At 41.0% G+C, this 418407-nt stretch overlaps 17 protein-coding genes and 2 long non-coding RNA genes across 26 annotated transcripts; 12 read left to right on the top strand and 7 right to left on the bottom strand.

Moving 5' to 3' along the window:
* Positions 1 to 3881: 3881 nt before the first annotated feature.
* Positions 3882 to 12374, top strand: LOC123865037. 3 transcript variants are annotated; one of them, XM_045905855.1, is made up of 8 exons: positions 3882 to 4052; positions 5632 to 6003; positions 8173 to 8241; positions 8567 to 8719; positions 9094 to 9165; positions 9445 to 9579; positions 9683 to 12073; positions 12193 to 12374. In XM_045905855.1, exons 1-8 carry the CDS (start codon positions 3986 to 3988, stop codon positions 12330 to 12332), a joined length of 3399 nt encoding a protein of 1132 aa, XP_045761811.1. In that variant the 5' UTR covers positions 3882 to 3985; the 3' UTR covers positions 12333 to 12374. The 3 variants fall into 3 exon arrangements, with proteins under 3 accessions (XP_045761811.1, XP_045761813.1, XP_045761812.1); XM_045905856.1 differs by lacking the exon at positions 5632 to 6003 and adding an exon at positions 4570 to 4902 and having other exon boundaries at positions 3883 to 4052; XM_045905857.1 differs by lacking the exon at positions 5632 to 6003.
* A 1759-nt stretch (positions 12375 to 14133) lies between these two features.
* Positions 14134 to 18543, top strand: LOC123865356. Of its 2 annotated transcripts, XM_045906346.1 has the most exons (6): positions 14134 to 14209; positions 15209 to 15413; positions 15883 to 15950; positions 16048 to 16399; positions 16430 to 17391; positions 17491 to 18543. In XM_045906346.1, exons 1-6 carry the CDS (start codon positions 14167 to 14169, stop codon positions 18465 to 18467), a joined length of 2607 nt encoding a protein of 868 aa, XP_045762302.1. In that variant the 5' UTR covers positions 14134 to 14166; the 3' UTR covers positions 18468 to 18543. The 2 variants fall into 2 exon arrangements, with proteins under 2 accessions (XP_045762302.1, XP_045762301.1); XM_045906345.1 differs by having other exon boundaries at positions 16048 to 17391.
* Positions 18544 to 21013: 2470 nt separating this feature from the next.
* Positions 21014 to 45109, top strand: LOC123865129. 2 transcript variants are annotated; one of them, XM_045905976.1, is made up of 6 exons: positions 21014 to 21236; positions 33557 to 34801; positions 35184 to 35390; positions 36631 to 36793; positions 39307 to 39459; positions 43194 to 45109. In XM_045905976.1, the coding sequence occupies exons 2-6, from the start codon at positions 33571 to 33573 to the stop codon at positions 43276 to 43278; spliced, it is 1839 nt and encodes a 612-aa protein (XP_045761932.1). In that variant the 5' UTR covers positions 21014 to 21236; positions 33557 to 33570; the 3' UTR covers positions 43279 to 45109. The 2 variants fall into 2 exon arrangements, with proteins under 2 accessions (XP_045761932.1, XP_045761933.1); XM_045905977.1 differs by lacking the exon at positions 21014 to 21236 and adding an exon at positions 30581 to 30655 and having other exon boundaries at positions 33777 to 34801.
* Positions 45110 to 48272: 3163 nt separating this feature from the next.
* On the bottom strand, positions 48273 to 239299 carry LOC123865020. Its single transcript, XM_045905836.1, has 14 exons — positions 239173 to 239299; positions 153032 to 153135; positions 128903 to 128966; positions 125140 to 126500; positions 68240 to 68933; positions 67463 to 67703; positions 59611 to 59777; positions 57901 to 58033; positions 57172 to 57296; positions 55230 to 55321; positions 54596 to 54773; positions 50322 to 50457; positions 49527 to 49659; positions 48273 to 48948 (listed from the first exon to the last, which is right to left on the bottom strand). Exons 4-14 carry the CDS (start codon positions 126484 to 126486, stop codon positions 48874 to 48876), a joined length of 3321 nt encoding a protein of 1106 aa, XP_045761792.1. The 5' UTR covers positions 126487 to 126500; positions 128903 to 128966; positions 153032 to 153135; positions 239173 to 239299; the 3' UTR covers positions 48273 to 48873.
* LOC123865131 lies at positions 75724 to 93937 on the top strand. Its single transcript, XR_006795914.1, has 4 exons — positions 75724 to 75734; positions 83135 to 83139; positions 83468 to 83726; positions 93928 to 93937. It is a non-coding gene; the product is annotated as an uncharacterized LOC123865131 (long non-coding RNA).
* Positions 96587 to 98522, top strand: LOC123865130 (lipase 1-like). Its single transcript, XM_045905978.1, has one exon. The coding sequence runs from the start codon at positions 96815 to 96817 to the stop codon at positions 98060 to 98062; it is 1248 nt and encodes a 415-aa protein (XP_045761934.1). The 5' UTR covers positions 96587 to 96814; the 3' UTR covers positions 98063 to 98522.
* On the bottom strand, positions 163703 to 165309 carry LOC123865435. Of its 2 annotated transcripts, none has more exons than XM_045906455.1 (2): positions 164106 to 165309; positions 163703 to 163965 (listed from the first exon to the last, which is right to left on the bottom strand). In XM_045906455.1, exon 1 carries the CDS (start codon positions 165072 to 165074, stop codon positions 164109 to 164111), a length of 966 nt encoding a protein of 321 aa, XP_045762411.1. In that variant the 5' UTR covers positions 165075 to 165309; the 3' UTR covers positions 163703 to 163965; positions 164106 to 164108. The 2 variants fall into 2 exon arrangements, with proteins under 2 accessions (XP_045762411.1, XP_045762410.1); XM_045906454.1 differs by having other exon boundaries at positions 163703 to 163959; positions 164100 to 165309.
* On the top strand, positions 202012 to 211749 carry LOC123865027. Its single transcript, XM_045905844.1, has 5 exons — positions 202012 to 202133; positions 206154 to 206337; positions 206527 to 206745; positions 207130 to 207297; positions 210211 to 211749. Exons 1-5 carry the CDS (start codon positions 202012 to 202014, stop codon positions 211747 to 211749), a joined length of 2232 nt encoding a protein of 743 aa, XP_045761800.1.
* Positions 239300 to 240811: 1512 nt separating the features above from the next.
* On the bottom strand, positions 240812 to 273156 carry LOC123865433 (non-canonical poly(A) RNA polymerase protein Trf4-1-like). The gene is made up of 10 exons (XM_045906450.1): positions 272472 to 273156; positions 262224 to 262417; positions 253440 to 253579; positions 252348 to 252410; positions 249682 to 249969; positions 249058 to 249162; positions 248450 to 248671; positions 247841 to 247855; positions 247660 to 247789; positions 240812 to 247325 (listed from the first exon to the last, which is right to left on the bottom strand). The coding sequence occupies exons 1-10, from the start codon at positions 272807 to 272809 to the stop codon at positions 247111 to 247113; spliced, it is 1710 nt and encodes a 569-aa protein (XP_045762406.1). The 5' UTR covers positions 272810 to 273156; the 3' UTR covers positions 240812 to 247110.
* A 316-nt stretch (positions 273157 to 273472) lies between these two features.
* LOC123865432 (DNA ligase 1) lies at positions 273473 to 282773 on the top strand. Of its 2 annotated transcripts, XM_045906449.1 has the most exons (17): positions 273473 to 273734; positions 273870 to 273976; positions 274306 to 274368; positions 274452 to 274532; positions 274776 to 275142; positions 275261 to 275515; positions 276164 to 276367; positions 277270 to 277354; positions 277797 to 277941; positions 278198 to 278388; positions 278737 to 278868; positions 278967 to 279087; positions 280600 to 280762; positions 281133 to 281296; positions 281539 to 281780; positions 281990 to 282136; positions 282290 to 282773. In XM_045906449.1, the coding sequence occupies exons 2-17, from the start codon at positions 273902 to 273904 to the stop codon at positions 282426 to 282428; spliced, it is 2574 nt and encodes an 857-aa protein (XP_045762405.1). In that variant the 5' UTR covers positions 273473 to 273734; positions 273870 to 273901; the 3' UTR covers positions 282429 to 282773. The 2 variants fall into 2 exon arrangements, with proteins under 2 accessions (XP_045762405.1, XP_045762404.1); XM_045906448.1 differs by having other exon boundaries at positions 273473 to 273976.
* LOC123865436 (histone-lysine N-methyltransferase SETMAR-like) lies at positions 279377 to 280353 on the top strand. Its single transcript, XM_045906456.1, has one exon. The coding sequence runs from the start codon at positions 279491 to 279493 to the stop codon at positions 280115 to 280117; it is 627 nt and encodes a 208-aa protein (XP_045762412.1). The 5' UTR covers positions 279377 to 279490; the 3' UTR covers positions 280118 to 280353.
* A 726-nt stretch (positions 282774 to 283499) lies between the features above and the next one.
* Positions 283500 to 315174, bottom strand: LOC123865028 (platelet endothelial aggregation receptor 1-like). Its single transcript, XM_045905845.1, has 14 exons — positions 315129 to 315174; positions 314640 to 314757; positions 313638 to 313994; positions 313300 to 313565; positions 313022 to 313222; positions 312416 to 312522; positions 310658 to 310957; positions 309512 to 309671; positions 307943 to 308028; positions 307526 to 307646; positions 287876 to 288233; positions 287412 to 287529; positions 286782 to 286844; positions 283500 to 285948 (listed from the first exon to the last, which is right to left on the bottom strand). Exons 1-14 carry the CDS (start codon positions 315172 to 315174, stop codon positions 285916 to 285918), a joined length of 2334 nt encoding a protein of 777 aa, XP_045761801.1. The 3' UTR covers positions 283500 to 285915.
* On the bottom strand, positions 314640 to 354345 carry LOC123865431 (prolow-density lipoprotein receptor-related protein 1-like). The gene is made up of 51 exons (XM_045906447.1): positions 352484 to 354345; positions 352260 to 352370; positions 352064 to 352192; positions 351740 to 352000; positions 350975 to 351670; positions 350729 to 350900; positions 350559 to 350656; positions 350293 to 350422; positions 348448 to 348746; positions 348031 to 348162; positions 347465 to 347642; positions 347102 to 347190; positions 346416 to 346502; positions 346172 to 346343; positions 345947 to 346102; positions 345781 to 345862; positions 345365 to 345620; positions 344131 to 344306; positions 343558 to 344047; positions 342828 to 343373; positions 337182 to 337336; positions 336766 to 337108; positions 335300 to 335397; positions 333970 to 334111; positions 333458 to 333625; positions 333096 to 333230; positions 332424 to 332681; positions 331761 to 331897; positions 330486 to 330655; positions 329999 to 330098; positions 329526 to 329679; positions 329289 to 329391; positions 329086 to 329216; positions 328158 to 329018; positions 327945 to 328086; positions 326159 to 326379; positions 325900 to 326088; positions 325643 to 325824; positions 325308 to 325569; positions 325092 to 325238; positions 324854 to 325016; positions 323069 to 323151; positions 322261 to 322950; positions 322063 to 322190; positions 317622 to 317742; positions 316516 to 317554; positions 316011 to 316325; positions 315851 to 315937; positions 315562 to 315631; positions 315380 to 315445; positions 314640 to 314757 (listed from the first exon to the last, which is right to left on the bottom strand). The coding sequence occupies exons 1-50, from the start codon at positions 352632 to 352634 to the stop codon at positions 315380 to 315382; spliced, it is 11271 nt and encodes a 3756-aa protein (XP_045762403.1). The 5' UTR covers positions 352635 to 354345; the 3' UTR covers positions 314640 to 314757.
* Positions 351850 to 373179, top strand: LOC123865437 (SOSS complex subunit B homolog). The gene is made up of 2 exons (XM_045906457.1): positions 351850 to 351888; positions 371948 to 373179. The coding sequence occupies exon 2, from the start codon at positions 371948 to 371950 to the stop codon at positions 372386 to 372388; it is 441 nt and encodes a 146-aa protein (XP_045762413.1). The 5' UTR covers positions 351850 to 351888; the 3' UTR covers positions 372389 to 373179.
* Positions 359490 to 362240, bottom strand: LOC123865439. The gene is made up of 2 exons (XR_006795971.1): positions 361718 to 362240; positions 359490 to 360641 (listed from the first exon to the last, which is right to left on the bottom strand). It is a non-coding gene; the product is annotated as an uncharacterized LOC123865439 (long non-coding RNA).
* Positions 363253 to 364235, top strand: LOC123865438 (NADH dehydrogenase [ubiquinone] 1 beta subcomplex subunit 3). The gene is made up of 3 exons (XM_045906458.1): positions 363253 to 363429; positions 363572 to 363704; positions 363974 to 364235. Exons 2-3 carry the CDS (start codon positions 363574 to 363576, stop codon positions 364128 to 364130), a joined length of 288 nt encoding a protein of 95 aa, XP_045762414.1. The 5' UTR covers positions 363253 to 363429; positions 363572 to 363573; the 3' UTR covers positions 364131 to 364235.
* Positions 366950 to 384773, bottom strand: LOC123865434 (protein Rae1). 2 transcript variants are annotated; one of them, XM_045906452.1, is made up of 7 exons: positions 384762 to 384773; positions 383098 to 383103; positions 369712 to 369874; positions 369453 to 369545; positions 368684 to 368857; positions 368050 to 368604; positions 366950 to 367273 (listed from the first exon to the last, which is right to left on the bottom strand). In XM_045906452.1, the coding sequence occupies exons 3-7, from the start codon at positions 369856 to 369858 to the stop codon at positions 367190 to 367192; spliced, it is 1053 nt and encodes a 350-aa protein (XP_045762408.1). In that variant the 5' UTR covers positions 369859 to 369874; positions 383098 to 383103; positions 384762 to 384773; the 3' UTR covers positions 366950 to 367189. The 2 variants fall into 2 exon arrangements, with proteins under 2 accessions (XP_045762408.1, XP_045762407.1); XM_045906451.1 differs by lacking the exons at positions 383098 to 383103; positions 384762 to 384773 and having other exon boundaries at positions 369712 to 370115.
* Positions 377903 to 393225, top strand: LOC123865029. Its single transcript, XM_045905846.1, has 16 exons — positions 377903 to 378283; positions 382030 to 382143; positions 382752 to 382838; positions 383444 to 383536; positions 386030 to 386227; positions 386348 to 386684; positions 386993 to 387092; positions 388263 to 388386; positions 388503 to 388656; positions 389041 to 389156; positions 390322 to 390445; positions 390589 to 390896; positions 390969 to 391092; positions 391164 to 391359; positions 392145 to 392242; positions 392397 to 393225. The coding sequence occupies exons 1-16, from the start codon at positions 377971 to 377973 to the stop codon at positions 392638 to 392640; spliced, it is 2730 nt and encodes a 909-aa protein (XP_045761802.1). The 5' UTR covers positions 377903 to 377970; the 3' UTR covers positions 392641 to 393225.
* Positions 393226 to 396096: 2871 nt separating this feature from the next.
* LOC123865030 lies at positions 396097 to 409066 on the top strand. The gene is made up of 17 exons (XM_045905847.1): positions 396097 to 396138; positions 400036 to 400243; positions 400337 to 400396; positions 400482 to 400559; positions 400644 to 400862; positions 402274 to 402553; positions 404326 to 404422; positions 404620 to 404740; positions 405026 to 405158; positions 405231 to 405346; positions 405428 to 405551; positions 406635 to 406942; positions 407013 to 407139; positions 408008 to 408113; positions 408256 to 408345; positions 408421 to 408518; positions 408790 to 409066. Exons 1-17 carry the CDS (start codon positions 396097 to 396099, stop codon positions 408989 to 408991), a joined length of 2409 nt encoding a protein of 802 aa, XP_045761803.1. The 3' UTR covers positions 408992 to 409066.
* Positions 409067 to 418407: the final 9341 nt, after the last annotated feature.

Here is a 418407-nt window from a genome sequence, read left to right on the forward strand (position 1 = left end):
CCGTTTTCGCAGCACCGTCAGCGAACGGATGGGGAACCTGGATGTGAGTAAGCCGGCGTCTGTGCTCGCTAGGGATTTCACTGATGCAATCGTGCGCTCTGCGTACGATTGCCTGGGAACTGCCCGAAGGCGCAAGGACGTCGGCTATGAATGGTGGAATGATAAGCTGGACGCCATGCGCAAGAAGGTTGCACGCCTTCGCCGCGCGTGGCAGAGTAAAAGGAGCGAAGGAGGCGAGCGAGAGGAGAGTGCGAGGGCCGAGTTCCATGCGGAGCGTCGGATATACCGGAAGCTGATGGAGGAGACGCAGAACGAGTACAACGTCCGTGAGGCGGAGACCGGTAATACTGACCCATGGGGCCAGGCTTACCGGATCGCCAATGGCAGATTCCGCCCACCTGCTAACGTTCTTAGTGGCGTGAAGTATCTCGAGGGTTATGCGGAGAGTGTCGACCAGGCTGCGGACAGCCTGTTGGGAGCGCTCTGTCCCGATGACGATTTGTCGAAGGACACGGCCTACCACCGGCAAGTCCGGGTCGCGGCGACTCTCATCCCGTCGACCTGTTCTGCGCCTCCTCCCGGCCCGGAGGACTTGCTAGGGATAGTCAGGCGACTGCCGAACACCGCGCCGGGTCTCGACGGGATTACTGCGCGGATGGTGAAGCAAGTGTGGTCGGCGGCATCGGTAGAGTTCCACTCGGTGTTCGCTAAGTGTGTGGAAGAGGGTGTGTTTCCAGACGTATGGAAAGAGGGCCGACTCGTTGTCATGCCCAAGTCCAACGGCAAACCACTCACGGATCCGAAGGCCTACCGACCGATTACGCTCCTTCCGATCCTTGGTAAAATATTAGAACGCGTCTTATTGAAATGCGCCCCCCAGATCTCGGGAGAGATCTCTGACTGCCAGCATGGATTCACCCCGGGGAGGTCGACCGTCACGGCGCTGCAAACTATGCTCAAAACTGCTACTGAATCTGATTTTAAGTATGTACTGGCACTATTCTTGGACATCTCCGGAGCCTTCGATAACGCTTGGTGGCCCATGATTTTGCTCAAGGTTAAGCAGCGTGGATGCCCGCAGAACATTTTCCGCCTGCTGTCGAGCTACTTCGTCAACAGGCGAGTCGGGTTATTCGTGGGTAGCCGGGTGCGATGGAAGACTTCGACCATGGGGTGTCCGCAGGGGTCGGTGCTGGGCCCCGCGCTATGGAACGTCCTTCTCGATGACTTACTTCGATTGCCGCTACCGGGTGGGGTTAAAGTTATTGCGTACGCGGACGACGTCACGGTTTTGATCGAAGCCAACAGCCGCCGGGCGATCGAGGTCGCCGCTGCCAACACCATCAGGCAGCTTGAGGACTGGGGCTGTCGGAATCGGCTGGCGTTTGCCCCCGCTAAGTCGCAAATGGTTGCGCTCAGGGGCAAGCTTGGGCTGCGGCCCCCAGTGATCAAGCTAGGTGGCTGCTCGGTCAAATTCGGGGCGGAGGCCGTCGTACTTGGCGTCACGATCGATGGAAGTCGCTCCTTCGCGCCGCATGCGAGGTCGATCGGTGAGCGGGCGGCTAAATGCTTCGGGAAGATGTCGCGCGTGTCGACCGCTTCCTGGGGCATTCGATATAAGGCTCTCCGCATCTTATACCAGGGCACCTTTGTTGCGACGATCACGTATGCGGCGGCGTGCTGGGCCGAGAGGGCGACGTTGCACGTCGTGCGGTCGCAGCTTCTCAAGGCGCAGAGGGGGCCACTCATCCTCCTCACTAAGGCATACCGTACCACCAGTACCTCTGCGCTGGCGGTCTTAGCGGGCGTCCTGCCTGCGGACCTGGAGGTCATCCGTGCTGGCAAGATAGATCTGGAGCGCCAGTCCGCGACCAGGCTGGAGTTGAGCAGTCGGAAGCGCGAGATAGGGTCCGCTGTGGTTGACTTGTGGCAGCAACGCTGGGCGAGCGATGAGAGAGGCAGTCATCTTCGACGATTTTTCCCAACGGTGACGGGGAGGCTCGAGGCGACTTGGGTTTCCCCGGACTATGAAACCTCGCAGATTCTCACGGGCCACGGATGCTTCCGGTGGCGCCTGCATGGGTTTCGGCTGTGTGCGAGTAGCCTGTGTGAATGTGGCGAGAGTGACGAGGACGCGCACCACGTTCTGTGGGAGTGCCGTTTGTATGAGGATCTCCGGAGCAAGATGCTGGATGGGATGGTGCATGCGGAGGCGGGTCCGGTGTACTACCGGGACCTTGTCTCTTCGGAGGTAAACTTCCGAGGACTGCGGGAGTTCGCGCACGCGTGGCACAGGCGACGGAGCTGCTCAGAAGTCCGGCGAGGTCAGACCGGGAGACGCGGAGGGGAGGAAGTCCAAGGGGAGCGTGCCGATGAGGAGGACTCGAGGAGCAGCATCGAGGAGGGGAGCGACAGCACGGAGGATGAACGCGCGAGTACACTAGCGGAAGTGGGAAACAGGAGACACCACGATCGGCGACGGGAATCCGCTGTGCTGTGCCGTCTGCCCCAGAAAGGGGAGAGTGACCGCGATAGGGACAAGGAGATGACAGAGAAATAATTTGTAGGGAGTCAAGAAGGCGCCCCGGGAAAGAAGTACCGAACGGGCGCCCTCCCGCGTTTCGGCCCATATAACCGCGAGGTTGGTGGGGCCATGGGTGGTTGGAGGGTTGATCCGGCTGCCGACGAATCGGAAAGCCCCTGCTCCTTCCTGAATTGAGAGACGACAGAGGCTCTCAACAGTTCCTCCTCTGCCTTCTCAGAGACATCTTGGCGCCTCTTCCTGGCCAGCTCCGCCTTGGCTTTGGCCGACCCCATAGATTTGCCAGCAGCAGGAGGCCGTCCCCTTCTTCTCGGCTTCCTTGCCTCCGACATCTCATCATCGGTTTCTGTTGACACCGAAGCATCCTCCCCAAGACGTGGCCTTTTAACGCCTTGTAATTGCCACAGGCGGCCCGGACCCGACACGATTATAGAGGCATCCGAATCTGACCTGGGTCCGCACTCCACGATCATGTCGGATCCCGGCAACGAAAGCGCCACCTCACTCAGTCCCACGGACTCCGTCAGCCCTGCCTCCCTCGGTCCCACGGACTCTATTTCTCCTATCTCCATTACTACCTCCTCCTTCTTTTCTTCTTCTCTCCTCTTCTCCTCCTTCTCTGTTTCCCCCAGCACATTTCCTTCTTCCTTATCCCCCATTCGTGCACCTACCCCCATTAAACGTCGGTTGGCCCCCCCGTATACGATGGGGCCGATGCTCCGGCTTTCCGAAGCACCAAGGGATTCCCCGCTAGCGGGACCCTCCCGGGTAGAATTTTTATACGACGCTTTATTCATGATTTTTTTTTTTTTTTTTAAACCCCAGTTCCCCCCCAATGTGACGCCCTAACGACTGATCCCCCATCAGCCACTCATCCCATCGGCAGGCGTCAAACCTTGAGATTAGGTGGGCGTTCCCGCCCGCTTCGGTTATTTTTAAAGAGGTTTTCTTCCTCTCAATAGGCTTCACAGCTCTCCACCCCTTGGGGTGTTTACCCCTGGTTTCTTCCACTGTGCCCTCTGCTAATCAGAGGGGCACGCGGAGAAACCTCCCCCCCCCCCACCAGGTTATTAGCCATGGCTAACAATATCCCTTGTAAGAAATTGTTACCATGTTACCGGGGTGCACCGACCCAAGCGCAGCTCTTCCCCCCGGACGTATCCGAAAGGGACCCGCAGCACTCGGGCACGCGTGGAGGTTACCTGGCTGGCACCCCAACTTGTTTGGCCTGACCTAAGATTTGAACCTGGGACTTTATGATCCATAGCCCAACGAGGCAGTCAAGAGTAGGCAGGTATTAGCAGAGATCTGTTTCATGAATCATAATATGTATTTAGCAATTCAAATCCGCCCCTGCACTATCGCCAATCAAAGTTAAGCTAAGTTAAAGCTAGCGGAAAGTAATATAAGTGTGTGATCAGAAACCATTCAGTACGAGTCGCCATGGATGTCAAACTAGCGCTTCTCATCCTTGGCCTGCTGGCACTCCTGGACACAACCGTCAAAGCTGGTGAGAATTCAATTTTAATCATTAACCAAAAATCAAATAAAAATATATCAACGAAGGACCCTAGTTCTCTGGCTATCGTGGATGTCTCAAATATTTCTTACATTATATAAGGCTTGTGCTTGACTACAATCACACCAAATAGCAGGTGATGATGCAGTCTAAGGTGCAGCATGCTGCCTAGAAGGTGCCTATTCACACTTCTTTTGAAAGTACGAATAATTTAGCTAGCGGAGAAAACGGAAGCATATCTAACATATTAGAAACGAGGAAGCGAATCGCTTCGTACAAGTGCATGGAATTTCGACTATGTAACGGTGCAGACTTTTAAGGAGGGAAGGGGTCGTAAATTTATTAGCACACTATCCGAAATATTTCTTTGCGCCGATAATAAGTTTAGATTATATTGATATCTAAAGTTAGCAGGAAAAATAAATTAAATTATTTTTAATTCTTATACAAATTCATAATATAATAAGTAGGTAATGAGAAGGGCAAAAATATACCAATAAGATTTTAGATTTCCTTTATAACCCTCGAACGCCAAACGCTGAGGAAATGAAAGCGCGTGGTCTCAAATGCCTACCTGGACGCACTGTCATTAAGATCGGGCAAACCAAAGACCAAGAACTGGATGAATCTGAAGAATCAAGACGTACACATATGAACACACAAACTGACGACGAGACCTGCAAGATTTGTGTGTGTTCTATTGAAGGAAAAGACGAATACTGCTCCAAAAGACCAGCGAGGAATGTTAACGAGTGTATCCGTATGAGTCTTTTGAAGAAGAGGATGGAGAAGAATATGCCCTTTGAGCATGAAAGGTCGTTGTCGTTTAGGATTAGGAGAGGTTAGTCTGTAGGTAAGATGCATGAACAATCAGTGCAGTAGAAATAAGGTGACTCAATTCAATCTAATGACTTATTAGATTGAACCTCATGTCGTCAAGGTGCTTTTAGGTTCAATTAACTATTCGAATTCGAAAGTAGGAAGGTACTTATTAAAAGTTATTTGAATAAAAAACCTTTTTAATCTATTTTGAGATAAATACTCACGTTTATAAGTTAATTAAAAGACACATTTAATATCTATTTTTATTGTGCAGTGGTAGAGTTAGAGTAGAGACATGGACAGGCCGTGAACCATAAAAAAATTTATTTGGGAACTTAGTGTATTTTGGATGATATTAATTATTCTTCTCTGTTACCGGCAAAATACAAAGGTCATAATGAAAAGAAACAGTGTCACTCGAAAGCCAGATAGATTGACCAGGTAACGAATGGTATCTGCTCTCTGCCCACGAGGGCGGAAAAATGAATTAATGATGACAATTTGAAAAGATCTAGTTCTCCATAAAAAACCGATATTTAACGCCAACGGGTAGAGATGTTTTATAATAGAGTAAGGAGGAAGGAGTATTTTCGAATACCGAAAACGCTTAGTAATTAGTTTTAGGATATTTCCAGATAATTTGGCCCATTTTAGTGAGGCATCTCTTCAATTTTGTGGCGTATCAGTATTCGGCCGTTAGCTGCTATGTGGTATCCTTATTTCCTTTATTGATTCCTCCAACAATTAGATTATATCTGGCACTACGATGAGATACCATACCAATCGACGGCGACGTGCAAACGGGGTGCTTCATACTACAGCAACAGCATCACCGCTAACGATACTGACATCAACGTAGCTAGCGACATCGACTCCCTTCTGGACTATTCCAACAAGGACATCTGCTTCTTCTGCGTTTGTTCCACCGACGGCAGGCGCACGGGCTGCATCAGCAGAAACCCGTGGTTCTGCGAGTACTACAGAATCATTCGTGATCCCCGCGCAATCAAAGATCGGTACCACAAGCTGTTTCAACAGGACCGACCGGATTACTTTAGACAGATATCGTACAGGTTGAGAAGGACTTTGGATGATGGACTTTTTACATTTTATGATGCTGGTACGATGCTCTATCTGAAGGACTTGATTCTGTTTTTTCTATTCTATCACTTTGCACTTAGTATAATTGCTATTAATTTTTTGAAGGCGTATTTTACCTAATACTCAATGTAGAATTTTGCGTCCAGTCCGTACGGATCATTCGATTTCTATTATTTTGTGCGTTTGATGAAATCAATTCAATTGTTCTCTTGTCAGGTGGCATTTTTTGAATTTTGGCTAAAATACCTGTGCAATGTGCATACTTTAAAAAAGAATAATAACATACCAAAATCGAGTTGATAGGAATGTGAAAATCATAAAGACAATATAGAGCCTTTGAGAATGATGTACCTAGGTAATTATAAAACCGGAATAGTTTTTGTTTTTGAGGAATTATACCATACAGGCAGACAAACTAAATATTGTTTTAGGTTCTATATCGATAATAGTGCTTTCTCCGACGAAATTTTCAAATGTGCCTACCGATTTGATGTACAAAAATCACCCAGTTTACATTCAATATAGAAACAAACCGTGACATAAAATTGCTGTTCAAAAACTTTAAGAAGAAATTAAGTATCACCGTGATCGCGAACCTGCAACCAATCATCCAAAAATACTAAATGAAAAAGAAATTCTCCTTTCTAAAATTAAGTTGTGTTTTGTGTGTTCATGATTTTAAAAGAGTGATTGGTTGCAGGTGGCGACGCGTTGTGCTGTAGTCATCCCAACGGGCACCGGAGGACGCTGCACGACCAGGTCAGGGCCAAGATAAGGCTGTTGAGGAGAAGGATACCCAAGGAGAACATACTGTCGAAAAGCCCGACGGGGGATTACGTCGATTTTATTGTCAACAATGATTAAAGATATGAAGATAATAATATTATTGGTTAGAGAGATGGAACATAGATGAAAAAAGAAGCTAAATGTTCGTTCACAGAACTCTTATATGAAAACCCCACGAAAAACCTTGCTCACTATCATGTAGAATCACGGATTCAGCACACAACCGTCGTAACTTCACTATATCTTCTTAACAGTAGGGTTGATTTTAGTAACTTCATCAATTTAGAGGTGGCGCTTCCAAAATCAATTTGTTCATTAATCAAACTGTGGAACCAACTCCCTTCGACGATGTTCCCACTGGATTTCAATATGGGGTTATTTAAAAGCCAGCAATCTATTGGCGGTTCCTATAGTGCTGCAAATATTCCTGGGCGGCGGTTATTACTGACTCGCCTGTTTCTGCATCGTTTAATCGCTATTTATATAAAATTGGAACATTAATAAAAAATAAAAAATAATGAAATCCACAAAATTGTCACAAAAGTGGTATAAAACGTATGTTTATGTTTTTAAATTGAGGAATGATTTTAGTGAAGTGATATTTTCTATTTTTGTATTGTATTGCTTAATAATTAAGATAATAAATGAACTTAATGCAAAAGCTTTTATTATTATTTCGTTTCCATTTATGTTTTCTCTACTTTGATATGAATAATAAGATAAAAAGGCATAAATTATTATTATTATTTGCACTGTAACACTTTTATTGCCTCCAGTGTTTTGTATGGCCACCAATTTCAGCTGCACTGATTCTAGCACCCATCTTGCTTTTCTATACTTTGATTTTTTTATTATTGCTTTTAGTATGTAGTATATATTTGTTAATACATAGTTAGTTTTATGATTTTAATGGCTCATTTTCATGCTCAATAATTAATTGTCTAAGAAATTCAACGATTTTCAATTAATCAAGTGTACCGTATACCCAATGGTCAAATACTTTGACTTTGGTCGATTACTCGATCATAGGTATACTTTTTAGGCCAAGTAATTCTTTTACTATGGCGAGCATTGTAAAAGCCAAAAATTAAATGGTGCGAGCGACAACTCACCTCGTCGAGTTTGAGCAATTAGGCTAATTTTATCACTGAATTTAGTTTTTTTTTTTTTTTGAAAAATTTAAGATTTAAATGCCGCCTTGTATTTTGGGCGGACTGTAAATGTTTTCTTTATTGAGTAATGAAAACGAATTACCTAGTAAAATAGTCCACGAAATAAAAAAAAGGCGTTAGACCTAAGTTTAAATCAACAATGGCATTTTTCACAACATTTTGTGAATGAAGTTAGCATTTGAATATAGATTATTATTACTTAGTTAGTATTAATAAATGAATGTTTTCAGTGGGTGAGGATGTTTTAAACAACAGTGAATGTGTTCCGTTTGTCTCTGAGTATTCTGATTGCACTGAAGGTGAGCTTATTTTCAAAGTAATTAACGAGAGTATTTACTTTAAGTATTTTTTGAAACATAATATGCGCTTGACTGCAATCATATTATGAACTAGTAGAATAGAATAGAATAAGTTTTATTTGCTGATTCAACACTAATAAACATTTACAAATCTAACTTAACTTAAACAATAGGGTATGCATACTAAGTATGTGTCATGCCAACGAAAAGACCCGAAACTCAGCTAAATGTAGATTTTGAGAAATTGTAACAGTCTTGATATCCTAAATAAACATGAATGAATTCACTGGTCGTCTGATATTTAGATTTGATTTGACGTTTGCAGCGAACTACTGCTCAGGCTGCAACAGATGCACTTGCACAGCTGAGGGTCAGTGGTCATGCCGGGAAGTGTTCATGTGCCCCGTTGACGAAGAAGAGGTGCCTTCCGACCAGGACACCGTCGTCACTGCCCTGGGCAACGTGCAGTCGTTTCTTGGTAAGTTAACCATCAACTGCTAAGGCTGCAAGCAGTGATAAGCAGTTATGAAGTCGGCCTCGTATTCGGAGGATCGGTTCCGGGCACTAACTCTAACTTTTCGAAGTTAATGTGCGTTTTATGTAATTGCATGTCTGAGAATTCTCCATAATGTTCTCAAAGGTGTGTGAATTCTATCAATTCGCACTTGGTCAGTGTAGTGGACTGTGGTCAAAACTCTTGGTACGACCTGAGAAACTCAATGAAATTTTAAAAAACTCAATTGAGAGCCTAACTACATTTGCTTGGCAAATACTACTATGAAGCCTCTAAATAAGTCTTTTTTCATGCAATTTTTATGATCCCTTGTTAATTACGATTATGTTTTCGTCCACAAATGAAGAAGAAGCAGAAAAAGTCTCGTGCGATTATTGCACCGCCGCCAAATGCAAACGATGAACTGATAGGTATTCAACACAACCGCATAACTTGTTCATTTTCTATAATGTCTTCCTCTATCTAAACTATTGTAATATTATTTTCAGGTTTCTTAATAGCTATGCCTTGAAGAACTTTTTAAACACAAGTTTTGTTATTAAATATTACACTAAAGCACATTCTTTAATTTTCGAGCACAAACTTCTAGAGTATCAATATTTTTCATTCTATTACTCCGACAAGGTAAGAATGATTTGGATATGGTAAAGCAGTTTACAAGCATAATAATTAGTCAAATATAATTCCAGAACAAAATTCTCATGAGAAAAATTTTGAAACTTGGTTTTCGAGGCAGAAAAGATCAATAAAAGAAGATTCTGGGGCGAAAAGTAAGGAGGACACCACAGTAAAATTCTTTCATACCGTCGATGAAATGAACGAAGGTAAATTTTCAGTCTGTACAATAATAATATATTTATTAGTTAAATACTAAAATATGTAGAGTGGTTTTATACAGTAACTATATAAATATTTCACTTGTTGCAGATACTCTAAAAACTTCTAATAATTCAGGAACTATCACGGCTCAAAAGATACAAACGAATCAAATACCAAAAATGTCTCGAAGGACTATTTTATCAGACAATTTTAATAAATCTGCATCAAGTTCTCTGCATATTGAATATAATCAACCACAGGATTATGACCCTCACATCGCAGCAAATAAAATAGATGCAGCTTCTCACGTTATCAACAAGATAGATGAAAAAGAACTTCAGAAACTTATCGGTAATTATTCACAGAGTACAAAAGACAAAAATTTGTCTAAGCTTGTAGTAAATGAACTAAAAGTGGGGGATGAAGTGATTGGTGATAAAAATGTTTCACCAACGTCAAACATAACTTTTACGCCTGAAAATGACACCTTAACAGCGATGGCATTTATTGCTGGTAATCTTTTGAGTAAACTGTGGGATATGGAGAAAGATGCCGGTGAAGGTTCTGTTGAAACTGAAGTACTCAAACATGAAAAAATAAACGATTTGATAGAATTATTTAAGGAACCGCTTAGTATAAGGCAAGAAACTTTCCTCAAGAATGCCTTAGAAAAATTATCTGAATCTCTTAACAAAAAGCAGAGTGTGAAAAATGTTACAATTTGCGAAACAATCACAAATTCCGATACATTTCACGATAATGACGAAAAGGGTGATATAAATAACATGGGAAGAGTTAAATATAATAAAATAAAATGCCCACAAACAGAGCAAATAAAACAAATAAATGAAAAAGAAAACCAATATAATATAACAGTAGGCGTAATATCGAAATTAAATAATGTGTTAGCTTTGGTTAAAAAATTTGAAAGTGTTCAGAAAAACTTAGACGATAGTAAACATCAAACATCCACCGAGCAAAATGTCAAACGTGTTATTGATGTGGATAAAAATCCTTCATTTGAATTATTTGGAACCTTATTAGATAAAATCACAAAATTGCTAATTCCAAATAGAAGCAGAAGTAAAAAAGTGACACACAAATTGAAAAATTCTTATCAATTCACAAACAAAAGCAGTGTTCGTAATATTTTCGAAAATAAATTTAATATAAATTTAGGTAAAATAAACTTGACGACTATAGACAAGTTAGTTTTAGATTATCTTAATCACATTGAAAGTAATCCAAGTTGTTTATTTAGAACTAATATACAAAAAAACACTGATAGTGTTATGGATACTGAGGGAAATATACTATATAATTTATCAGAGTTTTTTAAAATAAAATCATTCGTTGATTTGATGAAGTTAGCAAACCCGGAGACTACAACCAAACGGGAAATTAAGGCAAAAACTGAAATCCCTGACGAAACAACAACTTTAAGCAGCTTGACTGATGGTGTGACGCAAACAAGACGTACTAAAGAAAAACTTAAAGCACATTTAAAAGCATTTATTGATGATTTACAAGAACTTCAAAAGGAGCATGGTATAAATAATGTTAAAAATGTTAATATTATGGATGTTCTGCCATGTATTTACAAAATTCTAAATAGTAGTAAAGTTTTAAATGATCAAGGTTCACAGAAACTGAATGTAACTCAAGTTACACACTTAGACAGACTGAAAAATCTGATAGATACGTTAAAAATTGAATTTATGTCTAACTTATCTACACGAAGAAGTAATAGGTTTGTGCCTCAGGAAATGACAAAATCAGCAAAAATATGGCAGAGAATGATAAAGAATATTAACAGTGTTCAGAAAGATACACGCAGAAATTTTAATACAGAAAAACCTAAGACCTATGAAGAATTAAAAGACATTATGGAAAAAGTTGAACTTATGGGTAATACTTATAAAAATTTTGCAATTTTTTCTCAAATACCACCCCACAAACGGTTAATGTTATTGAAAACCTTAGAAGCAGATACAAAACAACAGTCATTTGCTTTAGCAAATATTAAAAAATCAATGGAAGTGCTTGATAGTGTACCTCTGGAAAAAAGTAATGAAATCAAAGAATTTATTGAAAATGTAAGAAATAATCTGAAACTAAGCACTAAAGTATTGAAAAGTGTTGAAGATGGAAAACAAAATAAAAATGAAAAGTCTGCAAGACAAGTATTATTTACTAAAGCAAATAATCAGGCATTAAAGTTACCAAAACCTTTAAATCTACATAAGGATGGCGTTGAGTATAAAAATAACAATATAAAGCTAAGTAGAGGTCAAATTTTGAATCAACTAATGATTAATCGTGTACTTTTTTATTTGAAGTCAAAAGAGGCCTCTGGTACAGATCTCAGCGACGATATAAATTATAATATTGGAAAAAGGATTTTATTCTATATTCAAAGCGGAAATTTGAATATTGCAAAAGAGCTATTTAGAATTTTTATAGCTAATAAACAACGAGAAGAAAAGCAAAGAATAAAAGGTAATTAATCTACCCTAGATTGCAAATGTTTTGAATTTGATTGGTCTCTGTCGCTTTTGTCTGAGTAAGTACTAAGTATTGTAGATTGTAGTAATAAATGGAAAAAATTATGTTTTTAGACTCACCAGCGACTGGTAATCATTCCAGAAAAATAGCACCTTTAATAGCAGCCCTAAATGGACCAATAACAAATTTTAATGGATCAGGAAAAGAAATGGATGTGCAGATCAGGGAAGATTCGTTCAAACCGTTATTTTAAAACAGTTAACTTTATATTTTAAAATTTATTGTTTGTCTATGTCGAGATTGCAAATAGTGCAAAATGTTTTTTTATTTTTATAAATGGTTTTTTCTATTAAATATTAGCAGTTTTATTTTAATTACTACATTCGTGATAAAATAGTTTCGAATAGCATACAATAATCCAAAAGCTATTAAAATCATTGAAAAAGTTCTACTTATGTTAGGAAGGAATAAATAAAATGTAAGCAATTTTATTATATCTATATTATAAGTTTTGAACTTTAACTTTAATAATATATTATCACTATTTTAGTATCCTACCTACCTTGGTCCTATATACTATACTCGGTAGTTCTACTTTACTTATCTTCTTAGGCACTACTTTAGTTCCATTTTAGCGATGCATAAATATTTTGGATCTAGTTGATTTTTTTGTTTTTCTTCTCTTATTTGTTTTGTGCCCTGAAAAACATTTTAAATTTATCGTTGCTCATTAATATAATATAATACCTAATATTATATTATATATTTATCAAGCAAGAAAAACAGTTTTTAACAATAAATGAACTCCTTAAAATAGAAGACCGTAAAGGTAAACGCAATAAATATGATACCCGATGGAGAGCTTTTACACCCGTGCTAGGGAAATCTGTGTTATGGGCACCGCATAATTGTGATTTCATTTTCCAAACATCTTGGTTATTTAAACCTTAATCATCACAGTACTTATTTTATTTTCACTCCTTTGATCAGGTAGCGTCTGCAGTTAAAACGTAAAACAATGTTGCATTTAAAAAAAATCGATAAATGCTGAATCCGTGCTGGATATAGCTGGATTTGCTTCAATCCAGCAAAAATCCAGCTGGATTGAAAACGCCGCTGGATCGCAATCCCTAATCTCAACCCATGAACTGAATGATTTCCTCTCAAAATGTGTAGGGTATTATAGGCCACAGTCCTGTTGCAGCATTATAGTGAAACAAGAAAACAAATAAACTTAGGTACCGGAGATGCTGAGAATGCTATCGAACAGTTACAGTGTATCGTAACAATGCATGTGATTTGGTCACACGAGATGTTTGCTCCGTTATGGTGACGGTGGACGGATTCAAGATGTCAATCATTTTTTAAATAGTGTACATACTTTTTAGTAAGTACTCTAAATATATAAAAGGAAAAGCTGACTAACTGATCTCTCAACGCATAGCTCAAACTACTGGACGGATCAGGCTGAAATTTGGCATGCAAGTAACTGTTTTGACGTAGAGATCCGCTAAGAAACGATTTTTGAAAATTCAACCCTTTAAATCCGAACTATTCCACCTAAAGAACTATTCCACCCCTAAGGGGGTGAAATATTCAAAAATGTTCCCTGCCCATTGCCACTTCGACTTCACAACCTGTTGATGTATGTTGATTACTCTGTTTCTCCCACGGATTTCCACATTCCTGATTTGGTCACGTAGAAAACCTCCAAGTATAGCTCGTTCCAAGCATAGTGACTCTGAGCTTTCTTATATGAGGCCCATTAGTTAGAGACCAACATTTTTTTTTCAACTGTATTTTTAACAAACCTTTGAACATTTCGGCAATGAAAGTAATATGAATTTGTTAGTGATATTTTATCAAATTGTTGTGGTTTTAGGTTTAACTAGTTTAATTTTAATTTGGATTGTACCGATGGGATTGGCATATGGGTCACTTATAAAAACCCCTTAAAATATTAGAATAAAAAAAAATTACGTAACATACCTACTCAAATCCCTCCCTGGGACGATATCGCGCTAGTTTTCAGGATGTTTACAAACAGCAAGCGCGGCGCGGCGGTCGGCTCGGCTCAGTCGGCGAGCATGTTTGCGTTGCTCCTGCTGCTTCACCATGCCAGCGCGAGTGGTAAGACCAGTGCCACTTTGGTTCCTTTCTTTTTAGTGAGCACAATCTACCATGGATACCAGCAGCCACGGGGGAGCACAGTGGTTATGTCGGACACCTACTATAAACGTCACGAAGTTCCATCCCACCGCTGATGACGGAGCGCAAGGAACCGACAACACCTCGTTACTCCGCCAGCGGATGTCCGCCTCAGGAGATCCACCATAGGGACACTACGTGCCCCCTAAACACCGTTAGAGGCATGCTGGAGCCTGGAACCTCAGCACACCAACCAACTCAATGATCATACTGTGAGTGACGGATCGCCCCGTGTCCATCAGCCACCGGTTCTCTTAGTCTCTTAGAGGCCAGGGTTTGTGGGGAAGGCAAGGTGATTCCCTCTCCACGTTCATGTTACACAGCCAACCAGTTCTTAACACTAAGTGGAGAAAAAGCCTGACTAGGTATGTTTTGAGCGAATTATTATTTTTGACTTTGACTTTGACTATAAACTTTGACCTAATGACGCGGTGTTTATAGAAAGTATCATAACACTGGATTGTATGATTACTGCTGGTCGCGGGAACTGCGTGTATGATTGCAATTGTTTGTCAGTTTATGTCGGTTTTTCACATTTTCCTTTTTATCAATAGTAAACAGGAAAGCTATTGACTTGCTTTAGTTATTTTTCTTAGCTTGTTTCCGGTGTTTACATATTTGCAGTCTGCTCCATCATCATCATTATCAACCGAAAGACGCCCACTGCTGTACATAAGTCTCTTGTAGGGTCTTGCGCCGCCTAAATCCAGCGGCTCCCTACGACTCGTTTGATGTCGTCTATCCATTTAGTTGGGGTCTTTCAACGCTGCGCTTTCCGGTACATGGTCACCATTTTAGCACCTTAAGACTTAATATCGGTTTCTTGAAATATATGCCTTGCCCATTGCCACTTCAGTTTCATATAAATCCGTATTGTAAATACGAATTTTGATAAAAAGCAAAGAGATTATGTGATTTCAGACACCCCACAAGAAGCCCCCATCATCAAAAAGATAGCCTCGTGCCCCGACGTCGGCTACTACTTCACGCAGGAGTCGAACCTGAACGCGATCGAGCCTATCTGCTATCTGTGCTTCTGCCAGGACGATAACACGGCGGTGTGCTGGCTGAGAGAGCCTAGAAGGTGTGATGTCAAGCATTACCAACATTACGGGAGGAAAAAGAGGTGAGGTGCAGGCTTTTCAGGGGTCCATAGTCCATACCTGAAGGGTGGCAACGGGACTATTACTAAGCCTTAGCTGTCCGCCCATCTGCCCGTCCATCCGTCTGTCTGTCAGCGGGCTGTAATCCATCTTGGGGAACCATATTATTAGGTAGAGTTGAAACACAGAGTGTGTATAAATTTATATTGCCGCTATAACAACAAATAGTAAATATGGCCACCTTACGAAAAAAAAAATGTAAAAAGTACTTAAGTTATAGCTTACGTTTACGATTATTTTCAGATGTTAGCGATAATTACTTGTGTGTATTCGCTGAGGCACAGAGGTAACAATAAGGTCAAATTCAGACTCCAAAGTCCCATCTAATTACCAGCTTTGGTCAACGTTGCTTACCCAGCGCAATTTACCGTACTAGGATACATAATAACTAAGGATACATAATAACTATTATAAGTGCAAAATGGTTTTCAGATTGAGCAGAGTACGCAGGAGTCCTGGATTCAATAATAATATATTGTTCACATATTTTTCACAAGGAGGTAGTTATCTATTGAATTAAAGATTTCTGCTTGATTTCTGTACTTACTTTATTTTGTTAAATTATTATTTAGTTGCATTTAAATTTTCATTTTTCAGGTAACGTTAGTTTCGCGCCAGATACAAATGTGACTGAAAAAATATTCGTATACAACACTTCGGATAGTGATGATAAAATATTAAATAAAACTAATTATTTTAAACATACTGTTTTCGAAGTGGCTAACTTAAATGGTAATAAAAATTCAAATGAAACCCATGTAGAACAGTATTTGACTCCTAATACAGCAAAGAATACATCAAGCAAAGCTACTTCAAATGCCGTAGATTTAAAAATAAACGCGTCAAACGAAAATATTCATGGTATTGATAAAGATAAAGCAAAAGTCCAAGACTGTTACCATAATTTTACTTTAAAAAATAATGTTGGATGTGAGAAAATATGCAAGTTCAAAAAATTATTTAAAAAGTTAGTCGGATTTGGTAATACCAATACAACAACGCCAGTGAAGAACAAAATTAAAAATAATAACATTTTAAAATATTTGAAAAGGAAGTTCAGAAAAGTTTTTATAAAGAAAAAAGTCAAAAATAATAATACAATACAGCAATCAAACCGAAAACACCATTTGATCAGAACTATTTGTCAAAATTTTGGATCTTGTACAATAGACTTTAAAAACAAAAAAATATTATATAATATTGAACAGCTAAGAGCTGAAAGTACTAAAATAATGCAATCCGTAAATAGTATCAAAGGGCTTTTAAAACTACTTGATATAAATCGTAAAACAATGAAAAAGAACTTTATAGGTATCAATGAACAGATTTGTAATGACAACATTGACGAACTAAATGCAATAATTAAAGATAATTATGACGAATATAACTTGGATAATTTAACAGAAACACAGAGTGTCCAAATTTCTTATATCAAGCAAAATATAGAAATATTCATGCAATCAATGGAAAAATTTGCTCAAATTCTAAATGATATTGTACAAGTATTAACAAATAATAAAACTCATTACCTGAAAGTTTCAAATTATTATTTTCACAGAAATCCCAAAAAACAAGTAATAACGAAGGTCATTAAAAATGATACAATTGGGGAAAAGTTAGATAAAATTAAGGAACTTCTAACCAATTATAATTTAGTTCAAAACAAATTTGTGAAACGAATGTATGACATTATGAAACCATTAGGACCTAAGACAAATCAGACAAAAAATAACAATGTGAAAAATAATAAGGACACTTCTGCAATAGAAATTTACACGCAAAACATAATTGAGAATCTCAGCAAGTTAAAGAATCTAGCACAAAAATTGAGTTGTAAGAACCGAAAAAAAAGAGAGGCTATTGATGATGATGTTGTAGAATACCTTTTAATATTAATGGAATATTTGCTAAAGCAACAAAAGCAACTGAAAATATCTCCAGGTATACATCACATTCAATTTTGGTAGAAATAGTTTCTAGCCTTTATTTGATAGCCCTTTATTTGGGTTTATTAATATGTAATTCACAACTTTATTTCAGAATACGATGGCATCGACTTATTGATAGAAGCGATTAAAAGTGCACCTGATATAAAAGCTACTCGGAAAAAAGTTCTTGATCCATTGAATATGGAAATGGAGACTACAAAAGCTGCTTCGTCATTTCTAAATGCTAATAAAATTATAGATGAAACAGTTGACACATCAAATGCGATTATTCCTAAATTCAAAACATTTGAATCAATCGATGAAGACGAAGAAAGTAGTGATTTGTATCAGTATAATAAAAAGTTTCACAAAAAAAATAATTTTAAGCAAGGAAAGTTTGAAGCTAAAGATGTAACTCCAAGTTATGATATTGATTTATCAGATGATGGAAAAACTAGCGCTGTTTTGGATAAAACGGACACAAAGAAAAAAGATGATAGTAAAGAAATTGAAGTATTTATTGATGATGCAGATGACGATGCTGGGATTATTATGACTACGACCGAATCACCAGATAAGAGTATAGTAGAAGTAGAAGAATCTGAAACAGTCAGATATAATACACCAATGAGAACATATTATCCTCACAACAAACTAAGAGACGAACAGTCAGTTCACAAAGATACTAATGACACTTACATACGCCAATACAATAGAATAAAGTTAGATTGGGTAGAAGACAGTTACACTCAAGATGAAGAACGTAAAGAATTGCCCAGATTCATAGAAACTACTACACAAAAGCTAACACCAACTCACACAATTCTCGCTGCAGAAGTTATTTTAAGAACCACAAGAAAACAAGAAAAGAAAGCAGATAAATATGACAATCCTTTAAGTAGTATCTCTAGAGAAACCGAAGATGAAAACAGAAAAATGACTAAAAAATTAAATCCCGAAAATGTTATGTACAAGAAACAAATGAATTTACTAAATTCATTGGACTACGGTACGGAAAAAATTGAAATCGAAGAGGACTCAACGGAAGAAAAATCTAATGTGGAACAGTTTCCTCCGTATTTTGTATGAAGTGTTTATAGGTAAGACAGACGGACAAAAATATCGTTTGCTGTATAGGTAGAGTCAGCGACAAAACGGGGTTTATACCCGTCCATAGTTGCTTGCACTGGAGGGCAAGCCTAGCTTTGTCACTGTTTGTACAATAATCACTAAGAAATAAATATATGGATAAAACAAAGTTATTAACCGTTTTACCTTGCTAAGTCGAGTGTAGGTATTATGCTGTACAATAGGATATACTTGCACATGAAACACATATTTGTGAGAAGTACGCGTATAAGTTTCTAATGACTGAAATTAAAATATAAGCAATCTGTAATCTATCAATAAATTAATTAACAAGTTATATTATTTTGTTGAAAAAGCATAATTCGCTTAAATAAACAAATCTGTATGGTGCAACATGCAGCATGCGATATGCATCTTACAATGCACAATAGTTGCAATTGAAAGAAAGAGAGGAACATTTTGTTTTTTAAAGTGCCACTCTTCACTAGTTATTCCTACCTAAGGGTTAGCTCATCTCGGCGCCTCTAATACTTGCATTAAAGCCAACAGACTTCAAGCAGAAGAATTGCCGGAATAAACTGTGTCATGAGTGGCACAACCCAAAAAAAGATCCCAACTCAGCATAATGTAATTTAAACATAATTCAATTCTGCATTGTAAAATCTGTTTCCTAAGGATGAACTGGTTTCGGAGTGAAACATACGTCGAGTGTTGTGCGTACGCGTGGTGGTGGTGCGTATTGCTTGCTTGGTGGCTGGCTTTTCTTGCATGTTTAGCAGTGGAAGGGCAGGTGGTGTATATGCACGCTGCATGTTGCACCAGACAGGTCAATCTGTTTTAGCAGATTATACCAAATTAAGCCTTTAGTTCCTTTTATATGATAGATTTCCACAAAGCAACGCCTGCGTCTATACAACAGAATAAAAGACAATTAATGATCGTGTTGGACATCCGCGCAACATCGGAAGCGGCGATAGCATCTGAATGGTCGTTCAACAATTAAAAACGTTTCGCAATGCGCTGGCGGGAATTGTCGATAGTTGAGTGGAGGACATGCCTGCAGTAATTAGAATTTTTAAACTTAGTGTTTAAATATTTAATTTTTGATGTCAAGGTTCTAGGCACTATAGATTCTGGGTAACTTAGATAGTAAAGATATGATATTACTTACATACAGAGGTTTGACGAAGCCGTCTAGACATAGCAATCGTGTGGTAAGTGTGGTACGAAGGAGTGACCCGAACTAGCCTACGTAGTTAGGGCTCTATATTGAAGGGTCGTCGTGGTCGGCATTTACCACAAAATCAAAGGCGTCGGACTACTGTGTGTCCCTTTATACCACCTTACCAGATTCATCCAAAATTACCCTTGTGGGGCGGGTCATTTAAATATTCATTATAGGTCATTATTATAGGTGTAGGCAAATATGAAGATCCTACGAATAGAAGCCGCGCAATTGACATTAATCAATCTATCTGTAATCTAACGATAAGTAACTTAGCGACTATATTTTGCCCGTATTTGTGAAATATAACAACGTTGCCGAGTGACTTATCAATATATTACAGATAAGATTAATTTTGGTCATCAGTGATTCAACCGATCATAAGGGCTGTCGCCGGCCGCCCGCGAACATCATAAAAGTCGTTGAACCCTGCGTTCATAGACAAAGTAGGTATGAACGCTTACGAAATGTTCCGCGCCGACACGCTTCAGCTTCCGCTAACTGTTGCACCATACAATTAACACGTACCTACACTTCCAATACATAGAACCAATCATTTGCATTTATAGATGCCTTCCTATGTTGTGAAAATCCATTGGAAAGGTTATAATTATTCATTGTAATGAAGGACTATTAGACCTAACAACAGAATTAGCCGCAGTTTCTACGCTTTTAAATTTTATGCTATGCAATTTATGCATTTTCAGTGGAACCCTAAATCGCTTAGAGGTACGGCTTTGCCAGTAATTGTTTAGCTGAACCACCCTACCAGAGTCCAGACCAGACTAAACATAATGTAGAAATTGTAGATTGAAATTGGCCTCAAAAAGCGGTGATAGCCTAGTCTAGCGGTGGTAGATAGGTTAACTTTAACTTGTGACTTTTCAGGGTTATGTGCTTCGTTTTAAGGAATTAAATATCACATGCTTTGGCGGTGAAGGAAAAAATCGCGAGGAAATCTGCTTGTATAAGTGTCCTTCATAATGTTCCCGAAGGTATGAAGTCTGTCAAATCTGCACTTGGCCAGCTTGGAGGATTATGGCCTAAACCCTTCTCACTCTGAGAGGAGACCCATGCTTAGTAGTAGAAACCGCAATGGGTTGATCATATTGATGATCCGGCCGGGAGTCAAATGCGACACCCTCAACCGCTACACTAGCAAGCACACACTACGCCAGAGAGGTCGCATACCTATCTTGTTTTGCATTGATCCGGTTTCAGACCCTTCACCATAACCCTACCCATTAAAAATGCAAGCCATCTTAATAGTGGTACTCCGTGCCTGCATCCCCGCCAGGCGCCAAGCTCGACCTTCCACGAGCCAAGTTTACACAATTCACTTCACTTGGCGCCAACACCCCAGAAGCTGTGTGCGGCTGTACAAGTTTTTTTTTAATTAAAAACGCGCGAAGGTATTTTAAAGGTTTCACATGTTACTAAAAAGGTTTATGTTAAATAACTTACGTAACTTTTAAATCCAAAGTGGTTTAAGTGATTTATTGGTGTGAAAGTGCAGTGATAAGAGTGGAGGGTTTTTGTTTTAGGTATGTTAACATGTTTTTTTTAAATTTTATGTAAATCAATTCCATTGTACTTAATCTCTAAACTGAACTAAATTGATGGGTCTAAATCTAGTGCTATCTTTTTCTGTAGGGAGAATTGTGAAAGGGATGGCATTACATTAACAAAAGAATTAGTCAAAAAAAATCTCTAATGCTCCTTGTGGAAAAAGATAGCACTATAGAGTAAGTATATAGACTGGTGGAAGTCCACTGCTGGACATAGAGGGCCTCTTCAAGGGGTTTTCACAGTCCAGCATGTTAAACCGCTTATATCTAGCGGCTGCGGCTCTTTGCGGCACGTTTTACAACCCTTGACCTTGACGACGGCTCAGCGGTGAGAGCTGCGGTCTTATAAGTGGGAAATCCCATGTTCGATTCCTAGCAGCGATATTTGGGAATTTATAACTTGTCTGGTCTGGTCTGGCTTGGGGCTACGGCTGAGGCTTGTTACCACTCTACCCACAAAGGCTGCCAAGCGACTTAACGTTCCGGTACGATACCCTATAGAAACTGATAAGGGATACGGGTTTAGTAAAATTACCATAGCTTTTCCGAGTTAGCGCGTTTCCATCTTAGACTTCATCTTCACTTACCACGAGGTGAGATTGCAGTCGAGGGCTAACTTCTAAGAGAATGAAATAAAATAAAACTTTTTCTATAGAATTTACATTAGAGATTCGTGATCGTTGATGTCTTTTATATGATACACGAGATTTTTTAAAATTAATTTTGATCAATTTCGACATTTAAATCGATCCAGCTTGTATTGAGGAAATTCTGACTGGATCCACACCTGTTCAGTAGAGTTTTAGTTTAGGTAAATATTTTTGGTGAAGTTTGTTCTAGACCCCTAACACGAAATATTCGAAAATATGGGAACGGGAGACGTTAAAGTATGTACCTTGGAATTTTAGTCCTCATAAATATACAATGTAAAATGTAGATTAAAATACGAATAGCTTAATTTTATCGAATTAGACTGCCTTTTCCCAATCTATACTAATAAATAAAATTGGAGTGTCTGTCTGTAATTTCGAAATAACTACCTCATATTAAGCTCATATGGTTATTTGAACGATACCATAACTGAATCACACGTTTTTAAAATTTTTGTCTGTCTGTCTGTCTGTCTGTCTGTCTGTCTGTCTGTCTGTCTGTCTGTTTGAAAAGGCTAATCTTTGGAACGGCTGAACCGATTTTGACGGGACTTTCACAGGCAAGTAGAGGATTGACCAGGGCGTAAAATAGGCTACTTTTTTAACCGACTTTCAAAAAGGGAGTTGTGTTTTTCTACCTATGTACACCGAAATCTCCGAGATTTCTGAACCGATTTGCGTCATTTCTTTTTTAATCGATAGAGGAACTTTGCGACATTGTTTCATAAAAAATTTGGAGCCCAACTCCTCAATCCTGATGCTGCAGGGGATCTGACCAATCCACGCGGGCGAAGCTGCGAGCATCAGCTAGTATTATTATATATTTGTCCCGTTTTAACTGTTTAAGCCAAAGTGCGTTCTATTGATCTCAACCTTAATCTAAGAATAGCATAGTATGATAGAGTCAACTGCAGGAATTTCAAAGATTTCCATTTCTAACCCCCAACCCAAAAAGAGGGGTGTTTTAAGTTTGACGTTTGTATCTGTGTATCTGTTTGTGGCATCGTAGCTCCTAAACTAATGAACCGATTTTAATTTAGTTTTTTTTTTTGTTTAAAAGGTGGCTTGATCGAGAGTGTTCTTAGCTATAATCCAAGAAAATCGTTTTTCGTTTGAAAGTTATCAGCTCTTTTCTAGTTATTGTTGTAACCTTCACTTACAACCCCTGTTGTGGGGGGTGTTATAAATTTTTAATTTACACTTTTGAAATACAAATGGCGTAATCTTGCATCACTTTACAGCCAGCATTTTGCAATATCTAGATAAACTTAGAACAAATTTGACTACGATAAGCATCGGTCATTATATTTAATAGCTACGATTTGTTTACTTGTAACAGAAAAAACTTATTACAATAAAGATGAAGCTCTTTTTTCGTAGTTATTCAAGGTTCCAAGATATCTATACTTAATTTGTAAAGGCGAATGACTTGTTAATTATTTAATTAACCTTGATTTTATATCGATGGCTTGTGGTACTGTAAAAAATCGAATCGGTCTAAGGAAAGAATTCATGAAAACGTCGAGAGTATCAAGTTCAAGATGCAAGCTGTCTTTTTGTATTGAGAGCTAGCCCTTGACTGCAATCTCTCCTGGTGGTAAGTGATGATGCAGTCTATGATGAAAGCGGGCTAACCTAGAAGGGGTATGGTAGCTTTCATTAAACCCATACTCCTTTGGTTTCCACACGGCATCGTACCGGAACGCTAAATCGCTTGGCGGCATGGCTTTGCCAGCAGGGTGGTAACTAGCCACGGAAGAAGCCTCCCACCAGACCAGTAGAAATTATAAAATTCTTAACCCCTACCGGGAATTGAATCCAAGACCTCCTACTTACAAGACCACAGCTTACCACTGTGCCAGGCGGTCGTCGAGGAAGTTATCGCTGTACCCAATTTCGCCAAAATCGGTTTCACGGATGGACCGTAAAAAGAGACATTCAGACAGACATTTAGTTATCTCTCATTTATTTATTTTTCCCATTTTATCCTATTTTTAAACAACAAATAATAAAATAACAAAAACAACAGAAAAAATAACAGAAACACAGAAAAATAACAGAAACAACAGAAAAAATAACAGAAACACAGAAAAAATAACAGAAACAACAGAAAAAATAACAGAAACACAGAAAAAATAACAGAAACAACAAAAAATAAAATAACATCAACAACAAAATCAATAAATAACAGAAACAAAAGAGAAATAAAATAACATAAACAATAAAAAACTAAAGTAACGGAAAAAAAACATTGATTAAAAATATGATAAAATGGATCCCACTGGCAACAGGGTGGGTTGGACCCAAGCCACCAGTGGTCAGGGCTCCAGAGTTAGGAACCTCCTCACAATGCGTGCCGTCTCAAGAACCACTGCCTTCTGTATCTTACCCTTGATCCAACAGTTAAGCGACAGTTTCTTAAGATGTTGGTCGAAACTGTTCGCAATAAGACCGTGGACTGATACAACTATAGTTATATTATTAGTATGGATAATAATGCTTAGTTACTATCTCTCGCGGTAAACAAGCGATGATAGTATAGAAAATGCTCTTTCACGATCGCGGTTTACATCTTCTCGAGATCACTTCTTGTTCATTGTTTCAGAGTTTTCTAACCGTGAGACGATTAACTTTAACGGATAAAAAGTAAAAGTGTATCAAGCGGAAGGTCGCTTGTTGCACCAGCGTTGGCGTTACATACGGGATGATGTTGCGGACGTAACCGCAGCGTTAAATACTAGCGTTGAAGTGCTTCAAATTATAATAATTTGTGATCAGATCATGTCTCGAATTAAACTTATTACTAACTAGCAAGCCTCCCCGGCTTCGCACGGGTAGCTTATAACAATTTTCGTACGGATCTCTAATTTTTTTTGAAAATAAAATATAGCCTATATCACTCAGGAGTAATGTAGCTTTATGACAGAATTTTAAAATCGGTTCGGTAGTTCCAGAGATTAATTCCTACAAACAAAGTTACATTTATAGTCATTTGTATTCAATCAGCCTGTTTGGTCCATTGCTGGGCATTCACCCATTCCATTACAAGTTAGCACTTAACTACAATCTCACCTGGTGATAAGTGTTGATTCAGTCTAAGATGGAAGCAGGCTAACTTGGAAAGGTTTGGACCCGATCAGAAATAATTTAGATACTTATTATAAATTCCCAAATTTTCCATGCCGGGAATCGAATCTGGGACCTCCCACAAGATCATATTTCATATTAAGATTAATTTTCTGATATTATTTTCTGATATAAAAGATGGCTGTATGTTTTGGAGACGTAAAGTGTGCCGTGAGATGTCGTAACAACTATAATATTGTAATTGATTGTTATTTCTCGCTCCTATTGAGAGATTTGACTGTTTGGTTCAAATTACGAAATAAACTAAACAGTTCTAATAGAAATCACGTTTTATTGTAAAACATTGTAAGAATTCTATTCGAATGGGAGTGTAATTTTTCACTGTGTAAACAAGGCGTATTACAAACTAAAAAGTTAAAAAAATCGAAATGAAAATGGTATAGTAATAATATCAATCGTATAGTAGGTAATTGTATTTTTATCAATTCACTTAGTAGCACAAAACCATGCGGGAAGCCCTGAATTTGATTCCAGACTCATAAAACATAAGTTGTATTACTTACCACAAAAAATAAAACAAGATTAACTGATGCTTAATTTGATAGTTTTTGTATAGAAAATCTGTCAAGTTGGAAATTTATATGCATCCAACACGTCCTGTTCAAATTTTTTGTGGCTAGGCCATTGACTTGTATTAATTCCTGCGAACAATTTTTAAGTGATAGCCTAGTGGCTAAGGCTTCGATCCCTGGCAAGTAACTCTAACTTTTTAGCAATTATGTGCGTCTTAAGCAAATAATTGCTTAAGATGCACATAACGCAGAGAGCCTCGATAGCTCAACGGTTGAGGAGCGGACTGAATTCCGAAAGGTTACATCTTGTTGCACTATTGTGGAACCCACTCCTGGCACAAGCTTTACGCTTAGTTGGAGGAGAAAGGAGAGTATTGGTCATGATTAGCATGGCTAATATTCTTTTTTTTTTTAAATAGCAATCGCTTGCTTTAGCTGTGAAGGAAAACACGTGAGGACACCTGCATGTCTGAGAGTTTCCATAATGTTCTCAATACCTTTGTGAAGTCGGCCGTCTCATTTAACTCGAAGCAACGAAGTCATGGTTAAAGATCGGACTCTGGTCATTTCATGACAAAAAACCCATCGCCGGCTCACTACTGAGCACACTCCTCTCAGTCAAAGTCCTAGCCTATCACGAAGTACCTATTATTTTAGTGCATACAACTAAAAACATTTTCAACTCTACCTCAGTTATCTCGAAGTCATGATAAAAGTTCGGACTCAAATAATTTCATAACACAATAATGAGTAGCGATAAAATGTCAAGGCAACGTTACCTATGAACGAGCCTTTATTTTACGAACAGTTATGAAATCTCTCGAGCTTATGCATTGAGCTCAATGCCCATCGGTGGGTCAATATGTCCAAACTTGACCTTAGTCATTAGTGGGCTTATGTCAATATTTGTAATTTTAATGTAAAAAAAGTTTATGGTTCCGTAGAGCAGTTACGTACTCATCCGATCCGAATTCGTGAAAATAAGGATATTTAAAAATCCTGACTGAATTCGAATATTGCTTACGTACTAATCCTATCTCTGATCCAAATGCAAACTATTCAGTGCAAATCTTTTACATATCTACCACATATCTATAAATGAAATAAAATATCACAGGGCTGTCTCACATTTTCTACGTCCTCGTTATGTCAGATTTTCTAATATTTTTTGTTAGTAAACAACAAAACCTGTCGATCGACCTTCGGTGGCGGTCACTGAATGGTTTCTATGCTGACATTAATCTATTTTTGGAATTATTTAAATTAGGCAGGTAATTACCAGAAAAAGTATGACAGAATATATAAAATCGCTGTACTGTGTACTTACCAGAAGTAGGTAACAACTTGGTTTGTTATTACATTACAATAAGAACTTTTTGTTTTTTGAATAGTAATAATAATTATTCAAATTAATTAGTAAAAATAAATACCGACTTATTAATAAATGCGAAAGTGTGTCTGTCTGTCGGTCTGCTAGCTTTTCACAGGATATCAGTTTAACCGACTTTGTAAAGAGTTCCATCCCGGGGAAAGACATGGGCTACTTTTTATCCCGGAAAATCAAAGAGTTGCCACGAAATTCTTAAAGGCCCATCAGTTTAACCGATTTATAACAAAGGCTGCTTGCATACTGAAAAACATAGGCAACATTTCATCCCGGAAAATCAAAGGGTTCCCACGGGATTTTAAAAAAACCTAAATCGACGCGGATGAAGTCGCGGGCATCATCTAGTAATTAATAAAAAGCAAAGCTTAGTAAAAGTACACATTATTTCTGTCTGTTAAACTTCTAGCCATCAGCGTCGCCTCGTTCGCGTCATAATGGTGATAGGTGATAAACAGACAAACTAAGTTATTTGTTCATCATTTTCGTACTCTGGTGTGAAGGACCTTTGAAGCAATATTTGTTTGTTCAATTTCAAACAGTCTTCGTCTATATTGATTCTACATTAGGTACTTATTATTATTTGACAGACTAGCTTTGAGGCTGTATTATTTTATAGATTTTTTTAACTGCATGTAGACTTATGCTTGGCTGCAATCACATCCAAATAGGAGATGATGCAGCCTAAGGTAGAGCGCACCTGCCTTGAAGTTCCTTTGAAGTTGCCTTGAAGTTGCCTATTCACTCTTCTTTTGATTTTTGTGTAAGCGCGGCCTTAAAGCTAGGAAGCTGGAATGACATTCCATATTCTAGTAGTGCATTTTAGAAACAAGGAAGCAAAACGAAGCAGAAGAAAGAACGTTTGTCTATGGTGGTATTTTGAAGATTGGAAGTATTTGTACTGTAGACTCGGGCATAACACTTTTTAACCATTATTTATTCATTTATTTTTAAATTCTACTTTAATGCTATTTTAATAATCAAAATCAAACTAAAATTTAAATTTAATATACATAATTATTACTGTCTGAAATATTTTTATTTTTGTTTTTGAACTTTATCATGTTATTTCATCACAGAAAATTATGCGTAGTAGATATATCTTCTAAGACAGAACCTTAGCGTTAGCCAATCGTAGTTATAAAAGCCCTAGGTTATAGTATTCATGCAAGCCTGCAAGACGCGGAGCGTGATGTAACCGGTAACCGGTAACCGTCATGTCAACGTTACGTAACCGGAACGTTTAAATGGTTATGCTATGGTTAATTTCGATTTGTGACACCTGTTTAGTGATTATTGTAGCAATATATAAAATCAAGAGTTCACTTTTTTTTAAGAATATTAGCCATGTTTACCTACCTTTCGCCTCCAACTAAGCGTAAAGCTTGTGCCAGGAGTATGTACGACAATAGTGCAATGGATGGGGTTTGAACTTTGAATCATGACCATCCCATTGCCTCCCGGCCCACTATTGAGCACGTATCCTCCTCAAGTCAAGGGTGCAACTTTGGCCATAGTTCACGTCACGCCTGGCCAAGTGCGGATTCGCAGAGTTCACACATCTTTGAGAACATTGTGGCGAACTCTCCAGCATGCAAGTTTCCTCACAATGTTTTCCTTCACGGTTAATATTTGCTTATACTTAACTCAAATCTTAAAAATCCCCGACACAAAAACCTCTATAAGAAAACTAGAAAAGAGCTTTCAAACGGCTGAACCGATTTTCTTCGATTATAACTAAGAACACTCTCGACCGAGCCACCTTTCAAACAAAAAACAAACTAAATTAAAATCGGTTCATTCGTTTAGGAGCTACGATGCCACAGACAGATACACAGATACACACGTCAAACTTATAACACCCCTCTTTTTTGGTCGGGGGTTAAAAATAGAATAGATTTTTATTCAAATAAGCTTTTTACAAGTGCTTTTGAATCGTCAAAATAATCTACCACTGGTTCAGAATGCCGTAACAACTCATACGTCTACTTAACTCCGAAAAGCGAGAGGTGTGTGCACGATATTGAACCCGCAACCTCCCGAACAGGAGGACAACGTTTTAACCACAAAGCCACCACTACAATTTGTTTGTTGAATAAAATTACATTTAAAACAATATTATTTTATGACTCGTTTAATGTTGTTTGCCCACCTAGTAAGGGGTCTTCCGATACATGGGTATGTATGTTTGTTACTCCTTCACGCAAAAACTACTGGGCGGATTGGGCTGAAATTTAGAATGGAGATAGATTATACCCTGGATTAGCACATAGGCTAATTTTTATCCCGGAAAATCAAAGAGTTCCCACGGGAATTTTAAAAAACCTACATCCACGCGAACGAAGTCGCGGGCATCAGCTAGTTCAAAATATTTTTATTCAATTAGACTTTTACAAGTTCTTTTGAATCGTCAAAAGCATCTACCACTGGTTCGGAATGCTTTTCCTACCGACAAGAACCAGCAAGAAACTCAGCAATGATAATGATGGTGATGAATTTTATGACGAGACGGAAAATTAAACAAGGTTTCTGGGCAAAATGATAATTTACATCCGAAAATGCAGCAAAACAATGTAAATATAATTCAATTGTTAGAACGCGTTCCTTGAATACTTGGTGAAGCATTCTTGCGTAAGATCTAGTAAACTGGAGCGTGGGAAATCACTTTATTATACGAATAATTTACGGTAGGTATATGAAAATCAAACGTGATAGAAGATGTGTGTTCTATGGAGAATTTTAATTGTGAGGATGAGGTTATGTTCAGGTTTTTTTAAGAATATTATTAGCCATGCTAATTATGACTAATGTTCCCCTTTCCCCTCCAATAAAGCGTAAAGCTTGTGCCAGCAGTGGGTATGACAATAGTGCAACGGGTGGTGTTTGAACCGCCGCGCCGACCGCCGCTCCTCAACCGTTGATAGCTTTTAACAGAAGTTTGCCTAGCACGCTCGCTAGTGCCTCCATACAAACGTAACTTGGTTCTCACTTCATATTTTAATATTCACCCCGGTAGGGAAAGACAATTCAAGCGTATAAAGTTGAGAGGAACAGTAACTGATATGGTTTACGAAATGTTGTGGTTCTTAGGATCCGGAAAATGGATACTTATTGAAACCGAATACATAGAATATCGATGTATCATGTAGGTAACATAATATTATCGCTATAATATTATTATGCCGATAAATATATCTATTAGTTGCGAAATTTTTATTCAATACTTTATTCACGCCGTTTTTCTATATCTCATGCTTCGAGCAGTTCAAAAGAATTTAAAGTATGAATATAGCAAAACGGTTGTATGTAGTTGGTTTCTCGGAAACGGCTGTAACAATTTTGATGAAATTTTGTATTAAGATAATGCTATACGTTCCAAGTTAGTATAGAGATAGTATAACTCTGAGTTCCCACAGGAACATCTCGAAAGTAGCCGCGCGAAGTTCAGTCGTTCCCAGTTGGTACTAATACAGTATTGGACTGTAATAATAAAATGATGTGATGTTTTGCATAGCGTAAGCTTTAGGTAGCATATAGGTAGTTTAGCATATAGGTAGGGTCTAGAATTCATTGTTAAATAGAATAGTTTTTATAAATTTCTTTATTTTTAACATAATTAACTCCGTGTTCTGAGGTCGTGCTGTACGGAAGGCGATCAATGACGTTACAAGGCGATAAACGACAAATCATTTTTCAATTTTTAATTTTTTAACCTAAAAACCGGCTAAGTGCGAGTCAGACTCGCGCACCAAGGGTTCCGTACTCAGGTATTTTTCCGCCATTTTGCACGATAAATCAAAAACTATTAGGCATTAAAAAAATATATAGAAATCTGTTTTAGAATGTACAAGTAAAGCCCTTTCATACGACCCCACTTGGTATAGTTATCTTACTTTGAATTTTAAGACACATTTTTTTTTTTTAAATGATGTGGTAACCACAAATCCGAGGTTTTCGGATTTTTCCTTTACTTGTGCTATAAGGCCTACCTACCTACCAAATTTCATGATTTATACTTTTTCTTGACTGACACGACAGATGGACAGATGGACAGAAAGACAACAAAGTGATCCTATAGGGGTTCCGTTTTCCCTTTTGAGGTAAAAACTCTAAAAAAAGAGAAATTTCGGCGGGAAAATATTTTTAGCATCATTTTAGTTATGTAAACGATAGGCTGAGATAGTTTTCACAAAATGGTCCAATACTATAACTATGAGAAGTAAGTTGGAAGTACTTGTACTCAAGTAACTTTGTGCAACAAAACAACATTAGATGACTGTAATTAATGTGCTAGGCTGCAAAGGCGGCCTTATCGCTAAAGCTTATTAAACTAAGGGCATATTTTCATTTCATTCCTGGTAGCATTCTCCAAAATCATTAATTCTCAAAATAACTCATTTATTTCTCTTTATTTGGCACATGAATGCCCAGATACGACCTTAATTCAGTTTTATTAGCTGGTTATAATATGTACCTATAGACGATGGCTGAGTGGTCTAACTAATGGCTGCAGTGCTCCGTTCACTTCGCATTCCATTATTTCGTGGCCAACTAGTTTTTACACAAATGATTAGGTTTACTTTTAACTGTAGGTACAAACATTTATCGGTATTTACCTAACCTATTGTAGGCTGGGTGCACATTAGCATTCTTAGTTTCTAACATCTTTCGTTACCTGTTAGAAACGAAAATGTTCAACGCATTTCCAGTTTTATCCTGTGATTAGCATTTCAACAAGGCCTGGAATTATTGTAAGACTAGCCGAAGCCCGCGACTTCGCCCGCGTGGATTTAGGTTTTTAGAAATCCCGTGGGCACTCTTTGATTTTCTGGGATAAAAGAAGCATCTAAGTGCTAATCAGCATTCCAAATTTCAGCCAAATCCGTCTATTAGTTTTTGCGTGAAGGAGTAATAAACATACACACACACATACACATAAACTTTCGACTTTATAATATTAGTGTGTAGTGTGATGTAGCTTTGGATTTGCCTAGAGAGAATTCTAATGTGATTTCGATGTATTCGCGCAAGTAACTCGATAGGTATAATAAGTAGCGTCTCAGAATTAATTATAACAACAGTGTAATCAATACCAAATGTAGTATTGTACAAATTGCAAAAACGCTGAAGTCAACTACAATTATATTTGTGGCGACCCTCCTGTTGCATTTTGTCATTTAATACTTATCGTAGATGTAAAGCTTTTTGAACCTGCTCAAACCGAGTCCTTTATGCGTGAAGTGCCAGCCAATGCAGGTCGCGAAAGCGTTTCTCCGATGCTTCAGCTTTTAGTATACTCAAAATATGCTTTCGGATGTATGAGCCTTCCCTGAGCGAAAAATAGCGGGCAAACGAGCAGGCGGGTCACCTGATGGCAAGTGATTACCGCCACCTATGAAAATTTGCTGCACCAGAGGTACCGCCGATGCGTTGCCAGCCTTTCAGGAATTTGTTGGTCCGCCCCTTGAATAACCCCATGTTGTAATCTACTGGTACCTACATGGTAGTGTAACCTATATGCACCTAGCCTTAAATAATCGCCTAGTTACGACAGAATATGTTTTACCATATTGATCTATGCGACCACCTGCTCTTTTAAGTTAGACTAGTATTTAAAAGTAAACACTTACGTAAATAAAATAATCTTGTTGGAGAAACTGAAGTTTTGAGAACTTGCAACTGTTTATAAAAGCTAATTATAAAAAAGCTGTTTATAAAAGTTAATTATACAAAAACGCTAAATTAAACTAGGGTCAACATTAAAAACGCGATGTTTATTAACTGGCAATATTTCGAAATATGCCCTGCGAAGTAATAAGAAAATAATAATTAATCTAAACAAGTCAACACAAACTTAGTGGGTTTTGCCAAAACGGCTTTTTTTTTAAATTTTATTTAGGTTGTTATTGTAATTTAAGGAAATAACTAATAATGGTTAAAATACTTAAAACTTTTTATTAATAAATATCATTACATCAGAAGCCTTATTCCAGCAATACTTTGAAATCAATTAATGTTTCTTTGACTGTCTTTAATTTTGTCACTTTTTGTTATTTCGTATCGAATTATTGTGATAGACTTGCAAATTGCAATCAAATACGTACAATCATTATGAAACCTACTAAAGCACTGATAAACTCTGACAGGCTTGCTTAGAAGAATTTATTTCATTACGAAATAAATTATGATACCTATTTTTGGGAAATCAAAGAAAAACCCGACTTGACCGATTTCTTTTATGTTTGTAATTGTCAGGACAAGGTTTGTGTGAAAGTTTTTTTTTGGAAAATCAATATAATGAAAAAACACCCGTGCGAAGCTGACGTGGTTCACTAGTATTTCGATAAATAAATGATTTGGTCAGATGTCTATTTGTTCGTGCTTGGAAGTAGGTAATTAAAATGATTGCAGTCAAAGGTCGCAAGAAATAACGAAGCCAAATAGGACTCCAAAAACGCATTACCATTGATAATTACACGTTTGCAGATGTAATCGACGGAGCAGAATAAATATGACGAAACAGTACAGTCCGCTAAGCATTTAGTTCAATGACAATACCTACTTTTGTTTTTTTCTCCATTCAATTAACTTTTATTGTTTCAGATGGACCGATTAAGATGTACCGGCGGGTGCGGCGGAAAATGAAGATAGAAATCAGTGCCATATTAGTTTTAAGTTTCGCAACATTAGTATTTTCAAAGGCGTTTGATATTAAACGAATTAACGATAATATTAGTGATGATATTGAAAATGACATTATAGATTTTGATAATGAGTATTCTGTTAAATATGACAAGAAATACGAAGTCCTACCGTGGGACTCAAACGACTTCAAAAAAGACTCTTATAGGTACAGTGTGATTAAAGATAAAGTGCAGGAGGGACACAAAAATGGGGACATCAATACTAAAAATCGTAACACAAAAGAAGAGGAGGAAATCAAAGCAAACACAAATAAAGAGGCTAATGGTACAACTAGTGTACTGCCAATTATTGAAGTAATCGAAAAGACAACAGAACTTAGTGTTATCCCCCTAGAATTAATAAGTACAACAGAAAGTATTCCAGTTAGTGCAGTTGAAAGAACAACAGAGTTCGATTTAACAGTTATCCCTTTAAGTTCAAGTGAGAAGGTCCCGGTTACAAGAGAAGTGTATCAAACAGTGAATTTGTCAGTATCAACAGAATCCTCTGAGGATTATAATTTAAGTACAGGTTTTTATGAAATGACAACGAGGGCAAATGTTTATTTTTTAAACGAAACTTCAACAGAAAGTTTAGTGAATGAAATTTCTACAGAAAATTCAATTAATGAAACGTCAACAGAGATTGTATTAAATGAAACTGTAACACTTACTAGCACAACGGCAAATGTAAGTGAAACATTACAATTAGTTACAACTAACTTATATGATACTAGTAATTTTACTGAAATAGTTACTATACTTCCTGATTCTGCCACTGAATTTTTTCCTTCTACAACTTCAACAAACGAAATCGTAAATACAAATTCTAGCAGTTCAAATGAAACAATAAATCGAGAGGACAATGACAGTACAGAAGTGAACGCTGAAGTTCCAATTTTTACAGAATTAGATACAGAAGATATTTCAGAGGTTCCAGAAGATTATTATGATTCTAAAGATGTGGTTCCTACTTCTGCACCTAAAACGGATGCCATATCTGTTATATTTGGTCTAGCGGGCAGTATGGTAGAGAGTGTAGTGGAAAGTGTTGCGGAGCGGGTGATGCCTAAAGGCTTGATAGATTTGTTTAAAAGGATGCAAAAACAAAATGAGGCTTTAGAAGCAGAGAAGCTGAGAAGTCGGGAGGAGAATGGAGGTTTAGGTAAACTGTTTATGATAATAAATAATTATTAGCAATAATATAAACTTAATTCCTAATAGTGCAGTATAGTAGGACCATTACTTCTATTAATTAATGTGTGGTGGTGATGCTTAATTTATATCAAGGCCAAAATTTTGGTGGAACACAACATCCTGGAAGGGCTGTTGCTTTTTCAAACATAAAAAAAACATCTTTCAGTTTCTTAATTTCGAGACCATAATATTATATCATTGACCCCCTAGCTGTAGCAACTTGCAGTTATTATTTTGCATTTATAATTCATTTTGAACGAATCAACAGTGTGATCCAGAAGGATATAAGAGCATGTTAGGATTGTTTCTGCTAAAAAGGACATGGTTTTAACTTTATTATTTTCACGCAGGCCAGTTCACCCGAGGCGTGATCAAGTCAATATCCTCAGGTATTAGCAAGCCCCTCAGTCAGCTCATGGCCGGAGTCAGAGACATTGGTTCCTTGGATAGCGACCGCGGGTTCGTCAGTAGCTTGGCCTCTGGTGTGACGAGCGTGGCCAATGCTGCCAACTCCATGGTCGACCTTTTCAAGGATAGGGTGCAGGCTATTTATCCTGGTAAGTAACCCACGTATCTTAAAATGAGCAAGCGTAGCGTCGCTGAAGTAGAGGTATTGTGAAGACTGAATATTAATCCTTATAAACAAGAGGGGTTTAACAAAATCTTTTTGCTAGAATTAGAAATGCCAATTTATGTCATCTGCGTAAAGTACAGATATTCTTTTGGGGCAGAGAACATATTTGCTTTTATAATATGACTTATTTAAAAATAAACTTATAAAGAATATCATAATATGACTTATAAAGAATTTTAAAGTTTGCATTACACTTTAGAGATTGTAGAAAAATTCACTTATTGAGTCGAGCCTATTATAGCATTGATAAATTCCTAGTGGTTAAGATGCGTTAGTGAGCTTAGGATAATTACTGAGCCTCCAGTTGCCCACAAGATGGTGTTATGTATTATTAGTTATTACATATTATTGTGACTTATTGTGATTTGAAAAGAGTTATTTCTTGAGAGCTGAGTTTCTCGCTGGCTCCTTTCTGCAGAATCAGTTTGCAGTTTGACGAACCGGTAGTAGAGTCACAGACGTAGGCGTAGTATAAGAGACACTAGTTGTCCATGAAATAAATACATTTTAATTTTGAAGTAGACGTTCCGACACCTTGAAAATAATAACAAATGAAACCTTGAAAAACATAAACAAAGATTGTGGTTTATTGCAATGTGTTTTAATATTATTGAAGGTCAACTTAACTGGTGCGTATAAAAATGGTATAAAAACTCTCACGCACACTTCACTGAGCAAAATTAAACACGTTTGCGTCATTTTTAGTTAATACCAATCATTCTAGTATCTAGAATGGTCTGTTATTATCGTGGGCGAATATAATTTAGTGTCAGCAATCCTAAGCGAATTGGTCTTTCTAAAGTGTTATGAAACATATCGATTTGAGTAACAATACAAAAAGAGACTAGTGAAGCAAAGAAAGCGAACACCTCGTTACTTGTGGAACAAAGGTTTTTTTAAAATATAATAATAAAATAGCGAACAAACGAGCAGACTGTTCACTTGATGTTAAGTGATTTCCGCCGCCCATGAACATTTGCAGCACCAGCTACCTAATATAACCTAAATGCCTTCAACGCAAATGTGAATAGACATCCTATAGGCAAGCGTATTCTAACCTAGACCTTACCATGGTTTTTAGTAGACCCCCCCCCCATTTTGTCAACCCCAAGGGTATCTTAAGTAAAAAAGTTAAATTCATCTCGGCATTGTTTATATTGCAGGTACAATCTGGTGCGGAGACGGCCACTCCGCTCAGGCGCGCTCCAGCGACCTGGGGCTGTTCTTCTTCACCGACACCTGCTGCCGGCAGCACGACGCCTGCAAGCTCTACATCCCGGCTGGCGAGACCAAGTTCGGTCTCACCAACACCGGCTTGTTTACCAGGTAACATCACTGAACCGGGTTTACGCTTAAGAGAACTGCTCGTGCTCCAACCTAATCAGTGTTCTCCATCCATACTAATATTATAAATGCGAAAGTGTGTCTGTCTGTCTGTCTGTCTGTCTGTCTGTCTGCTACGTTTTCACGGCCCAACCGCTGAACCGATTTGAATGAAATTTGGTACAGACATGGGATACATCCCGGAGAAGGACATAGGCTACTTTTTATCCCGGAAAATCAAAGAGTTCCCACGGGATTTTAAAAACCGAAATCCACGCGAGCGAAGCCGTGGGCATCCTCTAGTTAAACATAATTGACGTCAAGCGACATCATTCATCTTATAATTATTATTAAAAAAGTTCTGTCAAGTACGGAAAACAAAAAATAAAAAAAAGAGAATGTAGTGACGTTTTTAGTTCAGGAAATATCATTCACAAGCGTTCCATATATTTAAAAGGCGTTATGCTTTTGTTTCGTCGCACCTGCGCTTGCGCAATCGAGTTACGTGAGAGGCTTCTATCTTTTTATCGTATCTTTCTTTCTCTGTGTCGCATTTCAGACAATTGGCGTTCGTGATAATAGTTTTTATAGGGATTAAACCGTCGAGTTTTTGTTTTTCTTAAGGTAAATTGTATCTGTGAAAACTTGTTACTAGCTTTAATTTTCTTCTGTTCTTATCCATTTACTTTTTCCTGTAAGCTGTAACCGTCAAAGCGTTGCCAGCTGTTCAAGAATTTGTTGATCTGCCTCGTGAATAATCCCATGTTGAAATCTAGTAGGAGCTCCCGTATTCAACTCGATTGAGCCTAGGTACTTACGATTTCATTTTTAAATTATTATTAATAACAGATATTAGTAATAACCGGGACCAAAGGCTTTAGGGCTTAACTTGCTCTCCGATATAATATGGAGAGAGACTGATTAATAGATTCCGATGACCAACTACTCGGAACTTTGTAAAAGTTAAATGAGATAAACTATAAATCATCAAAAAAAGAATTCGCGTGTGAAATAAAAAAAGCAGATTAAAATCATAACTGATGCACTCATGTATCTAAATAGTAACTTACTAAGTATAAACAGGTTGTGGAAATCGGTTGCCAAAATCATGGTAATGTAGAACATACGCTCGCTATGGCAACTCGTACGCAAGACAATGTCGTAAACTTCGCGATATCTCGTTAAAATATAAATTGTTGCAATAATATTGTGTGATATTATGTTAATATCTGTAACATTATGTTTCAAGGCTAAAAATTATATAAAGTATGTACTTAATAAAACGAATTCCTAATGTATTACACAGTATTTTTGGATTTAGAGTTTGTAATGGTGGATGTAAAGTATTCCCGCACGTAAGTTCGAAGAACCGTAATTATTCCGTATTCGGTACACGTCAGTTACAACTTAATTTTATTTGTGTACGATACATTAATTTGACCAGTGTGTGACCATTATACTGTTTATACCTGATGGTAAGTGGTGGCCAAAGATGGGAAGCGTTTGTCTAGAAGATGCAAAGCCACTCTTGTTTTTATTAACTCGGATTTGTCAGAACATAGTGATTCCGGAAGAGTAGGGAAATCTAAGAACAAAAGTTGAGTGCAGCCACTTAACACATGTCGATTGAACGAAACTGGAAAAGTAATGCATTATAATATTTTGCTTTCATCTTGTAAAAAGACATAATATTATAGTAAAATTTGAGGTCAAAAGGGTTGTCCTTGCAAGGTTTTAACGATCTGTGTTAAGGACAACCAGCCATTCCAAAGAAGCCAGCACTACCAAAGAACTTAAAAAATTGACTTTTCATAACATACCCGTTAATGTAGCTTTTGCAATACAAAACCTATCTAGATCGCTATTTAACAAACTTAATATAACCGGCTTTTTATTACAGGAAAAATAAAAAACCTCATTATTTAAATAATACGTACTTACTATGTTATTATGTCATGTGTAAATTCGTGTAAGTGTGTCGACATTAATTTCGTGGGTTCTTTTTCGGAAGCTTAATTGCCATTTTTGGCTTCATTGTACAGTTAATTAAGTAATTATATAATGTCTTTTGTTGTGGTATCCGTTTAATTAGTAGATTATTTTGAAGTCAAGAAATAATACGATATTTTTACTCGTATTTAGCAAATGTCCGTCCTCAGCAGGAAGTATGTGAAACATTATTTTATACACATTTCCTAAACAGCAATCGGAAATGTGTTAAATTAGGGATAAAACGAATTCTCCAGGTGCAAATATTCGTATACAAGTACGATTATGTTTGTCTGTCTGTTATCTAGAAATACCTAAGGGCCTTTGGCTCAGAATTAAATATAAGCATCCCGATGGGCCCGACACCACGCAATCTTTTCTGTCCTACCCCTACAGTGTCTGTCTCCTGCATCATCACTTACCACCAGGTGAGATTGCAGTCAAAGGCTAACTAATAAAAACGTCTGTAAAATACAAAGCCAGATGCTCGCGTCGGAGGAATAATAATTTTTTAAATTGTGTTCCAGATCACATTGCAGCTGTGACGACAAATTCCGTGAGTGCCTGAGGAAGACCAACTCCCTGGTGTCTGCACAGATAGGCCTCACCTATTTCAACGTGCTGGGTCCCCAGTGCTTCCGTCGCGCCCACCCTATTGTCAAATGTCTGCGACGAACCAGGTTAGTTCGTATCAGCAGTTCCGTCTGTGCTTGAGGAATCAGGAAGGCTGACTCACAGGTCTCCATTGACAGAACACAAAGATACAGTGTGCCTAGTGGGAGATTTTTAACCTATTCGATCGCGTAAAAGTTAACTGCGTTTTGTATGGAATTGAAACAGCGCCATCTAGTGACAAGAAGAAAGTCTCTCCCCGAGGCTATGCCTACAGAGGAACGGCAGCCCTGGTGCGGAGGGACATTGTGCACGATGAGCTGGAACATGCACCGTACAGATCCCTGCGTACGCAAGGAGTGCGTGTTCAAGCCGGGGAGGAGGAGCTTAAACTATATGCCGCCTACAAACCTCCGAACACAACTTTCTACAGCACCGATATCCAGACACTTTTCGAGTCGCAAGGCCCCACACTAGTCGTGGGTGACTTAAACGCTAAGCACCAAGCCTGGGGCTCGCGTGTCAATACCACGACCGGAAGGCAGCTACTCGAAGACAGTGAGCGCCACCATTATGGTATTTTGGGACCAGGATCACCGACCAATATACCATCCAACCATCACCACCAGCCCGACGTCTTGGACATCGTGTTGCACCACCAGATTGACCATCCCATCAGTGTCTAAACCTTATATGATCTCGACATTGAACACTTGCCTATACTTATCACGCTGAACCTTCGGCGCGACTTTACTATACCGCGACCTCCCAGAACCACAACAGACTGGGAGAAGTACGCCTGCGCGTTGTCGGAGTTTGAGCTGGCAGGACCAATATCGACGCCAGTGGATGTTGACCGGGCCGCTCGCACAATCATGGTAGCCATACAAAACGCCAAAGATGCGGCAACGACTACTAAACCACACGCTGGCCGAAGGGATCTACTGCCGAGCTCGCTCCGAGACAAGCTTGAGAAAAAACGTGCCCTACGCAAGCTTTGGGCGCGTACTCGCTGTCCGAGGGTCAAGCGTGACCTCAACCGTCTTACAGAGGAGTTGGCACATGCACTCAGCGCCCGCGAAGATGACGCCTGGGAGGATATTATCGACGCGGCGTCAGAGTCAGATACCACCCTGTACCATCTCTGTAAGACTCTTACTGGAACTACCACACCCGTCTATCCTCTGCTAGACCGTGAAGGTAGACGAAGGTACTCCGCCATTGACAGAGCAGAGATCATGGCGGAGCATATGGAGGGTCAATTTACCCCTAACCCATCGGCGATCGATGACACCACGTCCAGACATCACACAGCGATCTACCAAAAAGTGGAAGATTTCCTGTCGGCCCAGATACCTCCGCTCCGGGGAGAAGATTATATCTCCCCAGCTGAACTGAGAAAGGCCGTCCTCAGACTACCGAAAAAGAAGGCACCAGGCCCTGACAGGATCCCGATCGCCGCGTTACAACAGCTGCCTCGAAGAGCTCTCGTAGCACTGACGAGAATCTTTAACGGGGTACTCCGTACCTCACACTTTCCTGAGACCTGGAAGCTGGGAAAGATTATCACTATCCCCAAACCAGGGAAGGACCGCCGCCTGCCAGGAAGCTACCGTCCGATCACTCTTCTGCCGCACATTGCCAAGCTGTTTGAGCGTCTATTGCTGCGAAGGCTCACTCCCCATTTACAACCGAGGGATGAGCAGTTTGGCTTTCGCAGCAATCATTCCACGACGCTCCAGCTGGCAAGAGGACTACACCACATCGCCAGTGAGAAGAACAGAGGGTACTGCACCGTCGGGGTCTTTCTCGATATAGAAAAGGCCTTCGACCGCGTGTGGCACGCCGGACTCCTGGCGAAACTTCTCTCTACTAACTTGCCACCCGCGATCGTGCGGCTGGTAGCATCATACCTGGAGGGCAGGTCTTTCTATGTATCAGTGGAAGGCGTGGACTCCCAGCCTCGCCCAATACGCGCCGGAGTACCCCAAGGCAGCTGTCTGTCACCATGTCTGTACGCGGTGTATACAGACGATATCCCTACCCTCGCCGGACATCTGCGCGAGGGGGAGGAAGACGTACTGTTGTCACTCTACGCTGACGACAGTGCGTATCTTGCGTCGTCCTATCACCAAATCGTGGCCACTAATCGATCGCATGCAACGCCTGTTGAACCTGCTTCCTGAATGGTTGGACAAATGGAGAATGGCTGTCAACGTGGGGAAAACAGCAGCCATTCTGTTCGGAGTTCGGAAGCCGCTACGTCAGCTCCAACTTCGAGGCCAGGGCATAGAGTGGCAGACTTCGGTGTGCTACTTGGGGTGCCGCATCGACTGTAACCTAAACATGGTTCCCACGGTGGACCACGCCGTGAACCACGCAAAGGCGGCCACGTCGATGCTGTACCAAGTCCTCACCTCAAGACTATCACCGAAGACCAAACTTCGAATTTACGGAGCCTATGTCCGTTCGCGCCTGACGTACGCGGCCCCTGCGTGGTACGCTCTTTGTTCGGCTTACCAGAAGCGCCGGCTACAGGTTCAACAGAACAAGTGCCTGCGCCTGATTGTAGGAGCTCCGAGGTACGTCAGAAATGACGTCATCCATCGTGATACCAAGACGCCCACCGTGGAGGAGTACGTCCACGCACTTGCGCGGCGCATGTTTGCCCGCGCGGACCATGGACCGTACATACACCTCCGTGGGATAGCACCGCTACAACACAGGCCACCCAATGGGCGTCCTCTACCTCGTGAGCTTCTGCAGTCACCCGCACCAGCGCAACTTGCTGGTGAAGATGATGACGACGAGGACGACGCAAGCATTACTGGACCTGACAATACCCCCGTGCGCGATGGCGAGTCCATCGCCCACAGTACGGGGGCCCTGGATCCAACACACATCCGAGACCTCGAGGCCCAAAGCCAAGAAGGCAGGCCTTAGCCGATAACGGCTTAAAGGACGTTACCGGGGAAGTGTCCTTCCCCGCGCCACACCCGGGCAAGGAGGCCACGCCTCGAGGCCCGTACCCCCGTCTTGACATAGGTCAGATGGAGAAGACCCCGCTGCGAAAACGCAGTTAACTTTTACGCGATCGAATAGGTTAAAAATCTCCCACTAGGCACACAGGACAGGGATTGGGAGACTTTACACCCTTTGAAAACAATAAAGAAAACTCTCAGGCGTGCAGATTTCCTGACCAATTAGTTTTCCTTCTGTTTGCCAAGTCATATTTAATTGCTGAAAACCATTGTCCAAAAAGCTATAGGTCTATAGCATGTCTGGAACCGAGCCGAGCCCCCGAAAATTCTATTATATACAGGTTGTAACCAGAAAACAAAAGCTAGCTAGAACTTAGCGTTATTATTATACTACCTAAACAATCCAATGCCAAACCTTAATAATTAAATTGCCTTATTTTGTAGTTTAAGTGATTTAGTATTTCAACCCGATATGTATAGCGTGCAAGATCTGAGTCAATGCCCCACCCACGACGCGGCATCGACTCCGAGTGGCCTACTTACGCAACGTTCGTTGACCTCTAGCGTCAGTCAGATGTTTTATTGTGAACTTAAAAAAATACAGGATATTTTAATTATTTTTGCGCGTTTTTTTGTGGTATGTTATTAGTAATCATCAGTGTTATCACCTGTCTTCGTTTTTGCTAACGTTCTGGTTTCACCCTGTATTATAACACTGCGTTTAGTATAAACGTAGCGTTGCGTATACTTAGGTACTTGATATCATTTTTTTACTGAAACAAAAGTGAAATATATACCTAGTTGTATGTTTTAATTTCCAGGATTACTGGCCTAAAATGCGAAGAGTACGAGCTGGACTACACCAAACCAAAAATGTGGCAGTGGTTTGACAGCGAGACCTACTGATTGTTGATCTGATGATGATGAATGAAATGATTTTGCTGTTAAATATACTTTATTTATTAACAAAAAATATATTCGTGTATGAAAATTATCCAGAAAATGACATGGTAAAGCTGGCTAGGATTTTTGCCAATTCTATAGATTTAAATATGCGTGTTCGAGTATATTTCAGTGGTAAATGATTTGCTTATGACAATAATTTAATACGTTCCGAGTTTAAGAATTATACAAAATTTATTCATATATGAGACGAGATATATAATTATTATATTAAACAGTATGGTACAAATATAGTTTTTATTAATCCTTAGTAAATTCAGAGTTTAGATTATTGTTATGGGATTTTATAATAAAACAAAATTTTTATTGGTTTTATATAAGAAACATCAGAATATATTTCGAAATGTCACATTTAACAGATAAACTATATATATAGTAATGCTAGTTAAAACTAAAATAACTTAAAATTAATGTAACGAAAATCCGCTCCAAACTTCGCTTGATATTTTTTTGAATATTTTTCTAAATTTTTGACAAATTCTCATGAATGTTTATCCTTTATAAACTTTCTAGATGTTCTAATGTATTCAAACATAAATTATTCCAACTTACTGAAAAAAATCCGGAAAAATATTTGGTATGTTGGCAAAGTTATTGACTTAATCATTGTTTGTGTAAAGAATTAATCATTTAAGTAATAATTACTTGATGGCGAAGTTAAAAAAATATAGTAGTTACCTAAGTACTTACTTCAACGATGGAGATTTCGATTTATGTCAAAGAAGTTGTCAAAAACTTACATTGTTTTTCAAAAGGTCCCTATCTACACGGACTTTACAAATAATAATTATTGTGATATCTATTATGTTGTGCGCAAAAATTTATCTGAAAACTGTGTATATAGATATGTTTCCATTTCTTTATTATAAATTGTTACATTACCAGATAATGATGTGCAGTCTATTAGCGGATTCAAATTTAAATAAGATGATTTTAATATATGTATTTTAATAAGTAGTTATGATTTTAAAAATATGTGAGATAAGCAAAATATATCACATAATATAATAAATTATAAATGAAATTATGTTTGTATACAATATTTCCACTAATCGTAATTTTTTCATAAAAAAATGAGACGAATGCTTAACTATGAAGTATACTAATGAGTTAATTGCCATCTAGAGTTAATGTAATCTATGAATACTTATGAAATCGAAGGAAACTGCAAAATTGTACAAATCAAAATTTATCCGTTCGAAAGCATATATATACAAAAATATTTTAACAATATTATATTACCCTTAGCACCGATAATAATAATTATATCCAGCCAAATAATTACATTATTTATACAATGTAATTATCAACTTCGGTGCTAGGTTTTGTTATATTTTTCTGAAAATTATATTTATAATGTTAATTAATGAATAACACATAAGTACTAATAAATAATTATTTAATGATGCAATATTGAAACCGAGATGACGTATGCACAAGGATACAGCAATTTTACAGGAATATTAATCATTATAATGATATAAAAATCTAAGGTAAGCTACGCCTACTATGAAAACTATTGGCCTATCAAATATAGAGACATATTGCTTAACGTGGTCCAATGGAATATAATTCAGGCATGGACTTAGGTTTTAGTTTCAGACTTAGGTCCTGATTTCTAGCCGTTAGGAGCATAGGAAGAAAGGATTGTTCAAAATGGATTTCATGACAACCATATAATGCACAGATTTTTTAACTTGGTTCAGTTACAAGTGGAAGATTTACTCACTGAACTTCCTTTTTTTGATTGTTTGCGTTTATTTGTGAAGTCATTGTAATTAGAAAACCGGCCAAGTGCGAGTTGAGCCTCGCTCTTATAGGGTTCTGTATATAATTATTATGAACTTTCTTTACTGAATTAAAAAAAACGTGATAACTAAAATATTTTATGAAGTTGAGATAGAAAATCCTTTTAAAGCCGTATGGAAATGTTTGTATTACCTAGATGATACCCTTATTGTCAATTCCCTGGTTTTTTCCTACTTCTCTCATGTATTGTATATTTACCAAAATACGACGATGAATATCATAAAATGCTATCTGTTTAATTAATTTAATATTATCAATTAAACTGTAAAATGAATTTTACATTTATTTTTTATTGTGACATTATGATTTTTATCAAATTTAAATTTTGATGTGATATCAAAGGCCACGCGATAAAAATTATGTATTAAGCATAGAAACTTCCAGCATTTCTGATTTCCTAATAAAATGCTCTTTTTTTATATTGACGATGAATATTTGGTTTTTCAGTTGTCTATTAAAACCATTTTTTTATTGTTTATGATATTCAACAATAGTATTTGTTTAAAACAGCTAAGTTTCTACTTTTCTACATTTCTTTCTAATGATATCTATCTGATGGGCTAGTTTAGTTCTAGGATGGTCCAGGATAGTCCAAGGGCGAGGTGAAATTGGTGTTTTTATTTGGACCCTGGGATTTAATAAAGCGTCATAAAACTGCCACAACTAAAATGTTATATAATATGTAGTATGCACAAGTTGCTAAACTTCTGTGCAATGACATCTAATTATTATGACTAATTTTGGAGCAGTTTCATTTATTATAATATACCAAATTAAAAATGGATACTTAATTTTATTATTATTATTATATTATTGAATTAACTTAAATGTTTCATAAAGCTCTGTAAAATACCAAAAATGATTAGAATTTTACCCACATTTAGTAGAATATAAAGTTTCTTACGAGCATTTTAATAAGAAAAGTGTATGATTAAAAACTTATTTTTATGTTATTAAATGCAAAATCGATAATTTTTACGTTCTTGTGTTAGAAATAATTTTTATTTCACAGTTAATAAGTCTGTTTAATAGTATATAATATAAAGATATGATGCTCTTTTTTATATTCACATAAATAAAACAACTCCAAATTACATATTCAAATTACTATTAAGACATCAAACATGAAATACACCTACTTCTTACAATATTATTAGTAATTCAGATATTTTATATGTAATATTATGAATATAATTGTGGTTTTCTAGCGTCTTAACATACGTACTAGAGGCCTTATGCTTAAAACATTGAAACAGTTACCATATCGTATGTAGGTACAACAACTTGTTGTTGTTGCGTTTTGAATGTTTTAAATATTAAGCCTAGCTACGAAACAAACACTAATAAAATAAGGCAAATGGGTATTACGGAGGGATTTAAAATAGTCACTAAATATCAGGCACTCAAATTGAAATAATTGTATAAACCAACTCTTAGAGGTCTAGAGCATTAATCCTATCAAAACATCGAAACACTATCCGGGTCACTACAAATAAACGTTTTAATACTATCACCAGTCCTCATACCTACACAAATGGAGTAGATTAGATCTTTAATATATAATAATTTGTATAGTTAAGTAACATTTTATAAAATAATACTTGTTGAGTAAACTGGTGCGATTTTAGTTTTATATTTTTCCTCATTGATATTTTACTAAAAATTGGCGCAGTCGGTAGGATTCCACAAACAGTCTGTTTCATTATTCCTTACAACTTTATGGAAAGTCCTCTTGCGATTGTGAGTTGAAAATTTTATATTCTACTCCATTTATATAGACAGGGCTCTTCCTATAAGCTACAGGTAGGCCCACTAAAAAGCAAATTCTTCTTTACTACCACATCGTCCATTTTGTAAGTTTTTAGCCAATAATTAAATGGATGGATTCAATTTTATCGTTTAGTTTATAATATTAGATTATCCATGTCGTCCTAAACTTTTTTTGTGATTGGGATAATATACTAACCCATACGATATAAAATTGCCCTGTTTGATTACAGCTGCCCAACTTTGACAAGTAAGTACCTACATCATGCACTATACCGAATGTCTCTCTCTACAACTAATCCTTTAATTTAAAACGATTTGTCTATCCCTAATTCGTTAGCTTACATTTTGAAGCCGTGGACCCATTTGGTATGATGTTTTATTATACATTTCGAGAGAAGGATAGGACGAAGTTTTCAAGTAATATTTTTAATAAATAAAAATATTAGCAAGAAAATGAAAAATAAAAATTATGATTATATGGAACAAATAGTTTACAGGGGAGTTTAAAATAACCCTTAGGTCGAGTAAGAAGCGCTGATTGGCGGAATAGTAAATAATTCAGAGTACAAATTTAATCCTAATAACCCCTACATTTATACAATACTGTACGCAATCACTAATTTGTCTGACCATTGAAGTAATATACATTGAAACGTTACTTTATCTTAATAATATTATAATAAACATTTTTTTTTTAATAATTGGCAATCAAAAATTAAAAATTATAGAGTATCTGAATACATGCTTGTACAAAAATTTATAATAATATGTGAGTCGTTTTCTAATAATAATTATGCTTTGATAATTCAAACATAATTTTGATTGATGTAATTACATTGTTTAAATTGTATATTTTAGTAGCTTTTGTATTAGAGTATTGATAAACTTATAATTTTATTAAAAGCTGCATTATAATAAAGTTATAATATTTTAATTCTAATTTATTATATTATCCTAACATCTACTTGGAATATGAACATTTACCGAGGAGACACATTGGGATCACAATATATTTTTATAACTATGTACTTCAATAATACTTTTATCGTTTTTATCAATAATTTTACAAAAAATTTTCATCAGCCCATTTATTTTTAAAAATAATCTAAGGTAAATCAATTGTTTTTTAAACTTTTCAAGATGATAAATGGCAAATCAAATAACGTTTCTGTATTTAACTTCATCTGATATATAAAAAATCCGATAAATATTATATTTTATTTAAATTTATTAATTTATTAAATGAAGAAAATGAAAAATTAACATTTATAATATTTAAGCAAAATAATGTTCAATTGAACCAATATGAACAAAATATAATCAATTTTTCCATTTATTAAATTGAATTTGATTGTTTCATGGAACGTTTGTCTTACAAAATATTATGTATTGCATATTTTAAGATTACGAATATTTAGTTGTTCATTGAACTTCAAGTTGTCAATATAAAAGTGTCGCCGGCCCGCCATATTTGCGTTTGCATTCTAGCCTAAAGCAATTGCTCATATCTCATCGATGTGTATTATCGCACTAAGCTTTTAATACCTTTTTAAAAATCTTCACACATCTTGCGCCTTTATACCTAGCTTTTATAATTTTTATCACTCACCAAATTATTATGTAGTCTTTAAATAAATATTAATTTACAATTTTTTGAATTGAATAACGCTATAAAAATCACTACATTCATCACTTTCGAAACGTGTTTTAGCAAAAGATATATCTAAAAGATAAAGGTTTCGGTGTACAATATTTTCTTTGCTTGCCCTGTTTACCGGCCGCACGCGGCAAACGTATGCCAAGTGAGTAAACTTTGACCGAGGGCGTTGGGCTAACGTGAACTAGTCCCTTACGGGTTTGGCATTAACATAAAACAGATTAGCTAGATAAGTGACGCTAAGTGTAGTTGGCTCCGCAGTCGAAGAAGGGGAAGCAGGCGACGGGCTCGGCGACGGAGTGCTACAGCACGTGCAGGTTCTCGCATGACTTGGACTTAGAGTCGCGCGCCCACACGCGGCCCAGCAGACCTCGGACCTGACCACAGAGATAGAATACATTTATAGGACAAGCTACTAGACTACTATTACTACAACTAGCGATCCACCCCGACTTCGCACGGGTAGAATTTTACAATTTTCGTTGGCAACTCTAATTTTTTGAAAATAAGATAATAGGTATCTTTGTTATCAGATCATTTCCTACACCACAGTGGCACCGAACAGAAACAAACCAATAAACCAACAAAAAAACACACTTTCGCATTTATAATAATACTGCTGATACCCGCGACTTAATTTCCGTTGCAATATACAAATAGGTTTTTAAAAATACCATGGAAACTCATGAATTATCCGGGATAAGTAGCCTATGTGATAATCCAGGTTATAATCTGTCTCCATTCCAAATTTCAACCTGTGTCCAGTAGTTTTTGCGTAAAAGAGTAACAAACATCCATACATACAAACTTTCGCGTTTATAATAAAAGTAGGATATAGGTAAGGTATAGGTTGAGGTAGAGGAATGATTGGCCCTGTACACGTTCGCCGAGTGCGTTGGGCCAATGTGTAGAAGGCTCTTTAGCCTCTAAACATTGGCTCTGTTGCAATGGTTACCTTTACACTGGCAGACAGTCGCGTGCGTTTCCGCGGCGTGCTGGACGCGGAGGCGGGCGCGGGCGACGCCACTATTTCAGTTTCGAGCGGCGACCGCGCGCGGCTGCGGTTCTTGCGAGAAGTGCTGCGTTTCCTACAATTGAGTGATAGAATAAAATATATTTTTATTCAAGTAAACTTTTCCAATTAGTGCTTTTGAATCGTCAAAATAATTTACCACTGGTTCGGAATGCCTTGATTACAGGCTTAAATCAAACATAAACTTAACTTAAAGCCTCCAGAAGGGCTGGCTTATTTTTTGCGCAAAGGACCTGACCGTCCAAACTGGAAATGTAGCCAGTATTTCTGGCATCATTCCACACGGATCTCTATGATATTTACAGTAATTAGCTTTAAGTTTCTATTGTAACATTTTCAACTTAAAAAAAAACTAAATAATTTAAACATCTAATGGACTCTTAGAATAAAAAAGTGTAACAAAGTGTAAGTGTGTGTAAAAATTACCTATTGAGTTGCTATAATAACAATAATTAAAATATAGGTAGGTAGAGGTAGGTACGATTATAGGCATGTGTTACACATGTATAAAAATGCAACATTTTTGCTACTTTAAAATGGATGATGACTGACATCTACAAAGCAAACTTGCACTTTGCTCAGATTTTACTTATACTTAAAATGGCAGAGACATAAACTTGTCTTATTTTAGCCGTGTTAAGTTAATTTCCACTGTTGTCTCAGTAAACTTAGGTACATTCGTTCGGTTTCAACAAAACTAATTGTCCTCACTCTCACCTCACTCTCTCGGCGTGCTGCTGCTTGAGCCTGATCTGCGTGAGGAGGCCCACGAGCAGCTCGTCCACGTTGTGGTTGATGCCCACTGACGTCTCGATGAACTTGCATTCGTATGATGTGGCCAGCGCTTTACCCTCTGGAAAAAATAGAGATAGTATGGGAGATCAGCTGCTCCTTTTAATCCCATCCTTAACAAAATTGGTGTAGAGCTAATTCTGACCGAAAAATAACTTTGAATGGGTTGTGAGTCAGTGGATAAGCCACGTTGATTCATAAGAAAATTTTAGGTTAAGATCTAGCGCACTTTGTTTTTGCTGAGACTTAGGACACTGAAAAGCGAGACAGCGTTATATTGCTGGCTAATCAGTCTTTTTTAACTGAAACTTAAGAGGGCTCTCTCCGTCACTCGTTTCATACAATCGTAGTTCCAATTTCATTTGAATATTAAGCAACCAAAGTCCATGAAATTTTGCAGACATATTCTAGAAACTAATATCTATGTCTGTGGTTTTCCAGATTTCTGTTAAAATATTCGGTTTCAAAGTTACGCGGTCTCAAAAATTTACATACAAATCTTTGAGCCCCTGTAATTTTAAAACTACTTATTTTTAGAAAAATCTAAAACACCACAGACACAGATATTAGTTTTTAGTCATCAGTTCAGGTTATTATCACTATCACAAATTCATTAAATATGTTGATTTTTTCACTCAGGTGCCTGCTCTATATTAAAAAGTCGGTACACGGCAGATACTTCAAAATTGCTAGCATTGTTAACGTACGAAACGAAATCCAAATTGTCGACATGACAAAAGAACTTCAAATAAAATAAAAAGGGGACTGACAAAGGCAAAATTACCGCGCGTTGAGAAATGTTTGGAGAGGATTCGGAGCTTATTGAGAACCCACTCGACTCTGTAACAGATTCTGCTGAAATTAATTGCTGAATTTAAATTAAAACCCCCGGTCAAGTGCTTGTTGGATTCCGTGAATGCCTTTGACAGACACTAGCTGTTTCACAGGCTCAGATCTACAGAGCGGACTTTGACTTTGTTTAGACTTGAGACACTGTAAAAACGAGACAGCGTTATTCCGTTGACATAAATCTGTCTCGTTTTGACGTGACAACGTCTTATAATTCGATAGAGCCGGCTGCACGCACGAAAAAACATGACTCATGCGGCGTTACCTCGCTCTGAGGCGTTCCATATAAGGCTTGAAGTGCAAGCGAGAGCGCGAAACGAGCGACAAAGAAGCACAATCGGCCTTTGTTGGCACGTTCAACTATCGTCAGTAAACCGACTTTACAGACAACCAATTTTTAATTAAAACTTAAGTCTAAGCAAAGTCATAGTGTGCTCTATAGATAAGAGTCTCTGAGCTAATCCACGGCGGATAGACAGACAGACGGACATGGCAAAACGGAGCGAAGCATGGGCGGGGTCAGCTAATAGGTCACCAACTCTCCACCCATATTATAATTACGAAAGTTGTCATTCAATTACGCCGGAACGGAACAACGTATCGGCATGAATTTTTTTCACGAGCAAACGAGCAGGTCGGTCACCTGATGTTAAGTGATTACCGCCGCCCATGAACATTTGTAGCACCAGAGGAACCGCCGATGCGTTTCAGGAATTTGTTGGTCCTCCCCTTGAATAACCCCATGTTATAATCTAGTGAGAATACCGCTGAAGGGAGTCAAAGTCAGAATCATTTATTCAAATTAGGTACAATTGTACTTCTTTTGATAGTCGAAATTGTTAAATTTGTACGATATAGTGATGATAATTAATTACGTAACTTAAAACTAAAGCTACGAGGCTTCCAAACGCGCCCAAGTCTGAGAAGAGCCCACAACAAACTTAGCAGTTGATTCCACAGTTTGTATGTGCGTGGTAAAATGGATCTGGCACAAGTCACAACGGACGATCGAAGTGTGCCAGGCACCCAGCAAGTAGTTAGTATAAAAAGATTTAGAAATACACATTGATTTCTATTAGTAAAAGAATCCAATTTCCTCCCCCGCATTACATTACTCATGTTTCATCGATTTTCGTTCAATTTATTTGGAAGCATGATTAATGACTGTAACCGTACCCATCATACCATTCGGTATATTACATCCACGATTATAAAATACAAGCGGATACCAGGCGTGTGCTACTACGCTAAAAAAACAAAGAACACTCTAAAAGCATCTTCGCATTATTGCCTTTCTAATAAAATCGGGCACATCGGTTGGATCGTTTGAAAATCCATAATGGACGCACTAGGTAGGTACTTATGAGCACCGCTCCCCTCTCAAAATTAGATTGGTACGCCATGTCCAGCACGCTGGCTGAATGCGGCTTACACACCTTTGAGAGCATGATGTAGAACTCTCAGGTATACAGGTTTGTAGAAATGCTAGAAGTATCAATAGTATAATCGTAACTAAACATACTTTGCGCTTAGGCAAACTATTTGAATTGTAAATTTCTTTCGCAGCCGGTGCTACTCATTTATGTAGAAAGAGAGCCTGATACAGAATAAATAGGAATAAATTACACAGATAAAAATTACAGAGACTATACCAAAACCTGAAATTCAAAATCAGGAATTTGAATTGCTAATTGTTCCAAAATGAAGAAAATCTTGTAAATCTTGTAATCCGGATGGGCAAATTGAAAGTAAATAAGGGCCTAGTTAGGGGCTATAATATAACGCGGGACCTTGGGTCCTTTCTGTTTACTTTATAGGTCGTTACTCCTTATAGATGAAAAATCCGAATTTTCTATCCTGAGTTGGGAAATAAGTGTTTTAGGGTTCCGTATCTCCAGAGCAAGAAAGAAACCCTTATAGGTCCACTTCGTTGTATGTCTGTCTGTCATGTCTGTCAAGTCCGGAAACTAAAACGAGTTGAATTAAAATCAATAAATAGTTAAAGTTTAAGGGTGTCTGGCAGGGGGTTGCCCAGATACTAAGTCTGGTAATGCATGACGTGATGTCTATTTAGAAGAAAATATAAAAAAATACACTTTATACTTTGACGTAAGACCCAAAGCCACCATGATTCAAACTTCATAGACGCTGATCGTTACTCCCTGTGTTGGGGCAGTATGCAGATAAATTTTCAGCTTTTATAAAATAAAAGGTCTCGTTCTCGCTGGCTCTTAGTCCAGAAGTAAAATAGATTAATTGTAAAAAAAATCACGAAAATCCTAATTGAATCCATACCAATATTGTATTTCAACCGCGAAGGTGTGTTAGTTTTCACGGCTCATCCGTTTAATTTATTTTACCAAAACGATAAAGGGATAGCTTTTATCCCAAAGAGGGACATGGACGTGGAATTTTTATTCCAAAAAATAGAAAAGAGTTCTCACGGAATTTAAAAAAAGTTAAAACCATGTGAATGAAATCGCGGGCATCAACTAGTATCCAAATAAAATGAAACTAAGTTACAATATAGCCACTCAAAAACAAAACAAAATTGAATCCATTCGCGAGCTCCAGCATAACTCGGTTAGTATGTGACACACGGACATACATGATCGAATTATGCATACATGGCACTTGTGAGTAATCTACTTAGTTCAGAAGTTGTCTCGTATGGTTCTCTGTATAACTCCTCACTCGAGGATTACCTAAGTATGTCGTTCCGTTGGAAATATCAATTTTAATCCATATTATTTATGAGAGTTTTGGAGCCAAAAGATAAACTTTTATCGGCAATTGGAGGTATGATCGTTTTCCGGAAACTATAGAAGTTTTGATTGAAATTTTAAGTCCACACGTTTGATTATTGTGGACATTCTATCATTGTCACTTCAACTTCGCAACCAGTTGAGCTATGTCAGTTACTCTGGTTCTCCTAGGGAACTCCTCATTTCTGATTTGATAGGTTTGAAGCATAGGTCTCTCCATCGCCCGCTACGTGGCTTTGAGCTTTCTTATGAGGAGAATCCAAGACATGGAACCCAATAAGTATCACAAATCTATGCTTATTTAAAAAACCCTTTATTGGAGATAAAACTTTGATTTTTGGTAGTTCAAGTCCACTTAATATTGGACTAATTTTAGTTCTAATTTGGAAAAGTTCCTTAAGAAATTGACGGAACCATTCAATCTCCTTTCGCCACTCAGGGCACTTCAAACTTTTGGTATCTTCCTGCAAAGTTGCCCAGGTTGCTGAGCCTTTTAGTTACCATTAGTTGGCAATGCTGAGGAACTCTCCAATTTATTTTCTACAAGTTTTCTTAGACTTTTCATAGTAAAGAACAGATCCTTACCATCAGTCGGCACAACCCTGGACCGTGCCAAGTCAGCCTTGTTTCCCACCAGTATGACAGCTCGCCTGGTGGTGTGGCCAGCAGCCCAGAGAGCCTGCAACCTTCGCTCCGCCTCCGCGAAGCTGGCTCGGTCTGCTGTTGAGTAGACTACACAGTAGCCATGAGCAGCTCCTTCCGACTGGGAACAAATTAGGATGTATGAAATTGTGTTGAATAAATACATTTTGTTGGTACACCATAATGAAACAAAAAAGATACAGAAAAATATTAATGGAACAATTTAGGTAAAAGATACATACCTGAAAGTCATATTTTAAAAGGGAGAAAAGAATGTATGTGGCAAAAACTCAACTCCAACAAATGTACAACACTGTATACAAAACTAATTATTTGGTCTGTAACTCTAATTAACGGTGTTCGGATTTTTCCTTTACTTGTGCTATAAGACATTAGCTACCTGCCAAACATGATTCTAGATCAACAGGAAGAACCCTGTAGGTTTTGATTTCTCGAAATCGACAGACACGACGGAACAACGAAGTAAATATGTGTTCCTTTTGAGGTACGGAACCCTAAATACAAATTCGCTGAAAAGTCTAAGGGAATGAAACGCCATCCTTTAAAAAGAACTCACGATTACATTGTCTGGAGGAGAATCTAGAAACGTGATCTCAGACTCGTCGCCCGCCAGCAGCACACAAACGGACTTCTCACCGGATTCATCATCTGGAAATACACGAATCATATAGATTTATCAGTATAGAGATGGTATTTTGATGAAGTTTAAAATCTCCAGTCCAATCCTCAAATCCAATCCTTAATCTAAGACGTTTTCATTGTTACGTTCAATAGGTGGATGTGGCAAATATAGTGGAGTTGAACAAGAAGATGGCAGCTTGCTTGAGAGGGTTTTTGTGGTTTTAGTAATTAAAAATCCTGCATAACCTGCTGTGTCAGTTAAGTTTCTACATTTAAAACAAGTGTAAATTAAAAATTTATAACACCCCCGACAAGTGAAGGTTACAGTAACTAGAAAAGAGCTGATAACTCTCAAACGGCTGAACTGATTTTCTTGGATTACAGCTAAGAACACTCTCGATCAAGTCACCTTTCAAACAAAAAAAACTAAATTAAAATCGGTTCATTAGTTTAGGACCTACGATGCCACAGACAGATACACAGATACACACGTCAAACTTATTACACGCCTCTTTTTGGGTCGGGGGTTAAAAAGTTGTTTCACTGAAAAAAATCGATAAATGCCTGGATCCAGCTGGATTTGCTTTGATCCAGCACAAATTAAGCTGGATTGGAAATATTGCTGTTGCAATCCCAACTGGGCCATTTTCAAACGTATAATTTTTTACTTTTCAGCTCGTTTTTTGGTACAGCAGTCGTGTTTTTAATTTTTTTATTATGACTTTGGCCTGATCATTGAAAATGTATAAGTTTGTGCTTATTATTTTTTGCTGATATATTTTAAGATGCGATTTTTTTTTAACATCGTGCTGAGTTGAATGAACCACTCAATAAAACAATAGTCTGCTGTGATTCTAACAGTTCACTGATCTTGTCTTGGCTTGGACCTGATGTGGACAAACTTTTTATGGACGTTAGTTAAAATCGCGGGCTCAGCTATGTCTGGATCGATGTAGTTTCAGAGTACAAAGCTTAACTGCTCTCTACATCCTTAATGATCCAATTTCATGCCACAATGTTCATGCTAGTTTTGATACGTTTTTGAGGTTTTGAGAGATATAAATTGTTGCCATGATTGTTGTTTTAGATTGATTGAATAGAGGATTATAATGTATCTTAAGATCTATTGTTATTTGGACTTTTAACAGACAAATTTCAAGTTAATTGATCCAAGCAGTTTGAGTTACACATACATCAGTCAGTTTCTCATTTCACACCCATCCATACCCATACCTAGGTACTTAATATTTAAAAAATTACAAATTCAACAATTGACAATTAGAGAGTGTACAATGGTCCTACCTATCCACTACCTAAGTATATTATAAACGAGCTATAGCTGTAGTATAATGCGAAAGTAATTTGTATTACGTATTGAATATTCGTATGTGTTTTAAAAGCTGGAGTAATTTATTACATGTACTGAGTCAATTATTCGTATTTGTTTACCCTCCAGAGTCATGATTACCCAAATTGCTTCGGGATTCTCTTTGAAATTCTTTGATCCCTGACGAAAGGGATTAAACACAATTTCCGAAACGTTTAACATTAAATTAAAGTGATCCCATCAAACATGTTGATGTGGAAAAGGGCCCAAGTTGAAATAAGCAAGTTAATTTTATGGCCAATTGTAATTTTCAGTTATAAGTCAAGAGGCATGCAGGTTTCCTTACGATATTTAGTGATATTTAATTGCTTAAAACATGGGTCAGCACTACTCAGCAATAAATTCAAAACTTATAATTTAAAATTAACAACCAGAATCACCATCATCATCAACGGATAGACCTCCACAACTGGACATGATCTTTTCATCGGACGGATCTTTGTATAGTACCTAGTAGTAGAATTGGAATTGATTGTTGAGAGTTCCTTACCTATGCTAGTGTCATAAGCGTGCAGGTACTCTGACGTCATGAACTGTCCGACCAGGCTGGACTTCCCGACGCCAGGGCCTCCTATCACCAGCACTCGGTACGTGCTGAGGCCGGCTGAAGAGTCCCTGGTGAACAGAATGTTTAGCTTACTCCGCATTTGGTTGTTTCAGCTTCAAATTTTAGTATCAGGTCTGAAATGCGATGGCTAGGAGATTCTCGAATTGTTAACTATCACATTGAATGTCATTTTAGAGCTCGTTCACACAGGCTGCGTAAGCGTAGACGTAGGGCGTACCATTGCGTTGTAATGTATGGAACTGTATGAAACATGGCATACCGCTTGCGAGGCGTAAACGTTCACGTAGACATAATGCGTGCATTTACGTCTACGGGTTTACGCGCGTCACTACGCACGTGTCACGTGCTGCATACGCAATTGGTGTGAATCGGCCATTAACCTTTCGCATCATGTAACATGTTCAATATTCTGTTGGCGTTTATCTGTACTTCAGAAAATATTTCTGATGCGCTATACAAACGGTGCAGTACCATCAAAATCTTGAAACTGAACTATGTAAGTATAATCTAGAAGAAGTTAAAAACATAGGGTTAATGTCCTGGTTCTAGCAATTTTTTTTGATGTATCAAATACTATTAAAGTGTTGGAAGACTCGTAGATCTGTTAACTACTGTATCTGATTTAGGAATCAGCTGCATTGTGTCTGTTACCTGGAAGACGCTAAGGAGCATGGAGCAGACGCCCGGGTCACGGCCTCAGTACTCGACGCGCTGGATGCTACTGATGTGTTGGATCGCGATCTTCTCGATCTTAACGAATCGCCTCTGTTGATTACGCCTTTACCTGGTGAACAATAAAAAATATTCTTCACAAGTTACTCCTACTTAATCTGCGGGTACCATGTTAAAATACTACATAGTTATAGGGTAGGGAGGGAGCCAGCGTGTGCCAGACTTCGTTATTTTATAAAAGGATTCACACGTCATGCATTGCCAGACACTTAGTGTTGTGGCGACTCCCTGCCAGATACCTTTAAACTATATAAACTCTTTTTTTGCGATACTAAGTGTCTGGCAATGTATGACATGATTTCTAATACAAAAAAATAAAATACTACATAGTTATAGGGTAGGGAGGGAGCCAGCGTGTGCCAGAATTCGTTATTTTATAAAAGGATTCACACGTCATGCATTGCCAGACACTTAGTGTTGTGGCGACTCCCTGCCAGATACCTTTAAACTATATAAACTCTTTTTTGCGATACTAAGTGTCTGGCAATGTATGACATGATTTCTAATACAAAAAATAAAATTGGGCTTTATATAATTTCGACGTAAGATTTTTACACCTTTATTACCTGTTATCTTCCAAAGCGACCATGATCCAAAGTCGCTAACCTAGTCGTCCTTCATAGTCGCTAGAAATCTATCTAATCCTCTCTGTGCTGAGTACAATACGCAGAGAAACTTTCAGCTTTCATAAAATAACGAAGGTCTGGCACGCGCTGGCGTGCCATCCATAGTCCAGTTTCTAATTTAGTTCAATAAAAGATAGCAATTTAGATCGGTCATTTTAGTTTAACGTTTATGTAAAATACAATTCTTCCCAGCGGAAAAAGACAGCATTAATTTAGATTTAAATATTTAACGAGTTACCTGCTTATTTAATTACAACAAGGTTCCGTAGAAAACGTACCTATATATTTTCCACAAAATTCAGAAAGATACCTGTTCTCTCTGGTTTGAAGGCTATATTATAATGTGAGGAAAATCCGGATGCCAGAAGGAAATTTCATTTTGGAATTAGAACAGGAAGCGCTGTGTACCTACCTAGCTACGTATTCATGGAACGTTAATTACGACACAATTCAAAGCGACTGCGGTGTAAATTAATTAAGATTAATACGTAAAGCAGGTGAGAAATTCTCGAAGAAATAATATGAGGAGCAGGAAATCAAAACGGTTTATTTGCACACAGACACCCTTTAATGGCGTCTGGCATGGGTTAGCCATGATATCAAACGTCTGGCAAAGCATGACGCGATTTCTAATACATACTATTCTGAAAATATAAAAAAATTAGTTTATGCTTTGACATAAGATGTCTGATTTGTTCTACTTACTGGTCTGGTTGATACTTTTGTACTTAGTGTACTGGTCTTTTAGGCCAATGCCAAAAATATATTGGTCTTTTGGGCATTGCTGCGGCATGCAGCCGTTATCATTCTGCCCGCAACTTTTGTGCTTTGAATGACTGAGAAAAACTTACTAGTAATACTAAAATGTCTCAGACTAGAGTATCTTTCTACACCAGTATAGGGAATGGAGGCAGCATGAGCATCTCGCGTATTGCTACGGCAGATAGCTGTCTCTCTCCCATCCGCGAACTTTGCACTATGACTGAGTGAGAGGAAAGCTTACCAGTAATACTAAAATGTCTCAGTCTATAGTACTCCTCTTCTACACCAGTGTTGGGCATGGAGGCGACTCTGGCACGCTGCTGCGGCAGGCCTAGCAGCTGTCTCTCTCCTGTCCGCGACCTTTGCGCTTTGACTGACTGAGAGCGCGAATGGTGCGGACTTCCATACCTAGGACAGCAAAAAGATGGATTAGATTTTTCAAAATGTTAACAAATCGGAGGTAGGCCGCTTCCATCTTAGAGATCATCATCTCTTACCACCAGACGAGATTGTAGTCAAGGGCTAACCAATTGTATCTGAATTTAAAAAAAAGTTAGCGAATCACCACAGGTCAAGATCATTCCCAAAATCCCAACCTATGAAAAAGTTTCTGTTTTATTCTAGTGGAACTAAGTACATTTTACAGTTGATGTTACAAATAGCACTTTTAGCTGTTGCAATTCTAAACTAAACAAGTAAATGCTCAATAAATTCCGCTGACGAAGCACTTTGTCACCGCTGTAGAATTTACACGTGTTACAATGTAGTGAATGTAGGTACAGGAGACAATACCACAGATAGAGACAATATTCTGTTGAGAAGGATTTTCCTCCTCGTTTCTATTTCAAACCGCTAAGATATGGAACGCCTTTCCGGCAAGTTTTCCCCTCCAATTTTAATATGGGTTCCCTTAAGTCAAGAGTGAATAGGCATCTTTTAGACAGGCGCGATCTTAGGCTGCGTCATCACTTGTCAGCAGGTCTGATTGCAGCTAAGCGTTAGTCTATATATTTAAAAAAAATCATGGGATAATTTATTAGGGTGTGGTTCTAAGTAGAATCGAGCGGAAAAGAGGCGAGTTCATCAGAATAATAATGAGGAATTGGCGAACAAAAGGGAGTAATTGCACGAAATAAAATTTTGCAGGAGGAGCAAAAAATTTAAATAATAGCTGTTGAAAATTTGCTGTAATTATACCGTTTTCATGAAAATCACGAATTTTTTATTTTATGGCACAGTTTTAGGACGATTTGCTTGAAAATGAGTTCAAATTTGTATTCAGTGGCTCAAAAAGGTCTAAATAAAAGTTTATTTTTTCTTTTAAAAGTTTAGTCTAAATAAAAGATTATTGTGGCTATATACACGTATTTAGTCGATGCAACAAATAACTCATGATAGTTTAAACGCTAATAAAATTCTCTAATCCACTCAGTTTAAAAAAACCGATCTTTCACAGCTCCAATTTTCTTCCCATTCGCTTCAATGGGAACGTACCCTTAACTACATTGCAGCAGGTGTTACTACACAGTAGCTTATCGGGATAAGATTTGCTCGATTCGTGCCATGTACTTAATGGGCGTCCTCAACCCTGATGGGTTGGGGACGCCTAAGTGCATGGTAATCGTACCATCTCGACCTGTCCGCGTACTATACGTGGCTTTGTGTATATTATCTCTATACTACCTAATTATTATTATCATGTCCTTACTATGTGACCGTGGTGTATGAAAGTCCCTGCAAGAGACTTATGTCCAGCCGTGGACTTCTATCGTCTGACGATGACGATGATGATATGATGACGAGGGTTCAAACGATCAAATGAGCCTGCGGTTAATTCCACGTAATGTGGATAAGCGAGGAAGATTGATCCCCGGCAGCGGCGGACGAGCGCGAGTTAATTGCCCGTGAATAATTCACCTACGAGCATTCATTACATTAATTACTGGTGACAAACTGGCATGTCATTTTGGCGGTATTTATTTATAACTAGCTGATGCCCGCAGCTTCGCCCGCGTGGATTGGTCAGATCCCCTGCAGCATCAGGATTGAGGAGTTGGACTCCAAATTTTTTATGAAACAATGTCGCAAAGTTCCTCTATCGATTAAAAAAGAAATGACGCAAATCGGTTCAGAAATCTCGGAGATTTCGGTGTACATAGGTAGAAAAACACAACTCCCTTTTTAAAAGTCGGTTAAAAAAGTAGCCTATTTTACGCCCTGGTCAATCCTCTACTTGCCTGTGAAAGTCCCGTCAAAATCGGTTCAGCCGTTCCAAAGATTAGCCTTTTCAAACAGACAGACAGACAGACAGACAGACAGACAGACAGACAGACAGACAGACAAAAATTTTAAAAACGTGTGATTCAGTTATGGTATCGTTCAAATAACCATATGAGCTTAATATGAGGTAGTTATTTCGAAATTACAGACAGACACTCCAATTTTATTTATTAGTATAGATAAAGAAAAAAACATTCACAACAATATTATAAATGCGAAAGTGTGTCTGTCTCTCTGTCCGTCTGTCTGTCTGTCCGCCTATCTGTCTGTCTGTCAGTCTGTCTATCTGCTATCTTTTCACGGCCCAACAGTTTAACCGATTCTGACGAAATTTGGTACAGAGTTAGCTTATATCCCTGGGACGGACATAGGCCACTTTTTATCCCGGAAGATCAAAGAGTTACCATGGGATTCCTAAAGACTCATCCGCTTAACCAATTTGTATGAAAAGTACCGAGGTAGCTTACGTCCATGTAGGTAATTGACATAGGCAACTTTTTATCCCGGAAAATCAAGCAGTTCCCACGGGATCTTTAAAAACCTAAATCCACGCGCACAAAGTCGCGGGCATCCTCTAGTATAATATAAAATTGTTTTTCTGTCGCTCGGTGTATTTTACCATAAAAAATAATACTTAATATGAATGAAGTAAATACAAACATTTTCTCTCGTCAAATTAACGCCGAAATTCATTGGCAATTATGATAAGTATCGCTTTTAGTGTTTAATTATTTCACCAGATTGTTTCCACATTGCTATTAGTCACGAAACATTTGTAAATATCACAACAATAATGTACAATTTAATTGCTTATTGTTTGGAGTTTCTAAGCCATTGTATTACGAAACTTTTCAGGTTTCCGTACCCTATTACTAAGCCTTCGCTGTCCGTCCGTCTGTTTATCAGCGGGACGTATCTCATGAACCGCTATTGTGGTAGAGAGTTGAAATTTTCACAGAGTGTATATTTTTAACTGCCGCTTTTATCTACAAGTAGTAAAAAGTTCAAATGGCGGCCCCCCGCCCTTTCCCTTTACCCCTTTGGTTTCTGCACGGCATCACACCGAAACGCTAAATCTCTTGGGGGCACGGCTTTGCCGGTAGGGTGGTAACTAGCCACGGCCGAAGCCTCCCACCAGACCAGACCAGTGATCTAGAAATCACAAAATTTCAAACCCTGCCAAGAATCGAACCCGGGACGTCCCATTGATAACTAGTAGTAGTCTTATATCTTGTACGAGGATACGGAAGCTTTCATGTAGCACTTGACTGGTTTTTCCACTTGATGAGAACCAAGCGGTTCTAATCAAGCGCAAGCGCATTTTGCATTGAAAATAATTTGAAAATATTTACTTGTTGGTACCTACTTACCTTTACCGAAAGAAAAATAATAGTGACTTATGTTGCCAAAGTAGTTTGCAAAGCTATGCGTGTTCAAGAAGTGCTTACAAGTGGCTATAAACTAAAGCGCAATAAATACATTTTAATAGTGGCATGCAACAGTTAGTCGACGGAAATACAGGCATAAATTACTTGACGACGTTGACTGAGGAAACGATGTTTTCTTTTTATTTGTATTAGAAAATGAACGTATTAATTATTTGAAATAGTATCGTGTTATTCTATTATGAGAAGGGTTTAGGCCATAGTCTATCATGCTGGCCAAGTGCGGATTGGCAGACTTCACACACCTTTGTGAATATTGAAGGAAATATCTATATAATAGTAGTATTTTTTATAATTTTATTAATTTTAAATATTGTATTAACTGTTTGGGTTTGAATAACTAAATAAAATGAAAATATGAAACTTCTGCCAATCGGCACTTGGCCAGTGTAGCGGACTATCGTGTCTGTATAACTATGAACCGTTGAAGACTCTTTTTTATCTAGAGCTAATCCAGCCCAACAGGATATCGGTTAATCAGGTCATACTTACTTATTTATGTACGCTTATGTATGATATTAAGAGGAAGCAGTTCTTAATCCAGTTACAAGGCTTTCCTTAAGCAAACAAACTAACATACAAACATTGCAAGTTTGTAATAACAAAAGTTTTAAGGTTTAAACACGTTTCTGAGAGATATTCCAAGGTATTTGCTGGTTGGAATAATAATTGGGTAGAGGCCACAGAGTCGTGGTTCGTTCTATTTCTGTAAATACCGTTGTGGGTATAGTTCTAGGTATAAATCAGAAATACAGGGGCGATTACAGTTGGCTTCACCTGCGCCTTTCTCACGCTTAGCTACAATTGATCCGCCATTTGCTAACGTATTTTTGAACGATATGAAATTAGCTCTCACGAGACGGGTTTTAAGAGGGCTAATCCAAAGAAACGATATTATCTAAATAACATTTAAAAGAAAAAGCCGATTAACTGATTGATCTATTAAACGCACAGTTCAAGCTACTGGACGGATCGGGCTAGAATTTGGCAAGCAGTTAGGTATTATGACGTGGACATCCGATAAGAAAGGATTTTTGAAAATTCAAATAAAAAGATTTTTGACAATTAAAATGGGGCCTAGAAATTTGTGCAGTCCACATGGACAAAGTCGCGAGTATAAGCTAGTTATAAAAAAGTACTGATTTATAGTAATTACGGAACAATAGAATCAACCATAATAGTAAAAAAAGAAAAACTGTATAAATTACCTTCCTTAGCGAAAATACTTTCCCGGGTTCAAACAATAACGTTGAAATTAAAGCCTTTGTGGAGAATTTTGCTTCACTTCAGTTTCTTTTCAATTTTTTCGTTAAAATTGCTTCATTATTAACATTTTTTATCTGACAAGAATAAAATAATTCGAGCGTCATTTTCTTTGAACAGCATTGCATTGTGGATATTGCGATTATCCGTACTATCCATCCATCCATACTTCCATACTAATATTATAAATGCGAAAGTGTGTCTATCTGTATGTCTGTCTGCTACGTTTTCACGGCTCAACCGATGAACCGATTTTAATGTTTGGTACAGAGTTAGCTTACATCCCGGGGGCCGACATAGGCTACTTTTTATCCCGGAAAATCAAAGAGTTCCAACTGGTTTCTTAAAGGTCCATCTGTTTAACCGACTTATATGAAAAGCACAGAGGTAGCTTACGCCGCGGAAATTGACTTCGGCAACTTTTTATCCCGAAAAAGCAAGGAGTTCCCACGGGATTTTTAAAAACGCACTTAACTCCGAAAAGTTAGAGATGCGTGCCTGGAATCAAACCCCTGACCCGTCTTAACCACTAGGCTATCGCCGCTCTGGGGTCATTAAGAAGAAACAAATTGTATTTTTAGGTTAGCTTAAGCGTCCGTTTGGGGGTTGGACGCCGTTTGGGCGCATGTAATCGCAAGCAGACACGCACTGTGAATTCACTCGAAGCATTGCGGGAAATAATTTGATCACAGCGCCCCCTGGTGGCCGTCCCTTGATGCTAAACTACTGTAATAAAGTAAAACTAAGCTTTTCACGTATAAAATGTTTTATTGTTTTGATAAAACCAAAGAACAATTACGCAATTTCTTTTAGAAATTGATAAAAGCAATAAGTACTACTTACGAGCTTTTCCAACTCTACTAATAATAAAACTTGAAAGCAATGTTAATACAATAATTATTATAATTACATAAGGTAACAATATGTTTCAGTTATAAAAGAACGATGAATGTAAAAGAGAATGGGTCTTTTTACCAAACTGATAAAATTAGATAAATTGACATTAATGTTGCACGCTAAAAATTGGCAAACTGTTATAAAGGGGCATCTATTATTATTATCAATGTTTTGACCTCGTGTTATACACAGCTTGTGTATTTGTGTATGATGGTTATGATAAAGTGATCTACCAATGCACTCTGGGCCACATGCTTATCATTCTGAGAGGAGACCCGTACTCAGTAGTGAGCCGGCAATGGATTGATCATGATGATGATAAAGTGCGCGCCTCACTTTATCTGTACATCTTTACTTACTCTCTACTTATCTTCCTTTTCCTATATTTTTCCAAAAAAACTGAAAAACTCTTCCGACTAATATATTTTAGAAAGAAAGAAGAAAGTAAGAAAGAAAAACTGTTTATTCGATTATAAAAGATAAATAAAAATAAATAAATATAAAATGAGATGCGTGGTCTGTGGTACCAAAATGGACTCCACTCAGCATTTGCCAACCAAATTTTAAGACCAAAAGTGCCTTAAAGATGCAAGCGGCCTAAAATAAAAACAAAATACCTAGGTCCTTTTTCTGCTATTTTCTGTGATAACTCTTATCTAAACGAACGAGTTTAAAGCGACGTCGTTTGTCTGATTCCTCGAAAAGCCCGTTTATTTCAGACAGGCTGATATCCGTTTCCGTTTATTTAAAAGCTTCAGAGCGGCTGAAAAAGCTAACAAGTGTAAAAAACTGGGCAAGTGTGGGTCGGGTATCGCTCTTTTACCGTCCCGTCATAAAAATGGTCTAAAACTAGCAACTTTGAACGCCCCCCATTCCTTTGTATATAAAAAAAAAGTATAAAAATAAGTAACAAACATCCATACATCCATCCATACATACGAACTTTCGCGTTTATACTTAATATTAAAATAGGATTAACGAAACATTACAATTCAGAACATATAATTGGAAGACATTAAATGTTTAAAGGAACTTTTTGTGGACTATCATAGCTTGCGAATATTGTAAAAAACACGCAAAAGATACAAACCAGATGGCGTTTGAGAGGAAGACGAAATAAAAAAGGAATTATTGGTAAAAATGGACGAGACAAAGTACTTAGGGTTGGACACGCCATTTCTTTTACAAATAATTCAATTACAATTAATTACAAATTTCAGATAACTACTTGTTATCTGAAATTATTTGTAAAAAAGCCGCTAAGCGATTTAACGTTCCAGTACGATGCCGTGTAGAAACCGATAAAGGTATGGGTTGGATAAAACTGTCACACCCCTTCCAAGTTAGCCCGCATCCATCTCAGACTGCATCATCACTTACCATCAGGTGAGATTGCAGTCAAGGGCTAACTTGTAATGGAATTTAAAAGAACCTTTGAAAAGTGACAACCCTGAAAATGAATAGCAGTTTCAGAGCGTTGAGTCGGGGAGATAAACAGATAAATGCCTAAATTTCTCAGCTAATAAAATAAAGTTTCCCTGGCCTTTGTTTGCAAGGCGTCTGACAATCAGATTAAGGTGAAAAAAGGAATTTAATTTAATTGCTTAAACTTAACAAAAGGGAATTAATAAAGATTCATGGCTTGTTTATTTTTGCGAGTCCCTATTCATTTGGAAAAAACGGAGATTAGGACAGTATTTTTAAAATTTAAACGATTTAGAATAAAACTAGCTGACTAAAGGGATGAGCTCTGAAAAGGTAACAGGCAGACAGACATACTTAAATTGCATTTATTGAATTAGTATTCCATAGTAGGCAAGAGATGATGCAGCCTAAGTTGGAGCGCGTTTGCCTAGCCGATAAGATAACTCTTGAATGACTGCCGACTTTTCAATCTTCAGAAATCACACTAATACACACACATCTGTGTGTGTGTGTGTGTGTGTGTGTGTTTGTTACTCCTTCACGCAAAAATACTTGGCGGATTTGGCTGAAATCTGGAATGGAGATAGATAATATTCTGGATTGTCACATAGGCTACTTTTTATCCCGGAAAATCAAAGAGTTCCCACGGGATTTCAAAAAACCTAAATCCACGCGGCTAGTAAAAAATAAAAATAAAACATTAACGATTAGAAGATTAATAGTCATTTTACCTTTGGTCACCACACCTGTAGAGAACCTATATCGTGCGTATGTGAAGCTTACCTCTTATCGAATTCATGCAGATCCTCAGACGTGAACTGGCTCGTCACGTCCAAGAGCTGTTGAATATGATCACTGCATATCCTACTCTTCCGTCTTCCGTCCTCACCGTCCCTCACCAGGATCGTGGAACAGCCGCCGTAGTCCAGGGACAGGGAAGGCTGCTGCACTACTATCGTGGTCCTCCCAGCGGGCATGGACGAGGCAGAGTCCAATGGATTGGCAGTTACGTGGACTTGCGCAGCTGGTGGTGACAGGAGAAATGAGAAAGTTAATTATTCATTTATGTATGAAATTCGCAGTATTTTTAATAAGTGATGGATGGCCATTCTTGAGTTGAATAAGTGTAGAGTTTCCTGCCGACTTCTTCTGATCCAAGTTTGGACTTCTACTATATCAATTGTTTTCATTTATAGATAATTAGCTGATGCCCGCAACTTCGTTCGCGTGGATGAAGGTTTTTTAAAAATCCAGTGGGAACTCTTTGATTTTCCGGGATAAAAAATAGCCTATACGGATTTGGAAGAATCCCTCTAAGTAATGGTAAAAGAAATTTTGAAATCGGTCCAGTAGTTTTTGAGCCTATTCAATTCAAACATACAAAAATACAAAGGTTTCCTCTTTATAATATTAGTATAGATGGAGAGAAAAATCGATATATGGCTTAGTTACAGATCTAGAACAACAAAGAGTAGAATAATAGGCGTAATACGTTTGTAATGGAGAAGCGCGTAAGAAATGTAGGTAGCTTTAATGTCTTATGGGCTAGTTCACAAATACCTGTTGATTGCCTTCTGGAACACGGCGGTGGGACAGAATGCTGGTGGGCGGATGATCTTCTCCTGTTCGTCGTGAACACTTCCGTCCCTTCCAACTGTCTCCTCAACTTGGCAACCTCATCCTTATAATACTCCTGCTTCTCTTTCTTCTGCTTATTCTTCATTCTCGGTTCGCTGCCTCTTCTCTTCACAGCTTCAGGTTCGAAATCAAAATGCGTTTCATATTTGACTTGGTGCGCTTTCGGACTTTTCGGTGTCTCTGTTTTTGTGTCATACGGTATTTGGATAGATGTGGAAGGCCCGCCTAGGCCTGCTTGGCTAACTTGGGTTTTATTGCGAGGTTTGTCATTTTTTTTGGGGTCGGGTAAAGGGACATCGAAGATGAATCTAGCTGGACCTGGTCGGGGAGAGTCCATGGTGTCGGTTGCTGATTGGGGGATGGCGTATGCTGGGGGTTCGAATTCTGTGCTGTTTTGTGCTCGATGGTAGTGTGGGGGGGCGGTGCTGGGTGGTTTCTGTGGTTCTGCCGGCGGTTGGGGCTGCGGCGGCGGTTGGGGAGGGTCTGCGTCGATGAGGTCGGGCTCTGCGTCCATGGAGTCATCGGTGCCGGTGACGGAGGTGAGGGCGGTGGCGGCGGAGTCGGTGCTGGTGTTGATGGTCTTGTCTGATGTGGTGCTGCTGCCCATCACGACAACCTGGGAACAAAGTGGCTATTTAAACCAAAACTCTTATAAAGACTGGCACTGCAATAGCGTGGTGTCTACTATTGTATCAAATGCTAATTTATCTCTTATAGAAAAGCTCTTAGATAGGAAAATAAATTTTGGGTACCACGTTGTCAGACATTCTCTTCTCGAGAGGAAAGGTATTCCGAACCAGTATTTTTTAATTCAAATAAATTACTTTTGAATCGTCAAAAAAATCTACCACTGATTCGGAATGCCGTTCCTACAGAAAAGAATTAGCAAGAAAATCGGCGGTTGTTCTTTTCGAATATTCAAGTTAAAAGGGCTCTCTCCGTCACTCGTTTCATACAATCGTAGTTCCAATTTCATTTGAATATTAAGCAACCAAAGTCCATGAAATTTTGCAGACATATTCTAGAAACTAATATCTATGTCTGTGGTTTTCCAGATTACTGTTGAAATATTCGGTTTCAAAGTTACGCGGTCTTAAAAATTTTCATACAAATCTTTGAGCCCCTGTAATTTTAAAACTACATATTTTTAGAAAAATTTAAAACACCACAGACATGGATATTAGTTTTTAGAATATGTCTGCAAAATTTCATGGACTTTGGTTGCTTAATATTCAAATGAAATTGGAACTACGATTGTATGAAACGAGTGACGGAGAGAGCCCTTTTAATGCCTTACCATTGTATAGATAAGCAATTGGAGTCCCACGATTCACGAACCAAGCTGTTTGTATCATGGGAAAATCAACTTCACGTAAATTCGTGTTTCAATTTTGTGGATTCAATATTTCGTAGGAGCACAAAAGGACGTCGTCTTTATGGAGGCTTTCTCTTTGATTGTAAGGGAAATCCTTTTTATCGAGCACACGAGTCGTTTATTCAAGGATTGAAGTGTGTTTCTCTAATGCTTTACTACCTACTATTTTGAAAAGCCGCTCGGAATAACATGTTCTTTGTGAAGGAATTTCACGGGATCATTTTTGTAGACTTCTTAGAATGAGAGTAAACGTAATTTGTATTAGATACCTATAATAATATGTATAAAATATAGAGGTAAATGTTTTTATGGAAGCTGCCGACAATATATACCTGATAATATTATTCTTACTATGTAATATATGCTTATGAAGATATACATACTCATTTTTTTTCCTAGATTCAAAAATGAGCATGAAATAATAATTTTATCACAAAATGCGAGCAAAGTGAGCCCCAAATTTTTGAATCTTATTATCAAGAGTCGTATTTTAAGTATAGAATGTAACGGCTATAATATTTATGTATGTAGTCGATGTAGTTTCGAACCCATCCGGGGTCCTTTTGCATAGGGACTCAGCTCGCTGCGCATCGAGGTTTTTTTTATTTTTTTATTCACTATAGGCAAGCGCTTGACCACAATCACACCTGATGGAAAGTGATGTGGTCCAAGATGGGACGCGTTTACCTAGAAGGTGCCTATTCACTCTTGTTTTAAAGATACCAGGATTGTAATTGGTAGGAAACACAGATCGCGGAAGAGTATTCCAAACCTTAGCCATGCGTATAAGGTTGAGGCAAATCCTATTTTTTAAAGTTATGCCGCCTCCAATATTCATGTGATGGTAGAAATTAGTAATGCGATGGTCTCCCAGATCCTTTCGAAAAGCATGATCCTAAAAGATGTTTATTTCGATAAAAAAGTTCACGTAACTCTTATTCGGCGATGTCAATGAAGCGTAAATCAAAATGCTACATGAAGCTTGATAATTCGGGATTTTTGTTCGTTCACGCGGAAATATGAATAATCCCCGACTCGTGCGCGGTGTGGCGCGTGAATCGCCGTTTTGTGTCGACGTCCCGCCGGGAAATGAGGTACCTACTGTGTAGTTACTACTTCCATCGCTTATTGCCACAGACAGATACACAGATACACACGTCAAACTTATAACACCCCTCTTTTTGGGTCGGGGGTTAAAAATGCCGCTTCAGTAATAGCTTTACGCACGGACGACTAGTCGCCCGACGACTCAGTCGACGACGACCGTTAGAATCTGTAAATTATGTTGGACTGACGATGCTCCGGTGTCGGCGCGAAACGTGCGTCCAGTGGTTTTATTATGGAAGTCGCCGTGTGTATATAGAATAGAATAGATTTTTATTCAAGTAGATTTTTACAAGTGCTTATGAATCGTCAAAATAATATACGCACGCAGTCGCCGTAACTTCCTGTAGTTGTTGCGGCGCATAATGTATGCACCGCATCATCATCTCATCATCATCATCTAGTCAATCCGTATTAGTTGGTCAGCGTGGTGGACTATGGCCAAACCTTCTCATTCAAAGCAGAGACCCAGTAGTGAGCTTGATGAGCTGATGATGATGATCACATCATGTACTTAGTAGGTATATTTGACAATGTAACCGTGAACCCCTAGGTCGAACTCGGCAGACGGGTCATTACGGGAGGGTAGTTGCGTTAACAATTAAACCGTTAATTAGTGGCACAACCGCAAAACGGGTCGATCTCAAAGCGACTGCCAACTGCATGGACCACCACGGTATCAAACGTTAACCAGAAATCACTACCCATATTAGCAGTACCCATGTCACTATCAAAGTGTGTTTGTTTGTTGGTTTGTTCTTCAATCACACCGCAATGGAGCAATGGATCGGCGTGATTTCTTGTAACTACTAGTACTAGTAAGCTACTTTTTATCCCAGAGAATTCCCACGGGAATTTAAAAATCTAAATCCACGTGGACGAATCCACGGGCATCAGCTAGTGCTTAATAATTCAGGACTAAGGCACCATGCCAAATAATAATAATAATTTATAGATTTTTTTTTGTAGTGGGCAATGGGCATGTGTCCCACTAGTAGACAGACCAATGAGTCGAAGAGAGCCGCTGGATTCAGGCGGCGCGCGCAAGACCGTGGTGTGGAAGTATAACAAGAGACCTATGTCCAGTTGTGGACGTCATCGGTTGATAATGATGATGAGTATGATGGGCACATGTAGAACACAGCACACACACACACTACATAATAAATTAGGTATTCTAAGAAGAATCTGTCAATTACAATAAATTGACAGCTAGAGTGTGACGATTGCAGTCACCTCTGATTGGCCGACACTCTGTCGCTATTGGCTAAAATGAATTGTTGAATCAAAAATAATATTTTCAGCCAATCACAGCAATTGCGATTGTAATAATGATTGATGTAGATTTTCCGCAATCGACCCGATTTCCAAACCGATTGTTTAGGTAGTCTTAAAAGGAGCAAGGGAGCAAGCCATATTTTTTAAAATATTAAAATAGCGAGCAAACGAGCAGATATGCGGGTAACCTAATGTTAAGTGATTATCGCCGCCCATGAACATTTGCAGCACCAGAGGTACCGCCGCTGCGTTGCCGGCCAAGAATTGGTTGGTCCACCCTTGAATTAATCCATGTTGTAAGATTCTAGAGGGAACACCGTCGATGGATTTTCCAAAGAAATAAAAATATAATGTTCGTGGTAGAACAAAAGCTCTATTCTACAGTTGTAGAAAAAGGTAGAATATTAACGCGAAATTTACAGAAACAAAGAGCGTCTCTCCCTAATATAATTAACACGTAAATTGCATTTGACAAATTCCCAAAGTGCCTCGTTTTCATTTGAAAGCGTTTTAACATAAGGAGCGGACAAAGTTGTAATTAATTTGACAGTTTTTAACGCAGTTCACGAGTTTTATTACGAGCTATTTTCATTGAGAGAAGTTTCCCTAGCGCACTCCAGCTCTCTCCATACAAACCTAGTTTTGTTGTTATTTGTACATCAATCAATCAAACTCGACGGCAAAGTGTAGACACGTTTTAGATACTAACTAACTTCTTCCCGCGCCGCGACTTCGTTGATAGTACATATTGTTATAACTGATTGTTATAAGCAGATTATAGACAAATCTGCAATGTTTTACGTTTTGTTTCAAAGTGATTTATTAAAGCAAACAATTTAAAATAAATTTGACGAATTTAGTTTTATCTACGTTCCAGTCCATTGAAGCGGAACTGTTGTGGAATAGATCTGAATTAAAATGAACACTATAATTTGTTTTTCCACCTAGCCTGCGAGTCTATGTCCACCGCTATTTATTTAGGTCATTGCATTTGCAGCGAAATATGGGTGGACTACAGCTGCAGGCAAACAGAGGAGGTTAACATAGCAACCAAGCAGCACTTCACAAAGAAACTGCTGCAACTAAACCAAAGGCAAAGTTAGGAACGATAATAATAGCACACTGTTCCCTCAACAAATGGGTTCCCATTCCAATAAACACATAATAGGTATTATAAGCAGACCTAAGCACAAAGTAGATAAGTATGCATGGAGAGGTTATGTCAGATCATTTGCGTAAATATGTACACGACAAATCTTACAAAAAAATTATATAGTGTTCTATGATTTTTTGTAATACCACAGTTCATAACAGTTCTAACAAAACGTTGAGGCTTCGACGTCACTGACAAGCTCTAAAGTAGCCCTATTTTCCTTTTACATCAGTCGTCGATTCAGGATCGAGCGGAGTTCCTTCACTCTAGCTCTCTCTGGTAAATACTTCATGAAGAAAGTAACTACGTACTTAATACAAACGTCTCAATTAGTTTCGAGTTCCAGTTTATATTTCTGAAGAAATGCTCTGTTTATTAATATCTTATGAGGGTTTTATTTGTAGTGCGCCCAAACAAACACGGTTAGACTCTCTTTTGAATTCTAACCAATCAAACTCAATGAAATTTTGCAGATTCGTTCTAGGAACTTATATCTGTATAAAATATTCAGTTTCAAAGCTACACAGTCTCAGAATACAAAACATAAATCTTTAAACCCGCGTTGCTTTAAAACTAGTAATTTTGACGGAAATCTGGAAAACTGCAGACATTAGTTTTTAGAACGTTTCTAAAAAGTCACATTTAGTTCGATTGGTTAATATTCAAATGTGAGTCAAACTGCGTTGGTATGGAGAGAGTACGGAGAGGCCCCCGTTAATAAAATAATTTTGTAGAGAGCAAATTTATTTGACAGCTGAAGGTTAAACAAGGTTTAAACTTCCTTTCAAGCGTCTTTCAATAGTCCAACCTTTTCATAAATTAATAACCTAAATTGTTGGTAATACTAAATGAGCTCGCACGCTTTTATATTAAATCATATAAATTGAAGAACACTTCAAACTCACGTTTATGACACAGTTTAGTAATCGTACAGTGGGAAAATAACCACTGCGCCCTTGCTATGTGCATGCATAGCAAGGGCCGAATCCTAAAACAAGAGTCGGCATCGTGGAATCATCATAATAAACAACCCATTGCCGGCTCACTATTGAGCATAGGCCTCCTCTTAGAATGAAAAGGGCATAGTCCTCCACGCTGGCCAACGTGCAAATTGACAGACTTCACACACCTTATATTATTAGCCATGACCAATACTCTCCTTTCCCCTCCCATGAAGCGTAAAGCTTGTCCCAGGAATGGGTACGACAATAGTGCAGCGGGTGGGGATTGAACCGCCGACTTTTCGGAATTCAATCTGCTCCCCAACCGTCGAGCTGTCGAGGCTTTGAGAACACATGGAGAACTCTCAGGCTTGCAGGTTTCCTCACGTTGTTTTCCTACACCTAGTCGATGGTGGGATCGTGTAACTTTAATTTGACTAGCTGAAGCATCCTGTTTCAGGCTTGCTTTTAAAGGTTAGTATTTGAACAGGGCGTGGTTTGAGAGACCCTGTTGGACTATTGCTACACTGTGATTCGAGAAATGCTGGAAGACGCTTGGGAAAATTTACTTAATTTTCTGTTTGACAGTTTAGGTGTGGTGTCAAGGGAGATGGTAATTTCTACGAACATAATATTATGTAACATAATAACATAATATAATATAGTGTAACATAATATTATAATATGAATATGTATGATTAAGTAACATAATATTATGTTCGTAGATCGTCTATTAAGTACTCTTAATAGACAAAAATTTGATTAAGTATGAATAAAAATAAGTCAGGCTCAGACTTCAGTGACTTTTTTCAAAACCACTAAGTAGATACCTACTCGAACTTTCCAAAACACTTGTTCAGAATAACTTGATTTTTGAAATAAGGCTACTTTATCAAAAATTTTATTTGTTCAGTATCACTCTTTCCCATACTATCCACTTTCTATAATAATGTTAACTTGATCAACTTATACAATTCATACATATATAACATTCCAAAATGATCACCTTTTGAAAATTTCTATTTGTTCAGAATAACTACTTTGCTAACTAGGCGACTTTTTTTAAAAATTAATTGTTCCGAACAAAGAATAACATTAATCATCCGGTTTCAAAACTATTGCTTTCACAAAGTGACCTCTTTCTCAAAATGTCAATTATGAACAGGTGTTCAAAATGGCTACCCACTTTTCAAAAGATTGTTCTATTTTAAGAAATTAGCACATTAATATTCAATCTGAGAGTGGGCGCGGGAGAGCCGCTCATCACAGCCGCATGAATATTGAAGAGTTCAGGCATTTACATAATTTCAGCAGAGCGAGAGTTTCCAGAATTGTTTAATCATGTGGTACAAACGAAAGAACGAGAGTTCATTGATCTGTTATCCTTTACCTAAGAAGTCGTTTAAAGTGCAAAAAAATTTTTTTGCCCTTTTTAACGACCTATCGGCAAAAAACGTGGAAATTTTCAAAAACTAATCATTCTAAAAAAGAAAGTAAATATGTAAGACCAAACTAAAAAAAACTAACTGAAAACCTTACAATAAAAATACAAGAAAATAATGCTACGTAAGTAGGGTCCACCTACGTAGCATTATTATTTTAGAAACATTAGTTTTTGAAAATATCCACGTTTTTTGCCGTAATCAAATAATATTTTTTGCATTTAACGACTTTTTAGGTAGGTTAGAATTTATCTGTGTGATCAATACATAATATACTAACAAGATAAAATTAACTTAAGCCCGACTGATTCAGCTCTTATTAAACGCTAAAATATGTTGTAGCGGTTGCCACATTCGCAAGAAGATGTCGCTTCTAAACTCAATCAATCAACAACGCTCGAAACACGAACCCCAGCCTGATAACTCACGACCTACGCCTAGATGGCAGCACGGGTAACTTAATTGGAATACAAGGAGAAACACGCAACTTTCAATCGCATGGACAGAGCGTTTACCAAATTGCACTATATATAGAAGTTTCAACGCATAACCGTCGGCCCAGCTGGCGCTACCGAGCACAACACCGCTCGGTTGGGAAATTTCCCTATTGGTACGGTCGAGCACACAGACACAGCTCCCGTACAATGTAATTTTTCTGTCGTTTGGCATATTATTTATTTTAATATTGTTCTATCAACGTAACAATACCGAAATACTTCCCATTTAACTCATTAACGTCAATAATTTCCAAGTTGATTATGACGTTGTATGATAACCGTGATAGGCACGGTAAAACGTGATAAAACAATAGCTATCATCAAAGCTTTTAAATAAAAGGCTTTATAAAAGCAATCCATTAGCGCCAGGTAGAGCGCCCCCTCGCCAATGCCAGATTTTATGCCCGCTCTACACTCAAGCCGTGATAGCCCGCGAACGCCGCGAAACATTAGTGTGGATGTCTGTGACAGTCCCTTTGTCACGAACTTCGTTAAATAGTAATTATAAACTGTTCTACAACTTGTCCCCTGCAGATATGTTGGCACTATTGCTTTGTTGATAACTTAGGGCTTATTGTGTGATTTGCAATGGTGCCAAAATGACCTCAGGAGACAAATAATTTCTCTTACCTACAAATCTCGTGGTTTCGGTGCTACATGACCGTACCATCTGAGACGGGCCTCTTGTAACTACGTATCTAGTGTAATAATTTATCACATTATGTCGCAGATACAAAAATGCTATTGAAATCGATGCATCGACACCATTCACACTTATATTATTTCGCGATATTCGCGGTTTGACGCGATGCGAGCGAAGAGCGGACTTAAACCATAAGTCTGTGAGAGCCCTCCATTTAGGTTTTCATTCGTTTATTTTTTTAATTTTTAGCATTTGATAAACACGGAATCCTTATAGTTTCATCCAGTCTGTCTGTCCATTCGTCACTTTGGCCATCTTTTCTCTTTCTGTGTCACTGTCATTTTTTACCGCTACATTATTTTATTTTATATATTTATTTTATAGACCCTGCAAGATGAAATCTAGAATTAAGACAAAGCCATAATTTTTGACGCTATCTTGATTATAAAAAACTCATTTAGGACAAAATTTCTTTTACTACATTTCATGCAAGAGTTGATACATTACTTACTTTGAAAAAATCCCTGATTTTCGGTAAAAAAAAAATTTTTGCATACCCCCTTAAGTGGGACCTCGTTGAATAGGTATTATAAAAGCAATCCATTAGCGCAAGGTAGAGCCCTCTTCCGAGTACCGGAATTCACCATAAACCTGGAGGGCTCTCCAATAGGTTTTTATTCGTTTGCGTTTTATTATGTTCGAGCATAATAAAAAGCAAACGAATAAAAAGGTGAAATCCTTCAACCGCACTGAGAGATTTTCTCAAATATAATTTGCACTGTGGATGTCGCATAAAAACGCAAATTTTTCCCTGTTTAATATTTTTAACCCCCGACCCAAAAAGAGGGGTGTTATAAGTTTGACGTGTGTATCTGTGTATCTGTGTGTCTGTGTATCTGTGTATCTGTGTATCTGTGTATCTGTGTATCTGTCTGTGGCATCGTAGCGCCTAAACGAATGAACCGATTTTAATTTAGTTTTTTTTGTTTGAAAGGTGGCTTGATCGAGAGTGTTCTTAGCTATAATCTAAAAAAATTGGTTCAGCCGTTTAAGAGTTATGAGCTCTTTTCTAGTTTTCTTGTAGAAAAGAAGGTTAGATAACCGTTAGGTTCATAATATTATGTCAATAGACAAATGTCAAGCTGTCAAGATGGACGTTGCCTAAATACATAATTATTTATTTGAAAATGATGAAAACTCAAATATGTACTTTGGATCGTCGGGGGTGTTATAAATTAAAAAATCAAAATAATTAAAGAATAGACACCATACAGTCGCTAATTTTTTTTTTCAAAAAAAAAATTACTGCCTCTGTTAATTGGGGATGATGTAGGATTCTAATGATACCTCCTTTAGAGCATAGTCCACCAAGCTGGCGAAGTACGGATTGGCGATCTTCACATACTTTTGAAAACATCTTTGAAAAGAGCAACCGCCGAGTTTCTTGCTGGTTCTTCTCGGTAGGAAAGGCATTCCGAACCAGTGGTAGATGCTTTTGACGATTCAAAAGAACTTGTAAAAGTCTAATTGAATAAAAATATTTTGAATTAGAAATTGAATTATGCAGAACTTTCAAGCGTCCACGTTTACTCGAGATGTTTCCTTCACCGTTGCAAGTATTATTTGAATAAACCCACGTATAACTCCGAAAGGTTATGTGCGTACCTACCCGGGATAGAACACCCGACCTCCCAAACAGGAAAAGCCGATGTCTTAGCGACTAGGCTATCACTGCTTTTTAATTTGATTTAGAACATATTAATAAACTAGCTTAGGTATACCTACCTAGTTTCGGAAAGTTAACAGTTGGCACAAATGATCCATGACACATAAACTTCCACGTTAATTCAGACATTTTCTTTTATTGCACGACAGCGGTCAGCTTATTATTGTGTTTCCAGTTGCTAAGGCGCATCGCACCGGCAGAGTGGTGCCACTTATAAGCCACACGAATCGTTTTTTCTTCATATTGTTTTGGGCCTCCACATTGGCACCTCATTGGCACCGACTCCAAAAAATATAATTATAGAACTATATTAATTAACTCTTGTATGGGTACATAATATTATGTTCGGGAATAAATTAAATCATTTTAAAATTTCTAGTATTTGTGGTTACTGACAAAGTTGGTTTTCATATTTAAAAAAAATCAATATTAAGTGGCCAAGTATTAAAATATGCTATTCCTGGTTAAAACCTTACTGTTTACAAAGCCGGGACACACCAAACGCGTATGCAGCACGTAAGCGTAGACGTAGCGCGTACCATGACGTTGTAATGTATGGAACTGTATGAGATATGGCATACAGCTTGCGTGACGTGAACGTTCGCGTAGACGTAATGTGTGCTGTCATGGCTATGGATTCACGCGCGTCACTACGCGCGTGATCACGTGTACGTGTTGCATACGCGTTTGGTGTGTCCCAGCTCTTAGCTAAACTGATCCAAACTAAACTTATCCATTGAGGAGTTCCGTTCTTTTTGAAGATTTTAATTAGATCTTCACCAAATTAAAATGGGGCTACCTCGGAAGTATGACCTACCAAACAAAAAAGAATCATCAAAATCGGTTCATAATTGGTAATCGCGTAACAAACATACAAAAAAAACAAACAGTCGAATTGGGAACCTCCTCTTTTTTTGAAGTCGGTTAAAAATAGTTTACGCACGTTCAATATGACTAGACGTCCTGCCATACCGTTTCAGGCACGCGTTAGCTTTATAGTGGGGGTAACAGTCAGTCAGTTTAAATTATATACCTAGCTTAATCTCGTACTCCTTTATTGTGTGCCGCACGTGCGCTAGTTTACGATGCAGTAAACTGAGTCGGTTGTATTATATTTGGCGAAGCTTCGCAAACTGAGGAGCAGCGCTTTTATGAGCTCCATAATATTCTCAAAGATGTGTGAAGTCTGCTAACCCGCATTTGCCCAGCGTGGTGGTTTTCAGAGGAGTGCTTTGAAGAGCTGTTTGACCTGATTCCACCCTCCTTTTTCTAAAACCGCACCGCACGCCACCGTTAGCTATTTCACCCTCACCACCTGGGTGCCAGGTGCACTTCAACCGCCCGTTGTGCCGGATCCTTTTTTCCACACACATGCAAACTGTGGAATCAACTCCCATCGGCGGTGTTCCTACTAGGTTACAACATGGGGAACTCAAGGGGAGGAATAACAAATTCCTGAAATGCCGGCAAGGCATCGGCGGTTCTTCTGGTGCAGCAAATGTTAATGGGCGAACAGTAATAACTTAACATCAGGTGACCCGCCTGCTCGTTTGCTCGCTTTAAAAAAAATGTCGTGATCTGTAGTGTGCCGGCTATGGGTTGATCATGATGGAGATGGTTCTTGCGCCTCGTCTTGTGATATACGACCATCTATAAACTGCCGTTAACTGAGACGCGGAGCATTTACTTGTACTATAAACTTTTACGTCAGCAATAAGATAGTGGGCTACGATAACCGGGAATGGGCTATTACAATTTTTTATGTGTTTACCGACTGTTAACCTTATTTGCGTGAATCGCGATAAGGAATCTAGATCGAAATTAACCTTCTTTTTAAAAGTCCTTTTTGTCAATTTTACTTTCTTTTCTGAATTTCTGTTTCATGCAAATATCACATCACACTAACATTACAAAGGTAAAAGTTTGTGTATATGTTTGTATGTTTCTTAGGCTCTTTTACACAAAAAACACTGGATGAATTTGACTGAAATTTGGATTTGAGTTAGATTATACCTTGGACTAACACATAGGCTACTTTTAATCTCGAAAAATCAAAGAGTTCCCACGGGATTTTTATAAAATAATGTAAGTTTATATTTTAAAATATAAACTTACATTCAAGTTTTTTGACCTAACGACTTGAGTCATACGTAGCAGTAATTCTTCTTTTATACAAATCCATATCATCCATTATAAATGCTAAAGTGTGTCTGTCTGTCTGCTAGTTCAACAGATTATGACGAAATTCAGTTGTTGGAGGAGTTTAGACCTTAATTGTCTTAAGTTATTAAGCTTTAGAAATATCGTGTATGTAAATCCGTATTATAAATTATAATGAGATTATAAAACTTCGCTTCTGAGCTAAAGTTGAGAATTTCCTCGTAATTTGTCTTCAAACTTGCTAACTCGCATCCACTGGGTTTTGTACTTCCTACTAGGTACTTAGTTTGCGCGCTTATCGCACTTGGATGGGGTGCTTCTAGGTACTGAGTAAAAGAGTATAATATAGGGTATGTAAATGTTAAAAAAATTGGCCAAGTGCGAGACAGATTCATGCACCGAGGATTCCGTACTCGGGTATTCTTTCTGACATTTTGCACGATAAATAAAAACTATTTTGCATAAAAGTAAATAAAAATCTGTTCTAGAATGTATAGGTACAGCCCTTCCAAAAAATCAATTTTCAACGTTAACTTACTTTGAAAATTGTTTTTTTGTGATGTCAACACAAATTCAAGGGAAAGTACCTACCCCATAGGTTTTCTTGACAGACACGACAGACGGACAGACGAACAGACGGACAGACAGACAACAAAATGACCCTATAAGGGTTCCGTTTTACTTTTGAGCTACGAAACCCTAAAAACTAGGTCCAAAACCTAGTGTTAGGTAAATTCCCTGAATGAATAGTTTGGTTGGTTTTTCGAACCATGGCAGCAAAATGTCTTGCAGCTCGAAATTGACAAATTGAAAAACGTGACATTAAACTTTGACCGCCAATAAAAAAGCAAAGTGGGTTGCACCATCCAACTTCCACTGCACTTTGAAGTTCAATCAAAAAGTTTTTAACTATGTATCACACACTTCCGGGTGCTAAATATCGACTAACCCCAGGTTCCACGAGTGACCTACTAATGTGCAGTTGGGTTCGCGAGGCCCATTCACTCGTATTGACAGCTCATCAAAAATGTAATTTTTCAGACCACTGGGTCAGTTCTATACACCACATGAATGGAACATTTAATTGAAAAGTGATCTCTTTTAGAAGAGGTTGGTTATAGAAATAAGAAAACCTATGACCTCGTTTGGAGGAGCGTTTGTGTTGAATGTTGGATTCTCTATACCTACTCTGTATGATGTATGTAGGTTTGTATTTATGTGTTCCACCGTAGCGCCTTAATTGCTTCGACGATTATGATGAATGCGGTGTCAATAGACTCGTTGTTATGGTCCGGGTTACATAAGCTGCATTTTATACGAAAAATGGTAGATACCGACTAGTTTGTGCAAGAAGATGAAAAAATACAAAACTTAGTATAATATTCATAGCAAGTTTGTTTCCCCCGCTAAAAAAGTGATCCGCCCCACAGTTTATCAGGTTACCTGTTGGCTAGTTTAAACTCAAAACAAAGGAAATACTGTGTGCCATAACAGTTAAAAACTAACTGGCGATGGGATTTATGACGGTTACACACGCGATCTGCGAATTTAACAAACTATGTAGGTAAGTGTTTTGCGATAGCATAACAGAGAGCTTAAAGGTCATTGTACACCACCAGAGGCGCCTAAGGTTCCAACAAAGTCAAAGTCATTTATTCAAAACTAGATGATGCCCGCGGCTTCGCCCGCGTGGATTTAGGTTTTTCAAAAATCAAGTGGGAACTCTTTTTTCGGAATAAAATGTAGCGTATGTCCGTCCCCGTGGTGTAAGTTACCTCTGTAGTCTGTACCCATGAAATCGGTTCAACTGTTAATATGGCGCAGTGGTGTGATGATTTTACGGCCGAGTGCGATGTCCTTAATGAGAGCCAAGCGTCGATGGAGCCAACGCATACAGATGGAGTGGCGTGGAGTCGAGCATTTTTGATAATTACTTAAATTCAGCTTTATGTACATTGATATATCATTCAAATTGATATACCTACTGCAAAAAAATACAGATGATAGGTAGGTACCTGTCGCGCCTGGAGTTGCCGCGCGACGCCACCGCTATGACAAAAAACTTAAAGTTTAATTTACGTAGTTATCTAGAAAGCCGTGCCTTTGTTCTGGCGGTGTGTGCTGTGCCTAATGCTGTGGCACTGATGCCGTCGTGATTGTGGCGTGCAGAATGTCGTGACATGATAGCGTGATTCGTGACAGCTCATTACAGTCCGTTCAAAATTGTAACTAGGTACGTAAAAACCTGCTGGAATTTAAAGTAAATCGAGGCTTAACAGGTTTATAATAAAAACTTGCTATAATCTGAAATAATCTGAATAATTTGAGATTCGCAGATGATCTAGTATTATTCGCCGAGAACCCTGTCGCATTAGAGAAAATGCTAAATGAATTGTTAACTGAAAGCAATAAGGTTGGCCTTGACATGAATATACAAAAGACAAAAGCAATGACAAACGGAACCAAGAAATGCATTAAAGCAAACAATATAGAAATAGAATATGTCGATGAATACATTTATCTCGGAGAAATTGTCTCAACGAAAGATTCGATGAAAAAGAAAGTAGAACGAAGAACATCAAATGCGTGGAACAGATACTGGATGTTAAAAGAAATAATGAAATCAAAAGAAATGCCGATGAAATGCAAACAAAAAGTATTTGATAGCTGCGTACTGCCTATATTAACCTATGGTAGCCAAACCTGGGCCCTGACACAAAAACTTGAGCAAAAACTAGCAATCTGCCAACGTGCAATGGAACGTAGTATGTTACATGTAAGAAGAAAAGATAGAATAGCAAATAAAACATTAAGGACAGAAACTAACATAGTAGATGTACTAGGAAAAATTAGAAAATTAAAATGGAAATGGGCTGGGCATGTTTGCAGACAAAATCAAGATAGGTGGGCAAAAAGAGTAACGGAATGGTATCCCAGAGATGGAAAAAGAGCAAGAGGGAGACAAAGAATTAGATGGAGTGATGATTTTGTGAAAATTATGGGAGCAACATGGCAACGATTGACCCAAGACAGAGAAATGTGGAAAAGACTGGAGGAGGCCTTCGTCCAAAGGGCGTACTGAAAACAAATGTAGAAGGAAAATGTATATACTTACCTATTAAAATAAGAAAATTAGTAGTAATGTGAGATAGTAACATGTACATTATATCTAAAAAATAATAATATGTAAATACAAGATAAGGAAAATTATTAATTATAAACTAGTGGTGATATAGAATATTAAGTCTGATATATAAATAAATATAAATGTGAATAAATATTTCTAATAGGATAAGTCTGTTTAATTATAATATTAAATATATAAAATGTTAAGTAAATAATTGTATTAAATTGTAATAATTGAATGGATTGAATTGTAATAATTTAATAGGATAAGTCTGTTTAATTATAATATTAAATATATAAGATGTTAAGTAAGTAATTGTATTAAATTGTAATAATTGAATGGAATTTCAGTAAATAAAGGCTATATTATTATTATTATTATTATTTATAATCTGAAAATCCGCACTGGGCCAGCGTGACAGACTACGGCCTAAATCCTTCTCATTCTGAGATTCCAACTCAGTAGTGGGCCGACGACGGTTTGATCATGATGATAATGATCGGGCAACAACAACGCATCAAACCTACTTATTAAATTTTTTAACAAATAACCGAGTTGCCAAGATTCTAACTTATCGCCAAATTACTGTAGCTTCATTACCCAATCTACGCTGGAAAAACCTGAGATACAACTTGCAAACTTAATTCAGGGGCCCCAACACAATTAGTAGAAAGACCAATTTTAAAAACAAATAAATCTTTTAATCATATTAAATCATTTAAAAAAAAAACTACAACCTTGCCTGTATTTACGTGGTACCTAATCGTTTTTCACGTAGACGTAGACTCTACGTAGACGTAGACTCTACGTCGTCGTAGAGCCGCTACGTGGAATTCTAGGGTACTTTAAATTAAAACCGTTTAAAATAAAGAATGTGCCGGCGACAAAAACTTAAGTGGCGATAAATTCTCGCTGGGCCAGTTCACACGAATGTAAACGCACGCTATTTAAATATTTGAGAATTTCCACTTTACAGGAAATTCCCATTACAACCACGCCGCTGAATCACTCACTATATGATATTATGAAACTAATATCTATAGAGTATACTGTGACTTTGCTCAGACTTATGAGGGGTCTCTCCGTCACTCGTTTCATACAAACGTAGTTCGTCTCTCATTGGAATACTAACCAATCATACTCAATGGAATTTTGTAGAAACGTTCCGGGAACTAATATTTATGCCTGTAATTTTCCAGATTTCCATTAAAATATTCGGTTTCAAAGTTACGCGGTCTTAAAAATTCACATACAAATCTTTGAACCCCAGTGTAATTTTATTTTAGAAAAGAGCTGATAACTTTCAAACGGCTGAACCGATTTTCTTGGATTATAGCTAAAACACTCTCGACCAAGCCACCTTTCAAACAAAAAAAAAAAACAAAATAAAATCGGTCCATTAGTTTAGGAGCTACGAAGCCACAGACAGATACACAGATACAGACGTCAAACTTATAACACCCCTCTTTTTGAGTCGGGGGTTAAAAACAAGCAAACTACCTAAATAAACAAAACTTTAACGAAATCTAACTCGTATATTTAGTTAACAGCAACATGCCAGCGCGCGGTTCTATGGACATTAACAGGGCTCTCTCCGTCACTCGTTTCATACAATCGTAGTTCCAATTTCATTTGAATATTAAGCAACCAAAGTCCATTAAATTTTGCAGACATATTCTAGAAACTAAAATCCGTGTCTGTGGTGTTTTAGATTTTTCTAAAAATATGTAGTTTTAAAATTAACAAAGATTTGTATGAAAATTTTTAAGACCGCGTAACTTTGAAACCGAATATTTTAACAGAAATCACAGACATAGATATTAGTTTCTAGAATATGTCTGCAAAATTTCATGGACTTTGGTTGCTTAATATTTAAATGAAATTGGAACTACGATTGTATGAAACGAGTGACGGAGAGAGCCCTCTTAATGCGAGCATGCGACTGAAATTCTGCTGATCAGCTATTTCATCAAACTTTTCATGCATGTATTTACTGTAGTTGAATATTCTGAGTTTAAAAGTATAAGTAGATATTGCTTTGGCTTTATATAAAGGAGGTTTGCACACACGAGTTAGACGAGGGACAAAAATCCCTCATTTTTAACCCCCGACCCAAAAAGAGGCGTGTTATAAGTTTGACGTGTGTATCTGTGTATCTGTCTATGGCATCGTAGCTCCTAAACCAATGAACCGATTTTAATTTAGTTTTTTTTTTGTTTGAAAGGTGGCTTGATCGAGAGTGTTCTTAGCTATAATCCAAGAAAATCGGTTTAGCCGTTTGAAAGTTATCAGCTCTTTTCTAGTTACTGTAACCTTCACTTGTCGGGGGTGTTATAAATTTTTAATTTACACTTGTTTGTGACGGTGTTCCGCCGTACTAATTAGTCCATCGTGTGCTTATGCGATGCAGTTTTTAGGGATCCATTTTTGTGCTCCGTGGACAATAGTCCCTCGTCTACGCAGGCCGTAACTAAGTAATGAACTCCTGGAATAATTATTATTTATCATCCTAGGAATTAGCATTTGTTTAGCAATGTTAAAAAGAAAGATATGCAGATACTCTAAATTTAGTCGTCGTTTAGTTTCATTTACTTTAATGAATTTATTTAGTTGACATTGGCGTCGATTTTCGACAAGTATAATAACAATGTCACTCTCCTCACTATAAATATTTGTGCAAAAAAATACGTTAATCGGTTGTTTCTTTGTGGCCTGATTGAAAGGCTAAAATAGCTAGTTAATTCAAATGCACTAGCCAATTTAGTCCAGCATATTCGCAACCGATCACAATGTGTGGCCATAATTAAACTTTGATAACGAGGCTGCATTTGACATGTATGCATGCATGTATACTGTATAGCATGTATTGGTCGACCGACGCTTTGCCTTTCAACAACCGTTTATTATACTCAACTTTTACCTTTGGCGTTGTTTGCGTCAAAATTAAAAAAATATAAAAAATTACATTGTTTTTTGAAACTTTTTTGAAAAAAAAAAAATCAGTAACCTATTTAATAATAACCCAAAGTTTTTAGCAACTATCTACTAGCATGGTTCTTGCGTATTTTGAACTTGATCAGTTTTTATTTATTAATTCGTAAGGCTTTCTCAGCAAACTATTACAAGTTTATAAAAGAAGGGAAGAGACAAGCTTTATTTCAACCGCGTTTATGTTATTTTTATCTTTCTCTATATTCCTTGGGGAAATTAGAGTGAGATAAAACTTTAGGACCAAAGATAAATTATATTCCCGCTGGAAAGAATGCAATCTCATATAAGCTATCAGTTCAGTAAGTATCAGCGGTTTAGGATTGAAAAGTAATAAAACAGACAGACACATTTCACATTTATAATATTGAGTAGTCTGTTTGAATCGAGGTAAAGCGGTTTAATTTGATCAAAAATCTATCGCTTGTTTTCAGTTAACAATGTATTGTTATTCAACTGAAATATGATATCTACTTATTTATAAAGTATATTGTTAATGGTATTCCTAAAACCGTAATAGCTCAACAGTGTCAGGGTTGCACTAAAATTAAAAAGATCGTAATTAGGTTCAAATCTATTAGTAACAGATAGGATTGTCACCTAGCTAGTATATAATATTATCCATACTTAATTTTATAAATGCAAAAGTGTGTCTGTCTGTCTGTCTGTCTGCTACGTTTTCACGGCCTAACCGCTGAACCGATTTTAATGAAATTTGGTACAGACTTGAGGTACATCCCGGGGAAGGACATAGGGTACTTTTTATCCCGGAAAATCGAGGAGTTCCTACATGATTAAAAAAACCCAAATTCAAGCGGGCGAAGCCGCGGGCATCCTCTAGTATAAAGTAAGCCGTGATAGCTTAGTGGTTAAGACGTCCGCCTCCTATTCAGGAGGTCGGGGGTTCGATCCCGGGAACACACCTAGAACATTCAGAGTTATGTGCGTTTTTTAAGTAATTGAATATCACTTGTTTCAACGGTTTAGGATAACATAGTGAGGAAACCTCATGCCTGAGAATTCTTTATAGTGTCCTCAAAGGTGTATGACGTCTGCCAATCCGCACTTGACTACGGTCTAAACTCTAAACCCTTCTTATTCTGCGAGGAAACCTGTCCTCAGTAGTGGGCCGGCAATGGGTTGATACGAAGTAAAATCTACTTCATAAACAATTTTCAACATTAAACAAGTTTAATCCTTAGTTGAATATGAAAGGAAATACTCACGAACTTTTTTTGGTGCAAATATGAAAAGATAAGAAAAATCTTTAGTTGATTTGTTCGACTGTTAATAATAAGATTGATTTAACATCTAAAACTTCAATCTTTGATTCGATTGAGTCACTTTTATGAGGAAAATCATTGGTTTAATCGACGATCTCATATTTCCTACATTTCCGAGCATTGAGACTTATTGAATTTGCTGGAAAATTCTATTAAAGTTTTCCATTCGCAGTGGAATATTTTAACAATGTACAAGAGGCACGAGGATACTTCCTGTGACATAGATATTATGTCATTTATTGATGTAGGAGATATGTATGTACCTAATAAAACCATGCATTGGGTAGTTCTTAATTTAAGGAGATTTTATTGGTGGGCACACTAAATTAAAATCAAATTATGATTAAATGTAAAACTATAACAATTTGAATTGGATAAAAGAATAGAAGAAAATAATAAAATTTAATCCGCATCGCAGTGCGCGCTTAGTCTAAAAACTTAGGTAAGTTTTCGTAAGGTTTGAAAAGCCGATTTTACTGAAAAGTTCTTGAATTTATTAAACCGTAATCGTTTATAGACAAGCATTGAAAAACAAAACTCAGCAAATCGTTGGTTTACAGTTCTCTAGTTCATCTGAAATAAATCACATTTCTGAGAGCTTTTAGGATCAGTGAGAAATTGATTAGAAATTACTGTTTAATTAAACTTTACCAAGATAAATTTAATTTCTATCGGAAACTTTATTGGAGCAATTTTTATTTGCTTTCAGTCCGATGAAAATAATTTCTTTAATACCTACTGCATTTCCTTTTTACTGCAGTGCAAAAAACCACTTTATTTGTTACTTTAGGAATACAATTGAAATGGTTTTATTTTTAAAAAATAAATAAAAATTTTTGACTTCTTTTAAAAAGTTATATTAATTATTTCACGTAAGCCAATTTGTGCCGCTTGTAGTATGACTCTACCACCGTTCAGAAAACAATTTCTACTGAGAAGAGCTAATAACAAACAACTGCATCTAGGCAGTTCGATACTTCAGGCTATTGCAGTCAGACTTAATTGCTACTGGAATTTCGACTTTAGAAATCGATATATAAAGTAGGTAATATTATAATTATGCGAGTATGACTTTTCAAGGTCCATAATAATATGTTTAATCAATTTCGACGAGGGCATAGGCTGCTTTTTATTTCGGAAAATCAAAGAGTTCCCACCGGATTTTTGAAAACTTCAATCCAAGCAGCGAAGTCGCGGGCATAACATATCATTGGGTATGCATGGGTAAATAATAACTTTATCCGAATTTCACGCAAGCAAAGTCGAGAGGAGTTAGGAATGAACTTTTTGAAGTGAAAGTGTCACAGAAAGTATCCACTTTTTTATGTTATCAAAAAGACCCAATCTTGACAGCACTTGAGTGTAGGAGCCGTCTTATTTAGGCCAAGTGTACACCAAGAGGGATCAGGGATAACAACTTGACCCCCTTCGAAATTAGAGAATACACTTACCTATACCTACCTACTTATGTGTGTTTTAGTAAGCAATAATTAAAACATTTTTTATTTATTTAGAAAATTTTATTGCACACATAAACAAATACATAAAAAACATTAGATGAAACTATACTAGATTGTGCGTGCACAGACGGCCTTATTGCTATAGCAATTTCTTACAGGCAACCTTTGGTGTACGGATTTAGTGACCAGAGCGCGGGATGGTGCACAAAGTAAAAACATCGTAAGCAAACCTGCATGTCTGTGAGTTCTCCTCAATGTTCTCAAAGGTGTGAAGTTGCCAATCAGCATTTGGCCAGCGTGGTTGCCTATGTCCTAAGCCTTTCTCATTCTGAGAGGAAGCCCGTCCTTAGTTCCGGTAATGGATTAATCATGATGATGTGGTTGTCTGTTGGTTTGTCTTCAATCACATCGAAACGTAAAAGCTAACTGTATAATGTCATTTGTATTGTGTAGGTACTATTGATAGACAGACATCGAGCCCACCAATCAATGAATGAATGATTTATTCAATAAATTTCCAAGTAGGAAATTGTATAAACTAATCTGGTAGGTATACCTACAGACGGATGCAGGCGGCCTACTCGTAGCTATTTCCGAGCTAGGAGCTTCTATTTCCGGTGGAAACTGCATTAGAATATGTAAATACCTTCTATATTCTGTCATGTCAGCTGACTGAATACCGGAGGCTTCTTTCCATCTATTTTTAAAATTTCAACTCTTGCACGTCTTATGTTTTCTACGCTTTTTTAGGGGTCCGTACCCGAAAGGTGCCAACGGGACCCTATTACTAAGACTCCGCTGTCCATCCACCCGTCTGTCAGCAGGCTATATCTCGTGAACCACAATTGATAGAGACCTGAAATTTTCACAGAACTATTACCGCTACAACAACAAATACTAAGCTTTTCAAATTGAAGCTATGAATATTAAACAAGTGTTATTTCTGGTTCGATGGTACGGAACCCTTCCTGTGCGAGTCCGACTCGCTATTTTTAAGATTTTAATGTCTAGTGGCTAATGTTTTCTGTCGAATTTCATTTGACAATATGATGATCGCAATCACATCGTATTATATCATGCGGTGATAGCCTCGTGGTTAAGACGTCGGCCTCGTGTTCGGGAGGTCGGGCGTTTGATCCCGGGCTCTAACTTTTAGGAGTTATGTGAGTTTTAAGCAATTTGAGATATCAAATAGATACCGTTAAAGCAAAAGATAGTTTGCTTTGACGGTGAAGGAAAACTAATTTCTTTTTATTATTCTAAAAATAGCCGGCAGCCCGCAACACTCCAAAAATAAAATCCAGACAATTTACGAAGTTCCAATATCGAGAGATAAAAAATCACAAGCCCGCATTCCCTGTCGGGCTCGGGCCGCGCGCCGGGGCGCAGACCTCTGCTTAATAGGTACAAGTAGGTACGCTGGATCTGCGATTGCTGACCTGTTTTTGAAGCAAGTTTTTGCTATGATAGCAGCATGTACATAGGTACCTACTCCGAAATAAATGTTAGTGAAGAGACCTGTCAACACAGTCTGGAAGAGATCGCTATTTAGCGAACGCCTTTTTGTACCTACATTTCAAGTTTTCTTTTTTGTAACCTGTCATTTGTGTTTTGTGGTGCAATAAAATACATACATACATAATATGTACATGAATACAAAGTGTCAACGCGAATACCATTTGACAAAAGTGAAAATTTTAATTTTCAGTACGTTCGGTTGGCACTTGGGAATCGGCACAAAAAATAGCTGTCATTTTGTATGGAATACCTCTTCCAGTGTATTTGTATATACGTTCATTTCAGTGGACCGGGGTCATTGACCCTTCGATCGCAGCAACTGGGTCAGCCGGTCGTATTCGCTCCCATTAATGAAGTGGAGTAGCTTCTCAAACTGTGGGCTACTACCCCCCCGGATAATTCCATCGGCCGCATTCTGGAATTCTAAGACTCTCAAGGCTTAAGAGCGTCCTTAGGCGCAACGCACACCGACGGATTGGAGTGACGTCTTCTGTGGTTTTATCAACTTCAATTCATCTTTTAGGGTTCCGTACCCGAAGGGTGGGAACAGGACTCTACTACTAAGCCTCCGCTGTCCGTTCGTCCACTATCTGTCACGCTTCATCTTATGAACCGTTTATAAGTAGAGTTGAAATTCTCACAGAATGTGTATTTCTATTGCCGCTATAACAACAAAATAATAGGTAAGAATTTCAAAATGACCGCCATAAAAAAGTGTTATTTCTTGTACGATAGTACAGAACCCCACGTGTGCGAGTCCGACTCGCACCTGACCCATTTTATTTATGAATGAGAGCCGCCTTAAAAATAATTTAATAGAATTTCTATTCAATATTCAATTTTGGGTCAACGTTCTATTACCGAATAGCAAAAATTCGGGTTTTAACTCATTTGGTCTACGAGCTAGAGACCTGTGAGTGTGACACACGGACAGAAAGACAGACAGCAGTTTTACTGAGTGCTGAGCGACAACATTGATTCTTCGATCTGCCCGTTGCATCCGAATCTGTCACGGAAACTTTTTGCAAAGTTAAATTGCAGTGGTCTAAAGTTAAGTTGCACTTCCCTGAAAATCACAATATTCACGTTGTTTTGGTAACACGGAGCGATCCAATTTCCGCGTAATTTTCTCTGAGGTTTAGAGTTCAAACGAGTTTCCATAACAGTATGCCGGAGTCAGTGTGCTTTATTTCATGGCAATAATGCTCATTCCTCCAGAGTATTACTCGTAGTAGACAAACCAAATGAAATTAAACCATAATAAAGCGAGACAAGGTTTAATTTAGTTTGTAAAGCTTTGCCTCGCGCCTGTAGAACAACAAGATGTAAGTTTACATTTTATTACTCTGTAATAAAGGTTCTATATAGCAGGTGTTAAGACACTTTCTATGGACTTTACTGTTATTAAAACAAGAGTCATTTTCGCACGGCATTATATTTACGTGGAAAAGTAAGGTATTAGAATTTTATGAATGGCTTGAAAGGTATTGAAAATGTTTTTAAGCAACATAATAAATTTTGTGCCCAATTAATTATTTTCTAGAGCTACGGATTTACTAATGCCCAAATTCTCACAAATTGCGGTTAGATTCATTTCTATAGTTTAAACTAGCTGATGCCCGCAGCTTCGCCCGCGTGGATTGGTCAGATCCCCCGCAGCATCAGGATTGAGGAGTTGGACTCCAAATTTTTTATGAAACAATGTCGCAAAGTTCCTCTATCGATTAAAAAAGAAATGACGCAAATCGGTTCAGAAATCTCGGAGATTTCGGTGTACATAGATAGAAAAACACAACTCCCTTTTTGAAAGTCGGTTAAAAAAGTAGCCTATGTTACGCCCTGGTCAATTCTCTACTTGTCTGTGAAAATCCCGTCAAAATCGGTTCAGCCGTTCCCAAGATTAGCCTTTTCAAACAGACAGACAGACAGACAGACAGACAGACAGACAGACAGACAGACAGACAGACAGACAGACAGACAGACAAAAATTTTAAAAACGTGTGATTCAGTTCGGACCTTCTCACATAATAATAACATAATAGGTAAGCTTTTTTAACATAAATGTTTTTTTTATTTTATTTCGAAGAATAATTAACAGCTTTAATGAGATGATTCTTAAGTTCATTTCGGTTAAACTGTGTCTGTTTAATACTAGTAATAATATGTTTTTTTTTTCGATAACCAGATTTTATAGCGTCCATCCACGCGTTAGTTGATAACATGGCGGCCAAAGTAAATGTCATTTTTAACGTTGTTTTATTATCGGTTGTGATTATTGTTGGAAATAATATAAGACTTAAAGTGGAACCTTTCGAAAACGAGCTCAAACGTGCCTTGGGATACCATAACGATTCGCTTCTCAACTTCACAGCCTTGAGTGGTCAGTACGGTTTTGCATCCGAACAACATACGGTGACAACGGAAGATGGCTACCTTCTTACCATTTTTCGAATAAAAAGCAAGACATGCCAGCAGTTCAAAAGTCCTCCAGTGATTCTTATGCATGGACTCATCCAGAGCTCGGATGCATGGCTGAATGCTGGACCAAATGCAGGATTAGCGTATCTGATAGCGAGCGCCTGTTACGATCTGTGGCTTGGAAACCAGCGTGGAAACTACTATTCCAGAAATCATGTCCAGTTAGATCCAGATAGAGATTCCAAATTTTGGCAATTTTCTGTAGATGAAATCGGACTGTACGATATTCCCGCTACCATAGATTACGTTTTACAAAATACTGGAGAAGAGAAGTTGAACTACATCGGCTATTCTCAGGGTGCTGGAACGTTCCTCATCATGTGCTCGGAAAGACCTGGATATTGTGATAAAGTTAACGTTTTGATAGCACTAGCTCCAGCCACGAGACATACCAACAGCAAATCGGTGATTTTTAGAAAAATATGTGAAAGTGTCAGAAAATTGGAAGGAGTTTTGACTTCGATAGGTTATCATGAACTGTTCTCTAAAGGTGCACTCGTGCAAGAGTCACTCGCTTTTCTGTGTAAGTTCAGAGGAACTTCTGAGGCTATTTGCGGAACGGTGGTAGGTCTGATCGACTCGTTCCATCCAGGGTCCATATCTGCCGAAACGTTGCAACTTATGATTGGACATGTACCGGCTGGAACCTCCACACACAACATGGCGCGATACGGGCAAAGTATGCAAACGGAAAAATTTCAAAAGTTTGATTATGGAAGAGTGAGGAATCTTAGGATTTACGGAACTGAGCAACCGCCGAGTTACAACCTGAGCGCGGCGGCTCTGCCGTGTGTGACGTTTTATGGAAAAAATGACTATATTGTTGACCCCAAAGACTTGTTTTGGTTGGTAAACCAATTGCCAAATGTGTTGGAAACCCATGAAATGGCTGACCCATTGTGGAACCATTTCGACATGGCCTACAGTCAGCATGTCAAAAAAATGTTATTTCCTAAAGTGAACCAGTACTTGCAAAAATATAGTAGAGTTAACAAATAAATTATTAAAACGACTGTGCTTCAAAATGCCTGTTTATTTTTCGTTCAACTAAGGATATGATTCTACCTACGACGACTACTTTACTCTACTACTATTCTATCGACGAAGCCGTACAAAGCAATCGTGCGGTAAGTGCTGTACGAAGGAGCGACACACAGAGTACATTATACTGGTAAACAAACTAGACTGCGTATAGTTAGGGCCACTGTTGACAGGTCGTCGTTGTCGTCATGTACCACGAGATCAAAGGCGTTGGACTACTGTCTCTCTTTATACTGTGGTTCAACTACAGTAGGCTAATTCACTAAACTCATATCACACTGAGTTCTTAATTTAATGATAGCCACCGAGCTGATTTGACATAATTACTTTTAATCCAATGAAGGCTTTGTACTAAAAAGTATTTTAATGTCACTTTATAAAGCAGCAATGTCGAAACAACCACAAAAAACCCGGCCAAGTGCGAGTCAGACTCAAGTATTTTTTCCAACATCTTTCACGATAAATCAAAGACTATTATGCATAAAAATAATTAAAAATCTGTTTTAAAATGTACAGGTAAAGCCCTTTCATTTGATACCCCACTTGGTATAGTTATCTTACTTTGAAAATTGAAATATATTTTAATTTGTTTTTAAATGATGTGACCACGAATTCACAGTTTTCAGATTTATTCCTGTACTTGTGTTATAAAACCTACTTACCTGCCAAATTTTATGATTCTAGGTCAACGGGAAGTACCCTATAGGTTTCTTGACAGATACGACGAACAGACAGACAACAAAGTGATCCTATAAGGGTTCCGTTTTTCCTTTTGAGGTACGGAACCCTAAAAATGAGCTCAGTGGTTATCATTCAGTGTTAGACACTAAGTTAGCGTATCACCCGCGGGTCAAGTTTATACTGCATCGCGATATTGCCATCCGTTGTAAATCTGTTGCAAGTAAACAACGCAACGTATAAATAAACATAATTAAGAGGGGTCTCTCCGTCACTTGCTCCATACAAACGTAGGTCGTCTCTCATTGGAATATTAACCAATAATACTCAATAGAAATGTTTCTCAAATTCAAAACTAATATATAGATATTAGTTCCCGGAACATTTCTACAAAATTCCATTGAGTATGATTGGTTAGTATTCCAATGGGAGAGAAACTACGTTTGTATGGAGCGAGTGACGGAGAGACCCCTCTTAATTATGTTTATTTATACGTTGCGTTGCCTGTGGTTTTCCAGATTTACGTTAAAATATTCGGTTTCAAAGTTAAGCGGTCTTAAAAATTCACATACAAATCTTCGAGCCCCTGTAATTTTAAAACTACATATTTTTAGAAAAATCTAAAACACCACAGGCACAGGATATTAGTTTCTAGAATATGTCTGCAAAATTTCATGAACTTTGGTTGCTTAATATTTAAATGAAATTGGGACTACGATTGTATGGAGTAAGTGACGGAGAGAGCCCTTGTTAATGTTTAATTGATACACTTACAAACATGTGACATTTAAAATGCGGAAAAACAACGTTCAACTTGCCCTCACACTGAACGCGCACTGTAGCTTCACTCGTTTTAAATTATTAAGTGTATTTCAATCAACTTGCCTACTCAAGCGCGGATAACATTATTTGCTTAGAATTGTATTGTAACGTTCAAATAACTAGTTCATGCCTGCGACTTGGCGTTCGCATGGACTATTTATTTATATATTTAAAAATTTCTTAGGAACTTTGATTTTCCGGGGAAAAAATAGTCTGTTTCACTCTCCAGAGGGACGATTCGCTAACTCATTTATCATCACTTAATGAACTCCATTCAACTTAATTGAGATTGGTTGGATCTACATTGCTGCTTCTCTGAGTGATTTAAAAGTAATATTTCGTTGGAAATCTTCAATGGATTAAAAATAAATATTAAATGAGCGTAATGGCTTTCATTCGGATGATCACTGAGAAAAATCATGTCAATCCGGTGCTCCGTTTTGACGTCAATAAACCATCAAAGTACTTGCATTTATAATAATGTAGGTATGGATTTACAATGATTAATAAGTTCAATATACCTACTTACGTCATGACTGAAAATGTTGTACGCAAATTGATCTATCTATAAATAATGAATTAAAAAAGTACAATATAAATATTTCTACTATTTTTTGTGATGTAACCAGGTACCATCATTCCATTTATAATAAGGTTTTTTGAGACTCAGTTCCATACAATCCTATCTTGAAAAAAAATGACAGGCAGACAGACACGTGGAAAAGTTTTTATATTAACATTCGATCCTTAGCAGAATTACCAGCCACATCGTCAGTTGATATCATGGCGTCAAAAGCAAATGTCACCTTCAACGTCCTTTTAATATCAGTGGCGATTATTGTTGGAAACATAATAAGACTAAAAGTGATCCCGATCGACAGTGAGGTCAAACAGTTCCTCGGCTACCACGAGGACTCGTATCTCAATTTCACACAAATAAGTGGCAAATACGGTTTTGTGTCTGAAGAACATACTGTGATAACTGAGGATGGATACATTCTTACCATTTTCCGGATAAGAAGAAAGGAGTGCACCCAGTTTAAACGACCTCCAGTGATTCTCATGCATGGACTTCTCCAGAGCGCAGACGCTTGGCTAGATGCTGGTCCAAACGCAGGGTTAGCTTATTTAATAGCAGAGCAGTGCTACGACCTGTGGGTTGGAAACCAGCGCGGGAACTACTATTCCAGAAGACACGTCCATATGAACCCAGACAGCAATCCCAAATTTTGGCAATTTTCTGTCGACGAAATCGGACTCTATGATATACCTGCTACCATAGATTATGTTTTAAAAAATACTGGAGAATCAAAGGTGAACTATGTTGGTTTCTCCCAGGGTGCTGGGACGTTCCTAATTATGTGTTCAGAAAGACCTGGATATTGTGACAAAGCAAACGTTTTGATAGGATTGGCTCCTGCGGCGAGACAAACTTATACCAGGTCAGTGACATATAGAACATTTGCGGAAGCGATTAACAAATTCGAAGGAGTATTGTCTTTAACGGGGTTCTATGAAATTTTTTCTAAAGGTGCGATTGGACAAGAGTTCCTTTCTTTTCTGTGCAAGTTTAGAGTGATCTCGGAGGTTTTTTGTGAGTCGGTTCCGGCTTTAATCGACGCGTATCATCCGGGTTCCGTGGATGATAAAACTTTACGGGTGCTGTTCGGTCATTTTCCGGCCGGTACCTCCATACACAACATAGCGCGATATGGACAGAGTATGCAATCAGACAGGTTTCAAAAATTTGATTATGGAGCAAGAAATGTAGAGATTTACGGCGTGGAGCAGCCACCGATGTACAATCTGACTGCAGCGACCGTGCCTTTTGTAGCATTATACGGAAGAAATGATCACTTAGTGGACACAAAGGACGTGGTGTGGTTGGTGAAGCAATTGCCGAATGTGTTGGAAGCGAGGGAAGTGGCCGACCCGTTGTGGAACCACCTCGACGTGACCTACAGTCAGCTCAACAAACGATTGATATTTCCTAAACTGAACCAGTATTTATCGAAGTACAGTAAAGTCTAACTTGCTTCACATTTATTTTTAAAAAGTGATCTCCAAAATTAGTTAATAATAAAATGAGTATTATTAAGGTGGTATGAATAAAATAGAATTTTCATCGCTTACATTATTTTGGATCATATGAATTGTAGTGTTCATTTAATAACTAGGTATGAAGTGACTTGTGATAAAACTATGTTAGTACTTAGTACCTCGTTAAGAACAAGCAAAAAACTCTAGTAATTCTTTTAATTTTTTTTTTTACAATTGTCTTATTATTTAAAGTATTATTATTGTTAATAACCGGATGTTCTTCAAATACACGCATCTTTGTCATATACATATATCATTATCAGAATATGCCGTTTCATGGTCGAAATTTTTACATAAAAGGAGACTTTTACAAAATTTTATTGTATGTATTCATTTACCTTAATGATCGGTTTAAAATGTTTATTATTAAAACTAAGGACATATCCGTAAAGGTTTTTTTACTTCCTTTACAGACGAGACAATAAGTCGTTGTAGCTATTGTCGTGAAATAAGTAATAACAAAACTGAGTTGGCCTAGTGGTTAAAATGTCGCCTTTCTATTCGAGAGGACTAGTATTCGAGTCCTGGGCACCTCAAATTTTTCGGAGTTATGTGCATTTTAAGCAATTGAATATCACTTGCTTTGACGGTGAAGGAAAACATCGGGAGAAAACCTGCATGCCTAAGAGTTCTCCATAATGTTCTCAAAGGTGTGTGGAGTCTGCCAATCTGCACTTAACCGTCGAAGTGGACTGTGGCTTAACCCTACTCATTGTAAAAGGAGACCCTGTTCTCAGTAGTATGCCGGTTAGTTGATGAAGAAGATGATTAGAATCAGAATCGTTTATTCTGCCAGAATTTCAAGAGTTGAAACAAATATTTATATTATAAAATATCACATCATAGTTTTATTTTTAATTCAGATACAAGTCAGCTCTTGACTGCAATCTTACCTGGTGTTAAGTGATGATGCAGTCTAAGATGGAAGCGAGCTAACCTGAAATTGGTATGGCACAGTTTGCGTTAAACCCATACCTACTCCTTTGGTTTCTTTTGATCGAGAGAACCGAGATCTCCTATTTAAACAAGGTTAAAGTATTTTATTCGCCTATCTGTCCGTTTGTGTGGACGTCATTCTAAAATAATGAAAACTCATTGGAAAAAACAATTCGATTAGTAATCAATGTTCTACGTAGCAATGGTTTTCCCTGATATTATATACTTAGAATATTTTTAATAGGTACGAGTATCCCTTGACCACAACCTCACTTGATTGAAACTGATGCTGTGGCCGAAGATGAAATGCGGTTTGGCGTTAGTGGTGCGGAAATCTCAATTATTACTATGTTATGACTGAACTAGCTAATGCCCGCAACTTCGTCCGCGTGGACTAAACAAACGAAAGAAAAAAAATCATTTTTTCGGCTCCTTTTTCATGTATGCGAGCCCCCTAAAGAATAGTTAAATTGAATTCAACCCGTTGACCCGAAAACAATATTTGTTTTCGGGTCAATGTTTTACACCAAATACCAAAATTTCAGGTTTGTAACTCATTTTGTCTACGAGCTAGAGAACTGTGACATAATACGGACTGACAGACAGACAGCATTAACAGGGCTCCGTTTTTACCCTTTTTTACCATTTAGGTACGGAACCCTAAAATTTTTTAGGGTTCAATCAAAATAATGAGAGTGAAGGAATAAAGAGAGCACTTTAATAATATTATCTCCTTGCGTACCTAAGTTTTCGTTGAGATTGGTGGCCGTAGCGAAAATTCGGTCAGGGCATATTGAACTCATTATTATAAAAAGAGTGAGAGAGATGTGAAAAGGTAGCAGACAGACAGACAGGCACATTTTCGCATTTATAATATTAGTATGGATTATAATTAATTTTTATAGTACAGATTATAATGGGGCTGACATGTACTTAGATATAAAAGCCCCTAAATAAAAATAAATAAAAAAATAATAAGTAATAGTACTGTTTAATTATTGCCCTGAAGTAAACATTAACATTGTTGTTGAATGCAACAGCGTGTTGTTCAACCTTGATAATGAGAAGCGAGAAACTGGTTGTTCAAGGCGTTGGAAATCGTTGAATCAATTCTTACTTAGCACGTGCCTGTAACTTTTCTCAGGTTATAAATCATGTGAGGAAAATTTAGCGTTTTTCAAACGGAACTGCCCAATGCTTACATTTTAATTGATATCTATCGCTACTGATAAATAAAATCGAAATGTCTGTCTGTAATTTCGAAATGACTACCTCATGTTAAATTCATATGGTTATTTAAACTGTACCATAACTGAATTACAGGTTTCTCAAATTTTGTTTGTCTGAACGGGCTAATCTTAAGAACGGCTGAATCAATTTTTACAGGACTTTCACAGACAATTAGAAGTTTAACCAAGGAGGTGTAGTAGGAAAGGTGACTTTTTGTCCTGGAAAATCTAAAGTTCCCAAGTTCAAAAGCTACGGGCATCACCGAGTTTTTAATATATTATTCAACTTCATAATATCCTATCTCATCATATTAAATAAGACTAACCAATCGACCAGGTTTCATTAGATAGGTACTTCTTTATATCATTGAATTATAGATTTAAACTATGTTGAAATATAAAACTGTTCGAGTAAGGTGGCGCATAATAAATAATTATTATGGTAGTGTTAGATATATACAGACATACCTATTTTTGTCTTTCCTTCTTATACTACGTAAAGAATTCATATTATTGCAGCCAAGTAAGATCTTGAACTTGTTTTTTTTCCGATTTTATTGTTTAAAATATATAAGTACCTAGCTTGGTTCGTATACCCGTACCTACCTGTTCTAGATTTTTTATTTTGACGACAGGTATGACTGGGTAGGTATAGGACCTATAGGCATAGAACTTCATTGGTTGCAAAGTTTGCTTGGAATACAATTCTCATTTATTTTTGTCTTGAATATAATTACTAAGTAAGTACTAAGTTTATGTTAAAACATTAAAGTACTAAATTGTTTTCGCCGCCTACGGTTAAAAAAGTTAAACGGAAAAATTAGCAAGATTTTTTTGTTATAGATACATACAATTTTTTGTGCGTAATTATCTGTGATGATATTATAGATCCGAGATATAGTAGCTAAGTAGCTATTGCAGACATATTCTAGAAACTAATATCTGTGCCTGTGGTATTTTAGATTTTTCTAAAAATATGTAGTTTTAAAATTACAATGGGCAGGGCCAGGGCACATAGTACGAGAAAACTAACGACGTTGGGTTGTCAAGGTGTTGGACCTCAAACCAGAAAGTATTGGAAGACAGACGACATCAAACGAGCCGAAGGGAGCCGCTGGATTTGGGCGTGTGAAAGTGGCGTGTGGGAGTCCCTACAAGAGATCTTTGTCCGGCCCTGAACGTCTGACGGTTGATGATGGTGATAGTGATGATGATGATGACAAGGTATATTTAAATAACTAGAAAAGAGCTGATAACTTTCAAACGGCTGAACCGATTTTCTTGGATTATAGCTAAGAACACTCTCGATCAAGTCACCTTTCAAACAAAAAAAACTAAATTAAAATCGGTTCATTAGTTTAGGAGCTACGATGCCACAGACAGAAACACAGATACACAGATACACACGTCAAACTTGTAACACTCCTCTTTTTGGTCGGGGGTTAAAAATACTAACCTAATGATTGTATATGATGATTTTGTAGTTTTGATATATTGTGACCAAATTCGAATGGTATGATGCCAAAACAAAGGAATATTAAAATAGCTCATTTAGTAATAGGTACCTCTAAGTTTCGCCATACTTATAGGTATTTACTTTACAGCCGTTTCGTAGGGCTATTTACTTTTACTTAGGTCTCAAATGCCAACTCAAAATGCTGGGCATACTTAGCAAGCACTTAATACACAATACACAAACAACTCATTATTACTTATCTATTACTTGCAGACATCATCAGTAAGTACCTTATATGTGTATTTTATTTAATACTATATGCTGCCCGTGACTTTGTCCGCTTGGATAGGTACCTCTAACTAACTATATGTTGATTTTTAAGAGTCAAAATCAGCCCATGTCTTGTTCCAAAATAATTCCAGTATATAACTTTTGTCTATTTGAAATTTTTTCATTAACCTTGTAATTAAGTTTAATTGTAATATTTTCACCTATATAAATATTTTTAAGAAGAAACCGATGGGTCAAGAACCTAGATTTAATAATGATAGGAGTTTGCTTGGGAGATGCGGCTAGTCTTGTTATATAAATTGTATTGCAATCTAGCAAATAAAAAATTTGAATTTAACTTCTTTTATGTAAGTACAATTATATAGATATAACAGGCAGAATAGAAATAGAAAACAAATATTTTTTATTCAAATAAAGTACTTTCGAATCGTCAAATGCAGAGGTCATCGCGTGCATTTCGAGTATATTGGAAACTTATGTGATTAAATAAATAGTAGTAATCATGTTAATTATACAGTATCCTCGTAGATAATAATCTGTTATAGTTGACCTCGAAGGTTCGAACATTGAACCGGCCGATAAAGCGGCCCTGACCATCGTCCAAGAGCGTGCACTACTTATAATATTTATACCCGTCTAAATGTGTTTATACCACAGACTCGGATGCGATGGGTTGTAGACCTGTCCGTAAAAAAGATTTGTGGTGGGAGGCTTCGGTCATGGCTAGTTGCCACCCTACCGGCAAAGCCATGCCACCAAGCGATTTAGTGTTCCCGAAGGTACGATACCGTGTAGATAGTGATCAGGGTGTGGGTTTAATGAAACTGTACTACATCTCCTAAGTTAGCCCGCTTCCATCTTAGACTGCATCATCACTTACCATCAAGTTAGATCGCAATCAAGCGCTAACTATGTAGTATAAAAAACTGTTGACGGAAATTGCAATGTACGTACGTAGGTATCTACGGGTGGATGTATTGGATGCGACGTGTGACGTAAAACCGACGTAAATCATAGTCTGTAGTTTCGCGGGGTCAAGTTCAATGACGCCGGCTTGTAGGTACAATGTAGAAACTCATTAATATACATTTTTTATTACATAAACATTAACCTGTTACCTAAGCAGCGTCTGGTTTTAAATTTCGTGCATTTTCGTCTTGTTTAGGGCACTAGAGAGCAACCGCCGAGTTTCTTACTGGTTCTTCTCGATAGGCACTGCATTCCGAACCAGTGGTAAATTATTTGACCATTCAAAAGCACTTGTAAAAGTTTATTTGAATAAAAATCTATTCTATTCTATTCACAATCCCACTAGAACACCGTGGCGGCGCAACTATGTAGTTGCGCTATTAACAAAGTGTATATACCTACATATTTATGGAGGATACCTCACCTAGTGTCATTCTTATACTTAGCCATAAATAGAATAAGTTTGGTATGAACGCCATGAGTTATGACGGTGGATATGAGTCGCAAGTAGGTCGCGGCGAAATATTGCCGGGAGCCGCCTTTGTCTGCCCGTCGCGTCGCGTCGCGCGTCGCCCAGATGTATTGACTTAGCTTTATGTTCCCACTGATATACCAAAGTCTATCCAAGTATACAGCCGTGATAGCCCCGTGGTTAAGATGTCTCGGGCTTTGGCCTCCTATTCGGTAGTCGGGGGTTCGAACCCCGGGTTATGTGCGTTTTAAGCAATTAGATATGCTTTAATGGTGAAGGAAAGCATCATGTGGAAACCTGATGCTTGAGAGTTTTCCATGATTTCTCAAAGATGTGTGAAGTCTGCCATTCCTTGGCCAGCGCGGCGCACTGTGGCCTAACCCATTCACATTCAGAGAGAAGACGTGTATTCGGAAGTGGGCTTGTATATGGGTTGATAATGATGATGTATTGTCCTAATTTTAACAGCAATTTTTATATCTCACATAAATGATATTCCAGACGGAAAATATGAGATGAATTTGAATAAAACTTCATAAAAGCAGGTTTAAAAAATGACAAAAGCATTTAGAATTTAAAATCTCTAATCTGTAAGTAAAATGAGTTATATTTTATAAAGATTTAGGATTGTTGAGTTGTAGAGCGGAGGCAATTCCGAATATTTGGAGGGAGGATATAAGAAAGAGTAACTTTTTGATTTAGGATCTTCGTGGAGTTGTAAATCTCAGGAGATGCTTATTTAAACATTCTAAATTGTTTTATGAGCCTCATAAAAACCTCAGAGTCACTTAGTAGGCGATGGTGAGAGCTATGCTTGGAGTTTCTCTACGTGGATCAAATTAGAATTATTTCATTTTAAGAATTCACTCCAGTTCGCGCTTTTTCTCCACATATTGGAATGTATATATTAAAACAAAAAAGCTGCAATAAAACAAGCTATATGAGCCATATAAGAAAGCGGGTCGCCGCGACGGGAGATATTCGTTGAGAAGTTGAGATATTCCTTTGTTCGTCTCTCGCAGCTTCCCGCTGCAATGATATTGGACGATGATATGCCGCCGACATACTCAACATACTATGCCACAATATTGTTACCGGATGCACCTATGAGAACTTGTCATAATATGACTAGACTGGCTAATACCCGCAACATAGATTGATAAAAATCTCGTGGGAACTCTTTAATTTTCCGGTATAAAAAGTAGCCTGTCTCACTCTACTAGTCTTTAACTATAACCATGCAAAAAATCACGCAGATCCTTTATTTCCGTTTGCGACGTGCTTGAAGGACAAACCAACAATGGGTAGTGAAATGGATAGTGATTTGTCTCCAAGGCAGTGAGTTAGGTTCATTATAAAGAAATCAATTTGACTAGAAATCGTTTTGTTGGGAGCGACTCTACCATTCATTGACTTGGAATATATAAATTCTATTGAAGGGCAGTAGGCAAGAAATAATAATATTATTTCAATAATTCCATTGTAATAAAAACGATCGCGCTCCCTATTAAGGTCTGGGAAATGAAATACTTTTCTATTATTAATATAGTAATAACGTAATAATGAAAAGTAATATTGTTACAGCCATAAGCCGCAATGTAAGCCGAAGAGTGCGAGAAAAGGAAACATTATTTTCTCGGCAAATATTTCTCTGCGGGCCTCATGAATTGCGTCCTGTAGATTCACTTTCAAATAATATCCTGTTGTATCATTAAAACTGTATGTTTGTAACAATTAAAACCTCTGATTTTAGCAGCCATACCCAGGCAGCTTAAAGTCAGAAGCAATCATGATTCCAGGTTAGCCCGCTTTCATCTTAAACTGCATCATTACTTATCACCAGGTGATATTGCAATCAATGGCTAACTTGTATCTGAATTAAGAAAAAAACGATCGACCGCTTCCAATAGCGACTGCATCGTGAACTGAGATTGAAAGATTGATTCATTTTGGAGGTCGTCCAAACGCCAATTCTATATTTTGGTGCTTTAATCTGGAATTGGGGAGGTTACATAGAAGAAGTAAAGCAACGTATAGCAAGAACTGCGATGGAAAACTTGAAAAAATATGGAAAGACAGGAATATAACAAAACCTACGAAAATCCGCGCCCTTGAACCACTTGTTTTTCCCATCTTTTTACATAAAGTGGTCCATAAGAAGAAAACTTGTGCTGGAGGCGAATGGCCGAGTCTTGTGGACCGAGATTCGCGCCCATGTTTTCCTTCATCGTTAAAGCAAGTCTTCTATCTTATTTCTTAAAACGTTCAACAAAGTTAGCGATGCGGGCACAGAATCGAACCCTGGAACCCGCGTATTCCGGAGTCTAAGCCACTAAGCTATCAACGCTCCTAATTGCAATTATGGGTAAGAAATAAATTGAATTTCATAGCGAAAAGGCGCTTTTCCGTGGGTTTTCTCAAGGAAAACAGGTAATCCGGTAATCCTTTATTTGTGCTTGGCTTGGCTTATTGGGGGGTGTAACGCCAAGATTAGCGATAAATCCGTTTCGCCGTAATCGTATCTGACTCGTGACGGACGTCCGTTCGTTATCTGTTAGTTTGCTCCTGTTTCTTCCGGGTCCCAACGTCGCGTTCGGGTTGATTACTGTTGTAACGAAGCAGGCGTTATTTTGTGGAAGGAAGAAGGATTGGATTTGAAACTTCCGAATTGATCCGAGCGGGAATCAAACCAACGACCACAGCACTGCACCCGAGAAGTCAAAACTGCGATCGTTGTTAAAACACAAATTCCCCATTATACACTTCAAGTTTGATTACAGAAGTTTACTGAACTAATTTGAACTCTAACCTGGCGAAGTCTGCTAATTTGGATAGGACAGGCAATACTGCCACAGAGTATAGATTTGATATTACATACAGAGGTTCGACGAAGCTTTCTAGACAGAGCAATCACACTATCAGACTAATATTATAAAGGCGAAAGTTTGTATGTGTGTGTGTGTGTGTGTGTATGTTTGTTACTCCTTCACGCAAAAATTACTGGACGGATTTGGCTGAAATTTGGAATAGAGATAGATAATATTCTGGATTAGCACATAGGCTACTTTTTATCCCGGAAAATCAAAGAGTTCCCACGGGATTTCAAAAAACCTAAATCCACGCCGACGAAGTCGCGGGCATCGGCTAGTAAAATATAAAATATACTTAATAAATAAAAAATAAAATATAACTAGAAAATGCGGTAAGTGCGGGAAGCAAGAACGACCCGAACTTGCCTACGTAGTTAGGGCCCTATGGTGAAGGGTCGTCATCATCATATACCACGAAATCATCCCTCCCTCCCCTCCCCTCCCTGACCTCCCTGGCGCAGTGGTAAGCGCTATGGTCCTATCAGTGGGAGGTCCCGGGTTCGATTCCCAGCAGAGGTTTGGAATTTCATAATTTCTAAATATCTAGTCTGGTCTGGTGGGAGGCTTCGGCCCCGGCTATTTACCACCCTACTGGCAAAGCTGTACTGCCAAGCGATTTAACGTTCCGGTACGATGCCGTGTAGAACCCAAAGGTTCGCTTCCGGGTTAACCAGCTTCCATCTTAGACTGCATCATCACTTACCACCATGTGAGATTGCAGTCAAGGGCTTACTTGTATCTGAATAAAAAAAATAAAAAAACAAATGCGACTACTGTGTCGCTCTTTATACTGTGGCCTTATTGCTTTCTATTCAACTTTCAAAGCAGTTTCCTATTGTTTTCCCGATGTGAAACTGGAAGTTTCGCGGAAAATACCTACTGCTTGCAATTTGAATGAGAACTGATAAATATATGGTTTCTGTAAAATATTGTTTGGAGTTCTTACGTACAGATGCTTCGCAGTAGGTATCGCGTTGGTTTTTTGGTTTGTCCTTCAATCACGCCGCAACGGATTAACGGATCGACGTGATTTTTTTCATGGGACCTTAAGACCTGGAGAGTGTTGAAAAGTTCCCAAAGAATTTTTAAAACCTAAATCCTCGCGGACATAGTCTCTATCAGCTAGTCTAAATATATAAAAGGAAAAGCTGACTGACAGACTGACGTATCACCGCACAGCTCAAACTACTGGATGGATCGGGTTGAACTTTGGCGAGCAGATAGCTATTTTGACGTAGACAACTGCTACGAAAGAATTTTCTGAAAATTCAATTTCAAACATGGTTTTGAAAGTGTACTTACAGTGTACGGACAAAGTCGCGGGCATTAGCTAGTTCCGTATAAATCATCATTGTAATAATGAGTGCGTGTTATTTCCGCGGCTAATTCCATCGAACAAGACTCTAACGAATATTAATCTTTCCCCTAATTGCATTAAGAGAACCTGAGCCGACCCAAATACGCAGCTACTTATTTATGTACTGTACTTAAGATTGTTGTTTATTCTTTGCAAAATTATTTGATACCTTTTTTTTGTATCGCGGGGAAATCATCATGCTCCCTCATTTCTACTGCTCTGATTTGGTGGCTTCGGCCGTGGCTAGTTACCACCCTACCGGCAAAGCCGTGCTGCCAAGCGATTTAGCGTTCCAGTACGATGCCGTGTAGAAACCAAAGGAGTATGGTTTAATACAACCTTCCAGGTTAGCCCGCTTCCATCTTAGACAGCATCATCACTTACCACCAGGTGAGATTGCAGTCAAGGGCTAAGTTGTATCTGAATAAAAAAAAGTTTATCCTCAACCAAGTACAGTGGTCCCCGGCCGATACCTGTCCACTAATAAATGCAACAGCACGGAGGCCCTCGCCCCACCGGTTGCATAATTAAACTCGGATGTTATCGCCCCGAGTATAATTATCAACTTAGATGATATAACACATGCTTGCATAATGCATTTGCGATGACAGGGGGTTATGATCACGAAGTTTAATCAAACTCTTGTTTGTATTGAAGCAATACAGCACAGTATCCACTAAAGCTCAAATTAATTCAAGTAAAAAACCCGCCAAGTGCGAGTCGGACTCGCATATGCAAGGTTCCGTCCTATCGTATAGCAATAACACTTTTTTTTTATGATGTAACCCTTTATTTTTTCTATTAGACATTACTACCTGCTAAATTCTATTATTCTAACACAACGGAAACTTATCCTATAGGTTTTTATTCTCTTGACGGGTCTTGACAGACAGACAGACAACAGACAACGTAGTGTTCCTTTATGGGTTAATTTTATTCTCTGGAGATGCGGAAAAAGAGATGCAAATTGATGTAATCTCCATGAAGCTACACGGGTAGGAATATGTATAAAGATAAATAATACATGTGTTGTCCCGTACGTATACCTGCGTAGCTGACACGTAGCACGGTCTACGCCGTAGATATCCAGGAAGGACGTTGATGAATAGCGTGTCAATATAGATTACCCTGCCGCGTAGCACACGTACTGTTTAATATGCTACGGACGCAAGATGGAGGCGGACAGGCGAAACTGGCTTAAGGTGGATTAATCTGTTACGGATCACAAACAAAATGGATATATGTGCAGTTGTGGACCGGAAAGTCAACCAGTATCATCAACATCATCGTGATACACCCATTGCCAGCTCACTACTGAGCACAGGTCTCCTCTCAGAGTGAGAAGAGTTAAGGTTGTAGTCCGCCACGCTGGCCAACTGTGGATTGGCTTGATTACAAAGAACTCTCAGGCATGCAGGTTTCCTCACGATGTTTTCCTTCACCGTTAACACAAGTGATGTTAAAAACTCTGAAAAGTTAGAAGTGCGTTCCCGGGATCGAACCACCGATCCTCCGAATAGAACACGGACATCTTAACCATTAGGCTATCACCTCTTACCAAGAAAGTAAGCCGAGGTGGACGTACAACTAAAACTGTCAAAAATGTGTAAGTAAAACTTCTTTAGACGTGAGAGTAACTTAAACATCTTGTTTCGGATTTAGGTCCAGAATTTATTTTTAGTAGGTACAGGTACATCTAAGCCTAGATTAAATTGAATTCCAGACACGAAAAACGGTTTGTTTCGACTACAAAACTGAAATACAACTCGTTTAAAGTGTACAATTGGTGTACAACTAGTTTTAACAAGACACATGTCGTAATAATGGACGAACTTTATAAAAGTTCTGGCTCTACTGTATACTATTTATAGGTTATGTACCTACTGAAGATCATAACAACGATATTACAAATTTATGTGAAAAAAGTAAATAAGTTACACACGCGATAGATGGACAAACCAACAAATAATGACACTTTCTTTTCAATGAGTTTTTTTTGTAAACTGTTTTACATAACCTGTTTTTTTTGTAACCTGTTTTTTTTGTGTATGTTTTACGTCCATGATGTGCGCCCACGTTAGTCGGCGCTGCACGCGCTGGCTCAAAATAAAAAATCGGTCAAGTACGAAAGGGACTCGCACACGAAAGGTTCCGTATCATCATACAAGAAATATTTTTTTAATTTTCATGGCAGCCATTTTGAAATATTAATTATTTGGTCGCTATAGCGGCAATAGAAATGCACATTCAGTGAATTTTTAATTCTCTACCTATTACGGATCGCAAGATACAGTATCGCTGACAGACAGACGGACGGACGGACAGCGGAATCTTAGCGGGATCAGGGTTTCGTTGGCACCCTTTGGGTACGTAGCCCTAAAAAAGTAATTTAAAATACGATCCTCTTAAAAGAACTGGAAAGTCAAGTCGTCCTAACTTTGGAAATTGGTTGGGAACGGAAATGACATTGACGGACACTTACCGCTGTTTAGTGGGAGATTAAACCTCTTTGGAAGATATTCTCATCAAAATTCTCTTTAAATTATGCGTGAATAGGGAGCTTGGACTGTAGTAATAAAATGTTTTATATGGCGTAGTATAAGGGCCAAAATTCCATAAAACCAATTACATAAAAATCATGATTTTTCTTCATTTTTTGAAATAATTTAAAAAGTAGTTTTTGATAACCTATAAACTACTTTTTGCAGTTAACCGCTTAAGGAAAGTCCGCAGTTTTTAACACTTATAGAAAAGCCGGCAAAAAGGGGTGGATGATACGTTGACGGATGACAGAAGGGAGTGGGAGAAGAAGACATGTGATAAGGTCAGAAAGAAGAAGAAAAGCCGGCAGCATTCAGAACTTATAAATTCCACCATCTCCCTCTTTGCTAAACCGTAACATGTATAGTAGGTATATATCTATGACTGGCTATATCCGACATCACTGTTCTGTACCTAGTCTAAAATCTAAATGTCTAAGCTAGAATTTTGCCCGCATTACATGACCCTGTTCATATCAACACAACGAATTTAAAATATGATTTCATCTAAATAAAGCGACGTAAGAATTTCTTCATTCAACTGAATGTTCAGTCCGTGGTGAGTGGCTCAAAGTGCCCATTTTGTCGACTCCAATTTCTGAAGTTAGACGATTTGCTGACTCCACTGTCTTTGAAGTTTAGTTCATACTTGTAGAATTCCGTATTACAATCGTACAAGTAAATAAGTTGCAAATAAAAAACCGCCTGTAAGGAAAAAGTATTTTTATTGAGACTTACTTAAGTCTTTGTGAAATGGGAACTCTTGATTTCCCGGGATATAAAGTAGCCTACATATGTCCAGGTCTTTTTAATTATAATAATAATGATCTTTATTTTAATCGCTTTAACTTCTATCCATGCAAAATAAATCGATCCATTGCTCCGTTGCGACGTGATTGATGAAAAAACCATGACCAAACACACTTTCACATATTTTCTAACTAGAGGAAGCCCGCGACTGCGTCCGTGTGGATTTAGGTTTTTAAAAATCCCGTGGGAACCGTTTGATTTTCCGGGATAAAATGCCTATGTCAATTACAGGGACGCAAGCTACCTCGGTACCAAATTTCGTACAAATCAGTTAAGCGGAAGGGTTTTTAGGAATCCCGTGGGAACTCTTTGATTTTCCTGCATAAAAATTAGCTTATACCGTCTCCGGGATATAAGCTAACCCTGTACCAAATTTCGTCAGGATCGGTTAAACTGTTGGGCCGTGAAAAGGTAACAGACAGACAGACAGACACACTTTCGCATTTATAATATTAGTATGATGAATATGTGTAGTGAGGGTATTGAGGTACCTAACCCCAAGCTGGTAGTAATCGTGCCGGAAATAGGTTGGTCTATGAACATCATTACACGGCATCGCATCCGACGGCACCGGACGCGGCGCCGGGTATTGGCGGCTAATGGGAACATGTCGGCTTTTCTTTTAAGCCTTAAGCTGTACAACGCTGTTGTTTAGCTTAAGGCTTAAAAGAACGTTATAAGTTAGACCGATGTATTTGCGCAGAAATCTTAATTTTTTAATGGTGCGGAAATATCTCATAGCGCGCGTCCGTCCACTAATGATTGTTGCCTATGCTATGTTTTATACGCACGAATTATGAGATAGCACGAGTTCTTGTGTTTAAAATCTTATCGTCAAGCAATAAGGTCTGTATTTTTAACCCCCGACCCAAAAAGAGGGGTGTTATAAGTTTGACGTGTGTATCTGTGTATCTGTGTATCTGTGTATCTGTGTATCTGTGTATCTGTGTATCTGTCTGTGGCCTCGTAGCGCCTAAACGAATGAACCGATTTTAATTTAGTTTTTTTTGTTTGAAAGGTGGCTTGATCGAGAGTGTTCTTAGCTATAATCCAAAAAAATTGGTTCAGCCGTTTGGAAGTTATCAGCTCTTTTCTGGTTTTCTTATTACTTTTATCCCAGGACCACCAGAGGTTACGTATTTTCTGACACAGGAAATATGTACGATTGAGTAGTGTTAGTAAGTACTAAGAAAGCATGCCTAGCCTACGTGCTAGCTTGCTTAGACGGCCAATTTTCAGGTATCTGATAATGAAGGTACATAAAAACATTACTTACCTCACGTAAATTCGCCAAACTGATTTTTACGTATATTTTAGGCAATATCCTTAAAAATAAGTCGCCAATACTCCCAGACACTTCCCGCGTCGGCCGTATTGCTTTGCAGACGCTTTAAAGCTCCCAAAATAAGTAATTACTTAACTGCACGTAAATTCTGATGCTCCATTTTTATATATGTCCACCAGACAACTATTTTAAAACCTTTTACAAGAAGACAGACCGATCCAGAGAGCCAATCATCCCCTAAATTCAATTTTAATGCCTCTGTGGGTTTGAGCGCGAGGGCATCATTATCTACGCGCATGAGACTGAGTAAGACATGTATTAGGATATATTGACTTCTCTCTCACTCTCTTATAGTTTACTTATGTCAATTAATTATTAATATTAAAAAAAATCTGCTAAAAATTAAAAAAATTGGAGAATTTACGTGAGGTAAGTAATGTTTTTGTGTACCTTGATTACCTGATACCTGAAAATTGGCCGTCTAAGCAAGCTAGCAGGTCTGTAGGCATGCGTTCTTAGTACATAGTAACACTACTCAATCGTCCACATTTCGTTCGTCAGAAAATACGTGACGGCTGGCGGCCCTGGGATCTTTCACTATTGTAACAGAGGTTCATAATATTATGTCAATTGGCAAATGTCAAGTTGTCAAGATGGACGTTGCCTAGATACATAATTATTTATTTGAAAATAATGTTTTGGAAAACTCCGATACTTTGGATCGTAGGCGCGGAGTTTCTAATTTATAAAATATTATAATCACAGTTAAACGAGAAAACATCAATTCAGTTATAATATCCAACAGTCAACCAAAGGCCACGAACAATCAACCCAAACCCAAACCATAGTCAAACTATTTTTAGGGTTCAGTAGGTATCTGTAGAAAAAAAAGATGTTGTAGGTAGCCTCGACTGTTGTAGTCGCGTAGGTGTGCATGGCACCATTAAATATCATAGGAGGTGATGACCCTCCGCGCGGCTGAGGTTCCCGCATCGTAGTCGCTTTGTCGCGCAGGTTTGGATGATGCATTAGGCGCACCTTCTTTTTATTTTATCTGCTTGAACTCAGCTTATTTACTTTGACAAAATACGTTTAAAATTCATCATCATCAGGATCAACCCATCGCCGGCTCACTACTGAGCACAAGTCTCCTCTCAGAATGAGAAGCTACCACACTGGCCAAGCACGTATTGGCACACCTCACGCACCTTTGAGGGAGCATTATGGCCAACTCTCAAGCATGCAGGTTTCCTGACGGTGTTTTCCTTCACCACTTCGTTGTCTGTCTGTGTGTCATCTTTCAAGAGAATCAAAACTTATAAATTGGGTACTTCCCGTTTACGTAGAATCATGAAAGGCAGGTAGCAATATCTTATAGCCCAAGCACTCTACTCCTGTGGCCCAAGTAAAGAGAAAAATCCAACAACTGAATTGTCATTACATAAAAAAAAACTTGTACGGAACTCTTCATGTGTGAGGCAGACTCGCACTTGACCGGTTTTCGAAAGTTATGTCAAATAAAAATTTGACATGCAATAACAAACAAAATGAAATACAAGCCACTTTATTCCTTATTTCATCGGGTGAAAGTCGATTTCAATTTAATCGTAGGTATATCTTGAAAAGCGAACTATTATACGACTACGTAAAATGGAAACATTTTTAAAGCAAAGACATGTTAGAAACAGATATTTCGTTTTGGTCGTGTTAAACTATGTGAGTCATTCAGATAATTCTTGATTTAGTGATGTTCGGTCAAAAATATTTCATGGAACGTATAATTAACATAACATTGATGTTACTTTTGAAGAGATATTAGCTGCCTTATTGGATTTATATTATTATAGAAATTGGGTTTTAGAATGGCACAAATATACGGTAATTTATGAATAAAGTTTAAAAAGCGTGAAATAAAAATTAAATTAAAAATTTAAAAAACCCCCGACACATAAACCTCTAAAAAGTAAAAAAATAATAGGTAAATATGTATGGGCCCTTTAAGAATAGTATAAATAGTAAAGTTTTATCCAAGCGCTCGTTGCGTCGGGGGACCGCTAAAGACTGTTCTTTCTACAACAGATGACTTTCATAGTTTATCATAGGTAGCGGTCCCCTGGCGCAACGAGCGCTTGGATAAAACTTTACTATTTATACTATTCTTAAAGGGCCCATACATATTTACCTATTATTTTTTTACTTTTTAGAGGTTTATGTGTCGGGGGTTTTTTAAATTTTTAATTTAATTTTTATATTGTTGTACACTAAAAGCCAATTCTCACCAAGCACGTACACGTGACACTTGCTTGTGACGCGAATGAATCCGTAGACATAACTGCACGCGTTACATCTACGCGAACGTTCACGCCACGTAAGCGGTATGCCATGTCACATACGCGGCCTGTGTGGCCGGTGCTTTAGTGTCTAATTAGAGAGATAGAATATGAAAGTACCCTTTTCGTTATTTAGATTGAGCTAATAACAACAATTGTTGAAATTATCGCAATGTGATAATCACAGCTTTTGAGCGAACAAAATTGTTATTAAAGCGAAATATAAAGCTTTTAAAATAAATAACGAAAATCAAAATATACAAACCAGAGAGTAACAATATTAAATTTCGTAATAAAGTATTAAAATTTCAATCTGTCGCGAGCCTCGCGAATGCTTTGTTGTAAGCGAACAGTTTAATATGCCCGCCCTCCGCAACCGGCCGGGCATGCATCCGCCCGCCCTTAGGGTAACCAATCAACACTGAGCTATGCTGCGCTGTGCTATGCTCAGCTAAGCTAAATTTCTGGGGCTATGTTTTTACAGTTCCACACACAAAGGGTAAAAATGGAGCCCTATTAATGTCACTCTGCTGTCTGTCTGTCTGTTAGTCTATCTGTCTGTCTGTCCGCGTGTCACAGGTCTCTAGCTCGTAGACGAAATGAGTTAAAAACCTGAAATTTTGGTATTTGGTGTAGGAAGTTGACCCAAACTAAGATAAATTTAAATTATTTTTCACACAAGCTCCCATACATGAAAAAGGAGCCAGGAAAAAAAATTCTTACCCTAGCACGTGGGGTATCATTGTTTAGAACTTATTGAGTAGAGCACGAAAATTTTTGCTTATTTTTTATCTAAAAACATAAGGCAATGTGCGGGACCATTGAATCAGAGTTGTCAGTTTTAAACCATTTTTGTGACGGAGGCTATCTCAAAAACTAAACTAGTTAGGAATATGAAATTTCGGTATATTACGTATCATGTACTGTATATACTGAAGAGAGGTCCGACCCGCACTTGGCCCGTTTTATAAAACCCACACCCCTTTGGTTTGTACTCGGCATTGTACCGGAACGCCAAACTTGGCAGCTTATGTATGTATGTTGGTATGTTATAAACATATATCGCAGCGCCGGAGGGTTTGTTTATATAGTCATTATAATTTAAGAGGGGCGATAGAACATAGCACAGCACAGCATAGCTCAGTGTTGATCGCTCGCCCTACAGTCGAGCGGACATGCTCTCTTTCATAGCAATGTAATTACTCTGACGGGCGGAAAGCGGACATGTCCATGCAGCGATCGTTGCGCTTTATCCCAGCAACACGTGTACGATGCAGTTTGTATTGAAACAAAGTAAAAACCGGTCAAGTGCGAATCAGACCTCGCTCTTTAAGGGTTCCGTACATGAAATCGTAAGGTAATCGTAGGTAAGAAATATATTTTCTTTTCCGAGTTAGAACATCGGAATAAACCGTGAAAGAAAACCCCAAAAAATGTTCGTTTGTTTTGGTCACAGCTTAGAAACTATTTTATAAAAGAGTGAGGCTCGACTGCACTTGGCCGGTTTAATTGTACTAACATCTAACAAAGGTAATCGATAGGTTTCGCCACAATTTGCTGTAGGTACGTGATTGACGCCACGGGTCGGAGACGCCATGATAGATCGCCATGTGGCGGCGGTAAATGCTCGCTTCACCGCGCAATAATTTTATTGACGGTATATATTTATTGTGCTAACATCTAACAAAGGTGATCGATAACCCCGCAAGTTAGGTGTAAGTTTAGCCACAATATGCTGTATGTGATTGACGCCACGAGTCGGGCCGCCATGATGGATCGCCGTGTGGCGGTAAATGCTCGCTTCGCCGCGCAATCATATTTATTGACGGTCTATTTTTACCCTTCAGCTGACGAATAAAGGGAAAATGTTTAAGCGTAGCCTATAGAATAGAGTAGATTTTTATTCAAGTAGACTTTTACAAGTGCTTTTGAATCGTCAAAATAATTTACCACTGGTTAGCGCGGGAGCTGTGCGTGTGTGCGGCGCGTCCCCACCCCACTTGCCATCTCGACCTGTCGCGTACTATACATGCACAATCTCTAGTATGTACACCGGCGATTGCTCCTGTCAACTGGCATAAAAAGGGTACAAGGCCAACCACGTCTACCACTGCACCGGTGAGAACTTCTAGGAACTTCAGGAAAGTTCTAGGAATCGTTGAATTGGACACGTAGGGTGCGCTTTTGCCGGCGCTCAATTGGCTTCCGCATTTGTAATATAGCACGTATTTCGTTCTTTGTTGTTTCGTTCGGTTGTGCATCGTGTGTCGGGATTATATTGGTGCCTACGTGACTTTGCATCGCCTCCTTCCGTTCGATAAAGTTTTCTCTTGGTCAGCTTACTCAAATCCTCTAACGATTACGAATCTAGCTAATCAAATAGCAAAATCTAAAAAACCGGCCAAGTGCGAGTCGGACTCGTGCACGAAGGGTTCCGCACCATCGCATAAGAAATTGCACTTTTTAATTTTTTAGTTTTTATTTTGATTTTTTTATTATTTTTTGTTATAGCAGCAACAGAAATACACATTCTGTGAAATTTCAATTCTCACATACAGACGGAAAGGCATAACGGAGGCTAAGTAATAGGGTTCCGTTGGCACCCTTCGGGTACGAAGCCTTAAAAAACAAAGGAATGTGTGTGGAAAATGACCATAGTTAAAAATCTAAGCGAAGCCAGGGCGGATCAGTAGTCCATTATATCTACGAAGGAGACCTATTTAAGGAGGGAGGGAGGCCTTTGCACACAAATGTTTTTTTTTCTGTTTTCTTCTTCTGTGTTGTGCTCCTTTACATGTTTTTTTTGTGCATTAAAGACTTCTATCTATCTATCTATCTATCTATTCCCGGAAATAGGTAATATTTTGAAATTGGAACTTACACCGTCATTCACACTGCCTACGCTGCGAGTAAGCACGATATGAAAGTGAATTCAACTGTAAGTATGATCCTGAATATGATGAAATCACAAAAGATACCCTATATTGAAAAGAAGGACAATGTAGCTACTTGCAGCTTGGTGGCCCGGCTACATTGGGAAATTAGATCGGTTGAGATCCACGATCACGAGGTTTCACTTTGAAATAGGCAATGACAGCTATAATGCACGTACACGTACCTTATTTCTGCCCCTTGCACTCGCTGAATTTCCTCCTGGATCCAGGGATTCTTGCTAGAATGATGTGGGTTTTCGTTCGAAACGCGCGCGCGATGCTTTTCGTAGCAGCGATAATTTTCGAATGCCGTTGACCGTGATGTCGTCGGTGACAGATGACAGCACGACGTGCATGACAGCTGATTGAGCTGCGTGCTGTCATTGCACCATTTCAAAGTGTTAATGTCGATGGTACCTCGGTGGCGCGAAATTTCGAAAGTGTAATTATAATCAAGTTACGGTAACGGAACATTCCGCCCACCAAAATGCCTATGGTATTTTCTGGTTATAAAAATTCTAGGTAACGATAAATCAGTGACTAAAAGTAAAAAAAAACTAAACTAAAAACTACGTTGTTAATGATATCGTAAAATTTAAACGTAAAGCTTAACTAATGAGAGAATATAAAACAGAACATACGATAAAAGTTAGTTTTCTAATGGTGGAAGCAAGAGCCGAAGACATAGCCTACCCAATTGAAATGGGTTAAGAAATGCGTTTCTCAGAACTGTCATCTGAGTTGCTCCATAATGTCGACGAACAAGGTACATAAAAAGATAAATAAGCCAGTGGATTGGAGAACGATAAGCTCGTTTAGATCGATGGATGAGTAATTGAGCATGCTCGATATTAGATTTTGATCGACGACGGTAAGAATTAAACGCTCGTAATAACTGCCAACGATGAAGCCGGTGTCGATAAACGGGAGTGAGTTCTTCATCAGAGGCAGATGTTAGAGTTTTAATGTAGAAAGGCCCGCTGCAAATAATATCTGTAAATGAAAATACCTTAGCGAGGTCTTCACGATATGACGGGCGATCGCTCATGAACGGATGAGAAGGGTGTGGACGGTAGCAGAGATATGGTCGATACGTTCTGCCGCCCACCCTGAGAGCCCTTTGAATTCGATTAGTTAATGTTCTTTCGAGTCTTTCAATGCTATCGATGAACCATGCCAATGAAGATTCATTGGTATGATTTTCTGTAGCACAGTGGAAGTTGGGTGAATTGTCAACAACATGAGGTTCACGTTTTTCATTGTCTTGCGCTCGTTTTCTAAGGTGGGTGTAAGGTAGATCGCTTAGAGATGGTTTCGAGGGCAAAGGGTGTGCTGGATAGCAGTGAACACGTTTAGAACGACTAACAGGAAACTGATAAGATAGTATGCGGCAAGCTGTGATGATAATCAAAATCACTAATAAATGATCAGACGTGACGCGTGTGAGATGTTTGTACTCGTATTTAAATCCTGATTGCGAATCTTTATCTTGAACACGGGTCAATAGACCTTTGGTTGATTTCATATCACAAACTTCTTCCGAGAGAACTTGATTCTGTTCACGTTTTACGGTTCGCATCAGCAATTTATGCCGTTCAGTAATTCCAACAACAATAACAGCCGAGCAATTGGTTGGATCAAATACAACCCAGGGTTGGTGATGTTGACATAACAAATGAAGCTCCGCCCACCATGATACAGTGTGAAGCGTTTGGTGCCAACATTCGATAGTCGCGGCCTTTAAAAGACTTCCACGAGGAGCTGCAAATGTGGTCCACCTAGTGGAAGAGAAATACATCCACCACAATAGAAATAGGATTGAATTGGGCAATGGGTCGATCGTGAACTTTACGATATGCATCATCATATCATGTCGTTCAGTGGTTACAATGAATAAACCCATACGTACGAAATTAACTATGCCTGAAAGCCAAGGTGCATAATGCTGGTATAACCAGGGAGGCTCCGCCCACCATAAAGAATTGTGGATAATTTCACTTGGGAGATCCCTTAGTGAACGTATGTCTACGGGATTGTTACTCGACGAGATGTGATACCAGCATTCGGCAGGGGTAATGTGTTGTGACTTGGCATGATTGCCAACGAGATTCATTCGTTGAGTAGACGAGCGGTCGCAAGGCAGAAAGACAAGTCGGTGACGCGACCACGATAAACCAATGGAAGAATCGGACCAGAAGACATCCTGAACATTTTCAGATATGCTACGTTCCGTTGCAGAGTTATTGGTGTGAACGTCTGAGGTTGTCCTGGCAGCATGCGTATGTGAATCACGTCTTTTATCGATATGACATATTTTCCCTAAAGGACAAGCGAGAGAAGCAGAAATGGGAATTCGATCGATCGGTTGTTGAACACCAGCCGACGAAACGATGTTCGTTCGAAAGCGCAAATGAATCTTCTTTGAATGACTGGGAATGAAGTTTGGTTGCGGTTTCAGACCAATAAGTTGAGGAATGTTGACTGACTTATTATGTACTGTGATGACACGGATATGGTTAGGTTTTGGTAAAGGGGCCTCTAAGGAATGTTGCACTAGTAGATTCGATTTAATAGCGATATCCGGTTTTCGTCTTAATGCGTTAGGTGCTAGGTCAGTTTTACCTAGAAGGAGCCAACCGAAAACAGAATTAAAAGCAGTAGGTTGATTTGAACTTCCCTGAATTTGTTGATTTAACAGCGACTCAGCAAATATATCCGCGGCGAACAGAATATCAATTGGGCCCGGAATATCGAAATTTGGATCAGCCAACGGCAACCTCTCAATGTGTGACCAACCAGTTGTGTTTAATTTCGCTACTGGTTGATCACTGCATATCTGAGCCATCACGTGCAAGTCTAAAGTAAAACATGTTTTATCGTTCGTACTGATGCAACACGTGACATCTCCTAAAATTGAAGCAGCTGCTTTGCCGAGTCCACTAACATGTGTAACGGATTGCGAAGGATTTAATCTTAAACGTTTAACTGCTGATTCTGTAATAAGACTGCTCTGGCTACCTGTGTCAAACAGCGCCCGAAACGATTGCAGGGTTCCTGAGGCATCTTTGACCTGTACGATGGCTGTTGCAAGCAATACTGTTGAGTTCGACGATGACCTTGAAAGCAAAGTCGTTACGGTTTCGTTAGGTTCGCTTGGCGTATGGCGGTGCAGCAGTGAGTGGTGCTTACGCTTGCAGGTGCGACAAGAAAAGACGCTGTTGCAGTTCTTCAACTGGTGGGAAGATTTTAAGCAGTTGAAGCACCAGCTCCTGTCAGTTGCGACTTGCATGCGTTCGTCGATAGATTTTTTCAGAAATTCTGGACATGACGAAATATTGTGCGACTCGCTACAAAATGGACAGGTTGTGGACCGTGTATCAGTTGCTGATTCACTCAGTTCAGATTGACTTTGATCCGCGGCTATAAGAGCATGCGACACAGGCAACCGTTTAGGTTGAGCCAGCGGAGAAGCAACCTTTGGCATAGACTTGTTTGGTTGAGTAAGTTCGGTGAAATGTGTATCGCGCAACAGAGCCTCGCATTTAGAATGTAAGAATCCTTTGAGTTGTACATAAGACGGTAGCTCGGTATCCGAATGCTTCTCTTCAAAATCGCGGCGTATGTTTGTGTCCAATTTTGATAGAATATTATATACTAACACGAAATCCCAATGATTAACTGGTAAATTAACTGATTTTAAAATACACAAATTCTCTTCGAATAAGTCAAGTGACTTCCGAAACTCGTGAGCATTTCTGACATTAAAGTTCATATTCAGAATCTCCCTCCAGCACGTGAAAGCCAATTCTCGCTTGCATTTATAACGCGCGATAAGCGCAGCATACGCATCGCGGTAATACTCGCTACTCAATGGAAACGTTTTCACTACCGTTAAAGCATCACCACTGAGAGAAGAAATCAGATAATGAAACTTCTCGGTGTCACTAAGAGATGTGGAGTTGTGTATCAATGCGTTGAAAGTATCGAAGTATTCAGGAAAACGTTTAATGTCCCCACTGAAAGTAGGAAGCTGTATTTTCGGTAACCTAACATTGGACAACGAACTACACTGCGACTGAGATGTGCAAGATTCATTTTTAGTTAAACTACGATAAATTGATAAGACTTTGTAATACATTTCGTCAAAACGTTCTTGAATTCCAGAATCATCGTTTTCCGAATCGTCTAAAATCTCCAGAATCGCAAAGTGCGTGTCTTCAAATTTGGAAGAGATTTTTTTAAGATCTTGATGATATGCGAAGAACATGTCCCGCTGAGAGTAATCATTGACAGCTGAAACACCGATTTCTAATGCCTTACACATCCGCTTATAAGCGATCGTACGTTGCCTACGTAATGACGATAAGTCATGTTCCGTGTACTCAACATCATCCTGAGATTTCGATCGCAACTTCTTAAGAATGCTCGATTTGCGAGTGGAATACCTTTTCGCAAGTGACATTTTTGTAAACTATTACGCTTCGTATAACGTAAACACCACGATAGAATAGCATTCAATTCGATTAAACTAAATAGGTACGTTACCAGTGTTTTAAAACTGTTCAAATCGGTATGAAGTACAGAGCAACACACAAGTTTTGTCACAGTAATGTATGAAAATGTATATTAACCACGCTTATACTTGTGGGGTGAACTGTACGGAGTTAAAATCAGTATGCGTACGGAGAAGCACACAAGTTTTGTTACACCAATGTATCGAAATGTACGTAATTTACGCGTATACTTGTGAGGTGAACCGTACACACTGCAATAACTAATCGAAAACCCGAGCACAGAAAAATGAACTTTACTCCTTTGAAAATAAGGTCGATCTGAAAAATGACAGGGTTGATTAAAACGTTAAATCTACCCGGTTATTTTGATAAATAAAATAAAGTGATATGATGTTATTGCAATGTAAAAACTTAAATAATTAGGCCCTAAAACATTAAAAACGCGTTGACCTTGGGTGTGTTATTACGATAGAATCTTAATTTAACGAGTTAAAAGATTGAATTACTGAAAGCCGCTTAGAAAATAAACACCGATATGTTGAAGTGATTGTTTATTTGAACTTGAGTAATTCAATATTTTTACGGTAAAGACGATAGAATCCCTGTTCGAGTTGGTTCAATCTACGTAGGTACTAGCGATATCAGGCAATTGAGTTAGAATGGAGCAACTTAGATCGCGAGAACAAAGAAAGTGTCGATTTGAATGACCTAAGTTACGACATTACGAATTACAATTAACCAGAAATACCATACACAAATTGATCGTTATAAAATAGGTGGAAAGTCCCGGGTTTCGGCACCATTTAATGTAGCTACTTGCAGCTTGGTGGCCCGGCTACATTGGGAAATTAGATCGGTTGAGATCCACGATCACGAGGTTTCACTTTGAAATAGGCAATGACAGCTATAATGCACGTACACGTACCTTATTTCTGCCCCTTGCACTCGCTGAATTTCCTCCTGGATCCAGGGATTCTTGCTAGAATGATGTGGGTTTTCGTTCGAAACGCGCGCGCGATGCTTTTCGTAGCAGCGATAATTTTCGAATGCCGTTGACCGTGATGTCGTCGGTGACAGATGACAGCACGACGTGCATGACAGCTGATTGAGCTGCGTGCTGTCATTGCACCATTTCAAAGTGTTAATGTCGATGGTACCTCGGTGGCGCGAAATTTCGAAAGTGTAATTATAATCAAGTTACGGTAACGGAACAGACAAGGTTGACTAAAGTCCCGACTCCTGACCAATGTGGAACACCTCAATATAGGGCGCATTATTACAATAGTTTCCAATATTTGTTGGACTATAAAGAAATGTTTTTCCTATTACATTTTTAAGCCCTGGTCAAACAACATGCGGAATCACACGACACCGAGACACACGTAACTCAGCGAGGTGTCGCACCAGCGATTCCTGAATTATGCATGGCACACTGAGTGATAGCATGCACATAGCAGTACTGTTTCACTGTTGGCCAGGAACACTCAACACAAGCCAACTCTCGGATAGTAATTACCTAAATAGGAAAAGTTCGTTTTGGTTTCAGCAACTTGCACGTCTATTGCAGCTAGTCAATTTCAGATTAGTTTTAACAGAAATCTTGAATCGTCATTCGTCAAATATTAAGGTACGGGTGACGTAGCTTATCTACTCTACCTAAATTTGACGCCTGCCAGTGTAAGTGAAGCTTAGACGTTTTGCTACAAGTTTCAAAGCTGTCGTGAACTGTAGTTTCAGCAAGTAAAACTAGAAGAAATTGACAACGACAGTGACTTTTGCAATATTGCTAGTAGTCACTTAGCAATACAGTAATAATGCTGTACTAACTCACCGTTTGCGGCCAACTCTTCTCTTTAGACCTTGTTTTCTAAACTGGTGGTAAGTGGATATATTTTATTGTATAATCTTAAAAATGCCCTGTATGAAATATTTCTTTTAACAACTTTTGAGAGCCTCATTAAAAATCGCTGTTTCTGCTGCCGCGTCATCGTATCGCGTATTTTATGACCATAGCTTTAAGATTTATCTCCTTCACACCATAATAAAATACAGCTTTATATAAAAGCAATTTGAGGACCCTTCTCGGTAGGAATATAAAATCTGAATATGATTTTCTTTGGGCTCTTTCCATCATATAATTCCTATATTGCGGGTAGAGCGTAAATTTTACGACTTCAGTGGCATAAGTTGGGGTCGTTTTATGGAAAATCCAATAGATCAACTTTTCCAACAAATAAAAATAAGAACGTTTATTATTTAAGCACCCTGCCGGATTGGTTAGATGGCAATTTAGACGTCAAGGATTATGAAAACCTTCATCCATCATTTTCAACCCCTTCCAGCGGAGAAAAGGTAGGGTGAAATATTTAACAGTCCTTTAGGTAGGTAGGTACTTATATTTATAAAGCAGTGATAGCCTCCTCTTATTAGAGGAGATTATGGTCCGACCCGGGCATGAAACTCTTTTCGGAATTATGTGCGTTAAATAATGGTTAAATATCACATACTTTAATCAAGTCAACATCGTGAGAAAACCTGAATGCCTGAAAATTCTCCATAGACGAACAAAGATTAACAACGACGTGTGAAGTCTGGCAATCTACACTTGGTCAGTGAGGAGCTAAGGCCTAAGATTTAGGCCGTAGTCCAATATGCTGGTCAAGTGTGTGGAGAAAGGAGGCCCTGCTCAATTCTAGCGATGGATTAAGATGATGATGATTAGGCTATATTTTCATGTATTTCAATGCCGTATAGTAATTAAGTAAATAAATGTGTATTATGAGTTTTTTAAAAGAATATTAGCCATGCTAATCATGACTAATACTCCCCTTTCCTCTCGAATTAAGCGTAAAGCTTGTGCCAGGAGTGGGTACGACGATAGTGCAACGGGTGGGGTTTGAACCGCCGACCTCTCGGAATTCAGTCCGCTCCTCAACCGTTGAGCTATTGAGGCTTGTCCAGACGGGGCGTACCGCGGGCCACCGTCATGCTGCCCTCACCCTGCGGACCGGCGTACCTTGGGCGTGCCGGAGTGGTGTCGCGCGGCGGCGGAGTGCGCGCGGCGCGTGGCGCGGTAGTGCAGCCGACGCAGCGCGCCCCCCAGCCGCTCCGGCGACCCGTTCCCGCGGGCCACCGTCATGCTGCCCTCACCACCTGCGGACCGGCGTACCTTGGGCGTGCCGGAGTGGTGTCGCGCGGCGGCGGAGTGCGCGCGGCGCGTGGCGCGGTAGTGCAGCCGACGCAGCGCGCCCCCCAGCCGCTCCGGCGACCCGTCCCCGCGGGCCACCGTCATGCTGCCCTCACCACCTGCGGACCGGCGTACCTTGGGCGTGCCGGAGTGGTGTCGCGCGGCGGCGGAGTGCGCGCGGCGCGTGGCGCGGTAGTGCAGCCGACGCAGCGCGCCCCCCAGCCGCTCCGGCGACCCGTCCCCGCGGGCCACCGTCATGCTGCCCTCACCACCTGCGGACCGGCGTACCTTGGTTGTGCCGGAGTGGTGTCGCGCGGCGGCGGAGTGCGCGCGGCGCGTGGCGCGGTAGTGCAGCCGACGCAGCGCGCCCCCCAGCCGCTCCGGCGACCCGTTCCCGCGGGCCACCGTCATGCTGCCCTCACCACCTGCGGACCGGCGTACCTTGGGCGTGCCGGAGTGGTGTCGCGCGGCGGCGGAGTGCGCGCGGCGCGTGGCGCGGTAGTGCAGCCGACGCAGCGCGCCCCCCAGCCGCTCCGGCGACCCGTCCCCGCGGGCCACCGTCATGCTGCCCTCACCACCTGCGGACCGGCGTACCTTGGGCGTGCCGGAGTGGTGTCGCGCGGCGGCGGAGTGCGCGCGGCGCGTGGCGCGGTAGTGCAGCCGACGCAGCGCGCCCCCCAGCCGCTCCGGCGACCCGTCCCCGCGGGCCACCGTCATGCTGCCCTCACCACCTGCGGACCGGCGTACCTTGGTTGTGCCGGAGTGGTGTCGCGCGGCGGCGGAGTGCGCGCGGCGCGTGGCGCGGTAGTGCAGCCGACGCAGCGCGCCCCCCAGCCGCTCCGGCGACCCGTTCCCGCGGGCCACCGTCATGCTGCCCTCACCACCTGCGGACCGGCGTACCTTGGGCGTGCCGGAGTGGTGTCGCGCGGCGGCGGAGTGCGCGCGGCGCGTGGCGCGGTAGTGCAGCCGACGCAGCGCGCCCCCCAGCCGCTCCGGCGACCCGTCCCCGCGGGCCACCGTCATGCTGCCCTCACCACCTGCGGACCGGCGTACCTTGGGCGTGCCGGAGTGGTGTCGCGCGGCGGCGGAGTGCGCGCGGCGCGTGGCGCGGTAGTGCAGCCGACGCAGCGCGCCCCCCAGCCGCTCCGGCGACCCGTCCCCGCGGGCCACCGTCATGCTGCCCTCACCACCTGCGGACCATCACTACTGCTCAAATATGTGCCAGAACATGGTCATAACGCTGCCAACACTTTAGACGCGTTTATGCGAAGTTAGACATGCGGCTAAACTCAGACCACACTCGCTTCGGTTTTGTACGAAATTCGAATACGAACGAATACGAACAAAAAGGCACAAACGTTTCGTATCTACGTATGACTATCGCATCTAGTGTGAGCTGTCAAGCACTTGAAAGGTCGGGCTTGTTAGTGCCTTTTCGTATGTGTTCGCACGTCTGAATGCCGTACGAACCCTCGCTTTTCATGAATTTCAAATACAAATAGGTCTTTTTGTAATGGTAATCAGTTTCTATAACTGTATTATATTCAACTCTACAGCTCTTATAATTTTAAAATGGCAGTGACACACAGACAGACAGACTGACGGACTGCAAAATACTATATGGCTTCTATATACCTAGTTACTAAAAATGGCAATTAAGGCCAACCGCACTTAGGATGTGTTTTCGTACAAATCAAACACGCACGATCAATCCCGACCTTCCCAGTACTAATACTAAGTATCTAAGTAAGGAAGTCGGGATTGTTCGCGTGTTCATACGTGTTCGCACGACTCAAATTCGTACGAATAAAGTATGTTCGGCCTAATATCGACTAGAGAGTGGTGTGCAACATACAACTTGCCATGTTTATTATTATACTTATTTATTTAGAACTTGTAAAAGCCATGTAGAATCTAACAGCTTATTAAAACTTTTACCCCTAATTGCAGTTAAACCTTCGCCGTCTGCTCAAATATTTATAAGTTGTTACTTTGAAAGCTTTTTAAGGATTCCCGAAACCTCATTGAGTACTTTTTATTAGTTTTATTTTAAACTTATTAGAAACTAGATGATGCCCGCGACTTCGTCCGCGTTTATTTAGTTTTTTTGAAATCCCGTGGGAACTCTTTGATTTTCCGGGATAAAAAGTTGCCTATGTGCTAATCTTGGATATTATCTATCTCCATTCCGAATTTCAGCCAAATCCGTCCAATAGTTTTAGCGTGAAGGAGTAACAAACATACACACACACACACACACACACACACACACACACACACACACACACATACAAACTTTCGCCTTTATAATATTAGTGTGACTAGCCGATGCCCGCGACTTCGCCCGCGTGAATTTAGGTTTTTTGAAATCCCGTGGGAACTCTTTGATTTTCCGGGATAAAAAGTAGCCTATGTGCTAATCCAGGATATTATCTATCTCTATTCTAAATTTCAGCCAAATCCGTCCAGTAGTTTTTGCGTGAAGGAGTAACAAACACACACACACACACACACACACACACACACACATACAAACTTTCGCCTTTATAATATTAGTGTGATGACTAGAGGATGCCCGCCACTTCGTCCGCGTGTATTTAGGTTTTAAAAGATCCCGTGGGAACTGTTTGATTTTTCGGGGTAAAAAGTTGCCTGTGTCAATTACAGGGACCCAAGCTACTTTGGTACCGAAATTGATGAAGCGGATGGGTCTTTAGGAATCCCGGGGGAACTCTTTGATTTTCCGGGATAAAAAGTAGCCTATGTCCGTCCCCGGGACATAAGCTAACTCTGTACCTTTCGTCACAATCAGTTAAACTGTTGGGCCGTGAAAAGGTAGCAGACAGACAGACACACTTTTTCACATACAGACACGCATTTACAATATTAGTATAGATGGATGATGGCTGTAGCGCGACTGCGTATACTTACCGGATTTAAGATTTTTTTATCCCGTGAAACCCTTTCAGAAGGTCGGGGTTCGATCCCGTGTACGCAGTTCTAGCTTTTCGAATTTCTTACATAAACTATACATATCACTTGCACAACAATTACCAAATTTCAATATCACTTGCTTTAACGATGAAAGAAAACATTGTAAGGAAACCTGCTAGCTTAAAAGTCTTCCATGATGGTGTCAAAGGTGTGTGAAGTCTAGCAATCGGCACTGGGTCAGTGTGGCAGACTAAGCACTAAGCCCTTCTCACTCTGAGAGAAACCACGTACTCAGTAGTGTGGCGGTGATGGGTTGATCATGGTGATGATGAACCCATCACCACCCATGACCACGAGCGCCCATCTGCTTCTAGAACTGCGTTGGACACTGGAGATAAGTATTTAATATGAAAAAAGTTAATAGCAAAATAAATTATTTAATTAGAGCGCGATTGCTATTGCAACATCCAATTATTCAATTAAATTTATGGCCTCGAGCTGCAAAAGACGGGCGCAATTTACTTCGCCAATGACGTGTGGAACTGAAGATGGTTGGTGATAGCTGATCTTTTAATCTTATATTATTTCCAAAAATTCAAATCAATTTTCAAAGGTAACCTAACACAAGCTTAAGTAAATAAGTGATGTCAACACAAACCTGCGGGGTGTTCAGGGGAGGGTCGAGACGATTGGATCTTGGGGGTCTGGGAACGCCCATCCGCCTGAAACAAACGGCTCCATTACACACAGGACCCCACTCGGCTAGCCTAGCTAAACAAACGGCTCCATCAGACACAATACCCGACTCAGCTAGCCTAGCTAAACAAACGGCTCTATCAGACACAATACCCCACTCGGCTAGTCTAGCTCCATAGATGATGTCTAAACATTATCATCTAGTCTGTTAAGGGGACACCTTGCTGGACTAAGACCTTTATTTACACAAATCGTATTGCTAAATTACTATTGTGTGTTTGTGTTCTTGTATCTATTTGTAGTTACCATAGATAATATCTGTATCTGTGGTAGTTACCATCTATGGTTGCACGTATTTATGTTACAAGGGGTCAAAGTGATATTTTGTTTCTCGAAGGCGTTATTTTAAATTCAAAGCGCAGCGAGGAATCCAATATACGCCTGCCGAAAATTTCGTCCATGTTTCAATTTATTATTATCCATAATATCAGTTTTAGTATAAAGGAAACTTTGCGTAATTATCTTTGACCTAAAATCTAAATGAAGGAACAAACAACATTGTAATTGAAAATAATAAGTTAACCAGTTTGTTAGTTCACAATAAATAACCGCGGTAAGTAGGACAAAGAAAGGGGTGGACTAACAACTTATTTACTGCGACCTAGGCGGGGGTTAGGTATTGCCTTCAGCCTGGAGGTGCGGTGCATTATGATTATTATCATGTTACGGAACACCTCGTGTGACGTTTGTAGTACCTAAAAACAGCACCCCAAGTAACTACTTACTAGACGGGTTTCCAAACAAAAATTTCGAGGGCTGCAATTCGTTTTTGCTTAGGACCTGTGGACCTGAGGTACATTGATGACCTGCAGTATCATATTATTTCGACAACCTCCCTGCCTGAAATTTTAAGGGTTCCGTACCCGAAGAGTACCAACGGGTCCCTATTACTAAGCCTCCGCTATCCATCCGTCCTTTCGTCTGTCTATCTGTTTGTTTGTCTGTCAGCGGGCTGTATCTCATTAACCTTAATAGGAAGAGAGTTTAAATTTAGAGATTGTATTTCTATTGCCGCTATAACAACAAACAATAAAAAAAATTCAAAATCAGGGCGCCATTTAAATTTAAAAAATTAAAAGTACAAATCGATGAGTTACTCCGACTCGCATTCGTCCGGTTTTTCGTATAAGTAATAATATTATGATCTTTGAATGCAGTTTTTATTCCATTTAAAACCAACTCCATGGTTCCTTAGATCCTCTGGTTTTCAATAGTTTTTCAATAGTTCAATAGTAGCCTATAAACCTTACATAACCCTGCATGTCCCTGAAACTGCATGATTTAGCGGGAATAGCCCTCCGACCTCGTAATGGCGGTGGTATGGGGGAGCGCGTAAAATACGCATTTCCCTAACGACTGATAAACACAGCGCCGCGGCCTTTCCACACATAAACTTTACCATCCACTCATATACGCTGTGTCATTGACAGCCTGGCTCAGTGGAACTGATAACAAAAGAAGTATTACGTTGAAAAAATCAAAACATCAAAAATAAAAATCATTTATTCAAAGTAGGTACCTACTATACACCTTCTGTTTGTCATATTTGAAAAAGATTTGAAAGATGATATTATAGTGGTGATAATTAATTACTTAAACTTAAAACTAAAACTACGAGGGTTTCAAACGCGTCCAAGTCTGAGAAGAGCCCACAACAAACTCAGCCGCATATTATTATTAAATTGATTTCATAGTCAAAAGTCAAATTATTATCTCTACATTGAATATATATTTTGACATAAAGCTAGTGATGAGAGATACTATTTTAACTCCGTCTACCACCGTTTCATTTCGTTACCATCACTTTCATCATCATCATGATTAACCCATCGCCAGCGCACTACTGAGAACGAGTTTCCTTTCAGAATAAGAAAGGCTTAGGCCATAGTCCGCTACACTACCTGCTTCTACGCAGAAATTTCTCTAGAAATTCACGGGCAAAAGCTAGTGCATAGTCCAAAGTCAAGGCAAAAATGTAAATAAATTTCTTGGTCACTTGTCAACGTATGTACAGACACGCCCTACAGTTCAGGTTGTATGTATATTTCAGAAAGGTGCCTTTCAAATAGTTCGCGGAAAGCTTTTATTGCGTTTAACTACAAAGTCAGTACAAACGAAGCCTTTTACAGTATTACGGACTATAGTTAGTTTAAAATATAGGTTAGGATTGAACCATTCTATTAGGTATTACACGGAAACATGACTAAGTAGGTATGGCTTTTTTAAAGTAGGTAACGAAAAAGCTCTTTTCATTAGAAGTAGCCTACCTACTTATAGAATTTCTTTTGTTCAACTAAACTTTTACAAATACTTTTGAATCGTCTAGTGGATCTAGCCATTAGTTCGAAATGCCAAGAAACCAGCAAGAAACTCGGCGGTTGCCCTTTTAAAAATATTCAATTTGTACGGCAGGAGCGAGCTGCAAGTCAAATCTATCACATTAATATTATAAAGGCGAAAGTTTGTGTGTGTGTGTGTATGTTTGTTACTCCTTCACGCTAAAAGTACTGGACGGATTGGGCTGAAATTTAGAATGGAGATTATACTCTGGATTAGCACATAGGCTACTTTTTATCCTGGAAAATCAAAGAGTTCCCACGGGATTTTTAAAAAACTACATCCACGCGAACGAAGTCGCGCGCATCAGCTAGTGCTTTTATAATAAGTTAAATCGATTCCACGTTGCATGCTTTTTATGGTGAAGGAAAGCAATAAACCTGCATACATGCGAGTTCTCCATAATGTTCTCAAGGGTGTATGAAATCTGCCAATCCACACTGGATCAGCGTGGTAAACTACGGCATAAACCTTTCTCATTCGAATAGGGCCGTGCTTAATAGTGGGCCAACAATGGGTTGTTGTTTGTCCAGTTCGAATCAAACTTCCGAACTTCTACTTTTTACTAAAATAACACTAAAAATAAAGTTAGTGTCAGTTAGTGTGATTCGAGTGGACTAATGCAGGCACAGGCGGCCCTCGATAACCCTTGAACTGATCGCGTTAACCGGTGAGTGAGGCTTAATGCCACTGTGTGTACATTATGAACGATTTGCGGCTCAATTGCCAACAGTTATGTCGCAGTTAATACCATTTAAAGCCGTGATAGCCCAGTGGTTAAGGCGTCTGCTTCTTGGGGGAAACTCATTCTCAGTAGTGGACCGGCGCGCGGCTATCATGATGATCACGATGCTTAAGTAATGACGTTCATAAACGTTAAAAATACGTTTGATAATTTGGCGTTGCAAATCTTATCTGGTCTTTCTACACTGATGCGCTTTCCACTTGCGTAGAGATACTTAACAAGACGGGTGATTTTCCATCCATATGTTGTCGACAGTCCATCTACACGCACGATACGTTTTGCGTCATCATTCCTCATACGGATGGCTAAAGTTTGGAGCAATCTTCCACGATCTGTGTTTCCTACCAATTACAATCCGGGTATCTTTAAAATAAGAGTGAATAGGCATCTTCTAGATAAATGTGCCCATCTTAGGCCGAATCATCACTTTCCATCAGGTGGGATTGTGGTCAATCGCTTGCCTATATTTGGATTAAAAAAACATATGTAAGTAGCTGTAAGATATGTAGAGTAGGTAAGAATTATTAATTTATATTAAAGTTGTGCGTGTTGCGTGTGCGCCATAGATCCCTCGTCCAGAGGGACAGGATGTAAGAAATTGCGTGCGTTATTGCGTGCACTACAGGGTTTGATGCATGCGCTATTGGCAGCAACCATGAAACATGCGCACAGGTATACGTTAGGGTAGTTAGCGCATGCATCTAAAATGAATGATACTACCCTGTGAAAGCGATCGAGCGCTTTCCTCGCGGAGGCACATCTCGTGTGAACGGTGGACGGCCGGTGTTAAAAAGTTCATTTTTAACCCCCGACCCAAAAAGAGAGGTGTTATAAGTTTGACGTGTGTATCTGTGTATCTGTGTGTCTGTGTATCTGTGTATCTGTGTATCTGTGTATCTGTGTATCTGTATGTGGCATCGTAGCGCCTAAACGAATGAACGGATTTTAATTTACTTTTTTTTGTTTGAAAGATGGCTTGATCGAGAGTGTTCTTAGCTATAATCCAAAAAAATTGGTTCAGCCGTTTAAAAGTTATCAGCTCTTTTCTAGTTTTCTTGTAGAAAAGAAGGTTAGATAACCGTTAGGTTTATAATATTATGTCAATTGACAAATGTCAAGCTGTCAAGATGGACGTTGTCTAGATACATAATTATTTATTTGAAAATGATGTTTTGGAAAACTCAGATACTTTAGATCGTAGGTGCGGAATAGTCCAAGAAAATCGGTTCAGCCGTTTGAAAATTATTAGCTCTTTTCTAATTACTGTAACCTTCACTTGTCGGGGGTGTTATAAATTTTTAATTTACACTTGTCGATAATGAAAGCATCGAAAATGAAAGCAATACTCTCGAAAAATGAACTTTCTAATTTCACCCAAGTTTCACCCTTGATTTCACCAAAACCAAGTTAAACGCGCACCAGTGCAGCAGTGTAGTTAGACCTTCAGGTTCCACTTATCAAATGAGATGGTGAACGCACAACTTGTTACACAAAAGCCACAAAAATAAGGTTTCTCAATACTTTTGTGGCATTGTGTTGACCCTGCCCTATCCGGGATCTATTGTGGCTGTTAGGATTACCCCTCGGGGCGACGCGGGGTTTATTGGCATCTTAAGATTATTTGTGTCAGGGCCTGACTTTAACAAGGGATTGGCGATAACACTGTATGCTTGTTTTTGTCAGGATTTTTAATATAGAATGCCATCTAACACTATATAATATATGATATAGTATAAGATATTCAAAGTTACTAAATAAAAGTGCTAGGGCTGGTGTTTTTGGAAAAACTTGAAAATGGCATAATTTCAATATAGATTCCCCACTCAAACTCTTGAACTAACTAGTGGGTCTAGAAACGTCAGATTTGCTCATTAATTTTCTCTATCTGACTTAGATCCCACTAAAAAAAGATTTTTAGATATTCCATACAAACTATACCAGGACGGGTTAGCTAGTTTGCACTTTGCATAAAAAGAAAACTGATATTAAACATACAAACATGTTTAAATAAAAGAAAAACTACTACTGAAATAAGACAAACACGCAAAACTATAACGTAATGAGTATAAAAAAATAAGTAGTATTTAAATAATAGAACAAATGTATACTATCCATCCAACACAAAGGTCTGTATAAATATTGACAAAGTTTCAGTCATTAAAACAACCTAAGTATTCAACCAAATCGTCGAGCTCGGAGACTCATAGGAGAAGACGCTCCTCTACCACAAGAGTCTCTACTGGCGAAACTTCAGGCTCGATCACCGCCGTAAGGTCGCCGGCTTATCGCTGTACAGATATATTTCTGAGTGTGTTTGGGAACTTTTCGATCTTGTCCCCCCTTCACCATTTTACCACCGAATCGCAAGACGTCGGGCGAGTTTCCATCCTTATGTCGTCGACAATCCATCTACACGCACGAAACGTTTTGCGTTATCATTCCTCATACGCATGGCTAAGGTTTGGAATACTTTTTCGCGATCTGTTTCCTACCAATTACAATCCGGGTATGATACCCGGGGTATCTTTAAAACAAGAGTGAATAGGCATCTTCTAGGACCTAGGTTTGCCTAAAACGAATTAAAAAAAACCAAATAACTGCGTAAGAGGAGAATTAATTAAAATTCATCATCCTCAATTTATGTAGGTAAGTACTCTGCCTTTAGAATGTGAACTAGTAGGTAGGTACCGACGTAAATAAAAAATAATGAATATAAAATGATGGAAACGCAGGCACCAGTATAAGAGCTCTCGTGAACTAGACAGCACCATACAAATCTGTGAAATATACGGTCTGAAATAGCTTAGTCTGCCTCTGAAGTACCTACCTAGTATTACATTACGAATTTCATCTTTTGCCAAGCACCTCAAATTGTCCTTCGGGATCTCGACTTTTCTATTCAGAATAATGACATTTTGTATAAAATTTTCTATATTTTCAGATTCAGCTCAGACTAGTGCGAACAAGTGTAAATTAAAAATTTATAACACCCCCGACAAGTGAAAGTTACAGTAACTAGAAAAGAGTTGATAACTTTCAAACGGCTGAACCGATTTTCTTGGATTATAGCTAATGAACAATCTCGATCAAGCCACTTTTCAAAGAAAAAAACTAAATTCAAATCGATTCATTAGGTTAGGAGCTACGATGCCACAAACAGATACATAGATACACACGTCAAACTTATAACACCCCTCTTTTCGGGTCCCCCCCCCCCCCTCACCCCTCTTTCGGGGTTAAAAATAAAGCCAGGACTTCGTCGACAATCGTTGCAATGGCATCTTGAAATCTATCTCCATAGTTAAAATTAAACCGGTCAAGTGCGAGGCAGACTAGCACTCGAAGAGTTTCTTACTGTACAACTTTTATAACAATGTATAACTTTTATCTTTCTCCCTTGCATGAGAATTAGTTACTTAGAACTGAAACTCAAAAAAATTTTTCATCAAACCCATAAGTGTGGGTTTGGTGATCCCCCCCCCCCCCCCCCTGTTACTTCTAAAATAAGAGAACTACAAAAAACTAAAAAAAAAAAAAGATGTACATTACCATGCAAACATCCACCGAAAACTGATTTGAACGAGATCTATTATAGTAAGTTGTTTTATTTAATAAAACTTAATTTTAAAAAGTACACTATTATTAAAACATCGATCGAAATTACAACAAATTATAAGAACTTTTATATGATGTTACTTGCTGCTACAGAACCCTTCATGGGAGAGTCCGACTCGCACTTGACCGGTTTTTTTGTTACTCGGCTAATGCAAGACCCGTCATCGGATAAAACACAAATAAGTACCATTTAAATAAATGCACCCTTAACACGTTTAGTCGTTTACAAAAGCGTAAACCATGAACAGGACGAATTGAGGTCAAATCCTTACACAGTACGTATAGCGTGGAAGGAGGAATGAATGCTCACCGTTATAAACCGCCGATGCGGTCACCCTCAGGGCTTTATCGCTTAATGGAGCCCTATTCCGGCTGCGACCTCCACAGATTACGCTAAAACCTTTGATTGTAGGTATACTATGATCCCATGGCCGCATCCGACGAGCCAGCTATAAACTTGCGATAAAGATCAAAGATTATGGTGCTTGGACTTGTCGGTTGACAAAACCGCACTCTTGCAATGATCGAGTTTTATCGATCAGCCACCAAAACCACAATTTTAAGGTTGTATCGCTTGAGTTGTGCCGCAGTCAAAACTTTCCTCATCTCTACTCATTGCTGGCTTACTACTGAAACCAGGTCTCCTCTCAGAATTAGAAGGGTTAAAGGCAAAGTCCACCATACTGACCGAGTATTTGTATTTATTTATTCTTCAATTTAGACTTATAAATGCACTATACGAAAGTCAGATCAGTACAATACAAAACAGTGGGGGTTGTGTGTGTTCACAGCCCAACATTTCAACCGATTTTGATGAAAGGTACAGAGTTAGCTTACATCCCGGGGAAGGACATATCTTTTCATCCTGGAAAATCAGAGTGTTCGCACGGGATTCTCAAAGTCCAATCCGTTTAACCGATTTAGGTATATGAAATTTGGTAAAGAAGTAACTTGCATCCCGGAAATTGTCATAGGTAACTTTTCATCCCGGAAAATCAAAGAGTTCCCACGGGATTTTAAAAACATTAATCCACGCGGACAAATTTGCGGGCATCATCTAATCTAGTTATTTATATATTTTAACAACAGAAAGGAAATAAAAACCGTTAAACTCATATCTGGGAATTCTGTTCTTATATTTGTTGTGAACTGAATTACTCGTACTCGTAGAATTCGCCAAGAATACATTACGTGTGTGTGACAGTTGAATTTAACGCACTACTTAGTTCATTCACAACGTACGAGTGCATGTCTGAATTTTTATTATTTCACACTTTCATGAATAGGTATTTGTACAATAGCACTTAATGTTTGCATGCAAGCGTAGTCTCAGGCTTTATGAATCCTCTGAAGTAGTTTTTCATATAACACTTTGGTTTTTGAAAGCTTCATAAAAAGGAGAATTATGTTTATAATGTCATAGAGCCAATAGCGAGAAGGCAAGCGCGCGCCAGACCTATGTTATTTTATAAAAGCTAAAAGTTCCTCTCCGTATTGTCCTCGGCACAGGGAGGAACAATCAGCGACTGTGAAGTTTGGATCATGCTCTCCTGCAGTATCAGGACTGAGGAGTTGGAATCCAATTTTTTATGGGACAAGGTCGCAAAGTTTTTCTATCGATTCAAAAAATATGCAATTATCGGCTCAGATATGTCGGAGCTTTTGGTGTACATAGGTAGAACAACACAACTCCTCCAATTTGAAAGTCACCTATGCTACTCCTTGATTATAACCCTCTATTTTTCTGTGAAAGTCGTGTCAAAATAGGTTCAGCCGTTCCGAAGACTAGCCCATTGAAACAGAAAGACAGACAAAAATTTAAAAAACGTGTGATTCAAAAATTTGTATTATACTTAGTTCAAATAACCATACAATTATGTATGGTTATTTGAACTCATATTAATGAGCTTATTCGTTAGCATGCTATGCAGCTATTTCGAAATTGCAGACAGACACCTCAATTTTGAATGTTTAATAGTGTAATTAATGCTAAAACTGAGCTAGTAGATTGTATTTCCGAGTACGGACGTACCTACCTAGATCGTGGTCGCCGTACATAATTCAGATCACGCCTTTCAGCGTTTATTGGCTATAGCGAGACTATTCAGTGTCGTGGTTTAGTTCTAGAAAGAAATCGGTCACCAAGGGTTCCGCACCATTGCATTGTACAAGGAATAACATTTTTTAATTTTTTTTCAAGCTAAGGTGATAAGCTCTGATAGCCCAGTGGTTAGTACGTCCGCCTTTTAATCGTAGGTCGGGGGTTTGATCCCGGGCACGCACCTAAAAATTTTCGGAGTTATGTAAATTTTAATTAATCAAATATCACTTGCTTTAGCGGAAAAGGAAAACATCGTGAGGAAACCTGCATGCCTGATAGTTCTCCATAATGTTTTTAAAGGTTTGTGAAATCTGCTATTCCGCACTTGGCTAGCGTGCTAGGTAGATTATGGGTGTTCAGTCAAGCTAGTCGTTTACTTAAGATCTACAGCTGGCAATACATAGCCACTCCCGCGTTGTGATGCGGTGGTCTCTTATTGGTCGACCAGCGTCCATTTTGCGTCACTAGCGACAATGACGCGAAGAGGAGATAATAATTACTAATCACCGTCCGTGACAAGAAGACAACGTGACAAAGGTAGATCGACAACAAAATGATCCTATGAGGGTTCCGTTTTTCTATCGAGATACGGAACCCTAAAACGACATTTAAGTGCACGGAATATATTAGATTAGTTAGCACTTATAGCGTCCCGTCGGGGACGGTGCCGCTTGAGGGAGAGCCTAATACAATAAACTATTAGGTATCATGTCAGCGACTTAGCAGTGCGGTGACATAACCACAATAAATAAGAGAATTGTGACTGTATTGTCCACCATAGTAGATTTATCATGAATAGGTAGGTATTCATGAAGCAACCGATACTCCTAAAAAATCGTACAAGAAATATCACTTTTTAATTTTTTTATATTTTCATGGTGACCATTTTGAAATTTTTACTATTTGTTGCTATAGCGGCAATAGTAAAATTATTCAAGGGGCGGACCAACTTTCTGGAAGGCCGGCAGCGCATCGGTGGTTCTTCTGGTGCTGCAAATGTTCATGGGCGGCGGTAATCACTTTACACAGTGACCCGCCGTTTTTAATGATAAAAATAGAAATAATAAAATAAAAATAGAGGTGAAAATTTCAACTCTCTACCTATTATGGTTCATGAGAACGAGCAAAGGAGGAAGTCGAGAAGGAAGAAGTGGGAGCGAAACAGGGTGGAAAAAACAGGAGAGGAAGTTGATAACAGGAAGGAGAATCGAAATCGGCAGAAAGGGGAGAAAGAGATATGGGACTAGGAATCAGAAAGAAAAGAACTTGTAGGGAGTCAAAAAGGGGCCCGGAAAACACGCCAAAGACTAGGCGCCGCATTTCGGCCCATATAATCGAGACGTTGGTGAGGCGATGGGAGCACAGGACAGACGGACGGACAACGGAGGCTTAGTAATAAATTCCCGGTTGGCAATGCCATTCAGGTACGGAACCCTAAACGCAGGATCTGATCCTGCGAAAAAATACTTGACCTGGTCCTGCGAAAAAATGTTACGCAGGAGCTGATTATGTGAAAATATAGTATCACAAAACAAGCATTTCAAAGTCAGACTAACCTCCATTGCTCTCTACCGACGAGAGCGTAAACATAAAGTTTTCTATGGAGATGTAAATCCAGGGCTGTTAGTTTAAATTAATTTTCCACCACAGCTCATCCACAGCTATATATTCAGTGGATCGTCTGATTGGAATCTTGTTGGTTTAACGACACTCTGTCAACATTCGGGACGATGCAGATAAAGGGCTCGACTAGGTACCTACATGGTTTTCAATTTCTTACTTGATAATAATTTTATCAGACAAAGGTTGGTGAAATGGTGTGAGATTTCTACTATAAACGATCTAGTATTTTTAAAGGTTTCAAATCAAAGAAACTGGCAATGCAGCTACGTTCTTTGCGTAAAGTATCTGTTTTATGCATCGATATACATCGATGGTTTTATGATATTATATTGGTTTCGAAAAGATTTTTAGATTTGTCATTATGTTTTTGACGTGACGTCTTATAATTCGATAGAGCCGCACGCACGAAAAAACATGACTCATGCGGCGTTACCTCGCTCTGAGGCGTTCCATGTAAGGCTTGAAGTGCAAGCGAGAGCGCGGAACGAGCGACAAAGAAGCACAATCGGCCTTTGTTGTCACGTTCAACTATCGTCAGTAAACCGACTTTACAGACAACCAATTTTTTTTTGGTATATAAAAACACACATTGTATACCTAAAAACCATCGACACACTTATTAAGTAGAGGCTATTATTAAATATTATTTTAATTCTTAGTAGTAGACCTTCCGAAAAATATCAATGTAGTATGCATATTATGTAATAAAGAATAATATAAAATGATTTCCAACCATTTTCAAAAATTAGTCAAATATTTGTTTTGCTTTGTGTGTGTTTTTCTTGTTATAATTTTGTGGTGAACAATAAAAGTAGATTCATTCATTCATACAATAGGTATTGCATAAGTTACCTGTAGACTCCTTCGAGCGTCGAATAGCTCTCAGTAGTCAAGCGAGTGCGTGCGAGAGCCTCGAGGCATCCACACAGCCTCTCGTAGGATCAACTGAGGGAACGATGCAAGCACTTTATCTTTTTCTAACTGGCTTTACAGCTCTGGGACTTTGTTTGTCGTTCCTATAAGAGAGTTTGCGAGACGCTGGCACATACAGGTCTAATAAAACGTCTAGAGGGATTTTCTAAAATGATTTCTATTTATTTGAGGATTCTTACAAGCAGTCTATTGTTAGTCCTCTGAGGAGGCGACTAATATGAAGTGGTGCAAGACCTGAGCCTTACTTTTTAGGTTACGAGCGAGCAAAGTACCTCCTTAAAGTTCTTAAAAGTTGGTAAAGAGATTAGTAATAATTTCCTCCCGACCGAATTTCGGCCATGGCGGCCAATTTCCTTGGAGATTAGCCAGCTGCGCGGGAGATATTAAAGTGCACAAGTGTGCGCGCAAACACAGGCGCATTCTCTATTCCCTCACTCTCAAAGCCCGATGGGACGGAAATCCGACACGACCGGAGAGAGATCAAGCGCAGGACCAATCTACGTATGATACAAAAATACCAAATTTACTTTATAATTGTGCATTGTGGAGTCTACTTAGAGATGTCTAAATGGAGATGTAAATGAAACGTACTTTGAGTGTGTTCGTGAAGATATGTGTGGCGGTGCCTACTACGTACCTATTGCTTGCTTTTCCTGCTTCTTTAGTAGTGGGAGGGCAGGCGGTGCATATTACACGCTGTATGTTGTAGTTTACAGATTTGACTGTTTTGGCGAATAGTTAAGCTTACAAGGAATTCCGCAAAGTAGATAGAGCCTACTTCTATCCAAATTCCAAATCGTTGGAAAGACTTACCTGGTATTATTTACCTGTGTTTAGTTCAACATAAAGGTACACCTACAGGGGATAGTTTGCAAACAATAAACAAGTTGTGATTAAGCAAACAGACTGCGGTCGAAGGCAAATATTTGAACCAAGTATAACACGACCCTTGCGTCCTACCCTGTTATTCCGTCAAACTTACAAACAACAGCTAATATTATACTCGTAGGTACCTATCTTAAATCTTGATTATTATCGAACTTGTTTTACCCGTCTACCGTCACGAAGGGGTTATCGACTGATCAAAGTTCAAATAGCTTTATTGAAGTTGCTGGAATCTAAAAGGAAAAGCTGCCTGACTGACTGATCTATCAGTCATCGGGCTGAAATTCGGCATGCAGATAGCTAAAATGACTTAGACTAAGAAAACAACCCCTTAGAGGGTAAAATAGGGTTTTGAAATTTGTGTAGTCCACGCGGACGAAATCGCGGGCATAAACTAGTGCTACATAATACCTGAATGTCGGAGAGGCTTATAGTAATAACGCACTGAAATCTTATTGCTTTGATTATTCGAAGAGGCGTAATATAACACTAATATTAGGTATAAAGGCGAAAGTTTGTGTGTATGTGTGTGAGTGTGTGTATGTTTGTTGCTCCTTCACGCAAAAACTACTGGACGGATTGGGCTGAAGAATGGAGATAGATTATACCCTGGATTAGCACATAGGATTTTTTAAAACCTACATCCACGCGAACGAAGTCGCGGGCATCAGCTAGTAAGCAATATACTCAAAACAAAATATTCTCTAAAATTGAGGAGATTTTATTTGCTGGCAGCCTTTGTTCTACAACTACGCCCCCTGTCAATGTCATTCAACTGTCAAAAAATCTAGATAGAAACATTATCTGGCAGTATTGGATTGTGGCTGCCTGCAGGTTTCGAGTTGAGACAATCCACGCCGATATTAATGTTTGTTGACAAATCCAAATGTATAGCTAACCCAATATTGTTGAGCTGGGAGAAATACCCACATCTTGACCCACCACAGCGAACTGCACAGTAGGATATATAGTCATATATACAGAACGCGCGCGTACGCGAGCACGTTACACTGCAGTTAAGTATGCACGCAACTAACGTAGTTCCTACGTTCGTGTGTTACCATTTTATAACAGCTGTTCTTTGTATAACAACTTCAAATCAAAAACGTAAACTATCAATAAAAGACTAGCGACTTAGTCCAGGCTTTTCTCATTGCCACGACGCGTTGTGGGCTATTTTTCACTCAATAAGCGATTTCGGCCTTTGAGCGAGCTTAACATATTTAGATTTGACTAAGTCTTATCGGTTTCATTTTTTCTAAATGTACCAAAAAAGAAGCAATCAGAAGAAAAAAGATAAAAGTGGAAAACAAAAGTGGAAAAAGGGAAACACATCTTTAAGAGATCTCTACCAGATACCCTTAGCAGTAGGAAGGATTGCAAAGGTTTTTAATAAGTTACCTTTAGAAACCTCACGTACCGATATATTGGGTATGCATGAAAACACTGCTCAAGTAATCCTAACAGTACAGCTTGCTAGGTTGGGATTACGTTTCAAGAGATCTTAAGGCTTTGATACACAACGCTCGGCGAAAACGCGTTCAACACGGCTTCTACAACACTTGGTAACACAAAGTTCAAAGCCACACAGTTGTAGTTGGATGCTTTCGGCATTATATTCTGCTTTGTTAGAGTGTGTCTACCGTTAAGGGTTCCGTAACCGAAAGGTGCCAACGGAACCCCATTACTAAGCCTCCGCTGCCCGTCCGTCAGTCCGTCCGTCTGTCTGATAACGGTGAGCGGGTCTATCTCGTGAACCATAATAATGTAGAGACTTGTTCAGAGAATGGGTATTTCTATTGTTGCTATAACAATTTTAAAAAAAAATTAAAAAGTGATATTTCTTGTATGATGGTATGGAACCCTTCGTGTGTGAGCCCGACTCGTGCTTAACCGAGTTTTAGTTATAAAGCAAACAAGTGACGTGTATTTTCAGTGTGATGTACTGCCACAGCGCTTTGAGCTTCTTTAAGCCGTTAAAACACCCCTCGACTAATCCCATCCTCCGTTTGTAAACTCTACCCTGTACAGTGATGAAGCAGAGAACATTACGTTTTGAAGAGTTATTTAACTTTATAGAGGTGAAGTAAAATCTATTCTTTTCTGGTAAATAATGTTAGAATCGAAAGTACCCAGTATATTCATATTTATATCACTTGCTATAACGGTGAAGGAAAACATCGTGAGGAACTTACATGCAGTTAGATTTAGCAGGTATAAGAACGCAAACAGAATTTTTTCGTATTTTCTCAAGCATCATGTGGCGGAAATTCTAAGAATTTACATTCTAGTCTATTTACTTATTTTTTGTATGTATGTAATATAAAAAGACTAACTGACTGACTGATTTATCACCGCACAGCGTAAGTTGGGTCTAGAAGCTTGAAATATTAACGGCAGGTCTAGGCAGTCACTAAGAAAAGATTTTTGTTAATTCCACCCTCAAAATGGGGGTTGATTAAGGAATGAAAAGTACGAAAGTCAGTTTTGAAGTCATATTTATGAGAAAATTGGTATTCAAAGTTTCGGTTAAAAATGAAGAAATACGTATTTCGAGAATTTAAGAAATTCCATCTTAATACCGATTTCAAAAATTCCATTCGAGCTAAGTGAGGGTGGGTCAGCTAGTGCAGCTGCCAAATAAACTTCAAGTCAATCAAAATCTGCCGATATTATGACTTGTTGGCAAATTAAATTGCCCCCGAATTGGCGCCAATTGGCGCACTTGTTTCCCCCGACCGGGGGCCGAGCGGGGGAGATTCGCTGATGAGATCCTTTATTTGATTTTGATTCGCATCGCTTGACCGAGAGCCGGTGGACGTATTGAAGAAGTAAAAAGGTTTTTTTAAAATAGTGAGCAAACGTGCAGGCGGGTCACCTGATATTAAGTGATTACCGCCGCCCATGAACATTTGCAGCACATGCGAACCGCAAATGCGTCGCCGCTATTCATCGTGCATCGTGTTATAAGTTTGACGTGTGTATCTGTGTATTTGTCTGTGGCATCGTAGCTCCTAAACTAATGAACCGATTTTAATTTAGTTTTTTTGTTTGAAAGGTGGCTTGATCGAGAGTGTTCTTAGCTATAATCCAAGAAAATCGGTTCAGCCGTTTGAAAGTTATCATCTCTTTTCTAGTTAGGAACCTCTTGTCGGGAGTGTTATAAATTTTGAATTTACACTTGTTGATGTAAGTACAGATCCTCAAAATATCTGCCACGTCTCGCGCCAGTTCCCCGGATCACTTGACGGAGCATTTCGCCCGAAATCGGGCGAAATTTCGGGGGATTATTGCCGAAGCGCTGAACTACGCACTTGTTTGTGGAAACAACCTCAAATTGTTTGTGGTATTGTTTGTTTCGTAGCTTTGTTTCCCTAATTGCAAATAAATACCTAAATGGCAAATGTTGTTTCATTAACTTCGAACATAGGTATTGCAAATATGAAACATCCAGTTGTGCAATGTACAGCATCACACTAGTAAGGCGAAAGCTTGCAAAAATATAAGTGTGTGTGTGTGTATGGGTGTGTGAGGGTGCGTGCGTCCGTGTGTGTGTTAGCAAAAGCTAGTAGGTATGCGTACGTCGAAAGCTTACACTTCATTACTTTATGCCACGCACTGGATTCGTGGACCATAGGGTTAAATACTTCAATGGGTGTTTAGAGCCTCAATATCTTAACGGTTGAAGAGCGAAGTGAATTCCGAAAGGTCGGCGGTTCAAACCCCACCCGTTTGTACTATTGTCGTACCCACTCCTGGCACAAGCTGCTTAATTGGAGGAGAAAGGGGGGTGTCAGACGTCAGTCATAATTAGCATGGCTAATATTCTTCTTTTTTTTTAAATAAATAGTATTGTGATTTGTTTAATTAGTTACGTGATGTACGCAGAATCAAATAAACCCTTTAACAACAGTTATACTTCGAGAGTAGAAACTACAGCAATATTCGTGATTCCCAATCAACATTGCAGTACATCACAACCAAACAGAAATAAAGTAAAGGGAGAGAGGAATTTCGGTATTTGGATTTGTTGCGAACTACCTACGTCCGCCAGAGCCTACCTGCAGCTTTAAAGTTTTTAATTGCTAACAGGATTGCCCCGGCTGACCGTTTCAACCAAGTTTCAGCTCTATATGCAATACATATAAGCATATACCGTATCTACGTACCTACGTACGTAATACACGTGGATTGTATGGCAAATACAAAGTTATGTTGGTAACAGGTAATGTGGTGGAACCAGGAAACCAACATAACCACCATATCTTAGATGACCATCACTATCTAACAATTATTATAAGATGATGATGGTAATATTACAAATTCCGCAATAATTTTGTTAGGTACAATAAATTGTATCTACTGTACTTAATTTGAGTTGAGTTGAGTGATGCCCGCTATTTAGGTATATAAGGTTTTTTAAAATATCAATGAGAACTCTGAGAACTCTTATTATCCGGGTTAAAAATCTCTTTTCCAAATTTCGTCAAAACCAGTTAAACACATGAGCCGTGAAAACTTAACAGACAGTCACATATCTGTATTCATAATTGCACGATTGCCCAAAAAGGGACAGTAATGTTTTCAGGGGCCCGTCCGGCTTCCGTATTTCCTGCCACGTTAGATCTAACCTTCTTAACTTACCTTCAAGGCAAGTGTGAAATGGCATTTTCTAGGCAAGCGCTTCAACCTAGACTTCATCGTTGCTTTATATTAAGCAAGCATGATTGCAATAAAAAAAAATATGGTGGTTGTATGGCGCTATTTTCAAATGTTCCTTTTGAGTTTGTTTTCTGGCAGGGCATTCAAGGTTGTCTTTAAATTATACAACTTGTGTGAGTATAAACGTTGCTGTTATTGTAGTAATAGTATGTATCAAAGGCAACAGTGTTCGGACGATCGTCGGACGAGCATCGAATTCAGGACGCGCGGTGAACCGGCTAATGCGCTTAGTGCCGGCTGCTTGCGTCGCTATATTATGTGTTAGCCGTTTTGTGTTAACCTTAAACCAGGGAGTTTATACTAACTGTACGAACTCTTCGATTACTGCAGCTGATTAGTGATTAATTTAGAATGTAATCTAAGATAGTGCAGTACATACAGTATGGTACTCTTAGGGCAAGCCCGCACTGCGAAATTTCACTGCGCGGGTGAAATCACGGTTTTCACCTAACTTCAAATAATTTAGATACATAAAGTTTAAAACTAAATTAATTATGTAGCTTCAGTATGTTAGAAACTCGGAATGCAACCAATCGCTTTTTTACCTGACTACGGCAAAGCCAAAAGGAAGGATTATGATTTTAGCAGTCTATGTATGTAGGTTTATATTTATTTATGTGTGTTCCACCGTAGCACCTAAACTACTGAGCCGATTTTGATGAATGAGGTGTCCATCGATTCGTTATCGTGACATAGGCTACGTTTCATCAAAAAAAAATCGACGTAACGGATGTTACATCCAAAAAAGTGGGGGTCTCCAAATTTTTTTTTGCAATTGTACCGAGTGGGATATCAAATGAAAGAGGAAAAAATTCTGAGTTCATAAATATAAATATAGTGCAATCTTATTACATTACACCGGGCGACAGAAAAACAATTTTACTACTTACTGTTTAACTTTATATATTCCTCTCGACGGTATGGGAGCAACTTTTATTCCAACATTTTTTCAGTGAAACGTGTAACGAATGCTCTTACAAGCATACAAATTAATTACAAACTGAAAACTGAAATCACGGGCAGCAAAAATTGTTGCTAACATTTTTATTCAAACTCACGTAGTTGAGACGCGACGCGAGTTGTTTTAAAATATTCAAATCAGTTTCAATTTTTGCGAAATAACAGCTTGTAGCGATTGTTAGTTCGATGACAAGAAGATCTGGCAGGGTATGGCATTTTTTAGGGTTCCGTACGTTAAACGGAAAAAGGAAACCCTTAAATAATTATTTCATTGTCCGTTTGTCTGTCTGTCTTTCAAAAGCAAAATTCTTTCTCTCAGGAACACTTGAATGTATCAAGATGAAATAATTAATATAATATCAAATATTTTGTACAATTGCGAATCCTCAAGTTCATTGGGCACATTTGTCATTATCATCATGATCAACCCATTGCCGGCCCACTACTGAGCACGGGTCTCTTCTCAGAGTGAGAAGGGTTTAGGCTATAGTCTGCCACGCTGGCCTAATGCAAAGATTCACACACCTTTGAGAACTCTCAGGCATGCACCGTTAAATCAAGTGATATTTAATTGCTTAAAACGCACATAACTGAAAAGTTAGAGGTGCGGAATCGAACCCCCGACTTCCGTTTAGGAGGCGGACGTTCTAACCACTAGGCTAACACAGCTTCACAGCTTTAGGCACATTTCTATAATAAAATCTAGCTTCTATTAGAGAAATTATTTAATTTTGACATAGCCAACACACCTATTAACATGTTGAAATATCTACATTGTGTTTAGTTAGTTAAAATTGCTGTAGCATCAAGTTACAGTGGCACCAGTTGGTTTCACAAACTGAAACTAAAAGCAAACATCGGGTCGTGTTCGCTGAAAGCGTGTAGTGGAAAACCATTTTTCACAGACAGGTATTGTACATACCTACCGCAGCTACATAGCAAAATTTACTTATTTAAATATACTTTTATACTAGACTAGACTAGCGAGCCACCCCGGCTTCGCATGGGTGCAATGTAGATTATCACAAATTAACACAGAACAATACTAAACTATGTATGAACCATCCTCTTGAATCACCATTGATATCGGAGGAGCCACCCCTATGAGTCACTCTATCTATTGGTGAATGAATGAATGAATAAATGTTTTTGAATAAAATGTAGATACAATATGTTGAAATAATGTCTGATTGTCTGTCAAATTACTGTGGTAAAATGTATAAGGCTCTTATACATTTTACCACAGTAATTTGAATATTAGCTTTAATTAAAACCGCATTAAAATCCGAAGTGTGGTTTAAAAGATCTAAGCGTTCATACAGACGACGTGAAGCGAATTTATTTTATATTAGCGTTCCGCCCTGGCTTCACACGGGTAGCTTATTACAATTTTCGTAGGGATCTCTAAGTTTTTGAAAATAAAATATAGCCTATGTCACTCAGGAATAATGTCGGTAGCTTTCTACTGGTGAAAGAATTTTCAAAATCGATTCATTAGTTCCAGAGATTATTCCTACTAACAAACTTACAAGCTTTACCTCTTTTTAGAGTTCTTTACCTACCTCGAAAGGAAAACGGAACCCTTATAATAATATGATCACTTTGTTGTCTGTCTGTCTGTCCGTCTGTCGTGTCTGTCGAGAAAACCTATAGGATAGGTACTTCCCGTTGACCTAGAATCATGAAATTTGGCAAGTAGGTAGGTCTTATAGCACAAGTAAAGGAAGAAACCGAAAACCCCGAATATGTAGTCACACAACAAACAGAATTAAAATGTGCTCATGAGCATATAAGTATTTTCAATTTTCAAAGTGAGATAACTATATCAAATGGGATATCATTTACCTGTGGGTAAGCTTTGCCTGTATATTTACGTTTTAAGTTTAATAGTTTTTAATTTATCAAATGTCGGAAATATACCTGAGTACGGTGCCTCGGTGCGCGAGTTTGACTTGCACTTGGCCGGTTTATTTTTATTTTTATTTATAGAAGTGTATCAAGTACTCGTGGATAGTTTATAGAGGTCCTAGAAGGTAGTATATCTACAAACCGTGCCTATGCTCCTTGATACAGGTAGTGCCTTGATCTGTGGAGGTATTGGGGCATAGCAATTAGCAACAATACGAAGCAATTGATTGTCAAACGGGTAGCTACTAGCAAGTGAGGCACGTCTCGGCAGCTGGCACCCTTGTTTACGATTTAATTGATCTACATTCTACAGTTTCACGTGCGGCCTCTATGCTCTAGGGTTGACGATACTGGAGATAATATTATTAGGGTTCCGTACCACAAAAGGAAAACAGGAACCCTTATTTGTTTCTCATGTCTGCCGAGAGTCAAGAGCCGTCAAGGGAATCAAAACCTATAAGGTTTCTTCACGTTGACCTAGAATCAGGCAGGTAGTACCTACAAGTAAAAATTACTTAACAAAAAGCTTATTTTTAACCGACTTCAAAAAGGAGCAGGTTCTCAATTTGTCACAATCTTTTTTTAATTATAAGACTAGCTCTTGTCTGCAAACCAGTGATTTTTGCATAGCTAAGTACAGAGTTAAACATCTGAAGAGTAGCTGGAATTTTTAAAAACCCATGTGGACGAAATCGCGGGCGTCAGGTGTGAAAATATATTATACGTAAGTCAGCCAACTCCTAAAATAGAAAATAAAAAGCCACTATTTGTATGTGCCCCGTATTTTATAAAGAACTAAGGAGATGAGAAAGTTAAAGGCCCAAAACTTGACCCGACGTTCAGGATTGTGATAAAATACTCCAAATACTCTTTTTAAAAGTTTTTAAGTGCTTTTTCCGGGAAAATTTGCAGACCTTATGACTTTAATTGATTTCGCTTCAACACCGGAGCATCTATCGGAAAGTAGAGTCCACAATGAAAACGTGCGTTGAGTGTGGTCTAGAAGTAAACTATGTGTGTTGTAGTGTATTGCTTGCTTGTTAGAGTTGCGTACCCGATTATTACTAAGCCTCCACTGTCTGTCCGTCCGTCTGTCTGTCAGCGGGCTGTACCTACCTTTGTCGTGGACCGTAATAGGTAGACAGTTGGAATTTTCACAGAATGTGTATTTCTGTTGTCTCTATAACAACAAATAATAAAAAAATTAAAATTTCCATCTTAAAAAAAGTTAAGTGGTATTTCTTGTATGTACGGTACGGCTACGGTATATAATTATGTAGTACGGAACCCTTCATGTGCGAGTAAGACTCGCATTGGCCGACGATTTTTCTGCTTCTCTAGTAGTGAGAGGACGGACATGGTGCATATCGCACGCTGCATACCATAAAGATTTGTCTGTTTTGGTGGATTATAGCGAATTAAGCTTCAGGTTCCTGGTCTATTAGTATATACCTAATTGTGTCAGCCCTGGCAGGGCTTCTACAATGTCACAGCCAAATTCCGGCGGCAAATAGCAGCAGCTTCTCTTTAATCAGAGCTCACGTCTACACACAATGTCTGCAAGTGAAGCAGAATGCAGATAGGTGCCGCTGAAATATGCACAACCATCGGTATTGAACATAATATTAGTATTATTTAGTAGGTAGTTATAGACACAAAAAGTTTGATACGACTTGGTAAGAGCAAGGATAGCCTAGTGGTTAAGCCTCTTAGTATTGTTACAGCACAAACGTACGTAATGAATGACTTCATCGTGATTATCAACCCATAGACGTCCACTGCTGGACATAGGTCTCTTGTAGAGACTTCTTCCAAGGTGTTGTAAGAGAGCTCAGGGTTACTCAGAGAAGCTGTGCTTGGAGTTTGTCTATACGTGATCAGAAAAGAGGAGATCCGTAGTAATCGACATGTGTCAACGGGTTGCGCAGCTGTAGCAATGGGCGGCACATTGTTTGAATCGCAACCTCGCCCCGGAATGCGCAGCGTTGGCAGGCCCCGCCTCGCACTGGTTGAACAGACGACATCAAACGAGTCGTAGAGAGCACCGTCCCTTGGAGAGCGCATAAAGCCATCGGTCCTGCGCGTGATCTCTCTCTGGTCGGGTCCCAACAGGCTACGAGAGTGAGGGAATAGAGCGCACACTTGTGCACTACTCGTAAATTATCTCCCGCGCACTGTTGACTAATCGATTTCGAAAACACGATAGACGTTGGGAGACCCAAGGTGCTAGAATGGTGACCTCGCACTGGAACGACGCGACGACGGAATCGTGGATTTTTCCCCACAATGAGTAACACAGAGCACGTGTAATGCGGCGCTTAGTTTGCCGGCGCTCGTGGCGACGGGCTTGGCGACGCGCCAGCAGCGTTGTGAAGTAAGCACTTACATAAATATCACACTAAACACTGACGTCTGTTTGTCCCGCGTTAAGGCTTGGATGGACGTGAAGCGCGACGGCAGCGGCGCGCAGTGCCTTTTGTAGGGTTTTGTACCCGAAAGAGGCCAACGGGACACTATTACTAAGCCTCTGCTGTCCGTCTGTCTGTCTATCATTCGCTATAACCATAATAAAAATGGCCGTGATACTTATTAAAAAAATTAAAAAGTGTTATTTCTTGTACGAGGCTACGGAACCCGCGTTCCGTATGCTCGTATTCGTGTACGAGTGCAACTCACACTTGACCGGTGTTTTTTTTTAAATTTATAGACTACCGCTTGGCTGCAATCAGACCAGCTGGTAAGTGATGATGCAGTCTAAGATGCCTATTCACTCTTGGCTTGAAGGTGTCCATAATATTTCGCCTACGGACGATGCCTTGCGGTACGATAGTAGAAACTTAGAAAGATGGAGGAACTTGGTCAAAAAGTTGTTGGGCATACCTACTCTCCGAAATATATCCTGTAGAATACCAATAGGCAACCAACTTTGCGCCAATGTTCCAAACTTTGAAGCTTGGCTGGAATTGACCAGCGCTTTGTCACCTATAAATCTTCTAGCGCGACGATCCACCGAATCTAGGGCATAAACCTGGCACTTGGCAGGTCCTGGCGTGCAATGGCAATCATCCGTAACGCATGTGTGTTTCAGGCTTTATTCAAAATAAGTATTACCTCGCAGCGACTCCATTCAGCGCAATACTAATATCACATTGTCCAGTCGAGTGAAAGCATTGCAGCCATATTGCACTTATCACAATTTGTATAAACTATAGCAGTGTTTATTCTAAGCCTTCTGGCAGCCTGCCCAGCGCGCCGCCAACGCCGCGGAGCAGGGGAGCGCCAGATATGCAGCGATCAATAGGAAGCGGACAAAACTGCAAGAGTTCCGTAAGAGACTATTGTTTTGGTAATAATGCCCATCCGCTTTTGTCCGAAAAGTTTTTAGCGTGCTAAACGACATATTCTATGCACGAAAATCGTGTCTTTTGTGGCGCGAAAATATCTCAGCCAATCATAGCGCACGTCCGTCAGCTATTGGTTGTTGCATACTACGCACCATGTTCTATACGCATGAATTATTATGAGCGAGATAGCGAGAGTCACTGTTATTTATCTATTTAAAAACTTAACGTCAACCAATAAGGTCTGTATTTCATTGGTGTGCATTCGGTTTTATCCAGAGTTAGGCTGCGCTTTTCTGCGCAAGTGGATCTTTCCTGTGTTGAATTTTTAGTTTATGAAGAATATTATAAACAGTGGGCGGAATGTTCAATCAATTTAAATTGTTTAGTTTAAGTTTGTGAGACTAGATGGCAGTAGTAGTGACTTAACTCACGATTTGTTTGCTGCCAAAAAAATTCAAAAAAGAAAAAGCTCAGCTGACCTTTGTGGTCATACACCCGTACTTCGCAATTCGCATCTGAGTAACTTAATGTACAGTAAGTACTAGGTATCTTTTTATAAGTTACGCTAGTTTGCCTTCGCATAAATCTTATTTTTGAATGGCGCGAAAATATCTCAGCCAGTTATAAAGCCCGCCCGCTATTGGTTATTGCCTACGCACCATGTTTTGTTCGCGCGGATTATGAGTGAGATAGCACGAGTCTCTGGAGTTCTTGTGTTCAAAATCTTGACGTCAAGCAATAAAGTCTTTATTTCATTGGTTCATTTGGTTTTAGTCGGCGTGAGTTTGTGCTTTTCTGCGCAAATGAATTTGGTCAATGCGACTCATAAAAGTGGTAGTACCGGTAGTAGATACTCACGGGTCTGGAGTGCGTGTGGGGGTGCGGGAGGGGAGGCGGCGGGCGGCGCAGGCGGGCCAGAGCGCTCAGCAGCCCGTCCGTGGTCACGCGCCCGCACACCGCATCTGAAGTCATATAAAAGAACGTTGGGTTAAAAAATGTATGCATTATGTAGTTGGTTATATGGCTTGACCAACGTTTGTCTATGTCTCTCTCGTATGGCGGTTTTGATAGAACCATCACCGTGTTCTACGGTCAATCCTATGAGTCTTTAAACTTCTATCTCACTGACAAGTAGCCTGTGAATTCAAGGCTTAAGCTACTAAATACACCACAATTACTTGAATCACCCTCGTAATAAGGAGGAACAAGACAGGTATGACACTTCATCAGCTGCTCACAATTAGCAAACTAGATGTCGCTACTCTGTTCTCAATCACGCTAATATAGTTTCTTCTATGTTTTCCTTATGTTCATATTAATAATGATTAAAAGGTTGTTTACTAATCCACAGTGACCGTGTGCGCTTTTATGTTAAGGAGTCTTCTATACTAATAAATAAAATTGGAGTGTCTGTCTGTAATTTCGAAATAACTACCTCATATTAAGCTCATATGGTTATTTGAACGATACCATAACTGAATCACACGTTTTTAAAATTTTTGTCTGTCTGTGTGTCTGTCTGTCTGTCTGTCTGTTTGAAAAGGCTAATCTTTGGAACGGCTGAACCGATTTTGACGGGACTTTCACAGGCAAGTAAAGGATTGACCAGGGCGTAAAATAGGCTACTTTTTTAACCGACTTTCAAAAAGGGAGTTGTGTTTTTCTACCTATGTACACCGAAATCTCCGAGATTTCTGAACCGATTTGCGTCATTTCTTTTTTAATCGATAGAGGAACTTTGCGACATTGTTTCATAAAAAATTTGGAGTCCAACTCCTCAATCCTGATGCTGCAGGGGATCTGACCAATCCACGCGGGCGAAGCTGCGGGCATCAGCTAGTTTTTAATAATTTTCGAAGAACTTCATCAGTGCTTTAACTTTAAATAAGCAAATTTTTGTAATTTTAAAACCTTCGAAATTACAAAAAAAAACTGAGTTGATTGTATATTAAAATCGATGACACGAACACACAATATCATAATATTAATTTTAAGGATTCTAGTGTAACTTCTGAATACAAAAAAAAAATTGTCAAAATTATCTATTGAAAAGAAACTTGAAAATTCACACTGTATCCTGAATCAAAATTACAATTAACATGCTCTAAACCGTGTTGATGAAATAAGTGAATAATTAACGCAACTAATAATATTTTATGCACTTAAATAACCGTTGGAAAATTTTATTGTTATTTTCCAACAGAACTTGAAATTGTAAGCAGTCGATATAGTGATTCCGACTGTCCACAAACACCGACGTTATGCGATATACCGACGACGATGGATCCTGTAATTTATTTTTTTGTTATTACTGGGACTACAGTAGCCTCAGCGAGACATATTTTGGATGTGGATAATAACATAGATTCCCAGATAGACTCAATTCATAGTTTTGATAATGGTGCTCCAAATGTGGAAAGATGGAGTATCAACTATGGAACGGCTCGTTTAAACCAGGAGCCATCTTACAGTGATGCTCCAGTGGATATAAAGGAACCTGTTTATATCAAGGGGCTTGAAAATGCAGGATTTACTGAATCTGCGAACGAAATTACCGAAAACCAGAATAATGCAGAAGTAGAAGATATAGGACGCATTGGATTGGATCCTCCTCGGTGTGATCGGTGTGATATAACTGGAATATGGCGCTGAGGGCACAAAGTAAACGTAAATTCCTCCGACATCAACGATTGAGAGACGTAAATGCTTTGTGCATGCAAAAGTCTAATTGAATAAAAATATTTTGAATTTTGATTTTTTTGAATTTCGAAATATTATGTATCAAATGTTTTTGAGGAATAGTTAAACAATTTAACCATTGACTAGAATTATTCTTTTCGTAATTGATTTTTTTTCTTCTTTTTGGCTAAGCAAGTGGTATTAAGCTTTCAAATAATTAAGGCAGTTATTTAAGTGTTCATTTAGTTAAGTTTAACTAAGTTCATTAAGAATTTATTTATATGAACTCAAACTCAAACTATTAGTCTGAGTCGCACTGAAGTCACGGGCATCCTCTTGTATGAGAATAAAAAGCATTTTTAGTTTTGTTTTAAATATGTCAATAAGTATAATGCATAAAAAATGACTTCTCACGCGCCATTTTAAGTTTATGTTTCAAAAGTCATGTCAAAAGTATGATTTTAGTCCTTATTTGAAAGATGAACCGCACTTTTGACATGACATTTGACCCATACAACTAAAATGACGCGTCAGAAGTCGTTTTGTACGAACTATATGCTTCATGATAACATTGCAGCTAACTAGTTGTAAGTTTCCACGTGTAGTGAGCATTACCTCCATTAGTGCACCCGCCTGCCGAGGAAGTGAAATTGCATTTCGAAGTTAGGTACCCACTTGCTTTTAGGGTCCCGTTACTTGAAAGGTGCCAACCGGGCCCTAGTGCTATTACTAAGCCTCGGCCGTCCATCCGTCTGTCCGTCCGTCTATCTGTAAGTGGGCTGTATTGCACATATTGTATCGGACAGAACACGCGCCTATAAATTCTTTATGAAAATGATAGCAAAATCAAAGAGAGAATTTTATAATAAGTAGTTATGAATTACGATACAGGATGAACAAATGATTTCATACCTACGTAATAATTAATTTTCTTTGTATCTAATATTATAATCTCAGAACAATAAGACAATCCATGTAAGTTGTAACATACCTAATAGGGAGTTAGTGCTATTTGACGATTGGAAAGAACTTTGCATAAAAGTTCATCAATAAAATTTTTCTATTCTATGTCCATTTCAACTTGTTTTGTGAATAAAAAATTAAGATTTCATAAAACACGTGCCTAACTACATACCTACTAATGATTAAGCTAATTAGCTTAAGATAATTCAAACAACGCGATGGAATAAAATAAGTAGAAAACTAAAACTGGGGAAAAGTACCTATCTATACTAATAAATAAAATTGGAGTGTCTGTCTGTAATTTCGAAATAACTACCTCATATTAAGCTCTTATGGTTATTTGAACGATACCAACACTGAATAACACGTTTTTAAAATTTTTGTCTGTCTGTCTGTCTGTCTGTCTGTCTGTCTGTCTGTCTGTCTGTTTGAAAAGGCTAATCTCCGGAACGGCTGAACCGATTTTGACGGGATTTTCACAGACAAGTTGAGGATTGACCAGGGCGTAAAATATGCTACTTTTTTAACCGACTTTCAAAAAGGGAGTTGTGTTTTTCTACCTATGTACACCGAAATCTCCGACATTTTTGAACCGATTTGCGTAATTTTTTTTTTAATCGATAGAGAAACTTTGCGACATTGTTTCATAAAAAATTTGGAGTCCAACTCCTCGATCCTGATGCTGCAGGGGATCTGACCAATCCACGCGGGCGAAGCTGCGGGCATCAGCTAGTTATCTATATAACTATAATCTCTGACTCGTTCGACATGCAAAGATCTGAGTAAAGATTTAACTAATTTAATCACAAGACTCCATAAAATTCTTGTGATTAATTAATGTTCGCTTAAATTGAATTTGTTTCGAACAACTCAGCGTAACTGTACCCAAAACCTGGCACGTTCAAAATTAATAAAGTCCATTATTATCACACATGAAACACAGAACTGAATGATATGTACCTACTCATACTCATAGTCATGGTATGTCTTGTATGAGGAAACTCCAGACAAAATATATTATTATGATTCAGTGTAAATCAAATTTATCTCACACCCTGGGGATGAAAGATAAAGAGAAGGAAAATATATCGCGAGAATGTAATTAGATGAGGCTGCAAAGTGCTGGGTAATTCGATAAAAACCGGTTCGCGCCACTCGTAAAAGGAGACCCAGTTATATTGCAGTAATTGACCTAATAAAATGAAAGGTTCTAAGGTCCCATTGCAGGGTGCATCCAATACTATTGTTAATGGATGGTGAAAGCGGCGATAAGTCACTGATGTCAACGATACGGGAGTCATTTTGTTTCGAGCAGTTTCAAGCTCTTTTTTCATTTTTTCACTCTCATTTCAGTGTCCAAAAACACTGAATCAAGGTTTTACTCAATCTCTTATTACTGTTCAACAGACGGTCAAACGTAAAGGTCATTTAGCCCTAATTCGCACAAGCGTTAAAAAAGCGTTGCGCTGAACATACAAAGTGCGCGTTAAAAAAGCGTTGACGTGTGAACAGATACTCGGGAATGCATTTGTTCTATTTGAAACGCTTTTTAACGGACGTTCAAAAGTGCGAATAAGGCCTTAATATACCTCTGACTTTAATTTTCACGCATTTTCAAACACATCGTAACCAAATTTAGAACGAGCCCTACGTCAGACATTATGCCAAAAACATTCTTGAGGCACAATCTAAAAATAAAACCCACCCCTATCATTTATCAGGGCTCAGCGGCGCGAGGCGCGCGCGGAGCTCGCGAGAAGAGGGTGTCTGAATTTAGGGATTAAATCAAAAGTACATACTAAATTAAACTGACCGTAGATGCGGTGTTCGGGAAAAGCCATTTTCTAGGAATCAGTGGCTCCAAGCGATCAAGCGTTCCGATATGTTACCGGCACATAATTTACCGATTGGTTTTATAGTAAAGCTCTAAATTTTTGCATTTTAGACTAATAGTAATATCTAACAGGCAAGTAATAATATCTTCTATACGTATTACCATGAGGTATCACGAAAAACTAAAACATAGAAACTTCAGATTTCTCATGTAGATACTCCATAACGTAGACTCCTACTAACAAATAAGGAAAAGAAAGAAATTCCAATGGAATTTTAAAAACCTTAATTCTTTGCTGATATGAACTCGTGGTGAAAAGCTAGTTAATAAGCATAAACTGTCAGTGATATAAAATCATAAACAAAAGTCCTGCCCCAGGGTAACTGTAGGAATCAAACCTGTTACCTATCTCATTAATTTTGAGGGAATCTGTTAGCAATGGTCGGGACAGTGGTCAACCTGGAATTACTAGTCGTCCACCCGTCGCCGGACGTCGCATTATACATACCAGCGGAATGACGTCACAGACAGAGGCGTAAACAACGAGCGAACATTTCCTGTTCCGTACCTACCAGGGTTGCCATTTGTACCATTTTTTTATATATATAGTCAATAGTTATACGTGCGTACGACCTAAGCACTGAAATCGTACGGAAAATGTACGATTATTTGATTATTACCATTTATCACAAATATTTCAGAATTTTAAGGTATATTATCTGACTAGCTGATGCCTGCGGCTTCGTTCGCGTGGCTTTAGGTTTCTTGAAATCCCGTGGGAACTCTTTGATTTTCCGGTATAAAAAGTAGCCTATGTGTTAATCCAGGATATTGTATCTATCCATTCTCAGCCAAATCCGTCCAGTAGTTTTTGCATGAAGGAGTAACAAACATACACACACACATACACACAAACTTTCGCCTTTATAATAATATTAGTGAGAAGTGAGATTAAAAAAATAGGCCAAGTCCGAATCAGACTTGCGCACCGAGGGTTCCGTACTCGTGTAATTTTTCCGACATTTTGTACGATAAATCAAAAACTATTCCGCATAATAATAAATACAGATCTCTCTTAGAATGTACAGGCAGACAGGTAAAGCCCTTTCATATGATAGTGTAGTTATCTTACTTTGAAAATTGAAACTATAATGTGATCCTATAAGGGTTCCGTTTTTACTTTTGTGGTACGGAACCCTTAAAATTAAAAATAGCGAGACCTTATTGGCACAGTAAATTATTGAAATCAACAGCAGAAACTTTACCTAATCTGAGAAACTAGTTTTAAGCCACAGACGACCACATGAAACATGATTCGACTCTCGAATAAAAAAAAGGAAAATACCTTCAGCTTTTGAGTAAAGTTTTCCATATAAAAGGAAGATTTTAATATTGTACGCCTTTTTTAGGGTTCCGTACCTCAAAAGCAAAAACGGAACCCTTATAGGATCACTTTGTTGTCTGTCTGTCTGTCTGTCAAGAAACCTATAGCGTACTTCCCGTTGACCTAGAATCACGAAATTGGGTAGATAGGTACATCTTATAGCACAAATACAGGAATAAATCTGAAAACCACGAATTTGTGGTTATATCATTAAAAAAAAATTAAAATGTGTTTCAATTTTCAAAGTAAGATAACTATGCCAAGTGGGTTTATATGAAAGAGCTTTACTTGTACATTCTAAAACAGAATTTTTTTATTTTTATGTTTAATAGTTTTTGATTTATCGTGCAAAATGTTTGAAAAATACCCGAGTACGGAACCTTCAGTGCGCGAGTCTGACTCGCACTTGGTCGGTTTTTTCTAGGGCGTACGACTTTTTTTGAGCTGGTGTACGATAGCTGTATTTTTGTACAGCGGCAGCCCTGGTGCCTACTCACTGCAACAACTAACAAAGTATCGCGATGTTGGTCATTTGTTACCTATCTTGATGACGATTAGTATTCATGACGCTGATGTTAATGATCTCATTTTGGCTCAATCATCATGGTCATCAGGTTGTTAATGTCACATTTTAAACCAAAAGCTTCATTGTTTCATTAATTTATTAATTATTTTGATTGTATTCACCAAAAGATGACCAAAGGCTAATTTGTCAAAAATAGTAATAATGATTATGGAAAAGTGGCCTCATATTATTAACATACTAGCTGATGCCCGCGACTTCGTCTGCGTAGATTTAAGTTTTTCAAAATCCCGCGGGAACTATCTGATTTTTCGGGATAATTTTTTTATCCAAAGTATAATCTATCTTCATTCCAAATTCCAGCCAAATCTGTCCAGTAATTTTTGCGTAATTGAGTAACAAACACCCAAACATCCACACTTTCATTCAGAACAGATTAACAGAATCTATATTCTGCTGTTGCATCACTGTTTATATACTTAATAAAAAAACTGAATTAGTTATTATAAATGTCTGCCCGTCCACCTGTTTGTATTCATTGCTATTTATAGAGATTTATATTTTACGTACTTTTGCGACACATTTTTTTATAAATAAAGTGCCTGTTTATCAAAACTGCTTGCTATCTGTCTGTCTGCGTCCCGGATCTGTAACTTGTAGATGAAATGAGTTGCAAACCTGGGGTACATATTTGGTGTGGGGCTCAATTAAATATCCGGAAGAGACGCTTAATCATTTTATTATTATTAAGTCATAGGAAAAATAAAAGCTGGTAACAAAATATGTTGATCACGTGTTGTATGTGTGTGTGTGTGTGTGTGTGTGTGTGTGTGTGTGTGTGTGTGTGTGTATGTTTGTTACTCCTTCACGCAAAAACTACTGGACGGATTGAGCTGAAATTTAGAATGGAGATAGATTATATCCTGGATTAGCACATAGGCTACTTTTTATCCCGGAAAATCAAAGAGTTCCCACGGGAATTTTAGAAACCTACATCCACGCGAACGAAGTCGCGGGTATCAGCTAGTACATAATAATTGTCATCTAGTGTAAGACAATGGCAATAAATACTTAACAGAATATCTTTACTATTAGTGGGTTATCACGGTATGGGTACTAGCTAATATAAATGTGTCTGTCTAAGTTGACTGTGTCTGTGAATTTTTCAGGGCTCATCCGTTTTTACCGATTTTGACAAATAAATTGTGTCCCGGGAACGAGCATAGATTTTATTTTTAGCTCAATCAAAGAGTTCCCACAGGATTTTTTAAAACCTAAGTCGCCCGGACGAAGTCGCGGGCAACGTCTAGTAGGAACATAGAAACTACAAGTTCCTATAATTCGTAATACGAGTAATTATCTCTATATGTGACACACAGACTCAAGACTCAAGAGTGACAAACAAGATAAAATGATTGATGATTTACAGGGTGTAACCAGAATGCTAGCAAAAACTTAGCGTTATTTGTAATACTATGTTTATGTGTCGGTTTCAACGAATAAATTTTATTCTATTCTATTCTATTATTATACTACCTTAACACAATCCCATGCCAATAACCATTGGTCTTATCTTGTAGTTTTAATAATTTAGTATTTTTCAAACCCGCAATGTATAACGTGCAAAACTCGGGTCAATACCCCACTTAAGATGCGGCATTGACTTCGAGTGAATCATTTACGTAACGTTCGTTAACTTCAGCGTCAGTCAGATGTTTTATTTGCAATATACATAATATTGTAAACAAATTTTTTTTCGTACTTTTTTATGGTGTCTTATCACTTATCAGTAATCATTTATACTATCACCTGTCTTCGTTTTTGCTGGCGTTCTGGTTACACCCTGTATGACTTGTTGAACTAATGAACTATGTTACTGATTCTGAGCGCAACTAAATTTTAGATTATTCGCATCTTTTTCAATGTACCTAATAAGAAAGGGACAGACAAACTTAATTTTAGGTTTCCGTACCTCAAAAGGAAAAACGGAACCCTTATAGGATCACTTTGTTGTCTGTCCGTCTATCAAGAAACCTATAGGGTACTTCCCATTGACCTAGAATCATGAAATTTGGCAGGTAGGTAGGTCTTATAGCACAAGTACGGGAATAAATCTGAAAACCGCGAATTTGTGGTTACATCATTTAAAAAAAATTAAAATGTGTTTCGATTTTCAAAGTAAGATAACTATACCAAGTGGGGTATCATATGAAAGGGCTTTACTTGTACATTCTAAAACAGATTTTTTTATTTTTATGTTTCATAGTTTTTGATTTATCGTGCAAAATATTGAAAATATACCCGAGTACGGAACCCTCAGTGCGCGAATCTGACTCGCACTTGGCTAGTTTTTTTTATTTAGACCTGTCAAATCTCCTGCCTTTAGGTGCCAGCATTGATGTCGGATCCAGCTTGTTCTGTGAGCGCCAGTCACGAGCCAATCGTTTTTATTGCGTGTCCTAATAGTAAGAATCTTCAAATATAAAATTAATTTTCCGTCCTTCTTTAGCAATATTAAAAAGAAAGAGATGCGGAAGCTCTTTTAGGTTGAAGAAAAACATCAGACATTATCAACATCGTTTAATTAGTTATAATGCAGTAGGTAATCTCATACTTACATAAGTTAACAAGCACTTAATATGAATTACTAATTACAACTAATTATGTTATATTATTAATTATGCACTAATTAATTATTATTTATAAAACGACGCAATTAATGCTATTTACAAGACCAAATGCATTTATTTTAACCGTAAGCGGGACTCTTTCCATTTTGTTGTAAAGCCAAATAATTCATAATTTGGAACGAAACCACATACGACCTTTGTAATTTTACTTTATTTATTAATGAATATGAAGCATAAACAAATAAAAAAAATAAAAAAACCAGCCAAGTGCGAGGCCTCGCTTCCTTAGGGTCCCGTAGATAATTATATTTATTTAGAATAGAATAGAAATTATTTACTTACAGGTTAAAAACTACTTTTAAAATAAATATATTCGTACTCTACTCAATATGAGCCCTCGACAATGATAGCAAATGCTAAGATACGAAAAAAAAATCCCGCTCCTTTTTCATATGCCCCACTGAGAAATAATTTATTTGTTCGGTTCCGTGATATGCGGACAGACAAACAGACAACAGAGTGACATTAATAGGGCTCCGTTTTACTCTTTGGTTACTGAACCCTAAAAAGTAATGTATGAAAAAAATACTGTCAAGATATTCTTATTTACTAATCTTTCTTTCCGAATCCTATACAAATATTATCAAGTATTTTTTGCCGATAGGTAACGTTTTTGTTTATGCTTCATAGATGCTCGGATATCACTCGTACATAAATACCTAGTGTTCTTTACGTAACTTATATCTAAGTAAATTATCTTAATTGTTCTAACACAGACTGTATGTCGTTATCTTAATTAGGTACTTCACTGTTTCATCATAATTTACAAGTTACAACTTATATGTTAGGTAGGTACATCACTACACATATATTTAAACGTTTTTCCTAATATTACGTTTGTCTTTTAACTTTTCTTTGTATCTACAACTAGATAACTACCTAATTAACATCCTTCTTAATCTATACTAATAAATAAAATTGGAGTGTCTGTCTGTAATTTCGAAATAACTACCGCATATTAAGGTCATATGGTTATTTGAACGATACTATAACTGAATCACACGTTTTTAAAATTTTTGTCTGTCTGTCTGTCTGTTTGAAAAGGCTAATCCTGGGAACGGCTGAATCGATTTTGACGGGATTTTCACAGACAAGTAGAAAATTAACCAGGGAGTAACATAGGCTACTTTTTTAACCGACTTTCAAAAAGGGAGTTGTGTTTTTCTACCTATGTACACCGAAATCTCCGAGATTTCTGAACCGATTTGCGTCATTTCTTTTTTAATCGATAGAGGAACTTTGCGACATTGTTTCATAAAAAATTTGGAGTCCAACTCCTCAATCCTGATGCTGCAGGGAATCTGACCAATCCACGCGGGCGAAGCTGCGGGCATCAGCTAGTAATATTATAAACACGAAAGTGTGTAAGTATGTATGGATGGATGTTTGTTACTCTTTCACGCAAAAACTACTGGACGGATTTGGCTGAAATTTGGATTGGAGTTAGATTATACCCTGGATCAACATATACGTATAAGCTTTAAAACCTATATCTACGGGAACGGTCGTAGTCGCGGGCATCAGCTAGTAATTATTAAAATATACTAACTTTAATTAATTATTTATTATTATTGATTGCTCTTTGCAGTTTACTAAATATACATGTCAGTGGTACTGACTGCTGATTTAATTTACTTCCATTGATCGTAAATCATTGTCAAAATCTTTTTTCCTACATCAGCTCTATATTTCTTAAAATACATTTGGTGTAGTTATAAATAAATATATATATTTATTCTACCAATAAAAAAATTTACATTAAAGAAACTCCTTAAATCTAAAACACCGAAAAGGTAAACACAATAATGATGAAACCCGATGGAGTTCTTTGTCACCCGTACTGGGAAAACCTGTGTAAAGCTTCATTCCTTCTCCACACAGATTCCATTCACTCTCACGTATCCCGTGGGGCACTTAGAGCCCTCGAAGGCTGCTCTATCGTCCAGGTCGTTCACGTCTGTGGTGCTCGCTCGTGTTGCCGGTTCGGTTCCCCACACCCATGGGACCTCTTCTTCGTCTTTCTCTTTAGGAACTCTTCCATCGACACCTCTTGAACCAGTCGGAATTTTGTTTGTACTGGAGTGTTCAATAGGCCTTACGTTTACAGTTACAGTTTCCGGTACCCAGTTTTTATTTTCAACTGGAGCTCCTCTTTGTGTTGTACTTCCTTGATTCGTTTTGTCATTGTCATTTCTAATGTTAGTGATAGATGATGATACTTCGCTGTTTTCATTGGCTTGTGTTTGATGAGGAATGAATCTCATTTCACGATCCATATTAAGAGATCGCTGATGGTTGGCGCGAGGGTTAAGTATACTTCTCTGGTGGTTATCCTGTATTTTGGAGTTTTCTCTTGTACCAAATTCTCCCTCGTCGTAACGACCTTGCACATTTTGTTGTTCCGTGTGAGTATACCCCCTTTGCCTTCGTTCGTCAACAGATTCAGTAGTAAATTCAGTATTTTCTAGCCTTTTAGTAGGATACGCGTTGGTTCTTAGCTTAAATTCATTCGCATCATTCCCGATATTGTTAGAAGAGTCTACTTTTTCACTTATGAGTGCTACGTGGTCACTTTCAGTAACATAAGAATGCTCGACATTATGTTGGCGTTGATTCCTATAAGCGTCACCACTGTACGCCTTCCGGTTAGTATTAACGTTACTTGCATAGTCAATGTCACGCCTTTCCACGTCTTGTGCACTATACTGGTCTTTAAAACTATGATTAGGGTCACTTTGTGTTGGCACTAAATATCTGTTCGCATTCAAAGTATGTCTCGCTGAGGCTATTGAAACCCCGAGAACGAGTAAATAAACCGTGGGATCCATAGTCACTTAAAGCATGGTTCGAACTCGGCGGTAGAGATTCGCGAGGATATACGCTCGCGCCGGCAGCCGGCTTGCGACTGTTTACGATCTCAAGTTCAATTAATAAATAAGCTGCCAAGTACTGCGTATTAAATATCTGCAGAAGCGGCAGGGTTTAAAGCGTGTAATTGTGATTCTGTTGTGATTTAGAACTGGCCGTGCTCGCGTCATCGCCGCGCCGCCGCGCCGCCGCGCCGGTGCGGTTCGCGCGTAAAAACCAACTTTTTATTTGTTTCTGTCGCTTTTATAACAGCAAACATTTTAAACAGTGTTGATCCATTATAAAAAGTGATGTCATTTGTTGATAAAATCTTCCTATAGAAGAGCAATATAATATTATGCATTGTCAAGTTACTAATGTCAGTTCATAAAATAATATAATAAAAAAAATGTCAGAACATTTTTCTTACAGTGTTTTATTGCCTACTATTAAAATTCAAACGTATCTAGTTTATTATTTATCTTAAGAACAAGTCAAATCGCAATTAATACCACTTTATTTGATAAAAGAGACCTATATTTTATTGGAAATATATCATTGTTCAAATAGTCAACGAAGATGGTATAAGTAATTGTATTCACTTAAATCTTATTGATTGATTATAAGTACTCAATAAGGTTTAATGCCGCTCCGCACAGATTCCTAATACTTTCGCATATCCTCTTGGGCACAAAGAACCATCGAAGGCTGCTCTATCATCTAAATCATCATCTACGTCTTTGGTATTTTCTTTAGGCTCGGTTTCCGACCCCCACACCCATGGGATTTCTTCTTCGCCATCCTCCTCCTTTCCAGTTTCTCTTAAACCCCTATTGTCCACCAAAGTTTTACTGCCAGGTTGTTTACTGTCATTGAACATTTCCGTTGAAAGCTCCGGCATTTCATACTTTTTGGTAGGATAAACATTTGTTCTCAATTTAAATTCACTTTCGTCGTGCCCCTTATTGTGAAATGTGTCCATTTTCTTACTTCTAAGCACTATGTCGTCACTTTCAGTATCAAAGGAATAATCACTATTATATTGGTTAGTGTTAACAGGTCGATTTATATACAGTTTATACACTGTATCATCACTGAAGGTCTCCCGGTTAAAGTTACTTCTATAATCAACGTTACGTCCCTCCGCAAGGTACCGACCATCGAAACTGTGATAAGGGTCTATGTTCACATCCAGGGTACGCCTCGCTGAGGATACCAACGCCCCAGTGGCAAGGAAATAAAAGATAGAATTCATCTTCAGTGTAACATTTTTGTAAGTGTTGTCAGAGATTCGCAAGGCCATGCGTTCGCGACAGATACCGGTTGGCGACTGTTTACAATCAAGTTCCGTTGGGAAATTACGCTTCCTAGACGTTACTTAAGTACGTATTAAATATCAGCAGAAGTGACATGGTTTTTAGAACGTTAAAAAAATTTCAAAAGAAAAATAAAACCGACTAAAAAAACGTATTATAGAAGCAGGCGTTATTTTGCAAAAGTCCATGATATACAAGGAACCAATAGTTTAATTTGCTACCGAAGGTTTGGCGGATTATAGCAAATTAAGCTATTGGTTCCTTGACTTCAAAAACCACAAACACTAAAAAGTAAAAAATTATTTTTGTTTAGCTACAAGTGTAATGTAGGGTATGAAGTCAAACGAGCATATTAAAACAAAATTAGAAATCAAAGAGTGAAGCTCGCCCGACTTCATACCTAGGTACATTATACGTGTAGCTAAACAAAAATTTTTTTTACTTTTTAGTGTTTGTGGTTTTTGAAGTCGGTTTTTTTTTCTTTTGAATTTTTTTAATTTCACAATTTTTAGTGACCCCACTGTACTATAATATGCTATGCCCAGTTAAAACCCTACTGTTTACTAAGCTATTACAGTGATCGCGAGCAATTTGCTCTTATCCATTGAGGAGTTCTATTCTCCATCTCCGAAGATATTCATCAGATCTTCAGCAAATTTATATGGGACCACCTGCACATACCCTTTCAAACAAAAAAAAATTCCAAATCGGTCCAGGGGTCTTTGAGTAACCGGGTGAAAAAAAAAAAGATTCCGACGAATTGAGAATCTCCTCCTTTTTTGGTAGTCGGTTAAAAATCTAAATAATCCTTATCCGAAGCGCTCGCGTTGAAGACGCGATCCGTGCGCGTGCGCCCCGCGCGACTCACGCAAAATATGTTTCATGTTGTTTTCATTGCTTATCACACTATCACACTAATATTATAAAGGTGAAAGTTTGTATGTGTGTGTGTGTGTGTGTGTGTGTGTGTGTGTGTGTGTGTGTGTGTGTGTGTGTGTGTGTGTGTGTGTGTGTGTGTGTGTGTGTGTGTGTGTGTATGTTTGTTACTCCTTCACGCCAAAACTACTGGACGGATTTGGCTGAAATTTAGACTGGAGATAGATAATATCCAGGATTAGCACATAGGCTACTTTTTATCCCGGAAAATCAAAGAGTTCCCACGGGATTTCAAAAAACCTAAATCCACGCGGACGAAGTCGCGGGCATCATCTAGTATTTTAATAAAACCATACACGTAATTTAGGTAGATTACAGTATAATTATTAGACTATGTAATAAAAATATAAACTATGTATGTAATATAGACTATGTAATAAAATAAGGTAAATGTAATTTTTAGCGACCCTTTGACAATTATTATGGTTAGGTTAGGTTAGTTACCCGTTACCAAGATTAGCACCTTAATGATCATATTCGCGTGGCACGGATATGCACATGCGTTAGCTGTTGTGTACGCGGCGTGTCTGAAACCGTGAATTTGTGGTTACATCAAAAGCGAAAATTGTACGTCTATGGGTTACATCATTAAAAAAAATGTTTCAATTTTCAAAGTTAGATAGATAACTATATCAAGTGGGCTATCATATTATGAAAAGACTTTATCAGTATGTTCTACAACAGATTTTTATATTGTATTTTTATGCATAATAATTTTTGATATATCGTCCAAAATGTCGAAAAAAATACGCGTACCTAATAACTCGGTCGCGCTAAGTTTGCACCTCGCTGGAATGCGGCGCCTCTCCCACTTCCCCGCTCACCTCCCCGCGGTCGCCTTGTCGTGTCAGTACGGCTCGCATACCGTACTTGAACGTCAGTGTGGCGTAATCGACGCGACTCGCGAGCTGCAAACTTAGCTTGACCGAGTAGTAGCGTGGACTCAGACTGCGCTCTGCCGCGTCCACCTGTTGTATTTGTATTTTTATATTTAATTACTTCCCATTATTTTTAATTACAACCCATTTCTAATGTGTTTGATTTTTCATAATTTTTCACACAATTTAATTTGGCCGACGTACTAATTGCGATTAGTTATACAAAACAATTAAAGGAAAATTTAAGGTAAGTAATTAGTTTTAGAGGTATTAAAAATTATTTAACATATTTGCACACAAGTTGCAAAAGTAACTAGGAATTTTGCATAATAAAGAAGTAATGAGTTTTAATTTATTACCGATTCATCTAGTCGGTAATAAATTAAAACTCATCGCCCGCGACTTTTTTAAATCCGCTGGAAACTCTTTGATTTTCCGGGATAAAAGGTGAGTTATATCTGACCCGGGATGTAAGCTAATGCTGTACCAAATTTCATCAAAATCGGTTCACTGGGCCGTGAAAAGCTAGCAGAGAGACAGACGCACTTTCGTATTTATAATATTAAGTTAGTATGGTCATATCAGATAGGAGATAGGTATAATAAAATGCACTATTTTATCGAATTACTGTTCTGCACTGCTGGCTAATCTATGTCACAGTCCATCGGCCTTGGTCGGCGCTTGAATAGAGCCTTCTGAGGTCTGCACAACGCGTTTTATCGTATAAAAAGTAACCCTATTTAAAACTATTAAAGTTTAATTTCCCATGAGGGAGGCAGAGTGACGTACCTAAGTTTAACCAGTCCCATTATTTTCATTTATTATTTATTGTTTAGTGACTAAATAGTAGGTATATAGCTATATACCTACCTAGTATTGTATTCGTGACAGTGTCATAAATAGTGTCTGCTGCTGTGGTGGTAATATTTTGTTCTGAGCTCCTCCTTGTGTTGTGGAATTTTACTTGTGGGTGGAAAATTTTGTACAGGCGACTGGGAAATCTTGAAATACCTAATAAAAACCATTGTGACAGGCATCTACGCGCAGAAAAAACCGACCAAGTGCAAATTAGTCTCACACACGAAGGGTTCCGTTGCAACGTACAAGAACAATATTTAACTATTATTTTTTGTGATACGTAACTACAAATTCATGGTTTTCGCTTTACTTGTGCTAAAACACCTACTAACTTGCCAGATTTCATGATTCTAGGTCGACAGGAAGCAACCTACATATAGGTATTCTTGATAGACAAACAAACCAAAAAGTGATATATGATTTTAAATTAAATTCCTTTTAATCAAAGAAAAAAGTACGCCAAACAAAAAAGTAAAAAAAAATTTGTAAATATAAGTTTGTATAAAATGTTATTAAGTATTAATAACCACATAAAATAAATAAATCTTTTAAGGCTGATGATTTTTGTCAGCCCTAGCACAAAGTTCGGTCTTTTGTGCTGCAAATTACAAACACCAGTCTCAGTTTTTATCTAGTGCTTTGTCGGTCTACAAAGTTAGGTGTAAAATGTTCACTTATCATTAAGTCTGTAATTAAATAAAATTTAAAAATAAGCCTGTAAAGGTTTTTTCCCTTTTGGGGTGCGGAATCCAAAAAACACTCATGAATGTGGAAATATTTAGTAAGTAGGTTTACCTACACATTCTCACTCACTTCAATACAACTGTACTCATGCCGGCGACGGGCTGACGATGATGGTGATGATGACGATGGTAGCTGCAGTTTATGTATCTATAATATATACAATACGTACACTCATAATATGAAGTGAACGAGAGATTGAAAGAAGAGTGACAAACGCGTGGAGAAAGTGTTGGTCATTCAAAGAGATCATGACGAACTGCCAGTACCCTATGTCTTCAAAAAGAAAACTCTTTAACCTTTGCATTCTTCCTACCCTGACCTACGGAAGCCATACATGAGCGTTGACCCAGAAAACGTTCAAAAAATTAGGACTTGCCAAAGAGGTATGGAACGCAGCATGTTGGGCTTAACTAGACAGGATAGCAAAGATGCAAAGATCTAAGACGAATCACCAAACTCGAAGATGTAGTCATACAAACAAAAGCACTTAAATGCAGATGGGCTAGGAATGCTTTGAGAGAAGTCAAAGAAATGGACCCAAGCTATGATAGAATGGGAAGTTAGGGAGGGCTCGAAACGGAAAAGGGGAAGACAAAGAAAGCGTCGGGTCGACGACTTAGAGAAGACAGCTGGCTCACTGTGGACAGAGAAGCACGAGACAGACTCGTTTGGAAAAACCTGGAGGAGGCCTATGCGTCAGAAGACGCGCTGATCACAAAAGAACCAAAGTGCGATATTTAACTTAATTATTATAATGTAAATTCAGCAATAAAGGCTTTACTTATTTAACACATTCCTTACTACGATCCGGGCCAAACGGCACTCGGCAAGAGTGGTGGAGTATGGCCCTACACTCGATCTGATTTTGAGATGAGTGCGGCGATGGCTCTATCTTTTCTTAATTGCACTAAACTTTAATTAAAATAACGAACTTAAATGTTGGTGTCTAGAGCCCGCTTCATCGAAGCGATAACCCGGTGGCGGGTGGAACCTAAAATAGTGCTGTTTCCACGGAAGACGGAAACAACGTTCATTTGAGCGTTGCACTCTTTCCCTCTAACTGCACCTCACCACGAGAGAGGCCAGGTGCATTCACCTGGCCTAAAAAGAAAGAAACAAGATAGGTGCTTAGTGCTATCATCGTCTTGAGTAAGATTCAATACAAATGCCGTGGTCGTGCGTTGTCGACAGCGAAAAGAAAATATTCCAATTAGGTAGACAAATAAAATCATTGGGAATGCCGTCAATCAAGGATAAGAAATACGCTGTCGACAACGCACGACCACGGCCTTTGTATTGAATTTTACTCAAGACGATGATAGCACTAAGCACAATCTTGTTTCTTTCTTTTTAGTTTATTTTACTTGTACCAAGTCGGGTTCAAGTTGTCTCATTTTTTCCGTAGTCGGGTTATAGTTTTTTCAACTTTTTTTTATTCATACTTTGGAAAGGCATTATTATACATTTTCTAAACAGCAATAGGAAGGGATAAAAAATGTCTCCGGTTTAAATATTCGTATTAAAGTGGAATTTAGTTTGTCTGTCTGTCATGTAGTAATGCATAAGGGAAATGTAGTCCTGAGCACCCCGACTGCATGCAGTTTGACAGTCAGTCGTAGAGTCTTACCTCCAGAGTGTTTTTGTACAACGCAAAGCTAGAAGCTCGCAAAGGAGGTCTTGAAGAAAGTGAAAAGCTGAATGAAGAAAATGAAGGCGCTACGAAGAGAGTCTCAAAAATCAAATTTTTCAAAGTAGATTTGAATTAGTTTGCTTTTTACCAATTTGGTTGATCGAAATAAAACATTTTTATTTATTTATTTGCAATTTACTAAATATTTATATGTCAGTGGTACCGAGATAACTAATTCTATTGGTTGTAATTTTTTTCCTATATCGGCTCTGTGTTTTTTAATAGAATACTTTAGATATATCTTTAAAGCTTTAATGTTTATTCTCCACGCACACACCGCCGATGTTCCTGTGTCCAGCGGGGCAGCCGCCGCCTCCAAAGACGTAACGATCTTGCACATCAGTTTTAGATAATAAATCTGCATTATTGACTTGTACTACAGTGTCGCTTCTAGTTAGAGCAGGCACGGCATGACGGTAGCGCACATGTCTGCACGCAATCCCAGGACACTGCGCGGAGGCTATTGCAATCCCAAGAACGAATAAATAAACCGTGAGATTCATAATCACTCGTGGTTACAGTTCGAACGTAGTGGTAGATATTCGCGAGCCGGTTTGCGACTGTTTACAATCTCAAGTTCGAGATAAATAAAGTGCTAAGCTGTTACTTGCACCGCATTAAATATCCGCAGGAGCGGAACGCATTACAGCGTTACAGCAACATACATTAAAGCGTGTAAATTGTGATTAGAACAATATACATTACAGCGTGTAAATTGTGATTAGAACAATATACATTACAGCGTGTAAATTGTGATTAGAACAACATACATTAAAGCGTGTAAATTGTGATTAGAACAATATACATTACAGCGTGTAAATTGTGATTAGAACAATATACATTACAGCGTGTAAATTGTGATTAGAACAATATACATTTCAGCGTATAAATTGTGATTAGAACAACATAATTATACCTAACTAGAGGATACCCGCGACTTCGTCCGCGTGGATTTAGGTTTTTAAAGATCCCGTCGGAACTGTTTGATTTTCCGAGATAAAAAGTTGCCTATGCCAATTACAGGGACGCAGGCTACCTCGGTACAAATTTCATACAAATCGATTAAGCGGATGGGTTTTAGGAATCCCGTGGGAACTCCTTGATTTTCGGGATAAAAAGTGGGATATTATGTCCGTCCCCGGAATATAAGCTGACTCTGTACCAAACCTCAAAATCGGTTAAACTCTTGGGCCGTGAAAAAGTAGCAGACAGACAGACAGACAGACACACTTTTGTATTCATAATATTAGTATCCGGATTACACAACATGCTTCCTCGCAAATGGCCACGCCCGCGTCGACGCCGCGCGCAGCTGCGGTTCGCGCGTAAAAATTAACTTTTTTTTTATTTGTTTCTGTCGCTTTTTCATACATTATATTTTTAACTAGAAGATGCCCGCAACTTCGTCCGTGTGGATTTAGGTTTTTAAGAATCCCATAGGACCTGTTTCATTTTGCGGCATAAAAAGTTGCCTATGTTAATTACAGGGACGCAAGCTACCTCGGTACCAAATTTCATACAAATCGGATAAGCGGATGGATGTTTAGGAATCCCGAGGGAACTCTTTGATTTTCTGGGATAAAAAGTAGCCTATGTCCGTCCCCGGGATATAAGCTTACTCTGTATCAAATTTCATTAAAATCGGTTCAGCGGTTGAGCCGTGAAAATGTAGCAGACAGACAGACACACTTTCGCATTTATAATATACAGGGTGGTCAAAAAGTCGTGGATCAAACGCAATAGGGAGATAGAGGAGGTCATTTCCAGCAAAAAAAATTCTACAGCATGGCCATATTTAAATTGCCCTAAAAGTTATGAATATTTTTGGGTTTTTTAACAAAATACCAAATTCTCTTACAATTAAGATGTAAGTTGGAATGCTAGAAACATCACTGTGCTTGTCACACTTAAAATTTGTGAAAATAACAGAAACTCTTCACTACCACCACGTGCCAGAACTACCCAGAACGCCCGTCTTGCAAGTAGTTCATCTTTTCTAGGAAACAAAAGGATAAAGAAACTATCCTTATTTCAACAATGCAAATAGGAAGGATAATTAGTTTGAAAGAGAGGCATAGTTTTTTTATTCTTTTGTTTCCTAGAAAAGATGAACTACTTGCAAGACGGGCGTTCTGGGTAGTTCTGGCACGTGGTGGTAGTGAAGAGTTTCTGTTATTTTCACAAATTTTAAGTGTGACAAGCACAGTGATGTTTCTAGCATTCCAACGTACAAAAAACTAGCAGTTTAACTAGCAGCATGATAATCTTCAAAATTATTTTGAATTAAACTAATCTACTGAAATTTGCACCTTGACATGAAAAAACGATTATAATACCAGAATTACGAAACAAAGAGTAATGTATTATACCTCATTTGAATTGGCATTAAATCAGAAAGTTTTTCTAATACAGGGTCATTTTTCCGTAGTACATTTTTTTTCACAGTGCGCTTTTAAAGTGACACTTAATTTTTGGTAACGCTTTAAAAGTTTTGGAAAAAAATTAATTGCTCTTCTAATTTGGCAGCCAGAGCCTTAATAGAAGGTTTGTAGTACTGATACATTATCTAGTAATGACACAACATCGTTTGTTTTATTGTTTTATATCACATTTTTTTTAATTAGTGTAATTGTAAGGGAATTTGGTATTTTGTTAAAAAACCCAAAAATACTCATAACTTTTAGGGCAATTTAAATATGGCCATGCTGTAGAATTTTTTTTGCTGGAAATGACCTCCTCTATCTCCCTATTGCGTTTGATCCACGACTTTTTGACCACCCTGTATACTAGAGGATGCCCGCGGCTTCGCCCGCGTGGATTTCGGTTTTTTTTAGTCCTGTAGGAACTCTTTGATTTTCCGGGATAAAAAGTAGCTTATGTCCTTCTCAATGTATGGATGTATCTCAAGTCTGTGCCCAATTTCATTAAAATCGGTTCAGCGGTTGAGCCGTGACTGTCTGTCTGTCCCACATACTTTACTTTAGGTTTACTCTTTAATAAGTTTATCTATCCAAAATTCTCATGTCAACAGGTAAATGCAACTCATATATTGATATAATCCAACATCAGATATCACAACATCCAATAAAGCAAATACATTATCACCACGTGTTTTATTTTAGGTTAAGTAAGTGTATTTCATATGATATAATCAACAAAGTAAATAAATTCTTAACACGTGTTTTTATTTTAGGTTATGTAACTGTATTTCAACTTATTAACATTATTAACCAAAGTTTATTTCTACCGCCTTTGTAATCTTATTCTACCAATAATAAAAATGGCGGGACAAACTTATTAGTTTTACAGAACTAGCAAAATTACGTTATTTTTAATTCATTTTAATCACACAATATTTTCAAAAAGGGTTATCGAGTCAACCGGGGACCCAAGAGCTGGCAGCCACTTTGGACAAAGTATTAGTTTGGCCATCCAAACGGCAATGCTGCCAGCAGTTTGGGTACAATGCCTCGCTGCGGCGGTGGTTTCGATGAGGGTTTCGATTTAATTTAATTTGTTTAGTTTTAATTTAGATTTGAGTTTATCAAATGAAATCCAATGTTAATTATAATAATATAAATTACCAGACTTTTTATACTTACTTTTGTTGACAGTATTCATTCGAAATAGATAGTGTCAAGCATCGGTCGAAAGTACTTTAAAAAAAATTAGAACTTGTAGAGACGCTTGTTTTTTCAATTGTAAGATTTTACAATTGAAAAAATTATAATTGTAAGAGCTTAAATAAAAGGAGCTTTTGAATGAAGTAATACGAAGTTGGAGTACATGAAGCTGAATGAAGGCACTACAAAGAGAGTGTCAAAAAATCAAATTTTTCAAACTTGATTTGATTTAAAAATTTGATTTTTTAGCAATTTGGTTGATCGAAATTAAACATTTATATTTATTTATTTGCAATTTACTAAATATTTAATTCAGTGGATTCAGTGGTTCCATTGGTCGTAATTTTTTTCCTATATCAGCTCTATACTTTTAATAGAATACATTAGATATAGGTTTAATGTATGTCTACGCACAGTCCGTTCACTCTATCAACACGCACTGGTCGTTAACTCTCGCGTATCCTGTGGGGCAGCCATCGCCTCTGAAGATGCAACGAGCTTGCATACCAGGGTTAGATGATGAATATATTTGGGTCGCGGCTTGTCCTATAAATTCATGAGGAAGAAGTATTCTAAAGAGATCCGTGTCACTTCTAGTTAAAGCAGGTTCAACATGACGATAGCCCGCACTCCTAGGATGACACTGCGCTGAGACTATTGAAATCCCAAGAACGAGTAAAAAAACCGTGGGATTCATAATCACTCGTGGTTACAGTTCGAACGTAGTGGTAGATATTCGCGAGCCGGTTTGCGACTGTTTACAATCTCAAGTTCGAGATAAATAAAGTGCTAAGCTGTTACTTGCACCGCATTAAATATCCGCAGGAGCGGAACGCATTACAGCGTTACAACAACATACATTAAAGCGTGTAAATTGTGATTATAACAACATATTATACCTAATTACACAACATAATATTAATACTTAATCACAAATAGCCACGCCCGCGTCAACGTCGCGCGCAGCCGCGGTTCGCGCGTAAAAACTTACTTTTTTATTTGCTTCTGTCGCTTTTTCATAAATTAAATTTTAAATGAAGTTTACAGAAGTTAAGCAATTATAAAGTTATCTTTTCTAAAAGCGTTAAAATCTAGCTTCAGAAGAGCGATATACTTAATCTGATATTATTATTGGCTGTCAAACTGTGAATTTTAATAAAATATTGTTTAAAAAAATGGCAAGATATTTTTTTCAATGCTTTATCACTTAATATTAAAAGTTTAAACTTAAGTAGGTACCTAATTATTTATTCTATTTTAAATCGCAATTCGTGCCACTTAACTTGATAAAAAGAGACATATCTTTATTAGTTACTAGCTGATACCCATGACTACGTCCTCGTGGATTTAGGTTTTTAAAGATACCGCGGGATCTCTTTGATTTTCCGGCATAAACGTGGCCTATGTTACTCTCCGACCTTTCATCCGATTGATTTGCTGTTACCAGTTGAGGAATTCCGTCTTCTATTTCCGAAACTTTTCATCAAATCTCCACCATACTTACATGGTACTAACCTGACAGTACAACCTTTGTAAAAAAAGAAACTGTCAAAATCAGTTCAGACGGAGTTATGGAGTATAATTGACAAATACTGTCACCCGTTGAAGAGTTCCGTCCTCTATTTCCGAAACTGTTTATCAAATCTTAATAAACTCACATGGTACCAACCTGGTAGTACAAAATTTGTAAAGAGAAAAGAATTGCGCAAATCGGTTCAAATTTGACGGAGTTATGGAGTAAAATCGATTAAATGTTTGATCCCGTATCCCTAAGAATCCCTAATTTTTTCGGGATACAAACTACCTTATATATTTACATAGACTATCAGCTATCACTGTACCAAATTTCATTTAAATCCGTTTAGTAGTTTTTGCGTGAGGCGCGTACAGACAGACAGACAAAAATTCCAAAAAAATATATATTTTGGGGTCTACATCTATGACAATGTTTATTCAGATTAAAATGTTCAAAATATATTAATTGTACCGAAATCTTTGTTACAGTTTTATTACAATTATAGAGAAGATTGTTCTTGTTTAATTACAATTTACAGTCTATTATTAACAAGGATATTTACCATAATTAAATAAAATAAAATGTGTTCAAATACATCGTTTCTTTTTTCAATAATTTATTTTTAACAATGATGATATAAAAGCTTAATTTGCTATAATCCCCCAAACCAACGAAATCTGTATGGTACGCAGCACCACACAAATTCCAACATCACTCAATTTTATTTTTAAATTATAAACTCGAAAACGATACACTTTTGCACAAGCGCTTTAGGGGTCGTTCGATAGCTAATTTTCTGTACCATATTATACCCTTTAACAGGATCGTGACATATTTCCCTGTAACCCTGTATATAGAAGGAAAAGATGACTGACTGACTGACTAACTGACTGATCTATCAACACACAGCTCAAACTACTGGACGGATTGGGCTGAAATCAGGCTTGCAGATAGCTAATGACGTCGACATCCGCTAAGAAAGGATTTGGGAAATCCAACTTCTAAGGGGGTAAAATAGCGGTTTGAAATTCATGTAGTCCGCGGACAAAGTCGAGAGCATGAGCTAGTTTAATAATATGTCAAATATTGGTGCAGTTCAATCAGATACAGAAATCTGGGAATTTGCATTGACTGCCGCTGCCAGCATTTCCTTTCCTCTGTTCACCACACACTTTCTATGGTGAGTATATTTCTGCTTGTTTGTGTGGGATGCAACGTGTGCAGGCACTTTAGCCACATCCTACTTTCCGGCGGCCTTGCTCCGTGGCGGGCGCAGCGCCCACCAGCGGCCAAGTGCTGCGAACATGAAAACCTTCATATTTGTGCCTTTTGGTGTAGAGACCACGAGCCGTGGGGCCTGGGGGCCGAGCTCTTTACGATGAGGAAATTTCAAAAAGGGTTATCGAGTCAACCGGGGACCCAAGAGCTGGCAGCCACCTTGGACAAAGTATTAGTTTGGCCATCCAAACGGGCAATGCTGCCAGCATTTTGGGTACAATGCCTCGCTGCGGCGGTGGTTTCGATGAGGGTTTCGATTTAATTTAATATGCTTTAGTTTTAATTTAGATTTTATTTTATTTTTTATTTTTATTTATTTATTTTACATCTAATTGAACGGCAGCGCCACTTACACGAACTAGATGATTAATTATTATACAAATACAAAAAGAAAAAAAATAAAAGGTAAAGATAGAACAAAATATGATACAATAAAAGATTTTAAATTTTGAATGTATGTACGCTGAGAGTACTGAATGATCCTGTTCATTCAATGCTCTCCGCTTACCTCAGTAACTCCTGAACCATTGATGCCCACCCGTCATTGAGTGGATCCCATTGATCATTTATATCCGAGAGCGCGTTGAAGGAAGCCAATGAACGCGGTATCGGTGCCATAGATCGAGCAACAGTACGATGAACTGGTACCACGAAAAGTTTATTCTTTCGTGGACGAAGATTATTATTTAATTTAGGTACTCGTATACGACAGAGTTGGTCATGAAGGTCTGGAGCGTCGACATCCCCTCGCAAAATTCGGCACATGATTTTTAGTTGGTCGCAAGTCCGTCTGACCTCCAAGGAGTTAAAACCCAAGCAACCTAAAAGAAATTTGGTTGGATATAGGAAGGGGTAATATCCGTAGCAACGCTTATACAAGTATACAAGTTTCTTAGGAAGGCCTTTTGCACTTTTTCTAACATAAGTCCGTATTTTTTCTCGTACGGATGCCAGACACAGGTACTTGTTTCGATTTTGCTTCGGACTAAGGCATAATATAGTAACCTTATTACTAAAGGACTATGGAACTCCCGAGAGTTACGCAATACAAATCCTAATCTTCGAAATGATTCAGCTGCCACTGTATTGATATGGTCTCGGAAGGTTAATTTGGTATCAAAAGTTACGCCTAAGTCTTTCACATTTTGTACTCTGGGAATGGGAATTCCATCCATTTTATATTCATGTATTTGGGCGGGGGTGGATGCAGACTAGGATTTATTTAGGAGTAGGCTGGGTTCACCCCTATTCCCAACACTTGTCCGGTGTTGGGTCTGGCGGATGGCCTAGGGGGAGAGTGCAGGTCACGTAGATCCCCTAGGCAAGGCTGATGTGTTTACCTTCCCGTGGTTGCTGCCTGTTATTGGTCTGATTCCTTCTGAATCAGACGTAACCGAAACCACCAGCCGTATCCCATTTATCCTTTACCTTATTCTCCAGTTACCTATCCAACTTTCCCCTACCTCATCCTGCTTCCACTATCCCGCACACTGCACAGACACAAGATTCACTTATCATCATACACACCTTAACTATTCAGACAAGCACTCAATACCAAACATACAGTTACACTTCAACGCCGAACAATCGGGCGGCGGAAACTAACCCGACAAACGCGGGCTTGCTTGCGTTGGTTAGCAGGAACCAGGAGGAGTTAAATAAATTCCAAAAAGTCTGCGTGTAAGGCCTTGGGAAAGCGTTACTACTAATTATTCCCAACCCCCCCCCCCTTTTTATATGAAATTATGCCTAATGAAGAATGTGTTGTGCCATGCAATCCGGCTAGCGACCGGCGCTCATGGGTACCCGGGCCTGTGAGTGAGAAATTGGTTACCGAAGACTGTGAGGTGGTGGGCAACCAGGCTACCCCATCAGTGAAGAATGTTACTGGCCAAAGTAATTTACAGCACGAAAGCAGAATTTTGAAGCAGCAAGTGCTCAAAAATCCAACTACCTCAACTCTGCCTGGACATTTGACTAGGCCAAGGTCATCCTCTCTTGGAGATGTCACTAATGTTACCCAACGGAAAATTGATCATTATTTGCATAAAATACCTGGATCTTCAACTGAATCACGAATGGATACTCAAGAAGCTACTCAAAAACCAGCTAATCCTCCTAGTTGGCAAAAAATTCCTTGTTCCAGAGGCCCGAAACGCAAACGTATTAGTACTTCTCCATCACCACATGATATCCAGACCAGGAATAGTTTCAGCGATCTCCCATTAGACCCTTCTGATGATTGCGACGATATGCCTACGGCAAAATTTGTAAACAAACCTCCACCTATCATCCTGTACGGTATCGAAGATTTAAATGAATTGACTAAATTATTGGAGTCTACAAGCAATTCAGAACACTTCAAACTAAAAATAGTTAGTAAAAACAATCTTCGAATTGTCATCAACTGCGTGGATGAGTACAAAAAGATAATAGACGTTATTAGACAAAATGGCTTGATCGGGCACACATTCACTAGGAAGGACACTAAATGCTACCGAATCGTAATAAAGAACTTGCATCACTCAACTCCCCATTCTGCTATAGTGGAAGCTGTGGAGTCAACAGGAAATACAGTTCGAGGTGAAATAATCAACGCCAGATACGGACCAGATAAGAATCCTACATCTACCTTTTTTGTAAATGTTGAGCCGAGCGTAAATAATAGATGCCTTAAAGATATTGAATACATATTTCACCAAAGAGTTAAGATAGAAAACCCTAGAAAATCGAAAACAATTGTCCAGTGTCACAGGTGTCAACAATATGGTCATTCCAAAAACAACTGTATGAGACCTTATCGTTGTGTGAAATGTGGAGAAGGGCATAAAACATCCGAATGTCCTAAAAAAGATAGAAACTCCCCTGCTAAATGTGCACTTTGCTTGCTTGACCATCCAGCTAATTACAAAGGGTGTCAGGTTTACAGGGAGATATCCAATAGGAAAAAGAGTACCTTTAACACTAAATCTTTTCACCAAGCTAAGACTAACAGGGATGACACTAAGCAAATTGACCCGAATTCATTCACACGTCGAAGAGAAAATGGAACACAAACATATGCCGAAGTAACAAGAACACGTAAAGCTGCACCAAACAATACCGAACCACAGTCAACTCCTGGAACTTGCAATTCCATAGAAAATTAACTTTTGAAACAAAGTGAAAAAATAGACCTCTTACTACAACAAATAAGTACCCTGTTGGGCCTTATAACCAACCTCATTACTAAAATTGCAAAATGAATTCTTTACGTATCGCTACGTGGAACATAAACGGTCTCACTGGCAGAAAAGATGAACTTGTAGCTTTCATAGCTGCTAACAAGCTGGATGTTGTTCTTATTTCTGAATCCCACGTTACGGTCAGAAGCATATTTGAAATTTCTGGATACTGTTGCTATTTGACTCCTCACCCTGACGGTGGAGCCCACGGTGGAACTGCGATAGTCATTAGGAATAATTTAAAGCATTACTTGTTGGATTCCTACAAAACATCTCATATCCAAGCCACTACAGTCAAAGTTCACGAGAAATCGGAGTTTATTACGCTTTCAGCCATCTACTGCCCACCTCGTCACAAAATCGACGAAGCTATGTTTTCGGAATATTTTAAAACACTGGGCAATCGCTTCATTGCTGGTGGAGACTGGAATGCGAAAAACACCTTCTGGGGCTCGCGCTACACTCTCCCACGTGGAAGAGAACTAAAAAGTAGTGTCGATATAAATCACTTACTTACCCTTTCGACAGGCGAACCAACGTACTGGCCATCTGACCCCAACAAAAGGCCTGATCTCTTGGACTTTTTTGTAACTAAAAATGTATCGCACCTTTATACTAAAATCGAATCAAGTTTAGACGGATCGTCGGATCATTCCCCTTTGATCTTGGAGGTGAGCAATACTGTTCTATCAAGGAGCGAAAACAGAGATAATCTGCATAACTACAAGACGGACTGGGTGTCCTTCCGAGATTATCTCAACAATAATATTAACCTTAAAGTTCCACTTCAGAACACAAATGACATCGATAAAGCTGCCGCATATGTGACAAATTTGATCCAAGTTGCAGCTTGGGTTAATACTCCTGTTTTAAATCCTAAACAAGATAGAATTTACCTTCCATCAGAGATAAGATCTAAAATTGAGGAAAAAAGGCGACTTAGACGTGTCTGGCAAAACTCACGCTGTCCAGATGACAAAACTAGTCTAAATCGTGCCATAAAGGAACTTAAAAATATACTAGCAGACTCATCTAATTATGCGATCAGAAATAAACTTGAACAGTTATCACCGACAGGTCGTGGAGATCGATCTCTGTGGAAGGCTACAAAGACTTTTAAACAGCCTCAACAACAATTTCCGCCTATTAGAACAGGTTCAACTTGGGCTCGAACTGACAGTGAAAAGGCAAAAGCTTTCGCTGTCCACCTCAGCAATGTATTTCAGCCCAACGACTCCTCTGATCCAGACGACCCAGAAATTCAAGATATCCTTAGCCAAGATCTACAGATGTGCCTACCTCTAAAACCAACTTCCCCTAGAGAAATTTCAAAAACCATTGCTTCTCTCGACAGCAAGAAAGCGCCCGGATTTGATCTGATCACCCCTCGGTTACTTAAGGAACTTCCTAAAAAGTGTCTTACTTTTTTGGCAAACCTTTTCAATAGTATGCTCCAAAAAAGCCATTTTCCTGACATCTGGAAAGTAAGCCAAATCATTATGATACCTAAACCAGGTAAACCACCAGAAGAAGCCACCTCTTATCGACCTATTAGCCTTACTCCTGTTCTATCGAAGGTCTGGGAAATAATATTTCTGACTAGACTAAAAGACGCTTTGGATGACAGTGCCATTATTCCAGGACACCAGTTTGGTTTTCGCAAAAAACACTCGACCACAGAACAGGTTCACAGAGTCTACCATACAATACGCCAGTGTCTAGAAAAGAAAGAATATTGCTCAGCTGCGTTTCTCGATGTTCAGCAGGCCTTCGATAGAGTATGGCACAAAGGACTTTTGGCCAAAATCAAAACATTTTTACCTCATTCTATGTTCCTCTTGTTGGCATCATACTTAGACAATAGAATATTTCAAGTTAAGCAGCGCGATGCCAGGTCTAACTTTTATTCATGCTTCGCGGGAGTTCCCCAGGGTTCAGTTCTTGGACCTGTGCTATACAACATTTTCACTTGTGATTTACCACAATCACCAGATGTTACCATAGCTACGTTTGCCGACGATGCCGCCTTCTTATCGTGTAATAAAGACCCCAATCAAGCTAGTGGCCGCTTACAAGAACATCTTAATAAAACCAACAATTGGCTAACAAAGTGGCGTATAAAAGCAAGTGCCTCTAAATCGCAACATGTAACATTTGCTTTAAGACGAGGCGACTGTCCTCCCGTGAAACTAGGCAACGATGAATTGCCAACAACTACTTGCGTTAGGTATCTTGGATTTTATCTGGATCGACGTCTGACGTGGAAGCATCACATAGATCAAAAAAGGAATGAATTAAACACTCGATTCAGGAATTTGCTTTGGTTGCTTGGTCGGCAATCCACGCTAACGCTTAACAACAAAGTACTTGTTTACTGCACTATATTGAAACCCCTTTGGCTGTATGGCATACAATTGTGGGGCACAAGCTGTAAGACAAATATCATGCGGATTCAAAGGGTTCAAAACAATATACTAAGGACAATAACTGACGCGCCCTGGTTTACACGCAACGATGAACTACACCAGTATCTTCATATGCCAACTGTTGCTGAGGAAATAAACAAGTACTCCAAAAACCACAAAGTTCGTCTTGCCAAGCATCCAAACCCACTTGCCAACTCACTTCTAGCCGCCCCCAGAGTTAAAAGATTAAAACGAGCTGACGTGCTCGATATCTGATGGACGATGAAGCAATGGCCCTTCCGTTTTAAATCTCAAATTTAGCCCAAATAATCTGCTTATAGTCCCCCGACTGATTGCAGATAATAACAGGAGAAAAAAAAAAAAAAAAAATGTATCAAGGGATACCGAACTTTACCAAAGGTCATGACTGAACATTTGTCACGGTTGAATTCCATTTTGTTCGTTTTACTCCAGTTACATACAGCTGTTAGATCGCGTTGCAACTTGAGGCAATCTTCGGTGGAAGTTATTTCTAATATAAGTTTTAGGTCATCAGCATATAATAGACATTTTGCATATTTTATACATTCTGGAAGATCGTTTATCATAATTAGGAAGAATAGGGGTTCTAAAATAGAGCCTTGGCTTACACCGGATCGCGTATGATAAGGTTTAGACTCATATATGCGATAGCGAATGAATTGCTGACGATCACGGAGATAGCCAGAGATCACGTGTAGAAGCTGAGGAGATAAACCAATAGCACTGAGTTTGCTAAGAAGAATATCGTTATTTACCCTATCAAAAGCTAGATTTGAGTTTATTAAATGAAATCCAATGCTAATTCTAATAATATAAATTACCAGACTAAATTTTATACTTACTTTTGTTGACAGTATTCATTCGAAATCATAGATATGTTCGAAATAGATAGTGTCAAGCATCGGTACAAAAGTATTTAAAAAAAAATTTGAACTTGTTAGAGCTTACAAAGGAGGTTTTGAATGAAGTGATACGAAGGTGGAGTACATGAAGCTGAATGAAGGCGCTACGAAGAGAGTGTCAAAAAATCAAATTTTTCAAACTTGAATTAGGAATTTGAGTTTTAATTAATTTGGTTGATAAACATTTTTTATTTGCAATTTACTAAATATTCATGTCAGTGGTACCGAGATAACTAATTCCATTAGCTGTATTTTTTTCCTATATCCGCTCTGTGTTTTTTAATAGAATACATTAGATATATTTCTAAAGCTTTAATGTTTATTCTCCACGCACGCTCCGCCGATGTTCCTGTGTCCAGCGGGGCAGCCGCCGCCTCCAAAGACGTAACGATCTTGCACATCAGTTTTAGATAATAAATCTATATTGCTATTGACTTGTACTACAGTGTCACTTCTAGTTAAAGCAGGTTCAACATGACGATAGCCCGCACTCCTAGGATGATACTGCGCTGAGGCTATTGCAATCCCAAGAACGAGTAAATAAACCGTAGGATTCATAATCACTCGTGGTTACAGTTCGAACGTAGTGGTAGAAATTCGCGAGTCGGTTTGCGACTGTTTACAATCTCAAGTTCGAGATAAATAAAGTGCTAAGCTGTTACTTGCACCGCATTAAATACCCGCAGGAGCGGAACGCATTACAGCGTTACAACAACATACATTAAAGCGTGTAAATTGTGATTAGAACAACATATTATACCTAATTACACAATATATATATAATAAGAAATACGCTGTCGACAACGCACGACCACGGCCTTTGTATTGAATCTCAATCAAGACGATGATAGCACTAAGCACAATCTTGTTTCTTTCTTTTTAGTTTATTTTACTTGTACCAAGTCGGGTTCAAGTTGTCTCATTTTTTCCGTAGTCGGGTTATAGTTTTTTATTTTCAACTTTTTTTTTATTTGAAACTTTTCCGTTTTAATAAGTCTATGATGCGACGACTAACCGAGGTCTCGTAAATAGCCAATAGGACGATGCCCGCGACTTCGCCCGCGTGGATTTAGGTTTTTCGAAATCCCGTGGGAACTCTTTGATTTTCCGGGATAAAAAGTAGCCTATGTGCTAATCCAGGATATTATCTATCTCCATTCCAAATTTCAGCCAAATCCGTCCAGTAGTTTTTGCGTGAAGGAGTAACAAACATACACACACACACACACACACACACATACAAATTTTCGCCTTTATAATATTAGTGTGAAGTGTGATTTCCTAAAACATGCTCTCTCATTAAAGTGGAAATGGGCCGGCCATATTGCGAGACTGCAGGATGAGCGATGTACTGAGAGAGTCACTACGTGGATCGGACCTCAAGGCAAAAGAAGATGTGGAAGACCTAACTAAATATCCGTCGAGGGGCAAAGATTGGAAGGAGTCGGCAAAAAATAGGAAAATTGGTCAGTTTTGGAGGAGGCCTACACCCAAGAGGGTTTCTCATCTTCACACTAACATCACACTAATATTATAAAGGAGAAAGTTTGTTTGTATGTGTGTGTGTGTGTGTGTGTGTGTGTGTGTGTGTGTATTGGGCTGAAATTTAGAATGAAGATAGATTATACCCTGGATTAGCACATAGGCTACTTTTTATCCCGGAAAATCAAAGAGTTCCCACGGGAATTTTAAAAAACCTACATCCACGCGAACGAAGTCGCGGGTATCAGCTAGTATTATATAAAATTAAAATACATGTAAAAATGATTAGATTTTAAGTAGAAAGAGAGAGAATAATACAGCGATAAATTACAGAATAAGAATAATAATTAATAATAGTAAAATAAATTAAATTATAAAATCATTTGAAACTAATCCAATATATCCAATAAGTAATTATACTCTCTAATGTACTACTCTATTGTATGTTTCGTAATGTAATTTGACATTGATTAATTTTTTCTTTTAATAATAATGTAAAAACCAAATGTGAAATGAAGAGAGAAAATAAAAGGCTTATTTATTTATTTATCTTTATTAGTAACTAGCTGATGCCCGCAGCTTCGCCCGCGTAGATTTAGGTTTCTAAAAATCCCTTGGGAAGTTAAAAATAACCTATCCATGATAGCCCGTCCCCGGGATGCAACGTGTTTATGTACCAACAATAAATAAAATTAAATATGTTAAAGTACATTGTTTCCTTTTTCAATAATTTATTTTTATTTTTAAATGATTAACTCGAAAACGATACACTTTTGCATAAGCACTTCAGGGGTCGTTTGATAGCTAATGTCCTGTAGTCCCTTTAGCGGGATCGTGGCATATTTCCCTGTAACCCTGTATACAGAAGGAAAAGATGACTGACTAACGGACTGACTGACTGATTGACTGACTGACTGACTGATCTATCAACATACAGCTCAAACTACTGGAAGATTGGGCTGAAATCAGGCATACAAATAGCGAATGACGTCGACATCCACAAAGTATTAGTTTGGCCATCCAAACGGGCAATGCTGCCAGCATTTTGGGTACAATGCCTCGCTGCGGCGGTGGTTTCGATGAGGGTTTCGATTTAATTTTGTCTAGTGCTATAGCACTAAACAGGGCGTGCGCGGCGGCCGGCTGCGGGAGCGGGGGGCCTCGCGGTGCGTGCGGCGCCGGCGCGCGGCACGATGGCATTCGCGGTGCGACCGCCTCCAAATTACCAGCGCTTATAGTGTTGTACAGTTTATTACTATTTTATTATTAAAACATTTTATTAAACCATAAACCATCTAAAAGTGTACAGTCAAGTCAAAGTGCAGTGCAAATTTAATTTGCTTTAGTTTTAATTTAGATTTGAGTTTATCAAATGAAATCCAATGTTAATTATAATAATATAAATTACCAGACTAAATTTTATACTTACTTTTGTTGACTGACAGTATTCATTCGAAATAGATAGTGTCAAGCATCGGTACAAAAGTACTTTAAAAAAAATTAGAACTTGTAGAGACGATTGTTTTTTTAATTGTAAGATTTTACAATTGTAGAGCTTACAAAAGAGGTTTTGAATGAAGTGAAACGAAGGTGGAGTACATGAAGCTGAGGCGCTGAAGGCGCTACGAAGAGAGTGTCAAAAACTCAAATTTTTCAAACTTGATTTGATTTAAAAATTTGATTTTTAAGCAATTTGGTTGATCGAAATAAAACATTTTTATTTATTTATTTGCAATTTACTAAATATTTAATTCAGTGGATTCAGTGGTTCCATTGGTCGTAATTTTTTTCCTATATCGGCTCTATATTTTTAATAGAATACATTAGATATAGGTTTAATGTATGTCTACGCACAGTCCGTTCACTCTATCAACACGCACTGGTCGTTAACTCTCGCGTATCCTGTGGGGCAGCCATCGCCTCTGAAGATGCAACGAGCTTGCATACCAAGGTTAGATGATGAATATATTTCGGTCGCGGGTTTTCCTATAAATAAATGACGAAAAAGTATTCTAAAGAGATCCGTGTCACTTCTAGTTAAAGCAGGTTCAACATGACGATAGCCCGCACTCCTAGGATGATACTGCGCTGAGACTATTGAAATCCCAAGAACGAGTAAATAAACCGTGGGATTCATAATCACTCGTGGTTACAGTTCGAACGTAGTGGTAGATATTCGCGAGCCGGTTTGCGACTGTTTACAATCTCAAGTTCGAGATAAATAAAGTGCTAAGCTGTTACTTGCACCGCATTAAATATCCGCAGGAGCGGAACGCATTACAGCGTTACAACAACATACATTAAAGCGTGTAAATTGTGATTATAACAACATATTATACCTAATTACACAACATAATATTAATACTTAATCACAATTAATAGCCACGCCCGCGTCAACGTCGCGCGCAGCCGCGGTTCGCGCGTAAAAACTTACTTTTTTATTTGTTTCTGTCGCTTTTTAATAAATTAAATTTTTAACAGGGCTCTCTCCGTCACTCGTTTCCACTCGTTTCATACAATCGTAGTTCCAATTTCATTTGAATATTAAGCAACCAAAGTCCATGAAATTTTGCAGACATATTCTAGAAACTAATATCTGTGTCTGTGGTGTTTTAGATTTTTCTAAAAATATGTAGTTTTAAAATTACAGGGGCTCAAAGATTTGTATGAAATTTTTTAAGACCACGTAACTTTGAAACCGAATATTTTAACAGAAATCTGGAAAACCACAGACATAGATATTAGTTTCTAGAATATGTCTGCAAAATGTCATGGACTTTGGTTGCTTAATATTCAAATGAAATTGGAACTACGATTGTATGAAACGAGTGACGGAGAGAGCCCTCTTAACGAAGTTCAGAGCAGTTTAGATAAATCATAAAGTTATCTTTTCTAAAAGCGATAAAATCTAGCTTCAAAAGAGCGATTTACTTAATATGATATTATTATTGGTTGTTAAACTGTAAATTTATCAAAGTATTGTTTAAAAAAATGGCAAGATATTTTTTTTCAATGCTTTATTACTTAATATTAAAAGTCAAAACTTAAGTAGGTATGTACCTAATTATTTATTCTATTTTAAATCGCAATTCATGCCACTTAACTTGATAAAAAGAGACATATCTTTATTAGTAACTAGCTAATACCCATGACTACGTCCTCGTGGATTTAGGTTTTTAAAGATCCCGCGGGAACTCTTTGTTTTTCCGGCATAAACGTGGCCTATGTTACTCTCCGACCTTTCATCCGATCGATTTGCTGTTACCAGTTGAGGAGTTCCGTCCTCTATTTGCAAAAACTTACATGGTACTAACCTGACAGTACAACCTTTGTAAAAAAAGGAATTGTCAAAATCGGTTCAGACGGAGTTCTGGAGTAAAATTGATAAATACTGTCACCCGTTGAAGAGTTCCGTCCTCTATTTCCGAAACTGTTCATCAAATCTTAACCAGACTCACAACCTGATAGTACAAAATTTGTATAGGGAAAAGACTTGCGCAAATCGGTTCAAATTTCACGGAGTTATGGAGTAAAATCGATTTAAAGTTTGATCCCGTATCCCGAAGAATCCCTAATTTTTTCGGGATACAAACTACCTTATATATTTACATAGAGTATCAGCTAACACTGTACCAAATTTCATTTAAATCCGTTCAGTAGTTTTTGCGTGAGGCGCGTACAGATAGACAGACAGACACAGACAAAAATTCTAAAAAATATATATTTTGGGGTCTACATCGATGACAATGTCTTTTCCGATTAAAATGATCAAAATATATTAAATGAACTGAAATCGTCGTTACAGTTTTATCACAATTATATAGAATTTTAAAATTCATGAAGATTGTTCTTGTTTAATTACAATTTACAGTTTATTATTAACAAGGATATTTACTAGAAAATAAGATAAAATAAAATGTGTTCAAATACATTGTTTCTTTTTTCAATAATTTGTTTTTATACAAGGATGATATAAAGCTTAATTTGCTATAATCCGCCAAACCAACGAAATCTGTATGGTACGCAGCACCACACAAATTCCAACACCACTCAATTTTATTTTTAAATTATTAACTCGAAAACGATACACTTTTGCACAAGCACTTTAGGGGTCGTTCGATAGCTAATTTTCTGTACTATAATATAGGGGACGATGGGGGAATTGCGGACACGGGGTAAATACGGACTAGCAGATATCGACTTAATGCCTTTCCCCCGTGCCCGTCCGCCACGATCACTAGTTACTTTCCGCCATCTTCAGTGCCAGGGAAACATTCGCGACAGAAGGCTGTGCACCATTTTTAAGGTAAATAAACTCAAACGTTTTTGTGAGTTTTGATCTAATTTGTAGTGTTTACTATTTTGAGTGTTATGTCTGTAAAATAAGTGACAATAAAAAGCTATATTTTCTATCGATTGCCTCGTTCATATAGAATAGATTACACAAATAACTTTCGATGAGAAATTTCGTTACCTACAAATTATTGCCAACTTTTTTTTTTGGATCTGGTTGGGTTAATTGCGGACAAGCTCGTTGGGGTGAATACGGACGTCCGTAATTACCCCTGACTAGATAATTTGTCAAAAATTAAACCAATTTACTGCTCATTTTCAGATGCCTCGAAAGTATATCAGAAAAAAAGAACGAACGTACAACACCATCGCAACCTTGCAAAAAGCAGTACAAGAAATAAAGAATGAACATATAACTTTTCGTCAGGCGGAAGAGAATACAGAATTCCGAAGTCTACACTTCTTGACAAAGTGAAAAAGGGCTGTTCCAAAAAAGGCATAAAGTCAACTTTTAATAAAATTCAAGAATTCAAGAATAAAAAATTCAAGAAACACACGTCCGTATTTGCCCCAACGGCTACGGGTAATTACGGACAGACAAGGTTTTGTTTTTTAATCAAAATTTGTAGTCGTTGATTGATCTCCTAGAATAGTTAATGTTAATTTTGTACTTGAATAACTAAAGTTTTATAATTAATAAAGACTGATTGATTATTTGTAATAGTATGGGTTTTATACGTAATTTCCCTTCAGCGTCCGCAATTCCCCCATCGTCCCCTACCCTTTAACAGGATCGTGACATATTTCCCTGTAACCCTGTATATAGAAGGAAAAGATGACTGACTGACTGACTAACTGACTGATCTATCAACACACAGCCAGTGACGGATTAAGACTACTTGATGCCCTAAGCAATCCATGCCTGTGGGCCTCCCTATCCGTATGTCAACTAGAATCGGTCTTTAATTAAACCTTTACCGCCTAAAAACATTAGTTTTCTGTAAAATAAGATGATGAGATGTAACGTACTTTAGAAGTGGAGTAGGTGCGACAACAATAAAAACCAAAGCATAATTATTTATTTATTTATTGAAATGCGCCTTGCGGCTTTCGGGGACATTCGAATTGTCGGGCAGCGAGTGGGCAAGCGGGAGTGGGGTTAAATGATTCTAAATCGGACTCTATGTCAACTTAAAACGCGCGAATTTTCTAATTAGTCCTAGAAAAGTTTCTACTCTCACGTGACGTGAGAGTGAGACGTGAATGCCCTAAGGACAGATTTTTTTGTGCTTCTTCTGGTTCCCCCTCAGACGTGATGCCCTAGGCAATTGCTTAATTTGATTAAGGGTTAATCCGTCACTGCACACAGCTCAAACTACTGGAAGATTGGGCTGAAATCAGGCATGCAAATAGCTAATGACGTCAACATCCGCTAAGTAAGAAGTTTGAGAAATCCAACTCCTAAGGGGGTAAAATAGCGGTTTGAAATTCGTGTAGTCCGCGGACAAAGTCGCGAGCATGAGCTAGTTTAATAATATGTCAAATATTGGTGCAGTCCACTCAGATACAGAAATCTGGGAATTTGCATTGACTGCCGCTGCCAGCATTTCCTTTCCTCTGTTCACCACACACTTTCTATGGTGAGTATATTTCTGCTTGTTTGTGTGGGATGCAACGTGTGCAGGCACTTTAGCCACATCCCACTTTCCGGCGGCCTTCCTCCGTGGCGGGCGCAGCGCCCACCAGCGCCCAACGGGCCAAGAGCTGCGAACATGAAAACCTTCATATTTGTGCCTTTTGGTGTGGAGACTACGAGCCGTGGGGCCTGGGGGCCGAGCTCTTTACGATGAGGGAATTTCAAAAAGGGTTATCGAGTCAACCGCGGACCCAAGAGCCACTTGGTGGCAGCCACCTTGGACAAAGTATTAGTTTGGCCATCCAAACGGGCAATGCTGCCAGCAGTTTGGGTACAATGCCTCGCTCGCGGCGGTGGTTTCGATGAGGGTTTAGATTTAATTTAATTTGCTTTAGTTTTAATTTAGATTTGGGTTTAGTTAATTTATATTTATTTCATAAAATCAATGATAAACATTAAAATACAAATTACCAGAATAAATTTTTTACTTACTTTTTTAATTGACAGTACCTTTTCATTCGAAATAGATAGATAGTATCAAACATTGGTACAAAAGTACTTTAAAAAAAAGTTAGAACTTGTGGAGACGCTAGTTCTTGCAATTGTAACATTTTACATCGAATGTTATAATTAATAATAATCACATGATATTATATTTTTTCGTATGTCACGTCACCGCTGCTGATCTGAATAATCCGATACTGTAATAGAATACCAGGTATTCTAGAGAATTCCCAAAACATTCAGGCAATGTATAAAATTACTTTTTTTCATACTTTGACAAGGCATTATATTATACATTTCCTAAACAGCAATAGGAAGGGATAAAAAATGTCTCCGGTTTAAATATTCGTATTAAAGTGGAATTAAGTTTGTCTGTCTGTCATGTAGTAATGCATAAGGGTTATGTAGCCCTGAGCACCCCGACTGCATGCAGTTTGACAGTCAGTCGTAGAACATATCTATGGTCGTAGAGTCTTACCCCCACAGTGTTTTGTACAACGCAAAGCTAGAAGCTCGCAAAGGAGGTCTTGAATAAAGTGAAACGAAGGTGGAGTACATGAAGCTGAATGAAGGCGCTACGAAGAGTCTCAAAAATCAAATTTTTCAAACTTCATTTGAATTAGTTTGCTTTTTAACCAATTTGGTTGATCGAAATAAAACCTTTTTATTTATTTATTTGCAATTTACTAAATATTTATATGTCAGTGGTACCGAGATAACTAATTCCATTGGTTGTAATTTTTTTCCTATATCGGCTCTGTTTTTTTTAATAGAATACTTTAGATATATCTTTAAAGCTTTAATGTTTATTCTCCACGCACACACCGCCGATGTTCCTGTGTCCAGCGGGGCAGCCGCCGCCTCCAAAGACGTAACGATCTTGCACATCAGTTTTAGATAATAAATCTGCATTATTGACTTGTACTACAGTGTCGCTTCTAGTTAGAGCAGGCACGGCATGATGGTAGCGCACATGTCTGCACGCAATCCCAGGACACTGCGCGGAGGCTATTGCAATCCCAAGAACGAATAAATAAACCGTGGGATTCATAATCACTCGTGGTTACAGTTCGAACGTAGTGGTAGATATTCGCGAGCCGGTTTGCGACTGTTTACAATCTCAAGTTCGAGATAAATAAAGTGCTAAGCTGTTACTTACACCGCATTAAATATCCGCAGGAGCGGAACGCATTACAGCGTTACAACAACATACATTAAAGCGTGTAAATTGTGATTAGAACAATATACATTACAGCGTGTAAATTGTGATTAGAACAATATACATTACACCGTGTAAATTGTGATTAGAACAATATACATTACAGCGTGTAAATTGTGATTAGAACAATATACATTACAGCGTGTAAATTGTGATTAGAACAACATACATTACAGCGTGTAAATTGTGATTAGAACAACATACATTACAGCGTGTCTTTGCAAAAAAAAAGCGTCCATCCGTAGCTCTGTTGCGGCGTTATCGAATGACGAATGCCTGCAGGATAGCATGCTATCTTGCAGGAACTGTTTGGCTTTTAGAGAGAAGAGTAGCTTATTTCATTTTTTAGATCCTCCACTATGTCTATGCAAAAAATGACTTCAATTAATAGCTCTGTTGTGGCGTTATTGAACGACAAATATGGGAGAAAATAGTATGCTATCCCGTGGGAACTGCTTGTTTTTTTTCGTAAAAAGTACCCTATATCACTTGCATGGTCTTCAACTATGTTTATGCAAAAAATGCCGTCAATCCGTAGCTCTGTTGCAGCGTTATTGAACGTAAGACAAATGCGTGAAAAATAGTACACCATCCCGCGGAAAGTGTTCATATTTTTTGGGAGAAAAAGTTGCATTTATTACTTGTTAGGTCCTCAGCTGTTTCTTTGCAAAAAATAGCGTCAATCCGTAGCTCTGTTGCGGAATGACAAATGCGTGAAAGATAGCGTGCTATCCCGCGGGAACTGTTTGTTATTCCGGGATAAAAAGTAGCCTATGTTCTTTCCCGGAAAATATCCTAAGTTGGTACCCAACTTCATTAAAATCGGTTCAGCGGTTGAGCCGTGACTGTCTGTCTGTCCCACATACTTTACTTTAGGTTTACTCTTTAATAAGTTTATCTATCCAAAATTCTCATGTCAACAGGTAAATGCAACTCATATATTGATATAATCCAACATCAGATATCACAACATCCAATAAAGCAAATACATTATCACCACGTGTTTTATTTTAGGTTAAGTAAGTGTATTTCATATGATATAATCAACAAAGTAAATAAATTCTTAACACGTGTTTTTATTTTAGGTTATGTAACTGTATTTCAACTTATTAACATTATTAACCAAAGTTTATTTCTACCGCCTTTGTAATCTTATTCTACCAATAATAAAAATGGCGGGACAAACTTATTAGTTTTACAGAACTAGCAAAATTACGTTATTTTTAATTCATTTTAATCACACAATAATTTCCGATGGAAATCCAGAGAAAATCATTTTAACCAACAATAAACAATTTACACAGTGTGGATAAAACCTCAAACTATATATAACCAATCAAAGTTTAAGCAGATTTAGGAAATTATCACAATATGGTTAATGTCTCAAAATATTTACAGATAATCATACTAACATCACACTATCACACTAATATTATAAAGGCGAAAGTTTGTATGTGTGTGTGTGTGTGTGTGTATGTTTGTTACTCCTTCACGCAAAAACTACTGGACGGATTTGGCTGAAAATTGGAATGGAGATAGATAATATCCTGGATTAGCACATAGGCTACTTTTTATCCCGGAAAATCAAAGAGTTCTCACGGGATTTCGAAAAACCTAAATCCACGCGGGCGAAGTCGCGGGCATCGGCTAGTTCTAATATAAAAGTAACCAAATAGTTAATATACTTAACTTTTTCTAATCACTACGAAACACTGTAACACTTGCACTATTTTTCCCAAAATTTCAGCGCAGACTGAACTCAGACCTTAAGCTATAGCCACAGAGCACAGCGTTCCAATATGGCGCTCGAATAGCTCGGGGTCCCGTGCTTGTCAGCCATATTGGAATGTCATTTTGACATTTTATTGATTGCGAATCTGGGTAAACAGTGGTAATATTAGTATGATATTACGGTTATGTATATAATTTTTACTAAGCTATTAAAATGATCGCGATTGATTTGCTGTTGAGGAGTTTCTTGCTGTTTCCGAAACTATTCATCAAATATTCATCAAACTTACATGTTACTATTCTGATAGTACAAGCTTTGTAAAAAAAAATATGTTATAAAGTTAAAGTGAGTTATGGAATAAAGTCGATTAAAAATTTGATCCCGTATCCCGAGAACTCCCTGATTTTTTCGGGATATAAACTACCTTATATATTTACCAGGAGTATCAGCTACCACAGTACAACCGTTCAGTAGTTTTTGTGTGATGCGCGCACAGAAAAACAGACCGACAAAAATTCCAAAAAAATATATTTTAGGGTCTATATTGATGATAATGTTTTCTCCGATTAAAAATGTTCAGAATACATTAATTGTATAGAAATCGTCGTTACAGTTTTATTATAATAAATATATAGAATTTTAAAATTATTGAAGATTGTTTTTGTTTAATTACTGTTTATTATTAACAAGGAAATTAGGCATGCAGATAGCTAATGACGTCAACATCCGCTAAGTAAGAAGTTTGGGAAATCCAACTCCTAAGGGGGTAAAATAGCGGTTTGAAATTCGTGTAGTCCACGGACAAAGTCGCGAGCATGAGCTAGTTTAATAATATGTCAAATATTGGTGCAGTCCAATCAGATACAGAAATCTGGGAATTTGCATTGACTGCCGCTGCCAGCATTTCCTTTCCTCTGTTCACCACACACTTTCTATTATGGTGAGTATATTTCTGCTTGTTTGTGTGGGATGCAACGTGTGCAGGCACTTTAGCCACATCCCACTTTCCGGCGGCCTTCCTCCGTGGCGGGCGCAGCGCCCACCAGCGCCGAACGGGCCAAGAGCTGCGAACATGAAAACCTTCATATGTGTGCCTTTTGGTGTTGAGACCACGAGCCGTGGGGCCTGGGGGCCGAGCTCTTTACAATGAGGAAATTTCAAAAAGGGTTATCGAGTCAACCGGGGACCCAAGAGCTGGCAGCCACCTTGGACAAAGTATTAGTTTGGCCATCCAAACGGGCAATGCTGCCAGCAGTTTGGGTACAATGCCTCGCTGCGGCGGTGGTTTCGATGAGGGTTTCGATTTAATTTAATTCGCTTTAGTTTTAATTTAGATTCGAGTTTATTTAATGAAATTCAATGTTAATTATAATAATACAAATTACCAGAATAAATTTTACACTTACTTTTGTTGACAGTATTCATTCGAAATAGATAGTGTCAAGCATCGGTACAAAAACACTTTTAAAAAATTTTGAACTTGTAGAGACGCTTGTTTTTTCAGTGGTAAGATTTTACAATTGAAAAGATTACAATTGTAAGAGCTTTAAAAGGAGGTTTTGAATGAAGTAATACGAAGGTGGAGTACATGAAGCTGAATGAAGGCGCTACAAAGAGAGTGTCAAAAAGTCAAACTTGATTTGATTTAAAAAATTATTTTTAAGCAATTTGGTTGATCGAAATTAAACATTTATATTTATTTATTTGCAATTTACTAAATATTTAATTCAGTGGATTCAGTGGTTCCATTGGTCGTAATTTTTTTCCTATATCGGCTCTATATTTTTAATAGAATACATTAGATATAGGTTTAATGTATGTCTACGCACAGTCCGTTCACTCTATCAACACGCACTGGTCGTTAACTCTCGCGTATCCTGTGGGGCAGCCATCGCCTCTGAAGATGCAACGAGCTTGCATACCAGGGTTAGATGATATTTGGTTCCCGGCTTGTCCTATAAATTTATGAGGAAGAAGTATTCTAAAGAGATCCGTGTCACTTCTAGTTAAAGCAGGTTCAACATGACGATAGCCCGCACTCCTAGGATGACACTGCGCTGAGACTATTGAAATCCCAAGAACGAGTAAATAAACCGTGGGATTCATAATCACTCGTGGTTACAGTTCGAACGTAGTGGTAGATATTCGCGAGCCGGTTTGCGACTGTTTACAATCTCAAGTTCGAGATAAATAAAGTGCTAAGCTGTTACTTGCACCGCATTAAATATCCGCAGGAGCGGAACGCATTACAGCGTTACAACAACATACATTAAAGCGTGTAAATTGTGATTAGAACAACATATTATACCTAATTACACAACATAATACTTAATCACAAATAGTCACGCCCGCGTCAACGTTGCGCGCAGCCGCGGTTCGTGCGTAAAAACTTACTTTTTTATTTGTTTCTGTCGCTTTTTCATAAATTAAATTTTTAACGAAGTTCAGATCAGTTTAGATAAATCATAAAGTTATCTTTTCTAAAAGCGATAAAATCTAGCTTCAAAAGAGCGATTTACTTAATATGATATTATTATTGGTTGTTAAACTGTAAATTTATCAAAGTATTGTTTAAAAAAATGGCAAGATATTTTTTTCAATGCTTTATTTCTTAATATTAAAAGTCAAAACTTAAGTAGGTATGTACCTAATTATTTATTCTATTTTAAATCGCAATTCATGCCACTTAACTTGATAAAAAGAGACATATCTTTATTAGTAACTAGCTGATACCCATGACTACGTCCTCGTGGATTTAGGTTTTTAAAGATCCCGCGGGAACTCTTTGTTTTTCCGGCATAAACGTGGCCTATGTTACTCTCCGACCTTTCATCCGATCGATTTGCTGTTACCAGTTGAGGAGTTCCGTCCTCTATTTGCAAAAACTTACATGGTACTAACCTGACAGTACAACCTTTGTAAAAAAAGGAATTGTCAAAATCGATTCAGACGGAATTCTGGAGTAAAATTGATAAATACTGTCACCCGTTGAAGAGTTCCGTCCTCTATTTCCGAAACTGTTCATCAAATTTTTACCAGACTCACAACCTGATAGTACAAAATTTGTAAAGAGAAAAGAATTGCGCAAATCGGTTCAAATTTCACGGAGTTATGGAGTAAAATCGATTTAATGTTTGATCCCGTATCCCGAAGAATCCCTAATTTTTTCGGGATACAAACTACCTTATATATTTACATAGAGTATCAGCTAACACTGTACCAAATTTCATTTAAATCCGTTCAGTAGTTTTTGCGTGAGGCGCGTACAGACAGACAGACAGACACAGACAAAAATTCTAAAAAATATATATTTTGGGGTCTACATCGATGACAATGTCTTTTCCGATTAAAATGTTCAAAATATATTAAATGAACTGAAATCGTCGTTACAGGTTTATTACAATTATATAGAATTTTAAAATTCATGAAGATTGTTCTTGTTTAATTACAATTTACAGTTTATTATTAACAAGGATATTTACTAGAAAATAAGATAAAATAAAATGTGTTCAAATACATTGTTTCTTTTTTCAATAATTTGTTTTTATACAAGGATGATATAAAGCTTAATTTGCTATAATCCGCCAAACCAACGAAATCTGTATGGTACGCAGCACCACACAAATTCCAACACCACTCAATTTTATTTTTAAATTATTAACTCGAAAACGATACACTTTTGCACAAGCACTTTAGGGGTCGTTCGATAGCTAATTTTCTGTACTATAATATACCCTTTAACAGGATCGTGACATATTTCCATGTAACCCTGTATATAGAAGGAAAAGATGACTGACTGACTGACTGACTGACTGATCTATCAACACACAGCTCAAACTACTGGAAGATTGGGCTGAAATCAGGCATGCAAATAGCTAATGACGTCAACATCCGCTAAGTAAGAAGTTTGGGAAATCCAACTCCTAAGGGGGTAAAATAGCGGTTTGAAATTCGTGTAGTCCGCGGACAAAGTCGCGAGCATGAGCCAGTTTAATAATATGTCAAATATTGGTGCAGTCCACTCAGATACAGAAATCTGGGAATTTGCATTGACTGCCGCTGCCAGCATTTCCTTTCCTCTGTTCACCACACACTTTCTATGGTGAGTATATTTCTGCTTGTTTGTGTGGGATGCAACGTGTGCAGGCACTTTAGCCACATCCCACTTTCCGGCGGCCTTCCTCCGTGGCGGGCGCAGCGCCCACCAGCGCCCAATGGGCCAAGAGCTGCGAACATGAAAACCTTCATATTGTTGCCTTTTGGTGTGGAGACCACGAGCCGTGGGGCCTGGGGGCCGAGCTCTTTACGATGAGGAAATTTCAAAAAGGGTTATCGAGTCAACCGGGGACCCAAGAGCTGGCAGCCACCTTGGACAAAGTATTAGTTTGGCCATCCAAACGGGCAATGCTGCCAGCAGTTTGGGTACAATGCCTCGCTCGCGGCGGTGGTTTCGATGAGGGTTTCGATTTAATTTAATTTGCTTTAGTTTTAATTTAGATTTGGGTTTATTTAATTTATATTTATTTCATAAAATCAATGATAAATCATTAAAATACAAATTACCAGAATAAATTTTTTACTTACTTTTTTAATTGACAGTACCTATTCATTCGAAATAGATAGATAGTATCAAACATTGGTACAAAAGTACTTTAAAAAAAAGTTAGAACTTGTGGAGACGCTAGTTCTTGCAATTGTAACATTTTACATCGAATGTTATAATTAATAATAATCACATGATATTATATTTTTTTCGTATGTCACGTCACCGCTGCTGATCTGAATAATCCGATACTGTAATAGAATACCAGGCATTCTATATAATTCCCAAAACATTCAGGCAATGTATAAAATAACTTTTTTCATACTTTGACAAGGCATTATATTATACAATATTTCCTAAACAGCAATAGGAAGGGATGAAAAATATCTCCGGTTTAAATATTCGTATTGAAGTGGAATTAAGTTTGTCTGTCTGTCATGTAGTAATGCATAAGGGTTATGTAGCCCTGAGCACCCCGACTGCATGCAGTTTGACAGTCAGTCGTAGAACATATCTATGGTCGTAGAGTCTTACCCCCACAGTGTTTTGTACAACGCAAAGCTAGAAGCTCGCAAAGGAGGTCTTGAATAAAGTGAAACGAAGGTGGAGTACATGAAGCTGAATGAAGGCGCTACGAAGAGTCCCAAAAATCAAATTTTTCAGACTTGATTTAAATTAGAAATTTGATTTTTATCCAATTTGGTTGATTGAAATAAAACACTTTTATTTATTTATTTGTAATTTACTAAATATTCATGTCAGTGTCAGTGGTACCGAGATAACTAATTCCATTGGTCGTAATTTTTTTCCTATATCGGCTCTGTGTTTTTAATAGAATACATCAGATATAGGTTTAGAGCTTTAACGCACAGTCCGTTCACTCTATCTCCACGCAAACCCCGTTGACTCTCACGTATCCTGTGGGGCAGCCTCCTTTGAAGACCTCACGACCTTGTATATGCCCGTAATGACTGTCATATGGAAAATTGAAAGGAAAAACGAGATCCATGTCATTTCTAGTCAAAGCAGGCACGACGTGACGGTAGCGTAGATGTCTGCCCACAAACTCAGGATACTGCGCTGAGGCTATTGCGATCCCAAGAACGAGGAAATAAACCGTGGGATTCATAATCACTCGTGGTTACAGTTTGAACGTAGTGGTAGAGATTCGCGAGTCGGTTTGCGACTGTTTACAATCTCAAGTTCGAGATAAATAAACTGCTAAGCTCCTACTTGCCGCGCATTAAATATCCGCAGGAGCGGAACGCATTACAGCGTGTAATTGTCATTCTAACAAAATACATTAAAGCGTGTAATTGTGATTAGAACAACATAATATTATACCTAATTACACAACATAATACACTTAATCACAAATGGCCAGCCCGCGTCGACGCCGCGCGCAGCCGCGGTTCGCTTTTATTTAATTAACTTTTTTTAATTTGTTTGATCTGTCGGTTTTTCATAAATTATAGTAAATTTTTAACGAAATTTAAAGAAGTTAAAGCCTTTATAAAGTTATCTTTTCTAAAAGTGATGGCATTTATTGATAAAATCTAGTTTTAGAAGAGCGGTATACTTAATATTGTATTACATAAGTATTACTGACTGTCAAACTGTAGCTTTTTATAAAATAATATTTTAAAAAAGGTCTGAATAATTTCTCTGTCAATATTGTATTGCTTAATGTTACAAGTTAAAACTCAAGTAGGTACCTAATTATTTATTATTATATATTTTATTTTAAATCGCATTTCGTGCCACTTTATTTGATAAAAAACACCTATTTGATTGGTAATAAATAAATCATTATTCTAATCGTTAACGAAAATGGTGTAAATTATATTAGCCTATATTGGTATTTCTTAAAATATTGATCATACTTACATAAAATCGAATGGTGACCACTCACCAGAAAGCGCGTTGAAAGACGCGCATTGTCTCATTCTGAGAGGAGATCCGTGCTCAGTAGTAGGCTGGCGATGGCTTAATCATGATGGGTAGAACATCAAAGGAGTCGCACGTGGCGCAGTGCGTGCGCGCGGCGTGTGAGACTCCCTACGAGAGACCTATCTATGTCCAGCAGTGGTCAAAGCCATGGCGGGCAGCGATAGGTCGTGGAAAGTGGTAGAGTCTTCCTGCGAGGAGGTAATGTCGCAGAAGGAGTCGGCGGAGTGCATGAGAGAGATTTGGGCTCTCATGCCGCCCGCCGTAGGAGGGTTAGAACATTAAACGGCCAAGCCGTACTTTTTTAACCAAGATGTAGAGTTTGTAGAGTCAGAGCTTGTAAGTAGAGTTATTTGTTATTTATTGTTATAAATGTGATATACTCAAGAGCACTTAAGAGCTATATATACTTTGGACTTGGGATAGGTCCCATGGGCAGCGCAAATCTAAGCTCAGCTAGGGGCTTGGCCCTACTAGAGATCTCATAACTTTTTAACAGTGAAAGCATTATGAACTTGTGAGTCTTGGCAACATTTTTACATGAAATGTTTTTGGTGGGATTTCATTTCTTTTTGACAGGTGCCTTAGATTTTTTTTTTTTTGATTTATTTCTTGTAGGCTCATCATTTTCATGGCGCACTCTCTATCGTTACCTCTTTTTTTAAAAGCTTTTATTTAACTTGGAATGTACTCGTAATATGTAACTATGTTTGGGAGAAATTTCCGATTTCTTAATTTTCCTGTAGTTTGTATGCAATTTCTAGTCTACATACCAAATTTCAGTCTTCTAGGACTTCGGGAAGTACCCTAGAATTACAGACTAGAAGTTTTGACTGTCAATAAATCTGAAACTATGAAAGCTAGACAATTGATACTCAATACGTTTAATAAATCTGCCAAGGACATCTTATCCTCAAAATATCAGCATTCTAGCGACACAATTTACAGATTTGCTTTTCCCATAAGAGGCGTAGAGGGGGGAAATTTCCTATTTCTTAATTTTCCTGTGGTTTGTATGCAATTTCTAGCCTACATATCAAATTTTAGTCTTTTAGGACTTCGGGAAGTACCCTAGAATTACAGACTATGAATTATGATGATCATCAGTGAGGGACGAAATCGGCGTATTTTAGGTACCAATAAATCTGTAACCATAAAAGCTAGATATTTGATACTTGGTATATTTGGTAAAGCTGAGGACACCTTATACCTACTGAAAATTTCAGCTTTCTAGCGTCATCCAGACCGAAGTTATGACGGGTCGAAAATACGGCGAAACACTTCGAGAAAAAGGTACGTAGCGCCCCGGCCGCCGCGTTTGGCTCGTCTTGGCGGGGGCACTGCCGTGTCCCCTGATCCATAGGACAGTATTGTGCATTGCATTAAAAAGCTTTGGTGCTAATGGGGCCATGATCTCAGTGATACTCATAGTTTAATTTCATGTGAAACTACTTTCGTGCGTATTTAAAATAAATAGTGGCGTGACATATTGTCAACATGCATGAAAGTAATTGCATAATGTAAAATCCGAGTGGTGGTGATTCTCAAGTTCGCGACAAATACAGCGCCAAGCTGTTCCTTGCCGCGCATTCAATATTCCCAGGAGAGCGTCTAACTGTGATTCTCTGAACAATATACTCTACCTACTCGTATATCCACAACGATATCATATTATCATACTAGCTGTGCCCGCGACTTCGTTCGCGTGGAATAGCTCTCAGCGCGCTTTATATAGCCACGGACGCTCAGGCGCGAGGCGTGTAGTACGTACTCTGTACGTTAAAAATGTTCGCCGTGATTCTTTAAATTGACATAACTTTTTTATTTATGAACCGATTGACATGAAATAAACACTAAATGTTAAGTGAAGCTTACTACAATATATTAGTGAAAACCGTATCTAAATCGAATAAGCCGTTTCTGATATTAGCGTGCACAAACCATCGATGTACATATGGATGGGCCCTTCGAAGATAAAAAACGCGCTCAAAAAGTCAAGAGAATTTGCAAAAGTCTCTTGACTTTGTCAATGACGATGACGTAAGATTCAAGCGTATTTTTGCGGACGGAATTGTATGGGAAAGGCTAATCCATATACATCGATGGCACAAACACACAGACAAACAGACAAACAGACAAGAAAAATTACAATTTCGGGTTCGGCATCGATATAATAACAACCCCTGCTACTTTTTTTTTTATATATTTCCATTGTACAGACACCACTTTTCTACAATTTTATTATATGTATAGATATATTTATTTCATAAAATCAATGATAATCATTAAAATACAAATTACCAGAATAAATTTTTTACTTACTTTTTTAATTGACAGTACCTATTCATTCGAAATAGATAGATAGTATCAAACATTGGTACAAAAGTACTTTAAAAAAAAGTTAGAACTTGTGGAGACGCTAGTTCTTGCAATTGTAACATTTTACATCGAATGTTATAATTAATAATAATCACAATATGATATTATATTTTTTTCGTATGTCACGTCACCGCTGCTGATCTGAATAATCCGATACTGTAATAGAATATCAGGCATTCTATATAATTCCCAAAACATTCAGGCAATGTATAAAATAACTTTTTTCATACTTTGACAAGGCATTATATTATACAATATTTCCTAAACAGCAATAGGAAGGGATGAAAAATATCTCCGGTTTAAATATTCGTATTGAAGTGGAATTAAGTTTGTCTGTCTGTCATGTAGTAATGCATAAGGGTTATGTAGCCCTGAGCACCCCGACTGCATGCAGTTTGACAGTCAGTCGTAGAACATATCTATGGTCGTAGAGTCTTACCCCCACAGTGTTTTGTACAACGCAAAGCTAGAAGCTCGCAAAGGAGGTCTTGAATAAAGTGAAACGAAGGTGGAGTACATGAAGCTGAATGAAGGCGCTACGAAGAGTCTCAAAAATCAAATTTTTCAGACTTGATTTAAATTAGAAATTTGATTTTTATCCAATTTGGTTGATTGAAATAAAACACTTTTATTTATTTATTTGTAATTTACTAAATATTCATGTCAGTGTCAGTGGTACCGAGATAATTAATTCCATTGGTCGTAATTTTTTTCCTATATCGGCTCTGTGTTTTTAATAGAATACATCAGATATAGGTTTAGAGCTTTAACGCACAGTCCGTTCACTCTATCTCCACGCAAACCCCGTTGACTCTCACGTATCCTGTGGGGCAGCCTCCTTTGAAGACCTCACGACCTTGTATATGCCCGTAATGACTGTCATATGGAAAATTCAAAAGACTTTTGCTATATATATCAGTGCTTGGAGGAAAAACGAGATCCATGTCATTTCTAGTCAAAGCAGGCACGACGTGACGGTAGCGTAGATGTCTGCCCACAAACTCAGGATACTGCGCTGAGGCTATTGCGATCCCAAGAACGAGGAAATAAACCGTGGGATTCATGATCACTCGTGGTTACAGTTCGAACGTAGTGGTAGAGATTCGCGAGTCGGTTTGCGACTGTTTACAATCTCAAGTTCGAGATAAATAAACTGCTAAGCTCCTACTTGCCGCGCATTAAATATCCGCAGGAGCGGAACGCATTACAGCGTGTAATTGTCATTCTAACTAAATACATTAAAGCGTGTAATTGTGATTAGAACAACATAATATTATACCTAATTACACAACATAATACACTTAATCACAAATGGCCACGCCCGCGTCGACGCCGCGCGCCGCCGCGGTTCGCTTTTATTTAATTAACTTTTTTAAAGATCATTCTTTTTGGGCCTTTTCTGAAAGTGCCGGCCAACGAAAAAAAATAGTACAGATCGTTAGAACTAGCCATTTTTAGTAATAGTTAATACGGCAGAAAAGTTGTAGGATTGCTCTGAGCCAAGTTATACAAGTTCGAAAATTCGTCATTTTCACACATTTTCTTGATTTCTAAAAGTGCTGGGAAACATAAAATAATGACAGATATTGCTAGAACTAATGATTTGAAGCAATTGCCATTATAACGCGAAGGCTGTGGGGTCATTATATGTCGTGTTATACAAGTTATACAAAAAATGAGTGTTCGTGTGCACCAGACGTTAAAAACTGAAATAGTCTGTGGCGAATGACAAATGTCACGTCTGACGTTTTTTCACTTGACTTTTATATATTCGAAGAAAGGATTTGTTAATTTTGCATCAATCAAACAATGTAATTTTTGATATTGAAATAAATGTGCAATGCAATGTGAATTTTGGACTATAATAACAATAATGAATTAATTTTGCATCAATCAAACAAATTATTGGTCAGCTTCGAACCGGATAACCAGCGGGGACAAGACTTGTGGCGCGACTTCGCATCACCGCAAAGCGACTCGGTGAGACGTGCCAGCCAAGACATCCCATCTAAATCCTTATCCTATATTCCTAATTCCTGTGTTAACACAGTGTTCAACAATCTAACGCTATTTATCTACGCGCTACAACATTTACATGTAAGTACTTTGCTGTGACTTTACTTCTCTTTTACAAACTACAAAATGTCTAAAACTGATCTTACTTTGCCTAAATCTCCATTGTTAGACCCATCTGCGCAATTAATAAAAGAGTTAATCAAACAAAGGGGGGTTTTAAAGGGCAGATTAACTAAATTATCTGCATATGTAAGTTCCTTTGAAAATCAGGTTTTAGACCGCAGTAAGCGGGCAGAATTAAATTTAAGAATACAAGGTGCATCTAACTTGTTGTCTGAATTCAATCAAGTTCAAATGAAGTTGGATGGACTCCTTCCAGACTCAGAGGATGATGAGCAGCTTGAAGAGAGGGAATGCTTTGAAAACAAATATTATGCTATCATAGCTCAAGCCGAGTGCATCTTAGGCACTGAGTCCGTGCCATCTACTGTGAGAAATGAGTGTAGGGACAATCATGATGCGTATCAGGCGGTAAAGCTGCCAACTATCAACTTACCTTCCTTTGATGGGTCGTACGAACAGTGGCTCGAGTTTAAGAATACTTATGTGTCTCTCGTTCATGTGTCAAATACTATAAGTATTATTCAAAAATTTCACTATCTTAAGTCTGCACTTAAGGGCCCTGCCGCACTAGTTATTAATTCAATTGAATTTACACCAGATAATTATTTTGTTGCCTGGGAATTACTTATGAATAGATATAATAATAGTAGGCTACTGATACATAATCATGTTAAAGCGTTGTTCACTATTCAACAAATATCGAAGGAGTCGCCTGTATTGTTGCGCAAACTAATTGATGTTGTGTTGAAGAACCTAAGATCCCTGAAGTTACTAGGCGAGCCCACAGAACATTGGGACACACTTATAATTTACATGGTTGTGTCAAAACTAGATGACTCAACGGAGCGAGCGTGGGAAAAACATAGGAGTGAGTTAGGATTAGGTGAACAACAGAAGGACGGCAAAGTGCTAGTACAGGTGACTCATTTGTTGGAGTTTTTAAAGGCAAGGGCTGACATGTTGGAAACACTACACGTGTCACATAGTAAAAATAATCAAGATTTTAATAAATTTACAAAAAATTCAAATAATAGTCCAGGCAATAGGGATACTTCGGGTAACAAGGTACGCTGCAATGTGTCCACGTCTAATTTGGACAAACAGTTTAAGAGATCATGCCCTTACTGTAAAGACATTCACAACCTATATTCATGCCAGACCTTTTTGGACTCCACCATAGACAATAAAATTAATTTTATTAAGAAAAATAAATTATGCGTGAATTGCCTCCGTGCCGGGCACGGACCGGACGTTTGTAGGTTCGGGCCCTGCCGGAAGTGCAACCTCAAACATAACACAATTATCCATCGCGAACGCAGCGCAACTGAAGGTCAAGTGGCACTACCACTAGCACCAGCTCAGAATGAATGCATCAGTGACTCCCCTCAATGCACATCGGTTCAGACCTACTCGTCACAGGTTATTAGTGGGACAGACGTCAAATGCGCGCAGGCGTCACTCACACAACCTGTATTGTTATCGACAGCGCTAGTCAGAGTAACAGATGATTCGGGAAAAACTATTATATGCCGCGTCATGCTTGATAGCGGGAGTCAGTGTTGCTTTATACGAAAGGCAATCTGCGACCAAATTAATACGCCATTAATACAGTCCACACGAAAAATACAAGGAATAGGAAATTCCGTCACACAATGTTTTCAATCGTGCAAAATTAACATTCGATCATTAAATGACGATTATTCTACCCATGTACAATGTTTGGTGTTACCGCAAATAACACCACCGGCGCCATCTATACCTATTAATTTCAACCAAATTAAAATTCCGCATCACATAACGCTAGCTGATCCCTCATACCTGGACGGTTTTGACATAGACATCTTAATAGGTGCTGATCACTTTTGGGACCTGTTAAGCGAAGGGAAAATTCCCCTTGCGAGTGGCCCTTTCTTACAAAATACAAAATTAGGTTGGGTCATTTCAGGACCGATAAATAACTTACCGGTTATTTCTAATACCATCCTTTGTAACTACACACAATTACATTCAATCGACTCCCAGTTACGCAAATTCTGGGAGCTCGAAGAAGTTTCCCGTGGCTTTCATGTGCAGTCTGAGGTGGAGCGCGCTTGCGAAGAAGACTTTGTCCTAAATACTAGGCGCGATCCTCAGGGACGATTTATTGTTAAAATACCATTCAGCGAGTCTCCCACCTTACTAGGTGACTCGTATACACAAGCATACAGGCGTTTAGTCGCTCTGGAAAAACGACTTTCTCGTTCAACGAATTGCGCGCAGCTATACAAGGCTTTTATTGACGAATATATTAGCCTGGGGCACATGGATCGTATACACGATTTTCCAACTCCACATTACTTCATGCCACACTTCTGTGTGTTTAACGAAAATAGTACCACAACCAAATTACGCGTCGTTTTCGATGCAAGCGCCAAATCCACCAGTGATAAATCCCTAAATGACTTACAAATGGTTGGCCCACCTATTCAAGGTGACTTATTTGCAATTTTACTGCGGTTTCGTGAAAATGCCTACATAGCTTGCGCCGATATAGAAAAAATGTACAGGCAGGTCTTAATAGATGTCAGTCAGCGTGACCTTCAACTTATCCTATGGCGTTCTAATCCTGCGGCTCCATTGGAAATTTATAGGCTGAACACGGTGACGTACGGGACGGCATCGGCACCTTTTCTTAGCGTTCGATGCTTACGGCAGTTGGCTATGGAATGCAATGATGTGGATGTAAAGCGAATTATTACACATGATTTCTATGTTGATGACATGATAACAGGGTCGGACGATAAAGATGAATTGTTAAAGTTATGCGAAAAGACAGCGAATGTTTTATCTACAGGATGTTTTCCACTTCGAAAGTGGGTCTTTAATTTCAAAAACGATTCTTTACCGTCGTCTCATACGCTCAAAGATTTGTCTTTAGGAGAACAAGGAATCGGATTGACTTATCCTCCTCAATCGAAGACGCTGGGATTGAGCTGGATAAGCCAATCCGATCAACTTAACTATCAATCTAAAGTTCGATTACCTTCAACTAAAATTACTAAACGCGTGATTTTGTCTACGATTTCACAGATTTTTGACCCTTTAGGTCTATTAAGCCCTACTATCATGACCGTCAAAATTCTGTTACAAAAACTGTGGCTACTTAAAACTGACTGGGATACGCAATTGCCAGAAGAGGTAGCTGACGAATTTAAAAGGTTTCTTAGTAATTTAGACGTGCTTAGCTGTTTAAGAATACCGCGTCATACGTTTACTAAGCACCACATACGCGCGGAATTGCACATATTTACCGACGCCTCGCAAAAGGCATATGGGGCATGTGCATATATACGCACATTAACACAAAACGGCAGCGTATCGGTAAGGTTATTATGCGCAAAAGGAAAGGTAGCTCCTTTGAAACCTTTAACCGTTCCGAGGTTGGAATTGTGTGGTGCCGTAACAGGTGCTAAACTTTGCATTAAAATAATAGAATCATTGCGTTGTGAGTTTGATGACGTCACTCTGTGGACCGATTCGACCATTGTACTAGGGTGGCTACGTATGGCGCCCTATCAACTTAAAACTTACGTACAAAATAGAGTAGTTGAAGTGCAAGAGATGACGCGTAATTATGCGTGGTATCATGTAACGACTCAGGATAACCCAGCAGATTTAGTATCGAGGGGTGTTGATCTCAAATCACTCGAAAAATCAAACCTGTGGTGGGAAGGCCCACAGTTTTTTCGTGATCCTAATTTCAAGCCGCGCGCGATTAAGACTCCTACGGCTAGTAAGGTTGCTGACCTACCGGAGGTTAAAGTTTTACACACCCAACATGTTAATCCTCAGGAAGGTCATTACATTGATCCTGTTATCGCGTTTTCCAGATTCTCCCAGTTCAGTCGCATTCAGCGCGCTATGGCGTATGTTAAGCGTTTCATACACAATGCGCAATCACCGAGCAATAAACTGTCCGGTGCGCTGAATGTGGATGAGCTGAGAGAAGCGGTAAATACTCTTGCTCGGTTATCGCAACAGGAATCATTTCCGGAATATAATACTTTGCGCAATAATAAACCATTAGCAAAACGGAGCCAGTTAATGAAGTTAAGCGTATTCATTGATGAAAATGATTTAATTAGAGTGGGCGGTCGTTTATACAATGCTTCTGAATTCAATTATAATAAGAAACACCCCATTCTTTTATCAGCAAAGCATCCTTTCACCTATTTGTTATTCCGATATGAACATTTACGGCAACTACATGCAGCTCCACAGTTGCTGCTATTTACCATTCGAGAGTCGTGGTGGCCTATCGGTGGTAGGAACCTCGCAAAAAAGGTTGTGCACGAGTGTATAATTTGCACACGGTTAAGCGGTAAAACTCTAACGCCAATAATGGGCAATCTCCCAGCCGAGCGTCTAGCTCCAAGTTTTCCATTTGCAGTTAGTGGAGTTGACTATTTTGGGCCAGTATTCGTACTGAATCGCAAAGGAAGAGGCGCTAAATTAATAAAGGCGTACGTTAGCCTGTTCGTTTGCTTTGCAACACGAGCTATTCATCTCGAGTTAGTCGGAGATTTATCGACTGATGCGTATCTGCTGGCGCTAAAGCGTTTCGTCTCGCGGCGTGGCAAGCCAGCCGAGATCTTCTCTGATAATGGAAGGAATTTTACAGGTCTAATGACAGAATTTTCAAAATTTTTAGCTAATTGCGCAGATGAGATTAAAGAATTCGCTATAAACAATAACATTAAGTTTAAGTTTATCCCTCCATATTCCCCGCATTTTGGAGGGCTGTGGGAAGCAGGGGTAAAGTCATGCAAGCACCATATTAGACGGGTTGTAGGCAATGCAAATTTTACATTTGAGGAGTTTAGCACGGTGTTGGCACAGGTAGAAGCCGTCCTTAACTCCCGTCCCCTATCTCCTATGTCGACTGATCCGAACGATTTCACCCCTCTCACACCCGCACACTTCTTGGTTGGCCGTCCGCTGACGTCGCCTGCCTGTGAAGACTACGAGCAAGTACCAGCGCATCGACTCACGCGCTATCAGCGAGTCGAGCAAGCCAGACAGCACTTCTGGAGCCGGTGGTCCAAAGAGTATGTCTCCGAGCTCCAAGTGAGAACAAAATGGAACAAGGCCGGTGACAGTTTAAAAGAAGACACACTTGTGCTCATAAAGGAGGACAACAATCCCCCTCTGAAGTGGAGTATGGGCCGCATCGTCGCCATCTTTCCCGGAAAGGACGGAGTCTCTAGGGTAGCATCCATACGCATGGCTAATGGCAACGTGGTACGGCGAGCATTCTCGAAGATCTGCCCCTTACCAGTGACGTGTGATCCGCATCCAACTGCTCCAACCACTCCAACCGGTAGCAAGTGATTAAGAACCTTTGAAAGTGATGCCTTCCAAGGCCGGGGGAGTGTTCGTGTGCACCAGACGTTAAAAACTGAAATAGTCTGTGGCGAATGACAAATGTCACGTCTGACGTTTTTTCACTTGACTTTTATATATTCGAAGAAAGGATTTGTTAATTTTGCATCAATCAAACAATGTAATTTTTGATATTGAAATAAATGTGCAATGCAATGTGAATTTTGGACTATAATAACAATAATGAATTAATTTTGCATCAATCAAACAATGAGTATACTTTGTACAATTAATTATAACCGATTTTATGATTTTGTTACTGTTCTGATTGTTTTATATGAATTTGAATGCACGTACAATTATTTTGACTCCCACAAAGTGCTGCATCAGCTGAAATGTGGACAAAATTAGTTTATACATACCTGGATTGTATGCGGCCTTGTAATACTAGGTGATCTCATCCAGCCATCTCCCAAACTTCTGCCACTGGGATATCTCCGGCGAGCTCTGTGATGAATGTACCATTTGGTTATACGTACTGTTCACCATAGTAACTACGGGCTTGCTTCAGTCGATAGCTGCCTAAAGCAACTTGCGTCAATTCATCTGTGAATCTAGGAAAGTCATTGAACGGAGAATGTCGGCTTCCATAGCCTGGAACTGAGCTCTTCTTCTATTATAATTATTGTTTTTGGTAACAAGTACTGCTGAACTTTTTTGCTCATTGACCGTTCATGGATTACGTCAAGAAAATCACGTGCATGCACGTTGTTGTCTATCAGAACATGATAGCTGTTCAGCAATGCTGCCAAAATCCTGAAATAATCGATCATGTTACTTAATGTCCGGTTACAAATCCTGAATAATCCTGAGTAAACAAAAATCTCTTCCAAAGCGGCCGTTCATCACTTTCATTATCCAGCGGCAAATGGTAAAAAGTCTACATTTATGGGTTTGGTCAGTAGCCACATTATATTATCATATGTCGCGGCGTGCCGGTGCGCTTCGCGCGTAAAAATACCGACTTTTTAAACGACTTTAAACAAAGAATGGAGGGGGTTCTCTGTTCGACTGTATGTTTTGTATATTTGTTACGCGATTACTGCCAAACATGAACCGATTTTCATAATTATTTTTGTTTCTTTGTTTGATGAAGATCTGATGAATATCTTCTGAGATAGAGAACAGAACTCCTCATTGGTTAAGAGTAAATTGCTCGCATCAGTGTAAACACAGAAATCCAAATAAAGTGTAATAGCTTAGTGAACAGTAGGTTTCTGCTAGGTATAACGTATTTTAATACAGTGGAGCCACTAAAAATTGTGATATGATTTTTTTTCAAAAAAATATGAAAACCGACTTCAATAACCATTGACAATTTAATAAAAGTAAAAATAATTTAATTTACTATCGAATATATTATGTTAAGTGTTAATGTCGTTCTATAGTAACATTTTTAACAAGGGTTCCGTACCTCAAAAGGAAAAACGGAACCCTTGTAGGATCACTTTGTTGTCTGTCTGTCTGTCTGTCTGTCCGTCGTGTCTATCAAGAAACCTATAGGGTACTCCCCGTTGACCTAGAGTAATGAAATTTGGTAGGTAGGTACCTACCTGCACAAGTACAGGAATAAATTTGAAAACCGCGAATTTATGGTTACATCATTTTAAAAAAAACTAAAATGTGTTTCAATTTTCAAAGTAAGATAACTATACCAAGTGAATATCATATGAAAGGGCTTTACGTATACATTCTAAAACAGATTTTCATTTATTTTTATTTATCGTGCAAAATGTTGGAAAAAATACCTGAGTACGGAACCCTCAGTGCGCGAGTCTGACTCGCACTTGGCCGGTTGTTTAAAGTCGGTGCCAATGTGGAGTCACAAACAATAGGTATGAAAAGTAGACGGCTCATGCGGCTATATTTTGGCACCGGCTCCAAATAATATTACTATAGAACTACAATTAACTCTTGTATACATAACTAATATTATAAAGAGGAAACCTTTGTATTTTTGTATTTTTGTATGTTTGTATTGAATAGGCTCAAAAACTACTGGACCGATTTCAAAATTTCTTTTACCATTACTTAGAGGGATTCTTCCGAATCCGTATAGGCTATATTTTATCCCGGAAAATAGAAAAAATAAATTTCCACCCGTGCGAAGCCGGGGCGGGTCGCTAGTACATAATAATATTATATTTGATAGTAAATTATATTATTTTTTACTTTTTAGATGACTTGATTTAGATATTCTCATTGATGGTTATTGAAGTCGTTTTTTTTTTATCATTTTTAGCGCATAATCTGCCAGGCTTCCAGGTTAGCTCGCTTCCAAGGTATAAGTTTTATTGTACCCTTACTTGAGCAAAGAAAAAAAGATTATCTATTAAATTAATCCTTACTATAATATTATAAATGCGAAAGTGTGTCTGTCTGTCTGTCTGCTACGTTTTCACGGCTCAACCCCTGAACCGATTTTAATGAAAATTTGTACAGACTTAGGATACATTCCGGGGAAGGACATAGGCTACTTTTTATCCCGGAAAAACAAAGAGTTCCCGCGGGATTTTAAATACTTATCCGCTTGATCGATTTGTATGAAAAATGTTACCGAGGTAGCTTGCGTCCCTGTTATTGACATAGGCAACTTTTATCCCGGAAAATCAAACAGTTCCCACGGGATCTTTAAAAACATAAATCCACGCGGACGAAGTCGCGGGCATCCTCTAGTAATAAATAAAATGGTACTACGCGGTAAGTATATATTATTTAGTCTAAAAGCAAGTAGGCAGGTAGCGTAGGTATAGCTGTACAAATATTTTCATTTTCATTTAATAGTATTATCCATACTTCCATACTATAATATTATGAATGCGAAAGTGTGTCTGTCTATCTGCCTGCTACCTTTTCACGGCCCAACAGTGTAACCGATTCTGACGAAATTTGGTACAGGGTTAGCTTATATCCCGGGGACGGACATAGGCTACTTTTTATCCCGGAAAATCAAAGAGTTCCCGCCGGATTCCTAAAGACCCATCCACTTAACCGATTTGTATGAAAGGTACCGAAGTAGCTTGCGTCCCTGTAATCGAAATAGGCAACTTTTTATCCCGGAAAATCAAACAGTTCCCACGGGATCTTTAAAAACCTAAATCGCGAAGTCGCGAGCATCCTCTAGTTATAAATAATACAAAAACGTACCTATTGATATCAGTTTTGTAGGCGACTTATGTTTCCGATCGCTGTATCAATGGAAATATTCTCAAGGAGATCGAGTTATATAATATCGATTGTAGGACCATAAGGTCAACGATCGCGACCGCTAACCGTAAAATTGTTTCATTAATTTAATCATACAGTGTTGCCATATTCAAACGTTTCCCCAAGTTATGGTGATATCCATTATCATCATCATCATCTCCAGCCTACATACTATCGAGCGCGGGACTCTCCTCAGAAGGAGAAGGGTTTATGCCAAGTTATGGTGATATCCATTATCATCATCATCATCTCCAGCCTACATACTATCGAGCGCGGGACTCTCCTAAGAAGGAGAAGGGTTTATGCCAAGTTATGGTGATATCCATTATCATCATCATCATCGCCAGCCTACATACTATCGAGCGCGGGACTCTCCTCAGAAGGAGAAGGGTTTATGCCAAGTTATGGTGATATCCATTATCATCATCATCATCTCCAGCCTACATACTATCGAGCGCGGGACTCTCCTAAGAAGGAGAAGGGTTTATGCCAAGTTATGGTGATATCCATTATCATCATCATCATCGCCAGCCTACATACTATCGAGCGCGGGACTCTCCTCAGAAGGAGAAGGGTTTATGCCAAGTTATGGTGATATCCATTATCATCATCATCATCGCCAGCCTACATACTATCGAGCGCGGGACTCTCCTCAGAAGGAGAAGGGTTTATGCCAAGTTATGGTGATATCCATTATCATCATCATCATCGCCAGCCTACATACTATCGAGCGCGGGACTCTCCTCAGAAGGAGAAGGGTTTATGCCAAGTTATGGTGATATCCATTATCATCATCATCATCGCCAGCCTACATACTATCGAGCGCGGGACTCTCCTCAGAAGGAGAAGGGTTTATGCCACAGTCCACCGCGCTGGTCCAGTGCGGATCAGCAGGCTTCACCAACCTTTGAGAACATTATGGAGAATTCATGCAGGTTTCATTAAAGTAAACATCTCACGTCTTGAAATAAAATTACACTGTTCTTCGATACTACTATTCATGAGTTCTTTAGAAAATATGTAATTTGATGATTGTTGACACATCACACAGCAGACAAAATGCTCAATTTTTCCATTAGTTCGCCTTCCCTCACATACAACGGGAAAACCATAAAGCGCTTTGTGCGTGATGTGCGTACAGATTGACAAAAATACTGACAGCATTCATTATGAACAATCTGCAGATATATCGTAAATATATTCCGTATGGTAGTATTTTATTAAAAAGCCAATGACTAAGTAAGTATATTCTGGCCATGTTCTTCGGAATAGTCATCATACCACCCATCGCCGACTCACCAGTCTCTCTCAGAATGAAAACGGGGCGGCCACCGGTCTACCACACCGACCGAGTGCGGATTTGCAGACATTTTGAAGAACTCTCAAGCATGCCGAGTTCCTTACGATGTTTTCCTTCATCGTTAAAGTAGTTAATGATCCTATTTAATTGCATAAAACGCAAATAACTCCGGAAAGTTAATGCGTGCCCGGGGACCAACCCCTTGACTAGGAACTTCCTTAACTCAACACGGGTCATCAACCAGCGGGTTGGTTCCCGAAAACCTGCATCAATCATTAAATACTATCGCAATTGTTGCGATCGGCGGAATTTATGGTATTCTTGTTGCAATGCATTGGAGGCAATAGTGAGCGAGCACCAACCAATCAGAAGTGATTGCGATCGTGACATTGTAGCTAGGGTTGCCACCTTTTTTTTTGCAGTTAAAGTACATTGGTTATTATAGGTAAGAAAAAAAAAGTACATAGTATCAAAATAAAGTATAATTTTTTTCTTTATAAACATATTTTTATTGCTTTTTGCAATTTGTATCAAATTAGCATCTTTACTAAACAATTGCACAGCATCTTTATATTCTATATTTAAATTAAAATAAATAAGTAATTCATTTTTCATCAAATTCAGAGACGCTTTGTTTCTTTCGTCTCGCCATTTACTATTCATCACAGAAAAAACTTTTCAAAATCTCAAAGAAATCAAATCATACGAAATAAAGTATTTTTGTGAACTTTATTGTTCTCATAAAGTATAGAGTACAATTACCTGAAATAACGTATAATACTTTATAATAAAGTACGGGTGGCAACCCTAATTGTAGCTGTCATTCAACCGCACTCGAGCTGTTACGATCCGCATCCAAGTAAACTAGCCACTAGATCTCAGGATACATAAAAGTACCTACACCGAACTCCACTTAATTAGATAACAAACATTTAGCGAGCAGTCGCCGGCACCTGCTACATATAAATACACGGTCGTCATTTACCGTTTCTGAGAACCTATACATTACATCCTTCATACATTAACATAACTCATAACTGGTGGCACCTACTTAAGGTGCGGTTCCCTAGGAAAGCGATGCCGCCGTAGTATGAGTAGCGGCCGCAGTGAAACGGCAGCCATTAGAGACGGAGCTGTCGTCATATCAGTAGACGACGTGGAAAGTTCCATCACCGCTGCCGTAGTTTGCCGGAACACCGTTCTCTATGAACCACGCCATCGCGTCGCGTTTCTTTGCGTAATTACATGATATAGTGACTGAAATAATTATGCTTTGTGGAGTCTAATAATCCAGTGTCCTGCTGCTTTAGTAGTGGAAGGGCGGACGATACATATCGCAGAAGTACCTGCACGTTTTACTGCACCTAACTTGTTTTGACGGATTGTAGCAAATTAAGCTTGTAGATCTTCGTCTCAATGGTATTTGTCGATGGTAAACATTACGACTGTTATACTGGCGGCACTACTCTCCTAGGAAACCGCAGCTTTACTTTAATTTATTGTTGTTTATGGAAAATCCAAGTAAGTATCTAAGCGCCTAGTTTTGCGAGGGAGAGCTACACCGCAGAGCTGTTGCTGGTTTACTCCACTATTAATCATAACCTGAGCCTACGATAAGCCACGGGCCACGGGCGGCTAACAAAAGCCTTGTGAAATAGGTGACGTGGGACGCGTAAACCTGAAAGACTCTCATAGACAGGGCAGTCGTGTTTTTTTTTTAAACTAGCTGATGCCCGCGACTTCGTTCGCGTGGATGTAGTTTTTCAAAAATCTCGTGGGAACTCTTTGATTTTTCGGGATAAAAAGTAGTCTATGTGCTAATCCAGAGTATAATCTATCTCCATTCTAAATTTCAGCCCAACATACACACACACACACACACACACACATACAAACTTTCGCCTTTATAATATTAGTGTGATTTTAATAAATAGGTAGATACTTGCCGGACGAAAACTTCAGTGTGAATAGCCCTTAATAGAAGTTAAAGTAAACGACTAAATTAATTCAATTTACTGACGCAATAGGAATGACGTCAAACGATTTATTTGAGAGCCCTTATTCGTAAATTGAATATTATAGCAACCAACCAATAGGTTCCTATGTGGTACCTATCGGCACGGTACCTATTGCCTGTAGACAACGATCTGTGAGTCGTGATGTAAATATAGGGACGATGACTACTATAAATCAAATCAGCGACTTTTTATCAAACGTCAAAACGCTTGTTTAGTAAGGGAGCTTGTATGAAATACATAGATGTGTGTCATGTGACATCATAAACGTTTGATGTAAGTACTTTTTAAGTAATCGATAATTTAAAATGGTTAGCAAGTTTAAAACTATCAGCGGTCGTGGATTTTACAAATTATGGAAGAGTCTGTACTGAATATTTCCTAAGAAATAATTTATATTTGACATAGTCAACATGCTAATAATCTTTTTTAGTCGATGTAACTTGAAAAGAACAGTTCTAAGTGAATAGAAATAAGTTAACTGAGACATCGTGGCGAGGTCTGGGGGAGCCGACGACGTGAGAGGTCGAGAGTGTGAAGCAGGCCTCTCAGCGAGGAGGGCCGCACAAGAAGTGCCATTTAATACCTTTTCCTCTCCTCTATAAATACTCTGAGACATAAACGGAACTAAAGGGTAGTTACACGATTAACCCCATACGCTTTGTACGCCAGATGCCAGAGGGCAGCTCTTCAAGTTAATGTTCATCATAATCAACCCATTGCCGGCCCACTACTGAGTACGGGTCGCCTCTCAGAATGAGAAAGGCTTAGGCCTGCGTCTGCATGCTGACCCAGTGCGGTTTGGCAAGTTGAACATTACCTACTGACAAATCTGTCATTTACACTTGGAGATTTAAACTTACATAATATTATGGAGATTTTTTGCAAACATAATATGACATTTCCATATCCTACTAATATTTAGAAACGCGAAAGTTTGTATATGTAGGGATGGATGTATGTCTGTTACTCTTTCTAAACTACTAGACGAATTTGGCTGAAAGGAATGGAGATAGATTATACCCTGGATTATAACATAGGGTACTTTTTATCCGTGGTAAGCCAATGAGTCCTCACGGGGTTTACTCACAGTTAACGTGAAAGTTACCGAAGAATCTACCTACCTACTTACTGCTTACTGGAGGGGTTGCAATTCACCAGTGTAGAGTAGTGCAGAGTTTTGATTTATTTATTTAGAAATGTTTATTGCACGCACGCATAGTCTTATAACTAATATTACGCACGCATAGTCTTATAACTAATATTACTGAACCGGTTTTGAAAATTCTTTCACCAGTAGAAAGCTACATTATTTCTGATTGACAAGCTATATCTTATTTTCAACGAAATTACAGATCTTCTTAAGTGACCCGTGCAAAGCCGGGGCGGGTTGCTAGTATTACTGTTCATACCGACAGATATGTATCTGGTTCTGATGACATTTAATAGCTTCAGAAACAATCTTGTTTTGTGAGATAAGTACCTGTTCAACGATGCAATCGTTCATTTGAAATGACACAAAAAAATTAAAGCATTTTTGAGAGCTTCCAATCGAACCAAAGGAAAGGAACATCTCTCATTTTTTTAAATAAAGTAGGGATTGCTGCAAATTTCAAAAATTACATAAAATATGATCCATATATTCATATTTTATGTAATTTTTTTTAGCCGTTTGACATTTGAATGATATTAAAAAGGTGATTAGCCAAATAAATTCATATCACGAAACATCAAATCATTTCCAGCCCCTCCAGGTGCGGCGCATGTTGACGCGTCCCTCCCATTGTCATACACAATATACCCTCCCCCTCCCCCTCCCCCTCCCCCACCTCGCGCCCAACTCGCCCCAGGATAATTACCGTTTGACAAATGATATCGCCATAATAGCGCCGTGTGCAGCCGTTGTCAGTTGCGCTGTAGATATCTTTGGTTGCGCTATTTGTTACACTATAATACTCGGTGCAACCAGAACGCTAGCAAGAACTTGGCGTTATTATTATACCTACTAGCTTAACACAATCCAATGCCAATAACCATTTGCCTTATCTTGTAGTTTAGTATCTTTCAAACCCGCATTGTGCAAAACTCGGGTCAATGCCTCACCTTTGACGTGGCATTGACTTCGAGTGACTTATTTACAGAACGTTCGTTGACCTCTAGCGTCAGTCAGATGAATTATTTTCAGTATAGTGTGAACTTTTAAAAAATACAGGATTTTTCGTATTTTTTGTGGTATCTTATCAGTAATCAGTAATCATCAGTATATCACCTGTCTTCGTTTCTGCTAGCATTCTGGTATGTACCACATTCTGGTAAGTACCAGGTACTGTCAACAATTAATTATAATTTTATGTGAGCTCTACCTATTTTCCCAACACATTCTTCAATTTATTATCAACTTATACGAGTACCATTTCAAAACCTATCAGTTAACGAATTCCTCAATCAACAAAAGTCTTGTTGTTCACTGTGATCCACCTATCATCAATTATAAGAACCTATCACTGATTTGATAGGTATGTTTCTTCAAGAAAGAAGATAATGATCACAGACGAGGGAGTAACTCATCTGTGACACCCTCATCTGGCTCATGATAAATAGAGAGATAGAGGCAGCCTGATAAAACTGACTACTTTAGTAAAACTACCACATTCCTTCCAAGTCGGATCGCTTAGATTTTAAACTGCATATCACTTACCACCAGGTGATAACACATCATATTCAAGGACTACATTGTCATCGAAAAAAAGAAATGATTATGATGAATTAAAAATCCTGAAAAAAAATCATGCCTTCATCGCCTTCATTTGCTATGAAATTAGAATGAGAAACATCTTTTCGAGTAAAAGATGGTTATTGTTTAACCTAACAGAAGCAACTGACACCTGTCATGTAAGCTGTAACTTAAAAGAAGGATCCTGACAGCTGTGTTCTACGAGTAGTTCGGTCAATTCCAGTGTTTGCTTAATACTTCTCAGCTTACCCGCTTTTACAATAAATAGAAACACTTTCAAACATTCCTCGGCCATAATTTATTTCCGTAGGCTCCTGGGAGCCTGAAACCTACGAGTACCAAGTACCGACACTGAAGTGAATCGAGTTGAGACTTGAGGCATCATTTTACCGTGAGGACCTCGATATTTTTTTTTTTATTCACTATAGGTAAGCGCTTGACCACAATCACACCTGATGGAAAGTGATGATGTGATCTAAGATGGGACGCGTTTACCTAGAAGGTGCCTATTCACTCTTGTTTTAAAGATACCCGGATTGTAATTGGTAGGAAACACAGATCGCGGAAGAGTATTCCAAACCTTAGCCATGCGTATGAGGAATGAAGACGCAAAACGTTTCGTGCGTGTAGATGGAATGTCAACGACATAAGGATGGAAACTCGCCCGACGTCTTGCGGTTCGGTGGTAAAATGGTGAAGGGGGGACAAGATCGAAAAGTTCCTGTGCACACTTATATTTTATGTTTGCGACTTCACCCGTATGAAAGAAAGTTTTCTTTTTAATTTCGTAGATAGGTACTCTTTGTTTTCCTGGAATATTCTACGTCCAGGATGTGAGACACAGAGATTTTGAGGCAAACAAGTTGTGATTTTGATAGCGGTTGGGAAATGAAAAGTAACAGACAGATAGCAGGCAGACTTTTGTTTTTATAATATTACTAGGTATGGAAGCATAGAAGATATTTTATGTCAAGTGTAAACAACCGCACTGGATCAGCGTGACAGACCATGAACTGAGCCCTTCTCATTCTGAGAAGACTCGTGCTCAGTGGTGTGTCAGCGATGTGTCAACCCTTTACTGAAGGCTGAAAATATTTCCATTGAGATCAAAAAGAGTAATAAACGTCAGCTTTTATACCTATAACGGGGTTTTCAACGATATCTTATAATTTAAATGGCATCTTACGAAATGGTGTCAAGTGCTAGCGCCAGGGTTGCGCAGTTGCTAATACAGTCTAAACTTGGTTTCATAGCGTTGACAATTTTTTAAGAAATTAGTTACGCTCGTGTGGGAGTTATCAAAATGCTTTCTAGAGGTGTATTTTATAAAGAGAACCTGTATACAAAATCTCAATTTCCTCGACTCAACGGTTTCAGCTGTAGGTACTTTTGTCAGTCAGTGTCTCTTTATTCCTAACTAAGCGTTAATATTTTGCTACACAAAAACATGTTATTTGCAGACTTTATCTTTTTATAATATTAGTGTAGATATCTGTTTATGAAACAAGAACCGTTTCCCAATTTTTCTACAAAAACTCCTGAAACTGCGATAAAAATAATGACAGAAATATTTTGAGAAATGAATAACGTTTCGCGAAAATTGTATCCATCGACCTCTGTCGCCGGATAATGTAAAATACGAACATCTTCTCACAGAAATCCAATTTACTTACAAAATATTCTTTAATAGAGCACTTTGGGATTAAGAAATTTGGGAAATTGAATCGCTGCGAGGTCACGGAGACCATTCTAGGGTTGGGGAAAAAAGATCACTTCGTTGTCTATCTGTCTATATGTCTGTCGTCGGTAAAGTCTGTCATTATTGACAGGAAGACAGAAGGGAATCAAAACCCTAAACCCCAGGGTTTCCGTACCATCGTACAAGATACCTAATACACAACACTTTTACGTTAATGACGGACAGCGCCATCTATATGTGATTTAGTTAACTAATTATTATTATTTCTACGTAAACACATTTTAACTAACACACTAACTAACTAACACATTTTTTTTGTGATGTAACCACAAATTCACAGTTTTCGGATTTTTCCCTTTACTTGTGTTATAAGACATACTCACCTGCCTTCCATGATTCTAGGTCAACGGGAAGTACCCGGGAGGGAATAGGTTTCTTGACAGACACGACGGACAGACAGACTACAAAGTGATCCTATAAGGATTCCGTTTTTCCATTTGAGGTACGGAACCCTAAAAACTAATTAATAATTTAAATTACTCACTAAAACTAATTCAATATCAGGAAGGCGGTGCATTTCAGATCGACTAATACAAATAAATTGATTATTTATGGTAAAACTAATCCGTGAAATGCATCGATGTAGATGGTGAAATGTAACAATTATAAGAAAAGTAAATTTTCCAGATCGATTTAAAACACTCATTCACTGTATCGAATTGCCGTACACTGGAAATTATAATATTTCAATCATAAACTACATAATAATAAATAAACTGATGGTATTGCAAGCGGTTAGAAGTGGTATAATATGTAGATCTTCATGATGTATGGGGCTTCATGTTGTAATATTATAATTATTTTCTGTTATGATGTAAAACATGAATGCAAATAAATAAAGAATAAAGAATCTTTTCAGTGTGCTAAGTACCGCACCACAACACTAGAATGGCTCTTTTTTTTTTAATATTCAGATATAAGTTAGCCCTTGACTGCAAGCTCACCTGGTGGTAAGTGATGATGCAGTCTAAGATGGAAGCGGGCTAACCTGGAAGGGGTATGGCAGTTTTTATTAAACCCATACCCTTTTGGTTTCTACACGGCATCGTACCGGAACGATAAATCACGGCACGGCTTTGCTGATATTGTGGTAACTAGCCTCGGCCGAAGCCTCCCACCAGACCAGACCAGTGATTTAGAAGGTATAAAATTCCAAACCCCTACCGGGAATTGTACCCGGATCGATCCACTAATAAGACCACAGCGGGGGGGAGCCCTGCGCCAGGGAAGTGGTCGAAAACATCTGCCGCATCGTAGGAGGCGCCGAGCTCAAACCCGATTATAGTGAAACTTTAGTTAAGGGCATCATACTAGGGTATAAGCAGTGCTTCTTTGTGCCTCTCTGATATGCACACCACTGCTTCATATAATACCAAGGGTCACTAGTCAACGATGGAGAGAGTCATTCTCGGAGTTACTCTCGGTGAATTAAACAAAACTGAGCAGATCCATAGCAGAACCAGAGTAAGTGACAAGTTCAAAAGCTGAAGTGGCAATGACCCTGCTACATAGCTCTTAGGACCAGTAGACGTAGGGAACCAGATGCTAGAATGGCAACCCCACACTGCAAATTGTAGCATTGCACGACCACCACACGTATGTTCTTTTATCTGGATATAAGCAAGTGGGAGTAAGAAGTAAAAGACGATGGCGGAGGTGTCTCGTCCGCCTCTCATTGGTACGTTAGCTGCCATAAGGGGATTGTTTAGTTTAGAACCCGTACATACAATAGAGTAGAATAGATTTTTATTCAAATAGTCTTTTACAAGTGCTTTTCAATCGTCAAATAATTTACCACTGGTTCGGAATGCCGTTCCTACCGAGAAGAACCAGCATGAAACTCGGCGGATAGTGCGACGATCCACACTTGACTTTTTTCATTTTTTTTTTTTCATTTTGCGGTGACAGATAAATGCCGCCCTTCCGTCCGGACGATATTGGACTACCATTAAGCAAGCATTGTGGTCATTCCATGATTAATTGGACTCATCAACAAAATATGTCCAATTTAGGTCCAATTTATATTCGAAATATCAGCCATTTGGAACAAATGGGTCATTTACTTTGTTATGTTCTGGTTTGTATAATAATATTGACACAGTATATCTATGTAATAAAGTCTTGGCTTACTATATAAGTGTCTGTAAAACGGACGTAGGTACCTACCTACATAAAGGACCATGGGTAAAAATGTATGGACCCTGGTCAAATCAAATTGAAATTAAAAAATTATTTTTAACTAGTGTCGCTACGTTTATGAGCCTACCATCGGTTCGGCGTGAATATTCTACTGAGAAGAGCTAGAAAGAAACTCGGCAGTTGCTTTTTTCATCAGCAGTCCCCCAACAACATGGAACCGGGTATACAATCCTCAAAACACCATGTTCACGCTCGATTATGCCATGGCCGCCATAGTATGAAAATTGTACCCCGAAAGCTTTTATAAGTACCTATGGCATATCAATTTCAACATCGTTGGGGGATCGAACTAAAATTATTCAATGTCTTTCATTCAGGGTTTCAGCTCATGAATTTCCGCAATGTCAGAGCAAGCTCGTATATAAGGCAGTAGATGAGTCCGCCAGTAGAGCAAGGCGATGCGTCACAACACCACTAATTCCCAAGGCCGCGAAACTTTTGTTCGATGCAATCGATACCCTTCGGAATTCCGATCGGTGTAATAGCTTCTTCAAGCGATGACTCGTTCGGGGAACAGCGAGGGACACTAACCGGGAACAAGCCGTTTGCTATTACAAATTACAATCGATGTTTTTCCAAACGAGCTTTTTTAGTAGGAAATATTCCGTCCATAGAATTGTTATTTCAATTCAATCACAATATTCACTAATACTATAAATTAACTTAAATATAAAAAGTACAAAACAAAAATGTCATCCAAATCACTGTATCGAGGCAGGGTGTTCAGAACGCTGGCTGCGTTACCTCGTTGAATGGCCAGGTTATTTATTTTTTCAAGAAGTACTTAGGTAAGTGTGAGTTATATTGTAGAGCATGATTTCCCCTCCAATTTAAATATGGACGCCTTTAGGCTAACAGTGAATAGCCATTGTCAGGCAAGCGCGCTCATCTTTGCCTACTGCATCATCACTGGTCTGATTGCAGCCAAGCGGTGGTCTATACATTTAAAAAACATGTTAAACTTACTATTACTCCACTTTGGTACTTCAACTAAGTATGGATTTGAGCCGGGTTTATTGCAAACCACTTTACATTTTACACAGATTTAAACATACTGGGCTTTTCCGCGATGTAACGGTGCAGAATAAATTGATAAATAGCAATAATGATTTATTTTTATAATAAAATAGCGAGCAAACGAGCAGGTGGGTTACCTGATGTTAAGTGATTACCACCGCCCAAAACTTTGTCAAAAGTTGACCTAGATAGGTCAAGTTGTCCTAGTGTTAGGTGTCAGGCGACATAATTTGTGTCACTCGACGCCGAACTGCCTCACTGTTTACTGTTTACCAAAGGTTTACCAGGTACAAAGGGGCGCCAAATATAATTACAGCATGTTTCAAATATCATTCATCCAATTTATCACCCTGCCCCCATTACCAAAGGTTAGCTGTGGAACATAAGCTTATCTTTAGGTAAGTAAAATAGCAATAAGTTCGCCTATGTAAATTCTATTTTTTATGTCCAATAAAGAGTTTAAAATAAAAAAACATATCCAATAATACTTAAAGTTATAATGTGAAACTATCTGTCCGTATTTCTCAGTTTACAGCACGTCGCAATGTCGCCTGTTTTTCCGTCTTTTATCGGATATGAACTTTGAAGAGTGTGAAGGAACTTTACCTCAACGTTCTGCCACTGAACAGCGAGAAATCGTGAACGTAACTGGCACCCTTAATATGTGCTCGACATCCAATATAGGCACTTGAACGAAATGTTTTTGCACAACGTTTTTGATACGAACCGCTAAGGTGTAGAATGCCATTCCTCGCGGGCGGCGTCGGTGTCCTGCCACGTTCAAAACAAAAGTGAATAGGTAGATAGATATCTTCTAGGCAAGTTTGCTTCAACTTAGACCTCATTATTGTTCTTTGTTGGGCGTGATTGTCGTCAAGCGCAAACCTTTCTTACAAAACTAAAGCGGTCAAAGTTGGACTCGCACAAGAAGGGTGCCGTACTATCATACAAGAAATAACACTTCAATTTTTTTAATTTTCATGGCGGTCATTTTGTTATTTTTATTATTTGTTGTTATAGCGGCAATAGAAATAATACACATTCTGTGAAAAATTTCAGGTCTCTACGTATTACGGTTCACGAGATACAGCCCAGGGATAGACAGACAGACGGACGGACGGACAGGGGAGGCTTAATAGTAGATCGTAAAACTGCGGTAATAGGCTCCCGTTGGCAACCTTCCGGTACGGAACCCTAAAAGAGAATTAAGCTGCAGCCAAAAATAAGTTTAAAATAACTGAGAAATTGACGTTTATGCCGAAGTTAAACAAGTCATTATAAGCAAGTTATATAACCACTATAGCTGCAGCGAGCCGCACCTCACTCAATGTGGCGCATTAAACATTCTGCAACCGATCACTCTAAAGCCAAACCCACACTGCACGAGCCGCAAACGCCGCAAGCGACGAATAAATGCGGTTTGCACTTTGGGTACGATAATTTTCGCACTTTAATGTAGGTAGGTACCAACTGCAACTCCTTCTCTTTTGTCCCATTTCATTGAGGGCCGAGCCTCCTTATATGGAACCGCCAGGATTTTCTGTCCTAGGCTGTCATTGGGGAGATGCTAAGGCTTTAACGTCCTTCTCGACATCGGACCACCATACCATGTGACCAGTGACGGATTAACCCTTAATCAAATTAAGCAATTGCCTAGGGCATCACCTCTGAGGGGCCACCAGAAGAAGCACAAAAAAATCTGTCCTTAGGGCATTCACGTCTCACTCTCCCGTCAACAAAAACTACACCAAAAAACTTTTTTTGGTGTGGTTTTTGGTGACGTGAGAGGAGAAACTTTTCTAGGACTAATTTGAAAATTCGCGCGTTTTAAGTTGACATAGAGTCCGATCTAGAATCTAACCCCACTCCCGCTTGCCCACTCGCTGCCCGACAATTCGAATGTCCCCGAAAGCCGCAAGGCGCATTTCAATAAATAAATAAATAATTATGCTTTGGTTTTTATTGTTGTCGCACCTACTCCACTTCTAAAGTACGTTACATCTCATCATCTTATTTTACAAAAAACTAATGTTTTTAGGCGGTAAAGGTTTAATTAAAGACCGATTCTAGTTGACATACGGATAGGGGGGCCCACAGGCATGGATTGCTTAGGGCATCAAGTAGTCTTAATCCGTCACTGCATGTGACTGAGAGTCGTCCTGTCCATCGTAGTTCGGTTTATCGATCTTCACTATGTACCTAATATAGAAGTTTCAAACTACAACCGTCAGCCCAGCTGGCGCCACCGAGCGCAACATCGCTCGGTGGGAAATTTCCCTATTGCTAGGGTCGAGCACACAGACACGGCTCCCGTACAAGTACTTTCTTTACCACCGGAGCCTACTTTCTTCCAAGCTTTCTTGTGTTGATGCAACCTTAAAGTCTCCATTACGAATTTGTCTAAAAGGGTCACGCCAAACCAACGCAGTGTAAAATTTTCATTTCGGTAATATGTAGTCGCTGTTCGTGTTTTTCAGTGAACCAATGCTTTATAAATCCGTAAATCATGCAGGCCTAATGGCCGCTTTGTGTATTTTGCCCTTGCAAGAGTCGTCCTATGATTAAAATGCTAGAACATTTAAAATGATGTTGTGAGAGCCTCATGCGTCGGTTTGGGCTCTTGCGGATCATGTTGCGGCGTGCGGTTGCCTCACTGCAATACTCGTGCTCGTCTCTCCCTTGCCTACGGCTGTGTGCTGTGGAACTACGGCTAGTTACCCGTAGCATCGCATGTCGTGGTAATAGGATAGCTATCTTATCGCGTTACGTCTATCATCGCGCTGGGCGCTACCTACTATCTGTCTGCATGTCACGCGAACTAGACAGAATAAAAAGTGGATCCTCCCGTCCAAAAGTGCCGAACTCTGAAAGCAAAAATCCACCACAAACAAAGCTAAGCTCTTAAGCTAAACTTAGTTTAGCTTTGTCTCAGAAAACAATCAAAATTCGCGGTGAATTTGTATGGTGAAGTGCTCAGCGATTCGCCTCACGCGCAAAGGGAGGAGAACTTAACGCATTGTACGGCCTTCAGCGGTAGTTAGAGCACCTCCCCGCTCCTGAATTAACAATTAGAGTTGAAGTTAGTTTCGCTACCCGATACTAGTTGTGAACAAGCACATGTTAGACGAAGTAAGAAGTTGTGTAGCGGTGTGCTACGCGTGCATTGCGAACTTTTCAGCATTTGTTTAGCAATCTAAATTACCTTTCTAAAGGTATCACTTGCCTGAGCACCGCTAACTCAGTGATGAACACTAAATGATAGCCATCAAACTCATTTGACGTTGGTTGGTTCTACATTGCGGCTTCACTAAGTGATATTAAAATATTTTTTCGTAGACAACCTTCAATGGATTGAAAATATATGTCAAATGAGCTCAGTGTTGATCACTGAGTTAGCGAATCACCCCAATTTTCATCTCAGAATGAGAAGGGTACACTTAGACTTTAGGCCATAGTTCGCCAGGCTGGCCAAGTGCGGCAGCCTTCACATACTTTTGAGAAAATTATGAAGAATTCTCAGGTGTGCAGGTTTTCTCATGATATTTTCCTTCACCGTTAAAACAAGGTTTAATTGTTTAAAAAATACATACCTCCGAAAAAATAGAGGTGCTTGCTCGGGCTCGAACCCCCGATCTCAAGAACCTTCCGAGTAGGAGGCAGACGTCTTAACCAACACGCTGTCACGGCTCCTAAGCTCTATACATTAATTTATGTACTTCTATCAAACTAAGCGCGCTGACTGCTACGAGCAAGCACTACGCCGTAGAACATTGCTACGAACGGGTACAGGGTTCTGGAACCCACGACACTTCTGAAATATTATCCATATATCGTATAGGTACCATATTTCATTCTTTTGAATAAATATGTTTTACAACTGCAAGGCGGATTTTTTTTTTTAATTACTTGACGTAAAATATTATTTTTACTTTTTCGGTTTACTAACTATATGCTTTAAGTACCTAACAGCTTTTAAATGAAACGAACCTAATACTTACTTAGCAAGAAATTATAACAGAGACGTAAAAAAGATACTGAAATAAAGATGATGGAGGGCCTAGTTGTAACAGTATCTCAACCAATTGCGATTGTTAAGCAATGCTGGCCCAAGTCGGTAACTGGATGGGTGACTGACTTTGGACGTCTTCAGAGAGCTGGTTAAGTCGTCGGTCCCTGTTATTATCATTAACATTAGATAACACCTGTAAAAACTGGACTTGGTGTTGTTCATAGTCAAGTTATATGCGGTGCAGTCATAAACTAAGTCAGTATACATATAGTAGTTACTAGTTTTTGCTCGGTGCGCGAGCTGCTAAAGCAGCTCACGTGACGTGGTAAGGTTAACTTTATTATATAAAACCAAATTGATTTATTAAGATAATTCACCCCGAAAAACCCCATAAAATGACAGGCATTTCTATTTTTTGTAGAAAATGTAAGTCCGCCATCTTGGATTTGAAAATAAATGTCATTATCAAAATCAGCACCCTGGAAACCCTGAAAACGATATCCATATTATTTTTTGTAAATTAGGATAATAATTTAGTAGGGTGCGTGGGTGCGCGGACCACTAAAGTGTTCCGCGAGCATGCAGTGTTTGTTTCACCGAGTAGACCTTCGGACCCTGATCATCTTTTGCCAAGAAACCACTCTTCCATCTTTTATATCCTCCGAGATATACACCGACGAAATTTGTACGGCGGCCATCTTGTTTTTTCAAAATTTTCCACTTTTTCTATTAATCGTTTACTACATTCTTCAAAGATTGCGAGTTTCAACGAAATCGGTTGGAAAACAAAAGAGTTGCAAAAATCATATAGGCCGCCATCTTGTTTTTCTGAAATGTCATAATTTTCCCCTACTCATATTGCGCATCCAAACATATCTCCCATACATCAATGTATCGTTTTCTGTCTCTTTCTAGGAGAATGTGACATTCAATATTCGCCATACAAAATGTATGGAAAATTAAATTCCGCCATTTTGAATTTTTTTTCTGTTCATCGAGTAGACCTTTGGATCCTGATCCTCTTTTTCCAAGAAACCACACTTCCATCTTTGATACCCTCCGAGCTGGAGACCGGCAAAATTTGTATGGCGGCCATTTTTTCTTCGCCATTTTGAATTTTTTTTCAGCTTTTTGGCAATTGGATGACGTCATGAATGACATTTGGTCGAGCACCCCCCACCTATCTTCAATACCTTGAGCGGACCCTTCACCCGTCTCCGACATCCTCTATCATCAGCTATTTCCAAATTTTTCCTCGATTTTTTTTTTGTTTTCTATACGAAACCATCAGTGAAAAAAAATATTTTCATACAAAATTTTACAGGAGGAGTTTTTGGGGAAAATCTCGAAAATTTCCCCAAATGTGGCAACACTGTTTACATATTTCGATACTGCTGGTTGAGTCACACAATCGATTGATACATATCGACTTTCCAAAATGTTGCCAACTGCCTCAAAAACATGATCAAAATTTCGGAAAATTTGAAGAAAATACAAAATGGCCACCAACTTTTTTTGCAGAATCAAATTCGATAATTTTACAACTTTCCCATTAACTACAGGATATACCGCTCCCGATGACGTTTCAATCTCTCCTCTCGCTCGCACCCACGCGAAACGATCGCCCCTAAAAAAAGACCACGTCGAAAATAACTTTTACTATGATAAATTCCAGTGTGGCCAGTCTCCGGCGACAAAAATACCCAAATGTCATTAGTACGAGCAAAACACGTAATCGCTCATACTCAGATTTTTCAAAAAGCCCGTATTTCGATATTTTACAATTTCCCGAAAATCTTGAAATTTCCCCAAAAAATGGGGTAATTTTTTTCCTCCAATCTATACCTCGAGCCTATACGTACAATCGCTTGATAGAAGCCGAATCGCTCCGATGTTGCCAACTTTGAGATATTTAACTTTTAAAATTGCGTTTTTTCGTACCTCTAACATAATGGCCGCCACGTTTCAAAATAAATGTCGTTATCAAAATGAGCAACCTGGAAAACTCTGAAAACGACATCCATATCATTTTTTGTAAAAACGGGGTAGTTGAGGTTAATAAAGTAGGGTGCGTGGGTGCGCGGACCACTAAAGTGGTCCGCGAGCATGCAGAGTTTGTTCCACCGAGTAGACCTTCGGACCCTAATCATCTTTTGCCAGGAAACCACTTTTCCATCTTTTATATTCTCCGAGATAGACACCGACGAAATTTGTACGGCGGCCATCTTGTTTTTCCAAAATTTTCCACTTTTTCTATTAATCGTTTACTACATTCTTTAAAGATTGCGAGTTTCAACGAAATCGGTTGGAAAACAAAAGAGTTGCAAAAATCATATAGGCCGCCATCTTGTTTTTCTGAAATGTCGTAATTTTTCCCTACTCATATCGCGCACCAAAACATATCTCCCCTACATTATCGTATCGTTATCCGTCTCTTTCTAGGAGAATGAGGCATTCAATATTCGCCATACAAAATGTATGGAAAATTAAATTCCGCCATTTTGAATTTTTTTTCTATTCATCGAGTAAACCTTTGGATCCTGATCCTCTTTTGCCAAGAAACCGCACCTCCATCTTTTATACCCTCCGAGCTGGACGCCGGCGAAATTAGTATGGCGGCCATCTTTTTTTCGCCATTTTGAATTTTTTTTCAGCTTTTTGGCAATTGGATGACGTCATGAATGACATTTGCTCGAGCACCCCCCACCTATCTTCAATACCTTAAGCGGGCCCTCCACCCGTCTCCGAAACCCTCAATCATCAGCTCTCTCACTAATTTTGGCTTACTAAGTTTTTGTTCTCTATACGACACCATCAGTGAAAAAAAAAATTTTCATACAAAATTTTACAGGAGTTTCTTAGTTGAAAATCTCGAAAATCTCCCCAAAACTGGCAACACCGACTGCATATCTCTATACTGCCAGCCGAGATACACAATCGATTCATACATACTGACTTTCCAAAATGTTGCCAACTGCCTCAAAAACGTGGTCAAAATTTCGAAAAATTAAAAAAAATACAAAATGGCCGCCAACTCGTTTCACAGAAAGATTTTACACGGTTTCATAATTTTCCTATTAACTACAGGATATACCGCTCCCGATGACGTTTCAATCTTTCCTCTCGCTCGCACCCACGCGAAAGGGGATACCGTGAAAAAGACCGTGTCGAAAATCACTTTTACTTTGATAAATTCCAGTGTTGCCAGTTTCCGGTGACAAAAATACCCAAATGTCATTTGTACGAGCAAAACACGTAATCGCTCATACTCGGATTTTGCGAAAAGTCCGTATTTCGATTTTTTACAGTTTCCCGAAAATCTTGAAATTTCCCGAAAAATGGGGTAATTTTTTTCCTCCAATCTATACCTCGAGCCTATACGTACAATCGCTACATAAAAGCCGAATCGCTCCGATGTTGCCAACTTTCAGATATTTAACTTTTAAAATTGCGTTTTTTCGTACCTCTAACAAAACGGCCGCCACGACAGCCGCCATCTTGAATTTTTAAAAATCACTCCCGTTCTGTCAAAAAACAGGATAATCGTGGGTGAAATCAAAAAAAATAATTATCCTCGATTACCCCGTTTCGGATCTGTGGCGCCGCGGTTCGGGGTCGAAAAATCAAAATTTTGAAAACGCTACGGCTCGGCCGCCATTTTGTTTTTTCAATTTTTTCTACTTTTTTTATTAATTTTTAACCAATTTCTTGAAAGTTTGCAAAATTCTACGAAATCGGTTGGAAAACAACGGAGCTGCAAAAATCACCTCGGCCGCCATCTTGTTTTTCTGAAATGTCATAATTTTTCCCCAGAGGGTTCCCGAAACCGAACACATCTCCCCTACATCATTATATCATTTTCCGTCTCTTTCTAGGAGAACAATTATGTCAATGAGTCAGTCAGTGAGTCAGTGGTAATCGAGCTATATATAGTATAACTAGTGTTTCGCTCGGTGCGCGAGCTGCTAAAGCAGCTCGCGTGACGTGGTTAGGTTGATAAGTATTAAAACGAATTTATTTATTAAGATACAAAATTCACCCCAAAAACACCATAAAAGGACACCCATATCGAATTTTTTCTTAAAAAATGCATGTCCGCCATCTTGGATTTCAAAATAAATGTCGTTATCATAATCAGCACCCTGGAAAACCCTGAAAACGACATCCATATCATTTTTTGTAAAAACGGGGTAGTTGAGGTTAATAAAGTAGGGTGCGTGGGTGCGCGGACCACTAAAGTGGTCCGCGAGCATGCAGAGTTTGTTCCACCGAGTAGACCTTCGGACCCTGATCATCTTTTGCCAAGAAACCACTCTTCCATCTTTTATAGCCTCCGAGATAGACACCGACGAAATTTGTACGGCGGCCATCTTGTTTTTCCAAAATTTTCCACTTTTTCTATTAATCGTTTACTACATTCTTTAAAGATTGCGAGTTTCAATGAAATCGGTTGGAAAACAAAAGAGTTGCAAAAATCATATAGGCCGCCATTTTGTTTTTCTGAAATGTCATAATTTTTCCCTACTCATATCGCGCACCAAAACATATCTCCCATACATCAATGTATCGTTTTCTGTCTCTTTCTAGGAGAATGAGACATTCAATATTCGCCATACAAAATGTATGTAAAAATAAATTCCGCCATTTTGAATTTTTTTTCTATTCATCGAGTAGACCTTCGGACCCTGATCATCTCTTGCCAAGAAACCACACTTCCATCTTTTATACCCTCCGAGCTGGACACCGGCGAAATTTGTATGGCGGCCATCTTTTTTTCGCCATTTTGAATTTTTTTTCAGCTTTTTGGCAATTGGATGACGTCATGAATGACATTTGCTCGAGCACCCCCCACCTATCTTCAATACCTTAAGCGGGCCCTCCACCCGTCTCCGAAACCCTCAATCTTCAGCTCTCTCCAAAATTTTGGCTTACTAACTTTTTGTTTTCTATACGACACCATCAGTGAAAAAAAAATTTTTCATACAAAATTTTACAGGAGTTTCTTAGTTGAAAATCTCGAAAATCTCCCCAAAAGTGGCAACACCGGTTGCATATCTCCATTCTGCCAGCCGAGATACACAATCGATTCATACATGTCAACTTTCCAAAATGTTGCCAACTGCCCCAAAAACGTGATCGAAATTTCGAAAAATTAAAAAAAATACAAAATGGCCGCCAACTCGTTTCACAGAAAGATTTTACACGGTTTCATAATTTTCCTATTAACTACAGGATATAACGCTCCCGATGACGTTTCAATATTTCCTCTCGCTTGCACCCACGCGAAAAGGGATACCGTGAAAAAGACCGTGTCGAAAATCACTTTTACTTTGATAAATTCCAGTGTTGCCAGTCTCCGGTGACAAAAATACCCAAATGTCATTTGTACGAGCAAAACACGTAATCGCTCATACTCGGATTTTGCGAAAAGTCCGTATTTCGATTTTTTACAGTTTCCCGAAAATCTTGAAATTTCCCGAAAAATGGGGTAATTTTTTTCCTCCAATCTATACCTCGAGCCTATACGTACAATCGCTACATAGAAGCCGAATCGCTCCGATGTTGCCAACTTTGAGATATTTAACTTTTAAAATTGCGGTTTTGCGTACCTCTAACAAAACGGCCGCCATAACAGCCGCCATCTTGAATTTTTAAAAACCACTCCCGTTCTGTCAAAGTACAGGATAATCGTGGGCGAAACCAAAAAAAAAATATTATCCTCGATTACCCCGTCTCGGATCTGTGGCGCCGCGGTTCGGGGTCGAAAAATCAAAAATTTTAAAACACTACGGCTCGGCCGCCATCTTGTTTTTCCAATTTTTTCTACTTTTTTTATTAATCTTTAACCAGTTTCTTTAAAGATTGCAAAATTCAACGAAATCGGTTGGAAAACAACGGAGCTGCAAAAATCACGACGGCCGCCATCTTGTTTTTCTGAAATGTCATAATTTTTCCCCAGAGGGTTTCCGAATCCGAACACATCTTCCCCACATCACTATATCATTTTCCGTCTCTTTCTAGGAGAACAATTATGTCAATGAGTGAGTGAGTGAGTGAGTGGTAATCGAGCTATATATAGTATAACTAGTGTTTTGCTCGGTGCGCGAGCTGCTAAAGCAGCTCGCGTGACGTGGTTATGTTAACTTTATTATATTTAACCAAATTTATTTATTAAAGATACACAATTCACCACAAAAACCCACAAAACGACACCCATATCAATTTTTTTCTTAAAAAGTGCATGTCCGCCATCTTGGATTTCAAAATAAATGTCGTTATCAAAATCAGCACGCCGGAAAACTCTGAAAACGACATCCATATCATTTTTTGTAAAAACGGGGTAGTTGAGGTTAATAAAGTAGGGTGCGTGGGTGCGCGGACCACTAAAGTGGTCCGCGAGCATGCAGAGTTTGTTCCACCGAGTAGACCTTCGGACCCTGATCATCTTTTGCCAAGAAACCATTCTTCCATCTTGTATAGCCTCCGAGATAGACACCGACGAAATTCGTACGGCGGCCATCTTGTTTTTCCAAAATTTTCCACTTTTTCTATTAATCGTTTACTACATTCTTCAAAGATTGCAAGTTTCAACGAAATCGGTTGGAAAACAAAAGAGTTGCAAAAATCATATAGGCCGCCATCTTGTTTTTCTGAAATGTCATAATTTTTCCCTACTCATATCGCGCTTCAAAACATATCTCCCCTACATTATCGTATCGTTTTCCGTCTCTTTCTAGGAGAATGAGACATTCAATATTCGCCATACAAAATGTATGAGAAAATAAATTCCGCCATTTTGAATTTTTTTTCTATTCATCGAGTAGACCTTTGGATCCTGATCCTCTTTTACCAAGAAACCGCACCTCCATCTTTTATACCCTCCGAGCTGGACGCCGGCGAAATTTGTATGGCGGCCATCTTTTCTTCGCCATTTTGAATTTTTTTTCAGCTTTTTGGCAATTGGATGATGTCATGAATGACATTTGGTCGAGCACCCCCCACCTATCTTCAATACCTTGAGCGGACCTTTCACCCGTCTCCGACATCCTCGATCATCAGCTATTTCCAAATTTTTCCTCGATTTTTTTTTTGTTTTCTATACGAAACCATCAGTGAAAAAAAAAAATTTCATACAAAATTTTACAGGAGAAGTTTTTGGGGAAAATCTCGAAAATCTCCCCAAATGTGGCAACACTGTTTACATATTTCGATACTGCTGGTTGAGTCACACAATCGATTGATACATGTCGACTTTCCAAAATGTTGCCAACTGCCTCAAAAACGTGATCAAAATTTCGGAAAATTTGAAGAAAATACAAAATGGCCACCAACTCTTTTTGCAGAAGCAAATTAGATAATTTTACGAGTTTCCTATTAACTACAGGATATACCGCTCCCGATGACGTTTCAATCTCTCCTCTCGCTCGCACCCACGCGAAATGATCGTCCCTGAAAAAAGACAATGTCGAAAATCACTTTTTTTTTGATAAATTCCAGTGTTGCCAGTCTCCGGTGACAAAAATACCCAAATGTCATTTGTACGAGCAAAACACGTAATCGCTCATACTCGGATTTTGCGAAAAGTCCGTATTTCGATTTTTTACAATTTCCCGAAAATCTTGAAATTTCCCCAAAAAATGGGGTAATTTTTTTCCTCCAATCTATACCTCGAGCCTATACGTACAATCGCTTCACAGAAACCGAATCGCTCCGATGTTGCCAACTTTCAGATATTTAACTTTTAAAATTGCGTTTTTTCGTACCTCGAACAAAACGGCCGCCATGACAGCCGCCATCTTGAATTTTTAAAAACCACTCCCGTTCTGTCAAAATACAGGATAATCGTGGGCGAAACACGAAAAAATAGTTATCCTCGACTACCCCGTCTCGGATCTGTGGCGCCGCGGTTCGGGGTCGAAAATTCAAAATTTTCAAAACGCTACTGTTCGGCCGCCATCTTGTTTTTCCAATTTTTTTCACATTTTCTATTAACCGTTTACTACTTTCTTTAAAGATTGTAAAATTCGATGAAATCGGTTGGAAAACAACGGAGCTGCAAAAATCACATCGGCCGCCATCTTGTTTTTCTGAAATTTCATAATTTTTCCCCAGAGGGTTCCCGAAACCGAACACAACTCCCCTACATCACTATATCATTTTCCTTCTCTTTCTAGGAGAACAATTATGTCAATGAGTGAGTCAGTGAGTGGTAATCGAGCTATATATAGTATAATTGATCTATCAACAGTATTTATTACTTACTAAATATACTATATATTTATACTATATATATATTTACTACTTACTAAATAGCGGTATCTACCTATGATAAATATTGTGTTTGTCACTTTATCGTAAAATAAATAAAGAATAATACCCATTCTTACTGTAGAATATAACGTTTTGGTGCGCTGAGAACCCTTCATCTGAGTTTTAAGGGGGAATGAGCCTGTCACCGACCACGTGCCGCGTCGTAACCTGAGGCTAATTCATAAACTAAATTCGCTTAGTAGATATATCGATACAGTATTGATAAGAATATCTAGCATTCGAAGCTCGGTATCTACCTAGATAATATGCTTTTAGCCGATTAATTCGGATGTAATGTAACTTTACCACAACAAAAATATAAGAATTATTCTCATCGTAGATTAATGTTTTCGTTCGTTTTATCGCAGAACCAAATAAAAGTAGAACAAAGTAGGTAAATAAAGTATGTGTAGCAAACAAGTTAAGTTAAGCTTATGTATTTTGCGGTGTTCCCAAAGAAATTTTATTTGGCAGCTTAATTTGAATACTTACATTTACGTTCATTTGCATACGTCACTCAGTTCTTTATCACGAAGCCATAAAAGAGTTAATTTCCACTCGGGCCTGCCATATATACAACGTCGGACAATTTCATAAGTTCCGAAGCGACGCGCGACGCCGGCACGCATGCAGGCACCATGAATATGGAAATACAGCCCGCATTTCTCCATAAAGACATGAGAACCTTTTTTATATAACACCGTGGCCGTCGAAACAACGGACGGTAATTTGGGTTAGGTGTTTATGTATGAAAGCGGTTCAGCGGTGGGGAATAGAACCCCTGGAATGGGCTGGAAAACTAGCAAGTATCAGAGCACTCACCGTCCAAATTCCTCCAATATTCACTCACTTAAAAAACTGAATAAAATGTGAATGGAAAGCTTCGCATAGCACACGCGTTGCGCTCGTACGACCGACCCGTCGCGCGATCCAGCAGCCCCGCCGGGAGCCCGCCGCCGTACGACTGCCTCGCCGTGTTTACCATGTGCCATGCCCGCGCCTGCGTACGCACCCCACCTACACACGTATTATATCCAGCTGGATTCTTTCAAAATGGTCTCTACACAGTCGGCTTAGAGTCGATACAGGATGGATTGGAGCTGCAGATGTGGTAAAGACTGGATGAAGCAAAATACTCAACGTGTTCCAATATTTTGTTTGGATTCACTCATTTGTTATTTAAAAACTCATATAGATAAAATATATAAGTATATGGGTAAATTTACCCCACGTACCCGCAGGAACCCAGGCAACAACTACCACCTAGGTATTTACATAAGAGAATAGGGCCTAAGATTAATGATGATTCTCTATCTCGAAGCTCTACCTTTGTTTCGTAATTCGAATACCAATTTACGCTCGAGCTACCCCGAAAGCCTCCGCCTCATGAATGGAGCCCTTGTTTGAGTGAACATCTACCTCGGGGTGATTTCACGCATAAGCAGATAGTATAATTAATAGATCTTACCTTTCGTAGCGATGGGCGTTCACTCGTTTTCTCTATAGGCAAGTACACTCAGCTGTGGTAGGTAGTGGTTAGGACATTCGCCTGCTAATCGGGGGTCGTGGGTTTGATCCCGAGCACGCACTTTTAATCTTTCGGAGTTGGGTGCCTTTTAAGTAATTAAATATCACTTGCTTTAACGGTGAAGGTTAACATCGTAAGGAAACCTGCTCGCCTGAAAGTTCATAATGTTCTCAAAGGTGTATCGGGATTGTACACGCGTACGCGCGCATTCAGTACTACGCTCGCCGAGCAGTTACCGTTGTTTCCGTCGCGTTACCTGTTCAGATGAGGCGAAGATCGTCGATATAATCACAGTGGCTCGGCTTACGCGGCTGCGGATTGTGAGGTCCTGAGGTTGAGCCCCGGGTCGCACATTATTGGCTTTTCTGACAAAAAACCCGGCCAAGGGCGAGTCAGACTCGCGCACCGAGGACTCTATACTCAGGTATTTTTTTCCGACATTTTGCACGATAAATTAAAAACTATCATGCATAAAAATAAATGAAAATCAGTTTCAGAAGTAAAGCCCTTTCATATGATACCCCACTTGGTATAATTATTATCTTATTTTGAAAATTGACCCATTTTAATAATTTTTTTTTGTGATGTAACCATAAATTCAGTTTTCAGGCTTTTTCCTTTAGTTGTACTATAATACCTACCTACCTGCCAAATTTCATGATTCTAGGTCAACGGGAAGTACCCTATAGGCTTTCTTAAGACATGACAGACGGACAGACAACAAAGTGATTCTATAAAGGTTCCGTTTTCCTTTTGAGGTAGGTACGGAACCCTAAGCATATTTAAAATCGAATCATATAGTTTAGGAGATTAATTCAAACTAACGTTACACTATTCTATAACAATGATCTTTACCTTTGTACCTAATACTAGTACAGATTGAATAGTTTTGACTACTGCTACAAGGGTTCAGTTGAAATAAAAGACATCCATTAGCTTTTCCACTTCATACTCTTGTATGTCTTTATTTATTCATATTTTTTTGTATTTTTCAATTTTTTTTATTTAAACTTCTCTTTAAATCAAACTTTATATTAATATTAAATATAATATATCTCACGTGTATTTACATACTATGTACAGACGTATGTACAATCGGTTACGTATGTATGTACATCGACGCTATGCGACAGCTCGCAATACGCTAAACTAGCCAAAACAATCAGTACATACATATACAAAACACAGTGTACACTGGTGGCAAAAAAATGACCAACCCTCCAAAATTCAAACATAATATTTTTCGTATTTCACAAATTCGTTACATAAAATTTCAAAGTGAGAAAGCAACCCCGGTGATGTTGCTAGGAAAAAGATTTTTTGTTTAATTATAAAAACCTACCTCGATCAATAAGAAATATGCCTCAGCAATCTTCATATATTTATGAAAAATACTAGAAAGTGATATGTAATAAATAATTGTAGACATTGCATGGCGACAATCAGCAGACAAATGTTCATATTTTATTCACAATAATATTGTTTTACGTACGAGTACTTCCCAAAGACGAAGACTGCTATAGCTTTTTCATCATTCCATATATCTAAATACAGTATGTCAGCCTGTACGGACTAGTATAAGAATACATCTCACCAACCGTCGTTAATTATATCTTAAAGATTTTAACGTTCAAGTATAATGGACTTTATGAGATTACTCATCATTTAAAACTAACCAAACAAACTTCTATAAACAGATATCTGTGTCTGTTATTTGCCATTTATTTACAAAAACGTGTAGTTTCAAAGTTACACAGGTCCAAAGATTTGTACTGTAACTTTGACACTACACACTTTTACAGAAATCTGTCAAACCTGTCAAATCTGTCTGTTTTTGTAGAACGTGTCTTCTGTAATTAGGGTTTCATTGGTGAAATGTAAAATCTCATACTAAGCCTACTGGTGCATCATTTTTTTTGCCACTCAGTGCAAAATACTTATCGCATAACTTCGTACAATAACTTAAGTTGCACTCGTTAGGTTCTTTTTTAATGTTTTTCTTTTTTTTCTTTAGCATTACAATATTAATTATAATCAAAAATAAAGGCGAGTATACACATTAGTCACAGTATTTGTTGTCCTATTAATAAAGAGCAATATTTTTAATATAAGACTAGATAAAAGGCATATTATGTAACTTTTGTTACGGCTTTAAAGTTAGTTGGAATATTATAATTTATAGTCGAATACAAGAGTGCTACTATAATTAAGTTACGAATTACATCTATGGCCGCAATTACATCTGTAACTTTTACTTACGTAAGTAGCTTGCGTGATTGATTGACGACAAAACTAATATAAAGTACCTATAAGAGTGTTTACATTAGTTTTGTCGTAAGTTAATCATGTAAACTACTTACGCCAGTAAAACTTACAGATGTATCTGCGGCCTATTGTACTTCACCGTAGCCGTAACACGAAATATTTACAACACTGAACACAGGCACTAACTTCTTATATCGTAACATGTTGGCGTCATGACGTCAATGACTACTCGCCTTTTCTTTATATTTTAAAAGGGGACTCTCCGTCATCGTCTCTATATAAACGTAATTTGGTTGTCATTTGAATATTAACCAATCTAACTCGTATGTAATTTTGTAGAAAATAATAACTAAATCAGTGGTTCGCCAGATTTTCGTAAAAGTAACTAGTTTTAAAATTACACGGGTTCAAAGATTTGTAAGTAAATTCTTGACATTGTGTAACTTTGACACTAAATATTTTAACGGAAATCTGGAAAACCACGGACACATATAATAAGTTCCTAAAACGTGTCTACTTTTCATAAAGTCTGATCGGTTAGTATTCAAATGAGATCCAGACTACGGTAGCTTGGAGCGCACTACGAACAGACCCCTCTTGAATAACAAAATAATTATAACTTGACTAATCACTTCATACTACTGGAATAACGAAAATGTTTCCAAATACATTTTCAAATAGTTTTACAATAATTTATTTAATTTTAAATCCATAGTTACTACACCTATATAATTACATCAGATTAGATTAGCCATGGCAGTGTCACCTTTATTGCATTCGCATCAAATATCATTTTTGCATACCACATACAAACGTCAGACCGAGGCCGTGATTACACCTGTAAGTTTTACTCACGTAAGCAGCTTGCGTGGTTAATTTACAACTGCTAATATAAATGTACGTATAAGATAACAATATTTATATTTCGCGACAATTCGACATGGCCATCGGGGTGAGGACGCCCCGCACACCCGCACTAACCCGGTGAGGGATAGCGCGTGGACCTGTCGCGTACTATACATTAGTGTCGTAAGTTAATCACGTAAGCTATATTTACTTGAGTAAAACTTACAGGTGTAATCGCGGCCTTAGGTAAGTCACCCTTTATTATGTACATTTTATTTGAGCAATCAAAGTAACGAAAACATGGACTAACGGCACTTCGTAAAACGCAATAGTACCATACAGGCTTGACCGAGGTTCTTGCGTCATTCATTCTTTGTTGCTGAAAAGTTAAATAGCTGTGTCCTTTAAAAGTCAATAAAAATATAAAACAATACATAAGTATGAAACTGAACTTTTTGTACGGCTAACGGCCGAGGCGAGTGTCCCAGGAGTGCTCTAGTGATGTGATTGTGACCAGTCGCAACTCTACTAGGAGACAAGGAGACGTCGACCAACCTGAAGGCTACAGACTACTAAGCCTCCGCCGTCAGTCCGTACATCTGTCTGTCTGTAAGCGCGCTGTATCTCATGAACCGTAATAGGTAGAGAGTTAAAATTTTTAGTGAGTCGCCGCTATAGCAAATAATGACCGCCATGCAAACTAAGTAAAAGTCATTAAAAAGTATGTAGATAGTGTTATATCTTGTACGAGGGCACGGAACCCTTCACGTGCGAATCCGACTCGCACTTGTCCTGTTTTCTATTTGCTCAATTGTTTACCTCCTTGGTATTCAACTCACGCGCAATAGTATTTTGTATGGAAAAGAAGAAAATTGCACTTATCAGCAATTTGCTGGTCCCCGCGACTTCATCCGCGTACATTTAGATTTTCAAATTTCTTTGATTTTCCTATAACAAAAGTAGCCTATAACACTCTCCAGGTTTTCAACTATGTCCATGTTAGAATGAGGTCAATCCGTTGCTCCTCTACATGATTGAAGGACAAACAAACCGCATTTATAATTTGGGTACTGATGATATTACTCCGATGTACATATTTGAGTAAAATATATTTAAGGACCTACTAAAACTAATAACTGTTAATCAACTAACGCCGAACGAAGCAGTCTTTTATGACTAAATGCAATATTTTTATGTTTTAATTTTTTTTGTTTAGTTGGTGATTTCTTTTTTTTCAACATTTTTGTTCTAATGTGCAATGATGATGATGATGATGATGATTCATAATTTTTATTTATAAAACACATTATACACAGTAAAAGAACTATAAATTCTGCACGATACCACTAATTAACTAGGCATCCTAGGAATTGCTTTAGGTGTTTAAAAATGGAATACCTAAGACTAGCGCACTTTCACCTAGACTGCATTGTTTTTGTACATCTATCAGACGAGATCAGTCAAGTCTTAGACTAAAGGTAAAAGATAGACTGTATATGCCACATAACAAAGGAAGTCGATTACCTTGCGCTTTGCAATATTTGTAGTTGTTGATTGATAAATTAAGGATGAGTTAATTTTATTAAGAGCAACTAAGTATAACACTTTCACGTGAGAAATTAGTTTCTTTTATTATTTGAAACATAATATAAAAGAAAATATTCCTCCTTGCATTTGGATAGATTTGCCGATAGCAACGTTATTCAATCTCACAGAAATGACATTTATATTGGGACTGAGGGAGCTCTATCTATATTTTCCTTTAGTCTGTGATTGTTTTCATAGAGTAAAGGAGACCTTTAGTTATATATAATATTTAGGTTTAATTTAATAAACCTTTACCTAGGTTTAATTGTAGACTTCAATAAATATTGCTAGACATAATGGCCATGTCATTGAAGCTATGCCAATAGTGAACAACAATGTATTACAGTAATATAAAAATATACAAAACAAATAACTCCCCTTTAGATATATAGTTTAACAACATTACCACATTGTATACTTGAGCCAAATTGGCTAAAGTATGTTTTTATTACCCTTGCAGGATGAAATGTAGTAAAAGCTATTTTATTTTGTCTTAAATCGGTTTTCGACTTTTATTTGAGTAAGATAGTCAAAAACTCATTTTTCCGAAAGCCATTTTGTCGAAAATCGTTTTTCGACTTACTTGAGTAAGATATAGTCGAAAATTCATTTAGCCGAAAACAATTTCGCCGAAAATCGTTTTCGTGTCTTACTTGACTAAGATAAGAGTCGAAACTGATTTGCCGAAAGCCATTTTATCGAAAATCGGTTTTTGACTCTTACTTGAGTCGATTTTAGTAAGACGAGTCGAAAACTTACTTTCGACAAAATGGCTTGTACTGCATTTCATCCTGCAAGGCAAGCCTGCCATAGGTTGTTAGGCAACTTGATTAGTAATCAGACTATCCAATTTGGCTCAAGAATAGTTCACTTTTCTCAAATATTATTATGCTTGCTCACTGTCACAGTATACCCACAATGTGCAAATACGTTTATTTATGCTAGCACTCCACAAGTCAACGCTTAGTTTAGATATTTTTATATTTTTACGTTAGTGGGTAGAACCGTTTTTTTTATTTAATAAGGTTAGCGTCAAAAGTCGGCCACATAACTTTATGATGTGACCTCGTGCACACATAAGGCTAATAACTAAAATGACAAGTCTAAATGTATTGCTGTCTCTTTCAGAATGTTAACTGTGGAAAAGGATAGAACTGGATTTAGTTTAGCCATTGTGTACAAAAGCCACATATTGTATCTTACTAATGAAATATCAATGTGATATAATGCGCACTAAATGAGAACTCATGTTTTTAAATGTGTAAACTGTCTTGTCAAAAGTACAATTCCACTTAAAAATAAGGACTAAAATCGTGCTTTTTGATATGACATTTGATAAGTTAAAATGGCGAGTGAGTTCTCATTTCGTACGGATTATACCCTTGAGACCCAAAATATGAGTTCTGCACAATCAAAACCTTTAGATCTAGGCCTAGGCCTATACAAAGGGCGAACATTCTGGTTGGAATTTCACATGTATGGGGAAGGCACTAAGCCTGCACACAATCCCTGGTTACACAACACTAACCATAGTCCTTGACCACACTGTAGTGTCTAAGGCTGGAGACATACATATGTCCACATCCCATAATTAAAGTGTTCATAGTGTGTAGCACTAACACTGTACATTATACATACAAACATCTCTAAAGTCACTCACTCACACGTCTCCAGCGAAGGCCCATTGACAGAGGACCCTGGACTGGGTTTGAAACTAGTCAGGCATACTCTGCCGAACGGAGGTCTCCTATGGTCACTTTTCGCAGCGATTCATTAGCGATAGTCGTAAAAAGACAGCAATTAGTCGCGATAGTGTCGCTGGTCGTATACCTTCGCCATGAATCTATAATATATTCCTGGATTGCTTATTCGTAATACTTACTTGAAGCAAAACCTACTTACCACCATCCAACTTCGCCTGCCGAGTGAGAGCGAGGGATCAGACCCCTTTGGCGTCCGACCTCTCGCTCCAATCGATTAGCCGAAGTGGGGTAGCGACAAGTAGGTATTTGCTTCAAGTAAGTATTGGAAGTGAACACTCTATTACTTGTACTTCTGACCAATGTAATAATGATTTTGCTTCAGTACCAACGCGATACAGCATCAATACAATCGTGCGATGTAGTGTCTGCCTCTGGACGCCTGTGGAGTGGACACTACAGTTGCGAGATGGACTCGGTGGAGGCCACGTTGCCTTTGTTGCTGCTTTTACGGAAGCCACAGCGAGGGCAACGTAAATATCGGGTGCACCTATATAGCAAAGGTTGTTAAATCAATACAGTCGCGCGTTTGCATCGACGCAGAACCGATACTATGCTATTGCATCAATACTGTGGTGTTACAAATGCAACTAACGGCCAAAAGTGGCGAAACGCGATACTGAATCGCTGCAAAACGTCACCATGGGCGACCTCCCTAACACGTGAGTTAAACCGTCAGACATTTATATTAACTCGTGAATGCATATCAGTCACGATAGTTAATCACTGTAACACAGTTCACACGGCGAGGTGGGCGCGGCGCGCGGCGCGGCATCATCGCGGCGCCGCGAACTGGCGCCGCTTCTTGCGGTGCTGCGTGTCGGCGCGGTGGCGCGGCGCGGGCGGCGAGCCGTGGTAGCGCCGCTGCTTGGCCGCGAAGGCGCGCGGCGCGCGGCCCTTGTCGCCGCTCGCGCCGCCGCCGTTGTTGTTGTTGTTGTTGTTGTTGTTGTTGTTGCTGTTGGGCGCGCCGTAGCGCTGCTGCATCACACCTGTAACACGACGTGCCGGTTACTACATCATAACTCTTAAGTGTTACAGTGATTTTATTGTAATATTGACTAAAACTCGGTACTCCTATTCAGGGACTCTGGGGTTCGATTCAGGTAAGCCTACGATGAGACGTTGATGAGGAGGTCGAGATAAGGATTCCATTGTTGAGTTCCAGAAAATTGGGGTCTATAGAGAGTACTAGAGCATACTTTGATTTTGCTCAGACTTAACACATTGTTAAAATGAGACAGCGTTATATGACGGGCATAAATCCGTCTCTTAAGTCTGAGCAAAGTCAAAGTACACTGTATGAATGTCAGTGGTAGTGGTCACCTGAGGGTATGTTGTTGAAGTCGGAGTTGCTGGTGATGTGGTGGATGATGAGGCTCTGGTGCGCGGACACGCGGCGCGGCGTGGGCGATGAGCACTGCAGCGCCGACAGCGGCGGCGGCGACGTGCGCGCCGGCGCCGCGCCCGCGCCGCCCGCGCCGCGCCCGCCGCCCGCGCCCGACCCGCTGTCCGACCACTCCTGAACACACGAACATTACACGTAAACACAGGCAGAATCTCTGGCTCACCACAAAGACTTTAGGCGCGCTTTAAACAATCATTCACCCACTTTGCACTTTCGACGCACGTGTTTGGGGTTAGTTAAAATCTTGTTTAAGTTTTTGTGGTAAGACGGTAATTAATGGAGACCATTAGACCTTGAGAACTTCAATGAAGCTTTATTGTATTATGTTTAGTACACAATCGCGCCAGCAGCGCGTTGTGCGGCGCCACCGCCTGCTGCAGGCTAATGTAGCCGTAGTCGAACGCCTGCACACCAGCGTGAGAGGTGCGAGCGTGCGGGTACTCACGGGCTCGCTGTCGGAGCGCTCGGGCGTGGGCGAGCGCGAGCGGCTGGAGGGCGCGCGGCGGTGCGGGAAGAAGAAGGGCTCGAAGGTGTCGCGCACCCAGCGCCGGTACTGCAGCACGTGGTCCGTGACGCGCACCACGCGCCCCAGCACACTGTGTCGCGCCAGCAGCGCGTTGTGCGGCGCCACCGCCTGCTGCAGGCTGATGTAGCCGTAGTCGAACGCCTGCACACCAGCGTGAGAGGTGCGAGCGTGCGGGTACTCACGGGCTCGCTGTCGGAGCGCTCGGGCGTGGGCGAGCGCGAGCGGCTGGAGGGCGCGCGGCGGTGCGGGAAGAAGAAGGGCTCGAAGGTGTCGCGCACCCAGCGCCGGTACTGCAGCACGTGGTCCGTGACGCGCACCACGCGCCCCAGCACGCTATGCCGCGCCAGCAGCGCGTTGTGCGGCGCCACCGCCTGCTGCAGGCTGATGTAGCCGTAGTCGAACGCCTGCAACGATTGCCGAGGGTCACTGGGGCCCGACATTCTGCTAACTTACTCTAACAAAATTACCTAGTTCACTCTCACTTTGAACAGTAGATAGGTAATCAAGATAGGCGTGTAACTTGAGGGGCCCAAATGGTTGCCTTTCTTCAGAACAGGGTGAACCAGGACAGACTCCCACGAAGATGGAACAGTGCTGGAGGAGTAAGACTGCCGAAACAGTCGAAGACCGGTGTCAACTCAGAACTAATACGTAGTTTAACATAACAATTATTACGTAGGCAACAACCAGTAGCGGAAGGACGTGGGCTGACGGAGATATCTTCGCACCATACAAAAATAAGAGTTCTGCGCAGATACATTGTGTAACTTATGAAGTGGTAGTGCTTTACCTGCTTGACTTGTATGGCGCCGTAGCTGGAGCGGCCGATGTCGTTGCCGGCCGTCAGCGGGTCCTCGATGCACAGCAGCGACGGCCGGTGACCGTCGTTCATCTCCTGCAACAGAACATTCCACTTCAGTGCGAATGTCCCATGTTCCCAAGTCCCCGATTCGGTCCATATATCCTAGAGGTTGGCGGAGCCATAGGAAGTGAGGGTCCCCACATTTCCCAATTTACAAGTTAAATACTGAACAAACCTGACATTCCATCATCATCGTCATAACCAACCCTGCTCACTATTCAGCAAAGTCTACTCTCAGAATAAGATGGGTTTAAGGCCATAGCCACGCTGGCCCAGTGAGGATCGGAAGACTTCACAGACCGCCGAGAATATTATGGAGAACTATTAAGCATCCTTTCCTCGTAGGTTTTCTCACAATGTTTTCCTTTACCTCGAATGGAAGACCGACGTGTTAACCACTAGGCTATCACCTGATACTTCTAATTAGCATTTGTAGCAACTCCGACAAGTTCTAGAACTGCTATGACTGATGCCCACTAGCCAAAGAGAGCTAGAGAGGTTAAGTTGCACATGGGTTGTAATCTCTTTCCGGGAGCCACAGTTGTAATCAACCTTCTGCAGGTCGTCCTTGGAGACGTAGGAGCCGCCGTTGCGCACGCGGATGGCCGTCTTCACGTAGTTGAACTTGCGGCCGTACAGCTCGAAGAACTCGATGAGCAGCACGCCCAGGTTGTGCGGCTGGCGCAGGCGCTCGGGCCGCGGGTGCAGCTGCAGGAAGCTGATGCACATGAGGATCAGCGAGTACGACGAGATGCCGCCCGTGAACACCTCGTTGAGGTCGCGCTGCAGCAGGAACTGCTTCAGCACCATCACCAGCCGCGACAGCACCGGGTACTTGTCCTGGGGAAATTGCTGTGTGAACCACTTGCAGCAACGCTTTGCGTCCACTACCAACGCCCAAGCCAGAAATCGGGAAGCGCTATCTGACTATAGGAGGAAGTAAGTAACATAGGTAATGGTACCAAAATAATAACGTGGTAGTTCCATTCCTGCTTCAGCAAGAAACTCAGCGGTTGCTAGTTTTTTAAGAACATACAATAATTCCAATAAAGTCAAACAAGATCTGAGTTTCTAAGTAACTCTTCAAAGATAAAGTAATTTTTTTTGAGATAAGATCAAAGCGCGAATTTTCGCTTGGATCTGTGTACAAATAGTTTGTGTAATTAGTTCCGGCGCTATCAGTCGCTTATCCGATAGCAGCGTGTGCTGTAACCGACGCGTCCGTTGGCAGCGCAGCGGGCAGGGCTGCCCGCGTTGGGAATCAACATACGAGACAGGCTACCAAATGTTGTAATTGTAGCTCATATGTCGGAAACTTGACTCTGGATGTCTCCTACAATACTTTGTACTGATGCCAGCTATTGGTTAATAAGGTTTAATGCGTAGCCGTGTTAGTTCAACACACATAGCTGCTGGATCAGTACATAAGTTAAGCTAGTAATAAGTACGAACGCACAGTGTAGGTTCCACCAGTCAGATGACTGCGTCACGTCAATTTACAATGATCTGATTGGTGGAACTACACTATGCGTTCGAGCGCACTGTGAGACCTCATAGTAATGATTGTGAATACGGCCGTAAGTGATTGTTCCGTACTAACACGAACAATATTGGTTATATATAAATTATAATAACGTCTGAAATAAAAGTGGAGTCACGAAGCAACCCTACCGGAGAAATGTTTCCTCGGCCTTGGCACAGCGGTGCACTTGAACAAACACTTGTACGTGTTTTGATTGTTACATCACTGCACTAATGGAAGCTCTTAGGTCTCAGCGACTGGTCGAGAGTACACCGGGAGACGACTCGCGAGAACCACCAAATCGAGTTATTTTTTAGGGTTCCGTATCTCAAAAGTAAAAAAGGAACCTTTATAATAACACTTCGTTGTCTGTCTGTCGTGTATGTTAAGAAAACCTATAGGGTACTTGCCGTTGACCTAGAATCATGAAATTTGGCAGGTAGGTAGGTATTATAGCACAAGTAAAGCACAAAATCCGAAAACCGTGAATTTGTGGTTACATCACAAAAAAAAATGTTCATGAACAAATAATTATGTACTATTTTCAATTTTCAAAGATAACTATACCAAGTGGGTATCATATGAAAGAGCTTTATTTGTACATTCTAAAACAGATTTTTATGCGTAATAGTTTTTGATTTATCGTGCAAAATGTCGAAAAAATACCCGAGAACGGAACCCTAAGTGCGCGAGTCTGACTCGCACTTGGCCGATTTTTTTTTACTTCTACTCTTGACTGCGGTCTCACATTTGCGAGCAAGTGATATTTCGGTCTAAGATCTATCTTAGACCGATCTATCTTGGCCCAAGACCGGTTGTCGCCCAGCTTTTGGGTCATTACACGTTACATGGCACGGTCTGATGTGACCTCATACATTTTCCGATCCTGCGAATGGACGCGTTTGGAATCCTAGTAGCTTTAATTTTAAGTTCATGTAATATGACCACTATATCATTTTACAAATTTAACAATTCTGACCATCAAAAGGATTAGTACCTTTTCTGAATAAATGATTTGAGTTTTAAGTTTTTTTTTTATTTGTGTCTCGGACGCGGCACGGCTCGAGCCCAGCTGGGTCTAGCATAAATCATCCCTTATTCTGGCGAATAGGTAAACATTCGTATTAAATGAGATAGCAGTCAATTTCAATGTAACAATAAAATCGTAATAGTTTGTACAATGAAACGCCAAACATACCCACGCGCGCCTTAGCAACAGCACACTATCACGGTTATCTTAAAACTTGGATAATAATATAATATTACACTTGTATCACACTACTTATTGTTTGGATCACAATTATTGTAGTTTCGTCGTGATGACCTGCGGAGCTGTCGATTCTAAGTTCCCGTAACCAAAGGGATGAAACGGAGCCCTATTAATGACACTGCATTCTGTCTCTCGACGTGTTTGTGTCACGACGGACGGACGGACGGACGGACAGACAGACAGACGGACAGACAACAAAGTGATCCTATAAGGATTCCGTTTTTCCTTTTCAGGTACGGAACCCTAAAACAAATCACCACATAAATAAAATAATCAAATGCACGAAAGCAGTAAAGCAAACTGGCAACAAAAAGCTCGGTCGACATCCGTTGACCCTCCAGCGCGTGCACGGAACTGGTTCGCGCGTGCGCGTGGGTGTGTGTGGGTGTGTGGGTGTGCGGGTGTGTGGGTGACATCAGTACTCACCTTGAACTGCTTGATGAGCTCCGCACTCTTGACGCCGCTGCTCATGTTGAAAGAGATGTCAACCTGCCGACACAACACCCCATCATTTACACACAATAGCCACGGATAAACTTTGCGCGCCGTCATAGTGGTTAAGACGACCACCTCCTATTCGGGAAGTCAGTAGCTCGATTCCGTAAAACCCGTATCAATCATTATTACAATCGCAATTGTAATCGGCTTCCATGCTATTTTTTTTGCGACAATGCATTGTAGCCAATAGTGCGAGAGTGTCAACCAATCAGAGGTGATTGCGATCGTGACATCGTTTCAAACACACACAACTTCGTTAGATGTGCGTGCGCGGGATCGAACCCCAACCTCCAGTATAAGAGGTCGATGTCTTAACCACTTGGTTACCTTCGCCAATCGCCATACTATTTGCACACAATAGCCACAGATAAACTAATTGCGCATTACGAATCTTACTTCATCAATGTTTGGGATTCATTTCTTTTTATCAAAATATGTTTTTATTCCAAAAATAAATGTGAAGGCGTATTATCTAGGTTACCTAAAATATACAGATAACCCGAAATGCATTCATTCATTTTCAAAATGAAAAAGAAAGCCTTTATCTATGAAGGTAAAAATAAATAACTTTCATTGATGTTCAAGGATTGATGTTCATTAAGTTTTGAATGGAGACTGTATTATCTACTTTGAGATTTCTTGACTCTTCTAATTCACACTAATTGTTGGTTTGAGATTGAGTTTTTTGGTCATAATTAACTCGGCTGCAACTTCCCAAAATCATTTCTTAGTGAGGGTCTACTTAATAAAGAGAAGATGGTTGCAAAATCTCAAGTTTGTAGCCATCGGCAACCAAAAATCTCGCTGGGCGGTAACCGTTTTGAGTCACTCACCAACCAGTCACCAATCAGAAAACATTCGAAATTCAATTAGGAAGCACAGTTCCGTTTGTGATTGGTCGGTGACTCAAAATGGTTAGCGCCCAGTTGGCGCCCAGTGAGATTTGATCTCTATCATTTGTATGGGTTTACATAACAGAGAGAGCGCTATACTAACTTCTTCAATCGTAGATAGGTATACCTTAACGTCGGAGTACTTGTCGGTCATCTTGACGATGGGCACGGTGGCCTTCTCCAGCACCTTGATGCTCTCCTTCTCCGCGATGTCCTGCACCACCAGCTCGCGCTCCAGCGTCCACAGCGGCAGCTTCTCCCACTGGCCTGGGGACAAGGGCATGCAGCGTCTGGAGGATTTAACTATATTGCGTCATTACAGAATTTTGGCCTCATTCTTGGTAGGTGGTTACCCTTGCCTTGCCTTGTGGGTAGTTAGTTATCAATATTGGTATTACGAAGTGAGACGCGATGGCGGGTGTGGCTGTGGCTGGTTCGTTCAATCAAACTTTCGCACTCATATTCGACGGACGGACGGACGGACGGACGGACCAACAGACAGACAAACAGACAGACAGACAACAAAGTGATCCTGGAAGGCCGTTTTTCCTTTTGAGGTACGGAACCCTAAAAATGTTAGGTACATCCTCGAGTGATACTTGTCGATTATGTATTTTTTTTTTAATTATCATAACAGCTTTCTTAGGTAGTTTATCATAAGTTTCTTAGGTAGGTACAGAACTTTAGGGTTCCTACTACCAAAATAATAACTGGGCAGTTATGCCATGTATCCACCTGATGGGGCATCCCCGTGTCAGGTAAGTCACGCCTCGAGCGACGCGGCGGCAGCAAGGCCGGTACGGTACATCTGCGTATTAATAGACGCGCTGACACACACACAACATTCCCACCCATTGTTCACTTCATATTTAGCTCATCGGTTGTGTCATCGCTCATCGACTCTGCAATACGAGGCTGTGTAGCTTCAAGACCAGCCTATGTCATATGATTTCAAAAATAAGGTTATCTTACGTATATTTGTAGTGATTCTTTAAATTGTTCTTTAATCGTTATACCACTTACAACACTTACCTACTTCATGAATTAGTAAAATAAAAGTATGAAGCAAGTCTTAATTGAAAAAAATAAACTTATTTGGAAATGGTGGCATACAGCCGCCAATTTAAAAAAAAAATATAGCCAGTGTCACTTGGAATGATGTAAGGATTCTAACCATATTCCGTACATGCAAATCTGTTCATGCGTTTAGAAGTTATGGTGGAATAACAAAACCCAGGTGCATTCACCCTTAAAAGTCTATATATAAGTAAACGTTTATTCTAAAAAAACAGCCAAGTGCGAGTAAAAAAACCTATTCTTTGTACTTTATGAATGAGATCAATATGTAACCGATCTACTGATCATACAGGCATCTATTACAAACAATAGTTAGGCAAATTAGTTGGCGGACGTCGCCGCGTCGCCGCGTCGGCCGTGGGCGCGGCTCTTCCGAAAACTCTCGTGCGTGTATAAAACTATTGTGTCATCTATTCGTCTCGCAACCGCCCACGGCCGAATTTACTGCTTCAGCATGTACAACCGCACCGCACGTCGCCGCAAGCAATTTCACCCTCACCACCTGAGTGCCTGCTCCACTTCGACACCGTTGTGCCAGATCTTTTTTTCCACGCTCATGCAAACTGTTCCCATTAGATTACAACATCGGGTTATTTAAGGGGCGGACCAACTGAAAGGCCGACAACGCATTGGCGGTTCTTCTGATACTGCAAATTTTCATGGGCGGCAGTAATCACTTAACATCAGGTGACCCGCCTGCCCGTCTGCTCGCTATTTTTATTTAAAGAAAAATTACTTGTTACTATCTGAGTACCAGCCATCTGCCAATCTGAACGTCTGAACTCTGTACTATGGCTTGTCAACGCACATGCCCTGTAGACAACTACTTATGTTGCAAGTAGAAAACACCAGCTCTGCATCTTTAACCCCGAAGGAGGGAATCTTCTCAAGATACCAGTTTCCTCTGCGGTGCGACCGGTTATGTGAGGTTTCTACCCACTAAAATTATGACCATCCTTAGCGCATATTAAAAGACTCCGGGAACTCTGAAGAACGTGGGCTGGTGCCTCTACGCGATGCCCATTGGGCTCATCCTGGAGGATGACCTCCTCTATGACCGTGGTGGGACTCTATCAGAATCCACATACAATAAATCATACGTTAAGTCATAGAACGCGTGTGGGACGCTGCGCTGACGCCATTCCGTCTGTGCCAAGCCGACGGGATTTCAATCAAGCATTTACACACGCACAGCTGACTCACCATCCGCGCACCGCATGTGATCGCTGCGGCATACATGATGTGCGCAAATAACACGAACCTAAACAAACAACCGCTACAAAACTACACGCGATAAGTAAACGCCGATTGTCTTGCTGCTGGGCAAACACCTCTTTCGCTCATTCCAGGGATACATTTTTTTAGGGTTCTGTACGGTCGACCTTAGAATTCGAGTAGCAATTCTGCGAACTGTTGCATCAAAAACCTGCCGCACTTGTGACCTTTGCCTATAAAAACGCCGCACACACCTAACGCATATGCATACCCATGCCAGGCGAATATGATCATTAAGGTGCTAAACGACTTACGACCTTTGCTGTGTCCCAAAAGGAAAAAAGGATTTCTTATAGGACCGCCTCGATGTCTGTCAGTCTGGATGTCTGTCTATCGCGTCTGACAAGAAAAGGGAAGCAAAACCTATACGGTACTTCCCGTTGACCTAAACTCATGAAATTTAGCAGGGAGGTAGGTTTTACAGCACAAACAAAAAAGGTTTGCCGTCATGACTCTTCCGATTAAAGAAAATTAGTCTTTTGGAAGGTCGTGGGTAGTTACCACCTAGGTATTTCGCGTTCCAATACGATTCCACTTAGAAATCGACTAGACTTTAACCAAAAAAATAAGCCTTCGTATCAAGTAAGATCGCAAGAGGGCACATTGTAGAATTTAAAAAAAAAAAAACTTTTTTCCAGCCACTGCGCGAGGTAACCTAAAACTGGACTACTTTGTACAGTCAGCAACAAAGCTGGGTTAGCAACCGTCAGCACAAGCGAAACGACTATTGGCGGCTGCAAACCTAGCTTTGTTGCTGACTGTACATGCGAAACGACCTAGTGCTGTTAGCGCCTGCACACCAAAATAGACATTCGAAGTAGATAAGCGCGGCTGGTGTCACACGCCAGCTCTCAAACAACTCCACATTCTTTACTAGCGATTACGATCCACTCAATGAAATGGAGATGAATCGCGAAAAACGTGTCGTCTTGGTAAATGGACACCGTCACATACAAATGTATGTTTATCTTTTGAAGATATAGTAAAGCTATTTGTAGAACTTTTAGAGGTGACACTAGCATCTGTCCTCAGCAACAGACATTAAACAGCGAAACCTATACAGTTATACACACGGAGATCTACCAATATTAAAGATTAGATATAAGCTAACAATCGGTTTAGTTGTGTTATCAATTACAAGTTTTAGATTGAGTACGCATGTAAGTGAGTATGCATCGATAGTCATAAGTCTAAATAAGTTGTCTGTCTTAGAATAATTATATCCCACCAAAAAAATTTCATGTAAAAAGGTAGTCAAGACTCACAAGTTCATAATGTTTTCACTGTTAAAAAGTTATGAGATCTCTAGTAGAGCCAAGCCCCTAGCTGAGCTTAGATTTGTGCTGGCCATGGGAGCTATCCCAAGTCCAAAGTATATAGCTTTTAAATGCTCTTGACTATATCACATTTATAACAATAAATAACAAATAACTCTACTTACAAGCTCTGATTCTACAAACTCTAAATCTTGGTTAAAAAAGTACGACTTGGCCGTTTAGCTCCCATGGCCAGCACAAATCTAAGCTCAGCTAGGGGCTTGGCTCTACTAGAGATCTCATAACTTTTTAACAGTGAAAACATTATGAACTTGTGAGTCTTGGCTACCATTTTACATGAAATGTTTTTGGTGGGATCCATTTTTCATCACATGCCACAATTCGATCCAATATTCCTTCATTTCTGTATCGATTCAACAAGGCAACGCAAGTTTCAACACGCGTTTCTTTCTGCAGATCAGTCAAATCATGAGGCACCCATTTTTCATATTTTTTTATTTTATTGATTTGACGCAAATGAGTCAATATTGTTGGTTAGGTAACGTTAAACCATGCCGCTAATTCCTGGGTAGTTTGTCTCGGATCAGCTTCCACCATCTCTTTCAAATCATTGTTATTCACCTGTGTGGGCGGTCTTCCACGTGGTTCGTTCTTCAAATCGAAGTTTCCATCACGAAAGCGTTTAAACCAAAATCGCACAGTGCGTTCATTAGCAGTCCCCTCTCCAAACGCAACATTAATATTGCAAGCTGTTTCTGCCGCGTTAGTTCCGCGTCGGAACTCGTATTCAAAAATCACACGAATTTTCGAAGTATCCATCTTTATTGTCTAAGCTGAATAAAAAAAATCAACTGAAATTTGATAATCGAATGTTGCACATTTTTTAAAAGAAGAACTACATAGGTACCGTATGAAAAAAGTTTCACTCAAAAATCTCAAACCATGAAGGTTCTATGTCAATTCGAAGTACCTAGTACAATAAAACGGCAATTTCATACTTTAACCCCTATTATGGTGTTCTAATCACAATTACACGCTTTAATATTTTGTTAGAATGACAATTACACGCTGTAATGCGTTCCGCTCCTGCGGATATTTAATGCGCGGCAAGTAGGAGCTTAGCAGTTTATTTATCTCGAACTTGAGATTGTAAACAGTCGCAAACCGGCTCGCGAATCTCTACCACTACGTTCGAACTGTAACCACGAGTGATCATGAATCCCACGGTTTATTTCCTCGTTCTTGGGATCGCAATAGCCTCAGCGCAGTATCCTGAGTTTGTGGGCAGACATCTACGCTACCGTCACGTCGTGCCTGCTTTGACTAGAAATGACATGGATCTCGTTTTTCCTCCAAGCACTGATATATATAGCAAAAGTCTTTTGAATTTTCCATATGACAGTCATTACGGGCACATACAAGCTCGTGAGGTCTTCAAAGGCGGCTGCCCCACAGGATACGTGAGAGTCAACGGGGTTTGCGTGGAGATAGAGTGAACGGACTGTGCGTTAAAGCTCTAAACCTATATCTGATGTATTCTATTAAAAACACAGAGACGATATAGGAAAAAAATTACGACCAATGGAATTAGTTATCTCGGTACCACTGACACTGACATGAATATTTAGTAAATTACAAATAAATAAATAAAAGTGTTTTATTTCAATCAACCAAATTGGATAAAAATCAAATTTCTAATTTAAATCAAGTCTGAAAAATTTGATTTTTGGGACTCTTCGTAGCGCCTTCATTCAGCTTCATGTACTCCACCCTTGTTTCAGTTTATTCAAGACCTCCTTTGCGAGCTTCTAGCTTTGCGTTGTACAAAACACTGTGGGGGTAAGACTCTACGACCATAGATATGTTCTACGACTGACTGTCAAACTGCATGCAGTCGGGGTGCTCAGGGCTACATAACTTTTGATACCAAATTAACCTTCCGAGACCATATCAATACAGTGGCAGCTGACTCATTTCGAAGATTAGGATTTGTATTGCGTAACTCTCGGGAGTTCCATAGCCCTTTAGTAATAAGGTTACTATATTATGCCTTAGTCCGAAGCAAACTCGAAACAAGTACCTGTGTCTGGCATCCGTACGAGAAAAAATATGGACTTATGTTAGAAAAAGTGCAAAAGGCCTTCCTAAGATACTTGTATAAGCGTTGCTATGGATATTACCCCTTCCTATATCCAACCAAATTTCTTTTAGGTTGCTTGGGTTTTAACTCCTTGGAGGTCAGACGGACTTGCGACCAACTAAAAATCATGTGCCGAATTTTGCGAGGGGATGTCGACGCTCCAGACCTTCACGACCAACTCTGTCGTATACGAGTACCTAAATTAAATAATAATCTTCGTCCACGAAAGAATAAACTTTTCGTGGTACCAGTTTATCGTACTGTTGCTCGATCTATGGCACCGATACCGCTTTCATTGGCTTCCTTCAACGCGCTCTCGGATATAAATGATCAATGGGATCCACTCAATGACGGGTGGACATCGTTGGTTCAGGAGTTACTGAGGTAAGCGGAGAGCATTGAATGAACAGGATCATTCAGTGCTCTCAGCGTACATACATTCAAAATTTAAAATCTTTTATTGTATCATCTTTACCTTTTTTTTCTTTTTGTATTTGTATAATTAATCATCTAGTTCGTGTAAGTGGCGCTGCCGTTCAATTAGATGTAAAATAAAATAAATAAAATAAAATAAATAACCCTTATGCATTACTACATGACAGACAGACAAACTTAATTCCACTTTATATTTAAACCGGAGACATTTTTCATCCCTTCCTATTGCTGTTTAGGAAACGTATAACCACCAAAAACATTTCATGTAAAAAAGTTGCCAAGACTCACAAGTTCATAATGTTTTCACTGTTAAAAAGTTATGAGAGCTCTAGTAGAGCCAAACCCCTAGCTGAGCTTAGATTTGTGCTGGCCATGGGACCTATCCCAAGTCCAAAGTAATATAGCTCTTAAATGTTCTTGACTATATCACATTTATAACAATAAATAACAAATCACTCTACTTACAAGCTCTGATTCTACAAACCCTACATCTTGGTAAAAAAAGGACGGCTTGGACGTTAGAATCTGAAACTATAAAAGCTAGACAATTGATACTCAATGCGTTTAATAAATCTGCCAAGGACATCTTATCCTGAAAATATCAGCATTTTAGCGACAGAATTTACAGATTTGCTTCCCTCATACAGAGGCGTAGAGGGAGGAAATTTCCAATTTCTTAATTTTTCTGTAGTTTGTATGCAATTTCTAGTCTACATTATATTCAATATACAAATACAAATTCAATATACAAATTTCAGTCTTCTAGGACTTCGGGAAGTACCCTAGAATTACAGATTATGAATTGTGATGATCAGTGAGGGACGAAAACGGCGTATTTTAGGTATCAATAAATCTGTAACCATAAAAGCTAGATATTTGATACTTGGTATATTTGGTAAATTTGCTGAGGACACCTTATACTGAAAATTTCAGCTTTCTAGCGTCATCCAGACCGAAGTTATGACGGTTCGAAAATACGGCGAAACACTTCGAGAAAAAGGTACGTAGCGCCCCGGCCGCCGTTTGGCTCGTCTTGGCGGGGGCACTGCCGTGCCCCCTGATTATCTTTGAATACCGTTGGCTTCGATTAAATAAAGTAATAAAAATCTTTATAAAATATTCCACGCTGGACTTGCGGTTGCGGACTGCTTTTGAAGAAGTCTTATGTTTTGAAACAACTTTATTATCGTTATCATCGCGCTATACTCAAACTAATGCCAGTTGTGTGACATCTGGCAACACAGCTTCAATACGAAAACCTTTTTACACAAATGTCAATTTTAGTGCTAGTGTCCTCGGTAGACTCCTCATACAGCAATGCCCGCCCGAACGATTGCGCGCTTCGAATGGTACGAAAAAATTGACATTTTGTAAGACGCACTGTTTCCAGCGTACTTGTATAAAGCTGATTTTAGAACAGAGCAATCTTATTCCAAAACGTTACTATTCTTTCTTGCATTCCTAACGTCAAAACTCTATTAAGAGAAATAAGGACACATCGTACACACGTACGCGCGTTTTCAGTATATCATCGGCCTGTCGTGTAGTTTTCATTGCGCTTTGTTATGTTCAAAGCTTTAGCACAGGCCCTGAAGGCTACTTGTGAATTCTACATCATGATTGCACTAACTTGAAGATTGGAATCTATTGGATATTGGATTAGTTCTCGGCGGAGCGACGATGTTGCTGCGATACTCATTACTGGGAGTTGGGAATAACTTGTGAGATATGACATCGCTGTTTCAACATGTTCTGCTCAATTGATTCCTATAGTTGTTGTGTGAAACACTGCGGTAAAGCTATGGTTTCCTCCAAAAGCGGTGCCATCATGTAGCGGCCTTAATACAGTGGTGAATGACGTCACTAGAACGTTGTCTATGTAAACAATATGGCGCGGTTTCCTAGATAACGGTAATTGACACCGTAACGTCAAAAAGCGGTACCGCCATTTGCATAACGGCCGTCTTGGCGGTGTCGAAGTGTTTGTCAACGTTTTTTTCATAGCGGTGAAGGTATTTTCAAGCGTAGTATTAATTTGCGTGCCATTTTAAAATATTTATTGTTCAAAATGAGTTTCATCAACTGGACCAGCGAGGATGATGAAATTTTAATTGATTTTGTGCGGGTTCATGATGTGCTGTATAATGTAAAACATAAAGACTAGACTATTTTCGTCTTCTGATGATTGTTCATCTTCCAAATATACGAGTAATGCTAAATCAAGTTCGTCCATTTTCCACCATTAACACGTACTTTGTGGTCTGTTCACCGTAATAAAACGGTCAATGCAGTCTCGAACACTCCACATGTTTATGGCCGTCTTTTTGCGGTCATCATATTGCGTCCGTTTAAAAACGGCACCGCTGTTGGAGGAAACCATAGCTTAAGTGTTCATGTAGGCTGGGTTTTAATCAAATTATAGACGTTTGCGCTTAAAATATACTTCGAAGAAAAATCAATATAATTTCTTCACTGTTTTGTTGTTTAGTGGAGGTTTTAAAGCGCTTACGGGTCCACTTAGGTGTATGGGTCTCGAGGCGCGGTTTTGTCGCCTGGGTAAGCCGCGGGGAATACTGCTTTCCCGCTGATACACTTTAAGCCGGAAACTACAATAAACAATTTCACTAGCTAATGGTGGGTCTCGTGTCGTGTCTCAAAGAACGTCTGACCCGGTGTTCGGGTGGTGCAGCAAGGTTACGCCACTCACCTATGACCACGAGGTCGATGTCGCTGGTGGGCAGGTAGAGGCCGGTGCGGAAGGAGCCGAACACCTCGACGCGCGCCTGCGGCCACAGCGACAGGATGGCGCCGCGGATGCGGTTGACGACGGTGGAGCGCACCAGGTGCTCCGTCTCCGTCGGCGACATGTACATGTAGAAGTGCTCGATCTCTTCGTGCAGCCTGCGGGAGACACCACAACCATCAATTAAACACTTTCCTTACAACTATCTAAGAGAGATAACTGTTGCTTTATCGAATGCCTGTCAATTCGGGCTTTTGAATACCAATCCTATTGATTGTAGTCGTCATGCGTTGCCTGTTAAAGTAACGCGTCAGGTATCAAAGTACGGGTTAACTACCACGTGTATTTCTACCACTAAAACCGATATGCAGACCAGTACAAAGAGATATTCGTAACATCCTAATTATACGAAAAATACATTAGGTATAGGTAGGTATGTCGTCAAAAACTCTATTCTAAGAATCTCAATTCAGTTTTTGACGACATCTATTATAGTATTTTAAAAGAATTAGGCATATATAGGCCGCCTAGTCACGTAACGCATATAATCTAGTTCTAGTTTAATGGGATAGATGTATATTACGACGTTTTATACTCAGGTAACGTCTGCTAGCCTAGTGGCTTGATACGCTTCTAACATTTTCAGGAAAAACTATCATACAGCCCATATCGGCTTCAAACTGTGATAACCTAAATGATTTATACTTACATAGATGTTAGTTAATATCTGTAACATCCTAGCAAGGTGAAGGTGGAACTAATAGTAGATGGACCATGAAAATATTGAGCTTCGTATCGTGATACCCGCGGGAGTTATGAGAACTTGTTTAAAACTCCAATGTCACAGCCCTGCAAACAGCCGAGCGCGGAAATGATGAACTATTACAAAACTTTTGTGCACTCGAAGGACTATTTGAACGTTTGTCAAGTAACTGAGACTAGAAAGAATCTATGGCAGTAGTTATTTAGTATCAACCTCTTTGTCATTTTATAATGATTTATCAAACCTGCTGTGTATCAGAAGGCTGAAAGTTATATATTACAACCTCTGGTGCCTCAAATTCAACAATTCTTCAGTCCTGGATTCAACTATGAGTCAGTTAAGGAAATGAACCCACGAATCTAATTCGTCCAGTTGTAGTGTAGTCAATTGCTTATCGCGTCGTTTGATGTGCCACCACGCGATACGGAAGTCGCAATATATAGATCGCAAGTCGATGGGCTCAGATAACATTATGTAAACACATTCATTCACTACAATACACTCGACAGCGACAGTTACGGTGCGATCATGATATTTATCAATCGTCGGGGTCGTTAAGAAGTACTTAGGGCGTCCTTTGTCAAGGATCATTGCGATCGGGGGTGTATGAGGCTGTCTGTACTACTGGAAGGTTAGTTAGGGTGTCAGGTTGCATTCTCAAAATAGTTTTTGAATATTTTGAAGGTCTCTGTGGACATCCACATTGCGCACGAACCGTGGAAAACTTGTGGGCATGCGCATGAACATTTTGTAGGACTTGGAAAAGCGTAAGAAAGGAGTGAGGGAGGTGTGTACGATACACGCATCACACTTCACACTAATATTATAAAGGCGAAAGTTTGTATGTGTGTGTGTGTGTGTGTGTATGTTTGTTACTCCTTCACGCAAAAACTACTGGACGGATTTGCCTGAAATTTGGAATGAAGATAGATAATATCCTGGACTAGCACATAGGCTACTTTTTCCCGGCCGGAAAACTTTTTAGGCCGGAAAATCAAAGAGTTCCCACGGGAATTTTTAAAAACCTACATCCACGCGGGCGAAGTCGCGGGCATCGGCTAGTATGACATTACAGGGCAAGTACAGGTCTTAGGAGTGCGACTTTATGTTAGAGAAACATCTTGCTTTTGGAGAAAATCATAGGGTCAGGGTAAAGATGACCTCGGACGTCATACGCCGCTAGCTTGTTACGGGCTTTGTGAGTGTGCGCGAAGCTCATAGTGACCGTCGCGCCGTGTCTGGCCGAGCCTCTAGGGCTGTAGAGTGTAAGCAAACCACCTTCAAAGGAATGTGTCTGCGGCAGGCGGTCGGCCTTAGCGCGGGGCGGCGGGACCTTTCACCCGCCGACTGGAATCTGATACGATTCGCGGTCGCCGCCCGCGCCGCACGACTAACGAGGCGATTAGCTATTCGATTGCGACGACCTGTGCCTGAAACGATTTTTAACCGACTTCCAAAAAGGCGGTGGTTCTCAATAAGGCCCATTTTTAAGGTTCCGTACCTCAAAAGAAAAAACGGAACCCTTATAGGATCACTTTGTTGTCTGTCCGTCCGTCCGTCCGTCGTGTCTGTCAAGAAAACCTATGGGGTACTTCCCGTTAACCTAGAAACATGAAATTTGGCAGGTAGCACAAGTAAAGGAATAAATCCGAAAACCGTGAATTTGTGATTACATCATTTAAAAAAAATTAAAATGTGTTTCAAAGTAACATTACTATACCAAGTGGGGTATCATATGAAAGGGTTTTACCTATACATTCTAAAATAGATTTTTATTTATTTTTATGCATAATAGTTTTTGATTTATCATGCAAAATGTCGGAAAAAATACCCGAGTACGGAACCCTCGGTGCGTGAGTCTGACTTGCACCTGACCGGTTTTTTTTTTAAATTATATACATGAGTATACGGAGCAATCGATTTGCGAGTTGAGAGGCTGAAGTGGCAAGTATCAAGGCGCACAGTTGGTAGACGTGAGGCCCTAAGGCGCTAGATGATCGCATCGGAGCGGAACTATGCCCAGCAGTGGACGTCTATCAGTTATAATATAATATAATGATAATATTACGGAAAAAATTGCTCGATATTTTTTTTATAATTTTTAGACTTTCGCGTAATAATTTGATGAATAGTTAGCGCTTGACTGCAATCTCACCTGGATAGAAAGTGACGAAGGTTAAGGTTGAAGTCTAAAGAGTAGTAGGATTACATCCATGTCAGAAGACACTATTCTGTCAAAAAATCTGCATTCCGATCTTCAATCTTTAGTCACAGATGTAGCAAAAGAGAATTAGTTCTACATTAAGTAGGTACATGAAATCAGTAAATTATGATTTTGAATATTAAGTAACTAGTAGGTACTTAGTAGAAATAAACATATGTAAAACATGTTAGAATTAAGCACATATATAAGCATTAATTAAACTAGTCCACAGTTTAAGAATGTGGTCTAACTATTTTTGTCTAATCTGCACTGAAGGTTTCAGCGGCGGTAAGACCGCAAAAAGTAGCTATTTGCATATACTTAATGTACATTTTGTGCATGTAAATAGTAAAAATAGTCACGTAGCGTGCGCCGGCGCCGGCGCCGCCGCCGCCTGGGCGTATCGAGGTCGCCGGAGCGGTCTACGCTCTAGCCACCAAACAACACTACACTACACTACATTTTGCTATTTTCACGATCTTGAATAGGAGTTCATAGTCAAGTTGCATCTCTAATATTTGAGCAAGTACAGCAACAGACTTGGAAGACTTCATACACCTTTGAGAACATCATGGAGAACTCTCAGGCATGCAAGTTTCCTCACGATGTTTTCCTTCACTGTTAGAGCAAGTGATATTCAATTACTTAAAACGCACATAACTCCCAAAAATTAGAAATGCGTGCCCGGGATCGAACCCCCGACCGGCGATAAGGAGGCGGACATCCTAACCACTAGGCTATCACAGCTTCTATTATATTATCAGAAGATTTCATTTCTAGAAATGATTAAGTAAGTAGTTTAAGTAAAAAGATTTCTAGAAATAAATAATTAATGTTTAAGTAAGTAATATTAGTAATAAAATGATGTCACGTTTGGACAGTTCTTTTTTGGTTATTAGTTACAAAATTTAATCTTAAGGGACCTATTAGTCTTCGTACGGGAAATCCCTTTTTTCTCGGTCGGGCTTTGGGAGTTTCACGTCACCTCTATCCTTTGTCTCAGTAACAAGCTGGTAAAGTCACGGCCATCTACTAGTCTGGTGTGTAATAAAAAGAGTGTGCTCCACAAATCCGGTTACCTTACGCGACCTTACGGTTCGATGGCGATCGGCGACGCAATTCGGTCGCGCCTTGGTCCAGTTTATGACACATATATGACAAGTGACCTTTTACAGTATCTTTGCAAGGAATTAATCACCAAATTATTGTTTAATTTTTACTGGTCTGCGTAAAACATAATGAAACTTGGAAGAAGTAGGGGAGATCGCCCACCATGACTACATGCAGTGATAAAGTCACACTAGGGCACATAGGGCACCAAGCTCATTTGACATTGTTTAGTTCAACATTGCTGCTTCAGTTTTGTGAGTTACATTAAAATAACTTTTCATAGAAAACCTTCAATGGATTAAAAATAAATGTTGAGTGAGCTCGGTGGCTATCACACTATGCCAGACACTGAGTTAGCGAATGAGTAGGCAGAACCTCTGGCCTGCCCTGAAATGCCGAAACAGTGCCTATGTATTTTTATCAATTAAAACATTGATTTCTTAGTTCAAGATATCACTAATAGGGGACGATGGGGGAATTGCGGACACGGGGTAAATACGGACTAGCAGATATCTACTCAATCACTTTCCCCCGTGCCCGTCCGCCACGATCACTAGTTACTTTCCGCCATCTTCAGTGCCAGGGAAACATTCGCGACGGAAAGCTGTGCACCATTTTTAAGGTAAATAAACTCAAACGTTTTTGTGAGTTTTAATCTAATTTGTAGTGTTTACTATTTTGAGTGTTATGTCTGTAAAATAAGTGACAATAAAAAGCTATATTTTCTATCGATGGCCTCATTCATATAGAATAGATTACACAAATAACTTTCGATGAGAAATTTTGTTACCTACAAATTATTGCTCACTTTTTTTTTTGGATCTGGTTGGGTTAATTGCGGACAAGCTCGTTGGGGTAAATACGGACGTCCGTAATTACCCCTGACTAGATAATTTGTCGAAAACTAAACCAATTTACTGCTCATTTTCAGATGCCTCGAAAGTATATCAGAAAAAAAGAACGAACGTACAACACCATCGCAACCTTGCAAAAAGCCGTACAAGAAATAAAGGATGAACATATAACTTTTCGTCAGGCGGAAGAGAATACAGAATTCCGAAGTCTACACTTCTTGACAAAGTGAAAAAGGGCTGTTCCAAAAAAGGCATAAAGTCAACTTTTAATAAAATTCAAGAATTCAAGAATAAAAAATTCAAGAAACACACGTCCGTATTTGCCCCAACGGCTACGGGTAATTACGGACAGACAAGGTTTTGTTTTTCAATCAAAATTTGTAGTCGTTGATTGATCTCCTAGAATAGTTAATGTTAATTTTGTACTTGAATAACTAAAGTTTTATAATTAATAAAGACTGATTGATTATTTCTAATAGTATGGGTTTTATACGTAATTTCCCTTCAGCGTCCGCAATTCCCCCATCGTCCCCTAAAGCACCCAGAAAGCCAGGGTTCATAAGCAGTAGTTTCTTTTATTTTGAAACGAATAAAATTTTTGCAAAACTAACTTTTTGTAGGATACAATAATAAGAGCCCTAATCTATGTGCCTAGGGGCCCCTACACGTTCTAACGTGTCCCTGTTTGTCATAATTACTCAAAAGTGATTGACATCAAGAAACTTTAACCACCAAAAAAAATTCCAGTGAAATGTACCAACTTTTTTCGATTTTTGCATACTTTCACATAAAAGTTTTAGAATGACTTTCACTGTGGTCGGAAGTGAACCTGCGACCGCTTGTTTACCTTACGTAACCCTCGCCCAGCCGACCGGCGCGCGCGCCCGGGGCACTGACTCGCAAGGCCGTCCACCCGCCACGCTCGCGCTGCTGACCAACCAGCTACTGGGTCAAACTAATCCTAAACCTCAACTTGTTTTGGAACTCAAACTCTTGTCACACTTTAGAAAGCTTTAACTTGACTATCGTGAGTAGTTAGCTCTCTGTAAATAGTTTCAAACGACTTATGCTTATTGAATTTTTTTTATTCAGTTACAAGTTAGCCCTTGACTGCAATCTCACCTGGTGGTCAGTGATGATGCAGTCTAAGATGGAAGTGGACTAACCTGGAAGGGATATGGCAGTTTTTATTAAACCCATACATACCCCTTTGGTTTCTTTAAGGTGTCATACCAAAATGCTAAATTGCTTGGTAGCACCAGATCTGACCAGAAATTTAGAAATTTTACAATTCTAAACCCCTGCCGGGAATCGAACGCGGGACCTCCCACTGATAAGAACAGCGCTTACCACTGCGCCAGAGAGGTGGTCATATGCACTTATCATCATCAACAACCCATCGCCAGTTCACTACTGAGCACAGGCCTCCTCTTACAATGAGAAGGTTTAGCCATAGTCTACTGTGCTGGTCAAGTGCAGATTGACACTTATTAGGCATAAAGATGGCATCATGCTTTCCTCTCCAACTAAGCGTAAAACTTGTGCTAGGAATAGGTTAAGTTTGTGAACCTTATGGAGAACTCTCAGTCATGTAGGTTTTCTCACAATGTCACGATGTGGGTTCCCAATGAGTCTAATGTTTGTAATATTAAACAGCTTAAAATTCACATAACTTTAAAAAGTTAGGGTGCATTAGATTCTATATTAATTGTGGATGCCTGGGATTGAACTCCAGACCATCCAACTAAGTCCATACACTATCAGAATAAAGTTGTTACTTATACAAAAATAGCCAATAAAATGAAATGAATCAACTATGCACCTTACTATTAATACTTGCCCTACTCTACATCTGGCAGCTTAGCAATGATTCAATTACTGTTTACATGTTTATGTGTTTGTATGTTTATGTATGGCACTGACCCTGATCTAGTTTGATGTCTTTGGGGAAATAAGTCATGCTGTCCCGTTGCCCACTATGCTTAGAGCTAACAGGTTGAGGCGAGGATTGAATTAAGTACTTATAATTAACAAAATTAAACTAAAAATTTGAAAAAACTGGACACAAAAACATCTAAAAAGTAAAAAAAAGTAAGTATATATTGGCCCTGTAAATTTAATCTAATTAGTTTTTATACAAGCACTTGTCGCATTGCTGGACTGGTAACAGAAACAGCTTTGAGTCATCTGTTTTATAAAAAGAATAGTTTCTGTGATCTTTAGCGGCCCCCCTACAAGTCACAATGTTTTCCTCCACTATAAACGCAAGTGATACTTAATTGCTTAAACACACATAACCCCGAAAAGTTAGAAGTGCATGCCCAGGATGCCAGAATCAAACCCCTGACTCTCTGAATATCTCTGATTAGAATAGAATAGAATAGAATAGAATAGATTTTTATTCAAATAAACTTTTACAAGTGCTTTTGAATCGTCAAATAATTTACCACTGGTTCGGAATGCCGTTCCTACCGAGAAGAACCAGCAAGAAACTCGGCGGTTGCTCTTTTCAATTGTGCAATTTACAATAATATTCTATACTATACAAGCAATTGCAGACCCGCGCATTGCTGGAGCGAGTCAAATCCATGCTTTTTTATCATTTACATAATCTTCGATTGTGTAATATGATTCCTGAAACGACGTATGTACAACGTCTAGGATATCACTACTAATACAACATCCTAAGGGATATTCTAATTCTATACCTAATTTGTTACCATTATGCTATTGAGGTGCAAAGTCCACTTCAATAGTAAAGTTACTGTGATTCACCATAGAGAATATACTAAATTTCTTTAAAAAAATGTATTTAGAAGTTTTTTTAATGTGTGGATAAACCTTTTAATAAAAATTACCAAAAATGATGTGATAATCTTATTATAATATAGAGGTACCTACAGTTTGTAAGTTTGGATGTAGGGAACTCCAAAACTCAAAATCTGATTCTGAAAATTTTACTGATAGATAGTATGTTGGAGTGCTAGGTTATAAATCTTATGAACTAATAATTTTACTTAAATAAGTAACAAGTTATTGTGAGAAAAACCAGCTGGATAGCTATGTATACAGTTGTTGTCAGTGTGTTATTTACATTGCAGAAACCTGCCAGTTTACACACATGGCAGATAAACAGATAACCATGTGACATAGTGATATAATAATAATAATAATAATAATAATAATTTTTATTTCAGGTAATATAAGTCACAAAACAACCCATAACAAACAAAAAGAAAAAACACAAAATAATATACAGCTTAATGTAGATATGCATAGTATATAAACTAATCTAAATAAAGCTGTTGTTGTCGCACCGATGCAGGTTTGACCAATTTTTAGAAAAAGGATTACTCAGATCTTCGTTAACAGCACACAAGATGGAGTTAGTACTGTGTCTTAGTCTTTCCCAGAAGGAAGCCGTCCTCGCTCTGAGTATGGCGAAGAAGTCAGGGACCCTCGCCGCAGCAAACATGGCTTTAGCACTGCAGAAACGCGGATGCTTCATTAGGATGCGGAAGGCGTTGTTATATTGTATCCTAAGCGCATTATAGCTGCGCTTGGTAAACTTTGTCCACAGTTGACATGTGTAAAAACATTGACAAAAAGCTTTAAATAACGTCACCTTCACGTCATCGGAGCAACGCGCGAATCTGCGCGCTATCATGTTAGCCCGCACCGAGAGAGCCCTGCGCTCCCTCTCCATATCTTTATCATCCTTTATGTCATCTGTTAGAATATGACCCAGGTATTTAAAGCTCTTAACAACCCGAACTGACGACCCATTCAAAAATACCGGCGGAACGATCTCCGGACCCTTACCCGCTTTGAAAATGAGCATTTCGGTTTTCGCTACATTGTATTTGAGGCCATGTTCTTTAGCGAACTGGTCACAAATACTGAGCAGTTTTCTAAGCCCGTTTATTGAGGGGCTGAGAAGCACCATGTCGTCAGCGTAGCTCAAATTGTTAACGCAGACGTTACCAATATGGAAACCGACTTTGGTACTTCTCAGTCTCCCAATAAGGTCATTGATGTAGAGGTTAAATAGATCCGGAGACGTCAGCCCTCCTTGACGTACGCCACACTCTAGCCTATATTCACTAGAGCGTGCGTCGCCCCATTTTACGTAGTTGGTTTGGTTTTCGTACCAAAATCTCCACAAGTTCATTAATTTTTTCGGTACATGACCATCTAGTTTACGCCATAATATTTTGTAGTTAACGAGGTCAAATGCCCGGCTTAGGTCTAGAAAGCATGCATATACTGAAGTATCCCTATTAACATAATAGTTCACAGTATATTTGAGACTTAAAATGGCTGAATCTGTAGAGAGTCCAGCACGAAAACCAAACTGAGCATCATCAATATTAAAGTTCCCAGTCAGTTCGGGTTGTAAGAGCCTTTCCAGTATTTTTCCGACAATAGTGCCTAACGATATGGGTCTATAGTTGGTAAGATTAGACAGATCGCCGGTTCTATTTTTTACGATGGGGGCTACTATCGTTTTCATGAGGCCCTTTGGTAAGTAGCTGTGCTTTAAGCATAACTTAAATATAATGGACAGGACCCGATAAACTTCATCACTGGCATAGAGTATGTGCTCAATGCTGAGGCCATCGTGTCCCGGAGATTTCCCACGTTTTATACATCTTACAGTTTTCGCAATGTTAATAATGTTATTATAACTGATATAATTGGCCTGTTATCACTAGTTATTACAACTACTTACCTACTTTGTATAATAATATTCAAGTCATGAATAAATTAATGATCCAAGTATCTTATTGGTCAATGTGAACATTTAGAGATATTTTTTTACTAAGAAATGAAGACAATAGATCTTTTGGGGTTTGCCCAACATTCTCATTATTCTTTGAATAATTATGATGTTTATAAATAAACTTTTTTTAACAGATTCTAACAAACTAAGTTTTATTATTTATTTATACAATAAATATGTACCAATGCTTCTCAGTTTTTGTCTTAACTATTTGTAAGTAAATCTACAAATTTTAATTCAATTCCATTATAATATTAATCATAACCAAAAAATCATGTTAGATTTAAGTTAGGGGTTATTACCTATAATTAGTTTCGATTACACATGCAGTTGGACTCTGCAATGGTCGTGGGCCGCCGATGTCAACAGTCGAGCCCGTCGGCCGCAGCCCGCGCTGCCAGCTCCGACACCAGCACACGGCAGTCCTCGCGCCGACCACTGAACTTGTCAAACGCACTGACAGGCGACAGCACATACCAAACATGAAAATCGCACTTACCCGAGTATCCCGGGCTTGTAGTGGTAATTGGGCACCCGCCAAGGGCAGCCCCCGTACTCCCCTATGAGCGCATCGTGGTTTTGGTTCAGGTTAAACGTAGATGCGCGGTTGTCGTTTGCTTTCCTCCGCGTTGGATTGAAGTAGTTATTATTCCTACTTTCACCGTTCACTTCATTCAATGGTATAAAGTCCGGTGCTTTATTCACATTAGGGTTAGCGTTCTCTAAGTTTTTGAGGTTCATTTTGTCTGTTTCACTTTGAGTTTCCCAGATACGAAGCCATAAGCGCTTCGCGGGTCCTTCCTGCTCGGGCTGATACCACCCGACGTAGGGATCCATTCAGCCGAAGCGACTATACACTATATTGTATAACACATTTTGCATCATTTCACATTTATAATTACTATATTGAAAATTAATACAAAACAAAAATAAGTCACACCACATTCGGAACATGGACGACACGCGGATAGTTGACACTTCATGAACTAGAGGGCGCCATCTTAGCAAAATAAGTTCGAGATAATTTTGACTTTTGTTCAGTAGACATACCTTTAATAACTTAATTATGTTTGAAAAAAGTAAGATAGTAATAAGTAACCACATAATTAGCAAAAAAATATTCTACTAAATAATATTTGAAAATAGTGTAATTTCACAGGAAATGTTGTTTCAAAACACTTAATAATGTAGCTCAATCCATCAATGCTTTTTGATACAGATTACAAAATTGAATAAGTCGCTAAACGTCGTATAGTGGGCACTGGGCCAATTTTTCAATCGTCTTGAACAACTTTTATCTGAGGAATGAGGTTTTGATGGATTTTCTATACAACAACTGTCAAAATCACTATAATCCTCATATAAAAGCTATTTGGCGATTGGAAAAATCGGCCCTAAATAGTTAGGCTGTTGTTGTTTGTTGGTAGTCGAATCGTAAATAGGTACATGTAAAACCACATGTGTTCACAGAACAGCACTAGCGCTTAACGAGATGTCAATGTCACAATTGTTATTTGTCAAATTACAGTTTTTCGCGCCTTGCAGGTTATTTTAAATTTTTTAAACGAAGTGATTGAGGTTAAGATAAACTACAAGAAATTGTAAGAATATTCATAGGAAAATCTCAAATATCTTTAGTACAGTACATTTTCTTCGGCCTATTTAGTTCATGACTTATGAAAAGTTCTTTGTTTACAATTCGCCTGAAAGGCAACAGTACAGTGGAAGTTTACAAGTTTACACTGTTCACGGCGCATTACAAGTAATATCACTTGTTTTATGAATATAATCAAACATTTTTTTACACGTAGAATAGTATTTTCACTAAGCAATCGGTCATTGTTAACCGCTGTTCAAGCTCTATACTCTGCCTCTTTTACCCCTTGTGTTAGGACAGTCCCTACAAATGTGTTACTGAACCTCAGAAGTATGTCTCAAAAAAGCATCACATCGTTCTTCAACATCACACCAAAGGCCAAAGTTAAAAAAGAAAACAAAGATGAAGTAAGTTACACCTATAAACTTAGATTTATTGCCTTGAATGCGTCAAATATATAAGTACAGTAGAATCTCACTAATCTGGCACTATTAAAGACCAGAGACTAATCCTTAATTGAGTTCTGTTTTTGTGCAACTTGTTGTCCTAAGGTAGGCCCTTGTAGGTGCCAGATTATTAGACATGTTGGTCTATTGAAGTGCTGGATTAGTGAGATTCTACTGTAATATGTTCTTAGTTCTTACTTAAAAGTCATTCATTCATTTTTTGAAAATTCTGTTCACAGCATCATGGAAGTAATATTAATTAACTACCAAAAAATTGAATTTTTTTCTAGCCTATTCCATCATCAGATACTCCTTCCAGCAATGAAACCACACCAGTTAATGGAAATGCTAAGGTATCAAATTAATAAAATAAATTATTTACTTATAATTTTCAAGGAATAATAATTATTACATTAGATATAACTTGGATTTGCAGAAAATGAAACGATCAAGATCAAGTAGTAGCGATGATGAAATGAAGCATGAGACGTCTCCCTCACCGGGGAGCTCTGGAAAGGTTAGATTCATGAAATAATTATTAATTATTCTTCTTCTTTTTTTCTTTTCTATGGTTGTTTGTACTGCAGTATATTGGTCTCAATTATTCTTATGTGATATATGTACAGAATTTCCATAGTTTATTAAATATTCGCTAGCAAAGTATGAAATACTTAGTACTTTTATGTTTCTGTCAGGTGCTGATATAACCACAGTTTTAATATAATCCGGCTATTACAAAAGAATATACTTTTTATTTCAGAAAAAGAAAACAAAACGGCAGAGAATAGAAAGTTGGGAAAGTGAACCCGGCTCACCCAGCCAATCTAGTAAAGAACATGAGCACACTGAAGTAAAACTAGAAAAGAGTGAGAAGCCTAAAACATATGACTCACCCAAAAACAAGAAATCCAAAGCACAAACTAAGAAATGTGATGCAGAAAAAAAAGTAAAAGAAGAAAAGAAATCTCCCCCTGCAAAGAAAAGTCCGAAGAAAGATGCAAAGAAAAGTCCAGCAGTCAATAGTTATTTTACAGTGAAAGTGGAAAAGAAGGAGGGAGATAGCAAAAGTAATGGAGTTGAGAAAGAGAATATTGAAAATTCTGATACTACTGTTAAAAAAGTTGCAGGTAAAGCAAATCTTTTGTTTTTTTTTATTTTATTTCAAATGTATTTTACAATCTTAAAGTTGAGCAGAATATGGTTGCTTGCTTGATGTACAGCTTAGTATGGAATTAACTATTTCAGAAGTGGATTACAACCCAGCTAAAGCCAAATACCATCCTATAGACGACGCATGCTGGTCCAAAGGGCAGGAGATCCCCTACCTGGCGCTGGCCAAGACCCTGGAGGCCATCGAGGCCACATCGGCGCGGCTCAAGATGGTGGAGATTCTGAGCAACTACTTACGGTCTGTGATGGCGCTCACTCCCGACGATTTGCTGCCCAGTATCTATTTGTGTTTGAATCAGTTGGCACCAGCGTACCATAGCCTGGAGCTAGGTCAGTATTTTTGGTTTTCTGACAGTATATTATTTTAATTATTTCACTATTGCAACACATCATTGCCTTACTCCAGAGTAGGGGCTCCTCCCAAAATGAATAGCGCTCAGGCTACTACACTAACCAGGTGTGAATTGATAGATTTCACAAAGAACGTTATGAAAAACTCCAAGGTGTGCAGATTTTCAATTTTCAGACACATATTAAAGGAAGAGAGTGCCGTAGCCTCACAGGAACTGAGCAGGAATCAAGGGTTTATGCGCCTCCATTCCCTGACATTCAGGAGCCCACTCCTTACATCTAACTAAAACGTCTCTGATCTCGGACTGGGCAGTGGGTGATTTATTGATGTTTTGCTAGAGCATATAATATGTAATGACCAGAAGAGGTGAAGTATGAGAGTGAGCTGACCCACTGATCGCGGTGGTGTATCACTGTTTTATTTCTTAGAAATTGAAGTGAAAAGTAAAGTATGCGGAAGGAAATATTCACATCGACCTTTAGAAAAAGATTTCGGCTTTGTAGAGTGTTTAACTCGGGACTAAAAGCCAATCATACTTGATTCTTAAAATGCTGGTTTTAGCTCCCTGTTGGACAATTTACTATTGCAATACAATATACATAATTGTAAATAGAGTATGCGTGCAGGCATAGCGGAGACGTACCTGATGAAGGCGGTGGGGCAGTGCACGGGGCGCACGCTCGCGCAGATGCGCGCGGCGGCGCACAAGAGCGGCGACCTGGGGCAGGTGGCCGAGCAGGCGCGCGCCACGCAGCGCATGATGTTCGCGCCGCCGCCCTTGACTGTCCGCCGCGTGCTCGCCGCGCTCCGGGAAGTGGCCGTCATGACCGGTGAGGGCGCTCTGTCTTGTCAATAGAGTATGCGTGCAGGCATAGCGGAGACGTACCTGATGAAGGCGGTGGGGCAGTGCACGGGGCGCACGCTCGCGCAGATGCGCGCGGCGGCGCACAAGAGCAGCGACCTGGGGCAGGTGGCCGAGCAGGCGCGCGCCACGCAGCGCATGATGTTCGCGCCGCCGCCCTTGACTGTCCGCCGCGTGCTCGCCGCGCTCCGGGAAGTGGCCGTCATGACCGGTGAGGGCGCTCTGTCTTGTCAATAGAGTATGCGTGCAGGCATAGCGGAGACGTGCCTGATGAAGGCGGTGGGGCAGTGCACGGGGCGCACGCTCGCGCAGATGCGCGCGGCGGCGCACAAGAGCGGCGACCTGGGGCAGGAGATATTGTTGGCTATGGCTAATGACCTGGCAGGGGGGGAGGTTTCCCGCGTGTCCCTCTGACTAGCAGAGGGCACAGTGGACGAAGCGTAGGATGGGACGCGGGCGACGTGCGCGTCCCAGGGTCAGGTCCCCGGTGGAGGGTCTGCCTCGGCAGATGTCGCTGGCTGGGTCGCGGTTGTTTGCTTCGGCGTTCCCGTGACCCAGTCGCCAGGCGACGCGCAGTAGCGCCGCTGGGGTTTAGTGGGTATTCCGGTCGCCTCTCGGCCGGCGAGTCTCACATACCCTCCCTCAGCTGGCTGGCTGCCTCACGGCTGGCTGGCTAGCTTCCGGGGGGGGATGCTACTACTATACTACACAATAGATACCTATGTGTAGTGCTATGGCGTGTTTAAATGATAATAAAGAAAATAAACAGATATCTTGTAAAACAAAAAAATATAAAAAAAAAATATCTATTTAATGATTTGATAACGATGACTTAATTTTAATAATTTAAACCTTTAATAATTTTCACAGGCCAAGCATCAGTCAACAAGAAAATTAGCAAAATCCAATCACTATACGTGGCGTGCCGGCACTCTGAAGCTCGATACTTAATAAGGTGATTTCCCACAATTTCCTCAGAATATTTTAAAATGCTATTTGTATGAGATTTCGTCCAAGTGTTTTCAAAGCTGTGTGAAATTGGCTGACTCACATTTGATCAGCGTGGTGGAGTGTACCCCTCATTCTGGCAAGTTACCTGTAGGCGACGGGTTGGGATGGAGTAGTCTGTGTGGAGTCAGGTTCTGATGCGGAGGCGGTGCAGAAAGGACGACAGCGACTCAACGCCTTCCTGAATCTTGGGAGGCCTCTACAATTTTTCTCCAACGCCTCGTATGGTACTTCTTTTATAATTTTACCTTTTCTAATTTTTCAAAAAAAAAATCTGACCATCCAATTTTTTTAGGGCCACGCTTCAGGTCTCTTTCTTTGTGGCGTCCATTTTGTCATGACTATTACGCTATCAGTGACGAGGGAGTTAGCGAGCCAATGCGTTCCAGGAGTCTGGAAGGCAAGCTGCGCATCGGGCTAGCGGAGCAGTCCCTGCTGCAGGCGCTGGCGCTGGCGTGCGCCGCCACGCCGCCCGCCGGGGAGGGCGCCGGCGAGCTCAATGTGGCTGCGGACATGGGCGCCGACAAGTTCAAGGTCGGTGATTACGATAAAAAAACTTTTTAAAAAACTGGCTTTCAAAGCCACTACGCTGACGATGCGGTACCCTACACCATCAGGGTTGAGGAGCTAAGACTTAGAGTTCAATCATGAAATTGTTCTTTAGTACCTACAATATTAATTCCAGTTCCTGATGGCTCAGGCAGGCCCTGTAGAATCAGGTTCAAAGAGTCGGATCCAAAACAGAGAAGACCCTGCTGCTATATAACATTGTTGTTTGCTACAACCGCAGGCCCGTGTGGACGAATACGCGCTTATAATCAAGACGACGTACTGCGAGTGCCCGAACTACGAGCTGATAGTGCCGGTGCTGCTGCAGCACGGCGTGCGCGCGCTGCCCGACCACTGCCGCCTCACGCCCGGCATCCCGCTCAAACCCATGCTGGCGCACCCCACCAAGGGCGTCCATGAGGTGTTTAACCGGTAAACATCAATACCCCTTTATAATTATACTAGCTGATGCCCGCGACTTTGTTCGCGTGGATATAGGTTTTTAAAAATCCCGTGGGAACTCGTTGATTTTACGAAATAAAAACCAGGGTGTTAATCCAGGGTATAATTTATCTCCATTCCGAATTGCGGCAAAAATCGTCCAGTAGTTTTTCGTGAAAAAGTAACAAACGCACATGCAAACTTTCGCCTTTATAATATGAGTGTGATTTAGTTGTTAGTTTACTTTGCTAAGTATGTGACCCAAAGAGGATGTTGGCACTAGAAGCTGCCACTCATGCCGGTTCGCATTCAAAGTTGCTGCATGTTGCGCTCGCGCAGGTTCGAGAACGAGGTGTTCACGTGCGAGTGGAAGTACGACGGCGAGCGCGCGCAGATCCACGTGCCCGGCGACGACGCGCCGCGGCTCGGCCACGCGGCCGTCTACAGCCGCAACCAGGAGAACAACACCAGGTAGCCGGCGACTGAAATCCAGCTTAGTTATTCAATTTGTTACCATAGCTTCTGCTCCGTTTCATTCTCTTCGGAAAATATAAGCTTTGTGCTTGTAGCAAATACCCGGACGTGCTCAAACGTCTGCCGTCGCTGCTGAAGGACACAGTGAAGAGTTGCGTGCTGGACTGCGAGGCGGTGGCCTACGACACTGCCAACAAACAGATACTGCCTTTCCAGGTGCGTGCCACCAATCTAGATCCTACCTACGTTTAAAATTTCAAGCCCTTAGCTCATTGAGAAGTAAAAAAAATCAATTACAAACTTATGCAAAAATTAAAAGAAGTAAATTGTAGCTATTTTATTCACAAACTTATCGCCGCGCACTCGGTTTCGCGCGATGCAAACAAATTAACTGATAAACTCCGCGTACAACATTGAACAATATAAAATAATAGGGGATAAAGTATGAAATTGCCGTTTTATTGTAATAGGTACTTCGAATTGACATAGAACCTTCATGGTTTGAGATTTTTGAGTGAAACTTTTTTCATACGGTACCTATGTAGTTCTTCTTTTAAAAAATGTGCAACACTCGATTAACAACTTTCAGTTGTTTTTTTATTCAGCTTAGACGATAAAGATGGATACTTCGAAAATTCGTGTGATTTTTGAATACGAGTTCCGACGCGGAACTAACGCGGCAGAAACAGCTTGCAATATTAATGTTGCGTTTGGAGAGGGGACTGCTAATGAACGCACTGTGCGATTTTGGTTTAAACGCTTTCGTGATGGAAACTTCGATTTGAAGAACGAACCACGTGGAAGACCGCCCACACAGGTGAATAACAATGATTTGAAAGAGATGGTGGAAGCTGATCCGAGACAAACTACCCAGGAATTAGCGGCATGGTTTAACGTTACCTTACCAACAATATTGACTCATTTGCGTCAAATCAATAAAATAAAAAAATATGAAAAATGGGTGCCTCATGATTTGACTGATCTGCAGAAAGAAACGCGTGTTGAAACTTGCGTTGCCTTGTTGAATCGATACAGAAATGAAGGAATATTGGATCGAATTGTGGCATGTGATGAAAAATGGATTCTTTACGATAATGGTAAGCGGAAAATGCAATGGCTGACCCCAGGACAAACGCCGCAACAGTGTCCTAAAGCAAAACTTACCAATAAAAAGGTAATGGTAACGTTTGGTGGTCTCAGCGTGGTGTTATTCACTATAGCTTTCTCCGATCTGGTCAAGCAATAACGGCAGATGTCTACTGCGCCGAACTCCGAATAATGATAGCGAAACTAGCAGTGAAACAGCCCCAACTTATGAATCGATCTTCACCATTATTGCTCCACGATAACGCGAGACCTCATACAGCACGAGAAACCGTTTTAACTCTACAGGAACTGCAATTAGAAACCATTCGTCACCCTCCGTATTCGCCAGACCTTGCTCCAACGGACTACCATTTTTTTCGTGATTTGGACAATTTTCTGCGTGATAAAAAGTTTTCTTCTCAGGAGGCAGTGCAAAATGCTTTCACACAGTTTGTCGAATCTAGATCACCAGAGTTCTATCGCAAAGGCATAAATGAGCTTCCTATCAGATGGCAGCAATGTATAGATAATAATGGTAATTATTTTGATTAAATAAATATGTCAAATTTAAAAAAAAAAACGAATTTTTATTTTTCAGTACAAATCGGCAATTTCATACTTTAACCCCAATACTTGGCATAGGTGTTATCGACGCGCAAGCGCAAGGACGCCTCCGAAGAGGACATCAAGGTGCAGGTGTGCGTGTTCGTGTTCGACCTGCTGTACCTCAACGGCCGCGCGTTGGTGCGAGAGCCACTCGAGGAGAGAAGGAAGTTGCTCAGGGAACACTTCAATGAGGTTGAAGGTAAGGCTCTTCAATTATTGCTATAGTTTACATGGCACATAACCCTTGTACATACACAAACGTGGAAGATTAGCGGCTGTTGTGATGTCTTCTGCCTGTGTCGGGCCTCCAGCTCGGGCATGTCCTCACAGGCAACTTGGCCGCCTACACTATATTTTGTTTTAGCCCTTTTCAGCACCGGCCTTGAGATTGTCGAGTCCAATGGGACTCTGATGCTATTTCTGAGACGGATGGGGTGTCAAATCTGATAGTTGGGGTGCCATGTTCATTGACCTTTCTTTTGGCACGCAGAGAGCGTACCGCGTACCTGCGTCAGGCGCGAGTAGACGCTGGCTGCGTAGACTATCAGTTCAGTTCTGTGGTGTGGCAGGCTCGTGGCAGATGGCGGTGGGGCGCGACTGCGGCAGCGAGGAGGAGGTGCAGCAGTTCCTGGAGGAGGCCGTGAAGGGCTCGTGCGAGGGGCTCATGGTGAAGGCGCTGCGCGGCGACCACTCGCGCTACGACATCGCGCGGAGGTCGCACAACTGGCTCAAGGTATTTTGTTATCTTCTATTTAATCACTCTCAGAGAAGGGCAATCTTGTACTAATAGTTCTTCTAATAATATCACAAGTAACAGTAGCGCTCAAGCGCCCGCGCAGAATCGGTAGCTGCAGCATTTTTTTAGCACATGCCAGGGTGGGATGTAAGTGGGAATGAATGGATATAAAGATTTGACGTTCCCCTTAGTGCTAATTCGTCAGGAGATGCGTGTGTGTAACGGAGTCGTTTGTCCAGCTGAAGAAGGACTACCTAGACGGCGTGGGCGACACCATCGACGCGGTGATCGTGGGCGCGTACCACGGGCGCGGCAAGCGCGCGGGCGTGTACGGGGGCTTCCTGCTGGCCTGCTACGACCCCGCCAGCGAGCACTACCAGAGCCTGTGCAAGATCGGCACCGGCTTCAGCGACGAGGACCTCAACACGCTCAGCGAGCTGCTCACGCAGCACGTCATCGACGCGCCAAGAAACTACTACATGTAAGTTTCTGTGTTCGGCGAACGCCCTTCCGCCTGTTTTCCCCTCCACTTTTAATATAGACCTTCAAGTCAAGAGCGAATAGGCATCTTCTATGCGTGTGCGCACCATCTTAGGCTGCATAATCACTTGCCAACAGATCTGATTGCAGCCAAGCGTTAGTCTATAAATAAGGATGTGTTCATGAATGAGCGTTATTGCTCGTGGTCAGGTTCTCCCCGTCGCACGAGCCGGACGTGTGGCTGAGCGCGGCGTGCGTGGTGGAGGTGCGCTGCGCGGACCTGTCGCTGTCGCCCGCGCACCGCGCCGCCATCGGCCTGCTGCATCCCGACAAGGGAGTGTCGCTGCGGTTCCCCAGGTCAGTGCTGTTAGCGCAGAATAAGGATGGAATGTTCTCGCTTAGTGGTCAACAGCATAGATACGAAATTTTGTGTACGCCCTAGACGTTAGGGCGTACACAATAGTGGCTATTGCACTCAGAAGTAGTAAAGATTTGATTGTTCGTGTGCAGGTTTATCCGCATCCGCGACGACAAGGCGCCGGAGCAGGCGACGTCGGCGCAGCAGGTGGCGCAGCTGTACGCGGCGCAGGACCAGGTCAAGAACTCCAGCGACAAGCAGAAGCAGCGCGACTTCGACGACTTCTATTAAACCGTTACGCCAATCAACCTGTGCAGAAATCTTATTTTTGAACGGCGCAAAAATATCCCAGCCAATCATAGCGCGCGTCCGTCCGCTATTGTTGCATATGCGCCAGGTTTTTCACACGCACAGCACGCGACAGCACGAGTTCTCTGTGATGTTCTTGTGTTTAAAATTTTAACCTCAAGCAATGAGTTCTATATTTCATTGGCTGCGCTTCCGATAGACGTGCGAAGTGAGAGTCAGACTCGCGCTCCGAGGGTTCCGTACTACAGTCGTATTTTTTCGACATTCTGCGCGATAAAACTATTATGCATAAAAATAAAGAAAAATCTGTTTTAGAATGTACAAGTAAAGCCCTTTCATATGATACCCCACTTGGTATAGTTATCTTAGTTTGAAAGTTAAAAATACTAATTATTTATTATTAGTTTTTTGTGATGTAACCACAAATTCAACGGTTTTTGAATTTTTCCCCTTACGTGTACTAAAGACCTACCTACCTGCAAAAATTTCATGATTCTAGCTCAACGGGAAGTACCCTATAGGTTTCTTGACAGACAGACAGACAGACAGACAGACAGACAATGAAGTGATCCTAAGGGTTTGAGGTACGGAACCCTAAAAATGGCAGTAGGTACTGTACTTCTGCAAGCATGATTGGCGCCTAGTCGCATAAGAGATACACTGCATTCGTCTCACATCTCAAAGTTCCTCTGGTACTGCAGATGTTCATGGGCGGCGGTAATCACTTAATATCCGGTGACCCGCCTGCTCGATTGCTCGCTATTTTTTTAAGTTTAGTTTTCTGAAGGTTTTACTTCCGCGTAATAACTGTAGTTTTTTGCATTGTAAGGTCAGAGGCGCCGGCTAGTCTGCTGCACTAATTATATTCAAGCTATCAATTATGTGAAACTGAAGTGCTTCGTACGTTCCTTCAAGGCTGAATCTTATCCGATGTTCTTTATAAACAATTATTTTCTCAAAGATTCTGATCGATGCATTGTAAATTGTAATTATAAATACTAGTGTATATTTGTATGTGATTTCCTGGTGGAAGGTATACAATAAAACCAATTATTTTCAAGATTGAATTTGTTTTATTTAATTCTAGCTGTACCCCGATACAACGGTCGTCGTACCTACATACATTCATTTTCACTTAAATCTAATTAACATAAAATGATGCTCGAACTCGTATCGAGTAGATGGAGTTCATATGAGACATGCAAAATTACCTTATTTCTATTTATGATAAGCTCTCATTTGGAACAAGACACGATGAAATTCACTATTGATAGGATTTCTCCGAATCATCGTGCAAACTCCGCCGTGTGGAATATCACAAGTTTTCACGAGAAAATCATATAGATAGCTGAAAACTTTTTCTAAGCTAGCACATATTAGCGAACGGGGTTTTGTTTGCACACGCGCCTTTTAGAACTGAACAAAATCACAGCGGATTTTGGCAAGCGACCAAGTATAATATCAAGCCACACTTATCGGAAAATAATATCAACTCGAATACAACCTCCTTTAGCTGCCAATTTTACACAATAGCTACATTCCGTTCCAATTCAATTAGACAAATTCAAAACAAGCTGCCTTACTACCACATTCAGTTAGCCACAACTTTCCACTTTAAACAGGCGCGTTTCTTTAAAGCTTCAAATAACTAGATACTAATTGAATTCGAACGTATAAGTATAATTTCCTAAACTGGCCGTAAGAGAACGCCCATAACTAACTCTTATCCATGATAATAAGTATTAAAATAAATTGCAGAGATCGAGCCAAATGTCATTTGATTGAAATGAAATTATTCACATTTTGGATCACATTTTCTTCAGAAAACGTCAACATTTATTGTAAAGGATTAGGACATAAAGATAAAATTTTGTTTACAAGAATTTTTAGAAAAGCTACCACAGGTAATCTAGGTAAAAAATTTCCTACACAGAACCTATAACGTTAGGTAGGTAGGTATTACAATGGAAAAATTGTACTAAGTCGTAGTTGAGATTACAAAATGTAGAGCTGCTTCCTACAATCTATAGTTCATCACATTCATTATGATATAAAGGTAATCTAAAACTAAAGGGAAGTAAATACATCTTAGTTGCCCGGAAGACACTGATGTGAGGCAAAATAAAATGTTTGAGGAATATCCAAATGAACAGATCGTGTGCGTTAAGTTTATCATTAACTACTCTCTCAAGAAAATATAGCCATAGGTATATTGACATCCACTGTAGGGGGAACTGACACAACATTGTTGGTGCTAATGAAACTTACATCTAGATTCTACTCACTGCCTAGGTACCTACAGATCACATGTTAATTATTACAGTAAGATTTTTGGTCTCTAAATATTATACTTAAACAAGATTGAACAGAAGAGGAATATTAATTACTTAATGATAAAAACGTTTCCTGTCTTGAATTTATTAATTACAATTGATATGAGGCTACGTTTCGCTCGCAATTACTGTACTTTCACAAGATAACTTATTTTAATAAACGTTACTTTTAATGTTACACGAGCTACTTTCTCGCAATTGTAAAAATAGGATTTTGAAACCAATCTGAGGTCTTCATGTATGTTTTATTAATTTTAATAATAAAAATGAAAAGGCGAGTATATTTGGTTATAAGCGTCGTCGTATAACATTAAAAGTGACGGCAATGTTACTTACACATCGGTATTAAGTGTGAGGGAATATTGTATGAGCAGGTGACCCGTCACACGAGTCAACGTCTTGTGTTCTAGGCTAGTACTCTATCTACGCAGCATACAAATATTTTGTGCGAAATGATGTGTGCGAGTCGTGAGATATGTTTGCGTAAGTTTGGCACAAAACTTATGTCGATACTTAACATTTTAGAAAATAATTATTGCGTCTAGTAAGTTATGAAATGAATAAACGGTATAGATTATTATAACTTTTGGCACTGGAGTATATTATCATATATACTCCATATTATCATATTAAAGGAAGAAAAATTCAAAATAGATGACGGAATCTGTATCTGAAAGTAGAGATTATTGAATGAGCCCAAGTTAATTATGGAGCAATTCGTTCAATTTGGCAAAGGGGAATATAACAATGTCTAAGTGAGTTTAATTTATTGTAGTCGAAATTACAGAAATAATACCTTATGGCACATACATTTTGAGCATAATATTTAAGTCAAGTAACGGCCAAATACTGAAACGCTACTTAGCATTAGGGTGCCATTAAGTAGTAAGTAGTTTTTGTTTGTTGCATGAACAAAGTGTCAAAAAATATCAACTTAAATGGAAGGTATCCTAACTTTGGAGTAGCGCTTCAGGCTGAGATCTATGGAACATACTTTGACTTTACTCAGACTCGAGTTGCAGTCACATTTTACTGTCTCACTAAACAGATTTGAAGTCAAAGTGCGCTCCAAAGATCTTAGGCTGTGTTCGGGAGTGTGAGGGTGTCGTCTTCGGGGCGCGTCCACGCCGCGACGCTCACGGCGCGGCGTGCAGCAGCGCCGCCTGCTCCTGCAAAGCCACGCACTCTACACCGCCCGCCACCAACACGCGTCCAGGGGACGACGAAACACCACAAAGCCATAACAATTCAACTAGCTACAATATACAGAGAGGACTATTATCCCTAATTTAAGAACTGTACACCTAATACGAATGATCGATGAGTACTATAGCTAGTTCAATCCACGATGTTGCGCCTCGCTCTTTGCGGTGCAAGTGTGCTGTGCGCTGCGCCAACACGCGTTCCATCGTGACGCACCGGTCAGCGATGTGGGCGTATCTTCACAATATATAAATTAGATAGGGATTAGTCCCCGCACCATACTCGTAAATACGCGTGTTCGTGAATTGAACTCCCGAATTGGTCCCGCTTGCCGCAGCGCTAGCGACTAACTCGTGAGTCGTGATCGTCGCCTTGCGATTAACGCTGTTAGAATTATTGATTTATATCCCTGTAAGCTTAGCCCTGTTTGCACATCTCAAACATTAAGGTTGAAATCTATAGAGTGCACTTTGACTTAGCTAAGACTTAAGTTTCAGTTAAAACGAGACGGATTTATGTCAGCGGTATAACGCTGTCTCGTGTTAACAGTGTCAAGTCGGAGCAGAGTCAAAGTGCGCTCTATGGATCTCGGCCTAAAACACTCAAATTAAAATGAATCTAAAATCAGCGTGTGGGAAATGTTAAAGAAGGTAACCCTTTGCTGGGTATTGGCAGTGGGCAGTGGGCAGGGCAGTGAGCACGACAGTCGTCGCTAGCCGCTGCGGGGCTACATGTTGGTGGTGGCGAGGCGCGTCGGGCGCGTCGGGCGCGTCTGGCGCGCGAGGCGCGTGTAGGTTACCTCGGGCGGCTGCTCCGGCGCGTACATGCTCTCGTAGATGGGGTTCGCGAAGTGGTTGCCGTTCTGCGGGAGACACATTGCATTTTTACCACACGCTATGTTTTACCTCAGAAGGTTATGTGGAGTGTGGACGAAACATTTTCTGCAGGGTCTATGCCACAAAGATTACCACGAGTCACTTCAAGTAAATTTCATGCTACAGTAGGGTGTATTAAGCAATAGAAGTAAGTAGCAATTGCAATGCGTAGGACCAATCAATTTAAATATCAAAGGCATTTGTCTAAGAGTTTGTTCCGACTCCTTATTTTCATGAAATTGAAGGTTGTACGTTTTGTTCTGCGTATATCCTTATCCTAACTTCGATATCCAACATTTGTTGGGTCGTTGTTTATACATTAACTTGCGCCAGTTGGTAACTTACTGGTTCCTCCATGACAGACCAAGGCTGTTCGTTGGTGTACGTGGTCTGTATGTGTATAACGCGTGCCAAGAAAGAAATTACTTGAAACGAAGCAGCACTAATAATGTCATCTCACTCCCACATTACACATATATATAGTGTGGGAGAATGATAGCGCCATCATTTTCTATTAGTTTGTGTGTCTGTTCGTGTAATGTGGTGCTAGTTACCGCGCGCGGCGCGTCCTGGTGCGGCTCGTGGTCGTCGTCGCCCGCCAGGTACATGGGGTTGCTGATCTCCAGCCCCTCGCCCGCGCCCTCCGCCAGCCGCGCGTGCACGAACGCGCCGCTGCAACAAACGCACCCTCAACACTCACGTACGATACACACTACAACACAACACTAATGAGTTACGACATAAATGCATCGCTCAAGTATGCGCTGGATGTTTTGTACCGTTCGAAGCGCCCCACCGAGCGCGAGCGTACCGGGAATTAAAATTGTCTTTGTGTTGATACTATGTTGATAGATTCGTTCACATCGTTAACATTTAGTTCCAAGTACGCTCACATGACGTTCGCTGCTGCTATCAGCGTCAAAATGGCCAAAATGACTAGTCCAGCGTATTTGAATTATTGTAATTTAGTGGTTTGCTTGAAAAAGCTGACGCGACAGTGAACCGCTGCGGTACTCACTGTCTCCTCCTGTGCACGACGTACAGCGCGGCCAGCAGCGCGGCCAGCAGCGCCAGCACGGCGAGCAGGCCGGCGCCCCACGCCGCGCCGCCCGCGCCCGGCGCGCCCACCGGCGCGGCGCACTGCGCGCCCGCGCCGCACGCGCAGTACGGCGTGCCCGCGGCGGCCGGGTCGGCGGCGGCGCGCCACACGCAGGCGGCGGGCGGCGCGCACGCCAGCGCGCGGCACGCGTCGTCGTGCCCCACGTAGTGCGTGCAGCGCGGCCCGCCCCAGCCGCCCGCGCACGCGCACGCGCCTCCCGCGCCCGCGCGCACGCAGCGCCCGCCGTGCGCGCACGCCTCCGAGCACGAGCCCCACTCTGCAACGATAGCCACATTTAAATATGTGTAAAAAACTCTTTATTTCTAACTAAGAAGTTATTTTGATGCCTGAAAATTAAGAAACAGTAAGTAAAGGATAACACCCATGTCAGAGGCGGATTTAATATAGGTAGGCTACTTTTGTCCCGAAAAATCACAGAATTATTAAAAAACCTAAATCTACGTAGATGATATCGCGCGCATCAAACCTAGCAGGATACACGGCCATCTACAGCTTAGCATCCGTATCAGTGACGTAAGACGTTTTGCCACAAGTGTAAATTAAAAATTTATAACACCCCCGACGATCCAAAGTATTTGAGTTTTCCAAAACATCATTTTCAAATAAATAATTATGTATTTAGGCAATGTCCATCTTGACAGCTTGACATTTGTCTATTGACATAATATTATGAACCTAACGGTTATCTAACCTTCTTTTCTACAAGGAAACTAGAAAAGAGCTGATAACTCTTAAACGGCTGAACCAATTTTTTTAGATTATAGCTAAGAACACTCTCGATCAAGCCACCTTTCAAACAAAAAAAACTAAATTAAAATCGGTTCATTCGTTTAGGCGCTACGATGCCACAGACAGATACACAGATACACAGACACACAGATACACAGATACACACGTCAAACTTATAACACCCCTCTTTTTGGGTCGGGGGTTAAAAATAATAACGCAGTTTCCGCAAGTACGAAAAACATGCATCTATATAAAAAAACAGAAATAAATACAAATCAAAGAGATACTCGGAAAAAAATAAACTAGTAATACCATATTATATAACCTTAAAACTGTAGCCCGAACCAGCCCTTACTATAATTCTGTAATAATATTTAATAAACTGCCAAGAATTATAACGGACGAAACTAAGGATGCAATATTTAGAAGAAGGCTAAAGAAATGGCTAGTACAAAAATGTTTCTACAGCGTGACAGAATTTTTGAACGAATAGACCTCAATATCACGATATATAAAAAAATATTGATACTTTTTAAGATTGATTAATAATATAATTAATAAGACATAATTAGTTAGGAATTTCCATAACATTCTTTTTATACACTACGTGACATTTTATATAAATTTAATTACTTTGCATTGGGGCTTCATGTTGTAATATTATAATTTTTTTTTATTATGATGTAAGACATGAATGCAAATAAATAAAGAATATAACAAGTGCCTGCCTACCTGACCTCAGTGTGCAGTGAAATATTTTTAGAAACCAAAAGCCATAAATACCTAGTACGTAACCAATTGTGATAAAAGAATTTGCAAGCAAATTCCAAGTTACATCAAATGATTAAAATACTCTTTTGTAATCCCCCGCGCTCGAGCGTGAGGCGTGAGGCGTGAGGCGTGAGGAGGAGGCTGGTAGCGAAGAGGGAAATGTTATATTCCTCTCCGACGCCGCCGCCGCTCGCTGACGAAGCCTTCATTAATAAATGCAATCTAAGAGGAAAACAAAGCCGCCCAAGTTGTTTACACTCGCCGCAGAGAGTACCTCCCTATGATATTTAGGTCACACAAGACTAATTTACCACATTGAAACTTAGGTGACATGTGATTTTAATTAAGCAAGACCTACTCGTGCCTACACTTAGCCACTATACTTACCTACATACCTACTTACTCAGGTTACTTATTGTGTTGAGTTTAATTAAACGACGATTACAAATCAAATCAATATTCTAGGTAGATTTTATACTTAATTAAGGTACTCGAATCTTAATGGTCATAATTAAGTACGTAAACGTACGAGGGTTCCAAACGCGCCCTGGCATGACTAATAGCTGTTGTTTACACATTGGGTATTATTTAGCCTTTATAATGATACATCTGTATTCTGTAACCGAATAGTAGGGAATAGTGGTGTCAAAAAATAATTTATCTATAATACATATTCAATATAAAAAAATATTCAGGATATTAGATATTCCTTAAACCCCATATTTAATATAAAATTTATTGACGATAACGAGAAAGTTGTTATTTTGTCATATTCTTGCTCAGTATCATTCATAGATTGCTAATATGTGGTTTTCTGAAATATGTCAATAAGGTTGAAAATCGTTTGCATGCAAGTTTCTGCTTGCGGCTTTTTTTTTTGATAGTTAATATATTTTAACGTAAAAAATATTCAATATTTTTCTGTAACAAACATTAATATTATGATATAGGAATCTAACCATATTTGACACCTCTAGTAGGGAACGATTCATTTGAAGAGATGATGACCTAAAGAACCTTTCTATTTTATAATTCTGCAACTAGTGTTTAAACGTTTCATTTGAAGTCTGTAAAACTGTAAGGATAAAGAATAAAGTACAGGTCAACAGAATGTGGCGATTTGATATTAACATTGAACTGGGCCACGACTCGCGACCCGCTTCGGGCAGCGAGCAGTGAGCACCGCCGCGCCGCTCGACTCGCAAGTGCCATCAAAATAAAAGCCTTTTTACTTGGTTTTGTTGCTCCGACTGATGAAAAATGTGGCAGGAAAATGTACTGACGAATTACTTCATGGAATTAAAATATCAGCATAATCTCGTTTATTATACCTAGTTGGGTTTTCCCTAGCTTACTAACAAGTAGCTTCTCGCTGCATTGCGTACGGAGCGCACCGTACGACCTTGCTACCCGCGAACTCACTATGAATGAACATGATCATGATACGAGTCACAACCTAACTCCAGAAGGTCTATAGCGCCCGCGCCGGGCAAATAGCGTCACTTATACGTTTTTCCGAGATTTATTTATATTTTAAATAAACTAAGAAAAAACTGCCGTATACCCAATAAAAATCTTTTTTTGTGTGTTTAAAACTTTGGAAACCTGACATTAGTTTTCCGTTTAGCGGCGCCGACGTTTCAACGTTAGCTCAATTCGATGCCGGATCCTGCATAATCGGTTGCACAACACCATTATATTATGAGTAATTAATAAATAGTTAAGCTACTTAACAGCTAGTTTTCCTCTGTGATATTGGAACTGGGTATTTTTGTACCCACTCACATTTTTTTATAATGTTCTTTTTCCTATTAAATACTTAAAAGTACCCAACTATTAGAAATCTTTTGACAGTGCCTGCAAAGGTGAGCTCCATCGTTCAAAATATTTAACTAAATCATTAAATTAATAAGTTTCATTTTTAAGGTTCCGTACCTCAAAAGGGTACCCTTATATCACTTTGTTGTCCGTCTGTCGCGTCTGCCAAGAAAACCTATAGGGTAGGTACTTCCCGTTGACCTAGAATTATATTTGGCAGGTAGGTAGCTCTTATAGTGTGCTATAAATAAATGAATAACTCCGAAAACCGCGAATTTGTGGTTACATCACAGAAAAAATATGTGTTTCAATGTAAGTAACATAACTATATCAAGTGGGGTATCATATGAAAGGGCTTAACCTGTACATTCTAAAACAGATTTTTATTTGTTTTTATGCATAATAGTTTTTGATTTATCATGCAAAATGTCGGAAAAATACCCGAGTACGGAACCCTCGGTGCGCGAGTCTGACTCGCAATTGGCTGGTTTTGCGCCTGTGGTACAAGTTGGCCGGGGAGCTTCCTACTCTCGCGCTTTACTCGGGCAAGAAAGCGTGGGAACGCGGCGAGTGCGCGACGAGAGGTCGGACAACCCGACTCCGCTAATGAGATGAGCTCCGCACTCCGCGAGCTTTCCCTCCACTCGCGTTACAGCATCCTGAATCGACACAACTCTCGGGAAACGCTTTAACTGATATTTATTCTAGAAACATTATACGTTAACAGGGCTCTCTCCGTCACTCGTTTCATACAATCGTAGTTCCAATTTCATTTGAATATTAAGCAACCAAAGTCTACGAAATTTTGCAGACATATTCTAGAAATTAATATCTATGTCTGTGGTGTTTTAGATTTTTCTAAAAATATGTAGTTTTAAAATTACAGGGGCTCAAAGATTTGTATGAAATTTTTTAAGACCGCGTAACTTTGAAACCGAATATTTTAATAGAAATCTGGAAAACCACAGACATAGATATTAGTTTCTAGAATATGTCTGCAAAATTTCATGGACTTTGGTTGCTTAATATTCAAATGAAATTGGAACTACGATTGTATGAAACGAGTGACGGAGAGGGCCCTCTTAAATCATCAATTAAAATCTCTCTCACGTTCGCATCATTTACATTTTATAAACAATGCGGAATCATAAATTGTTGCAGAATGTATGATATTTTAATTTAATTTTTTCTAACATAGCGTAAGTGAGTACTTAGTATACCTACATATTATCGCTCGAAAACAACTGAAGGGCTGACAATAGGTAATCTTTAGATGGCTGATCGCTCAGTCACACCTATGCTTCGTAATAAAATTCTCAAAACGAATTTTCAAACTGTCGATATGAAGCAAGCTTATAATATCATAAAAATCGCCATTAAACTATATGAGCAGAAGAAGAACCATAAAAATCGTAAACATGTCGAAGTATTTAGTTCAGCGTACTTCCGTTCATGTTATATCGGCTTTCAGGATATTACATGAATACGGCAAGCACCCGCGCAGCGCTCGGCGGTAGTGGAGCTCGCATTCGAGCACACATTGTGAATTCAGCCAGCATCGCACATTGCTCAAAATGCTGCGAGCTTTGCCGATCCTGAAATCACACTAATATTATAAAAGCGAAAGTTTGTATGTGTGTGTGTGTGTGTGTGTGTATGTTTGTTACTCCTTCACGCAAAAACTACAGGACGGATTTGGCTGAAATTTGGAATGGAGATAGATTATATCCTGGATTAGCACATAGGCTACTTTTTATCCCGGAAAATCAAAGAGTTCCCACGGGATTTCGAAAAACCTAAATCCACGCGGGCGAAGTCGCGGGCATCGGCTAGTCATATATAGTTCATTTTTCCTTAGTTCGCAAAGCTAAACACATTACAGAAACCTTCACGGAGGAACGCGTAAGCGACGCGATTTGCCCATCGCTTTAGACTGTCTGGCGTCAAGTTTCTCATTACTCATATCATATTTCATTGTCGATTCACTGTACTTGTTCAATTCTTAAGTGGATAACAAAAGGATACCTATATCTTCTCATCATTCCGATAAAATGATAATGTTAAGGTAATTTGGCGTCCATATATAATAGTAGGTATGTAGGTATGTGTATTGTGTAGGTATGCTCGCCGCAGCCTGACCTTGACATTATGCGACTCCCAGCGCTGAGAACTCTTTAATGAAATAAGTACCCACTAGCGAGTGTAACGTCACTCCGCTATAAAGAGGGATTTCCATCGTGACCCGCACGACCCGCGCCGAGCGGGTACCACTCATGAAAACAAACATATTTTCCAAATAATTATTTCAGAACTGCATTTTGATTTTTCAGCTCTCTCTACCTAACGTCATTTTGCTGAAATAGATGTTTCAAAACTTGCTGCGATTTCCATTTTCACTTCATTGACTGAAGCGCATCGTGTAACATAAAAGCGGAATATGTGGAGCATTATGTAACATTCACATGACATGCGAGGCTTTCGCTCTTAGCTACAACTTATACGTCACTCGATATCAATAGCGTCAGCACAGCTCCGCTACAGCGTTTATACAAGATGCTACAATTGATCGTTGCGCAAACCTGACTGCGGTTCACTTTACTCGAACTTACCGACCGAATCTACTCTCCTGTCCGTCCGGCCGTCTGTCTGTCAGCGGGCTGCATCTCGTAAACAATAATAGGTATAAAATTCAAATTTTCACAGTGTATTTCTATTGCCGCTATAACAACAAATAATAAATTTAAAATGACCGCCATAAAAATTAAAGAATATTAAACTGTTTTTCTTGTACTTCGCACGTGACCGGTTTTTTTAATTCTACTTAGAAGTTGAAGTTATTTAGATTTTTTCACTGGAACCGAGACAGAACTCTAGTTAGACTCATTGAATAGTTCTGAACGGTCAAGTTGGAACCTACGGCCGTTTCGGAGGGACTCTTTGTTGATTAAAATGAACTTACGATAAAATACGAAATACTTAAACTTACGATAATCTCTCCGTGTTCGTTTCCGCATTGTATATTTGGGTAAGCACTGAACACCTCGCCGCTAATTGTTCTACTCCGGCAGTTTCAACGCTTCAAAAGTTTTTACTTAATAAAATAATCATTTTAATGTTTCCACGCGTTGAGCGGCACAGTTAGTTGCAATGTTTGTGTAGTTTTGTTCGTAAAGTACGCGGCGCGGCGGCGCTCGGTGCTGGCGGCGTGCGGACGTGCGCAGTGCGCGGCGCGCGGCGGCCACTGACGCGCGATGCTGTGCCGCTGCCCCGAGCTGCCTCACTGACACACTGCCCAGTGCCTACATCCAGCGCGAGGACCGGCCCGTCTGTACGTATCACTGAAAAACTTTACTATGAGACCGCGCGGCATCCCTACATGATCGAAATTCTACAGTACGAAGCGATTCTCTTCCTCGTTTCTAATACCCTCTGGCCTTCCGGCTTCTGCTTTCCATGTTAGCTACAGTATTGGAACCTTTAAAATAACAGTGAATAGGCATCTTGTAGGCTGGCGCGCTTTGTCTTACACTGCATCATCGTCTACTTGGTGTAATTGCAGTCAAGCACTGCATGCATATGTATGCTGTATGTAGTTAAAAAATCCCTAAGGAAACGCCAAAAATCTATACGAACATTGTTTGTTTGTAAGGTATCAACTGAGAGAATTAAAAAATCCCTAAAAAAGCGCCAAAAACTTACATGAAAACTAATAGTTATTATGACACTTTGACTAAAGGAATTTGAAGCCGAAGAACATTTCAAAAATGCGATAACAGGTGATGACTATATTATGTAATGTAGTTCAGATGTGTGCTCGTGCCAGCGTCGATTGCACAGCTTGTTCATTAGTCAGGCGGCTACGGGCGCGGCTAACGGCTAGTGTGAGTGGTGCGGCCGTAAACAACAAGAACGACCACTTGTCAAGTTATCAGGGCGCGCGGCACCGGTTACTCGTCTCCGTGCCCACCGGACAACTCAGTATAACGAGCCAATTCACCATTAAGGCTTTTTGCTTTTAATTAAGTTATTACGTCATTATTGCGAAATTATAAGAGCGTGTGCCCACTGTGATGGACAGACTTAAGTAAATGTAAAGCAAGATAATGTTCATAGAGATTTAATATTATCAAAATAAGCTATTGTTAGAAAGGACATATTACTCGAATTACTCGATTAATGACCTATTAGAAAAGTTTTAATTTTATTTTAATTTTCGGCATTCTACTATTCCTTATTATTTTAATATTTTTTGTGACAAAGTATTTATCATGACTAATTTTACCAAACCATGTACTTACCTATCACATAAGTTGTTATAACAACATAATGCATGCTAATTGCTAACAGGCAGAATTCGGCTGTAGGTACCCTTTTCGTTTTTGTAACATCTCCAATGTCTATATGGGTATATTCGCAATAAAGAAATTTGAATTGAATGTTAAGAGTTTTTATATTTTGCGATTATATAGATCTCATTATCTGTGCCTCCCAAAAACAAAATAATAAATGCATCAGTACAAGTATACTGCACCCGTTCATTTTCCCGAGATAAAAGAAGCCTCAGTAAATAGCTCCGCGCATCCTCTTCCTGCGACTCAACTGCGAAAATGCACTCAAAATCGGTTCAGCTATAAACGGGAGTTCGGATTTTTATAAAAAGCCCTATAACTTGACACGGACGGATATTTCAATGTTATTATTTCGTGTGGATGCCGAGAAGGGTACTCTATCGGTTGTACTGTTTGCTCATTTGTTATCACACACACCTGGCTGTTGATTCCTAAACTGTACACGGCAAACATTACGTCACTCGCTTAATACATCCTTAAATGTGAATTGATTTTTTTTCAACACTTAGGTAGAAACGAAGACGGGGAAAAAACTAAGCATTACCTACTTGAAACGAAAATTTATTTAAAAAATCGGTAAACTGCGAGTCGGAATCGCACACAAAGGGTTTCGTACGTTTGTGAAAATTTCAACTCCCTGCCTTTTGGTACGGAGCCCTAAAACCCGGTCAGTTGCCACTCGAAGGGTTCCGTACAATCGTACAAGTGATAACACTTTTAACTACAAATTCACGCTTTTTCGGATTTTTCCCTTTCCTACTTGTGCGCTAAGACGTTGCGACCTGCCTTTCCGGATACCTCGTCTACCTATAGCTAAATAGGTTTTAATTCCTTTGTCTTGACAGACAGACAGACACCAACGAAGTGAGACTATAATATAAGCTTTTTTCTGGAGATACGGAACCCTAAGAATATAATATTCTAACAACCAGTTTTTTTTTTACGAATAGAGATTTCATTAGTCTCGAGGCTTTGATTACAGCATATTTTGCATATCAATTTAATTAGACATAAATTACAATGCAAAGCAGGTTTTGTTTTTCTGTCATTGCCCATCGCTGGGGACAACCCGGTTACCCGTTTGGAGGAGATGTATGCGGGGTTCGAGTTATAGTTCGTTAGGTATAATTTAGTTTACGAGTCTCAATGTTATGTAATCTATGGAACTATAGCCTTATGCGGAATTCCCGCAAACTTTAGATATTACAGAGTGGTAGTAAAATAAATTCAAAAGTTCTTCGCGCAGAAATAACTGGTCGGTTATTTCTATGCGTCCTACATTTGCCCGTCCCCGAGTGTTGAACCGCAGGGTCCCCCCCCCCCCCTCCCCCCGCAGTCTCCCGCGCAGGGTCCCCCCCCCCCCTCCCCCCGCAGTCTCCCGCCACACGAGCGTTGAGCATTTTTGCATTTCCACAAGAGGAAACTATGACAGTGCCTTCCGTCCGTGTTACAGCTTGCTAACCGCGCCCTTACAGACAAACCTTTATTTTCAGATACATCTTAGCCCTCGACTGCAATTTGCAATCTCACCTGGTGGTAAATGATGATGCAGTCTAAGAAGATATAGATAATAGAAGCCGGCTAACCTGAAAGGGGTATGACGGCTTTTATTAAAGCCATACCCCTTTGGTTTTTGCACGGCATCTTACCGGATAGCTAAATCGCTTGGCAGCACATCTTTTGCCAGTAGGGTGGTAACTAGCCACGGCCGAAGCCTCCCACCACGTCGATAGGTATCCTATGCGATAGAAGCGATACATCTAATTGAGTGTCGTTTCCTGGTGCTACCACGCGGCACGCGCACCACAGTATGTAGGCTCCATTCATCTATTCGACAGACGACAGGCGACAACCCGGAGCGAAGTCCAAGTTAAACTTAGTAGTTGATTATATGATTTTGAAGCAATTACAATACAATATTAGGAATCTTAAAAAAACACTTTTGCTTGCAACAATTAGGTATTCCAAAGGAGCTACGGGGTAACAGACTCGTACAGGAGTCCGACTCCAATTAAGTACCTATATTAGTCATCATTCGCTAAATACTTTAACATAAGTATAATTTATCTATTTAATTTAACACTATCGTCATGGGTCAAGACTTAGCCACAGGGCCTTGAGACGAGCGCTTATGATAATTATATTATTACTTATTTTCAAACATCAGCTTTTCACAAGAAATATAATATATTCGGAGTTATATCCAAACTCTGGTAATTAACCTCGTGCGGGTGATATTAAATATAGAAAAAAAGCGTTAAGCCCCAGTCGGGGTCCCGCACGAGGCTCCGTATGTGGTTGCCTCAACAAAATAAAATGCTCCACATAAAAATATACAAAAAAACTCGCATACATTAATTTTACAGGGCGCATAACTTTCTTGCTATGCTTCACGGATATAACGGATTTACAGCTTCGTATAATGATTTCGTTTTCCTATAAAACCAGTGTGTATAAGTATGCGACAGGTCGAGATGGCAATCGCGGTATGAGGGACGCTCCGCACGCCCGCCCGCACGTCCCTCACCCGCACTAACCCGCACCTGGTTAGCGGGCGGGCTGTGCGGGTGTGCGGGGCGTCTCCACCCCGACTGCCATCTCGCCTGTCGCGTACTATACAATACCATTACAATCATAAATCTTAATTGGCAATATACATCAAGCGATAAGGTGTTATATAAGGAAAATGTGTTTTACTAAAAAAACCCACGTTAGAAGGTGTAACTACTGACTACTGCGACTTCCAAGAATGATGACGCCGCGCGAAGGTTTTGGGTTTTCATATCGGCCGGCGATTCCTTTGCATTTCCGTGCAATAAATATTAATAACCGCTGAAATAATTAAACGCTTAACAGAGCTCTCTCCGTCACTTACTCCATACAATCGTAGTTCCCATTTCATTTGAATATTAAGCAACCAAAGTCCATGAAATTTTGCAGACATAGTCTGTAACTAATATCTGTGTCTGTGGTGTTTTAGATTTTTCTAAAAATATGTAGTTTTAAAATTACAGGGGCTCAAAGATTTGTATTTTTCTTTAAAAAAAGGCCCAACTTTGTGCTCGTTTTTCTAGACATCGAAGCAATTTAATGAAATTTGGAAAAACCACAGACCTAGAAAATTTAATGAATATTATGTAGTAAAAAAATTATCGTTATATATTTTATATTGTTATAATTATGTGGGAACTACGAAAACCAGAAATTACACCCAGAAATCTTGAAAATTTCGTGCTGTCTCGATTTGTGCAAGCGGGGTGGTGAAGTGCGGGGGACGACACGTGAAACTGACAGAAACGGACAGTCTAAACACACGGGCCACATTTAGACTGCACCCGACTCCAAACTTGTCGATAGGTCTAACTAAATACATTTCAACTTGCGTTAGACGTATGCGTTACCTACTCAGACGTTGCCTGTAGATAAAAATATGTCTCATGTTTGCTGGCAATAGCGTATGCATCAAACCCTGCAAGTTGCAACTCTCTTGCAACCTATTCCTCACGCAATACGCACAGCTTTAATATTATAATTTTTGACAATGTATACTATATGTAATGCCATATCACAGGTCACTCTCTGATTTATTGCTAACAATTTACTTCCAAATGCAAAGAAATCTAAGTGTGTTGAATTCACACTGCCCAATACCAGGACCTTAAATGACATAAATTCATTGATAAATAATCATATGTTGAAAATAAAGGAGAACCCCGTGTTTCTCGGTATAATGTTAGATGCAAAGCTTCTATGGAACACTCACATATCAACACTTGATGGTAAACTCAGCTCTGCTGCTTACACTGTTAGAAAAATTCGACAGGTACTGACGTGGAAACTGCAAAAATTGTATATATTGACTATTTTCACTGTATTATGTCTTACAGACTCTTGCTATGAGATAAAGCGGTAGATATTGAGAAAAAAATGTATTACAGAAAAGGACAGGACGTGCAATTTATAATTTAAAACCGCGCGCTGCCATACATTAAAAATATAAGGAAATAAGTACCTTATCTATTATCTTATAGTAGCTTCTAAACATATTTACAACTAGCTAATGCCCGCAGCTTCGCTCGCGTGGATTTAGGTTTTTAAAAATCCCGATCCTTTCATTTCCCAGAACAAAAGTTGCCTCTCCGTAATAGCCCGTCCCCGGGATGCAACTTGTTTCTGTATCACGTAAGAATATTTAAACGGATTATCCTTTTCAAATCCCGAGGGATCACCAGGATTTAGGAATGCAATTTCTTACAGCATCAGGGTTGAGGTCAACGACAAAGTGTTTACTTGGTATAGATACCTTCAATATCAATTAATAATCGACACTTTTTAAATCCCATTAGCTTTAGTAGTCAGGTCCCCTGCAACATCAGGATTGAGGAGTTGGAATCCAAATTTTTTATTGAACAATGTCGCAAACTTTCTTTATCGATTAAAAAAACTACCCAAAATTACGCAGTTAGGTTACCTGCCAAATTTCATGGTTTTGAGTCAACGGGAAGTACCCTAGAGGTTTTCTTGACACACACGACAGACAGAGAGATAGGCAACAAAGTGATCCTATAAGAGTTCCGTTTTTCATTTTGAGGTACGAAACCCTAGAAAACGTAGGAACGGCATTCCGAACCAGTGGTAAATTTTTCTGACCATCCAAAAACACTTTGAAGTTTACCTAAAAGTTTACAGGAATAAAAATTTATCATTGTATTCCATTCCATTTCATTCTATTCCATTCTGTTCAAAGATAAATAGATAATAAAAATATTTGTCACCGAAACAATAATTTACGATACATCGACCAATATCAATTTTACTGATGACAATCTGACTATTACCAAAGTGAACGACTACTATAATATCTATTATATACGACTAACATAATATGTATTATAAATTGTGTGCCGTTTGCATTCTCACTAGGTTCTCATTAAGTTTGTTTTATTTGGTTAAACTTTCTGGCATTTATATTGTTATGACGTTTAATTGGCAAACAGTCTGTTTATTGGCTGAAACTCAAAAATTCAGCCAATTACAACAAAGAAAATATTGTAATAATGATTGATGCAGCTTTCTGTAATTGAAAACAAAATATTTGACATTAACTTGAATGTGACAGTGTTTTCCGAATAGGGTTGCCAGAGGCCCCGTATTTTACTGGTTACCCCATATGTCAGGATAGAGAAACCGGTAATTATGAAAATAAAATACGGGGCAAATAAAACTAAATATTTTTAGGGTTCCGTAACTCAAAAGCAAAAAAAACTCTTATAGGATCACTTCGTTGTCTATCAGTCTGTCTGTCTTTCCGTCTGTCCGTCTGTCCATCTGTCCTTCTATCCGTCTGTCATGTGTTCATGAACAAATATTAGTATTTTCAATTTTCAAAGTAAGATAACTACATATATCAAGTGGGTTATCATATGAAAGGGCTTTACCTGTTCATTCTAAAACAGATTTTTATTTATTTTTATGCATATTTTTTTTAATGCATAACAGTTTTTGATTTCTCGTGTAAAATGTCGAAAAAAATACCCGAATCGGAACCCTCGGTGCGTGAGTCTGACTCGCACTTGGCTGGCGAAACCGAACACTGACGTTATGTCTAGTAGAAAGAATATTTTCCTTTTGCGGCAATGCGTAGCCGAAACCCACTCGATATTGATCATGGTCGTAGCCAAGGCGGCGGGGCTTGGTTTGAGGATGTTAGCCTTTTTTTATACAAGTTAGCCCGTGACTTTAATCTTTTCTAGTGGTAAGTGATGATGCAGTCTAATTTCTTGGCCGTTAGGGCCATACTAACCATATAACTAGCCATGACCGAAGCCTCCCACCAGACCAGAAATTTAGAAATGGCGACTGCGCCTGGGAAGCCGTCAAAAACCTAAGCCTAAAATAATACTTACACTATTTCTTGCATTTGCTTACCAATTTTTTTTTGGAAATATATCAAACATTTCGCGCTCACTTCACTCGCGCTTTGAATTTGTATTACTTGGTGTAAGCCCCGCAATTTCGTTTGCATGAATTTAGAGTTTTAAAAATTCCGTGGGGGATTTTCCGGGCTAAAAAGTTTATGTCTGGGATGCAAGTTACCTCTGAATAGTAAGTACCAAAATTTTGGTAAAGAAGATGGGCCGTGAAAGGGTAACAAATAGATAGGCAAATAGATATACTGTCGTATTTGCAATATTAGTATGGATAGGGAGCTTTAAAAATAAAATCTTGCTATGGCTAAACTCGTTTCCCTTTCACTTTAATTCTTTCTGTAATTGAACCAAAAACACTTACGCTCACTGCGCTCGCGCTTTTTTATTGTTGTATTTTATCTCACTGTCAAATTGAAAGGCGAAATTCCACTAACCAGGTAATTAGCCCATAAAGTTGAGCGAATGTTTTTTTCCTCATGACAGGATTCAGTTCCGGCCCTGATAAAACCTCTCCCGAAATCGATTCCTGGCTACGGCCATAGTATTGATACTGTGAAGGTGGAATTACAAGTTAAATGTAAATTTAAGTTAAAATGCAAAGATTGTATGCATGAAATGTATAACATTTTGCTTTACAAAACTAGAGTTTTTAAAAGCTATTTAAATAAATAAATCTTTTATTTAAAATCACATTGCAAACACAGTTCACCAATCAAGACACGGCAACATACAGAGAAAAAATACAAAACTTACAAATAAACTGAAATATCTAAATAGGCTTTCCATGCATTTCAGAGAGAACCACCGCCTATTTCTTCAAATACTTCAAATTTTTAAATTTCTTCAAATCTAAACCCCGTATTTTTGATGGTGGTAGCCTGTAAATCAAAAAGAGGCAGGTGGCAACCCTACTTGCCACATGACATTACAGAATGAAAAATTGTTTTCATTACTCGGTAAGCCTACTGCCATAGTTTCACAGAAAGTGTGACGGTAGTTGTGACCTCTGATTGGTCGACTCTCTTTCACTATTTGCTAAAATTGATGATTGCAACAACAATTTTTTCTTTTTTGTAATCAAAAACAGAACACGGACGTCATACAGGTTGACTAATTGCAATCATTTCTGACCGGCTAACATTGTTCCGCTAGTGGCTCAAACTCACTGTCGCAGCAAGAACATGGTAAATTCAGCCAATCACAGCAATTAGAATTGGTTATCACAAATGCACCGATCTAGGAACCGAGAATACACGAACCAGGGCAGATAGAGATGAGAACAATAATATCATACGTAGGAAATCGACGGGGGATCGTTGACAATGATCCTCTTAAGTAACCCACGGGATTTTTCTTCAAGATTAATTAGTATTGCTATCTGATCCTCGCTGCATTTCGTTGCTTCAGTAGAATTCAGCGGAGCGTCCAAACGCGCGCTTCACTCAAATCATTTCTGATACAAGCAGTTAAATATCACTTGCTTTCACGGTGACAAAAATCATCGTGCGAAAATGAAGCGTGCGATGCGCGTGTGTGAAGTCTGCTAAACAGGCTGGGCGAGCATAAAGGACTATTCGAAGCTTCTCATTCTGAGAGGAGAGTTGTGCTCATTAGTGAGCCGGCGACGGGTCGATGAGGATGACTATCCATTAGTGGGTGTGTCAGTTCGTTCGCCGAGCGGGGCGCCCGTGGCAGAGCGGGTAAGGCCCGCGTCCGCCTCGCTGGTTACCTTCAACTTGACATTTCGCGCGCGCTGCGTCGACAGTCGACACCAGTACGCGGAGAACTCTCCAATTATCATTATTTATGACTCACAACCACGATGGCTGCTCCCCTTAGGCTCGTATCCGTAAACGCAGGTTTGTCACGTTACAAGGTAAGTGTACTTAGGTTCAAATCTACGATTGAAGAAATCAATTAAATACGTATATTCAGCTATAATTATGTCAAGTAGCTGGCAGCAGAGCCAAACCCCAGTAGGTACGTTTTCCTACTGAAGCAGGATATCAAATCAGCTCTGCTGTAGCTTCACGGCGAATAGATAAAATAATTGTAGATTGCATTTGCTAAAAATTGCAGTGATATTTTTAGTAAACTTTTCCTCATTTCGTAGTGGGCAAGGTCTCCGCGCCGCCGCACTGCATCGACAGCTCCGACTTAGCACGAGGACGCTTCGATCTCTAGCCGGAGTCAATTCATCAATCGAAGTCATTTTCGCGCAATGCCACGATGTAATCTAACTCCTATTATATCAATGCAATATGTAAGTAGGTTCATACAAATAAAAAACCAGCCAAGTGGGAGTCAGACTCGCGCACCGAGGGTTCCGTACATACTCGGGTATTAATTCTAACATTTTGCACGATGAATCAAAAACTATCATGCATAAAAATAAATAAAAATCTGTTTTATTTACAAGTAAAGCCCTTTCATATGATAGCCCACTTGGTATATTTATCTTACGTTGAAAATACTTAGGAATTATTTGTTCATGAACACATTTTAATATTTTTTTCGTGATGTAACTACAAATTCACGGTTTTCGGATTTTTTCCTTTACTTGTGCTATAAACCTCCCTACCTGCCAAACATGATTCTAGGTCAACGGGAAGTATCCTATAGGTTTTCTTGACAAACACGACAGACAGACAGATAGATAGACAGACAGACAGAAAGTGATCCGATAAGGGTTCCGTTTTTCCTGTTGAGGTACAGAACCCTAATAAATGAAATGAGAAGGCTCTACTAGTGGGCCGGCGAGTGCGGTGGAACACAACCGGCGACCTTGTGGTTTGCGATCCGATACATTAGGTACGATACGAAGGGTATTGTACCTAATACCACGGTAATATTAATAATATTACCGTGGTAATACCCTTCGTGTAGGGTTGGGTAGGGAAGGGTACATACGAGTTGCAAAGTCGAAGAGAGGGGAGCTCCTGTACCTACGCAGTTTTATTCAAATTCATCTAAAGAGTGTTGAGTAACATTGTAAGTTCCGTTGGTCAGATTTTTATGCATGACACATACGAGTACCTACGAACATACATATAAATAAAATTATTTCACCAGTAGAAAACTACATTTCTCCTGAGTGACTTATGGTATACTAGAGGATGCCCGCGACTTCGTCCGTGTGGATTTAGGTTTTTGAAGATCCCGTAGGAACTGTTTGATTTTCCGGGATAAAATGCCAATTACAGGGACGCGAGCTACCTCGGTACCAAATTTCATACAAATCGGTTAAGCGGAGGGGTTTTTAGGAATCCCGTAGGAAGTCTTTGATATTCCGGGATAAAAAGTAGCCTATGTCCGTCCCCGGGATATAAGCTAACCCTGTACCAAATTTCGTCAGAATCGATTGAACTGTTGGGCCATGAAAAGGTAGTAGACAGACAGACAGACACACTTTCGTATTTGTAATATTAGTATGGATTCTGTTTTTTAAAATTTGAGATCCCTACGAAAATTGTAATAAAGCTACCCGTGCGCAGCCGGGGTGCGTCGCTAGTTCATTAAAAGATGTAATGTAAAGGAAGGTCGTCTTCGGCTCGAGACCTGTTGGCATTCACCAATTCCGTGCGAAAACTTGTTTCATTTGTATACAAAATGTAAAAACACAAAACACGAATAAATAATACAACTATAAACTTTACTACACAATTTCAACTTAAAAGGCTAATACATACTTACTATTTTTTTACTGTTAAGAGGTTTTTGTGTCAGGGGTTTTTAATTTTTAATTTAATTTTAAAATTACGATGTGACCTCTTATGCCGGAGGTCGGTTCGCGGCGGCGCGGGCGGCGGCTCCTTCCTGGGCACTGAGTTATGTGCGTTTTAAGCAATTCAATATCACTTGCTTTAACAGAGGCAAACATCGCGAACAAACCACTTTTTAACCGACTTCCAAAAAAGGAGGAGGTTCTCAATTCGTCGGGATCTTTTTTTTTTTTTATTTTTTATGTATGTTCCCCGATTACTCAAAGACCCCTGGACCGATTTGGAAATTTTTTTTTGTTTGAAAGGGTATACTGTGCAGGTGGTCCCATATAAATTTGGTGAAGATCTGATGAATATCTTCGGAGATGGAGAACAGAACTCCTCAATGGATAAGAGCAAATTGCTCGCGATCACTGTAATAGCTTAGAAAACAGTAGGGTTTTAACTGGGCATAGCATATTATAGTACAGTGGGGCCACTAAAAATTGTGAAATAAAAAATTTTCAAAAGAAAAATAAAACCGACTTCAAAAACCAAAAACACTAAAAAGTAGAAAATAATTTTTGTTTAGCTACACATGTAATGTACCTAGGTATGAAGTCGGGCGAGCTTCACTCTTGGATTTCTAATTTTGTTTTAATATGCTCGCTCGACTTCATACCTAGGTACATTACATGTGTAGCTAAACAAAAATTATTTTCTACTTTTTAGTGTTTTTTAACCCCCGACCCAAAAAGAGGGGTGTTATAAGTTTGACGTGTGTATCTGTGTGTCTGTGTATCTGTGTATCTGTCTGTGGCATCGTAGCGCCTAAACGAATGAACCGATTTTAATTTAGTTTTTTTTGTTTGAAAGGTGGCTTGATCGAGAGTGTTCTTAGCTATAATCTAAAAAAATTGATTCTTTTCTAGTTTTCTTGTAGAAAAGAAGGTTAGATAACCGTTAGGTTTTTAATATAATGTCAATAGACAAATGTCAAGCTGTCAAGATGGACGTTGCCTAAATACATAATTATTTATTTGAAAATGATGTTTTGGAAAACTCAAATACTTTGGATCGTCGGGGGTGTTATAAATTTTTAATTTACACTTGTGGTTTTTGAAGTCGGTTTTATTTTTCTTTTGAAAATTTTTTTATCCATTTGTTAAACTACTTCGATAAAATAGCAATGTTTCTTCATGTGTTATTATTTAATCAACGTCCTATCTCAAACTTATATAAGCCGATGAGTTACAACCAATTAATAGTAATAGTCTTGCTTAACTACAAACTAAATCTTCTAAGGCTAAGCGATGTCGATTGAGTCTGTGACCTTTAAGAGTTAAGAGACAAGTTTACATAAATATATTGTTTATTTCGACTTCAGCGAGGTCAAGCTCGCATCGTTATAGAACACCGGTCAAGTGTGAGTCGGACTAGTACACGAAGGGTTCCGGACCATCTACCTAATACTTTTTTTTATTTGCATGTTGAAATTAGCCGTCTTGGGCCCTTAGGCTTCCGTACCCGAAGCCTGAGTCCTTCCCTCTGGCCGCCCGTCCGTCAGCGGGCTGTATCTCATGAACCCTAATTATAGGTACTATTGCAGCTTTAACAATAATATAATATTTGAATATGACCGTCATTAGAAGTGATACCTACTCCTTGTACGATGGTACGGAACCGTTCGTGTGCGCGACCAACTCCCACTTGACCAGTTTTTTTATTATTTGTTGTTAAAGCGATAATAGAAATACACTTCTTTTTTTTGTGTGTGTACATGAGTGTCATGAGATACAGCCGCGGACGGACGGGCAGCGGAGGCTCAGTAAGTAATAGGGTTCCTTTGGCACGCGCGGGATACGGAATCCCACAAACAAATCGCGCAATTTTATACGTAACCTAGGCATTTAAACCACAAACGACCTCTTCAATACCTATATAATAGTTATGTAATAGGTAATATATGACATGTGTAACTTGTTTGAAGAAATTCCTAAGATTTTGGGGCTTGGAAATAAATCACATATTTGTTGCTACTATTTGTTTTCGATATTTTTTATATTATTTTACCAACATTTAGCTGACAGAGAATTTATTTATTTAAATACCAACCAGTGGTTTTACATAAATCTGACGTAACGATGTCATGTGTACACGTGCACTCACACTTACATAGCCAAGCGGTCTTCGTGAAATGGAATATATTGTGAGCTACTAGCTAGATAATACACAAGACGGAGTACTCACCGGGCGGCAGCTGCGCGTCGGCGGCATCGGGCGCTGGCTCGGCCGGCAGCTCGCAGCGCTCCCCGCGCCAGCGCGCCGCGCACGCGCAGCGCGCCGCGCCGGTCGCCGCCGAGCACGTGCCCTGCGCGACACCGCACGTGCTTACTAACATCACCTCTATTCCGCACTTTTACAATTCAGTGGCCTGAAGTATGATATAATAAAAGGTATTCGATCTCATCCTTTCGTCAAAGCTAAATCCTCTAAATATATGTTTGTCCCATTTTCGTTTCATCAAGTTTCAAATTACAACTGTACAAAAGTTTTCATTTCAAAAACTTTTGAAATATGGTGCGCGACAGGTCGACATGGCAATCGGGATGGGGGCGCCCCGCGCACCCGCACAGCCTGTCGCGAACACACAGTGCGGCAACTCACGTTGTTCAAGCAGTGGTCGCGGCACGCGGCGGCAGCGCGGCACGGCGCGCCCGCCTCGCCCGCCGCGCACTCCGTGCAGTTCTCGCCTGCGGACAAACAGCAAGTCAGGACGACGAGTGGCGACATTACGTTCCATCCGAATCCCGCAGTGAGCCGCGTACGACTTCTGTGTAGGACAGCGCGCACTAACACGTATCATTCCAAACAAACATATTTTTGCTGATTGCAGCACGTTTTTGCTTACGACTTGAGATCAACTGTCGCGCAACTAACAGCCCTATTACGTATAGTACTTACTATTACATATATTATTCTGTGCCCATACTTTGTTCTAAATAGCCGTTATAATATTCAACATTCGCAATGAAGGTTCCTCGGCGTCACATTGAACAAGAGTGAAGGAACTCGCGGTTTGATCCAGTATCGACGATAGGTCAAATAATATTAGGCTATGGTGACGTGAATTTATAGAAAAAAGGGCTATACATATACCTGCGTCAAATGTACCAACATTTGACCACCATTTGACGCCTGCCAGTGACGTGGCGTCAAATGTACCAACATTTGACCACCATTTGACGCCTGCCAGTGACGTGGCGTCAAATGTACCAACATTTGACCACCATTTGACGCCTGCCAGTGACGTGGCGTCAAATGTACCAACATTTGACCACCATTTGACGCCTGCCAGTGACGTGGCGTCAAATGTACCAACATTTGACCACCATTTGACGCCTGCCAGTGACGTGGCGTCAAATGCACCAACATTTGACCACCATTTGACGCCTGCCAGTGACGTGGCGTCAAATATACCAACATTTGACCACCATTTGACGCCTGCCAGTGACGTGGCGTCAAATGTACCAACATTTGACCACCATTTGACGCCTGCCAGTGACGTGGCGTCAAATGTACCAACATTTGACCACCATTTGACGCCTGCCAGTGACGTGGCGTCAAATGTACCAACATTTGACCACCATTTGACGCCTGCCAGTGACGCCTCGACGTGCTGTCGCAAGTTCCCCAACTGTCGTGAACCGTGTCGGGATCTCAATCCGTGGTAACATTCGTCGTTAGTCACTCCGACATTAGCGTCTGTATGTCCGCCATATTCTACGTTGTTTTTATATTCATATTATGAATGCGAAAGTGTTTGTATGTCGGTTTATCGGTTCGTCCTTCAATCGTGTCGCAACGGAAATACGTCATATTTTTCTTTTGGTTTTAACCACGGGAGAGTGACATTAAGCTACATTTTATCCCGGGAAATCAAAGGATTCCCACGGAATTTCTAACCTAAATCCATGCGAACAAAGTTGCAAGCATCAGGTAGTGTATACAATATACATACGTATAAACAAGTTAAATCTGACAAGCTGACTGACTGATCTATCGACGCACAGCTCACACCACGGAACATATCGGGCTGACCATGCAGACGGCTGTTATGACTAGGCATGCGCTAACAATGGATTTTTGAAAATTCAAAAACAGGGGTTTGAAATTGACGAAATCGCGGGCATCGGCTAGTTCATTATAAAGGTGAATAAAATAGTTGAAACTGACCCGAGAATCCGTGCGCGCACAGGCAAGATGAGTCCGAGGGATTGTCGTGCTCGAGACACGAGGCGCCGTTCGCGCAGCGCGCGCACGCGGCGCGCGCCTCGCCCGCCGCGCGCAGCGTCTCCTGGCAGCGCGAGCCCTCGTAGCCCGCGTAGCACACGCACTGCGCGGAGCCGAGCGGTCAACATTGACGGTCATACTTATATTCACGTCCCTTGCTCAAAAAATATTATATCTGAATGTATCTTGAGACAATGAGTTGAAGGAATGCATATCGTTGTTAATTCGAAACACTTTTTCTCACTAGGTGAGCAAAAATGGCTTTTGCTCACTGGTTTTAGGCAGCAAAGGCACTCTATATGAGCTAGTGGGTGAATTATGTATCTTAGATGTTCTACGGCCGGACAAACGCTTTGCTCGAACTGAGATACAAGATCAAAATTACAATAAAATTACATCAAAATAGTTTCGGATATTATGTACGTTTTTTCGCGCAGTATCTCTTCAACACGTAATTTTCGTATTATCACACAAATATTATAAAGGCGAAAGTTTGTGTATATGTGTGATGTTTGTTACTCCTTCACGCAAAAACTACTGGACGGATTTGGCTGAAATTTAGAATGGAAATAGATTATACACATAAGCTGCTTTTTATTCTGGAAAATTAAAGAGTTCTTATAGGATTTAAAAAAAAACCTATATCCACGCGAATGAAATTGGGGTCATCAGCTAGTATTTCATAAAAAATATAAGAGCCATCTGACCAGGATCGTAGCCGGCAAGGATTCGTTCACCAGAGAAATCTTCAGTTGTACTAAACCTGCACAGGCAAATAGTAACCTTTACAAGCGTGGTTCCGCAAACGTACAGTCGGAGGCACCTCTTAGCGATCATATTCGCGTGGCACGGCTATGCACATGCGTTAGGTGTGTGGCGTATTTATTGAAATATGTCACAAGTGCGACAGGTTTTGATGCAATAGTTTCGCGGAATTGCTACTCGAATTCCGAGGCCGATCGTACCTATAACTCATAGTTCTCTCTCAGATAGAAAATGAAAGTGAACTAATGAAACGATCTCGCACCGGCACAGCCTCCGTCGCGCCTCACTCGATACTGCGGCGAGACCTGGCCGGACATTGCTAACCTTGAGCGGCGGCAGCGCGTCGTCACCGAAGTGCGTGGCGTTGTACCCGAAGGCGTAGCAGCGGCCGCGGCGGTGGCAGTGCGCGGTGCAGCGGTAGTGCTGGCAGCGCGCGCCCGCGAACTCGCCGGGGCACGCGCACGCGGCCGCGCCGTCGCGCAGCGCGCACACGCCCGCCCCGCACCGCAGCTCGCACGGCGCCGCGCGCGTCCCGCCAGCCGCGCCCGCCTCGCTCGCCTCTCCCGCCTCGCCCGCCTCCGTCTCGCCCGCCTCGCCCGGCGATATCTCGCACTCGCCGTTCTCCTGCCGGGACAGCTGGCGTCACTCGCGGGGACGAGGGTTTCAACACTTCGGATGATAAACGATGTAGATGTAAGATGTAAACGATTATGTGTACCTATTTTCGTCATCTGAAGTTTTGAAACCCAAAGTTGAAACTAGTTTTGTTTTTCTGGAACCTCTTAAGCCGAATTGACACTATGTCAGCCCTAGCACAGACTACGGTCTATTTGGGCTGCAAAATTCCAAACACCAGTCTGTTTTTTATCTAGTGCTTTGGTCTATAAAAAATGGTGAAAAATGTTTCTCTTTAAATTAAGTCTATTACTAAATAAATAAAAAAAAAAAAAAAAAAAATGTATTTAGTGGCGCGACATTAGTTTCACGACATTAGTTTCGTAACCACTTGCACGTGTAAACGTCTACTTTCGTAATGCATGCATTACTTACTATCACGAAACTAAATTACTTTCATGCTCAACGTGATTTTTAGACGAAACTAGTGTCGTGCAACTAATTGCATAGTATAAACGTGACGTGAAACTAGTGTCGTGCAACTAATTGCATAGTATAAACGTGACGTGAAACTAGTGTCGTGCAACTAATTGCATAGTATAAACGTGACGTGAAACTAGTGTCGTGCAACTAATTGCATAGTATAAACGTGACGTGAAACTAGTGTCGTGCAACTAATTGCATAGTATAAACGTGACGTGAAACTAGTGTCGTGCAACTAATTGCATAAAATAAACGTGACGTGAAACTAGTGTCGCCAAAGTGTTTGGACCATTCGGACGTGTGATTTGGCGATCGAGAGAATTATATGTTCGAACTAAAAATGACAAGTCGCTAGGATGCAGAAAAAACAATGCCAATACCAAAGGAAACGTCTGGGATCCAAAACACTATACAAAATAATTACTACCATCTTATACTACATCGCCACTTGTCACCGGGTCTGATTGCAGCCAAGCACTAGTCTATAAATTTAAAAAAAGTATAAAATATGCAATCTATCGTTGAGCAATTTAACCATGTCTTAGGCATTGTATACAATTCCTAGGCATGCTATACAATTCCTAAGTGCTCCTAGGAAATGTATATAGTGTTTAACATTATGCCGTATTGAGAATAAAATACTAAATACATATTACAACTCCAAAGTATGAAATAAAAAATATTTTATACAGTTTATAGCCCGAATGGTTTAAGTATTCTATAGAATGCCTAGATATTCTATGAAATTCCAGAATATACAGATAGCCGGTGATATAATATGTTAACATCCATACGACAACATTGTGCATTGCATTAAAAAGCTTTGATGCTGATGGGGCCATGGTCTCAGTGATACTGAAGGTTGCGAGAAAGTGAATTTCATGTGAAACTACTTTCGTGTGTATTGAAAGTAGTGGCGCGACATTAATGTCAACATGCAGGAAAGTGCAACGCGCCGCGCCGGGCGACGGGCGAGACGCTCACGTGTGCGGGCGCGGGCAGCCCGTCGGGGCACAGGCAGGAGCGCGCGCCGGCGCCGCGCAGGCACAGCGCGCCGCGCGGGCACGCCGCGCCCGGCGCCGCGCACGGGTCTGCGAATGCAATACAATAGTATTTCATTTTGCTCGATTTTTAAATCGCAAAAAAGAAACTGCGGCGAAAAAATGCTCCTCTAAACTTAGTGCAAATGTTTGCCCACGATTGAGCAATATAAAGTACTAACCTGCGTTATTGCCTGTTGCATTTTTTTTTCATTTGCATAATAATTATGAGTGAACGATACTGATGAGTGCAAGATGTTGTGTACGGTGCATAATAAGCTTTGTTTAAGTAGTTCCGACGATCCCCTATTTTGCTTTTGGAGTATTTACGTATAGTAGTAGGTATATTGTATCAAATGAGTGATGAGTTGCTTGATTTGAATATAATAACATAATAACCGTTGGCTTCCTATTAAATAAAATAAAATAACTATTCAAAACTATATTATAAAACAGTCCCCTATAAACAAATAAATCGAGTGCACGCATTGTATGAACCCTTACTCAAAGTGTTATAAAATGATTACTAGAAGAAATAGAAGATACACACCGTCGGGCAGGTCGTGGTAGAGCACGGGGTGCAGCACGGCGAGCGCGGAGGCGGGCGCGCGGTGCGGCGGCGGCGCGGCCGGCGCGTGCGGCCGCCGCGCCACGGCAACCACGCCGCGCGCGCTGGCGCACCACACCCACTCCTCCCACGCCGCCATGCGCACGCACGCGCGCGACGCCACGCGCTGCCACGCGTCGCCCTCTGCAACAGTCGCGCGTCACTGACTAGCCCGCTCTCCTCGCTCGCGCTCGCCTGCCAGCCGCCGACGCGAGGGTTACCTTCGTCCTTGTCGAGGTGCGGCGGCAGCGGCGCGTCGGCGTCGGGGCGGAACAGCGCGTGCGTGGCGCGCTGCGTGCCGTCCGTGGCCACGCTGTGCAGCGTGCCGTAGTACGCGTCCAGCACGTACAGGCGGCGCGCGGGCGCCCACAGCGCCAGCGCCGTGCTCCGCCGCGTGCGCCGGCGCAGCGCCCAGCGCACGCCGCTGCCGTCCAGCCGCGCCGACAGCACGCCACCGAACGCGCCGCGCTCCGACCAGAACACCTCCCTGCGAGCACCCACAAGCGTCACCGATCGCTCTATCGTCCGAATAGCCAACGGCGACAACGAAGTAGCTCACCCGGTGTCGACTGAGACGACGACATCGTCGGGCTCGGCACCGGCCTGCGTCCACAGCGTGACGCGGCGTCGTCCGTCCAACATGGCGACGTGCAGCGCGCCTACCACGCCGCCGTGCGCCGCGCGCGCAACGCTTGTCCAGTACAGGCGGCGGCCGGCGGGGTCCACGGCCACGCCGCGCACCGCCTCGCCCGCGCGCGCCTGAAGCAACGTCTGCGCGGTGCTCGCGTCGGGCGGCGCGCCGGGCACGCCGGGCAGCACGCCCAGGCGCAGGCGCCGCACGCGCCCCCACGCGTCGCCCCACCACGCCCACCACCAGCCCGCGACCGGCGCCGCCGTCAGGCACACTATCTCCGGGCTGAGCAACACAGCACAAGTGAGCCTTTTCACACCCCACGACCGCACAGCTCACGAGCATGATAAATTAGGAGCGGACTGAATTCCGAAAGGTCGGCGGTTCAAACCCCACCCGTTGCACCATTGTCGTACCCACTCCAAGCACAAGCTTAATGCTTAGTTGGAGGGGAAAGGGGAATGTTAATCATGATTAAAATGACTAATATTCTTTAAAAAAAATGAAAAATAAATTATCATCTCACCCACAATTGGGAATAAAGGTATAATTTTTATTTAGGCAATTCATACTTTAAAAATTAAATAAATAAGGTAAATGTTACGATGCAAGTTACGTCTCTACTTTTTTTTGTGTTAGCTGTCATCGAAATAAACTCGAAGCGGACGTGCGCGACTTGTGTGCGATCACATATGCTTCATTGTAACTTACAATGCAAGGATCTTCCGATCGTTTCCCTGTCGCTTGCTCGAGCAGGCACAGTTCCCAAATCAATAAAGTGAGACTCGAGCATTCCCTCACGCAAGACCAACCAAAAATGTAAGCGTAAAATCTCTCTTAAAATGTACATTATTTAATAGCGTATAAGCATCGTAAATTACGTAATTGAATGAAAATGTAGTAACGGGTAAAAGAGATAGTGAATGTGACCTGGAGGCGACGCGCGGCCCCTCCAGCTCGTGCTCGCGCTCGCGCTCGTGCTCGTGCTTGTGCGGGTCGAGCAGCCGCAGCGCGCCGCCCGACGCCACCAGCAGCTTCGCCTTGTCGCCTGCCGCGCACACACACACGTATTGACACACGACGGGTTTTGCGCGATATTTGAACTTAAATTATCTTATTTTCTAATTGTTTGTGAACTACATGTGCTCAGCCACCTGACAATACAGGACCTGACAGGAGGGAATACGAAAAGTGTGCTAAATCCGACGAGGTTTTCGCAACGAATTATCACAATGGACCCGTCCGAGCATTAGGGTGACGTGGGCCTAGCATATTACAGTTCTCAGTTAAGGGCCCAGCAGTGGTCACATATGTGACCACTGCTGGGCCCTTATCGATCAATTGTGACTGTTGATCAATGGGCGCACGACCTCTAGCGATAACAAATCAGACTATAAAGAAGAACAAATGGAGGGTTACCAGACAGAATTATTATTATGTCAAAATATTGTTCGTTCTCCACCATGACTAAGTATATCGAGCGAAATTCTACTAAACACAAACTGGTCTAGTTGTAGGATTGTTTCATGGCACTTGTAAGTTGTAACTTATTATAAAAGGCATCTGTTTGTTGTTTTATGTATGTATCGTATCAGATCGATGACAGAATGACAACGGATACGACGGTCGTTCGGTCATCAATTCGAGCGTGTCCCTGAACGACGTCGGACTCACCGATGGCCTCGCAGGCGAGCGTGCGGTTGGCGCCGACGTGCTGCTTGAAGCCCGCGGCGCACCTGCCGACAACGACAACTTCAACTGCAAGCCTTTCACTCGGAACTCAAAATACGTGTTGTTTAGGTGTGTTAGTTTGTTGGTGTGTTATGGTGTGGTGTGCGTGCGTCGTGCTCACTTGCAGGTGTGGTTGTGGCGGTGCTTGGGCAGGCACAGCTGCGGACACGAGCGCCAGTCGCAGTCGCCCTCTGCAACACACACACACTCAACTTTACACTGTTGTGTGCAAACGCAGCTAATTACTGCATTGCAATCTATTTTTTTTCTATGTAAAATTTTCTGTGTAGAACTCTTGTTTTGTCTGTTCTAATGAACTTCTAAAAATTTACTTAAAAAGATAATGAATGGTGTGGGTAGGTGGTCAATGGGTGTTCTACTTTGTACGCAAAGCTAATTTCAAAGTGTACCGGTGTCGCAAGGTGCGCCGCGCGGCACGCAGTCGCCGGAGCCGCACAGCTGCTCGTCGGCCGCACACGGCGCCGCGCCGCGCCCGCCTGCGAACAGACACACGTCAGCGGCCGAGCGGTGGCGAGGTAGCCGCGGTGCGGGGGGGAGCGGCACTCACACAGCAGCGGGTTCTCGTCGCTGCCGTCCGAGCAGTCCGCGAAGCCGTCGCACAGCGCCTGCGCCGGCGCGCACGAGCGGTCGCCACAGCGGATCATGGGCGGCGGGCACGCGGTGAGCGCGCACTCGTGCGCGTCTTCGTCGGCGCCGTCCGCGCAGTCGCGCCGCGCGTCACAGCGCCAGGCGGCCGGCACGCAGCTGCCGCCGCAGCGCAGTCGCGCGCCACACTCCACGTCGCCCGCGCCGCGCGTGGCGTTGCCGCACGCCGCCTCGTCCGAGCCGTCGCCGCAGTCCACCTCGCCGTCGCACCACCACGCGCTGTCACACCACAATACACACAATCTCACGTTTCCGGAAAGCAAGTTCACACGAGGCGAGATCAATTCTGGTAGTCGAATATCGATTATTGTGTCACGAGCGCAAGTTTATTTTACATTATTTTGGCTAACGAGACATCTTCGCTGTTCAATATTAATTAGAGAGCAAAACAAGAAAGCAGACGGCGTACCTGCGCACGCACTGGTCGCCGGTGCGGCACAGGCGCGCCTGCGGCCCGCACTGGCGCGCGCAGTCGCGCTCGTCCTCACCGCCCGCGCACTCGGCCGCGCCCGAGCAGCGCAGCGCGCCGCGAATGCACTCGCCGCTGTCGCAGCGGAACTCAGACTCGGAGCAGTCGCGCGGCGTGCAGTCGCGCTCGTCGCCGCCGTCAGCGCAGTCCTCCTCGAAATCGCAGCGCCAGCGACCGGGCACGCAGCGAGCGTCGGCACAGCGAAAGTAGGTGGGGTCGCAGGGCGCGCGCGCGTCGCAGGCCGCCTCGTCTTCACGCGCCGGGCAGTCGGCGTCGCCGTCGCACAGCCAGTCGCGCGGCACGCAGCGACCCGAGCCGCAGCGGAATTCGCCGCGCGGACAGGCGCGCGCCGCGCACCATGCGCCTTCATCCGAGCCGTCGCCACAGTCGGCGTCCGCGTCGCACACCCACACTGCCGGCACACACGCACCCGAGCCGCAGCGGAAGTGGTGCGGCGGACACGTGCCGGGCGGGCAATCGCGCTCGTCCTCACCGCCAGGGCAGTGTGGCTCGCCATCACAGCGCCGCGCGGCCGCAATGCAGCGCGCGGCCACGCCGGCCGACGCGTTTCCGGCGCACTTCCACTGCGACGCGAGGCACGCGAAGCGCTCGCAGTCGCGCTCATCCTCGCCGGCCGCACACTGCGCCTCACCGTCGCACAGCTGCTCGGGGTGCAGGCAGCGCGCGCCGCACTGGAACTGGCCGGGCGCGCAGCGGAAGGGCGGGCAGCTGGCCGGCTCGTCGCTGCCATCACCGCAGTCGTCCTGCGCGTCGCAGCGCCACCAGAAGGGGATGCACTTGAGCGCGTCGCGGCACACGAAGTGCGCGGCCGAGCAGTTGGCGCGGCAGCCGCCGCCCGGCGTGGTCACCCAATGCTCGGGGCACTCGCAGCGCGCGCCCGCGCCCGCTCCCGGCGCGCTCTCCGCCGTCAGCAGGCACAGGCCGCTGCAGTTAAGCCGCTCGCACAGCGCCGTCAGCTCTGCAAGCATCGTGTCGTCAGCGTAACACCGCGGTAGAGGTGTGCGTCGCATGTAAAGTGTACTCACCGGGCTGCGGCGGCTGGCGCGCGGGGTGCAGCACGCGCAGGTCCATGGGCTTGTGCACGGTGCGCGCCTCGGTGCGGCAGCGCAGCGCGCCGCCCGCCCACAGCGGGCCCGGCTCCGACTCCTGCACAAGACGCGTCGGCTGAGCACGGGACACAACAAGGCTCGATACTTAATACACAGAATATTAAAAAAAAATTCAAAAGAAAAATAAAACCGACTTCAAAAACCACAAGGCAAGCTTCACTCTTGGATTTCTAATTTTGTTTTAATATACTCGCTCGACTTCATACCTAGGTGCATTACACGTGTAGCTAAATAAATTTTTTTTTTTTACTTTTTAGTGTTTGTGGTTTTTGAAGTTGGTTTTATTTTTCTATTTAAATTTTTTTTATTTCACAATTTTAGTGGCCCCACTGTACTATAATATGCTATGCCCAGTTAAAACTCTACTGTTTACTAAGCTATTACTCTCTAAGCTAGTTCTGCTCTCCATCTCCGAAGATGTTCATCAGATCTTCACCAAAATATGGGACCACCTGCACAGTATACCCTTTCAAACAAAAAAAAATCCAAATCGCTCCAGGGGTCTTTGTGTAATCGGGGAACATACATAAAAAATAAAACAAGATTCCGCGAATTGAGAGCCTCCTCCTTTTTTGGAAGTCGGTTAAAAATAGAAAATACAATGCACAGAGAAAAAAAATTTGCGTGTACGTTCAATTACTGGAAAACTGGCATGCATCTGCAAGTGCGCGATTATCTGTTAACCTGTAGCGGTTGCCACATTCACAAGAAGATGTCGCTTCTAAACTCAATCAATCAACAACGCTCGAAACACGAATCCCAGCCTGATAACTCACGACCCACGGCCTAGATGGCAGCACGGGTAGCTTAATTGGAAACTCAGGAGAAACACGCAACTTTCAATCGCACTAACAGAGCGTTTATCAAATTGCACTATATATAGAAGATTCAACGCACAACCGTCGGCCCAGCTACCGAGCTCAATATCGCTCGGAGGGAAAATTCCCTATTGGTACGGTCGAGCACACAGCCACAGCTCCCGTACAAACTTAAAGCTAAAAATACAATACCATGTAAAATCACTGTGTAGAAGAAGCATACGAGTATATATAATGCTGTACCAAGCATTTTGGTGTTTACAAGAAACCAAAAGCTTAATTTGCTATAATCCGCCAAACCAACGTTTCGCCCCGACACCGGAGCATCCTCAGGAGATGTAGACCTTACATGCTATAATCCGCCAAACCAACGTTTCGCCCCGACACCGGAGCATCCTCAGGAGATGTAGACCTTACATGCTATAATCCGCCAAACCAACGTTTCGCCCCGACACCGGAGCATCCTCAGGAGATGTAGACCTTACAATGTCTAATTGCAAAGATTATGTCTGATTACTTATCATGGACTTCCGCAAAATAACAATAATGGTCTATAACAATTGGTGTAAAATGTTCTTTTATAATTAAGTCTTAGCTAATAAATAAATAAATAAATAAATAAAAGAAATTTTTGCTAGAATCCGGTTTTGAAAGTTTTAAATGCCTTTATGACAAGATCTGTCGAAATTACTTCATGTTGAAATTACTTTATCCTATCTTTATATATTTTGAAATATTATTATATGTCGTCGAGTCAATATTAAAAAGAGGTTTTAATGTCATAGACTCCGTGAAAAGTAACGTTACGTGAAGAACGCAGCCATATTTGTTTAGCTGTCATTGTCAGAGTTGGATTTTGATCGGCACGCGTTGCTGTGTTCAGAATTCACTCTCGCATTTTATTATCAGAATATTAGCGTAGCGATTGGCGATTCATTATTATTCGTCCGGTTGTTCCCGAGGACACTTCTCAGTAGATACGGTGTGTGAGTGTCGTACTGTAGCCGTAGGTTTTAGAATCAGGGGGCACGGCAGTGCCCCCGCCAAGACGAGCCAAACGGCGGCCGGGGCGCTACGTACCTTTTTCTCGAAGTGTTTCGCCGTATTTTCGACCCGTCATAACTTCGGTCTGGATGACGCTAGAAAGCTGAAATTTTCAGTATAAGGTGTCCTCAGCAAATTTACCAAATATACCAAGTATCAAATATCTAGCTTTTATGGTTACAGATTTATTGATACCTAAAATACGTCGTTTTCGTCCCTCACTGATGATCATCAAAACCTCTAAGGTACTTCCCGAAGTCCTAGAAGGCTGAAATTTGGTACGTAGACTAGAAATTGCATACAAACTACAGGAAAATTGAGAAATTGGAATTTCGCCCCCTCTACGCCTCTTATGAGAAAAGCAAATCTGTAAACTCTGTCGCTAGAATGCTGATATTTTCAGGATAAGATGTCCTGGGCAGATTTATTAAACGCATTGAGTATCAATTGTCTAGCTTTTATAGTTTCAGATTTATTGACAGTCAAAACTTCTAGTCTGTAATTCTAGGGTACTTCCCGAAGTCCTAGAAGGCTGAAATTTGGTGTGTACACTAGAAATTGCATACAAACTACAGGAAAATTAAGAAATTCAAAATTTTCCCCCTCCACTCTCACGTATGGGGGAAGCAAATTATTTGTAAAGTCTATCGCTAGAATGCTGATATTTTCAGGATAATATGTCCTTGACAGACTTATCAAACGTACCAAGTATCAATTGTCTACCTGTTATGGTTTCAGATTTATTGCCATTCAAAACCCCTCTAGTCAAAAATGTGTTTCCTGAAGTCTTAAAAGACTCTAAGACTAAGAAGAGATCTGCTTTAAAATTGAGTTCCAAGATTCCACCCAAACAAACATAGTTACATACATTGCAAGTGGAATAAAAGTTTTTAAAAAAAGAGGTAACGATAGAGAGCGGGCCATGAAAATGATGTAGGTACCTACAAAAAATAGATCCAAAAAAAAAATCTAGGGCACCTGCCAAAAAGAAATGAAATCCCACCAAAAACATTTCATGTAAAATGTGGCCAAGACTCACAAGTTCATAACGCTTTCACTGTTAAAAAGTTATGAGATCTCTAGTAGAGCCAAGCCCCTAGCTGAGCTTAGAATTGCGCTGCCCATGGGACCTATCCCAAGTCCAAAGTATATAGCTCTTAAATGCTCTTGAGTATATCACATTTATAACAATAAAGAACAAATAACTCTACTTACAAGCTCTGATTTTACAAACCCTAAATCTTGGTTAAAAAAGTACGGCTTGGCCGTTTAATGTTCGTGAAACTATTACATGACATAACATATTATATTAATTAAGGTCATAAGGAATAGTTTGTTCGACAATTACTAATTTTTATTATACTTCATGATTGTCGCACAAGCTATTCCGGGCTTAAATGTCATATCAGATAAAAGTACCACGAACATTAAACCGCCAAGCCGTCCTTTTTTAACCAAGATTTAGGGTTTGTAAAATCAGAGCTTGTAAGTAGAGTTATTTGTTCTTTATTGTTATAAATGTGATATACTCAAGAGCATTTAAGAGCTATATACTTTGGACTTGGGATAGGTCCCATGGGCAGCGCAATTCTAAGCTCAGCTAGGGGCTTGGCTCTACTAGAGATCTCATAACTTTTTAACAGTGAAAGCGTTATGAACTTGTGAGTCTTGGCCACATTTTACATGAAATGTTTTTGGTGGGATAGTGGTTACCTAAAGTGGTACTGGTGGTTGAACGAGTTGTTATTGTGGTGATTAGGTTAGATGGTTGGTTTGGGACCGGTGTAGGGGTGGAAGGAGCCGGTTTAGGTAGGTTAGGTTAGGTTTACCTAGTTACGCTGGTAGTTGTGACATGCAGTAAGTGAGAGTTATCATGGTTGTAGTCGAAGGTAGTTCAATATCACTTGATAGTCCAAGAATATCGTTAGTACGCCCACGAAGGCTCGGTTAATCTAAAGGTTGCTATCCTGACATATCCGCTTAGTTATTATCCAGGTTTACTAGTGGTTAGATCATGCTTCAATCTTAATAATCATCAGAAGCGCCTACAAAGTAATAAAAAAGTGAAAAATATGCCCACGATAACCTGATAACACCCTCGGCCTCCGTTATATATATTATATATTTAACACTGATGCACTATTGTTATTGTTCATGATGCATTATTGTTCATTGTTGTGTATTGTTGTATGTAAATGTAAATATAGGCTTAATATTTTTTTTATCACTCGATTTTTATCTTTTTTTTCCAAATCTTAAAATAAATTAATCTTTTTTTTTTTGTCAGCCCTAGCACAGACTACGGTCTATTTGGGCTGCAAAATTTCAAGCACCAGTCTCAGTTTTTGTCTAGTGCTTTGGTCTACAACAATTGGTGTAAAATGTTCTTTTATAATTAAGTCTTAGTGAAATAAATAAATAAAAAAAAAAACGCCTGCTTCTATAATACATTTTGATGTTTGATATAAATACTAGTGCTATGCTAACGGACTCACGTTGAAGCCGGGGTCGGGCACGCGGCGGCACGAGTCCAGCGCGCGCGTCTCCCAGTCCGTCCAGTACACGCGGCCCGCCCACACGCCCAGCGCGAACACGTGGTGCAGCCGCAGCCACGGCATGCGATCTGTAATACGGGCACGGTTAGCGGTGGTGGCGGACGCAAGCGGGGGAGCGGGGGAGTGGCGGGCACGCACCTCGCGACAGCAGCACGCGCACGTCGGAGCCGTCCAGCGCGGCCACGGCGATGTAGTCCTCGCGCGCGTCGGCGAAGTACAGCTCCCGGGACGCGAGCGACAGCGTGAGCGCGTTGGGCCAGCCCAGGCCGGCCGTGATGATGGCGCGCGCGCCCGCGCCGTCCATGCCCGCGCGGCCGATGTGCGGGCGCGCGCCCCAGTCGCTCCAGAACAGCAGCCCGGCGGCCGGCAGCAACGCCAGCGCGCGCGGTTCGCTCAGGCCGCGCCGCAGCAGCACGCGGCGGTGGCGCCCGTCCAGGCGCGCCACCTCCACGGTGTCCGTGCCCTTGTCGCACCAGTACACGTTGCCGGCCACCCAGTCCACGGCCAGCCCGTCGGGGTTCTGCAGTGTGGCGCCGGCCAGCAGCGCCACGTCGGCGGGCGCCAGCGGTGCGGGCAGCGCGCCCGGCGGCGGCGCGGCAGCCAGGCGCGCGGCGCGGCACACGCGGCGGATGGCGGAGCCGGCGCGCGTCACGTCGCTCCACAGCAGGCAGCCGCGCGCCCACAGCGCGTCCAGCGCCACGGCGTTGGTGAGGTTGTGCACGAGCAGCGCCGTGGCGGCCAGCGAACCGGCCGCGCCCTCGCGCTCGCCGCGGATGGCAGTGCGCCGGATGTAGTAGCGGTTCGTGAAGATCAGCGACGCCTTCACGGCTGCACCACGACGAGATCGGTGAGAACCACCATCACGAAACATGTATACGGTTTAGGAAGTATTCATTAGGATTGAACGAGGTTAAAATTTGCGAAAGAAGTTTCATCAATCACTTACAAGAAACGGGCTCACAGCTGGAGCGGTCCTCCATCAAGCGGTACCCGTCCGCGCAGGAGCACACGTAGCTCCCTAAAGTATTTCTACGAACAAATATATTACATAAGTAGGGCTTCACTCAATGAAACACATAGCATTCATATAGGTTTAAGTTAAGTGTAGATAGGAATATTATAAAGATTCGAGATGTTAAAGATGTTGCAGCAACCAAGTAAAAGTGTTGAATAATTTAATAAAAAATAAAAAAAACATGGCATTCGCAAGTTTTCGGGCGTGTATCTAAAGGTTCGCAAGAAATAAAAATTAATAAATACGCATAAAAATTTTATAAATGATTTGGCACTCAAGTTAAATTCTAAATTCAAAATGTTTGCAGATGATATAAAAATTTACAAAATTATTAACAGCCAAGCTGATGTGACAACCCTACAAAACGATATTGATGCTGTTCACTCTTGGTGCACTACAAATGGTATGTCCTTAAATATTGAAAAGTGTTTCCACATTAAATTTACCAGAAAAAAAAATCTGGTAGACTGCGTCTATAAAATAAACAAGGTTAGTGTTAAGGAAGTTTACAGTATGAGAGACCTTGGTGTTATTGTAGACTCGGCTTTAAGTTTTCGTCCACATATCGAGCAAATAACAATAACATCTATAACATCAACAATAACAATCATTCAAAAATATCCGGACTAGTATTCAGACAAATGAAAATATTCAAGGACCCCAGTTTATCTATACTGGTCTTCAACAGTGTTGTCCGTAGCATCCTTGAATATTGTAGCACTGTATGGAGTCCAGGGTATCAAGTTCATTCTGATAGAATAGAACGAATTCAAAAAAGGTTTCTATACCATCTAACTTACAATGACTTCAAATGTGACAAATTGTTTTCATACGAATCTCGTCTCTCTTACTATAAAATGAAATCCCTTAGAGACCGTAGAAAGTTTACGGATGTCATTTTTCTGGCAAAACTAATGAAGGGTCTCATTGATGCGCCTGAGTTACTTGAACGCTTGAAGTTCGTTGTGCCCCGTGACTGTAGCCGCTTACACAATCGCAAGACGTTCTGTTTGCCTCAAACCAAAACCAAGCTTGGGCATCATAGTCCGCTATATAGAACGCAGTCTCTTGCGAATCGTTACAGAGATGTTATACATATCTTCTGTGACAATATACCAACAATAAAAAGTAAGTTAAGTACGCAGATAAGTAATTGTTAGAAAGTAGTTTGTATAAGGTTTTTCCTATTTTGTTAGTAGCTGTTCTGGATTAAGATTTGTTCCTTGTTTGTTAAGTTTATTTTGTGTTGCGCTGTAGTTTTGTACCTACATACTTTAATAGTGCATGCCGAGTCCACATCGAGAAGACACAATTGCGCACATGTATCTTTGTCCATGTATCATCTTGTATTTTTTTTTCAATTGTAGTCAGTTTTGTGGACTGAATAAAAAAAAATGTTTTCGATGTAATATCTATTTGGTTTCCTGCGACTCCGACTCTTCATTTGGCTTCTGGCTACCGAGATGGTTATTTTGGTTTGGAAGCAGATCAAAGTGTCCTGATTTAGAATATTGTCCCTGGGAAACTACACTTTCTTTGTCAATAATCTCTGTAACGCCCGAACCGATGGACGAAGTAAACGACGACGCAAAACAATGCAATAGGATGCTGAGGCTATTGTTTGGCCTCGCGAGGCAGTCCAACATGATAAAACCCTTGGCATGGTGTAAATGTCACAAATCAAACAAGAAAAGTGTCACTAGTGTCGTAGGGTACCTGCAGTGGTGCTCGCAGGGCGCATCCTCGCGGCACTCGTCCACGTCGCGGCACGCGCGCCGCTCACGCCGCCAGCCCGCGCGGCACCAGCACGCGTGCCCCACGGCCAGGTCCGTGCAGTTGTGCGGGCACTCGCCGTTAGCCACCAGGCACTCGTTCACATCTGCGCAGAGAGCTCGCTGCGTTACGCGCCCCGCGCACCGCTCACCCCGCCCCGCCCCGCCCGTGCGATACGTACTGCAGTGCCGCTCGTCCGAGTAGTCGCCGCAGTGGTCCTGGCCGTCGCACAGCGCGCCCGGCGCCACGCACGCGCCATTGTCGCAGCGCCACGAGCCACGCGCGCACGCGCCTGCTTCGTCTGTCGCCTCCACTGCGCCGAACGACGCTGCAATACGACACAGCGTCAGACCACGCGCCCCGGCGCCTCGCCCCCACCGCCTCGAGCGCCACTCACCGCACAGCAGGGGGTCCTCGTCCGAACCCGCGCCGCCGCCGCCACTGTCCACGCAGTGGTCGCGCCCGTCGCACACCTGCGCGGCGGCCACGCAGCGCCCCGCACAGTACACGGCGCCGGGCGAGCCGGCACACAGCAGCGCGCCGAAACCGTGCGCGGCCCCGGGCGCAGCCGTGCCGGTGCCGCCACTCGCGCGCGACGAGCAGCCCGGCGGCTCGTCGGAACCGTCGTCGCAGTCGATGTCGCCGTCGCAGTACAGGCTCTGAGGACAATTCGTCAGCATGTACCGAGCGCAAGGTGAAGCGACAACGGTAGCGGAACGTATGAGAGCTCACGTCGTGCAGACACAGCGCGGACGAGGCGCAGCGGAAGGCGCCGGGCGCGCACGCGCAACGCGCTTCGTCTTCGGCGCGCGGACAGTCGGCCGCGCCGTCGCAGCGCGCCGCGGCCGGCACGCAGGCGCCCGACGCACCGCACGGGAACGAGTCCGCCGCGCACGCGCTCGCATTTCGGTGGCCTGCGTACACACATACACTTCACTGTGTGCTGTCTAAGGTTAAACAGCGACGGGTCGCTCGATAGACGCAGTTACCGCAGTGCTCGGCCTCGTCGCTGCCGTCGCTGCAGTCGAGGCGCCCGTCGCAGCGCCACGGCAGCGGGATGCACTCCACGGCGCCGGCGCTGCCGCACTGGAACTGCTCTGTCGTGCAGCCTAACACCGGCTGCTCCTCGAAAGTCTCAGCGTCCGGCGCGTCGATCGCGTCCGGCGGCAGCGTCGGCTCTGGCGACAAGACACACGTCACTCTCGATGCACGAGCTCCACGTCACCCTCGCGGCGGAGGAGTACACACCCGGCACGCAATCTGCCTCGTCGCTGGCGTCAGCGCAGTCGGCACGGCCGTCGCAGCGCGCCTCGGCCGCGTAGCACTGGTCCCCGCTGGCGCAGCGCCGCACCGAGTCGCCGAGCGCCGCGCACGCCGTCTGCGGGCAGTTGCGCTCGTCCGAAGCGTCGGGGCACTGCAAAGCGCCGTCGCAGCGCGCGCCTATCTCCACACACGTGCCGTCATCGCATCTGCCGAACGCGGATAGTCGTGATCATGCTCAAATCACATTATCATCAAATCACATTAGCGCTGAAAACAGTTCAGAAATAGCATTTGGTGTACCTCAGGGAAGCGTATTAGGCCCTATTCTGTTTAATATATAATATCTTAATGACTTTTGTTCACTACTGACAGACAGACAGACGGACTCTAAATCTCTATGTTTTGCAGATGACACTGTTTTGTTATTTACAGCCCCAACGTGGGATAGTACCAAAAAGCTGAATATGGCCTTCGTCTGGCTAAAGAATGATATGACAATAATCTACTAACGTTAAATGATGAAAAAACTGTATGCGTGTGTTTCTCTCCGACAAGTGCCGGTCTTCCGACCGAGACTCCGAAAATTAAAGTACACTCTTGTTTGAATAAGTCTGACTGTGTAAACTGCAAAACATTATCATGTACCAATAGCACAACTTATCTCGGTATTATTGTTGATCAACATCTAAGATGGGACACGCATGTAGACATGCTGACTAAAAAAGTGCGAAGTTTGAGCTATATATACAATGATCTAAGAAATATTATGAGTGTCAACCTACTATTAAGAGTATATTGCTCTTTAATTCAGTCGTTAATATTGTATGGCATCATAGCATGGGGTTCATGTGGATCAACTTTATTAGACAAACTCAATAAGGCTCAAAAACTATCTCAAAATTATTTTAAGAAAAAATCGTCGATTTCCTACAGAAGAACTATTTAAGCTGAGTAAAGTACTAACACCAAGAAAAATATACATATGGCAACTAACAAGGTACATGGCAAAATGTATTCAAATTCAAATTCAAAATATTTTTATTCAATTAGACTTTTACAAGTTCTTTTGAATCGTCAAAAGCATCTACCACTAGACGACGACGAGTATAGACGACTTTACGTTCAAACAAGCTCCCGGTCACCTCAGGCAAAGGCAACAAAGATGTTCAGTTCCTCGACGAACATCTGGATTTACGAATAGGCATTTTACAGCTGCGCCGCCAAAACTGTTCAATAATCTTCCTTTGGAGATATCTAAACTGGTTTTATATGCCCAGCGTAAGAGAAAACTAAAAGTCTATATAAAGAAATTTTTGTTAGAATCCGGTATTGAAAGTTTTCAAATACTTTACTTAATGTTGAAATTACTTAAACACTTTATCCTATCTTTATATATTTTGAAATATTATTATTATTATATATTTATGCACTATCACTGATGCACTATCGTTAACGATATTGTTAAAAAAATGAAAAAATGTAGGTAAATAATAAATATAGGCTTAATTTTTTATCACTCCCGATTTTTATCTTTTTTTTCCAAATCTTAAAATAAATTAATCTTTTTTTTTTGTCAGCCCTAGCACAGACTACGGTCTACTTGGGCTGCAAAATTTCAAGCACCAGACTCAGTTTTTGTCTAGTGCTTTGGTCTACAACAATTGGTGTAAAATGTTCTTTTATAATTAAGTCTTAGTTAAATAAATAAATAAAAAATGCGCCCAAGGGAGGTTTCGACCTAATGAAGTGTATTATTTTGTGTTACTAATACTTGTAATGTGTGGGCGCGCAATCGCAATCGGCCTCGTCGCTGGCGTCGTCGCAGTCCGCCGTGCCGTCGCACAGGCGCGCCGCCGGCACGCAGCGCCCGCCCGCGCCGCACGACACGCTGTCCTCCGGGCACACGCGAGACGCTGCAACACACCCACACGTGATTAGCGCTCCGAGCCGCGACCTCGTGTCGAGCCGCGAGCCGGATACCCACTGCAGTAGTACAGGTCCTCGTCGCTGGCGTCCGCGTCGCCGCTGCAGTGCGGCACGCCGTCGCACGCCAGCTCCTCGGGCAGGCAGGGGCCCTCGGCGCACGCGAACTGCCCCGCGCCGCACGCGCCGCCCGCCGCCTCGCACGCTCGCCCGTCGCGCGCCAGTACGCGTCCCGCGCCGCACGCGCACGCCGCGTGGCCACTGGCATCCACGGCGCACGCCTCCGCGCAGCCGCCGTTGGCCACGGCGCACGGGTCGGTGGCGCAGCGCTGCGTGTCGGGCGCCACGCGTACGACGGCGCAGGGCCGCGGCACGTCTCGACGCAGCGCGCGCACGGCACCGCCACCGCGCTCGGCGCCGAACACGCCGCGCGCCACCCAGTCGGTCCACGCCAGCCAGCCGCCGCCCACCGCCAGTGCGAAAGGGTGCTCGGCGTGCGCGCGCGTCACGACGCGGCGGTGCGAGCCGTCGTAGCGCATGCGCTCGATCTTGTCGAGACGCGCGTCGGCCCAGTACAGCAGGCGCGCCGCGTGCTCCAGCGCCAGCCCGTTGGGCATGAGGATGTCGCGCGCCACCAGAGTCTGGCGCAGGCGCCCGCTGGCCAGCGCGCGCTCGATGCGCGGTCGCGCCGCGTTCCAGTCGCTCCAGTACAGGCGCCTCTCGCAAGGGTCGTAGTCGATGCCGCGCGGGCGGGCTCCGGGCTGCAATTGTAGCACGGTACGCACGAGGCGCGCACGCGCCGGCAGCGGCGAGCGCAGCAGCGCCGGCAGGTGCGCGGCGCGCAGCGCAGGCGCGGAAGCGCAGGTCCAGTACAGCGCGCGCTCAGCCGCCGCGAACACCATGCCCTCTACCGAGCCTGCGCCTGCACACACGCACTCGTCAGTCGCACCGCGCGCGGGCTGCGGCGAGCCGGGCGGCGTTATACTCACGCTCGAGCAGCACGCGGTGGTCGGAGCCGTTGAAGCGTACGGCGTGCAGCGCAGCGCGCTGGATGTCTGAGTAAAACAGCGTGCGGCTGTCGTATTCGTACGCCAGCGCGATGGCGTTGCGCAGCAGCGTCCTGCGAACGAGCGGGCGGTCAGGGGCGGGCGGTCGGGCGGTTGCGCGCCGAGCGACGCCGAGCGGCACTCACTTGTTCTCGATGGCCGGGTAGGGCGAGTTGAGGTCGTCGCCGGCGTCGAGGCGGATGCTGTCGATGGCGGTGACGCGCGAGTACATCAGGAACGACGTGGACGCTGCACAGAATCACTGATAAGTATTTTGATTCAGGATTCCGTGTGAACGTGAGTGTGAGGTGTGCGAGAGTGCTAAGTGTGTGAGAGTATGCGTGTGGTGTGAGAAGAGGCCAGCAGTCGCGGTGTATACTTACGCGTGCAGTTGTAGCCGTCGGCCGAGAGGTCGCCGTGCGGGCATGCACAGTGCGCGGCGCGGCCGTCCCACAGACACAGCGCCGCGCAGCCACCGTTGCCGCGCGCGCACGGGCTGCGCGCCGCGCGCCCCGCGGTCGAGGACGACGACCAGATCTGCACACACCATCGTGTTAGTTGACTTACAACTACATTATCTTCATTTGTGACAAACATTAGCAGATGTTAAGGTCATTGGCATTCAAATGGAGCAACAAGTTGGGATGTTTTCATACATTCGCAAAAACGAACGCGGCAAATGGCGAAGCGTTGCCAGCTGTCTTTTACTTACACTGTCTTCGGTCGCGCCCAACACATCGATAACATCAACGACAAGCAGCGAGTTGCAGTCCGCAGAGGTGAATATGTAAACAGGGTAAGCTTATTCGGAGACGCAAATGTGATTCCGCGGCTCTATGTAGCTGCGTGTACTCGCCTTGAGGTCCTTGAGGCTGGTGCCGAGGTCGGCGGCCAGCACGCGGTAGTCGCTGAGGTTGGCGAGCGGCGCCGCCGCCACGCTGCCGCGCTGCAGCATCCTGCGCCGGAACCACACATCGATATCGACACACGTGCGACTTTCATTACTATACATTTTTTCAAAGCGTAAAAGTGCGTTCAAATTGACCAGCGCGGAGAGCGTATTCAAAATTGAATTATAAATATATTGAATTATAAAGCATTGAATAAGAATAAGAAGTGTTTATTTGCTAGAATATGGTATAATATATTGAAATAAGGTTTATTTTTACAATTCTTTATTGACGAAGGATGATCCTAATGTGCTCAATGGAACACATTAACAGCAACCCATTGGCTGCTCTTCACTCTCGAGCAACCGACCGGCTCTGCTTGTCTCAAAAAACGCTCTCCGAGCCGACCTATCCGAACGAACCCTGAGGCGACGGGTTAGATGAACGCGTTACGTATCAAGCCAGTAGAGATGGCCGGCGTGCACCGCCAGCGCCACGGGGTGCTGCAGCGGCGCACCACCGCCCACGCGCTGCGCCGCGCCGCCCACAGCGCCCACGTCGCCCGCGTAGCGCGCGCGCCACACGCCCACGTCCCACGTGTCCGCCCAGTACACCCACTGCTCCTGTAACGGCGCCGCTTTACCGCTTTTTAACCGACTTCAAAAAAAGGAGGAGGTTCTCAATTCGTCGGAATCTTTTTTTTTATGTATGTTCACCGATTACTCAATGACCCCTGAACCGATTTAGAAATTTATTTTTTTGTTTGAAAGGTGGCTTGATCGAGAGTGTTCTTAGCTATAATAATCAAAGAAAATCGATTTAGCCGTTTGAAAGTTATCAGCTCTTTTCTAGTTTTCTTAAAGTGGTTTTTGTGTCGGGGGTTTTTAAATTTGAGTTATATCTAGTGTTTTGATCTACAAAGTTATTCATTAAATCTGTAATCTACATATACTAATAATATATAAAATAAATAAAATTGAAGTGTCTGTCTGTAATTTCGAAATTACTGCCTCATAGGTATTAAGTTCATATGGTTATAAGAACGAATACCATAACTGAATCACTGTCTGTCTGTCTGTTTGAACGGGCTAATCTTCGGAACGGCTGAACCGATTTTGACGGGATTTTCACTAACAAGTAGAGGATTGACCAGGAAGTAACATAGGCTACTTTTTTAACCGACTTTCAAAAAGGGACTTGTGTGTTTCTACCTATGTACACCGAAATCTCCGAGATTTCTGAACCGATTGCGTAGTTTTTTTTTAAATCGAAAAAGGAACTTTTTTCATAAAAAATTTGGATTCCAACTCCTAAATCCTGATGCTGCAGGGGACCTGACCACCAAAACTGATGGGATTTAGAAACTGTCGGTTATAATTTGATTGATATTGGAGGTATCTATACCAAGAAAAGACTTTGTCGTGGACCTCGAGGACCCAACTCCTCAACCCTGATGCTGTAAGGAATTGCATTACTAAATCCTGATGATCCCTCGGGATTTTTAAAGGATCATCCGTTTAATTGTTTTTAAATGGTACAGAAACACGTTGCATCCCGGGGACGGGTTATTACGGATAGGCTACTTTTGTCCTGGGAACTCAACACGGGAATTTCAGAAACCTAAATCCACGCGGGCGAAGCTGCGGGCATCAGCTAGTTAAATAAATAAAATAAAAAATTCAATGTGATCAGTATGGGATGATGGGCGGTGCGCCGTGCGCCGAGTACCTGCGTGTCGAGCGCGATGGCGGTGAGCGCCGTGCCGTTGTACAGCAGCGCGGGCTCGGACGCGTCCAGGCGCATGCGCTGCACCCAGCCGCCGCCCGCCAGCACCAGGTAGCCCGCCCAGCCATCCACGCCCAGCGCTGCGCAAGCACTCGCCATCACCACGCGTAGACACTATTTCTTACTGTATACTATATGTATAAAGAGGGCAGCCGCAAATCTGGCGACACGCAGCACGGGGCATTTCTCACATCATTATCGACTTCGCTCACGTTCAAATAATATCGAACTCAATCAACACAACTTGTAGTGGGACTTTCCGTTTCACTCGGCGGCTAGTAGTTTTGTAGATTGGTTTCGACTAAAGCTGTGCATTATTCATTCCACAGACGTAGATCGTCGGGCGAACGTACATATAAGGATAGCAATCATTCTTTAGACCGGCTTTGATATTCACTTGGTCACGTGCCCCGAGATATATCTACCATGCGAGTTCGTTGTAGCTGTGTAAGAGAAAGCGGCACGAGTTTCAAAGGAGCTGACAAAAAAGGACTATTCGAACGATGGTTGACTCGCATGGAACCTTGTAGGAATTGAGGAGTGGTTATATACATAGTTTAAAATGAAAATAAAATGAGAGAGAGAGAGAGAGTATGAAGTACTGACCGGTGACGACGAGCGGGTCGGTGTCGCGCAGCACGTAGCGGTGCGCGCCGTCCATGCGCGCCACGTGCAGCAGCGAGCGCGCCGCATCCGACCAGTACAGGTTGCGTGCCACCGGGTCCAGCGCCAGCGCCGCCAGCGCGTCGGGCGCCGCGCCCGCCACCGGCGCCTGCTCCAGCACGCGCGCGCGCGCCGCGCCGCTGCGCCGCACGCGCCAGCCCAGCCCCGCCTCCGGGTCCGCCCAGTAGATCCACTCCTCCTCTGCGCCACTCGCACACATCACCCACACACTCATAACTAAAACCCCCTATTACATTCCAACTGATCACAGAATAATCGTTAAAGATATGGGTTAGAAAAAAAAATTCTGGGAAAAGAATTCAACGTCATGAGAATAATATGACCAGCATTATAACATCACATTCGATAGGCAGGGGATCTATCTGAAGTTAAAAATGTCAGTTTAATAATCACAAATGCTTTTAGATAGCCTGATAGTTGAGACTCAGCAAGGAGCAAAAGATGAATGCTGAATTAGAGACAAGAATGGTAGACTTATAGATATAAAGAGTATAAGTGATTAGGTTTGTGCGGTATGTAGTAGAAGCGGTGCTACCGCAGGAACTCAGATCTGCGTTATGCCGGTAGGACAGTCCAGCAGGAGCGGGGGCGTACCAGCGTCGTAGTCGATGGAAGCGGCGCACGCGACCTGCGCGATGGGCGGCAGCACGTCCTGCGCGTCGCCGCCGGCCGCCAGCCGCACGCCGCGCAGCTCCCAGCTCCGCGAGTACAGCAGCACGTCGTCCACCGCTGCCCACAATCGCACACAACTACTATGTCACTATGCTTACTACGTCTGTTTTAAAAAATATTGACAAAGGCTAGGTGATTTTTACTCGAAGATAACAAAAACAAGAGTTTAATACGACGAAAACATTTTTTTTTTAACAACTGGTAAGCTGCGTAGTGTACGAGCTGTGCTCGCTCGATATACGAGCACAAGGAATGTGATTCAATCAGTTCGGGATCGGTCTCACCTTTGCAGCGCGTGTCGTGCGGCTCGTAGCCCTGCGCGCACCGGCACGTGGAGCGCGTGTCGGACAGCGGCACGCACAGATGCTGGCACGGCACGCGCCGCAGCGCGCAGGCGCCGCGCGTGCCCGCCTGCAGCGCGCGGTCGTACATCAGCAGCGACAGCACGCCCTCTGCAACACGACACACAACTTTAATGTGTTTTATAAGATTTGTATGGTTTGTGGTGATTGCATGTTCTTCCACATATTGTTCAACAATGGGAGTTCGCAGTGCAAGCCGCGTGGCGCATGTGTATACGGATTTGTTTGTTTGGTGGACTCGAGCGAATTGAGCTTTCCAACCTAATTCCTCGTATAGCCTTCGTGCAATCTCAACACCGCGTCAATCGAACGACTAGTTACCGAGGGCTGTTTGCGTGTACAGGCCCATCTCGTTGTTCTACTCTATTCCTGACTCTTCCAGTTTACGAAAGTGGAAGCAGTAGAACCAACACGAGCTTGAATGATGTTCGTACCGGTGTCGTTGACGCGCACGGCGGGCTCGGCGCAGCGCGGCGGCGCGCACGCCAGCACGGCGCCGCGCGCCGCGTCCGCCCACAACAGCTCGCCCGCGAGCGCGGTCAGCGCCGCCGGCCGCGCGCCCGCCGCCAGCGCCACCTGCCGCCGCACTCGGGTTACACTTCACACGGACTTCTCCGTACATTTATTTGCATACATTGAGGAGTACAATAGATGCAAATAAATAAAACAAGTGTAAATTAAAAATTTATAACACCCCCGACGATCCAAAGTATCTGAGTTTTCCAAAACATCATTTCAAAAAAATTATTATGTATTTAAGCAACGTCCATCTTGACAGCTTGACATTTGTCAATTGACATAATATTATAAACCTAACGGTTATGTAACCTTCTTTTCTACAAGAAAACTAGAAAAGAGCTGATAACTCTTAAACGGCTGAACCAATTTTTTTAGATTATAGCTAAGAACACTCTCGATCAAGCCACCTTTCAAACAAAAAAAACTAAATTAAAATCGGTTCATTCGTTTAGGCGCTACGATGCCACAGACAGATACACAGATACACACGTCAAACTTATAACACCCCTCTTTTTGGGTCGGGGGTTAATGAAATGAAAATGAATGAATATGAAATGAAAATACGCCGACCTTTCTATTATTTTGAAATATTATTATACGTTATATATTTAACACTGATGAACTATCTACAACTAAAATAAAAATAAATGATTTTTGAAAAAATGTAAATATAGGTAATAGGTACACCTAACCTTTTCATCACTCTCGATTTTTATCTTTCTCTTTTTAAATCTTAAAATAAATTAATCTTTATTTTTGTCAGCCCTAGCACAGACTACGGTCTATTTAAGTACTCACGTGTTTTAAATTTAATTTAATTATTATAAGTGATTATATTATATTGTGCTGTACACTATATTATGGGAAGACACTGCCTCCTGAAACACAGTTTTCACTTCGTCAGGAGGCAGGGCCTCACACCAAAGTCTGTAAATAATTTTCTGCTAAGATAATAAAGATTTATTTATTTATTTATTTATTTGGGCTGCAAATTTTCAAACACTCTCAGTTTTTATCTAGTGCTTTGGTCTAAAATGTTTGGTGTAAAATGTTCTTTTTTAGTCTTTGATTAAATAAATAAAAAAAAAATTATTGCTGTAGATCTAAAACAAAGCCAATTATCGATTTAGCTCCTCATTATTTATGCCCGATAATAGTAAATTACAGTAAAATAATAAAATTATACACAAGAAATAGCATACCCGACAACAGTTTTATAATATTGGAGAGGCTGGTGGTACTTACAGTGGTAAGTTGTTCAGTGTTGAGGTCGATGTACTGTATGGTGCCGGAGCCGAGGTTGACCCAGTACAGGCGCTCGCGCTGCGCGTCCACGCACATGCCTGCAACACGCAGCCACGCCAGCGATAGTTAACAAGACAGCAAAACTCGCTTATGTTACGAGTGCCTAGTTTGAATCCCGAGCGAGCAAAGGATACGCGAGTGATTCCAAGTAAGAATCCTAAGTGTATAATGGAGGATTCAAAGGCACGAGGAACAAAAACTATGTTATCATGTGATACACACAACTTTTCACCTCACGCGTCATTTCTTTAGACACTAATTATTATTTTTTCTCTCAAAAACTCATGCTGATGTGTTAAAGTATTGTTCGGCATCTTGCCGCACCCCCCGCGCGCCCGCCTCGCCCCGAGCGGCGAATCGACGGCCGAGCGCCCGCGCGCCTTCATTTCAGTCTAAAACAAGCGTTCGAGGATAGACTGCGTTCCGAGTCGATCCGCCGCCGCATGGCGCCGCGTACCCGCGTGTCAATTTGTGATTTAGTGCTAGTTATTTCGAATTGGAGAAGATATTTCGTCTCGCACGGCCCTTGTGGACGCCCTTGGCCAGAAATCTTGCTTGACCGGTCATTAGGCCATTGAATTAGGGCAGCCGACTAATTTGTTATCCGCGCGTGGTATATAAAATTTGTTTGCCAGTACTTGCTGGCGCACTCTTTGTAACGGCCGGATTTGCAATCCTCGTTGAGCCGTTGTGCATTGTATTAACTAATCGCCTGTGTGCCGTGCTATTGTGCCCGACGGACTTTCGACTATAAGGCTTGTCACCCACCGGCTGAGAATTCTACACTTCGTTCTACCAGTCCGGGTGCTTCGACATACACACCACTCTTTCCCTACACACACACACCCCACTTATACAGACGTCGAGTGCACCCCGAATTCTACCGCCGAGTGACCCTGCTAAGTCCATATTTTTGATTAGTTTGTAGCAGTTAATCAAGTAAGTCCACCCTCTAGGTTGTCAAGATTCCTTTGCTTTATACTTTAAATCCATAGGCGGTGCGCCGGGCCCCCGTTGCCCGCCGGACGGGCTACTCATGGGCGCTAGCCTGTCCGGCTTTGTTTGGTTTTCGTTGCGGCAACGCGGGGCTCGAACAAGTATATCACCAGATTCGCTAATTTGTTACTTAGACAAAACAGAGTTAAAAATGTTTATGAAAAAAATTTGTTTCAGACTAAATTTCCGTACGTTTGTCGTGACAATGAATTGAACAAATGCCAATCTAAAGCGTTTTCAATTTAAAACACTTTTTTTTGTTGGGTGAACAAAAACAGCTAAATTTGCTAAATTGTTTTAGACATAGGCAGCAACGGCGCTCTTTTTTGAGCTAGTGAAGTGAAAGCGATTTGTTTTCTATTGTATAATATAATTGTGAGGAGTGTGAGGCGAGGGAGGGCGGTAGTTACCGGTGGGTTGCGCGAGGCGCGGTTCGTCGGCGCGGCGCAGCAGCACGCGGCGCGCCGAGCCGTCGCCGGCTGCCGTCTCAACGCGCGCCTCGCCCGCCGTCAGCGCCCAGTACAGGCGGCCGCGGCGCGGGTCCACGGCCAGCGCGGCCAGGCTCGCGAAGCCGGGCAGCAGCGGTGCCGCTAGCGCGCCGCGCACGTCGCTCACCGTGAGCCAGTCGCGCGCCACGAAGTACAGCAGGCGCGCCGCCCAGTCTAGCGCCAGCGCGCGCGGCGCCGCCACGCCGCTGTCCGCCACCACCTGCTGCGCGCCGCTGCGCACGTCCGCGCGCATCAGCTCGTTCGTCTGCACAGACAACGCGGTCAGCGCACGCGCCGCCCCGCGGGGGTCGCTCACGTACGTACATACTCGTACTCACGTCAGCGTCGGCCCAGTAGAGCGCGTACTCGTCGGCCAGAAAGGCGAGCGCGACCGGCGCCGCCACGTGCGCGCCCGCCAGCGTGGGCACGGCCGCCTCGGCGCCCAGCCCGCGCAGCACGCCCGCCGTGCCCGCCACCAGCGCGCGCTCGTGCACTGCAACACACGCAGTACCAGCCTAATATTGAAATTCATAAATGACTAACTACTAGCCGCATGCTTACAGAACAGATAAATCACAAGTTCATTGCTATTAAACATATCTTCTTTTGCAACAAAAAATTACAAATTAAAATTAATTATTATATTTGTCCAATTTACTATATACTGATATGACTATTAAATGGAACATAGAAATGTTAATAGTTAATCCGTTCCATAATAGATGGCACCACCTACACGATAGTGCACGCTAAAACTCAGTGGCTTTGTAATAGTATATAAGTTCAAAGATTTGTTTAATAAATGCCCATACGTTCGGGGTTTAATGCTTATCATTTCTCCCACGGCTAACAGCGTCCTGAACAAGGTCCTTCGAACCGGATCGTTTTTTGACCAATATTGGAACAAATTGCCTTATATTCTTATTTACTTATATAACATTGTATTAAAGTGATAACTGCCAAATTGAACAGTCAAACCAATAGAAGTGACAGCTGACATTCACAAGAAAGCAACAGTGACAAGATCCAGTGGCGCCACCTGGTGGAGATTGCTGACAACTCTCCAGAAGACAACGAGCGGCAAGTAATTGAATTGAGTGAACTGTGAGTACGCAAATCTAAACTTTATTGACAGTGCGAGAAAAACTTAGAAAATTAATGCATGATCTGAGACTTGTGAAATTTCAAAGTGTACGACTAGGACTTAGTATAATTCGCTCAAAAACGACCAGACGGGGAACCTATGTCCAAATTTGCCTTGATATTTAGAGTTTCAAACACTTAGAAAAATATTTGGACTTAGCACAAATTCAGAAACATTGGTTACCATTACCACTTAAATAGTAAATTGAATTTCAACAAGAAAGGAGTGCTAAGTAAAAATTTAAGATGGAAGCTGATTTAAGAATTATGCAAGATCTGAAAAATCAAATAGAAAGAGGAAGAATTAATTTCAAAAAATCCCCTAAGGAGCGAATCACAGAGTCGTACATCAGGGCAAGATTAGAAGGATTAGAGGAGATAGTCAAACGATTTTTGAACAAGCATGAGAGCATAATTTCCAGTTATGAAATTAAGGATTTGGAAGAAAGCTACTTCACAAGTGATGTCTTCAGTGTAGGTTATGAAAGTTACTTAGGTTATAAGAGTGAACTAACGGCTTTGTTGAGCTCACCAAGTGGATACACTACAAACCTCGACTGTTCTTCGTGTAACGTGCCCAAAGTTTCTGTTGTTCGGTTACCGAAAATATCGCTCCCTTGGTTTAGCGGGAATTATGCCGAGTGGTCGACATTTAAAGATCTTTTTGTATCTTTAGTGCATAACAACACTGCTTTAGATGACGTCCAACGCTTACATTATTTGAAAACTCAACTCAAAGGAGAAGCGGAACAGTTAATAAAACATATTCCTATTACTCAGGCAAATTACACAAAATGCTGGGACTTATTGCTGAATAGATATAACAATAAGCGGTTTATGTCAAATTGTATCCTTAAACGGTTATTTAATCAACGAGTGATGACTAGTGAATCCTCTAACGGTCTTAAGGACCTCCTTGATACCACATCCGATTGCATACACGAGTTATCTAATTTAGGTATTGAGGTGGAATCTTGGGACATTATTATAATCTACATTGTAACCTTGAAGTTGGATGCTGAAACCCGTAAACAGTGGGAATTACACGTTAATAGTTTGAGCGATGAATTACCGTCTTTTACCGAATTAAAAGAATTTTTACAATGTCGATTTCGAGCTTTAGAATTTGTAGAGCCAGTTAAACTTAAACCTAAGACTACCCTTCATCCATCTAATAATACAAAATCCATGTATACCATTTCCGATGTAACTTGTCCCTACTGCGCTGAAAATCATAGATTATTCTCATGTAGTAAATTTAATAGTGAAGACGTATTCCGTCGCCAGGAAATTGTGGATTCCCTAAGACTTTGCGTTAACTGCCTGGGTGTTAATCATACAGAAAAAACTTGCCGTGTACCAACAACCTGCCGTATTTGCAAGAAGAGGCACCACACGCTTCTCCATAGAAACGCCAGTTTGTATACAGTCGCAGTTGCCACGGAGGCGACGAAGACTGACGAAGATGATGAGCAAACCCAAGAAAGTGAAGAAGAAGTTTGTCCGACGAATGAGGCCAATAATATTGCTTCCCATTTTGCTATGGGACAAATGCACTACCAAACCTTATTGCCTACTGCGTTAATAAAAGTTGAGTCCCAAAATCATAATCATCCACAAGTAATGAGAGCTCTACTAGACCAAGGATCTCAAGCATCTTTTATCTCGGAAGCCGCTGCTCAACTTTTACGCTTAGATAAGATTGCTGAAAATAGTTCCGTATCAGGGCTAGGTGGCGGTCATCATAACGTAATTTCTAAGTACGTAGTTATGCTCAATATTCAGTCACTTCATGATCCAACCTTTAAATTGCAGATAAAGGCTCACGTTTTAAACAAGGTCACCTCATTATTACCTGAAAGAAAATTCATTATGCCATATTGGACAGATTTAAATGAACTGGTACTAGCTGACCCACAGTATAATTCTCCTAATGAAATAGACATTTTACTAGGCGCCGATGTATATTCCAGTATTCTGAAACAAGGGTTAATAAAACATCCGAAGAAATCAATAATTGTGCAGGATACTTACCTCGGATGGGTACTGTCGGGTCAGGTAGGTGGCAAGGAGAATTCAAACCGTAACAACAAAATTTTGAATATGCATGCCACGGTCGATTCAAAAATTAATTGGACGAGAGAAAAGGTCTCAAGTAGGTCTGATAGGAAAGCAGCTGAAAAACAATTGAATGCAACTAGACCTAGAGAGCAGTCTAGTTCCGTTGACACAGTCGGGAGATATGGAGATAAGAGTCGAACCAATAGAGTCGAGCTAAGAGCGGACAATCGTAGTGATAATGATGTGTCGCTCAATAAACGTCTTATGGACGGACTTACATTGCGTCCAAAGCTTCAGCACATAATTCGGCGCGTGTGCGTTTACCTCATATGCCTTACTGCATGCATCATCAGAATTGCAAGGAAACATCAAGGCATAGTGCCACTAGACAATAACGATTCTGAAATTAAAGACTGTAGATGGCCAAGAGTCACATTCGGGCGATTATGTGCACCGTACTTAGCAGTCAAGTTTCTGCAAAAGGTCGCAGATAATACACTCAGACTCTTCTCTCGAGCTGTAGACAGAGCTAAAACAGATTTCTCCATTAACCTGAGCGACTGTTGTCAATCTGAAACTGAGGTAATTAAAGTTTATAAACAGTTAAATTCGTTACTAGGAAAGAAAGCTTTTATATTGCAAAAATGGACAAGTAATAAGTCAGAATTAGTAGAAGCGTCAAAGGGAAATAAAAGAAAAGAAGATGTTATTACCAAAAATTTAGGACTTACCTGGAACCGCCACAATTATTCGTTGAAGCTGGTCGAAGAAACCACTGCACCTGAAACTAAAACAGAAATTATTATCGCCAAATTTGTTATTTATATTATTTATAAGCTAGATCACCACGTGTACTATAACATTAGCTCCAAGAATTAATGCAGATATTGTGGTTGACTGGACTTGATTGAGGTAACAAAGTACCGGATAAACGCTGAGAAGCTTATCATCGCTGGAATTACGTATCTCTACAAAGTCTCTGAAATCTTGAATATAAGTAAAACCGACTTACCTTCAGGGATGGAGTCAATCCTATTTTGTTCATATAAACCATCAGCCAATAGCTTACATTAACTGAGAAGAAAAGAAAATCTTTCAAGCTGTATATCCCAAAGCATCAAGCGGATTTATTCAGTAAACCTTCAGTAAAGCCAAAAAAGAGCAAATAAATCACCCTTTATCACTTTTGGACAAAGGTGGAATATTGCGAATCAGTGAATCGTTGTTAACGACAACTGATTATTATAAGTAGAACAAACCTAGACGAGTAATTTGCGTCCATGGCAACTTACGCAAAGGACATTTATCTCAGTTTCGTGAGTAATGAATACTCAATGTACAAGACGGTTAGGGATTATTATGATCCAAAGGTACCAGTGAAACGTACAACTTTGGTGTTGAAAATAAGTGTGGTTTAAGTGCAAAGAGACAAGTTAACACCTACTAGATGACTTTAAGGCAGGGTAGCAGACGTCCATCTCAGAATGGACAAAGTTAAACGGCAATCACGTTTCGTCGTAAAGATTCGTCAATTCAACGTCCAACTTCAAAGCTTGTATCATTCCGGCAATGCTTGATTGCCGCACAATGATTATTTGTATAGTTTTAAGGAATCTGCTTTTGTAATGTTTAGTTTTAATTCCATAGTTAAGTATGTTTAGATAGTCCCACAACTTTGTTGTTGTTTTGGAATAGGCTTTCTGTTATTAAAATAACCATAAAATTTTAGATTTCATCGTTTATAGCACATATGTTATTGTTTACATATCATTAAAATAGTTTAAAGTTAAAGATGGAGGAGTCAGCAATTTAGGTCAGGAGTTTTTTGATCTTTTGTGAAGTTAAATCACTAATTGCAGTGTAGAAGTTGTTTAGCTTAATTTTATGTTTTGGACTTCCTCAAGAAAAAAAAAAATGTTTTATTTTAATTAACTCGTATTTTGAAGGACTATTTAGTCCTTGGCGGGCGGTATGTCCAATTTACTATATACTGATATGACTATTAAATGGAACATAGAAATGTTAATAGTTAATCCGTTCCATAATAGATGGCACCACCTACACGATAGTGCACGCTAAAACTCAGTGGCTTTGTAATAGTATATAAGTTCAAAGATTTGTTTAATAAATGCCCATACGTTCGGGGTTTAATGCTTATCATTTCTCCCACGGCTAACAGCGTCCTGAACAATATTAAATATTTACTATTTGGATCAATCAGCACAGTATCGTTACAGCACTTAAGCCGCACTTTATAATTTATTAGATTATAATCTTAGATTGCATTCATTATTTTTCTTGCTTGTCTTTGCACCTTAATTTTTATATCGTTAGTCTTTTTGCTTTGTTTTTTTTTTTATTATATTATAATTATTTTATATTTAAATTAGGTAACTTGTAGTCCGTGACCTCACTCTTTAAGGCTCCCACTGAAAACCAGCGCTGCAGCTTGCTGCAGCATTATGCTGAGTGGGAGACCTATATTTGGTCACATGGGACATTTTAATTTTAGTATATGTTAACTTATAAGTATAATATTATTATGTAGATATTCATTGAATTAGTTTTAAGATATATTGTATTGTAATGTGATCAAATAAAAAAAGTTTTCTTTCTTTCTTTCTTCTTTCTATTAAGGATCTATAAAATCCTAATCGACGTCATATTATCAAATGCATTATGTGTGATACACGCATTTCTAATTGTACACAATGGTAATTTGAAACAACTATCCGTCGGCGCCCACACTCTGATCTATTGCACTATCCATTGTGACATACCCTCGCAGACGCGTCCGTCGGGGCCGAGGCGCATGAGCAGCGGGCACGCGCATGCGCGCTCCGTGGCCGAGTCGATGAGGCACAGGTGCGAGCAGTTGCCGTTAGCGGCGCACGGATTGCGCGCGGCAGCCGGCTGCTGGCTCGGGTGCACCACCTTGACGTCGAAGGGCTGCGTGAGCGTGCGCTGCACGACCGTCACGTCGGAGCCGTTCCACTTGTTGGCGCGCAGCACGCCGTTGCTGCGCCAGTCCGTCCAGTACACGTGCGCCTCGAACACGGCCACGGCGAACGGGTGCGCGAGGCGCGCGTGGCCGCGCAGCACGGCGCGCGCGTCGCCGCCCGCGTAGTCGCTCGTGTGCAGCGAGTCGGAGCGCGCGTCCACCCAGTACAGGCGGCGCGCCGGTAAGTCCAGCGCCAGACCGTTGGGCCACGCCGCGCCCGGCGCCGCGTCACGCACGCGCACCACCACCGCGCGCCGCTGCCCCGCCAGCGACGCGCGCTCTATGCGCGGCGCCGCAGCCTCCCAGTCGCTCCAAAACAGCATGCCTGCACACACCACCCACCCATCACCATTAAACACTCTCCAAACATTTTACAGAGAATTGGTACTATGCGTGAAGTGAGCGGAAGATTGTGTATTTTAATTAATTCCTACACAGGTTTCCAACACTGCTACTGAGTTTCACACTGCTAACATTAGTCATTTGCTCCAACATAGCACCACACTCACCGACGCTGGGGTCGAGCGCGAGCGCGCGCGGGCTGTCCATGTCGCCGGCTAGCAGCGTGCGGCGGTGGCGCCCGTCCAGCCGCGCAACCTCGATTTGGCGCAGGCCGCCGTCCACCCAGTACAGGTTGCCACCCAGCCAGTCCGCCGCCAGCCCCTCGGCCGCCGCCAGCCCGCGCACCACGGGCGCCGCGTCCGCCACGGTCGCGTCGCGCAGCGTGCCGCGGTAGATCGCGCCCTCCACCACGTCCGTCCAGTACAGGCGCAGCGCGCCCGCCTCGCGCGCCCATGCCAGCGCCACGGAGCCCTGCAGCGACGCCAGCAGGCCGCGCGAGCGCAGCGCCGGCAGCTCCACGCCGCGCACCTCGTGCCGCGTGCTGAACACCAGCAGCGCGCGCGCGCCGCTCGTGCTCTTGCACGTGAACCCGTCGTCCGCCAGCCGGTAGCCCGCGTGGCACGTGCACTTGTAGCGGTTCTTGTGCGGCTGGCACGTCTGAAATTATCGCGACCACAGGTCCCGCTCAGAAGTTCGACACAATTCACAAACGAACGAAGATATCACATGCGGTCGGTTACCTGGCTGCAGATGCCCCACTGCGTGCAGACGTGCGCAGGCTGCGCGGCGGGGTCGGCGGGCGCGCACGTAACGCCGTCGGCCTGCAGTAGCAGCGGCGCGGGGCACGCGCACGCGGGGCCGCGCGGCGTGGCGTGGCACGCGTGCGAGCACGGCGCCACCGAGCACATCGGCTCGCCTGCCACACACACGAACACATCAATCCTCTGCTCTGACGAGACACGCACAAGTGACACTTTAACTAAAATGTGTTTTTAAGAGTCTACAATTTGTAAAATTATATGAGACACTAGCCGTGCCCGTGACTGCGTTCGCGTGGAATAGTGACTTTTCGGGCTTCTTTAAATTGACACAACTTTTTTATTTATGAACCGATTGACATGAAATAAACACTAAATGTTAAGTGAAGCTTACTACAATATATTAGTGAAAACCGTATCTAAATCGAATAAGCCGTTTCTGATCTGATTCTGAGCGTGCACAAACACACAGACAAACAGACAAAAAAAAATTAATTACAATTTCGGGTCGGGATCGATATAATAACAACCCCTGCTACTTTTTTTTCATATATTTCCATTGTACAGACCCCACTTTTCTACAATTTTATTATATGTATAGATAACAGAAAATTAAAATTAATTAGTTACTTATTATTATGTATTTATTTTATAAGTGACGTAATTCCGAACGCAAGCCAAAAAGAAATAAAGAATGGCAGAAAAACAAAAGGATTATATCTTAATTAGGCACCCACCTTGATAACTGTTTTAACAGTACAAAAAGTAACAAAAAGAGTGAATTTAGTGATAATTGAACACCATCCGAATTGAAACAATTACAGTGTGGGACAGTTAATGTAACTTTCTTCCGGGTAAGCCGCGTGAAATTAACTACCTACAATGTTTCCTAAGACGTCTCATAATAGGTTTCACGCCGCGCACCACACAATATTTTTTCGCATAATATGTTAATACGAAAATTGATCACACGCGGCTCATACAATTTCCGTGCGTGCCTTACAGAATTTAGAGATGCCTAGAAAAATTAGGGCCTAGGGCTGTGGTCTATCTGAAATGTAGTTTGACCTGGTATCATGTACAGACTCGGCAAACAAGTTGAGCATTGACGCGATTGTCTGGCAAATGGGGGGTGCACTTCCCGGATTCGCTTTCTCCCACTACACTGCTTCAGGTCCAAGCTGTTTGCCGGGCACTATTAGAATGTCGCACGCACCGCATCGGTCGGCCTCGTCGGCGCCGTCGGCGCAGTCCCGCATGTCGTCGCACAGCTGCTGCAGCGGCACGCAGCGCGAGCCGTTGTCGCAGCGCAGCGCGGGCGCGGGGCAGTCGTCGCCGGCGGCGGGCGGCGCGGCGGAGGGTGCGGCGGTGGGCGCGGCGGTGGTGGCGGGCGCCGGGCTGGTGGCCAGCGCCTCGCAGCCGGCCTCGTCCGAGCTGTCGAGGCAGTCCACGCGCGAGTCGCAGCGAAACTCCTGCAAGATTCGTTTCAAATATCGAACACACATTTTTTAATTAAATAAAAATACGTATAATAAATAATCAAAGTTTATAGATCTTAGAATATTCGCAACATTCGCTCGCTATTCGTGTACACTGATTCCTAGAAAACTAAATACGATAAGCTTAAAATACCTTCCGAATACATTCTCTATTAGTGCACTGAAACTCGTGGTCCTCGCATATCCCATGCTTGTCGGTATTGTTTTGGTGCGGTCTGAAACGAATACATCAGAATCAGTAGGAAAGAATAAAATATAAAATCAGAATCAGTATTGTCAGTGAGCGTACTGCACGGTACCTGTGGCGGTGCGCGGGGCGGAGCGGCTCGGGCGCGGCGGCGGGGCAGGCGCGCTCGTCGCTGGCGTCCGTGCAGTCGGCGTGCGCGTCGCAGTAGTACTCCCACGGCACGCACGCGCCGTTGTCGCACTGGAAGGCGCCGCTGTCGCACGGCGCGCTCTCTGCGCAGACGGGGCGGGTCAGGGCGTGTGTGTGGAGGGGCGGGGGCGGGGGCGGGGGCGGGCGCCACTCACCGCAGTCGGCTTCGTCGGAGCGGTCGGCGGGCCCGCAGTCGGGCGCGCCATCGCAGCGCCAGGCGGCGGGCAGGCAGCGGCGCGAGCGCGCGCACTGGAACTGCGCCGCGCCGCACGCCGTGCGCTGGCACGCCGCCGCCGTCTCGTCCGCGCCGTCAGAGCAGTCTGCGGGCAAGGCAGCGATAAGACCCGCGTGGTACGAGGGCGCTCAATCGTAGCTCGACCTGACATACTGACCTGTGAGTCCGTCGCAAATCCAGGCCTTGGGGATGCAACGGTTGGCGTCGCACTGCAGGTACTGCGTCGCGTCGCAAGTCACGTTCGCTACCGACAGACAAGTCCTACTCTCAGCTTCTATTCTCGACTTTTTGTACATGTAACATTTCAAAATACCATATAAAACTAAAAGGAGATTAATCCCTACTTTTTCCCATTTTTTTTGGATTCAAGTGACGTTTTATATTTGTTCGGTGTGTGACGATGCAGCCACAAGGCCTCCCGAGTGCCGCGAACATTCCGTACGCCGAGAACACTCCGCAGTGTGTGATCGGCAGATCGACTAGAGTCAGTGTAGTCAGTTAAGGATCACCTATAATGGAAATAGTAATATACACCGAGAGCGTGCGTGCGTGCGTGCGCGTGTGCGTGTGTGTCCTTCCACCAACCACCCTCGAACGTGTCGACTTGCACTGGTGTCAAAAATGACCATTTTTGTTATGGAACTATCCCATGTTTATTTTAAGATTATTATTAAAAAAATAGGTTAATGTTCTTCTTAGAAACTATCTTATCCTTCGAACGGCCTGCAAAAGTTCTGGACTGTTGGCTCAGACGATCGGGGCGTGCGGACGTGTTATATGAATTTGTTAAATTGCTTTGTGACATGGGTGTGTCGCTAGCACTAGTCGGGGCGGGCTAGTTACCGCAGGCGCCGCGCGGCGAGGCGTCCTCGTCGCTCGCGTCGGGGCAGTCCGCGTCGCCGTCGCACAGCAGCGCCGCGTCGATGCAGTTCCTGCCGACAACGCACGGCGCAATAAACCGGAAGTGAAGTTTTTCAACATCTTTTCGGCGTAGATATCGCGCTCACTGATATGTCAAAACAACACATCCGAGCGGAAATCCAGAGTGTATCGTCGCTCGTATAATCCGCTAGATTTGTCCTAAATTTGCAACAGTTTGCATGGAATAGAAACTGTACTTACGATTACGATGGTAATCGGAATGTTTAAAATCCGTAGGACAAGTAAAGTAGCATAGCAGATTAGCAATGAGATGTGTGGACTCACCCGCGTCCGCAGTGGAAGTAGCCGGCGCCGCAGGCGGGCGCCGCGTCGCCGGGCTGGCAGGCGCGCGCGTCGGGCGCCAGGCGCCGGCCCGCGCCGCACTCGCAGCGCCGCTCGCCGGGGCCCGTGGCCAAGCACAGCTCCGCGCAGCCGCCGTTCTTGTGCGAGCACGCGTTCTTGCCTGCCGACACGCCATTTATTAACCGACTGCCAAAAAGGAGGAGGTTCTCAATTCGTCGGAATCTTTTTTTTTATTAATATTTTTTATGTTCCCCGATTACTCAAAGACCCCTGGACCGATTTGGATTTTTTTTTGTTTGAAAGGGTATACTTTGCAGGTGGTCCCAATGGATAAGAGCAAATTGCTCACGATCAGTGTAATAGCTTAATAAACAGTAGGGTTTTAACTGGGCATAGCATATTATAGTAGGTACAGTGGGGCCACTAAAATTGGGGCCACTAGATGATCGAATGACTTCCCGGGCAAAAGACTAAGTAGTCGAGTGAAACTATATGAGGTCTGTCTGACCTCGTATGCGTGCAGTGTGGCAAGTAGGAGTGCGGCGTACCGGTTCTCGCGGCGAGGTCCACCAGCCGGATGTCGTAGAGCGGCGGCGGGAAGCTGCGCAGCGTGTCGGCCGAGCCGTTGGCGCGCAGGCGCCGCAGCGCGCCCGACCCGTGCTCGCTCCACAACACCCAGTCTGCGCGCGGGACACACACACACTCACTCTACGACTTCATATCTAACAACATCACGTCTATAATCCTGGCATATTATATAACATGAATGAATGAATATTCTTTTATTGTACACCACAAAACTTAGTACACAATAGGTATAGGTACAGTTCTCGAAACTGTCATGCTTTAAATAAAAAAACAATTATTTTTTTACTTCTGGATCTCGAATGGCGTTAAATTATGGTATCCATGCTGCTTCAAATTGTCACTAGTCCAGTGATAAGTAACATTGCGGCACAACGCACCCTCGTAGAGCGCCAGGCCGTAGGGCTTGGAGAGCGGAAAGTCGGGCGCCTGCCGCGCGAGCAGCTCGCGCGCCGCGCCCGGCGCCAGCTCGCCGAGCGGCGTGACGCGCACGCGCTCGATCTTGTTGAGGTAGGTGTCGCACCAGTACAGGTACGACTGGCGGTGGTCCAGCGCCAGGCCGTTGGGCCAGTGCAGCTCCTCGTCCAGCAGCGTGCGGCGCCGCGACGCGTCCATGCGCGCCGCCTGCAGCGCGCCGCGCGCGGCCGCCGCGCCCGCCCACAGCGACCAGTACATCACCCTACACAACACATCCTACTGGATACTAACTGTTTGCTCAAAATGAAACATACCGAGGGTGCGCACGTAATTACTATCTTCTATATTTGCATACATACTTACTAATAAATAAAATTTAAGTGTGTCTGTAATTTCGAAATAACTACATCATATTAAGCTCATAATATGGTTATTTGAACGATACCTTATCTGAATCAAGTTTTTAAAATTTTTGTCAGTCTATCTGTCTGTTTGTTTGAACGGGCTAATCTTCGGAACGGTGAACCGATTTTGACGGGATTTTCACAGACAAGTAGAAGATTGACCAGGGAGTAACATATGCTACTTTTTTAACCGACTCCAAAAAAGGAGTTGTATTTTTCTACCCATGTACACCGAAATGTCCGAGATTTCTGAACCGATTTGCGTATTTTTTTAATCGATAGCGTAACTTGGCGACATTGTTTCATAAGAAATTTGGACTCCAACTCCTCAATCTTGATGCTGCAGGGGACTTGAATACCAAAACTGATGCGATTTAGAAACTGTCGATTATAAATGGATTATTGATATTGAAGGTATCTGAACCAAGTAAAGACGTTGTCGTTCACTTTGAGGACCCAACTCCTCAACCCTGATTCTGTAAGGAGTTGCATTCCTAAGTCCTGGTGATCTCTCAGGATTTTTAAAAAAACATCCGTCTAAATGTTTTTACGTGGTACAGAAACACGTTGCATCCCGGGGACGGGCTATTACGGATAGGCTGCTTTTGTCCTGGGAAATTAAAAGTTCCCTCGGGATTTTTAGAAACCTAAATCCACGCGGGCGAAGCTGTGGGTATCAGCTAGTAATTAATAAGAGTAGAGTTTTTAATCGCGTTAATCAGTAATCATTAACAAATCATGGTAACTGAAGAACCCTAGGTTCCGTCCCGCGTCCCCTGCGAACTTCAGTGAGCAGGTACAAGGTACGCAGAACGCCGACCACCGACATTTTGTTTCACGTGAAGCCTTCTCTTTTGAATACGTAACCTCTCGCTTAGTAAACAAACCTGCCATAGAGTGAAATGTAATATTTCATCTCTCTAGCTCAAACAGGACGCCTTTGCTGCCCAAAACCACTCAGCAAAACTCGGTTTTGCTCACTGGAGTGAGAAAAAGTGTTTTGAATTTAGAACGTTTTGGATTGACATTTCTTCAATTCATCATCTCAAGAAACGTTCGGAAATGTTGTAATTATGATATTGCATACCCCATACATTTTATTTCGACAATTTTTTTTAACTCTCTATTTTATTATTTGAAATATTTACTTTTTATTAAAATGTGTTTTAGACTTTATAATTCTGTAACACAGCATGAAACATAAAACAAAATTAAAATTAATTGATTAATATATTTTATTTTATGATGGACACAATTCTGAACGCAGATTAAAAAGTAATATGCGGGAAAACAACAAAAGAAAAATTGTCTATGAGGTTTTTTCACATCGTCACTCGTAACAAAAATGAATTTTGCTGAATATTCAATTTATCCTCGTTTGTAGGATGCAGATAAGTGTGTTACCCGTTAGCGGGGTCGAGCGCGATGGAGCGCGGGTGGAACCGCTCGCGCAGCAGCGCGCGGCGCGGCGCCGCGTCCAGCCGCGCCACGCTCAGAGCGCCCAGCGAGTCGTCCGTCCAGTACACGTTGCGTCCTGCCGACACCGTCACACAGAGCGGATATAATCGTGAGACGCATTTTCTTTGCTTTTTTTAATTCATAGGTACTAAAAAGTAGTTTATCAATTTTAAGTCAGTTAAAATAAGGTCGGTACGAGGCGGCTCTCTCACCCATCCAGTCGACGGCGAGGCCCTCGCAGTTGTCGACGTCGTCCGCCACGAACACCTCGCGGCCGCCGCCGTCCAGCCGCTGCCGCACGATCTCGTACCTGCGGCGGAACGGGCATAAGTGATGATCGGGGGAGCACGAGGGCCACGCGCGGGCGGGGGGCGGCACGCACCTGTGCACGTCGCAGTAGTACAGCGTGCCGGTGTGCGCGTCCACGTCGGCGGCGGTAGGGCGCGCGGCGCGCGTGGCCGGCGCGAAGGCCTCCTCGCCGCCCGGCAGCGCCACGCCCGCCACCATGGGCGGCGAGCCGCGCGACACCACCACGTAGCTCTGCGCCGACGACACTGCGACATTCGAACATCGATACTTGTCTCCAGTCAGTTTGGCTCGATCTCCACCCCACCCCGACGGTACTCACGCTCGCAGTCGCCGTGGCCGGCCAGGCGGAACCCGTGTCGGCACAGGCAGTGCGCGTGCGGCGCGCCGGCGCGGTACCCCGTGATGCAGATGTGCGCGCAGCCGCCGTTGCGCACCGCGCACGGGTGCTCCACGCGCGGCTGGCGCTGGCGGTGATAGGCCAGCGCGTGCGTGGGACGCGCGCCCAGCGGCAGCAGCGTGCGGCGCCGCTCGCGCGCGAATCGCGATACCACGGCCACGGCGCGCTCGCCCCACAGCGGCAGGTACAGCGATGTGTCGAGCGGCGCCAGCGCCTGTAGCCGCGGCGACGAGTAGCCGCGCCGCACGGTGAGGCGGCGCCGGCCCGCGTAGTCGGCGCGCTCCACGCACTCCAGGTACGCGTCGGCCCAGTACAGCATGCGCGCTGCCGGCTCCACGGCCAGCGCGCCCGGGTACACCAGCTTGCTGTCGGCCAGCACACGCGCCGCGCCACCGGCCAGCGTGGCGGCGCGCACGGCGGGCGGCGCGGCGCCCCACACGCTCCAGAACATAAGCCCGGCGGCTGGGTCGAGCGCCAGGCCGCGCGGCTTGCTGAGCGCGCCTTCGAGCAGCACGCGGCAGTGGCGCAGCGTGGCGTCGCACACGTACACCACCTCACGCGCCTCATCCGCGAAGTACCAGTTGCCGGCTACCCAGTCCACGGCCAGGTGCGATACCGCTGCGGACAGAGCGGGCGGTCAGAGCGGGCGGGGACGGCGCGGGACAACGCGGCGCGGGCGGTACGTACAGCTGAGGTCGGCGAAGAGCGCGGGCGCGGGCAGCTCGGTGCGGTTGGCGAAGTCGTCCGCCTGCACGCAGACCAGCGCCGCGCGGCTAACGTTGTGGTGCACGTAGCACACCGAGCCGTTACTGTAGTGGAAGTCCAGCGCGCGCACGTCGAGAGCGGCCAGCGAGTGGTTACCGGCGGGCGCGGCGTGCGGCGGCAGCCACTCGCGCGACACGCCACTCTGCGTCACCACCAGCAGCGTCAGCGGCGCGTCCGGCGGTTCTGCACAGACACAAGCGTCAGACTGGGCGGCGAGGCGCGGGGCGCGCGGGGACGGGCGCTTACCGTTGATGGGGCGGCAGGTGCGGCGGTCGTCGCGCAGCGCGTAGCCAGCGACGCACGCGCACGCGTACGAGCCCGGTGAATTGATGCAGCGCTGCGCGCACGCGCCCTCCCACGAACATTCGTCGCTATCTGCAACAGAGGGCGGGTGAGCGCGGCGGCCGGGCGGGCGATCGACGCGCCCGAGCGAAGCACTCACCGACGCACTGGCCGTCGCGCGGCTCGTAGCCGGGCCGGCAGTAGCACGCCACGCCCTCGTGCGTGGGCCGGCACGCGTCGCAGCCGTGCGCCGCGCACGCCGCCTCCGTGACTGCAACAGACAGCGCGCTCAGACCGCGTCCCCCCGCGCCGCCGCGCGCACGCCTCCGCGCGCGGGACCAGTTCCCGCGGAAGTGGTCCGGCGCGCGGAGGGCTCGAGCTCACAGTTGTCGCAGATGTCCCACTCGTCGCTGCCGTCGAGGCAGTGGCGGCGGCCGTCGCAGAACTGGTAGACGGGCACGCAGCTGAACTGGCCGTCCTCGGGCGTGGCGCAGCGCGCCCAGGCGCCCCAGCACCGGAAGTCCTTCTCGCACATGTAGGGGTCCTCGTCGGAGGCGTCGTGCGGGCCGCAGTCGGCGTCGCCGTCGCAGCGCCAGCTGGCCGCGACGCACAGGCCGCTGCGCGCGCAGCGGAACTGCCCCGCCCCGCACGTCGTGTTCCACACTGTGCGACGACCACCGCATCATTGTCGGATTGTGTTGTACAGAGTACACGGTGCGCCCGCTGGACGGAGAGTCCAGTCTATTACCAGGATCTCGTCAGCTCAGCGAAACGCTTTGGCTCGCGCACGGAGGGTTCCGTACTACTCTCATATTTTTTAGATATTTTGCACGATAAATCAAAAACTATTAGGTAGGTATGTATAAAAATCTGTTTTAAAGTGTAGGTACAAGGCCACTTCAACGATACCCCACTTGGTATATTAATCTTACTTTGAAAGTTGAAAATACTACTTAATTATTATTAATTGTTCATGAACACATTTTATTTTATTTTTGTGATGTTGGTAACCACAAATTCACGGTGTTGGGATTTTTCCCCGTACCTAAGTGTGCTATAAGACCTACTCGTACCAACCTGCCAAACATGATTCTAGGTCAACAGGAAGTACCCTGTAGATAGGTTTTTTGACGAACACGACAGACAGATAGACAGACAACGAAATAATCGTATAAGGGATCTTTTTTTCCTTTTGAGGTACGGAACCCTAAAAATACAATTGACAGAGTAAAAGATGCGAGTACTAACCAGGTGTACACGCATCTATGTATGTTCAATCCCCATCGACTAGATAACCTTATTTCGTTTAGTTTTAGAATTTAGTTTTAGTTTTTAGATAGGTTCATTTGAATTTAGCGGCAGATCAATTAGCTGCAATAGGTATATCGTTAGAATCGTTCGTCGGGTTGATATAAATATATTCGCCAGTGAGGGTAGATAGGTTACCGCTCATTGGCAGAGTCGCTCGCGCGTGAAGACAGACGACACACGTCGTCGGCGCTCCAAGCCCCGAATCCATCACGCTGGGCCCTGGGGCCATCCCAAGTGCTACAGGGAAGTGCTTAGTGTCGGTACCGACGGGAGGAGAGACTGCGACGGCGCTGGTGAGTCGAGTTTTCTTATTTTCTCCTCACTGGTGTCGCGTCAAAATTAGGTATTCGTTTTGAAAAATACAGTCCATCAGGAAGCGATTCGAACCCCTTCACCCATGCCAACTGGCCGGAGTGAACAATGTACTTTTTATTTTTTTTAAACTTTCATGGCCACCATTTTGAATTTTTTATTATTTTTTGTTATAGTGGCAATAGAAATACACATTCTGTGAAAATTTTAATTCTGTATCTATCACGGTTCACGAGATACAACCTGTTGACAGACAGACGGGCTGACAGCGAAGGCCTCAAAATAGGGTCTCATTGGCACCCTTCGGGTACAGAATCCTAGAGCAAAGTGTTTAGGTTTTAAGTTCAAAGTTGTTCTATTCTGCATACGAGAGTTTGCTCAGCATCATCACATATAGGTATTTAAGGTACATCGAATATCGAATAATCGTGTGGGGTATCTATGGATAGGTCTTCAAAAATTATATTGAGGTTTCTAATATTATTTTTTTCTAAACTGAATAGTTTACGCGAGGGACACTTCCAAAGTGGTAAAATGTGTGTGTCCCCCCCCCCCCCCCCCTATACCAATCATGAAAGGGGTATCATGAAAGGGCTTTACCTGTATATTCTAAAACAATTTTTTATTTATTTTTATGCATGATAGTTTGATTTATCGTGCAAAATGTCAGAAAATTACCCGAGTACGGAACCCTCAGTGCGCGAGTCTGACTCGCACTTGGCCGGTTTTTTTACCCGACTATAACGGCAAAGCCAAAAAGAAGGGCTATGACTTTAACAGTCTATGTATGTATGCATGTACATATTTGTGTGTTCCACCGTAGCACCTAAACTACTGGGCTGATTTTGATGAATGAGGTGTCAACTGTCAATAGATCCTCGGGTGACATAGACTAACATTTTATATGAGAAAAAATCGATAACATGCATTTGTGTAATGGGGGTCTCCAAAAATATTTTTTTTGCTATTGTATCAAACGAAAGAGGAAAAAAATTTTGTGTTCATAAATATAAATATAGTAAGTAGTACAATGTTAAAATACACTGAGCGACAGAAAAACAATTTTACTATATCTATCGCTCTCTATCGGCAGTTCTTGGCTAGAAGTTGGTTTTAGTGCTGTTTAACTTTGTGCTTGTATAGGTGTAAGCTAATGCAGCGGTCTGGTGGATCGCTAGAGGCTGGAGGCTGAGGTGAGGCGCCGGTACCGCAGTCGAGCTCGTCGGACGCGTCGGCGCAGTGCGCGCGCGCGTCGCAGCGCCAGGCGGCCGGCACGCAGCGCGAGCCGTCCGCGCACGCGAACTGCGCGGCGCCGCACGCCAGCCCGCTCGCCGCCTCGCCCGGCACGCCCGCCGCGCCCGCCGCACCCGCCGCACCCGCCTCGCCTGCAGCGGACGGTTATAGCTACACACTAGATCACACTACCACTTTTATAAGTTACGCCGATGTACCTGCGCAGTAATCTTATTTTTGAATAGCGCGAAAATATCTCAGCCAATCATAGCGCGCGTCCGTCCGCTATTGGTTGTTGCCTATGCGCCATGTTTTGATGCGGGCGACTTATGAGAGAGTCTGTTGTTCTTGTATTAGAATAACGTCAAAAGGTCTGAATTTCATTGGTGTACACTAGATTGTAAACAGCGATTTATAAAAGTGGTAGTGGTTACCTACCGTACCATGAGCATTGAGCATAGGTCATATTTTGTAGTGGGCTTCTACTGTTTCTAGTCCTACAAAACTAGCCAAAAACAGCGTCGCTGCTGGTCTGGCGGAGTGCGCTTCTGGCCGTTAGCTATTTAGCAGAGAGGGTAATTGCGTAAGCCGAATAGACGCCGACCATGAAGTTTTTCAAAACTCAACTTTTTGAAAAAAGCAACCACAGAGTCAGTCTCTCGCTAGTTATTTTCGATGGGAACTTGGAAAGCATTCCGAACCAGGCAGTGGTTGATTCACAAAGAACTTTGTAAAAGTTTATAGTTGAGCCACATAAATACATTCAAACTTGCGAACTGAATCATTAATCTATTTTATCGGACCTCTCGCTCGTATAACAGACCTTCGCCTTGTGGACTGGAACCTGATGCTGTGGTGTGTGTCCGTAGTCGGACAAGTAACAGATTCTAAAGAGCGGCATCCCGTGATTGATTAAGACTTCTACAGCAACAGCATCCTCAGTCCTCATAACGTTAGTATCGTAATGATTTGCGTATGTAATGGCTCAACTATAGTAAAAAATCTTTTATAGGTAGGTACTTAGACGCCCTGTTTCTTTTTCTACAATCTAGATAATATCATGACTATATCCTGATAATAATACCTACTAGACATATTTCCCAAGAGTCGATCTCCTTTGCGGAGTTATCGGCGACTGAACAAGAGCACACAACGGAGGCACGGCGCGCGCGCAGGGCGCCTCGGGGCGCCGGTGTCGTCCTTATCGGGGGTCAAACGTCGCTCCGTTGTCTTCCAATATTGATAGTAACAGTTTAATAACAACTTACTATACCTACCTAGCCATGACTCAATAGGAAGAATTGTGTCCCTTGTGCGTACTGGGAGGAAACATTCACTTGCAATGAGACGATGTTATACGTGGGCGGTCCCAAAATGAATTGGCCTGATATAGTTCTAAGCAACATATCGATACATGTTATGTTACATCGGACAGTACGTTTATCGTGTTACTTTATATACTAACATGCATCGACATGAAAAGCGTAGTCTCAGCTCAGCAGTGGTTTGAACATCAAGATTCGCGTGTTTTTTGGAAATGTCGAAAACCGAATATCGAAGCGTCACAAGTTTCTGTTTAAAGAAGACTTATCTCCCGCCCAAATAAAAGAATGATTAGATGATGTGTACAAGGAGTCTTTCCCCTCGTATAGCACAGTAAAAAACTGGGTGAAAGAGTTTCGCTTCGGGAGAGAAACGGTCGAAGACTTCGGCCATGACGGTCGACCGGTGGAAGTGCTCTCTCCTGAAACTATTATGTAATCGAAGAGGAGGTTTTAAGTGACCGACGTTTGAAGATTAGAGTAATTGCAGCTAGACTTAGGCTCTCTAAAAGTACCATCCATCGTGCAATCCATGACCATCTTCGTATGAAAAAAGTTAGTGCAAGATGAGTTCCGAAACTTCTTTCAGCTGTCCAAAGACAGGAGCGAGTGCGCTGTGCAGCCGAGTTTTTAGGTCTTTGTGACGAAAACCAAAGAATGTAATCGAGCGGCTAGTTACTGGTGATGAAACTATGGTCTTATATCATGATCCAGAAAGCAAGCGCGAGTCAATGGAATGGTGTTACAAGGGTGAAAAGCCATCTAGTAAGGCAAAGGTGCAAAAATCCAACAAAAATGTCTTGTGTACAATCTATTGGGATTCTCAAGGGATTTTGATGGTAGAATTTAAAAAACGTAATATAATCGTAAACGGCGAATATTATGCTTCATTACTATATAAACTGCGAGACACGATTAAGGAGAAGCGCAGAGGCAAGTTTTCTTAAAGCGTCCTGTTGCTCCACGACAACGCACCCGTTCACACTGCCGGTGTTCCGAAGGCTGCAGTTTGTGAATGCGGGTTCACGGAACTGGAACATCCACCGTATAGTCCAGGCCTGGCCCCATCAGACTATTATTTGTTCCCAAATTTAAAGCGGGGCTTAAGAGGAAGGAAATTTTCAAACGATGAAGAGTTGCAGGCGGCCGTTTTTAGTCATTTTGAAGACAAAGATTGAAGTCACTTTTATGAAGGTTTAGAGGTGTTAATTCTCAGATTTCAAAAGTGTGTTTATATTAGTGGAGATTACATATAAAAATAAAATTGGTTTCATTTCATTTTGTTGACTATTTCATAGCTAGGCCAATTCATTATGGGACCGCCTAGGTAAGTAGTTAGAGGTATGCATATTTTTTGTTTAATTAATTTAACAATATCTTCAGAAGCCTCGGGTGGAGGAGGTGGACCAAAATTGTAGAGGTCTAGAATCGATGGTCTAATCCTAGGACAAGCTTTATGTTTAGTAATGGGGAAAGGAATTCTTTTTTAGTAGAAAAAAATAGGTCCACACCAATGTACAAGATATAATATAACACTTATTTTGTAGTGGTGATAATAATTAAAAAAGAATACCCGGCTGAGTTTGTTGTGGGCTCTTCTCAGACTTGGGCGCGTTTGGAACCCTCGTAGCTTTAGTTTTAAGTTACGTAATTAATTATCACTACTATATCGTACAAATTGACAATTTCGACCATCAAAAAGAGTACAATTGTACCCAAAGAGTATGTAATCACTACGGTATTGTACCTACTATGAATAAATGATTTTGACTTCGACTTACTTTTAATTTTTTTGAATTTACAATGGCGGCCATTTTGAAAATTTTATTATTTGTTGTTAAAGCGGCAATAGTGATACATAGCTACTTTGTGAAAACCACTCAACCTATTGCGATACATAAGAGATAGCTCCAACCCGCAGACTGACAGACGGACGGAGGCTTAGCAGTAGTAGGCTCCCTTTGGCACCTTTCCGTTGCGGAACCTGAACACTGCCGATTTTAGTTCTAGAAACTAGCTAGTGAGATCTTTGACCGAAGGTTCGGTCGGAGTTCGGAATATACTAGTATTTGGTTGGGCCGAACACTTGGGGATCCGTCTGCTGGATAGCGCGTCCATTGCTCTCGCCTGCAGCCCGCGAAATGAATCAACAAAGTGTTAATAGTATTTATTAATGTAATATCTAATAGGTAGATAGACACACTTTCAGAGTCTCGTTTCTCAAAGTCGGTCGCAGTTTTATTCTCTGCTAGTTGATGCCCGCAACTTCGTCTGCATGTGTATTTACTATTTAGCTTTTTTTAATTTCTTTGAGAACATTAATTTTCTGGGATAAAAGCCTATGTCTGTTTCTGGGATGCAAGCTATCTCTGAATAGTATCAAATTTTGGCTAAGAGGATGGATGAAAAGGTTATGGAGAGAGACATTACACACATTTTACTAATTTTCTCATTTAAAAGGTGCTTTAATTTTTATTTTTTTTTAGTACTATGTATGGAAATATGTATGTATGGAAGGCAGCTTGTTTCCCTTTCGCTTAATTTTTTTTCTGTATTAAAACAACAAAAAATTTGCACTCGCGTTTGCGCTTTTTTATTGTTATATATTCTATCTCACTGTCCAAAATTGAAAGGTCAAAAAATTTCACTAACCAGGTACCTACCTACGCTACGTACGCCATCAAGTAGGACAAAACAATCTCATGAAAGAATTCGCATAAGGCCTTGATAAAACCCCCCTTCGAAATCGATTCCTGGCTACGGCCATAGGGCCATAGGGCCATAGTCGTCACCCCACATGAAATATAGTGTCTTTACATGAATGGATCTGTAACACGTAGACTATACAGACCCGCGTTGTAGATACAAACTCATGACCCCTAGCTGCCGAGCCCAGTGGAATACTTGTTGCATTGCAATTGAGTAATTGAACACAATCACTTATTGTTGATAGACTTCATTAGGATCCTGCTACTTTATTGCTGTGGGATGTTGCTGGGGGGTTGTTGCTTTCACTTTCAATTATATCTTTTATCGAAACTACATAGGTAGTAGGTACTGTTAGGTGGAGTTGTTGATAGTCTATGCGTGGCCTAGCTCCCTCTGACGTTCTACAAGAGTCTATGGTACTCTGTGCTCTACACACTCTCTGGTGACGCGTAGAATGGAGAGTGGCTGTTGTGCTATAGTTGTAAAGTAATTAAATAAGGAAACAGTCGAATAAAAGTATATTAGAGTACATACAAGTGTTTTATGTCTATTAGTAGTTAGTACCTACCTCTATCTTTCAATATAAGAACAACTGACTGCCTAGCTGGCCCTAGCCCAATCTGCCAACTCAGTGTTCAATACTGAATGCCAGCCCCCGAGCTTATATTTTGACATTGCTTGGTTTCTACGGCGGCTTCACTGAGTGATATCATATCAAATAAAATATACCAAATGATGGGCTACCCTTCAGTGTTGAACACTGAGCAAGTGTGTCGCCCCGCGTGGCTCTACTACAGGTGATACATTATATGTAAGTTCCCTTTATAATGAACATGCACCAAGGATTTTGAGCTAGAGAAAGTACATTTTAGTGGAAAGGCAAAAACTGAACAAAACAGCATCCACTCATTAGCACAGATCTGCTTCTGCAGAAAAGTCATTTCTGATGTTTGTTTGTTTTATACTTACACTTGAACTGGTTCCGTTAATGACATCTGCAGGATGAGCAGAATGCCCTGTATGAACCCAGATGCTTCCCAAAGAGAACTGTTAGTACTGACTCCTGGCATTTCTACTCTCCTGCACCAGCAGCATATAACAGCAAGCTGATTTACTTAAATTATTATTAGTTGCTATAAATAAATAATAATAATAAAAGTCACTGCATATCATAACAAGTAGAACACCACATAATTCATAAGGAGAGCAAAAAACCTGCAATTTCCAGAGGTTTACTTGTCATGGATACTGTAGATAGTTACTTTTTATTCCTTTAAGTTTCTGACTGGCTGAAACCGAGCCACTCTCCATTCTCTATTGAATGGCTCACACTTGTCAAAACTGTGAAGAAAGGATTTATGTGGTGTTCCAACTTAAACAATTACATTCAGTTTTTAAGAAGAAAACATGTCATAGGCATGCGTGGGTCAACCATTATAATCTATTACAACAGAAAATGTTTTTATTTATTTATAAGTAACTACATTTGAATACAGAGCTTGATGACACAGACAAGAACTAGCCCAGGTCATGCATTGCTCCCCAGCATGCAGCATGCCGAGGCGCCAGCAGCGCCGCCGTCCCGCGTCCAGCTCAACTTCTACACATGCAAGTACATGCTCCACGACCAAACGTGCTTTACTCACACCTGAAACCTAAAAACTCTAATTGTAAAAAATTGATAACTTGCTTTAGAGTAGAGGATACAAAAAAACGGCCAAGTGCAAGTCAGACTGGAAGGTTCCATACCATTGAACAAGAAATCCAAGGCATACAGTTTGAGAACTCATTCAGCATATTTACTCAATTGCCAACTGTCATGTCTAAAGTATGATTTTAGTCCTTAATTGAAGGGTTAGCCGTTCTCAAAATGTATGCACTATAAATAAAACTTTTAATTTTTTTATTTTCAGTGGCCATTTTGTTTTTTTACTATTTGTTGTTATGACAATAGATATAAACATTTTGTGAAAATTTCAACACTTTCTACCTATTAAAGTTCACAAGATACAGCCCGCAGGCAGACAGACAGCCAGATGGACAGCAGAGGCTCAGTATTAGAATTATTGATAGGGTCCCCAATTCTGTTGCCACCCTTTAGGTATGGAACCTGAAAAATGTAGTGTCTAGATTCCCAACAAAGGTGTTCTGACTAAACACCCTGCTCAGGCATCTGTCTGCCTCCTATGTGAGATCAGCTCCTTGTTAGTAGTGGGCCACTACAGTGCCCGCTTCACACCAACAGTTCCCAACAAAGGTGTTCTGACTAAACACCCTGCTCAGGCATCTGTCTGCCTCCTATGTGAGATCAGCTCCTTGTTAGTAGTGGGCCACTACAGTGCCCGCTTCACACCAACAGTTTACAGTTGCAGTATTGTTTGACATAACTTACAATTTAAAAAAATCAAATGATAAACTGGTATTGTGTCACTGGTATTTCGTCTTGTGCTAACAGACGCAGAGCCGCGGAACTATTTTTTTAAAGTATTTTACAAGTACTGCCACAACTTTTTTTTGTTGTCAACAGAAAATAGCAACATGCAAACCCACATATTCTAATTTTAGACCTAGATGCATATTGTTTTTTAGACCTTTGTGTAAGCGCAGGGTTAGGCTTATAATAATCAGAACTATAAATATATAATATGATAATAACTATAACAGCATACTAAATTTCTTTTTGGTGCAATGCTCGGCAACTAACCAAGTAAGTCACTTAAGTGAGACTTACCAGGCTGCAAAATTGTATGGTCGGCCCTCGCCACCGCCGCCGCCCACAGCAGCGCCAGCGCGAGCCGCGCCGTCGCGAGCATGTTGCGGCTCAGCGGCTCCACATGCCAGCTCCGAGCTCGGCGGCTCGCACTCCCTAACACAACGAGACAACTTCAACACTTGCTTCGCACACTACGACGCTCGCTTGTTTTTCTAACAATTATTATATCAACACCGCCTTAATACCTGCAGCGGTTCCCCGATACACTAGGTATTTTACTTTTTAGCTCCCGGTTTGTTTCACCAGGGCACGCACTTACAATTTAGTAAACACTCAATAATAAGCGAATCCTCTAATTTAGATCGATCCACCTAATTTACTACAATACCAACTACAAATACGTTTATTACAAATAGATTATTGGTCCTCGATACATAATATAACAATAATTATTATTTTCAATTCAAGCAAGAGCAAAAGAAAAACGACTCGAGATATTGAAATTCTATAGAGATATAGAACTCTATACAGTGGTTGGTACTCTGTGGGCACAGCGGCAAACAGCCAAAGAGTAGGTACCTACACAGTGGGTGGTGACTGGGTACCTACCTACGGTACCTACCTTTTTTTTCTCTCCCGTCTGGCTTTACAAAGATAAGCCAATGTCAAGTTTGTAGTTATTTGTAACAAGTTAGTTAAACTATCCTTTGTGTTTTCTCCAAACAACGCGTCTTTGGCGAAGTGAATTGTGCTGTGTGGCACAACAAAAAGCCACTAAAATAAACAACAACAAGTATGGACCCCGTCTGTGCCGGCGCTCGCCGACACACGCGCGGCACCCCCTAAGAGCGCTTTCCAGTCAGTTTTAACAAAAAAAACACTCCAAAAAAGCAGAGCACGCCCGCCAGCTACCACCAACACAGACGTAGTCCCTAGATGGTATATAATATAGGCGCAAGCAGATCATAATTTGCGAAGTAAGGGTGGCACTGACGGAGAATAGACCGTAGTGAATTTTGAAGTCTGACTAGACTAGTCCTATACGGTTTGGACTGTTTTTATTGCGACTAGCCACAAAATATACTGCAGCATTGAAGTTTGAACTCATGACACTATTTAAACTACCTGGCTTATAAAGACTAGAACCCAGAACTATACAAGTAGTTAATTAAAAATAAAAATGTGAGCCTCAAAATGGCCAGAATCCAGAGCCAAATCGTAAAACGTAGACTGAGAAATAGATCTAACATGGATCTAACGTAGTAATTTTTGGGACTTCGTCTGTGGTGGCGTTTGCTGGCGCGCGTGTTGTGACTTTTTGGAGTGTTTTTTTGTGAAAATTGGCCGGTTTTTGTGTTCTGCTGGTGTTTATTGGTGGTGGAACTGACTGGGAAGCGCTCTAAAGGGGCGCCGCGGGTATGTCGGCGGTCGCCGGCACAGACGAAGTCCATACTTATACCTCACTTATACATATAGTTTCCCTTACTTGTAAATAACTACAAACTTGACATTGGCTAATCAGTGTAAAGCCAGACGAGAGAAAAAAAAAACGTAGGTAGTAATTATGACGTAGACTGAGAAATAAATCTGATACCTATTTGTTATTCTGTCTGTCGTCGTAAAACCAGTTTAAAAAAGAAACAGTTTTGTGATTTGTGATCATTGATGGGACTTTGATTTTTTTCCTTTCGCTAATAAAGTTTAATTTTATTAAACCATTACACTTTACAGTAAGTAAACATATCGATTTATTCTGCCCATCCACAATAATTGTATTCATTAGAATATTATTTGAAATTATGTAATCGGGTAAGGTTAGGTTTGAAATAATTAGCTACCTTCTTATATAAATGTTTGTTTTTGTTTATATAGTTATGGGTGGACACGGGCACGGGCCGCCTTACACCATCCCGAAGTACACAGACTTCCAAATCAAAGGAATTCCACAACTGGAGGAGCTGGAGAAGGCCCTGGCGCAGAAAGGCCTGAAAGATCCATGGATCAGGTTCCAATCTTTCTTAGCTGAATAATTGGATGACCACATCAGCATACACCTGCCGATTGTAACTCATATTGACATGAATAGAACAAACAATCATTCACTCTGAAAACAGTTCTGATATCAGCCTTAAGACAGACAACTTAAGACTTTGTTCTGATATCATCAATAACACAATACAGCATTTTAGGTGGACCAAAAATCTGATAGATTCAATCAGCTTGTGTTAGAAAATGATTTAGCTTGTGTTAGGCTTATGTCTACGTATGTTACAGGAATGAAGCATGGAGGTATCACCCTGGCTTTGGAACCAAATGGCTGCGTGCAAGGAAACTCTTCTTCCGAGGCTTCGGCTTGGGGCTGGTGCTGACGGTGGCCACGGTGGCGGCGGAGCGCGCGGCGGGCGGCGGCGGCGACCACGCGCACCACTAGCGCTCACTCACCTACATCCTAGTGCAATCAAACCCATTCATAGTTCTCTTGGTTAATGTAATATGCTCTTTGTTCTCAATATAATGATAAAATTATTATACCTTGGTTTGTTGTATTCTTGAAATATTTGAGAGACATTCAAACTGGAACTACTGGCTAACTGGAGATGGCAGCACCAGAACTCACATGTACTAGAGGTGCATACCTGTGCTCCTACTTATATGCAAATTAAATTGTGTCTTTAAACTTCTTGGTATACAATTGATAAGGTTTATAAAGACAGGGTTTACTGTAACTGAATCATTTTTTTAAAACTGCTTCAGACAACTTGACTCAAGACTAGTTGCTAAAGCTGCCGACCAGACGCATATCCGGTATCCGGTAACAATCATGTAAATCACTACATTCCTTCCTCTTCAAACAATACCGCGTAATCGACATTCAGTACTTGTACAAAACAAAGCAAGCTCAAAGTGAATTCAGAGTAGCATTCTAGAAGAGCATAATATTATGCTCTTATTATAACATGTTTATTTATGTAGCTGGGTTTAGCGCCAACTGCAAATGTTGAAGATGAAAATGATGGATTATATAATTTATTACTGTATCGTTCTATCTAACCCTGTTTCTTGTTTCTTGCTAATACAACATAAGGTCAAGAACAGTTTTTTGGATTTTTTAGATTATAATTCAAATTCAAATTCAAATTCAAAATGTTTTTATTCAATTAGACTTTTACAAGTTCTTTCGAATCGTCAAAAGCATCTACCACTGGTTCGGAATGCCTTTCCTACCGAGAAGAACCAGCAAGAAACTCGGCGGTTGCTCTTTTCAAAGATTTGATATACAATATTATGCCATGTATAAAAGCAATTGAAGTCCTGCGCATTGCTGGAGCGAATCGAAGTTCAAATCCACGCTTTTTTATCATTTACATAATCTTCGATAGTATAATATGCTTTTCTCAAGAGCATATTTTTAATAGATTTTTTGAACCTGTGTAAAGGCAAGTCCAAAATTGACTGAGGAATTTTGTTATAGAAGATTATACCCATTCCCACAAATGACTTTTGGACCTTCCTGAGACGGAGCGTAGGAGTCGCAAGCCTGTTACGGTGTCTAGTCAGCCTGTTGTGTAGATCGCCAACCTTCTTGTAACTAAGAATATTTTGTCTTACAAAAATTATGTTGTTGTAAATATATTGAGAGGCTACGGTAAGGATACCTATTTCCTTAAATTTTTCTCGAAGTGAATCGCGTGGTTTTAAGTTATAAATTGCGCGTATTGCCCTTTTTTGTAATACAAAAATTCTCCCAATATCTGCCGCTCTACCCCATATTAAGATTCCATAAGACATAATACTATGAAAATAAGCAAAATATACTATCTTTGCGGTCTCCACGTCAGTTAATTGTCGAATCTTTCTAACCGCGTAAGCAGCAGAGCTTAGTTTGCCAGCAAGAGTTGATAAATGGGTGCCCCATTGCAGCTTCGCATCTAAGGTTATCCCCAAAAATGTAGTAGTCTCTTCTATTTTCAAAATATCATTATTTATCATTAAATTAATGTTACTTGTGTTCTTGGTATTGGGCAGTGCGAATTCAATACACTTAGTTTTTTTTGCATTTAAAAGTAGATTATTTACAGTAAACCAGTGAGTTACCTGAGATATGGCACCATTTATATCGTCAAAATTGTCCCTATTTCTATCGACTTTAAAAATCAAAGACGTATCGTCAGCAAATAGTACGATATCGCAAATATTTTGGACTACATATGGTAAATCGTTTATGTATACTAAGAACATGAAAGGACCTAGAATAGAGCCTTGAGGAACACCCATTAGTGAGGCTGATCCGGATGACTTCACATCATTCACACATACTGTTTGAATACGATCACTAAGATAGGACGCAATGAGACCAAGCGCAGTGTCTTTGATTCCATAGTGGCTCAATTTAACTAAAAGAGTCTCGTGCTCAACGCAATCAAATGCCTTGGATAAATCACAGAAAATACCAATGGCATTCTGTGACCCCTCCCACGCATTGAATATATGCTTTAACAGCATTGCGGCCGCGTCGGTTGTTGATCGACCTTTAGTGAAGCCATACTGTTCAGAATGGAGTAGCTTATTTAAATTGAAATGCTGAAGCAGTTGGTTGAGCATGATTTTCTCAAATATCTTGCTCAGTGTTGGCAAAATTGAAATTGGCCTGTAATTGTTTGGGTCACTTTTGCTACCCGATTTAAAAAGAGGTATCAATTTACTACATTTCATGAGATCTGGAAAAGCGCCTGTATCCACAGACTCATTAAAAATTAAGGCTAGATATGGCGCAATAATATCAATAATATTGTTAATTATTTTTACTGATATTCCCCACAGATCTCCGGTTTTTTTGCTTTGTAAAGATTTGAACACTTTAACAATGTCATATGGAGTAACGTATTCAAACCTAAACAACACACCGCATTCAGTGACATTGGCCCTGAGAAGATCATAGGCTTCTGTTGGTGAAGAGCTAAGGGAACTAGTAGTGATGACTGGAATGTTCTGGAAAAAATTCTCAAATGTATTTGCAATTTCAATATTGGAGTCAATAATACGTATAAATTATTATCATTTATCACACTAATATTATAAAGGAGAAAGTTTGTATGTGTGTGTATGTTTGTTACTCCTTCACGCAAAAACTACTGGACGGATTGGGCTGAAATTTAGAATGGAGATAGATTATACCCTGAAGAGTTCCCACGGGAATTTTAAAAAATCCACATCCACGCGAACGAATTCGCGGGCATCAGCTAGTAAATTATAAAGATTATTTCATGTTTCAATCTTATAAATTTCAAAAACTGCATTCAGCACAAAAAGTCCTTCTAAATTCGTATACTTAACAGTTTTCATTGATTTCTGAAAAATTCTAATTGAGTGACTTATGCAGTTTTTGAAATGGTGATTCAATTTATTTAAATGAAAGATATTTTTGTGAAAAACTTATAACTTTATAATAACAAGAAGCACTTAAAAATAGTAGTGTTTAGATTTTATAATTTAGGTGGATCGTGGCTTGAGATCTTCGAAGCAGGGCCGCAGGAAGATGAAGTTCTTCTTGGCTGGATTGAAGTTCTCGTGACCCTGCGCATCAAAACATTCCTTCTGTACTATATAGAGCTGTAAAAGAGTTCACTAAACAACTAATTACTGGTCCACCCGGTTCCACTGTTAGGCACAATTTGATGACAGCGATTCTTTCACCTTTCAAATGCAGGTAAAAGAACATTTTAAATAGGCGCAGTGCAGTGGTTCCATGTATATGATCTACTAGAAGATGCCCGCGGCTTCGCCCGCGTGGATTTCGGTTTTTTAAAATCCCGTAGGAACTCTTTGAATTTCTGGGATAAAAAGTAGCCTATGTGCTAATCCAGGATATTATCTATCTCCATTCCAAATTTCAGCCAAATCCATTCAGTAGTTATTGCGAGAAAGAGTAACAAACATACACACCCACATACAAACTTTCGCCTTTATAATATTAGTGTGATGCTAATAAATAAAATTGAAGTGGCTGTCTGTAATTTCGAAATAACCACCTCATATTAAGCCTAACAAAATCGTAGTTTAGGTGCTACTGTGGAACAAACAGAATCTGGATACAAACATACATGTATATACATACATAGACTGTTAAAATCATAACCTTTCCTTTGGCTTTGCCGTAGTCGGGTAAAAAATCAAATTAAGTATTATATATTCTCCTTTTTTTGTGTTCCACTAATAATAATTATCTGATTGCCCAATACATATACGAACCATTTTAAGTAAATCAAGAATGTAGATGACAAACAAAGTTTTCCCTGAATTGATGGATGAGATCAAAAATGTGGGTAAGATGTGAGGAGGGTAGGGCGCACCTTGGACCAGTCATAGCCGACGGCGTAGGCGAAGATCTGGCCGCTGTGGTTGAAGGCGCACTTGGTGAGCGGCTGGTCCAGCAGCTCGGAGCTCTTGAGCTTGGTGCGCGCGTCCTTGTCCCAGAAGGAGAAGGAGCCGTCCGAGCCCACGGTGGCCAGCGTGCCGTGCACCGGGTGGAAGGCGATGTCGTTGACGGCGTAGATGTCCTGGTAGCCGCCGGCCGCGCCCTGCGAGCGGTGGCACTTGAACGTGAAGTTGTCCTTGGGGTTGCTGGGGCTCACGTACTGGATGGCCACGCGGCCCTCCACGCTGCCGAGCGCGAAGCCCGTGGGCTGCTTGGTCTTCTTGTCGCGGAAGATGGCGATGCAGCGGTGCTGGTACTTCAGCGGCGACTCCACGCGCTTCACCTCGCTGGGCTTGCCCTCCAGCGAGTAGAGGCACACGCCGCGGTCGGCCGTGCCCACGGCCGCCATGGGGTAGTCCACGTCTGCACAGTAGCAGCGCTCCGACAGGGGCAGGCCCATTATGGGCCCCGGGCTGCGTGTGTCCCAAAACTGAAACCATTTATATACACAGTGAAAGTTGAGGAGTCCGTCTGACGGGGCGGTGAGAGCGATTGAGACTTATTGTCACCTTCAGTGTCTTATCCCAGGAGGCGGTCATGAGGCAAGTGTAGTTGGGAGCCTTGACCCAGTGGCACGTCTTGACGGGCGCGTCGTGACCCGTCATCAAAACCGTCTGGTTGCTCGCTAGATCCCAACACTTCACGGTTTTATCTGCCGAGGCCATAAATACTTTTGTACCATCCTGAAATTGTTTCAGAAAAAATAATTGCATAGTAAATATTATGTACTATCGAAATTAGAAATGAAAAATTCGAAAAAAAAAACAGCACTTAAAGTTTTGCTAAAGTTTTCTAACGAAAAAACAATGCTTGATTGTTTAATATTATGTACCAAAATGTTGCATCTTGTTTGAAGAAACACCATTTAAAAGCTCCTCATTTTGTGACACAAATGTATGAAAATCTTAAAATTCCATTTAACTTGTAATTCCACCTTCACAGTATCAATATTGAGTTGGTTTCGTCCGCGGCTAGCCGCCCACGCATTGCCGTAACCCGTTATTTTTGCAATTACTTTTGTATTATGATGTTCTGAAGTATAGGGTAACCCATAAAATACGGGGCATCTGGCAATCCTATGTTGCACAGAAGCATAAAATCAGGATAGGAAGAATGATTGTTTGATGAACATTCCATAAAATATGTAAATTTTAAAGAAACAAAACTGCAACTTATTTCCCTCTCGATTGTCAATTACTATGGCAGAATAGTAAGCAAAAAAATATTTAATTGTATTGTCTGTCTTACATTCTATTGTGTTTATATGTCACTGCTTACATCATGCCAGGCTACATCCAGGACTGGTCCATCCATGCCCTGCTCCGCTTTGGGCACAGTCTTTCCAGAAGCCTCTACTTCCCAGCATCGAACCTACAAAATTATACTCTGAACTTTAATTAAGAAGATGCGCTCACTCCTACAGCGTCTTCCTAACAGTCACATTCTGGGTGCAATACAAGATAGAATAGAATAGGCTGCCCAATTATACAAAGCACCATAGCTGAATGAATGAATGCGAGGTGCCACAGACAGATACCTTGCCATCCCAGGAGCCGGCGACGAGGAAGGTCTGCGGCACGGAGGGCGGCGAGAACTCCAGCGCGGCCACCGTGTCGTCGGGCGGCGAGCTCACCTCCACGTCCTTGTTCGGGTTGCCGTTGCCGGCAGACAGCTGCGGGAACATTTTGCTCAATACTTTACTAGTACTAGTTAAATTAAACGCGTTCTAGGTTATAACTTCAAAGTTCAAACTGAAGACTAAGACAAATGTTTGAAATTCTCGTGAACGTTATAGAAGAAAAATGATCATCATATTTTATGGAACTATTTTTGAACCTCTTTAACAGTAATAGAATTATTGATCTGTTGGCTTTTATAAACAAGTAGGTTCTCTTGTAAACAATCTTTGATAATAATCAGTATCACCGAACCGACCAGAAACAAAAGATAATAATTGTCAAAACTGACAGTGACAACGTCTCAGACAAAGAGAATATAATCACTACGTGGTCTCAGACCTACGCTATAGGCTGTAGGTAACTGGTTTTACGGCTCTAGGTTCTAGCCCTTTTGAGTATTAGACGCTGCAGACGCTGATTAATCTGGCACCACAGAGGTTGATTTGACCATTTTGACGAACAAAAACCCAAAGAAATTGTTATAATAAAACAAAAAACCCATTCATTTAAGAAAAAAAAAAAATCGGCAAATGCGAGTCAGACTCGCGCACTGAGTGTTCCGTACTCGGGTATTTTTTTCAACATTTTGCACGATATATCAAAAATTATTATACTAATAGCCGAAGTTTAAGAGAAAGGGGGCGTAGCCAGCGCATCGTGCCAGTAGAGTCTATAAAAACCCGCTCACCCCACGCTCTGCTACCCGCACTTGAGACCGACGCACGTCTTTCACTTTGTAGCTATAATATTTCTAAGGGTATTTTATTATTTTGAAAGTAGAGTCAGCTTTTATGATTAATTTGTTTTTTTAGTAAAAATTAGTAAGTAGTTAGTCCAAAACGATAAAAATACGTATATAAATATCAACAAAAATCTTTTTTTAGAATGTACAGGTAAAACCTTTTCATACGATATTCCACTTAGTATAGTTATGTTACTTTAAAAATTGATACATATTCTATTTTTTTTTTTTGATGTAACCACAAATTCACGGTTTTCGGCTTTTTTCCTATATTTGTAACTTTTATTCTTCGCTTTTATTAGACAGATAGGTATCTGTCTCATAATTCTAGGTCAACAGGAAGTACCCTGTAGATTTTCTTGACAGACACGACAGACGGACAGACAGATAGTCAACAAAATGATCCTATAAGGATTCCGTTTTTTCTTTGAAGCACGGAACCCTGAAAACCAGAAAACCTTGTGATTAGGTAGGTACCGTAACATTGATTTGTAGAGACCGGATTATATGCAACATAAAAAGCTAAAAATATGCACGAAAAGTGTCAAAATATGCAACATTAAATAATAAAAAGTTATGGTATTTTTTGTTTCTAACTATTAGTTAATAGTTAATTAACTACAGTAATAATATACCTTCTGTGTATTTTTTTTAATACTTTATAATCTTGAAATGTTAACAATCAGGTACTGTACCAAATGTTCGGTATTGAGGTGGTGCCTTCGATCACTCAAAATGTTTGTACAAGTTGAAAAAGATCGTTGCACAATCAGGTGAGGTGACTAGGCAGTATTTGAACTGAAGTGTCATGTCGGGATTGGAATGTAAAAATTTCATTGGTTCATTAACTTATATCGCTATTTTTTAAATATTTTAGGGTAACTAGGAACCCTGAAATATTTAAAAAATAGCGAAGATATGCATCATCACAAGATTTTTGGTGAAATATGAAATACCTAATCAATAAAGATAGGTCAAACATGCAAATGCATATGCAACTATGCAATTGCATATAATCCGGTCCTAATGATTTGATCAAAGGTACGTAATTAGTCTATGGTCCGTACCTACTCTTTGGTGAACAGCTGGAAACCATCTGGAAACGAAGTGCCCTGTTATTGTTTATGGTCTGAGGTGTCAACTTGACACTTGTCAAGCGTTTTCGCGATTTACCTGTTTATAGTGAATTTTTAGTTTTAATATTTTTTTTGGATTTGTCGTTTTTGAATTGTTTTATGCGATAGTTATGATATTCGATTGTCTTAGCTTTATACCGATTATTTCATTATATTTTATCTACATTATGTAGAAGGACGGAACTCGTTAAACGGGCGGGGTTGGGTTCGCACGCAATGGGCAGCACGGAGTACGTGCAGATCAAGGAGCTGAAGGCGGGCATGAAGAACATTAACGCGATCTTCATCGTGCTGGAGGTGGGCGCGCCCACGCTGACCAAGGAGGCGCGCGAGGTGCGCACGCTGCGCGTGGCGGACGCGTCGGCGTCCGTCAACCTGTCGGTGTGGGACGAGGCGGGCGCGCTGCTGCAGCCCGGCGACATCGTGCGGCTGACGCGCGGCTACGCGGCGCTGTGGCGCGCGGCGCTCACGCTGTACTCGGGCAAGTCGGGCGACCTGCAGAAGGTGGGCGAGTTCTGCATGCTGTTCAACGAGCAGCTCAACATGAGCGAGCCGCAGCCCGCGCCGCCGCCCGCGCCCGCGCCCGCGCCCGCGCTCGACGCGCACAAGACGTACGCGCGCGGCCGCGGCGCGCAGCGCGCCAACAGCCGCCGCTAGGCCCACACTCATGGCTTCACAACACCTTTGCCTGTATATAAATGGTACATTACTGGCCGGAAATAAATCCATTGCCGGCCAAGTTATATTGGAAGGACGAGGCCAAACTGAGAACAGCCTGAGTGATTTTAAAAGGATGAGGCGCCAAATGAGTATTGTACAGTTGAGAAAATGTTTGGGACAGCAGTAGGGAGCATAGTGAGACACGGAACACTCCTTGGCAACATCAGTCCATCCAAGCCTGGGACTGCTATGGTACATAATATATAGGAAGTCACTGTGTGGAGTGCATAATATACTGAGTGCATACAGCTTGCCACTGTGTGTCTAGTCTATTGGAATCATACACATTTTAGAATTGTATTTGTATGAACGAGAATGAATTTACTTTGCTAAAACTATGTAATGTCATATTTGATAATGTTACTTAAAATATACTAGCCAATGTCCACAACTATTTCTCCATTGATTTGGTTTTTTAAAAATCCTGTTGAAACTGATATTCTGGGATAAAAAGTAGCCTTTAACTCTCTAGGTCTGTAGCTATAGCCAATAGCCATGCAAGATATTATGTGCATCCGCCACTCCGTTGCGACGTCATGGAAGGACTAACAAATAAACCAACAAACAAAAACAGTTTCACATTTTTATAACATGTATATTGTATATAGTGATTTACTATTATGTCAAAATAAATGAAATAACCTAAATTATTCCAAGTGCTAAGGGACTTGAGTGGTGATAAATAAAATACCTAAGGATTTAAATTTAATTAAATAATTGAGTTATTACTTTCCTTGGTTTAATTATTTCATAGTAACTACTGCACCAAACTCCCCATTGACACGTTTTATTATTTTGGATTTGTCAGCCATGACTCCCTAGTCACTATGAACTTGACTAATGGCCAAAAAAATAATCAAAGTACACCTGGCGGTCATGTATCAACACATTACAGATCAATTGATTAATTAATTGTTATTGTTTGGGTTTTGGCCCTATAGCCTGTCACATGCAAAAGACTTGAGCACTAGTGGAGCCTACATGTGCGGGCTGGCCACATGGAGGGACCCGCTGAGACTGAACAAACGGGATGACTGTCCCTACATAGGAAGCCGGTTCGCGGTCTACCGGTCTAAGAGGCCGCACATTCAGATGACTGTAGGCTCAACCAAACTGACATCACTAAGACTGAACATACTCTACCCTTCCAGTTGCACTATACACTGTATACAGCTAAACGGCTTGATTAAATGGTTACTGAAGGAAATTGTAGTGACATACAGACCAACAGACATGGCGAAACTGTAAGGGTTCTTTTTTTAGGGTTCCACAGCTCAAAAGGAAAAAAACCCGTATAGGACCACTTTGTTGTCTGGTTGTCTGTCTGTCTGTCTGTCCTGTCGGTCAAGAAAACCTATAGGGTACTTCCCGTTGACCTAGAATCATTAAATTTGGCAGATAGGTAGGTTTTATAGCACAATAAAGAAAAAAATCCGAAAACTGAATTTGTGGTTACAACACAAAAATAAAACTGGCTAAGTGCGAGCCGTCTGACTCGCACTTGGTAGGTTTTATTCGCGCACCTGAGGTTCCGTACTCGGGTAGTTTTTGCAACATTTTGCACGATGAGTCAAAAACTTATGCATAAAAATGAATAAAAATCTTTGTTAGGTAATGTAATGTACCTACAGGTAAAGCCATTTCATATGATGCCCACTTGCATACCCCACTTGCTATAAGTAGTTATCTTACTTTGAAAGTTGGAAATATTGATTACTAGCCGATGCCCGCGACTTCGCCCGCGTGGATTTAGGTTTATTGAAATCCCGTGGGAACTCTTTGATTTTCCGGGATAAAAAGTAGCCTATGTGCTTATCCAGGATATTATCTATCTCCATTCCAAATTTCAGCCAAATCCGTCCAGTAGTTTTTGCGTGAAGGAGTAACAAACATACACACACACACACACACACACACATACAAACTTTCGCCTTTATAATATTAGTGTGATAGTGTGATTTGTTCATGAACACATTTCAATTATTTTTTGTGATGTATAAAAAATTCAGTTTTCGGATTTTTACTTTACTTGTGCTATAAGACCGACTACTACCTACCTAGGTTCTAGATTCTTCAGACAACAAAGTGATATTAAAAGGGTTACGTTTTTCGTTTTGAGGTACGGAACCCTAAAAATTAAAATTATTTTACTAAATCACATAAATAGAATAGATAGCCCAGTCCGTTACTAACTTGCAGCGTTCTACATACTTCGTGAGCGAGTCCGAGTCGCAGTTGATAATATGTGCTGTGCCATTGTATTGTATTGGCAACTCGGGTGCGCTCTGCACAGCTTACGGGCGAGGTGATGCGCGCGCGTTCAACTCTTTTGCTAACAATTACATTTCTTATAATAAAAGTAATACTCATATAATTAATTAAACACCTAGGTAAGATTAACCTACTTTTGGCCAACCTATAAGTTAAGAAATGTTTGTATTAATAAAAAGATTTATTAAAAAAAGCAAACTGTGTGACTTTGCGTCGAAACATTCCTCGTCACGTGTAAACACTCGTCGTCACGTGTAAACACTCGTCGTCACGGCGGGCGGAGCAGAATGCATTATTCTCTACCTCCAGTAAACGCGGAAAAAGCGGTGATAGCTTAGTCGTTAAGACTATTCTTTCGGGAGGTCGGGCGTTCGATCCCGGGCACGCACCTCTACCTTTTAGAAGTTATGTGCATTTCAAGCAATTAATATCACTCGCTTTAACGGTGAAGAAAAACCGCGAGGAAACCTGCACGCCTGAAACGCGGAAAAGCAACCAAGGAAGAAGAACAAAGTTCTGTTACGGTGGATCTACACGTGCCGCTGGGCTCGACCCGCTGCTGCTTTTACAAATCTCATAGAAACCTTTTTTGATATGGGTTTAAAAAGTAGTTCAGATCACTCACGTCTCGTGGATTTTTCCACTTGCCTGCGAAAGTGTCAACGAAATCGGTTCAGCCGTCCCGATAACTAGCCCGGCTAAATGGATTAAAAAAGGGATGATTGCTTTTGATAACAATTTTATCTGATTTAGACATGCCCATTACAAGATTAGTTAATGAAAGGCAAAATTTTGTGTCAGACACTTTAATTATATTCGTTCTCGTAATATATAGATTGCGACAATTGATGATGAGTGGCTTCCGTCCGTGTAACATCGCCGCGGCCAAACGAAAGCTAAGCTCCGACCGCCGCCTCTCGCTCGGCGCTGACCACCACGGGGGTTTCGTAAAAGTATAAAGAAATAAATCATCGAAGATGTCTCGTGGAAGCCACCGCCACGCCCGCCACACTCTAAACGAAACATTCGCGGCGAGTGACCTTCTTCGCTCCGCGCTGTTAAACGCAACTTCACGCGTCGCAGGTCGGTTGCAGGCAGCATCACAGCTCGAGGGCTTTACTCGTATGATGTTAATGTCTTCGCTAAAAACTTTTTAGAATATCCCTGGTGCGTATCGTGTGTCTTTGAAGTCTGGAATTTCCTGTCCCTATAAATTAGGCAGATTTTAACTTAATATAAGTAGGTAGGTATGTATTATTATTGATTGACGAGCAAAGGCTTCACGCGACAGACAGGCGGTGGGGGGGGGGGGGGGGCGTCGCGTCGTGGCGATCGCTCGCATCGAGGTACCTGCGTGAGTAGGTATAATCTTTACATCTAGCATTGACATTTTGCGGTTTCGGTTTCCTCTTAACCCTGACACTCGCGTGTCCGTATTCGGCAACTCAAGTCCTGTTCTGAGAATATCAAGTGACCATAACGACATAACAAAAACATCATTAGAAGACATTTAGTCACTTGTACTCCACCGCGGCACCGCGCTGGCACAACTCGTGGCCAGCGATTACTTCGCCCGCTCGCGAGGTGTTGTGCCCAATAGGTACAAATTATTATTAAAATGACCTTTGTAGCTATATGAGTTAAAGGTACTATATAATAACCTCCTCTCGAGAGAGCGATTGCTACATGGTGCCTATCGACATTTTTACATAACGACATAACGACATAGGTACAATGATGGCTCGGAGCGCGCGTCGTGTCGGTTGATTACCGAGAACAGGCGGAACGCTATTGGCATGTTTTCCTGATGAGGGGCATCCCACTACTGAGCACGGGCCTGCTCTCAGAATGAGAAGAGTCGACCATGCTGGCCGAGTGCGGATCGGCAGACTTCACCCACATTTGAGACCATTATGGAGAACTCTTAAAGCATGCTTTTCCTTTATCGTTAAAGCATATTGTGATTTAATTGCATAAAACGTTTTTGGAAAGACACAAAACGCCTCAACTATAAATCAAATCTACCATTGAGTGTTGACGGTGTCCAAGATCCAAAGCTGATTGCCGACTTATTTTCGCATCATTTCAAACTGGATCCATTGCCTGCTCTAAGTACAAAATGTGCATCTATGTACAGTGAAACAATGATTATAAACGATGGACAATCGCATCGTTACTCACCTGACGATGTGGCTAAAGTAGTATTGACAATGAAAAGAGGTAAGGCCCCAGGATATGACGGACTGAGCCTGGAGCACATTTTGTATGCAGGCGAAAAAATTTTTTGCTTATTGGCGGAACTGTTTACCTTATGGATAAACTCAGGTTATTTGCCTAAAAACCTTATGAGAACTGTGGTAGTTCCTGGCCCAAAGAATAAGACCGGTGATCTTTCCAGCCTCAAAAACTATAGGCCGATTTCTTTAGGTACCATTATAGGCAAAATACTGGAAAGAATAATTTATTCTGATGTAAATCAGAATATTAGGATTGATGACGCGCAGTTTGGTTTTCGTCCTGGGCTCTCAACAGATTCGGCTATCTTTAGTCTCAAATCGATAGTTAACTATTATACGAATAGAAACACATCCGTATACGCATGCTTTCTGGATCTCAGCAGAGCTTTTGACCCGGTAAGCTATCAGTTACTATGGCAAAAACTTATTATGTGTAATGTATCGAGAGACGCGGTTGCGGCATCTCTATGTATATTGAGAAATATTAAGTTGATATGAAATCACCATAAATATGATATCGTCGAGATTGTTTTAGTATATTACGCAGAAACTGCTGAAACTTACTAATTCACTTTAACAATGTACCCATCAATGTACCCATTAGGCACATGACTACATTTGCGACTCCACTCGATATAGAAACGGAGCTACATACCGATCTAAACCTAACTTACAAGCTCAAACGTAGCGAGGCCGCCCCACGTCGCGTCGCCTACACGACTCACGACTCCAGTCCACATGGTGGTCGATGGTGGTGTCGGAAACTAAATAATTGTATGCGGTGTATCCAGAAATATGGTGGGCATGGTGGGATATAGCAAAATAGAAGTGTCACCGGCGACATAGCATGTGTAGGTAGGGTCCTAAGCGGGAAGGTGTGGATCACGCAGACGAAGTTGTCGTTGTTAGACTACGCGTGCGGTGAACGCGACGCTCGCTCGTACAACGACTCCTCAGTGAGTCGTCGTCGATCTCAATCAAAGATCTATCAAAATGAACAATTAAATATTTATGTATCGAAGTATGTACTTAAATGAGGTCGGACATCGGGAAAGGTTACCCGTCGCTCGCCGAGTGGCGAGTGGGGCGCCGCAGAGACGAGCGCGCTCGTCCTCACAACACGCTAACGCGGCGCCTGCGACGGACACGCGACACACTCTCGCGCCTCGCGCCTCGCCACTGCAGCTCCGCCACCACTGCAGCTCCGCCACCACTGCAGCTCCGCCACCACTGCAGCTCCGCCACCACTGCAGCTCCGCCACCACTGCAGCGCTGAGCGACGCCACCATGCGGCTCGCTGTCGCGCTCGCGATCTTTTGCTTTGGTGAGTTTGACTGACCAAAAAATTGGTGTACGAGTCCAACACGAAGGGTTCCGTACTATCATACAATATATGTATATAACACTTTTTAATTTTTTTCAATTTTCGTACCGGCCAAATACAAATGTGAATATTTCAACGGTGGTTAACGGTTGAATAAGTAATACGGTTCACGAGTTACAGTCCGCTGCTGGACGGACGGACGGACGGACGGACGGACGGACGGACGGACGGACGGACGGACGGACGCCGGCCGGCGGAGGCTCGCAGAGAGAGCTCCCGTTGCCACGGAACCCTAACAAAGGAGTGTAATATTTTCAGAGTTCATATTAATATGTGTATGTGAATTTGTTTAGATATTCCACTATAAGTTCTATTAAATGCCTGAACAGATTAGGATTGGATATGTACACTGTGTAGTTGTAGAATCCTCACAACATCCCGAGTAACATGGCTACTTCTTGGATGAATAAATACTCGGCTACTTATAATTTTTTTGAATAAAATAATGGCGGCCGTACGTGGTACAGCGCCCAAATATTTTCAAATGTCAAAATGTTTCCTGTTCGTCGCAGTCTGGCCGCTGGCGGCACTCGTTACTTACGACTCGTTTCCGAGAGGCGCGACGAGGCAGCGCGCGGACTGATGAGTAGATCCATGCTCCAGACATTATATCATTATCATTATACTATAACAAATCTTTGAGTATCTACATCTAATTTGGGTCGGTGGGGAAAATGAATAGGCACCTACCTATATCGATTAGGAAATGTTAAGTTAATAAACAGCAAAATAATCATTAGCTAGGTATTTGGTTGTATAATATTTTATTATTTTATCTAACACCAGCACTTGAGGAAGATTCAAGCTGAGAAAGTAGATATTTTATGTATAATTTATAATAATAATATATAGAAAAGGGTTATCGATCGAGCAAAATATTTAAAAAATATTATGTTGATTATTTACGTAAAAATATTTTTAATTTTATTTGTTTTGTGATCAGCTGATGTTGCCCGCGATTACCTACAATGCAGTGCAATAGATACCTACTATGTACTATGTTATATTATCTATACTAATAAATAAAATTGAAGTGTCTGTCTGTAATTTCGAAATAACTACCGCATATTAAGGTCATATGGTTATTTGAACGATACTATAACTGAATCACAGGATTTTAAATTTTTTGTCTGTCTGTCTGTCTGTCTGTTTGAAAAGGCTAATCTTGGGAACGGCTGAACCGATTTTGACGGGATTTTCACAGACAAGTAGAGAATTGACCAGGGAGTAACATAGGCTACTTTTTTAACCGACTTTCAAAAAGGGAGTTGTGTTTTTCTACCTATGTAGGTACACCGAAATCTCCGAGATTTCTGAACCGATTTGCGTCATTTCTTTTTTAATCGATAGAGGAACTTTGCGACATTGTTTCATAAAAAATTTGGAGTCCAACTCCTCAATCCTGATGCTGCAGGGGATCTGACCAATCCACGCGGGCGAAGCTGCGGGCATCAGCTAGTATATTATATTCTGTGACTATAATGATGCCCTCGGTTTCATTTGCGTGGGTTTAGGTTTTAAAAATCCCAAGTTTAAGTATTTCCGGGATAAGGAGCTTACGTCACTCACGCAGCTTTCACTATTATACTTACTATACAATTAATAGGGATTATTTATGCAAAAATCTAATAAGTAGATACACCAGTTGTTCCGTGCGGCGTGATTGAAGGACAAACCAACGATCTAACAAATAAATAATTTTGCGTCTCGTATTATTTTTTTTTTTTTTTTTTTTTTTTTTTTTTTAATTTAAAGAGAAATATTTTTCACCATTGTTTATAGACCAAAGCACTAGATAAAAAACAGACTGGTGTTTGGAATTTTGCAGCCCAAATAGACCGTAGTCTGTGCTAGGGCTGACAAAAAGAAAAAAGATTAATTTATTTTATGATTTTACGATTAAAAAAGCCGATTTATTTTATGATTTTACGAGTTAAGCCTATATTTCCATTTTTTACAAACAAAAGAATAAAAAAATTTTTTTTTTTTTTTTTGTGCAACAGTGTTTATATAATAATATTTCAAAAAATATATAAAGATAGGATAGGATAAAGTTTAAATTATAGCATTGAGTTTCAACAGATCTTGTCATAAAGGCATTTAAAACTTTCAAAACCGGATTCTAGCAAAAATTTCTTTATATAGATTTTTAGTTTTCTCTGTAAGGAATTACGCTGGGCATATAAAAGCAGTTTGGATATCTCCAAAGGAAGATTATTAAACAGTTTTGGCGCCGCAGCTGTAAAATGTCTACTCGTAAATCCAGATGTTCGTCGAGGAACTGAACATCTTTGTTGCCTTTGCCTGAGGTGACTGGGAGTTTGCTCAAACGTAAAGTCGTCTATATATTTTGCCATATACATTGTTAGTTGCCATATGTATATTTTTCTTGGTGTTAGTACTTTACTCAGCTTAAATAGTTCTTCTGTAGGAAATTGTCGATTTTTTCTTAAAATAATTTTGAGATTGAGTTTTTGTAGTTATAGTAGTGATTATAGTGGGTACTCCTGCTGGCGCGGGAAGGTCGCGGCGCGGCCTTGTCCGCAGATGCTCCGCGCGTGAATGTCATCCGCCGCCGAGGCCGGGCGCTTCAATATTACACTTACATATTTTATCATACATAAATGTTATTGAGTGTGTTACTCAAGCGTGGCGTCAACTCACGCCACGGCGCGCCGCGCGCGTGCGATGCGCGGCGTGCAGCGCGCGACGCGTGCGACGCGCACCGCAGGTTACTCTTTTACCTTTGTAAAGGAAAAGAATTCTCAAAATCGGTTCAGATTTGATGGACTCGACATCGACAAAAATGTTCATTCAATAAACCTGACGGAATCCTATAAATTGTGTTCCGAGATAAAAATTATTCGAAACTTAAAAGTATGCCCAGGTCATTCATATCTGTTCCAGGTATAGTTTCAGAGTGATGAACGCCCAGATAGACGCGACAGACAGACATACTGATACCTGCGGAATCCAAATAATTTTTTTTCAATAAAAATAAAATAAAATACTTTTTCGGCCTTTAAGTGCTTACATCGATAATACCAAACGGTTATTATTAATCCAAGGAATCATTCCTTTGATTAATAATAATAATCGTTTGGTTGCAGTTTACTTATAAGTAAGTACCTAGGTGTTCAGATCCGTCATAACTAAGTATAAAGAATGAGGAGACACTAATCCTTATTGATGTATCGGCCTGTAGGTGAGCAGGTCGGTTTTGATATAACACTAATTAGCTATGAATATTAATGAATATATGATGTAAATGAGTATCAAAATGAGCCTTAAATTATACCTATAAATAAGATATCATAACTTGTGTCAAAACCTAAATCCAATAAATATCGTTTATAGATATCTCTGTTGTTGTTTTCTCGAATGGAAAGTTTATCTTTTGTAACTTTTGTATTTTGTGTTCACAAATCACAATAAGTATTCGCTTCAGCTTGTGAGCTAGCGGCGATTTGAATAGGATCGAAAGTCTAGAACTCGGCTCCCTTGGCACAATATGAGCGCATGTACGAGTACGTCGGTGGGGCGACAGGCGCAACCCTCCGCCTCCCACGGCCTCCAACCTGTCGGTCATACGCGCTGAGTCGTAGCAGAGCCCCCCGGTGCCTGCCCCGGGCGTGTCGAGTCCGTACAAGTTGTTTATCTCGTTGCTTGTCCCTGTGGTGCGACAGGCGCAGCGGCGTGCGGGCCCTCGCCGCCGGCCGCGCCCGCCTCCGCGCCCGCCTCCGCACGCGCCCCGCGCTCGCCCGCCGCCGCTCAGCGACTCCTGCAGCAGCTGCTAGCCGGTAACCGACTCGTATAATTATATTATGACAAACTTAATGAAAAGTGAACATTTTACACCAAACTTTGTAGAGGAAAGCTTAAAGCTTTGATAAAAACTGAGACTGGTGTTTGCAATTTGCAGTCCAAATAGAACGCAGTAGGTATGTGCTAGGGCTAGCAAAAATCATCGGTCTTAAAAGATTAGTTTATTTTAAGACTTAAAAATCAAAGAATATTAACATTTCATACTAAGCTATACTTCCATTTTTTACATCATGATAAGTAACTAAGTACCTACAATCACACTGCACTTTCGGTTTAGGTGTATACTGGACCAACACAAGTGATATTCGCTTTTGTATAGTTTGGATGTAAAGAGGTTCTTCGCGGCGTTCGCTACGAGGAGGGCGGATACGATCGAACTCGGAGATTCAGTGATCTCCGAGTGCTGTATGGGCCTTACCTATGGCCCGTATACTTACATAACATAGTGCTACGGGCCCCGGGATCATTGGTGAAGTTGGCATTGAGTGGTGACGCAGTGGTGACAGAACAGGGGTTGAATTGTCGACTTTGTCCTCGCTGTCACATTGGAGTTGCGTCATGAAGTGCTGCTCACCTGTTCTAGATTACGGAGCAGAGGCGGAGGCCGAGGAGCAGTACCCGCGCCCGGCCGCCTACCCCCTGCGCGCCGTGCCGATCGAACTGCCCATAGGTAAGTACCTACTATACAATACATAATGTTATTTGAATATTTTCTTTTCTATAATTTAAGAAGAGTTCCAGTGGAAAGTTTGGACAATTTTTTTATTTATTTACTCTATCAGGGCAACTCGAATTTATCATTACATTTAAGTAAGTACCTACCTATCTATCTACGAATAAGGATATTTTTTAGATTCGTAATTCACAAAGCGGTGATAGTGTACAGCGGTTGAGACTCGTCACTCGGCTTGCAGTCGAGCGGAGCGAGCTTCGATCTCACCAGTTTTATGCAATTAAATATCACTCGCTTCGATGGTGAAGGATGGTGAAGGTAAACAGCGCGGGGAAACCTGCTCGGCTGAGAGTGTGCCACACTCACCTAATGTTCTTCAAGGAGTGTGAGCCTCTTCTCATTCTGAGCGGAGAGCCGCGTTCTAGCAAACTGGCGATGCGTATATCATGATGATGATGAACTTAGATTCTTTTATAAATTAAGTATGACGTGAAAGAAAAATTGCACTTGTTGTAGCGGTAAGGGCTGTCATATAAAATTCAGAAAATATTCGATAAGTACATATTCGAGGTGAAGCATTGATCGAGCTAGTTCCCCCGCAGGCGCCGCGTCCGGCTCGCGCCGCTCCGCGCCGCTCCGCCTGCTGCTGCTGCCCGTGCCGCTCCCCGCCCGCGCCGCTCCGAGGCAGAGGACAGGTACCTTCTTTCATCATACCAAGTTGTATCAAAACTAGGAATTATGAGATACCGCGAGGTCTCAGATCGGGCGAATCTTATCTAAATGCAAATATTATCAAGAATCAAAATTAGGTACTTATAAAGGATTCATTACTTTATTTTATATTCTTAAATAAATATTAAAACGAACATTATAAATATTAACTAAAAGTAAATTAAATCAATAATTTATTAAAACAAATGTCACACAATATATTATGTATATAATGTGTTTTTGTGTGCAATAATGACTTTCTATCTATCTAAATGTTCTAACTCAGAATCATCATGCTCAGAATACTTCACTGTGGACACGTTTTCAACTTTGTTGTTTTATAATGTGTTTATTGTGCGAAATAAAAGAACTTGTGTTGCTCTGAAAAGAGAAACAACAATCAAAGCTGTTACTCCACACTTTAATCAGATTCTTATATCCAAATTACATTAAAAACTTTCGGAAAAAATAACGTTCATTTTCAACACTGGCACAACTCTTGACAGTTGACACTTGACACGACGTGTGCGCGGCAAATTCAAATTATGTTGCCATATAAATGAAGAACTTCATTTACATGTATTATTAAGACAATAAAAATGACATAATAATTTATAAGGCATGTTTCCAGTATCTCATTTCATCTTCGTAACATTTATGTCACAGTATTGAGTAAGGTAAAAATTATAATTACTAGAGGATGCTCGCGACTTCGTCCGCGTGGACTTAGGTTCTTAAAAATCCCATGAAAACTGTTTGATTTTCTGGGCTAAAAAGTTTTGCTTTGTTAATTACAGGGACGCAAGCTACCTCGGTCCCAAATTTCATACAAATCGGTTAAACGGATGGGTCTTTAGGAATCCCGTGGGAACTCTTTAATTTTCCGGGATAAAAAGTAGCCTATGTCCATCCCCGGGATATAAGCTAACTCTATACCAAATTTCGTCAGAATCGGTTAAATTGTTGGGCCGTGAAAAGGTAGCAGACAGACAGACACACTTTCGCATTTAAGTATAATATTAGTATGGATATTTAAGAGGGGTCTCTCCGTCACTCGCTCCATACAAAAGTAGTTCGTCTCTCATTGGAATACTAACCAATCATACTCAATGGAATTTTTTCTATCTATTTTTAATCTATGCCTGTGGTTTTCCAGATTTCCGTTAAATATTCGGTTTCAAAGTTACGCGGTCTTAAAAATTCACATACAAATTTTAAAACCCCTGTAATTTTAAAACTACATATTTTTAGAAAAATCTAAAACACCACAGGCACAAATATTAGTTTCTAGAATATGTCTGCAAAATTTCATGGACTTTGGTTGCTTAAAATTCAAATGAAATTGTGGTTAGGATTGTATGGAGTAAGTGACGGAGAGAGCCCTGATTATTTTATTGAAAAGTCAACATGATTAAATAGCGTGCAAGGCCTCTATCGATCGCGAGGTTCATGTGGCGGTAGACAGTTGTGAGTATGGACGCGTATCGGCCATGGCATACAGAACACATGCTTCCTGTATGAAGTCAATCGCTGAGCTGGTACCGATACCATTTCTATTTTTAGGTCTACAGTAGATACCTAGTACTTCTTACTCAGTTGGTATTACCTACTTGTGTCTTTACAATATTGGGGATTCAATATACATGTTTACTGTCGAAATACAACACTGGACGCGGGAGGGACAACATCTCAACTTTATTGAATAAAGGCTTTCAAAGCGATCGAGCAGAAAATCTACCTAAAGTCAAGAAACCAGACATCGCAAATGGATAGATTGTAAACAGACCTACATCAACAAAAACATTTTAAAAGCTTTTAAAAGATAAACTTATTCCCAAGTAACCATTAGAAAGATGCAACATGTCGCAGACACACAGCTTATCAGTCCAAAGCATGGGAACCATATCTGTGGCACCATCGTCGCGACGGCGTAAATGTACAAAAACTCAAAACTGCAGCGATAAGCAAAAATCCAGACATCCATTAGTGACGAATACCAGAAGCCCCAAGGCCTACGTGACTGTAGAGCGACCTCACCAATCTACCCACGCGGTGCTGCATATAAATATGTCATCCCCCAGGAATAGCGTCATTCCGGTTCTACGAGCAACTCTACGAACGCGTCGCGTAGAAGCTCCAACTCGCTTCACCCTCGCAATCGTTAATACCGCGAATCATTTTTATATAAATTTAATTAAACTCATTATCAAGAAATAATTGTAAAATTCGGTCAATAAATCAAAACCTCATCCAAAAGACTTTCAATTCACCACCGGCTTCACTGCAAGACAACAGCGACTGGCGGCGGCGGTCTCACACCAGCAGTCAGCGCGGCGGCAGCCTTCTACTGAGGAGTCAGCACTCCTTAACTCTAATTGGATTTAAAAAATTAACAACGGGGTTTTTCCCTCACAACATTGACTACTTGCTACGGCTATTAAAATTATAATCGTGCTGGGGAATTTTGACGTTCACAGAATGCGACCTTCGCTCCGGACAGGATCAGTACGGCGCTGACGACGACTACGATGACTACGTTCCTGAGCCGAAACCGAGGCGGCCGTCGCGGCCCCGCCCCGCGCCGCGGCGCCGCCCCGCCGCGCCGCGCTTCCCCTCCTACGTGCGCGCCGACCAGCTCGACGAGGCGGCGACCAGCCCTCCCGTCGGAGTCGCCGGTGCGTTGCCGCTGTTCTACGACGATATACCTACAGTGAATTCGATATTCATGTTCGAGATCGGAATAAAGGACATGTGATTTATAATGATCCTCTAAAAAGTTTAAATAAATCCGGCAGTGTCATCTAAGGAGCTTCTGGAAAAGTTCCGCGCTCAAGCGCCCACGGCGCCGCAGCTGCCGCCCGTGCTGCTGTCGGAACACGACGCCAGCGAGCGCGCGCCGCGCCCCGACGACCACGAGCCCGCCGCCGCCTATCCGCCCGCCGCGCCGCCCGCCGCCGCGCCCTCCGCCGCGCCCAGCAGGAGCTACCTGCCGACGCAGACCGGCTTCGGCGTGTCGTTCGGCAGCGACGCGCGCGCGCGGGAGCCGCCGCGGCCGCGCCTCGCGCGCTCGCTGCTGCTGCGCGGCGAGCTGACCGTGCGCCGCGCCGACTACACCGAGACGTACAAGGCGTGGTAGGTGTCCGACATACGACAGCACCGAGTGCCTTAGGTACCTCCTACGATTTATAGCACCCTTCAAAATAGCTCGTTAAAGTAATCCGTTGGGTATGAAACGGGAAGTAATTGTTCACAAGCATAAGTACAATTTTCATTTTGTAACTTAGAAAGATGTCCACGTGAAAGGCGTACTATGTCGGGCACTGAGGCAGTTCGTTACGCGCAAACAGTCACTTACACACACACTATTCGCAAAAACATTAAAGTTCATGTTTTAAAAGTATGTGCGAAATATAAATTAATATAATGATATTATTTGTTAGGTGGGATGCGTCGAGCGGCGCGGCGCGGGTGGACTTCTACGGCGGCGCCACGTCCACGTACCGCACGCCGTTGCCTGGCGGCGGCGTGCAGCGCTTAGAAGTAACAGTTCACAACTATATGATTCACGATATTTTATTTTAGTGATGAGATACTTATGGGATTTTATAAAGCCAATTAATTTCAATAATGAGATCGGGAGAGGTGGAGGGAGGTCGGGAGAGGTTGGGGGAGGTGGGGAGAGGTCGAGAGAGGTCGGGTGATGGGATAGATCAGGGGTAGGCGGAGGGAGATAAAGTGGAGGATGTTGGCGATGAGGTAGATGGGAGGAAATGAAAGAGGTGGGAGAAATAGAGTAGGTACGTAAGAGGAGAGGAAGGGTGAGATGGGGTAGAAGGAAATGGGGCCGGGGGGTGGGAGGAGTGATGGGGTCCCAGAAAAAAGTCGATGAAAGTCGGGGAGAGGTAGGGGGAGACACTAGTAGTAATATGTAGTTAGTAAATGGTGTGGGTTAGTAAATCAAATTATTCAAAAAATACCTTTTGTAAGTGAATGTAATAAATCAATAGGTACTATATTTGCTAGCTATATTAAGGTTCTACCTACCTACCTATTACCTATATTTTGTTGAGCTTTTTATGTGTTTTTCTATACTAATTTTGTGGTGTACAATAAAAGTATATTCATTCATTCATTCATTCTACTAACTAAATCAGCTACCTACTCGATCTTCATTTCGCAATGTTTCGCACCTCCCCCTCATATTCCACCAACTCCTCCCGACAACCCCCCTCATTGATCCAATCTACTCCCCCCCCCACCGTCCCGCACCTCCCCTCTACCTTTCCCCGTGGAGGCTATATAAAAAGTTCCCTGACATAATATATAAAGATGCCTATTTAGTCCAGTCATTATAGTAAGTTCACCTCGGAACTCGAGATACCCAGCTGTAAGTGTGTAAATACTTGTATATTGACACCCTAAAAGTTGTCTCAAAACCTACATATGGTTAGGGTGTACGCAACTATTAAATATCAAGGTCAAAGGTCTAAGGCCAATAAATAAAACTCAAGATGTCAGATAGTTATGATATTTTAAAAGATATCGCTTTAAATACGAAGCATTTCATAACAGAATTCCTAACGTTATTTTTATCATCCATAGTCAATGGAAAGGGAAGCCTGCTTGTATTGTGATATGGCGCTAACGTTCTCAACTAATATGAATGGTGTGACCGGAATGCAACCAACTTAACTGTTATGCCCGTGATAGATGCGCGTGGACCGCTCCGGAGAGGGTGAGTTGCGGCGCTGCGGCCTCGCCGAGCGTGTCGCCGATGCGCCCGACGACCGCGCGCCGCCCGCGCTGCCCGACCTACAGCTCTTCTCCTTCGCCGGTGAGTTACGCGGGACTCGATCGCTCGCCGCAATGGATTCAATGGAGTAAAAGTCGGACATTAAAAGACTCGATACAAAGAAGAGTATGATCTATTAAACTAACCGGTGTGTGCAGGCTACGCGCCGCGCGACGGCGAGCGCGCGGAGCTCTGGCGGCACACGCTCGCGGGGCGCGTGGGCGAGCTGGGCGCCGCGCGCGGCGAGGCGCTCACCTTCCGCCACGAGCTGCTGCTGCGCCGCGCCGCCGACGACAGCGCCACGCCACTCAGGTAACTCCGAGCCGAGGCCGTGTGTGCAGGCTACGCGCCGCGCGACGGCGAGCGCGCGGAGCTCTGGCGGCACACGCTCGCGGGGCGCGTGGGCGAGCTGGGCGCCACGCCACTCAGGTAACTCCGAGCCGAGGCCGTGCGTGCAGTCTACCGTTTTTCCTGTTGAGGTATTAGAGCTCCCTACGAAAATTGTAATACGCTACGGCGAGCGAAGCTTGGACGGGTGACTAATACTTAGTGAATAAAAACACTCGACTTCCGTTCAAAAAAGGCGGCAAACACAAGTCTGATAACACTAGTGTCCGGCGTGAGTGTGCGTTGGCATGCATTGCTTAATAATGAAAGAACATGACCAGTAAGATATTGTAATGGAACCTTGTGCAGGTACACGGTGGGCGTGGACAGCTCGGTGCTGGGCGCCGACTGCGACGGCTACGAGCACCGCTACAGCGGCGTGCAGCAGCAGGAGCACGACCCTCGACTCTTCGCTCCGGACATTGGTCAGTTTGCTGATGTTGACGTGATACAACTGTAACTGGTAGATTCCTGTTACACACTAATTAATGTAGTTATTATTTTAAAAAATTTAATTCGAAGAACCGCGGAGGAAATAGGAAGAAGCATATACTAACGAACGGTACAGAGCGCGAAAGTATATTTAAAACAAATATCTGTCCGTCTGTCTGTGCACGTTTCACGCAGAAATCACTAAACGGATTGAAACGCTCGCAGTTAACGAGGACAGTGCATCCGAGCTACCTCGCGATTCTCACTCGTTAATAATCATCCCGGGGACGGACATAGACTAGGTACTTTTTATACCGGAAAACCAGAGTTCCCACGGGGTTTCTAAAAACTTAAATCCACGCGGACGAAGTCGCGAGCTTCATACAGTCATCACACTTAATATTATAAAGGAGAAAGTTTGTGTGTGTGTGTGTGTGTGTGTGTATATTTGTTACTCCTTCACGCAAAAACTACTGGACGAATTGGGCTGAAATTTAGAATGGAGTTAGATTATACCCTGGATTAGCACATAGGCTACTTTTTATCCCGGAAAATCAAAGAGTTCCCACGGGAATTTTAAAAAACCTACCTCCACGCGAACGAAGTCGCGGGTATCAGCTAGTTATATCATATTTTCATTATTATCAATATCAATTAAAATAGGAAGGAAGGAATATAGACTATTAATCAATTATCAGCTCTATTCAATATATCCGTCGCCAAGTGCCCAAGTGCCTGCCCAGTAGACGTAGGCGTACCTACATGTGAGCTGATCGGTACGTCCCAAATATACATGCGATGCTGATAATATATGAATGACCTAAACATCTAGTTACTAAACCCGTGGTTCATTGATCTGATTGACTGATAGTTACTTATAATAATAATTGATAATGGGGGAACCCTCTCCTGGTGGCCTCCATAAAAACTGTGCACTGAGTAGCTAATAACAATCAGGCTTACTGAAGTCTGTTCTGATACTTGCCACGTCTGATACCACACTACACAACATGGGTTACTTCATAATGTGACATGGCTGTGAACCTCGTTCGCCGTCCAAGCATCCGGTCTCAGGCAAGCCCTCTCTCCTCATCGACAACGAACTGCTTCCCACACCTACTCTAAAGTGTTTGTTCAACCGAATTGTTCGCTTCGCAGGTGACTTGTGCGATTATGTGGAGCAGCTGAACAGCTCGTCGGCCGAGCACTCCTCGCGCCTCGAGCCTCTGAGAGAGTTCACTCTGCCTCACCGCGACCCGCAGTACGACGAAGCCATAGAGAGGTCAACATTGCGGAAATAATGTCTCTTACAAATATTTTCAAATTTTATTCACACTTTATTAAGTAGCTAGATGTGGGGCAAGTAGGTACTTCAATTGCTCTATGTATACCATCGCTAAGTTATTCACTTTATGTTTATGTCAGGTTCAAAGCGGAATACAATCGGCAGTACGTGGACGAGGCGGAGGAGGCGATGCGCAAGAACTTGCTGATGCAGCACATGCGCTTCACGCGCTCCGGCAACCGCGAGGGCGCCACCTTCGAGCTGGGCGTCAACTTCCTCGGCGACCGGCTCGACGCTGAGCTCGACGAGCTGCTCGGCGTGCGCGCGGAGCCCGAGCGCGAGCTCGCCGAGCCCTTCCCGCATTCGCGCTCCGACCTGCGCGCCGCGGACAAGGCGCTGCCCGAGCGCTTCGACTGGCGCCCGCGGGGAGCCGTGTCGCCGGTCAGATGTGAGCATCCGTCCGTCCCGCGTGCGCGTAGACGATGCCGTCACGCTGACACGTTTCCTTCCTATGTTGCAGACCAGGGCTCGTGCGCGTCGTGCTGGGCGTTTGCAGTGGCGGGCGCCGTGGAGGGCGCGCTGTTCGTGCGCACCGCGCGCCTCACGCCGCTGTCCGAGAAGTGCCTCGTGGACTGCGCACACCCGTGAGTCCCCGCCCTGCAGCCTCGCCCGCGAGTCGAGCGCGTCTGACGTGTGTCGTGTGTGGTGTGCGCAGGTTCGGCGGCAACGGCTGCAAGGGCACGTGGCCCAGCCACGCCTACGACTACGTGCAGAGCCGCGGCCTGCCGGCGCTCGCCGACTACCCGCCCTACAAGGACAAGGTGGAGCGCTGCGCGGAGCCGAGCGCGCGCCCCGTCACGCGCATCAGCGCGCACGTGAACGTCACCGCCAACAGCGTGCCGGCGCTCAAGGTGATGCTTGCCGTTGTGTACTGATCGCTGTCAACTGGTCATTAGTCTCGGTATTTCACTGGCTCACTGCGACACGCAGCGTCAGTGCGGGCGCACTGTAGTTGGAAAGTAATGCTAGTAGTCCAGTCATTCGGTAGTTTTAGATGGAAAGTTTTCCGGTAGTTTATAGAGTTTGTATGTCTTTAGGTCAGCAAAGTTTAAGTTTCGTGTTGCATCTCTAAAACAAAAACTATTTTTCTTTTAAATGGCACAAGAATTGTTTTTGAGGTTCCGTACCTACCTGAAAAGGAAAAAAGGAACCCTTATAGGATCACTTTGTTGTCTGTCTGTCTATCTGTCCGTTTATCTTGTCTGTCCAGAAAACCTATAGGGTTCTTCCCGTTGACCTAGAGTCATGAAATTCGGCAGGTAGGTAGGTCTTATAATAATAGCACAAGTAAAGAAAGGAATTGTTAATTTATGATTATTAATTTGTCGATTTTAGATTTTGACATGTACAAATATTTAATTCATTAAAGGATTGAACCTAGTAAAGGAAGAAATCCGAAAACCGTGAATTCAGTAAGATTAAGTATATCATACACAATTTTGTTACAGAATTAAGTAGGTATATCATACACAATTTTGTTTTTAATAATAATATATCACAAAAAAATGTGTTCACGAAAAAATTAATTAACTAGATCACTAAGGTCGTACCCTACTTTTAAGTTACTTATAGGTATGTATTATGACGTTTATAATTTCTCAATTTTTGATGGTAGCATTTGTTTGAAACAATTTAGGTGGCGATCAGGAAGCACGCGCCGACGGTGGTCATCGTGGACGCCAAGGCCAAGAGCTTCGTGTTCTACAAGAAAGGCGTCCTCTACGACGATCGATGGTGAGAATCACTTTTTGCTGTATTGTTGCTACGACACGAGTCATACCGCTCGTCGGCCAGTGTGTGACGTGTGTTGTGTGTGACGTGTGTTGTGTGTGACGTGTGTTGCGTGTGATGTGTGTTGTGTGTGACGTGTGTGTGTGTGTGTCCGCAGCGGCAAGGCGGGCGGCAAGCTGAACCACGCGGTGCTGGCGGTGGGATGGGGCGCGCGGCGCGGCGAGCCACACTTCGTGCTAAAGAACTCGTGGTCGGAGGCGTGGGGCGAGCGCGGCTTCGTGCGCGTGCAGGCGCGCGCCAACACGTGCGGCGTGCTCGCCAAGCCCTCCTACCCGCGCCTCGAGCGCGCTGACGTGCTGCGCGCCGCGCCCGGCGAGGAGGACGAGCCCGTCGACCAGTAGTGCACACTTGCCACTGCTGCCGAGGCTGAGCGGTCGTTGTGAAATAGATAAACTATAGTAAGTTGAGTGACAGTCATTCAATTGCAATATTTGATCGACCAGCAACTGTCGTCCAGAGATACGGGTACACAGAGTAAATAATTCTGTAAAACTGCAGAGGTCCGGTGCGTCTAGATGTCACCCTAGCGGTCGCCCTCACTCGTCAGCGCCACTCGTGGAGGCTAGCTGGCAGCTGTAGCCATAGCTCTCCGGATCGTGTCGCCTCATTTCTCTCCTTCACTTTCCTCTAGCTCTGATACATTGAATGCGAGCTGTGGCTACGAGTAGGGCTACAATCTACGATCGTGCAGAATATTAATGTTTTACTCTATACTAATAAATTGTAGCCTGTTGGATACCCAATAAAATAAATCATAAAGCTGTTAATAATGTTATGTTAAGACTGTATGGGGTCACCGACTGCTCCCTGCTAGATACTAGACGTCGCGCGTCGCGCGTCGCACATCGCGCGTCGCGCATCGCGCGTCGTGCGCAGCGCAGAGGCAGGAGGTTCGTCGGTGCGCAGTGACATGTACCATCTTTATAACTAAGTCATAAAATAAGCTAATTACGTTATGATACTAATTATAGTATGGTTATTATTTTTATACTTAATGTTATCGAATACAATAAATGAAAATCCCTTCAATGGCATTTCTTATTTGTAACCTTACCTTACCCGAAAGCATTTCATCGTCGTCAGTCAGCGGGCCGCGGGCCGCCCTCTACTGTACTGCAGTGTCGCTCCGTTACATTCAAATAATAGGGGTTAAAGTATGAAATTGCCGTTTTATTGTAATAGGTACTTCGAATTGACATAGAACCTTCATGGTTTGAGATTTTTGAGTGAAACTTTTTTCATACGGTACCTATGTAGTTCTTCTTTTAAAAATGTGCAACGCCGCAACAGTGTCCTAAAGCAAAACTTACCAATAAAAAGGTAATGGTAACTGTTTGGTGGTCTCAGCGTGGTGTTATTCACTATAGCTTTCTCCGATCTGGTCAAGCAATAACGGCAGATGTCTACTGCGCCGAACTCCGAACAATGACAGCAAAACTAGCAGTGAAACAGCCCCGACTTATGAATCGATCTTCACCATTATTGCTCCATGATAACGCGAGACCTCATACAGCACTAGAAACCGTTTTAACTCTACAGGAACTGCAATTAGAAACCATTCGTCACCCTCCGTATTCGCCAGACCTTGCTCCAACGGACTACCATTTTTTTCGTGATTTGGACAATTTTCTGCGTGATAAAAAGTTTTCTTCTCAGGAGGCAGTGCAAAATGCTTTCACACAGTTTGTCGAATCTAGATCACCAGAGTTCTATCGCAAAGGCATAAATGAGCTTCCTATCAGATGGCAGCAATGTATAGATAATAATGGTAATTATTTTGATTAAATAAATATGTTAAATTAAAAAAAAACGAATTTTTATTTTTCAGTACAAATCGGCAATTTCATACTTTAACCCCTCATATTATAATAATAAAAACATTTATTTGATGTAAGTTTTATTCGAGGTCAATAATCGAGCAGGTAGGTATGTGCAACTGCGGGTCGCGAGGTCCCAGGGGGCCCCGGTAACATGGCTAATAATTTCTCTTCGGAGATATTGTTGGCTATGGCTCGCGTGTCCCTCTGACTAGCAGAGGGCACAATGGACGAAGCGGAGGATGGGACACGGGCGACGTGCGCGTCCCAGGGTCGGGGGACGCACTTCGTTGGTGCGTCCCGGAGGTGCGGTGGTGGGGACCGAGCAGGTCCCCGGTGGAGGGTCTGCCTCGGCAGACGTCGCTGGCTGGGTCGCGGTTGTTTGCTTCGGCCGTTCCCGTGACCCAGTCGCCAGGCGACGCGCAGTAGCGCCGCTGGGGTTTAGTGGGTATTCCGGTCGTCTCTCGGCCGGCGAGTCCCACATACCCTCCCTCAGCTGGCTGGCTGCCTCACGGCTGGCTGGCTAACTTCCGGGGGGATGCGTAAATGCATTCCCCAGCGTCAACAAAAAAAAAAAAGAAGGGGGGCCAGGGGCACAAACAGTCGCTGGTTGTTCTGTCGAGACATTCTCAGCAGCATTTGAGGAGTTGGAGGCAAATAGAAATATAAATAACCACTGCGTTGGCGGTACTGTATTGATTCCTATATATTATTTGTGATAATTATATTGTGATAAATTCAATAAAATAAAATTATTTAATAAAAAAATCAAAAGAAAAATAAAACCGACTTCGAAAAAACCTCAAACACTTAAAAGTAAAAAATATTTTTTGTTTTCACACGTGTAATATACCTATGTATGAAGTCGAGCGAGCATAATAAAACAAAATTAGAAATCCAAGTGTGAAGCTTTTTTACTTTTTAATGTTTGTGGTTTTTGAAGTCGGTTTTATTTTTCTTTTGAAAAATTTTTATTTCACAATTTTTTGTGGCCCCACTGTACTATAATATGCTATGCCCAGATAAAACCCTACTGTTCACTAAGCTGTCACACTGATCGCGAGCAATTTGCTCTTATCCATTGAGGAGTTCTGTTCTCCATCTCAGAAGATATTCATTTATGAATTTATATGGGACCACCTGCAAAGTATACCCTTTCAAACAAAGAAAAACCGGCCAAGTGCGAGTCAGACTCGCGCACGCGGGTTCCGTACTCGGGTATTTTTTCCAACATTTTGCACGATAAATCAAAAATTATCCATACTTAATATTATAAAAGTGAAAGTGTGTCTGTCTGTCTGTCTATCTGTCTGTCTGCTACCTTTTCACGACCCGTTAACAGTTTAACCGATTCTGACGAAAGGTACAGGGTTAGCTTATATCCCGGGGACGGACATATAGACTATTTTTTATCCCGGAAAATCAAAGAGTTCCGGGATTTGAAAAAAATCGAAATCCACGCGGGCGAAGCCGCGGGCATCCCTTAGTTTTATACATAAAAATAAATAAAAATCTGTTTTAGAATGTACAGGTAAAACCCTTTCATATGATACCCCACTTGGTATGGTTATCTTACTTTGAAAATTGAAACACGTTTTAATTTTTTTTTAAATGATGTAACCACAAATTTGCGGTTTTCCGATTTATTCCTGTACTTGTGCTATAAGACCTAATCACCTACCAAACATGATTCTAGGTCAACGGGAAGTACCCTATAGGTTTTCTTGATAGACACGACGGACGAACGGACGGACAGACATACGACAACAAAGTGATCCTATAAGAGTTCCGTTTTTCCTTTTGAGGTACGGAACCCAAAAAATCTTTCTGTTTTGTTTTTTATATCCATTTTTGCAATTATGTTATCAATGTAGGTATTTATTCTTTTTAAAAAACAATTGAAGCTAAAATATGATATAATAATATGTAGTAGGTACCGATGTAAAACAAGGATGTGATATATTTTCACATTCGAATGAGATGTCGAAGCGGGACAGGTTCGTGCGCGCGCGGCGCCTGCGCGTATAAAGCTGCCGGCGAGCGCGCGCGCGGCATACAGACACGCGCCGCCCGCCGCAGCACACGCACGCCGCGCGAGCATCGCGCGACACGACAGCACGCAGCACGCAGCACGACAGCACGACAGCGCGGCAGCATGGCGCCGCCGGCTCCGGCGCGACGCGCACCGGACTTGTTTTGTTTCATTTCACTGACAATATTAATATTTGGTAAGTTTTCACGTTCGCAACATTTAACCCAGAGTGACCCGCATCGGCTAGTCCAGTACTTGCCTATCAAACCGCCGCTTCCTTCGAGAGAAGTCACAGGGGTACTTACCAGAATTTGAAATACTTACTAGGTATTTTTGTACTAAAATTATTATGGGTATTTATCTATTATGTAAAATATAAAAATATAAGTAAAAGAAAATAAAAACATAAAACTAGCTTTCACTGAGTGTGATCCTTCCTGGACGCGGATAGCGGTAATTGAATAAAATTAAAAATAGTTTTCGTTGTCTATCTGAGCTGTGCTCTGTCTCCGTTGATCAACTCGTAGTGTCCCCGCTGAGAGTATCGAGTATCCTCGCTTCGTCGTCCCTTCATTCAGCTTCACCCCACGACCTTCGTTCCGCTACGGAGGTCGACGGCTTCGCAGGCTCGCTTCATTCGGGACCTCCTTCGCGAGCTTTGGTTTCACGCTTCGAGAACCCGCTTCACCGAAACGATAATTCGTTAGTGGGTGGAGCCTAAAGTAGTGCTGTTTCTACAAATGACGGGGAAAACACTATCTGTGCGCGTCAGCCTTTCCCCCTGACCGCATCTCACCCCGAGAGAGGCCGGGTACCAAACGCGCCCCGGTCTGAGAAGTGTGCGCAACTAATTCAGCCGGGTTTCTTTTTACTATCGCCACTTCACAAAATCAATCATACCTAATGGAACGATCGAAGCGGTCGAGCCACAAAACAATATTGTGTAGAGACTGAATGGAAGGCTAATTAAGTAAAATGCTGAAAATGAAGTAGTTCGCTAAACGAGTGACGCATCACGCCCGCTCGCGAGCAGCTCCGGCCACCAGCCGCCGCAGAGGTCAATGTCACGGTCGGACTTTTTCCATTTGTCTCTTATTATATCACAATGTCACAATATTTAATACCTGCTCAAGGACTTCAACTTAATGTTATTTTTATCAAATTATTCAGATTGTATTTAGAGCATTAGCTTGTGGGCTGCGGGCTCCCGGTATGGAAGTAGCAGCTCGATGATACATTGTGGTGCGGATCTGCCATTTTTCAAAGCATTATAAATAATATATTATTTTTAGGGTTCCGTATCTCAAAAGGAAAAATGGAACCCTTATTGGATCACCTTGATGTCTGTATGTCTGTCTGTCCGTCTGTCAATAAAACCTATAGGGTACTTCTCGTTGACCTAGAACCATAAAATTTGGCAGGTAGGTTAGGTCTTATAGCACAAGTAAAGGAAAAAATCCGAAAAACGTGAATTTGTATTTACATCATAGAAGAAAAGATAAAAATGTGTTTCAATTTTCAAATTAAGATAATTCTACCAAGTGGGGTATCATATGAAAGGGCTTGTACATTCTAAAACAGATTTATTTTAATTTTTGATTGATTGTGTTGTTTGATAAGTATACCTACCTCAATCGCTCGCAAATATTAATTATGAAATACCTAATTAATTATGATACTGTATGTAAATAACCAACAAAGAGCACTTCCTGTGTCACAGCAAAGCCGCTCGTGGCCTGCTCGTTGTCAGCCGCGTGATATGCTCGTATGCGACGACCATCAAAACTTGCCAAGTAAATGTCACCCACCAAAAACATTTCATGTAAAAAGTTAGCCAAGACTCACAAGTTCATAATGTTTTCACTGTTAAAAAGTTATGAGATCTCTAGTAGAGCCAAGCCCCTAGCTGAGCTTAGATTTGTGCTGGCCATGGGACCTATCCGAAGTCCAAAGTAATATAGCTCTTAAATGTTCTTGACTATATCACATTTATAACAATAAATAACAAATCACTCTACTTACAAGCTCTGATTCTACAAATATCTGTCAATCAGTGTTCTTGAATATATCAAATCTGATATAGTCAAGAACATTTAAGAGCTATATTACTTTGGACTTGGGATGGTCCCATGGCCAGCACAAATCTAAGCTCAGCTAGGGGCTTGGCTCTACTAGAGATCTCATAACTTTTTAACAGTGAAAACATTATGAACTTGTGAGTCTTGGCTAACTTTTTACATGAAATGTTTTTGGTGGGATTTCATTTCTTTTTGGCAGGTGCCCTAAATTTTTTTTGGATCTATTTCTTGTAGGTACATCATTTTCATGGCCCACTCTCTATCGTTACCTCTTTTTTTAAAAGCTTTTATTCAACTTGCAATGTACTCGTATGTATGTATGTTTGTTCGGGTGGAATCTTGCAACTCAATTTTGAAGCAGATATACCAAATTTCAGTCTTTTAGGACTTCAGGAAACACAGATACTTGGTACGTTTGACAAATCTGCCACGGACATCTTATCATGTAAACTTTAGTATTCGAGCAACAGATTTTACAGATATGCATCTCATATACGAGGGGATGAAGGGGGACCCGATTTCTTAATTTATCTGTTGTTCATAATTCTTGAAATTCCTACTTAATGCCAAATTTCAGTCTTCTAGGACTTAAGAAAGTACCCTACAATTTGTGACTAGAAGTTTTGAATGTCGATAAATCTGAAACTATAAAAGCTAGACAATTGATACTCAGTACGTTTAATGAATCTGCCAAGGACATCTTATCCTGAAAATATCAGCATTCTAGCGATAGAATTTAAAGATTTGCTTCCCCCATACAGAGGCGTAGAGGGGTGAAATTTCCAATTTCTTAATTTTTTTGTAGTTTGTATGCAATTTCTAGTCTACATACCAAATTTCAGTCTTCTAGGACTTCGGGAAGTACCCTAGAATTACAGACTAGAAGTTTTGACTGTCAATAAATCTGAAACTATAAAAGCTAGACAATTGATACTCAATGCGTTTAATCAATCTGCCAAAGACATCTTATCCTGAAAATATCAGCATTCTAGCGACAGAATTTACAGATTTGCTTTTCTCATAAGAGGCGTAGAGGGGGGGAAATTCCAATTTCTCAATTTTCCTGTAGTTTGTATGCAATTTCTAGTCTACATACCAAATTTCAGCCTTCTAGGACTTCGGGAAGTACCCTAGAATTACAGACTAGAAGTTTTGACTGTCAATAAATCTGAAACTATAAAAGCTAGACAATTGATACTCAATGCGTTTAATCAATTTGCCAAGGACATCTTATCCTAAAAATATCAGCATTCTACCGACAGAATTTACAGATTTGCTTTTCCCATAAGAGTCGTAGAGGGGGGGCATTGCCAATTTCTTAATTTTCCTGTAGTTTGTATGCAATTTCTAATCTACATACCAAATTTCAGCCTTCTAGGACTTCTGGAAGTACCCTAGAATTACAGACTATGAATTGTGATGATCATCAGTGAGGGACGAAAACGGCGTATTTTAGGTATCAATAAATCTGTAACTATAAAAGCTAGATATTTGATACTTAGTATATTTGGTAAATTTGCTGAGGACACCTTATACTGAAAATTTCAGCTTTCTAGCGTCATCCAGACCGAAGTTATGACGGGTCGAAAATACGGCGAAACACTTCGAGAAAAAGGTACTACGTAGCGCCCCGGCCGCCGTTTGGCTCGCCTTGGCGGGGGCACTGCCGTGCCCCCTGATACACGGTATTTTATATTCAACATCATTTTTAAATATTGTCTCTTTTGTTTTGTAGTTTTAGAAAACCTGTTTCAATATGACTGAGAAATAAAATACAAACCACAAAAATGTGGTTTATTGATATATTAGAATGTGTTCGACTACGTCTCTCTACCTATTGTTCGCGAGCCGCCTCACGCCTCCCGTTCCCGCGTTCCAGCCTCGCCGCGTCGCGGCGCGGCTGCGACAGTCGCGCCGGCGACAGTCGCGTCGCCGGGGGTGGAGCTGCCGCCGGAGTCGCAGCACGCGGGCCGCAACCCTCGCTCTGCATCTCAAAACTTTTTACAGCTCATATCTGGTAAGTTAACAATTAAGATTTACTTAAGTAGTTTTTGTTGAAAGTTATCGGTATAATAACATGAAGGAATCTGAAACGTGCTCTCCTTTTCAGGCTACGACGCCGCCGCCGACGACGACTGGCCTCTCTCGGCCCTCTTCTCTGCGCCCGCGAGTGAGTTCCGCGTTCCGGCCGCGACGCGCGCTCCCGGCCGGTTCGTCTCTCGAATGAAGAGTATCGGAGAAATTTCTGTTTGCAGGTCGCAGGCAAAGCGGCCGCGTGGCGAGCTTGCCGGTGCTGCTGCTGCCGGTGGCGGTGCAGGACACGCGGCGCTTCGGTACCTATGCTGATATTGCACGAGAAATAGACTCCGAATTTTTCTCAGTTGTGAGAAAAATTAAGCCTCGATCCTTCCGTACAGATGCGAACAGCGGCAGACCTGCTCGAAGACGACCCGCGAGTGAGTACGACGACGAAGAGGACGAGCGGCCCTCGCGCCGCGGCCTCGCCGGCGCCGGCGACGACGATCCCGACGACGAGGACCGCGCCCCGCGCCGCCGCCCGGCCGCCAGGGCGCCGCCGTACAGCGCTGAATCCGCATTTCCAGTATTCCGCGACAAGCCGCATGTTCCCCCCGTCGGTGAGTGATGATCACTTATCAAAATATAGTACTATAATTACTCACGTACCTAGTTGTTATGTAAGTATGTACTAGTAGTAGTGAGTCCGAAGTTTGAGCTATTTACATATACAATGATCTAAGAAATGTTATGAGTGTCAACCTACTCTTAACAGTGTATTGCTCTTTAACTCGGGCGTTAATATTGTATGGCATCATAGCATGGGGTTCATGTGGTTTATTAGACAAACTCAATAAGGCTCAACAACTCAATCTCAAAATTATTTTAAGAAAAAAACGTCGATTTCCTAAAGAAAAACTATTTAAGCTGAGTAAAGTACTAACACCAAGAAAAATATACATATGGCAACTAATAATGTATGTATATGGCAAAATATATAGACTACTTTACGTTTGAGCAAGCTCCCGGTCACCTCAGGCAAAGGCAACAAAGATGTGAATTCAGTTCCGCGACGAACATCTGGATTTACGAATAGACATTTTACAGGAAAATAATTATTGAACAGTTATGGCGCGGCGCCATAACTGTTCAACAATTATTTTCCTTTGGAGATATCCAAACTGCTTTTATACAGGGTGTTTGGTAATTAGTATATAATGACGACACGTACCTACCTATGCAACTTTGATCTGATAAATACAATGCTGAAGTATAATGACGAAATAAAATTATAAGAATTTCCAAAGTAAAAAACTCCAAATTGCTATAATCTAAAACACTTCCTATTTTTCAAACTTCAAACACTTCAAATTTCAAACACCAGTCTCAGTTTTTATCTAGTGTTTTGGTCCACAACGTTTGGTATAAAATGTTCTTTTTTTTATTAAGTCTTTAATTAAATAAATAAATAAAATAAAATGAATGTAGCTGTACTCAGTAAAAAAAAGTTTTGTTCGTTTCCAAGATGATAGATCTTTAGGACTGACAGCCGTACCGATGTTGTATTTTATTTGATCACTAGCTGATGCCCGCAGCTTCGCCCGCGTGGATTGGATTGAAGTTCCTCTATCGATTAAAAAAGAAATGACGCAAATCGGTTCAGAAATCTCGGAGATTTCGGTGTACATAGGTAGAAAAACACAACTCCCTTTTTGAAAGTCGGTTAAAAAAGTAGCCTATGTTACTCCCTGGTCAATTCTCTACTTGTCTGTGAAAATCCCGTCAAAATCAGTTAAGCCGTTCCCAAGATTAGCCTTTCCAAACAGACAGACAGACAGACAAAAATTTTAAAAACGTGTGATTCAGTTATAGTATCGTTCAAATAACCATATGACCTTAATATGCGGTAGTTATTTCGAAATTACAGACAGACACTCCAATTTTATTTATTATAAGTATATAAGTATATATAGATAAACACCAATAATAATTATAATCGCTAGTATGGGTATTGGGTACTCGTGTTCTCAGAGTCGTCGCAGCGGCTCGTGGAGGCGTTCCGCGCGCAGGCGCCGGCGCCGGCGGGCGACGAGTGGCCGCCGGCCATCGCGCAGTCGGAGTTCGACGCGAGCGAGCGCGTGCTGCTCGCCGACGACGACGACCACGACGCCGACGAGTGGGCGCCGCACGCGCGCGCGCTCCGCTCCGCGCCCGCGCCCGCGCCCGCGCGCCCGCGCCTCAAGCGCGCGCTCAAGATACGCGCCGTGCTCACGGTGCCGAGGGCTGGCTTCTCTGAAGCTTACACCGTTTGGTAATTATTTTGAAGAAATTATATGAAAGGGCTTTATTTGTACATTCTAAAACAGGTTTTAATTTATTAACCGACTTCGAAAAAAGGAGGAGGTTCTCATTCGTCGGATTTTTTTTTGTGTGTTACCCGATTACTCTAAGATGCCTGGACCAATTTGCAAAATATTTTTCTTGTTTAAAAGGATATACTGTGAAGGTGGTCCCATATAAATTTGATGAAGATCTGATGAATATCTGTCTTCGGAGATGGAGAACAGAACTTCTCAATGGATAGGAGCAAATTGCTCGCGATCAGTGTGATAGCTTAGTAAACAGTAGGGTTTTAACTGGGCATAACATATTATAGTACAGTGGGGCCACTAAAAATTGTAAAATAAAAAATTTTCAAAAGAAAAATAAAACCGACTTAAAAACCACAAACACTAAAAAGTAAAAAATAATTTTTACCCGACTGCGGCAAAGCCAAAAGAAAGGGTTATGATTTTAGCAGTCTATGTATGTAGGTATGTATGTAAGTATGTATGTATGTATGTATGTTTGTATCCAGAATTTGTGTGTTCCACCGTAGTGCCTAAACTTCTCTACCGATTTTGATGAATGAGGTGTCAATTGATTCGTTGTAAAGGTCCGGGTGACATAGGCGATATTTTATAAGAAAAAAATTGTCCTAACAGGTGTTACATCAAAAAAAGTGGAGGTCTACAAAAAAAATTTTTTGCTATTGTATCGAGTGGGATGTCAAATGAAAGAGGAGAAAATTCTGAGCTCATGTATACAAATGTACAACAACATTAAAATATACCAAGCCACAGAAAAACAATTTTACTGTAATATTTGAGCGTTTATTAAGACGATCGCAGTCGGGTTTTAGTTTTCAACTTTACCTTGTTGTTTAGCTACACGTGTAATGTACCTAGGTATGAAGTCAGGCGAGCTGCACACTTGATACCCGAGTACGGAACCCTCGGTGCGCGAGTCCGACTCGCACTTGGCTGGTTTTTTCAATTCATAAATTTTTCTTTTTTGTTATTTTTTTCTCGTTTGAATTTCTTTTACTAGGATGTATTAGGTATTTTTACATTTTTTTTTATAGTTATTTATTTTCTTATTAACCCCCGACCCAAAAAGAGGAGTGTTATAAGTTTGACGTGTGTATCGGTGTATGTGTCTGTGGCATCGTAGCTCCTAAACTAATGAACCGATTTTAATTTAGTTTTTTGTTTGAAAGTTGACTTGATCGAGAGTGTTCTTAGCTGTAATCCAAGAAAATCGGTTCAGCCTTTTGAAAGTTAACAGCTCTTTTCTAGTTACTGTAACCTTCACTTGTCGGGGGTGTTATAAAATTTTAATTTACACTTGTATTTATTTTTATTGTTTTCCTGTTTGGATTTTTTTCGTTTTTTTTTTAGTTTTCCGAATTTTATTTAATCTTTTTTTTACTATATTATTATTTACAATATACATTTTCATATGAATTAAAACTTTGTTTTTTCAATTAATTTTTTAATGTTTCCTCGCAAATGGTAGAAAAGTTACCTACACGTTTCGGCCGAAATAGCACTTGTACCGACCTCATCCAAGTTTAGTTTGAAAAGGCGCTGCCGGCGCTTCGTCCTTTCAAAGTCATTTGTGAAGTCCTCGGCTTCGCCTCGGCCTTCCGATGTTACTCGGCCAGTAACCGTTCTTTTTTAGGTCTGGACTGTAATGTAAGTATTACTATCTTTTCAATTTAGCGAGTGATGCCGAGTTGACATCATAATGTTTGACACACAGGTGGGAGCCCGGCGGCGACGCGCGCGTGCACTTCCAGGACGGCTCGGCGGCCACGTTCCGCAAGCTGCTGCCCGACGGCCGAGTGCAGAAAGTTGAGGTCAGCTGCAGAGTCGCATAATGTTTGACGCACGGGGGGAGCCCCGCGCCTGCTTCTGTGTGTGGTTCTGTCAATCGATGCCAACCACTAGTAAAATTAACGTCATTACACTGAGTAGGATACAGTTCGCAACGCAAAATATGCTTTATGCTCGTGTAGCACGATATAATATTATAGAAATGGTTGTACGTGTGCAGATGCACGTGGACCGCACGGCCGGGCGCGTGCTGCGGCGCTGCGCCACCAGCGTGGCCGCCGCCGGCGCCGCCGACCGCGCGCACCCCGCGCTGCCCGACCTGCAGCTCTTCACCTTCGCAGGTTTGACGTCACACATTGTCAGTGCATCACGTCATCACCATCATCGTCACTATCAACACACGTCCTCGTAGGGACTTGCACACGCTACGGCTCCCCGCCGCTCGCTCGATGTCGTCTGTGTACTCCGTGGAAGAGTCTGGCGACGCTGCACTTCCCAGTGCGAGGTCACCATTCTAGCGCCTAGAATACATCGCGCCCAGCTCATTACCACTTCAGCTATAACATTACATTGAAATGTTTCAATCGAATATCTAACGAGGGCCGCATGGTGGTTCCGTGGCGCAGGCTACTCGGAGGGCGCGGAGCGCTGGCTGTACCGCGCGGAGGGCGCGGCGGGCGGCGCGCGCGGCGAGGCGCTGACGGCGCTGCACGAGCTGTGGCTGCTGCGCGACGGCGAGGACTCCGCCCTGCCGCTGCGGTAGCTATCCGCCCGCACCCGCCTCCCCCGCCCCCCGCTCCGCCCGTCGCTAACGCGTGTTGTTGCGCGCAGGTACAACGTGGTGGTCAACAGCTCGGTGCTGGGCGCCGACTGCGACGGCTACCATCACACCTACTTGGACGTGTACTACCACGATAAAGAACCGGAGTTTTTCGAAGCCAACTTAGGTTCGTATCTTGTAGAAACTATCGGTGACGTTCAATGTGTGCTACGTTTTATGAAACCGTTTGCCGGCGCGGATGTTACAGACGAGCTGTGTGACGTGGTGCAGCGGCTGAACGCGTCGGAGCCCGACGCGCTGGCGCGCCTCGAGCCTCTGCGCGAGTTCACGCTGCCGCGCCGCGACCCGCGCTACGACGCCGTCATCGAGCGGTGAGTGTGTGGTGTGCGACCTGCAGCTGCTGCTGCACCAGCAGTGGCTGAACGCGTCGGAGCCCGACGCGCTGGCGCGCCTCGAGCCTCTGCGCGAGTTCACGCTGCCGCGCCGCGACCCGCGCTACGACGCCGTCATCGAGCGGTGAGTGTGTGGTGTGCGACCTGCAGCTGCTGCTGCACCAGCAGTGGCTGAACGCGTCGGAGCCCGACGCGCTGGCGCGCCTCGAGCCTCTGCGCGAGTTCACGCTGCCGCGCCGCGACCCGCGCTACGACGCCGTCATCGAGCGGTGAGTGTGTGGTGTGCGACCTGCAGCTGCTGCTGCACCAGCAGTGGCTGAACGCGTCGGAGCCCGACGCGCTGGCGCGCCTCGAGCCTCTGCGCGAGTTCACGCTGCCGCGCCGCGACCCGCGCTACGACGCCGTCATCGAGCGGTGAGTGTGTGGTGTGCGACCTGCAGCTGCTGCTGCACCAGCAGTGGCTGAACGCGTCGGAGCCCGACGCGCTGGCGCGCCTCGAGCCTCTGCGCGAGTTCACGCTGCCGCGCCGCGACCCGCGCTACGACGCCGTCATCGAGCGGTGAGTGTGTGGTGTGCGACCTGCAGCTGCTGCTGCACCAGCAGTGGCTGAACGCGTCGGAGCCCGACGCGCTGGCGCGCCTCGAGCCTCTGCGCGAGTTAACGCTGCCGCGCCGCGACCCGCGCTACGACGCCGTCATCGAGCGGTGAGTGTGTGGTGTGCGACCTGCAGCTGCTGCTGCACCAGCAGTGGCTGAACGCGTCGGAGCCCGACGCGCTGGCGCGCCTCGAGCCTCTGCGCGAGTTCACGCTGCCGCGCCGCGACCCGCGCTACGACGCCGTCATCGAGCGGTGAGTGTGTGGTGTGCGACCTGCAGCTGCTGCTGCACCAGCAGTGGCTGAACGTATCGACGCTTCGAGCCCCTACGCGCACCGCGGCCCACGCTACGTCGCCATCATCCTAACTCTCTTATAGTGTACTAATTCAGCGCTCACTACGTCTGTCAAACAGTTTGATCCTAAAACGAGACCTTATGATTATTAATAAGACTCCCTCTGACACAGGTTCAAAGTCCAAAACGAGCGTCAGTACGTCGACGACGCAGAGGAGGCGGTGCGCAAGAACGCCGTGATGCAGAGCTCGCGCTTCGTGGCGTCCGGCAACCGCGCCGGCGCCACCTTCCAGCTCGGCCTCAACTTCCTGGGAGATCGCCTCGACGACGAAATGCGCGGACTGCGCGGCGCGGCGCGGGGCGGCGCGGGCGAGCACGCCGAGCGCTTCCCGCACGGGCGCCGCGCGCTGGGCTCGCTGGCACCGCGCCTGCCCGCGGCCTTCGACTGGCGCGCCGAGGGCGGCGTGTCGCCCGTGCGCTGTGAGTGACGCGCCGCTCTCTCCCGCTGTCGGCGCGTGGCCGACGCACCTAACTCGCGCATGTGTTGCAGATCAGGGGCAGTCGTGCGCGTCGTGCTGGGCGTTCGCCACGGTGGGCGCGCTGGAGGGCGCGCTGTTCCGCCGCAGCGGCCGCCTCACGCCGCTCTCCGAGCAGCAACTCGTCGACTGCGCACACCCGTGAGTACATATACTCTTAGATGGTTTTGAAATTCCAAGAGTGTGATACACTAGACGTACACGATGACAATGTGAGTTCCAGAAAGGTCATATTTAGAACTTCTATAAAAGTATTTGTACCTTCACTTAAAGAAATTAATGGTATCTCCGGCACTCGGCTGCCGGTGAGCCGCGTCCTCGCGAGTGGCGGTGTGAGGCGCTCCGGGCGCGATACGAAGGGAGACGATTCCGGCGTTTTTGATATGTACTTATTTATAAATTATTTAAAAGGACATGTCGGCCCTCCGATTCGGGAAAATATGACAGGATTAGTTTTCACAATAAGTTTTTCGGTCCCTGTTCGTCTGCCGACAGAGCGTAGGCCGCCGGGCCCATGAGAGAGACCTAGCACGGACAAGCGAAGCGTGAGGTCGCTCTAACAGCCGACCGGCTGATCGACCTGTGGATGATGTAGCTAGGAAATAGACAGCGTACAGCTAAATGCAATCATAGCACACCTGCCTTTTGTTGGGCGACAAAGCTTCTTCAAGAGTAAGTAGTAAACGCAATGTGAATAGATGTACTTAGATGGTGCGTAAAGTGTGTGCATGAGATGGGCTTACAAATAGGCAGAGGGCGGTGCGCAGCTCCCACAATCCGCTGTTCACCAAAGAGACGATCCAGATTGCCCAATTTTCCGGCCGTATCCGGAATCCATGTAGCAAAACTTTCTTAGTGCACCACAATTTCTGTAAGGACAACGCTTTCCGAGTGGTAACACTTCACAAAATATCCATCCGCCAACACAAATAGTTCGACTCGAAACATTATGCAGACTCGATCACGGCGCGGATCAAACTGTTACATACGCATTGCAACGTGTGCGCAGGTTCGGCGGCAAGGGCTGCGCGGGCACGTGGCCGAGCCGCGCCTACGACTACGTGCAGCAGCGCGGGCTGGCCGCGCTCGCCGACTACACGCCGTACCGAGAGAAGGTAGCATCCGGTCCACCTTCGAGCGAAAACCTCCCCTAGCCTCCTCCGTGTGAGAGTATCCTTCGTAGTCTTGTTGTGAGCAAATACACAGACGAATAGCACTTGCTTCATACAGTTTAGACACGTAACCCTCGTCTCGCAGGTGGAGAGCTGCAAGGAGCAGGCGGTGGCGCCCGCCGCGCGCATCAGCGGCCACGTCAACGTCACCAAGCACAGCGTGCCCGCGCTCAAGGTACCGCCTCCCCGCTGACACACACACACACACAGACACACACACACAACACTCACTGACGCGCATGTCCCGCAGGTGGCGATCAAGCAGCACGGGCCCGCCGTCGTGCTGGTGGACTCAAGCCCCAAGAGCTTCAGCCTCTACAGCAAGGGAGTGCTCTACGACGAGCGCTGGTTAGTGTGCGAACTTATCTATCGTATCCTTACACCTGCTGCACTAGACGCTCGTGAGGAGGCAAACGTGTGTGCTTGCTGTTTGTTGTTCACTACGAGCGTGAAGCTTTGAACACAGTCACATTTAAGGACACCCTCGGACGTTCGCACCGTGCGACGGCTATCACTTCTGGAAGCGCGCGGGACGGACGCGCCGCAGCTGCGGCCGGCACATACGAAGCTTCATTTAAGTAATTCACTTGACCAAAATACTAATAATAAAAATTTTCAGTTCTAAGAAAAGTGCGAAGCACGCCGTGGTGGCCGTCGGGTGGGGCCAGGAGAGGGGCGAGCCGCACTTCATACTGAAGAACTCGTGGTCGGAGGCGTGGGGCGAGCGCGGCTACGTCCGCGTGCAGGCGCGCGCCAACACGTGCGGCGTGCTCACGCACCCCTCCTACCCGCGCCTCGAGCCCGACGACGTGCTGAGCTGAGCGCGCTCGCCGGCCGAGGACGACCATTGACGAATTCATTGCAATAGTAGGGGTCCAATAAAACGTTTCAAAATCTTAGCTAGTTTTATTTATGTCTTCATTACTCATACGCATGGCTAAGGTTTGGAATACTCTTCCGCGATCTGTGTTTCCTACCAATTACAATCCGGGTATCTTTAAAACAAGAGTGAATAGGCACCTTCTAGGTAAACGCGTCCCATCTTAGACCACATCATCACTTTCCATCAGGTGTGATTGTGGTCAAGCGCTTACCTATAGTGAATAAAAAAAAAAGGCTAATGCAAATTCACTAACATTACTACTACTAAACAAAACTAACAGAATTTTAATAATTTTTTATTCTTGAGTGACATCGTAGTGACGTGCAATTGGCAATAGCCGTAGCACCTGACAATAATATGATCGCCGAAAATTATAATTTTCTTCCTACTACGTAAAATATTATACTATAAATAATTATAGTATATAATTATATATAATATGGCAGACTTCTTAAAGTGTTGAAGAGTTGAAATCCGCTTTGATATGGAGTGGGAAGGTATCTCACAACATTCCATCAAGAAGCCTGACAAGGTCCATGAGGAATAGTCTTCGTCCTGCAATTAGGGCTAGGGGAGGCAACATGAACCATTGATAAGTAACAAATAAAAAAATTCCATAAATTTTAGTTTATTTCTGATTCCCTGGCGACTGAAATTCAAATCTTTCACTTTTTCTTTCTCCTTCACTTAAACCAGGATAACTCCTGAAATACTCGTACAATTTTAATGAGTATGGTATTAATTTAAAGCTTACAGCATAGCCTTTAAAATAGTACCATTTTCATTCATTTTCATTAGTCATTTAGCTTTTAAAACCGTTCGTAGCAAATTATAATAAGTATGGAAGTATGCTAACGGTAAACTATGGAATTCCATAGTTTAGCGTTAGCATAGTTAGCGTGGATGTAGGTTTTTGAACATCCCGTGGCAACTTTGCTACTTTTTCCTGAAAAATCGAAGAGTTTCCACAGAATTTTAATAAAATGTAAACCCACGCTGGAGCTCGAAGGCGTCGCCCCCTGACCCATACCGCGTAGCTCGCTGACGACGCGCGCCTGTTGCAGGTCGTGCTCGCGCACCTCGCGCCGCACGCGGCGCCCGCCGCGCCCGCCGCGCCCGCCGCGTCGCATCCCGCGCCGCCCGACGCGCACCACTGACCGCGAATACAAGCTGTGTCTGAGCACCCGAGACTTTCACTCGCACCGCCCTTCCCTCAGCGCAGAAACGCGCGAGCGACGCCACTACTTTTCAATTTAGAACGCTCTGGACTCAAGAAACGTTGGAATTTTTTGTATATAATTTGTAAATCCTAACGTTTTATTTCATAAGCATTTTGTAAAAAATATTATTTAAACTATTGACTTTTAATTAAATGTGTTTTACATAGACTTTAAAATTATATTGTAAAACAAAATGAAACCGAAATAAAAGAGAATTCATTTTTTACATATTTTAACTCTTTGATTTTCCGGGATAAAAAGCAGCCTATATCCTTCCCCGGGATGTAAGATAAATCTGTACCATATAAAAATCGGTTAAGCGGACAGGCAGACACACAGACACACTTACGCATTTATAATATTAGTATGGATTTATGCCCATACAAATGTAATGTCGCCAACTGGACGCCTTTAAGTACAAAACAACCGTATTACGAAAGACAACATAAAAAAAAATCTATCACGTCACTTGAAGTATAAGCCTCTATATTATCTCCTGAACCGTTGCACTGAAAAATCTGTAAAATTATAATTAACTGCCACATACAACAACGCCGTTATAAATATACTCAAGATTAACAAAAAGTGAACATCTAATGAGATATTAGCGACCAACATAACGTGTAGTCAGCAGCGCCCTACCTCGAACAAAGTATAGAGAAGACAGCAGCATTTATAACTTTGTAAAGTTAAGGACATAATGCTAACCGTTAGGTTATGTTAGGTTATGTTAGGTTATGTTAGGTTATGTTAGGTTATGTTAGGTTATGTTAGGTTATGTTAGGTTATGTTAGGTTATGTTAGGTTATGTTAGGTTATGTTAGGTTATGTTAGGTTATGTTAGGTTATGTTAGGTTATGTTAGGTTATGTTAGGTTATGTTAGGTTATGTTAGGTTATGTTAGGTTATGTTAGGTTATGTTAGGTTATGTTAGGTTATGTTAGGTTATGTTAGGTTATGTTAGGTTATGTTAGGTTATGTTAGGTTATGTTAGGTTATGTTAGGTTATGTTAGGTTATGTTAGGTTATGTTAGGTTATGTTAGGTTATGTTAGGTTATGTTAGGTTATGTTAGGTTATGTTAGGTTATGTTAGGTTATGTTAGGTTATGTTAGGTTATGTTAGGTTATGTTAGGTTATGTTAGGTTATGTTAGGTTATGTTAGGTTATGTTAGGTTATGTTAGGTTATGTTAGGTTATGTTAGGTTATGTTAGGTTATGTTAGGTTATGTTAGGTTATGTTAGGTTATGTTAGGTTATGTTAGGTTATGTTAGGTTATGTTAGGTTATGTTAGGTTATGTTAGGTTATGTTAGGTTATGTTAGGTTATGTTAGGTTATGTTAGGTTATGTTAGGTTATGTTAGGTTATGTTAGGTTATGTTAGGTTAGGTTAGGTTAGGTTAGGTTAGGTTAGGTTAGGTTAGGTTAGGTTAGGTTAGGTTAGGTTAGGTTAGGTTAGGTTAGGTTAGGTTAGGTTAGGTTAGGTTAGGTTAGGTTAGGTTAGGTTAGGTTAGGTTAGGTTAGGTTAGGTTAGGTTAGGTTAGGTTAGGTTAGGTTAGGTTAGGTTAGGTTAGGTTAGGTTAGGTTAGGTTAGGTTAGGTTAGGTTAGGTTAGGTTAGGTTAGGTTAGGTTAGGTTAGGTTAGGTTAGGTTAGGTTAGGTTAGGTTAGGTTAGGTTAGGTTAGGTTAGGTTAGGTTAGGTTAGGTTAGGTTAGGTTAGGTTAGGTTAGGTTAGGTTAGGTTAGGTTAGGTTAGGTTAGGTTAGGTTAGGTTAGGTTAGGTTAGGTTAGGTTAGGTTAGGTTAGGTTAGGTTAGGTTAGGTTAGGTTAGGTTAGGTTAGGTTAGGTTAGGTTAGGTTAGGTTAGGTTAGGTTAGGTTAGGTTAGGTTAGGTTAGGTTAGGTTAGGTTAGGTTAGGTTAGGTTAGGTTAGGTTAGGTTAGGTTAGGTTAGGTTAGGTTAGGTTAGGTTAGGTTAGGTTAGGTTAGGTTAGGTTAGGTTAGGTTAGGTTAGGTTAGGTTAGGTTAGGTTAGGTTAGGTTAGGTTAGGTTAGGTTAGGTTAGGTTAGGTTAGGTTAGGTTAGGTTAGGTTAGGTTAGGTTAGGTTAGGTTAGGTTAGGTTAGGTTAGGTTAGGTTAGGTTAGGTTAGGTTAGGTTAGGTTAGGTTAGGTTAGGTTAGGTTAGGTTAGGTTAGGTTAGGTTAGGTTAGGTTAGGTTAGGTTAGGTTAGGTTAGGTTAGGTTAGGTTAGGTTGGTGTTAGGTTAGGTTAGGTTAGGTTAGGTTAGGTTAGGTTAGGTTAGGTTAGGTTAGGTTAGGTTAGGTTAGGTTAGGTTAGGTTAGGTTAGGTTAGGTTAGGTTAGGTTAGGTTAGGTTAGGTTAGGTTAGGTTAGGTTAGGTTAGGTTAGGTTAGGTTAGGTTAGGTTAGGTTAGGTTAGGTTAGGTTAGGTTAGGTTAGGTTAGGTTAGGTTAGGTTAGGTTAGGTTAGGTTAGGTTAGGTTAGGTTAGGTTAGGTTAGGTTAGGTTAGGTTAGGTTAGGTTAGGTTAGGTTAGGTTAGGTTAGGTTAGGTTAGGTTAGGTTAGGTTAGGTTAGGTTAGGTTAGGTTAGGTTAGGTTAGGTTAGGTTAGGTTAGGTTAGGTTAGGTTAGGTTAGGTTAGGTTAGGTTAGGTTAGGTTAGGTTAGGTTAGGTTAGGTTAGGTTAGGTTAGGTTAGGTTAGGTTAGGTTAGGTTAGGTTAGGTTAGGTTAGGTTAGGTTAGGTTAGGTTAGGTTAGGTTAGGTTAGGTTAGGTTAGGTTAGGTTAGGTTAGGTTAGGTTAGGTTAGGTTAGGTTAGGTTAGGTTAGGTTAGGTTAGGTTAGGTTAGGTTAGGTTAGGTTAGGTTAGGTTAGGTTAGGTTAGGTTAGGTTAGGTTAGGTTAGGTTAGGTTAGGTTAGGTTAGGTTAGGTTAGGTTAGGTTAGGTTAGGTTAGGTTAGGTTAGGTTAGGTTAGGTTAGGTTAGGTTAGGTTAGGTTAGGTTAGGTTAGGTTAGGTTAGGTTAGGTTAGGTTAGGTTAGGTTAGGTTAGGTTAGGTTAGGTTAGGTTAGGTTAGGTTAGGTTAGGTTAGGTTAGGTTAGGTTAGGTTAGGTTAGGTTAGGTTAGGTTAGGTTAGGTTAGGTTAGGTTAGGTTAGGTTAGGTTAGGTTAGGTTAGGTTAGGTTAGGTTAGGTTAGGTTAGGTTAGGTTAGGTTAGGTTAGGTTAGGTTAGGTTAGGTTAGGTTAGGTTAGGTTAGGTTAGGTTAGGTTAGGTTAGGTTAGGTTAGGTTAGGTTAGGTTAGGTTAGGTTAGGTTAGGTTAGGTTAGGTTAGGTTAGGTTAGGTTAGGTTAGGTTAGGTTAGGTTAGGTTAGGTTAGGTTAGGTTAGGTTAGGTTAGGTTAGGTTAGGTTAGGTTAGGTTAGGTTAGGTTAGGTTAGGTTAGGTTAGGTTAGGTTAGGTTAGGTTAGGTTAGGTTAGGTTAGGTTAGGTTAGGTTAGGTTAGGTTAGGTTAGGTTAGGTTAGGTTAGGTTAGGTTAGGTTAGGTTAGGTTAGGTTAGGTTAGGTTAGGTTAGGTTAGGTTAGGTTAGGTTAGGTTAGGTTAGGTTAGGTTAGGTTAGGTTAGGTTAGGTTAGGTTAGGTTAGGTTAGGTTAGGTTAGGTTAGGTTAGGTTAGGTTAGGTTAGGTTAGGTTAGGTTAGGTTAGGTTAGGTTAGGTTAGGTTAGGTTAGGTTAGGTTAGGTTAGGTTAGGTTAGGTTAGGTTAGGTTAGGTTAGGTTAGGTTAGGTTAGGTTAGGTTAGGTTAGGTTAGGTTAGGTTAGGTTAGGTTAGGTTAGGTTAGGTTAGGTTAGGTTAGGTTAGGTTAGGTTAGGTTAGGTTAGGTTAGGTTAGGTTAGGTTAGGTTAGGTTAGGTTAGGTTAGGTTAGGTTAGGTTAGGTTAGGTTAGGTTAGGTTAGGTTAGGTTAGGTTAGGTTAGGTTAGGTTAGGTTAGGTTAGGTTAGGTTAGGTTAGGTTAGGTTAGGTTAGCTTAGGTTAGGTTAGGTTAGGTTAGGTTAGGTTAGGTTAGGTTAGGTTAGGTTAGGTTAGGTTAGGTTAGGTTAGGTTAGGTTAGGTTAGGTTAGGTTAGGTTAGGTTAGGTTAGGTTAGGTTAGGTTAGGTTAGGTTAGGTTAGGTTAGGTTAGGTTAGGTTAGGTTAGGTTAGGTTAGGTTAGGTTAGGTTAGGTTAGGTTAGGTTAGGTTAGGTTAGGTTAGGTTAGGTTAGGTTAGGTTAGGTTAGGTTAGGTTAGGTTAGGTTAGGTTAGGTTAGGTTAGGTTAGGTTAGGTTAGGTTAGGTTAGGTTAGGTTAGGTTAGGTTAGGTTAGGTTAGGTTAGGTTAGGTTAGGTTAGGTTAGGTTAGGTTAGGTTAGGTTAGGTTAGGTTAGGTTAGGTTAGGTTAGGTTAGGTTAGGTTAGGTTAGGTTAGGTTAGGTTAGGTTAGGTTAGGTTAGGTTAGGTTAGGTTAGGTTAGGTTAGGTTAGGTTAGGTTAGGTTAGGTTAGGTTAGGTTAGGTTAGGTTAGGTTAGGTTAGGTTAGGTTAGGTTAGGTTAGGTTAGGTTAGGTTAGGTTAGGTTAGGTTAGGTTAGGTTAGGTTAGGTTAGGTTAGGTTAGGTTAGGTTAGGTTAGGTTAGGTTAGGTTAGGTTAGGTTAGGTTAGGTTAGGTTAGGTTAGGTTAGGTTAGGTTAGGTTAGGTTAGGTTAGGTTAGGTTAGGTTAGGTTAGGTTAGGTTAGGTTAGGTTAGGTTAGGTTAGGTTAGGTTAGGTTAGGTTAGGTTAGGTTAGGTTAGGTTAGGTTAGGTTAGGTTAGGTTAGGTTAGGTTAGGTTAGGTTAGGTTAGGTTAGGTTAGGTTAGGTTAGGTTAGGTTAGGTTAGGTTAGGTTAGGTTAGGTTAGGTTAGGTTAGGTTAGGTTAGGTTAGGTTAGGTTAGGTTAGGTTAGGTTAGGTTAGGTTAGGTTAGGTTAGGTTAGGTTAGGTTAGGTTAGGTTAGGTTAGGTTAGGTTAGGTTAGGTTAGGTTAGGTTAGGTTAGGTTAGGTGAGGTTAGGTTAGGTTAGGTTAGGTTAGGTTACGTTAGGTTAGGTTAGGTTAGGTTAGGTTAGGTTAGGTTAGGTTAGGTTAGGTTAGGTTAGGTTAGGTTAGGTTAGGTTAGGTTAGGTTAGGTTAGGTTAGGTTAGGTTAGGTTAGGTTAGGTTAGGTTAGGTTAGGTTAGGTTAGGTTAGGTTAGGTTAGGTTAGGTTAGGTTAGGTTAGGTTAGGTTAGGTTAGGTTAGGTTAGGTTAGGTTAGGTTAGGTTAGGTTAGGTTAGGTTAGGTTAGGTTAGGTTAGGTTAGGTTAGGTTAGGTTAGGTTAGGTTAGGTTAGGTTAGGTTAGGTTAGGTTAGGTTAGGTTAGGTTAGGTTAGGTTAGGTTAGGTTAGGTTAGGTTAGGTTAGGTTAGGTTAGGTTAGGTTAGGTTAGGTTAGGTTAGGTTAGGTTAGGTTAGGTTAGGTTAGGTTAGGTTAGGTTAGGTTAGGTTAGGTTAGGTTAGGTTAGGTTAGGTTAGGTTAGGTTAGGTTAGGTTAGGTTAGGTTAGGTTAGGTTAGGTTAGGTTAGGTTAGGTTAGGTTAGGTTAGGTTAGGTTAGGTTAGGTTAGGTTAGGTTAGGTTAGGTTAGGTTAGGTTAGGTTAGGTTAGGTTAGGTTAGGTTAGGTTAGGTTAGGTTAGGTTAGGTTAGGTTAGGTTAGGTTAGGTTAGGTTAGGTTAGGTTAGGTTAGGTTAGGTTAGGTTAGGTTAGGTTAGGTTAGGTTAGGTTAGGTTAGGTTAGGTTAGGTTAGGTTAGGTTAGGTTAGGTTAGGTTAGGTTAGGTTAGGTGTTAGGTTAGGTTAGGTTAGGTTAGGTTAGGTTAGGTTAGGTTAGGTTAGGTTAGGTTAGGTTAGGTTAGGTTAGGTTAGGTTAGGTTAGGTTAGGTTAGGTTAGGTTAGGTTAGGTTAGGTTAGGTTAGGTTAGGTTAGGTTAGGTTAGGTTAGGTTAGGTTAGGTTAGGTTAGGTTAGGTTAGGTTAGGTTAGGTTAGGTTAGGTTAGGTTAGGTTAGGTTAGGTTAGGTTAGGTTAGGTTAGGTTAGGTTAGGTTAGGTTAGGTTAGGTTAGGTTAGGTTAGGTTAGGTTAGGTTAGGTTAGGTTAGGTTAGGTTAGGTTAGGTTAGGTTAGGTTAGGTTAGGTTAGGTTAGGTTAGGTTAGGTTAGGTTAGGTTAGGTTAGGTTAGGTTAGGTTAGGTTAGGTTAGGTTAGGTTAGGTTAGGTTAGGTTAGGTTAGGTTAGGTTAGGTTAGGTTAGGTTAGGTTAGGTTAGGTTAGGTTAGGTTAGGTTAGGTTAGGTTAGGTTAGGTTAGGTTAGGTTAGGTTAGGTTAGGTTAGGTTAGGTTAGGTTAGGTTAGGTTAGGTTAGGTTAGGTTAGGTTAGGTTAGGTTAGGTTAGGTTAGGTTAGGTTAGGTTAGGTTAGGTTAGGTTAGGTTAGGTTAGGTTAGGTTAGGTTAGGTTAGGTTAGGTTAGGTTAGGTTAGGTTAGGTTAGGTTAGGTTAGGTTAGGTTAGGTTAGGTTAGGTTAGGTTAGGTTAGGTTAGGTTAGGTTAGGTTAGGTTAGGTTAGGTTAGGTTAGGTTAGGTTAGGTTAGGTTAGGTTAGGTTAGGTTAGGTTAGGTTAGGTTAGGTTAGGTTAGGTTAGGTTAGGTTAGGTTAGGTTAGGTTAGGTTAGGTTAGGTTAGGTTAGGTTAGGTTAGGTTAGGTTAGGTTAGGTTAGGTTAGGTTAGGTTAGGTTAGGTTAGGTTAGGTTAGGTTAGGTTAGGTTAGGTTAGGTTAGGTTAGGTTAGGTTAGGTTAGGTTAGGTTAGGTTAGGTTAGGTTAGGTTAGGTTAGGTTAGGTTAGGTTAGGTTAGGTTAGGTTAGGTTAGGTTAGGTTAGGTTAGGTTAGGTTAGGTTAGGTTAGGTTAGGTTAGGTTAGGTTAGGTTAGGTTAGGTTAGGTTAGGTTAGGTTAGGTTAGGTTAGGTTAGGTTAGGTTAGGTTAGGTTAGGTTAGGTTAGGTTAGGTTAGGTTAGGTTAGGTTAGGTTAGGTTAGGTTAGGTTAGGTTAGGTTAGGTTAGGTTAGGTTAGGTTAGGTTAGGTTAGGTTAGGTTAGGTTAGGTTAGGTTAGGTTAGGTTAGGTTAGGTTAGGTTAGGTTAGGTTAGGTTAGGTTAGGTTAGGTTAGGTTAGGTTAGGTTAGGTTAGGTTAGGTTAGGTTAGGTTAGGTTAGGTTAGGTTAGGTTAGGTTAGGTTAGGTTAGGTTAGGTTAGGTTAGGTTAGGTTAGGTTAGGTTAGGTTAGGTTAGGTTAGGTTAGGTTAGGTTAGGTTAGGTTAGGTTAGGTTAGGTTAGGTTAGGTTAGGTTAGGTTAGGTTAGGTTAGGTTAGGTTAGGTTAGGTTAGGTTAGGTTAGGTTAGGTTAGGTTAGGTTAGGTTAGGTTAGGTTAGGTTAGGTTAGGTTAGGTTAGGTTAGGTTAGGTTAGGTTAGGTTAGGTTAGGTTAGGTTAGGTTAGGTTAGGTTAGGTTAGGTTAGGTTAGGTTAGGTTAGGTTAGGTTAGGTTAGGTTAGGTTAGGTTAGGTTAGGTTAGGTTAGGTTAGGTTAGGTTAGGTTAGGTTAGGTTAGGTTAGGTTAGGTTAGGTTAGGTTAGGTTAGGTTAGGTTAGGTTAGGTTAGGTTAGGTTAGGTTAGGTTAGGTTAGGTTAGGTTAGGTTAGGTTAGGTTAGGTTAGGTTAGGTTAGGTTAGGTTAGGTTAGGTTAGGTTAGGTTAGGTTAGGTTAGGTTAGGTTAGGTTAGGTTAGGTTAGGTTAGGTTAGGTTAGGTTAGGTTAGGTTAGGTTAGGTTAGGTTAGGTTAGGTTAGGTTAGGTTAGGTTAGGTTAGGTTAGGTTAGGTTAGGTTAGGTTAGGTTAGGTTAGGTTAGGTTAGGTTAGGTTAGGTTAGGTTAGGTTAGGTTAGGTTAGGTTAGGTTAGGTTAGGTTAGGTTAGGTTAGGTTAGGTTAGGTTAGGTTAGGTTAGGTTAGGTTAGGTTAGGTTAGGTTAGGTTAGGTTAGGTTAGGTTAGGTTAGGTTAGGTTAGGTTAGGT

This window comes from Maniola jurtina, chromosome 5 (genome assembly GCF_905333055.1).
Source record: "Maniola jurtina chromosome 5, ilManJurt1.1, whole genome shotgun sequence".
Lineage (NCBI taxonomy): Eukaryota > Metazoa > Arthropoda > Insecta > Lepidoptera > Nymphalidae > Maniola > Maniola jurtina.

Excerpts from the sequence above, each read along its gene's own strand:
- LOC123865037 (XM_045905855.1), top strand. The coding sequence starts at position 3,986 with ATGGATGTCAAACTAGCGCTTCTCATCCTTGGCCTGCTGGCACTCCTG. Across the intron at positions 6,004-8,172 it reads TTTTACATTTTATGATGCTG|TGGGTGAGGATGTTTTAAAC; the intron begins GTACGATGCTCT and ends GAATGTTTTCAG. Across the intron at positions 8,720-9,093 it reads CAACGTGCAGTCGTTTCTTG|AAATGAAGAAGAAGCAGAAA; the intron begins GTAAGTTAACCA and ends GTTTTCGTCCAC.
- LOC123865356 (XM_045906345.1), top strand. The coding sequence starts at position 14,167 with ATGTTTGCGTTGCTCCTGCTGCTTCACCATGCCAGCGCGAGTG. Across the intron at positions 14,210-15,208 it reads TCACCATGCCAGCGCGAGTG|ACACCCCACAAGAAGCCCCC; the intron begins GTAAGACCAGTG and ends ATGTGATTTCAG. Across the intron at positions 15,951-16,047 it reads CACATATTTTTCACAAGGAG|GTAACGTTAGTTTCGCGCCA; the intron begins GTAGTTATCTAT and ends TTCATTTTTCAG.
- LOC123865129 (XM_045905976.1), top strand. The coding sequence starts at position 33,571 with ATGTACCGGCGGGTGCGGCGGAAAATGAAGATAGAAATCAGTGCCATA. Across the intron at positions 34,802-35,183 it reads GGAGGAGAATGGAGGTTTAG|GCCAGTTCACCCGAGGCGTG; the intron begins GTAAACTGTTTA and ends ATTTTCACGCAG. Across the intron at positions 35,391-36,630 it reads GGTGCAGGCTATTTATCCTG|GTACAATCTGGTGCGGAGAC; the intron begins GTAAGTAACCCA and ends TTTATATTGCAG.
- LOC123865130 (XM_045905978.1), top strand. The coding sequence starts at position 96,815 with ATGGCGTCAAAAGCAAATGTCACCTTCAACGTCCTTTTAATATCAGTG.
- LOC123865020 (XM_045905836.1), bottom strand. The coding sequence starts at position 126,486 with ATGACGGTGGCCCGCGGGGACGGGTCGCCGGAGCGGCTGGGGGGCGCG. Across the intron at positions 59,778-67,462 it reads CTGCATGAATTCGATAAGAG|GTATGGAAGTCCGCACCATT; the intron begins GTAAGCTTCACA and ends TTGCTGTCCTAG. Across the intron at positions 50,458-54,595 it reads CAGGGTTGTGCCGACTGATG|AGGGTAAAGCGCTGGCCACA; the intron begins GTAAGGATCTGT and ends TATTTTTTCCAG.
- LOC123865435 (XM_045906455.1), bottom strand. The coding sequence starts at position 165,074 with ATGGATCCCACGGTTTATTTACTCGTTCTCGGGGTTTCAATAGCCTCA.
- LOC123865027 (XM_045905844.1), top strand. The coding sequence starts at position 202,012 with ATGGCGGGCAGCGATAGGTCGTGGAAAGTGGTAGAGTCTTCCTGCGAG. Across the intron at positions 202,134-206,153 it reads ATGCCGCCCGCCGTAGGAGG|CTTCGAACCGGATAACCAGC; the intron begins GTTAGAACATTA and ends ATTATTGGTCAG. Across the intron at positions 207,298-210,210 it reads ACGGCAAAGTGCTAGTACAG|GAAGGTCATTACATTGATCC; the intron begins GTGACTCATTTG and ends GTTAATCCTCAG.
- LOC123865433 (XM_045906450.1), bottom strand. The coding sequence starts at position 272,809 with ATGGATCCCTACGTCGGGTGGTATCAGCCCGAGCAGGAAGGACCCGCG. Across the intron at positions 252,411-253,439 it reads ACAAGTACTCCGACGTTAAG|GTTGACATCTCTTTCAACAT; the intron begins GTATACCTATCT and ends TTGTGTCGGCAG. Across the intron at positions 248,672-249,057 it reads GCGCCATACAAGTCAAGCAG|GCGTTCGACTACGGCTACAT; the intron begins GTAAAGCACTAC and ends CAATCGTTGCAG.
- LOC123865432 (XM_045906448.1), top strand. The coding sequence starts at position 273,752 with ATGAATATAATCAAACATTTTTTTACACGTAGAATAGTATTTTCACTA. Across the intron at positions 274,533-274,775 it reads CACCGGGGAGCTCTGGAAAG|AAAAAGAAAACAAAACGGCA; the intron begins GTTAGATTCATG and ends TTTTTATTTCAG. Across the intron at positions 281,297-281,538 it reads GGTCGCACAACTGGCTCAAG|CTGAAGAAGGACTACCTAGA; the intron begins GTATTTTGTTAT and ends TCGTTTGTCCAG.
- LOC123865436 (XM_045906456.1), top strand. The coding sequence starts at position 279,491 with ATGGATACTTCGAAAATTCGTGTGATTTTTGAATACGAGTTCCGACGC.
- LOC123865028 (XM_045905845.1), bottom strand. The coding sequence starts at position 315,174 with ATGGTGGAGAACGAACAATATTTTGACATAATAATAATTCTGTCTG. Across the intron at positions 310,958-312,415 it reads GGCTGCCCGCGCCCGCACAC|GAGAACGGCGAGTGCGAGAT; the intron begins GTGAGCGTCTCG and ends CTGTCCCGGCAG. Across the intron at positions 308,029-309,511 it reads GTGCGCGCACGGATTCTCGG|GCGAGAACTGCACGGAGTGC; the intron begins GTCAGTTTCAAC and ends GTTTGTCCGCAG.
- LOC123865431 (XM_045906447.1), bottom strand. The coding sequence starts at position 352,634 with ATGTGCGAGAAGGACTTCCGGTGCTGGGGCGCCTGGGCGCGCTGCGCC. Across the intron at positions 346,344-346,415 it reads GATTTGCGACGGACTCACAG|ACTGCTCTGACGGCGCGGAC; the intron begins GTCAGTATGTCA and ends CCTTGCCCGCAG. Across the intron at positions 345,621-345,780 it reads ATAGAGAATGTATTCGGAAG|GAGTTTCGCTGCGACTCGCG; the intron begins GTATTTTAAGCT and ends CGAATCTTGCAG.
- LOC123865438 (XM_045906458.1), top strand. The coding sequence starts at position 363,574 with ATGGGTGGACACGGGCACGGGCCGCCTTACACCATCCCGAAGTACACA. Across the intron at positions 363,705-363,973 it reads CTGAAAGATCCATGGATCAG|GAATGAAGCATGGAGGTATC; the intron begins GTTCCAATCTTT and ends CGTATGTTACAG.
- LOC123865434 (XM_045906452.1), bottom strand. The coding sequence starts at position 369,858 with ATGTTCCCGCAGCTGTCTGCCGGCAACGGCAACCCGAACAAGGACGTG. Across the intron at positions 368,858-369,452 it reads TGGATGTAGCCTGGCATGAT|GATGGTACAAAAGTATTTAT; the intron begins GTAAGCAGTGAC and ends AAACAATTTCAG. Across the intron at positions 367,274-368,049 it reads TCGGCTATGACTGGTCCAAG|GGTCACGAGAACTTCAATCC; the intron begins GTGCGCCCTACC and ends TTTGATGCGCAG.
- LOC123865437 (XM_045906457.1), top strand. The coding sequence starts at position 371,948 with ATGGGCAGCACGGAGTACGTGCAGATCAAGGAGCTGAAGGCGGGCATG.
- LOC123865029 (XM_045905846.1), top strand. The coding sequence starts at position 377,971 with ATGTATCGAAGTATGTACTTAAATGAGGTCGGACATCGGGAAAGGTTA. Across the intron at positions 382,839-383,443 it reads GCCGATCGAACTGCCCATAG|GCGCCGCGTCCGGCTCGCGC; the intron begins GTAAGTACCTAC and ends GTTCCCCCGCAG. Across the intron at positions 391,360-392,144 it reads ACAGCGTGCCGGCGCTCAAG|GTGGCGATCAGGAAGCACGC; the intron begins GTGATGCTTGCC and ends GAAACAATTTAG.
- LOC123865030 (XM_045905847.1), top strand. The coding sequence starts at position 396,097 with ATGTCGAAGCGGGACAGGTTCGTGCGCGCGCGGCGCCTGCGC. Across the intron at positions 402,554-404,325 it reads TCTGAAGCTTACACCGTTTG|GTGGGAGCCCGGCGGCGACG; the intron begins GTAATTATTTTG and ends TTTGACACACAG. Across the intron at positions 408,346-408,420 it reads ACAGCGTGCCCGCGCTCAAG|GTGGCGATCAAGCAGCACGG; the intron begins GTACCGCCTCCC and ends CATGTCCCGCAG.